Consider the following 487441-nt stretch of genomic DNA (forward strand, 5'->3'; position numbering starts at 1 on the left):
CCTTCCTGTACACCAGTGGGCTCGCTGAAAACAACGCACTCCATTGGCGGGCAGTGATTCAGTGAATTACACCGAATTACACGGCACTTTGATGGACAATCGGTCCAGAGCACCCCGGAGCTGCACCAACGCACACACGACTCACCCAGAACCTTTTAAGCAGCCCGAGGGAGCGGCGAGAACAGCGCGTTTTGCCGCGACCTTCATTGATGGGGCTGGGTGGGTGGAGGGGTTGCGGTTCTAATGCAGCAGTCGCCCCAGTGCCGGATGAAGATCAGTGCGGGGGCCTGTTGCGTATGTTATTAAGGGGCCCTAAATATGAAAAAAAACACAATTTTTTACTTGCGTAGTAAACTTATTTTTTTCATTTGCTATACAGCCAGATAATACGAGAAATCGCTAACCTTAAACACCCAGTCGTTCGTAAAAGTTGAAGGCGGTATAGTACTATAGTAATAGAGCAAAGTGCAGAATTACTGAACCGGAATTGACAGCTTGAAAGCATTTAGCGCGGGGCCCTTGAAAGTGCGGGGCCCGTAGCTACTACATTTGTAGCTACTTTTGCTACTTGGAGAATCCAGCACTGAGTCGCCCTGATTATTACTGCGGATGTGTGAACCGTAATTAACACGAACGCGCAAGTTTGCTTCGCGCTGAACGTCAACGATCCCCTGACGTGGGCCAATTTTGTGCCGGTGTTGGTGGGGTCCAAAAAAAAAAATTCGCCCGCAAATCACTCAATTGGGATTATACGCAGCAGCAGCAGCAATCATTGCCGCCTACTGGCAGTATAATGCCTCAAGGTCACTCTCGCAAATGAGGCTATCCCGGTCTCCTGCGTGCTCACCCTCTTAAACGAAACACAGCTTGAAACTGGACTCCCAAGCCCGAGTCTCACATTGGCCAAGAGAGGTCTTGTCATCCTCGCAGCTTCACGACGAGGCTGCATAATCTCGGCGTCGGGAGCCACGAGCGATGACAGTGCGGAGTGGTGAGCGGCTCGGGTTTGAGATACGAAGCGTGTTCGTTGCGAGCATCCCCAGCTGTCAGCGCTACGTTCATTTCCATGGCCTTTGCACATCTCCAAGTAATGGGACACGATGAACTGTCTACTTAAAAAAAAACAAACAAACATGTTTCATTATCGAACGCTCGTCTTGTCGAGCCAGGCGACAGCTGCTGCTGCTTCTGCTGCTTCATCAGCAGCACTGTGGAGGTAGCGGGCCCTCAGTCCACCGCAGTCGAGGCCCTTGAGTGGCCAACCCGTCAAAAAATGTGCAACGCCTCGGTCCGTCGCCGCCAGTATCCACGTAGTGGGTTTGGTGGTCACGTTGGCCTCGGTTGTGTGGACGTCGTCTGCTGGCGGGGCAACTCATTTTTTTAAAATCCGTAACCCTATTAAACGCTGCGCCTGTTGTCTGTGTAAACTCCTATTATTATCATCAGAAGTCGTGTTCTTTTGTTTATCTGACATTGTCCACGATATTGGTCCCCCACATCATTGCGGATAAGAGAAGTTCGCTTTGCATGTCATGAAACGTCAAGATTGCTGATATATGTATATCTAATCAATGCCCCAGTTCAACCGGACACTAACTCATCCTGATGATGTTTATCCACTTCTGGGACCCCGCTCGAATGAGTCTCCACATTTTCCTTACCGCCGCAGTTACATAATGCATCATCACAATGACATCCATACACCCACGATGTCAAATCAATACATGACGGAGGCGTAGGTTCTGAACTGGCTCAGCCTCCGAAATCTCGAGTGTCAGTTGAAAAGAAAACTGTGTTCAGGCAATTTGAGTTGACCCTGAGTGCAGAGGCCATTCCTCCATGGTAACCTCCACGCAGGTGCTGCCAATGAGTTCCCAAACCTCTGAAAACCAAGCTCACCTCGGCCAGTGTGGTGCTAAGAAGAGAACCTTGGCTTTGTCAAGAGGACACCTTGGACAACACCTGAAAAGAGAACGCTGACTTGGGTTGACCGCACTCCACGCGAGTGTGAGTGTGCTCCTGTTGCCAAACGGACCCATCTTTAATGAGCCAAGCTCGTCTGCCGGTATGTTGAAGACATTGTGCATTGCCATTGAACAATCCGCTGTGACGTCCAAGTCCTGCCGATACGTGAGCCTTCAAACACTTCGTTCAAACCGGCGTGACACACCTCGCAAAGTGGCTGGTCAATCGGTCGTAGTATAGGTACACGCGACCCTGTCCTCCCTCAACGCTCTCACCAACGCCAGCCGAATTTGCGTAAAGATTGTGGCAGCCGGTGCCACGTGCTGAAATTGCATTTTTAGACTCGATTTTCTCTACCAGGTTGGCCATCTCGTGGCCAAGGGAGACGGGCTAAATTTGCGTCGACAGGGAAAAACTTAGACAAACACTCGCTCTGCAAAGGAACATCCACGCGTATGTTAAACCACAGCGTGCAATAGGACACTTGGCAACCTATGTAGGAATCTCAACCGGTGTTGCTATTGAAGCCATAATAAGTAGTACTGTGCAGTGCAGCACACACACATACACACAGTTGAACACAATTTAAGTGGTTATTATTGTTATAGTAATCAATATGATGAAACCATCACTGGGAATAACGCATATAGCATACCTAGTAAACATGTATGGCATATGATTAAGTCAATGCCTTCAATGTTTTACCAGCGAACCGCACATCTGTAATTTAAAACAGAGTGGACTTGGAACTCAATTACAGTTTGAGTATTTATTAAATCCAGAAATCATGTGAGGATATAGGCTTGTCGGTAATCCACACTGGACAGAAAATAAACGTGACTTTATATCAGTAATGCAAAGATTTACACTTTTAGCCAGGTGGTAAAGACCTCACCGTAAATCAAAGTGCATTAAAAGCTCATTTTGTATGACTTTAACGAGCACCTGCAATAAAATTGTTGAAAAATTTCCTTCGGAGCTGAATTACATCCAAGGAGATCACCCCACAGCTTTAACACGCCCATGTGGAAATACAAAAGCCGAATGTTTCAAGCGCACTACATAAAAAAGAGGCAAGCTTCATCGAATGCAAATACATGTCACGTGGCACAGGGCTGGATTAAGGTCCGTGTAGACCCTAGGAATCTCTCTTTCGGAGGCCTTCAGTGATCACTTTCTGCAGTCGGTACTGCTGCTGCTGCCCCGTGTCACTACCGCCGCTGTCACTCCGCTTATTTCACGTCGTTACTTCGTCCAGCCGCTGGGGCAGATGTCGTTACCTTGCTGATGCCGTTCATTGTTTAGCCTGTGCCCTAATTCGATGGCAGTGCACTGTGCGCGCCGCAGATAAGCAGATTGAATTTTAAATTATTGAGAGAAAAAAACCAAGGTAAGCCTAAAAATATTAAAAGCGAAAATTACTTCAACAATATTTTTTACTTTGATAATCGTATTGGATTACGCAGCTTTAAAAGGATGCCGTTCATTTTAATTTATAACATTCAACAACAAAAAAACATGGTAACATTTTGTTTTCGGAGGCCCTTCAGTTTTTGTAGATCCTAACAAGTGCCTCCTGTGCCTATCGGATAATACGGCCCTGACGTGGCATGTCCAGCTCACTGTAAGTGTAAGTTTATTTAAAAATATATATTACTTAAAGCCCGACTATTGCTGAATAGTTTATAGACAGGCCAAGGAATCCCTGTTGCTTCATGTCCGTTTCCTAAAACAACAACCAATTCCGATTTAAAGCTTTCGTGACTGCAGTAATTCATATTCTTAGTTCTTTCGGTAAAGTCACGTTGAAGGGAAACAATAAAATAATAAAATATATATATAAAACAATAAAAATTCTCACGACGTTTCGAGCATAACACAAACGGTCGTCACCGACACACCTGACCGAAAGAACTAAGAATATGAACAACCAATTCATGCCATTTTTCCTTCGGTACTCCAGTTTCCTCCTACACAAATAAACACTCATAAATGTCGGTTGGCCAAACATCCACAGAGCAATGGGCAATTGCTGGGAGCATCAGTCGTGGCTGGCTTCCCACTCATCTGTGTTTTCCCGTGCTTTTGAATAATTATCTCGCTGTTTTCTGAGATTGAATGAAAAAGTATGGATGTTTACAAACTCTGGATACTTAAAGCATGACAATTGCTGAATAGTTTCTGGACAGGCCAAGGGATCGCTATTGCTTCATTCCTACTCTTTAAGTTCTTTCGGTAAAGTCACGTAGGTAGAAAAATAAAATAAAATAAAAAATAAGAAAAAATAATGGTACTGCTGGCTGCTGCTGCCCCGTGTCATTACCGACGCTGTCACTCCGCTTGTTTCAAGTCGTTACTTTGTCTAGCCGCTGGACAGATCACAGATTCCTCTGTTTGCTGAAACCACTGCCAATTCATGCCTTTTTCTTCTGATACTCCACTGTCCTCCTACACGAATAGACAACTCAAAAATGTAGGTTGACCAAATGTCCACGGAGCAATGGACAATTGTTGGTAGCACCAGTCGTTGCGAGATTTCCCATTCGTCTGTTTCCCCGAGCCTATGAATCAGTCTCTTTCCATTTTTTCCCCTCCTGAGATTGAATGAAAACTGTGCATGTTACAAACTCTGGATACCATTAAAAACAAACATTTATGACCGGTCACATGGCTGATGGATTAATAAATGAGGGCGAGTCGACTGAATCCTGTGATGGCGATGGAGGCAGAGTGGCTGTGATTGCTGCACTATGATCATGTGAATTAAACGTCAGCATGAGACGAAAGGAGTAATTTAAAGGGTCTACGAAGCAGCTCCGGTACTGCTGTATATTTGTGTATTTTTGTTGAATTGCTGTTATAGTTTCGATTTAAATCGTTCGTGACTGCAAGGAAAGAACCAAGAAGATCCTGTTATAGTATTTTACACTGGATTACGAGACCTATTTAATGATTCGATCCCAACCCTGATGCCTGTATATTTGGAGTTTGCATGTTTCCCCCCGTGGTTGCGTGGATTTTTCTCCGGGTCCTCCGGTTTTTCCCTCCACATTTAGAATCAACATGCATTTAGAGTATATGGCTGCTAAACATTTCCACATGATGATTGGCCACTTCGTTGAGCTATCATTAATGGCTAGGTCGCTTCTGAAAAATAGCTACACAGCTCAGTGGGCCATACCTTGTAAAATAAAAGTTTAGTTTCGTAGCACATGGAATAATTGTGGGATATTTCGTGACAAACAAAAATTAAAAAAAATTCTTGGTTCTTTCGGTAAAGTCACGTAGAAGGGAAACAATAAAATAATAAAAATATAAAACAATAAAATTATCACGACGTTTTGACTGCAACACAAGCAATCATCATCAGGTGTGAAAACCACAACAAGAAAATTTGTTGTGGTTTTCACACCTGATGATGATTTTTGATTTAAAGCTTTCGTGACTGCAGGGATTCATATTCTTGGTTCTTTCGGTAAAGTCACCACGTAGAAGGGAAACAATAAACAAGAAAATGTGTTGTGGTTTTCACACCTTATGATGATTGCTTGTGTTGCAGTCGAAACGTCGTGATAATTTTATTGTTTGATATTTTTTATTATTTTATTGTTTCCCTTCTACATGACATTACCGAAAGAACCAAGAATATGAATCCCTGCAGTCACGAAAGCTTTAAATCAAAATTTGTTCAAGTTTTCTTTTGTTACTGCTGGCGGAAAGGCCAGGAGATCAAATCGAAGTGGTGACCTCTGAATTGCAACTGCAGCGCACCAGCCATTAAATCACGGCATTTCCATTCTATTCTTGTGTATGGCGATATGTTCAGGAGCTAAATGTCGAGGTCTGTTAGCCACAAGAGGGCTTCAGAAGAGAGTTGGTGTAAATTTGAAATTCCAGCCCTGTTGAAGGAGCGCAGATTGCAGTTGTTTACTCGATAGTCCATGGCAATGTCCTGTAAACACATGCATTTGGTGCCTTTGTAGTGGGTTCCACAGAGGCACACACTTGAACTTGGTGGCAACACGTTCATTCTCACACCCCAACAGGGTAACTACACCAACGTACACTGGTTAACTAGACCACAACGGGGTAACTACATGACTGGGTCAGTCAGTAACACACTGCCTGACCCACGATGCCGAGCGTAAAGACCGAGGACCGAGGATCTAAGAGACGTAGCACCGACGGGTTCCATTCCAACAGACAGCCTCGATCGGCTCTCAGGACTTCCCTTTTATGCCCCTGAGCGTGGCCTGGCTCCGCCCTCGGCCACGCCCCCTTATAGATCCGACTAGAAGGTTTTAGGCTATACAGCACGTACCCCTCTCACCACCTTTTGGCTCCCCTCATTATCCTGTCCTGGTCACGTGCCCTTTCGGGTTCACCTAGAGTGTCACGACCTCAACTGCCCCCTCTCTGACAGTCACCAGAACCATGCCCCCTACGGCCCCGTTTCATGCCATCCATATTCTGGTGCCAGAGTGAGGCTCTAACACGCACAGTTCCACTCTTGTATGAGTAGTTGGCGCTAAACACTACACCTTCACTACCTTGTGTTTTCTGGTCTTATTTTTTTAAACGATGGTATCACAGCTGCCTCGGCCTGTGAAGTATTCACATTTTGGAAATGTGATCACTGTTACGTTGTGATCACTGTTACGTTGCAATTATGGCTTAATTTTTTGGTGATTTGGAAAACGTTTTTTGGTTTGGACATGTTTGTTTTGTTGTAGTACGGAGTTAGACTGATGGCCTTAATCTAAGTTTTTGTGGTTGTTGTTGTTTGACTTGCATCCCAATGGGATTTTTTACACACAGCGTTGGTGTACGGTGCTTTTTTCAGTAATATTTTTGCTGTTTTTTTTCCCATGGATTTTCTGTTTGCACAGTAACATAGTCACTTTAAGATGTTTTTCTTGTTCGTGTTTTTGTTTTTTTTGTTTGTTGTGGTTGCACCCGATTCAAGAGCCGGATGGCTCACAGGGCTATACCAAAATAAACTGAACTGACAGTGGTTGCCCTCGGTATGTAAATCTTACCGTTTAATATATTGTTCCATGTGCACAGTTTGCACGTCTGTTTTATATTACAGTAACGACAACATTAAGTGGCTGTTTAAAGCCAACTCAGCTTGTAAAGCATTCGTTTCTCAACTGGTCCCCACATTGCACTGAAATACACTAGTGGGCCAACAATCCGTAAATCAAATGTTTCATTTGGCACCTCCCTTGTGGAGACTTGGACTCCGCGTGTGTGTGACCATGTTATGTTGTATTAGACAAGCCGCACACAAGTGCTGTTACACGAAATATGTCCTGTGAAGTGAAACTTTACGAGCTCGTATATAAAAATGTATCTACAGTAATGATAATGATAAAAGGATTTTACAATCTTTTGTCAATAAACTTCTAGGTGAAGCCCTTCCCATGCCGTGTCAGTCATTGGAAATGTTTAACCATATTTCACCACGCTGCTCAGTGAAGGGGGAGAGTGGCCAGGAATAGTTTATTCAGTATATCACTCGTTACTGATGTTGGCTGTGGCTAGGAATCGAACTCAGGTTTGTCTGGTTCATCATAGATGCTGTGCACGAACCACCGTTTCAACACTCCACCCTCGTACAACAAAAATTAAGAGAAACACAAAAAATGTGTATGTCTAAAAATAAAAAATGCACAGTAATAAAATAATATTTAAGGAATGACCTCACTATGTACAAAAAAAATAGCAGCAGCATTTATTCTGACCTGAACATAGGCATATGTGCAGAAATGACAGGATAATTGGTTCACAACTGGAGTTGGTGACTACTCAATCTGTCCGAGGATAGATTAGAACGGGAATTCCATTTGCTTATCAGGTCCAGCCAAACACGCGGAGCAATTTAACAGTCAATTCTGGTATTTAAAGGACATTTACAGGATCTTTCACGGTGGGATCAACAGGAAAATAACCGCAGTTTCATTTCAACCTTTCGGTCTCAGAGAAAATAGTCTCAGTGACTTTCCACTAAAACAGCGTGCTGCTACGAGGCCACTTGTCTTCGTGGGATGTCACCTTTGTCACTGCAATCCGTCCACTCCCAAAGGTTAACAGTCCATCCAATTTATTTTACCTCTATTTTAAACCCGCAGCCTCGGTGTCTGGAAATTGTCCACCACAATCATGTGCAGCCTGTCTTATTCGCTCTTGTCATTGGCCTTCCCGCACACAGTGAGCGGCCCGCTCCGGTGGTCACCATCTTGCTTCACAGCGAGCGGCCTGCGGAAACTTGAAGGCAAGGGCTCAGAGAGCAAAGACAGAGTAGTGCCACGTCGAACAAAAGCAAGTCAAGCCAACGTGATTTTCTGCTCAAATGAGCATTTAGGAGGCGCTCGCCTCCCGTTTACAGTCCTGAGTCAGTGGTAAAAATTCCACAGGTGGTGAGTCTATCCACAGGACCAACCACTGATGACTTTCCCGCAAAGTGGCACTGAATTGATTGAACCCAGAAAGGATATTGGTCTGCGTCAACCCCCAACCGGGATTTTAATTCGCCACCTTTCAATTTGCGAGTAGCTCGCTTTAAACGCTGAGCCACGTGGCCTATAGTGTCTATCATCTCGTCAGTCGCCACAAAACCCTATAATTATTTAATATTTGTGCTACGAGATGACACAAATATTTTTTAAAGGCTGTAATCTTTCCAACTAGATTGCCTCTATTTAATTTTTTTTATTTTACTAGGTAAGGCCTACTGAGGTACGTAACTCTTTTTCGGTCGCGATCTGGATTCAAATGATAGCTCAACGAAGTGGCTTATCGTGTGTAAATTTATAGGAGCCACATATTCTAAATGAGGAGGGAAAAACCGGAGGACCCGGTGAAAAATCCACACGACCACGGGGAGGTCACGCAAACTCCAAATATACAGCCGTCAGGATTCGGGATCGAACTCACGCACTCCTGTATACCAGGCGAGGTAGTTAACATCCTGTCATAGTGGCACCTCTTTGATAACATCTCACGCGAAGTGTGAACTCACAGCGATCTGTGAAAACCCAAGAACCTGCTCCCAATAAAAAAAAATAAAAACCCCCAATGATGGAGAATCTCTGAGCTCCAGGCCCTTCACAATGCTGTCGACAACCCCCGCAAGCAGTCCAATCGGGCGCGCAGAGACCATCAGCACGTTCTATAGGGCACACTTTAGGCACCGCACTCCGCCAACATTCTGCAGGGCCACCTTGAGGGCTTCACCATCCATGAAGGCATTCGTGTTTATCATGCTCAGGTGTAGTGTAATTCCTACGGTGGTGCCCCCACATTATGTAGAGCACAGGTCAGGTGCCGGGCTGTCAGGAGTAGGGACGAAGGCATAAGGTGCCAGGTCACAGAGGTATTTCCCTCCAGGATTGAGAACCTGCTCTGAGACAGTCAGCGCCCAATTAATCACACCCCCTCCCCCCGTCCCACACAGAGAACTCGTCAATCAGAGTCTCCCAGCATATTGTCGATCAGTCACGCCGCTTTGATCTGATCGGGCGCGAAACAGCATCTTGCACGCGTATTTTAATTGATAGTACTGTACCTTCATTCTTGATTTGAAGCTTTCGTGACTGCAGGGATTCCATACTCTTTTGGGATCTCACGGTAAAGTCACGTGGGTAGAAAAATAAAAAGAAATTAAAATGATAATTATTATTTTTTATTTAACATTTTTTTAATTTTGTTTTTTATTTTATTTTTCTACCTACGTGGCTTTACCGAAAGAAGCAAAGAGTAAGCCTCAGTCCACACGGCGGAATGAGTGGGACGACACAATCGCAACATTGTCGTAACCATTCTGCAATTCAGTTTTTGTACCTTCATTGGTTGAGTGGCCAATGTGCAGGTTATTAAGGCCGGTCCCAGGTGGCTGTGGCTGGAGGGAATTGCTCCCTTTAACAAGAGATCCCAAGAGAAGAACTATGGGCGGGTTCAGAACCGGCCGGGGGGTGGGGAGGGAGAGGATTCACAAGCCGAGAGTATTTTTTTTTAGTCTGAAGTACTCAATTTTATTTTCTGTCGCCTCTTGCTCCCACATGTCTGCACTGTCTTTTACATTTTGCACGTGTTCGTCACCGCTAAGACTAAAATGTAGAGTCTACTTGCACATGTAACCTAACGGTTTGTTGGCACCTCTTTGCCGTCAGATATACATGCAGTTTTAATTCGCGTGCCTTTCGTTCATGACCCACAAATACCTCGCGTGTTACAAATGCCTCGTTAGTAGTGTTGTTTTCAGCTTAACACGTAGGCTTTCGCGACCAATATCATCCATAATACAGGTTGTGTTATGTCGGAGAGGCAAGCCACAACGGGTGTTGTGGCTTGGCTCTCCAACACACCGGTGTGCTGTACGAGTAACGAATTGGCCACGTTCTGTTTACGTGACGAACCTTACTAATTGGCTGTGTCGGGTGGTGGCGGGTTTACCGACACATTTATATTTAAGCGATCTAACCCTCCCAAAAAAACCTGTGACGGAGTGTAATATTCCTTAACGGCCCTGTACTCGCTCTTTGCAATATTAATGGGAGTTTTTATTTGCTGTCTTTCGTTTTTGTGTTGCTTGTAAATTAGTTGGGCGCCTGCTGCTGATACGGGGTCACCGTGCGCCCGTTTCGGCCACGCTTGCCCGGGTGTTGAATGCGTTCATAATTGCAAAAGCCATCCAGCCGCAACTCGAACTTGCCCTTAGCAGAGGCTTCGGCAAGAGGCATCGCCGATATTAAAATACTTCCTACCGCCGCGGCCGCCTTCGAAGCAAACGAGTGTGAACACTTAGAAGTGCAGTCGGAGCCCCCTTGATGCCAAGCGTTTCTCTTCGTGACGCTGAAAACAGACGTGGCCTTGGTCGCTGCTTAACGCAAGCCGAGTAGTCTACCTTGAAGCGTTATTCACACGTACTCTCAGCCCAACGCTAGCTTCCACCTGTGCTTGGGTACCAGATAGCAGCAACCCCCTAGCGTCTAGGAGGATGGGGGGGGGGGGCAGGAGGGGGGAGACTGGAGGAGGCTGAGGTCATCCCCCCCACCCCTCCCCACCTTGCTGATGGCTCGGCCACCCACCTTCTTAAACTCTTAAAAGTCAATTTAAAGATATTACACACCGGGCCACATTTTGCTTCTTCAGCCTTTCATCGTGCAGAAGGGTGGTGAGCAATGTGCACGTGTGGCGTTACTTATTCTGCCCACTGTTTTAATATTTGCATTAAAGTTTACTAGTTGGTTTTAAAAAAAAAGATCTTCAGATATGTATTTAACAAAAAAAAAGCTTAATGTGGATATGGGTTGTGTGCTAAATTAAGCTTTAAGTATACATTCAAATTAATGCGAACGTTGTTTTGCCATGTTTCTTTACAACGCAAACGTGGCCGGGGAAGTTGAATTGGGTGAATGGCATTGTGGTGTGGCATGTTTTGATTTTCAGTTTGCCTTTCGACTACATCATCGTCAAAGTGCAAATTTTATGAGCAATTCGAGGCAGTGCTCAGCTCTTTTACAAGTCAGACCCAAGCCAACGGTGGATAATCCATGTTCCTACGGGGAGAGCGAGTTTATCCACAGGACAACCAACCACGATTGACTCTCCCAAAAAGTTGTGCTCCTTGAATCGACCCTGGAGGGATGATGAGCTGAGTCAACCGTCCCTGCCCCCCCCTTCCCCCCCCTGCTTCCGACTGCAAGCTACTCATTCCACCACCAAGCCAAGTGACTCTTGGGTTACCCCGGGTAAACGCGTGTAGTTATGGGGTTCATAGAAATGTCCGGGGCACAGGGTGCCGGGTTCGTGGTGAACTTTGCTTTGGTCTGTGAGGCTTGCCGTGAGAGCGCTGGGCGCGAGACTGTTTCCTGTGGTCATGGGAACGTGGTCACTGTGATCTTGGGCTATGAGAACAACAATTAAAAAAATAAATTATCCCCCCACACCCACCCCCACGTCCAAGCTCTTACCACCTATAAAGCCCTATTTGTCTTTGCTCTTGGCAACCACCGCAGCGGAAAATGCCGAGGTATCACATTTACAAATGAACCTTAATGAGAAAAGGCACTCCGACCGAAAATAAATTATTCCGAGACGTTTCGGAGTTTGGCCTTATCGGACTGTCAGCATGTATGTGATCTAGGTTTCTAAGATACATTTATTTCAACCTTTTTATTGGCATAAATTGTACCCCTCGCACAGCTTTCAGATGGTCATCAGCATCTGTGCTATCCATTTAAAAATGAAGGCAAACAGGCTGATGGGGGATTATCTAAAGATAATTTTGTATTTTCAGCAGAGGACCCCACTTAAATGCATTTGTGAAAAGTCCACGGGTGTCATCGCAAATTCTGGGCGAGGAGGTGGTAAAAAACAAAAAACACATTCACCATCCACACTGCTCTGTGAACTACATCCCATTAATCAACAAAGTGATGGGTAAAGGAGCGCATAAACCTTTATATTCTGTCCAGTGAATTGAATGAAAAGAACTACTCTACCTCAAATCATATGCCTGCTCTCCCATGATCTCCTCCTCCATGCAAAAATCTAAATGTAAATGCGTGAATTCCCTTCGTTAGCAAATATCACTTCAACCCCTGCCACTCCATCCTGAACCTCCCCAGCTTCTGGTTGATTATTCGGCTATTGCAGCAACCCAATGCATGATACAGAGGGGCTTTGGACAAATCCATCTCCTAATCTGTATAGAAGAGGGGTGAAAAAAAAATCCTGTCACCCCTGAGACCCTGACGACATCTTAGGTAAGTCTCAACTAAATCCCCTTCTCCGTGAAGCAACACCTTGCCATAAAACACACTTGATATCCGGCGCGGAATTGTGGACATGCTGAAAGTGCAACCCGTGAACAGTTACGCCTATGTTTGTGAGAATAGCATTGCTATTAATATGCTTGCTTACCCAGACAGAACCTCCATTGAGTTAACAAAAAAAAGCAGCATATTTTTTTTCAACATTGGGATGTTTGCCCAGTTGCATCGTGTGTTTAGCTACAGTACATCAGGAATCGAACCCAGGCGCTTGTTTCTGTGAGACCCAAGTGTGAGGACTGTGACACCTTGAGCTGCCGTGTGAATTGGAAACGGGGGTGCTGCTACACGGTGTGACTACGCGACTTTACCGAAAGAACCAAAGAGTATAGAAATGCTTACTCTTTGGTTTTATTCGGTAAAGTCATGTAGGTAAAAAATAAAATAACAAAAAATCACGACGTTTCGGCCACAACACAAGTGGCCTTCATCAGGTGAAGGGACCGGACTGTCCAGAGGACAGCGCTGGAGTGAACACAGCCAAGCCCAGACCGTGTCCTTCAAGCTGTGTGGGAGAAAACAAAGCGCCTTGACAAAGGAGTTAGCATAAAAAATAGCATTTAATTGGGGGATTAGCATGATGCACGTAGAGGGCACATGTTCAGACCGGTGAGGGAAGGGGGGGAGTTTACATAATGTTGGTGTGAAGGGAAAATAAGCAGCTGTGAAAGTTTGGGATACCACTACTAGAAAAACATATATACTGTACCATTGAAAATTAGTTTAATGTTTGGTTTGGTTTAGAACATCTTTCCAGTGATTGCTTAATTTGAAACCATCCTCTCGGTTGAATTGTGTCTGTGTTTGTAAATCTGAATTGCCTCGTGGACAAATCTCTGATAAAACCGGTAGGTTTGCAGAGAACCTTGGTATCGGAGAAAACTATATTGTGATTACCCACAGCGTTGCAACAATGATCAGCTACGGCAGAAGAATTCGTTCTGCCGTGTTTCAAATCTGATTTGTGCTCGCGAATTCGGTCAGAGATATGTCGTTTCCTCTCCCCGATATAGCAGTCACCACAGGTGCAGCTCAATTTGTAAATCCCGGGGTACTGTAAGTCAGGAATGACATCCTTTACGGATGGGATCAGGTCACGGATTTTGTGTACAGTATTGAACCGGACCAGGATCTTGTGGTTGTTTAGAATTTTGGAGAGCTTTTTAGTAACGCCTGCTATATATGGTAGTGTGATGGTTTTGATCGGAGTATCAAGTGGTTGTTTCTGTATGGAGGGAGAAACAGCTTGGCGGATGGTACGGTCAGAGTATCCGTTCCTCTTGAGGGCCAGATGTACATGTTTTAATTCACTGGCCAGGTGGTGTTGGTCCGAAATGCAATGAGCCCTGTGGTATAACGTTTTGATGAAATAAATATTTTGAGTCGGGTGGTGGTGGGAATCAGGTTTCAAGTAGGAATCTGTGTTGGTGGGTTTCCTGTAGACAGAATGTCCCAATGAGCCATCAGGTCTCCTCTCAAACAGAACATCCAAGAATGGCAGCTTGCCATCTTTCTCCACTTCCATGGTGAATTTGATGGTGGGGTGTCTGGAATTAATGTGGTCTAGGAAAAGGTTCAAAGCTGGGAGGCCATGTGGCCAAATGACGAAAGTGTCGTCTACATATCTCTTCCACAGGGAAGGTCTGAGGGTGGAAGTCTGGATGGCGTCTGATTCAAATTTCTAGAAATGCTGTCTATAATATAAAAACAATGTACAGTTTCGTTCGGTTCACAGTGCACACACTTTTCTCTTCATCTTTTTAAGTGTTCTGTTCCAGTAATTGTTTTTCCAATCATGTTTCATTTCAAAGTCAATAATGTTCCACAATGGTCCTTTAAACATTTTCTCGAATAGAAATGAACAGAAGGGCACGTTCCTTAATGTTCCATCGCGAATTAAAAAAAAATGTTGTCAGTTGAAAATATTTGTCAAATTATAACAAGTGTGACATTCGCCGTGTGTTTATGACGAAAAAGTAAGTAAAAATGTTATTTGACACTCATTGACACGCTTACTTAATGCAGTGCTTTCTTTCAGGAAAAAAAATCTGTGTAAATTGTGCTACTTTTGCAGAGAGCAAAGAGAGCATTATGTTGTTTGAAATTTAATCAATCACATTCAGAGAATGTGCTTTAGTGAGTAATTGGTGAGGATGCAATTATAACGGCTAATTGCAGCAATACATTCGATAGATTTATATCGCTGGAGGTTAACATCATTTGAGATTTTATAGATTGACATCACTATAAATGGTATAGATTAGTGTTGCTGATTTCGGAAGTCGTATAACTATATTTCCATCTTCTGATTCTATAGATTCACACCACTAGATATGTTATAGATTTACCACAAATATATTAAAGGTGCAAATGGAATGGCTTAAATGTATCAATTCATCACAGAGTAAACTAAACTATTTTATTTTACCAGGAAAGGGCCCACTGAGCTGTACAGCTCTTTATCAGAAGCGACCTGGCCACAAATAATAGCTCAACAAAGTGGCTTATCACGTGGAAATGTATAAGCTGACAAATACTCTAAACGCACGTTTATAAATGCGGAAGGTGAAAAACCGGAGGACCCGGAGAATTTTTTTTTTTATCCACGGCGAGAACATGCAGACTCCAAATATACACACGTCAGGGTTGGGATCAAACCCACGACCTCCTGTATACCTAGTGAAGGAGTTAACATCTCGTCGCCTTGGCACCCTTATAAAACAGCCTCACACCACTAGATTCTATCGATTCACAACACTAGAAATTAAACGAATATATACCACGACAAATTTGAGAGATTCTGTAAATTCTGTGCAAGTTATTCTCAACTGGGGGTACGTGAACCCCTTGTGGGTACGCTGCCATGTCCCAGGGGGGTACGTGCTGTGATTTATACTTGGTTTGAAATTATATCATACATGAGTCATTACAATGCCATTATAAAATAACTAGGATACATTTTTAATCCATATTGTAGTCTAGAACGATGTAAAATATACCTTTCGAAACTCGCTGATCGTAAACCATGTGGTTTGCAAAAGTAACCAGCATGCCGAGCGTCTGATTTATTTTTATTTTATTCGCTTGTAATTAGTCGCTAGTTGGTATACTACACATGTACAATGGGTTAAAATATAGATTTTCATTTGTACATTTATTGCTCAGAACCATGTTGGGTCGGCAAAGGGGGGGGGGGGGGTACCTGGTTGAAACAAAATACATTCAACAAGGGGGGGGTACATTAATCAAAGGTTGAGAACCACGATTCTATAGATTACTGTGTCTATAGGTCCACAGGACTAGAAGTTACACACATGAACAACTTTGTAGATTCTAGTCACCACTTTGTATAGAGTCACACTGTTCTAGATGTATGTACACCTATAGATTGAGATAGAATAGCACCACATTGAATCGCTGCATATATTCTATAGGGCCACGCACATCGGTCGCATTAGACCAGAGGAGCCCTGAATAAACCAATACAATATCTCCAACCAACGTTTCCGACATCGCCACATGTGTACCACACCATCCTCCCAAACTCAGAACCCACTTGGATCCTCTCCTCTCCTCGCTCTCGATGAGCTCACCAAATGGACGGGGTTTTCTCTCTCGCATTGAACGACATCTCCCTCCCCCCCCCCCCCACCTCGTTTACTGCCTCCTGGTGAAGGAAACGACGGTGTGAGGGACACATGGGAACCACTACTGGCATTTACAAAGCCAAATTCTGTCCGTGGCCGAAGCAGGAATGGAAACACGATTTTTTTCAGCTTGCGTCTCGGCGAGCATTCAAAGCACCGGCTTCCACTCCGCAAGCGCCTCATTCGAAATTCCTCCAATGGCATTTACCTTGTTCCACGGCCTTAACATTCCCACTCCACCAATAAATCCTCCAGTAACTGTGCCAGATGGCCTTCCAGGTAAAAGGTGAGACTTTGCTCACCACCCTCTGGGGAATTCCCAGACGTACAAAAATATGTATTGAAAAAGTTCCCATTTTTCCTCAGCTGTCTCTTACAAATATGAACTCGAGAACTCGATAATTCTACCACAAATTAAACCTCTCCGGTTTCTTTTTCTCCACCCCACCCCCCCATCCCTCCCCCCATGGTACAAATCTCTTCACATCCCTGTGATGACATCCGTTGCAATGCCTCAATCACCTCCATAGTTGTGCAGGACACAATGCCCTTTCCACTGCGAGTATAAGAGATCACCAGAAGTGTTCAACGTCACCGGAATGGAACGCTTTGGGCATGACATCCAAGGGAAATGACGTTGATAGTTATCGGTGAACGAGGTGCAACGCTGCAATTTCTTTGCTCGTTGCCGGTGTTGGGCGAATGGACCAGGCGAGAGGGAAACTCGACAGAGCCCCCCCCTGCGAGAGGGTTTCTTGGCTTCCTTCATCACGCTGGCGAGACTTATGGTAGAAGATGTGGGCATACCCACACTCCACCCCACCGCGCGCGACTTGCCGATAAATTCACTGGTATTCCTGTCCACCGGTAAAGCCCTGAAGTCGACCGCACGAACCAATGCTCCCGGACGTCATCCAATCATTGATAGAGCTCAAATAAACATTTTTTTTTTAATGACCACTGATTATTTTTACCCATCTTTTTACCCAGGTCTTCCTTGCCGGTCGCCCTTTTGCGAAACCCAAGTTGTTATTACAAAAGAGGCAATGTTTTACCGCCTGGTGAAATAAGGGATACTTACAGCACATGCCCAATTTCCGAAGCACATGCTTGGCCCCAACGCCAACGTATAACACCCTCTTGGCGTCTTAAAGCTAACGCCATCTCCAAGTGTAAAAAACACCCTGCCTAACTGGGTCCCCGTCGCCGTGCGTCACTCCCACAAATCTCGTGTTGTATACCTCCCCCACTCTTCTACGATGCACTCAAGCTTCCTCCTCTCATCCCAAATACAATTTATGTTTTAAAACATGATCATAATTACCGTACCCCCCACCCCTACCCACACTGCAAACATGTTTGGCGATAATAATTTACAGCCCTTTATGTGTGTTGAACTTCAATTGTTCACCATGCTGGTCAGCGCAGATGTAAGGGGGAGATGCCATAACAGATGCGGAGATCACTCGCCACTGATGTTAGCCGTGGTCAAGAATTCAAACTTAAGTCACCAGGTTCATCGAAGCACAGTTCATGCACCATTATACCCCCCCCCTGCCGACCCCTATTACAAAGCTGTTATGGGAGTTATGTCATGAATGTCCTTTGATAAATGCAACTCTAGTATTATAGGATGTACTGTTTTCTACAACACAAATAATGGTAGGGTGTTATCATATTTTGCAAATTTGAAATATACTGGTATGTCCTTCCACATACATGCCATGAGGTGGCAATCACTCCTTATCAGTCCTGCGCAGTCGTGCAGTGAATAAACGATGCAAGTGAAGACTAGGATTCGTGACAGATAATCCGTACAGCGAGTTCCTGGCAGAACACAAATTGCCTGAAGTTTAACAATAGCAAGCTGCTCGGAATGCGATTGAGTGTCAAAAATTGGCATTTTGATATTTTAATATTCACGGTATGAACCACTGCCTTGTTTCGATTTAAAGCTTTCGTGACCGCAAGGATTCGTCTTCTTTGGTTCTTTCGGTAAAGTCACGTAGAATGAGAATAAAATAATAAAATAACACGATAAAATTCTCACGACAGAGCTTCAATGAAGCTTCAATGAAGCTCTGTCGTCCCGACAGGTCTGTTCCTTTCACCTGAAGACGGCCGCTTGCGTTGTGGCCGAAACGTCGTGAGAATTTTATCGTGTTATTTTATTATTTTATTCTCATTCTACGTGACCTTACCGAAAGAACCAAAGAAGACGCTGCCTTGTTGTTCGTGTTATTTTGCTGTGAGATTGTACTTCTTTTGTAATGGCAAATACTGAGCGAGGTTACATGACTCAACATTACAGTTGCAAAGATAATTAATGCGGATGAAATTGTCCAAGAGCAGTGCTGTTACCGTCATGAAATGATGATGTATTCAACATTTTTTATTCGTAATTGGTCATTTGGTTAGATCACAGAATGATCTGACCAAAATTTGCAGACAATGTCGCCTTCCTGTATCTGTCCCTTCATATAAAAAGAAGAAAAGTATTTTCTATACTACATGTCAACTCCAAGGCCTTCTGGGAGTGCATCATTTCAAGAGCATTTGTTCAACCCAGGCCAGCGTCGCCTTATACAGTCATGTGATCAGCAGAGTCGGGCTTGGCTTGAACCAATGCTGATTAATTTCCAGGGACCCATATCTGGCCGAAAACACCTGGAAGTTCAAGCAGCGTTAGAACACGTTCCAGTTCCCTTGTACGCTGCTGAAATTATGCACTCCCAGAAGGCCTTGTGCTTGATGGGAAGTGTAATTTTTTTTTTAAGTAGAAAATATATAGGAAAATTTATACTTGATTTTTTTTAGATCATGGGACCTCATTTGCCAGTACCAAAATATGAGAATAGGTTTTCCCCTTTTTTCTGGCAACAAAACAGGTGTTGAGACGTTAAAACACCAAACTGAAACTTTTACAAGGAATCATGTCTGCATTAACCACAATGCTTGTGGTCAGAATGCAAACAAAAAACACTCTGATAATATGATGCATTGTCTTTGAAGCTGATTGGTCCACACCAGAGACAGCTTTCTTACGAGCCTAGTCTGAGGTTCCGACACCATTTGAGACGAGGCTCGAAAGAAAGCTGTCTCTGGTGTGGACCAATCAGCTTAAAAGACCATGCCATATATTATCAGAGTATGTTGTTTGTGTGCATTCTGACCACAAGTATTGTGGTTAATGCAGACATGATTCCTTGTAAAAGGTTTCAGTTTGGTGTTTTAGCAGCTCAACACCTGTTTTGTTGCCAGAAAAAAGGGGAAAACCTATGCTTTATTTTGTCACTTGTAAACTGGACAACGATGGACCACGATTTATGCATGACCACGTTCGTGTCACGAAGACCACCCACCATCCGATAGAGCCACGTTTTTTGACCAACTTGATTTTTTATTTTGAGAACTTGAATATTTTCCAGATGACCTTTTTAAAGTGGTTTCAAATTAAACGTGTCTAATGGCTATGTTTGGTTGCATACATGTCAACCCCTTATCAGTGCCTACCTTATTACAGACCCCGTGCCCCTTATGAATCTCAACGTTCATTCTACAAAGTCTCATCACAAGGGAGAAACACAAACAAATAGACACAATTTTTTTGCCCGTATTGAAACGGCTCTACTACCTGAACTTAATTTCCCTGTACAAAAATACGGGTAAACCGTATGGGTTGACAGCGATGTGGTTGTGAGAATTGTACTTCCACTTACCGGTGAGGTGAAAAAATAATTGGTGCTTTAAACGCTTGTATATGTGACCCAATTTTATTTGTTTGGCTGTGTTGGGTGGTGGAGGGTTCTTATGACACATTGTCCGGTAATTATGCTGCCAAACTCAAAAATCAAATATGACTCGTAATACTGGATGCCAAAACTTACATGGTGATGTATTTTTAAAGATACATGTCAAAAAAACAGCAAAGAAAAAAAATGCACGCACATTCAAAAGCGACTTGAGAATGTTCAAGCGTGTGCCACCTCTAAAATTAAATTGTTTTTTTTACACAAGACTCCGTGTGTCATTGTGGGCAGAGATATGCAACTTAATCAAAATCATCATGACTCTCGAAAAAAAACTGTCGCCCTTTTTCATTGCTATAATTCAAATTGTTGAAATTCAGCGTTCAACTATAAATACGTGGAGGTAGGAATTTGTAGCTTTCCAGAGAAATCGGAACAAAACATTTTGTTGAGAAAGAACATCGTGTTATGGGTTGGCTGCAATTTCCATTGCCTTTTGTGCAGTCAAATGGCCGTTGCATTGAGGAATACACGGCGATAACTCGATGTGCGGCACATGCTCCAACCATTTCACATATCAATCGGACACTATTTTTTACAAACTTCACAGTACTATATTATCGCTTGATGTTATTGGGGGGAAATATCAACCATTCCTTGTCGTGCATATATACTGCCAGCAACCAGAACCGCTTTAATACGGACTTGTAAACAAGCACATGACCCGAACAATTTTAATGGAATGAATTTTCTTTGACAAATGATCAGATTGCAATTTAAAAACACACTCTATCGCAGATTTGGGAAACTTCCTGTAAACCCCGCTCGCACAACACGATTTTACAACGGTATTTGAATTCCTATAGCAGCGTTTAAATGCAACTGCATTCTCTTCGTGCAGTACAGAAACAATCGGCATTTTTAAAATATATAAAGAGGCTATATAGGCAGAGGAGTGGGGGGTAAGTACCAGTCTTGATTCCGAACATGATCAGAGGAAGGAAGTCGACCGTGTAGATGGCTGGGGTGGTGGTGGTGGTGGGGGGGAGGAAACCATTTTCAGACTATCGATAGCAGAGAAGTGAATGAGCGAACTTCAACTTTAGCGAAGGTTAACTGGACGCTTTAGAATGAAAGTGTGTGGGCTGTTGGAGCAGAGAGCCCGCGGAGAGGAGCGGAGTGCGATGAAGAGGGGGGTGGGAGAGTGCCGTGGAAGGGAAGTTAACGCGAGAGGGTGAATGTGCAAAGACCATCGACGGTGTCTGGGTGTCGATGGTGCATTCCGCTTTGGGCAAGAACTTTCGCCATGGTCGGTGGACCACACGAGTGTTGTGGGACAATCACATGATCGCCAGCTAGATGGCAACCCAGTAAGTAGGCCAAATATCCTCCATGTATGGACTCCTACAATGAGGAATCGGCAAGCATTGCAAGGAATGTTATAGAACACTGTTTTTGGGCGGAATGACAGGCTTAGTGGTCCCTGTGTTGTGGAACGCGGCCAAGTTTTGATTCTGTCCTCATTGGACTTATGTGAGGATGATACCACAGCAGGACTGTTGAGTAATTGTTGAAAGTTATAGGGCATATATATTTGAAGTTATCACTTTTTTTTATGAGACCGTTTCAAGCACACCTAACAACACCATAAAAGCCTCCCTTTTGATGGATTGTAGAAACCCGGCGATGTTGGGAATCATTCACTTCACTATCGCAACTAATCTTCACGCACTTCTCCACAAAAACCTTCGTCCCAGATCTCCGGCCCCTCGCTCTCCGCACTCACTCCCCACTGCTGCGCTCAGAAAATGCTAAAAAGATATATATTTTTGCAAAGTTTAGAGTGGTTGTAGGTAGGGTTGGCCTTCTCACCAACAACTACAACAATTACTGATTTATCCAGGGAAGCCACACTGAAACGGAAGACTATTTTCAAGAGGGTCATGCTTTTGGGATATTTGTCTAACACCAATTACATTTTAACACGGAGTAAGCTTTCGCAACCAATATCATCTTTAATGCAGGGTTTTTTGGGGTTAGATCGCGTAAATATATAAATGTGTCGTTAAGCCCGCCACCACCCAACAGCCAATGAGTAAGGTTTGTCACGTAAACAGAACGTGGCCAATTCGTTACTAGTACAGCACACAGGTGTGTTGGAGAGCCAAGCCACAATATTTACAATCTGAGTACGACGTTTCGCCAGTACTAGAAACGAATTGGCATGTTCCGTTTACATGACAAACCTCACTAATTGACTGTTTTGGTGGTGCCGGGTTTAACGACACATTTTTTTTTTATATATTTACGTCATCGAACCCAAAAAAACCCCTGTATTATGGACCAATTACATTGTTTTAATCATGGGAGAAAACCTGGAGAACCCAGCGGAACACATGCAGCACAGGTGGAGAACATACAAACTCCACACTGAATGGTCGCCCGTGGCTGGAGACAAATCCAGGTGCTTTCTTTCTGCGCTGCACAAGTGTTACAACCATGGCCACCCCTCATCGGCCATTTATGAATCCACTTCTGGATGAAGGCCTTACATAGCCGTCGTCACCTCCTTGTCATCCTTTGCCATTCAACGATCCACCTGCACACGAGCTGATCGATGGTTTGTTCACACGTACGCACGCGTTGTGAACGGTGCTTGAAAGCGACGAGTTTGCAGGCCACTGCCGAACGGGAACAACGTGGGAAGAAAGAGAAGGAAAAAAAAACCCGACACCTTTGGCCAGCATTCGAGGGCCACAGGCCGACGACGATGTCTAATAGAAACGAATCCAGCGTGCAGTTTTCAACGCAGCCGGGCAGCCAAGTGAGGTGAGCGACGTCCACACGATGCGCATCTCAATTCCTGCGTGATGTCCACACCGCCGATTAGCACGGTTGGCTACGTACGGTGCGAAAGAAGTTCGACAGAGTGCACGCACTGGTTCTGGGGGTCAGCGAGGCTTTGAAGAGAGTAGCTCTCTTCCCAAAGAGCGTAGCTCTCTTCCCAGAGAGAGGAGTGCTCTCTGGCTCACTCTGGTGAACTGCTGTACAACGTCGCATATCCGACGATCAAATATCCACCCTGACGAATTAACTCTCCGCACCCGGTGCAGTGCTTTTTAAGTGGTGTCACCGTCGTAATGGACCATGCACAGCAATCTATTCTAAATCTCGTGTACATTCGATCACAGTCAAGCTCTTTGTCCACGTTGAAAGCAGTTCGTGTTTATTATGTGTCCAGTAACCTATTTGCACTTAACTGTCACCTTACAGATATTCGCACGTATCCCATATTTTCACGTACCCACCTAACGTGCACAGTCCCGCGGCAGGTCGGAGGTGCGACGCTGCACTATAATTGTAAAGGATCCTGTCAAAGAGTGGGAAAAGTCGGGGATGGACAGATCTGGAGCAGAGCTCCGGGCTAGCTATTTCAGAAACGGGCATGTGTGGACGGCCCCAGGTTTAACCTCCCAGCACAGCCGCAATGCTTTGCACTCCGAATATTCATTTACACCTACATTTTGACTTAAAGCGTTCGTGACCGCAGGAATTCATATTCTTGGTTCTTTCGGTAAAGTCACGTAGGTATAAAAAATATATATAAAAGTGAATAAAATAAAAAACAATTACGATAGCTTTTGTTGTGATCGAAACGTCGTATTTCTCATTTATTATTTATTTACTTTTATTTGTAATATTTTTTTCTATCTACGTGGCTTTACCGAAAGAACCAAGAAGATTAATTTAGACCCATTCAACTTGCCTCAAAACTGATAGCATCCACCGCCCAATCTGGCCCTTACGTGCCATGAACAACATAACACCATTGCAATGTATATGCATTCATTAACCTGATGACGCTCGTTATAATTAACGGCAAAACGTCGCACTCGAATTGTAAATGTTGTGGGTTTACACTCCAACACACCGGTGTGCTGTACTAGTAACGAATTGGTACGATTTGTTTACGTAGCAAACCTCACTAATTTTCTGTGTCGGGTGGTGGTGGGTTTAACGACATATTTATACTCGATATAACTCAAAAACCTGTATCATGGATAATATTGGTCGCGAAAGCCTACGTATTAAACTAACATAAGACCTAATCCTCCCCCCCCCCCCTTACACCATAATCAGTGCTGTACTAAGAACATTATTTTCACGTAAACCACTATTTGCTGAAGATCAATCGGCCATCGCAGAAATATCTAAGTTTTTGTGGTTGTTGTTGTTTGACTTGCATCCCACTGGGATTTTTTGCACACAGCGTTGGTGTACGGAGCTTTTTTCAGGGATATTTTTGCTGTTTTTTTCATGGATTTTCTGTTTGCACAGTCACACAAAGTCACTTTAAGATGTTTTTCTTGTTCGTGTTTTTGTTTTTTTTGTTTGTTGTGGTTGCACCCGATTCAAGAGCCGGATGGCTCACAGGGCTATACCAAAATAAACTGAAACTGAACTGAAGTGATGTTTTCATATCGGTGAAACTTAGCCTGTTATTTATGAGCACAAAAAGATTGTATAAGTTAGTTTTATATTTTTAAGGGGGAAATGAATATCAAAAATAGCAACCATAGGGTTAGTGTCATGATCAAACGTTCAAAGCATAAAAATGCTAAAATGGTGTACTTACAAGTGAAGCGTTTTCTAACTTAGCTGTGAACTCAAACACATTCGTCAATTACACTGCCCTCTAAGGATATATGTATACATATACACATCATAGTCAACATTGCCATAGCGATGAAGAAGGCCAATTTAGCCACAATATCGCCTATTGTATAGTTTTCCTGTGTGCTATTTGTACTTGTGCACCAACTGCCAATGCAACAACAACAACAACACAACAACCGCCATTCGCCACTAAGTGGTGGTGACGTCACCACGACGCTTGTGCCAGGCTATGTGCACCTTGAGGCCACGCGAAGTGTCGAACGCCCGCTGGCAGGAGGTCACGGGGCAGACCCAGCAGGTGCCACGGGTCGACTGACTGAGACGACTGGCTGATGCACCACCTGTGCCGCCTACTGTGCCAACCTGCTGTGCTTTAACCACCCGGCGCTCAGCTCGTTGTTGTCCACCAACTGTCAATGCGGTAACTCTATCACAAACGTAGCGCTTCACACACATATATTTTTGCGAGGTCAATTAACAATGGCTAATTCATTCATGGCTTTTGGCATGAAGAGAGAGGCACCAATGACGACGGCAGCTGTCAAGTGTACTTCACAAACAAACCGTACAAAGTGAAAAACAAAAGAGGCACGTGATCTTTTGGCATTACTGTAGCGGCAATGCCCCCATTATTTGGCATGTGCCATTTTCCACGAGCTGCGAAGAGGGCATTTTACCGCGCAGCGTTCAGGATAGCTACGCCGAAAGAGAACCAATTTGTACAGGGGTCAAGTTCCTCCTGAGAGGGTGACGCGTTCAGCAAAGAAAGGTCGGCGTGGTGCTGTTCATCTCCATAGGTGCACACCTCGGCAACCTCGACTCTGGTTGAATACAGATAACATCTTGATTGTATGTCATAACAACACTCACCTGCGGATGTATAACACACGTGCAAAACACCGCATTTGCATTCACGAATACGCTTAGCGTGATTAATGGCTTTCACCCAGATAGCTTGGAAATGTAACTGGACGCTGATATATGCATGTGGGCACGTGGACACTCGCGAATGATAGCCTAATGCTCTGCACGGCACGCGTGCATTGTGAATTGTCTTGAAGCAATAAATTAAAGACTGTTTGGTCGATGAGCCAACAATACTGGGAAATGATTAAAGTTCTCTACCATTAGGCCTTTCAACCTGTTAATTCATTCAAACAAAACACTTCATAATTCTTTGCAGATGCGTTTGTGGGGGTACAGCCAGACGTAACGTTTCCAAGCAATCGATTTATAGGAAAAACTAATTTAAAATGATACGCTATGAAACAAAGTTTGCTGTGGCCATATTATTACGTATTATACTTGAAATCCTGAGATTTAAAAGACTTGTCAACTTCCATCGGCTCCGACCAGGCTGTGGAAGCTGCTTTCCAGTGCTCGACGGCTGGAACAATGAGTGTGCAGACTGCCGCTGCACTTACTGTAGGAGGCAAGGAATTACGTATTCCGCTTGAGAGCAGAACACGAGCACCTGGGGCTCATCCGATCGCAGTAAATTGTGAATTTTCACCGAGGATTTAAATATTATCTGCGATAAAACACTACAGTTTCCATGCATCAGAACGTGAATGGTAAAGCTGCCATATGCTTAAAAATAGATGAGTACAAAACTGAAAGAGTATTGTTTTACATACATTTACTTGAAAATGAAAAAATGCTATAGTGGGAGACTTTTGACGCTTTGTTTTGAATAAAATCCGGTGCCAAACGATGTTTTATGTTATCCAATTCAATGCTATTTAATGGCTATTTGTGTGTATGTATGTGGAACTTTATTGTCAGCGTATGTAGCCAACTGTGCTAATTCAGAGGTGTGGGGGAAGGACAACAAATTTAACACAAAAAGCAGTTCGAACGAAATTAGTTTTCAATTTAGACTTAATAGTGAATAGCTCCAGTGGCTTCCCAATATCAGAAGGAAGAGCGTTCCAGACGGCCGCAGAATGGCGTCTGTAAGAGCGCGATGCTGTGACCGTCTTTGTGCGATGGTTCACCAAAAGCCACTGCGAGGATGACCAGAGTTGTCGTGATGGATTATGCTCCTTAACAAATAAGCCGTTTTTGTTTTCGGAGAAGGTGGAGCTCACGCATGGATTGTGAGTTTTGATTTAAATCGCCCGTCTGATAAAACATTCTATAATGAATGAAACCTAACCCGAGCATACTTGCCTCAAATTATATATCCTGTTAATCAATTCACCCGTAGAATATGCCTAGAGTCGAGAAGAAAGAACACACAGAGTGACACTCAACTTTTACTTGATAAAAAAGGAAAATGCCTAAAGTTTCCAGAGGTACATATGCATTAAAAAACCCCAGTTAAAGCTTAAAGTGCACCTGTAATAGTGAAATTATTCAGTTTAACACGTAGGCTTTCGCGACCAATATTATTTATAATAAAGGGGTTTGGGTTGGATAGCATATAAATAAATGTGTCGATAACCTTGCACCATCCGACGAAGCCAATTAGTAAGGTTCGTCACGTAAACAAAACGTGTCAATTGGTTACTACTTCAACACGTGCTCGTAAATGTTGCGAGTGTACTCTCCAACACACCGGTGTGCCCAAGTGGTAAATAATTGGCACGTTTTGTTTACGTGACAATCCTGATTAATTTGGCTGTAGGGTGGTGGGTTAACGACACATTTATATTTACGCGATCTAACCCAAAAACACCTTTAGTGAGTGCAATTATTGCTTTGCACAGTATGCCTGCTGATGTGAATCTTATTGTCAGTTTAACACGTAGGCTTTCGCGACCAATATTATTAAGAAGAAGAATCTTATTGTCACTATCTGGGGGTACTTGGAATCGCGGAACGGCTAATCCTGCAAGCGTGCTTGTCCCTCCATATTAGGAAAATTAAGTCGAAGTAATTTGAGCAAGTTAGAATTACACCCATCGTATCGTGGAGACATGACTAATACTCGCAAGCCTATTTTTACAATCGTAAAAAAAATAACCAGCGATTGTTTCACATTGTACGCAGATAACACGCAAAGCAGTGCTCATGGTTTATATTTTACATTTTAAAGATTGTGTGAGTATGACAGTAAGGTAACGGATTGCACACGGAAGCAATCCGTATGTGTATTTTATTAACGAATTTCTCCCCTGTTTGGTTAGATTGCACAAACAAACAAAAAACTTCCCCAATATATTTGCCACATCCGTACGCACCAACTCATTCTGTCGTTGTGGTAGTGGGAAATGACTCTGAGAATGAAAATAAATAAACACATAGAAGGCTATATTCTTGGTTCTTTCGGTAAAGTCACCGCGTAGAAGAGAAACAATAAAATAATAAAAATATAAAACAGTAAAAATTCTCACGACGTTTCGACTGCAACACAAGCAATCCTCATCAAATGTGAAAACCACAACGAGAAAATTTGAAAAAAGTGGCGGGTTTTTTTTAACGTTAGCACTAAAAAAAACGCCACTTTTTTCAAAATTTCTTGCTGTGGTTTTCACACCTGACGATGATTGCTTGTGTTGCAGTCGAAACGTCGTGAGAATTTTTTTATTGTTTTATATATTTGTATTATTTTATTGTTTCCCTTCTACGCTTTGATTTTACCGAAAGAACCAAGAATATGAATCCCTGCAGTCACGAAAGCTGTAAATCAAAACATCAGGCGTGAAAACCACAACACAATTTTCTTGTTGTGGTTTTCACACCTGACGATGATTGCTTGTGTTGCAGTCGAAACGTCGTGAGAATTTTATCGTTTTATATATATTTTATTATTTTATCGTTTCTCTTCTACGTGACTTTACCGAGAGAACCAAGAATATAGAAGGCTCTCTTAGAAGGTACAGCTTGTCCTTGCAGTGCATGCTGGCCCCTGGCGTAAAGCACGCTGCCATTTACGGTATCGCGGTGTGAAAGCAAAAAAAAGCAAAACATTGTTTCGTCCACTTTCTATAATTAATTGAACAAAACGATGTCTATCTCTGGCTCCGCCGCCTTGAGCACCCACGGCAGCTCATTACAGCTCCGGATAACGGCGTTGTAAAAGGGTCCTTACAAGCACACCTAACGCGCTTGTTAATGGGAAGGAGGAAATATAATCCTCCAAACATTTTTTTTTCATCCAACAGTCCGAGGAGCAAGTGCGCGGGGCGGCAGCTACAAAAGCAAGCCAAGAGAGCCGTTGTCATGGAAATACATTCATAGAGCCGCACGCTCGACCTGCTTGCTGTATTCAGCCCTCTCTAATTCCTTTAGACGTGCAAAACGCAGGCCGATGATGTGTTGTAAATGCACCAACTGTTGTAGCATGAACAAATTGACGGTTTAATGGTTTCTCACGGAATATTTTAAGGAGGGCCCCCCTGCCCCCCCCCCCCAGGACCTCACATCCAGCCCTCCACCACAACCGATAGGTGACGGGGTGGGTGGGGGGGGATATTTTGTGGAGCTCAGCCCTGGACAGCTCCGGCTAAAATAAAGCCCTAGGTTTGTGGTTCTCTAATTACCCAGATCACCCATGCAAAGCAGGCAAATGTGGTTTCATGTGCTGTATCTCAACGTGTCTACATCTCATGTCCTGTTTAAATAACGGATGATTGCTTTTATATGGGCATGGAAAGAGGAAAACCCATGGGTCAATTGGAATGGACATTGCTGTTGAGTTAAAACCATTTCTGTGCATGCGCAAAAACACACGGGACTGCAGACAGTTAAATATTACACGCGTTGCACAAAGTATACGCATTCCCCCCTCCACGTAGAGTTCACGGTCAACTTGCACGGTTTGAAATTGCTAATCTGAGCCCCGTAATATCCAACAATCTGAGATGTGAATGCAAGGTCATGTCTGCACAGCGGTGTGTCCGGACCTTTATTCATTCAGATAGCAAGCGAGGAACCATCCTGTCCACCCAATAACAGTGAATCGTGTATAATGGAACAAAAAAAGGGTCAATGTAGCCCATTTGTCAATCCACAGTTGGATGAGGACCTCCCCATGTGATCCCTTCGATTAGCATGGTTTGGCTCCATCCGGTGTGAAAGAAGTTCAACGTTATGCAGTCATGGGGGTTGTTTGATCATATTTTACCATGAAGCTCTGGTCACTATGAAGTTATACAGAGTAGACAAAGGAGATTGATACCGTTCAAATTTAGAAGGTGAATCTATACACAATGTGGCCAAAGGCGGTCAAAAGGTTGCACAATAAGACATACATCAACCGATTCAAGGATGTGTGTGAGGCATCAGCCGTTTAGTCACCCCCTGTTGAATACACAATGCATGGTGACAACCCATGGCACTTGTCTTTTTCGTAATTTTAGGTATCAATTATCTGCTTCGGTGAACTTACACAATGACGACTGTGCTTAATTGCAAATAATCACAGGGTGTTTTTAAACTGTCACAAACAATTTTCGGTCTCCATCCATGACGGCCAAAGAAAAAATAAATCCCTGTGACTATTTAAAGCATTTATTGTTTCAATTAACCTGTTAATGTTGTATCCTTTTTCCTACCCCTCATGCTTATGTAACCACACACGAGTCTTGCTTTTCAACAGAGACCGAGATGTCTCAACGGGATTTTTTGCACGTAGGTAAATCGTGGATTTTAAGTGACATTTTACCATTGCTTACCGCTCCGCACTAAGCCCTGACAGACGCCTTTCGTGTTTTACGGCCATAACAGCGTGCTGCTATGGCAACTTCACCACAGGCCACTGTGCACCCAGATGGTCGGCGTGGTTCTCGAGTACCAACCTCATATAGTTCCATACATCATCGTGACGTGCCACGGGACAGACCTCTGGCTTCTGTGAAGGGCAGTGATGCTACGTGTCGATAGCGGAGCCGTATTCGGCCAACGGGTTTAAATTGATGCCACGTCAGAACGAATGCACATCAGTCAGCCACTTATTCAATGTAACAACTATTTGTTCGCCCATTAATGATAAACCTATATCATTTCGCTGCCAGTTGTAACTTTCATTTCCACCTGTTATTTGATCATTTCTATCAATCAGTTGGAGTGGCGAATAACGGACGAGGACATCTGATAAATGACACCGACCAAAAACTTATTTTTCGTGCCGTCGATGAACATTGCACAACATTTGGCGAAAATTACAAATCTAATAAAGGGCCTGTCAATTGCAATTTATAAAGGAGTGGCTTTATTGCTTTTTTTTCTGCAACAATTTCAAATGGTGCCATATTTATTTATTTATTTTCCCAACCATCAGCACTGGGGGATACAAACGCGACCAGACCGTGGTGACTGCCACACCCACCAGCCCTTGCGTGCCGTGCCGACTTTAATAGATACTCTATAACAGTATTTTTCTTAGCAGTTTGAAATGGCTAAACAGAGGTTGCAGGGGAGAGTCTTTGTGTAAAAAAAAACATGTTATTTTACCAGAATAATATCTGTGTGAAACACATCCCACAATATCATATGTAAACAACTATTTCAATATGTCCGAATATTTATTGATAATTAGCAAAGTGTGGTGTGTGCGTTTGTGCATCTATACCCTGTGGTGGGAAGTTGTAGTGTGGCGGTTAGCGCACTGCGCTACAAACCCCGGGGACCTGCGTTCGATTCCCGCTCATGGCCAACACCAGTGACAATTATATTAACCGGTAGTGGGCCTCACCTAGGTCGACTACGCCTAAAATTAGCACCTAGTGCGGTGCGTAAACATTGCCATCAGGGAGACAAAGGCGGCCGGGCGTGGTGTTGGCCACCCTCCCCCTCGTGTACCTTTCCGACCTTCATAGATGCTCGCTAACAGCGCTTTCCTCAGCAGCCTGTTCAAGGCTATAGGGGGGGATCTTTTATTTTTATATACCATGAATTCTGCATGGCATTTTTGAGCTCAAAGCTGCAGCGGTTTTTGTAACGATTGGCCTCCGGATACGGAGGCGTTCGCTTTGCGTTTGGTAGGTGGAAGGTTTGAGAGTATGCCGCAATGTGTTTACTGCAGATGTACGTTGAACTTCTTTCGCACCGTGTGTAGCCAATCGTGCTAATCGAAGGTGCGGTAAATAGATCGGGGGAGGTAGGTGGTGTGGAAGTTGGGGCTCTTGAAAATGAGGGGTGGGAGTTTTTTTTTTTTAAAGTGGCAGGAACATTTTAAATGTTTCAAATGCTGGAGTGCAGCGGCCGCAGTAACTCAGCGTGGTCTCTCCCCCCCCTCCACTCCCCTTCTCTCAGCGACGATCCAGGGCTGACTGCCGATCAATTACTCAAACCCTATGCCCAGCAGGAGTCTGGTCCTATAAGCGAAGATACATGGGCCATGCACAAGCAGCTGATCAATTCCATGCATTAACCTCCTACCCACGGCCACCGCCAGCAGATTGCCCTCTGCCTTGTCCAAGGTAACCTAAACAGCACCCGACTCCGCATCAAATGTTCCCGTGAAATATTTGATGTGGTCCCCGCCGTGCATTTCAATCTCGTTCGCAAAAACAATGGTAGATTTTTCTTGACAAATTCTACAGGCGGTTATGAGGAAAGTTCATTGTTAGCATCGTAAACATATCTTTGTTACCGCTGTAGGGCGGGAGGGGTTTTTGTTTAGTTTGTTCCACGGTTGCGAAACGCGGCTCAGCCGGGAGGGTCGGTGGGGGGGGTCGGCGGGGGGGGGGGGGTCGGCGGGGGGGGGGCGGTTGGGGGGGTTTGGGGGGGGAGTGTCTCGTTCCGGCTTCTCATCACGACACGACGGTGAAGGACGGATTGGAATGTTTCCCTTTTTTGTAATTCAATTAAATATCGGTTCGTACGCAGGTGCTAGGTGGATTATTCATAACCCCGGCAACAATTGTGAGAGATTGCAGCGACTTGAGGACGGAGGCCTTCATCCACAATTTGATTTGACCATGGCTGACAATGGTGATGAATCCAATTCAATACGAACATTAAGATACATTTTTTGATGACCACCATTTGAATTTAATTGTAGGGAACATATATTTTATTCCAAGACACTATTATCTTCACGTGGTAATTGCATATAAGGTGCACTTCAACAGATGTCTGCCTCGAGTGGAACTTCCAGTTGTAAGGGAAAAAGAAAACCACCAATTGGAGACAACAAAACAGAATGGATTCATTGTTTCAGAACGTATTTATAAATCCCTCATGCAATTTGTTTATATAATTACTTTCCCGAATGCATTATTCATTTCATCCATTGGCAGTCAAATGCCAAAAAAAAAACCTTTAATATTTCTGGTGGTTTAAAATATTTAAGAGACACAAATCAAGTAAAGCAAATCGAAACAAAAGTATTTACGTAAATGATTTATATAATTAATTACATTAAATATGAATTCATGAGTATCAATACAAATTCCTGGATAATGTTTCGTCATAACAGGCCATCGTAAATACGTTCAGCGTTTACAAAAAGTGTGAACCCTTCCCTGCGTTTGCAGATTAAAGAATGCAGTGGGGCTGTGGGTCGCGTTTTATTTTTGTTCCTAGTGCGCACAACTTTCCTCTCCTCGTGCAACGTGTCCCTTTGAAGGCCTTTACCTCCTGCTGACCCGTGTCGAAGCCCCCCCCCCCTCAACCCCCCCCTTTTACATATTTTGTTATCAAAGTGCCACAAAAACTCCAATCTATTTTGTATCTGCGCAACACAAATGCCTCATTCGAGCTCTTAAGCCGCTGACTCGTTCTCAGTTCTCAGCCAGGTGCGACGCACAAAGCGACGTTGATGCCGGATTGCCAGCCAGCGTTACCTTTTGAATAATGAATCGGGGAAAATTGCGTCCAGCGCAGAGCCTCCCCCGCCTCCCTCACTTTGCATTTACCGGCACACAATTTCTAATTTCAGCTGTGAATTCAATACATTCGGAAGCAATTATCACCATTAAGGGGCGGTTGGCTGTTTTTTGGGCATTTTTTGCATTGAGATCTTAGACCTCATGATGGGATGCGAGGGAGGGGGCACCATGAAGTCAAAAGAAACTTTAGATTATACGTTGTTGTCCTTCAAACGCACCAACCAAATGTTCAATTGTGTTGTTCAAACATTACGTGCGTATGTCTGTTCAACTGACTTATTTCACACTGTACGTAGCTAGCTATGGTAATCGTATAAGTAATTCCTTAGGCATTACTTATGCCTAAGACACAATGCCATTGGACACCCATGCTCTGGCTAATATGCACTTATATCCTAATTTAATTGAACACTTCTGTAAAAAAAACACTTTCCACCCATTATAATGACTAAATGACCTAATCGGTATGATAAAAAAGAAAGTTACATCCCAACAGAACCAAAAGAACAAACAGGGCATCGAATGGAACAGTCGGTCACACTTAAAAAAATAATAATACAAAAGTAAGCCAATGTTACTTTTTGTCTGGAAAGAGTTATAAATCGTCCGTTTGGTTATTATTCGATTCCACCGTTGTGGTGGAGTATACATACTATTCACATCTCTGTGGATATGTCACAGGTAAGGGAAATTATTCATTGATTTTTATTTACGCACTTGACATTGCCCTGTTCCTCTAGCGGTCAGGTCCTGCTTGGTTTTCTGAAAGGCTAATTGTTATTAATGTGAGTTTAAGCAATACAGCAAGCTAATCAAAGAATGATATGGGGCACTGCATGTGCTAAAAATCCCTGATTGGTTGTCCATCGCTTGGATTATGTGCAGAACAGAAACTGAGCCCGCAAGAGATTTATGCCCGAGAAATCAATAGTTGGCAAAATAAATCAGCCCGAGAAGTGCTATTGAGTGGTATTTAATCAGCAATGCAATCAATGCTTTAGGAGATTAAATCATTCTTTCAAACAACACAACTGTGGAGAATACGGTTTTGTTTTCAAATGAACGCTTGCGTGATATGGCTGGGTATTTTCCGCAACATCGATGCTGATGCATCGTAAAGTTTAAATTGGCCGAATGTAATTTTGTTATGCATGGCCCTCTTGAGTTTGCTTCTGCAGGGGAATTGATAATTTTTGGAGTTGCGGGCGATGAGTTTAACGCTTGCAATGGAAACAAGAGTAATTATGGTTGCAGTCAAAGCACGGCTGCCCTGGTGGGTATAATGGTTATGGCACCAGAGTTGCACTCCTGAGGTTGCCAGTTCAATCTCTTGGCGTGGCAGTTCAAGTTCATTTGTTGAACGAGGAGGTGAGAACGCATGAGACACAACGATAGCCTCATTTTCAAGAGCAACCAGGGTCGCAGAAACGACTAAAAACATAAAGCAGGAAACGGAAAGCAGAGAGCAAACTGAACCGTGAGAGATGAGAAATCGAAAATGTTCAACGTATGTAAATCAATGTTACATTATAAATTGCCCGTAGCGCAAGTTGGCCAGAAGCAGATTATTGGGCAAGTTTTTATCTTTTTCTTTTTTTTCCAATGGGCAAAATGTCTTAAATCCCCCGCTGTCCGCCCGGCAGTATGGGTGCGCTACAGTTTGGTCGATGGGCAGCAAGAGCTTGGTGAAGGTGAAGTGTAGGTACTCTCTGTCTATTCCAAGATGCCGATCCAAGCATGGTTCGAGCGGGTAATGAAAAGCAACACACGGATGTTTAATCTGTGGACATTACTGCTATGGCACATGAATTGTAAATATGCACTTTGTGTCAAAGAAGATAGAACAAAATCTGCCGGGCGTTTCTGAGGAGCGTGGAGAGATTGATGGTGGGAATTACACTGATGGACAGAAAGGGATTGGGGAATCAACTCCAAATTAGAGAAGAACAACACATGCACGGCGAAGACAAAGTGGGGCTTGGGCGGAAAAAAAAAACGTGAATAGAAGGGACGATTACTAAAGGATGAGATTGGTGACAGAATGGCAGCCAAAGAAGAGATCAGGCCCGATGGTGGCCATCGGAGAGATGGCGAGAAGGAGATACATCTCACGAGCGGGGAGCGAGATTGAATGCGGCGTCGCAATACGTGAAGCATGGCGATGACGCGAGAAGGCCTTCGTCCAGCAGTGGATAGATCTAAGGCACCGATGGTGGGGAATTTTTTTTTTAGGTCAAGGCCACTGGTTGCTGCATAATTCTCAACTGTAGGTATTAGATTTCGACGGTCTCCATCGGGATTTTTTAGGTTCCCCTGTCAGCCACTTGTCATTTAAGTGATTTAATCTCTTCCGTACCCTTGATCGCAAAGCAGTCGTCCCTGCCATAATACATTATTTCAGGATGAATCCGCGAAATTTCGGACATGCTTAGAATAGAAACGGCACACGTCAGTCGTTTTTGTCTGAATTGATGTGTCGTTTATGCACACGGTCGTGGTCACTTTTGCACAAAGCTGCATGGTAATTCACTGCAACATTTGTTATCTGAATGTCAGTGCACAGAAAAAAAATGATTTGCGCTCACGCACTGAAGCAGCGAGTCCACAGGACAGGTGAATGTACGTGGACATGTACATGGACTACATCAAGCGCACAGCTGACGCTGGAGCAATGCCAAAACACCGAAGAATTACTCTGTATTTTCAACACGCAAGAAATAACCGGATTCTTATTCGTTTCTAGATATGCTTGTCCTGGTGAGTGTCACGGTGGCAGCATGTTGAGTAGGGCGGTCTAGACCTCCTTTCCCTGGTGACGGACTCTAGCTCATCCTGGGGAATTCCCAGGCGTTCCCAGGTCAGCCGAGCAGCATTGTACCACCCAGCGTGTCCTAGGCCGGCCCCGGGGTCTTCGCCCAGTGGGACGTGCTGCCCGGTAGAGTTCCAGGGGGAGTCTTCCAGAGGGCATCCTTAGCAGGTGCCCAAACCACCTCAACTGGCTCCTCTCAATACAGAGCAGCAGCGGCTCGACTATGAGGCTCTCCCGGTTTACCGAGCTCCTCGCTTGATCACGGAGAGTGAGCCCGGCAACCCTGTGGAGAAACCTCATTTCAGCCCCTTGTACTCACGATCTCATCCTTTTGGTCATTACCCAAAGCTCATGACCATAGGTGAGGGTGGGAAAGTAGATCGACTTGTAAACCGAGAGCTTTATTGGAGATCTCAGCTCCCACTTCACTACCACGGAACGGTACAGCGCCCACAGCACTGCGGACGCCGCACTGATCCGCCGGCCGTTCTCCCGCTCCCACTTACCATCACTCGTGAAAGAGACCCCGAGGTACTGAAACTCCTCCACTAAGGGCAGCTTTCACCCCCTCACCCGGAGAGCACAATCTCCCGGGAGTGAGCCATGACCTCAGATTTGGAAGTGCTAATCCTCATCCCAACTGCTTCACACTCGGCATCACACCATTCAAGTGCACGCTGAAGTTCACAGAATGACGATGCAAAGAGGACAACGTCATCTGCAAAGAACAGCGACGCTACCTCCGTGCCCCATCACTGGATACTCTCTATACCTCGGCTGCTCCTTGATATCCTGTCGATGAAAAGCACAAACAGGAGTGGAGACAAGATGCATCCTTGGCAGAATCCAACACCCACAGTGAAAGACTTTGATTTAACACCAAGAATGCGGACAAAGCTCTCACACTGGGAATAGAGGAACCAGATAGCAATCAAAAGGGGCACCGGTACATCATACTCCCACAGCACTTCCCACAACACATTTTGGGGAACATGGTCATATGCCTTCTCCAAGTCTACAAAGCAGAGGTAGACTGGAGAAGCATACTCATATGACCCCTCAAATATCTGTGAGAGGCAAAATAGCTGGGCCATTCTTCGGGTTTCCGCATTGTTCCTCCTGAATCTGAGGCTTGGCCACCCGGTGGAGCCTCCTCTCCAGCACTCTGGCATAGGCTTTAGCTGGGACGCTTAGGAGTGTGATCCCTCTGTAGGTGGAGCACACCCTCTGGTCCCCTTTCTTAAAAATGGGGACCACGATCCCAGTTTGCCAATACAGAGGCACTGTACCCGCCTTCCATGCAACATTAAAGAGGCGTGTTAACCATGACACTCCTGCATTGTCCAGCCCAGCAGCTTTGCCACTACGAAGGCCCTTGACCGCCGCAGCGACTTCAGCAGCTGTGATGGATCAGACCCCCCAGCTGTGCCAGGGCTGCCTCCTGAGAGGAGGGCATGTACACGGGGTTGAGAAGCTTCTCAAAGTGTTCCTTCCGTCTCTCGACTCTCTCCCTAGTTGAGGTCAATTTTACACCACCCTTACTGAGAACAGCCTGTGAAAATCCTATCAAGCCCTCCTAAGGCATCGGATGGTTTGCCAGAACATCTTTGAGGCTGCCTGGTAGTCCCTCTCCATGGCCTCTCCAAACTCCTCCCACGCCCTGGCTTTAACATGAGTGACGGCTGCAGCTGCCGCCCTCTTGGCATGCCAGTACCTCTCAATCGAGTCGGGAGACCTATTCCAAGCACAGCTCAGAAAGCCTCCTTCAACTGAACAGCTTCCCTCACCAATGGTGTCCACCAGCGGGTCCTAGGGTTGCCGCCATGACAGGCACCAACTGCCTTCAGGACACAGATTTTTGCAGCTGCATCCACAATCGAGGATACGAACATTGTCCACTCAGACTCAATGTCCACGACCTCCCCTGGAGTGTAGGAGACGCTTTCCCGAAGGTGGCAGTTGAAGTCTGTCTGCACCGAGTCTTCCGCCAAACGTTCCCAGAAAATCCGCACTATTCGTTGGGGCCTTCCACGTCAATCTGGTCGGTGCCCCAAGTGTGGGATCCAACTTACCACCAGGTGGTGATCAGTTCACAGCTCTGCACTAATGCTTCAACAGTGAAATGGTTGGCAAACTTGACCTGGGAATCCAGAAGCTGCCAGTTCCATTTGATCTCGTGGCAAGGCAGTGGAAGCAATGTAGAAGTTGTATCAAATCAAGCCCGCTTCTGTCCACCCAGCGGCATAAATTCAAACAACCATAGTCAATCGGCAGGTCACGTGTGGTGGGGTAAAATGGGGGTACTCCGACCTCTTCCAAGACTCCTGGCCAGCGTGGAAGAGGAGGCCAAAATACTCATTCAGAGAGGGTCTCTCGCACTGCCTCAAGTGGGAGGTCCTTATTCCAGCAGTGGTGTAAGCAACACTGTACCTTTACTTTCCTTTTATCTGGCATTGGTATGGCTGGGAATGTGCTGGTTTACGGCCTTACACGTGGTCAAATGATAAATTGTTCCAATGATCTGCTTGGGCAGTCCAGGGTAGCCAGCAGAGTCGGCTCTTCTGCATTCGAGGCTGCAAGACAAATGTCTGCAAACTATCGATGCTCAGCATCAATGGAAGGGATGGCAAGCTGACCAGCCTCTCCACACCCCACTAATGCACCCCCCAGGACAAGTATCTTTGGCCAGTGTGTCGGCAAGGCTGCATTAGTTTGATGAGAGGCCTGGAGCCGTTATTGTTTTGGGTAACACCACTTTGTAGAAACATGCATCTAGATTATGACGATGATTTTGCTGCTGTAAATTTCTATGTGATAAGTTCTCTTGGTTGAGCTATCATTTGTGACCAGATCGCTTCTGAAAAAAAAATGTCTAATAGCTCAGTGGGCTTTATCTAGTAAGATAAAAAGTTTTGTTTTATTTGTATATACTTTAAGTTATTTGTTTACCTTTTCTATGCTTTGCCCTCCTATCGTTTTTTTATTGTTTGTTGTTGTAACATTCTGACCCACCTCTACTTCACATATGTGGAAAAGAGTTTTATAGCTCATCGGATTCCTCTACTATAAATATATATTCTGATTTTATATTCAACTCCACCCCTTGACTGTTTTGTTACCACCCATACCTGATTCCAAGCATGCCATTGTCATTTAACTTGGGTTATTATTTTGGCCTAGTTTTTTTTTTAAACGTGACATGTACGAATTGTAAAGCTCAAGTCAAGTAATAACCCAAACAAAACCATTTTCATTTTGGCACTTGACTGTCAGTAATACGCAGATCCATGCTATAGCTTTATTTCACATTATCTCTGGGATTTATTATAGTACCATCGTATAAAAACATAGATATATGTATTTAGGGGACCTCTCAAAATTTTGAGGCCCCAGGCTGCAGTCCCTTAAGCCCCCTCACTGTGGTCAAGGTCATCGGACACTTCTGAAATTCCGCTCAAGCTACTCTAGGCAACCCACAATGTGGAGTGCTCCCGTTTGAGGTCGTGAAAGACTCTTTACCGGAGAATATTTACAACTCTGATGGAAGACGCAGAGCATTGAAATAAACTCAGATATATTTTACAAGGTAAAATGCCTCGGTGACAAAACAGTGCGAATGAAAGTAAAAGTTGAATCTTGTTGTACACGTAAACTTATTTGCCCACCTGCGGTCTTCTGTCGGAGATGTAAATCTGTCGCAGTGGAGGCTCTCGCAACCTGAAAAAGGAACGCTCCACATTTTAAGCCATGTTTGATCGCCTTGACCGCAGCTAAAGGCGTCCCTGTGTTTTGTTCGTGCCTTGCTTGAATTTTTCCACTAATTAAATTCCACCCTGTGCTTCATTTAAATTGGCCCTGGGCTAGGGAGAAACCTCCCGATGAAGTAAGATGTGAAAGGTATAAATAATTGTCTTGATTGTGTACCAACAACAGACACCATTTCCTGCCGTCAGTTTGCATGGAATAGGCATTTATTAGGCCAACACTCAATTAATGTGATGACACAGCATCCCACTTCCCTTCTCTTCACTCCCATCAGCTGTCGTAGCTGATTTTTTTTCAAGTACTAAATACGTTTTGTAGAAAAAAAACAGGAATTGAAAGCCCAGTAAACACGCCAACATTGTTACATGGTTGGAACCGTTAGACCAACCTTGGCCTAACCGTTCCATGTCTATATGTTACATAATTTTTAAACTGGGCTGAAAGGCTCGTGTTGTAAATGGTACAGTGCACACGTAGCACTGGGGGCTGATAAGGAAAACGAATGGAGAAAAGTTAATTTAATTCTGAAATTTTTACCCTGGTACCATCACCTGTATATCATGAGCTTTCAAAGTGTGCCACTGTCGTCGAAATTGGTGAAGAAGTTTATGAGTTCCCCAGACGAAGAAACATAATTACAAACATGTAGAGATTATTCTTAGCTCTTTCGGTTAAGTCACGTAGAAAGAAAATAAATTAAATAATAATAGAATACGACGTTTCGATTGCAACACAAGCAACCATCATCAGGTACAAATGAATGAGAAAACAAACATAGTAAACTTGGAAATATAATGCAATACAACACAGAGACTCGGCCAACAAAACAGTCAACACCCCAGCTGGTTGATTACGTTCTTCCAAAGATTGCTAAATTTGAGCGAGAGACAAAACATAGACACGGAGACACACAGAACACACAAGCAGAGAGAGAGAGACTCACACAGAGACATACAGAGAGAGAGACACACATAGGCACACAGAAAGACGTCTCTGTTGCGAGGCCTTAGAGAGAGAGGGGGCAGAGGGGAGGGTTGTGTGGATTTCCTGCCCATAACGTTCGGAGGCGAGAATGGACTTATAAACAAGCACGGTAGAAAGTAAATTTAGTCAAATTAAGAAGTGTAATGCAATGCAACACAGAGATTCGGTTAGCACACAGTTAACGCAAAGCCTGGTTGATTACGTTCTTCCAAAGATTGCTACATTAGAAGTTAAGTTGCAATCGAAACGTCGCATTCTATTGTTATTAAATTATTTCTACGTGACTTTACCGAAATAACCAAAGAGTAATTCCTGCAGTCCCGAAAGCTTCGAATCTAGTTTGATGTAGAGATTATCCACACAGATTATAATGCATAATGTACATTGAAAACTCATATTTTTCTAAATTGACAACTCAATTTCTTTAGAAATGCTTTTTTGTATTGCGTTTGCTGCCCTTTCTCCGCACCACCGATGAGCACCATTGCCTACGCACGAAAGAAGTTCAGCATACATACGAATCAAATAAAATAAAACGCACGGCAAAGTGCTTTTGTCAAGAAGTGAATTCTATTTTGTTTTTTTACTTATGGCTCTGTGGCACTTCCCTGGATTTTGAGTCAGTTGTGCCATGGCGATGATGTGTCACATTTCAAGATGTACAACAATGCGTTGTCGGCATGACATAATCAGGAGGGGAGTGTGAAATCGCGCGGTTATCGTTAATAGCAACACAACTTCATGCGAAAGCTTCATTCGTATTGATTAATTATCATCATGAGAGTTATCGGACAGGAGCTAATGCATTAACACTTCAAACCTCGGTCAGAAAGCATGCAAAAAAAATCAAATCCCCAACGGAGCGTTTTAACAAAAGTCAACATTCTATTCTCTTTGCGTGCTATTGGCAAGATAACTTATGTTTAAAAATATATATGCTTGCCTGCAGTTTAAAAGTATACATTTTGACTGCCAGCTTAAATCAATGCATGCGACTGCAAAATTGTAGCCTGCATTTCTCAAAACAAGCTCGCTGGATTGGGCTGGCAGGCACTGCACCAATTGCAATGGGGGGTGGGTGGGTGGGTGAGTGTGGGATATACACTAAATATACAATGACCAGATGGCAGCTTCCCCCGCTTGTTAAAATTAACTAAACACAATCACGTAAGCACCATTATTAAGCAAAATGCACCTACCGATTCCCACTCCTTCAAAATGAACTTGTGACGGCGCAAGCGCGCAGTGGTTTGACTTCTTCGTGACAGGCAGTGTTTAAACGTGCGCGTGTCGTGTGTTTTTACAAAGTGATGAGCCACAGTTCCTGGGATTTGCGGCATTCTGTTGGGGACTTTGGGAGACGGGAAGCCGGTAAAAATGACGACGAACAACTATATTTCGGAGCAACGATTAATTGATACATTTTTATTTTTCGATTTGAAGCTTTCGTGACTGCACGGATTCGTCTTCTTTGGTTCTTTCGGTAAAGTCACGTAGAATGAGAATGAAAATAATAAATTGATAAAATAAAATAACACAATAAAATTCTCAACGACGTTTCGGCCACAACACAAGCGGCCTTCATCAGGTGAAGGGACGAGACGAGTTTTACGTAAGACGAGACGTCCCTTCACCTGATGAAGGCCGCTTGTGTTGTGGCCGAAACGTCGTGAGAATTTTATTGTGTTATTTTATTTTATCAATTTATTATTTTATTCTCATTCTACGTGACTTTACCGAAAGAACCAAAGAAGATGATATATTTTTTATTTAAAGCTTTCGTGACTGCAGTAATTCATATTCTTAGCTCTTTCGGTAAAGGCACGTTGAAGGGAAACAATAAAATAATAAAATATATATAAAACAATAAAAAATTATCATGACGTTTCGACCATAACACCTGATGATGACCGTTTGTGTTATGGTCGAAACGTCGTGAGAATTTTTATTGTTTTATATATATATTATTATTTTATTGTTTCCCTTCAACGTGACTTTACCGAAAGAGCTAAGAATATGATTAATTGATATTTAATGATAATTATATTTGATATGTTATTGATTGTCACCTCAATGCGTTATTCCTGATTCCTTTTTCAGTCACATTGCAGGTAATATTCTAGCAAAACAAAGTAAAAAAAAATGCATTTCATGACGAGAGGGAAAAATTAAGTTTATACATTTCTTGATCATTCCGAAAATAGTTTTACGTAACGTTGAAAAATGTGCACAATGTCTAGCACACGCTGTACTCGGCGATTGTACCAGACTATTTTTTTTTATTGTTTTGCTTAAACATTTTCAAATAGTTTGGAAGATAATGCATTGTGGGCGATTAGCCATTGAACAAAATATTTTTTGTTATAATTTAGACGCGCGTTTTTTAGTTTGAAAATTTGATGATAATAAAAAAGCACCGCTTATTGCAGAACGCTTTCTCTAAATTATTTACATATTGGGTGAGCATAACGACGGCATTAATTTGTGCGCTCAAACGCACGTTCACATACGCTTTAATTGCGCGATAAATATATATATTTCACTCTTAAAATAAGTTGTATCGAGTGTGCTCGCATGACCCCTTGTAGCCTCCAGTGAGCACCACATTCGCCGCAGCGAAACACAAATCACGACCCTAAATTGTAACAATTCATCTGATCAGTGGAGGCAGAGGTCATTGCTCTCTCCCCCCCCCCACCTCTCCACCCCAGTTAGTAAATATAAAGGTGCGGCACTGCAATTTGTTGCTGCTGGCGGAAGGGCCTCCACGAACGGGCGCTGCAGATAACCCGTCTGGACACCGCACCTCCGATCAGCACGGTTGGCTCTGCGTACGGTGCGAAAGAAGCTCAATGTACATACGTACGCACATCGTCATGAAGAGGTGAGTGGCTCATGATTTATCCCACCGCACGAGACGCTGCTGATTGACTTCTCGCACTTTACCCATTTGTATTGTTGGGTGGGCAGAGGAGGGGGGGGGGCGGTGGGTGAGGAACTTTGTCCCATGGTTTCAACGGGCACGCCACGAGAGACAATCGAATCGGCGACCTCTGGATTTTAAGTCAGGTGTGCCGTGATTCACAATTGAGTTTTTTTTTTGTAAAGCAAAAAAAATGTGTGTTGTAAACCCTTCCACCACCAACCGGCACAGCCGATGAATACAGTTGTCACGTGAATGAACAGTACAGTGCCGAATTTGTCACTGCTTCAGCATCGCCAATGTGTGGGAGAGAAACAATATTGAACAAACGGTCGCCCGAATGTGAAATGTTGTCAGATTGTTCACTTGGCACGTTTGTTCCACGTGACAACTTAATTAGTTGGATGCGTCGGGTGGAGGAGGCTTTAAGACACACAGCGATTTTCTCACGAGATTTGACCCATAAAAAAAACCTATCGCGAGTCATAATATTGGTCACAAAAGCCGACTACGAGTTAAGTGAAGTGCGCGAACCATTACACAATGGCAGTGTGTGTAAATATAAACGGACACATTGCAGATTAAATGTATTTTTTAATCAATGTTTATGCACCATAATATACTCTTTGTTTTTTTTCCGGTAAAGTCACGTAGGTAAAATAAAATAAATGAAAACAACTAGATTAAATCACGACGTTTCGGAGGCAACACAAGCTTCCGCCTTCAGGTGGAAACCGTCACAGCAAAATTGCTGTATCAAGTGGAATCACGAAACGTCGTGATTTAAAAGTTAAAGCACGAAACGTCGTGATTTAATTGAGTGGTTTTCATTTATTTTATTTTACCTACGTGACTTTACCGAAAAAAACAAAGAGTATGAATCCTTGCAGTCACGAAAGCTACAAATCTAGAACATCATAATATAGCCTATAATAGGAAGGTCATTTTTTAGTGTGATAAGATATGTTCCGATGGCAGAGTATCCTGCCGAGGCGTATGCTGTGAAGTGCATTCGGTCTTTATGGACACATATATTGTATCCATTGAGGATCCAGGTACCCCAGGGCTCACAATCATTTCTGTAACAGTTGCGATCGGCGAACCGTGCAGTGAAATTATCATTGCCGATGCTCACGTCGTCACAACTGGTAAACAGAGCACAGTCTGTGCAGAGGTGGCTATGCACGTGGCCTGTAATGCAAACATTGTTGAAGCAGTGAGGGCTGGTGTATCACGCAGATGTTGTGAAACTCCCTTCCTGTGGGGCGTCCAGTTGTCATACCCTTGCCGGGGAGAAGTCTGTACAGCAAAATGTGGACTCCACCTATTCCATCTGTATGGGATAGTAAATCCCCCTTGGACGTGTGGATTTTCTCCGGTGCTCCAGCCCCCCCCCCCCCCCCCCAACATATAAACGCTCATTAATTAGCCGATAACATCTTAACAGAAAGGACTGCAGAGCTTGCGGGGGGGGGGGGGGCGGAGGGGGGGGGCTGAAATGTGGCACTGGTTTACTCCCTGACTGCTGGTGTCCTGCTGGTCCTGTGGTTCCATTCGCTTCCTAACCCTTATCTCTATTCGATAGCAATCGAATACTGTGCAGTGCGTTTCAAGTAGAAATGATTACGAATGAAAGCGAACCGGAATCTCAAGTAATGAAACAAATAGGTGGACGAGCGAAGGTTGGAGCACTCTTGAAAATGCCGGGCTTGGTCATGAACAGTAACGTGCCACTGTTTGATTGCTCGCTACGTGCTGTTCAAATATGGTTCAGAAATATGGTCACGAACAAAACAATGGAACAACCGCGGCCAACTTTACGTGCACTTTCTTGAAGTGTATGTAAAGTGCGCAATGAATCGTGGAGAGATTTAGGATGGATTGACATTCAGAGGAACACATGAATTTGAGAACCTATGGCGACTATTGCATGTTTTTTCAAATGTTCAGAAAAGTGTTCTTGGACGGAACATGTCGCTCGAAGGACGATAGCAGATGGTCAAGGATCAATGACTAGAGATGCAGCTAAGGAACAGAACCTATAAGGGGAGGACGTCCGTGTATACACGCGAACGATGGATTTGTATGCCAGGATCGGGGAGGCCTTAATTCAACAGCGGATTGATCATGGCCGATGACGATGACGCCTTGCATTCTCTCCAAAAAACTCAAGTTTTTACATAGTTTTTTTACTCAAAGTTTCTCTCTCCCCGATGTGCTTGCCACTCTCATTTTCAACACCAAGCAGGATAAATCGAGGGATTTATTCATAAAATGTAATCTCTTCTTCACTCTGTCCTACTTGGTCATATTTATTTTAGATAAATTCGCAATGATTTTTGGATAATAACGTACTCGTGCAGAGTGTAAAGCTTAACCATACAAAGAAATGGGATGATTTTTTTCGAAATATAAAAAACTGTAATAACAACGGAAAACTGCAGAGGACTGAGAATGCATTTGAAATAAGGCCAAATAAGGCCAAACGTGCCAGAGCGGAGAGATGTGATTGTCAAAACGTGAAAACTCGAGTTAGTTGAAATATTTCTCAGCAGTTACATCATTTACACAGCGGACTGTGTCTCAAGTCAGCACACTGGACTTGAAATGCAGGTCGCCCATGCGATTAAATCTCTCAGCAGAGCAGTTGCAAAAATGGAGAGGGGGGAAAGACCTTCTAAAAGTCTCCCCCCTGCCTCTAGCCACATACCCAAACTGGATAGCTGTGAAAAAAAATAAAAGCCTTATAGCTCATTAGATTCCTCCAGTTATAAAGATTCTGATTCTGGGTACAAACCACAGTCGAAAAGGTCGTGTTTCGTGGGAGAAAGTGGAGAGTTACTCCCGCGTTTGTTCAGGACGTACTGGACAGCGTGGAAGAGTAGGCCAAGTGTGACCCTTTTAGAGGGGCTCTCCAGAGCTCCCGCGAGTGAGTAGGCCCTTCCACCAGCAGTGGAAAGGACGTCTGAGTCGTTATACTTTGGCTTTTTATGTTGGTCAGAAAATATATATGCTGAGCCACATCGCAATAAAATTAAGACGATAAATGTATTTTAGGCGGTACAGTCTATCCAGCTGTGTTTTTTTAATGGGATGGCTCTGGGAAACAATTTGGGAATCTATTTATTGGGATCAATGCACACCAATAATAGTTTTTCAAATTCAAACAAAAGTAATAAAACGTTTGATATTATTTTATTAACACAATTATAAAGTAAACATGCACGTAACACGTTACTTGCTGAGCAGTACATTTCTGCAGCATCATGTATAATTTACGACTTGGATCATTAACGTACACAAGCGCTTTGAAACAGGAATTTTGTTTCCAATTTAAAACATGATTTTACACAATCAAGATGCCATATGTAAACTTTTACAACGCAGGTAAGTTTACATGAGCATTATTTTGACTACTACATTACTTTGTAGCTAAGATGGGTAAATGGTAAACACACACACACATGTGCTTAATAATTTAAACATTAAATGCACCAAAGTGACACTTAAAAAAACACACGACTGCATCCCACCCATGTGCCCGGGGCTTGAGAAAATTAACGCAAAAATAATGTTGGCAAAACATCCCCAAGGCATCTCGAGTAACCGTCACTTGGGGTTTACACAAATGAAAGGCGAATTAGGGATGCAAGATCAGGTGCGTGAAATCACGTCCCAAGAATGCTATGTCACCGTGAAAATATATATTTGGCACGAGTACTGCCCCCTCTTTGGCTGTTGGCTGGCAATCGCGATGCGAACGCACACAGGCTGTGCGACGCTATGTATTCAGGTGTAATATAGCTGGGCTCCCTCTTGGGAGAGAGAGAGAGGCTGCATCAACCAGGTGTGTACAAAGTTGTCCACGGTAATGTATTCAGGGGATATGAGACGGAACTGTGATTTTATGTCTCGGTTTACACGGCTCCTATTGGATAACGGTGAACATCGGCAAAAAAACAACAACCCGCAAACAAGACACAAATGTATATTGTGCAATATCCGCAAGTGAACCGTAAATGTATGCCATCTTTTTCAAGTCCGAGTGATTTTATTGAAACTCGATCAACCTAAAAATAAATTATAGTCTGGAGCTGTCAGGATGTGTAATAGGATGACAGATCAAACTAAAAACAACAGTGGAAATAAGAGCCCTGCCTTTTATTTACGACAGCCAACACAGAAGCTCAACGATGATTCGATTTAACGCACTAATAGTGCTAGTTATAGGAATGAATAAATAACTATATTTAATGTAAGTTGTAATCTGTTTTATTTGATGATTCTAGGTCACACTATGCATGCAAATTACCTGCTTTGTTCAGGTAAAGTAGTAAGCTGTTGCTGATAAAATACTGGACAATGCATTACATAAAAAAAAATTGGGTATTCGATTATTACATTACACGTAGACACGTTGACATTGACATATACATAACATCAATTATACGAAGAGTCTGGGGGTGCATTTTGTCCATTCCAGTAAACATTGCAATGGAGGGACATGTAAACCAGCGAGAGACAAATATAGTTGCATCTGGCTGGGTGGTGCAACAATCGAGCGCGCGGCTTGCAAGCCTTTCGTCTCTCTCATGGGCGATAACATTTCGTACCACTTTGTGAGGATTAATGCTTGTGATATCGATCCACCTTGTCCCTGCCACAGTAATGCGTAATTTTCACCACTGGCCGAGAGCTGTAAACGGAAGATGAGCGTCAACCCATGCACAACGGAGCAGGAATCCAAACGTGGACGTTGCATTACTTAGATGTAGGTGTTTTTCAAGTGCAGAATCAGCTATGTCACACCGGCACGTGACGCCTCACCCCTACTAATTATATAAGTTTGCTCTGCAGCTTCATTGTAATTTCTATGCATTCATTACCCCCCCCTTCCCCTTTGCCTTCGCACAAGAAGGGCTCACAAGTGACGCCACCAACCACATCTATCCCTCGATTTAAGGAACAAGACGGGAGGATTTCTCCACAAATATGGCTGTTGCCCGATGAAGCGAGTTGTTATTAGTGGCGAAACGTCGTGCTTTAGATTGTAAACGTTGTGGCTTGGCTCTCCAACACACCGGCGTGCTGTACTAGTGACGAATTGGCCACGTTCTGCTCACGTGATAAACCTTACTTATTGTGTCGGGTGGTGGCGGGTTTAATGACTCTCATATTTACGCGATCGAGCCCAAAAAAACAACCTGTTATGGGTGCGCTTCTGTCATTTCCCACAAAAAAATGATCACGTAGCCAGTGGGAAGTAAAACCATCAAAGGCCAGCAACCGGATTCCCGAGCCCAGTGCGTGGGCTATCAAGCTATTCACTACTTTGCCTAAATATATATATATTTTTTATTTCATAAAAGTCTTAAATCAATGTTGTACCTAAAAAGGAAATAATTTATGCTATTACTGCTACATTCCGAATATAGATAAATTATTAATTATTGCGGTGTGATTCATCACAGAAAAAATGAATTATGTTTTACTCAATAATAATCACGCGCATCGTGAAGGCAGCCTAAATTCCGCTGCAGTATTTATGTCACGCAGCAAGAGAGAGAGAGAGAGCGGTGCATTACGTAGCACGTTAGCAAACTGTACATTTTTTAATAACTGCCTTTCATTGTAGTCTAATAGTGACACTAAAATGAAACGTAATTTTAATCACTCTTTTTCAATCCATCGCAAGTGAAGGTCTCCTCGCACCACGTCAATTGTTTGACCAAACTTCCCCATTCCGGAGAGTGTGCGTCTTGGTGAAGGATGGGCCCACATGGCTGGATGAGATATCACTTGCCGCTGATATTAATCATGGCAAGAAATTTACCACTGTGCCACGACGCTGCCTCTAGTTTTGTTATTTAATATCATTCTGTACACTGTATTAAAAAAAATGTTATCCTTAAAAAATGCGATTTATGTGAAAATACTGCACCAAATCTTTTGAGGAATGCCTAATAAAATCAGTGAAACATAATTTTCAATCGCAGTATAATTTGGAGGTAAACTTATTAAACTGAGGTATTTACTCCCTCCCCCCAGTATCAAGTCAAGTCCAAGGGGCTTACATAGCCTATGCAGCTAATGCTACAACACCTCACCATATTCTTGGCTCTTTCGGTAAAGCCACGGAGATAGATCAAATAATAAAAAAATAATAACAATATCACCTCACCATGGTTTCCTTCCATCCTGCTAGAACATGCAGCCGTACCAAAGTTGGCACCCATCCTCCCAGAGTACGCTTCCCACGATGGCCAGCCGCATGGATTCTGAACCTCCCCTCGGCGGCCGCTTCAATGCCCATCTCGGTGGCTCCGTCACTCATCGACGACTCCTCTGCCCACCACATCGACGGCTCGGTCTAGCAGACCGACTGTGCCGTCTCGCCCACGCTGCGTTCAAACCACCGTGACTGCAGGTTACAACGCCACTCTCTCAATGCCCCCTCGGATCTCCCTCGCACGGTGTCTTTCCCCAAGTTCCCCTTATCAATTACACCTCCAATAGTTGTTGTTGGCTGCAGGCTGTTTGGCGTTTGGGGGGGGGGGTGGGGGGCCCTTTGAGTTTGTGCTCAGAAAACCGTGACGAAGTTAAAAATAATAAAAAAAAAACTGATCCTGCGCTCGTGTCCCATCATCTTTCACTAAACCGTTTTCCCGATCACACCTACAACACATCCTTGCCCTGTTACATTACAAACGTCCACGTTCCCTTACGCTATGCCGATTATAATGTGCCCAGCGTCTACCACAAGAACCTGCATTCAAAGGGCATACATTTATTTTCGAGTTACTTTGCTTAAAATATAGCTCTCTCTGGCTCACACAGCAAACACGGACATTGCTTCCGTCTCATAAACAACGTCCATTAAGCAACGCAGGTGACCTCTGCTCTTCAAATGCATTTTATGCTAAAAAACGACCCAATAAATGCCACCTCTCTTGACACTGTTCTCAAAACCTCCTGTTGTTATGAACATTGCTACATTAATACGCAGTCATTTACATTCCTTTGATACTGGTAACAAGGATAGACAGGAATTGATCACGGACAGGTGCAATGCAAACACAGCCAAATGTGATGCCTTGGCCGACAACTCTCTCCATATTTGTCTGTCCTTCGGCAGCCTTTGTCGGGTGTTGTGCCGACGCATCAGTCCACGTTATCACATTTGTCATCTAGCTCATCCAGGGTCAGCCTTTCCTTCTTTAATCCTTCTACCGTGCCCTGTAAGATGATGCCAGATGGCTCCCCCCTTTCTGCGTCGCATGCTGAAACGGTCGCAAAGCTTCCGTTCCTTCACTCTTGTCAAGAGCGGTTCGTCCGTGCTCTCTCCTCCCACCCTTTATGTCGCCTTATCCGGTGCGCTGTGTGCGGTGTTCCTCGCCAACGGTGAACTTGTACATTGGCAAAAATAAGGGAGGTTAGAGCTCCCAAAGGAGTGTCTAGGTCAGTGGAAGGAGAATCAGGAGGTGCTCTGACAATGGGTGCAACATCTAAGCCTTGCTAGTCGAAGCTGATAATATATGCGAAGCGTTATTGTCCCAGCTGACAATCCGGCACCATCCACGGACTCCCAGTGTCTCGGGTACAAATGACCCTCTGGTATTCCGAGGTGTTATGCGGCCTCTACTCTGTCCATGGGTTTGGTGAACATGTAGTCGAGCACGTTGGGCATAGCGGGAGACAGAAATCCACCCCTCCCAAACACATGTTTTAATCTCTTTCAAATTACCTCACAACTCTCTCCTTTTCTTTAGTAGCCATCCTGCGCATTTATTTGCACTTCCTTTTTAGAGACTTGGGTGCTCAAGTGTGCACCAAGTATGTGTGTATATTGAACTTCTTTCGCACCGTACGTAGCCAACAAACAAAACACAAAAAAGCAGTTCTAAAATAAATTCGTTTTCAATCTGGACAATTAAAAAGTGGATAGCTCCAGTGGCCTCCTAATATCGGAAGGAAAAGCATTTACAAACAGTATGAACAGTGATGCCATCTGCGAGTCAGTATGGAAATGACAAGATACGAATGACAATGGAATACGGTTGCTTGAGGTTTTCAGTGGTAATCGGACAGTTATCGGTGACAACCAGCCCCAGCAGAAAAATAACCGCGCAAAGTTATACCGTCCGATGGCAAGACTGAAATTACGAAAGATTGCAGCACACACGGTAAATATGCAAGGGTATACATGAGCGGGATGTACCCAGGTGGACACTTCCAAGTACGTCGGCCACTTGAAATGTGTCTGCCGCCCACATCCAAATACATTAGCTCAGGCCACAAATATTCCCGTCGACTTTATGCACGGGGCAATGCTGGCAATGCGAAGTCTGTGCGTGAATGGGTTCCATGATGAAAATATCCATGTCACTTCAAAGTCCGGCAAATCTCATTCACAGATGTAAAGCTCCCTCACGTCTCAAAACTCCAATCAGCTTAAACATGGATTCATGTGGCATTGTTTTTACAAATCAATTTGTAATCTCATATATGTCAAAGTTGAGCACAGCAGTTATCTCAATTGGCAAAAAAATAGTACTATTTCTCGAGTACAATCACGTTTAAAAAAATATACGATTAACAATAGAACACTAAATTACTACACGCACTTCACTTTTTCGGTTCATGAACATGTAAAACAACCATAGCGAAGCTCCATGTCTCATCCATTATATTAGAGTTTAGCTTTGAGGTTGACACTTTTTGTTGTCACAGCTGAACCATAGCTGCGATTTTTTTAATTCCTTTAAATACAACCTGAAAAATACTGACCAGGACACCTCTGTCCAAATCATTATTTGAACGTTAAATATGCTCACAACCACTTGATAAGATGTACCATTACGTGCATTTGTCTGATGGGTAAGGTGCGAAAACCTCAATGGGCAATAGATGCTCCAGTTGGCCTTAACATTTGACTGACAATGTCTGAGCCGTTATAACAGCATTTTAGATCGTGCAACCTTCTCCAGGTTCTTGCAAATATAGAGAACAGCAGAGGTCATTCACAAGCTCATTTCAGTATGATAACACGGTCATGTCAGCGTCAGAACACTGAACACATGACTATGGAAAGAGATGTTCACGCCTAGGGTAAGCCGTCCACCGTTTTCTGATGCCAAGTCTCCTAAGAGCCTAATTGCACACACGCTGTCGTGCCATCTCCGGCTTCCTTTGCCAAGGTCGCCGATATTTATATGCGAGTTGTCATGAAAACTTAGAATTGTAGCGTTTGAAGTTTGCTGCACAAGGGTGCACAGAGTTACTCAAAAAAACCTTACGATTAAATCACCAAATACTGTATTGATTTTGCTCGACTCTTTTGAATTATTAGCAAATTGATTTTGCTTGAGTTTTTTTTTCTTCAAAGTACTCAATTAAGTTCTCCTTCATCATGTTAAACACAAAGATAAATGCCGTCAGCTAACCATACGATATTTATTTCACAATCTAATTTAAAAGGATATTAGTTTGTATTGACTCAATCACAAAACAACCCTACAAGCTGCCATATAAATTTGTAATGTATCGCCAGTCATCCAATGTGATCCATACATAACGATAATTAATGCAGGCAACTTTTATTTTTTTTATTGAAATGCACAGCTATATCGCAGTATTGTAATGGCACGATGTGTGAACTTATAAAAATCTTGATCCGACTCAATCTTACTGTAAACACTGCCTGTCCATAAATATATATTTGGACTGTCCTTTAAAAGATGGAATTTGGCAGAATCTCAAGGTTATTAAATTACTTTTTACAAGGTTTCCCAACTGATACATGGAATTTAAACTTGTGACAACACATTGGAACCACTAGTCTGACACACTGCATACATTTGCAGGCAAAGAAGCAGCTGAGTCGTGCGATGACTCATGATCTCGGATGCTTGACCAAGGCCATGCTTTTCCAAGCCTTACCTCAATCTAAAGTACAAATTGTTTGAGAAAACGGATTACAGTCGTAAAATTATGCTAAATTATACCACGGACTATACGCGTTTTCAAGTTCACAGACAGCTACTGTACATGCAATAAAGACATCCTAGATATCCATGGCTCATCCAGTCTCCTCGCTTATCCTACGCTTAAAACGTGCATTGATTTGCAGGCAAGACGCAGCGCCGAGACTTGCCAATGACGCGCAATCTGGCATGCTAACCAAGAGCCACATTTTCCATATGTCGAAAGGGCTGTTACTCTTCTCTGCCGAGAAATGCCAGCCAATCATAACTCAATATGCTTTACTAAAGGGGGGGGGGGGGGTGGGATTACTTGCGCAATGTGACTCGCGTTTTTGTTTTGTGCGCTCCCCCAAGACAAACACCCAACATTGTCAGGCTGAGCGGCAGCCACCATTATAACCCCCCCCCCCCCATCTGTATTCTGCTTGGAGAAGAACAAAGATCACAGCAGGATAACAGTTTGGGTGGGCAGATATGTAAGCTGTGAAGAGCCACACACGTTGACATGCATGGTAGGGGGCGCACACACCAATTTCAGCAACTTTCACACACACACACCAATTTCAGCAACTTTCACGTACACGCCAGGATTAAGTGTGACTGCGTAGAACGAGCTTCATGAAGTCTGCTAATTTAAGGAGTAAATAGTAGGCATGCCATGATTCCTCACTCAAATTAAAGTGTCTATTTTTTTTGTTCGTTTCGCTTTTACCATTTTTTAAATCACGTTTCCCATTTTTCCGTCTCCAATATTTTGTCCCTCCTGTTACCCCCACCCCCCTCCCTCCCCCCCCCGAACGCGACAAGAGCGTATCATTTGCATACATTGCACAACTCAAATGCACGTATTGTGAGCTATAGAATCAATTTTAATCGCCGAATCAATACTACATTACTCGCCTCGCAAATAGAGGCGGCACGGTAATAGTTGATCTGCTGCATCGCTAATGCTTTGCATGCCACTGCCAATGGCGTGGGCCACACCTTGCAAGTTGTGGAGCTTCCTATTGGCGAATGGTTGCCAGTGATTATCTGTTAAGATCACAAATTGGATCCACATCGTTGTCCTCATCACTTCATCACAGATACAAGTTCTGCTCTGCTTGAACTGCATCACATCTTCACACTGGCTACATGTTCAGCGCCGCAACCCACCGTTCATTGCGCTACTGTGTACCGAAATTAAAGAAAACCCAACATATTAATCAATAACACCATGTGACCTAAATTGTTATTTTAAGCTTTCGTGACTGCAGGGATTCATGTTCCTGGTTATTTCGGTAAAGTCACGTAGAAGGGAAACAATAAAAGAATACAAATATAAAACAATAAAATTCGCACGACGTTTCCACAGCAAGAGAATTTGCTGTGGTTTTCACACCTGATGATGATTGCCTGTGTTGCAGTCGAAACGTCGTGAGAATTTTATTGCTATATATTTTTATTCTTTTATTGTTTCCCTTCTACGCGGTGACTTTACCGAAAGAACCAAGAATACCATGTGACCTTGTAAGAAAAATATAAATAACCGGGGACTTTTCGAGCAATGGCCCTTTTCCATAGCACAAGAAGGGGGACCAGTGCTCGAAACGCTGGCGATTTTACATTTTTATTTTCAGGCAGTGTTTAAGACGAATGTGTTGTTTTTCCTGTCGTCAAATTGTGCTTGTGCATCGCTACTTCCAACGCAGAAATATCAAGCAATTTTTTTAACAATCATCATTATGTCACCTTAGTTGTAACGAAGGATATGGGGGGGGGGTGGGAACAAACAAACCCCGGACTCAACAATACCACAACTTATTATTATTTCTTGTTCAAAAAAATTGTCGCGATGGCCTCTCTTAGCCACATCTCTGTCGGAGGTGTCGGGGTGCAGGGGGGGGCACGCGCTCGCACTTACGCAGGGGTTGCGCCCCGAGGCGCTCGCTACCCCACGGATTGTTCAAGGCGCTCGCTACCCCACGGATTGTTCAAGGCGCTCGCTACCCCACGGGTTCTTCAACCGGAGGCGGTGGGTGCGCCAGCGACCGGCTCCGGTCCCGACAGTTCGAGTAGCAGATGCGTGTACGTGCGGCGCTCTGCCTCCTGCGAGTGGTTCCCTTCCACGAGACGCCGGGCGCACGGCACCAGCCTCTCCCTCAGAGCCATGTCCGTCATTAGTCTCCGTGCCTGCACTTTGAACTCCTGCGGGATGGGATACATGGGCTGTGTGTTAATTCAATCAGCAGTTTCAGTGTTCCGAGGCCCTGATCTAGTTGACAGCACAATCCATAATACAGGTTTTTTTTTAGGTTTGATCGCGTAAAGATGTGTCGTTAAACCCGCCACCACCCGGCACATCCAATTAGTAAGGTTTGTAACGTAAACAGAACATGCCAATTCGTTACAGGAGCAAATCCACAACATTTACAATCTGAGTACGACGTTTTGTCAGTAATTAAAACTATCTTCATCAGGCGACAGTCAGATTTGTGGAGAAATCCTCCTGTTGTCATCACATCTACTTCTCTGTTTAAGGAACATTGTAAATGTTGTGGCTTTGCTCTCCAACACACCGGTGTGCTGTACTAGTGACGAATTGGCATGTTCTGTTTACGTGACAAACATTACTAATTGGCTGTGTCAGGTGGTCGCAGGTTTAACGAAACATTTATATATTTACGCGATCTAACCCAAAAAAAAACCTGTATTATGGATGATATTGGTCAGAAAACGTTCGTGTCAAACTGACAGCACAATTGATGCGTCTTAAACTCTATGGGTATCATTTGCTGATTAAATGCTGACAACTGACACAAGATGAGTGTTTGTTTGGGCATAATTTTTTCGGTCGCTCTCAATCCACTGCTGGAATGATGGCCTACCCAAGTCGTAGCCACCTCTCACAATCCCACGATGTAATGATCTTAATATTTTAATTAAACGTGTGGAACATTACTGAAGTCTTAGCATGTGGATTTCACCTATCCATTAAATGTCAACTAAATTCGCACTCCAAAAGCTGCCATCAATAAGATTCGTAAGAAGCTGAATAAACTAACCCGAGTTTAACACGTAGGCTTTCACGACTAATATTAGCCATAATAGAGGTTTTTTGAATTAGATAGTTTAAATATGAAGGTGTCGTTAAACCCACCACCACCTGACACAGCCAATTAGTAAGGTTTGTCAACTCTGGCTGTCGCCTGATGAGGCTGATTGTAATTACCGGCGAAGCGTCATGGCACTCGAATCGTAAACGTTATGGGTTTACTCTCCAACACAAAACGCTGTGCTGTACTAGTAACGAATTGGCATGTTTTTTTATTTACGTGACAAACCCTACTAATTGGCTGTGTCAGATGGTGGCGGGTTTAACGGCACATTTATATTTACGCGATCTATCTCCCCCCCCCCAAACAAAACCTCTTCTTGAAAACCAATCCTAGTCTACAGGTACCCTGAATGGCTGGTGGGGAGCTGCCCTGGGTAGAACGGAGAACGATATGTGTGGAATGTGGAGGGGGCATTGAAGGTGGAAGGGTGGATAAATAAATGAATGAATGTACGCGGAAAGGGTTTCGGACAGAGATAGCAACGACAGGTAAAATAGCATATTATTTGTCTAAAGAAGAAATTCACACTTGGTAAAACAAAACAAAAACACATTTTAAAGTACCACTTATTTAGATGTAATATATGAAAAACTGGACCCTGCTTAGCGTTACTAGGAGGAAAAAAACAACCACTTTAAATCGAAATAACAACACTTAATAAGAGTTAATAATGTGTCACATTCCTTAATTACCTCCTATTAATTATAAAGTGTCAGTCGGTTAATGCAAATAACTAATGATTTATTGGGTGCAATTTACACTGTAATTTTCCAAGTGAATTCTTCACGAATTTGCAACGGCGCAGTTTTTATGTGCGTCCCGATTTATTCACTTTGGCTCCTCTGCTTGGCAAAGCGCGCCGGTGTGTAAATGTATGCATCTACAATTGTATATGCAGAAGCAGTCCTTTCATCTGCCAAACAAATTTGAGCGATGCTGTTGTGGATAAGCAGCACATTTGTGGATAAAATAAGTTTTCTTGCTACTATCCACAAAAGCACACCTCTTATCTGCAACTCACAATAATTGCAAATAGGATTAATTGGTCGCTCAATTCATTTGATATGCAATTAAGAAAGATAACAGCTTTGTCTATTATTAATTCTTGTTCCAATCTGTTGGCTGTGCCAGGATTAACGAACGTAACACTTGGGACAGGCGTGTTTACAAGCTTCCTTGACTACTCGACATTGTTACTTTACAGCTGCAGTAGCATGCAGAATAATGGAGGCGATTGCAAAAACATGACATCCTAAATCATCGTCATCATCATTGTTAAGCATCTTCATCATCGTCAACCATGTCCTTAGTCTTGCACGCTGCCCAATTTTCTTAGAATAGGTGGTAGTACCGACACTTTATCCCGTCACATGCGGCCTGCCGATCAACTGTCCCGTGGTGAACCGATTTATACTGCTGGGCGAACAGAGGCCTTTAAGAAACTTGCACCATCGTTTCAACCGCTGTGGTGGCGAGATGATGTTAACTACCTCACCTGGTATACAGGAGGGCGTGGGTTCGATCCCGACCTTGACGCCTGTATATTTGAGTTTGTATGTTCTCCCCGTGGTCGTGTGGATTTTTCTCCGAGTCCTCTGGTTTCCCACCCCCCCCCCCCCCCCACATTTAGAATCAACTTGCGTTTATAGTATTTGGCTGCTATAAATTCCCATGTGATAAGCCTCTTCGTTGAGCTATCATTTGAGGCTAGGTCGCTTCTGAAAAAGAGCTCTACAGCTCAATGGGCTTTACCTGGTATAATAGTTAAGTTCAGTTTGAACTGCCGCGCTGGGAAATAAAAAATTGGATCGGCCGCCTCTCTGGATTGGAAGTTTAGTGTGCTAACTGTTGCACCACGGTGGCAGAATCCCCTGCAGAAATGTTTATGGATGTGACAAATATTTGGAATGTCCGATCTGCAGCTCCGTGTTACTCTTTCCGCCCTCTTCCTCTTCTTATGCGTGCATAATCGTGGACAATAGGAAATGCGGCAATCCGCACACGATGTGCTGCCATCAAGGAGAAGAGGGCCGCAGATAATAATATATTTTTGATGCACATGGGGTGTGAAAGCAGAGGCAGAAATTTGACAAATTCCAAGTGAAATTGGACAAAACAGTTTTTTAGGACAATGGGAGATAGGCAAGGGCAATAATGAGATCATTTCAAAGTGCGTTTTCAAAAAGAATAAAATTAAGGACAGCTCTATGAGTAATTCAACCGTATGCCAAGACTGTTCGAAAACTATGGGGAAAAGCACGGCTATTTAATTAACCATTTGATGAAAGCAACGCCAATTTATCCATGGTGCCAATTTTCCCGAACATAGCACGGTCGAAATTGAGACATAACAAAACCGAGCGTTACTATATTTACTTGAATTTTAAGTTTCACTTAAAGACACCACGTGGTTTTATAGCACGAAGCTGCACGTATCGCACATTACACAGGAACAAACGTAGCTGCGGCATGCCTCCATTCAGTCTGCCTACAGACAACTCTCGGCGAAGGGGTTAACCTTGGTTGATTCAATCACTCCTCAAGAAATTATGCAGCGGGAACCACATTAGAAGCTGGTCAGAGCTTCCAGCCGAATGAATTTCTCCTGTCACAATATTATTCCCACACTCTCTGTATGTCAGTTCCATTTTTTATTTGTCAGTCTTGTTCTGTTTTGTTATGTTCAATCACTGGTCCACACATGATTATACGTCTGATAGCCAAGGCTATTAAGTCTACCTTTCAAACATTCCATACCTTATTTTTCCATCCTCGAAGGTGAAAAGGCATGCAATTTAATTTACTCCTGCAGAGCATGTCGCACAAACAAAGAGCCTCGCATACTATGCGTATCAACCTAACACGAACATCTATTTGTTGTATGCATGTATGTTGAACTACCATACTTAGCCAACGGTGCTTATTGGAGGTGCGGAAGGAACAACAAACCAAACGCAAAAACGGAGTTCAAAAGAAATGCGTTTTCAATCCAGATTTAAAAGTGCATAGCTCCAGTGGCTTCCTCATGTCGGAAGGAAGAGCGCTCCAGACGGCCGCAGAAGCGCATCTGAAGGTGCGCGATGCGGCAACCGTCTTTGTTCGATGGCGGACGTGTAATAACTGAAGCCCCCCACCCCAAAAACAATGTAAAGATGAATATGTATCTCATTTAGGGGGTTATTCCAAAATGTATACGCAACACAACCCATACACACCAAGATGGTACCGGTCGGTGGCAACCATTTGGTATGATCATTTTATGGAGGGGGTGGGTTTGTTAAATAACTGTTGAACCTTTAAACCAGGTGTTTTTTTTAATGCTGTGAGACTGCTTCATACTTGTTTTGTGATCTGCAGTGCCTTGAGCACCCAGTACAAAAGTGCTTTCTAAATGTGATTCATTATTTTTTGACAAAATGTTCCACAGAATGTCAAATGCTTTGAAACATTCTAATAACAAAAACAATTAAACCACCGTTCAAGGTACACGGCAACCACAACATATTTATCACAAAGCGTTGTGTGTGTGTGTGTTTTATTTTTATTTTTGCGTGTGTTAATTAGTTACCCCATCAACAATAATTTACCATTGCTCAAAAAAAAAGAAGGGGACCGACACAGCTGCAATCGGTAAGACACAACACGTTCGGTATGTGTGCACCATGCTTTTTTGTTCAGAATGGCGCCGATGCATTCGAGCATGCCCCCCCCCCCCCCCGAAAGCCGTCAAAGGTGATCAATCATGTTGGCAGAAGCCGCCGAGCATGGCGCCAGGGTCGAAGGTCAGCGGGAAACTTTTTAAGCGTTTTACAGCTGAGAAGCCGCACGACAGAATGAGCGCTGAACAATCGCCTTCTATTGATCCGTCACCGAGCAAATGCCACAACTCTATCTGGCCCTCTTACTTTCTGAACGCGCTTGCAGGCGTGCACCATCTAAGGGACCGAGTCAGTCACCCACATTACAAACATGTCCACCCTGACCCGGGCAAAGTGCTATGATCATTTACCACGCCATTACACGGTCACTCAAATGCCTCCCAGAATGCCGCCTAATGAAGGGAGAGGGAGACCAGCTGTATGGCCTCGGAAAACAATCTCGAGTTTGGTGCCAACCTCGCATCCTGTTGACATTGCCGACCAGCCAGCCAGTTGCCTTGCCTGCTTTATAGATGAATAAACAGTGACACAATTCATCAAGTGATTCCCCTAGCATGTTATTGAGCATTAGAGATAGAATGTACGTGGGGGGGGGGGGGGGACTGGGAGCAAGAATGACAGCAAGCAAAGTGCGCCCCGAACAATTTCTCACAACGTCCCCTTGCGAAAATCCATCCAAGGGGGGTAGAGGAAGGGTCATGCCACTTTATTCAGCACCTTCATTCCCCCAGCTGACGTCTTCATCATCATCATCCATCACTGAATTCAATGCACTAAAGCTCATGAATGACTGAGCAGGCTTCTTTACAATTTTCCTTATCTCAACTCGGCCTCAGAAATACGGTTTCGAATATAATGGAGTACACAAGCCCACGTGAAGACGTTTTAACGATAACGACGACGATGACGACATCACCGTGATGAAATCATTATCGTCATATCAAGCATGTTTATTTACCTGTCGTGCTTGTATATTCAGCTTTGTAATGGGTTTGCCTGATTAATTTTACCACTGTTTTCCATAGCCATTCTTTACACCATCCTGTTCCGTCTCTGTTGCTCTGCCCTCTATTACAACCTCCCATCAATCCCTTCGCGACAGGAATAGAGCCTTCTCCTCTGCCGTAAATATATCTGCCCTCTCATTCAATTAATCGCTTTCCTTAATTGAACAATAATTTAGTACATTTTGTTTTCGTGCCATTTTTATAGCGCAGGTCCATCTCACAAAATGCGCTGTTTCACAGACGAGTAGAGCCATTTAAACATGTCAAAATACACTTCAGCATCTCGATTACAGAGAAGGCACCACAATTTGCCATAAAAAAGTGTTTTTTCAAATTCAGTTGCGTCTAATTTTGGCACGCAATTTACAATTTTGCAAATGGAGACGTGACAGATTATTAAATGCCCACTTGCTAAATTACTCTCACCAATTAACAGATAACTGCCGACTTCTTGCTAAAGTGTCCGAGTGGCCAAAACGTTTGTCGTTGTGTTGCAGTGCCCATGGGCTAATGCTCGGCACAAATTATAATCACGTGGACACGCGACAGCTTTGAGCGCAGGTGCGAAGCGGATTATTACGTCGCAGCGTTGTGAGAGACGGCAATGGCTTGCGGAGTCCTTCATCCAGCGGCGTGGACTGATGAAACCGCGACTCCTACCATGGCGTTGGAATTATTTAGGCCCCGGTTATCCGCACGCGTGCGTTGGATAACCGAATAACTCTCCACACAAGGTTGTTTGGCATGCCTGTAATTCAGCACTGTGGAGGGAGCGGGGATTGGTGGTTCACCGCACAAATGTTGCGAGACTCCCTTCAATTGGGTGTCGAGGTCGCCATACCCTAGCTTTCCAGGGAGATGATGGCAGCACAGCAAGTGCTTCGTCTCCATCTGCTTCCATCTTTCCCGGAGAATAATTTACATTTATAAAGATTATTTCACCCAGAGGGCAAAAGTAGCTGCACAGAGCTTAAAGCAAGTAAGTAAATAACAACGCAATTCTAAAACCTAACATAAGCACGCAGGCTCATGATTTAACCACGGATACAAATAGCGCCCCCCCCCCCCGCCCTATCCAAAACACATACCAAAATTAACAAGGATAAAAAGCCTTTAAGGGAAAAGAAAAATGTCTTAAGGCGGGATTTAAATAAACCGAGGGACTCAGCAGATCTAATAACGGATGGAGAGTGAATTCCACAGCTTGGGGGCCACACGGGAAAAGCCCCCCCCCCCGTGATCACCGATTGGATGGTGCCGCCACCGCCCCCTTCTCGCGTGCGGCTTCTCTCCGGCTACTCCGGCATTCCTCTGACATCTAGAAAAGCCGCTCATGAATTGGGGCCGATAACATCCGAGTATGAGGAGGACCACAAAGCATGAGCGGTTGTTGGTGTCGGCTCACAGCGTGGCCTGCTTTCCTGCCCCTCTGTGGTTCCTCACGCCTCCTGAGTCGTACTCTCTCTCTCTCTCTCGCTCGCTCGCTCGCCTGAGTGCAAGCGAATATTGGCGCATTACAAAGTCAAAATTGTGAAATTAGTATTACGACGGTGAATATTTTCGTAAAAAATTATGGTAAATTCTACTCTATTATATAACGGCCTTTTGCAAAGCCACTTCTGGGAAAAGCCCTCCTCCCTGCACTGTGTTGATTATGGGGTTTGTTTGAATGTACTTCACCAAAGTGGTCCATGTGGTTTGGTGACGGAGGATCCCACGGCCGGTTCAGATATCACTCATCACTGACGTAAATAATAATGATAACCAAGCTTAGCTTCAGGTTTCTGGGTTCAGGTCATAGGGTTCATCCTCAAGTGCGCTTACCCCTACATCACCGCTCCCCAGGCAAAGAGGATTATTGCAATAAAAACAGTGATGATATCGAGAGGGGGGTGAGAAGTGTCCGTGCCGACACTCGTTTTCTTGCGACTACAAGCGAGAAAGCAAGGCAGCGTAATAAAAAATCCCTCCTGGAAAAGTCTATAGAGTTGTCTACGTGGCTCTAAAACGTTTTACTGCAGTGTGCGGGAAGAACTAAACACCGTTAGGAATGGATTCGACGACATGCAGGTGCATTTAGATGCTTTAAAGATCGAAAACTGCGTTGTATTTTAAAACCTCGCACAGATACTATACATCACCGAATAATAACAGCAACACTTTCCACGTAGAAATTCCAAATTTAGAGTTGATTGGGAATTAACACGCATATATCTCACAAATACTGCTATTGCTCTTTCAGACTAGCAAAGCTGAGCTTATAATTACTCGGAATTGCAATGCGTGAGCGACGGTCGAGAAGACGTGTTGCGGAGGGAAAAAAAGATTGCAGATTAAAAAGAAATCTTCTGAAACTGTCGTCCCCGCAAGGTCACGACAATGGTACTCCAACACGACAATCAATAACGTAATGCCTGCAAGAGGCATCTCTCTCTCTCTACACGGTCCATCTCTGATTCTAGACCATGGGTAATCCTGTAAGTCAGTGCAATGGACAACATTAAATATGCCTTTTGAAAGGAAATCGTTCGAATTTTAACAAACAATGAAAGAGGACTGACTATGGCACTTACAAAAATGAGGCAATCTAAATGTATTGTTTTTTTTTCCTCGTGAACATTTTACACATTTAACTACTGCATTAAGGATTCATCACGGTGTTTTTTTTCCCTTCGTCAAATGTGGAAATTATATAAACGGTAATGAAATAATAAAACATAAATCAGATGCATAATAATTCGAATTTAATTGAAACATCTAAAATTACTACTGTACGTCTCTAAAATCTGTATCTCACGATGCTAAGTATGATAATTAATGATGCGGGTGCTATTGTAAAGGCAAACAATTATTTTGAGAGGCAGTGCCTTATATTTGTTTCATTAAAATACAGACGGCACAATTCACATGCATTAGACAGCATAATCACACACATAGCGGGCACCTGCATGCTTCATGGCTTTGTTAAGTGACAGGGACGAGTACGATGCAATGTCCATTTGAAATTGGCGTCTGTCAGCCACCGCCTGTCAAATATTTTGTTATGTAGATACACACACACACACACAAACTGCTGGTCAGGCACCTTAACAAATGAACACTGACCCAGGTGCGGATTTAAAGTAATATTTTTTTCCTCTCGCACTGTGCAGATGAATTTACTGCACTGTTCGAAACGGAGTGAACTGGCGGAGCGCATGACTGGAACGCCACCTGGCCTCGTATCCGTGACTAAAGCTCTCGATTGCACTAGATTAAGACCAAGCGCTGCTGAAAACTAACGCTAACCCACAGCTAAATCTTCTTTTCAAAGGACGAATCCTTTGACTTTGCCTCCCATGGCGGGGAGGGGGGCAAGTGACAGGGAGCCATTTTGCAGCATCTGTTGCTCTCTCGGACCACGGAAAGAGTTTTACTTGCCAATATTCAGCTTTCTCCACTCAATCTAATCTCAAACATGCCTCGCAGTGGTCTGTCTCGTCCCATATATGAGAACCCGCGGACAAAATTGACTAGCGCTGAATTGTTTTATCTATTCGCGAAATAAAAAAAAAAAATGCAATGTAAGCATTTTGCTCGAAAGACTGAACGATTCCGCACAAATGAAAAGAACACAATAGAGCCAACGGAGTGAAGCGACCCAGATAAAGTTTTTTTTACGTCACGTTCATCAGCAGCCAGGCTCTATCCGCTGCTGTGTCAAGGCCTTTCCAAGTCATCGGCATTCCTCAGTGTCCCGTGACACCTCTAATACATTTCACTCACACGCATCAGCTTGTCCCATCATCCCTCCATCCTCTCGGTAGCCTTCCTCTTGGGTGCGATCCCTCCTTTGGCTGCCATTCATTCACCAGCCTCGACTGTTGGCCAGCCCCCCTTCTAGCGATGCATCCCTGCATAGGCCTGCTTACTTTCTTAACGGCCAATATTATGTCTTTAAATTATTATTTGTTCTCTGATCCATCTGTTCCTCTTTTTTGTTTCGGTGTTATTTCAATGATGTACCAGTCCATGTTTCTTTCGAGTACGTTTCATCTGTTGAACATTTTTGTCGGTTTAAAAAAAAAGTAGTGAACCCATGTCATAGCTGGTGAGAGGCACTGAAACAAAAACCTCCTTCTTGAGGCATGTGGTATGTTAAGGCAAATTGGTACGTTGTATTGGCATGTTTCTTTTACAAAAGCACAGGAACCTGCTCTCGCTTGCCGCATTAATTAGTCATTTTGATCCCATTCCCCCCTCAATAACTGTCCAAGGTACACATACTCTGATGTCTTTTCCAGGATTGCTCTTTGAATATCAATTTCAAGGACCTCATTAGAACGCACTAAACTCAAAGCCACGTAAAGATTTGCACGACACAAGTCCATTTCTTGAGAAAGGCAGGGTTAGAAATAAAAAAAACAAGACTGAGACAATACGAGGATTAAAGACTGCAAAACAAAGAACCAGCAGGGCATGACGTATGCAGGCTTCTTTGTTTTTTAAATAATGCGATACAGATCGATATGACGCATGAGAAACAGCGGTGTGGCCATAGGGGAGAAGTTGCGATGAGTTGGTGGGCGAGTGGCTGGGTGAGTTGGTGAGTGAGTTGGTGGGCGAGTTGGTGGGCGAGTTGGTGAGTGAGTGGCTGGGTGAGTTGGTGGGCGAGTGGCTGGGTGAGTTGGTGGGTGAGTTGGTGGGTGAGTTGTTGGGCGAGTGACTTGGTGAGTTGGTGGGTGAGTTGGTGGGTGAGTTGGTGGGCGAGTGGCTGGGTGAGTTGGTGGGTGAATTGGTGGGCTAGTGGCTGGGTGAGTTGGTGGGTGAGTTGGTGGGCGAGTTGGTGGGCGAGTTGGTGGGTGAGTTGGTGGGCGAGTGGCACAGCAATACGAGGCCCATATTTCTGGCGAATACTATAGTGACAATACAGCCAGGAACTAAGGCACCTCATTATTTTAATAAAAAGCAATGGAAAACACACTTAAGAATTGTAAGTGCTCAATTGAGCCTTGGTGTAACACCCACAGACTGCCTCCCAGAGACAATATAAAAAAAACATCAGGTGCAGTCGGAGTGTGCCTACATCATCTGTATTGTATGCACCATCGTCATAATCATCGCCGGCCATTATCAATCCACTGCTGGACGAAAGCATTCCCAAGCCGTCGCCGCCGTCTCTCTCATGTTTTTTAACGCTTTAACAATCCGTCTAGCCCAGTGGTTCTTAACCTGGGGTGACACGCATCCCCTGGGGGAACTCGATGCCCTTTTTGGGGGTGCGAGATGTGGCCAGATTTTTTTTTTAGAAGGTAAATCATCGAAATATAAATTAAGCACGGGCACGTAAGTACAACTACTCCGTTTCATCAAACCTATGTGTTTATTAACATTATACATTTTTAACCATTGAGAACCAAAGGGATGCAAGGGTGCAGTCAAGGTTAAGAACCACTGGCCTAGTGCCTGCGCGGCAGCGGATTTCATTGCTCCATCTCTGCGGCGGAAACGCCCCCTCGTTTGGTTTGCCATTTCCATCGTTACCCTCTGCCACCGGCGGCCATCTTGTCTTACAGTGACATGGGCTCCTGCCCGTCAATGCAAAATCTTTTGCTTACACTGAACTCTTGCTAGTCCGGCGAGGATGTAAAACAGTGTAACGCGGTCACTACGCCCTCGCCTACCCCAAACCTTCATCGGGGGGGTCTAATAAATGCATAATATGTGAATTGAACTAACCAAGAGTGACACCTATGTTGAACTTCTTTCACGCCGTATGGAGCCAAATGCGCTAATCAGAGATGCTGGGGAAGGACAACAAACTAAACACAAAAAGCAGTTCGAAATAAATTAATTTTTTTAAATCTAGTTTTAAAAGTGCATAGCTTCACTGGCTTCCTAACGTCACGAAGAGCGTTTCAGATGGTCGCAGAAGCGCATCTGAAAGCGCACGATGCTGTGACCTTATTTGTACGACGGCTAGCCAAAAGCCGCTGCTGCGAGGATGGTTTTGTGGTTCATTTGTGGCAAGCACTTTGTATGCAATGAGTGCTGTAAAAATGTTTTACGCTCAGTGGCACCGTCTCTGCTTTTTACCTGCGCTGTGGTGTAAAGCAGTCCGGTCTCCTCGTGCGTGATGAGGGCGGCATTTCCGGGAATGTCTCTTGCGATGACCGGCAAGCCTAGCTGCATAGCCTGTGCGCAAGTGTGCAAACGTGTGAGATGAGAACGTCGTAAAGTTTACAATGCATGAGATCACATTCATGTTCCTATCACCATACACAAATGCCGCTCAAAGTAAAAATTTTGACATAAAAATATAAACGTGTATTTTATGATGAATTCTACGTTTTTCCATTTTCGAAGTCTAGTTGAACGTGTGTGGCTTTTGTGTATGCATGCACGGACTTCATAGGGACAAATTCTCCTATCTGTACTCACATTAAGTATCACCCCTATCATGCACAGATTCCAATTCCTAGTACAGTCGGTTCTCCTATAATGCGTGTTGTTTCATCACGCAAATTAAATATAATGTAATTGAGTGAACAGAACTACATTGCGCCAGTAGGAATAAGCGGTTGCAACGGCTGCCTCGGCGTAGCATCACACAAAGCAGGATGCTGCTGGATGCTTCTCGATGCTACCCATGTGCCTCAGTCTTTGTTCAGCCTGCAGATGCATCGCACGTCTTGTTGTGGACTGTGCTTTACCCTGTATTATATATTATTTATTATAACGCGATTTTTTTTCATAACGCGGTGTTCTTCAGGAATGCAACTACCGCGTTATAGGAGAACAGACTATCTACAATTTTTTTCAAGGATAGAAGCAATGGCGTGGCAAATTGATCATTTTATCCGCATTTAACTGTGGATAAGAGGTGCACCTAGGGGTGAGAGTCACGGACGTTGATTATTTATACTATGCACGATTTTTTCACGGATGAGAGGAGTCGTTTGGCAAATTCATACTTTTAATCTGCGTATTCCGTGACGGGAAATGGTCACTGGAAGTGCAAAATACCCCGTCTTTTTTTGCACGTATTTGCGGATACCCAGAAAGCAAGGGCAAATTGACCCTTATTATCCACATTTAGCTGTGCACTAACGGACGTTACTTGCGTGGATAAATGTGCATATTATAGGATCCAGCCATAACACTGCCTCACATGAACGCAGATAATAGTTTCATTGCATGTCAGAATATTGTTGAGCCGTTACTTCAGAAATAAAAACATAAATAGTCATGACTGAGGTTTTTTTAAATCCATAAAACCATCAGTGCCTTAAATTGCATTTATTATAATTAAAAAAACATCCCGCTAGACATTATCATAATATGGCACGTCTCTCCCACACAATGATATTTTACATAATAGTCTAAGGCTTGACCCTGTGATTGAGAGTAACGCTTTTTCAACATTACCCAGTCTATGCCTTATCTCTGCTTGTATATAATGTTGAATCGGATATAGCTGGGTCACTTGTTTCAGATGATCCGGAATGCGGTTTCCTGGGGCTAATCCCCATGGCGTGAGCCCCAGGAAACAATTCAGCAAAAGCCCAGAGGCCGAAGCCAAAAAATTCCACAGGGGTACTGATGGCATGACTCGTCGGCTCGCTGAGGCTGGTGGCTTTCAATGAAATATAACTCTCGGTTTTGGCACAGGAGGATATAAAAAAAACGAGAGAACTGCTGAGAGGCGAAGAAATGCCCCAAATTCACTTACAGAGCAAACAAGACGGTGACTGTTCTGACACCTGTACATTTCAATGCAATCGTGTTTGTATACGCAACAGCTCTCGTTAGGTGGACAAATTCAAATTTTGGAAAATAAAAAACAAAATCAGCAGCTATCGAAGCATTTTATTTTTTTGGAGTGGCGGGAGGGGGGGGGGGGAGAAAGATGCATTTTCAGTCATTTCAAATCAGTAGGTTGTTGTGAAAATTTGGAACCCCGGTGTTGTCTGCAAATGCAGAATGTATTTCAATGTTGGTGTAAATAATGCAATACAAATATAGCGGGACAGCACAATAAACCATAAAAAAGCACACAAACACTCAAGATTGAAGGTTGCCGCACATGTTTTTGTCTCTGCACCAGTCAACAAAAATTGTATATTCATTGAAAGCGCTGGGAATCACTTTTTCCCCTTCCAATAATGCTACTTTATATATTGCGTATGATAAACAAACACAACATATTTGCATGATTTTCTATATGTAGAAAAATAGTGACAAAGTATATATATATATTTTTTTAATCAAATATAAAAGCTGAATTATTGTATCATAAATAACTGAATTGCTTTCAGTTTGCTGTTCTGTATAATGTACATGGACAACGCAATGCGATTTTAATTTACAGAGCATCTAAAATGCAACGTCTCAAGATACTGTACAGGATAAGGATACGCGGGCTGTGGAACAAGGTGAATGAAAATATAGATCAGGGGGATGTGTGACAAAGATGAAGAGAGGGCTACAGTGCTGTAAGAACGCAATTGGGTGGCAATCAATCATACGCGAAGGAGAAAATATAAGTCCTGAGTTTGGCCTTAAACAGTGGAACTGTCGAGAGTGAAAAATACATAAACGGGTTTCAGAAATCTTGGAGGAGAAACGGCAACTTCCCACTGAGCGGAGGTTAATTTGCTAGTGTCAACAAGAGGCCTTAGTTATTGGAAGGGACGGCAGCGGGAGAAGAGTAAGGAGACACTGGAGGAGAGAGGTGGGCAGGAGCTTGACCACGCCGGATTTTAAACACCGAGGATGATCCTCCGAATGGCTATTGTAGTGAACTGGATGGATCTCATACAGTCTCGCAGCCGCGCTCTGGATCATCTAAGGTGGGAATTGGGAAATCATCGATGAGAGGGAGAGTTAAAAGAGTAAAGGTGACATGTAACAAAGGCATGGATAAGAGTATCAGCAGCAGATGAAGTCTGGAAGTGTTAGGTGTAGGAGATATCGCAGAGATGTGTAAAAGGGGCCCAGAAAATGAGCAACTTAACAAAAGCGATGTCTTACTTAACAAAGTGGATTATGATAGAGAATACTTTTTTTATCCATTGGAATGGAAATTCAGTTGATGGAACAGTCAAAGGAACTGCAGTCAAAAACAAAATCAAGATGGGCACATGGCCTGGACAGTGAATCGGGGTCCGGGGAAATGATAGGGTATGTGCAGTTTGGTGTCATCTACATATGGCAACTTCAAATTTGTATAATAACACTATCTAACACAATTTTTGTTCCATGGGTAGTGTTATTTCGTAATTGCTTATACCTAAAAAGTATATAAAATGGCTATTATTCCCCACAAACTTTGATTTTGTTACTAGGACAGTGATATTTTGAAATGTACCAATTTTAAATGAGAAAACGGGCGAATTTGTATATTTTCGTTTACATAAAGACAGAATAAACCAACATATGAATCAAAATTAACATATATTTATACTAAAGTAATACAAAAATTACTACAAAAGATTTAGTCGTTTTTCGAAAATTACGATTATACTGTAAATCACTTTCACGAATCAGCCCCCAAATGTAGTCTCCCATCATGTTCTCGTTAAACTGTCCTTGGTAGCGGCGTTCAAAGTCCAGTAAATCCTGGTGGAAGCACTCGCCTTGTTCCCCTGAGTACGCTCCCATGTTCTCCTTGAATTTATCAATATGAGCATCAAGGATATGGACTTTGAGGGACATCCTACAGCCCATTGTGCCATAGTTCTTCACCAGAGTCTCAACCAGCTCCACATATTTTTCGACCTTGTGATTGCCCAGGAAGCCACGAACCACTGCAACAAAGCATTTCCAAGCCGCTTTCTTCTTACTAGTGAGCTTCTTGGGGAATTCATTGTACTCCAGGATCTTCTTTATCTGTGGTCCGACGAAGACACCGGCTTTGACCTTTGCCTCAGACCGCTTAGGAAAGAAGTCTTGAAGGTACTTGAAGGCTGCCGACTGCTTATCTACAGCTCTGACAAACTGTTTCATTAGGCCCAATTTGATGTGCAGTGGTGGCATTGGCACCTTCTGGGGGTCCACCAATGGCTCCCACTTGACGTTGTTCCTCCCCACAGAGAACTCGGTCCGCTGTGGCCAGTCCCACCTGTGGTAGTGCGCCTTGGTGTCTAAATATTTTGTAGTCATTTTTGTGTTACCATAGTATAAATACATGTAAATTTTGATGAATGTTTTTTCTGACTTTATGTGAACGCAAAGACACAAATTCGCCAGTTTTCTCATTAAAAATAGTTTTCGTGACTGCAACAAGGATTCATACTCTGTTTTTTTCGGTAAAGTCACGTAGGTAAAAAAAATAAATGAAATAAATGAAAACTAAATAAAATCACGACGTTTTGGGCGCAACACAAGCATCCTTCTTCAGGTGGGGACAACGTAGCGAAAGCACAAACGCTTAAGGGCGAGGGATTATATAGTCGCGGGACATGGGGAGAGGGGGGGGGGCATGGTGAGTGCGGGGGCGGGGTGTGGGCTGGGAGGTGAAGTTGGGAAGCCGAGGGAGTGCTGAGAGGCAACGACTTGGGCCGAAATCGGGGCTTTGTGATGTAGATGGCAGAAGTAGATAAACAAGCTAGGATTAAGCCGCATTTTGTTATGCTGCCGGGTGGGTAAGTTAAAAATGCGCAGGCTAACAACGTAAGGAGTTCAAACTGAAATGTGCAAGCTAAAAAACAACTTGTGGTACACAATACCATGACAATGGTAGTGTGTAAAACTGGGGGTAACAGACTGGGAATGTGGATATGTTTATGAAAATACATCTAAACCGGCTGTCTAGCAGTAAACTGCCCGGTAGCTAAAGTTTGACTTGGTTAATTACATTTTTCCAATGATTGCTCAATTTTAATCCATCATCTCGGTTGAAGTTACGTCTATGTTTGTATATCTCGATGGCTTCATGGACAAATCTTTGGTAGTATCCAGGAGGTTTGCAGAGCACCTTGGTATCGGAGAACACAATGTCATGAGAGCCAGCAGCATTCTAACGGTGGTCGGCCACGGCCGAAGAATCCGTCCTGCCATGTTTCAGATCCAACTTGTGCTCGCGAATGCGATCAGAAATGTCGTTTCGTTTCCCCGATGTAACAATCCCCACAGGTCCAACTCAGTTTGTAGACACCAGGGTACTGTAAGTCAGGAATGACATCCTTTACAGATGGGATCAGATCACGGATATTGTGTACTGTACTGAATCGGACCTGGATCTTATGTTTGTTTAGAATTTTGGAAATCTTTTTGGTAATGCCTGCTATGTATGGCAACATAATGATTTTGATCGGAGTCTCAGTGGGTTGTATCTCCACGTTGGGAGAAACAGCTTGGCGGATAGCACAGTCTGAGTATCCGTTAATCTTGAGGGCCAGATGTACATGTTCCAATAGGTAAATTGCAAAATATCATTGTCCTTGTCACAAAAGCAAAGTTTGTGGGGAATAACAGTCAGTTTCTGTACTTTTGAGGCATAAGCAATTAGGAAATAACACGTACTACCCAGGAACATCATTTTTTTTGTTATAGTGTAATAATAGCATAATAATGCGATTATAGTGTAATTTCTAAGGCTAATAATGTGCATTTATCGGGCACTTAAATGTCTGAGAAACTAAAAGCAGTTTACATCACGTCATCGGTTTTTCGCAATTAAGTAAATTGCGAGTATTTTTTTCTCGTCCAAATTTGGACCATGACGCTGGCACGCGCGTGGCTTACTCTTGTTCGAGTAACGTCACGGGATCCTGAACATTCACTGTGAAGCAGGGGGCACGCATCGTGAATACACCTGCAGAGTATTAACCAGGGAGGCAGCTTGCCCTCGAACCGCGAACCTCCGTCTCGGGTGGCGACCCGCCGAGGTTACCGCTCGGCAACGTCTCCTCCTCGATCCGGGAAGGCCTCGCCGATAATCAAGAATCTCTCTTGGAAGGGGTTCCTGCCACTTGGCACGGTTCTCAGTGGGTGTTCTGTGGGTGAGAGGATACCGGAGTGGCTCGAGGGAGATAAAACTCTAACCTAGGCATGGACGGCTTCACGAACAAATTTGTCCCCCTGCTATCTGCAGAACCATCTCCACAGCTCAGCGGGTTTGAGAGTCTCACAAATCGGCGTGCTCTACCACCATTGCCTCCGAAGCGACAGATTACGAGAAGATCACGAGCGAGTGCTACCGTGCCCGGGTGTGATTTTTGCCAAGTGCAAGGAGATGGACGGAGTAAGGGGTTCCGGCGTACGCACCCTTAAAGGGCAAAAGCCGCAAGGCAGCGGCGTCACGGAGGAGGATAATCTCCGAATGGAGTCATAGGAGGGGCGTGCGATGACAGGTAAGGATGGAAGGAGGAGAGGCGTGCGCCAGATATATACACAAACACAGGCATGCAAGCGTTCAAGGAGGGACGGTGTTATCGATGGCGTCAAAAGCAGGCGAGAGATCAATAAAAACCAGGATGGAGAGAGTGTCACGATCAGAAGAAGTAGGTCATTAACTGCACATAAGACAGCAGAACCCCCCCCTGGAGTGGTCTTTGGTGAAATCTACGGATGGAATGGGTCAAGGAAAAAAAAAACACCCGAGGAGACCTATGAGGTCTTGTAACGAAGTCACATTCATTATTAGGAGAATATTTGTTTTGTTTATCTTCTCAGGGAGGGGAAAAAAAAAACAAAATAATAAACCCCGCCTCGTATGGGTTGGTTGAGTGAGTCCGTGCTGTGACGGCGAAGCGGGGGAAGCGTCGCAATTACAGCACGGCGCATTAACATTAAACATTAATTACGTGAAACATTAAACACGTTTAGAGCTTCCTTGTGAACGATGAAAGCGGGGGGGGGGGGCGGGCGGGAGCGGGGGGGAGATGCTTCCGTGATGAGATGTGGCTTAGCCGCACGAGAACCGACGGGACAAGCCGCTCACCTCCAGAATGGCTCCTGACATGCCCTCGCTGAGGGAGCTGTTGACGAGGCAGAAGGAGTCGCTCATTGCAGCGTGCAGCTGGTTCTGGGGTAACTCCGGCAGGAGCCACACGCCCCGCGCCCTGCGGAACCAGCACCCGCGCTCATTTAAGAGGACACGGTGTTCACAACACCCTTTTAATTCTTTTTTATTTTACATGCTTTCTATTAACTCACTCTGTTGTTGTTGTTATTGTTGTTGTATCCTCAAATCTTGCAACTCAATTTTTATCCACTTCCCAATGTGGTATCGACTGCAAACTTGGTATACTTACAGTGAGGGAAAAACGATTTGATCCCCTGCTGATTTTGTACGTTTGCCCACTGACAATGAAATGATCAGTCTATAATTTTAATGGTAGGTTTATTTGAACAGTGAGAGACAGAATAACAACAAGAAAATCTAGAAAAACACAAGTCAAAAATGTTATAAATTGATTTGCATTTTAATGAGGGAAATAAGTATTTGACCCACTCTCAATCAGAGAGATTTCTGGCTCCCAGGTGTCTTTTATAAAGGTAACGAACTGAGATTAGGAGCACACTCTTAAAGGGAGTGCTCCTAATCTCAGCTTGTTATCTGTATAAAAGACACCTGTCCACAAAAGCAATCAATCAATCAGATTCCAAACTCTTCACCATGGCCAAGACCAAAGCGCTCTCCAAGAATGTCAGGGAAAAGATTGTAGACCTACACAAGGTTGGAATGGGCTACAAGACCATTGCCAAGCAGCTTGGTGAGAAGGTGACAACAGTTAGTGCGATTATTCGCAAATGGAAGAAACACAAAAGAACTGTCAATCCCCCTCGGCCTGGGGCTCCATGCAAGATCTCACCTCGTGGAGTTGCAATGATCATGAGAACGGTGAGGAATCAGCCCAGAACTACACGGGAGGATCTTGTCAATGATCTCAAGGCAGCTGGGACCATAGTCACCAAGAAAACAATTGGTAACACACTACGCCGTGAAGGACTGAAATCCTGCAGCGCCCGCAAGGTCCCCCTGCTCAAGAAAGCACATATACATGCCCGTCTGAAGTTTGCCAATGAACATCTGAATGATTCAGAGGACAACTGGGTGTAAGTGTTGTGGTCAGCTGAGACCAAAATGGAGCTCTTTGGCATCAACTCAACTCGCCGTGTTTGGAGGAGGAGGAATGCTGCCTATGACCCCAAGAACACCATCCCCACCGTCAAACATGGAGGTGGAAACATTATGCTTTGGGGGTGTTTTTCTGCTAAGGGGACAGGACAACTTCATCGCATCAAAGGGACGATGGACGGGGCCATGTACCGTCAAATCTTGGGTGAGAACCTCCTTCCCTCAGCCAGGGCATTGAAAATGTGTCGTGGATGGGTATTCCAGCATGACAATGACCCAAAACACACGGCCAAGGCAACAAAGGAGTGGCTCAAGAAGAAGCACATTAAGGTCCTGGAGTGGCCTAGCCTGTCTCCAGACCTTAATCCAATAGAAAATCTGTGGAGGGAGCTGAAGGTTCGAGTTGCCAAACGTCAGCCTCAAAACCTTAATGACTTGGAGAAGATCAGCAAAGAGGAGTGGGACAAAATCCCTCCTGAGATGTGTGCAAACCTGGTGGCCAACTACAAGAAACGTCTGACCTCTGTGATTGCCAACAAGGGTTTTGCCACCAAGTACTAAGTCATGTTTTGCAGAGGGGTCAAATACTTATTTCCCTCATTAAAATGCAAATCAATTTATAACATTTTTGACATGCGTTTTTCTGGATTTTGTTGTTGTTATTCTGTCTCTCGCTGTTCAAATAAACCTACCATTAAAATTATAGACTGATCATTTCTTTGTCAGTGGGCAAACGTACAAAATCAGCAGGGGATCAAATACTTTTTTCCCTCACTGTATGTCATACTGAAGACATTACAATATTCTATCATAAAAAATAAACATTTTAAAACAAACTCTTTTTTACATGTTATGTTTCGGCTTGGCTCTAATTGTCCACGGAAAACTGACGTTGGCTGTAAATGTCCACGGTCCCCTTACGGTGTGGCAAACTTCGGAGCCACTTCCTGGAGTCGTGGAGTTCTTCCATTACTAGTACATTTCTTACTTATTATTTCCAGTTGACGTTGCAAGCGCTTGATGAGTTTGCTCGCTCTGACTGTCATGTCTGTGCATTGGCGGGGAGCGGCAGTGCAGCGGTGCCACCAAACCACCGACCCCGGGGGGGTTCGGTTCACGCTCGCCGTCAACACCGGTGACGATAATTATCTGAACCGGTCCTGGGCCTTCCCTAGGTTCCACTCGGCCTCAAACGAGAACCCGATTGGGTGTGTAAAAATCATCGCCGCTGGGGAGGCAAAGGCGGTCGGGCGTGGTGCAGGCCACCCACCCACCCCCTCGTGCATCATCCCATCAAAGGCGCTCGCTATAACAGCGTTTGCCCCAATAGTCTGTTAGGGCTATACGGGGGCTCTTTGTCTTTGTGTTGAACTTCTTTCGCACTGTAGGTAGCCAGCTGTCTGAATTGGAGGTGCGGGGGAAGGACAACAAACTAAACGCAAAAAGCAGTTCTAAAGAAATTATTTTTCAATCAATAAGCAAGGGTGGTGGGGGGGGGGGGGGACATGTTACAAAAATCAAGGTGTGCTCAAGCATTTCGTCTTCCCCCTCACCAGTATAACGTAGGAACATATAACACGCGGGAAAAAACAAACCTCAAAGAGGAACAAATTGTATTTTAGCCCAGCGGCACAAGAGCTGCTGCTCTGAAGAATGCGTTTAAGATGTCCTTCATAGCTCATCTATGTCCTGTAATAGTTAACCTATTGCATATTATATATGTAATAACATATATTACTTTCGTGGCGGTGTTGTTGAATCACGTGTTCGGTTTCTGTTAAGTGCGCATTATGCACCACTGCCGATGCCTTCACGCATAACATGCTAATTTGCCAAAACATCACCTGATATATAATTACTCCGATTGAAGGCAGTGTTACTGATGAAGCTTTTGTTGCCAATAGAATATCGCATTTTCTTTAGGAAATGTAAAAATGTGTTGCTGAATAACCATTGTCTACTGTATGTCAACATTGCCAACGGATATATTTTCAATATATATAAAAAAGTGTTATATCCAGTAATAACTATGAAAAAATAATACGCTGTCTGTATGCTAACCCTGAAAGCTTCCATGTAACGACCAAAAAGGATTGTTCGTACACAATATACACACGCCTGCAGTGTGCGTGTGCAAGTAAACACAATATAAGCTACTTTAAGATGTAAGCTACTCCTCGCAGGAGAGAGTGAAAAGCCAATCAAGATTTTGTCCCGGTAAGATTTTCATAAGGATTTCTTGACAAAAATCCTGGGGCTGCGATATTGAAGTCCCCCCCCCTCCACCACCCCCCCCTTGTTATTGATTCAACAATTCATCTGATTCAACAAATCAATTTAGCTATGTAGCCACTAAAATACCAAGATGAACACGACTATAAAACAAAGACCCCCACCCGGCCACCTCCATAGCCACACAGACTAATGAGGCAAATGCTGTATTATTGGTTCTTTCGGTAAAGTCACGTAGAATGGAAATAATAAAAGAATAACATTAAAACAATACAATTAAATTTCTCTTTTATTGTAAAAATTGTATAATTGTATTATTTCCCTTCCACGTGGTGACTTTACCGAAAGAACAAACATATGAATCCCTGCAGTCACAAAAGCTTTAAATCAAAATTTGAGGCAAGTGCTGTTTCGCAAGCACTTGCGAAGGCCGGCGTTGCAACACGAGGAGTTTTGTGTCTTTTCAGCACCATGCCCTGGTGACCTAAACGTCCTCGTTCTCATGGCCAAGCCGACCTAGTTCTGGAGCAGGAACCCGTTCAGCTATCGTTCGCTCGCCACTGACGTTACAGCCGTGGCCGGGGAACGGAAAATAATCGGTAAAGTCGCGTGGATAGAAAAAAATAAGAAAAAATAATAAAAATAAAGTGATTTTAAAAAAGTAAAGTGACTACATTTTATTCTAATTTTATTGTTATTTTTTCTATCTCCATGACTTTACCGAAATATTCCAGATTTGAAGCTTTCGTGACTGCAAGGATCCATACTCTTTGGTTCTATTCACCACCACCCAGCTCAAAAGAATTCTCTCATCAAAACGTTATACCACAGGGCTCATTGCATTTCGGACCAACACCACCTGACCAGTGAATTAAAACATGTACATCTGGCCCTCAAGAGAAACGGATACTCTGACCGTACCATCCGCCAAGCTGTTTCTCCCTCCATACAGAAACAATCACTTGATACTCCGGTCAAAACCATCACACTACCATATATAGCAGGCGTTACTAAAAAGATCTCCAAAATTCTAAACAAACACAAGATCCTGGTCCGGTTCAATACAGTACACAAAATCCGTGACCTGATCCCATCCGTGAAGGATGTCATCCCTGACTTACAGTACCCCGGAGTTTACAAATTGAGTTGTACCTGCGGTGATTGCTATATCGGGGAGACGAAACGACATATCTCTGACCGAATTCGCGAGCAAAAGTCAGATCTGAAACACGGCAGAATGAATTCATCTGCTGTGGCTGATCATTGTTACAACGCTATGGGTGATCATGAGATTGTCTTCTCCGATACCAAGGTTCTCTGTAAACCTACAGGTTATCACCAGAGATTTATCCACGAAGCCATTCAGATATACAAACACAGGCATAACTTCAACCGAGAGGATGGTTTCAAATTAAGCAACCATTGGAAAGGCGTTTTAAATCATACCAAACGTCAGCTAATTTCTAACAGCAATTTCAAGTAGTGGTATACCAATCATATTCCTTCCGAACTTTCCATTAAACCTTTTTTTCTACTTTCCCCTGACAGCACATTCATGCCGATCTTTATTTTTTCCGTTTCTATTGCACACACAGTGACCCATCCTCCGCACCCTCTACACAAAAACATGCTAATCCCCCAGCTAATTTTCTGACTTCAACACCCTGCTGCTTCAACACTTTAACACAACTATTTTTGATATGTAAACTCCTTTGTCAAGGCGCCCTGCTCCTCCCACCGAGCTTAAAAGACGCAGCGAATCTTAGCAGCGGTCATTGAAGCTCTGTCGACCCGACAGTTCTGTTCCTTCACCTGAAGAAGGCCACTTGTGTTGTGGCCGAAACGTCGTGATTTTTGTTGTTTTATTTTTTACCGGGCGTGATTTTACCGAATAGAACCAAAGAGTATTTACCGAAAGAACCATAGAATATTAATTCCTGCAGTCACGAAAGTTTTAAGTCAATATTTAAGGTTGTGTTGTGTTTGCGAATGGCGTTTCTCCCCAACAGTCTGTTAAGGCTCTACATGTCGATGTGCATATTCACGTACGTTATGGTGGGGAACGGTAATGTAGCGGGTTGGTCAGCGCCATGCGCTGTGCTCCCGGCAACCTGATTCCAATTGCTGCTTTTGGCCAACACTCATGAATATCTGAACCTGTTCTGGGCCTCCCCTAGATGTACACAGTCATAAATGAGCACGTGCTACGGTATGTTAACATTGAACATCAGTACTTGGGAGGCAAAGGTGGCCGGCACGGTCCTGGCCACCACCACCACCATCCCCTCATGTGCAGTGCAGGCATTCATAGCCGATCTTTACCTTTGTTATATGTACAAATTGTACGTGTAAACACAATTATCTCCGTAATGACAAAAGGGTTTCATAAATACATCAGCAAAAAAAATGTAGGTGATGAGATAAGGGCATGATTTCAGCGCTTTGCTCAGCGCGCAAAAGTTATGCTTCCTGTGGTCATTAATTAGTATTCCTACAGTGCCACCAGCTGAGTTGTGGCTGCGTGTTTGCATTTAATTATTGAGCAGCAAATGCTGCTACACTCGCATCATGGAGAAGCGGTTGCTGTGGTTATTAGGTATGATGCATCCATTACTTTTATCGGTATATCAGTGTGACGCAAATAGGGAACACGATTATCATAATTTTGCACGCGCCGTTTTAAATTCGCTTTCTAGAAATGTTCAAAATGAGCACTTGCAATGCTGATTAAATGGGCATCGGGAAGTCGCTTCGAACAGATCTCGTGTCATTTTACGTCGCGATTTATGACCCACAATATGCGAAGCTATTACGCACAATGTGCTTGCTGGGTAATCCACACGCTATAATTCAGGCGGCAAAATTATACATGGGGCAGATCTTTGGCCTGAATCTTCCAGCATGTTGTACTGTATTATAGTACAGCCTAGCAGTGGCGAACTGGCCATAGTGCTCGGCTCACAATTGGAAAGGTCGTTTGGGATCGACTCAGTCCTTCATCTCTTCCAGGGCCGACACAATGTGGGTATAGTCAACAGCGGCGGTCCTATATGAAGCATTGGTTCCACTAGAGAAATGTAAAATTTCCACAGCTGTTTGAGAGCTGCAAAACGGAAGACGATGAGCACTGTCCGATGCACATTTGGGAATGAAACCACTGCGACAATTTTGTGAAAGTAAAAGTTAATGTCCAGCCCCTCCGATGATTTGCTTGTGTCACTGCTGCCGGGTGAGAAGTCTCCACTAGAAGGAGCTGCAGAGAGAGAGAGAGAGGGGAAGCCTGATTTGAAGCTTTCGTGACTGCAGGAATCCATACTCTTTGGTTCTTTCGGTAAAGTCCACGTAGTCACACAGGTGACTTTACCGTGACTTTACCGAAAGAACCAAAGAGTCTAGAGAGGAAACCTTTCCAGGAGTCTCCCACGCTGGCCGGGTTTCCCGGGAGAGATGTGAGAAGCCACACTTGACCTCGCCACGCACAAAACTGCCGATCGGCGAACTGTGCTGTCACCTACGTATTCCTCTGGCGCAATAGAGGTGGTGGGCGGTATTTAAGAAACTTGCCCATGGCTTCAACTGCCACGCTGGGAGATAGAGCCGGCGACCTCTCTGGACTGCAAGTCCAGTGTGCTAACCGTTTGGCACTGCGGCAGCATCGCTGACTTTTTATAATGTGAAAGTCACAAGCACACATCTTTTGCAAAGTAACAATTATTAAATAGATAGAAACAATGCATTGAAAATGAAGGCAAGACACGATTGCTGCTTTGGTATACATACCGTGACAATTCAAACCATTTAGGTTCACAAATACGAGCTGCAATGTTGGGCTCGCAATCCCGAATATATTTCCCTAGAGATTAAAACGTCACAATTTTCCAAAAATGAACTTCATGGTGATAAAAAATATAATGCTCACATCTTGGTCCTCTCTTTCACAGCTGCTGAGAGCACAGAGTCAATCTGTAAAAATGAGAAACAGTCGTGTGTGAACGTATACGAGCGACACTTTTTAATTTTAACCTGGCTGGGCTGTGAGCCTTCAACAACCCTCCCACCCCCACCCCCCCCCCCCTGGTCTGCCATCAATGCCAAAGAAAACTAGACAAGAACATATCACTCTAGTTGGATGTAAATCAAAGAGGCAATTCGTCTTATGAATATGTAATCTGATTTATATGAGGCAAAATATATTCCCATGAATAAATTAAAAACTGAAAATGGCCAACCTCTCTGGCTCTGGTTTGCTAATTTACCATCGATTTTCTTTAGTCATCACCTTACAGAAAATGCCACTCCCGCTGCGCTTGTTAATCTTATATAACGCCAGGTGCAATAATTACGTTCCATGCGTATAGTGGAACTCCTCTTATCTGTGAATGGCCAGGGTGGGACAATAGTGAATAATTGAAATCGTGGATAAGAGGGAGTTTTCTTGTAATCTGTCAATATGCTCGATCTTACATATGATATTTGTGGATAACAAGATTAATTTAACACGTGACAATCCTTGAGAGTATCTGGCTGCTGTAAATATCCACGTGATCAACAGCCACTTTGTTGAGCTCCAATTTGTGGCCAAGTCAGCAATTAAAAAGAGCAGTACAGCTCAGTGGGCTTTATCTGTAAAATAAAATAGTTTACGTTAGTTTTAATCCTCATTGTCTTCGAGCATTGCTGTATTACCTTAATCGTCATAATCCATCATCATCGTGATCATCTATCATATTTGCGGAAGACCATCTTTGTCGCTGCCTAACTAATCATCGATTATATTCACCCATCATTGGACTGCGTCATGAGCATCATCGACACGTCTATTATCCGTGGAACAAAGGTGGTCAAGGCGCAGGCTGGTAATTAATTTCTCACGCCACTGCCAGCAGAAGGACTTTGCGACGACTAGCCATGCTGACAATATAGCTCAGCGGAAAAAGGAATTTTGTATTTTAAAATGTACGTCAAGTAAAAAAAAATGTTGTTCCTAAAAACCTTCAAAATCAACCAATATGGCAGATAGAAATGTCTCCTATAATCTGCATTTTATTTGCGGAGTAGCTAGTCACGTGCCATGCTTGTCCTGTAATCCGTGTTTTTTTTTTTCATGGATGAACGGAACTGCGCAAGCTCCTTCCTCCCGTAACCCACGGCACACCATGGCACACCGTGTCGGCAGAATTGTTTGTTTTTTCTGCAGGGCAATCAATCGTCAATCAACCTTTATTTTACGCGCCAATTTCGCCCTCAATAAGGTGGGCATCGGTGCACGTGACAGCAGAATGGGAACGGTACAGAGGGCCAGAGAACAACAGGAAAGGTAAAAGACACGGGTCAGGATCCCAGCGGCTAACACTGACTGAGCAAAGTAAATTGCAATCGCGCGCAAAATAAAGTGCAACCGTGCGCGACGAATAGCACAAGAAGGGTAAGTAGTGAATTAAAATAAATAATAAATAAAGAAACATTGTATTAAAAAAAATCCATTTTATAGGAAGGCAAGTATGAAGACAATGGAATTGAGAGACACTTGGAGCATTTTGGATGTTCGGTGGCAGAGGATGTTGGAGTTTTTTGGGACTGAGCATGAGAAGGTACATCTCCCAGCGTTGGGGGAAAAATCCTGGGCTACAGCACCAACCTATAGTTAGTGGTCTAGAGTACTCATCTATAGTGAGTGGTCTATAGCACTCACCTATAGTAAGTGGTCTACAGTACTCACCTATAGTTAGTGGTCTACAACACTCACCTATAGTAAGTGGTCTACAGCACTCACCTATAGTTAGTGGTCTATAGCACTCACGTATAGTTAGTGGTCTACAACACTCACCTATAGTTAGTGGTCTATAGCACTCACCTATGGTTAGTGGTCTATAGCACTCACCTATAGTTAGTGGTCTACAACACTCACCTATAGTTAGTGGTCTACAGTACTCACCTATAGTTAGTGGTCTACAGCACTCACCTATAGTTAGTGGTCTACAGCACCAACCTATAGTGAGTGGTCTATAGCACTCACCTATAGTTAGTGGTCTATAGCACTCACCTATAGTGAGTGGTCTACAACACTCACCTATAGTTAGTGGTCTACAGCACTCACCTATAGTGAGTGGTCTACAGCACTCACCTATAGTTAGTGGTCTACAACACTCACCTATAGTTAGTGGTCTATAGCACTCACCTATAGTTAGTAGTCTACAGCACTCACCTATAGTTAGTGGTCTACAACACTCACCTATAGTTAGTGGTCTACAGCACTCACCTATAGTTAATGGTCTATAGCACTCACCTATAGTTAGTGGTCTATAGCACTCACATATAGTTAGTGGTCTACAACACTCACCTATACTTAGTGGTCTACAACACTCACCTATAGTTAGTGGTCTACAGCACTCACCTATAGTTAGTGGTCTATAGCATTCACCTATAGTTAGTAGTCTACAACACTCACCTATAGTTAGTGGTCTACAGTACTCACCTACAGTGAGTGGTCTATAACACTCACCTATAGTTAGTGGTCTACAGTACTCACTTATAGTGAGTGGTCTACAACACTCACCTATAGTTAGTGGTCTACAGCACCAACCTATAGTTAGTGGTCTACAGCACCAACCTATAGTTAGTGGTCTACAGCACTCACCTATAGTTAGTGGTCTATAGCACTCACCTATAGTTAGTGGTCTACAACACTCACCTATAGTTAGTGGTCTACAGCACCAACCTATAGTTAGTGGTCTACAACACTCACCTATAGTTAGTGGTCTACAGCACCAACCTATAGTTAGTGGTCTATAGCACTCACCTATAGTTAGTGGTCTACAACACTCACCTATAGTTAGTGGTCTACAGCACTCACCTATAGTTAGTGGTCTACAACACTCACCTATAGTTAGTGGTCTACAACACTCACCTATAGTTAGTGGTCTACAACACTCACCTATAGTTAGTGGTCTACAGCACTCACCTATACTTAGTGGTCTATAGCACTCACCTATAGTTAGTGGTCTACAACACTCACCTATAGTTAGTGGTCTACAGCACTCATCTATAGTTAGTGGTCTATAGCACTCACCTATAGTTAGTGGTCTATAGCACTCACCTATAGTGAGTGGTCTATAGCACTCACCTATAGTGAGTGGTCTATAGCACTCACCTATAGTTAGTGGTCTATAGCACTCACCTATAGTTAGTGGTCTATAGCACTCACCTATAGTGAGTGGTCTACAACACTCACCTATAGTGAGTGGTCTATAGCACTCACCTATAGTTAGTGGTCTATAGCACACACCTATAGTGAGTGGTCTATAGCACTCACCTATAGTGAGTGGTCTATAGCACTCACCTATAGTTAGTGGTCTATAGCACTCACCTATAGTGAGTGGTCTATAGCACTCACCTATAGTTAGTGGTCTACAGTACTCACCTATAGTTAGTGGTCTATAACACTCACCTATAGTTAGTAGTCTACAGTACTCACCTATAGTTAGTGGTCTATAGCACTCACCTATAGTTAGTGGTCTACAACACTCACCTATAGTTAGTGGTCTACAACACTCACCTATAGTTAGTGGTCTACAACACTCACCTATAGTTAGTGGTCTATAGCACTCACCTATAGTTAGTGGTCTACAGTACTTACCTATAGTTAATGGTCTATAGCACTCACTTATAGTTAGTGGTCTACAGCACTCATCTATAGTTAGTGGTCTATAGCACTCACCTATAGTTAGTAGTCTATAGCACTCACCTATAGTTAGTGGTCTACAACACTCACCTATAGTTAGTGGTCTACAGCACTCACCTATAGTTAGTAGTCTATAGCACTCACCTATAGTTAGTGGTCTACAACACTCACCTATAGTTAGTAGTCTACAGCACTCACCTATAGTTAGTGGTCTATAGCACTCACCTATAGTTAGTGGTCTACAACACTCACCTATAGTTAGTGGTCTATAGCACTCACCTATAGTTAGTGGTCTACAACACTCACCTATAGTTAGTAGTCTACAGCACTCACCTATAGTTAGTGGTCTATAGCACTCACCTATAGTTAGTGGTCTACAGCACTCACCTATAGTTAGTGGTCTATAACACTCACCTATAGTTAGTGGTCTATAACACTCACCTATAGTTAGTGGTCTATAGCACTAGCCTCCGCGGTTCGTGGCGGATTACAGGTTCCATGGTGCGGTTTTCCCCATATCAACGATGTGGATTTTTGTAGTTCTGCTGTACAGCGGCAGATCTTGAAGTCTTCCTCATTGGCGAAAGTCGCAGATAATACTGCCGATCTGCTGATGACGGAGGAAGTATCGTAGATCGGCCATGCGGACATTAGGCCGCAGGAAATAGGAGTTTCACTACATTCTATTCATTTTGTGCATATGTGGGGCAGTCAATGAAAGTCTTTGTAGTACATTATACATCTTGGTTTCAGGTAAACGCTGCATGCAAACAGCTGTGTAACAAATGTGAAAATTAGTGCACTTGAATCGTGTTTTATTTTAGATGCTGTGATTGAAAATGCAGCCTGCCAGCATAGGTGCATTGCATTCCATTGCATAATATTGGTACATTGCAAGAACACTCACAAACACGTGTCTTCATTTAAAAAAATATATATTACCGATTTGTCGCAATGAGTGGAGGATAGACATTGTTATAGATCATTATGATTATCATGCCAGCACTAACCTCTGGACCAATGATGATTAGATGCACCCTGGAGTCTTCATGTTGCCACTCTAACACAAAAACAAACCGTCAAGATGCAACAATGTGACACTTTGCTGCGGCATTGTTGCAAAACGTTCGTCTAATAAATAGGTCAAGAACGAAATCGGCTTGGAAAATGTTACACAAACACGCTGATGGGACGTGGGCGAGTTGCAAATGAAAAACACTTTTGCGTAATCTTGAGACTGCAAACACAGTGATGGCATGAAATAAAACCTGCCTAAAAGTTGAAAAGCCACACGATTCATCACAAGAATGTAAGGTAACGGCACAGCCCAGCAATTACTGGTGCACGGAACTTGCTGGCAACAAAACCAAAAAACCCACCTCTGTTTCGTTTTAAAGCTTCCGTGACTGCAGGGATTCATATTCTTGGTTCTTTCGGTAAAGTCACGCAAAATTTTTCAAATTTTCTCGCTGTGGTTTTCACACCTGATGACGATCGCTTGTGTTGCGGTCGAAACGTCGTGAGAATTTTATTTTTTATATTTTTATTATTTTATTGTTTCCCTTCTACGTGACTTTACCGAAACAACCAAGAATATAAACCCCACCTCGTTTTAAAGGCAGCTCTAGAAATGTTCCCTTTTGAGTATTTTGGCCTACTTCTCCACGCAAGTCAGTTATCTCGCAAGAGGCTGAAGTAACCGATACAGTTCCGCCACAACGCACACGCACGACCTGTCGATCGATTCAAATGTTGAACGCATTTTATACCGCTGGGTGGATAGAGGTGGCAGGGTGTGGGCATTTAGGAAACTTGCTCCATCCTTTCAACTGCCACACTGAAATATTGAAAGCAAGTCCAGTGTGCTGCCCATTACACCACCGTTGTAGCATTTCCTCCCCCCTTCCCCCACCCCCTTACCAGCATACATTCAACAAATATTAAAATAATCGCCTCAACAACTATACATTGGTAAAGGTTTTTTTTTTTAAGTATCGAATTAACAACAGTAATTCAATTTAGCTTAATAATGATTGTAAATTAAACACTGACTACTGAAACACTTTCCAGTTGAACCGTATATCTAATCCACACCGTGCTATTATTGAAAATCTATACATTAGGAATAAACCTTGTAATTTTACGATACATTTGGTCAGAATTGCCCCCAAAAGCAATTTGTCCTTTTTACAGACTTCAATCGCTCTCAGATTACGTCTTCAGCAGCAAGTAGGAGTGGAACATACTGATCTTGGCCTGCCCTGATTAATCCTCAGTCTCTCAAGGCAGTTAAAGACAGGGCAACTCCACAGCACTGCATCGATTAAAATGCAGCAGCACCTCATGAAGCCAGATGGCTCAGAGGTCAGAGTGCTCAGCTGGTATCACTGAGATCATGGGTTCGAATCTGGGCAGCTCTCTGTGATGAAACTAATTTCTTAAGTTGCTTGAGTCGATGTTTCAGACTGCACAAAAAAAGATACATTTGGTATTGTATCTAATTTGACTAAATTCCACCTCTGAGACTTCAAAAATATATGTATTAATTTGACTGTGATGCAATGGGCATGATGCTGTGGGAGGGCAAGTGGAAAAGTGCTGCCCACTCGTGTGGATAATAGGTCCCTTGAAGGGATCTCAAACGTAGTTCTGTCATACATGCTTCTGTGGCCCATTATCTAACGCAGGGTTGGCACTGCTCTTTGACCGTTCCGAATGGACCTTGTCTCATGACATGATGCTAAAAGCAAAATGAGGATCAAATTATAACCAGTGTGAGGACTACCATCCAGACCAAAGTGAATACCACCACACTTTCTCTTAACAAAATTGATATCACTTCAAGCATTACAATTATAGGTCTGCAACATGTAGGGGTGTTTATCCTGAAGGAGGACTGCACGTTCTCGGTACGAAGGACAGGACAGTACAATGGAATGGAATGCCAGTATCGGATATTCATACTGCTTTTTTAAAATGCAGTTTCTCTCCGTCAGCATGTATTTGGCATGTGCTTGCTGCTATTGTGCAGTATTACATTCAACGTTCACATATATAACTACCCACGTGGGCTGCACTCCAGGGGATATATTTCAATATTGCATTCCAAAATACATATTTGGACTCAATGTCCTAATTCGTATGATGCGTCTTAATACAATGTTTGGAAGCGTTCCAAGAAACATGTTTTTTTGTCATGAGCAGCAATTTCTGAGCAAATATCAATGACAAAATATATGCACACAACAATAATTCTCCTTTAAAAGCAAAAAAAAAATTAAAGTGGCCATACGACTCAGGGGACAGACTGAGCTCACACCATTGAAATTCTTGGTTTGAATTTGGGAATTTCTGAATCAGAATCATAGACTCGAATAATCTGATGAGCTATGAAGCTCTTTTTCACAGATGCCCAGTAGAGGCTCTTCAAAATGTTACATCAACAAAACATACAAGGATACAAGAGTAAGATAGAGAAAAGTCAAGTCAATCAAAAACAAATGAATATTGCTATAACATGGAAGTACAAATTTCACGACTCTATACATTTGTAAGCTTGGGAAAAGCAGAAAAACAACAATAATATTTATAATCCAAGACTGCACCAAGACAGTTTCATGTTTATCATTAGACCTCCTTTGCCAGCACCAAAATATAATTGGTGCTAGACCAGATGACTCCAAAAGGCTCAAAAGAAAGCTGTCTCTGGTGTGAACCAATCAGTTTCAAAGACAATGCATATATTATCAGAGTGTGTTTTTTGTTTGCATTTTGACTGCAAGTATTGTGGTTAATGCAAACACGAATCCTTGTAAAAAGGTTTCAGTTTTGTTGCCAGGAAAAAGGGGGGAAACCCTATTATTATTATTGTTTCATGTTGATTACGTTGCACTTCATAATTTAATTGCTGATACCATGATTAAGGTTTATAGTTTTATATTGCAGTGGCAAATGTGGCTGTTATTAATCTTCTGTTTAAGGATAATTTTTCAGGAATATTTACAAGGCCGAGTGAAGAAACGAGATTGTTCCAAGACACTGGTGCTGCAGCAGCAAAAACTTTGCCACCTATCGCCCACGATTAAACTTGCTTGTCAATCGCAGTGAGCTGAAGAGCTCAGCCTCGTCACCAACAAATGCACAATAAATCGTCACATTAATAACATTTGTTTCTGATGTTAATTTGGATTAATTTCACGGTCTGCGATTTAAACATTTTTTTGCTTGATTGTCATGCAATGAACAACTCTTTCCCGGTCAGGTACAGGTGTGAGACATGATCTTGGTGCGGATAAATAGGTTTATCGAAGTTACTTCTGAAGTAGTTATGTAATATCATCTTCTGGGGCGATTCACTACTCGCTTGCGAGAGTCCCGAATGAGAATTTCTTCATCTCATTATGGTGCCTCCAATTGCAAAAATAGAATATAATTATGAAAAAAGCAACGGTGAAATAAAATAAAAAATTACGTCAAATATCAATTATTATTGAAGCGATTTCAAGGGATGCATAATGGAATGATGGAACAATCGCATTATTAAATTGTTTTTAAAGAGATTGGCAGTCCCGAGGACAATATATTTGGAAATATTTTTTGTATAAATTCACTAAAAGGTTTTAATTTAATTACAACAGGATCGCCGACTGGGCATAATATTTCTTTGTCAAACCCGAATTGGCTTATTCCCCAGGCGTGGAACAACTCGTACAAGAAGGAGACTTTTTGAGGACACGGGTAAACGCACATCATAATCAACAAACACACTCGCAGAAGTTTATAAATGTACACAAAAAGTTATATAAATGTGTGCGTTGAAAAATAAACTCTTTCTCGAGTTAATTCAAAGCTCTTGAAGAAAACCCATTGAGTACAAATACAGGGTAGAATGGTAGAACAGCTGTGATTTGCAACTGCGATTTGAAACAATAAACCTTACTCATGGCTATCAGCAATTCAATTATCAAGTGAAACATAATCAAAAGATTATACTGTCTTGGTGCGGTCTTGGTTTATTATTGTTGTTTTGTTGCAATTTCTACTTCCTTGTTATATAAATATTCGTTTATTTTTCATTGACGTGACTTTTCTCTATCTTACTCTTGCATCCTTCCTCGTTTTGTCCATGTCACTTTTTGAGGAGCCTCCACTGGGCATCTGTGAAAATGAGCTTCATAGTTAATCAGATTCTTCTAGTCTATGATTCTGATATGCCCAAATTCAAACCAAGGGTTTCAATGGTGTGAGCTCAGGCTATCCCCTGAGCCACAAGGCCACTTTAATTTTTTATATTTTTACAATAGGCACACTGAACCCTGCCAATGTGAGTTTGCTTCTCGGGAGAAAGGTAACATCAAGCAGCCAGTGATATCTTAACTGGTCCTTGTCCCCTGCCCCCTCTAACCAACCACTGACCACCGTGGCGAAGTATGGTAAAATAACGACCCTGTGTCAGGTTTTTTTTTTCCCCCACAAGGATGAAACAATGACACCGGAAGTTTTCCTCCTTTGGCAAAGGTTCCTGTGGCTTAACAAAATGGAGCAGAATTGTAGTCGGATAACGATAGAGTATATAACACACACTACACCTTGGCGTAGTTTGTAAACTATACGCGGAAAAATTTTTGATTTGAAGCTTTCGTGACTGCAGTAATTCATATTCTTAGTTCTTTCGGTAAAGTCACGTAGACTTTACCGAAAGAACTAAGGATATATATACGTGGATAGTTTTCCGTTATGTTTACGCACGCTCAAAATTATACGGTTCACAACAAAAAAACTACTTGCAACTCTGCGTCGCTCAGATAACTATCAAGGTTTTGCTAGCAGCTCTGAAAATCCTGGATTTTTTTTCTTTTACAGAGACCTAAACGTGCAAAACGTGGTGCCTAATCAACCACAGGAGCGGTTCTCAAGTCCTGCAGTTGTGGTGTCTGTAGCCTTGTCACTGTCGCTACTGAAAACCTGCAAAGCAACCCAACCCCCCCCCCCCCCCCCTGTATTATGGAACACAATGCTGTACTCACAACGGTGTATTTTATTGTTTGGGATGGTTGTGTGTGATCGTGGCATCATGGAAAACTGTTTCCTAATTATTGTATCTTACGGCCAGATGGTGTGCTTTGGTTTTAATATCTAATTAAATGTTAACAATATTTTCAAGTTGTGTTTTAATTGTACAGCGCGCTTGGTCACGGTGGCCAGTATCTCTGTTATTTTGCGCTTCGTCCAAATTTACTCGATGCAGAGAGCGCACGTTCAGCATCTTGAGACGCTCCTAATATTAAGGTGTGATATAAATATACATTATTATTGATGTTATTATTCATAATAAAGGTTTTTGGGTTAGATCGTGTAAGTATAAATGTGTCGTAACCCTCCACCACCCGACACAGCCAATAAGGTTCGTCACGTAAACAGCGCGCCAATTCGTTACTACTTCGGCCCACTGCTGTGTTGGAGAGTAAATCCACAACGTTTACAATTTGAGGAGTACGACGTTTTGCTAGTAATTACATCCAGAACCATTGGGCGATTTGCCAGAATAGTGAATCAATCCATCTGTTTCCGGTCTTAAATAGAGCAAGATGACGTCATCCCTGTGAATCCATCAGGTGCAGAGATCAGAGGGGAAGGAGGGTTTATTGTAATTATATAATAGATTTTTAATCAGCCTACGTGTTAAACTGTTGTTATTATTATCTGCTCATAACAAGCCGTTAGAGCACAAGGCAATAAATATGTATTGTAATTAGCCAATCAATGTTGGTGTATTCTGGTAAGGCACTAAGCAGATACACTGGATATTGTGATTAGTTTTGTGATGTATAAATCCTATTCGCAGCTGAGAGATGTCAGTAACACCACCGCAACTGAAAGATGGATTGAGGCAAACCGGCTCAATTCATCAAGTGTTACAGTAGCCATTAGCACATCACCTTTGCTTTAAAACAAGATCTGCGAAAAATATAATCTAACACGTAATCTATAATATGAATGATGAGTAATGTATAAAGATGGCAGCATCAGTAGATAACCAAGCTGAAACATTTAGCATAGACATTTTTAAATGTAGCGACCTAAATGTGATTCATCTTCTTTGGTTCTTTCGGTAAAGTCACGTAGAATGAGAATACAATAATAAAATAACACAATAAAATTCTCACGACGTTTCGGCCACAACGCAAGCGTGATTTTACCGAAAGAACCAAAGAAGATGAATCCTTGCAGTCACGAAAGCTTCAAATCGAAATCTAAATGTGATTCATATATTCGCAAGAATGCCCATCCATTCTGTGTTAAAACAACATATTTAGCATGTCATAATAATAATAACAAACAATACATTGATGGACTAAGGGCTCCCCAAGCCATGTCAATGTGTGGGTTTGTTGACCATAATTCACCGTACAGATCAGTGTGTAGTGAAGTATGGTGAAGGGGTGAGGGGGGGTCTCAGGACCAGTTCAAACATTACTCGACACTGATTTTAGCCTTGTCCAGGAATCAAACTCAGGTGGTTGGGTGTATAGAACAAAGTGCTAATCGTTGCACCATTGCTCCACCCTCTTGCATATATATGGCACAAAAAACGTTCATTGGGATCACATCGATTTATAGACCAATGAACATTTTTGGCCTCAAATCTCCAGGCTTGAATAATAGCTTATTTCACTGTGGTTCCCTGCATGAGAAGTTACAATGCATAATAAACAAATGTGATGTTACGTGCAACCGCAGAATAATTTTGTGGTATAAGTTGAGTTTTTTTCCTCTCTACAGTGTATGGCTCCCAAATGTTCAATAATATTGAGTCCAAATCATATATCTGCTATTGGATTTGTCTTCAGCAGAAGGCAGGCTTGGATAATGTCCAATTTATCCAAGTTCATCATGATGAACGGTGACCCATGCATATAGCACAACCAAATGATTGTACATCAGCGACTGGAAATTAATAAGGTGGTCCATTGATCGGATTCATTACTTCTTTCTTGAAGGCAAGCAAGAAATCCAAGGAAAAGTTCCGTATAATATGCTTCCGTACGTGATTATACATTAAGGCCTGTAAATGGCATGTTACATGGGATTTTTAAAAAAATACAACGTCACTTTCAAGCAATGCACCCGATGATATTATCGTTATGAATAATTCTCATTGACAACAAATATACTTCCACACACTTAATGCAAAAAAGTACCGTATCTCTTTCACCATGCAGGGCTATGTTTTCATGTAAATTATGTAAATTAAATGACATATATTAAAATTCCCCTTTATGAAAAGGTCAAAAAGAATATCTAATGAAGGGTCACTTACAAAGGCCAAATTCAAACACATAAGTTTCACACTTTACATTTATGGACTTTGCTTGGATTCATGAGTTCACCAAAATGACCAAAAAACATAATTTCTATAAAATAATCTCAAAGATCACACTCTTGACTCAGGCACGGTTGCATAAGACCGATCTAAATAGCCTGTATTACGCTTTGCTTCTTTCGGTAAAGTCACGTATTGTTTTATTTAACATTCTATCAATGTAAATACATTATAAATGTACGTAATTACATGTAAATAAAAATTTACAGACCTTTGTTAATCCACTTCTGAAGGCCTTTCCAAGCACGCTGTATTATAATAAATGTGTTGAGCGTACTTCAGCGCGCTAGCTTGTGTGGTTGAGTGGTTAAGCTGGCCAGTGGGGGTTTGGTATCTGAACCAGCCCGATACGACTCACCAATGATGTCAGACCTGGCCTGGACTCAAACTCAGGCCGACAGGTTCATAACATTGCGTACAAACGACTGTGACAACGCTCCGTCCCCCCCCTCACCCCCCCCCCCCCACCATAAAACGGTAGCTGTAAAACATTCTAAACAAATTTAATAATTAAATCTGATATCAACGCTAAAGGTACAGAGAAACGCCTACAATGTGCACCTATTGCCGTTGCAAGCATTTTTCAGATGAGATAACAATTTTGTTAGTTTTGTGCTTACCAGAGAAAGTGTCCGTCAGGTACAGAGGGTCCTTAACTTGACGAATCCCGCACACGAGGAGGAAGAGGAGGCTGTTCGCATCAGCGGGGACGCCTAATCAATTTGGTGGGGGGTGGAGGGAAGAAAGAGGGAGCCAAGGTTACATTCAGGGTGGTGGGTGGGGGTGCAAACTTGCGAAATGTATGCATAAAGTGTCGCCGGTGTCCTTTATGCGCCGCTATTACTGTATTTTACTGCGCAAAATATCGGGTTGCATTTTGACAGTATGGGGCATAAATCTGTGACCCGCTGACCTGTAACCTTTTACATGCAACGAGAAGGGGGGTTGCACAGATTAACTGGTATTATTGTAGGAGTTCGTTAGCATGCGACTAAATCTTCGCTGCGGTAAATTCTGGCACGATAGGGGCATTAATGCAATTTACGGTCATTTTTGTAGTTGTTGTTGCATCTTTCACATATGCTTGGAAACAAATGTTTGTCCATTATCTAGGCTGATGATATTTTTTATTTAACAACATACATCTCTCGCTTGTGATCAAGTCATTTTTTAGCGACGTATCTACTTTGTGGGCAAAAACAAGACGTAAAACCAGTTTTTTTTAGCTGCCCATCATACTAATCCCAATTGGCCAGGTGGCTGTCGGAATAGGTCAAGTGCTGCGTGGTCATGTTCTTCAATAAAACAGTAAATGACTTTGAATGGCAGAGCAGCCTATCCTATATGGGGTTGTGGCTAGGGAGCGAGTAGTGGGGGATATTATTGCTTTCCTCTCTTAACGCTCAGTCTGGGTTTTCCCAGAGCAGCGTTTGGAACGATAACCCCTCCCAAACGCCGCCTCCTTCCCCTCCTGCCCATACTTTCTCAAAAAAGATCAACAAAAGCCATAAAAAAAGAAGACCGTGGCAGACGTAAAGCACATATGGGGAAAACATCGTTCAATATTTGCCGTGCGTGCTTGATTGTACTGACATATATTTAACTTGGGACTCTGGCTTCCAAAATGAAAACACTTCCAATAATGTACTCGCCACATCAACGAGCGAAAGTGGCATTACACTGGGGATCAGAATAGAGGAGGGTTGGGAACGCTGAACTTGAGGGAGAGCGTGTTAAATTGTCATGCAGATGAAGCACCTTGAGAAAATATTGAAATGAAATGAAGGCACAAACTGCTATTAATAAAATTTATTGTACAGACTCAAATTGCCATGTCAGCTTTTTTCTTCAAATCAGACTTTTTCTTATGCAAAGAATGCATTATTAGTACCCCCGCACCCCTCCCCTACTCTTTTCCTGCGTACTCTATGTCAAGACGATGTCAGACTTTAAGAAAGGAATTTTTTTGCACGTGATTATGATCACATTTTAAGCACACAGTTGCTCATTACGATACCCTTTCAACCAGCCCGTACGTATAAGTATACATATCTGTGAACAATAATAACATCATTTATTTCCCCTGGAAAGGCTCACCGAGTCTCAAACACTATTTGAGGCCGGTCCTGCATAGTAATGTTTGGTTAATTCCATCAATGAGTGTTTTGTGTGAAGAAGAAAGGAACACACACACAGGAATAAACAAAACAAATGTATGCATGGATGGGTTTCCAACCCATTTGCTGTATTTCCATCTCCTGGTCACTATCTTACAGCCCAGCAGCTTTGAGAGTTTAACAAGTACAATCTGATCTACAAACTTGTGTCACAAGTGCTGGATTAAGTGCTGTCTGAAGAAAGTTATTTCGAAAATGAAATTGAATTTAAAGCTATAAATATTATATATAAACAGGGATATGGCTCCGCCACCTCTGTGTCTGCAGATTATTTCAGAGAGAGGTCACTGGGAGGGTCCCTGGTTTCAGTTTCAGTTTTTTTTTCAGTTTATTTTTGTATAGCCCTGTGAGCCATTCGGCTCTTGAACCGGGTGCAACCACAACAAACAAAAAAAACAAAAACACGAACAAGAAAAACATCTTAAAGTGACTATGTGACTGTGCAAACAGAAAATCCATGGAAAAAAAAACTGCAAAAATATTACTGAAAAAGCTCCGTACACCAACGCTGTGTGCAAAAAATCCCAGTGGGATGCAAGTCAAACAACAACAACCACAAAAACTTAGATTAAGGCCATCAGTCTAACTCCGTACTACAACAAAACAAACATGTCCAAACCAAAAAACGTTTTCCAAATCACCAAAAAATAAAGCCATAATTGCAACGTAACAGTGATCACAAGGACTGTGACCGAATTTTTACAATAAACTACATAAATAACATGTAACACCAAATCCTAGAGCCATAGCTGGCTGCATGAGTTACTCCACAACAACAGAAGCATCGGTCGGAGTATCAAATTTTTCAATGCACCTTTAAGATCAGCACGTTAAATCAAAATACAAATAATACTTTGTAGCGTCATCCGGAGCGAAACATTTTATTTTATTTTACGCCAATGAATAGCAGTGGCAGCTAGGGGTGTACAACTCCTCTAGAGCAGTTTTGAGAGAAGATCTCATTGGTAGCGATTCAAGTTGCAGTTTATTGGCAAAAGCATTCCAGACTCTGGGGGCATCAATAGCAAAGGCCCTTCCTCCAGTTTTTGTACGGCAATAGGGAATGTGAAGCTGGTAAATGAGCGAAGACCTGAGTTAAAATTTGTTCTTTGAAACAGAGAGGAGATCCAGCAGGTAGTCTGCGGATTTTTTTGTAAGTACATCGTGAATAAATAAGATCTGGTGCACAAGCTGTCGAACATGAAGAGATGTTAAGTTTGACCCAAGGTAGAGATCACAGTGGTGAGTCCTATATGGGCAGTTTAATGTAAATCTTAAGGTCGAGTGATAGATGGAATCAAGCTTCTTCAGTACAGTACTTGGGGCTGATTTATACACGATGTCACAGTAGTCAAGTAGAGGCAGTATGGTAGCTTTTATCAATTTCAAACGGAACATTGGGGGGAAGCAGTGCTTGTGTCGATACAGAAAACCAATTTTTATTTTTGTCTTTTTACCAATATAATCAATGTGATCTTCAAAATTCAGTTTTGAATCCAGGATGACCCCAAGATACTTATAGATCTTGACATGCTCTATTTGACAATTATTTAAGGAATGTAATTGGGGAAAAATAACTTCCTGCTTTAGTCCTGGTGAGAAGCATAGCACCTTGGTTTTGGAGGTATTCAGGACTAGTTTAAGAGCAACTAGCTGATGTTGTAGCTTGTTGAAATCACCCTGTAGCTTAGCAATCACGTCATCCGGAGAGCGGCCAGTAGTAATCAGTATCGTGTCATCTGCAAAAAGATTTACCCTGGAATGATCCAGGTCAGTGCCCAAGTCATGGACGTAAAGAGAGAACAAAAGGGGGCCAAGGATGGAACCCTGTGGAACCCCTTTTGTTATCTTAACACTGTTTGACCTCCAACCATCTGTGAATACAGTTTGGGTGCGAGAAAAAAAGAGGTAATTTTGTAACCATTTTACTGCGTTTTCGGAAAAACCGAGGCAACTTAGTTTACTAAGCAGGGTGTTGTGGTCTACTGTATCAAAAGCTTTGGACAGGTCTAGAAAAAGACAGGCACAGAACTGCTTATTATCAAGGCTACTGTAAATGTGATTCAGATAGTCTAATGCAGCAGATGTAGTGCTGTATTTTTTTCGGAACCCAGATTGTTTTAGATGTAGTAGATTGTTTGTGGACAGGAAACTGCTAATTTGGTAGGTCAATAATTTTTCAAAAATTTTCATCAACGGGGACAAAATTGAGATGGGTCGGTAGTTATTTGGATCATCTTTAGGGCCCCCTTAGTGAAGTGGACGGACATAGGAATGTTTCCATTCTAGAGGAACTGATGCTTTTTTGATGGACAGGTTGAAAATATGGGCTATAGGTTTGTATTAATAAAGTATTAAAGCTTTCGTGACTGCATAAAATTACTCATTGTTTTTTTCGGTAAAGTCACGTATGTAGAAATACAATAAAATTATATTAAAACAAAAAACAATCACGACGTTTCGATCACAACGCAAGCGATCTTCATCAGGTGTCAAGAACAAATCACGGAGGTAAATACAACAAAAAGATGAGAGACGAGAATTCAACAAACCTGAAAAAACATTATGTGAAGCACATCCAGTCAGGCCAACAACAGGAAGTGTCTAACTGTGTTGTTGGCCTGACTGGATGTGCTTCACATAATGTTTTTTCAGGTTTGTTGAATTCTCGTCTCTCATCTTTTTGTTGTATTTACCTCCGTGATGAAGATCGCTTGCATTGTGATCGAAACGTCGTGATTGTTTTTTGTTTTAATATAATTTTATTGTATTTCTACATACGTGACTTTACCGAAAAAACCAATGAGTATAGGTTTGTATATTAGGTGACCAACAGTTAGTAGAGCAAAGACGGGAATACTATCTGCTCCAGTAGAGGAGGACCCTTTGAGGTAGGACAGTTGTTTCAGAACATTACTTTCGTGGATTGGCTGGAAACTAAATTCGTTTAATGTTTGGACAGGGGTGTAGGAATTTGCATGAGCAGGGGTGACTCCCAATACATTATCAAAAAGATTACCAGCTTCAGAAAAATGAAGGTTAAAATTGTCAACTATTTTTTTGAGATCTGAACAATATTCCCCATTTCGGTTAAGCTCAACAGGCAGATTGTCTGTTTTGGATGCCTTTTCGATACATTTGATTGTTTTTCAGAAAATCCTGGCATTTCCATGTGATTCCAGGAGAGTGGAGGAAAAGTAGGCATTTTTTGCATGCCGTATTTTTTTGACGCATCTATTCCTTAAAATCCTGTATTCTAGCTAGTCATTGACCAAATTACTTTTCTGAGCACATGCCCAAGCCTTGTCCCTAGTTTTCATGAGCTTTGTAATCAAAGGATCAAACCATGGTGGGCGGTTGCCTTTAGTTTTAAAACTAACCAACGGAGCATGTTTGTTAAGAATTTGGAGAAACGTGTACCTGAAGGTCTCCCAAGCCGTAGTCAGGTTGGGGATATCACAGACCTTGCCAATATCCGAGTGAAGCACATCATTTGTAAATGCCTGAGTGCTGAAGTATCTCATAGAGTGCTTCTCAACCAATTTAGGGGGGGCTTTGGGTCTAGCTGTTGATCTCACACCAAAAATGAAGGAGTGATCACTAAGGTTATTACCCAGAACACCAGTCAGTGTGAAATTGTGAGGGGCATTTGCCAATAGGACGTCAAGCAGAGATGACTGTCCCGGATTTTTTAGATTGGGTCTTGTGGGAACATTTATTAATTGAAACAGATTAAATTCATCTGTAAAATTTGTGGCCACGGCCGGCGGGTTTAGCCAATTCCAATTTAGATCACCCACTAAAACTATTTCACCTTTAGGGAGGCCCCCAAAAAGCTCTCTCAGTGCAGATGCAGCTTCAACATCCTTCCCACTAGGCAGTCTATAGCAGCACACTACCAATGTCTGTTAATTTTTTGGAAGCGTTATTCTGAGAGCCAAACCTTCAAAGCAACATTTTTTAAACAAGGAGTGAGCTGGTGAACATGCAATAGTATTACGAACATAGATGGCAATTCCACCTCCTTTAGATCCTCAGTCAAGCCGAAAAACGTTGTAGTTGTCAATCGTAAGCTGCAAGTCATTGACGGCAGGAGTGAGAAATGTTTCTGTTAGGCAAAAAATGTCCGAGTCAAGATTTTCCACTTCTAGTTTTAGTTGACTTAATTTAATCACAAGCCTTCTGATGTTGACATGTAGAACATCAACACCTTTCCTGCCAGAAAAAATCTACAGAATTATACGAGATCTTTATATTTGGGCCAGGATGAAGCTCAATACCACCCAGAAATAAGAAAAGTAGAATTAATAGTTTGCACAAGTATTTTCTGTGAAAGGATGAAGAGCGGTGAACCTTGGACGAATAGCAGTAGCTCACAGATGGTGTTATTTTTAAGAGCAGAATGAAGTTTGGAAGGAGTGCTGGTGAAGTAATGGGACAAAGATAGGGTTTAAAAGGATACAATGATGGAGTGTAGAAGTGTCTATGAGCTGTTTCATTTGCAGGTGTAGTGGCAAATCGAGCAACAAGTTTGGACGCAAAGTAACGAGGGTAGCCGTTTGTAGAGTTGAGTGTGGCACTAGATATGGCCGGGAACGACAGTAGTACGATACACAGCAGTGAGAGTACTGATCCTGCACTGTTGACATCTTGAGTTCAAATCTGAGCAGCCACTCATGATTAAAACCGAGTTTTCAAAAGTAGTGAGTGGATGGTCTCAGACTGATCACCAATTACACTGTACATATTAAAATCCGTAATATTAAACGAGTTTTACCTAATTTGGGAGCAAATTCAAGCTCTCCCATGTGACAAACAAACGTCTTCTATAGAAGGGTGCAATATAAAGTACATTTCCCCGAGCATGTATAAGATTTGACTTTACAGGGAGTCTGGGAGAAAGATCTGTGGTATCTCATTCTGTGGGCTGTTTCATAACAAAAAATATCTGAACGGACTTTTCATCTCATGGTATGATACCAATTGCACAATTGGAATAATTTTCTTGGGAAAAATAAAAAAAATACAGGTGCTTCAAATTTTTTTAACACTTATCTGGGACTATCGTTTTTAATGGAGAAAGAACGGATAATGTACTAACATGGTAACAAATGTAATGTTAATACAGTGAGAGAAACGAGCATTTGATCCACTGCTGATTTTGTACGTTTGCCCACTGACAGAATAACAAGAAAATCCAGAAAAACGCATGTCAAAAATGATATCAATTGATTTGCATTTTAATGAGGGAAATAAGTATTTGACCCCCTCTCAATCAGAAAGATCTCTGGCTCCCAGGTGTCTTTTATACAGGTAACGAGCTGAGATTAGGAGCACACTCTTAAAGGGAGTGCTCCTAATCTCAGCTTGTTACCTGTATAAAAGACACCTATCCACAGAAGCAATCAATCAATCAGATTCCAAACTCTCCACCATGACCAAGACCAAAGAGCTCTCCAAGGATGTCAGGGACAAGATTGTACACCTACACAAGGCTGGAATGGGCTACAAGACCATTGCCAAGCAGCTTGGTGAGAAGGTGATAACAGTTGGTGCGATTATTCGCAAATGGAAGAAACACAAAGAACTGTCAATCTCCCTCGGCCTGGGGCTCCATGCAAGATCTCACCTCATGGAGCTGCAATGATCATGAGAATGGTGAGAAATCAGCCCAGAACTACACGGGAGGATCTTGTCAATGATTTCAAGGCAGCTGGGACCATAGTCACCAAGAAACAATTGGTAACACACTACGCCGTGAAGGACTGAAATCCTGCAGAGCCCGCAAGGTCCCCCTGCTCACGAAAGTACATATACATGCCCGTCTGAAGTTTGTCAATGAACATCTGAATGATTCAGAGGACAACTGGGTGAAAGTGTTGTGGTCAGATGAGGCCAAAATGGAGCTCTTTGGCATCAACTCAACTCGCCGTGTTTGGAGGAGGAGGAATGCTGCCTATGACCCCAAGAACACCATCCCCACCGTCAAACATGGAGGTGGAAACATTATGCTTTGGGGGTGTTTTTCTGCTAAGGGGACAGGACAACTTCACCGCATCAAAGGGACGATAGACGGGGCCATGTACCGTCAAATCTTGGGTGAGAACCTCCTTCCCTCAGCCAGGGTATTGAAAATGGGTCGTGGATGGTTATTCCAGCATGACAATGACCCAAAACACACGGCCAAAGCAACAAAGGAGTGGCTCAAGAAGAAGCACATTAAGGTCCTGGAGTGGCCTAGCAAGTCTCCAGACCTTAAACCCATAGAAAATCTGTGAAGGGAGCTGAAGGTTCGAGTTGCCAAACGTCAGCCTCGAAACCTTAATGACTTGGAGAAGATCTGCAAAGAGGAGTCGGACAAAATCCCTCGTGAGATGTGTGCAAACCTGGTGGCCAACTACAAGAAACGTCTGACCTCTGTGATTGCCAACAAGGGTTTTGCCACCAAGTACTAAGTCATGTTTTGCAGAAGGGTCAAATACTTATTTCCCTCATTAAAATGTAAATCAATTTATAACATTTTTGACATGCGCTTTTCTGGGTTTTGTTGTTGTTATTCTGTCTCTCACTGTTCAAATAAATCCTACCATTAAAATTATAGACTGATAATTTCTTTGCAAGTGGGCAAAGGTACAAAATCAGCAGGGGATCAAATACTTTTTTTCCCTCACTGTAGCTTCGTTGTCAACACGTGGCCTGGAATCTTCTCCAGGTGGTCTCCAGAGCCCGAAGGCAGCAGCACATGCCACGTGGTATTGTTGCAAAATCTCAAAAGTGTTAAAACACTTTTTTTGAAGCACCCTATAATAATAAAAAATATATAACTGCAGTTTACAAATTTCATTCCACAGTACATTTAAACTTTCCAAATGTCAAGCTTCTGACAGATCACTGCAGGGCTGTCTAAATATTTCACCCGAAACTGCGACTCCAATCTACGAAGTGCACCCAAATTCTGTTACAGCTTGCGCTGTTTAACAAAAGCAAGCTACAACGCATTGTCCAAATTCTATAATTGGAAGTTGTGGTCACACACATTTCCATTAGATATGTATGTATTTCATAAAAACAACAGTATTTCACATTTCGCTGCATTCCTGTAAATGAACGCAAGGGTTAAACATCAAGCTATAGAGACAGCAAAATCAAAGAACACCCTACATTCAGTAGAAGTACACGTACAACCACGATGAATTATTCATCATCGTGTTGAAGTGCTCCTGAGAATGATAGTGGCCATAGCGGGAGTTCGGCCGTTCTTGCGTTGGCTGCGTGCGTTGTGTGCATACAGAGCTGTGGCTCACCCCAACTACGTAAATGGATCCTCCAGGCAAATCCAGTGTCGGGATTGGTCCACACACCTGTTGACAAACAAGGGCAAATAGTTGAAACGTTCATTATATGAATGTACTCGATTTTTTTGTTGTTGCAAAAAAAAAAAACGGCGGTTTAACACGTAGCGTGCTTTCGCTGACCAATATTATTCATAACGAAGGTGTTTTGGGATTGGATCGCGTGAGTATAAATGTTGTCGTAACCCTCCACCACCCGACGCAGCCGGTAAGATGTTTATCACGTAAACAGAACGCGTCAATTAGTGACTACTTCACTCCACCGGTGTGTTGGACAGTAAATCCACAACATTGACAATTTGACTACCGTGACGTTCCGCTGGTAATTACATCCAGCAGCAGGCAATTTTGGGGGGGGGGGGGGGGTGTGCGGGAGCACTGCAAGATTGGTGTGCCCCCCCCCCCCACTCCCCGCTCCGTTTGTACAGAAGAATGGCTCCAGAAGATAATTTTCACAGATTCTCTGCCGTGTAAAATCCGTCGAGTGTCCCCTTTATTATTTTACACTCTGGCGGGTGGGGGGTCGCACTTTTCCACACACACTGCAGTGAGATTGTAGCATGAGAGTCGAGGCGGTGTGAAGCAATCTCAGGCCTGAAATTTAGCCGAATTAAAGCGAAGAACCGCTTTGTTTTGTTTTTACATGATCGTTTCTGTGTGCAGTCATTGATGGCTATGCTCCAACCATTGAACTCATCACATGTGAGAATCCAGTTTACTCACCAGCAGCTACACGGATTCAAACACAGGATTTCAGCAGTGTCGGCTCAGCGCTCTGACCACCCTTTTGGAGCTGCTCAGTCTTAATAACGCCCCCTATCTCATTATACCACCTGCCATAAAAGACATTAACATTTGAAAGGGCATGCTCTTTGGTTGCCAGTGTGACGATACATGCCTGCTAAATTTAAAAGTTACATACAATTACTAAATTATGATAACATAATAAGCTTGCCTAATGTTTGCGTGCTGGGCACAAAGGCCCCTGCAGTCAGCTGGGCAAAGTTCCTGCTTGAGAACCCCCCCCCCCCCTCTAATATAACAATTAGCTTAGAGATGCTGACATGAGGTTATTAAACGTAACCACGTTTGCATACACTTCAATTGTGGAATTGTGCATGTGGCTGTGCAAAAATGTGCACATATATACGTTGAAATTCAATTTCTGGATGATGTACAATATCAGCTGAGAAAATGAAGACGCAAGGTACATGCGTGATGATACCATTTGGTATTCCGTCCTATTCGTGTGCCCTATGGAGGGGAGGTAAGTTTTTTTTCCATAACATTCTGAGGGTTCCACTGTGCGATGCCGAGACGCACAGAGTAGTGGCTTGCAATGCAAAGGAGTGTGTGCACTCTCGTGCTTGCTCACAGGCTGACGTGAAGGTAAATATGCACACAATAGTAGCCGGTAGCAGTTTTTGCCCACTTTCTATCATCTCTAGAAATCAACGCAGCACGAGAGGAAATTTTATACTTGATTTGCCGAAAGGAATTATATATTTTAAAGTGTTTATAGCGTGACACTTTAAGCAAATTAGGACTTGAAACTGACCCTGCCCTATGAGTAAACGCAATCAAATATCTTGGGTTGTCATTTTCTAGGGCCAAAAATAGAAAATATTTGGTGTTTGGATTTCTCTAGTTATAGCCATAGACTTGAATATACCTGTGGCAAATTTCAGATTTACAGGCGAACATTAGTCTTGAGTTACTGAGCCAAGACCGTTTGTACTTAATGGATGGTACATACTGCACCTGAATAAAAACTTAAAACACTGGACATTCAGTATGTATAGAATGCACATGCGTTTGTGTGTTTAAGCACACACAGTACACCTCAAGTTCACCGATTTTACTCACAGGCTCAACCGATGACTAAGTGCTCAGACGCTCAATTAATATGTCACCGTTCGAGTTTAGAAAATCGATTAAAACCATTATCGGTTTAACGTTACAGAGAATGTAGCGGCCCCTAGTGTCTGCGACACATGGGTAAGCTGAACTCGTTAATTTAACGTCGAATGTTAACGCACACGATTCAACCCATGTATCGCGAGCTAAAGCGTCGATATTATTTGATGGGCCAATTCGTTGTGTCGAGTATTCCCTTGTTATTTACACACATGCTATCTGCGATTTTTGGCTATAATGTAATGCGATAAAGTGATGAGATAGAGGGATTTTAATTTGAGGATGCGCATCATCATAATTTATAACCTACTATTTAATCCTTTTCAATATTTTTTTCATTAAGCTTATGTTCATTATAACCGATTTTGTATGTTTTCGTGTTATGCTAATTTTCATGTTTTTAAAAGCTTATTAATGTATGTATTTAAGGTAATTCATAAACAGGTAAAAAAACATTTTTTTTTTAATGAAGGACAATATCATTACCCGCGAAATATGCCTCTCTGGAACGTATCCCTTGCGAACATCGAGGGAATGCCGTACACCACTGCTAGATGTACACGCGTGACAGCACTGCAAGTGCAACACCTCCAGTGTTTAATGGTGCATTTCCTGCACAGTCACGCGGCGGAATTCGTGCGATTACAAACCGGACCATTGTTGTGTAGGAAAAGCGTCCTCGACACGTTTAACCCTTGTACTAGAGTAATAATAATACGAATTATATATATAAAATATATAAATAACATTTATAGTGTAGATTAGAATTTAGTCACCTGGATTGATGACCACAAATGTGTTATCAAGGTGTAACATGTTCATTTCACTGCACAATGTTTGCTGACATTCGTTAATACAGATAAGAGATATATCTGTATGGATAAAATGGTCCCTTCTTCCCGTAATCCATCAACCTCTCAGCAACTACCAGAGATCAGCAGATTCACTTCATTTAAGCTTCAATTCCCTTTCCTGCTGTCGGACGAGCAGTTGTTATCGTTTTTGTAGCAGAAAAATGAGATCAATTTTTTTTCTTCTAATTTCTTTAAAGCTGCAATGTAAAACAATTATAACATCACTTAATGTAACCATTAAGTGGTGTTATAATGGGATGGCATACATCATTTTTAAACCTCCATTGTCATCTTGCGCAATCTCAGCAATTGTAATTAATCATTCAAACTACCATTTGGCTAAGTAAAGCACTTTGCACACGTGTATTGTACGCATGCAAACTGGCACATGCCTCATTAGTAGAGAGCTCCTCACAATTGGCAGGGCTCCCAGTTCAAACCCTGGTCAGGGGCTGACTCATCATCATTCTGGGTTCATAAAGAAAAATGTAGTCTAACTTTTGTGGGGAAGTTTACAATGGTTGCCCTATCAAAATTGTTGCCCCAGTCACAGGAATGTGTAATTACAACCACCGCTTAGGCCTCTAAAACTAATTTGCACTTGTCTAAAAATGCTCATTGGAGCAGGAAAATAAGGTCGATTGTTATTGTGCACATTTATGAGCATTGTAATGTGATCTGGTGCCGTCGACAGAGCGGCATCCTCCACTGCCATTCAAACTGTGACTTTACTACTATAACTACTTTGCACACATTTATGCATGCAAATCACCCTTTGCACTGCATTGTAATGAATGCAGCTGGCGAAGTTGTCATCACAAAGCACAGTCTGCACACCGGGAATATTTTCCATTTTCGGATTCAAACTGCAAAGGACGTTAATGACTGTGCCATCGCTCCACGACATATCGGCAATTTCCACCTGTAACGCGCATAGCATTCATTCGCTCTCGAAGGCAGTATACAGACTCGGAGGCGCGTGGAACCACAGACGAGGAGGAAAGGCAGCAACGTGAGGCGAGCCGGTGCCAAAATCCCCCCCCCCACCCCCCAAATTCTGCAGTCCTCTATATATGAAGGTGTTATCGGCGATTATTGAGCAAGGGGGCAGTACACTCTCCCGTACAGGTGGAACAAGGTGGGATCCACATTTTGCATCCTCCTGGCAATCCAGGGGCATGTGGCACCTCGACACCCACAGGAAGGAGGTCTCACGACATTTCTGTGATCCATCAACCCTCGCTGCCTCCACAGTGCTGGATTACAGGTGTGCTCCACCAGCACCCAGCTAGTCATTAGCTGCTGTGAGATACATTTTCTTGTTATGGTGTCTCTAGCACGCACGCACGCACGGTGGGAAATTAAAGGTGTTTTTCTCGTTCCAATCAGGAACTTAAGTGCGAGTGTATCTTGCACAAGCGTAACTTAATTGCAGGGTGTACGTTATTTTTCAAACAAGTCCACAAGTTCCACGCTGAGCCATGAGCGAAACAATAAAGGTCGTGCACAACACATTTCCCAAACGGAATATGAACCTTATGGCGGGACCCCGGGGTCCCATAAGCCCCCGGCTCTCGCATAAACTGCGTTGCGACGTCATTATACATCTGTTGAAAGGCAAACGATACGGCTATTCCTCTCGACGAGCTCTCCACGATGTGCTAATCAAATATTTGTTCTGCTGTCGCGTCGTCCTCGCTGCGCTTGGACGACGCGACAGCAGAATGATCCACGCCAGGTGGGCGGTGCGTCGGAGTTGCCAAAAATAAATAAATAAAAGTACGATTTTGACTTCCGTTTATTCGGGACCCCAGGGCCGCCGCCATAAGGTTCATATATCGAACTGCCAATTGGTGGCTCGGGCAGGTCACGTCACCAGACAGAATGGGCAGCCAAGAGGGCGTGACTGCGACCCGAGCGGACGACCATCGTGGAGGCGGTGTGGACCATGAACAGTTCATTGTGCAAGGCGCAGCATCGCAGAACTGTGTCAAGACATGCCAACAGCACTGGCAGGTATTTATCCAGTCGTGGAAGACTCATGGCAGATGATAATCGTGCTGAGTAAGGCAGTTTCAGTTTCAGCTTCATTTATTAGGTATAGCCCCTGTGAGCCATGCGGCTCTTGACTCGGGTGCAACCGCAACAAAACAAAAAGATGAACAAGAAAACATCTTAAAGTGACTACACGCTAACAGAAAAATCCTGGAAAAACCAGCAAAGGCTCTTGACTCGGGTGCAACCGCAACAAAACAAAAAGATGAACAAGGAACATCTTAAAGTGACTACACGCTAACAGAAAAATCCTGGAAAAACCAGCAAAGTCTTCCAGAAAAAGCACCGTATTTCAACGCTGTGTGCAAAAATCCCAGTGGGATGCAAGTCAAACAATAACAACCATAAGACAGTGTAGAGTAAAGTTATCAGGCCAACTCTGTACTACAACAAACAAACATGGCTAAACCAAAACGTTTTCAAAATCACCAAAATAAAGCTATAAAAACAATGTAACAGTGATCATAGGAACTGTTATTCAAATTTAACAATAAACGATATACATAACATGTACGACCAAACTTTGCAGCCATAGTTGGCTGCATGAGTCATTCCATAACAGCAGGAGTATCAGTAGCAGAATCAACACTTTTCAATACACCTTTAAAGATCAGCACACTATAATCAAAACTCATGATCATACTTTGCAGCGGTCATCCGGAATGATACATTTGATTTCAGGCCATTCTGAATAGCAATGGCAGCTAGGGGTGTGCAACTCCTCTATAGAGCAGTTTTGAGAGAAGATCTCATAGGTAGTGATCCAAGTTGCAGTTTATTGGCGATAGCATTCCAGACCCTGGGGGCATCAATAGAAAAGGCCCTTCCTCCAGTTTTTGTACGGCAATAAGGAATGTGAAGCTGGTAAATGAGCAAAGACCTGAGGTCACATTTGTTCTTCGAAACAGTGAGGAGATCCAGCAGGTAGTCTGCTGATTTTTTTGTAAGTACATCGTGAATAAATAAGATCTGATGCACAAGCCGTCGATCATTAAGAGAAGTTAAGTTTGACCCAATGTAGAGATCACAGTGGTGGGTCCTATATGGGCAGTTCAATGCAAATCTTAAGGCCGAGTGATATATTGAGTCAAGATTCTTCAGTACAGTACTTGGGGCTGATTTATACACGATGTCACAGTCGTCAAGTAGAGGCAGTATGGTAGCTTTGATCAATTCCAAGCAGAACATTGGGGGGAAGCAGTGCTTGTGTCGATACAGAAAACCAATTTTTTATTTTGTCTTTTTACCAATAAAATCAATGTGATCTTGAAAATTCAGTTTTGAATCAAAGATGACCCCAAGATACTTATAGATCTTGACTTGCCCTATTTGATGATTATTTAAGGAATATAATTGGGGAAAATAACTTCCTGCTTTAGTCCTGGTGAGAAGCATAGCACCTTGGTTTTGGAGGAATTCAGGACTAGTTTAAGAGCAACTGGCTGATGTTGTAGTTTGTTGAAATCACCCTGGAGTTAAAATGTTATGCAAGTCCAAAGTTAAAGAACCCATATACAGATGCAATAGTAAGGTGAATACAAATGTGCCCTTTAATATAATTTCTAAAAGTCCTTTATAAGGAGAAGGCAATGCTTACTCTTTTGTGGCCTAATACATTCGTGGCTATTGGAAATGTTTTGCTATTACAATGCCACACTGTTCCATCCTTGCAGAGTGCAGAGTATAGTAAAAACAATATTTTTCGTCGTCAGACAGCGGTTCTGTTATTCCCTCAGAGGGAGCAACCATCTGCCCTCAGCTGCGTATTTATAGAAAAGCAATGATTTTTGTGTCATTAACTCGTCTGTGATGGGAAGTGGTACATCAACGACTTTATACTCAACCGTGACAAATAACATGGATGGGACCTTTATTTGTTTTTAATTCAGGGCCCTGTAAAATTTGTTTTTTCCGTCAAAACTTATTCATTAAAACTTAAAGCTTTCGTGACTGCAGGAATTCATATTCTTTGTGTCTTTCGGTAAAGTCATGTAGATAGGTTGAAAGAAAATAAGAAAAAACTACGACGTTTCGATCACAACACAAGCGGTGTGTTGCGATCGAAACTTCGTAGTTTTTTGTTATCTTCTTTCAACTTATCTACGTGACTTTACCGAATGACCCAAAGAATATTATTTATTAAAACTTGCAGAAAAAGATTCGGGTGGAGCGGTGGCAGAAGTGGTTAGCTCGCGATACCATCAATCCGGCGACCCGAGTTCGATTCCTGGGTAAGTCGAACATCGTTGGCGAGTCATATTTATTTAAGATTTTAACTCGAGCAGTAAAGTCAAGTATGGGCAAACAATCCTTATGACTGACAAGAGCATGGGGAGACCTCTCTATAGCAGAGGATTGACAAAAGGCTGTGAAACATAACTATAGGATGGTAGACCTTCATAGAATCGGAATGCTAAGTGACACTATTGTGACATGCGAGAGAGACTTGCATTAAAACTGCATTCCTTGCGTGCATTAAAGTAGCACAAGACGGTACAAATGTTGATGGCAACAAGCGTGTCAAAATGTGTCTACGATAACATACAAATAAAATACACATTCTTAAAAATGACATGAACAATATTGCGAGGTTCCGTTTTTCAATGGGAGGGATCACCGGTGAAGTCAAATGACAATGGGTTAAGATGGAGAAAGTGCCAGAGGACCTTGATGCGTGAAACCACCTTTAATAGCAATGTACAGAAATAGTAAATATAATACTAATTGCATTTAGGAATTACATCGTTACTTACATTCTGTGTCATTGTAAAGTATTGCATTGAACTATGACCTTAACATCTAGCGGACAGTGTCCTTGTCCATAACCATCTGACAGTTCACCGGCATTGGTTCAAGCAAAGCTGACTCTTCCGATGAGCAAATGGATGTCAAAGCCAGTCGAGAGTTTGTGGCTGATGTAAAAAAATAATTTAGTGGAGAGCTAGAATAACTTTACCCAACTGTATTGTTGCAAATCGGAATGGCCACAGTGCAACACTCTAAGAAAGTCACAAAGTTAAACATAACTCTTACATCCTGCACTGTGAAAGTTTGACTTAAGAGCAAAAAGAGTTACGGATTTATGTTTACTATTATTCATTTTAAATGCATCCAAAAGTAGCGTAATAAATTATGCATCAGCTGGAGCTAGAAATTGCAATTGAAGAACATTTCCATCAACTTGCTTTAAACGTAGCCTATCGTCCCCCACCTTATATGATTTCGTTCCAAAAACACCCTGCAGTCAAAACCACGTGAGCCGGCATACTTAATCAACCATCCAGTACCAACAAGATGCACACGGCTCCTACGTGATCCCACTACAAAGGGGGGCCCTCCATTATCTACGCTAATAGGGATGACCCTCGTGTGGATAAGCAACATTTGCAGCCAATTTATCATTTTAAAAAACAATTCATATTGGCTGCGGGGTAGACTAGAGAGGGAGAGAGCGAAGGAGAGTATGGGGTTGTAGGGTGCCAGAGGAAGTGAGGCAAGAAGCACAGGATGTGCCAGTGCTTTAATCACAGAAATATCAGTGCGCTCTCCCGGTTAAGAAGGAATTAACCAGCGTGTGTATCTGTCCGATCGCGTGTGTATGGTTGGCTGAAGGGAAGTGAATCCAGAGTGGAGTGTAATTACGGAAAAATGTACTCTGCGTTGGCTTCAGTGAAACGCGACTTTTGCAAACTATGGACTTGAAATTTGGCTGGAGGGGTGGGGGCCTTCAGTATTTACGCGGCATTCTTCGTGCAATCCGCTCATTACGTACGTGTCATCACGCTACCTCTTTTCGCTCCGCAAGATATTGCGGTGATTTCCACCGGCGATGCACACGATACGCACACCGCGTAGTGCGATCTATTTCGCTGGCTAAAAAAATAAAATGAAAGAACGCTTTGCGTGCCAATGATGACGCTTCATAAAGTGATAAAGTGTCCACCGCAGTGTAACGGTGCTCTCAAAAAAGTTTGACTTTCATGCACAATTGATGGCAGGCCACTAGGTTTTTGGCCGCAATCAGTTTGGGCAACAAATTTGAAAGGAAAGGCATGACTGGTCTGCTACATTTCCATGTGTATTACTGCGCAGAACGGTCCACTTGAACCCAGCATTAACCAACACAGGAGGAGAGGCAATTAAGCATTAAAGGTCATGCTGCTGCCCAAATTGGAAATAGATTTTGGCGTAATTGTGCTATTAGTTCCAGTAAAAGGCCTACCAATGACTGTGGAAGGTTCCTGTAATGACTTTCTCTGGATCGCCTTACACAGAATAAGGAAAGCAGTGATTCAACGTCAACCACTGTTTGGGACAACTATTTTTTTTTAAATGAGCAAATGTGCAAGCAAACAACAGAGGTCAGGCTGAGTTAAATGTTCATTGTTGACACTAGTTATGTTTTAGGAGCCATCCATGCGAAAGGAAAAAAAAATATATACCAAGATTTTGCTGTGATAAAATTCGCAAAGCATCGTTTCATATTCTTAGCTCTTTCGGTAAAGTCATGTTGAAGGCTATCCACATATACAAGCATAGAGACAATTCCAACCGAGAAGATGGATTCTGGCTTAGCAATCATTGGAAGGATTTGATAAACCATTTCAGGTCTTAATTGATTGTTCACGCTTACGGTGGCTTTCAGACAGCATATATTAATGTTTTGTCTCCCCCCTCCTCTTTTCAGAACATAGATGGACTCGTCCTTCTAAATAAACTGCCAAATCGCTGCGCGTGGTGCTAACGTTTTTTAAAATAAATAAATACACCATTTAAAAATAAATATACCGTTTAAAATAAATAAATAAATGCAAACCGACACTTCTTTCAAATGTTTCTTGCCGTTGTTTTTTTCACACCTGATGATGACCGTTTGTGTTATGGTCGAAACGTCGTGAGACATTTTATTGTTTCATATATTTTATTATTTCCCTTCAACGTGACTTTACCGAACGAGCAAAGAATATGAATTACTGCAGTCACGAAAGCTTTAAATCAAAATTCATCGTTTCATAGTTTATCCAAAATTAAGTGTTGTGAGCCAATAAATGTCCGATATACATTGTGAACGTCGCTCAAATGTTGAGGTCTAACTGGGTTCACAACCTTTAGCTCGTTCAATGTTGGAAGTGAGAGGATGTAAAGTAGAAATGCTGAAATATTATCAATGCCATTTTTTCTTCTAAGCAAATGTTTTATTCAGGACGGTCCTTCATCGAAATGTTTGGCCCATTCCATTTGAAGGAATATCATGAAAATGCTCGCACGAGTCACAACAACAAGACAAAACACAGTGATGACAATTAAATTACCATCAATAATAATGTGTTAGATACTCTCAACAGTTACCTGTCAATAGAAAATACTGGTGATGGTTTTGTTGTTGTTAATTAATGGCATACATTTTTTTTTATTAAGCTAAGGCAATGCATAATGAAAACATCATTAACACTGCCTTAAAACAGAAAATGTGTCTATATGTTCACGTTTGTGGAAATGGCCCTTTTACAGAGTACAGAGAAGAAGGAGAAATTCACTGACACTGTTGTTGATTACACTCTACAATTTGGTGGCGCCCTAAAGTAATACGTGGAAGAACGTCGCTAGATGAGCAACTTTGATTGAACAATTCCAACATTTTTGTTTTCCCATAAGTATACACCAAGACTCAAACAACTTGTTCAAAAGTAAAACATGCATAAACGCATTTTGATTTAAAATACACGTCAAATGCTACTGAAGAATTACATTGCACTTTTGGTGATCTGGCATCCTAAGTTTTTTTCACCTGGTGTAAGGCCCACTGAGCTATATAGTTATTTTTCAGAATCGACCTGGCCCCATATGATAGCTCATCGAAGTAGCGTATATAGATATTCATAGCAGTCAAATATTCTAAACACATGTTTCTAAATGTGGAGAAAAACCAGAGGACCCGGAGAAAAATCCACCCGGCCATGGGGAGAACACGCAAACTCCAAATATATACGGGCGTCAGGGTAGGGCTCGAACCCACGACCTCCTACATAGCAGGCGAGGTAGTTAACATCTCGATGCCCAAAGCTTAATATATGTGATACTTCACAAGCTCACACGTATATCAATTCATCAGATGTACTGCTTCACCCAGAGGCTCAGTGCTGGGTTTACTCATGCCCTGGGCTTAAAGTGAGGTGGGGGAAAGTATCTCTGAAAATAACATGATGGTGGGGGGGGATGGAATTGTGAAAGCATTTTTTTGAGTGGCCCCAGTTTTTGGCCTTTAGCAACTGCCTACCTTATACCACCACTGATCTGTACAAAGGGGTTGCCACCTCTGAGTTACAAAGGAACCCAGACACATCATGGTAAGAAGAAAAAGAGGAATAATACAATAAAACCTTGGATTGCGAGCAGAATTCGTTCTGGAAACGTGCTTGTAATCCAAAGCACTTGTATATCATATTCTTGGTTCTTTCGGTAAAGTCACGTAGAAGGGAAGCAATAAAATAATAAAAATATAAAACAATAAAATTCTCACGACGTTTCGACTGCAACACAAGCAATCATCGTCAGGTGTGAAAACCACAGCAAGAAAATTTGAAAAAAGTGGCGGTTTTTTAACGTTAGCACCACGGAGAGCGATTTGGCAGTTATTCAGATGGACGAGTCCATCTATGTTCGGAAAAGAGGAGGGGGGAGACGAAAATAATGGATGCGGTCTGAAAGCCACCGTAAGCGTGAACAATCAATTAAGACCCGAAATGGTTTATCAAATCCTTCCAATGATTGCTAAGCCAGAATCCATCTTCTCGGTTGAAATTGTCTCTGTGTTTGTATATGTGGATAGCCTCATGAACGAATCTCTCTTGGTAGCCAGATGGCTTGCAAAAAACCTGTGTCTTGGAGAAGTCAATGTCATGTGAGCCTACTGAATTATAACAGTGATCTGCCACAGCCGAGGTGTTGGTCCTACCGTGTATTAGGTCTGCTTGTTGTTCACGAATCCGGTCCGAGACGTCGTTTGGTTTCTCCAATGTAACTACTCCCACAGAGGCAACTTAGTTAGTAGACGCCAGGGTACTGTATGTCCAGAATCACATCTTTTACAGACGGAACCAGATCACGGATTTTATGTAATGTGTTGAATCGGACCTGGATCTTGTGTTTATTCAACATTTTGGAGATATTTTTGTGATCCCCGTAATGTAGGGTAGAGAATCAGAATATTTAGTGATGGTTTTGAAAGGCTCCTCAAGAGGGTCCTTCTTCATAGTTGGAGTGATAGCTTTGCGGATTGTGTAGTCGGAGTAACCATTAGCCTTAAGAGCTTGGTGTACGTGCTTGAGTTCACTGGCTATGTGTTCCTGGTCGGATATGCATTGGGTTCTATGGTGCAGAGTCTTGATGAGGGAATTCTTCTGGGATGGATGGTGGTGGGAATCCGGTTTCAGGTAAGCATCCGTATGGGTAGCTTTCCTGTAGACAGATTGGCTCATTGAACCATCAGGTCTCTTCTTTATTAGGACATCCAAAAAAGGTAGCTTGCCATCTTTTTCGACTCCCATGGTAATCTGATGGCTGGGTGTATGGAATTGATGTGGTCGAGGAATTGGTCTAGAGCAGGCCGGCCATGGTGGCCAGATGACAAAAGTGTCATCCACGTACCTCTTCCATAAGGTTGGGCGCAGAGTGGCAGTCTGGATGGCGTCAGTCTCAAATGTTGGCTACAACCGGAGATAGGGGGTGCCCTCAGAGTGTTTGTTTAAAAAAACCCGCCACTTTTTTCAAATTTTCCTGCTGTGGTTTTCACACCTGATGATGATTGCTTGTGTTGCAGTCGAAACGTCGTGATAATTTTATTGTTTTATATTTTTATTATTATATTGTTTCCCTTCTACGTTACTTTACCGAAAGAACTAAGAATATGAATCCCTGCAGTCACGAAAGCTTTAAATCAAAATTCACTCGTATATCCTTCTAGATTTGAAGCTTTTGTGACTGCAAGGATTCATACTCTTTGTTTTTTTTCGGTAAAGTCACGAAGGTAAAAAATTCAATGAAATATTGATTATTTTACCTACGTGACTTTACCGAAAAAACCAAAGAGCACTCGTAAATCAGTTGTGATCACGTGACGCTCGGCAGACAAAGCGTATACGTACTACTCGTATTGCAAGACCCTTGCTCGTTGATCAAATTAAAATGTATTATTTTTTTGCTCATCTTGCAAAACACTCGCAGACCAAGTTACTCGCAATCCAAGGTTTTCCTGTACTGGTATACATTTGCACGTGATCAGCAGCTTCGTCGAGCTAACGTCTGTGGCCAGGTGGTTTCTGAAAAAAGCTCAAATATCTCAGTGAGTTTTTTTCCTGGTAAGATAAAAAAAATATATATAGAGCTTAGTTGTATTTGTATATTTGATTAAGAGATTTGTTTACCTTTTCCTATTCTTTGCACTCTAAACGTGTTTTGTATTGTTCGTTGTAACGTTCTGACCTGCCCCGACTGGACATCTGTGAAAAAGAGCTTTATAGCTCATCGGATTACTCCAGTGTTAACAAATATTCTGATTTTGAAATGCATTGTCTTGAGTAGTGCATTTGTATTATGCAAATGACAAAAAAAACCGGAATTTTAATATCCTGGGAAGACTTGCAGATTTCCCAAGATGGCTATCTTCAAAAAAAAAAGCTGACATCCTTGGAGAACCAGGACAGATGGCAGCCGAAGCTGTAAATGCTATTACATTTTGTGGAGACTGGTAGATTCCTTGGAGACAACTTTGTTGAATACCTCCAGTCACATCGTCTTGGGGGCACGTCTAAAACCAGCGGGCTCGTCACTTTGCCCAAGTCTCAGCGATGTGGCCGATAACCACCGATAAGTGGTGCTATGCTGGTCCTGAGTGGGAATGAAGCATTTGACGAAGGCAAAATGCAACCTCGTTATTAAACAGAATATTTTTTTGCCCAACAAGATTTTTTTTTTTAAATTGCTTTCACTTACAAATATGAACAGATGGACCATTGAATATTAGGCAAAACCCTTTCTTGTTTTTGTTGCATTGTCAATGCTACCTCAGAATACCTCCGCTTGAGAAATGCATTTGCCTTCTCAGTTAGAATGTGCAAAAGAAAAGCAAAAGCACGTTTAACAAATGTTTTTGCTGCGAAGCCTGCACAGGTGTTTGTGCATTTGTCACGAACCTTTATGGTTTTTATACATTGAAGAACAATTAATTCACAACCTAGTCGAATGCAAATGATCTGCAGCATGTTTGGTCAAATGCCTATTACAGTTTAGGGGTCGTCCATAAATGACATCACGCGATTTTGGACGATTTTTGACCCCCCCCCTCCCCCCCTTCGTCACACGGCGTCACAAAAAAGTCAGACCCCCCCCTCAAATATGACGTCACAAAGCCCTGCCCCCCCCCCGAAAAAAAACATGCTTCAAATCGCTTTAAACTATTGTCATTGTAGTGCGTATTTAATGTGCCGCTGCACTCTGATGTTGTAGGAGAAAAATGTATCAAAAAGTCGATTTAATTAAGTAGAAGGTGTTGTCTATATTTATTTAAAGTTGCGCATTTTGATGTGACGTCACATTTCTCAAACCCCCCCCCCCTCGCCACACATCGTCACAAACGTCTGACCCCCCCCCCCCCCCCCAGGTGCGTGACGTCATTTATGGACGGCCCCTTAAAGCGACGCAGTGCTGTTGATGAATGTGATTTTTGTTGTTGAAAATTGTGCTTGTGCACCGCTGCCAACGCAGCATCACCAAACACATTCCTGCGGAGGGAGCTGGTAGGAACGTTGGCTTGCTCGGTCAATGGCCAGGGTCAACGGCACCACCACGTGGTGTATTCCGCAAATATGCCGGACTGTGAGGGCGGGCACAAGCCGGCGTGAGTAGGTGAAACGTTGAGTTTTATAAGGGCACCACGGGGTGACCAGCCCCTCCCCACCCAGCACCACCCCTCCCACCCCCCACCCAGCCCCACCCTCCCCACCCAGCCCCTCCCCACCCTCCCCTCCCCACCCTCCCCTCCCCACCCAGCCCCACCCCTCCCATTTTTGGATGCACGACGGACGGACACAATAATCCCCTGTGGGCTGGTGGTGTAACCAGGAGGTTCCTACCAGTAATGATGTTTAAACGTAGAGGTATGCGATCAAAGATTGCCTAATATTTTGCATGAAATGCATTAAAGAAAATTGTTAAAATAAATAGAAAATATATGCAAAAATGCTTTACGAATATTACTTAAAAAGTAGTTGCAACAGAAAACATAAAATTGCATGGTACTTGCCAACAATAACAACCACTATTCCGTATGTTTGACGCATCCAACGTATGAAAATACGAAGCGTTATTTCTTTCCTGAAAGTAAACGGATGAAAAACTGTACATCGTTACAAATGAAACCGAGTTTGTTATTTGGACGTGCCAAATAAGTTCTGAAATGGGGGAATACTTCTTCGTGTAAACAACACATTCTGCAATTCACTGTTTTACCTCCGAAGCATGGGCGCGTGGTGCTTATGTCAAACACATAAATGTGATTCCTATACAAAAGGCTCCCCACCCCCCCCACCCTGCTAAATATGTTCATTTGTGTCACATCCACAAGATAACAACAACAACAACAAAAGCCCCTTCAATAACTTTTACTGCAGGGCAGGGTTAAGAGAACAGCCTTGAACGATGACATCAGATAAGTACTTCTGCAACTTCCCTTCAAAAGGCCTCTATTTATACCAAGGACACAATCTTTAATTTTTCCTGCAAATGGTTTTCCTTGGCAGAGAAATCCAACAAGAAGCGTTTAGTCCTCTGAGCTAGACTATGCTGAATGACGGGAAAAAAAACGAATAAAAAATGATGGCGTGTTTGTGCACAGTCATTAGTATGGACTATATATGAAATGTGGGAAATAATAGACAATTTTGTGGGGAATAATAGCCATTTTCTGTACTTTTGAGGCATAACAAATTAGGAAATAACACTTACTACCCAGAAACAAAATTTTTTAAAAATATAATTTGTTATGTATGAGAATGAATCCACTACAGGGCGAGATTTAATCACAAATCACTGTCAAGACTCGAACCCTGTATCTCAATGATGGGGTCTCAGAACACTACCGTGGCAATATACAGTAATGCACCGAGCCACCGGTTCATCTCAACGAGACATTAATTGTACATTGTGTGGGAATGTCTTTTGCCAAAAGGATGAGTTTTAATTTTGTATGAGCCCCATATCCTGTGAACAATAAAAATATAAATAAATAAATTGCGAGTCGGCGCTGGAGCCGTGAGCTTTGTTGTTGTTGCAAATCTTAAATTGTCAAAATTGAATACAAGGCTTAAGTAAAGTTCACTTAAAGCTCAATTAAAGTGACAAGTTAAACATTTAATGACTGCCCTAATATAATGAAAATCTCATTAGCTAATCCTAGACAATATTTGATGACATTTGGGTTTCTTAAAACCCAGGTTAGCACACTAACTGGCAATTGTTTCAACCCACTAACCTTGCGGTTGGATGTAGACTCTTCCCCTGGTACACGGCTGCAACACAATAACAGACATAACAGCAAAAAGTATGTATTACTCACATACATTTAAAACTTGTTTTGATGAAAATGTCACCCATAAATACTTAATTTAGGCAGTGCCTATACAGTTTTTTTTAGCAATCATGTTTATTGCTAAAGTATATCTGTAAACGCGTTGATCAAGCAAAGAATAATATATATTTTATGCCACACACAGTAATAATAAGTGAGATTTGAAGAAATGTCTCTCCATGAAGAATTAAGGAACTTGGTTAAACATTGCCAGATACATCGCAGTAAAAATTGTCCTTAGTTTATACATTTCTTTAAAACAAATATCCTTAATTATACAAATGCAAATGGTGTGTCAATTGGTGATTCCAGTGTGATTCCGTTAGTCATTAATTACACTTTTTGGGCACCCATATAAGCTTACTGCAAATCGAAAGGTCCAATGTCTTCACTAATGCATGACTGCATTCTCACAAATGCTCAAGTTTTGTGATCGTTGCAAGGACAACCTCGCAGTTGAGCAACATTTACAGTAGGATCCAAGATAAACATCTCCCCTGTAGCCTTTAACAGACTGCTGTCAGCGAGTAGCAGCACCTGTGAAAGCCGGCACGGCACACAAGGAGGGTGAGTGGCCAGCATCACGCCTGGCCACCTTGTCTCCCTATTAGAGATGTTTACGCACCGCACCAGGTACTCATTTGAGGCTGAGTGGACCCAGCGGAGGCTCAGGTCCCATTTAGATAATCGTCACTGGTGTTGGCCGTGCGCGGGACTCAAACTCGGGTCGCCGGATTCGTAATGTAGTGCGCTAACCGCTGTACTGCCGCATATAGGTGGGATCCACCAAAACGCACACACACACTTGCTTTAAGCAGCCGCATTTAATTATTCCTTAAGTGGGATGACCGATGGATTGAATGCATGAGTTAGGGCACCCAGGCCACCGGGTTATCTGTGCCGCCACTTTGGAAATAATCACGTGTAATTTAAGCTTATGCGAATGCAATAAAATATACCCGTTTGCAAGACAAGACTAATTAAAAACAAAATAAATAATTCATAAAATATGAATAAACATGTACAGATGGAGAACAGCTTTCCACCATTTCAATAACATTGCCATGTAACAGCCCATTTGCAGGAGTTATGATGGATTCTTGCTTGATTGGAATGGCAAAGCTCCATTATACCAAATTGTATAACTGTGGACATCATCAAAACAACCGTCTCGCTAAACGAATTAAGATATGTCGGAGATACACAACTGGAATACAGATTAGCATGTGTGTATCTAGGGCAGTTACTGAGCATGGATTAAGATGAACATTTTAAAATTAAAAGGCAGATTAGAACCTGTTGGAATAATTTTGGAAAAAATGAACTTAAAGTCAATGCAACGTACCAATGTGCCGAAGTAAGCATCAATGTGTATTACCGCTATTATGATGTACGATTACAAATATAGTGGCAAAGAATATGGCACAAAAGCTGAAAACGTCCGAAAGAAACGAGGTTGCATGTTTGGAATTGCACTGATGGATAGAATGAGACCAAATGAGATGGAACAATAAGCGAGATGTTTCAAATGAGAAGGCAGAAGAGAATGGGCCAGAGTGGACGGACAGTGGATAGGCAGTGCAGACTGGACTGGCAGTAAAAACAAGAGTGTACAAAAGAGAGATACAGAGAAGGTGAGAAACAGAGCAAGACAATACAAGCCAGGCAGAAAATACACCAGAGAAGAGATGAACCAGCCATCCAGCATAAGAAAAAAAGAGAGAGCTTCTTGAGTTGAATTGCGACTTATAAACAAAGAATCAAATTCAGGGCAGAGGGAGGTGAATATTCACATGACTAAATCAAGCATTTGTATGTATGTATGTTGAACTTATTTCGCACCGTACGTAGCCAACCGTACTAATCAGAGGTGCAGGGGGAAGGACAACAAACTAAACACAAAAAACAGTTCGAAAGAAATGGGTTTTCAATCTAGATTTTCCGAAAAGCATGGTTTGGTTTACGTACGGTGGAAAAGAAGTTCAACATACATACATACATGTGTAGTGACATGGGACGTCACTACTGTGTCGAGGGCTGGGGGCCCCAAGGGAGTGCCTGGGGGGTCACGTGGTGGAGGACCCGGACCTTCCCAGAGGTGGGGGAAGGGCGGCGTGGCCTGGGCAGAGCCGGCCACGCCGGAGCGGTTATAAGCGGGGTGTGAAGGCAGAGCGGGGCTGTTCAACCCCGAAGTGAGGACGACATCATCGCTCCTCAAGTCCCCGGGTCATCGTCTGGGACCAGGCAGCCCGTTGCCTGCCTGGGTCACGCTGTGTAGTGTTGCAGAGTGTTAGTGAGTTGAGGAAGGTGGTCACCACCTTATGTACAGTGTTATATTACTTACCGTTCTAATCAATAGTGTTGCCTCCAAGCTGTGTGTGTGTGTGTGCACCTAATTCGAACCCACTACACATGTAAAAGTGTGCAGCTCCATTGGTTTCCTCATATCGTGATGGTGCATGCTCGTTGTATGGCGCAAGGTGCATTCAAATGTTAAATATATAATAACATGGGTGACACGGGTCTTTGGCTATCACAATCCGCACTTTAGCAAGTTCACTGACATTTTGAACAGCGTTACTGCTGCAATCTACGTCTGGAGAAACACCTCATTGTACTTTGTGTTCCCCATACAAAACCTACCTGCAATTCAATACTGCTGTATGTAACAAAAATGCCAAGTGATATTAAAGCTGGGGCTGCAGAGACTTACCCATAAATGTTCTGCGATGCATTTTAGTTCCTCTGTAAAAGCCACCAGGAACCTGCAGTACCATAAATCACATCAAACAAGAAATGTACAAAATTGTAATCATTTATTGCGAAACAATAATTTTGGTTCAATTATACAAAATAGAAGACATCATTAGAAATGCTGATACAAAATAATTACCATGGAAGATTAGGCCAAATCACCCTCTAGTGCTCCCTCACATGTTGCTCTCTTCTCGTGTACGACAATATGTTCAGGAGCTCAATGCCATGCCGAGAGGGCTTCAGGGGAGAGTTCCCTCCTACGACAGTCCTTCCACCAACAGAAGTGTGAGCGAGCAAGCGAGGATAGGGCTGCACATGTATCATAATAACTTTAACCCTTCCCCATTACGAGATGACCGCAAGTTGCAGGGTGGGTGTCCCGTTCGCTACTGCATCTCGGAATGTGCAAGCGGTTTCATTGGCAATTTTATTTAGAGAGGCGTAGCGCCGTTGTTTTTAAAGACATCGTGCTCACCGCAGAGAACCGTAGCGACACGACCGCACTCTGTGATAGCTGGCGCCAAACTCTGCAACACGCCCTGCCGCATGGCTTTTTGGGAGCCTGATTACCGATAAAGTTATTTTATTTTACAATTTCTTCCGATTCCGTTCTGATGTGCATCATCGAAACGGAACCGGAAGGAAAACTGAAGGACTTGCTTGAATAGAAAAAAGCACGTACATCATCTTAACACGTACGTCATCTTAACACGTACGTCATCTTAACGGGAAAGGGTTAAATAGTACCTGGTGCAGATTAAAGTTAAGGGGACTTAATAGCATCTTTCGTGATGCAAACGTCACTGCCAATATATTTTCCATTGAACACACACTACAGGCACATACAGTACATGGGAAAACATTACATTAACAAAAGGTTTTTTTTCTTTCTCAGATTGAAGTGACTGTATAATCTGAACATTAAATATGCCTCCAGATAGCCACATTAATATGTAAATGACAGAATGGTTGCAACTGTCAATGTTTATCCTACCTTTTGACCTGCCGTGCACGGCCGGTCTGTGCATCTGTTCGAACCGACTCTTGTGTGGTCGTTATAGTGTGCAACGAAAAATAGGACACGGAATATTTCGAACCGGATGGTATTTATCGGAGCCGAATCTATTTGAATCTGAACTTTGACTGACTTTACAAATTCTCAACCGAATCCAAAGCACTCGCTCGAATTAAAAAAAGCACACGAAAAATAAATCAACGTATTGATGAGAATACTGCCAACAGCTGGTAACAACGACCTGGCACTCGAAAGCATCTGTGTCAAAGTAACCCTTGTATAGCTCAGATGAGATGCAATGCGCCACTTATGGAGCAACGGTGAGAATGCAATAAGCAAGGACATCTCCATGTCCTGTGTGCTTCTCAGCTTGCGTTCCATTTTCTTCGTCAAAGTACATGCTTCTGATACATATTTCACAGCGGGTAACGTGCACTGATTAAATGCATTACAGGTTAAGCACACTGGTATTAATCTTTTCATGATTAACTTCATTTTTTTTTTCCTTTAAAAAAAGCACTCCAACCTAGGAGGTGTGGGCTGAAGGAGATCTACCCCACAAGGGGTGTACAAAAATGTGTTCCCGTCTATGACACTTCGTCATTGTTGGTTACCGAGTCACAGCTGACATTTCATGCCTCCTCCTCCCCACCCCACAAATTTCTACGGCGCTGGCACCCCCACCCCCTCTGTGGCTGCCCCCCATCCACCACCACCACCACCAAAGATTTGGGCCACAAGCCGCCAGTAATCACGGTTGCCTACGTATGGCGCGAAAGATGTTCAACATAATACATTGCTTGCTGAATTTCCAACTATTGAGCTACATATCCGCCCTTGCTATATGGCACTGCTTATGAGGAATGGTATGACGTAAAACATGTTTTAAAAGTCAATATTTTGAACCATCACGTATCGAGGATCCCTGCTTACATATAAAGGGTACAAATAGTGAGAAATAGTTTTTCATTGAATGACACTATAATTTTGGAAGAAAAAAAAAATCTTCAAGGCTATTTTCATTGCATCTGAAAGGTAGTCTCATGTAGGGGACTTTCAACCTCGCAATAAATAAACCCTCACTGTTAATTTGCCAAACCCACTTTCGAACTCAAATACAAAATAAATTATAATGGTACCTATAAAGGGGAACATTTCAAAATCAATTGACTTCACGTGTGGAAATGGCATGACGTAAAACATGTTTTAAGTCGGCATTTTGTGAATCATCATGCATCGGGGATTCCAAGCCACCCAATCATCTCCGTTATCACAAGCATTTGGTGAACATTGGTAGACTCTTGAATTCAATCACACTGCATGTATGATAATAATTTCAACTTGTTGACGTGCACAGCGTTCGCTCGCTCTACAAGACTTTGAATGACTCGGAGGCGCGGGGAACCACAGACAAGCAGGAAGTCAGCGACGCGATGAGCCGGCGCCAAATAATATAGACAGGAGGGACTGATGCAAACTCTAACGGTGTTCTAAGAAGGCCTCTACATTTGGCATTTTACAAACCAATGCTTGTAAAAATGTTTTTTTTTATTTGGGCAACCAAATGTTACACCCTGGAAAATGAATGCTTTCGCTAATAGGGCAGCGTCAGCATGTGGTTTTTAATTACTTCAAGTCAAGTAATTTGCCTCTCGTGCTGTGTGACACTAAAGCCAATAGTAAGGAGGTTAAAGGGCAGTGAGATGGCCTGATATTAGCACATTCGCTGCTTGTTGCAGCGGTTCACGGTTCGAATCCAATGACCGTCCTGGTTTATTCCTGCGGGGGTATTAACCATAAAAATACTGCATGTCATCTGCTTCGACGTGGACGTTAAAGATCCCGTGACGTCATTCGCAAGGGTTGGCCATTGTGTGCCAGCGTCATGGGCCGGAATATGACACATTTTAAAGATTCCTTGGAAATTTCTCAATTTCAATGCATGTAGTGATTATCACCCCCACCACAGCAAAAAAAAAAAGTGGCAGGAACCCTCCTCAAAAATAATCTTGAGACTCGGCGAGGCTTTCCCTGGGCAAACAGCGGAATCATAACAAAAACCCACAACCCGGGTTTGCGCTGCACTCCACGTAGGGTGACGGGAAATGCTGGGACATTTTTTTTTTTTGTCCACGAGGTCTAAATTTAAAAACCACCACAACAAAGAGCCGTCACCACCTTTGGCCCCAAGGGTTTGGGAGAACGTTACCATACCTGGCGTTCTGGGCCACTGCTGTCATCACGGAAAGCTTGTGCTCATTTTTCACGTCCTCATTCACGTCCGTTCCACCAAAGACCACGCCGTAAGGCACACCGCATCCTGTCACAGAATACACATGACCGTATAATAAATAGGTTTGCCTTTCTTCACCAACAGCGTTGAGTTTGGGAATCAGTGTGTGCTCATTCCAATAAATTCGTATCTGCATTTCTAACAAACCATATGTCTTTTAAATGCTATTTTAAGGCATAAAATTAACATTGCAAAATGTGTAATTACAAAAATGATATTGATACTCTCAACTCACACCAACAGTTTACCCATTGAGTACAAATAGGTATCAAAGGCATCTGTTACAGCGATGATGCGTAATATCTCGCGTTGCTCAAGTGAATAAGTAATTCAAATGAGGATCGGAGCATTTTTTATGTTTGTATTAATGTACATGATTTTGAATGTTTGTATTAATGTACATGCTTTTGTATGTTTGTATTAATGTACATGATACGGGGAGTTTGGTCAGGAAATCTAGATCCACTGCATGAGCAGAGCAGGTTTTCCGAAAATCTACATAATCCACATTTGAAGAGGGAGGAAATCTGTAATGGTGTTGGGTATTAGAGGCAGGATGTAAGGATTGTGTTATGGTATAAGTCCGAGATGTGTATTTGAAGAAGCAGGGTTCTGGCCTTTGCGTACAGGTGCATGATGAGGAGGAGCTTATGGTAAGCAACGTGGCATTTCTGAATAGAACATTGAAGATGTACTTTGGAAGATAAAATTGCAACAGGTGAGATACATGCATGCGGGTGACAGACATTGACATGGACACACGTAGGCTGGCAACAAAATGAAAAGCAAAAGGTCCAGATACACGATGCAATTTCAGTACAAATTATGTGGGGTGTAATTGGATTGTGATAGATGGCGCCCCATCAAATCACAAGTAATCATTAGAAGTGAATACCATGTTACGGCAGAATGCAACCGAGTGCAACACTTCTGCAAAGAATGATGCAAGTCGGGAAAACAAAACCCACACATAGCTGTACTATGTATATGCACAGAAAGACAAAGGTCCCCCGAATAGCCTTTAATAAGACTGTTCAGGTGAGCGCTGTTACCAAAGCCCCTTTAAAGTAGGCCGGGATAGCACACCAAAGGGTGGGTGGCTAACACTATGCCCGGCCGCCTTTGTCTATCCCAGTCCTGATGTTTACACACTGCATAAGGTGTTCATTTAAAGCTGAGTCGACCTAAGGGAGTCCTAAAACTGTTTCATGTAATGCTGTTGATGTTGCAACGTGGCCATTAATCGCTGTCACCACTCCACAAATCTCTCAGACACACACACACACAAACCTATACACACAATCACACGTAAATACTATGTGGTCACGTGACTAGCTCAATAATTGGATAAGCTAGTCTTGGGATCGTGCTTAATTGCAAAATCAGGAACCAACTTAGTCACGTGCAATTGCGTTGCAAACAATTGCCTCGTGCAATAATTGACTCCTCATTGCAGTGGCGTAAGAACAAGTCGAGTGGCTCGCTAAATGTTTTCGCAGGGATTATGCAATATTATTGCACAAAAAAACATTTAGTTTACAGCGTGCGGTAAAATTTTCCTGGCATCTGTGAATACAGTGGACACAGGTCGCAGATAAGTCACGGAGAAGTGGCGTTTATTTGTACGGCAAAAAAAAACCTCCTCTCTCATCCACATATTTGCTAACCTGTGATTAGGACCCTCGGATTGTTTCAGACGAGGGGGCGGGATTCCACTGTGTTTATTATCAAGGGGCATTTCACGTATGGCAATGTGTGCCAATCTGCACACATTGGCCCGTGTCATGGAGCATCAATCGTTTCAGCACGGTGAAATCCCTTTCATATTGTACGCTCCAGTGCTGAGCGTGCGAATGCGTTTCATTTTTGGCAAATTCATACATTTATCCCGCACAAATTATAATAATGGCACTTAACCTGTACTTATACTCTACCGTAATGTTAGGGATGGGGGGGGGGGAAATTTGATCAATTTATTTTAATATAAATAACGGGCCCACAAATAATTAATGCAAAGGACTGTAAAATTGTAGTTTCAGTATTATCATGCGTTCTATAATCAACTAACGTTTGGTTAAGGTCCCCAAGTGCTTGTAACGCTTCACGATATCAGTAGTTATTTTTCAGAGTTTGCTTTAATGTCAGCTTGGACAGGGTTATATTGTTTCGGGGGTGCATTCGCCGATGGTTAACACAGGATGTAGGATGGCCAGCCAAAGATGTGAACGTGGGAAAGAGGACGATGTCCCCGAACACGGAGAGATAGGGATTGGCTCATGTGCAGCAGGAAGAGAGTCACGGCACAGGATCATGAGAGGTGACGACGGGCGGGAAGGCCTTCATCCAAGCGGTTGATAGGCAATGGGCGGCGATGAAGATGACGATGCATTTGCCCAATTTGTTCGGCGTGAACGTAGCCTAATTTTGAGAGATTAAAACGAGGACCTTACCCACAAGGAGCCGGCCAGCCTTGTACAGGTGGAGCGCAATTACCGCTGAAATGCCATTTACGCTGATGAATTTACGAACGTCCTTCGGCTCGGAGAAAGATCTGCTGTTTTCCAAGAGGCACTTGTGTCCACTTGTCAGCAGGTAATGTCTGGTTGTTATAGGAAGGAGAAAAACATAACTTACAAATATTTGTCCGGCGAAAAACTATTTTAAGCGTCGCATTAAGTTTTAACACATTGTATAATTTTCTACAGATTAAAATAACATGCTCTGGAACATATGATGCACTGCAAGTGTGCGCCAGGTGTCACACACTCCAACTAAATTATAGAGCGCATCTCAACTTTTGCTTTAAAATACGCCGATATAGGAGGAGATGCTCCGATGAGCAAATGGGGGTCACAAAGCACCATGTGACCTGGGATCCAGTCACTGTTCTGTTACTGTATTGTATGCACTGTATACCTAGAACATTTACCAAAGGTGAACCAGGATCAAAATAAAGGAGGTAAGCGAGAGCAGGGTGTAGTACCTTTCGGAAAAAAAGAAACGCGATCATGAAAAGCAACATACCAGTGTTCCTAAAGCAGAACGCGTTTAATGAGTGCTTATTACCTGCCATGATGGATAGGATACTGAAAATGGAACACAATCTGAAAAGTGCATACAGCGTGCAACGGTGCATGCTTGGAATTACGTTGAGAGACTGAAGGAAGAAACAAATAGATCAGAAGGACAAACACAAATTAGAGACATTTACTGTTCGTAAAAGTGAGCTTTAGCAGGGCACATGGCGAGACTGACGACAGAGTGGCAGCCAAAGGAGAGAACACGTGAGGCTGCAATCCGTGGAGATGGAGCAATGGGTGTCAGCTTATGTCCTGGGACTAAATGGGTTGTTTGCACGATGAGGCTGTGAGGAGTGGTGATGACTTGTTGGGAGGCTTTCATTCGTCAAACGCATAGAGCAATGGCTTCTGCTGCTGCAGCGATGTGAAAAAGAAATAACATACGATACGTAAGATTTTTCCCAAACATTTCTATAATTCGTAAAAAAGAACATTTAATGCCTCGAGTTTCTAGAGCATCAAACTGCCCAAAAATATTTTCCGTGTCCAGTCAGGTGGCCAATTTCCGCCAAAGCAAGCCTTCTTTTTTTGTTAATGTAGCCATTTGGGGATGGTGGCACGTGTTTGTAACATTGCTTTACATTCATGTGTAGCTTGAAGCTACAATTGTTGACTTGCACTCCCAATAGGTTCTGACTAAAAGCAAGGATGGTGTAATATCAGAATATCCAAAAGTGAAGGTCATTTGCACATTCAGAGGCATGCATGTTACGTGGATAACCTATGTTTGATAGCCATGACCTTGGACGGAACACTGCAGTGTAAGCAGAGGTAGGTAATTTGGGTGGACAATGGATGATTAGGCGTTCCCGATACCAAGTCAGTATCAGTGGTGTCGAAAGTGATTGTTGCATCTCAACACAGGGATCAATAGAACATCTGAATATGGAGGCAGTAAAGGTTCATGTGTGTTTAGGTAGTAAGTAAAGGTGGAGGCAATGGGTTATAGTGATTTAAGACTCCTCACCTGTGGAGACACAGATAGCAGCTTGCAAGTTCAGAAGACTTAAACTGATAAAGCATTGTTAGATGTAATCGCAAAAAGCAGTTTGCGATGGTTGGGACACGTGTGCAGTACAGAGGATGGCAGGTTACCGTGACATGCAGTGCAGTGGCACCCAGATGTCATTGACCAAAGATAAGACCTAAAACAAGATAGTGGGACTTAAGCGCGGATTTTAGAGGTTGGGTGCGGATTATGAAACAGTTGCGCAAGTGATACGGGGATGATTTTGGTGGCATTAACAGCAGTGGCCATTGAGATGGCCTCTTACTCTCAGAATCTTAATATTTATTTATTTATACTGGAGGAATCCGATGAGCTCTAACGCTCTGTTTCACAGATGTCCAGTAGTTTGATACATAATTGATAGATGTTTAATGACATTACTGCACCAATAAGCAAAACAGATAACACACGTGACCAATTTGTACGATTTAATGCATTGAATCTCTGAAATGGCTGTTTCCAACCTCAAGATATATCGGTTTTTTTTAAAGGTTAATACTCTCGATGTTTCTGAAAAGGGTTGGCTTGGTTGCCCTTTTACAATCACACCAAGACGAAGGGATACTCTATCACCGGATTCTTTGCAAAAGGCTTTCATTTGGTGTTTGAACATCTTGCCAGAAAGGGTAAAGCCTCTTATTTTTTCAGATGATGTTTAATTGCTATGATTTGATCAGTTTGTATGTTTATAAACGTGAGTGACTGTACGTACCATCAACGAATATTTCAAACGTGGTGTTACTCATATTTGTTTAATGGCCCTCTGCCGATAGTGGAAAATCCACATTCCTCTGGGCGGGGGAACATCGGGCCCATAAGACTGACCACTTGGCAACCAGTTACAAAAACTTTCGGTGGAAGTACCTCAACAAGAGCGCACTCTTTGGCTCGCTTAGGGGCTGTGCATAAAAGACGTCACGCGATTTTGGCCGATTTTTGACCACCCCCCTCGTCACACGGCGTCACAAAAAGTCAGACCCTCCTCAAACATGACGTCACAAAGCTCTGCCCCCCGCCCCCCAAATAAATAAATATGCTTCAAATCGCTTTAAACTATCGTCATTGTAGTGCGTATTTAACGTGGCGCTGCACAATCATTGGAAAGATTTGATAAACCAATTCAGGTCTTAATTGATTGTTCACGCTTACAGTGGCTTTCAGACAGCATACATTAATTTTTCGTCTCCCCCCTCCTCTTTTCAGAACATAGATGGACTCGTCCTTCTAAATAAACTGCCAAATCGCTGCGCGTGACGCTGACGTTTTTTTTGAATAAATACACCGTTTAAAAAAAAAATTAATGCAAACCGACACACCTGATGACGACCGTTTGTGTTATGGTCGAAACGTCGTGATAATTTTTATTGTTTAATATATATATTTTATTGTTATTGTTTCCCTTCAACGTGACTTTACCGAAAGAGCTAAGAATATGAATAGAACGTGTTGTCTATATTTATTTAAAGATGCACATTTTGACGTGACGTCATATTTCTCAACCCCGCCCCCCTCGTCACACATCGTCACAAATGTCTGACCCCCCCCTCCCCCTTGGTGCGTGACGTCATTTATGGACGGCCCCTAAGACTGACCACTTGACAACCAGTTATAAACAACTTCTGGTGCAAGTACCTCCACAAGAGCGACCTTTATGGCTCGCTTATCGGATATTTTGGTCTACTCTTCCAAGCTGACCACTGGTATGTTGCTATTCATGATCGAGTTACATTGTTTTATATTTTTATTATTTTATTGTTTCCCTTCTACGTGGTGACTTTACCGAAAGAACCAAGAATATGAATCCCTGCAGTCACGAAAGCTTTAAATCAAAATTTAAGACACACACACTTGAGATGCCACCACGCGCGTGCCTTCCAATCGATTAACCGTACTGCTGGGTGGACAGACGCGGGGTGATCTAAGCAACGTGCCTATTGGTTCAACTGCCACTACAGGAGATCGAATTTCAATTCCATTTGGGTTAATAATTTCTGTCACGGGGTGTCAATGAAACTCGACAAAAAAATGTTTTAAACGTACTCAAAACTGCGGGGAATTTGGGATATGGGAGTGTGGAGTGAGAGGGAAAGGGGGGGTTACATAAAGCAAAGCATTAAAAAAACCCGAAATGATGAACGAAGCAAAGTGCCCACTACACCAAGCATCTTCTTGTTTCCTCTGATCGTCAAAAAAAAGAAAAAAAGAAGATAAAAAGAGAGGGAAGGTGGTTTGGACATTACACATGGTGGAACTAAAAGTCAGGACATACAGGGTGATTTTATCTACTTTTTTTAGAGTGAATTATAAACATTTTATTTTTTGTAAGTTAATATTTTACCAATTATCGTTATCTACATTCATCCTCATTGTGGGGTCAACCTCAAATCCGTCGTTTTACAAAACTCGGCCAAGAACCCCCCGAATGAATTGAGCACAAAAACATAATTGATGAATGCTCAACCATTTCACCGATAATCTTTTAACAAAAATGAGTCAATAATTCTAAAGAGAATGCGTCCATCAATGTTAACCGAAGTATTGTTTGAACACGTTAAAGGAAATACAATGAAATAAAATATAACCCCGTGTCCTAACTTTTGGGCCACCCTGGATAATACCATCCCGTGCAAACCCACCCCCCTCCCCTCCACCACCAACTTGCTCCTCTGGCCAGTCCCGAACCGTGAGTCCATTCTTTCCCCCACAGCTCAGGGGCTTTTCAACCCTTTGCAAAGAAAACATCCCACCACAAATCTCTCCCCCCCCGCCCGCCCGGACCCACGCCTCGATGCGCAGAGTCTCTGTGCATCACTCTCTGTGCATCGGGGCGAACAAGGCTTGCACACAAACCGTATTCGCTCCGCAGTCGTCGCGTTCCCCGACGCCGCGGCGGTGGGTGCCAGCAAAAGCACTTTCATTGTCGATGCCAGCGAGAGGGGGCAAGGAGAGGCACGGCGCACACGACCCCTGTCTACGCACGAATCATGCGTTCATCTGCCGCCAACGCCTTGCGCTCGAACGAGACGGCGCCGAGAGGAGACGCGGATTGCAACGCGTGTCACAAAACACCCTCGGGCACAAACGACGAGAACCGGTAGCCCCTTCGTGTGTCTCTCTCGCTCTCTCTCTCCTCTCTTCCTCATCATGCGCTTCTTGTACAGTGGCGCACATGCGCTTGTGGCTTTCCCGTGACGTGTTTCCATGGGCCAGGGGGCAAAGGTAAGAAGAGGGAGGGGAGAGAGTTGGGGTTTGTTTTTTGCTTCTTGTTGCTGTGAGCCATCATCATTTGCTCAATGCAAAGGGGAGTGTGTGTGTGAGTGTGTGTGGGCTCTTATCGTCAGCAAGGGGCCGTCCATAATTGACGTCACGCGATTTTGGAGGATTTTTGACCCCCCCTCCCCCTTCGTCACGGCGTCACAAAAAGTCAGACCCCCCCCCCTCAAATATGACGTCACAAAGCTCTGCCACCCCTCCCCCCGAAAAAAACATGCTTAAAATCGCTTGAAACTATTGTCATTGTAGTGCGTATTTAATGTGGCGCTGCACTCTGATGTTGTAGGAGAAAACATTTATTTAAAAAGTCGATTTAATTAAGTAGAACGTGTCGTATATATTTATTTAAAGTTGCGCATTTTGATGTGACGTCACATTTCTCAACCCTCCCCCCCCCATCGTCACACATCGTCACAAATGTCTGACCCCCTCCCCCCCCCTAGGTGCGTGACGTCATTTATGGACGGCCCCCAAGTGGCTGCTGCAGCTGTTTGCTGGGTTTTTGTCATCCGAAATAGATTCAATCATGAGAAACTTAACGCTTGATTATAAATAAAAAAAACGCGGATTATAAGGCGCGCCGGAAAGTAAGACACACCCGCGAAATGTGTATCCATAAGTTAGTAAATGTTTATGAGGATGTAAGTTATATGATCTCGCACACACACACACCAGATCATGAGACGCATGTCCAACTTTTGCTTTACAATTCCGTACAGGAATGAGTCGTGATCATGAGTCATGATCAATCCACTGATGGGTGAACGCCCTCCCAAATCCGTTCGAAACTACAAGATTTAGAAGAACAGAAATACATGTTATCAGCTACTGTAATATATTAATATCACCAGCCATGAACAATCCATGCCACTGCTGGTGGGAACCCCTCCAGGTAAAAGAGCTCTGGACTCTAAGAAAACCCCTCTCGAATGTATTTGGCCTCCTCTTCCACGTCGGCCAGGCGATTTGTTGGAAGAGGTGGGAGTAGCCACTCTATTTGCGTCACCACCAAATTATAATTGCTGGGTGTTGCTGGACAGGGGCAGAGTGATTTAAGAACGTTTCCAGGGTTTTCCACTTTTTTCTGGTAACAAAACAGTTGTGTTAAGATGTTCAAACACCAAACTGAAAAGCTTTTGCAAGGAATAATGTCTGCATTAACCACAATACTTGTGGCCAGAATGCAAACAAAAAACATACTCTGATAATGGCATTGTCCTTGAAACTGATTGGTCCACACCAGAGACAGCTTTCTTTTGAGCCTCGTCTCAAATGGTGTTAGACCAGAGGACGCCAAAAGGCGTTTTTTGCAATCATAATAGTGAACGAGAGCGTCTGGAGTGCTTTACCACTCCACATTATCTGAACAGTCAAAGGAAAAGTCTTCGGCTCTCGACCCGGTCATCACCTGCCCTAAAGAAGAACAGGGCGGCCGATAAATCATGATAGTGCATTTGTAACATTTGTCATAAAAAGAGACAGAGCAGTATAGGGACTTCCCGCCCACTCCAATATATTCGACTCTCCTGTATCCTGTATCAGAGGCATTGTACAAAAAAAGGAGTCAGTGTAAACATGCTGCAACAATGTGTATATGGCCTCAAACAAGTTAGTCGTGATATACAATCGTTTAAACGGGCTATTTCACGGTAACAGAATCCCAACAACAATGCGCGCATATGCACATCAATGAAATGGTGTTCATTTATGACCCAACTGTTTATACACATTGCTTACCTTAACATATTTTGTTTCCAGGCGCGGGATCTGGTTGTGTGTGTCTCGTGCTGTAAATATCGTCACCGTGAAACCACACGTCACGTGCCTACTGCCGCACAATTCATTTCCCGTGAAAGTGACCCATCAAAGCGTCACTGACTCTTTTTTTTTCAAGTAGGGTCTTGCCAAGTTTATTGGAGCAGAGTGGGGAGCGGGGGGGGTTTGCGATGATTACTCTCTAGAGTACTATGCCAATTCAGTAATTTTCGGGTAAATCTTCAAACGTCCGCAAATTCGAACCATAATTCCGGCACACAGTGGCCTACCCCACCCCACCCCCCTCATGCAAACGATCTTTGACATCCAGCGGTGTGATTAAATATGCCACGTGGGCAGTCGTAAAAACCGGAGTGGAAACCGCGAGACGCGGGCACGCGCACGGCGGCTAAAGGCCAATGTTAATGCACCTTCAAAGGTTTACCGAGCGAAAAGTTATTCCCATCTAGCACATGGAGGCGATGAAAGATTGAATATGCACGGATGAGTATTTTTGAGGTTGCTTGCCACGTCAAGGGTTATTCCGTTGTCACGGAATTGACCATGGATAGTGGTGGTCCAGATGTCTCGTGACCCTCCCACCATTAAATTCTGCAAAACGTAACTTTTTTTTGTATCTTTCAAGTTAGCTTTCTTTAAAACGGAAATGAATATGCGATGTGAAAACCACGTGATGGCGTCAATTTATTGGGGATCACAAGACATCTGGACCACCCTGTAGACGACGATAATAAAGAAACCCCTCAACAAACATGTCAAGAACACCGTAACACGTACATAGAAGCCATAGATGTGGACGTGAATACGACGTTCTGAGTTGTTGTTCATCACGGGGAAGAGTCATGCCTTGACCATACAGTAGTAGAATAGGACTACGCTTGGCCAAAGGATGACTCATTCGCATGGAGATTAACTGATTGAACGCGTTGGTGGTTTTTTAATGTCTTTTGCTACACAATGCGACTAGCAAATCGCAAAGGCTGCGATTTTTTGCGATTTGAAAAGTCCTATTACTTTCTTATTGGGCATGTTTCATTTATTATTATAACTTTATTTATTTAACTTAACAATTGTTCTATGTTAGATTGTTCTATTTCAATTAAAACATTTTAACAAATACACGTTGGAAGCGATTAATATATTTAAGTAGAATAGGACTACGCTTGGCCAAAGGATGACTCATTCGCATGGAGATCAACTGATTGAACGCGTGGGGTTTTTTTTGTCTTTTGCTACACGTTGCGGCGGCGAGGAGAGACGCCTCGCGACTTTCTCAAAAGGAAGAAAACAAAGCCAAAAAGGAAGAAGACGCAACTGAATAATTGCGAAAGCCAGATGTCAAGAGGCGACTACAACTCTGCGCAAAAGGGGGTGGGTGGGTGGGTTGGGTGGGCAGGGTTTGGTTATTACAGTCTGACGAGTTTAAAGACTCCAAAGTGCATCAGCGGAGGAAGTTGTGGCTAGACAAAAAAAAACATCCAAGCTGTTACCGGAGCGAGTGTTCGTGTTGTGTGCGCTGTTGTTTGGGAGGAGTTAACACCGCGCAAATGGCCCACCGACACTCCAATTCACGCCGAACCTGAGACACGCACAACGCAGTGGCATACGACAAGACAGACAGACACCCGTCCCATCGACCGCACGTTTATTCTTGTCGATCCGGTATTTTTATTTATACAGCAACCGGCTGCTGTTTCCATAGCCGGGGGATTTTATCGCCGCCTACCAAACCAACCCACGACAGCTTCAGAAAAGCAGAACCAAAAGTGGGGCACAATGCGTGCTCGAGGGAAGTTTTAAATATATATTTCTTTTTTTTAAATCGTCGCGTTTGTCACGAAAGTTCGCACACACTCACTCGCTCGTGTATCCGCGTCGCCACAACATGCAAGAGGATCACACCACCTGTGAACTGACTTAAGGTCATCGTACATCCACCTCACTTGCACACGCACGGCAGGTTCATTAACCCATCGCTGCCGGTTCCACCGTCAGTCCGAGCGCGTCTCGCCGGCCACAAAAACTCGAGCCAACGACGTTCGTTCAAAGCACGACGGGGGTCCCACAAGTTCAGCGTCGTAGGGCGCCGTCATGGCCATGCGCTCGAACGAGCAGACCCCGCTGCTGACCCGTAGGCAGCAGCCGCCAGAGAGCGGCTTCGAGGGCAGGAGAATCGCGTGCGCCGCTCTCCTCTGCGCCGAGACCCTGGAACGCATCGCTTTCTTCGCGATCACGGGCAACCTGGTGCTCTTCCTCAACGACTCCATGGACTGGGACGGCGTGCAAGCCGCTCAGAACCTCTTCATCCTCATGGGCATCACCTACCTGGCCTCCCCGCTGGGCGGCTGGCTGGCGGACGCCTACCTGGGCCGCATGAAGACCGTGGTGGTCAGCCTCGTGGTCTACATCATCGGTGCCGTCTCGTTCCCCCTGCTGAGCGCGCCCGGTTCGAGGAGGGCCATCTGCGGGGCGCGCGAGGGAGTCCCCATCGTGAACTCGTCGTGTGCCGACGGCGGTTGGCGGCCGGGGTGCCCCGAGCTGCCGGCGCCCTACTGCAGCGCCGTGACCCACGCGGGCGTGGTGATCATGGCCCTGGGGGTGGCGTCCGTGAAAGCCAACATCACGTCGTTCGGGGCCGATCAGGTGTGCTTGTTGGTTGGTGGGTGGGTGGTGGTGGTGTTATATCGATGGGGATTTTTTTGCTGTACGTCTGTTGTTTGTTTGGTCGGTTGGTTTGCTGTTGTTTTTTTTTCGTGGAGAAGGGGAAAGGATTTTTATCGGCGGATGACGGAACGTGTCCGCGTATTTGTGTTTGAAAAAAGGACAAAAAACAAATCTCCGTCTCGGCGTGGCGCGCATCTCGACAATGTTGAGTTGAGTCTCGGGGTGGGCTCGATGCTTCGTGTGCGTTGGCGGATAAGAAGAGTGATGGAATCAGAAAACCTTGAGTCGTACCGTATTTTCCGGAGTTGTTAAGACATTTGTTGTTGTTGTTGTGTTTGTGTGTTTGCGTGCAGATCAGAGACAGAGGCGCGGAGACCTTGCAGCGTTACTTCAACCTGTTTTATTGGTGCATCAACGTGGGGGCAATCGTGTCTCTCGGTCTTATTGGTTACATCCAACAGAACGTTAGTTTCTTGATTGGCTACAACATGGCAATTGGAGCGCTCTGCCTCTCGTTGCTCATCTTCGTTGCCTGCAGCCCAAAGTACATCACCAAACAACCCCACCCCAGCGCCTTGCCTTACATATGCAAGCTGATGTGCCTCTCCTGCTTTGGCAGAAGGCGACGAAGCTCTTCTTCTGATGTTCACAGGTAAAAGTCATTTATTTAGAATTGCTTTTTGTGTTTAGTTCTTAAGTCCTCTCCACCCCTCTTGCCCGCCTGCACCTCCGATTGGCACGGTTGGCTGCGTACGGTGCGCACGAAGTTCAACACGCGTACAGCCGTTTTACAATTTGATGATCCAGCAATCACCGATTCACTTCAGCCACCTCTTAACTGGCGGTTACTCACCTCCTTATCACTCTTCTAACGCTTACCGCCTTAGCTACTGATCCAGTGTAGGGCTGAACGATGAATCGATTTCAAATCTAAATAGCAATTTGAAACAATGTAATTAGAAACAATGCGATTAGCCAATCGCAAAGGCTGCGATTTTTTGCGATTTGAAAAGTCCTATTACTTTCATATTGGGCATATTTTATTTATTATTATAACTTTATTTAACTTAATTGTTCTATGTTAGATTGTTCTTTTTCAATTAAAACATTTTAATAAATACACGTTGGAAGCAATTCATATATTTTAAGTTCTCATCCTTGCATTAGAAGATATAGAGCAGTTCATATTTTGATGATATCACGTGGTAATGCTCCATCACATGTTTTAAATCTCTTACACAGTGAATATTGATTGAACTGAAGCTTGACTTAAATTTGTTTTTATCGCAAATCAAATCGCAATCGCAATATCTGTCAGAAAAATCGCAATGAGATATTTTCCTCAAATCGTTCAGCCCTAGTCCAGTGAACTTCACTCTTTAATTCCTCCACCCATGCATGTTGAGGATTCGGTCTTACCAGACTGACTTTAAACCACAGGGCAGGTCACAACACTTCTATGTCTGCTTCGTCCCATGCCAATGCTCAGTATTGGAATCCAGCTCCCATCGTCTGTTTCACCAAGTTCGCACGACCTAGCCTCAATAAAAAAATATCGTTAAAGGTTATTTATTGCAATTTAAACAGTGCTCTTTTGTTGGCCTGGGAAGACCTTGATCCAGCAGTGGATTGATAATGGCTGGTGATGATGAAAATGATCATCATTGCCAGGAAAATTGAGTAGTGGCGAATTTGGAAAACATTTATTCCAGAGCAGTTAATCCAGTTTTGAAGGAAGGATAACAGAGCCTGATTAATACATTTTGTATACAGCTACATTACTATCACAAGGTTAAATGTCGACTTTTACATACATCACTGTGAATTAACATTAAAATCGGCCTGATTTGAATCCATGAGTGCCTCGGCATTGACATCCAGACAGGTGATCCAACGGTGGCTCAGCGGGAGAGCGAGTGGCTCATTATAGGAAGGTTGCTGGTTAAAAATAAGTGGTATTAAAACATAACTTTTTTAAAACACGCTTTAATGAAATGTACTAGGAATGGAAGAACTCCACGACTCCAGGAAGTGGCCCCGAAGCTTCCCATAAAGTAAGGGACTGTGGTGATTTACAGCCAACGTTAGTTGAGCGTGGATAATTAGACCCAAGCCGAAACATAACATATAAAAAATAATGTATTTTTTTAATGATAGAATATAGTATTGTCATCAGTATGACATAAGTATACCAAGTTTGCAGTAGATACCACATTGGGAAGTGGGTTAAAATTGAGTTACAAGATTTGAGGATACAACAACAGACAAAGTGAGTTAATAGAAAGCGTGTAATAAAAAAAGCCTGGTTTGGCAGTTGACTCCGCTCATCATCCCTCCGGGGTGACTGAAATAACTTCAACTTTTGTGGGGAAGTCCTTTGGATGTACTCGCCCTTGCCATAGACACATTGAGTTCACACCACTGGCTCAGTGCTGTCAACAGAAGAGCCAGCACCGCCTCGATGCTGATTTGAGAATAAATCATTGACTTGGTTTTTGTCTCAGACCATACTATACGAAAAGAAATGTGTTAAATAATGTGCTGGTAACAAAGTTATAACTTTGGTTAAGAAACTAAAAATAGAAATTTTATCAAGCAAGTGCCAGAAAGAGTATCTTAACGAGAGTGGTCTTTACAATGTAAGACGTGTATGATAAAAGTGGTGAATGGTGTTGGCAGAGCTAAATAGGCTATGGTTGAAGTTTTGTTGAAATTGGATAGATTTTGCCATGGACAAAGATTCTTCCAGAACGCCCGGTACAATCTGCCCAATAGCCATAGTGCAACGTGGGTTGGAGTTTTAGATAATGCTCATTATATCAGTTCGGTTAGCCAAGTAAGGGTTTGTTATTAAATCTCACGAGTCATTACCTCGTGTATGAATCAGGAAACATACCGAGAGTCATTGTCTATATACGGCAATACAGTGCTGCAGTTCAGGTTTGAGAATTGTATGCTTTTCAATTGTAAGTCAAGACTAAATGGCATATGTAAGTATATATTATGTATGTGTGCGTGTATTTTTTTTTACATTCCATGTCTTATCATGCAAGGGATCAGAGGAATAATTCAATTCAAGATGTACCCGATGTGTCTGAGAACGATGTCAAGAGCCTGGGTCGTATAATTCTGGTGTTTACAGCCATGATACCCTACTGGATGGTATACTTCCAGGTATGTCTCACAATGTCGCACACTGCATGGCCCACGCACACCAGAGTTGTCATTGCGAATGTCTAGATTTGAAGCTTTCGTGACTGCAGGGATCCATACTCTTTGGTTCTTTCGGTAAGGTCACGTAGGGTATAAAATAAATTAAATCACGACGTTTCGGGCGCAACAAAAGCGTCCGTCATCAGGTGGGACAACCACAGCAAGAAATAGTTTGCTGAAGTGGGCAAAAGGGCTCACAAGAGGGAGGCTCCTCCCCCCTCTCTTACCGACTAGAGGCTCCCCCCCCCTCTCTTACCGACAAGAGGCTCCTCCCCCTTCTCTTACCGACAAGAGGCTCCTCCCCCCTCTCTTACCGACTAGAGGCTCCTCCCCCTTCTCTTACCGACAAGAGGCTCCTCCCCCCTCTCTTACCGACAAGAGGCTCCTCCCCCCTCTTACCGACTAGAGGCTCCTCCCCCTTCTCTTACCTACTAGAGGCTCCTCCCCCTTCTCTTACCTACAAGAGGCTCCTCCCCCCTCTCTTACCGACAAGAGGCTCCTCCCCCCTCTCTTACCGACAAGAGACTCCTCCCCCCTCTCTTACCGACAAGAGGCTCCTCCCCCCTCTCTTACCGACAAAAGGCTCCTCCCCCCTCTCTTACCGACAAGAGGCTCCTCCCCCCTCTCTTATCGACTAGAGGCTCCTCCCCCCTCTCTTACCTATGTAGTCTCTTTTCACAGCAGCCCTTTTGCCCACTTCAGCAATTGTTTCTTGCTGTGGTTGTCCCACCTGATGACGGACGCTTGTGTTGCGCCCGATACGTCGTGATTTATTTTATTTAATACCTACGTGACTTTACCGAAAGAACCGAAGAGTATTGCGAATGTCATTCAACATTTCATTTTGTTATTTAATTTTACAGAGGCAAAACATTTCCTCGAAGATAACCGAAAAAATACGGTCCAACATGTTTACCAATGCGAAAGTGTTTTTTTTTAATATTCATATTTAGGTAATACACAGCAGAATGTGTCTTCTGGGTGCTTTTGGTAAAGTCACGTAGAATGGAGATAAAATAATAAAAATAATAATGACAATAAAATTCTCACGACGTTTCGGCCACAACACAAGTAGCCTTCCTCAGGTGAAGAAACAGGTCTGTCCGGAAGACACCGCTGTCTTCCGGACAGTCCTGTTTCTTCACCTGAGAAAGGCTACTTGTGTTGTGGCCGAAACGTCGTGAAAATTTTATTCTGTTATTATTATTTTTATTATTTTATTTTATCCCCATTTTACGTGACTTTACCGAAAGAACCCAGAAGATGAATCCCTGCAGTCACGAAAGCTTTAAATCGAAATAGGAGAATGTGTCTTTACGTTATCTGAACAAATTGTGGAAATTCCATGTAGAATTAACGTTTTGTAATTACATGAACATGAAATTGGACATGAGTAAACTGTTAATCTCTGCCTTTATTTCTGATTGTTAGTGTCATTGTTAAATCACTGATCAATGCAAATATTATTGATTTACCATACGATATTGATCAGGATGCTGCATTGGTGTAACGGTGAGCGCACTGGACTTACAAACCAATGGTCACCGGTTCGATCTCCTGGTGCAAAAGTTGAAGGCAATGAGCAAGCGTCTCAAATGACCTCACCTCTGACCGCCCAGTAGTTTCAATGGGTACGTCACAGTGAGTCCATCAGCAAGGTTGTACGTGGTGGGATATAAAGTGTTGACTATTCCCACGCCTTCCGAGATGTCTGACCATTGTGGAAGAGTAGGCCAAATACCTTCTCGAGGGGGCTCTCCGGATGTCTCTTTTGTGGATGCCCTTCCACCAGCACGTGGCATCAGTGCAGGTTCACTGAACCGCCAACGTTGTAACTGTTTAGTAATAACGATTTATTGAAGAAGGTTGCTGGCTTTATATTTTAATATTTCCAAAGCAGTTTGTTTACGTATAATTTCTCCCGTAACCTCCCATTTTCTTTCTACTCAGATGCAGACAACCTACCAGTTGCAGAGCCTCCATTTGCAGATCCCAAAAATCTTCAATACCAGCTCTTCTGGCAACTGCTCGAGTTCACCATCGCACGTGGTAGGTACGGGTGCGTACAATGCTCTGGCTAAAATATTTAAAGTTTAGATGGGGGGGGGATCTTCAATTTCTGAAGGCGAACAGAAAATGTTTGTAGTAATTTCTCTCGCTTTGCTCAGAGCAACGGCAGTGCATCAAGAAGTGCACTGGATACGTTTTAACACCATCTTGCAACAGTGCAATTTGAGAGGAAATTGCCTTGCCAGATAGGGGGAAGCTTAATCAAGCACATATAGCCGACAATCAACTGAAACGGCTCACACTCACGTCTAACTCAGAAACATCAGCGGGGTGTCGGGCAAATCACTTTCTGAAAAGCCCTCTAAGTGTGACTGTAGTAATAAAACTGTTTTCAGTTGATTAGAGTATAGATTTTTTTTGTACTTTTTTGAATGGCAAAGGCTAACAAAAAAAAGTAATCAATGCCACAGACAATTGTGAAGAAGCCATGAGAAGCTCTATCAAGTGTTCTCGTGTTCTCTTTTCACTTGAATTTGAACGGCTGTTTGCTGTGTGCATTAGATGGGGTGTTTGAAACACTCTTGCCAAAATATCAACTTGTACTCAAGTGGATAAAATCTCCAAAATGCACAGGATAAATGACAAATTGCAATATGTATTAAAGCTTGGTGTATGCTGTACATATAATATCAGTGATTTAAAAGTATAGTATGGGGAAAATAAACTTATAACATGAGAACAGTATATTATTTTACAATATTGCCGGAGGTAAAAAAATACAATGTACACACCAGTACAGACCAATGTGGCATAGAATGGCAGGCACAGACAAATTATGACGTATGGTAAGACATTTTATTTATTCTTAACAGCGCATACATTTAGAATTATGCGCTGTATTTCATTCATAACGGCGGTACGTGATTATTTGACTCCATGACTGAGGAATACGGTATGTGGCTTGGGTCACATTTCGCCAATCGTGGTGTCGACAGCTGTTTCAGGTGAACATGATCGGCGAACGAGTTTTGCCAAAAGTTCCCAACCAAAAAATACAAGCCGTCTAATTTCTCACGTGCGGCTGGCTATTTACAAGCCGATGTTGTTCATGGCACTGCCACTAAATTCGGTGTGGCTTTGGTGATGCGGAGAGGGGTAATCTGCAGGACGTGCCAACACGAAGAGTTGTACCGCTGGGCAGATTTACATTCCCTCTACCACTCCTCAAGAGATGCTGCTCTCGTCTAATAGGTAACACACTGGGTTTTCAATCTCCCAGGTGGTTGGTTCGATCGAGTGGTTGTGGCTCGATCGGCACCTCCGATTAGCACGGTTGGCTACGTGCGCACGGCGCGAAAGAAGTTAAACGTACTAACATGCGTGCGTGAGGCAGTTGAACCAATGGGAAAGTCAATTTACTCTCAGTTTCTTTCCGCCCAATTGGCTGAAGATATACCACGATGGATCGGCAGGCTGCATGTGGTGGGGCATCGTGTGGGTACTCCCACTTCGTCCAATTAGTCTGACCAGCGTGGGATTATAGCCCAAAAATACCATCTCGAGCTGCCTCGAGTGGAGTTCCTTCTGCCAGAAGTGGTGTGAGAAAGCAATTGCAGTCCTGCACCTTTGCTTTTTCATCAAGCACACCAAGGCTGCTGCTTTTGGCACGGATCTGTGTTTGGCGTTTCTCAGAAGTCGGTAAGCACTGCTGAGACATACAGTGTTTGTCTCGTCAGCTATGTGAATGGCTCCATTCATTAAAATTTTGTTCAAATCATATAATCCGACTGAAAATTCTAAATAATAATCGATTGTTGGGGAAGGAGGAGGGCAGGCAGGGGCATGGGCGGTTTAATCGTATGATGTGTTTTTATCTTACGCGTTTTCTCAGTAACAGGAAACGCATCGTGATTTATATAATACTTTATGCGTTAAGGCCTCACTGTAGTATATGGTGAAGTTACATTCCGGTAACTATACTGCCGGCAAATAATCCTGAATTGTGTGTAATGCAACAGTGTTTGGCTTGTTTTCGAATATTCAAAGGGCATCTGCAGACAAGTAACCGGATTTATATGACCTTTTTTTTACGACTTATAAAGATTTGGTACTCAATTCTTGAGGCATCATGACAGCACTTTTTAAAATCACATAAAGGAACTGGGACATGTATATTTCACGATTGTCTTGTCCCACACGAATATTTGTATAAACTGGCACAGATGTGACAACATTTCCCATCTAGTTAAATATATAAGGAAGTGGTCACATGTGTGTAATATTTTAAACTGTCTGTATATTTTAACCAACAAAAATGTTTCCTTTTTTCAGGGGAACAATACACATTGATTATAACATACAGTAGATTTGAGTTGTTTGCATGGCTTGCAGTTCACTTACTCTGATCTATTTATAAATAATATAATCTAATTTGCAGGTCACAATTAAACTACTGTGTTGTCATGAAGGAATGTTGCCTCCACTAAAATTGAATAACCACACGTGAATTAATCAGCGCCCGTGATTAAACCGGGTTCTCAAATGAGGCAAGTTAATGGTCTCAGCTCTTTGATCAGTGATTGCTAAAAAAAAAACATTCATTTTAAATCTGGCTTTACACTTAAATTGGCAAAATGTCACCTCCTGAGAAAAAAATACTGTTTGACCGTAATATGCCAATCTCATAGTCGGGTGTTGTAAGTGAAACGTTGACTGTGCATTGCATTGCAGGGCTGGGGCAAATTTCCCTTACTGAGGGACCGAATATGATTTTTAATTATTGTACCTTTGGCGGTCAACCACACATGAACAAACACAAATTAATTTTATCAAATAAAAATGAGAACATTATTTGGGTTCCACCTTTACCGCACTCATGCGATTCCTGTGCCTGCTTCTCATGAACATGCCGATGAACGGGCCTGCAGTTCCCAAGTAGACACACAGCCCAGTTGGGTTGTTTGCAGTAACGGACAAAAGATAATTTTGCGAGCCGTTTTTAACTATTTAACTTTTCATATTTTTTATTTTTTCCAAGTAAAGCCCACTGAGCTATACTGTATAGCTCTTTTTCAGAAGTGACATAGCCAAAAATTATATCTTAACGAAGTGGCTTATTGCGTGAAAATTTATAGCAGCAAAATACTCTAAATGCATGTTGATTCTAAATGTGGAGATGTGGAGGGAAAAACCGGAGGACCTGGAGAAAAATTCCACGCCACCGCGGGGAGAACACGCAAACCCCAAATATACAGCAGGCTTCAGGGTCGGGATCGAACGAACGACTTCCTGTATACCAGGGGAGGAAGTTAACATCTGGCCACCGTGGTCGACCTTATGTGGGCCTCAAACCATATGAAAGAAAGTCGTGGGCCACGCTAGGCCCACAGGAATCGTAGGTTCTCCACCTGGTGTAAAGGGGGAAGAAAAAAACACAAACCATTTTATTCAGAAGTCCTGTGAAACATCTCTTCCGCAGCCATTCTCAAACGCGTGGGGGGGGGGGGGGTCCCACTATTATGGCAGATTTGGATCCTTCATTTCATGACACAAAACCGTTAGCACAATAGGAATAGATTGGGAAAAGAAAAACACAAAAAGGATAGCATGAAAAAATACTCAACCGAATTAGAATTGAGATCAAGCTGAAATGTATATTGATGGTTAAAGAAAATGTTGGGGGGGGGGTCATTACAGAGCTTCAGATGAAGGTAAAAAAAACACTCCCCAGGCATTTGAATAACAGATAAAGCTGAATATGTAATGCCTTATATCAAGTCTGTCAATGTATTATCATGAATTAAATTCATGTACACTACAGACGCCTGCAAAAATCCCAGAAAATATGTTTTGAGTACGTGTATGAGCTAAATATAAACGAATTATTTAAAATTAACCCAACACGATAAAGTTCTGAAAACACGTTTACCTTCAATTTCTTCCTTTGTGTCATAAAGTTCCAAAGTGCACAGATTAACAGAAAAAAATATGAAAGTGAATTATATTATGATTTATGTTAATGGTGGAATGTTTACCCTTCTCATAATACCAGGAATTTGCGTGCATCACCCTCAGCAGATATTCAAATGTATATTTAGTGTAAAATTCAAAGATACATTTTTTGAATATGTAAATATGTGCCGTACAAAGTTGGAATCTTTGCAATGTTGTGTAAAAACCTTCGTGTGGAGCCAATGTCCTCTGGTTTCCTAATGATAGATCTCGTCTTGACTGTGTCAGTACGGCACTACGCAGCTGCCAAATTGGCTGTCTGCTTCACATTCTCTCTTCGGAGGAAACACTGACATGCCAAGACGTTGACAAGTGCCTCGGTCAGGGATTGAGTTAACGTGACTTATTGGACAGCACAGACTAATGGAACAGGTGTGCGTGCATAACTCAAGCCACGTGTGCATCTATGGGCCCTGCGAGACGAGGAGTGTGTATTGGTGATGAGTTAATTGGTCACAAGTCACGTATAAACCCAAGGACACGTAACACCAATGTGATTAAACGGGATGAAGCCGGAGCTTGTGTTTTTTAATTTGAACCTGTGGATGGGCGACTTTGTTCCCGTCTGTTGAGATCTCCTGTCACTCCCTTAAAGGGCCTCAATTCATTATTCCTGATAAATGAGAGGATTCTTTAACGTTACATTTAAGCAACGTGACATTCAATTAAACACAGTCAGGTGATGGACGTCTGAGATTGCATAGTAGCCTTTTGTATTGATAGTGTAGAAAGTTAATTTTATGCAGACTCGGCAAGATGGAATTTAAATTTTAGTCGAGATTGTCACAAATAAATTACTTGGCTCTAATAATATTAGCAAATCTGAGATACGGTTTGGACTTTTCTAAGCATTAACGTATGTATTCCCCTGCAGTATTCTCAGTACTTTAATACCTTCACAAATAATATTGTGTTACACAACAATTAGGGCGTGATCCATATATAGATACCCCATTTAAATAATACAAATAAATTATAGAGAAAACCGATCTGTGAATATCCATCCACGCTACCGTCTTTCTTTTGCCGTAAGTAATTGAAGTAATTGCTTTTTCAGTATTAAAAAAGAGGGTCATTCGACAGCAGTGGGATATCTATAAATGGATCGCCCTGTGTGTTGTTATACAGGTACGCGGTTGGTCCAGTTGAGCACATTGGCCTCATTAGCAGTATCCACGCAAGGCATTTGGAGTGCCCGCCTTGAAGATTTTGTGCACGTATAACTCCTCGCCGCAAGCCTACGTGTACGGAAACCCCTCTGTTTGCGAATCACGTTGGGCCACAATTTTTTAAGTGATCAATCACCCTTACCAATTACCGGTTCAATTGCACAACTATAATCAGAATGACGCGAAAAAACCTCACCTCCGTTTCTGCAATGTGCCGCTGGACGGGAGGTGATGGGCAGGGCTTGGTGACATCATGGGCAGGATGTTGGGGGCGGCCACCAGTTTTAAAGGGGTGCCAATAATCTACAACAAAATGTTAATAATATTTTTAGTGAATTAATAGAGTTAATTAATGGAATGCATGAATCGAATTAATTAATATAATTAATCAACTAAGAATTCCAGCTCTAATATGGAATTATTTTAGTAAGTGTGGTCGAGGATTAAAAGTATGCACTGGCACGTTGCTCGCTGCTAAGTTGGCAGTAGTGGTAAAACAAAACAGCACTAACAATTATTTAAGATTTAGGATTTCCACACAACTCACACTTCAAATTTAGCAATCTTTGGAAGAACGTAATCAACCAGGCAAAGTGTTAACTGTTGTGTTAGCCGACTCTCTGTGTTGTATTGCATTACATTTCTAAGTTTACTTGGTTTGTTTTCTCAAATTTCCAATTTCTCTCCCCCTGCCGTTCTCTAAATAATTTTACAAGCTTTGTCAAAACTTAAAATTTCTCTCCCCCTACCGCTCGCATTGACATGCTACTTTCTCTGCTCCATCCCCCCCTCTCTCTATATAAATGCCTCGTCACAGAGGCGTTGTTTCTCTGTGTGTCTCTGTGTGTGTCTATCTCTGCGTGTGTGTCTCTCTATGTGTCTTTCGCCCATGTGTGTCTCTCTCTCTGTGTCTCTCTCTCTCTCTGTGTATGCGTCTTTCTCCGTGTCTATGTTGTCTCTCTCTGTATATGTGTCTCTCTCCAAGCTTGCATTCACCTGATGACTGTTGCTTGTGTTGCAATCGAAACGTCGTATTCTATTATTTATTTTCTTTTCTTTCTACGTGACTTTACCGAAAGAACCAAAGAGTAATTATTTAAGAAGATATCATTTTTACGTGAAATGTCAGCTCAGTGCAAGGCAGCTATGTACCACGACAAAATAAGTGTTGGGTCTACGTAGCCATATGAATGTCACGATAATTACATTTGCCTTTTGACAGGCGATGCACATCTGTGCATTTTATGTGTGGCATTCAAAGTGGCTTTGATATTCCAAAAATCCAAGTGTTTAATTTGGCTCAATAAATGTGAGAGTCAGTCTTTACTGTGTTTGAATCCAAATGCAATTTTTGGCATGCAGACTGAACAGAAACTAGTTATTTTTTAATTCCGGAATATAACTGACGGCTGCATACTATTCACAGACATGTGATGTTAACAGCACAAAGCGGACGGTACATCATAAGTCTGTAACTGTTGGCATACACCATGATCATGGTTGGCTGCGTACGGTGCGAAAGAAGTTCAATGTACATATCAAGGGTTTGTGTAAAATTAAAGATATGCATATAAACTTTGCTTGAGCGGACCTTGACATTATCATTAGTCAATACACTGCCGAATGAAGGCCTCTCCAAACTGCTATCATCTCTTGCGACCGTGTGATGTAATAATCCACCTAGCACATGCACACGAGCTGATTCAATTGCTACATCTCATCAGCGGGCGGACTCTCAGATGCTTTCTGTTCCTTGTTTGCTGCTCCATCATTATCTCATCTAGCATAGATTTACACATCGCCTTAGTCCAAGGCGCTTTTCGATAATTATAAAAAAATGTACATCAGACGATGGTGGTTAACATAAAGAGTGGGGTTATTAAAAGTGGTGGCGTAGCTACGGTGACAGGACAGGTGGGAGTGGTTAAGGAAGGGTTTGGGTAGTGATAGGGGTAGTGATCCTGATAGGGGTAGTGATAGTCGGTGGGGTAGTGATAGGGGTAGTGACAGGGGTTGGGGTAGTGATAGGGGTAGTAACAGGGGTTGAGGGTAGTGATAGATTGTTGGGGTAGGCCTGACCGTAGCTGGGGGGCCGGGGCAGGGAGTAGCAGTAGGACAGGCAAGGGAGATGAACAGATGGGTTGTCTTAAGGGAGGAACGGATGCAGGTCCATGAAGATGATTGTTTTGTATTCGTGACCATCGGCCATCATCCATTCTAGTGACGTGTCCTGCCAAAACCCACTTACTCTTTCTAAACAGTTTTAATACCTTCGACCTGTGTGTGTGTTCTCTAATCCACGTGTTCTTCTTTGTAAATGTAAATCCAAAGCGTGCGTCTCTCTCCATGCTTCTTCGCACACTCTTTAGTTTGTGTTCCACTCTATTTGTTATTCACTGTGTTTTTGACATCTTCGTCAAGCGCGTATTCTGTACTCATTAATATGACCTTCTTGGCCAAAAGATGTCCATTGCAGTATGTAAGATAATTATGCTATAAATTAGTTCCTCTGCTATTTTCACATTGTACCGTCACGGCTGTGCATTTCTGCAACACATTATTTCGTCTTTTCACTGCGTTCGAGTTTTGTTTTTGCATTCACAAAAGTGATCGAGGGTGTCCGGACAGACACTGGCTTCTAGAATGAGGGGTTATACACACAACTCCACATTGCCCGACGGCCGTCACAAAACTTCCTGGTCACGATCCAGTCCTCACCTGGCCTGGATAGAGTACGACAAGAGTGGCTGGGAAGTCCCTATAGCCTCGTGTTAAAAAGCTCTACTTGCACCCAGAGGTGCCACGGTGGTGAGATGTTAACTACCTCGCCTGGTATACAGGAGGTCATGGGTTGGATCCTGACCCTGACACCTGTATATTTGGAGTTTGCATGTTCTCCCCGTGGTCGCGTGGATTTTTCTCCAAGTCCTCAGGTCTTTCCCCCCACATTTAGAAACGTGTTTAGAGTATTCGGCTGCTATTAATTTCCACGTGATGATAAGCCATTTCGTTGAGCTTTCATTTGTGGCCAGGTCGCGTCTGAAAAAGAGCTATATCGCTCAGTGGGCCTTACCTAGTAAAATAAAATAGTTATAGTAGAGGGACTTGTCACCCACCCTCGAGGAATGCTTACCACTCCACATTGTACAAAGTAAGGTATAGTAGGCCTACTTAATGCACATAGGTATCAACTTTACCATATTAACATACGCACGATGTATTGAGCGCGAGGGTGAGTCACTGCATCGCGCGCTTTCAGGTGCCCTTCTGTGGCCGTCTGGAACGTTCTTCCGATATTAGAAAGCCACTTTGAGATACGCACTTTGAAATCGAGTTCGAAAACCCATTTCTCTCGAACTTATTTTTGTATTCAGCTTGTTGTCCTTCCACTCGCACCCCCCCCGATTCGCATGGGTTGGCTACGTACGGTTGCGAAGGAAGTTCAACATCCGTGCAAAATACTTACAATAAGTCGGTGCGTTTTCTCCTTCCACAGTTCCCCACCGCGTGGTTCACGCTGTTTGACGCGCTGCTGCTGCTGGCGTTCATCCCAGTGGCGGACCGCGTGGTGTTTGTGTGGCTCGCACGCCGGGGATTTCGCCCCTCTCCTGTCCTCCGTATGGCTGTTGGCATGATCTTTAGCCTCAGTTCTGCTGTGGCTGCAGGTCTGTGCTGAACCCCTTGCACCCTCCCTACTCGTGCGGCGCTGCAGCAGCAACAACAACAACAACAACAAAAGTGGGGAGAAAGATTCATTAGTGTAGCGCAGGGACCGCTGGTAAAATTGATTTATATTTGTTTACTTATTGACTTACCAGTTTACTTGCGATTGTGCCGGAATGCTCAAGAGCACCGTATAGTGCTAATTTAAAGAACATCTTTTGCAGGTAATTGAGGGTCCTTGTTACTTGCTGAGCGTGGCTAATTTTGGATATTAACAGCACCTCTCAATTGCGTTCCTTTGCAGAGTGGTGTCAAATCCGCATTGCTAGTCAGAAGATGCATGCTGCATATCGACAATGTGTTGAAGAGATTGTGATTATTGTTGAACTTAAAACCTTCGAATTGATTGCAAATGCTATATTCGCACCAATCCAATCTCTTTTTTTTGAAACCCTCACCTGCCATAATGCATGTTTCAAGGACAGTCTTTTCCAAAACACATGCAAAAGACATAACCAAGCTATAACGACAACATATGATTTTGTTCCGCATAATTGTGAGATATGGGATGATACATCACCGTGGAATTGAAAGACGAACGTTTTAAACACCTTTGCAGATTCTTAAATCACTACACTGGCATTTAAGTGCAGAAGTTTGAACAATTCACGTCGACTGATATGTAACGTTGACTGGTATTGGATTCAAATGCGATGTGAGAGCAGTGTGACTTTACACCGCATGCTGCTCGCTGTGTGCATTGCCTAGCACACTCGAGATGCAATGTGGAAGTTGCCGGTTCAATCTCGCGGCGTGCCGGCCGAAACAAGCGGCAAGTCCATTGAACGTCCTTGCCTCTCTCTGCCAGGCAGTATTAATGGATGCACCGAAGTTCGTTGATTGGCAGGTCGCGTGCAGTAGAGTAACACGGGTACTCCCAGCTCCTCCAATGTGTCTTGGCCAGCGTGGAAGAGCAGGCAAAAAATACCCTCCTAGAGAGGGGGCGTTCTTATTGCTTACTCTAGAGAAGTGGTTCTTAACCGTTACTCTAGTCTTGCACCCCTTTGTTTCTCAATCGTAAAAAACAAAACAAAATGTATAATTTTGATTTAAAGCTTTCGTGACTGCAGTAATTCATATGCTTAGTTCTTTTGGTAAAGTCACGTTGAAGGGAAACTATAAAGAACTAAGAAAATGTATAATGTTGATAAATACATAGTGTTTGATGAAACCAATTAAGATGTGCTTACGAGCCCCGTGCTTAATTTGAGTTTCGATGATTTACCTTCTAAAAAAGATCTGGCCATGTCTCCCACCCCCAGAGAGGGCATCTCGCACCCTCAGGCGATTCGTAAACACCAGGTTAGAGAACCACTGCTCCAGAGAATGCCCTTCTGCCAGCAGTAGCATGAGCAAAGTCATTGCAGGGCTGCACCTTCGCCTCCTTATAACCGTCCAACGACGTTGCTTTTCTGTGCACGCACACAGGTCTGTTGGAGTCGGAGAGGCTAAACCGTGTGTATCGCAAAGAGGTGGTGAAACAGTGTATCGGTCATTCTGAGTACGAGGCGGCCAGACTGACCGTCTGGTGGCAGCTGCCCCAGTTCCTGTTGGTGGGACTCAGCGAGCTGCTCACCAGCATTGGGGGTACGTGCGGCATCTGGTGGAAGGTCCATCGGCGGCGTTAAGTGAAGTCAACACCGTGATGTTCTGCTCAAGTGAGCGTTTAGGTCAGTGGTCCTTAACCTGGGGTGCACGCGCAACTCCCCTAGGGGCAGCGTGTCATCAAACCCATGCATTAGCATTATACGTCTTTGTAGGAAGCAAATGGGGGCACGGCTGTGGTAAAGGAAAGAAGAATTCCCGGTCTCTGCGGTGCTCATACCCAGCTTACAGTCCCCGAGCTGGTGGTGGATATTCCACATTCCTGCGGCGGGTCCACAGGACGACCACTGTTGACTTCCCCACAGAGTGGCACTGATGATGGGCGGAGTCAACACTCCAATCAGGATAATAATAATTTGCCATCTTTCAATTGCAGGCCGCTTGCTCGACCTCTAAACGACCCAGGTCGGACGTCGTTCATTTTTTTTTACAGTCTGCTCTTTCGACAGTATATGGTCAACGTGTCTTGTGTTTTTTTGTGTGATATGCCCTTGGAACGATTTACCAAAGCAATTTGGATTTATATCGCGTCCAAGGGTGGAGCACAGTGGTGAGTGCACTCTGCTACGAGTTTGTTTACTGGCAATGGGCTAAGGTCAGTGGCAAATGATATCCCCCCCCGTCCCCCCTCCCATTCAACAAACTAGCATGGTGAAGTATGGTCAAGCAACCCCATTGATCCAGCAGTGAATTGGCAAAGGGCGCTGTAAATATGATTACAAGGAATGTCATTGTTTCGAGGATCGTGGTCAGCCAGGTGGGGTGTTGGCAGTTGTGTTGTCCGGCTCTCTGTGTTGTGTTGCATTGTGTTTCTAAGTTTACTATGTTTGTTTTTTCTCATTCAGTCTTACCTGATGATGGTTGCTTGTGTTGCAATCGAAACGTCGTATTCTATTGTTATTTGATTAGATTTTCTACGTGACTTTACCGAAAGAACCAAAGAGTAATTGCTGCAGTCACGAAAGCTTAGAATCTAGTTTTTACAGTTTAATGATTAATGCTAATGGTTACTCCGACTATACAATCTGCAAAGCTATCACTCAAACCATGAAGAAGGACCCTCTTGAGGAGCCTTTCAAAACCATCACTTTACCCTACATTGCGGGGATCACAAAAAAAGATCCAGGTCCGATTCAACACGTTACATAAAATCCGTGATCTGGTTCCATCTGTAAAAGATGTGATTCCGGACATACAGTACCCTGGTGTCTACAAACTAAGTTGCCTCTGTGGTAGTAGTTACATTGGAGAACCCAAACGCCATGTCTCGGACCACATTCGTGAACATAAAGCAGACTTGAAACACGGTAGGACGAACTCCTCTGCCGTGGCAGATCATTGTTATAATTCAGTAGGCTCACATGACATTGACTTTTCCAAGACAGAGGTTCTTTGTAAGCCATCTGGCTACCATGAGAGATTCGTTCATGAGGCTATCCACATATACAAGCACAGAGACAATTTCAACCGAGAAGATGGATTCTGGCTTAGCAATCATTGGAAGGATTTGATAAACCATTTCAGGTCTTAATTGATTGTTCACGCTTACGGTGGCTTTCAGACAGCATACATTAATTTTTCGTCTCCCCCCTCCTCTTTTCAGAACATAGATGGACTAGTCCTTCTAAATAAACTGCTAAATCGCTGCGCGTGGCGCTGACGTTTTTTTATAAATAAATACGCCATTTAAAAATAAATAAATTAATGCAAACCGACACACCTGATGACGACCGTTTGTGTTATGGTCGAAACGTCGTGAGAATTTTTATTGTTTTATATATTTTATTATTTTATTGTTTCCCTTCAACGTGACTTTACCGAAAGAGCTAAGAATATGATTAACATACCGTGGAAACATTGCAATTCATTGAAACGTCACCAATGAACGTCGCATCAATTGGTAACGTGAACTCTTTTTACCATGACTAAATATGTCACCATCAAGAGGGGCACGGCTTTAGTCGCTTTAATTACCATCACATTACCACTCGTCATCTTTAACGCACGTCACCGTAACATTCACAACCTTTCTCAAGCTTCGTACTTGTCACGTGGTCTCTGCATGAATTTGACTGAAGAATCACTTTCGTACTTGGGCTCAAAAAATAAAAGTGATGACAGTAAGAACTTAAATTTTGACCTAAAGCTTTCGTGACTGCAGGGATTCATATTCTTGGTTCTTTCGGTACGCGACTTTACCGCAAGAACCAAGAATAGTAAGAACTTACTTACATGCAGTGGGCTGGTGATGTGTTTTTTTTTTACGTGGCAATTTAGGGAATTGTTTTCGTTTCTATTCTAATCTATAATTACTATCTTAGTCCTCCTACCAAATCACCCGGAATGCACCCGATAGTGTCAGATATCAGAATCTAAACACGTTTGAGCCTTGATATTGCTTTCATGGGTGACTGCCATGCATCGAACAGGTGCTATAGGCTACTGCAGAGCTACGTTGTGCACAGCAGCAGGCAGTGAAGCAAAAACATGCATTGTTGTAATAATAATTTAAACTTGTAACGGTATTTGCTCACTCTCGAAGAGAGAGAACAACACAGAGGTGTGAGCAATCAAAGGCAAGAAGGCAGCCAGGCTGGCGAGCCTGCGCCAACAATTTCCCAAGCTTTGGGGTCCTCTATATATATTAAGATGTTTTCAGTCAATAAATGAAGTGTAAACATGTGGGAGGAAACTGGAGCACCCGGAGAAAGCCCACGCATGCGAGGGGGTTACACGCTATCCCATACAGATGCGAGGGGGTTACACGCTATCCCATACAGATGAAACAGGTGGAGTCCACATTTGATATACCGTACTCTCCTGGCCACTCAGGGGATGGCACCTCGACGTTCACGGCAAGGGAGTTTCACAACAACTGTGTGATCCCACCCAATCCTCACATCCACAGTGCTTGGATTACAGAGCATGTGCCACCATCGCCTGGCACTCTTACTACGCTTGCCACATTCACCAACCTGCATTGACCGGCGTGGTGAAGCGTGCGGTCAAATAACCGCCAAGGCGCGCACGGCGTGTGGAAGCCCTCGTCCGGCGGTGGAGTGACGAAAAGGGCTCTGTGCCTGCACGTCAACGCACCCCTGATTGCACTCTCTTTGTTTCACGTTGGCATCGGTGGATGGCTCCAGGTTTGGAATTTGCGTATTCCGCGGCTCCGAAGCACATGCAGAGTGCCGTGATGGGGCTGTTCTTCTTCTTCTCTGGGATCGGCTCGTTCATGGGCTCCGGCCTTCTCAGCTTGGTGTCGCTGCCGTCCATTGGCTGGATGGACAGCCACAAGGATTCTGGTAAGTTGCGATGACTTTTGTGAATTGACAAGCACGGGCACAGTTTCGTTTTTGTTTTTTTTTAACGCAGACTTCGAGCTGTGTGGGTTTAAGCAGGTAAAGTTTGATGGGTGGTAGGTCATTAAGGTGTGTAAAATGAAATTGCTTTTCTGAGAAACTTGCTTGAAAGTAATTCTGGGACTGATATGAAAATACAGACCAATGGAGGGTGGCTGTATTGTCCTAAGGTAACCACATGCTGTTTGGACACACTCGCCTTTTCCCTATGACACTCGTTCAGAATATTTTAGGAAGGGTTTGGTAGGAACTAAGTTATTTAGTGCTAGCAATCACTCAGAATGAAAACGCTGGATTAAATGGAAGTATGATTATACTTTTTTGTGAAAGCAGCAATTAGATATTTAGTACGTGCAGACCTTTGGCCAGAAGAATATTGAATGGGTATACAATATGTTAAGAAAATATTTTTTTTTTTTTACCATCATGATATATTATTTTAAAAAGTTTTGCTGTCTGGCTGGCACATGGGCAGGCAAGTGCGTGGTGGGGACATCACCATGCACATCTACATGATAACGTCACCCGCAAACCACAGTGTTGAGCCGGGTTCATGTATCGCTCCTCCACCCAAACTGTGCATCCCGTACTAATGCGAGGGCAGTACTAGTTTAGTTTAAAAGTAATTGCCACAGTGTGACATGATGGAGTATGATAGCACAAGGATGTCCTCCTTGTATTACTCCACCTGTTTTTTTTTACAAGTCAGGGTGAACCTCGGCTTGGCATGTTCAAATATTAAGATGTTGAATTTATCTTTGTATAACATGCTGTCCAATGGCAATGTACTTTTTTATCTTTTAAATGCATCCAGATTAAATTCAGCGTACTGAAAACGGTGAGGTTATTAATGTTGTATGCTGGTGCTTAGATTGGTAGCCTGATGGCTTATTGCTCAGAGTACCGAGTCAGCACCAATGAGTTCATAACAAATGCAGCTACAGAAAACCCTGCAGCCACCCGTGATTAAAACTGCATCCCAGCTCGGTCACCGAAGACTCCCGAAAAAAGTCGTATTAGATTTGGTCTTTCACTTAATTTGCCAAAATTCCAGCTTGCAATCAGTCATTTTGGAAGTACTTTCTTTTCAGAATATGTCTGACAATAGCATCATACAAACTAGTAAAGCCGGGCCCCAATACTCGTTTCACTTACCCAGTCAGGAATATTAAACAACAATTGGCATTGCCCTGCTCTTACCTTGCAATTTAGCATTAACCGTTATTTTTAAATAATCAGCTAAAGTGCAATGCATTTTCAGTTTGTTCCGCATTGTATGAAGGTAGAGTTAAAACACGTGACGTATTTATTAGTATTAAGACAGTGCTAATGCACGTGCTGATTATCTAGTGTGAGGCATTCTTTTAAAACATCAGTTAACATGCTTAATTTATATCACCTAACTCTCTCTCTGGGAATAAGCACAATGTATATTTATCAACAGCTCTCTAGATGTATAAATTAATTACCGTTCCTCCCTATAACATTTTCTAAACTGGTGTTTGCAATGTTACTTTAATCAGGCTTGGCTGACAAATGAATTGAATTAATGCAGCAGCACACATGACCTGCATTACCACAAGTGAGCTAATGGAAATGACATTAACAACTGTTGTTCAATTATACCTGTAAGACATGATTATACGTCCTGTTTGTGTTCTCGAAAGCTCAGTGTGGCAATTCTGATGCTCAGAAATGCCTATTATTTTTCCACCTTGGCCTCGCTACTTAAGCATCATGCACTTTTAAGTTGTCATGCAAGACAGCAAAAGTTGTTACGGAGCTCAACGCGTCTGATGTTTGGTTCTACAAAGACGATGGCACTTACGGTCGCCGGGTTCTGACATTTATTCATTCGTGATGTTACACTAATGGTACTGAAAGCATTATTTTTCATGTGAGACAGCAGCTTAGTGGTCGTGTAATTCCCTACACTGGTATAACACTGCAATTTCCATTTGACTACAGGGCAGCGTGACCTACTTTTGGGGGATATGGGATATTAAGTCCTAACTTGTTTCACATTCATGCGGGGAACAGTTGAATTTCCCAATGATAACAGTAATAATGACGTCATATAATCATACCCATAGGTTGTCTGAAAAGTCTGCAAATGGGTCCGCCATAAACATGCATCCACTTGTTTTAATCTTCATATACGGCACTCGTGGTCAAATCTGGGCACCAGCTGTGATACTGTACTAGGGAGGGTAGTTTTATTCAGATAGATTAGCTTAGGGGCCGTCCATAAATGACGTCACGCACCTAGGGGGGGGCGGGGTCAGACATTTGTGACGATGTGTGACGAGGGGGGGGGGAGAAATGTGACGTCACATCAAAATGCGCAACTTTAAATAAATATAGACAACACGTTCTACTTAGTTAAATAGACTTTTTAATAAATATTTTCTCCTACAACATCAGAGTGCAGCGCCACATTAAATACGCACTACAATGACAATAGTTTAAAGCGATTTGAAGCATGTTTTATTGTCAAAATGGAAATATGTTTTTTTGGGGGGGGGCAGAGCTTTGTGACGTCATATTTGAGGGGGGGGGGTCTGACTTATTTGTGACGTCGTGTGACGAGGGGGCGGGGGGGGGGTTCAAAAATCGTCCAAAATCGCGTGACGTCATTTATGTACGTCCCCTTGGATGTCTGCGAGGACAAGCGGAGCTGTTGCGACATTCTGCACCGCCATTATAACCCCGGGCCCAACTCCACCCGGACACATTATGAATTAATCATCATTACGACGAACTGTATGCGATGCTGTTGCGCTGTCAATGGCCTTGCAACGCTGCGCTTGCGATCGGTGGTGGCCGGTTCGTTCTCCCGGCGTGTCAGTGGGAAAAAAAAAAATTGGCAACACTTCTCACCGAGCAGTGTAAACGGGTGCCGGGCAGTCGGTCGACAGGTCACTTGTGCTGGGGCAAAATTCGTGTGTTAACTCCACCGTCTTTTCCAGCATGGAAGAGGAGGTCATTCCATCGGCACTGGCGTGAGCAAGCAGTCGCAGGTTGCCGAACGTCGACTTGCTGCCAGGCGCTAGATTCCGTGCAGCGATGCTTTTTTTTTGTTTGCGACTGGCTGCTTGCCGATGGAGCACATTGCCAATAACGTGCAGCCCTTCGTCAGCCCACTGCTAGGTGACAGCATCAGAATGCCGCGTCGTCAATCGCGGGTGTTGATAATCCGTACTTGACCTCGCTCGCTAGTCAGTGCGAGTTAGTGAAACAGGTTGGCGGGGCGTGGGGTGGGGGGTGACGACATGACTGTCAAGCTGAGTACATTTGCGCGTTGAATTTCTTTCGCACCGTACATAGCCAACCGTGCCAATAGTCGGTGCAAATCGGAGGTGAGTGATTTGAACTCTGGTCGCCCGGTTCATGGCGCAGTGCGCTAACCAACTTTAATAGAGCTCAATGCTTTCACGTACTGTATATGGAAATAATGTAGCCAGCGAGGGTCTGTTTATGGGTGGAATTGTGATAGCCTGTCATTGTAATTTGTGTGAATTCTCCCTGAACTGCAGTAGAGAATGGCCTACATTTTTATCAGGGTGGATATAACATCCTAAGCTACGCCACTTTCACCTCAGGCTAAGATTTGGTCTAATTGGGGAAATGAATACACACAAGGCTCTAGTGCCAAATGTAATTCGTTTTCATTGAAATATTCGTGAAAATATGCCACCACCTTTTCATACCAACAATAAGGAGAAATCACCAGGGCGATGAAATATCGATTGGTCATAGCATAAATGTATCTTTCGAAAAATAAATCTCACAAGTTGAAGCGTGTAACGTGTTTCACGTTTTCCAAGATAAACAAAAGAATAAAAAGAATGGGCATTGTTATTGACCTGCGTGGTCAGAATGAAAAAGCGTATGGATGTATGCAAACCTCTGTAGCGGGCCAATTTAAGTTTTGAAACAACTGTACTGAACCAAACAATTAAGCGATCAGACAGAAATAAAACAAACCTCATTTACACTTGGACGTTTTTTTGTTTGTTCCGATTAGTATTCTGCAGCTGTCAGTGTTTATCATCTTGCTTCGTGATAATTGGGCATCGGTTGCACGGTTGTTAGCACTCTGCTCTATCAGCAGGCTGGCCTCAGTTTTCGATTCCCGACCACGTATGTGACGAAATATAATCTGAGCCGGTACTGAGCCCCCTCCGCTGAAACCAAGTCGGCATGGTGAAGTCTGACCAAACAACACCCATAACTGACACGGTGTGGGAGAGATCCTTAACCTCGCAGTAGATTTATATATGCCTGTAACTTATTGCATTGTTATTCATTCATTTGTGACACTGTTCAATTTATCACGACACACAGGTAGCATCAATCACTGCCACTTGGACTTCTACTTTTTCTTGCTGGCTGGCATCCAAAGTGTGACGCTGGTCATCTTCGTCTGCATGAAGTCCTGGCACACAAGCCCTGGAAATCCCTGCGTTGCGGATGTCAGCCAATGAGGAATCATGAACACAAACATCAATCACACCACTTGATCCTGCTGGTCTCAGCTAATCATGTTCGGATCTATTTGCAATTTAAATTCCTTATAAATGCTGTTTTTGTGTTATTGAAAGTATACGAGATAAAACATGTGTGAAAGGTTAATGAAATAACGCAGTATTGCGCATTTTCATTGTTAGGGATAACTTGTGTTGCATCATTATGGGTACGTGTTTTTTGCGGGAATTTTTTTTTGGCATAGATGAACAACAATAATCCGCATAATTGTATTGAGACCCGGTTTCACTAACTTTTCTTTTTCATACAGAGTAGCTTGGCAATGAACCCTTGATCAATAATTTAAGAGCAGAACTGGACTATCAGTAATTGTATTAACTAGTTTGAAGTAAATTGTGTCATTTCATTGAGGCGTATTCCTATCGTTAATCATTGTATGACGGGGCATTTTTTTATTTATAGTACTACACAAATATGAACAGATTCCTGAAAATGCTATAATTTCAATCACACATATGCAACGGCATCGTTTATATTACCAACGTTTAAGACTATTGTGTGTGTTATAGGGCAATTCTATAATGGTGCCTGTGTACAAGGGCCATTGTTAATGTGAAACGCGTTTTTATAGCTGGGCGTAGCGGCTTTACACTCCCGTGATGAATGCAGCACCATGGCCTGGCTTGACAGGAGAAGGCAATTCAGCAAGTGGAATAATCGCCATATCTTTCCATGTGTACGGGGATATAGCGTTGCCCCCTTGCATGTGTGTTTTTCCGGGTGTGCTATGGCTTCCTTCCACATCCTTAACTCATTAATTTGCTGAAAACATCTTAAAATTAAACAATCCAATGCGGGACCCTCCTGAAAAAGAAAAGCCTCATGACTCAGCGTGGCTCTCCTGGTTAAGTACGTGAAGTAAAATAAACAAGAATAAGGAGTTGGAATTATACGTACGAAAGTGAAGCTGTGGTGGTGGGGGAAGCAGTGGCATGTTGCTTAACGCACTGCTCTGCTAACCCGTTGACCTGACTTCAAAACTGATCAGCAGGTTTTATTTCAACTAAAATATGAGGTTTTGAACCACGTGGCAAGGTCAACACGCTTACAACGGTGTGTTGTTTTGCAAACCTAAAGGTGGGACTTTTGTTGAAAAACTCATGTGGTTGTTATGCCCTTGTCACAAGGTGACCAAGGGAAGTGGAACACATCTCTTAAGTGTAACCTTGAGTAATCTGTAACGACTTAGAGAACAGTTTTGTCGCTGTTGAATGCCAAACTAATATGCAAACATTGTAACATTTTGATCATGTATTATCACTGCTGTTTAAATTTTTTATATATTTTTTAAGGCTTGTGATGTATTTCATGTTTTTTATTTCATGAATAAAATATTTTTTATCCTGAAATATGCATTTAAATAAAAACACAAAATGGTTTAGCCATACGGTGAGGGAAAAAGCATTTGATCCCCTGCTGATTTTGTACGTTTGCCCACTGACAAAGAAATGATCAGTCTATAATTTTAATGGTAGGTTTATTTGAACAGTGAGAGACAATAACAACAAAAAATCCAGAAATACGCATGTCAAAAATGTTATAAATTGATTTGCATTTTAATGAGGGAAATAAGTATTTGACCCCCTCTCAATCAGAAAGATGTCTGGCTCCCAGGTGTCTTTTATACAGGTAACGAGCTGAGATTAGGATCACACTCTTAAAGGGAGTGCTCCTAATCTCAGCTTGTTACCTGTATAAAAGACACCTGTCCACAGAAGCAATCAATCAGATTCCAAACTCTCCACCATGGCCAAGACCAAAGAGCTCTCCAAGGATGTCAGGGACAAGATTGTAGACCTACACAAGGCTGGAATGGGCTACACGACCATTGCCAAGCAGCTTGGTGAGAAGGTGACAGTTGGTGTGATTATTCGAAAATGGAAGAAACACAAAAGAACCGTCAATCTCCCTCGGCCTGGGGCTCCATGCAAGATCTCACCTCGTGGAGTTGCAATGATCATGAGAACGGTGAGGAATCAGCCCAGAACTACACGGGAGGATCTTGTCAATGATCTCAAGGCAGCTGGGACCATAGTCACCAAGAAAACAATTGGTAACACACTACGCCGTGAAGGACTGAAATCCTGCAGCGCCCGCAAGGTCCCCCTGCTCAAGAAAGCACATATACATGCCCGTCTGAAGTTTGCCAATGAACATCTGAATGATTCAGAGGACAACTGGGTGAAAGTGTTGTGGTCAGATGAGACCAAAATGGAGCTCTTTGGCATCAACTCAACTCGCCGTGTTTGGAGGAGGAGGAGGAATGCTGCCTATGACCCCAAGAACACCATCCCCACCGTCAAACATGGAGGTGGAAACATTATGCTTTGGGGGTGTTTTTCTGCTAAGGGGACAGGACAACTTCACCGCATCAAAGGGACGATGGACGGGGCCATGTACCGTCAAATCTTGGGTGAGAACCTCCTTCCCTCAGCCAGGACATTGAAAATGGGTCGTGGATGGGTATTCCAGCATGACAATGACCAAAAACACACGGCCAAGGTAACAAAGGAGTGGCTCAAGAAGAAGCACATTAAGGTCCTGGAGTGGCCTAGCCAGTCTTCAGACCTTAATCCCATAGAAAATCTGTGGAGGGAGCTGAAGGTTCGAGTTGCCAAACGTCAGCCTCGAAACCTTAATGACTTGGAGAAGATCTGCAAAGAGGAGTGGGACAAAATCCCTCCTGAGATGTGTGCAAACCTGGTGGCCAACTACAAGAAACGTCTGACCTCTGTGATTGCCAACAAGGGTTTTGCCACCAAGTACTAAGTCATGTTTTGCAGAGGGGTCAAATATTTATTTCCCTCATTAAAATGCAAATCAATTTATAATATTTTCGACATGCGTTTTTCTGGATTTTGTTGTTGTTATTCTGTCTCTCGCTGTTCAAATAAACCTATCATTAAATTATAGACTGATCATTTCTTCGTCAGTGGGAAAACGTACAAAATTAGCAGAGGATCAAATACTTTTTTCCCTCACTGTATGAAACACAATAATGATGGTGGGGGTGGGCTCACATCAGAAAGCGAGTAATATCTGAATCGGTCTTTGGCATCAACTCTCACACCAAGACTCACACTGATCGGCGAGGTTGATGAGCGTTCAAACAAACCAGCATTGAGGACGAAAAGCGAGCGAGAGGCTGTCATCCAGCAGTAGATTGGGGCTGTAAGCTACATTTAAATTATTTTATGGGCATGAGTCAATTCTCCACTGGTAACAGGGGGTAGGTGCGTTCACAGACAAAGTCATCTCCCCCCCCCCCCCCCCCCCCCAAAGAAAAAAAAAGTTCCCAATCAAAAATGTAACTAATTCACATCTGGATAGTTAATTACCAGCCGATGCTGCTGGCGAATTTCGCCACCAAAGTTGTCGTGGCTTGGGGAGACGAGCGCGTGACCTGCTGACTCCTGACTCAAACTACGATCCTTCAAGTTCCTCCAGCTGGCCGTCAAAGTTGCACCCGGGGGGGTGGGGGGGTAGTTGACAGGCAGGAACACAGAGAGAGCGACCACCACGTGTCCCGGAGTGACGCGGGGGCGGAGGGGGGAGGGTGCCGGATTAAGCTCAGTGCGTGGCCTGTAGCATATGTTATAAAGGGGCCCTGAATAAAACACTTAAATATTAAAACAATAAATGTTTAACTTGCATAGTAAAGTAATTGTATTTTTTTTTCATTTGGCTATACAGCCAGATAATACGACAACTCGCTAACCTTAAACACCCGGTCGTTCATAGAAGTTGAAGGCGGTATAGTACTATAGTAATAGAGCAAGTGCAGAATTACTGAACCGGAATTGACAGCTTGAAAGCATTTAGCGCGGGGCGCTTGAAAGTGCGGGGCCCGTAGCTACTACTACATATGTACATATGTAGTACTACTACATATGTAGTAGTACTACATATGTAGTAGTAGCTACTATGTAGTAGTAGCTACTACTACATGTGTAGTAGCTACTTGTGCTACGAGGATAATCCGGCACTGGGGGTGGGGTGGGGGGTGGATGGAGGGGGGGGCTCTGAGCCTCTGCAGCCACGGGGGTGTTTTGTGCCACTCCCTCGACATCGCGGGGGGGAGGGGTTGGGCACAACAATTGTCCACAACACGGGATTGTGTTGGGGGGGGGTCAGATCGCATTGATGTGTCGTGAAACCCGCCACCGCCCGACACAACGAATTTGAGAGGTTTACACTCAGATTGTAAATGTCGTGGCTTGGCTCTCCAACACAACCGGTGTTGCTGTACTAGCGACGAATTGGCCACGTTCTGTTTACGTGACCAACCTTACTCATTGGCTGTGTCGGGTGGTGGTCGCACGTTTAACGATACATTTATATATTTACGCGATATAATCTCCCCCCCCCCCAAAAAAAAAACCTGTATTATGGATGAGATTGGTCGCGAAAGGCTACGTGTTAAACTAACCAAAATGGCAATGGATATCCATTGTTATTTAATGGTTATCCTTTGTCATTTATATACCGCCCCCAACCGCCTCTGGCCTTCACACACGATTAGCTCACAAGTGACGACATCACATTTACCCCCCCCGTTTATTAAAGAACAAAACAGGAGGATATCTACTACACAACTCTGACTGTCACCTGATGATGCTGGTTGTAATTACCGGCGAAACGTCGTACTCGGATCGTAAATGTTGTGGGTTTACTCTCCCAACACAGCCAGTGTGCTCAACTAGTCACGAATTGGCCACGTTTTGTTAACGCGACAAACCTTACTAATTGGATGTGTCGGGTGGTGGCGGGTTTAACGACACATTTATATTTACGCAATGCTAACACTTGCGCCTCGCAGCAATAAGCGCCTGGGTTCGAATCCTGACTCGGGCACCTTTCTGTGTGGAGTTTTGTTCTCTCCCCTGTTCCGCAGGGCTTCCCGCAGATTATATGGTTAAAAAAAGCAGTGTAACTGGTTTTGACCAAACATTCCAACGCTGAACAAAAATTACCTTGCATATTGATCATTTGGGATTACACATCGTGACAAACCTCAGGAAACAAATCATCTCAGGCGAATAGAAGGGGGTTCCAAATGTTATTCTTTCGCGCCGTACCTGGCCAACGGTGCTAACTGGAGGTCCAGAAATGAAACATTTCCATAATTTGGCAAATTTAGATGAGAGACATCATGTTGACTCTTGAGGAAAAGTGGGCGTGGGGTAGACATAGAAGCGGGGTGGAATGTGTCTTCATAAGACCGCGATAAGGAATGGCGATGACATGGGAATTTATGCATCACTGGCCGATGATAATTTGGTCAAATGTTTGGGTGTGAAGACGTTTCCACAGAAGAGGACAAACTTTAAAAAAGACACCCGAATAAGCTGAACAGATGAACCAATTTTGGCCATTGTTTATTTTTGTGTAATTAAAATCAAGTGCCCGGAATTGCTGTAAAGACATGTGATGTGGGTATTAGTTGCACTTATGCACACGACTGCTGTGATTAAAATCGAGTTGTCTCCAATTGAAAATGTTCGCCACAGGTCAGAATATATTTGTTCTTATAATGATGCTAAGAAGGAAAGACGTCTGCATTAGGGAGGATTATTTGCTTGTGATTGAGTTTTCTAAAGGGATTTAAACATCGCTCATATGAGAAATTGGCTCTTGGGTGAAATACAACCAAGATGGGGGGAAATCTGGTGAATTTTACAGTTCGAAAGAAAAAATATTAGAAATTAACGGTATGCATGTAATATTCTCCGTTACATTTGCTGTTAATACACGGCATTAGTATTATTAGTAAATTCAAATGGAAAGGGCTGAGCGACTTTTAAAATGTGCTTTCTTATTGGATGCCAGATTTACTTTGGATCCATCCGTCGATGCACCTGCTTTCCAGACACCATACAAACGACGCTGCTTTTATTAAGATTAACGATGATGTTTGCCATGCACGACACAGATGGAAATGCATAACACAATCCGGATATAAAACTTTTGTTCTGAAAGCTAATATGAATAATTACATGGTGATAAAATCCACACTCAAGTTGTGAGGATTTTATTCTTTAAATTAATAAGTTCTTTGATAATTCCATTTCTCAAATGTTAATTCTGAACATTACCTTAATCCGCGTTGCTCAAAGGATGTTATGTACAATTTAAGTTTTGAGCATCCAGTCGATGTTAACACGGACACAACAGTGCTTCCCCCCCCCCCCACCAAACATTTTGTAAAATTGAGTCTGAACATTGCTTTTGTTTTGCGGTACATGCACATGGGCAACAGCCATTTTGTTAAATCTACTGCTGGATGAGGAGGCTATCTCAACGCAGTTCCCCACGCCGGTCAGTGTGGGTTAGTGAATACTGGGGAGATTGGACGTGAAAGCATAGAAATACAGTCCAGCAATGCATTTTGCTGCACGCCCTCCACTGGTGCCTGCCGTGCGTGCCCACGTAGTTGCACAACCTATAACATCCTCGGTTTAACACGTAGGCTTTCGCGACCAATTGTATCCATAATAAACGTTTTTGGGTTAGATCGCGTTATTTATAAATGTGTCGTAACCCACCACCACCCGACATGGCCAATCAGTGAAAAATGTGTCACGTTTACAAAAGACAAATCGTTCACTACTTTAGCCCACCGGTGTGTTGAAGAGTGAATCCAAAACATTTACAATTTTTGAGTACGACGTTTCGCTGGTAATTACATCCAGAAAAATGCTGGATGTAATTACCACGACGTTTCGCTGGTAGTTACATCCAGCAAATTGCAAATTGCCCGATGTAATTAGCAGCGAAACGTCGTACTCAAAAACTGTAAATGTTGTGGATTCACTCTTCAACACACCGGTGGGCTAAAGTAGTGAACTATTTGTCTTTTGTCAACGTGACACATTTTTTTACTGATTGGCCGTGTCGGGTGGAGGGTTACGACACATTTATAAATAACGTGATCTAACCCAAAAACCTTTATTATCTATAACATCCTGGTTGTGCATTGCAGTCACCCATCCAAGCACTATCAAGGCTCGAATCTGCTTAGCTTCTGAGATCTGTCCCCACACCTCCGATTAGCATCGCACATCTCTGACAAAGAGCTGTATAACTTATCGGATTCCTCCAGTCTGAAACATTACAATTCTGAGCTACGTACAGTGCCAAATAAGTTCAACATGCATACATCTGACGAGATCGGGCGCATTCTGAGTGACGTGGTTAAAGGCACTTTTATAGTAAGCTTGGTAAAAAAAAAAAGTCCGTTCTGTTAGGACAATGCGTGTTATAGTTTACTACCTTCAGCCTAATAGTGTATTCTGACACGAATGTCATTCTACCCTCTGAGTTGCGAGTATCAGGCCAATAACTTCACTGATATTTCTGTCCAGGCTCTCTTGCCATATATAGCACCAGAGTGCAAAATCCTTCACGGGATACGTCAGAAGACGTATCTTCTATGGAGCTTTTCAATATCCTCATGAAACCAGACAACTGCTCGGTTAGTCAGGTCGGTTTTTATCTGCATTAAAGTATACAATACAGTATTGCATATGCTTTAAAAGGAAGCCACGCAGTTCATTATTTCATCTGCAAGAAGCGCATTATTCAGTGCCTTGGGAAAATATAATCTTACATCAGTGTTTAACTCACCCCATTATTAACGTAAAAAAAGAAGTAGGTTCATAGCTTTTAAAAAAAAATCATGATCCACTTAATATTCTTGTCACCCCTTGATGATACCAGCAAAATTTGATGTGATTAGAAAATAAAAAAAATACCTCTACATATTTTTCTTTTGAACACCGACATATCTTTTTTGAACGGATGAAAATGTCAACATGAAAACGTCTCTCGAGTTGAAACTCATGCAGAGAACTCCCCATGAACACGCTGCCCTGGTCCTGTGATTAAAAAAAAATACAGAAAACAGAAAAAAGTAATGTATATTAAAAATGGTGAATTACTTTGATTTAGGCACACTGTCCACATCAACATGATTTTTTTTAAAAAAATCACGAAATACAAAGAGTTCGCATTTGGAAAAGGTTTGCCTCTTGTCCAAAAGGGCCGTCCACAAATGACGTCACGCACCTGGGGGGGGGGGGTGTCAAACATTTGTGACGATGTGTGACGAAGGGGGGGGGGGGGTTTGAGAAATGTGACGTCACATCAAAATGTGCAACTTTAAATAAATAAAAACAACACGTTCTAGTAATAGGTTTTACCTATTTTAACTGGCACAAAAACTGACACCTTTATTCAAGGGATCATGTTTGCAATAACCACAACACAAGCAGTCAAAATGCAAACAAAAGAGACAACTCTGATAATAATATTATGCACTGTTCTTGAATTTGATTGGTCCACACCCGAGACGGCTTTTCTTAGAGCCCAGTCTCCACTGGTGTTGGACCAGAAGACGCCAAAAGGCGTACAACTCAAAAACAGCGCACGATCAGAGTATTGAGGGCTCGGGGTGAGCATTTACATTGTGAGACCTCCTTTGCCAGTAACAAGATATAGTAATAGGTTTTACCCCTTTTAACTGGCACAAAAACTGACACCTTTATTCAAGGGATCTACTTAATTAAATAGACTTTTTTTTAAATACAATTTTTCTCCTATAACATCAGAGTGCAGCGCCACGTTAAATACGCACTAAAATGACAATAGCTTAAAGCGATTTGAAGCATGTTTTATTTTCAAAATGGAAATATGGTTTTGGGGGGGGGCAGAGCTTTGTGACGTCATATTTGAGGGGGGGGTCTGACTTTTTGTGACGCCGTGTGACGAGGTGGGGGGGGTCAAAAATCGTCCAAAATCGCGTGACATCATTTATGGACGGCCACCATTAAGACAAACGACTGCTTTAACCCCCACTCGGCATGATCATCACGTGCAGCCATTTGAAGTGCTGCTGGGAAGCGCAGTACCGTGCGCACACTTTTCCTCTTCATGTCGCAGCTCCATCCCACTGCTACGATTTGGTCCAATCGCATCAAGTCCATCTCAACCGCATCAGAACATCAAGAGGCTAATGTTCATGCATGGAGGATCAATGACAAGCCACAGTGCGAGTCTCGCAATGCGAACCGAAGCTCTGTGATCCGTCGAGCAAACCACCCAATAGAAACAAAAACTTCGATTTAAAGCTATCGTGACTGCAAGGATTCATCTGCAAGGATTCATCTTCTTTGGTAAAGTCACGTAGAATGAGAATAAAATAATAAATTGATAAAATAAAATAACACAATAATATTCGAATAATATTCGTGAGAATAATATTCGTGAGAATATTCGTGAGAATATTATTGTGTTATTTTATTTTATCAATTTATTATTTTATTCTCATTCTACGTGACTTTACCGAAATAACCAAAGAAGAGAAACACAAACCTCGACGAACTCTCTTCTGAAGGCCACTCGTGATGTGAGCACCTGGAACAACATCACGATGCCATGCGTGATATAATCTCCAAAAGTGGTCCTATTGGAAGTGGTCTCTCCATCATTGGCTGTCGTTGTCAGCAGTCTTATTCATCATCAACCATCATCATCATCATCATCCTTTCTGGATGTTGTGTCCTGCCCAAGTTTCACTTGTGTGCATTCCCTATTCTGTGTTCTCAATATCATTTGAGGCATGTACCTGTTCACGCTTCTTTACATTTCTCATGTTTTGTTAAAAAAAAATTGCCAGTGACCATGTTTCTGATTTATATGGCATAGCTGGTAGAGTGCACCGGATGAAAACGGCGTTTATCAGGCGCGTCGTTCAATGGCCTTTTTTATGGTTGAATTCAAATTGACAAAACAGTCCCTTCTCGCCTTTGATCAACCCAACATTTATTTTTGCTCCTGCGAAGGGTTTTTTGTTGTTGTTGTTGTTGCAGTTGTAGCCTGTAGTTTGGCGAAACTGAATTGAGGGGTTGTTTGAGTTTTATAAAAACCTGTACTTTGAAGTTTGTTTTTTTGCCTTCTTCTAAGAATGGTCCTGAAGTGTGACATTGTCTGGTCATTCCACACAATCCCAAGCAAGACGTCGTATCCCAAGACATTTTTTTTCTCGTCAAAACACGACGCATACCAAATTCGACGTATTCCAAAGCGGTCGTACACCGAGGTATGACTGTAACTCGATTGGACAAGGGGAAGTGGACGACATCTTGATTGCAAGAGACACGTGGCGCCTGCTTCTTGGGCGAGCCGATTCCACAGTTACGGGACCGCGTCGTTTTTCACCTACACAAAAATATATAATTAATATGCCGTCCATATATATTTTTGTTATTGCTTGAAAGTAGCGAATTAATTGATTAATTGATGCCGATTTTGATAGAGGCATGCATTGTCACCGGATCTGAGTACGTGTGCAAAATTTGTAATTTGATTGGACAACGGGAAGTGGACTAAATTTTGATTACAAGATTTGACCACGACGCAGGAGTCAATCTTGATTTGAAGCTTTCGTGACTGCAGGAATCCATACTCTCTGGTTCTTTCGGTAAAGTCATGTAGGTATAAAATAAAATCAATCACGACGTTTCTGGCGCAACGCAAGCGTCCATCATCAGGTGGGAAAGCGATGGTCTGCTGCTGAGTCAGAGTGTTTTAAAAGGTTTGAAATGGGTGTAGCCCAAGGGTCATAAAGAAGTGGGCGGGGCTAGTGATGTTAATGTGAGAAATTAGCATGTAAATGTAAGATCGGAGAGCGGCCTCCTCAACGAGGGCACGGAAGTGGCTATGTCAATGTTAACAGGAGTCAAGTTAAGTAAAACCGTTGAAAAAAAAACCGTGCCGACGTCTCCATAACCAATGGGTGACCAAATCGCCGAGCCACTCTGTTCAAGTTGCGAATGTGACAACCTGAGCCTTACGTCGCTCTTTCAAGACAACGAAGAAAAGACTGAGCGGGAGACGGCTTTGTAACTGGACAATGTTTATTCATTAAACAAAAGCCTGTACAGAGAATATCAACTACCATCCGTGGCGTTCACAGATTTACATCACATTGATAACAAACTGTATTTGGCTTCAAAATGACAATCGTGGCAGAATAAAATAGAATAAAAAGAGCAGTAGCTAAAAGCAAGATTAATGGTTTATAATTGCTCTAGAGTTCTGTATTTACATATTTACAACAAAAGTTATTTTTCTTTATCAAATGCATGCAGTTGACATCAGTGGTTTTTGTTTAAAGTGCTTTTAGTCTCTGTTCAACGTTTACTTTTGTACGCGTGTCATTTCCTGTAACGTGCGATAATATTAATGACATTGCCATCCATTTTTCAGGAAGTTTCGCGCACAATTTGTCGCTGGATGTTATTCTGCGTGCTACAATGACACAGGCACAGAACTATCGCACTGAGACACTTTATAATGCATACCTTTTCTACGACCAATCTTGTTACGCACTTTAAAATGTTGCTGCATACCGCATTTGTTACTTTTTTTCCAGCAGCAATACATTGCGTTAAAAAATCCGTAAAAATTAACAAATGTTATCTTTGTGACAAAATCTTTGATAGAAGAGGTAAGGACTTCCATTTTTTCCTTCCATGACCGCATAAAAGTCTGGAATTTTTTTTAAATTTACACGATTCTTGTTTAGAAAAAAACTAAAACACAGATATTTTGAACATACATAATGTTGTGAAATTGTGTTATTCAATCAATTGTCTGTAGACTTTTATACGTACCATTATTCTTTACAATATCAAGCCAGCAAGTTGTAAAAATAAAATTACATGTTGCAACAAGATGAACACATAGCCTTTGAATTACAAATGTATTACAAGGGCGCACAACGCAATAAGCAATTCATTCTCTACAGTGTGTCGGTTAAGCTTTGAATGTAATTTCTTAGATTTTCTGGTTCCCGATAGCCTGTGTCCAAACAGATCCATTCTATTTCACGCTCCTTCGTGGGCGGCAGGGAGCTGTACGCCTCGGCTCCGTGGACTGGACTGTGCACCGTCATGAAGGTGGTGAAAGTCACGCGCTTGCGCTGCGTCGTGGGAGAGCTCACCGCCGGCTCGCCCTTAACGAGCATCCTGTCCGACTGCCTCTCCTGCCTCCGGATCCGCCCCTGCAGCCTGCCTCTGCCCGTGCCGCCACCGCCGCCACCGCTGCTCGTGCTGGCCGTGCTGACCTTGTCCTTGAGAACGCCGCGGCCTCGTCTGCCCTCCCTCACTAAGCAGCTACCCTGCTTGGGGACGGCGGCACTGCTGTCCTGTGGTTGGACGGTGGTGTCAGCGTTTGGGTTGGTCAGCTCTATCCATTCGTGCGAATGTGTCAGGATCTCGTCCTGGCTTTGGGGAGATTGCTTCCTTTTGTACCTTACGGTGAAAACAATGCAGTTTATCAGAAACACCAGAATGGCAAGGCAGAAGACGCTTAGAAGGACATACATGCCAATCTGGAGATCTGACAGGCCAGGTGTATTTTGGGCCTGTAGCTCCTCATCCACCCGTTCAGAATCGGTGGCTGTGGGGATGTCCGTGTAAGCAGATGGTCGGCTTATATCCATGCCTATTGGCACAATCATTATTTGATTCTTATTTGTTCCAGCGGTAGACTTCACGCCGACCCCTGCTTCAGTGGTCGTGCCGAGCCCATTGGGAATAATGTCTTTCAAGGTCAGGGAGCCCTCGTCAATGATGTCGCCGCCTTCCTTGGTGCTCTCGGTGCTCTGCTCGTTGCCGCTGTAGCCACTCTCCTCCGGCCTGGAGAAGCGAACGTGCACATCGGCCACAGCCGCCACCACCGTCGTCCTCCGCCGAGTCTTCTGGCAGGCTTCGCAGATCATGAGCTCCAGGCGGATGAGGCCACCCTCTCCCTGACCCTCGGCCACGATTTGGGGCCAAGCGTCACCCTCTGGCACGGTGACGGACACCACTTTTTGGTCGAGCGAGGAGACAGTGAGGAGATACTCACGTGGGCTGAACACGTCGAGGGGCACCACGGTGTCATCGCTGTACTGCAGCCAAATCATCAGGATGGCCTCCTGAAGACACAGTGAGGGGTGAGGAATATGTGGATACAGAGAAATAATGAAAGTGATCAATAATATCAAGGATAAAAAGGAATGCGTGTGGGCAAATGAGAGAAAGAGAAGTTGGGAACAGAAACATTTTCTTGAGTAAGAGTAAACATTTGCAGACTTTTGTCAATCCACTACTGGATGAAGGCCTTCCCATGCCATGCCATTCATGAGAGTTTATCTTTTTTTTTAACCATATTTCACCCCACTGGATAATGCAGCCCAGGACTGGTTCAGATATAACTCAACACAAATGTTAGTCATGACCGGGAATTAAACTCGGGTCGCTGGGTGCTGTGCTATACCACTGTATCACCACTCACAATCACAATTTCTTCCTGGTTTAAAAAACAACCGAATATATTTTTTTCACATTAAAGTGCATCCTAGTCATGCCTGCAGATTTCTGGATTATAAGTCTGCACCACCAGAACATTAGTTACAATAAAAACGGGTTTCCCTTCACAGGGATTGCTGGTACCTTTAGTTTCCATAGCAGTGTGGGAGCCTCTGCACTGTTACATCTGGTTAAATCAGAAGGCGACATGGGTGCTCCTGCTGATAGGAGAGGACATTTTCTTACTTCATTGGAAAGTATTTTTGTTAGGGCTAATGTGCAGATATAACTAGAGTACACCACTCATTTGCACACGCATGTAGAATATCACAGCGCTATGGTACAGCTCCTGGGCTATTTGCCAATAGCCTGTTGCGCCACTAATGTAGCCGATCCCTTGGAGTAAAACAGTGACTCTGGATCCAGGTGATGTACACATTTGCACACCCACGTAGAGGATCAAAGGCAGCGGGTGATCAAACCTCCCGACCCTAACGAGGCGACTACCAAAATATTCTTATGGCCGAGAGCCACATGATGCTGAGCTGATTTCGTGGGGTGGTCACTTGAGGTTGGTCACGTGTGGGATGGTCACAAGGGGGTGGTCACGCGGGGGTTGTCACAATGGGCGTGGACATGTGTGGTGGTCACGTGGGGATGGTCACGTGTGGGTGGTCACAAGGGGGTGGGTCACGTGCGGGATGGTGACGTGGGGGGTGGTCACAAGGGGGTGATCACGTGTGGTGGTCACAAATGGGTGGTCACGTGTGGTGGTCATGCAGGGAATGGTCACAAGGGGATGGTCATGTGTGGTGGTCACGTGGGGGTGGTCACAAGGGGGTGGTGATGTGTGGTTGTCACAAGGGAGTGGTTACGCGTGGTGGTCACGCGGTCGGTTCGCTCACGCTGTTGGCTGTGGAGGGTTGAAATTAGATAACTATGGGAGCGCCTCAAGATTACTCATGCCTGCCTCTCATTCTTGGAGTGTCTTGGACTACTTATTTTTCCACAGATTTTTTTTTGTATTTCAAAAAAACTTTTATGTTTGAAAGTTCAAGATTATTCGCCTCTCCATTGAGAACTTGGCCGGGAGCCACACGCAGCTCACGAGCCGCGGTTTGGCCATCCCTGACCTATGATATTGCATCTCGGTTGTTCTTAGTTGTTATTGTAGCGAAATCCTAAACAAGTAAATTATTCAATCTGAACTTAATGTAATATTCTTGTAGTACAACTGGGCAAGGATTGGTGAAATTAACAACACACGCTATTCCTTTTTTTTCAAAGATTGTGTTCAATAAATCCAATTAAAAATTGTTCACAGGTCACGTACCCTATACCTCAGCAAATGGTTTAGTACTAAAAAGGTTTAATCTGGTTTTTCAAAAATACAATAGAGCTTGGCGCTGCTGTGGTGTTTCCAATGTGCTGCAATATACTATTCAAAATAAGTTATTTCCTTTAGAAGCAATCTCAAAGTCTGACCTACCATTTCCCATCACTGTTGACAGCTTTGGTTTATTGCATGCATTATGTGTGAAATTCAAATGAACGAAATAAACTCGGTACCTTTTTCGGATTACGTAAATCCACAGCTAAGGAAACGTGTCACAAGAAAAGTGTTTTTTTTTGCACTGGGGATTGTATTTATTTTGGTGCTGCTTTTTTATGCAGATAATAGCAAAAACATGTTCTTATTCAAATCCTTTACGAATTCACAATGGTGCATAAAATGTCATCCAAGTTAAAAATGTGTACATTTTACCGTAGGATTTAAAAAAAATATATAAAAAGATTAAATAATGTTGTTGGTGGAAGTGAGGCTCTATGAAATCACCTCTCGTGCAAGTATATTATTATTTAAAATACTGTTGTGTGCATTGCACTGAATGCAGCTATGCATCGATACATCATTGTCTTACTTAGTGCCACTGTGGAAAAGGCAATAACACTGGCTGTTAAAATCATTGTTGTCACATAAAGGTTAACATTTTCTGGAAAAAAAAAGTTTAACACACCTCAATTACTTTTTAATACCACGTATAAAAGTTTAAAGCCAAGCATTCCAGATATATGGTGAACGTCAGCATGAGGGTATAATGAAATTACTTTGATGCATACTTAATAGTTGATCTTTATTGTAAAAATAACTTCACGGATGGTTCCTGAGTGAGTGGGTGGTGGGTGAGTGGATGAGTGGGTGGTGGGTGGGTGAGTGGGTTTGGGTGGTGGGTGAGAGGGTGAGTGGGTGGTAGGTGGGCGAGTTGGTTGGGTAGTGGGTGGGATAGGTGGGTGGTGAGTTGATTGGGTGGTGGGTGGGTTGGGTGGGTGGTGGGCGGGTGGTGGGTGGGTTGTAAAGACAACTGTAGTCGAGTTATTCGAATGGCTGACTGCACAATACAATTTTCTCGTGATAGTGCAGGATTTTATGAGCGCAGCATTAGTGTTTTTTTTTTACTTGTCATTATAAAACTTGTAAATGTAATCAAACAAAAATAATATTTTCTCTGGCGTATATAAGCGCAACTTAAATGAAATCAGACTACAGTAAAAACTCATTTAATATGGCACGTCCCTCTCGTCCGCAAATCTAACAAATTTTGCCGTGCCATCCCACGGTCCACCAGAGCTCCTGGAAATTCATACGGCTGAAAAAAAACTCCCCTTTCCTTCAAAACGATTTGCTGAAAATCACGGAGAGGCGCTCTACCTCTGATATGAGATGATCTACGAATGGTCATTTCGACACATTGACGCGGATTTAGGGGAGTTCACCGCCCTTACATCTTAGTTTGGAGGGGCTTTTGCCACGTGCAAAGTCAGTAGGAGAAACGGTACATGCCAACCTACTTGGCGGCCTTGTTAGTTTTACCCACAGGAGCGACAACTGCATGCAGCTGCAATTTCATGTAAAAATGCGTGCACTGCCCTCTCCAGCGATAAGCTCTGCAACCAAAGAGGCCTCCTGCCGCAGTCTTCATCCTGAATGAACGATTGGTGCTCAATGGGCCTTTTGCCGCAATGGAGGGGGAGAGTTGTGGTTCAGTATTTAAATAATTAATCCGCTGCTGTTATAGAAGCTGGAGAAGTGGAGTGCGGGGGAATGGCAGCGCGGTGGTTAGCGCGCTACGCCATGAATCCGGCAGCCCGAGCTCGATTCCCGATCACAGACACCAACAACGGTGACGATTATCTGAACCTGTCCTGAACCTCCTCTAGGTCGACTCGGCCCCAAATGAGTATCTTGTGTGGTGTGTAAACATCGCCACTGCGGCGTTGTGCTGGCCACCCACCCCCTCGTGTGCCACAGTGCTGGCCTTCCTAGGTGCTCGCTGACAGCACTTGTCCCAACAGTCTGTGAAGGCTACACGGGGGATATTTTGTCTTTGGTGCAAAGGAGTGCCGTGTGCCAAACAGCAAGTGTCGAACTCAATCCCGCTGGCTGATTAATATGTGCGTGCGTCTTGCTCGTGCCACGAGGCAGCCACGTCACGTTCAAGCCACCACCACCCACATGCCGAGTACGATTCAAGACGAATTTGTGCTTCAACGTAACTATTAATGAAACGCCAAATAAGGGATGTTCCATTAATTTATTGAGCATTCTTAGCTTTTGGTGGCATCGCCTAAGACGTGAGAAGCCACTAGCAGAGCATGTCGATGATCAAGGCATCTGAGGAATTCACCGATTTCATTACAGCAGACAGAAATATGGCTTTAAGGATTTCTAGCGGCACAATGCACACCAATTGTATTTATTTCAATGGTTGAGGATATCGTCTAACACTTATCTGTGTTGAAACCAGATCTTGTCTTTCCTATACAAGATTAGCATAGAGCTTTACCACCTTTCTAGGCCAATGCATGCGGATTGACTGCAAGATGCCATATCCTGCCGTTCTCGGTGTGTGACCAATGTAAACGGTTCGAGTTGTCGATTTATTTTTTTAAACCTATTCATGTATTTTTGGGTAACATCTACGGTTTGCCCAATTTCAGGCTTATTCGAATCTGGCTTAGAGAAGTTGTACTATATTGCTCAGTCGTAGGCAAACAACACGTGTCTCTGGAAAACTGAAGGTAAACGTGGCTTTGGATAAAAAAAAATGGGGACTTTAAACTCGGTGATGTCGTTTGTTTAAGCAATGCAATTTAAACACGACTATTTATGTCTAGGGGACATCACTGCATCGCAAATAGTAAAACATGTGCGCGCTTAATGAGCAATATCCAACCATCACATATCTGCCCTGACCAATTATTCACCCAGACCCAGTGCAGTATTTGTACATTTTTAAAAGATGTTTACAAATTCGACCCTTTTCACAACCAATAATTTATTCTGAATCTCGTGTACATTTGCTTGCTTCTTAAAACACAGAAGTGTGTGTCTCCACGCATAAAGCACTGTGTGCTTTATTTGTGTCCAGTAGCCTATATGTGTATGGTGTGATCATCATCTTCCATAGATGCTCACTTATCCGACTTTTTCACATATCCGCCTATACCTCCGTGCCCGATGTTGTACCGTACCGTACTTCGAAGTGTAGGAGTTCTGGGGATTGGGGTAGATATATTACCCGCGACATCATTACGATTACACGTGAAATCACCCACTCCATCGTGAACACTGACGATTTTACTGTATAGAGAGTGTGACTCGCTTTGGAATGGTTCTAACAGTGACAGAATAGAGGCCATCCACTGTGCCAGACCCCTTTCTCTGGGAGGGTCAATAAGGTAGTGTTTTGTGGTGAATCCTTACGGCACCCTTTCCATGATGAATATATGTGCCAGAAATGCCTCGTTTTGTGGCGTGAAATGGATCGCCATGCCCAACCGAGAGCGGCCACGCCCCTGATTTCCGAATGCCGCGATTCCGCAAATTGAAACTCCCGTCACGGATCGTGAAATGTATTCTTCGATTTAGCATCTCCCGCCCTTGTTCCCGCACGAACGACTCCCACTTAGACCCATTTCACCGTGGGAACCGGGACAAAATGGGAAACGCAAAAAGCACTTGGAATGACAAATAATGATTAACCATTTATATAAAATGATTAATATGAACGCGAATTAAGTTACGCAATTATGAACATCAAAATATACAACTGCTACTCGTGGAAATAAAGGCTGACATTGTGTGAATATTGCACGGGTGAAAAAAATCTGTTCATGAAGTGAGGCTTAGGTCGATGTCTCCTCACTATCAATCAACATTTTACTTGTAGATATGTACAGTATATCAGGTTTTTCTCGTTTTGTTTGATTATATTCATGATTTCATGATGTTCAGTATTTCCATTTTCAAAGCTTGTAAACATTTCGGCAGACTGACTATTATGACTCAAAGCCAGGAGCTCTCAGCGAGTTATTTTGTAAATGTAAAATAAAACAAATTGAACAAAAAAGTTGACACATAGGTGATTTTGCATTCACATCACACTTTCAGTGGTCAAATCTTGCACTTCAAATGTCATACACTTGTTCCAGATAGAGATGTTTAACTATACTGTGAATCTGAATGAAGTACCTACAAGATGGCAGGTGATTATCTAAAATAAAATGGTAAGGTATGTAATGAAAATGAAAACAAGCTGGATTTTTTTTAAATTTAACATGCATGCTTTCGCGACCAATATTATCCATAAGAGATGTTTTTCGGTTACATTGCGTACGTATAAATGTGTCGTATCGGCGGGTTTAACCACACGTTTATATTTACGCGATCTAACCCACAAAAAAAAAACCTCATGGATTTTTTTTCGCCAGGCAATATTAGCGCATGCTTGTAATCCAGCACTGTGGAGGCAGCAGCAAGGGTTGGTGGATCACGCCAACGTTTTGAAATTCCCTTCCCATGGGTGTCGAGAAGGAGCTGTAGCCTGGCTCACCAAGCGAACAGCGGTGCAGCAAATGTGGATTTTGTTTTCCAGACCTCAATTTGCGATGGCATTGAAATTAGGTCAATGAAGCGTCAAAGCAAGCAGCTTCCAGTGGGAATAGATTGCTCCTGAATTGACAGTTCTTGATTTTTTACAAAGACATTTGTCCCGTTCAAAGGGTCCTTCCATTATGTATTAAAAAAAAAACCAAAGCATGTTCACATGACTGGAATAAAGATAATAGGTTGTAAAAAAATATTTTCGGATCACACTAAGGTCATGAAAGGCAAGGGTTGACTGATGAGATATTTAAATGGAAAGAATAATGAAATCTTGTCATGCTTTTATATTACTGTGGCTGGAATAAAATAAGAGCACATGTAAACATGAGCTGTAAGAAAAGCCGGTATTCAAGCATTGGAAGTACAAGAAAATCACACAGTTTGCACATTCATTTATAAATACACTTTAAATAAAGCAACACATCGTAAGCGCTTATCAAAAGCTTTATAATTGTACAATTAAAGTTAAAGCCCTAAATGTCTATAATTAAAAAAAACTCCAAGCACTTAAAATAAAATCAGAGGAAACGTTAGTACAGCTCAGAACATCTTAAAAGCGAGAAATACGGACGTAGGATAATAATAATACTAAATGGATTAAACAGCAAGCTCAGATAAAACAATAGAAATGAAAGTGTGGTGTTGAGACTTCTATTAAAACATTTGAAGAGTAGTTTTTTTTTTGTTTAACGTTGTGTGGGGAGCCGGAAATGCAATCTGTAGAGGTTGATGGTGTGGCCTCTGCGCTGTATTTCTTCCCATTGTAACCGATGAACCAGTGCAACACGCCGCAAAATCACCTCCAATGGAACGCGGGCTCGAGTGGCGGAAAATATTAGATTACATATTATAATATCATGGCATTCTAATTGTGGAGCTTCGTGTGCAAGTAAAGGGGTGGATTTACAAAACGCATAAAAATGTTGTTGCATTCAACCAGGTGTATTTAATACGTAGTAGGATTGCTGATGAAAATAATTATTATTATCATCATTTGTTCAAGTAAATAAAATAACCCCGTGCCCTGACATTTGGACCACCCTGTAATATATATATATTTTTTATTTTAAGGCCATGGTATTATTGATGAATGTGTTGAGTTTCTCTTTTGTTCATTGTGCTTGTGCAACGCTGGCAACGCAGCATCACAAAATAATGTAAAGCCTTATTTGATAGGCATCATGTAAACCACTTTTAATAGTAATTATCAACCACGATGATTTTTTGGAAAGCCGAATCGAGTTCACAAGAAGTCACAAGCACCTCATGCAAGTCCCGATGCAGAAGATCCACGGCCTCTATATGCAAAGCTTATGGGCCACAACCCTAAACCTCATCCACATACAACAACCGCCATTCGCCACTAAGTGGCGGTGACGTCACCACGACGCTTGTGCCAGGCTCCAGTTTAACAGCAGAGGTCTCACTCCGAATCAGTCGAGCAGCAATATCTTTTCATCGGTTGCGTAACGCTGTGTGGAAGCTACATGGTCTGTCGCTCCGCACTAAGCTTCAGGTCTTCTCGGCCACGGTCATTCCCTCCCTTCTCTATGCTTGCGAAACGTGGACCCCCCTAATGGAACATCTTCGCCGGTTATAAACATTTAGGCTATCCTGCCTACGATCCATCCTGGGTTTAACCAGGCTGGATTGTGTGAGGAGCTCACAAATCTTTGAAAGATCTAGGCAAGGTCCCATCGGTGAGCTCCTCCGGCAGGCAAGGCTGCGTTGGCTGGGTCATGGGTCATGTAGCCCGCATGCCCAGCCACCGCATGCCAAAGCAGCTTTTGTTCGGCCGGATCGAGGGGGCTAAACGGGCACGGCACGGGCTAGAGAAGAGATGGAGTGATGTGGTACAGGAGGACGTGGAGCTGAGTGGACTTGCCGATGACTGGTACCAGCGGTGTCAAGATCGACCTCTGTGGAGGAGGCTCATGAAGGACGCTACTGGGCAGTTGGAGGCAGTCGCCCTTCAACAACAACGGAGGGCGGAGGAGCGACATTCACAACAACGAGCAGAGCGCCGGGTGGCTAAAGCACAGCAGGTTGGCACAGTAGGGGGCACAGGTGGTGCATAAGCCAGTCATCTTAGTCAGTCGACCCGTGGCACCTGGGTCTGCCCCGTGACCTCCTGTCAGCGGGCGTTCGACACTTCACGTGGCCTCAAGGTGCACATGGCCTGGCACAAGCGTCGTGGTGACGTCACCGCCACTTAGTGGCGATTGGCGGTTGTGTTGTACTTTAAGGCCACGTGAAGTGTCGAACGCTCGCTGGCAGGAGGTCTCGGAACAGACCCAGGCAGATGCACAATGCTTCCAAAAAATGCGGATATTTGATGCAAAAAGTGGAAAATTTAAAACTCCCCGGCAGTGTGCGACTCTGGTCACCCAGAAGAGACCATGGGGCATATCACGAATCGACGAGCGATTCACCAATACAGAGGAGGCGTCGTCACAGCGATGCACCACTCCACCACCCCTGATGCAAATGTTCTGGCACGAGCACCTGAATGTAAAATTAAAGTTGTTGCTGTATAACAACGTTAGCCATTCAAAGAAGAAGAGTGGCAATACAGCACCGGATACAGAAGTTGGCATCAATGAATCAAAAATTGATTTGTCACTAAAACATTTTTGTTAGCTAACCAGTCCCTGTGGGAATATTGACTTTTAAGTGGCTGCATATTTCAACTGAGGCGTTGAGAGCACACAATGCAAACAGCGAAGAAGAGCGAGGTAGTGGGTTGTGCTCGTTTTAAATAAGAGACCAAAAGTTTCCAAGAGTGGAGAATTCAATGAATATAAGCAAATGCATATCACTAACAATGCACTCGTAATTATGTACGGCCAATATAAACATTTGAAGCTTACATAAAAAAAATACGATTTTCATATTAGGTTGGTGTGTAACTTTTATGAAAATACAATCTTAATGTTTTTAGATGCCTCTCTTGTGCACATATTAGCAACGGTATTTGCAACAGTTCTTATTTATCCAACTGCAAATACATTTTCAAGATATGTTGAGCATATATGTATATATTAAGACCGAATAGGAATGGTGATAAAGAGTCACGACTAAATACGCTAAGGCGGAACGCTGCACGGCATTACAGTAACACAACGCTTGGGACTGGCCATTCAGGAGGTCGTCGGTTCGATTCGATCTCCCGGCACGGTAGCTGAAACAATGGTGCGAGTCTCTTAACTCCATCCCCTCCCGCACGCCCGCCCGCCCCTGTCCACCAGTTACTTTTTTGTGTGGTGGGGTCAAGTGTGGCTACTTCTACCTCCTCTAGGCCATCTGCTCAGCATGGAAGAGTCAGGCCAAATAACCCCCAAAGTGGCTCTCCAGAGCTCCCTCCAGTTGGAGGACCTTCCACCCGGAGTGGCATTAGGAAGCAATTGACTGGCTGCACAATTTTTCATAATTCGCGCTGGAGTGAAATAACGTTAATCGCGATGCGCGCCGCTGTGGGTCGTGCCTGCTTGCTGGCCGTGAAGATGCTGAGCCCCGTGGTGCTGGCGACGACGACGCTCGGCTCGCTGCTGCTGGCTCGCAGCGACAGGGAGAGGCCCGAGAGCAGCGTCACGTGCAGCCCGCTCACGGAGACCTTCTCCTCGCTCACCGTCACCGCGCGCTCCCCCAGGATCGAGTCTGACAGCGGGGACAGCACCTGGGGGCAAAATTGACATTAGCCTCTTTAATTCTGTTACACGTCATTGGGCTGTCACACTGCGCTCGATGTGCGGTGGGCTCACCGCAAGAGGCGTTCGGTCTAATTCCTTGACACCGGAACGTCTTGCACACCAGTTCTCGGGAACACTGTGCATCACATTAGATTTTACACTTTACCTTACAGGATATAGATGAAGCAACACATATCTCGGCCCTCCGACGTGTTTTTTTTTTTCCCGGTGTCACCGCTTGGTTTGTTTTTCATGATGTCCCGCGTTTACGCTCCACATGCTGGGAGCTTCCTTTAGGAAATGGATCCAGTTGTCTAACGGAGCTTTCAGTAATTGGGAGTGAAACGTTTGACATCGCGCAGAACGATGCATGGCACAAACACGTCGGAGCGCTATTTAACACAACCACAGTGGTATTGCCACGTGTCTCCTGTGTCACATCTCTGGGATGTAGAGAGAGCAAATGTGTTGGGTTCGTACATTGCCGTATGGAGAATTCTTATGAAGGCTATTTATTTGGTTTAATGGTAGAAAGGCAAATATGTGGGGTCACAATAAATTGGACAGGATAATGTTCCAAACTCAATTTTGCAACGTTGGCAATTCGCTGCAATTGTTTTGCCAACAGAGCTTTATTTAAGTAGCATTTTGCAATTGTTCTGGTAATCACAATGGATTTTAGCTCATAGCCAATAATAAACTATAATTGCATTTTAAATTGTATAAATTATAATACTACAGGTTTGTGCTAAAGTTCACAAAACATTGCAGATTCCCCATACACTATCCACTTAAATATATACATGTATAAATAATACAAAAACAATTAAAATGTTGAAATTTCCAGTTCTATCTTTGGTCAAGAATGCGTACATTTTCCTTCATGTCTCACATTTCTCCATCTATTCAACAACAAACGAATATCCGATTAAGCTCATTTATTGATGGCTTGCTTGTGGCAGTGTCTAACCAGTGTAAGGCCAATCGGTGATGCAGCATAATTATCAAAGCTGACCTTTAGGAGTTTCATTGCATAAAAAAAGAAATAAAAAATAACTCTGATGCTTTTTTTTGTTTTACCTTTTAAAATCGTCAATGGATGATATTTAGTACGGCAGTAAAGGTACGGCTACCATGGACAAGGACACCATCTGCAAATGCAGTTTGAGATTGAACTATTATAGACCTCGCTGAATATATTGGTTCGCAATTCGTCTTTTTGTTAGCTAAGAGGTACAAATGTCTTTGAAATGTAAATATTTTTTTCAAAATCTGAAGCCAGAGATGTTGTTCTCCGTCTGCATGCAAGGAAAACAAAAGAACCCCAAGCCCACCACCGCTGTCTCCATTCAAAAGGCAACGTTGCCCTTCTCACCGCTGTTTGCACAAAGCGAGCACGTGCCAACATAATTTGCTCCAGAAGCGATGAATCAGTCGAATGAATCTTTGCATAAATTTACAGCTCAAAAAAAAATACAACGACTTGATTACAAGAAACAACGGCGTGTATATATATATTTGTTATATTGCTCGGGCCTTTTTACGTCTCTGGGTTTGCAGGAGAGATAAGAGCCGGTGATGCATCTCCCAGCTATCAGGCTGACCCCCCCACACCCTACCACCCCCCCCCCCCGTGCTATCAGGAAATCTTCAAAAGTCATATAGCACTGCTGCATGAGAGAGCGACGTGACTAGCGTCCTGATGACCGCCGTGGCTGCTGCTGCTGCTGCTGTCGTAGTCGCATCATGAGGGGTGAATACAAAGGTACTCAAGGAGGGGGGGGGGGCGCTTGCGAATGCAGTGCAGTGCGATTAGTGGTGTTGCTTAGCCTCAAGGTTTGGCATTTGTGGTATGCATAAATAACAGTGCTATACATTATATATGTGTAGCATTTCGCGTTGTAAATTTTTTTTTTAAAATTTTTTATATATTTTTTGCATTGGCTCTTAAGTCTCTTAAATATTCAAATGTTAACTCTAGAAAAAAATAATGCACGTATTGCTCCGAGAAGTAACCCGTCGTTACAACAATGTTTTGCAAAAAAAAAACCCAACAAAAGCTCTTGGTTATATAACACGGAAAACTTATGAGGTGTGCCAAAGCTGCTCTTGCGTGTCACCTTAGTAGACTTGGCAATTTTGCCAAAATCAATGAACCTTTGAAAATAAAAGTCTAATTCATACAGCGACGGTGAAATTGATTCCGCGTGCTGACCTTTTTGTTGTCAAAAAGTAGCATGGTTGGCGACGTTCGGTGCGAAACAAGCTCAACGTAAATACATGCAACATTCTGCAGTGACAAGCAACGTTTGTAGGCAGAATGGAGAATGCTGAAGTGGATTTGTTTCTTACTCTGGAAGCTTATTTCAAGATACATATTTCACGTTGATTCAACCCGAATTCCCACAGCCCGGCATTGAACCGAGATGACTGAGAAGTCAACTCAGTGATTGCGAGCCACTTCAATAATTCCTAAGTGACATAGGTGCTGTCTTAGGCAACATGCCATGTGACCTTGTGTCAACCCGTCGCTGAGCTGCAGGTCGCTTGCTACAATTCCCGAGAGTTTCAGTTTCTTTATTTTGGTATAGCCCTGTGAGCCATTCGGCTCTTGAATCGGGTGCAACCACAACAAACAAAAAAACTAAAAACACGAGTTGCTCCTAACATGTGCGATTGGGATCAGCCTTTGACTAAAAAACACATTTCAAGAAGGTAATATATATTATGAAACACATTATTTGGTGATGATGTGTTGGCAGTGGTACACACGCACACTATAACAAAAGATTCAACACATTGAACACTCGTTAAGAACACCGTCCTAAGAGAAGGCGTTTTTATATATATATTATTATTTTGTTGTTTCCCTTCAACGTGACTTTACCGAAAGAACTAAGAATATGAATTACTGCAGTCACGAAAGCTTTAAATCAAAACAGAAGGCGTGTTGTTGACAGGCATTGAGGGTGTTGACTTTTTAAATGAGATCACAAATATTTCACATCATACATTTGGGTAACTTTTCATTTTAGTTTCTCGTTCAATTTCACAATGCATGTGGCGTAACCCGATGCTACAATTTTGTGGGGAAAAAAGGGTAAAGACTCCGAAACATTGGGCACGATGTTTAACACGTGAAGACCTTCTTCGGCTGTCCATCGCATACGATGATAACCGCGCAGAACAGCGGAAGCATCGGCCGCCACTGGTGGGCACGGGGTTCTCGTCTGCTGCAGGGGATTTGTGTTGTGGCTTTGCTGGTGTTGATGCTGATGGGTTTCCCCCCCCCACCCCCGATTTTTTTTCTTCAGGTGAAGACCACAGACTCAGTGTGCACAGGGGGGAGCAATCGTTCTCACGGAAGGGAGAGATTGTTCTCGAACAACTTACGTTGATGCTCTATGAACCGAGACACGTTGTGGGCAATGCAGGCAAACCACTGCACTACGCTCCCACCATCTACGCTCCCCGCCTACACTTCCCTGAGCTGACTAGTGTGCTGAAGTATTGGCAAATAACTCCCCAATTTCTACACGGCGTGGGGAGGCCCTCATCCAGCAGCGGATTGACAAATGGGTTGCACATGCATTGTAACTGCTGTACATTACAAGACATCTTCACTTATGGAGGTTAAATGTACATTTTAACAAGCCCCCCCCCCTCTCCCCCCCCACGTTTAAGCTTAAACGCCCACTGTGAAATCTTGAATATACATTTCGTTCTTAGCATGATGAAGCTTTTGTATGGGCCACGACGACCCGCCCAGCACGTGGTCACGTGATTCCTGGGTCATTCCAGTTAACGACTCATGCCCTACATCAACAATACGTCATAGGCGAGCGGGTGACAAGAAGTCATTGGAAATGGATGGCTGCACTGGGGAGACAATTGGTTGCTCGTGGCAGAATGAGTATTGTCATGAGAAGAATAAGAAGTTTCTTTGTGGGAGCATCAAGACGCAACGTAGATGCACCCACGCAATTAACGGGCACAAAACGATTTGACACCTCTCCAATCAAATGTGCTATTGGATTGATAACTCGTGGAATGTAAGGGCAACCGGGAGGGACACAATTTGTGATTTCTAACAATGCGCACTTTGATGCTGCGGACTTTTTTTTCTTTCCCTTTCGTAATTTTGCTTTTGCAAATAGTCACAGACGTGTCTTCCTAAAACGGAGCATAAAGGCAGTGATTATTTCCTGTTTAAAGCCCTGAGCCAGGAGTGGACATTCCACATTCTAATGGAGGGGGCAAGTCTGTTTACATAGGACAACCACTGTTCAATCCCCGCAGAGTGGTACCAATTTTTATCGACCCCGAAGGTGTGATGGGCTGTCGACCCCCAAAGCAGGATTTGAACTCGCAACCTTCCGACTGCAAGCTGATCACTCGACTGTTGAGCCACATGGCCTTTTTAAAAAGTTTCATTAATTAAGTACCGTTTCTTTTTTTTACATAACGATTTACTTCTTTATTGTGCGCTTTTTGCACAAATATAAATACACGAGCATAACAAAATACTGATTTCTTTTAAATTCAGTTGCTTTGTAAACGGGTACTCCAACTCGCATGGCATTGTATACATGGCTACACATGAAGACGGTTCCTATGGAAATTACTCACCTGAACATTTCAGAGAAATGAGAGTCCTTATGCAATAATTTAAGCAATTGTGTTGCAAAATATATTGGATTTTTTTTGTAAATAACTAGCAAAACGTGTGCTTGCAGTAAATGACTGTCGCCACCTCTTTAGTATACTGGTTATAATGTTCTGAAACAAACAATTACTTGGTAGCAGCTAAGATATATATGTATAAGAAACCCATAGCAATACATTGCAAATTGTCAAAATTGCAAACTGAAATCAAAATGCAGCCCAAGTGCTTTCCACATAAACATTGCATCAATGCATTTCATACCCACTGTTTATATGTTCCCAATAATAACCCGACGAAATTAACTACGCCAAATCTTACTGCCTCTGTCCACACCCAGCAGGCAACATGGCTTGATCGGCACGTCACAACAGGTTACATCAGGTTGGGTTAAGACATCTGGCTAAGCATGGAAGAGCAGATCAAATACATCTCAAGAGGAGCTCTCTAGAACTGCCTCTGGGTCGATGCTCTTTTGCCAGCAGAGGCCTTAGCAAGCGGTTGCAGGGCTGAACCTTTTACCATTTTTTCTGGTTGTCTACTGATTTAAGATGAAAGTATAAATTATTCTGCCAAGCTTTCTATCGTGAGGTGGTTGAGTGCCTGGGTACTTCATTATCACTGCCCGTGAAAACGCCTGCGCTGTTTGGGAAAATGTGCTTTTCAGGAAGTTCGTGCCAATTATAAAAACTCGGAAAGATTATTCTCTGCTACAGTTCTAAAACTTTGGAACGGTACTCCTTTATATAATGAAATGTGCTGAGGATATCGCTATGTTCAACAGCAAATTAAAACCGATTCTTTTTTTTCAGCTGCACTTTGTAATGTTCCACTTGACAAGATGTGCCACTTGACAAACCATATGAGACAAGGTGACCGTGTAATTGGTGAAGGTGATTTTAAGTTGTAATATCTTCCACATGGTTGCGCTGTCATGGTTTCAATACTTATCTGTGGGTCGCCATGCCCCACGTTTACAATTAATGCAAATGTATTGAATATTTCAATACCTATTAGCTCACAGTTGGCTCAGTGAAAACGTCAATTAAAGTTCTATTTACAAGCATGCTTCAAGATGACTGGAGGGAAGTTAGTGCGTTGACAGTCGATTGCGATGCTTCATATATTTCTTTAGACATACTAAGATGTAAGTTGCACGATTCATATATTCCGGGCTTTAAAAATGGTACTTGAAAAACAACTTTAATTTCACAGCATGTAAGACACACTCTGATATTTTTTTAAATTTAAAAGTAGTTAATGGCACGATGGGTTATAGCGGGTCGCAATTATGACTCTGCGTACTGCGCTGTGAACCCAGCGACCCCAAATTCCATTGCGGGCCACTGCTAACATCAGTGGTGAGTGATGCCCAAGTTGGTCCCGGTTCCCCTTCATCAACCCACACTGAATCAGCATGGTGAAGTATGTTCAAACATCCCCAATCACTGACAAGCATGGATTGACAAAGGGCTTGACTGTACATTACTGTGAATTATAAAAGGAATATAACATGAACAAACGCTTGCCCGGTGGAGGATGAACACTCAAGAAATTTGATAAAACATCTCACTGGTTCTAATCAGAATATACTGCATTTATAATCATTATGATCAGCCATGATCAATCCACTGCTGGATGAAGGTCTCTCCAAGGCTTCACCATCCCGCACTGCTCCGAGATATAATATAAAATATATCTTGATTTAAAGCTTTCTTGACTGCAGTATTTCATATTCTTAGCTCTTTCGGTAAAGTCACGTTGAAGGCAAACAATAAAAAACTAAAAATATAAACAATAAAATTATCACGACGTTTCGACCATAACACCTGATGACGACCGTTTGTGCTATGGTCGAAATGTCGTGAGAATTTTTATTGTTTTATATATATTTTATTGTTTTATTGTTTCCCTTCAACGTGACTTTACCGAAAGAGCTAAGAATATAAAATATATCACAGTGCTTTATTTTAATCACTTTAAACTAATGACCTAACGCCAACAGAAGTTGTCCCACTCGGAGACTGCCCAGTGCCATAGCAGTAAGGAGCTACCACCACTGGCTCAAAGATGCTAATAGACATGTAATTTCAAATGTTTGAGCAGGGAGAATAAGGTTATCTGGCACTAGCTGCTGCTTTATTAAACTATGTAGAATTTATTTTTGTATTTTTTTTGCCAAAAAGGGTATACTGTGTGCGGATGATGCATTGCGTACTATGTAGCGCATTTAATATTGGTGTAATATCGGCATGGAGAGATGCACACTTGGAATTGCATTGAGAGACAGATTGAGGGACACATAGCCTACGTAGGCCAAAGACATTTAAACTGATAAGAAAAGTAAATGGACTTGGTCAGGGCACGTCAGAAGGAGGGGTGATGGGGTGATGGCCAAGAATAATGATGGAGCGGTAGCCTAGGAAGGGAACACATTAGAGAAAATGTCCTACAGGGAGAAGATGAGGCGAAATAATGTTGTGTGCAGGCACGAGGTTGATTACTTAAATCGCAGGTTCATCAGAGGTTTACGGCGGTGGCTTGGGAAGGCCTTCATTCAGAAATGAATTGGCCATGGCTGACGACGAAGATATATTAAGTGAATTCTGATCCATGAAGTTCAATGCTCGAGAAACACAATCGTAGACATTTCTAACGTAAAAGTGTCGAGCCTCCTTCCACTACCCAACAAAAATACAGTGTTTATATATTTTTCCTAGATAATAATAATAAGAATGCAATTAAGTCTCAGGGATATATAGTAGAGAAAAAAATTAGAATGTGACATTTAAAAATTCAATTAAGGAAATATAATGAACGAATCACTGAAGTTTCTGATGCCCGGTCACCTTTGGCGATGGCTGGGTGGTTCCGAGAGTTAAAACTGTGTCAGAGACACTGAGCTGGCACTGATGGAATCTCGAGTTCGAATCTGGCTTTCGGCCAAACGTGATTAAAGTGGGTTGTCAAGTGTAGGCAGTTGATGGCTTCGGTCCAGTCACCAATGACTGCGCAAAGCAACCATCAGTACGTTTGGCTTGGCACTAAATTTGTCTTATTCGGCTCTGGTAATAAAAAAAAAATATGTCCGTTCGATTGAGGCGGCGTGGTGAGTGTTCTTCGCATGGCATGTAAAAGACATGGAGAAAAAAAGACACCTACGGACTTAACTTCAGAAGTAGTTTTGTAAAATCGGATTTCAGGTTTTGTTCTCTGAACCAAGGTGGTGTCCAACTTCGCTGCAACAAGAGGTCGGACTGGAAATGCCTTTATCGCTTGATATTGGTGAAAGCAAAACAAAACACCCACTGTATTATGTATCCGCTAAATTTTTGGAAGAAAAAATACTGAAACATTGCTGGTATAACATAACAATTCTAAATATACTCTCTGCCAATGCAAACAAATAGATAGAGCTACAAGTTTGCCAAAGATCAATGCGAAGAAGTATTTTATAAGTGACGGAGAATAAATAAGGAAAAGAACAGGGGTGACTGATGCAAATGTCAAGGCAAAATAAAGAGAGCGCAACGGATGGAAAACGTCATGAGAATGATCGACAAGAGACAAATGTGACTACGGAATGGAGGCCGACGGAAGCGAAGTAGGACGAAAAGAGCCGGAAGAGACGGCAAGACGGAATCAAAGAGTTTGGAGGCCACTACTCGACAAGAACAACGAAGGAGGGAAAAGAATGGAAGAAAATTGGGGGGGGGGGGGGGGAGGAGGCTTTCACCCAGCAATGGGAAGTTACAGGCAGACAACAACGACAACAGCTCTGCGAATGCGCTAATGACAGTCGGTGTGACATGCGTCGCGTGCGAGAGGAATCACCTGAATGGCAGTAGTGCCAGGTTCCCTGCCGATCAGCACTTTCCCCTCGTGAAGCTGGGCGATGCTCGTGTCCTCGACGGCCATGTGATCAAGCACCAGCGGTGTGACGTCTGCTGTCCAATCGGGACCCAACATCGTGGTCAGCTGACCCAACTTATCGGGGTTGGCAGCGCAGAATTGAGCCCACACTCGCAACTGGGCATGCTGGGATTGCAGGAAGCAGCCACGTCCTTTTGGCTCGTTGTCATCTTCGACAGTCTCCAGAATTGGCCTGCAAAATGAAAATGTCACGTACATACATTTTATAGCACCGTTGAAAAATGTATTGTTTATATTACATACATCTCAGCAAGTCTACTATAGGAGTGATAAATAATATAACATGTATTTGTTGTTTTTCGTTAAGATCAGGTTATAAGATGGACAACGTGTAGTGATGTGTTCTGCAGTGACTCAAAATAACTGTTTAGAAATGAACAAAACATAATACATGCTTAGAATTCACATTGAGAGACGGAATGAGGAACATATGTATTTTAGAACATAAGCAGGCGAATGACATTCAAACTGTAAAAAAAAAAGGATATTGGCTTGGGCAGTGCAAAAAGGACCGATGGCTGAGTGTCCTGAATAAAGATTGAGTGGTAGCCAAGGAAAGGAACGCGTCCGAGAGGACGTTCACCGAGGAGATGGAACGATGAAACCTGCTCTTGTGTAGGTGCGAGCGTAAATTGTTACATCGCGGGCTCGTCAGAGATGGTGATGGCTTGGGGTGGCTTTCATCCAGCAGTGGGTTGATCATGGCCGATGATGATTATGAAACGAAGAAATTACATCACAATCAAAATTACATCTCCAAACAAGAGCAGCCATTTTTTTCCCAGAGGGTCTTTAAAATAATAATAATCACAACTTTATCTGTGCCCTTATCTGTCACCTGAAGACGGACGCTTGTGTTGCGACCGAAACGTCGTGTTTTCTTTTGTCATATTTTTTTCCTATCTACGTGACTTTACCGAAAGAACTAGAGAGTATAATTTTATCCGTGCTTTATAATGGAACAGCTTACAAAAGTCCTGGTTGTGTTTTTTTTTAACTTCCCGGGGGGATTTAAAAAGTAAGATGATGGTTTTTGTGTGCAGTGTGAACATGCTGATGGCAGACAACAAAAGACAAAGAGAAAGATAACCAACAAAATAATATTTCAGTAGCGGAAACAATAAAGCGGCGAGATAGTATTTTCAAAGTACATTTTCAATGAAAATATGAAATAAAATGTGTTTGATGGAAGCAAGAAGTGATAGAAATTACGTATCCTACTTCACCATTGCCAGTGGCTTATCATAACGCTCATAAATTGTTACAAGATATAGATTTGTCTTATATGTTTGCATGCAATATTAAGCCTTGGCTCAGTTTAGCAGAAGCAGTGAAAATGTGAGTATATAAAGGATGATTCCACAATCTGAAGAAAAAAATTAACGTCTGCATGTCTTGGCTATCACATTACAGATACGTAGCCGTGCTGTGTGCTAGACGTCAAAATGCATTCAGCAAGAAGCAAAGATGCATTTTAAAGACTCCAAGATACATATTACAACGGTCTGCCCAATACAATCACGATAATATTCTCTTTCGCTATCATGCAACTTCGGGTTAATGGAAAAACCAATTTTGTTTGCAGCTTATATTTAATGAAGTTGGACATCCTACTTTCCTTAACGGACTCCTCTATTATACTCTCAGTACAATAGTGATTTAGTTAAATCGTGCAGTGGACACATATCCTATTGATTCTTGGTGCTATAATCACGTTAAGAACATTTTTTTTGGTATTATCCTTTCCACTTTGTTGTTGTTGTATGTATGTAACTTAATGTGCACGTGGTTTCAATTATGAAGAAGGGTACCAACGCTGTACCGTTATATTGCAGTTTGAGGGACTCTTGTGAACACAATTAAATCGAGAAACGCCTGTCTATATTTGTTCATTGTAAGTCATTCAAGGTTTTTTTTTTTACTTGACCCTGCCTGGCTTCAAAGACTGGAATGAAACGAATGAATGTAATCACATAATGCATCATACGTACATACATACAGATGACGTTGTCATTCAGACAAAATACCATTGGGGGGGGGGGGTTGACTCGGTCCATCATGCCTCTTGGTTGATACAATGTAGTACCACTTTGTGAGCAAGTAGCAGTGCTTGCCCCGTAGATAAACACGCCCCACCATAGAAATGAGGAATTTCCACCACTGACTTGGGGCTATAAGCAGGAGACGAACGCAGGCTAATTTGAGCAGGATTACAACTTTGACTATCGTACCAAAATGAAGCTATGCAAAAAAAGTTCCTTACCAGTAGGTACCTATATTTTGCAGAGCTAAAATCATGACAAAACAAAGAGCAGCCGATATGAAAGTTATTTGTGTGTAAAAAAAAACCCATCAAAATGTTATAGAGCCTTGGAGATTTTGGGGAGGCCTTCTCAGAATGAAATAATGAAATGGGTTCAAAGTTGATTTGAAGCTTTCGTGACTGCAGGAATTACTCTTTGGTTCTTTCGGTAAAGTCACGTAGAAAGAAAAATAAATAAATAATAGAATACGACGTTTTGATTGCAACACGACTATTCGTCATCAGGTAGAACTAAATTTGAGAGAGAGAGAGAGACAAAACACAGACACGGAGACACGCAGGCAGACACACGAGCAGAGAGAGACAACGCAAAGACACACAGAGAGAGAGAGACAGTGTGTCTATGTTGCGTGTTCTATTATTTAATTTATATTCCTTCTACGTGACTTCACCGAAAGAACCAAAGAGTAATGAAATGGGTGTTTCCATATTGCTTCACTCAACTAACATTCCAGGGTTAAATGAATACCACTCGGAAATTAACCTTTTTCATATAATCTTAGTGTTAACTGTCATACAATGTTGATAACAGCCGTGCGTTGCGTGTGTACACAGTAGGGCAGTTGGATGCTCAGGTGGACTTGTTACAGCGTTAAACCACAGGCAAAACACCTCTGGAGGGCAGGTATGTCATCACTGCTCGAGCGAGTGACTTGCGATCGGAAGGTTGCGAAGTTAAAATGCTGATTGGAGGTTGACTCAGCTCATCATTCCTTCGGGGTTGATAAAAATGGATACCAAGTCAACAGTGCTTTTCCTCGAGATATAGCCGCCCCTGCCATAGGAATGTGGAATTCCCACCACTGGTTCAAGATTGTAAACAGGCGATGAGCATAGCCTGAATGTCCAATTTGAGCAGGGATTAACTTTGCCTGGACTATGATACCTAAATAGTTCGTTCCATCACTTGTTTTTTTGTAATGGCTTAGAATGCACTTCACCATTTGACAAAGGTGATACAGGTTTATGTAATTAATCGGAAGCAACGTTATCAGATATTCTTGGTTCTTTCGGTAAAGTCACGTAGAAGAGAAACAATAAAATAACAAGCTTGTGTTGCAGTCGAGAGGTGTCGTTCCAACAGGTTTGTTCCTTTCACCGGAAGAAGGCCACTTGTGTTGTGGCCGTAACGTCGTGAGAATTTTATTGTTTTATTTTATTTGTATTCTCATTCTACGTGACTTTACCGAAAGAACCAAAGAAAACGTTACCAGACTTCAGCAGTTTCCAAATCGTCCGCAAGGATATACATTGAATTGGTAAACGGAAAATAGATTGGTTTAGTTTCATACTCTTCTATTGGTTTAGTTTAATACGTAGGCTTCTCCACGAATCTGGCTGTCACCTAATGATGCTGCTAATTGTAATAACCGGCGAAACGTCGTACTCGAATTGTAAATGTTGTGGGTTTACTCTCCAACACACCGGTGTGTTGTACTAGCAACAAATGTAGCTGTTTTGTTTACGTGACAAAGCTTCCTAATTGGCTGTGTCTGGTGGTGGCGGGTTTAACGACACATTAATATGTACGCGCTCTAACCCAAGTAACCTCTATTATGGAACATAGTTGCTTTTATGAAAAATGGGATAAAACGCCAGAAACGCATAATAATAATAATAAAAAGATTTTAGACGAGTCCAATGTGAAAATTGTGATTGATAAACAATATAATTAATCGCTAATTAAGATTGTGCGTATAATGAGATTATACAGAGGTTAAGTAGAAATTATGAAAATAAGAAGATCTTGTTTTTTTCTGTATCAAAGGAAAGAATATTGCATTTTACCCAGATGGCCTTTTAAGTCTCCAAAAAAAAAATCACCATTGATGCACTTTCTTTCCAGTAAATGGAAAACAAATACCACATTTGTTGTTTAAACTGTGATTGCCTGAGGATTTGCTTTAACAGCTCTTTTTACTGACAATCATTTAAAACACATTTATTTGCCAAGGACAATATTGAATGAAGAGACTCCTCATATGTTACATTTCCTCACTGGCTGTAGCTTAATAAGAAAATCAATGTATTGTCAATATGATTGTTACACATGCGAAATCATGACCATCATTAACATTGCCACGAATACTACATTTTTCCTTTGTGGATTTTCGCGAGATATTCTTGCCTCGTCTGCATTCTCATTATCCAGTATCCAGTGCAGATATTGGAAAGACCGATCTTTCAGCTACAATTCATATAATTATTCTTGTTGGCAGTAAGAACGCCTTAAGATAAAACAGTCTTGTCACAGGAAAAAAAATACTTTTAGGTCATCTCGAGTGGCTGTACTGCAAATGATCGATTAAGCTTCATTGGCCGAGTCCCACTTAGCTTTCTGACCCTCACATTAAACGATAGAGTTTTCGCTGCATTATCACTTACATTTCTGTACTGTGCAATGACATCGATCCTTAACATCTAGCAATATATTGGTAAGCTACATTTCATTCTTTTGTTTTAATAAGTGCCGTCCATTCGAATAAGGATTATTTCGAACATTTATATGATGGATACAAATTTGCAAGTCCTTCCCACGAGAGACTGCTAATATAAAAAAAAAAAACCCTTCTAAGACTATTTGGCCTACTTTTCCACTCTGGCTACACACGTCTTCGAGTACTCACACTTTAACCCACCACATGTGACCTAAAAATTGACGAAGTGTGGCATAACCTTCATGTCCTGGTGCAGTGACCAAACAAATATTAGCACATTCAACAGCACGCACGTCTATGCTAGCCGTATGCCATTACAAAAAAAGCAACAATGAATTTGTTTTCGTGCAATATGTTACTTAACATCTACGGATGAAATTGGGATTCACAAACATTATTTCTACAACGTTCTAATGGGAACATAGCAATCGTATTTATGCTTCCTTCAGAGGTAACACCACGTAATTGGACGACCTGCAAGTGTAATGTTTCCTTGGATAGGTTTCTTGCCAAATGAAGAAAACAATCACGTAACACATTCTCAAAAAACAATCCCACCTCTCCCTCCCTATTCCGTATCTTATTTACTTTTAAAACTCGAGTGAAAACACACATTATCTACCTTTTTAAAAAGCCGTATCATTCCCCCCATACAAACAGCAGACCTCCTTTAGTAATTTTCACATCTTGGAAAGTGTTTCAAGTAGAAATTACGGCTGGCACAGGAGAGCCAATTGGTGGTTCATTCTTGCCAAGCCAAAAGGCACCCATGTCTCCCCATCATTGGCGTTGACCGATCATATCTGGATTCGAATAAACGGCGTCCATTTCACATCGATGACGAATGCAGGATAGCGATTAAGTGCACCTGGCACCTTACCTTTTTCACATTCCATTTGCACTGTCCTTGACCACTGGCGGAGCCAACGGGGGGGGAGGGGGGGTGGCACGTGCCCCACCAATGATCCAATACAAATCCCTAATTTCGATCGGATCTTTGGGGTTTATTAGTAATAAATTGGCATTTTGTGACCCCCACTGCGAGGAATTGGTCTAGAGCAGGCCGGCCATGTGGCCAGATGACAAAAGTGTCATCCATGTACCTCTTCCATAAGGTTGGAATTCCTCGACCACATTAATTCCATACACCCAGCCATCAAATATTCCATGGAAGTCGAAAAAGATGGCAAGCTACCTTTTTTGGATGTCCTAATAAAAAAGAGACCTGATGGTTCAATGAGCCACTGTCTATAGGAAAGCTACCCATATGGATGCTTACCTGAAACCGGATTCCCACCACCATCCATGCCAGAAGAATTCCCTCATCAAGACTCTGCACCATAGAGCCCAATGCATATCCGACTAGGAACACATAGCCAGTGAACTCAAGCACGTACACCAAGCTCTTAGGGCTAATGGTTACTCCGACTACACAATCTGCAAAGCGATCACTCAAACCATGAAGAAGGACCCTCTTGAGGAGCCTTTCAAAACCATCACTCTACCCTACATTGCGGGGATCACAAAAAAGATCTCCAAAATCTTGAATAAACACAAGATCCAGGTCCGATTCAACACATTACATAAAGTCCGTGATCTGGTTCCGTCTGTAAAAGATGTGATTCCGGACATACAGTACCCTGGCGTCTAAAAACTAAGTTGCCTCTGTGGTAGTAGTTACATTAGGGAAACCAAACGACATGTCTCGGACGGCATTCGTGAAAAAAAAGCAGACCTGAAACACGGTAGGACCAACACCTCGGCCGTGGCAGATCACTGTTATAATTCAGTAGGCTCACATGACATTGACTTCTCCAAGGCAGAGGTTTTCTGCAAGCCATCTGGCTACCATGAGAGATTCGTTCATGAGGCTATCTACATATACAAACACAGAGACAATTTCAACTGAGAAGATGGATTCTGGCTTAGCAATCATTGGAAAAATTTGATAAACCATTTCGGGTCTTAATTGATTGTTCACGCTTACGGTGGCTTTCAGACCGCATCCATTATTTTCGTCTCCCCCCTCCTCTTTTCCGAACATAGATGGACTCGTCCATCTGAATAACTGCCAAATTGCTCTCCGTGGTGCTAACGTTAAAAAAACCGCCACTTTTTTCAAAATTTCTTGCTGTGGTTTTCACACCTGATGATGATTGCTTGTGTTGCAGTCGAAACATCGTGAAAATTTTATTGTTTTATATTTTTATTATTTTATTGTTTCCCTTCTACGTGACTTTACCGAAAGAACCAAGAATATGAATCTCTGCAGTCACAAAAGCTTTGAGTCATTAAATACCTTGTTTGGTCGCCGTGCAATATTCACCAAGGATCTGGTGCTCGTCCTCTGGAATGAGAACCCCTCTTTACGACGGTAATTGGTTCCACGAAACCGATCGTTAAGTGATGTGGTCGTGAAGCGAGGGCAGGCCATATTCACTGCTCAACGCACCTATTTTTACACATTTCTCATGTTTATCAATTATTTACAGTAAGGGAAAAAAGTATTTTATCCCCTGCTGATTTTGTACGTTTGCCTATTCACAAAGAAATGATCAGTCTATAATTTTAATGGTAGGTTTATTTGAACAGTGAGAGAGAATAACAACAAAATCCAGAAAAACGCATGTCAAAAATGGTATCAATTGATTTGCATTTTAATGAGGGAAATAAGTATTTGACCCCCTCTCAATCAGAAAGATCTCTGGCTCCCAGGTGTCTTTTATACAGGTAACGAGCTGAGATTAGGAGCACACTCTTAAAGGGAGTGCTCCTAATCTCAGCTTGTTACCTGTATAAAAGACACCTGTCCACAGAAGCAATCAATCAAATTCCAAACTCTCCACCATGGGCAAGACCAAAGAGCTCTCCAAGGATGTCAGGGACAAGATTGTAGACCTACACAAGGCTTGAATGGGCTATAAGACATTGCCAAGCAACATGGTGAGAAGGTGACAACAGTTGGTGCGATTATTCACAAATGGAAGAAACACAAAAGAACTGTCAATCTCCCTCATCCTGGGGCTCCATGCAAGATCTCACCTCGTGGAATTGCAATGATCATGAGAACGGTGAGGAATCAGCCCAGAATTTCACGGGAGTATCTTGTCAATGATCTCAAAGCAGCTGGGACCATAGTCACCAATAAAGCAATTGGTAACACACTACCCCGTTAAGGACTGAAATCCTGCAGCGCCCGCAAGGTTCCCCTGCTCAAGAAAGCACATATACATGCCCGTCTGAAGTTTGCCAATGAACATCTGAATGATTCAGAGGACAACTGGGTGAAAGTGTTGTGGTCAGATGAGACCAAAATGGAGCTCTTGGCATCAACTCAACTCGCCGTGTTTGGAGGAGGACACCATCCCCACCGTCAAACATGGAGGTGGAAACATTATGCTTTGGGGGTGTTTTTCTGCTAAGGGGACAGGACAAATTCACCGCATCAAAGGGACGATGGACGGGGCCATGTACCGTCAAATCTTGGGTGAGAACCTCCTTCCCTCAGCCAGGGCATTGAAAATGGGTCGTGGATGGGTATTCCAGCATGATAATGACCCAAAACACACGGCCAAGGCAATAAAGGAGTGGCTCAAGAAGAAGCACATTAAGGTCCTGGAGTGGCATAGCCAGTCTTCAGACCTTAATCTCATAGAAAATCTGTGGAGGGAGCTGAAGGTTCGAGTTGCCAAACGTCAGTCTCGAAACCTTAATGACTTGGAGAAGATCTGCAAAAAGGAGTGGGACAAAATCCCTCCTGAGATGTGTGCAAACCTGGTGGCCAACTACAAGAAACGTCTGACCTCTGTGATTGCCAACAAGGGTTTTGCCACCATGTACTCAGTCATGTTTTGCAGAGTGGTCAAATACTTATTTCCCTAATTAAAATGCAAATAAATTTTCACATTTTTGACATGCTTTTTTCTGGATTTTGTTGTTGTTATTCTGTCTCTCACTGTTCAAATAAACCTACCATTAAAATTATAGGCTGATCATTTCTTTGTCAGTGGGCAAACGTACAAAATCAGCAGGGGATCAAATACGTTTTTCCCTCACTGTATTTCTTAGTTAATAAACAAATAGTCTTCCACACTTTGTTGTCTTTATTCGCAAGCACTTTGGGAGCCTTAATTATTGATTAAATTAACGTTTCAAGCCAAAATACACCAAGAATACAAAAAGAGATGTTTACACTTCAAAGCGCAACAGAGACTGAATGTAATCAATGCCCCAACGCTCATGAATCTACGTTGCTAATTGGCCGAGGCCCGGTCAGACTAGGTTGGAGCTCGCCGATTGGCCCAAATTGGCGGTCGCGTGCTCGTCGTAAGCCCGTCGTTAACGGGGGAATGGTCGTTAAGCTAACACATTGGGCTCCATGGAGGCACTACACTACTATACACTGCACTACTATACATTACATTACTATACACGACACTATACACTACACGTTGGGCTCTATGGTGGCCCGCCGTTAAGCGATTAGTCGTTAACAGGCGTGGTTGTTAAGAGGGGTTCTACTCTACACTACTGTACACTACACTATTATACACTACACTACTATACACTACACTACTATACACTACACTACTATGCACTACTATACATTACACATTGGACTCTATGGAGGCCCGTCGTTAAGTGATTAGTCGTTAATAGGGGTGGTTGTTAAGAGGGGTTCTACTGTATGGACATCTTTGTCCTGGTTTTGTTTCTTGCTGTGCTCACGCATATCGTTGGGATTTCCCCTCGTAAAATAGCCGGGAGACTGGCTAAAATGGGATCATCCATGTCACAAATTACATAAAACCTAAACCTAGTTATGTTTAAGGTAACGTTAAAATACATCAGAGGTGGGCTGGGAGAAGGCAGCTATGAATGATCTAGTAAACCACTGCAGTCTGCGCTTCTTCAGTGTAGCAGGAATAACAAAAACTACACAAACTCCCTCATGAAGCCCTATCATGACCAGCAGATCTAGTCATTGGCATTTAGCTCCTCGATATATTTCCACAGGGAAGAACTGATGTTGGCACGCGAAACAACTTCTTATTTCAAATGGTTTCATTGACCTAAAAGCAAAACCACTGCGTGAGTTATTTTCACATCGAATAAACTCGTGTATGTTGAACATATTTAGCACCATACGCAGCCAACTGTACTAATCGAAGGTGCAGTGGAAGGACAGAAAAATAACACAAAGAACTGAGCTTTCAATATAGATTTAAAAGTACACAGCTCCAATGACTTCCAAATATCGCAAGGAAGAGCGTTCCAGATGGCCGCAGAAACGCATCTGAAAGCGCGCGATGCTATGATCGTTTTTGTCGGATGGCTAAGCCAAACTCCGTTGGCTGCTGCGAGGATGACCGGAGCGTGCTGGCACAGTGGTTTTGCACGCTGCACTTTGAATCCACTTGCCTCAGCTTAATTCCAGGCCACGGCTAACAGCAGTGGTGGGGGCGACATCTGAACTTGTCCGGGCCCCCCCGCCCCCTTCCTCCAATTCACGCTGATCAGCGACAGCTTTCTTGATGGACAAAGCCAAAAGTCGAACAGTTCTCTGGTCTGACACTGGTGAGACGAGGCCCTAACGAAGGCTGTCTCTGGTGTAGAACAATCAGTTTCAAAGACAATGCATATATAATTATCAGAGCATGTTTGTTTGCATGTTCACCACAAGCACGTGTGATTAATGCACACTGGATTCCTTGAAAAAGGTATATATTTGGTGTTTTAACATCGTAACAACTGCTTAATTGCCAGAAAGGGTAAAACATATTCTTATTTTTCATACTTTGATACTGACAAAGAAAAGTCTCATGAATTCACGCTGATCAGCCTGGTAAAAGTAAAAAAATAGCTGAAAGGTGTGGAGAGGGCTTCATCCAGCAGTGGATTGCAAAATGGTTTGCGAGTAATTATTAATGTTTATAATTATCATGAAAAATAACAAAATGATTAAATGCGGTGTTGGAACCCACGGTCACAAGGGTCCATCACGATGCCACTATGACAGACGTACAAACAAAAAGAAAGCAATAATGAAATGCGTTACCCTCTCTTGCCAATGTTGGGCACCCGCCAGTTCTTGATGGGGTTGAGTACGGTGTCAGAGATCTGTATTTGCAGGGGCAGCTTGGGCATCCAGACGGTCAGATCCAGGGAGGCGCGCATGTGCTCGTAGCTGACGTGAACGCGAGCCCGCGTGGAGCCCTGTCTCTCCTTGCCATTGACGTACGCGTACTCGCAGCCTGCTGACACCTGCAACAAAAAACACCGGCCATTCTGGGCTGCGACTCTGATGAAGCAGTCTTTTTTTCTGGACGTTACCGCTAAGGTTATGTCGCAATGCTGACATTAACCCCACGATGGGCGTTCATTTTTTTTTATCCAATCATAACATGAATAAATAGACGTGTTTTCAAACAAGAATTGGAGCACAGTAATAGTGTTGTGTAGGTTTTCGCAGTCGGGCTGTGCAGCTGTCCAAAGCGTTTATCCTGGTTGTACCACGTACTCTTTGGTTCTTTCGGTAACGTCACGTGGTTAGAAATAAATTACAATAAAACAAATGACGACGTTTCGATTGCAACACAAGCAAGCATAATCAGGTGGGGAAACCACAGCAAGAACATTTTTTTTTGCTGAAGTGGGAGCAAAAAAATATAAAAAAAATAATTGCTGTGGTTTTTCCCACCTGATGATCATTGCTTGTGTTGCAATCGAAACGTCGTGATTTGTTTCATTTTAATTTATTTCTAACCACGTGACTTTACCGAAAGAACCAAATGGTAGAGATTCCTGCAGTCACGAAAGCTTCAAATCGAGGTTGTACCACGTGTTATTTGGCACAATGTCCGACGCTTAAATTCCTGAAGAAAGTTGCCAGCATGTTGAGCGAAACATCGGACATCATGCCGCTGAACAATACGTGGCGCAGCCTGCAAACGCATCGCGATGGATTGGAGCAGATGGCCAAGACATGCCAAATGAGCTTGATGGTCAAACGTGCTTTAAATATGCACATCGAGTTGACATCTGTTGCAGAATAAAACAATGGCACCATTTTCCACATCTTATTCATCGGTGGGTGTTTTTTTTTTCAAGACAAGGCAAAGAAGCACACCATGATAATTCGAACGATGCACTGCTTTTCGGTCATCTCGAGCGGCTCAAAGTTGTGCTGCACGTGCAGAACAACTCACAGTGTGCTCTTCTCTGGGAGTACTATTCTCCGTGGAGCACATTGTTTTGCTTACATTACATTATTCATGTATTCATATATTTATTAAACGTACTTTTTTTAAGTTGTGATTTTTTTTTCATATTGCTTCCATGTGAAAATGGGGGGGGGGGGGGGAAATGTCCTTCCTGGGCATGAAATTTGTTCAGGGATTAAATTATGGTCTCTGCTGCACCTTATTCTTCAGAGTCATGAATGAGCCACAAGAGGAAATGTCACCAATTCAATAGACGGTGGCCGTTAAATAATATTGCTCTCTATGGCATTTTCTCCTCAGTGTTAAGGCACCGCTAACCTTTGTTTCCAGCACTATTTACATTTTCACGGCGATACTGCTAACTTCAGCGCACGGTCGAGATTTAAAGGGATATAAAAGAATTAGCGGATGGTAAAAGATGAGATTTACTGAGATTATAATACAATGGCATGATAGCCAAATACAGTTTGGTAGGCATGAACAAATTCTGGTGCGTGTGGCTTCGATTAAAAAAAAAACGTGCGTTGTTGTACGTAGCAACCGGCATGAGAGTGTTTTTTTTTTTTTTAAAAAAGGAAAGAACGCCAATGATTGTATTCCGTGGACCCGTTACTCTTGGAAATGGCTCGGCGCGAAAAGAATGATAACTTTCGCGTTATTATTTTATGACTGTGGCCAGGGGCTGGTTAATAAGGACCTGAGCACGTGCGACTGCTTTCCGGTCAGCTCGCTAACCCACCGCAACGCAGCGGGGACGGTGATGGTGCGTGGGGGTAGCAAGCCGCCTCCACGCCCACCGCCACGAGAAATGGAATGGAGCTGTTTTCCAATTTTTCATTGACACCTTGATCGACGACCCCGGCCGGGGTTATGTCAGGCTAAGATTATAGCTGTGTGGTGAAGGAAACAACTTGATTCGGCCATTAATTACCAACGCTTCAGAAAACACACATCCATGCGTTCACGCGCACTCATTTGCTCATACACGCACGCGCGCGCGCAGTGTCACTTCGACACTGCTTATGAGGTTCATTATTGCTATTTTCATCACGACATGCTATTTATAGTAGGGCTCTGCACGTGTGCAATGCCTTAATTACTGACATTTCCGAAAATCTGGCTTGTGGCTGAAGGGGACGCGTAGTAGCAGCTGCATCGCTGAAACAATTGGCACTCGTTAAACCAACCGGGTTCCGTTCATTTAAGAGGGAGGATCCCACCATTGGAGAAGCGCCGGTGTGGAGTGGGGCTGATAATACGTTGCCTCGTAGAATGGTTGCAATATAGTAGATGAAAGGATGGCAAACGTTCTAAGGAAAAGGGGCTCAGGGTCTTTTTGAACTCGGTATTAAAAGTCCTGCTTACGTTCCAGTTTATTGTAACAGGGGTACATATGTCAAGTAAATAATTGGCTAAAAAGTGACAAGACATTCTTTTTAGATCCGTTCCCGTCCAGGGCGGCTCAATATTAAAGTAGCACCAGATGCAACTCATACAAATAGAATTGGTGGGGAGAGAAGTGAGTGTGTGGCTCTTTCATAATGGGTTAGCTCACTCGGTGCTTATTGTCGGCATGCTGTGTTTCACTGTCCCGTGTTTAGATCAGACTTTGTTTGCATTTACCGGATGATAGAAATATTTTTGTTTAAACCTGGGTAAAATACAATTCTAAGAGGGTGATAAATAAATAAATATTGCGCCTTTAACCCACAGCTGAAATCGAACACTTTCCACACGCATGAAATATAATCGCATTATTAAAAAAAACCCTCAGAAGAATGTGTTTTTCACATCGTAAAATGTTTGAGAACTAAAAAAAAACCCAGCAACAAAGCCCACCTCCTTTCGTGACCCGCAGAAGTTGTTCTTTTCTTTCACGTTCATTATTACAAACACACCGCACGGATCTTTTAAATTAATGGGTCGCGGCAAACACGTTGGGTGTTCACGAGTGGTCCATCACGCGTATGGGACCCCTACCCGCCCGCCCGCCCGCCTCTCACATCGTTGTGTGTGACACGCTGACACAGGCAACAAGGATTCCAGCCACTGATTAAGCAGAAATGTCACCCAGCGCTTGTAGCGTTCAGATTTTATCAGCTCAAAGCAGATTGGAATTACTCGAGTAGGCCTCCGAGATCACACTCGCCCAGTAAGTGCGATATTGATATACGAGCGGACATTTTGCTGCAGATAAAATGGAATGTAACTTGTTGCCACCCAGTGTGCCACTGCATTCCCACAGTGTGCCACTGCATTCTCACAGTGTATATTGTTTATATGCAGCGTGAAACATTGCATGTTGCCAGCAGACGTCTAAACTGCCGACATAAAGCCGACTTTACCCAACAGCGTAGATAGATCAAACACCGATATATGAAATATAGATCGCCCGTGTACTTCTGCAAGCAATACGTACGGGGTAATGTATACATGGTATGACAAGCATTACATTCCAATAAATTAATTCCTCCACGCGACACGTTTAGGTTATGAAAAGAATCAAATTTGCAACAAACCGAAGCGACTTCAGAAAAATAATAATCATTAAAGAAAGCATTCCATATCTGCAGTATATGTACATAGCAGCGATATACATTTGAATATAAATAAGAGTGGAAGATAAAATGACACATTTCTTTGCTTTTCGTGTTAATTATACAAATGAGTCATTTGTCAATTTTAATGTTCACGTTTTTTAAAACCAGAAATTACACTTGCTATGAAAGTCACAGGCATGCTGTCCGCGTAAAAGCCACTCGAACACACACACATACACACAGATACATAAAGATATAACGTTTGAGTGATCAGTTGTGTTTAGCGCTCATATGTTTGGCGTGTTAGTTAGGGCCGAGGTAAAGGTTAGGTTGACTATAATAGATCACACAATTTAAAGCGTTTGTTTATTTATAACACTTTTATTTATTTAGCACCCTGTGACATTCTATTTACGTGTTTAAACAAACATATACATTAAACAAATACGTGTTTGGAAGCGTTAGCTCGCCTCATAGACTGCTAAATAAATCATGCATATTTCTTATAAACATTGAATAAAGAATGATGGCCGTAGGAAGAAATACAAATTGCTTTATTATGCTTTCAGGCATCAACATTTCGTAAATGGATGTCAGGTATAAGTGCTAAGTTATGCATTAGCGAACATCAGGATTACTCACAATCAATGCTGTTGCTTGGCCTTAATCCTCAATTCTCTTCTTGGTGAAAATAATGAGATGGGTGGAATTGTCTCTTACACAGCTGTCGGCATCCAATCTTTTTTGTCCGGTGCTTATTTTCTCAGCTTTCAATTCTAACCTATCCAGGGTCTTAAGCACACACGTGACTTTAATAATCTTTCGAATATTTCGCTTTATCTTAACAATATTTGTGGAAACTGTCTCAGTTTTCAGGAGTGAAAACGGCTTAGGCAGGCCTTACAGACCTGGGTCGCCTAGCATCTTTATAAGCCCTCTCAGGTCAGATATGTCTTGTCATGCACAAGACTAACCTACCTTTTGTCAGATGTGTGTTGGGCCAAAGGGTTTGATCTTCATAAGGACCATCAGATTAGAACAGGTGAGACCCCACTCTGAAACTGCTTGAGATGGCTGCACATATGTATGTGTATAAGTCCGATGATTAGTGTTGCAGCATTGCACGAACCCACAGAATAATGTGAATTTTAAAACCTGTTGGCAGGAGTCAATGTAGCTAATGATGTGAATACACTATTATGCTTGCATTGATCAGTTTTATTTCAAGTTGCAGGACCAAAGAAAAACGCAGTGAGTACATGAAATTGGCCAAGCGGCTGACCAGTTACTACATTTTTTGCAAAAAACCTGACCCTGTGGCCTCAAAGAAATCATTGGTATATTTGGTACTCGTGCCTTTATTATAGCGCGGAGCTATAATGAAGGTGCTATGTTTACATGCTATGGAGATGGATCACGTCTTCAGTAGTTTCACAATATCTGGCTCTACCCAATTAAATAGTTCACGAGTAGTTTTCAAATATTGCTAATTCAGACCGTAGAGTTGGACACACACATGGCCTACTAATTTTTTATTTACGTCACGGAATCTTTAACATCTGCGGTGAGCAGAGAGCGGCGTGTATTTTGTGGTTAATACACAGCGTGCCCGCTGTATTGGGGCACCGCGGTGTGGAGATGTTGACTACCTCGCCTGGTATACAGGAGATCGTCAGTTCAATCCTGACCCTGAAAGCCATTTTAAATGGGTAAGACTACGAAGGTTGATGGCAGCCCCTCTGTCTGGGTTTGACCCAGATGTAGGGGGCTACCCTCGCATTCCTCCCACACAACTTATGAGTACGGTCAGTACCACCCCAACAGCCCTCCTGTTCCTTATATTCCTCCCCCTTAAGGTGGCGAGATGTTAACTACCTCGCCTGGTGTACAGGAGGTCGTGGGTTCGATCCTGATCCTGACACCTGCTGCTGTATATTTGGAGTTTGCACGTTATCCCCCGTGGTCACGTGGATTTCTCTATGGGCCCTCCGGTTTTCCCCTCCACATTTAGAAACAACATGGGTTTAGAGCATTTGCCTGCTAGAAATGTTCACACACGATAAGCCACTTTGTTGAGCTATCATTTGTGGCCAAGTCGTCTCTGAAAAAGAGCAATACAGTTCCCTGGGCCTTACGTGGCACAACAAGTCATAGTTTAGTTCACCGAACAGCGGACCATCGCAACGAGCGGCTACCCCGCCACGAACACCGCCCGCACCTTGAGCACGTCCTCGTCGAGCGAGTAGCACTGCGCCTCCTCGGAGACGTCGGTCACGAGGCCGCTCTCCTCCACGACGAGCACTCGCAGCGGCAGCGCCACGGTGCGGCCCGTGAGCACCGCCGTGTTGAGCAGCTCCTCCGCCTGCGGGGAGCCGGGGTCGTTCACGCGGCACACCGCACACCGCACCGCACCGCCGCCGTCACCACCGACGCTCTACAACGAAGGCTGTCCATGCACGGGCTCCGTCTGGTCTGACCCTCCGCGCGCGTGTCTGTATGTACGTCTAGCTGCCTGTCTGCCCATCTGTCTCTTTATCCTGTCTGTCTGCCTGTCTGTCCATTTGTCTGTCCATGTGTCTGACTGTCCAGTTATCCATCTGTCTGCCCATCCGTCTGATTATTTTATCCATCTATCTACCTGTCCGTCTATCTGTCTGATTATCCATCTATCTGCCTGTCTGTCCATCTGTCTCTTTATCCGTCTGTCTGCCTGTCTGTCCATCTGTCTATCCATTTGTCTGATTGTCCAGCTATCCATCTGTTTGTCCATCTGTCTGATTATCCATCTGTCTTTTTATCCATCTGTCTGTTTATCCATCTGTATGCCTATCTGCCTGTCTATCTGTTTATCCGTATGGCTGCCTGGGAAATGGGGTCACAATAACTCTCATTTGAGTTTATTTGATTTGTTACACAGCCAGTTGCCCGGCTAATTTTCAAGGGGGGAATGTCAACATTGCAGAGAACGAGTACAGCGTTCTTAAGGAATATTGCACATGTGCATGAACAAACAAGGGAAAACTGAATGAGAGCAAGAGACGACAAAAAAGTTAGGTGCAGATGCATGTAAGAGCTATGCAGGGTACTTCAAATAAATGTTAAACACTTCTGAGAAATTGCAACAATACCACGTGACATGTGCTGCCTCCGGGCTCTGGAGACTACCTGGAGAAGATTCCAGGCCACGTGTTGACAATGATGGCGAACAAGTGGGAGACTCTTTGACTTTTGTAAGCCATTAACATCACATTTGTTATCATGTTACAGTGTATTATCTGCTTTTTTCCATTCAAAACGATAGTCCCATTTAAGGTGTTAAAACATTTTGAAGCACTCTGTATTTTAGTCTTACCTGGATATTAGCAGTTTAACACGTAGGCTTTCGCGACCAATATCATCCATAATAGAGGTTTTTGGGTTAGATCTCGTACTAGTGACGAATTGGCCACGTTTTGTTTACGTGACAACCCTTACTAGTTGACTGTGTCGGGTGGTGGCGGGATTTAACGACACAACATTTATATATGTACACGATCTAACCCAAAAACCTCTATTATGGGTATAAGCACATGCGAATACAAAAAAAACAAATGCACAATGTGAGAGCAAGAGGTGCCAGAAGAAGTTAGGTGCACGTGCAAATAAGCTCTGTATTTTGGTTTAATAGGGATGTAAAACGTGGGAGTGATGATGATGATGATGATCAAATATGAACCAAACTTTACGACAGAACACCAGCATCGCAGTCATGACGAACGATTTTCAACGAGGGTTTAAAGTGTTCATGCATGGGCTCTGCCCTGTAAAGTCTTGTCGTCTGTAGAATGGGGTCACGATAACTCTCGAGACGATGTAATATCAACAAAGCATAACGACGGGACACCAGCAGTTCGTTAATGATGCATTCCAACTAAGGTTTAACGCATTGGCCGTGCCTGCCTGTCAGTCTGTAATGTGGGGTCACGATAACACTCGTAACTGTTATGCAATTTGAACGTACATTTGGTGTAAAGTTGTGTTGCTATTTAGAGACATAAGCGTGCAAAAAAAAACCCACTATGAAATTTGCAAATGCGTTTTCAACTGGGGCTTCCTGACTGCCCATTAAATATTTCTGAAGACGAATATATGTTGGAAAGCATCACGTAAGTTTCCGGTACGCATCACTTTTCCTCCTCTTTGTATTTTTTTTTGTTTTATCTTGCAGCAAGCAAAGGCGTTCTCGCAGGTGACTGCATATTCTGCGACGCGACCACTGTGAAGGGACCACTCGACGTGTAATAGCCGTGGGATGGAAATCGATGAAATCACCCACTGCAGATACCAATAACGGACACCTGAGAACAATAGGAATGCAGTGATTTCATTACGTGCTTAAGGTTTGAAGTCTGCAGTGGCAATCTGCAAAGCTATCATGTTACCACTACCCCCCCCCCCCCCCCCCCGTCTAAAAATGTTCTCTTCCCTGATTACGTTTTCGACAAAACCAATATGCATTTGTTATTGTCTGGTAGCTTATGGACAATTTCTGAGTGCTATTATGCATTTGCCGAAAAGACTATGCGATGCATTTAAAATGTTTTCAATGTTTTTTTTTGTCACAAAAAGAGTTCACATCTTATGATAAACAAAACAGAATAATCCTCCAATGGCTAATCTTTACTGGTATTGTTTGCAACGGTCAAGAATGATAAAAAAAACTAAATCCCGAGAGGCAAACTGTTACAACACATTACTGTAATTTAATATGCAGCAAATAAAATTAGGCCAAGTTAAATTGTGGCAATTCCTTTGTGGGATGGAGGACATTTACGGGAAGAGAAAGGGTGCAGATGCATTTAATTTGTGAGGGCGTTTTACTTGTTCGCTTGACCGTCAGGCAAAAGCGAACACAACAACGCACTTCAGATAATTTAGTCGCGGCGAGAAATGCAATGTGCAATCATTAAAATGTCTATTAACAGAAGTGTTTCCATTTTATTTTTCATGATAATAAAATTATGTGCTTACCATTATTTCTCATAGATCTACAGTACACAACTACCTGTTTCTGAGAATGTGTTCGCAATCGATGGTATTGCTCTACTTATGTACAAAGTTATAGCATTTACCATAGATGCCTTTCTTTGTACCAGTATCAAACAAAATGTAGTATTCTAATCCTGAGAGACGATGAGTAGTAATAGCTATAAAATGTTTGAAAACATTTTTGAAATGAAATGATATATTTGGCTGACATGATACATATCCCATATAGTCTTAATCATAATAAAAAAAACATTACAAATTATACATCGGCACGAGTGATGGATCAATTTCAAGTAAATACATCATGCTGCTATTGATCGTAACGGTAGAATGCCATTGCATTGGCAAAGTGGGTTTCCAAATGACCCTGGGTTGTATGTGTTGATTAACGGTAATTAAGCGGTTCTTACAAAGTTAGATAACAATTGACCATTACGACGAGAACATTAAAAGTAATATAAGGAAATGTCAGGTCTAATGCCGCTAATGATGTCTTTCAGGTCAGTGTTCAGGTAGAATTAAAATTGTCCATTTTTAATGAGTATTACAGCCTCTACAAGTTATTGCCACTGAATGCTAATTGTATTCTTTGTTTCAACGATACATGTAAATTCGTGTTAAATTGCTGGCCCAAAAACAATGTATTCAATAATTTGCATAATTTGAAGGAAGAAACATTGTAAAAATAAAACGCGATTCAACTCAAACTTTACAAATGGTCAGGGACATAATTAAGAAAGCCTTACATCAGTTAATTAACTCCAATAAGATTCAAATTTACAATGGATAAAACATGCGCGTGGAAGAATTATTTGTATAAACCTATAATATAAATAAATTATCCCATTCCAGAAACACATTAACACTAATCAGCTTAAAGCAAATGTGCAAAGGATGGTATAACAGGGTCTGCTATTTAGTGGAGTGTGTGAACTATACAGCTACCTGATAGCTTAACATTAATGCTGATACAAACCATCACCACGTGCCACTGATTTGTGTGCAAATAATCTTTAAAAAAATATTAATTTTATGGTTTGACAGATTACAATGGATAACGTTTACCAAACCACCAGTGTGATTATTGATGCGACTGTAATTGCATTGATAGAAAAGCATTCCAATTTTAAATCATGTCCGGTTAAATATTCTAAATAAATCAGTCTGGCAGATCAAATTGATGTTGCATAGTGATTACATTTATTGGTGACCTTAAATAAGTGGTGAAAATGTAAAAAAATCAAATTTTTCGTCGTGTTGTAAAGGAGTCAGTATTTGCATCCTCAGAAAATCTAAAGTTGACTTTTCACATCCTGCTGCTCAGCGGGATGATATTATTATAAGGATAATTATATTGGAATAAGTAACATTTCGGACCAGGATCTGAACTCATGAATATTTCGACTTTATTGAGTCATTGCGAATATCGCTGCTGCAATACTGCAGATGTTGCTAGATTGAAATAACTAATAGTTTCACCAATATGCTGTCGCTAATCCCAGGTCACACGTTTATAAATGTTACACAAAAGCCAGCTAACGCGGTTTCTGCCAAACAGCAGCTGTATCCGAGCCACATGAGAGAAAACAACATTGTTGGAGCAATGTTACAAAAATCTGCACAAAAAATTATCTTGTGGCTCAAAGGACCATGTAAATGCACGGACTGTTATCAACTCAGCTACATAAGCTACCTAATTGGATTACTCAATAAACAAGAACCATCAACATCTTTTGGCGATGTCACAGATGATCATATTTTAAGATGGATTCCATGTTGGAGCTACACATGCCTCTATGGCCTCAATGGCAATGTGAGCGAATGTTTTTTTGCGCACATTGAGAAATGCAAAGTAATGGCTTTCCTCTCTCCCTGCACGAGAAAGAACAGGCTGCAGGCCCATGGAGCATAATTTAGCATGGGAAGTCACCGAGCTGAAAGGCAGCCGCCACTCAGGCTGAGGTTTGCTTTGGGGGTCGATGCAACAAACGCTCATATTTGCGACGAAGCCAGATTAATATGTGCGTGCACGCACCTCCTCTTGCACGCCTCAACACATCCTACCAAATAAACCGGGGAAATGGGGGTAAGCAGGTTGCTACACCAGGGATACAGCGGCACAACCAAGTGAATGGACGATTGACAGATTACAGGGTTAGCCAATTTACCATCCGAGCCGACACGCAAACTACAGTACGTGAATACACTGTACTGTTTTTACAATCTCACACCTCTAGAGGGATTAACTTAATCACCTATTTAGTCAGGAGATTAAAATCGAAATGTAGTGTTTGTTCGTCGTCTTTATAAGGGCAGAGCTGTTCGCATCATCAACGGATGGGTCCCGATCGTGTTTCCCGGCTCGCACCCTACGTCATTTCGGCACAATGCTCCGACGTTCCGTTCCACGTGTTGGGAAGCTTATTCAGGAGCAACACGCGGTAGAGCAACACAAAGCGCGCATCGGGAAAGCTCAAGCAGCACCTCCGATTAGCACGGTTTTGGCTTCGTATGTTGCCAAAGAAGTTCAACGATACATAAGACTTTGAATATTTATTACTGGAGGAATCCGATGAGCTCTGAAGCTCTTTGCAACATATGTTCAGTATCCATTAAAAACCTATGCAGGTAGTAACACAAGTCTCTATTTTGTTTCTTCTCAAGGAATATTTGTGGAGTCAAAGCTCCCCTCTCTCTTGCGGGAAATTGTCAACTCCCCCGCTCCATCAATGCGTGTTTGCAATGATTTGCACGTTGGTCATCAATAAATAATAACACCCTTCACCGGAGTTGGTTAATAGGATAAATAAAATAAAGTCAAGTATTTATTGGTCCTAAAGTAAATCTAAAAAAAAAATAGTTGTCTTAAAATAATGTAAATGAGTAAATAGAAATTACACGCCTTGGTCAATGAAAAATATTTGTCGATATTTGTTGTAACTAATGTTTTGTACGATGTCATTAATAAAATGATTAGGCTATTGAAAAACACCCATGTCCACCCATTTCATTGTGGTTGATGAGATCAGTTCTATCTTACTGTCACTGAAAGGGTTTTTTAATTGAAATTCATTAGGAGGTATTGATGTCATTAAGATAGTTCAAGTCAGTCCGCTATCAGGCCGCTATGTAAACACAGTGTCTCATTTAGAAAGCATTTTACTTGCCACCTGACCCATGAAGACCTAATTTTATTGTCTGGTTATGGATGAATTTATAAAAAAAAAGCCACCATTTAAATTGGACGGTGTGTGGAACAATTTACAATTCCCCAAAATGAGGGGATGAAAGAGATGCGATAAAAAATACATCCTTGCAAGTATTTGCAAATTAATTATTACAATAGATGGGTTTCAAGGCATGCATCCAATGTGGGCAATATATCGCAAACAACAAAAGGATTTGGACAACGTAACGATACACATAAATTATGTAACTTTCGGAACACGGGTCAACCCTTGCAAAAGAAGCGATGTTTCACGTGTCTCAATCGGTTTATTTAATCTCATAGTTGATCTGATTAAGTACAAATCTTTGTGTGTGCAGCCATTGGTTACCAACCTGAGAAAATCAAATCGCGAGACTTAAGAACGTGACATAATCGCGGGCAGCTGCTAGGACTCAAATCCAGAACATGAGCTGTGCCTGACCCAGTGCTCTGACCACCTAGCCTGGCACAAGCGTCGTGGTGACGTCACCACCACTTAGTGGCGAATGGCGGTTGTTGTTGTTGTTGTTGACCAGAGAGCAATCCGGAACCACCTCTCGTCGTGTGTAGGTCCAGAGACAGTTTTGAAAATTCCCCATTGATGTTGCTAACATTAATATCCCCATAAGACAACCTACAACTGATTTCCCAACAATTGTCTTCAAAGTGGGGTACTTATTTGATTGACCCCCCCCCTTCCCCCCTGGATGGTAGGCAACTTTCGCTTGGATACAACTCGCGACTCACAAATTGGAGTCCTGCACTCTTTGGTTTGGAATAATAAAGTAGCGACGCAATTGAGATGTGTACGCTATTAATCTTCAGCTTACACCCCTTTGTGAATTAAGGCCTCAATGCTGGATTAAAGCCATTTCATACCGTGGGGATTGCTTTACCGTCATAATTTGCAAGTTGTATCAACATGTTTACTCATTCAGGAATAAATGGAGGCACTAACCAATGACAACATTCACTTTTCCCATTCAAAAATTGGTCAGTGATGTGCAGTCGACCAGAATAAAAAGAAACGCAAAAAACCAACCGTTCTATATTGACTAATAAAGCGGTCTGCAATACTGAAAACATTCACCTACCATGGGCAGTGGCACTAGGGCTCGGATATCCCGCTGGCTGACGGCAATCTCGGTAGACAGGCGTTCGCTCTCCGGATGGGAGTCTTGTCCATTGTAACTGACGTGCCACAGCAAATGCCGGAGTGGAGCTGTGCCATTCTCCAGTTCTACCTCCAGCAGGGCCACCTCCCGGCGATCCACGGTGCTGCGGGAGGTAATGAGGAGTACATTGAGAAAAGAGCGTGCGAGAAATGGGGGGGGGGGGGGGGTCCGGAAATAAAAAAGTAAATAAATGGTGACAAGAAGGACGGAAAACGATGGTAAATATCATACAGCAAAGTCAAGGAAGGAAAGGGTAAACATGGTTGCGAAGATGAAAATGGAAAGGTGGCGAAGAGGGTAAAAGAGTGAATGGATGAGACAGACGGAACACAAGGAGGAGGAGGAGAGAGATACGGAGCAGAAGTGATGCAGCGGACAGGCAGATATTTGAAGAAGGAAATGGGAGAAAAAAGAGGGGCAGGAATAGGTCAGTGGGTGAATTCACGTGGCAAAGAGGGCATAGACACAAAGTATAAAAGGAACATTGATCAATCATGTGATGTACGTTGAACTTCTTTCGCGCCGTACGTAGCCAACCGTGGCAATCGGAGGCGCGGTGCAAGGACAACAAACTTAGCACGGAAAGCAGTTCCTAAAGAAAAATGTTGTACGTTCATATAAAAAAAAATCTTGTAAACGTCCCACTATTGAGTGCTATATTATTATTATCATCATCATCATCGTGAATACATACACTTTTTATCTAATATCATAAAATTAAATATCCTTAAGGTTGTAATTTTTGAATAACGCTGAAATGAGAGGTTCTATGTCAAATTCAGTGACCTCTGAGAATGAAATCATTATGCTCTATAAATCTAGCTTCTGTCTCTCCACAGCTGGTCTGCTCGTCATGTCTAAATTAGCATTCACCCCTGCAGACATAACACACTTAATTAATGCTAATGAAATTACAGCATGCCATTAGTAGAATGAGCGCTGGCACATTTATGGCGGAGGAGGCCAGTGTTACTTGCCGTATAATTATTGTAACCGAACATAAAAACTTCCGCTGTGTCCCTTGGTTTTTACTGCTCCCACTTGTTCTCCCAAACAGTACAATGCAACAAACATGGCGAGAAAAAGCATCCCTAAATCACACGTAACCTTTGTTCATTCCTCATAATAGAGGGGTTTTTTTTTGGGTTAGATCGTGTAAATATGAATGTGCCGTTAAACCCGCCACTACCCGACACAGCCAATTAGTAAGGTTTGTCACGTAAACAAAACGTGGCCAATTCGTTACTAGTACAGCACTAACCGGTGTGTTGGAGAGTAAACCCACAACATTTACAATTCGAGTACGACGTTTTGCCGGTAATTACAACCGGCCTCATCAGGCGATAGCCAGAGTTGTGGAGAAATACTCTTGTTTCGGTCGTGAAAGCCTACGTGTTCAATTTTGTTCATTCTCCTCGTATATTTATTTTTTATTGTAATGGAGTCGAGTTGAAAAGAGAAAATGTTTTTCCAATTGCGTTAGCTGCTTTCACTGCAGTCGAGTTCAAGTCTGGTATAATGCCTTCTGCAGTGCAGTTCTACCATGATGAGCAATGCACCGGGGGAATGTTATTTTCCCCCCTGACCTCATTCGTTTATACTCTACCCACATCCCTTGGCCTAAATCCCATGCCTGCCCTCTCCTCGCTCCTCATCACTGCCACCTCCTCCTGCCTTAATCCCGGACCTCATCTACTGCAGGGAGGGCCCTCAAACTCGTTGGTGCTGCTCCAGGTGCCCCCTGCGACTCTTAAAAGTGAAGGGTCACGGCACCATCCCACCCACCCACCCACCCCCCTCATCACTTAGATACCCTGGAATGAGCCGTTGTCGTCTGAGGATGCCTTGGCTCTCAATCAAGGGCCCCCCATCTCCCCCTGTGGGTGTCCTTTGATTCAATGATGACGGGTAGGGTTTTGCCACCTGCCTTTGGTTTGAACCACTCGGTCCCGGACATTGGCACCCGGGTTCCGGTGGCGGCAATAGCTTTGTACAGAGATGTTGGCGGAGGTGTTGTTTTGTTGGAAGTTTATCACGGTATACTGCACAGCTTTGAAAGCCTCAACGCTGACTTGAGATATGTACAGTATAACCCCTCTTAAAGACCACTCCTGTTAATAACTAATCACTTAACGACGGGCCCCATATGTTCGCTTACCGACCATTCCCCTGTTAACGACGGGCTTACGACGAGCACGTGACCGCCAATTTTGGCCAATCGGCGAGCTCCAAAGTGGTCTGACCGGGCCTCGGCCAATCAGCGACGTCCATTCATGAGCGTCGGGGAATTGATTACATTCAGTGTTTTGTTGCGCTTTGAAGTGGAAACATCTCTTTTTGTATTTTCGGTGTACGTGCATTTCTTATGCTCGCTTAATGACCGAAACACTTAACGACCGGGTCCGTGGAACCAATTACCGCCGTAAAGAGGGGTTCTACCTGGACGTTTGGGTTTTATCCGCGGTGGAATAAGTGGCAACCCGCTCGCGAAGGGTTGACCTTTGGGACTCGTCGGTGCTGTTCTGGCTGCCCCTGATGTCTGTGTAGGCCTCGATTCTCGCCGGTGCTGCTTGAGGTGCGGCGTTGCTCTCATCCTGCTCCCGTCTGTGTTTGTCTTTCCCGCTCCCCACCTCGGCCTCACCTTCACCAACCCTTTGATCCCCTTCCCACGCCCCCACCTCCCCCTTTTCTGCCCTAATGTAGTCTGTTCTTGTCATATGTGTCAAGTATCTTGAGATGGGATTGCACTTGGACGATACAGTACGTCCGTTGACATTGTCGTTGCTTTTATTTTTTGGGCCATTGAATGACTTTAGACACATTTTGTGTAAAGTATGTTGGGACAGGATTGCACTCGGACGAAACGTCGACATTGTCGTTGCTGACTCACTCGTTAGAAAAGCGCCGTTTTAACAGCCTTCGTTATATTGCGCAATCACTCATACGGCTAAATGTCACGTTTCATTCTTCAATTAAAATCAATACACATTCAATCGTACATTTATAATAACTTATATTGCCACAACTCATTTAAATGGATATGCAACCTGTCACCTTTTTGTTTTAATTGTGCAGGAGCATAAATGTTACGTTCCTTTTAGTAACAAACCACATCTATGTATATAGGTATATTAAACCTCACGAATGGCTGTGACTATTTAATAGCCCTCCACTAATCCCCAGACGCTCCCCCCCTCCGACTCGCCAGACCACTCATCTGCATCCCCGTCTCAATTTGTGGTCTTCACTGTGCACGCTCCACTTGCACCCAGGCATCCTGATCGCCTCACGCCTCACTCACCCCACTCCTCACTCACACAGAGCCTCACTCACACAGAGCCTCACTCACCCCGCTCCTCACTCACCCAGAGCCTCACTCACCAGGAGCCTCACTCACCCCGCTCCTCACTCACACAGAACCTCACTCACCCCGCGCCTCACTCACCCCGCGCCTCACTCACACAGAGCCTCACTCACCCCACTCCTCACTCACCCAGAGCCTCACTCACCCAGAGCCTCACTTACCCCACGCCTCACTCACACAGAGCCTCACTCACCCAGAGCCTCACTCACCCCGCGCCTCACTCACCCAGAGCCTCACTCACCCCGCTCCTCACTCACCTCGCTCCTCACTCACCCCGCTCCTCACTCACCCAGAGCCTCACTCACCCCGCGCCTCACTCACCCAGAGCCTCACTCACCCAGAGTCAGACTCACCCCACTCCTCACTCACCCCGCTCCTCACTCACCCCGCTCCTCACTCACTCTGCTCCTCACTCACCCCGCTCCTCACTCACCCAGAGCCTCACTCACCCACCCAGAGCCTCACTCACCTCGCTCCTCACTCACCCCGCTCCTCACTCACCCAGAGCCTCACTCACTCTGCTCCTCACTCACCCCGCTCCTCACTCACCCAGAGCCTCACTCACCCATCCAGAGCCTCACTCACCCCGCTCCTCACTCACCCCGCGCCTCACTCACCCAGAGCCTCACTCACCCACCCAGAGCCTCACTCACCCCGCTCCTCACTCCCCTCGCTCCTCACTCACCCAGAGCCTCACTCACCCCGCTCCTCACTCACCCAAAGCCTCACTCACCCCACTCTTCACTCACCCCGCGCCTCACTCACCTCGCTCCTCACTCACGCAAAGCCTCACTCACCCCACTCCTCACTCACCCCGCGCCTCACTCACCCAGAGCCTCACTCACCCCACTCCTCACTCACCCAGAGCCTCACTCACCCCGCGCCTCACTCACCCCACTCCTCACTCACCCCACTCCTCACTCACCCCGCGCCTCACTCACCCAGAGCCTCACTCACCCACCCAGAGCCTCACTCGCCCCGCTCCTCACTCACCCCGCTCCTCACTCACCCCGCGTCTCACTCACCCAGAGTCTCACTCACCCAGAGCCTCCCTCATCCTACTCCTCACTCACCTCCCTCCTCACTCAACCCGCGCCTCACTCATCCAGAGCCTCACTCACCCAAAGCCTCACTCACCCAGAGCCTCACTCACCCAAAGCCTTACTCACCCAGAGCCTCACTCACCCCGCTCCTCACTCACCCCGCGCCTCACTCACCCAGAGCCTCACTCACCCCGCTCCTCACTCACCCCGCGTCTCACTCACTCACTCACCCCACACTGCACTCCTAATTCACCGCAATCCTTACTCACCCCACGAATTACTGCACTCCTCACACACCCCGTGTCTCCACTCACCCCACTCCTCACTCACCCCACTGATCCCACTCTTCACTCACCCCCACATTTCACTCACCCCAAAACCTCACTCACCACACTGCTCACTCACCCCGAGCCTCACCACACTCCTCACTCACCTAAAACCTCACTCCACACTCACCGCACTCCTCACTCACCCCGCACCCCACTCACCCTGCACCTCACTCAGTCCCACGTCTCACTTGCCTCGTCTGCCTTGTGCTGCCAATCTCCGTCTCACACCGTGTGCCGTCGATCCACCTGCCGCTATGTGATGAATCGCAACTATTCGCAAAGGCGCCCCCAGCATTATAACAATTTCTACTTGTAACACGGTGCCGCAGAGTAATTTGCTCACTGCCACGGAGACAGAGAATGACTCAGAGCCGCGAGGAGCCACAGACAAGCAGGAAGGCAAGCCACACGGTGATCCGGCACCAGCGATTGCCCCTGCTCTGCAGTCCTTTCTATATTAAGAAGCCATCGGCCAATGAATGAGTGCTTATGTGTGGGAGGAACTCGGTGCGCCTGAGGAAAAAAAAACCCACCCGCGAGATGGGGGAACACTCCGTCCCAGATAGACGGATTAGGTGGAGTCCAAAGGTTTTGTCTGTACCACATTACCCTGGCAAGCCAATGTATGGCACCTCGATGCCCATGGGAAGGGAGTTTCACAACATTTGTGCGATCCACCAACCCTTGCTGTCTCTACAGTGCTGGTCACCTAGCCTCTGTTTTTGCTTGTTCATGGGTCCCGGGAGAAAACATTTCCTGTAAGAGGAGCATCTTGTTGGTGTTGGGAAAAACATAAGCAAATTTGTTTGCTCGTGAATAGCAAAGTGATTGTGGCACTTCCGATTCGCACGGTTGGCTACATAGGGCGCGAAAGAAGTTCAACATGCATACATACTTAAGGAAATGAGAAGCGAATTGTCAGCCACTTCAGTCAATCATAAGTACCATATTTCATATACATCCCCACACATCACAGTGAGTGGTGTTGCAAACAGCTCTCATAATTTTAAAAATGTCCTTTTAAAGTGTGACACTTTTACACATGTTGGTTTCATAATAGGGAAATAAAAATCCTATATTCACTCGGCCAGACCGAATAGAGATATGATTAACTATTGAAATTACTTTGGCTGAAGCTCTGGGATACTGACCTCCCAAAAGAAGACGATAATTTAATCCATAAAAGCGGTCCAGAATACATTTTCTTCAAAAATGTAAGCCCACTTAATACTGCAATGAAGCTCCATATTTCCATGGCCTTGCACATTTTCAGGGACACTGTTCCCAAAATGTGCCCAATATGCACGATTACCACGACCGTATCCGCGTTAATGACGAGCAGTCAATTAATTATCCCGTCTTGATTGCTATGGGGGGGGGAGGGGGGGCAAAACATTTCTCGCCCTGCGAAGGGCTGTAGGTATGTGTCACTTCCAAGTTTAAAATTGCTAAAATGGTCGTTTTTAAAGCACGGACATGTGCAGCTCTTTTGTCAATCCACTGATAGTGGGTCATAGATGCAGGTCATCGATGTTATTTGATCGTACTACACGCTGGTCACTGCGCATTGGTGAATGCGGGGAGCATAGGCATCGGTGTTCAACAATTTTACAATGCTGCCCTCGACTAACAATGTATTTACCCATATAGATGTTATTATCTTCATCACAACGTTAGTATTTGCAGAACACGGTTTCAGACCTATTTGTCCATGTTTTGTTTCATCTTATCTCCTGATATGTAAGCACGTTTCCCTCGTACATCCATGCACAAGAAAACAGAAAACACTTGTTAAAATGTTCCAGAGAGCCTACCTATAAGAAATCCCAGAGAGCCTACCGATAAGAAATCATCGGACTCATTGAGGCTTTCTTTGTTAACGTAGGAATATCTGAGTCATGTTTATCAACTTGGCACACACGCAGCAGCAGCAGTGCCATTTTTCATGAAGACGCCTCTGAGACACAAGAACCATAATTTGTGGCATTGTCAGTTATCCATATTACAGACTTGTGCGTATGTATGTTGAACTTATTTCACATCATACGTAGCCGCCCGTGCAAATCGGAGGTGCGGGGGAAGGACAACAAACTAAACACAAAAAGCAGTTCTAAAGAAATCCGTTTTTAATCTAGATTTAAAAGTACACAGCTCCAGTGACTTCGTAATACATGGCGGAGGATTTGGGAGGCTGATGTGGCTGCTGACAGTGACAATCCATATTGTGAAGATTTACTTTTGCAGGTACAAACTGGATTTTGAAAGTATCTAAGGAAAATATTCATAGATGCTCGAAGGACTTATAATGAGAATAGGTTTTTATAGTGTGTAAAAAAATCTCGACAGGTATGCTGCACTTAGGAATGATTATAAAAATGAGTAACAAAGCACTGTGAAACAGTTTACACACTGCTAAATTGTTATTGAATTAATCAATCATTATCCTTTGACAAAAATTACTTTTCATAAAAAAAATAGTTTATGGCAGTGAGGCATTAATTGGAATAGTAACTATCAATCTTACGTTTGCTCAAATGTCTCTAGATTAATGGTTTATCATCATGTGCGGGGCTGATTACCGAACAGTGATCAATTTCCTTGAGAATTGAACTGAGCCCATCATTGAAAGTAATTGCCACATCTAATTGTATCAAAATTATAGTATGACACGGTATATATTAGTGCAAGTTGAAATCATTAAGACCAGCAATTTTTCTTGTTATTGCTGGCTGAGCAATAGCACTTCACAACAGAGAACTCACAGTGGCCACAACAATTTCAGGAAATTAACAATTCAAACTGAACAACGCCTAAAGCTAGGCCCCAAACGTCCACAATAGGAAAGGAAACTAAATTAATAATGCCTCTATCGTTTCTCCTAGCAGGCATACGTTATAAAATGGCTACATGAGAAAAAAAAAACTCAACCATCAGTAACTGGAGATGCATGTTCAACTTCTTTCACACCGTACTTCGCTAGCAGTTCTAACTGGAGGTGTGGCGGAGGGCCAACAAACTACGCACAAGAAGTTATAGGTGTGATTCGATCTCCCGGCATGGCAGTTGAAACAACGTTGCGATTTTTAAACTTCCCCTCCCCCAGGCAGCCTCTCTGTCCATCCAGCGGTACAAATAGGTACACGACCACAGATAGTCGATCGGTAAGTCGCGAGTGTGGTGGAATCAAGTGATGGTATTCTCAAATCTTCCAAGATGTCTGGTCAGCGAGGCAGAGTAGCGCAAATACCTCTAGGGAGGCTATCTTAAGTTCCCTCTGTCAGAGGTTCTTCTGCCAGCAGTGGTGTGAGCAAAACAATTGTAGTGCTGCAACCTTTTTGCCTTTTTTTAATCAATTATTAAATTAATGGATGAATTTTTATAATAAGCATTAAAATACTGAAATAATATATAAATTTCCCCATCCCAGGGTTCTGTGGTCACTGAGCCTGTGATTCCCATCAGAGTGCAAACACACACGCACAAAGGATTATAATCTTTTATGAATAATTATTCATAATAACGTTTTTTTTGTTTATTTATTGGTCACCTGAAAGCCTACGTGTTAAACACACCAACGAGTATGTTTGCAAGCAAATGTTTAGAACTGAGCATTAATCGACCTGTCTTGCACCACATTGTTCATCCACGCAAATCATCACGAGTAATCGGAAGTGAATTCTATTTTAAAAAATCAACTCCTTTCCCTCGAGAACCGTTTTAATGTCCAGAGTACACAGTGTGTTTTGATGCCATCTGTCCATCTGGATCCATGCCATTGAACGTGAACATACGACCCTAATAAGATGAGACGCATAAATCTGGTAATTATATCTATCACAAATGGTAAATGTTTTAGAGTGCGCTCTATATTGTGTGTTTGCTTTCCACTTACAAGACTGCAATGATTAAATAAGCCATATAATCTCAAACATCATAAACTCATGTTGTTATCCAAATAACATTTATTCTAGTAATACATTTTTACCCTTTTCGCTGGCACAAAAACTGACACCTTTATACAAGGGACCATGTTTGCTTTAACCACAACACAAGCAATCAAAAATGCAAACAAAAAGAGACAACTCTGATAATGATATGCACTGTTCTTGAATTTGATTGGTCCACACCCGAGACGGCTTTTCTTAGAGCCTAGTCTCCACTGGTGTTGGACCAGATGACGCCTTTTGGCGTCTTTTGGCGTCATCTGGTCCAACACCAGTGGAGACTAGGCTCTAAGAAAAACCGTCTCGGGTGTGGACCAATCAAATTCAAGAACAGTGCATATCATTATCAGAGTTGTCTCTTTTTGTTTGCATTTTTGACTGCTTGTGTTGTGGTTATAGCAAACATGATCCCTTGTATAAAGGTGTCAGTTTTTGTGCCCGCTAAAAGGGTAAAAACCTATTACTATATCTTGTTACTGGCAAAAGAGGTCTCATAACATTTATTCTGACAGAATATCGGTACTGCTAAGCTGATCTCCACGTGCGCGGCGATGTTTGCCGTCCCAATGTACAAAATTGGAAGCCGAGAAAAGCACGTGGATGCCTGAATCCCAGTAAGGTTGTTTACATCCCCAAGGTCAGACAATAACACTCAACATTTTCTCTCTCATTCTTGTTGCATACCAACAATTTATAATAACTTCCAAGTCCATCCACGAAAGGTTCAAGACACTCGGAAACTTGGATAACCTCCAGTCGGGACTAAACTTAAAACACCTCTGTGATAAATTTCCAGAGGTCATGACATTGGTGGCTATAAAATCATCACTTTGTTATCTTTGAGAAGCATGTTTTTGTTTGCTTCTAATAATAAGGGCTTGAAATGTTTTAATAAGGTGCATTTCTCACTTTTCAGGTTGGCGACCCCTTTTTAGAAGTAAAAATTGCTCATGACCTCTCATCCCCACTTAAATAAATAAAGAACCCAAATCAATCAATAAATGCACACATACGCGGCCATATACCAAGGGACACTAATACACACGTACACGCACACACACGCACAAGCAGACATGCAAACGCATACATATGAGCACTTATGTGCACGCTCAAACACGTGTACGTACATAGTCAAACACGCATACACATGCACAAGCATAAATTATACATACAAAGAAAGAGACAAAAGTAGAGAGGTAAGCAGACACGAGGGCAGAGTCAGAGAAGGATGTGAAGGGACAACAGGACACAGAGAGAGACAGACAGGGGGAGAGAGAGGAGACACGGGGAGAGAAAGACATGGGTAAAGAGAATGGCACGAGGAAAGCTGGACACGAGTATACAAGAATATTTGATTGAAACCAAGGAGAAAGATACTTAAGGGGACAGACAAAGAAAGACGTTGGGGGGGGGGGGGGGGCGAGAGAGACGAACAAATGTGTAGAGAGAGGGATAGACGTGAGGAGAGAGATACACACTGGGAGATAAACACACGTGGGGAGATAGACACACATGGGTAGAGAGACACACATGGGTAGAGAGACACACGTGGGGAGATAGACACACATGGGTAGAGAGACACGTGGGGAGATAGGCACACATGGATAGAGAGAGACACGTGGGCAGAGAGAGACACGTGGGCAGAGAGAGACACATGGGTAGAGAGACACACGTGGGGAGATAGACACACATGGGTAGAGAGACACACGTGGGGAGATAGACACACATGGGTAGAGAGACACACATGGGTAGAGAGACACACGTGGGGAGATAGACACACATGGATAGAGAGAGACACGTGGGCAGAGAGAGAGACGCGGCAAGAGAGAGACCTCCTATAACCCCACAGATTGCCTCTGGGGTCGCGACCCACCATTTGAGAAACACCGCTTTAATCTACGTGCAGTTGTTTCTCGAGCATTTTACACTGCTAAAAATAATCTTAAATGTGGAGGTTTCACACAAACCAAATACTGCGTATAATCTTTGTGAATGGGCATAACATCTTCAACAAGATGATTTGTTTTACCAAGTTCACTGGCACCGGAATATATATAAGATAAAGAATATCAATCATCTACGGTTATACCTGAATATTTTGAATTTGCGTCCAGGAGATGTTGTCTATTTAAAGTCGCTTCGATGCCATGTGAAAATAGCAGTTACATAGATCATAGCGAGACTATAGTTGCAACGCAAAAAGTATACACCTCTGAAATATCTAAGGGTAAATTTAATGCGTGTGATTCGCATGGTGGCAGATGAGTCTTCTCCACAGAACAAAGTACTCTGTCTTGGTGGAGTTAAAGGAAAATGAATGTGTAGTGACATCGGGAACGTCACTGTATGGTGCCGGCCCGGGAGGGCCGTGGCGTGCGATGTTCTTACGTCGCGGAGAGCACCGGGTGGGTTGCTGTGTGATGCCGGCTCTAGCACAGCACGGCGTGCGATGCACCGTCATCGCGTACACCCCGTAGGCGGGTGTAGTACCAGCCCTAGCGGGGCTTGGCGAGCGCTGGGATAACGCGGGCATCACGCACGGCGTGTGGTGCGGCCTCCCACAAGGGGGAGTGGGAGAGTGTCAGCCCAGGGGCAGGGTTGCCCCGGGTCATGGCACTCTGGTTGACCCCGTAGACACGTGATCCGGAGTGTCCACAGAGAAGGCCCCAGTTGGGGGGGCTAGGGGGTGATCACGTGTCCGGGGAGAGCTCTCGAGAGGGCGCTAGAAGGCTCGAGAAGGCGGGCGGGGCCGAGGGCAGAGCCGGCCCCCGACTCGGGAGGATATAAGGTGGGTCCCTGAGAGGGACCAGGGTCTCTCTTCGTTCTACAAGCTGGAAGCTCTACGTCTACAAGCTGGAAGCTCTACGTCTTACGAGGCATCAACACGTGCCCGGGGACCCGAGTGAGGGCCCGACCCTTCGTAGCTGTAACTCCTAAGTATAGTGTAGTTAGCTGGGTGGTTACCACCCCAGGCTGTATCTGGTAAAGGGGCAGTTACCCCTTGTATATACGTGTTACAATAAATGTGTTGCCTCTGAAGAATAAGGTCTGCGACTCAGTTGGACTCACTACACATAGATTAAAAAAATGTCCACCAGGCAAAATTAGCCTGTCCAACAACAATACAATGTGAAAGGCAGCCAGTATTGTTTAGTATGATAACAATGAGGTTAAACTTGGGTAGGAAAGTAATACAGTAACTCTATGGTTTTATATGGCATTTAATTGTGGGTCTTGGACTCATTTTGTTTTCAGATTTGTGGTCCAGAAAGGCATGACATGCCAGCTATAGTGTGCCGTCAACCAGGAGAGGTAGATGGGGATATAAACATTCGTAATGGCACCCGAGTTCCTACCCGGGTCTCTGCCCGACGTTTATACAGCATCAGTGACCATAGCTGAAAGCATGAACTCAGGCTCTGGGTCAGAATGTTTATATATACTGGAGGTATCCGATGAGGTATACAGCTCTTTTTCACATATGTCCAGTAGCTGGGTGACTGTGAAAAGGCCGTAGTGCTGTTGAAAATTCGGAAATTTGTGGCAGCCTTGCCGAAAGGAAAAGAGAGTGGTGCAAGTTAAAGACCAATGATCTGCATGCAAATTTTTGCCTGGCAATTTCGCGCCGTTTTCTCAGTACACCAAACTCGAATGAACTATCCTGTGTAACTGTCAAAACTTTAATTATTTCAAGTTTTACAAATATTATTCTCGTGTTTCAGATCTATAGTAATCTTAACACATCCCGAAAGCAATGGATGTACCATAGACCAAATGTTGGTCTGTTGCATAAACTAAAAATCAGCTTTCGGTCAACACACTCACAAAATTACATTGAATGGAAATGGATTAATAGTGAACGCATAATAATTGATTACAATACACACAAACTTTTAATTCCAAGATCATGTCATTTTAGTAATGCTATCATACTGAATCTTGAGCATGTTAATTAAATTAGACCAAAAAAATAAAAAAAAGCTTGTGACTAGACAATTTATAAGCAGAACTACATTGTAACTCCACATATCAGCCTATTGGCTTTCCAAACAATATTATAAAGCAACAATTGTTTATGTAAGCAACCCCTGGACCAGTTTCAATCTTCTCGGTCTCATCAGCAGTCAGGCTTGTTAAACAAATGCCGCTGGATTACCAGATGTTGTTTGCAAGAGCATTCCAGAGTTTTGCTTGTTTAGACAAATGTTGCACGATCTTATTTGTCTTGAAAGCCAATATGCTGGTAGACTAAACGTCAACATTTTTAGCCCATCGTGGAAACAAAATAAGAGTTTTGCTTATATTTGCTTTTACCCATAATGCTCTCTGGCTACGCATACTGAGTTTGCGTTGTGAATCCACGCTCGTGCTAAAGAGGAGCAGTATAAGTCACATGTATTTATGCATGTAATTGCATGCACAAGTAATTTGAATCATGCTGAAGTACAAAGACACACGCACGCGTGAAACACCTCAACACAAACCTGCAGAGAGCGGACAGTACAGAGGAATGTGCATTAACAATGACTGTACACCGTCCTTATCACAAACAACTCGAAGCTATTATAATGATTCACATATCACAGACGTAACATTTATCTGACACTGTTTTCCTTTTATCGTATTCTTCACTGCAATCTTGTTCTCCACGTATGGCTTCGTGAATAGCAACTGAAAGATCTCTATCCAGATTTGGGTCAGGTGGGGCTAATGAATTGCTGCTGCTGCTACGCTTCCGTCGAATTTGCAAAGTTGGCAGTGGTTTCGCACAATGATCTCTACGGTTTGGTAAGCGGGGCTCCGCAGTCACATCTTCCACTTAGGGGCCGTCCATAAATGACGTACCGCGATTTTGGACGATTTTTGACCTCCCCCCCCCTCGTCACACGGCGTCACAAAAAGTCAGACCCCCTCTCAAATATGACGTCACAAAGCTCTGCCCCCCTCCCCCCCCCAAAAAACATATTTACATTTTGTTACATTTTGAAAATAAAACATGCTTCAAATCGCTTTAAACTATTGTCATTGTAGTGCGTATTTAACGTGGCGCTGCACTCTGATGTCGTAGGAGAAAACATTTATCAAAAAGTCTATTTAATTATGTAGAACGTGTTGTCTATATTTATTTAAAGTTGCGCATTTTGATGTGACGTCACGTTTCTCAAACCCCCCCCGCCCTCGTCACACATCGTCACAAATGTCTGACCCCGCCCCCCCTAGGTGCGTGACGTCACTTATGGACGGCCCCTTATGAACATGGTGACCAGATCTGGCGTGGGTCGTTCGGATTCGATTGAGTCGTGTGCTACATCGTTTTTTTCCCGGTAAGGCTGGACACCAGGGAGTCCATTGATGGGATCCGATTTTATATGTTTGTTAGGGATGTCAATTATGTTGCAATTTTTCTTTGAGCATCGTCATCATCATGAACATCAACATGTGCGGCATCGTGTCAGGAAACAAATTAACAAATATCCATTCAGATCTCCCAGAGCAAGAAGTGTATCATTTCTAGATTTGAAGCTTTCGTGACTGCAAGGATCCATACTCATTGGTTCTATTCGGTAAAGTCACGTAGGTAAAAAATAAAACAACAAAAATCACGACGTTTCGGCCACAACACAAGCGGCCTTCATCAGGTGAAGGGACCAGACTGTCTCGAAGACTGCGCTGGAGTGAAGTCTTCGAGACAGTCTGGCCCCTTCACCTGATGAAGGCCGCTTGTGTTGTGGCCGAAACGTCGTGATTTTTGTTGTTTTATTTTTCACCTACGTGGCTTTACCGAATAGAACCAAAGAATAAGTGTACCATTCTTTTCAGAAAACGGCCCAGACGATCATGTCGCAGAACTACTTCTGGGGTGGCTAAAACAAAAGCCTCTTTACTCATATCAAGGGCACACATTTTATATTCCCCTCCAAACAGTGTTTTGTTTGCATGCCAATCAATGAGAATTGAAATCTCAGCGGTGTAATGAACCAATTTGAAGTGGGAGGGAAAAAAGACGTGATTTTATTTTTAGTGCAGTCATTAGTGATCGCATCAGTGGCTGCACGGATTCAATCAAAGGTGGCTGTCCAGATTTGAACCCGGCATCTCAACAGTGCTGGTTCAGTGCCCCGATCCCTGAGTTACCCTACCAAGTAATTCATCTGACCTTTATCGTTACTCTTAAGATTAAATAAAACCTAGGCAACAATCCGGTAGTCTAGACAGTGGTGGCATGAGGCATAACAAAAACAAGTACAGGGCTTTGTGCCCCAAAGAGGCTCAAGGGTGCCCCAGATTCATGAATGAAATAAGGATGCATCAAATATCAGCTAAAATTCAAATGCAAAAAAACATGACAAGCTCATTAAATAAGTAATATACAAATCAGCTATCATATTTCTATCCTGCCTGCATATCTCTTTTCTCATTTGACTACATCTCTATTTGACTATATATTATGCATCTCTTTTTTAGCCTACATTTCTCTCATCTCACTGCATCTATTATCTCTTGTCTATACCTCTGCTGTTATCTCACTAGGATTGTATGAGTTGAAAGGGGGGCCCCCAAATATATTTTTTGCTGAATGCCCCCCAATGTGCTTGCACCACCACTTACTCCACATCCAGCAAACAGCAACACATGTTCTCAAGAACAATGATTTATGATAATAATTGTCCCCTTCTTTGGTTCTTTCGGTAAAGTCAAGTAGAATGAGAATAAAATAAAAAAAATGAAAAATAACACAATAAAATTCTCACGACGTTTCGGCCACAACACAAGTGCCCTTCTTCAGGTGAAAGGAACAGACCTGTCGGGACGACAGAGCTTCAAGTCTCATCCTTTCACCTGAAGAAGGCCACTTGTGTTGTGGCCGAAACGTCGTGAGAATTTTATTGTGTTATTTTATTTTATTAATTTATTATTCTCATTCTACGTGACTTTACCGAAAGAACCAAAGAAGATGAATCCTTGCAGTCACGAAAGCTTTAAATCGAAAAATATAAATAATTGTCCCGTTCAATTTGTCTCAATACACAGCCCTGTGTTCAATCCTTACTTGTCAGGAATGCTGCTCTCCTTTCTTAGAATATTCATGGTGGCCACAGAGAGCTTGCCACTATTGATGATCTCAGAGTTGATCTCCCACTGGCTTGGGTTGATGGGCAATACAGACAGCAGACCAAGGCCATTCTTCCCTTTTGCCCTGCACACGTTACAGAAAGGAGGTGGAATAGGAGTTAGCAAATGCAGTGCACATTGCACATCGTACGCAGTACTGGAGTATAAATGCTACAAGCATAACCACTGATCATCGAACAGAGATGGTCAGTGTATCACGCGCTTTCAGATACGCTTCTGTGGCCGTCTGGAACGCTCTTCCTTCTGATATTAGGAAGCCACTGGGGCCATGCACTTTTAAATGTAGATAAAAAAAATTGTATTTCTTTGGAACTGCTTTGTTGTTGTTGTTATCCTTCCCCCACACCTCCGATTAGCACGATTGGCTACGTACGGCGCGAAATAAGTTCAACGTAGGGCATACACAGTATATCGCCTGTTGCAGAGGGTCGTGGTGTTCACGCTGGTAGCCGCCCTGCCTAATACTGTAGGCGTAGTCACCATGAATACGCGCCGTCTGATTCGCGATGGATGTTAAAGATCCTGTCGCGTTGTTACAAAAGAGTAAGCCACATGTGCCGGTGTCGCAATCCAGATTTACAAAATGATTCGCAGGTGACTTGAACATTGAAAAATCGTCTCCTACTGGCAGACTCAAATACTTTCATGCGCAACATCGCGAATACCAAAAACGTGTTAAATAATTATTCCCATTATTTTTTCCACCCCATATATACCCCCCAAAAAATATATAATTCTTTCACAATTTCAGAGGTGTCTACATTTTCCAAGCAGTTAGACAAAATGCAAGAAAAATCGTTAGAGAACATTGAAAAAAAAGTGTAAAGATATCGCAAAATGTTGTCTAGTTTTATATAGAAAACACATTTTCTTAAGTAGCAATGTGCAATATGGCAACAAAACAGTGATAAAAATAATAAAACTGGATAAACTGAATAAAAAATTATGCACTTAAAATAAATCAAGAGAAAATTGCTTTTTCTTGTGGTTTAAAACATTCCAAATTGTGTTCTGTTCATTGCCAACTACAAAAAAACCGCATCACAATAACTTTTGAAAATATTTGTTTTTATCTGCAGACATTGCCAAATACTTTTCTGATTGGCCTTTCCATTTAAAGACGTTACCTAGGCACGGACACGTACAATGTACACATACAAAACATCTTTGAAAAAAAGTGCACGCGTAACGATATTCTAAAACGTGATGCAACGCAAGTTGTTTACATTATTTTAACATGGTCCATCAACAGGAATCAATAGCCAAAACAAGTATGAAATCGAATTTGATCATATAACATCCTGAGCAATTTGTGTCAGTAAAAAATACAAATGTATCCGAAGTGTAAATAGTGCAGTTGACAGCTGAGAAAAATATACCTTTTTTCATATTTGTCAGTTCCAAAACATGTGAATGTATTTGTTATTCCACTCATTGCCGTGTCGTCAAGAGCTTGGGCTGGACACGGCAAAAGTTAGAAGGGATGATGGCAGATGTTCACGGATAATCAGAGTGGGAGCCAAGGAATGGAACGCGTCTAAGAGGACATCCACCTAGCAGTTAGAGTGATGAAATCAGCTCTTGTTAACTATTAACGATGTTTATTTTACTAGGTAAGTTCAGAAGCGACATGGCCACAAATGATAGGTCGATGAAGTGGCCTATCACGTGGAAATGTGCAGCAACCAAATACAGTGCTCTAAACGCGTGTTTCGAATCCTCGGAACTTAGACTTTATCTCAGATAGTATTGCACCATTGAGCTAAACATCTTTCTTTTTTTACCAATACGACCAGCTCAAGACCATCAGCAATGGAGGCAATTACAGGACATGAATCCACTCCTCCCGGTGACATTTACAAAACGACGCGACCTGCCTCTTTCTTCAACTGCTCCTTTTAGCATCGACATTGTAGAGCAAGAACAGCTACTCCAGGTTTTCCCATCGTCACACAAATAGCTAAGTGTCCAATATGGTTGAGCACAGTGGTCGCCATTTGGATTTCGGACTCGCAGGGAGGCAAGTTGCGAGAATGGTGTGAGTTTGTGAAATGCCTCCCGCCCTCCCCACCTCACCCACTGCCTCTGCCCATTCAGCAGTAGAAATGGGCCGCAGTTGGTCACGTGCGGTGGGGTAAAGTGTAGGGACTCCCATCTCTTCCAACATTATCTGGTCAACATGGAGGAATAGGCGTGTGAGCAAGCAATTGTACGAGCGGACTTTTTTTGCCAGTACGTTTGCGGTCGTAGATGCGTTCCAAAACAATAAAAGGGGTGCATAATGCGAGAAAAACACGAGGAGACAGCTGCCTGCCGAGTAGCACACACAGTACACACATAACGTATGTATGTTGAACTTCTTTCGCACCGGACAATGTTGTCCCACGTCCGACCAAATAGCCGCATATCCAGAGTCGGGACCACGGAAAAACAGGGTTATTCGGAAAATTATTTCAATTATCTAGGGTTATCTGTGGTTACACCCCCCGAATAAATGAGCGAATCCCCGGTTGGGACCCTGGATATTTAAATGGAGTTTGACCGTACGTTTAATATGGCTGGAAGTGTGTTTTTTTACGCCCTGCCATGAAGTAATAAGTTACAGCACAAACATGTAACTTGCCCTCTAATTGGTCTCGATTTGACAAAAAAAAACCGAAACTTTTCAGGCACTCGATATCTGCCTACTTTAAAAAATGTATTTTAACAGCTTATTTGAAGTGTGAAAACCACGTGATATATTTTCTCTTTAAAAGAATGCAATGCGCATTTACACGTATCATTTGCTGTTTCCCATTTCAGTGCAGTGCAGTCAATAGCTTAACCCTTTAAAGACACCAAAGGATAAAAGGAAAGGCACACATTCAATGTTCAATTGCTCTTGCAAATCACGATTAACTTGCATTAATAAGCACATTAATGCACTCTCTATGCTCATAGAAATACGATGCCTTCCTGATTTACTGACAATTCTCTCCAGCCATTTCAATTCATGTTCAGTTTTTGTCATCCTCCTTTACATTCTGCCTTCCATCATCAATCTCTCGATTGCTGTCGTATTTGCACACCTGACCCAAAAGTGCTTCAGTTTTCAACATCTGGTAACATTTTCTTTCTTTCGCCCACTTGTTCAGGGTAATCATTCATTTTTATTTCCAGCTACGAAATGCATAAAATGCTTCTCCAAAAACCACATTTGAAAAGCCCCAGTCTTCGTATGGTTTCATTGATTTGGATACGTAACACAGGCATTTATTTTACGTGTGGTATTTGGGGATGAGACATTTCACCGTTATGATCTTGGGCGTTCTTAAGTCATCTTTACAAAGCAGGACTATTGTTGATATCGATTTGACTTCGTCTTGTATGCATCCACATTTGTGTTGTGATAAAGGATCCAAAGAATATTGAACTTTTGTCCACAATTTTTTAGATTTCCGATGCCAATTTCTACTTTAGGATCTGCGTGCAGAAGTCTGCTTTGCTCACGATTAGTTGTTTTCTTTACGATAAGATTGATTTCTTTTCTCTAAACAAAGTAATTTCCTCCAAACGTTATCCCAATTGTGCTATGGGTGTCATAGCATGAGATGAAGAAGTATCCATTCAGAGCTCACATGGCAGTCCAACTGATGTTTAGTGCTCATAGCTGGAATTTATCCAAATGCAGAACCAACTAAAAAAAACACCAAAAAAATGTTCAGTTTGTTGTCCTTCCCCCGCACCTCCGAATAGCACGGTCGGCTACGTACGGTGCGAAAGCAGTTCAACATACATACACATACAATGCAAATACTGTACTTTAAAACCAAATCCAAGTACATTTTGAAAGAAGAGGCAGAGTTCTCTGGTTTAAAGTAGATTTGTATTGTGCCGTGTTGTATGTTTACACATTGCACATACAGTAATCGGCTCACTGCACTTGGGAATCCGATTTAATGACTGCGACTGTTTGGATTCAAACCCAGGCTTTCAAAAGCACTGCCAGCTCAGTGCTCGGACCTCTGAGTCACCAGGCCACCTCTTCAATATATTTACAGAGGGGTCAATTTCCATTTCCATTTTTCTTTCCTCAATCAACTCTTCCAGTCCCACGACATTCTTAGCAATTAGTGTGGTGAAGTCGTAACATTTCAGAAGGGGCTAAAATACAATAATACAGCCATGGCATCGCTACCATCGAAGTCCTACTGTATTTTATAAATAGGAATAAATTATACCAAACCCAGCCATGCAGCTGTGGTCCATATGCTTGACTGCTATCAAGGCAATTTTTTTCATTGGATCTGAGATTCAATGTGGATATGGAAGATTTGCTGTGGATTATACACAGAGAGATGGAGCATCGACCGGCATGTGACGCAGATGCATGAATGCCTATCTTATCCCTGTTGCACACGCACACGAGCCAATGCCCTTTTTGACCTTTGCATCGAGTGCCATATATATATGTCGCAGGACCAAAGAAATATGTTCCGTTTATTAGAGGACATTATGGAAACAGAGATACCGCTGGCAAAACCCAATTACTGTAGCCATGTCTGTGTTTGTAAATGTTCATTAACTTGAGACGCAATCAACAGCAGAGTAATTTTGTGGATTTACATCTCCCCATCACGTTCAACGATTTGAGTCAATAGCTAGGTGTTGAAACAATAAAATTCACATTTTCTTAATTAAGGCCACTTAAAAGGTAACATTTGAAAAAGGAAACATGAAAAAATCCAAAATGTTTTCGTATAAAGAGTTAAGTCAAGTTAACCTGATCCAGTAGTGGTACTAGACTAACCAAATGGGGGGCCTAAGCAGAAATTATTATTGACTTTTACATTAATAAAGTGCGAGTGAGATGACGGAAAGGATATAGACAAGAGATATAGCTCTACTGAGAGAAGAGAAATTTACACAAAATATACAGATGTAGTGAAATGAGAGAACAGTTTTACAGACAATGCTTGTGGCCCTAAACTTTTGCTTTGTTTGTTTACATTTAAGCGCCGCCACTGCCCTGCTAATATCAAAAAAGGGAAGGCCTCCATCTCTGTACGAGGTTGTTTCGCACTCCCCCAAGGTATTGGCCAAGTCTCTCAGAGAGGGGCGAAAGTCACCTGGGATGGAACACCTTATGTGCAAGCGTGTTCAACGGTACAACGTTTAAACGAAACCGATACTTAAAATGCAATTTATCGGTGGCTCAGAAAAGCAAAATGTAAAATAACATGAATTAAAGTTTTGTATCAGTTATGGAATAGATTGTGTAAGTATGCAAATACACATGTTTTTTTTTTGTTCATGATAAGAATGCGAGCCACAATGCTCATGCAGGTGGTGTTAATACAAGCTGTACGTTTTAAACATCAATAAAATAAGTACCTGCTTCATTGGAAGTCAACAGCGGTTGCCTTGCATAGAGAACGATCCCTGCTATGGGAATTTAGAATGTCTACCGATAACTTTGGGCCGCCAACAGAGATAATTCGTTTAGCACCGTTACACTATACTTTGATTATAAATCATGCATATTATTATTTTTTAAACCCACTCACGGTAAATTGAAAATACTAAGCTGACAATTAAGACATATGCATGAAAAGCAATTCGAGCGAAAAAATCCACAGCGAAAAACAAAGTATTGCAACATCGATGTTTCTCAAATTTTTTAAAAAAGTCCAGTCAGAGAGTTCCCCTGTTCACATGAGCCACGGGAAGGCGTTCATCTCAGTTGGTGGCCCAGAGCTATTCCACTTTGCAAAGGCAATAGGCAACAGTTCATCCACAGAAAAAGCACTGTTGCTTCTTACAGATAATAACCCCTGCTATTAGGATCTGGAAAGTCTAGCACTAACTCGGGGCCACCAACAGAGACACAGTGAGGGAAAAAAGTATTTGATCCCCTGCTGATTTTGTACGTTAGCCCACTGACAAAGAAATGTTCAGTCTATAATTTTAATGGTAGGTTCATTTGAACAGTGAGAGACAGAATAACAACAAAATCCAGAAAAACGCATGTCAAAAATGTTATATATTGATTTGCATTTTAATGAGGGAAATAAGTATTTGACCCCTCTGCAAAACATGACTTAGTACTTGGTGGCAAAACCCTTGTTGGCAATCAAAGAGGTCAGACGTTTCTTGTAGTTGGCCATCAGGTTTGCACACATCTCAGGAGGGATTTTGTCCCACTCCTCTTTGCAGATCTTCTCCAAGACATTAAGGTTTCGAGGCTGAAGTTTGGCAACTCGAACCTTCAGCTCCCTCCACAGATTTTCTATGGGGTTAAGGTCTGGAGACTGGCTAGGCGACTCCAGGACTTTAATGTGCTTCTTCTTGAGCCACTCCTTTGTTGCCTTGGCCGTGTGTTTTGGGCCATTGTCATGCTGGAATACCTACCCACGACCCATTTTCAATGCCCTGGCTGAGGGAAGGAGGTTCTCACCCAACATTTTAGGGTACATGGCCCCGTCCATCGTCCCTTTGATGCGGTGAAATTGTCCTGTCTCCTTAGCAGAAAAACACCCCCAAAGCATGTTTCCACCTCCATGTTTGACGGTGGGGATGGTGTTCTTGCGGTCATAGGCAGCATTCCTCCTCCTCCAAACACGGCGAGTTGAGATGATGCCAAAGAGCCCCATTTTGATCTCATCTGACCACAACACTTTCACCCAGTTGTCCTCTGAATCATTCAGATGTTCATTGGCAAACTTCAGACGGGCATGTATATGTACTTTCTTGAGCAGGGGGACCTTGCGGGCGATGCAGGATTTCAGTCCTTCACGGCGTAGTGTGTTACCAATTGTTTTCTTGGTGACTATGGTCCCAGCTGCCTTGAGATCATTGACAAGATCCTCCCGTGTAGTTCTGGGCTGATTCCTCACCGTTCTCATGATCATTGCAACTCCACGAGGTGAGATCTTGCATGGAGCCCCAGGCCGAGGGAGATTGACAGTTATTTTGTGTTTCTTCCATTTGCGAATAATCGCACCAACTGTTGTCACCTTCTCACCAAACTGCTTGGCAATGGTCTTGTAGCCCATTCCAGCCTTGTGTAGGTCTTCAATCTTGTCCCTGACATCCTTGGAGAGCTCTTTGGGCTTGGCCATGGTGGAGAGTTTGGAATCTGATTGATTGCTTCTGTGGACAGGTGTCTTTTATATAGGTAACAAGCTGAGATTAGGAGCACTCCCTTTAAGAGTGTGCTCCTAATCTCAACTCGTTACCTCTATAAAAGACACCTGGGAGCCAGAAATCTTTCTGATTGAGAGGGGGTCAAATACTTATTTCCCTCATTAAAATGCAAATCAATTTATAACATTTTTGACATGCATTTTTCTGGATTTTGTTGTTGTTATTCCGTCTCTCACTGTTCAAATAAACCTACCATTAAAATTAAAAGACTGATCATTTCTTTGTCAGTGGGCAAACGTACACAATCAGCAGGGGATCAAATACTTTTTTCCCTCACTGTAGCTGCTCAACACTTCTTTGAGCAGGAAGACAATTTGAGTATATTTCAAGAAAGTCGAAAGGCAATTACGTCAATTTTAAATCACGTATTTTTAATTCAGGTAATTTTAAATGGTTTGTCATCACATGCAAATGTATATTTTGATCTTGGATGAAATATCACATTTAAAATATACTATTTTCAGAAACCATGCTTTTTTCTATGTGTGAGGAGCAGTGCCACACTGAATCTAGCAACGTGAGTTGCATTCTCAGCCACGGCCGACATCAGTGATTGAGTGATACATATCTGAACCTATCCGAGGCACCCTCTTCACAAACCCTCACTGAGCAGTGTGGTGAAATTTGGCCCAAAAGGCCCCATGATTAACATGGCACGGGGGAGGCATTCATACAGGAGTGGATCGACAAAGGGATATTTCCCCCCCTTCGTATGAATTATATTTCTCTTTGAAAGACACTATTGTATCTCGAACAGACGTTTGCCTAGTTGAAGGAAAAAAAAAAGCATCAGTGTAAATATCAGTAAGTCAGCTGTTTCACATTTTCAGTTGTACTTAAATGATAGAACAAGATTATAAACAAATCCCAATGGATGAAGGCCTCCTTCATCCATTGGGATTTGCCTTGTCGGTCATGGGATGTTTTTTGACAATATTTCACCACATTGATCAGTGTGGGTTGGCAAAGGTAGTGCTGATGGGGAAGGGAGGGGGGAGGGTGGATTGGGGCAGGGTAGGGTCCGTTCTGATATCATTGACTGCTGATGTTAACCATGGCCGGGAATCGAACTCGGGTCGCCCAGTTCATAGTGCGGAAAACGACTGTGCCACTGGTCCACTGCTAATCCCTACTATAATCACCCAGGAATGTCTGTCCTTAACGCTCGTGACGTCACTCCACATCGACCAGCCCCCCTCATTAATAATCATGAGCAGGTGACGTCCTCCAAATGGACCCCCACCCCTCCTCATTAATGATCATGAGCGGGTGACGTCATTCAATATGGAGTACCCCCCTCACTAATAATCATGCGCAAGTGACGTCACTCCACATCGAACAGCCCTCCTCATTAATAATCATGCGCAAGTGACGTCATCCAAATGGACACCCCCCCCCCCCCCCCCATTATTATTACCTACTATAATGAGCCAAGAATGTCTGTGTAGAACGCTCGTGACGTCACTTCACGTTGACCAGCCCCCCTCATTATTAATCATGAACAGGTGGAGTCCTCCACATGGATCCCCCTCATTAATAATCATGAGCTGGTGACGTCACTCCACATCGAACAACATCCCTAATTAATAATCATGATAAGGTGACGTCCTCCAAGTGGACACCCCCCCCCCCCATTAATAATAATTAGCGGCTGACGTCACTCCACATGGGGGGGGGGGGGGGGGCGAGGCGCCTCCTCCCCCCTCCTCAGCAACCCTCACTACAAAGGCAGAACCCTCACGTCACGTGATCTCCGTAACGCTGTTGAGACATCAAAGTAAAAAGGACGTCATGATGAACAAGGGATTATAACCTTTAAATGAAATAGGTCCGTGTCACCGTGCCCTTACAAATTGCACACGAATTGATGCAATGAATATCTCATCGCGGTCTGCTTTGCGCTTGCAAGTTTCAGATTTACTGCAATACTCCTGTCCTTGGACGGGCAAAAGGCGAGTGTAACACAATTTTTGTTCCCGGGTAGTAAGTGTTAATTCCTAATTGCTTATGCCTAAAAAGTATATGAAATAGCTATTTTTCCCCACAAACTTTGCTTTTGTGACCAGAACAGTTATATGTAGAAATTTACCTATTTTCAATGAGAAAATGGGCGAATTTGTGTCTTTGCGTTTACGTAAAGTCAGAAAAACCAACATATGAATAAAAATGAACATGTATTTATACTAAAGTAATACAACAAATTACTAAAAAAGATTAAGTTGTTTTTCGAGAATTACGATTATATTGTAAATCACTTTCACGAATCAGCCCCCCAATGTAGTCTCCCATCATGTTCTCGTTATACTGTCCTTGGTAGCGGTGTTCAAAGTCCAGTATATCCTGGTGGAAGCGCTCGCCTTGCTCCTCCGAGTACGCTCCCATGTTCTCCTTGAACTTATCAAGATGAGCATCAAGGATATGGACTTTGAGGGACATCATACAGCCCATTGTGCCATAGTTCTTCACCAGAGTCTCAACCAGCTCCACATAGTTTTCGACCTTGTTTTCGTATAAAGAGTTAAGTCCTTACTATTGAGCTTCTTGGGGAATGCATTGCACACCAGGATCTTCTTTATCTGTGGTCCAACGAAGACACCGGCTTTGACCTTTGCCTCAGACAGCTTAGGGAATAAGTCTTGAAGGTATTTGAAGGCTGCCGACTCCTTATCTACAGCTCTGACAAATTGTTTCATAAGGCGCAATTTGATGTTCAGTGGTGGCATCAGCACCTTCCAGGGGTCCATCAGTGGCTCCCACAGTTGACGTTGTTCCTCCCCACAGAGAACTCGGTCCGCTGTGGCCAGTCCCGCCTGAGTTAGTGCGCCTTGGTGTCCCTGCTGCCCCAAAGGCAAAGACGGCAGGGAAACTTGGTAAATCTGTCTTGGAGACCCATCAGGAATGCCACCAGCCGTACTCATCATACTTCAAGGCGTCCAGCAAGGTCTTGCTGCTGTTGTAATCCTCTTTGAGGTGCACTGAGTGAGCCAGGTGAAGAGATAGGTACTTGTTACCATTATGGGGCAGCGCGGCTTTGAGGCTCCTGGATTAGCTGTCAATGAAGAGGCGCCTTGAACAGACTGGTCACATGGTGGCAGAAGCAGAGCCCATCTTGGCGGGTGAAGAAGCTGCAAAAAGGTTGGTGATGCTTCCTATGATCTGCGACTTGCACACTTTCATCCAACAAGTTACACTGCTTGAGCCTAGACGTCAAAAACTTGTTAAAAATTCCGTCACAGTTGCTGTGATCACTGTTACATTGCATTTATGGCTATATTTTGGTGATTTCTAAACGTTTTTTGGTTTGGCCATGTTTTTGTTTATTGTAGTACAGTTAGACTGATGGCCTTAATCTAAATTTTCTTGTTGTTGTTGTTTGACTTGCATCCCACTGGGATTTTTGCACACAGTGTTGGTGTACGGTGCTTTTTCAGGAATTTTTTGCTGTTTTTTCCATGGATTTTCTGTTTGCACAGTCACATAGTCACTTTAAAATGCTTTCTTGTTCGTGTTTTTGTTTTTTTGTTTGTTGTGGTTGCACCCGATTCAAAAGCCGAATGGCTCACAGGGCTATACCAAAATAAATAAACTGAAATATGTTATCCCGCACAAAAGCACCGCTTTCTGTGAAGCCTGCGCATATGGCTGTCATGAGCAGGGAGTTAAAATGACACAAGCTTAATCAGATAGACAGGAATACAATGGTAAGAGGAAGAGATTAAAAAATACACCAAATTAACATTGTCGTGTTATATTCCACGGGTGATCACCTACACAGACAATTGTCAAGCAAGTGTTGGTTTCTGGTTAAAAGCGGTGAGTTTGAACAAACTTGTCAAATAGAGGACACGTGGCTCATTATCAGCGATTCACAGTGGTAATTGGGACCCATGTTAACTTTTTCAAGTGTGAAGTTTTTTGGTGTACATCATTGATATGACCACTCTTCACTATATGTCAGTTCTCTTCGTTTACAATTAATTCACAAGTCCACTGCCACTTTGAATTCGTTAGGTTTTTTAAAGTTAATGCATGTACTGTATGTTGAACTTATTTCGCACCGTACATAGCCAATCGTGCTAATTGGAGGTGCGGGAGTCTAATCTGCTCATTGGAGGTGCAATTTTATCGAACCCACAAAACGTGTAGCTCAACTGCATTTGATGTATGAGTTGGTAAATATAAAAAAAGTAATTCATTTGTTCAGGAATGCAGGGTAGAAACTCCTATTTTGTCTAGCGGAGGGTACCATGGGTACTACTGGGTGGCCCTTTAAGATTAATTCGATATCTACATTTTCCATTAAATTTCTAGTGCAGGGTACTAATAATATTTATATATTTATTTGATGCTTTGGCCACGTGAGTCAGGCATATGTCTACATATAGACAGTTAAGACTGATCCTGAGACTGATCCTGTGTTGGCATCATTGAGTATGGGGTGCCAGATATAATGATGTCCAGCAAGAGTCACCTGCTGTCCATGTGGACATTTTCAGGCATGACTAGGACTTAACTGCCATAAATATTATCATCGTGCGGTAAAAATAAGCTCATCGCTAACCTGGACACCGTACCGAAGCTGGTGGAACCCGGAATGTTTCTGATGTGTCATGGCCATTTCCATATAATTATGAGTGACTCATGATTGTTTTGCTTGATCGCTTGTGCTGGTGAGAGGGAGAGGCCTGCTGTTTAGCACACCCGTGCTGGTGAGAAGGGCCTACTGTTCAGCACACCCGTGCTGGTGAGAGAGGCCTGCTGTTCAGCACACCGTGCTGGTGAGAGAGGCCTGCTGTTCAGCACACCCGTGCTGGTGAGAGAGGCCTGCTGTTCAGCACACCCGTGCTGGTGAGAGAGGCCTGCTGTTCAGCACACCCGTGCTGGTGAGAGAGGCCTGCTGTTCAGCACACCCGTGCTGGTGAGAGAGGCCTGCTGTTCAGCACACCGTGCTGGTGAGAGGGCCCTGCTGTTCAGCACACCCGTGCTGGTGAGAGGGGCCTGCTGTTCAGCACACCCGTGCTGGTGAGAGGGGCCTACTGTTCATCACACTCGTTCTGGTGAGAGAGGCCTGCTGTTCATCACACCCGTGCTGGTGAGAGGGGACTGCTGTTCAGCACACCTGTGCTGGTGAGAGGGGCCTGCTGTTCAGCACACCTGTGCTGGTGAGAGGGGCCTGCTGTTCAGCACACCTGTGCTGGTGAGAGGGGCATACTGTTCATCACACCCATGCTGGTGAGAGAGGCTTGCTGTTCATCACACCCGTGCTGCTGTGAGGGGCCTGTTGTTCAGCACACCCGTGCTGGTGAGAGGGGCCTGCTGTTCAGCACACCCGTGCTGGTGAGAGGGGGCTGCTGTTCAGCACACCTGTGCTGGTGAGAGGGGCCTGCTGTTCAGCACACCTGTGCTGGTAAGATAGGCTTGCTGTTCAGCACACCTGTGCTGGTGAGAGGGGCCTGCTGTTCAGCACACCTGTGCTGGTGAGAGGGGTCTGCTGTTCAGCACACCTGTGCTGGTGAGAGGGGCCTGCTGTTCATCACACCCGTGCTGGTGAGAAGATGGCGCCGATGATGGTAGCCTCAGCCGGTCGGTGCGCCCTGTTTTGTCTTGTTTTGTCTGTTAATTCAGTGTTTTGCCAAGATTTTCGGAGTTCCCTAACAAGAGACGAACTTTTAAATATCAGGGAAACAATTCCTGTGGATTTAATTCCTACTTTTTTGCTTCCAGCGGCAGAATTAGTGGGAATTCTAGTCAATGCTGCGCTAGGCTTTGTTCAAGCAGCGAAACGCCGCCCAAGGGGTAAACGGTCGGGGGCTCTCGTACGGTTACGCAGACGCAGGATCAGAACAGTGCTTCCGAGCTTTTTCCTCTCCAATGTACGTTCACTGTAGAACAAAATGGACGAACTTCAGCTACTGATGGTGAAAAACAGAGACTTTCTTTCATCTTCTGTTTTGTGCTTCACGGAGACATGGCTGTGTGATTTGATTCCGGACGCTGCGCTACAACTAGCAGGATTCCATCTTGTAAGATCGGATCGTGACATAGCACTCTCTGGCAAGACGAAAGGCGGTGGTATTTGTTTTTACATTAACAGTGGCTGGTGTGTAGATGTCACAGTGATTCTGCAACATTGTTCTCCGCTCCTTGAATCAATTTTTTATAACCTGTAAACCTTTCTACTCGCCTCGCAAGTTCGCGTTGCTCATTTTGGTCGGAGTTTATTTGCCGCCGTGTCCTCAGGTTAAAGAGGCCCAACGCATGCTAGCCGACCAGATTCTGAGTGTGGAGCGAGCAAATCCAGATTCGTTGGTTATCGTACTTGGCGACTTTAACACAGGTAATCTCAGCCACGAACTCCCCAAATACATACAATTCATTAAATGCCCAACCAGAGAAGGGAACACTCTGGATCACTGCTACACTAAAGTCAGTAGAGCCTACCACGCCATCCCCCGAGCAGCACTGGGACACTCTGACCATGCCATGGTCCACCTGATTCCTGCATACAGGCAGAAACTAAAACTCTGTAAACCTGCTGTGAGGACATCTAAACAGTGGACCAGTGAGGCTGTGGAAGATTTGCGGGCGTGCTTGGACTGTACTAACTGGGATATGTTCACGACTGCTACCAATAGTCTGGATGAACTCACAGAGGCTGTGACGTCCTACATCAGCTTCTGTGAGGACTGCTGTATCCCAACACGTACCAGGGTGAACTTCAACAACAACAAGCTCTGGTTCTCAGCAAAGCTCAGAAGGTTGAGGTTGGAGAAGGAGGAAGCGTTTAGGAGTGGGGATAGAGACAGATTCAAGGAGTCGAAGAACAGGTTTAGCAAGGCGGTGAGAGAGGCTAAACGACTGTACTCAGAGAGACTAAAACACCAGTTCTCTGCTAACGACTCTGCTTCTGTCTGGAGAGGGCTCAGGCAGATCACCAACTACAAACCCAGAGCCCCCCACACCACTAACGATTCCCGCCTAGCCAACGACCTGAACGAGTTTTACTGCAGATTTGAAAGACAATTGGACTGTCCTGAACTACCCCTTCCCACCCAAGAGGCCTCATCCCCCACTCATACTACAGAGACGACTCTCTCCTTTCAGGAGGGAGAAGTTAATAGACTTTTCAAGAGGCAGAATCCACGCAAAGCAGCCGGGCCGGACTCTGTCTCTCCAGCCACCTTCAGGCACTGCGCTGACCAGCTGTCTCCGGTGTTCACCAACATCTTTAACACCTCCCTGGAGACATGCCATGTACCAGCCTGTCTCAAGTCCTCCACCATCATCCCTGTGCCCAAAAAGCTAAGGCCAACAGGACTAAATGATTATAGACCGGTCGCCCTTACATCTGGGGTAATTTAGTCTTTTGAGGGCCTGGTCCTGGCACACCTCAAAGCCATCACAGACCCTCTCCTGGACCCCCTTCAGTTTGCCTACAGAGGCAACAGGTCTGTGGATGACACAGTTAACATGGCCCTCCTCTTCACCCTACAGCATCTGGACTACCCAGCATCCTACGCCAGGATCCTGTTTGTGGACTTCAGCTCTGCCTTCAACACCATCATCTCTGCCCTGCTGCAAGACAAGCTCTTCCAGCTGAACGTGCCCGATTCCACCTGCAGGTGGATCACAGACTTCGTGTCTGACAGGAAGCAGTGCGTTAAGCTGGGAACACAAGTCTCTGACTCCAGGTCCATCAGCACCGGAACTCCTCAGGGCTGCGTCCTTTCCCCACTGCTCTTCTCCCTGTATACCAACAGCTGCACCTCCAATCATCTGTCCGTCAAACTCTTGAAGTTTGCAGAAGACACCACCCTCATTGGGCTGATCTCTGGTGGGGATGAGTCTGACTATAGGTGGGAAGCTGACAACTTGGTGACCTGGTGTAGTCAGAACAACTTAGAGCTAAATTCTCTAAGACAGTTGAGATGGTTGTGGACTTCAGGAAGAATACAGCCCCACTCACCCCGATCACCCTGTGCGACTCCCCAGTCAAAATTGTAGAGTCCCTCCACTTCCTGGGCACTATTCTCTCTCGGGACCTCAAGTGGGAACTGAACATCAGCTCCCTCACCAAGAGAGCACAACAGAGGATATGCTTCCTACGGCAGCTGAAGAAATTCAACCTGCCAAAGACAATGATGGTGCAATTCTATACAGCAATCATTGAATCCATCCTCACCTCCTCCATAACCGTCTGGTACGCTGCTGCCACTGCCAAGGACAAGAGCAGACTGCAGCGTATCATCCACACTGCTGAGAAGGTGATTGCCTGCAATCTACCAACCCTCGAGGACCTGCACACCACGAGGACCATGAGGCGAGCGAGGAAGATTGTGGCCGATTCCTCCCACCCTGGACACTCTCTGTTCCAGCTACTCCCCTCCGACAGAAGGCTGCGGTCCATCAGGACCAAAACCTCACGCCACAAAAACAGTTTCTTCCCATCCGCTGCTGGCCTCTTAAACAAGGCCAAGGACTTACACTAACTTTAACATTTTATCTACAAAATGACACCTTACCAATATTAACTATGTTACCCTATTTGTATTTTTTATTTATTTTAAGATTGTATCTTGTAGCTATTTTATATTCTATATTTATTCAATTTTATATACTTTAGCCCCTTGGTGTTAGTTAGGCTTTGAACCCTTATTATAGTAATACTTGTTTACCACTTATTTAAGATTTTAGATTTCTATATGTTGAATGTATGCACCATCCTGCCAAAGTAAATTCCGTGTCTGTGTGAACTTTCATGGCGAATAAAACCCTTTCTGATTCTGATTCTGATGATGACATTACTGTGAAAGTTACTCCCCGAAAGGTTGAGGTAGAATTATCACCCGTGCCTGTGTCTCATTCATTCAACATGTGGAATTTTTCAATTCGCTCTCGTCTGCCAAAAGAGTTATCTGACATTTTTTTTTAATCTGTGATGAGAAATTCTAATCGAAGGGTTATGCTCTTGAATTATTTTGCAAAAACAGTGCCTAATATTAACATCTATATGAACATTTGGCGATTTAAATATTTAATGGCTTCATCAGATATCCCTCTCTGCATATAATTTCGTAATTATATGCACAGCACCTAAGTTTATACTCTTAACATGTCATGAACACAAAGTGGCTTGTGGTATTTTTCGATGGGCATCTTCCATTGCATGAGTCTGATGGAGAGTGGGCTCACGTGGCTAATGCCCGTGCTATAATACTCGGGAAAATTCGGTGTGCATGTGTGTACGTTGAACTTCTGTCGCGCCGTACACAGTCAACCGTGCAAATCGGAGGTGCGGGGAAGGACAACAAACTAAACAAAAAAAGGCAGTTCTAAAATAAATTCGTTTTCTGTCTCGATTTAAGAATGGATAGCTCCAATGGCTTCCTAATATCAGAAGGAAAGATCATTCCAGACAGCCGCAGAAGCGCATCTGAAAGCACGCTATGCAGCTACTGTATTTGTTCAATGGTTCGCCAAAAGCTGCTGTAAGGATGACCGGAGTTTTAGGTGATGGATTATCCTCCCTGACGAGATCGGCAAGGTGTTGTAGTTCATGTGTAATGAGTTTGTGGTCTTAGCTTACTCTTTGGTTCTTTCGGTAAAGTCACGTGGGTAAAAAATAATCAAATCACGACGTTTCGGAGGCAACACAAGCTTCCGTCATCAACTAGCACAGCAAGTTACACCTGATGACGGAAGCTTGTGTTGCCTCCGAAACCTCGTGATTTGATTATTTTTTATTTTTACCTCCGTGACTTTACCGAAAGAACCAAGGAGTTTGGATCATTGCAGTCACAAAAAACTTCAAATCTAGAATTGGTCTTAGCTCGTTGATAATTGCATAAAAGAACCCAATACATGATGAATAATAATGTAATTCAACAATAATGTTGCTAATATTCCCGATATACGTACACACACACGTTTTTCCTTTATGTGGCATACATCGCAAGGATCCTGAGAGAAAACCACACACGTGAGGAGATAGCGGTCAACACACTAGGCCTGTGAAGGTGACAGATAATTAAGCATTTTATAATTCAGCCACTCGAGATTCCATAATCGTTAGAAATTGAAGTCGCTATTCAATTAAAAAAAATAGTTTTGTTTTACATTGTGGTGAATAGTATGCCTACAATGGCGTACAGAAGTCCTCTTAGCCAATTACTGTACACACTACATACATGAATCTAAAATAATCTCACACGCACCATTGGATACTTGCGTTGTGAGTGTAACAATCAACTTTAATCGAATAATTGATACACTGTTATACATGCCTACAGGAAAAAAACACTCCCTGGATAACATAAAGGGAAAACAGTCTCAGGGTGAGCATAAGGAATATAATGAAAAGGTACTGGAAAGGAGTCTATCGCACCATTTCCATATATTTGTTCCCTTTTGATAATAAGTGTGCTGTTAGGACATTTATATGATCGTAATTGCATAAATGTGATAATTGTAAAAAAACGAATATAATTTAAAAAATGTCTAATGGTGATAAAGAGGCTTATGAGTTCAAATGAATTCCGGAGAGACACAATTTACGGAAAAAAAAAAAACCCAAATCAAATGGCATATTCAACATAACGCAATAAAATATGGAAAAAAATATTAAATGCCGAAATTTTTTTATGCACAAAAGCACCATTTGTGGACGGAACCTGGGGGAATGAGAGTCTTTACGAACCATAGCAGGGGGATTGTTAAAATATTCATGGATTTCCCCCCCCCCCCCACTCAGGCTGCTGTACAGATCATAATTCACTGCCCTGTTACACTGCAATGATCTGCCGGCTGTAATGAGCCTTCGTACAGACATTGCCTGGCGATTCAATTACCATGCAGCTGTAGTTAACATTTAAATTGTGTTCTCCAGCATCCCGGTGGCATGTGCCGTATTGTTTAGGGATTGAGCGCCGCAGGAATGGCGGCACAGATCAATGTGGCAGTTGCATTTGCCCGAGACGCTGTCTGCATTCAACGAGGATAGCGGTCGACATTTGGCGATGCAGATTTGGAAGAAAAACAGAAAGAAGGGAACTTAAAGCCATTTCCTACTATTTATGACTTACTGAAGGCTGCGACTGTATTATTTGAATTAACAGTGCCTTCTGGCATTTCACGATATAATATGCTTAGCCGCGATGCTGGCCAGTTTTTTTTTAATAGCAAGTTTCTGATTGGGTGCTATTTTAAACATTCGGTGGGAAAAAGATACTCATGCTCATCATGGCTATTGATATACAATAACTCCATTAGGTTTTCGGCCCCGATGTTAATAACAATAACGATGACGCCAATTATTTACCCAGGCAAGGCTCACTGAATTGTAAGACTCCTTTTCAGGAGGGCTCTCCATTGCGATTTCTGGCCAATACCATTAATAAGTGGCATATGGGGGGGGGGGGGGGGGGGGTGACCAGAGTACCTTGAGAAAGCCCACCATGCATATAAAGTAACACCCAATGACTGCCGTCTTCTGACCATCACCTTGCGGCCCACACCTGGCTAGCCCCGGGGCGGTGGTCGTCCAAAGAAGCATTGCCAGGATCGCTCCAGGTCCGCTTTCTGAGATCCGATGAGATCGGGTGCATTCAGGGGTATGTCGTCAAAAAGGAAAAACATTTTTTCTTGAAATTCCTCAGCATTGCACTAAATTAGATTGCGTTTCAGTTTTAGATTTTTTTACGTACACTGTACATTGCTTGTGACTGTATGTTTAATTATAGTTCAAGTGTGTGTGTGTGAAATGTGTATTGTTCTTCTTTGGTTCTTTCGGTAAAGTCACATAGAATGAGAATAAAAGAATAAATTGATAAAATAAAATAACACAATAATATTCTCACGACGTTTCGGCCACAGCACAAGTGGCCTTCATCAGGTGAAGGGACGAGACTGTCTGGAGGACAGCGCTGGAGTGAAAAAGCCACCCTCAGATCACGACCTTTAAGCTGTGTGAGAAGAAACGAAGCGCCTTGACAAAGGAATTAGCATAAAATTTAGCATTGAAATAGCTAAGTTAAAGTATACACATCCGCAGAGGCACCCCTTGACAAAGGAATTAGCATAGAAATTAGCATTGAAATAGCTGAGTGATTAGCTTGTAACTGGTCACAGAAATAGCTATGTTAAAGTCAGAGCATATACATTCACAGAGGCACCTAGTACAAATCAAACAGGATAATTTAGCATTGAAATAACTGAGTGATTAGCTTGTGACTGGTCACAGAAATGGCTATGTTGAAGTCAAGGCCTACACATCTGAGCTATTCACAGTAACTGGGTATACACTACAATATATAATGAATACTATATAGTGAACCAATAAAAAACTAAAATGTAAATTACCTCAATGTTATCAATAAACTCTATATATTCTCCAATCAGCTAAGCTACAAACAATAAGTCGTTATATATCACAATGCTATATGGTGAAAAAAATGGGTGGATTCTTACCCTCAGCTTTAGCAACACGGATAGCTACGGGCCCCGTTCAGATGGACGAGTTCATCCATGGTCGGAACAGAGGAGGGGGAGAGAGACAGCTGCGAGGCGCTGTTATACTCCATGTTGTAAACCATACCATTAACCGTGGTGTGAGAGGTATTAAGAGGCAATGCCAGCGAAAGAGCTGCGGTCTGAAGGTCATCGTAAAATACAATTAATTAAGAACGGAAATGGTTTAAAACATCTTTCCAATGGTTACTAAGCCAGAATCCATCTGCTCGGTTGAAATTGTATCTGTGCTTGTATATGTGAATGGCCTCATGAACAAATCTCTCATGGTAGCCGGTTGGTTTGCAAAGAACTTTACCAAAAGAACCAAAGAAGATGAATCCTTGCAGCCACGAAAGCTTTAAATCGAAATGTGTATTGTTGTTGTGGGACGCATATGTTACTTGTCTCAGTGTAACTCCAAGGGTCCACCCCTCCACACTTCTTTGCCTACTTGAGAGGCATATCAGCTGTTAAGTGAGTGGGCATGGGCAAGACACAACTCCAGAAGGTGACAGCCAATGGTCGAGATTGAAGACAGGGTGGCCACCAACGGAGAGAACCTGTCTAAAAGGATGATCAGATTTTAACTGATGAGATTAGCTCATGTGCAGGAGCTAGATGGAATGTTGCAGCACACGGCTTGAGGGATGGCTAAGACTCAGGGAGGTCGTCATCCAGTAGTGCATAGAGCATGTCTGGTGAGAGTGTGCAAGATGTTACATAACTTAAATAGGTAACTGTAATAATATGCATCAAATTCTGCTGCACTATTTCAGCAGCTCTCTGGTTTCCCTTAGGTTTTCATTCTTAAACAACTGCAGTTTCAAAAGGTTCCAAAAGTTAGTCTAACGATTTCCAAATAGAACATTCAGGAAACTTAAAGGTTAATTCACAACATTGCATTATCCCAATTGATCAGCCTGTCTGTTTTGTAGATTAAAAAAACCAGCCAGATATTCTGTCATTCACCAAGCTGCATTTTAACTTGTTTACCTTTCGTCAGCTTTCTGGCTTTTAAAATGGAAACATCATTAACGATTTGACTTAAGTAGGTTTGAATATAATAACACCCAATCACATTCAGATAATCACAGGTTTAATATACGGAGCATTAATACCACTGTTCGGACACAGACAGGAAAGCCAGTTACTACCGTATAATGTGGGTGATTGCTTCTATATTCTAAGATAATTGATCTTAAAAGTATCTCCCTGTATAAAACACGCGCCCAAGCACATACACTGTTATCAGCTGTGTGCTTTAGAGTAAGCACTGAGTGTATTTAAGCATCACCAGATTTAATTATATTTACTTGAATGGACAACTAAACAGTCTTAAAATGCAATAAAGTAAACAAATGCAACGCATTGATAATCATCAAATGGACATAGACTGAATGACTATCTGTCATTGTTATGCAATGCTGGCTAATTACGTGCGTGATAAGAATATACTCTCGTAGCAAGAATTAACGTGGCAATGCCATATTCATTTGTAGTCTTTATTGTTTTTTTAAATATTAGATCTAGCGTTATGAATTGGGGTGTAGCAGTTCACATACTGCACAATGAACCTGGTAACCTGACTTCTATTCCAGGCCACAGCTAACCCCAGTGGTGAGTGACATCCGACTGGACTGGTCGAGTTGTCCCACCTGTTCTCCTGCAGTAACTAGCACGAACCAATTACCCAGAGGCCAAAAGTTATTTTCTTAGAAACTAAACTTTTTATTTCATCAGGTAAGGTCCACTGAGCTATATAGCTCTTTTTTTCAGAAGCGACTAGGTCAACATGTGATATAGTTCAACGAAGCGACTTATTAGTGGATATTTAAAGCAGCCAAATACGTCGTAGTTTTTTGTTATTTTCTTTGAACCTATCTACGTGACTTTACCGAAAGACCCAAAGAATAGGCAAATACTCTTAATGCATGTTTCTAAATGTGGAGGGAATAACTGTAGAACCCATAGAAAAATTCACGCGACCACGGGGAGAACACGCAAACTCCAAATATATTAGGGTCGGGAATGAACCCACGACCTCCTGCATACCAGGCGAGGGAGATAACATTATCTTTTGGGAAATCAACTGTTGTCTTAATGTAATATGGATAGGCTCACTCCCATCATAGGAACATGGACTTTGCATCGCTTGGCTTAAGGGCTATAAACAGAAGTCAAGAATCAAGAATCATTACGCTCGTTTAAGCATGAAACCATTTTGACTTTTTGACTGGTGAAATCCGGTTAATTTCTGCAGAGAAAATTATGTGATGTGATTATTATAATTATCTTTTTTCTCTCTATTTCATTATACCACTGCGGGCCAAACATCTACATATACAATGTGAAGCGAAAGGAAATATATATCTTTAAGGCAATCGCCAATTGTATTTTTTTCCCTACGAAATAACACAATATTCAGACTATTTGCTTTCTTCCCATCACAAAGCACCTGCAGTACACATGTAGGTTCTGCCATATACTGCTACAGATGTGGGAAACTTTCACACTCTTTGTGGAAAACTTCCTCGACGATACCCGTGCCAATGTTAAACTCATAATTTATAAGAGCCTGAGATTATTTCATAACAGTGGACAATAATTCATATAAAGTATCCATACGCTTTGGTTCTATTCGGTAAAGTCATGTAGGTAAAAAATAAAACAACAAAAATCACGACGTTTCGGCCACAACACAAGTAGCCTTCTTCAGGTGAAGGAACAGTTGGGTAGCGCAGCCCCTTTGGCGTCCATGTACTAGGTGCCTCTGTGGATGTGTAAACTTTGACTTTAACATAGCCATTTCTGTGACCAGTCACAAGCTAATCGCTCAGCTATTTCAATGCTAAATTCTCCCGTTTGATATGTAAACTCCTTTGTCAAGGTGCCTCACTTCTCTCACCCAGCTTAAAAAGACGCCACGAATCTTAGCAGCGTTCATTGAAGCTCTGTCTTCCCGACAGTTCTGTTCCTTCACCTGAAGAAGGCTACTTGTGTTGTGGCCGGAACGTCGTGATTTTTGTTGTTTTATTTTTTTACCTACGTGACTTTACCGAATAGAACCAAAGAGTATGGATCCTTGCAGTCACGAAAGCTTCAAATCTAGAAATAATGTATCTAATTGGGGTAAGATTTAATTTCAAATTGTTAGATTTCATATTTAAAGGACAATTTTGTAAAAAAATTTAGTCAGATTCTTTAGATAAATTGACACCTATTATAATTATCAGCACAAATGACAATTCATTTAGCATTAATTATAAATTAGCATGCCTAACGAATGCAGCGTCAGTCAATGGCAACATACACCACTATCGGTGGGAAAAGAACGGATGTGATGCAATGTAAGTGACATCACTTCCCGTGATGTCATAGCTTCGGATCATAGTTTCATAGTTTCATTTATTTGGTATAGCCCTGTGAGCCATTCGGCTCTTGAATCGGGTGCAACCGCAACAAACAAAAAAACAAAAACATGAACAAGAACACATCTTAAAGTGACTTTGTGCATGTGCAAACAGAAAATCCAGGAAAAAAACATCAAAATATTCCTGAAATAGCACCGTACACCAACGCTGTGTGCAAAAAATCCCAATGGGATGCAAGTCAAACAACAATAACAAGAAAACTTAGATTAAGGCCATCAGTCTAACTCCATACTACAATAAACAAAACATGGCCAAGCCAAAAAACTTTTAGAAATCACCAAAATAAAGCCATAAATGCAATGTAACAGTGATCATAGGAACTGTGACCGAATTTTTAACAATAAACTACATAAATAACATGTAACACCAAACCCTAGAGCCACAGCTGGCTGCATGAGTCACTCCACAAACAACAGGAGCATCAGTCGGAGTATCACATTGACTGAAAGAAAAAAATCGAGGCACCAATTTAGGAATTTACGGATGAATCCAAAAAGTCTGGAACACAACCGCAGTACGGAAGAGATTTTGCGCTCAGAATAGCAAAACCTCCCGAGTCTGAACCGAGTCACTGCGTTGGCTGCGAGTGGGAATTGAACTTGGTTCGCCGCTCGATTCGCATCGCTAGTGGCGTTTAACCAAGCACAACAACACCGGCGGTTCACCTACTGAAGTGGTGGGGTGACTTCACCCGCGGCACTTACGCCGCGCGAGATGCACCCTGAGGCCACGTAAAGTTTGCCGAAGCAGCAGGTCACAAGACAGACCCTGAGGTGTTTTGGGTTGACTGGCAGGTGCTAACCAACGCTTGTACACACCGCTGATTTGTGCAAGTTAAATGCCACCCTGAAGAGCTCCACCAAAGACTGCTCAGTGTTTATGAAAAGAAATGACGACGGTGATGATGATATTGAAGAAGACAGTGATGATTATAATGATGATGGATTCCGAAAACGATAGTGATCACAACAATGTAGATTGGGGATTCATATTCTTGGTTCTTTCGGTAAAGTCACGTAGAAGGGAAACAATAAAATAATAAAAATATAAAACAATAAAATTCTCACGACGTTTCGACTGCAACACAAGCAATCATCATCAGGTGTGAAAAGAATATGAATCCCTGCAGTCACGAAAGCTTTAAATCAAAATTTAGATTGGCGATGTTTATTTTTATGATAACGATGAAGATTACAGGGACGATGCATTCTATTTTAATATTAAACAAATTACAACGATGTGATGGAGTGGTGATGGGTATTATTTACATGGTAGCGATTATACATGATGGATGATGATGACAATGATAACACTGCTGCTGCAGCTAATAATCCACAAACACCCAATCCACTAACCCATACCAACCTCTATCCCATGGTGATCCACAAATTCTTGCCTCCAAAGCTCTGAATTCTAGATGTGCACCAATCATGTGCACAGGGCACACCAGGCAGCCAATCTAAGGCTGTCACCCTTGGGAAGGCTCTGAACAGGTATCACGGATGTTCCCCGTGGCCGAGAATTGAACTCAGGTCACCGGAATTGTAGTGCAGAGCTGAGATTTATTCGAAAACCGACTCCACATGAATTTCAAAGTGTGAAAAAACGGTAATTCCACCAAAAAAGTGGGCAGAATGACAGTTAAAATATCCCCATGTATCTACATTCAAAATTAAATATTTAAAACTACTTTGGTGCATGAGAGCCCTGTTCACGGGAATCACACACTTAGAGCTCATCATCGTAATCACTGATAGCCATGATTTATCCACTGCTGGATGAAGGCCTTCCCACATCGTCACCATCCCTTGCACCCTTGCAATGCCATAATCGACGTCACTGCTGAGGTACATATCTTCAGTTTAGTCCATCATTCCTTCTAGCAATGTCCTGTACAAGCCCGCTTATTTTTTCATGAATAGTCGATATGATGTCTCTAACTGTCATTTGTTCTCCAGTCCACATGTTCTTCCCTCTCTGTCTCTTGGTGGAATTCCTTTCTTCTTTGCATACTTTTCATATTTCTGGTTTTTTTTATGCCTCATGTTTCTTACTCATTTGTCATAGGGAATATAAGTTGTTTCTTTTGGGAAAAAGGATATGTTGTGTTTCATTATTAACAATTATAACTGAATATGAAATACAGGAAACAATGGAAGAACTTAATAAAGAAGGCTGCAAAGTTGGGCTCAAGATAAACATGAGCTCGACGAACGTCGTGTACCACAAGTGCAATACAACCGTATGTAGAGCATAGACAGCGCATTTATTGAAAATGTACTGGAATGAAATGTATGAAATAAATATGTGGACGAGATTAGGATGCGATGCTTTTGGAAGAATAAGCAGCAGGGGCATGCATTAGAGGCATTTATAAAAATGCAATCCTCGTCCAACATGTGAAGAGGAGTTAAAAGCATTTTTACTTTGAGCCTTAGCAACATTTGGTGAAAATATAACGCTTGCGAACACACATTTACAATGTGCATATATCTGTGCAGAAGAATGCATAGACGGGGACTTGAATATTAGATAGGAAACTATCAAAGTCATTCAAGAAAGAGGCTTTGCGTAATTTTAAATTCTGCAAAGGTGATAGCATTTGCAATATACATATGACGTACACGCTTGCTTTCCAAGCATAATTTCAAAATGCCACCAACATAAATTTAAGGGCGGAAATAACTCACAAAAGCAGGGTTACTAAAACAATGAAATTCATTTCTATAATAAACACTTACTTCCTGAGCTGATTCAATCCTGACTCGTTATCTGTGGGAGGCATGCTGCAGTATATTGCTTAGCTCACTGGACTTTGCGTTTTAGAGGTTGCAGGTTTGAACTCTCGGCACAGCAGATGAACTGAATGGGGAAAGTTTCTTAAATCCCCACTGCCTCTGTCCATCCAGCGGTACATATGGGTAGACCACAATTCGTCGATCAGCAAGTTGCACGTGTCGGGGTAAAGTGTGGATCCTCCCACCCCTTGAAAGACATCTAGAGGGCCTCCGCATGGTAGAGTCGTGAACAAGATGTTTCAGACCTGCACCTTTAAAACAAACAAAAAATCTGATCTGCAGAAAATGACAGATTAAAAAAAAAAGCCCCAACTGCAAGGCCTCCCTTTTGTTGGGATGGGGTGGAGCAGATCGGGTTGAGTGTTAGGATCGTGGCCTGGGCCAGCCTCTGAGCCCCATCGTGTCGCCAGAATAACCCTGGCCCGTTGTACATGTGCGGGTCCTTGTTTTGCTGCCATGCAAGTGGCGTAGCTATCGTGTGCGCGAGCATTGCAACTGCATTGTGTTTCACGAGCCACAGGGGCCACGGCATGAAGATACAAAGAGTGGGGAAAATTGTACAGGGAAGTGCGGAGGGGGTGAGGCATATGTTATTCATTGCAACAGGCCCCATGCCAACCATGCTATACCACTGCCCTTGTGTATATGTTGTCCTTGATGATATTTTTTTTACGTCTCTTTATGCCTTTTTTCTTGTACCTTATTTTTTTGTCCCGGTCATGTTATGTATTTTTCACAGTTTTGCGCTTAGGTTAGGCACTTAAGAGGTTCCGTGGAATTGGCACCTCTCCTGCACGTAAAACCGTATCCGTCCACATTATTCCTGCTCTGTTAATTTTGCAGATGTGTGGATCAGCCCGACCTCACTGTTAACTGACTTCACAAAAATGCGGAATCTATAAGCAAGAAGAGTTTCCCTGCAAATGCTGTTTTACGTGCTTTTTAAACCAATCCCAGATATCTGTGAATCAATACTTTAACTCGTATATTTTATGGGAATATGTGGAGAGTCCTATTTGATCCAGGGTGCTTATTTATTACATTGTATCTCAGTGGTTCTTTCAGCAGTGGCAGCTTACACCACAAATCACGTGCGGAATGGGCAGAATGAGTCAATTGAGTGCGATATTGCCAATTTACTCAATTTTGTACATTCAACATCCAATTTCACTGGCCACCACACATTTATCAACATCTGCCACTACCCCACATTAAGAATCACACTATCTTTGTTACCTTATCCATCATGGACACCTATGTGGACCGAGGAAGTAAACTGTAGATTTAAAAATAGGTAAATCCATATTGCAAACGGGATGTATTGGTGGTGCAGTGCTTAGAGTAGTGAGCTATAAATTTGGAGACCCGAGTTTGATGCCTGGCCATGGCTAACTTACATCAGTTTGAGTGATACCTGAAACGTGGTGAGGTATGGTCAAACAATCTCCATTAACAACAGGGCGTGGGGAGGCCTGAATCCAGCAGTGGATTGACAACCGTGCATACATTATTATTACTATCACAGCTAGAATAGTCTCCGTAGTGATCTATAATAATATTGTCTTTTAAAGTGCAATATTGCTAATGAATGGTAACGTTGAATTCAACAATATGATATCGCATTGGTTTTCTAATACCATATGCAAGCATTTAATTTTTTCTCAGTTTGTCTTAAAAAAATCCTGAAAAAATAATGTTGTCACCCTTTATTTGCTGAGTAATGGGAATTTTAAAGCCCAATTGCCACTTTCAAACTATTAAACTGAAAAAATATCGTGTGTCTTTAGAGATAGGTAAACATTAAGTGTTGCTCCTTCCATATCATGCTCGACTAAGCCACATAATGCCAACCATTACCATGTCTATTTTGGTATTTCAGCTTGCGATGCAAATAAGGGAATTCATTATTTATTTCCTGTCTTCAATAATGTAACATTGTTTCCACAATTACATGAATTATTAAAAAATGGAATATTTTAAAAACCAAATTCAAAATTCAACCTCGAAATTCACGTGAACAAGGTCTGAAGGTTACGAGACATTTTCTTTCCCGACGTAAGGCGCATCTCAAATTTGTATTTGATCGTGAACGTATTATTTTAAACAATTTTAAATGAGTGATGCGTGTATGTGCAGCCTACTAGACCAACTAAGGTTTCTATCGCTATTTACCATACACTACAGAACAATAATAACGCGTAGTTAAATGTAGTTAAGAAGATGAAGGTGCATCGCTGCAATTGCCTCACTCATCCCACTTCTGGTGGGGAGCACCTATGCTAGAGGGAGACCTCTAGAAAGCCCACCTTAGAAATTATTCGGCTGCCTCTTCCACGCTTGGCCGGATGTCTTCGAAAAAGCACCCACGCTTTATCCCACCGCACACGATCTGCTAATTAACTAACTGTGCCGTAACCATTTATAATTGCCTGGATAGACATAGGCAGAGGTGGGGAATTTAGAAACGTTCCCAACTTTTCAACTGCCGTGTACAGGAGATGGAACTGAACTGGAGACATATTCTTGGTTCTTTCGGAAAAGTCACCACGTAGAAGGGAGACAATAAAATAATAAAAATATAAAACAATACAATTCTCACGACGTTTCGACTGCAACACAAGCAATCATCATCAGGTGTGAAAACCACAAGAAGGAAACAAATTGAACCGGAGACATCCGGATTGCAATTAAGAGTGTGCTGCTGAGCATTGCGCCGTGGAAGTTGTTCTGCAAACTGTTGTTGTAATTTGAAAATGTCGCACGGCAAATGTTGAGTAAGCAACCAATGAAGCCCTGATCAATGTCGTTGCAAAAAAGATAAATGTTCCCTACATATTTATACAAACTTACTTCGGGCATTCTAAATAGGAACATTATTATGAAATAAACATTTCTTCATATTTCTTTACATCTACAATGTGAACACAAAATGCAACAACACAGCCTACCCCATCAACTGAACGATAATAATTCGCATCCCTTTGTGAATCCACTGCTGGATGAAGGCCTTCCCACGTCGTGTCAGTCATGGGAGTTGCTTGACCATACTTCACCACATTTGTCAGTGCGATTTAACGGAGGAGGAAACCAAGGATTGGCTCAGCTGTCACTCGCCACGGATGCAAGCCATGGTCTAGAATCAAACTCGGGTTGCCAGGTCCATAGTGCAGTGTGCAGATCCCTTTGTGCAAGCTCTCCAACCAAAGTGAAATCAACAGGTTCATAAATAAAGAGTTATCTATTTTTAACTGCCATGCATTACAGAGCATTCTCCAGTAAGTTCATGAATACCTTTTTTTTTCAAAGTAAGAATACATTTTAATAAATGTACACGAGACAAAGATCCCCCCCGTTATAGCCTTAACAGACTTTTGGGGCAACTGCTGTTAGTGAGCACATATGAAGGCTGGCATGGCACGCAAGGGGGTGGGTGGCACCATACCCGGGCGCCTTTGTCTCCCCACTGCTGATGTTTACACACAGCACCAGGTACTCCCATTTAAGGCTGAGTAGATCTCGGGAGGCCCAGGAGCGGTTCAGATAATCGCCACTGGCAATTTACGCACACACACAAGCTTAATATCTATTTCTGAAAATAAAAATCCCACCAATATTATGAATCAATTTCACAGCTTGCTCACATAAACCAAAAGCAATCGGCTTATCCTGGAGATTATGAACACTATATTAAAGTTGCGTTAAATTAAGCAGAAACAGTGAGGCATGGGTATATCCTATACAATTCCCTTTTAACTACACCAGCCACACGTGGTGACGAATGCATTTCCAATGCCTGAGCTTGATTATGTTTTCACCTAACTCGGAGTCCGCTTAATGATATAAATGTCTTACCAAATTGTGAATCGATCCACCGTGGAATTCGGCAGGAGGCAGATGGGAATGCTGATGACGTTTTCAGGTCTCAAGGGCCTCATGGGAAGCAGGATCGCCACGTCATTATCCAGCTTTACCTCGCGAGTGGGGGGCAGGTCAGGTGCCCGATACAGCACCAGTTTTCCCACCCAGCGAAGGTTCTGTAGCAGCACTGACAGCTCTTGTGCCTTCCAGGCATGCACCTCCTTATTGTCCTCCTTTTCGCACTCGCCACCCCACTGCATGGCACAGTAAAGCTCCACCTCTGCGTATGTCAGGAGAGGGCTGGGAGGCCAAAACCACCTAGATGGAAGCACAACTTCCGCTAGGCACATTGCTAAGGTTCCGGACAACTGGCACGAACTCCTAACCTCTTGCGCATCTTGGAAAACGTGCAGCCTTATGCAAGGCAGGTCCCGCATCGAGTCAGGGTCCAGCCAGTCTCTTCCAGTAATGTAAAACATCACTTGAGCTTTGGGCCTATCAGAAAACATAATTTCCTCCGTTAAAAATGGTTGGAGTTGCCAGCTGGACCTCGGGCCAATTGAATCAGGCTGAAAAGAGTTTCTGGTTCGTAGGAGGTCAATCGTGACTGGCTTTGAGGCTGAAAAAGGTCCAAAACTGACATTCATGATTGGTGGCCTGTTGGCTTTAAGAATAACAAAAGGTTGGGAGTGGGATGTGAGGTTTGCATTTGTGGCAATTTCCTGGTTCACCCTCTTGAGGAGGTAGGATGTCTCCGTGTGAAGAAGCTCGTATCTTGCAGGTAGGTATAGCAGTGGTGAGTACAGGTGTTCATTGTCCAAACTCATGGCCACTGTTGACATAAAAAAAACACAAGTCATGTATTAAAACAGCAGTTGTATCGATGCAAAATCCACCAAACAAAACGATATTACATAAATACAGGGCATATTATTGCTAAGATTGCACAATTTAGTATCATCGTCATTGCAAGTCAGGTTAATACTAATAATTATAGCTGCTATTATTCTATCATGTACAATTCATATCGCATTTATTGTAATATGTGATGGGGTATTTGAAAATTTAATGGCAGATAGCAATCTTGAAATACATTTTGAAAAGAGACATGTTTTAAACAGTAATGATTGTATATTCTTAGCTCTTTCGGTAAAGTCACGTTGAAGGGAAACAATAAAATAATAAAATATAAATAAAACAATAAAAATTCTCACGACGTTTCGACCATAACACAAACGGTCGTCATCACCTGATGAAGACCGTTTGTGTGACTTTACCGAAAGAGCTAAGAATATGAATTACTGCAGTCACGAAAGCTTTAAATCAGTAATGATTGTGTTCAATTTCTCATTAAATAATGACACATTACATTAAATGCTACACATTTTTGCACATTATTGGTATTGACATGTGTAAGAATGTAAAGCAGAGGCTGAAATCTCAGCAAGTCATGGCTATCGCCACAGCAACCCATTCATAAGCTAATTGACGTCAAAAGAAATGGCATTCTGTATCAAGATAATACAAAAAGTAAATTACGAGTGCATATAGGGAATTTCATTGAATCATAATCATATAATCATATTAATTAATATGCATTTTTTTATATTTCGTATTTATATTAAATGACAGTCATTTTATTACGTGCATGAGTTCCTCCTATTAATCTGCACACACATGCCTATCACGCAGTCTAATACAGAATTCCCTTGGCAAGCCGTATGTTACATTAACCCCAGGGGACTTCGTAAATATGAATAGATGTAAAGATAGCTTTTCTTACATTTATTGTGCTGCATGTAACATTTTACACGGTTGTTTATGATGAACACAATTACAAAAAGATTGTAATTATACATTTATTCATACACCAAAAATAGCAGTAATGTATTATATTCATCAGCGATTCAATACATATACCAAAAACTATTAATATAAAACTTTCATTAAAGAAAATGAACTAACTGTTTGAAAAGACAGCATGTCTATATAAACTTAAGTCAATTTTATTAACTTTTAATGCATAAATAGTGAAATGAAACTACATGCTGGCACCACGTATATATATACTCTTGTGAGCGAGGCAACATGTTTTTTTAAATTGTCATCTGAAACGAACCAACTTACGTAAATAATGACTAAATTTTCAGATGATTGATAACAAAAACAGCGCATTGCTCTTTCTTATTCAACAACATTATTTTTTTAGGACAATCCTCAGGAACAACACATCACAATGTGTGATAATAACAATAATTGACAGCCCTTTCTCAATCCACTGCTGGATGAAGCCCTTCCATGCCAGTCTGAGTCATGGGCATGGTTGATCATATGGCACTTCATCACGCTGGTCAGTTCTGGTTGGTGAGGTGGGGCCTCAAGATTAATCCGGATATAACTCCCCACTGATGTTAGCCGCGAGCAGATATGAAACTCGTCGCCGAGTTCATAACGCAGCAGTGCGCCAAATGCTTTGCAGCCACTCACCCCAACGATGGATAAAAGGCGATCTAAAATAAGGCAAGAAAGACAAAAGGGATGATCCTTATTTGACGCAGAGCCATTATAATGCAATAACAAAGGAATAACAGTGATTGTGCTCACAGAATCCTACGGATGATGGCTTGGCTGCATGCTGGTGCTGTATTTTCAATCTTAAACCTGATTATTTGCCAATAGGTCCAACTAAGGGGTTAGGATTGGGAGCAGTGAGTCACTGATCGGCATGCATTTTCATTACTCCGTGACAACAGTCCCGAACTGAACCACCTGAAATTCCCCGTTAAAAATAATTCGGTTGCGTGCAACGCTGCATCATAATTGCAATATCACAGCAGAGAAATGCGAATTCCGTTGTTGCTATATTGTACATGATATATTTCCCCAATAGCCGATCCTGTTAAAACATTTTGATGGGGTAATTACAAAGCTGAAATGTATTATTTTAAAATCTATTGATAAAAAATATCCAGCAAGCTTGCTACGATGAAAGTATTCTGGAATTGAGTATAATAATTTGAGCTTATTTTACTAAAACCTCTCTCTTTGTCCCTCTGTTGGAGACCGCTCTACGAGCACACAACTTGCAGGGGCTGCAACTATACCTTCATCTATTGTAATACAAAATATCCACACTTTTCAGTCGATGAGTCTTCATTTGTGCTTAATACATTTTTTTTTTTACAAAATGTTTAACGTGCACATTATATAAAAATTGTGTTGCATTGCCCAACAAAGGTAGACTTTACCCCCATGATCTCTTGCAGCTGGTTATGTCAAAAAGGTAAGCTTGCCAAACGGATAGGATCTATCTGTCAGCTCATAACCAAAATCGAGAATCTCCCTGACAGAAACTTGCAGGAATCACCTGGGGCACCTCGGCTAAGCAGAGCTGAGCCTGGATAGTGGCCCGTTGGGCGACGACCGGCAACAGAAACGCGCCGTTATAATATCGCTGCTACATTGTGTGCAGCACGGAACCAGTGCAGCGACATCCATTGCACTGCACCGTGCTCCCAACAGCTCAGCTCTTCCACCTTCACCTACCCACACTGACCGGCACGGGCGAGGTATGACGGAACAACCCAAACAGCATCAGGATAGCCCTCGTTCTGGCAGTGCACCATACTTTTATGGGCAAACAGCGCTTATGTGCTGACTTGTTTAGAGTGGCAGCTCTCTAAACGCTTTGCTCGGAATCGCATGTCACGGAAATTATGGCTCGCTGCCTCCTGGCGGCTTCAATTAACACTGCGAACGTTGTACAGTACTTGTAGCCCGTTCCATAGCGGTAGATGTGGAGTAGTTTCCAGCAGCTACTCAGAAAATGAAAAAAATCACGAGAAATGCCAAAATACTGTCAAGATCGTATACGGTGTGAAGAAAATGTTTCTGTGATGTCAGAAACATTTCGTGGTGCAAGTATTTCGAAACTGTACCTCGACTATAAAGTTATTACGGGGAAAAAACATATACTCACCGTTTGCTAATACATCATTGCCAGATAATAAAGTAGGATTCACCATCATCATCGTCGTCGTCAACTGCTCCTCCCCACGTTATGGCATCCTTCATGCTCCTATAATGCCACAATCCATCGTGTTTCTTTTCATGACTTAATTGTCTTTTTATCTCTGTGTTGGTCATGTTTTTGTGAATGCCCCTTCCTTATTTGTACTTAAATGCGTTAATTATATTTATTTTTCGTGACTTGCTTACCTTTTCTCTATTTTACACTCCTATCATGTTTTTCCATTGTTTGTTGTTGTAACTTGCTAACCCGTCCCGGCTAGAAATCTGTGATAAAGAGCTTCATAGCACATCGGGTTCCTCCAGTATATATATAAAACACATTCTAATTTTGATTATACTGACATTCCATCGACAGTCCTGTTCATTCCATCGCCAGTCTGAGGATCGGTGGATCACACAAATGTTGTATAACTCCCTTCTCGTGAATGTGATATCGCAAAATGTGCGCTCCATTTCTTCCATCAAGTATGTCGTGTATTGCACTTCTTTTGCACCGTACGTAGCCAACCGTGCGAATTGGAGTTGCGGTATAGAGTGTTTCCCCCTTGCATCAATGTTTTTTTTACGGGCGCTCCAGTTTCCCTCCCACTAGTCAACACTCATTAACTGGCTAATAACACCTTTTACTATATTCGAGTACTGTACTGAAGAAACTTGATTCCATCTATCACTTGGCCTTAAGATTTACATTGAACTGCCCATATAGGACTCACCACTGTGATCTCTACATTGGGTCAAACTTAACATCTCTTAATGTTCGACGGCTTGTGCACCAGATCTTATTTATTCACGATGTACTTACAAAAAAATCCGTAGACTACCTGCTGGATCTCCTCTCTGTTTCAAAGAACAAATTTGAACTCAGGTCTTCCCTCATTTACCAGCTTCACATTCCCTATTGCCGTACAAAAACTGGAGGAAGGGCCTTTGCTATTGATACCCCCAGGGTCTGGAATGCTATTGCCAATAAACTGCAACTTGAATCGCTACCAATGAGATCTTCTCTCAAAACTGCTCTAGAGGAGTTGTACACCCCTAGCTGCCACTGCTATTCATTGGTGTAAAATAAAATAAAATGTTACATGTTATTTATGTAGTTTATTGTAAAAATTCGGTCACAGTCCTTGTGATCACTGTTACGTTGCAATTATGGCTTTATTTTTTGGTGATTTGGAAACGTTTTTTGGTTTGGACATGTTTGTTTTGTTGTAGTACAGAGTTAGACTGATGGCCCTAATGTAAGTTTTTGTGGTTGTTGTTGTTTGACTTGCATCCCACTGGGATTTTTTGCACACAGCGTTGGTGTACGGTGCTTTTTTTTCAGGAATATTTTTGCTGTTTTTTTCCCATGGATTTTCTGTTTGCACAGTCACATAGTCACTTTAAGATGTTTTTCTTGTTCGTTTTTTTGTTGTTGTGGTTGCACCCGATTCAAGAGCCGAATGGCTCACAGGGCTATACCAATATAAACTGAACTGAAACTGAACTGAACTGACTGCAGATCCTCGTAGGAAGTTTTGTGCCAGCTCACAAAATCACGTGGCTGCCTTTCTCACTCTGTGGTCCCTCGCGACTCTCATTCGTTCTGTGTGGCACGTGAGAAGTTGAAATTATTATTCATGGGCCACCATCCCTACTAACAATGCTTCCTTCCCAAATTCACGTATTCACCTTAACAGTCAATACACCTTTCTCTAATTTGCGTTTGTTCTCAGATCAAAATGCTTCCTCTACCTGTTCCTCAGTGTAGTTGCCAGAATGCACATTTCCACGCATGTTTGGCAACGTTTCAGCTTTTGTTCTATGTTCCCTTGTCAGTGTCCATGTTTATCATCCACATGTCATCGCATGTCGTATGAAATGTGTGAACACATTTCTCTTCATGGACATGTGATATGTTTAGTTTCATTATCAAATGTATCTTTTTCAAAAACACTCCATCCTGATGATATGCCTCTTTATGTTATTATTTAAATCCTGATTTGCATTAAGTAATTGCCCTGGTTATACACAAGTTTTCCAGCCGTGTCCCCACAAAATTAATTACCATTTGTTCCACAAACTTTGTGCATGTATGTGATTTTGTTTTGGCTCATTTTCTTCCTTCAGTCCCACTTTGAATGCTTCTTTTGCTGAGGTCTTACATCTTCCTCAAGTTCATTCCCATTGAATTTTGATTTAAAGCTTTCGTGACTGCAGGAGTGAATATTCTTGGTTCTTTCGGTAAAGTCACGTAGAAGGGAAACAATAAAATAATAAAAATAAAATATGAAACAATTTTATTGTTTTATATTTTTATTATTATATTGCCCTGGTTACACACAAGTTTTCCAGCCGTGTCCCCACACAATTAAATAATTGTATTGTTTTATATTTGTATAAAACAATGTTATTGTTTTATATTTTTATTATTTTATTGTTTCCCTTCTACGTGACTTTACCGAAAGAACCAAGAATATGGTGGGCAACATCAACCTCAATCCACTGCTGGATGAAGGCCGTGTCTGTCAGTCATGGGTGTTGTTTGATCACACTAGTTGGTGAAGAAGGAAGGGGCGGGGGGTGGTCAACTAACTGTTTACATCCTATTCTATGGTTCTTTCGGTAAAGTCACGTAGATAGAAAAAATAATAACAATAAAATAATAATAATTAAAATAGTGACTAAAAATCCAGACGTTTCGATCGCAATACAAGCGGTCGTCATCGGGAACATCCTACTCACGACTGTGAAGCCGTAGATTGATTCATTCCCATTGGTTCTTATAATGACTTTTATCAGCAAATTTGACGTGGTAAAGCCTATCACCACTGATTGTTATGCGTTCATTTCTCCACATTGCTTTTTGGAAAAAACAATCTTCCGGCCTCGCATACCTTCTCGCATAGCTCCTGGTAGCATTTGCTTCTTTTACGCCGTGCCGTGAAATCTCAGTGTAGATGTTTAATCTTTAGAAACGGTCGCAATAATTTTGTATATAGTTTCTGAAGGCCTTGACTTGTGAGAGCTTAGATGAATGCTTTCTTTTCCACTTATAATCTAGAAAGGCTGGGCATAATGTCTTCAATATTCATTTTTCGCTTATAGAATCTGATTAATAGCATGCAGTTAATGGAAGAAAAAGTTTTCTAAAACCAGCTTATTCTCTTGGTTCGTTAGACACTAAATTGACCATTATTCGATTCTCCGTGGTTTTTTGTGAAAATGCGTGTGATAAGAGGATAATAGGTGAATAATTTTTCAAATCAGTTTTGTCTCTCCTTGAAACAGACCCGCGAGTGAGGCATCATTCCAAGATCCAGATATTTCACTTCGAGTTAAACGTTCAACAAATTAATTAATTAGGCTCGTGTACATGGTGTATGGTGGTATTGGTGGTGCACATATGTAATTCCGTGCTATTCCTTACTTGAACTTAAATATACTTCAAGACATTGACATCTATATTTTGTTGCATAATGCTATTGTTTATTTTTACTTTGTTCCAGTGATATACCACTGCTCGTCTCAAAGAGACATAAACCAGACCAAATACAATAATGCGGTAAAAATGTAAAAACGTTTCTGGCCTGTGAGCTTTCTTTGCTGCCTGGATCTTGCTAAAGAAAAATAAAATATTGGCCTGGAGAAGTTTACTGACCAGATTTGCAGAGGCAAATGAAAGCTCACTGAATTATTCCAACCTGGTACATAGACATTCAGAATGCAAATATATTATGCTGGATTTTTTTTTTACAAATGTAGCGCTGTAAGGAATCATATTTTGAGGGCACAATTTTTGAAATGTAGGAGCAAAACATCTAACCACATTTTTCATTAACCATGCCCTGTAGCAGAAGAACCTCATAAAATGTTTTATCTTTTAACACCCTCCCGATAAACTTTGTCCAACATAGCTGTGGCTTTCGCCATATTTTGCCACGTATTGAGAAAAAATGCAAGAGGTTCATTAGAAATCAGTGGGGGATATCTATAAATGGATCACCGTACAAATATAGGGGTCATGTTTAGGGCAATGGCCCTTATTTGAAATGACTTTTCTTTTTCTTCGACTACTTTCAGCCATTTGCAACGTTCAGCATAATCTCTCTTGTATTTGTGTGTTCGTGTGTGTGTGTGTTACATATTTACACTATGGTAATAAACCCTTCCATTGCATTTTTTGAAACTGAGATCTATGGCACAATGGTTCGAGCACTGCCCAGTGACCCCAGTGACCTGGGCGAGTGATGTCTGAACCAGTCCTAATCCCCCTACTTCAACCCACACTGCCCAGCTTGGTGAAAACAACCTCCATGCCTGACAAGGCTTTGGGGAGGGTCTTTATCCAGCAGTGGATTTACATGCGCTGTAAATCATGACCATTTTTATTCATGTAAATCAACAGGTAAGAACTTATTTTGATACGTAGGATATATTTGGCAAGCCAGACTGCAGGTAATAAGTGGCATATTTGTTAGCACCATTTAACATTTACACAAAAAACAAGGTACAAAAGTGCAATTCAAATCAACACATGGGGCAGTGGAGACATTACAGGAAAATTATTCGGAATTTTTTTATTTTATTTAATGTAACTATTGAATAAACATGGTATTAAGAAGGGCAACTGGATTTTAGACACGTAACTTTAAGTACAAAGTTAACTTAAAGGTGCAGCCCTGCGACTGTTGCTCATGCCACTGCTGGTAGAAGTGTCCACTGGGGGAAGATATAGAGGGCTTCTTGAGAGGGTATTAGGCCTACTCTTCCCCACTGGCAAGACGACTCGGAAGATGTAGGAGTACTCACACTTTACCGCTCCATGCACGACCTATTGATGAATTAACTGTGGTTCACCCGTTTCTACCGCTGGATGGAGAGAGACTCGAGAATTTATCAAACAAAACGTTCTTCCTCGTGGAAGAGATATGTAGATGACACGTTCGTCATCTGGCCACATGGCCTGCCAGCTCTGAACCAATTCTGCAACCACATCAATTCCATACACCCAGCCATCAATTTCACCATGGAGGTGGAAAGGGATGGCAAGTTACCATTCTTGGATGTTTTAATCGAAAAGAGACCAGATGGCTCATTGGGACACTCTGTCTACATGAAAGCCACCCATACGGATGCCTATCTAAAACCTGACTCTCACCACCATCCAGCCCATAAAAATTCCCTCATCGAAACACTACACCATAGGGCTTATTGCATTTCCGACCATCACCACCTAGCCAGTGAACTGGAGCACGTACACCAAGCCCTCAAGAAGAATGGATATTCAGACTACACAATCCGTAAAGCTATCACCCCAACCATTGGGAAAGAACCATCTGAGGACCCAAACAAAACCATCACCTTACCATACATAGCAGGGGTCACCAAAAATATTTCCCAAAATCATGAGCAAACACAAGATCCAGGTCCGATTTAACACAGTACATAACATTCGTGATCTGATCCCATCTGTGAAGGATGTGATCTCTGACATGCAATACCCCGGTGTCTACAAACTAAGCTGTGCCTGCGGCGGTAGTTACATTGGGGAAACTAAGCGACATGTCTCGGACCGTGTTCGCGAACACAAGGCAGATCTGAAACACGGTAGGACCAAGACCTCTGCCATGGCTGATCATTGTTTTAACGCTATGGGCACATATGCCATTGATTTCTCCAAGACGAAGGTACTATGCAAACCCACTGGCTATCAACAAAGATTTGTTCATGAAGCCATGCAGATCTATAAACACAGACACAATTTCAACCGAAAAGATGGGTACAAACTGAGCAATCATTGGAAGGACGTCATTAACCAGGTAAAGTCATAACTGGCTGTGATGCTTCCATCCTACCTGCCTATGTTAGCAGTTATTTCCGACAATCTGAGTTACATTACATTGTTAAATGTCTTTACATTAACAGGCTAAATGTCTCACTAACAAAGCTGTTTCTGTTCCCTTTTCCTCGATGCGGCGGTGGCGCTCGTTGTTTAATCGGCTGTCTCTCATTAACACAGCCGCTGCTGTGGGAACTGTCTCACATTGACATTCTAATCTCTAATCTCGAGCAATACAATGGCTTATTCAGTACTGTAACCGTGGGGTTACCATTAACAGATTGACATGCTAATCTCGAGCAATACAATGGCCGAGGTATACCTAGCTCTGCGATCTTACATGTACTTGCAAATTCCATCTCTAGCCCCGCCCATTTACCCTGGGGTTGTATCCATCTCAAACCTTTATAACCTATGGCTGCAGTAGCTCTCTCACTATATTTCTTCCTGCCTCAGCAGTCCGCCTGCTGTATTTTTTCACCTGAAGACGATTGCTTGTGTTGCGATCGAAACGTCGCGGTTTTTTTTAAATATTTTATTATTTTTCTATCTACGTGACTTTACCGAAAGACCCAAAGAGTATAAAAGATTGTTATTTTACCAGGTAAGGCCCACTGAGCTTTATAGGTCTTTTTCAGAAGTGTCCTGGCCACAAAGCTCAATTAAGTGGTTTATCATGTGGAAATTTATAGCAGCCAAATACTCAATGCATGTGTAGTGACATAGCGCCGACTGCTGTCCAGCAACGGCAACTGCGGTGGACAGTTAGCGCACACACTGTTGAGCATATACACGGTGTGTGTTCCGGCAGGGCAGGGGAACTGGGGCAAGGGTTATGGGAGACCTCATCTGGAAGCCCCTGGAACCCGCTAGTGGCTTCGAGAAGGGAGGCGTGGAGCCGGGCTGCGCCGAGTAGAATAAAAGTAGCAGGGAGTGGGAGCTCTGGGCTGCCGGTTCTGGGAAGTGGACTCGTCTCATCGTCGCTGTCGTCTTCGCCGCCCTCGTCGCTGCCATCTTCACTAGATCACTGCGCGGCCGAATAGTTGTTGGCTGTCTCGGTCGACGCCGTCAGTGCATCGCGGTCAGGGTTGTGTCGAGGCTGGGCTATACGACTTGGAAGGAACGGGGGGGGCGAACCTGTGAACCTAAGTGTCAATAAAGAAGGTGCCTCCTCAAGAATCCTGTCTCCCGCCCCGTCGACACTACATGTTTCTAAATTTTGCATGGATAAACCGGAGGACCCGGAGTCAGAATAGGGATCGAATCCACGACCTCTGTGTACGACCTCTGTGTACCTGGCAAGGTAGTTAACATATCACCAAAGTGGTGCCCCCACAGTGAAACTTGCACCCCTGTCTTCAACTGCTGCTATAGGAGATAGAATCGGTGACTTGTAGAATGCAAGTCCAGGCTAACTATTGCACTGTGGCAGTATATTTATTTAACAGTAAAGTAAAATTGCTTACGAAATGTCACAATGAACAACCCTTGTGTAGCAATAACCTGGATCACTAATTCAATCTATTTTTCCCTTGAATTCTGCTCCTATTTGTTTTAATTGAAAGCAGACATTTTTTCAAAAGAAGCGAAAATATCAAAATAATACATGAAATATAGCAAATAAGGCAAGCTAATTATGTTGATAAAGATCAAAGTGTTCGTCGCACATTGGTCAATAAATTTGAGTCGCATTTTTTAACAGCAGGGGGAATTGCACATTAATCAACGTAGTAAAATTCATGCCATCTCACTCCAGAAATACAATTTAAAGTGCATAATTAAAAAGGATATACCGCACATATTTGTATATTAGTATAATGATAATTTACAGCCCTTTGGTAAATGCATTGCTCGATAAAGGCTTTCCCATTGCCTCGCAGTCGTAGGGGGGATATTTGACGACGCTTCAACCACGCTGGTCAGCGCAGACACGAAGGAGGCATCAGACAATGATGCACTTTAAATTTGGGACTTAAAACTTTTCGTGACTACAGGAATACATATTCTTTGGTTCTTTCGGTAAAGTCACGTAGACAGAAAGATGATGATAATAATAAAATAAAGTGAATAAAAAAATAATAAAACCACGAATGTAGACACGATACACTTCCCCTTACTCCAGACGCACTTATCTGGCTCAATCACTTCAACTCCAAACGACCGGTGTTGTTTTTTTTTCTACACCGTCAAAACCTGACGGACGGAGGGAGTGGGTGGGAAGGGATAGGGAGATCGTTTAAGAGATTCCTCGCTGCTCATCGTTATCCATGGCTGGAAATTGAACTGGGCTTACCTGGATTCATAGCACAGTGCACAAAGACCAATTCGCTGCCCCACATAGGGCTGCAGTCCGTGTAAATTATACAAAAATGAGCTGAATTGTCATGAATCGTGAATGTCTGATTGTGTGGGTGGCCGTAACAGTCATGTGGACCTAATTATTAGGGGGTGCTGGCAAACCTAAGCCACACTTGGTTACATTAATGGGACGGAATTGTCACAATCATGAATGTCTGATTGTGCAGGTGGTAATCATTAGCGAAAGGTGAGGGAGCAAAAAGCGATATGTTAAAGTAATTTGGATGTTTTCGTGGGGGTGGTTATTTACCAAAGGGTGCAATAGGGGCCTCGTTGTCTGGCTTGGTGGAGAGGAGCAACCAGGTTGAGTTAGGCCTTGGCTTGAAGGCGAATGTTACGCGGTATTAATTCACGTAGATTTGTTAATGTAAACGGTGCACCCCTGCAAAAACATTGCTCATTACATTGCTGGCGGAAGAGCCTCTACTTTAGAGAGCTCCAGTGAACTTATTGAGAGTATCGTTTTTGTGGGCCTACTCTTCCACGCTGACCAGACATCTTTGAAGAAGTGGGATTACACATCCCCACCTTCCGATTAGCACGGTTGTCTACGTATGGTGTGGAAGAAGTTCCACGTACATATATGTACGTGACCTGCCGATCAACAAACTTACATACCTGTCAACCCCTTATCAGTGCCTACCCTATTACAGACTAATTCAGACTTTATTGGTCACCCCGTGTCCTTATAAATCTCAACGTTCACCCTATAAAGTCCCATCACCAGGGAGAAACACATATTTTTTGTTCGTATAGAAACGGCTGTACGCTGTATGGACCTGAAAACTCAATCCCTGTACAAGAATACGGGGTAAACCGTATGCGTTGAACTTGTGCTGTACCTAATTCATGCTGCTGTGTGCAGAGAGACTTTGGGATTTGAGAAACTTCCCTCCCCACCCCCCCCCCCCCCATTGTTCCAACTATCGCCAAGCTATATCCGACGGGCAATCTCTGAACATAAGTCCAGCGTGCTATGGGGCCGTCCATAAATGACGTCACGCGATTTTGGACGATTTTGACCCCCCCCTTCGTTACACGGCATCACAAAAAGTCAGACCACCCTCAAATATGACGTCATAAAACTCTGCCCCCCCCCCAAAATAAAAAATGCTTCAAATCGCTTTAAACTATTGTCATTGTAGTGCGTATTTAATGTGGCGCTGCACTCTGATGCTGTAGGAGAAAACATTTATTAAAAAGTATTTAATTAAGTAGAACGTGTTGTCTATATTTACTTAAAGTTGCGCATTTTGATGTGACGTCACGTTTCTCAACCCCCCCCCCCCTTCGTCACACATCGTCACAAATATCTGACCCCCCCCCCCCCCCAGGTGCGTGACGTCATTTATGGACGGCCCCTAACCAACACAACGTGGCAGCATCCCGTAGCCGTTGTGTCATAACAGAATGTTCAAGTAAATTGAGTGGACTAAAATGAGCACGACCTTATCTAGTCACCGTCCCTCCCAATGAAAATGTTACAAAAAAAAACTTTTTCATTCACCAAAATGTGTTTTGAACAATGTGTGGACGTACGGCGTCCAGCTCGTGGGTTTTCAGCGATGACAATGTATTCATATTGTGCCTTGGGAAAGCTTGCCCAAGCTGATAATGATGACGATGAAACGACGGGCCTGTGAAGGAGAGAGCTGCTCCCCCCTTGTGCTCGAAAAGATACTGGTGGGGGTGAGGTTATTCAATAAAGAGGAACCGCTGGTCTCAAATAATTCGAATGTTTGAATTCATTTCAAGGCATCGCAAAGCGCAGCTGTGTTTGTTGGGAGTCAATGTTGCAACTATTACAAAACAATCATTTTCTGTTTTTTTTTATTTGTATACAACAGCAGGGTTTGTTATTAGTGTAATACATTAAAATAACAATAGAGTCGTTGAGGAAATTGCCAGTATTGTATAATAATGTGAATACGCATGGCTAAGCATATTAAAACATGTATATGTATTAAAATGCATTAATGCCTTTTGGACTTGACTCAAGTTGGGAATTTAATATCCTATGGGAAATCTGCACCAAATAAAGGATCTAAGAAATATTATAAGTGCTCTTTAATTATTTGACCATGTGCAACAATACTTGACTGGATAATGGAAACCATTCAAGTATACCAATGTAGACGCATAATACATGTCTTGTGGATTGATATATCAAATCGAGGATTTGTTTCCGAATATTACTTGAATGCACCGTCTAAACATTTTTTTTTTACCATTTTACTTTGACATGACATTCATATTTTTGGTATTATCTTCAGGCATCCACAAGTAATGTGCTCTGCAGAATGTTGGAAGTTAGGCTGTTTGTCAGTTGCTACTTTTGAAAAAGCAATCTTTAAAAATGCAAAAAAGGACGCCGAATTCTCCAGTACATTATTACCTTCTGAATGTCAGTCTTCCAGTTTGACAATTATAAAAAAAAACAAGCCCTGCACTGTGCACATGTAAATAATCAAGGAGCACGAGCAAATTAAAGCAAATTTTCACGTGGGAAGAGTGTATGACTATAATACAACTATCCTTTTGCCCGTCCAAGGTCGGGTGTATTTCAGTAAACCTGTAACTTGCAAGCGCAAAGCATACCGCCACTTGATATATTCATTGCATCAATTTGGGTGCAATTTGTAAGGCCGCGGTGACACGGACATATTTCTTATCTTATTTTATTATGTTTTATTTTTATTACTTTATTTCCATTCTACGTGACTTTACCGAAAGAACCAAGAAGATGAGACATATTTCATTTAACGGTTATAATCCCTTGTTCATCACGACGTCCTTTTTACTTTGATGTCTCAACAACATCGTTACGGAGATCACGTGATGTGAGGGTTCTGCCTTTGTAGTGAGGGTTGTCAGTTGACGCCGAGGAGGGGGGAGGAGGCGCCTCGCCTCGCCCCCCCCATGTGGAGTGACGTCAGCCGCTAATTATTATGAATGGCGGGGTTGTCCATTTGGAAGACGACACCTCTTCATGATTATTAATGTGGGGGGCTGTTCGATGTGGAGTGACGTCACCTGCTCACCTGTTCATGATTATTAATGAGGGGGGCTGGCCGACGTGGAGTTACGTCACGCGTGGGACACACAGACATTCTTGGCTCATTACAGTAGTAAATTAACACAACATAAAAACAAGCAATTTTTCTCTAGCTGCACAGTGGGTTTTAAAATATCCTTGAGTGTCATTTGGTAGATCTGATAAAAGGGTTATTTAAAAAAAAAACTGCAAATGTCCAGAAATGTGAAATTTAAGTTCTTAAGACCACTAAGAAAACATGTGGTACACAGCTGCGATTCAGCTAAGGAGTGTGGGACAGCTGCTGAAAAAGTGGTTGATCAAGAGTGATAATCAACTAAGTAGTTTGCTTAACATGATAATTATTTCTCCAAGTTTGTCGTTTGACAATTCTTTTAATTATTATTTCTGTATTTATAGCCATGGCTTTTCTCCTGTTACACCAGTTGCCTTCCACATACTAACAATATGATAAAAGCAACTGGCCAAACATAACACGCAAGACCCTGCTTAAATAAATCGCAACACTTGCCAAGATTTATTCAATCAAAATGAACTATTAATATCAAATTGGCTTAAATGCTACATCACATCGCCTCGTGTGTTCTTGTGCGCCCACGTTATGGCCCAAAAACCTTGTCCTCTAAAATGAGGTTTCAAATTGGAAAATGGATTTGTGCTTCGTTTGTGTTAAACAGTCACGATACGGATCTGTCCAGCAGTGCTATGCTTCCAAGCTAACACAAGGACTGCTAAATGCCAACACATTTAATTTCAAATTCGCATGCAAATTTTGTATATTGCATATGACCAGTTAAATAAATATATGGGATGTGAAATTAATTGTGAGGTTCAATTCTTGTAAGGTGTTTGTTTTTTTGTTGTAAAATTGTCAAAAGCATATTCTTTAAAGGAATCAACATGATGAATATAATTCTACACGGATGTATTTTCATCAATGTCCAAAATGTTGACACTTATAGACATTTAGCAGCTTTACTAATAATAGTGTAACAGTACATATGATGGTTCAAGCCAATTTAAATTAACAAGTTGCTTGATGTTAGTAAATGATACTTGTTTTAAATAAATTAGTGATGCATGCCATTTTCAATATATACATGACTAGCTGTACTACCCGGCTTCGCCCGGGACATGGATTCACCACACCCGGCCGCCTTTGTCTCCCCAGTGGCGATGTTCACACCACAACAGTTACTCGTTTGAGGCTGAGTCACCGGTGGTGGCCGTGAGCAGGAATTAAACTCGGGTCGCCGGCTTCCACGTGCGCGGGTCACGTGACCGATTTGACGTCACAGCTCACTTGCCGTGCAAAAAATAGATGTATTATTGAGCTCCCCCCCCCTCCCCCCAAAAAAAACAAGAGTGTATTTTCATAATTTTTCCATGGTGTACAGTCTGGAAAGTACCCACGTGGCAAATTTCAAGTTTGTTGCATGTCGGGAAGTACACTAAACATTGTGAACAGACACACATAATCACGACTTTGCCTTTTGTACATTTGGAGATAAGCCTATCGTTATTACCAGTTGACAATTTAGGCCACGAGTGTATCAAGTCCGCAGAAACTAGCAATACTTCCTGTCCCTCACTGCATTATGTTTTATGATTGGATCCAATCCGAACAACATTCGGAACTCATGAAAGTCAATCTTCTCGTGTCCTACCACCAAGAGGCATACAGGTATTGGGCAAGTGGTGGATGATATCCCGCAGTTTGTAGCCATGGTGGACGGATCTTCCGGCGAGCTGACGGACCAAAAGATGCTCCTGTGTTTCGCCGCACAGTCGCCCGTTCGAGTAGGTCCACTGCTGCAAGTTCACATTTTTTGAGCTCGCCGACTCCTCTGTTCGAATGAGTTGGTGGGTGAGTGGGTGAGTAAAGTGGTTGAGTAGGTGGTTGTGGCGAGTGGTAGTGTAGCGGTTTTAATAAACGCTGCACTATGAAACACGGCGACCCGAGTTTGCGACGATTATCTGAACCGGTCATGGGCCTCCCCTAGGTCGACGTGGCCTCAAATGAGTACCCTGATGTGGTGTGCAAAATATCACCCACAGGGAAGACAAAGGCGGCCGGGCGTGGTGTTGGCCACCCACCTCCGAGTGTGCCGTTGCCGGCCTTCATAGGTGCTCGCTAACAGCACTTGCCCCAACAGTCTATTCAGGCTATACGGGGAGGGGGGGGGGGTGGCAGGGGATCTTTGTTCTTTGAGTGGGTAGGGTAAGTCAGTGGGTTGCTGAAGTCGCTTCACTTCTGCACGTTGACCGTTGTGCGCTCCAGCGTCCTTTGCTAGCGCAATGGAGCCGTGTTCACCACATTCCCAGGTGTGTTTGTGTTTTTTTGTTAATGGTTCTTTTGTGGCTAGGAAGCTTCCGTGATTTCAGGTGGCTTGGAGCCGCAGTGTGGCCATGCAGCAAGATGTCCAGTGTCGTCAACCGATCGCGATCGTTCCATTCTGCACGCGACCATTCTCCTGATGTCCAGTTGGGGCGATTTTGGGCAAACGTGCACAGGCTGAGTTAACACTTGCTGCTATTCTATGGCAAGTAAAGTCAAACATGCTGATCTTAAAATACATTACTCTAAGAAAGGCTCTGTTTTAGTAGATTACCACAGTATCTTTGAATTTTAACAAATCAGACCTACTGAAGCTCAACTATGAAACAAAGATATTCATTTGTAGCTTGCAGTGCACTTTAATAGCTCTCCAAAGGAAGATGCTACCCAAGTCGCTAATAGCTATTACTGCACTGGGTCTTGTTTATGCTTCCATAGGCCCTGCCCTAGGAAGTCTAATGTGAGCACAACGCTTTGGAAACAAAGGACAAAAATACTAACACTCTAGTGACATCAGACGTGTCTTGCACACGTTGGAACACATCGAAACGGTGACGTCAACAGAGCACTCGTGATACATTTGAAGCGTCTATGCCCTCAATATTGTAATGATGCTCCACATGCTTTTCAGACAGCATGGGACGCACAGACTAAACTATGCATCCACACGATAAGGTAAAAAATGTACGTGACGTATGTATTACTACGTTATATATCATGACGTAACAAACACTAACATATCACTACATTACATCTCGCTCCAGGTTTCCCTCGCTTTATGCGGTAGCTAAGTTCCAAGGAAAGGGCACAGGCAGCTGCCTGCCAAGTAGGGCATACAAGCAATGCGGTCCCACGTCCAACCGCATAGCCACGTCTGAGTGAATTCCAACCGCAGTGAATTTTGGGTAGAAATAGGTTAGCCGCATATGTGCGAAATCGCACAGATCGAACCAGCATAGAGTGATGGAATCCTGTTCACTACATATCCCGCATGAGGTCTTTTAAATAATTCTACAATGTGACAAAAACGAGACACGGTAATCTACTCCCTTTTAAGCCGCACACGCACACAGAAAATGATCCCCTGTATAGCCCACAGACTGTTGTGGCAAGTGACATTTGTAGTGAGCATTAATTAATTCCGGCATGGCGCATGAGGATTGCTCTGTCCAGAACCACGCACAACTTAGCTGCCTTTGTCTTCACAGCGCTGATGTTTGCCATGGCCAGAAATTGAACTAGGGGCTCCGCGATGAGCAGGTAGACCGCAGTGCTGTTTTCTCAAAGAAACTCGCATTCATTTAGACTTCCAAGCATATCGCACAATAGCGTACCGAGAAGCACGTCGTTCCTGCTGGACATCTACAGATTCAATTTCAAATGCCTGCATTCCGTGGGTGCATATATTGCAGTTTAAATGCAGATGGTAATCAGGAACCGTTAATTTTTTTAAGTGGCACAAAGCGTGCTCTTTGGGTACACATGCAAGCTTAAAATCCTGCGCAAAACCATCTGTTCATCATTTGTCAACTTATCATGATGTGCTCTGCACAAGCCCGATCTGCCAAACGTTCACAGCATTGCTGGTTCCATATACTATATGTACAAAAGTGCCGTCAAGGGAAGCCATTTAGGAAAGTCTTTTATTTTATCTTATTCTCCAATACCGTTGCTTTTTGTATCTAGAATCGGTAAGGTGGATAACAAATTACTAATTCAATGTAAAACAGTGGTTGTGAAAATAAATGGAAAGTAATTCATCACAACCGCGATACAGATTACATAGAGAAAACAATTTGAGGCACTGGTGCCCCACATCCGCCAAACAAAATGTGTAAATACGACCATTAAATTTAGAAACAAACAGCTTAACAATGAGTCGGTAGGGGCCTTATTCAACAATCGTATCACGGGTCTTAATTGATTGTTCATGCTTACGGTGGCTTTCAGACCGCATCCATTATTTTCGTCTCCCCCCTCCTCTTTTCCGAACATAGATGGACTCGTCCATCTGAATAACTGCCAAATCGCTCTCCGTGGTGCTAACGTTGAAAAAAAAAACCCGCCACTTTTTCAAATTTTCTTGCTGTGGTTTTCACACCTGACGATGATTGCTTGTGTTGCAGTCGAGACGTCGTGAAAATTGTATTGTTTTATATTTTTATTATTTTGTTGTTTCCCTTCTACGTGACTTTACCGAAAGAACCAAGAATATGAATCGTATCACGTTTAACGACCGTGAACGTAGAACAGATCGACGCTCTTTCATCTGCAGAGGAGGTGGAACGAAGGCGATGCAGAGAAGGGAAGCGGTTGTGAGAGTTTGCCTGTCAGCGTGCCACCGCCGATGAAATCGTTGACAATTATTATTTGCATCATTAGACCTCCTTTGCCAGTACCAAATATAATAATAGGGTTTTTCCCCTTTTTTTTCTGGCAACATAACTGAAACCTTTTTACAAGGAATCATGTGTGCATTAACCACCATACTTGTGGTCAAAATGCAAACAAATAACACTGATAATATATGCATTATCCTAGAAACACAAGTATTGTCGTTAATGCACACATGATTCCTTGTTAAAAGGTTTCAGTTTTGTTGTCAGAAAAAGGGGGAAAACCCTGATTTAAAGCTTTCGTGACTGCAGTAATTCATATTCTTAGCTCTTTCGGTAAAGTCACGTTGAAGGGAAACAATAAAATAATAAAATATATATAAAAGTTGTGTGCATAATAATAAAATATATAAAAAACATTTTTTTTGTTTTATATATATTTTATTGTTTCCCTTCAACGTGACTTTACCGAAAGAGCTAAGAATATGGGAAAAATCCTCTTTATAATTATTATTTGACAGCCCGTAAAATGGATTCATGATGCCGAACTTACTGCATAGGACGACGAGAGTCAGGATTGGCAACGAGAGAGAGGAAAAAAACACACACACACACACCAGCCTCTCCTATTACGCTTAAATAAATGTTTAAATGTACACGTTCCCTATGAACTTGCACTGAAAACGCATTGAAAAGCTACAAGCGTAACTTCTCAATTTACCCTACCGTCTTTAACTGGTTCTCTCGTGATGTGACTTCTCTTCTTTGAATATTATGTGCTCCCCTCTATATATATTTTAACCTCCTCGTAAAGTTTACCACTTCTGTTGTCGGTGTTGTTATCTTCAATGCATTCGTCACCGTTCCAGTTTAATGCACACACCTTGTACGAACCATATGTGTACGTTATATATTTTACGGAAGATATCTGTGTCCAATAACGTCATTGAAGTACCATTGGAACCTCCTTTTCCAGTAGCAAAACATGATAATTGTTTTTTTACCCTTTTATCTGGCAACAAAACTGACGCCTTTTGGCGTCATCTGGTCCAACACCACTGTGAGACTAGGCTCTAAGGAAAGCTGTCTCGGGTGTGGACCAATCAATTTCATGGACAGCGCATACACTATAAGAGTTATGTTTTTTGTTTGCATTCCGACCGCAGGTATTGTGGTCAATGCAAACATGACTCCTTGTAAAAAAAGGTATCAGTTTTGTTGCCAGATAAAAGGGTAAAAAAAAAGCGATTGTCATTAAAGTAATCTGTAGAGCTGCGTGGGCTATTTTTGAGCACGGTGCAGGGATACAACACACGATGCACAACAATCTTCTGCCCACGCGCCTGCCCATGCAGTGTTGCCGTAAGGTTTGTCTTTTTAAGATTTTGCAAACGTGCTTTAAATTTCTATCGCAATGGGCTATAGTTGGATAACTTTGAAGGAGTATAGTTTGCCAATGTGATGTGTAACTTTTCATCCTTATACCATGCATCGATTGTGACATTTTAATGTGTAATTTTATTTTAGGGACTGTGCGTTGCCTTGGTGTGGTCCCAGGACCGCTGTTGTTTTGCAGCCTTGCGTTAGCTTGGAATACTTATGTAATTTGAACTTGTATACTTTTTATCTAAGTTACGTATTTAATTGTAGTGATTGGGTTTCCTTTCCTATACTTTGCACCCCAATCGTTTTTTTTGTATTGTTTGTCGTAACTTTCGGACCCACCCCTGCTGGACATCTGTGAAAAAGAGCTTCAGAGCTCATCGGATTTCTCCAGGATAAATAAAGATTCTGAGTTTACAGAGCACTGCCCACTCCACAGTCGTAACAAAAAAAACAGCTCTTTGCCTCGTCATTTATAAATGCAATGGTCTATTTCGAGAAGAGGTGCAGCCACAAAATAAGTCGACAATGCATCTCCACTCATCGATCCCTTCATATAAAACGCCGAGTAATTTTTTTACGCCTTCTAACAGCCCACACGACCTCGTGGGAGTGCATAATTCCGGCAGAATTGGTAGAACATAAGGAAACACGACCAGTTTTGACATTCAGAGTCTCATCAACAGTTAGGCTTGCTTGAACCAATACATAGTTTTTTGCAACGAACTAGTACCCGCATATTAACAGAGAGAATCCTTTTTTTTCCCTATAAACATCTGGCAGTTCAGCAGCATTGGCAAGAATCAAGTGAAAAACAAAACTAAAATCTCAGCCTTGCCCAAGTGTATATAAAGATAACCCCCATCTACAGTATCAGGAATGCCACTGATGCTTTTGAAAGCGAAATTTGCGTCACCCCTTCCATAATCATAATAAACGAGGTCCAGACTGCACTACACATAAGCTAATTGCCTCTTGACCATTACTAACTACTAAATACACATTGACCTTTTTGCCATTGCTTTGCTGTCAGTTCATGGCAGGCTATATCCATTCCCTTATGTTAACTTCTGCTATTATGCGTCAGTCCCTTTATAAACTGCTCCTGAAATGGCAGATTATGCCATCGTCGTTGCTAATATAGGCAGTTTTATGAGCCATTCTGCATTATTTCAAAGCTGAACATTGTGTACATTTTAGTCACAAAACGTTGTTTTTAGCATGCGTTTCTTTTTTGCAATTACCTCTTCGCAGCTCAATGGTTTCGGCACGGTTCTCTCAAACAGAAGTATGCAGATGCCCACAGGTAATGATCAAAGGGATAACCATGCTTATGAATTATTTCAGATGTGATCTTTTTTTGTTTATTTCTCACCACGACTGCAGAATTGCAAATCACAGCTTTTACCCATAGGGTATGCTCAATGAACTATTACCAATGGCCCTGCAGCATAAACAGAAGATTAGTCATTTTTTCCCCATTTATGGTTTCGGTATTCACTCCCATGGCACGAGATGGATGTACTGTATACCATTATATTGCAGTATATTAAAATTTGGCATGTGTAGTTTCGAAATCATGGCATGATATACATTTGTAATTGCATTAAATTTCAACTGGTTATAACATTTACCCTTCTCACCAAAATGAGCATCACAATCTGTACACAATGTTACTCTCGAATCACCATTGGTCCATTGGCTAAAGGGAAATGTTAAATTTGTACCTACGTTGCAATACACACAGAGGTGACCTTTGACATCATTGTAATGAAAAAAGCAATAAGTAAATGTGGCTTCAATGATGTGTATGAACGTTTTTTTTCGTGGACCATCAATAAATATACTTAAAGACAACCTTAATGGAAGTCATTTATTGATACTGGGCACTCTTAATGAAGCATTTCAGAAAATGTTAATTGAGAAAATGTAGTTTTAATGGCTTTATTGTGTTTTGTGTTATTCGCAAACAGGGTATGAATGAGGTCATGCGTATGGTTGGTGACCAATCATCCATTTTCTACTCCATTGGGGTCATCGGCATCCACAAATGACTGCAGTGAAGTCTACGACAAGAACGATGGAGTAAAAGGGCGACGTCAGATAAATGATGTTTTTCTTTTTTAAACGCGTAATGGTTAAAGTCACAACAGAATACCATATCTGTAGTACTTGACACGATAGTACACCACATACCTTGGTGATCATTGAGAAAATAAATACATGCTGTCTTTACGCATCTCAGAAGTGCCATCGTGAAGCCTTCAAAATTCATCAAAATGTCCGCCCAAAAAAACGCTTGCTAGCTTAGAATAAAGGGGCATTCCTTATGCATTGTTGCAAAGTCAAGCAACTGAAGCGTACTAAAAATTTCAGTAAATTATATACTGAAATCCTTCCAACACCTCCGGGCTAATCCTATACCCTGCGAGGATTCTATGAAGGTGGATGTGACTGCAAGGCTCTTGACGGATCACAACGACTATGCAACTCGCTGAGCATAGCTTTTCTTTGTCGAGTTAGTTGGGCATGATCCTCATATTTTGAGAGAGATGGATACCAGGTGGCGGATGCTGCCACGGTGAAATAGGTAGCGCTACGGGGACTTGCATTCCAGAAGTCGTCAGTGTGGATGGGTTTTACTACGAACCAAATTCCTGGACTGTCCGGGATTTGGTTCAAGCCATTTTAAATGGGTGAGACTACGAAGGTTGATGGCAGCCCCTCTGTCTGGGTTTGCCCCAGATGTAGGGGGCTACCCTCGCATTCCTCCCACAGAACTTATGAGTACGGTCATTACCACCCCAACAGCCCTCCTGTTCTTTCTATTCCTCCCCCGTAAGGTAGCGAGATGTTAACTACCTTGCCTGGTGTACAGGAGCTCGTGGGTTCGATCCTGACCCTGACGCTCGCTGTATATTTGGAGTTTGCATGATCTCCCCCGTGGTCACGTGGATTTTTCTCCGGGTCTTCCGGTTTTTCTCTCCACATTTAGAAACGTGAATTTCGAGCATATGGCTGCTATCAAATTCCACACGATAAGCCACTTCCTTGAGCCATTCATTGTTACCAGGTGGTTTCTAAAAAAAGAGCTATATAGCTCAGCGAGCCTTACCTGGTAAAATAACAATAGTTTTTTTTCGTCTTAGATTGATCGTCTGTTTCTCTCACCACACAGACCTCCCTCTCATCGGGCCACCGTGGAAGCATGTGGTCTGGTTCCTACTCTGTAGTCCATGCAAATAGTCGTATACTCTGAGAATGGAGCCATTTCTTGACCATCGTCACACGGATTATTTTGAAGCTGCCTCGCTAACGCAGTGAGCAATAGTTGTTCGTATCGCAAAGGTGCATCCGTGTAATTAAGGCGCGTAAAGTGTTACCACAGGTGCACAGCTGATAACAACTACTGTCTCATCATACCATAGCTTTGATAGTTTCACGCTCGTCAAACGGCACAATCCCCCCCAAAAAAACTCCTTCGTTAGCATCTGTATCCAGCACGGACATTTAGGAAATGGTAGCATGGGTGCGTTTTTTTTTATAATTTCAGTTCGTCAAAACTTCCCTCGTCTGCTCTGCCTCGCGTGAAGACCACGACTCAATTCTATGCGAGCCAACGCAAAGGAACGCACGCAAATTGCCAATGCGAGGCATTCTCTGTGGACTGCTTTGCTTTGGTTATCGCTCATTAAATGCGCCATTCGTGGAAGGCCAGGCATTGCACCACTTGCCGTAATGCGTGGGGCACTTGGGTGACTTCTGGCTTATATTTTCAGCTAATAACTGCAAGTGCATTTCTCTCAGTCTATCCGAATGACTATTGAGCACGGGATTAAACATACTTGCATCATCGTGTATCCAGCCAAACTGCTACTTAAAGCCGCCAAGGTTATGCCCATTAACGTTGGGATTGGTACCCAGTACTCTTCAAGCGAGATGGCACCCGATTAAATCGCCTCAATCCAGCTGGCATTAAAAAAAAAAAACATCCTCACGTTTCCTCCACGGTTGTCTGCCAATATCCATGATCGATGTCTAATGTAGAACAGTTTTGCATACCCACCAGACTATCAATGCGTTTCTTTATGTTCAATAATGGATACATATGCCCAATCACGACGCTATTCAGATGACAATAATCTACGCAAGCGTACGCTCCCGTCCTTGTTACTTGCATTGCAGGAGCTCCTCTTCATGGACTGTTGAATTGTATTAATATCTTTTCACGTGACATCTCGTTTATGCATTTGTGATGCTTTAAATTGACTCATCTGGCAAGCATTTTAAACAGCATCTCTATATTCATGGGCTACCGCTTTAAGGTTGTATGTTCAAAAATTATGCGACCCATTACTGAACAAATCTGAAATGTCTTTCAAGGTCATGTAACACAGATCGCTCCTTCTCCAACAGTTGTTCCTCGTGGCGCCAGATCTTTCTAACAAATCTGGCAATGAGCCCCAATAATTCCCCATCAACAACCTTTGTGTTTTTCTCAACCATAACTACACGGCAACGTTTATTTATTTATTAAAAATTTATCCACAATTACATTATCTTCTTAGCCCATATTCGCCGCTCTCGAACACACAGTGTGCAAAAATACCCCAAACTATCCCGCAACCAACTTTCCTGTCCTATCCTGCAATCGTCATTCACGAAAATGAACGCCATCCATCTCCCTTCGTCTCTCTGGCTTGTGTGTGCGTGTGTGTCTCAGTCGACCTCTGTTTCACCGTGTTTGCCTCTGTCTCTGTGTGCGTCTTTCTCTCTCTCTATTTCTGTCCGTCTTCATTCTCCCTCGGTCCATCTCAGCTCCACACCCTTTCTTTGTGCCCTTGTTTCTCCCTCCACTTGTGCTCGTGGCGAGAGTTGTTATTGCCCTGCTCCCACCGCAGGCCGTTGTGATCACGTGGCAACTGGCTGCCCGTGGTGATAAAAGTGAATATTACTGCTTCACATTTTGTTAATGCTCCAAATTGGCTGAATGCGGAAAATGACCCTGCAATGTTTGACATAATTCATATATGGAGTGTAGATTGAGTACGCCCGTTGTAGACAGTGATCAGGGCGTTTTCATAGGTTATTGTTGCTTGCGGATCGTTATTTATTGTACATTGTTTAAAAACAACCTCTGATCACGTGACTCGTCGATCACCTGATATTTGTTATTTTCCTCGATGACTTGGTGGATCCTATTATCTGTGCCTGGTCACAAAAAAGGATTCCACTTAACCGCGGTGTCACAGATAAATGAAGATACTTGGATGACATTGCCGTTTGACACCTTATTCACCGAATTTCTATGTCCTGCGAGACAACTTATGGGCGACTTATTCATATAAAAATGCCGGCAAGAGGATGATGAATTTTCTGAAACGTACGTCTAGAATAACAGGAATGGCCAGGGGCGGAGCCACAGGGGGGCTGGAGGGGGCTCAGCCCCCCCTGAAATTTTGGGAAAGTCGGTAATCGGGATAACCGGATATCCGGCTGCTGCAAAATGCTGCAGGCTGCCACCTTGAACTGCCCTGCAGGCTGCCACCTTGTGCTGCCCTGCAGGCTGCCACCTTGTGCTGCCACCTTCTGCTGCCCTGCAGGCTGCCACCTTAAACTGCCCTGCAGGCTGCCACCTTGTGCTGCCCTGCAGGCTGCCACCTTGTGCTGCCACCTTGTGCTGCCCTGCAGGCTGCCACCTTGTGCTGCCCTGCAGGCTGCTTAAGCGGCAGCCTTTTGAACTTCTCGAACTTATCAGCCACATCAGCGGCTCCGGCCTATTAATAAACTCCGCGTTCAAATCCAATAAAACTAGTTTTATACATTTGCGGCACGCTTTGGAAAACATAAACACTGGATATCTCAGAATATTGAAGTCAGCCCCCCCAAAGTCAAAATCCTGGCTCCGCCCCTGCCGAATGGCAGGTAATAGCGATGTGGGAATCCCTGTAGGGATTGAAATTACGGAGACTTTTGAAAATTGTATTTAAATATATTTTTCCCAGAGCTTATTTCCTATTGTCCTGCTGCCGATTCCAAACATTCTTTATAATATACGTTTATATATTATTGACGTGACTTCTCGCAATTTACATGAACAAACTTCACTTGTTTGTTAAAGAGTGTTACATTAATTTTACTAGAAAAAAAGGCTAGAATAACATATTTTGTAGGCATCAATTGACTCTGCCATACGAACTTTTGTGGCATAAAACATTTTCAAAATCCTAATTTACATGAAAATTTAAGCATTGCAACATTTCAATGACCATCTGTTGCCTTTCATAATTATTGCCACTCCAGAGACCATATCTCTCTATGGATACCGTTTATAGCCCCAGTGAAAAAAATAAACCCTTAGATGAAAAATAAGCATCACATAACTAATTATTTAAGCCTCTTAAATTATTAAAATCTTAATTTTCAAAGACTTAAAAAAAAGTATTCCTTTTATATGTTTCTATAAAAAAGTGATTAAAAAGATTAACTGAATGCAATTTAAGCATAACCCACCCTAGCTATTGAATACGTTGGAAGCGACATCGTAATCTGCTGAAGCAAACTACCAAAATCGTTCAATAAAAAAAGTTTTTTCAGCTTGTGATATTTAAATTGTACTTGTATTTAGCACCAGTGTTATGGGCGCCAGATAAATAGTAAATTCGGCAAAAATATAGCAGATGCACGTAATTATATCACATTGTAAAATATTCTCTCCGGAAAGTGCTTAGAGCAGAAAGGGTGACTTTCTGTATATCATATTCATCGGTTATATGAATATAAAACATTAATTATTATGTTATGAAGCCAAATTACTACTTACCAATCAATTGCTCTTTATATATATACAGCACACTTGCACATCCATCGGTGTCTCAGAGCGCTTGACAAAAAATTACATTTATATGAAAGCCGAACACTGAGAATATACAAAACACAAGACATTTAGGTTATAATAACACAATGTACTCTCGGCAATATAATAAAAAATACAACTAACAAAAGCTTGTTACACAGTATATGTAAGACCGGCTATTAAAAATCAAGGGATAACTCTGTAAAAGCAAAAACCGTGCTGGTCTCGCGTGTTTGGCCTGCATTACCGATGCACTGGCGGTGGTATTCTGACAGTCATGCTAAACGTACGCAAAGAGATTCCAATACGTTTTATAACCCCACAACGTAGCTGGCGTCAGTGTGCAATTAGAACAACAAATACAAAGTGCATACGTGGGCTTTCACAACCAATATTATGAATTTCTGTTGAGTTTATGTCTGGGTTGGGTCGACTTTGTATTATAATGGACATTTCACAAAATTGTTTTTTTTCAAAGTTGTTTTTGCTCTTCAGTGTTCTGGTTGTGCTTATAAACCACATCAATTGGCCTGCTTGCACATGACATGACAACTTGATTTGATTTGGCTCTGTCGAGTTGTGGTGGGGTTATAGTTAAACGTTGACATTATACTTATACTCAAGAGAAACGAATTATGAATATCACAGAAGGGAGGTTCATATTGACTGTAAGCTGCAGACAAATGGAACAGGTATGATTGAATTAATCAGACCCTGAAAATCCACATTCAAATCCACAGTCCTTTTCGTCACGTGATGCGTGAATTACGAAAAGCGATGCACAGCTGCATTGTGTACCCGTGTAATGATTTGTCCCCGACTTGCTGAATCGTCACGATTACATTGACGGATAATGTTTCCCACCATCTCACCACCTTGGTCGTAGAATCTCCCGGGGTGTAAACATATATGATTTATAATTACATTAAATGCTTACATGCGTCGATTCATTGTAACGTCCAGCGAGCAGATGGAGTGATCAAATTAGCTCGCGTGTGTGCACGCGCTGGGTGGAATAGAACAATGTGTGACCGTAAGAGATGGTGGCATCTTTGGGAGACCTTCATCCGGCGGTAGATCAATCATGGATGATGATTATTGATTTAATTTAACTTTTAACAACCACCCACTGTGTTTATGAGGAAAAGTGAGTACCAACATATTTTTCCTTGACTATTAGAATTTAGAAGGGGGGGGGGGGTGGGGGGCTCTGAGTCGTCCACAGTAGGGGTTGGGGGGGGGGGTGTACGCAGCCCTCCCTCCACCCCATCAACCCCCCGAAGGTACGGGACTGTCCCCCAGCGAGGCACACTCCATCGGCGCACCTGAGCGCCCATGCACTTGATTATACCAAAGGCCTAGGCTGCCTCCCTGCCAAGGAGCAACTCGAGGCCAAGTATCCTGGGACGATGCATACACGTCACGCGCCACCAGGCATTGAGGAGGGGGTGCAGAAAGCACTCGCCGATTACACGCTCCGCAGAGTCGGTGCGAAGAGACACATTTACAAAAATGTCATCATTTTTTGACATGCTTACGACATTGAAAATACATTACCCTATTCTACACCTTGAACTATGATCACTCGGGACACAGCAGCCAGGCTGTGTGTTACATCCGCTCGAATCGAATGTATCCTTATGCCGAGGCAACTTTTGAAGAAACCAAAAACAAACAACCTGGGAAATGTTACTTGTTAAGACAGGTCAGAAAAAGTCAAATGATTTCCTGCTCAAATGAGGACTGATGCGATGCTTATCTCCTGTTTATAGCCGAGTCATTGGTGCAAATTCCAAATTCCTATAGTGGGGACGAGTATATCCATAGGACAATCACTGTTGACACCCCCCCACAAAGTAGTATACATATTTTATCGACCCATGAGGATGATGTTTTGAGTTCAATCCCCGGCCAGGATTTGAACTGGCAACCTTCCGAATGTGAGCCACTCCCTCTGCTTCTGGGCCATCAGGCTGAGCTTCAACGATTCAACAGCCGAATGGCTCAAGTTCCCAAAACCAAATAAATTAAACTGAAACATATAGGATAACAACATTAATAATTGACAGATTTTTTTTTTCATCTACTGCTGGGTGAAGGCCTTCCCATTCCACGTCAGTCATCGGTGATTTCTCCCCGGTAACTTTCTACTTATGTTGCTATTGGCATGTGTGTACATTTTTGTGCAAATAATTCCACCTTTAACCTTGTGTGGTTTTTTTAATTACAATAGTTTGGCTTGTAAAAACAAATCCTGTACCACATATCAAAATACGTTCTTTCCTATTTTTTCACATTCTGAAAGAAGATGCTTGACCATACTTCATCACGCTGGTCTGTGCGGGTTGGTAAAGGGGGCGGTACCCTGGATCAGCGGAGATTTCACCGGGCACTGGTTTTTAGCCATGGCCCAGGAATATAACTCGAGGTTTCTGGGTTCGTAGCACAGTTGCGCCAGCCAAAGTGCACCCCTCCACCCACACACAGCATATACAATCACGAAGGGTACATCGTTTGTGTTTTGAAATATGCCGCTGTTTCTCCAGTGATTTTACGCATGTTGAATGAGAACATTTCTGCTGTTTTATAAAGTAAACATTTCCAAATGTGTACAAATACGTATCTAAGCAATTACTTTTGAGTAGTGTACCGTTTTGCAACGCGAGGACAGTTATTGGGTTAGAGCGAAAGCGTACGTTTAAATCTGTTGGTGATCAAAGCAGCTGCCTTCTTTGCCGAGTGTCGGGAAGACGCCTTCAAGAATAACCCCGGCGATCATTTTTTTTCGTCGTTGTGCTCGCTATTGATGTTGTGTCAACACGTTTGGCGCCAAGTTCCCAAAGCCAATCCCCCATCTGGGTCCCTGTAGTGATATGACTGATAGGGATCCTTACCGAAGCCCATTCTAGCAGAGGTCCCGTGACTGCACACATCCCCCGTGTCCTTGGCGATGCTTTTATATAGTCCACATGTTCCGTATGAAAAAATTAAAAGGCCCTCCCGCCATTCCGCCCTCGTCTGCTCATTCCATTCTGCCACCACAATAGCAAGAACAATATGACTTTAAAATGCATCTGCCTTCCCACGATGCAACGATGTCAATACAATTTTTACTTAACAGTTTTGCATGCTTAAATATCGACTAAGACCAGAGTTGTTACCATACTGATACACTGTTTTTACCATTAATATGTTTATCGGCAGGAATGTTAAATCATTTATTGCAGAGACAGATTAAAAAAGAATGTACTTTTTATATAAATTAAAACACGTGGTGGTAAAAATACCATAAGGAAGGATTGTATATTGAAGGGTTACAAAAGTGGGTTGCTATGTTTATCACTCAAAAGAAATTGCCAAATATTTTTTTTGTGTTGTAGGTGTAACATCCACACCTTGAATTCTAATAAGTACTGAATATCCCACTCAGTGAGATGCGTGGGACTCTCCTTCACTGCACAGGCCAATCATAAAATAGGTTATAGACATGGCAAGGGAGACCTCTTCCACAGCAACATAGTGCCATGGTAATCTTTGCCCAAGGACACAGTTAGCCAATCAGGCTGTGATCCATCAAATACAAAGATCCCTCGTATAGCTTTAACAGACTGTTGGGGGCAAGTGCTGTTAGCGAACACCTGTAAAGGCCGGCACACACACGAGGGGGTGGGTGGCCAGCACCACGCCCGGCCGCCTTTGTCTCCCCAGCAGTGATGTTTACATTCCAGACAAGGTACTCATTTGAGGCTGAGTCAACCTAAGGAAGGCCCAAGAACGGTTCCAATAATCGTCACTAGTGTTGTCCGTGAGCAGGAATTGAACTCGGATCACCGGGTTCGTAGTGTAGCGCGCTACCGCCCCCCCCCCCCCCCCCATCTGACACACACACATACACCCATACACACACAGACCCCCAAAGTCTGCTCCTCCATTGGAACCATGTCTGTCTATAGCCTCTGCCCCTTGTTACACAGCTAAACTGCCTCCTGCCAAGGTCTGCCCTTAGTCATCGCCACCATCTGGAGTTAGATGTTCTCATTGGTCGCTCACCTCTGGCTGCCCATTCCAACGCCTGACCTTGGTGACCTATTACCCCCCCCTCCCGTTTCACACATTTCCATTCCATCACCACCTCTGCTTCCACAGGACAAATATATATTTTTTCCAAGTGGCGCTGCTGAATTTCTCACCTCCACGAGGGATGACGCTGATGTTTTTTGCTTTTTGTTTGTTGTGGTTGCACCCGATTCAAGAGCCGAATGGCTCACAGGGCTATACCTAAATAAATGAATTGAACTGAACTGGCTCTGTCGACCCCTGAGGTGCGGGATCTGAATGCCCACAGCCTCGCGACTGTGATACAAGCACTCGAGTATCGGTAACTGCGCACCCGCTCGGGCAAGCAAACAGTTCAGCCAGGTGTCGAAAATGGTTATCTTGGTAAATAGCTTCCGGTGTACTTTTGGTAGCACCGCAATACGCGGCTCAACTAAAAAGAAAATCCTAAGCAGCAGGCTCCGTGAACGGCGGAATCGAGTTCACGTGCCACCGTCTTGCCCGACTCCTCCCCGCCCCCCCCCCCCCCCCCCGTAGTTGCCATGATAGTGGTCAAGATGTGAACACGGGAAACTACCGGTATTCATTTTCATTGACACGTCTTACATTGGAGGCAGACCAATTGGGATGGACACAGGCGGCATTTCGAGGTGCGGTTTTTTTCACTTTCTGTGGTGGAATTGACCCGATTGTAACACTTTGTGAAAAGCACTAAATGCTATCTACACCCGTGCCCGCTTTGTGTTCCATCGTGGGTACGCCTCCCAAATGCGAGATACCACCGTTTAGCTGCTGGAATAGAGGCCCACGAATTGCAGAGATGCTCTCTCATTCTCTGCCCCCCCCCCCCACCACTCTGCCCAATTTGGTTCCATTCTGCCGTGCAGAATAAGGCACAGTGAATATGCATTCTACAAATGGCTGAAAGGGCCCTCTTATGAATACCAAAGTGAGTAATCTGATAGAATGTAGCATAAAAGTGGCCATCATTTCACCAACATGGATGACATAAACTTTACAGAAATTGTATGAAGTGTTGGGTAGGAATTAGAATGTTGGACGGTATGCTACAGCGTATGTGGTAACAATGATATCACATCTATTTAATTATTTTTCCAAAAAATCGCGAGTCTAAACGGATTTAAATGCACCAAAGTACAGCATGTACTACATGCACCCTCTGTAGCTATATCTCTGTATTTGCTGAAACTTGCATTGACTTGACATGCTGATACATGTGTGCATAATTTAGTACCATTGGTGGTGTTCCTGTCACTCCAGGCAACAAGTCGTTGCATACTAATTCTAATTCCGCGCCTTCTATTTGCTTTCAACGGCTACACAATATGACGTTGCCTGCCCAGCCAAGTCAAATGATAAGGTCAGAACTGTGAAGCTAATCCACCGGGCAGTGCTGGCTGTGCACGTGGCCTGTAATCCAGCACTGCTGTGGAGGGAGCGAGGAGGGAGGGGGTTGGTGGATCACTGCACATTTGTTGTGAAACTCCATGCATGGTAGGCGTCGAGGAGGAAGCCATACCCTGGCTCGGCCGGGAGAATGCACTGCAAGCAAAAACTGTGGGCTCCACCTGCTTTTCATCTGAATAGGATAGAGTGTTGTCCCTTCTCGTAGGCGTGGGTTTTTTTTTCCCAGGCGCTCCGTTTTCCTCCCACACGTAAAAACTCATTAGCTCTCTGATAACACCTTTAATATTAAGAGGACCACAGAGCCTCTGGGGAAGTTTGGTGTCGGCCCACAATCACGTGGCCGTCTTCCCTTGCTTGTCTGTGGTTCCTCAAGTGTTGTTTACTCTTTACGAGAGTGCGGTGCGTTACAAGTTGAAATTATTATTATTATTCGTTCATATGCACGCATCGGACGTTTGTATCCTGGCATAACATTCACGATGGGTCACGAATAATAACGGAGTGGCGGCCAAGAAAGGAACACGCCTGAGAGATCACGTCTTCTGCGGAGACGGAGCGACGAAATGATGGTCGGATTAAGATGCTGTTTCGGATTGTTACTTAAGGAGACCTTTAAACCAGCAGTGGATTGAAAATTGGCCGATTGATGACGGCAGTGATAACATGCGCCTGCATTTGTTGTGCGTGATATGCTGTACACTGTTCAGGGCCATGCTGGTTTGGTAGTTTATGTCCGCATGCTTGACCCTGTGTGTGTCTGTGCGAACACACGTCGTGTATTTTTGGACACGAGTGGGAGATTTGTGCTTGTATGCGTGCAAAGTCCATATGGCCCTCCAGGATAAAAAGTGCTTTTGGGCACAGCAAGCCAATTCGAGGGGTTGAATATTTTTAGCTGATGACGGTTTCCACTCTGAGCTCACTTGTGTTTTTCACAACTGAGGCCGGCTGGCGCTGTGCTTAAAATACCTGAATTCAGATCTCAGTTTGAGGTCAACTCAGACGATCATCTCTTGGGCTGAACAAAATTAGCATCACCTACGGAAAGTTACCAGCCCGTGATTCTATTGAGCAGAATGGGCCTCGTTCACAAAATGTGTATTTTATTTGAAACAGATGTCCAGTATTTAAACTTAACTCGATAGCAAAATCAAAATGCCCCATGCCTGGATTACAGAGTTTATCTCCGTGTGGGTCTAGAGATTGCACATTTCGACGAGGATGGACAATCGAATGGGATGACCACAGTTACTCTTTGGTTCTATTCGGTAAAGTCACGTAAAAGTCCAAAGCAACAAATAAATATACAAATAGTTCACGGCGTTTCGGCCACAACACAAGTGGCCTTCATAAGGTGAAGGGACCGGACTGTCTCGAGGACAGCGCTGGATTACAGTCTGGTCCCTTCACCTGATGAAGGCCACTTGTGTTGTGGCCGAAACGTCGTGATTTATTTATTTTTTATTTTTATTTTTGTTGTTTTATACTTTTACGTGACTTTACCGAATAGAACCAAAGAGTATGGATCCTTGCAGTCACGAAAGCTTCAAATCTAGAATTGACCACAGTTAATTGAAACAAAAAAGAGCCCGCAATTTCTTGCTCACACCATTGCTTGCGGAAAGGGCCTCTCCTCGAGAAAGTTCTGGAGAGCCCCTGTAGAGGGTACATTGGACTACTCTTCCATGCTGGCCAAACATTTCGAAAGAGGTGAACACCTATGGTTTCACCCCACCCACACGTGACCTTGCCAATCATTGGTTAACCGTGGTGTGACCATTAATACTGCTGGGTCGACACAAGCGGTGGGATTTAATAAAACTTGCCCGTTGTTTCAACTACCGCACTGAGATAATGAACCGGCGACAACTGGAATACAATTTTCATTGTGCTCAGAATCATTGCACCGTGGCAGCAACCCTAACTGAAACTAAATTAGCAATCCCAAGTTGGTCTCATCATATAATTCACCATAGCATGGCTCTGAATAGTGATGTGTGGACTTCCAGTAATGATTGTTTTTAATGCTTAATAATTGGTCGCTCATCATTGCTCCTGAAACAATCGTGCAACCAGGCATTTCAACAACTGCCTCCGAATAAACAAGCTGTGTTTGGGAAATAGACTCACACACGTGTGACTTTTAGCAACCACACCTTGTTGCTTTGGCTACAATTTGGCCAAATGTCGATGTTGCAGGAGACTTCATGGCGTCAACAAAGTGAAGCTTCTTAACTGAGTATTGTTCTGTGGAAAGACCAGCTGTTGCCACGGGAGCATAGACTTATACTGTCCAATGGAGAGAAGTAAATGTCTCGTACTTGTTTGAGCAGGGACGCAATTCATGTTTTGTTACATGGCATTTATTACTTGGACGCATGCACGTTTGCAACCTTTGTTGTTGCAGATTAAATACCAGGGTTTAATTTCACATGGAATATTCCCCCTTCCCCCCCAATGGAGGGGGGAGGGTGGGGGATATTTTCCAGAGCTCAGCCCCAGAGAGCTGTGGCTACGATTTAAGTCCCATTGAATCCCATAAAATGTAATCACGTAAATAGCAAAGATATACCTAGAGTGTTTTAAATGCTTGAAACATCTGCCAAATGGACTTACAAAAAATATCATGACTACCAAGTGCTGTATATTGTATTTGCATGCATTTGTGAACGTACTAAAGTTTAGAAACATGGCAATGTTCCGTTACAAGACTGTGTTTTGCTTTTTTGGTTTGGCATTACATTAGCGAGTTTATTCACGTTCCATTTGCTGCTTTCGGTGTCTTTTGTTGCCCGTGTCATAGTTAGAATTTGTCCTAAAAATAATTATTATGAATATGACTTTCCTCATTGTTGCACACCAATTTTTTTTTCAATCGGCGTATACATTATTGAAACGGTTGTGAAGATTAGGCAACGTTCAATTCCTTCTTGAACTTGGAATAATAAACCCACCGATGAAATGCCTCCATCTTGCATGTCCATTCATCATACATTTCGTGTTCCCGTTTGATTTCGTATCAGCCCTCAACGTTTTGTCGCTATATCCAAATGGCCACTCGCGCAGACGGATAAATACTGCACCACAGCCCACCATTGTACGTGTCACAGCGATCGTTTTCCGCACAGCATTTAATTCATCCTCGAATGCATTTACCGTTCTTGCACTGTTTGCCTTCCTATTGAATTAATTCCGGCATGTAAGTAGCCATTCATGCGTTCAAAATGCGAGGATTTTCAGTCACACTCTGGTCAAAAGGTCTAGTACACATTCCTGCTACCAACGACATACAGAGTTCACCAATTCCTTCGCTGATGCCAGCAGTCAATCTCTTTTGATGAATAATTGTTTAAAAAGCATTCCATCTGTCACATTTTTCTTTGCAGACTGAGGCCATTATGAGCCAGCACTGTATCCACATTATCCAATGAATAAAATCACTACTGTATGCTAAAACAGAACACAATCTTGTAACGCTTAGCTCCATAGCACTGGCCTAAAACAAATGCTAAGTAAATATTGTACAGCATACAGTACACTTAAGCGAACAATTGTACTACATTACATACATACAGATTAAGTGTTTATAAGAGTGTGTGTGTGTATGACTCAGGAACGTGAATGCGTCATTGCAACAGATACCTACGATTTATGCTGTGATCTCGAATTCTGCCTCAATGTGTGAGGTTATGTTCTAAAATCAGATTCAAATTTAGATTCTAGTCCAGGCTATAGGGAGGCTACAGTCCAGTACAGAAAGAGGGGTTGACCCCAAAGAATTGGCCAGATTACCTCTAGCCCTCCATGTTATCACCTGCCCATATTAAGCAACTGGACATTTTAGGCAAGTGGACATACTGTATGTACAATCTGGAACCAACAGCATCAGTTATCTGGAGATGGCAGACTGCTTGCATGTGATGAATAATGCTTTGTTTAATTAGTTAATGGTGTGCTTTCTCACATGCCATCATTTTAAGTTATGATTAAATACGGGGTAATGTGCAGCCAATATTCACGTAGTGTTCATGCATATGTGCAATAACAAAGCATTGCAAAAAACTGTTGCAAAAATAACATTTAGTAAAGTCTCGTTTGTCAATGCTTAATTATTTACCAACATTTCCCCAATGATAAAATGTTCAATTTTACATTTCACAGACTCGAACATCCCAATGCAAGGTCCTCCTGAACGTCTAGAGAATCGGTGAGGCATTTTAAGGGTATATTATAAGCATTATTATAATTTGGCATACAGAATTATTCCAAATCTAAAATTTGTCAGAATTTCCCCCTGAGAACACTAAACTCGAACTATGCAACTCTATTTGCTGTTCTGCAGATGATCCTCAATGTTGTGTATTATTAAATAAATCACATCTGCCATCAATCTACTGCTAGATAAAGGCAACCCCAGTTCCCATACCTCTCATTACGAGGGTCACTTGACCATGCCTCGCCGTTTTGGTCAGTGAAAGGTCTGGGGGCCCAGAAGCAGCTCCGATATTACTCGCCAATGACGTTCGTCCCGTTAGGTTGCTTGCGTCACAGTGCAGTGCACTAAACACTCTTACTGCTGCTCCCCATATTGGATGGGCATCACGGCGGCGAGATGTTAACTACCTCGCCTGGTATGCAGTAGGTCGTGGGATAGATCCCGACCCTACTGCCTATATATTTGGAGTTTGCATGTTCACCCCGTGGTCGTGTGGATTTTTCTCCGGGTCTTCTGGATTTTCCCTCGGCATTTAGAATCAACATGCTTTTAAAGTATTTGACTGCCATAAATTCCCACGTGATAAGCCAATTCGTTGACCTATCATTTGTGACCTGGTCACATCTGAATAAGAGCTATATAGTCTTTCCTGGTGAAATAAAAATAGTTTCGTTTTAGTTAATATTGATTTCATGCAATATTGTATTTAGAGATTTAAAATGAAAACTGGAGGCTCCAACAAGCTACAGCCAGACCAGAATAGGTTCCTGTACTTTGTTAATTTCTGACCTTTAACTGATTCTCCAGTGGGAATACAACACCTGTTTTTGCTGTTAATACTTTTCAGACTTAACTTTCAGTTTCTGCTCAGCCAGTGGTAAAAAAACCAGACCTTCAATCTCTTTTCAATCGCTTCCTCTTTATATAATCACACCATCCTTGGCCTCTAATTCATTTGCGTGACTATGGATAGACAAAGGTGCCACTGCTTGGAAGGATGAACCTCCACTCGATGCACACAGTGCTTTGGGCCTGCTCTTTCACACCGGCCTGACCTATTGTGTGTGGCACATTAGGAATGGACCACTCTTTTAATAAGTCCTTATGTGCTGTGCAGGACACCAATGCACGTGTGTACACCAGCATGTGATGACTGAGTTGAGCCTGTGGGTGGCTGGCAGGGTTAGTGATTAACCAGACTTGTACACCAGTCACGTGGTTAATGGCGACTCGGTTGAGGATTGCTGCGTGTGTGTGGTGCCACGACCACGAAGCAACTCCGCAAGCGCCGCAATTGTCCACTACCACCCACCCTGAGCACACGCACACACGCAGCACTTGCACCCACGTAGCATCCTGGCGGGGGATTGCCTGGGACATCGGGTTTTAATCCGAAGGGCCCCTAGAGGGAAAGTCCCACGGTTTTCCCGGTGCCAGGAGATTGGCCGGCCCTCGCAGGACAGGTTACATTGCGATGCCCCGAAAATTTATTTAAGATTGTATGGGCGCAGAAAGAAAAGGTTCCCTGGGCCAACCGCAATGAGTTACTCACAACATTGGGGGGAGGACGGAGGGCCGAATATTGAGCAAGAAAAAGCGCAAGAGCCCTTCCAGATAATGGGCAACGAGGGACAATGGGTGGCGACCGTTGCCGCGGACTACAGCAAGGACACGGCAACGGGGGGGGGGGGGGGGGCGGTAACCACAGGTAAGCGCACGATTGGCCACGCGGGACAATGGCACCCCAGGCCTTTAAAGTTAACGGAATAAAAAGAGTAGCCCGGGACGATTTTGTGCTCTTGTCTTCAACCTCCGGGCCGTCAAGACCCACTCCCTGCCGTCCTGCCTCCTCGAGCCGCTCGCAGCATCCGTGTGATGCCAACGGGTGCTGCTACGAGGCAGTGATAGGTGAAGTTTTCTCTCGTCCTTCTCCCTCCGACTCCCACAGCGTCCGTGCGACGCCGTGAGTACAGCTACGAGGCACGTGGTAGGACGTTTGAGTGACTGGGTTCGTAGGCAGAGTTAGGCTAAGCTCTTCTCGCGAAGTATTCCACCTCCAGGTAGTGTGTATGTGCGCCGTTAATAAACTTTAGTTCAGAGTATCGGTGCAGTGTGATTTCTGTGTGCGTGGGTAGAACCTCGGCGTGGTGTCTGCGATTTGTGCGTGGTGCGACCGCGCGGGGGGGACGGTGCGCGAGAGAGAGCGAGCATAGAGCTGCAGCGTGCTGAGAGGAGATCGCTGCAGGCGTGACTGCGGTTGTGCGGTGGTGTGCCGCATTAGGGTGCGTGACGGTGTGCGCGGGAGAGCGGGCGCAGGGCTGCGGCGTCGGTGTGGTGTTGGTAATTTGAGCGTGTGTGTGTGTGTGTGTGAGGCGCGCGTGCGTACTGAAACATAAGCGGCCACCGACACGCGCGCCTCCGACCGGCCATTGCCGCGCGAGCATGAGGGCGGGTGCGGGGTATCGAACGACTATCTGCTGGCGCGCATATTCATAGAGCCGCTGCAGCGCGAGCCTTATGTGTGAAACGAGCGCCTGCAGGGGCGCGCGTGTGCACGCAGCCGTCTCCGTATGTACGTGGGCGTGTGCGGAGTAACCCCGTGCGGCGGTGAGCCAGCGCTGCAGCCGCGTCCCTCAGAGAGAGCGCCAGCACGGGGAGGGGGGGGGGGGTGATCACTAGCCCGGCGGGAGCCCGGCGGGAGCCGATCGAAGGGAGCCGATTGACGCGGTGGAGGAGGGAGTGGAGGAGGTAAACGTCGCGCCCCACCTGCCCGGCGAGGGCGGTGGGGCGGACGTCGGCCTCCACATGTGACACCACGTGCCATTGCATTTTACAGGCAATGGACCCAAAGGTTGCGTTTGATCGTCATAGAAATGTTCTAGGCTTGTTCTAGACTTCAAGCGTTTGAATTGTTAGTTTGCGATATATTCAATAGGAGGGGTTTTAGCACTGTACTTGTAATTCTCTAACCCTAATACTGTTTATGCTATAACCATGCCCATACACCTAGAGTATGACTACTTGCAATGCTATTGAGACTAGAACACATGTATAGGAGTAAATTGTACAATGGTGAGAAGCACAGTACGTATACTGTACACATACAGTACAGATAATGGGTGTAAGATACCGATATAAGTGGATGGTATAGATAGACATACAGCTTAGGATTAAAGTAATATTGGAATAGTGACGTACAAGGGTTATTGTCAAAGACAAAGATGGTTTATCAGTAGTAGAATTTGGTTGAAGAGAAACTGTTATTGATTACCCGGACTTGTACACCAGTCACGTGGTTAATGGCGACTCGGTTGAGGACTACTGCGTGTGACACCACGTGCTGTTGCATCTTACAGATTAACCACAATAAATGTATATTCTTGGTTCTTTCGGTAAAGTCACGTAGAAGGGAAACAATAAAATAATTGTTTTAGATTTTTATTATTTTATTGTTTCCCTTCTACGTGACTTTACCGAAAGAACCAAGAATATGAATCCCTGCAGTCACGAAAGCTTTAAATCACAATAAATGTGTTTGCACTCGATTTGGAGCACCTGCCCACGTCCTTCATTTCGAGTGTGCAACATGTAGAACAGGTGGCAGTACCCACACTTTACTCCCACTACACGTGAGCGGCCAATCAACTATCTGTGGTTTACCCATTGTACTGCCAGGTGGACTGAGGCTGGGGATGTTAGTTCTAAGTGCAGCGACGGGAAATCCTACCACCAAGCTAAGGATTGTAAATCCAGTCTGCTATAACCATTGCATCGCAGCAGTAACTAGAATAGATATATACTACTCTATATTCTGTATACTGTGTATATATTACTATATATACTCTTTAAATATTAACATGATGCGCACGTAATACTGTTTTTTTTGTGCAGGGTCCAAATGCTTTTATCCTATTGACTTAATTTGGAACGCACATACCTGTTTTGAACAAAATCTCTGTTTACGATAATCAGGCCTTTTTACTTACCCAGTATAACCTTACCGAGTCTCAAAACTCCTTTTTAGGAGGCACCTGCATTGGGATGTTTCGTCAATTCCAATCGTGTTCGGCACGTGAGCGGAAACTGGAGTACAGTGCCTGGACAAAACCCATGCATACGAGAGGATGACACTCAAATATCCATACAGACAGATTCAATAATCCATTTAACTCTACTCCCAGCTCATGGCCACCTCACAACTTGACTTTTACAAATCTGCACGGTCTGCCAACTCATTCTATGGAAAGCATTGAATTGCGGGCGTACGCCACTGCACCGCAACTCTCAACGCCAAAACGCGTTTTTTTCTTCCTCCAAATCCCGTATTTTGAATGCAAGGTCCTCATCACATTTTTAAGGCCCCCGAATGATCTCGTGCCTCCCATTTGGTTACATTTGGGTGCTGCTGCCGATGCCCTCCAACGTTCCAACAAGAGCTCTGAGGTCGGCACACTTGGATCTCCTCTGCAGGCGCAGAATGAAGCTCAAGTCCCATGGTGGTGGGTGGTGGTGGTGGTGGTGGGGGGGGCATTCCCTGGGCTTCTGCTCTCCTTAGCACCTGCACCGCCGAAAATGATTCGTCTACTTCGGGGGAAAGCGTTTTCACTTTGAACCTGGCCACTTCTTCCCCAACCCTCCGCGTCCCCCTTGTCGTTAATATAGAGCGCCTTCACGTTGTATGATGTAAGGCACACCGCAAGCTGTAATTTGTTCTTTTTTGCATCTTCTCCTGGCTTTCGGTCGGTGCTCTTTTGAAACCTCACATTTATTCCACCTCTCGACCTCCTCTTGTGTTCGTCACCTCTCCTCATCTCGCCACGCGAATTGTGTTTATTTGCCAAGCCGCCACACAGAGCGTTTGGCCTCATCCATCACACTCCAAACTCCGCGAGACTCGGGGATTCATTATCCACCTGCGTCTTTCTACCCATTTCATTTTTATATTTGCATTGCCGCCTTCGGCTGAGATAACGGGTTGCACATAAGTACTTGTGCACAGAATAATACTTATTTGCTATCTAGCTGATTACCAAATACGTAATTATAAACGGTATGTAGTACTGCACTGATATAAAGATCCGCGTGATACATGTATTGCATTGTAGATGTGAGAATTGACTAAATATGGATGGATGCAAATTCTACGCTAAAATGTTACATATTGTATACTTCAGCAAATGAAGCTGTACAAAAAAATACAGGACAAATAGAAATTTAATACAAACGCAATGGATAATCTATTCCGAATTGTGATCATTCATCAAATGGTTGTGCCGTAACCGTTGGATCTCGCCCAAATTTGGTATCCAACCAGAATTAAATTTAGAAAAAAATTCTACAGCACAATTGCGGGTGGAGTAGTTGCACAGCGATTCACACAGTCGGCTATAAACCCAGAAACCCTCGTTTGATTCCCGGCCATGGCTAAAATCAGTGGCGGGGTCAAATAAAAAGTTATCCTGTGTGCCCCAATTGACCAAGCCAGCATTTAAATAAACTCCCACTGACCAACACCCCTTGGGGAAGCCTTCACCCAGCAGTGAATTGACCAGAGGATTTAAAATGATCACCGTTGTTGAAATTGTGCAATTAAAAAGCCTTTAACCAAACCGCGCAGAATGCACACGACCTTGTCAAATCTCCGGCAGCTAAGCAGGTTTTGAGCCTGGGTATAGTGCTTAGATCGGTGACCATCGTGCACGGCCGATTGTCATAGGCTGTTGGGATATAGGGTTGGGCAGCAGAGGGCGGTGCAGAGAATCCATTGTTACAGAGTACTGCACTTTCTATGCTCCCGCCATAACAATACGCACAATGACCAGTGTGGTGAGGTATGATCACGTAACCCCAAATGACCTGTTGAGTGTGGAAAGGCCCTCATCCGGGCAATGGATTGTGTGTGTACACTGAGTAGAGGAGGGCGAGATTCATAAGAACAAGGGAAGACGTGTATTCGGCGAGACGAGGAATACGAGAGATAAATTGAGTCACGGGCGTTAAATGACAGACTACGAAGATGCAGTGGCAAGACACTAAGTGTGAAACGCATTAAGAGCTCGAAGGGAAATGTCGGCCAGAGTTGCATGTGGTGGGAGGGGAGGAGAGAAATGTATACGGGAGTTAAAAGATGTTGTAAGAGGGGAAGATAAAGGATGGAGGCAAGGCAAAGAGGTGTAGCACGACCTATGATGTAGGGGATGCAGTGAGATGAGATGGACAAGTGAGATCGTGGTGTGCGGGTGGTATAGTTACGAGAAGCGGAAGGACCGGGGGTGCAAGGTGAATATAGATGCAGTCATAAAACGAAGAAGAATGTGTTCAGACGAGATGGAAGAATGACATGATGGGAGAGACTCGTGACAATTTGGTGAACGGGTTGGCCTTTTGCTTAACAAGTGATACGTTTTCAATTTGAGCAAAGAGGATCGTGCCGGTTGTGCTGAAAATTTCCGCCATCACAATGAGCTAAAGCAGACGCAGAACCTAGCGGGGGGCGGGGGGGGGAGGGGAGAGTGTGAAGTTGCTGGGAATGTGGTGGACAGAAATTTACACAGTTCAATTTCAAATCCGATCCGAGAACCACCACAGCATTCCTCACGCCTGCTAGAATACAGGCTTGTGAATTCGCATTTTGTATTTGCAAGCTCATGTCTGTGTATGTGCGTGGGATTTTTTTGGGTTTGTATACAGTCATTACACACATGTCACCCACCCGCCATTTGGGGAAAACAACAAAAACATGCTGAATTGCATGCGTATGTGCGGAGGTGTCTGGATGTGGTCCTTTCAAGATGGGATTAGACATTGAGCTCTGTATACATCGTCCACTCCAGTTCCCCTTTACCCGCTAGCGTCCTAGATAGGTTGGGTGTTGTGAGTCCATCGCGATGGTGGGAAGCTTCAGACTGATGACTGCAATCTCCTTGCTTGCAGTCATATTCCCAGGTGCCCAGCTGTCTACTCGTATGACAGGAAATGTATCCAGACAAGATAGAGAGCACGAGACAAAGGGATCCAAAGGAGCTATGATAGGTGATGGGAAGTGTAATCGGATGACATGTAAGAGTAAAGCTACCGAATGTCCTGGGTTTGGCAGGTACAGCCCTGGTTTCAGAGGCTGTGAAAGGGCGGGACCTACCTGGATAGCGGATGGGGTTTGCCGAATGAATAGGTCTGGCCTATTGAGTAATAAGTGGAGCCAGTATCCATAAGAGGGGGGTGGAGGGGGGGTAACTTAAGTGGGCATATCAATGTGAACATTGGCAGGGCTAACATCTTGCCATATGTCTGTGCTAGATTTGATATGAGAGAGAATATTTTTAGAAAAAACACTGGAGCAAAAAAAAAGCAGCTTATGAATACTCACCAGAGATATACATATTGTCTGTTTGCAGTGCAGTATCCTCAAGTCTATTAGCCCTTATCCCGTGCCCTCCACTCCAGGGAGCGCCTTATGTAACCACCAACACCGCGCCACGTCTCCCACTTTAGCTTTCATTTGACGACGCTTTGTGCAACAACTAAGGCCACACGCAGCACAGGTTAGTATTAATTTAATATTTTACAGGCACGCAACTGTGCGCGTGTGAAATAAATAATTGCAAGGACATTTTTTTTAAATAGATTATGCGGCACTTAATATGTTGTCACGTTTACTCTTTGGCTGATTAAACGGCGTAAACAACGGCATTCTTTTCACCAGACTTGCGTAAGAAACAATTATTCAGTCATAGCCTATGTTATTTCATCAGCAACTTTTAGAGAGTTAACTAAATTATATAAGCAAACGAAGGATATATTTTGATTTAAAGCTTTCGTGACTGCAGTAACTCATATTCTTAGTTCTTTCGGTAAAACCACGTTGAAGGAAAACAATAAAACAATAATATATATAAAACAATAAAAATTCTCACGACGTTTCGACCACAACACAAACGGTCGTCTTCAGGTGTTTCAGGTCGAAACGTCGTGAGAATTTTTATTGTTTTATATATATTTTATTGCTTTATTGTTTTCCTTCAACGTGGCTTTACCGAAAGAACTAAGAAGAAGGATATATTGCTAGTCTTTCTTGTCACCAAGGTGAAGTTCCGACTTGTTTTGTTGTTGCAACTGTGAATACTCTTATCATGACTCCAGCCCGACTAGATTCAAAACTTGTGCGAAAACTTGCTGATGGATGTGACCTTTCATCCAGCATGCTGACAATGGACACTATCAGCGTGTGAATCAAGCCCAAGATAGCCTGGCACAGTCGGATTTGGACAGCTCCTGCCCTTGCTTTACACAACATATATTTTTCAAGACGGCTAAGAATATCTTCGAAAATAACTCCACGCCCTGCTATTAATATTAAGTAAACGTTGTATTGCTTTGGCACATACGATGTGAATCATTGATACACTACTGGAAACTAACGTGTTGTATTAAATGTAATCCATATGTATTTTTCACACACTCTTCTCGAACAAGCTGTGACAGTTGCACTCTTTTTTTAAGTGTCAAAAATAAGATGTAGCACAGCTGATTATTAGGCTGAGCTTATTCAAGCAGATGGCTACAGAGCATAGGTTAGGAGACGGTGTCATCTCTGTTTTAATTGTGGTTAAAAAGACTGCATTATTACAGTTAATGTATTCTTAGATAACTGTTTCTTTTAATTTAGAACAATCTGAGAAAACAAATATAATGCTTGTTATCCAAGTGTGGCTTTATGTGTTGGGCTGTGCTGCAAACAAACCCGGAAATATTGCCATGTTTCACCAACTTCTTGTGGAGCATTTTACGTGTAAGAGACGACAGGAGTTTCCTTTATAAAGTCCATGTATACAAGGGGGGGGGGGGGGGATCCTATTTTATGCACTGATATTAACGGTTAGTGGTGATACTATACAGAAAACTGAGAAAAAGCTGAGGAACCCCCCAAAGTAGCAAGGCCCCACCCCCCCCAGGTTCACTACAAAATGAGTAGACCACAGTTTGTCCATCGGCAATTAGAATCAGAATCAGGATGTTTATTTATACTGGAGGGATCCGATTAACTATAAAGCTCTTTCTCACAGATGTCCAGTAGGGGCGGGTAAGAACGTTTCAACAACAAACAGTACAAACACACGTGATAGTAGTGCAGAGTACACGAGAGGTAAACAAATCACACAAACGGGTACAAATACAACTACTAAACCATTTCCATCCTACCAGGCAAAGCCCACTGAGCTATTAACTTATTTGTCAGAAGTGTCCTGGCTGCAAATGATAGCTCAACAAAGTGGGCCATCATTTGGACATTTATAGCCGCCAAAATGATCTAAATAATCTCAATGCACGTTTCTAAATGTGGAGGGAAAAACCGGAGGACCCGGAGGAAAAAAAAATCCACACGATCACGGGGAGAACATGCAAACTCCAAATATGCAGGTGTCAGGATTGAAACCCCAACCTACTGCATAACGTGTGCGGTGTTCCTCCCACTTCTTCAAAGACGTTTGGTCAGCCTAAAAGAGTTGGCATAAAAAAGTATGCCCTCCAGAGGGACTCTTAGAGTACTTGAGCGGAGGCCATATTTTACCTGCAGTGGCATGAAACATAAATTGTATGGCTCCACCTTTCAGTTTTTAAAGGGGTAACTGCCCACTGTGTAGCAATGTTGATTATCTTGTGGGCAGTTAAGGGGGCTGTACAGAAAAAAAAAAATCATTGAACCATACTTCAATGTTCCCACACCTATGCCCCCCACCATCACTAACCTTTATTGACCATGCTGGTGAAGTATGGTGAAATAACCCCATCAGGCCTTCATCGAGCAGTGCCTTGACATGCAAAAGGGAGTAAATATAGCAAACGTATTCTTAGTTCTTTCGGTAAAGTCACGTTGTTGTTTCCCTTCAACATGACTTTACCGAAAGAACTAAGAATATGAATTACTGCAGTCACGAAAGCTTTAAATCAAAATATAGCAAACGTGTTTCCCTTTGTTGTGTTTTGTATAATTTCAGATATTTTAACAAAATGTTGCTCACTTCAGAGGTCTCAAATGTGTTTTATTCCCCGGAATTCTAAGTTACAGCACTGAATTATTAATACTGCGTACATGCTATCAATCAGATTCTGGGAAAAGACAAATGAATATCAAACGCCATTATGCCAAGCATTTGTGGACTACGAAATTCAGACACTGATGCAGTCACCCAAGTTCTTTTGCAGAGCGAGGCCTAAAAAAAATAAATGTAGAAATAACAGAAAATACATTTTCAGAAGTGGAACGCCTTCAGACTAAGGTTGCATGAAGAATGAACCACAAAGGAATAAAGTATTAGACATGGAGACAGATGACCTTGCTTTCAACCAAGTTATTCACGGAGACATTGGAAAGAGTAAAAAAAATGGATTTGGGGAAAAATAAAGTCCCGAATGTAAATGGAGAATAAGAAAAATAACCATTCTAGATTTGTTGATGCCTCATAATTATACCAACCAAGACGGCAAAAGCTGCAGGAAATTATAGGATGACTTATTTCAAGAGGAATACAAAGTGTGGCTCAAGATAAATGTGCAAAACAAAACAAAGTCTGCACTATGTTACATGTTTGCCAAACAATTGAAGATATTTGTTTGAGGGACATGATTTGACAAGGTGCATAGTTTGAAGGTTGCTCAGGATCAAAGTTAAGAACTAAAGAGATAGACAACAGCTGGTCGTTGGAGTACTTTTGGAGTAAGCCAAATTTAATCGTGAAAAGCAGCATCCCAATGTGCCTAAAGAAAAAAATAGTTTTTATTGCCTGTTATGGCGACTGGATCAAAAATATGTAAATTGGCAAAGAAATTGAAAGCAAAGCTAAATAGTGTTTAAAAAGCATGGAGAGGCGCTTGCTTGGAGTAGCACCTAGAGACAGAATTAGTAACGTATGGATTAGAGGGCAGGTGCAGGTTAGAGACATCCGTATTGACTGAGGAAATTTCAAGTGGGCTTGGACAGGGCGCATTGCCAAGACACGTTGAGAGAGGGAACGGATCCTTGGGGTTAGCCGGAGATGGAGCAATGAAATTGGCTCCTTCGCACGTGCAAGATAGATGCGAGTTCATGACTGCCTTGGAAAGGCCTTCATCCAGCGGCGATCGTTCATGGCTGATAATTTGTTCACGGCAAATGTAAACACAGCTATCCTCGATGGCTTCTTTTCGCTTGAAATAAAAAAAAACCATTCTAACATGTAAGGTGACTGCCGTGGAGCTCAATATTCCCCACTGAATACAGAAGAGTACTCAAAATTGACGTAATAAAGTAAAGGTTAACACTAATTTCTCGATCTCGTATGACATATGCTAATTGCAGACGTTGATGTTTTATGAAAACTACGGTGCCAGGCAGGGTGTCGCACGTACAAATGCAGTGCTTTGGGGTGAGATTTGTGGGCCGCACATAGAACAATTCTCATGAAATTACCACGTAGCCACAGACATACACAAGGCAACCAGTAGACAGTGGTGGCAGCACCAGCCGAGTGGAAGCCCGAAGCAGAAATGATTTTGGGTGCGTCACATGCACATGCTGGATAAGCCACATAACTCAATTGTGTCACAGTTGTGTTGAAATCATTACGCGAACAGACCAAGTGCTTACAGTTTATATTTAAGAGTGTTATTACGCCGGTGAAATTTATTGTTAATAGGGACCTGAGTTGGAGCTGATATTTTGGCGTAGCTCTTGATTTTTACTGCCGTGAGGACAGGGGTGGGCAGTGGGGATTTATTAAACGTATCGTTTCAAATGCCGTGCTGGAAGAATAAACCGGCCCACTCTGCATTACAAGTCCAGTGCACAACCACTAACACCACTACACCACTGCAGCATCCCAATTTACCCATTCACGGGATATTGCATTCGTGAAATGTATTGACGTTCAGCCCTCGTATGTATCCTGCCGGAGAGCGGGTTGCTCTTGTAGGTCTTATAATCGTTATACAAGTTAAAAAAAATATTGCAGTAACTTTTTTGTTGTTGTTACAAATGACTTAACTCCAAGCCATGCTGTTTATTCCCCGTCCCGTATTCGCTGAGCATGCAAAGCCCTGCGCACATTCTGCACGTGCGCACAGCACAGATGAAATGACAAGCTCACGGCAGCAGAGCAGAACAGCAGCATGGATCGATTTGTGCACTGCCTTAATGAATTGAATAGCATGCGCCTTTGTCACTGTCCGCTTACAATGCGCGTCACATCATCTCAGCGTAATCCACTGCCATTATGCATACAAGCAGCAGGGTTGCTACAGTTACCCTTGTCGAGCACCACCATCTCAAGAGTTTCGCTGCTGATTGCTTCGAGATGCATCGCAGAAGAGCCACTTGCAGTAACAGCTCCGTCTTCCTCGATATCGATAATGCGAAATTGCCTGGTTTTTTTTTTACCCAATCGCCGAAGGATTCTGATGTGTTCACGTCACCGATTTAAAAACCAAAAAACTCGAGCGGTCACATTTTCCCCCCTTCCCCCCCCCAAAAAATGTTTTTTTCCCCACCGTTGATGTCGCTTCCCCACGATTGCTGCCAGGGTCTAACTCTTGACTCCACACGAGCAATCTGTCTGGACCGGTTCTGTGCACTCTTAATTATTTTCCCACTTATGCGTTTGACTGCGGTCTGATGTTCGTTTCATGAATGTACATGTGCTGTATAAGTTGCAGATTAAAATGGTTGTTCTGCATTTGCGCCATTACGCGCTTGCTCTGTATGTTATCCCCTTGGCACCCTGGACACACTTGCAAATGAGATGTTCCATGTCAAGAGTATTGTCCGGGGAAAAGGTTTTAATAAAAAAAAAACAAGGATGTCTAGTTTACTAAACGCTGTGTGGTGAGGCACGTTCAAAATTTGGGGAGGTTGACATGACCCAGCAAAAGTGCATTTTTTTTACACTCGTTGCAGAGGTTCGTGGTTCAATCCAGGCAGCCTTCCCTGGTTATTACTGCAGTAAAATGACGGTAAAAAAATAAGCCGCGTCCATTTAACAGTAGATGTTTTGAAGATCCCAAATAGGCCATTGTCTGCCCGTGTCATGATCCAAAAATTGAAAAATTACCTTCAAATTTCACGTTTGGGATTAAAAAAGCAGCATCACCCCCGACCGTGAAACTGCTGCAGAATACGTCTATGAAACAGCGCCTTCCTGAAAGCGTTGCACGATAAGAACGGTGCGAATACCACATTTGATCAATTATTATTCAATCAGGATATGCAACCCTCACAAAAAACCCCACAAATACCTTTTCTGAAGTTATAACAATATGCAATCAATTGTTGTATTTAACTGTTCACGTCAGTGTGGACATATTTGAAGGGATTTTACTCTGTTGACCTGAGATAGCGGTGTATTTTTGTTGAGGTAACAGAAACAATTCGTACAAAGTGATAAACCTGCTGAAATGGCACCTACCTTATTACCGTTCTGTAGGCCACCCCCCATCACCATTCACAGGCTAATATGTATGCTCTCCCCAGGGCCCAGCATTCCCCCCTTCAATTCGCCCCCCAAATAATAGTGGATATTGTTCATCTCAGCTGGTCTCCAATGTGAAATACTGAATTTCCTGCAATTCCAGAAAACTGGGCTCATCACTTTCCCATGCCCCCCCCCGCCACCCCCCACAATAGTAAACTCTCATAAGCAAATACCACATTATAAAGCGATAGGTGACCTTGCTGGCCTCATCGCACTTTAATACGAATCTCTGTGCAGCATTTTCTGCCTCCTTAATCCGAGGAGTGCATTTGTTGATTACGCGAGCCGTGGAAACAATTTTGGAGGCATTTAACGCGCAAAAGAATTGGCTGAACATTGTGCTGCGTGCTGAATTATTTAGTTAAATTGGTTTATGAGATCCTAGCAGGCTGCGGAGTGAAATTGGGGGGGGGGGGGGGGGAAGTTAGCGCTGGGAGAAGGGTGTAAAGGATAAATATATCTTGTTCAAACAAGCAATTGAGGTGGAACGTTCTATTTACGATGAAGCAGGAGTCAAACTGAGCGCTGTGTGTGCTGGGTGTTGAGTACACGACGTTGTTATGCTGTCGACTATTTATTACGCACCCCCCCCCCAGCTTCCAATAAATGATCACAACACAATAGAATTAAGTGATGTTGTGGTGCTGCTGCTGGTGCGTTGGCATCCAGGCACAAGCACACGTTAGCAAAACAAATTCAACACATTCGTCGATAACAAAGTTGACTTTGAAAGGGGGGGGGGGGGGGGGGGAAGTTGTTTTGGGAAATGGCCCTTATTAATTTCCAATATATATTTGTTCGAAATGTTAATTCACAGCCCTTTATGAAATCCGCATCTGGATGAAGGCCCTCCACCACGCAATGTCAGTCCATGGGCGTTGTTGGGCCATACTTGAGCACGCTGGTGGCAGGGTGGGTGGGTGAGAGAAACCCACCAGACCGCTTTAAAGATACGACTCCTAGCTGGCTTTGGCTGCGAACCCGACATCAAATTCGGGCTCGCCGCGGTTAATAATAGCCGCGCTGGTGCGCCGCATAAACACACTGCGGCGAGCAAGGTAAGTCGGTAACGATGTCGACTGCCTGCTGGGCGGAGTCGCAACTCGCTTCCAGTACAGTTGTGAATGAATAAATAAAGCGCTCGGACGTTGCCATTGACAACATGACAACCTTCGCATCCACGTGACCTTATTTCAGGAAGGCGCAAACAAACGAAACAACAGCGGAATACGGACTGACCAAGGCACGGCAGACAACTTTTATTTCATGCATTACTAGCTTCGCCCGGGGACTTGGATCCACCACGCCCGGCCGCCTTTGTCTCCCCAATGGCGATGTTCACGCAGCACACCAGTTGCTCGTTTGAGGCTGAGTCGACCTAGGGGAGGCCCAGGAGCGGTTGAAATAATCGTCACCGGTGGTGGCCGTGAGCGGGAATCGAACTCGGGTCGCCGGCTTCGTAGCGCAGCGCGCTAACCGCTACACTACAATGCGTTACGCTTCCACACACACAGACAGACAACAACAACCGCCATTCGCCACTAAGTGGCGTTGACGTCACCACGACGCTTGTGCCAGGCTATGTGCACCTTGAGGCCACGTGGAGTGTCGAACGCCCGCTGGCAGGAGGTCACGGGGCAGACCCAGGTGCCATGGGTCGACTGACTGAGATGGCTGGCTGATGCACCACCTGTGCCCCCTACTGTGCCAACCTGCTGTGCTTTAGCCACCCGGCGCTCCGCTCGTTGTTGTGAGCGTCGCTCCTCCGCCCTCCGTTGTTGTTGGAGGGCGACTGCCTCCAACTGCCCAGTAGCGTCCTTCACAAGCCTCCTCCACAGAGGCCGATCTTGACACCGCTGGTACCAGTCATCGGCAAGTCCACTCAGCTCCACGTCCTCCTGTACCACATCACTCCATCTCTTCTCTAGCCCGTGCCGCGCCCGTTTAGCCCCCTCCATCCGGCCGAACAAAAGTTGTTTAGGCATGCGGTGGCTGGGCATGCGGGCTACATGACCCAGCCAACGCAGCCTTGCCTGCCGGAGGAGCTCACCGATGGGACCTTGCCCAGATCTTTCAAGGATTTGCGAGCTCCTCACACAATCCAGTCTGGTTAAACCCAGGATGGATCGTAGGCAGGCCAGCCTAAATGTTTCTAACCAGCGAAGATGTTCCATTAGGGGGGTCCACGTTTCACACACAAACAGACACAAAGACACACACACATACACAGCGCGCTAAGCACTACACTACAATGCGTTACGCTTCCACACAGACACACACACAGACACACACACACAGACACACACACAGACACATACACAGCGTGCTAAGCACTACACTACAATGCGTTACGCTTCCACGTGCGCGGGTCACGTGACAGATTTGACGTCACAGCTCACTTGCCGTGCAAAAAAAATAAATGCATTATTGAGCTCCCCCCCACCCCCCCCCCAAAAAAAACTAAAGTGTATTTGTATAATTTTTGCATGGTGTACAGTCTGGAAAGTACCCACATGACAAATTTCAAGTTTGTTGCATGTCGGGGAAGTACGCTAAACATTTTGAACAGACACACATTCACAACTTTGCCTTTTATATATATGAAGATACCGCGTACCGATTCGCTGGTGGACACTTAAAGTAGCAAAAGATGGGACGTGAGAAGAGTCTAAACGCACGCTTTAACCCATTCTCCCGGTTGCACAGGTGGGTAATGAAGCGGCGCAGATGATTTTCTGTCCCGCGGTATAAAACGCTATAACAGGGGGACGCTCTCTGCGCGAGCCACCCTTCGCTTTGCCATCTCTTGCGTAAAATTCAGCTCAGCGTGTCGTGTACTTATTCCCTCCTAAATAATGGTTATCGTCCCTTTCGCCCGTTGGATAGAGCTCTGTGGTTCAGTGCGATTGGTGATCGGGGAAGAATGTTAACAAACAAAAAAACCCCAACGAACCAAAGCGTATCCCAGTGAAGACCTATTTCTATTGACCTCCAATCGCAAAACGACCACAACAACAACGTATACACTATCTGTTCAACCTGCGGCTGTATAAGCACTTTACGCTTTCTAGTGCGGTGCTTACGCACCCGCAACGTTATTATCTGCATCCCCTAAATGCTCTGATTATAATTATCGAATCAAAATCACGGGGCTCATTTGGTTACTCACGCCAATGTCTTATTGCGCATGGCTATCGCTAAGGCGCTGTGTTGTCACAGATGAGTATCATCTGCAAGCAGTCTCCACAGTCGGGGGTTGATGTTGCTTTGTGGCTTTGCCCATTAGCTAATTCGAGTCTTTTTGTTGTTGTCAACATTTCGATTACGATGTAAGCACACACGACCCGCTCTTGTTTTTGAATGATGTCACGGGATCTTGTACATCCACTGTGAAGCAGATATATACGTATTTTGGGTTAATATACCCGTAGGGTAAAAACTGGCAAATGTGCAATGGCACAGCAATGGCAATGCCCTCCAGGTGCATTTTTTTGTTATGGAAAAGGGAAGTTGTGAAGCAAATTCATGCTGATATCCGTGTTTTGTCTGCGGATAAGTCACCCGAATGTGGTCTGACCAGAAGCACTAAATTAATCATTATCCACAATGCTCATCGACCAGAGAAATCCTGTGGAAAAAGCATCTTTATTATCCGTATTTATCCACAGCCGCAAGGAAGTGGCCTCCAAAAAGGGATACATTAATGCTATTATCTGTAAATCTTTAACATGTACCAGAAGTCGTGCACCAAATGTATCTTATTATCTACGTCGATACAAAATTCAATACTTTTTTTTGCGAAGAGTCCCGGCTGATGGGATCCGCAAGGATGCGTTCCACTTTACCCAAATTGCGCAACAATTGTGCGGTCAGCGTCACGTCACGAGATGTAGCAATCCTCCCATTCAGGACCCTGCAGCTGGCAGTGCATCGTCTTGTGTCAGGGGGTGGTCTAAGAAGATGCCACAGAACGACTTCTGAAGTTCCTGCAATAGGCCTCTTTTATCCACACTCGGGTCACACTTTTTGCATCTGATGATGATAATAATAATAATGTACGTTATAACACGCGCAATATTTCATGAAGGCAAATGGCCGGTGACTGAGATGCAGAGCCGAGTCCCGAGTCGCTCGAAAGCCAGGCAAAATATGTGGGGGCTTTTAAATGTCTCTCAAATCTCAGTGCAGGTTGAATGCCGCGAAATATGAAGTTTTTGTTTAAATTACCTCCAAAGAGAGGTAATCACACACGTCAATCAAACGAAGACGCGTCCGTCTCGGAGCTGGAATTAAGTGTAGAATAAAACAATGCGGAAATAATTTTGATGCAGCCATCGGTGGCCGGACTGAGGACCATCTGCTCACGACAATTAAGAGGCTTATTGCAATGATGGCTGTATCGCCAAGATTCGAACCCAGGATCTCGGTGGAACTGGCTCTCTTGACCCCAGAGCCCAGCCACCTCTTGACCGTTCATTTAAGGATCTGCAGGCTTCCTCACCACAAATGTAAATAAAACAAGGCCTCTGTGTTGTGAGCAAATGGGATAAGGCTGTTTGTAAAAAAAAATGCAGTACGCAAGATCTATAAATCTATCAAAGCATAAATTGTGGTAGTGTTCATTATTTCCCCCTTCTACCTTCAAGACTCAAAACCTTTAAGGTGGAGCAACCCACTTCATACAATAATGGATTTTAGTTTTGCCGAGCCACTTATCATACCAGAATCCATTAATTTAAGAACGGTGATTGTATTTTATATCGGAGACACAACTCATTAATGTGCTCATAAGAACGTGAGTAAGTATTACAATTCTTGCTCGACTATAATCACAGGAATTAACAATGAAATTATAAATGCAATTAATTTAAATCACTCATTGTATTTACGAAAAACTCTGAAAGAGGGCACAGTTATATTTTATGTCAGGGACGTGCGTCATGAATGCAATGGTAGAACAATGAACGTGTACAACTATGTATGCCGTGGCAGATCACTGTTATAATTCAGTAGGCTCACATGACATTGACTTCTCCAAGACAGAGGTTCTCTGCAAGCCATCTGGCTACCATGAGATATTCCTTCATGAGGCTATCCACATATACAAACACAGAGATAATTTCAACCGAGAAGATAGATTCTGGCTTAGCAATCATTGGAAGGATTTGATCAACCATTTCGGGTCTTAATTGATTGTTCACGCTTACGGTAGCTTTCAGACCGCATCCATTATTTTCGTCTCCCCCCTCCTCTTTTCCGAACATAGATGGACTCGTCCATCTGAATAACTGCCAAATCGCTCTCCGTGGTGCTGACGTTAAAAAAACGCCACTTTTTTCAAATTTTCTTGCTGTGGTTTTCACACCTGATGATGATTGCTTGTGTTGCAGTCGAAACGTTGTGAGAATTTTATTGTTTGATATTTTTATTATTTAATTATTTCCCTTCTACGTGACTTTACCTAAAGAACCAAGAATATAACTATGTATGCATTTAGTTTAACACCTAGCGGGCTTTCACGACCAATAATATTCATAATAAAGGGTTTTTGGGTCAGATCGCGTAAGTATAAATGCGTCGTAACCCTCCACCACCCGACACAGCCAACTCCTAAGGGATTCGTCAAGTAAACAAAACGCCAAATAGTTCACTACTTCAGCCCACAGGTGTGTTGGAGAGTAAATCAATAACATTTACAATTTGAGTAGTACGACGTTTCGCTGATAATTACATCCAGCATCATCGGGCGATTTTTCCAGAATAGTGAAGCAATCCATACTTGACTATAATCACAGTGTGGAAAAAAAGAAACAATCGAGTTGCAAATGCAAGCAATTTAAATCCACTCGTGTTGTAATTACGACTTTCAGACAAAACAAATTATAGAGTAGCTGTATTCAAACAATGCTGTGCATAATGGGAGCGTCTCTGGGTGTATTCTTGCAATGAAATTCCTTTTGTGTATTAGGCAGAGAAGTAGGAGGGAGGGCGGATAATGTATGGGCATGTCTCTTCAGGCACACTCATTCATCTACTATATGGTGAACTTGTCTTGAATAACAAATTGACCTGAACTAATGCAACATTTACAAAGGCTCAGTATGCGTTTTAAAGCGTTGAATATTCCCTTCAGTTATGCCAGACTTTACCGGAGGACTTTCTGCACGCGTTTATCCGGCCCGGTCTCCTGAAAACATTAATTTGAAGCAGATTTCACCTAGACGCGAGCACCGTGCAACAACTCAATTCTCCAGTCTTGAATGAAACATCCAATGGGGAGGATACACACATGCTTTGCTAAAAAAATTAACTGTGTTCCAGGCAAATCAACACAACATATATGTGAATTACGCATTACGTTTGGGTGCAATGTGTTTATCGTATGTGTATATTTTTTTATGCACAGCTTGAGTTCTGGTAACACAAGAGCTGACACGTCTGCAGTGAAGGAGTCACGTGGCCCTCAAAGTGGGCTTTCGGCAATGTGTGCTGCCTAATTTACACGAGTTTTTTATTTCTTTCAGAATAAAACGTCTTTGAAATATTCCCATTGAAGAACTTGCTCTGGTTTTTACAAATTATCTTCCATTTTTTTTTATCTGCGGTCCTTTCCCCTCCCGTAAAAGTCCAATTTTGAGTGCAGTGCTTCGAAGTGATAAAAAAAAAATGTCTCTCCACATGAAAAAAAAAGTATTTATTACGCAACCCATCAGACCGCATGATCTTCTGGGAGTACTATTTTTCAAAGGAATATATGAGTTAAAATTAAAGGCACTAGTTAATGCAAACCCCATAGGTTAACATCAAAGAGAGTACCGTGTTTATATAAAATTCTCCGACGTTAGGTAACTTAGCATTTTGGATCGAGAAAATACATTTTACTCTGTCAAAATTGGAGGGTAAGTTACGTATAGGCCCCCAAACCTCATGGAGTTCTGCATGCATCGAATTACGTGCGTACGAATTCATCGTTTTCTATTCGTATGCCTTGCTCGCAATGGGTTCACGTGACCTCTGTTGCCACGAGAAGCCGCTGCATTCACTGCCACATGTATTAAAAACAAATATAAGGATTCCTGAATTGAATGACAATTGCTGAATCTTGACAATTCATTAAATTGCAATGGGGCAAATCGTTACAGACTTAAAGGAAGTAAGTGGTGGACGGCCCGCGGGGTGGTCCACAAGGCCATGGGAAGTGGTCCACGGAGCTGCTGCAGATGCTCCAATTTGTTTTAATCCACGACGGAGCGTATTCCCCACCCCTTGCCTCCTCCCGCCCCCCCCCCCCAAAAAAAACCCAACACATTCGTCAATAACACTGTCTTAAACAAATATATACTGTGTATAAATAAATAAATTACCGAAAGAACCAAAGAAGATGTGTATAATAGGTGACGTTGTGTGTGCTATGAAGAAGGGCCATTATCCAATACGTCGCCGATTACTTTTAATTAATTATTTTTAAGTTACGGTGTTCTTGATGAATGTGAGTTTTTTTTATTAATTGTGCTTGTGCACCGCTGCCAATGCAGCATCACCATATATAATTTGTAAACAACATTTTTTTTTACTCCTTGTTGTGCTAACCATTTCGATTGTTCACAAAGAAGTGCGTACATTTGGTATTCAAATTTACATTTTACCGCTATTTTAGATTAATTTGAAAAAACGATGCTCCAGAAAAACATTCTGGTCTGCAGCAGGTGCAGAAAGTTTGGAAACCACAATCAAACTAAGCTTTCATGTAGTCTGGTATGCATAAATACGTATGTACAGCATGCATTGTGTGTAGCCAATTATTTATTGAAGCATGCTAAATAATTGCTCAAAACGAGTATTTTAAGAGAATAAAAAGTTAGTTTCTTTAACTCAATTTGTATTGAGTTTCATTACACAAAGACTACATTGTCTGAGAAAAATCGTCTTATTTTATGACTCCCCATTTTTTTAACCATTATATCCACAGTAATTCGAGATGCTAACTCGTTAAGACGAAATATAAGACACGTCTGCAATGTTTTAACGCAAATGTAGAATTTTGAAAGCCGTTATTAATTAATCCTAATGTCTATTTATAATGTGAACATTACATGACTAAGTAATATTGCTGTTCTGTCCAAAAAAATTACTGTACTGTGTGAAGAAACAATATTGGTTAACATTACATTCCACTTGATTAATGGAAATGGTGATCCATGATAGTTTTGCAACACACATTATAATGTATCGACTTAATATGTATTTTTAAATTAAATTAAGGAGTTTACAGTCTTCCTCTGATAAACTTACATGGTAATGTGAATGTTACTTGGACTTGTCAGTTTCAACTGTGCACAACAATGATTACAGGGTGGCTCTATTAATCTTTTCGTGTTTCTATGCTATCCAACTTATTAACATCATTACAGCCTCTCCGTGAATATAAACACGTACAATAATGTGAAATCTAATTTGTATGTTTCACATTTAAACTAGTCGCAATGAAGATTGCGAGTTATGCTTTTTTTGTCTTTGAATAACATCTGACTTATTAAACCCGTAATCAATAAGCTAAGCTTTTGAGGTTTCCCACAGCTCGCCATATTGATTGTAGCATCGCTCTTAAGGAATTCACTGCTGTAATGCCTAATTCAAGTGCCTCTAATGTAATTTTTTTAATGATCCACCCTAATTAAACCTGGTGTTAAAGTTCATCTTCCTATCATTATAAAAGGTGCAACCCTGAATTTGTGTTGCTTATACCACTGCAGGAGAAGGGCCTCCGCAAGGGGAATGTATAGAGGGAGGTTTTTTTGCCTACTCTTCCACTCTAGCAAAACGTCTTTGAAAGAGGTGGGAAGAACCCACACTGCTGACGGTGCTCGGTGGATCGAGGTGGAGGGATTTAAGAAAATAACACTTTAAGAGAGCCCTTTAGCAATCCACTCCTGAATGAAGGCTTTTCTGTGCTGTGTCGTTCATGGCAGATGTTTTACCATACTTAACCATGTTGGTCAGCAAGGGTCGGTAAAAGGATGTTACCACTACACATTGACATGGTTGGGAATCAAACTCAGATAGAGTAATTGGGTCCGTAGTGCAGTGCACTAACCACCGCACGTCTGCTCCACGCGAGTCAGGATTATGCATGATTTATATATATAAATAGTAAGTTTAAGATAACTGATACTGTTGTAGAATAGAGGACAACTTCTCGAGCCTTAGAGTGATGACAATAATTTCAACTTGACATTGTGAAAAAAGAGCTTCATAGTTAATCGGATTCCTCCAGTATAAATAAATATTCTGATTCTGAACTCGTAATGTGCACAGTATTCGCTCACTCTAGAAGACAGAAACCGACTCAGAGGTGTCAGAAACTACAGACGAGCGGGAAAGGCAGCCACGTGGTGAGCTGGCACCAAATCCCCTCCCTACTCCAAACCAAAGCTCTGTAGTCCTCTATATATTAAGGTGTTATCAGCCAATTAATGAGTGTTTTCACGTGGAACGAAACCCACGCGTGTGAGTAGGGAACACTCCAATCCCATACGGATGTTGAACTTCTTTCACACCGTACGTAGCCAACCGTGCTCATCAGAGTTGCACCTGAAAGCGTGCGAGGCAGTGACTGTCTTAGTTCGATGGTTAGCCGAAGTTTGCGTGATTGTTTATGCTGCACGAGGAGATCAGCACGGTGTTGTGATTCATTTGCGGCAAAGAATGGTTGAAGTCCACAATTTTCTGTACCACCTTCTCTTGATGCCCGCAAACACATTTGGAGAGTAAAACATCTTGAGAATGATGATAGCATCTCTAACTATACTTCGGAGCTTAGGACATGTCGATAATACCCATCCAGTCGGTATGGAGAAAATATAATATGTAACAATGTGTTTTTATTGAACAAAAAAAATCTTTGAATGAATTGCAGTGTTTTAGTAGATTGATCAATATTTATTTGCAAAAAGGTTTAGTGGACAAAAAAAGTGGTACTCAGCGCCGAGACATTGTAGCCTTCGCTACGTATTCTCAAAAACTAATGGACGTTTTTTAATTTCGTTTTTTTGGGGGTTAGATCGCGTAAGTATAAATATGTCGTTAAACCCGCCACCACCTGACACAGCAAATTAGTAAGGTTTGTCACGTAAACAGGCTACTTGTTAAACTGATGGACTTTTATTTAGTCAGATATTAAAAAATGTCCCTTGAAATGAAGACAAGATACTGTACAGGTCAGATGTGTCCTGATACATGACGTTTTTATAATGCAGACACATCACAAGTAGAACACATTAATACATGTCGTGGAATATATGGAGAGCTAGGAAGTACAGTAAATGCAATCTTGAGCTTGCATTATTCGCACGTGAACACCTCTATACAAACCCAGCGTGGTAGATACCTACATCTACCTACGCAGAGCAATTAAAACTCAATGACTACGCTTAATACAAAATCTAGACTATACTTAATAACTTCGTTTCAGTTTTATTTATTTGGAATAACCCTGTAGGCCATTCGGCTCTTGATTCGGGTGTTACCGCAACAAACAATAAGATTACAAGATACATTTATAATTTACTGTACACAAATTGAGGCATCCCCTACAAAAACAATAAAATCTTCCAGGAAAAGCACCATTTGTTTATGCTGCGTACTAAACTGTGCAAACAAAATCCCATTTTGATTCTAGACCATAATAACAATCATAATACATTTTAGATTAAAATTTTAAGTCTAACTCTATACTACGTAAAAAAAATCGGGCAAAACTTAATAAATGCATATGAGCAGAGCGGTGGTATGGTAGTTCATGCACTGCACTACGAACCTCGGTGACCTAATTTCGATTTCAATCTACGGCTTCACAGTCGTGAGTAGGATGTTCCCGATGACGACCGCTTGTATTGCGATCGAAACGTCTGGATTTTTAGTCACTATTTTAATTATTATTCTTTTATTGTTATTATTTTTTCTATCTACGTGACTTTACCGAAAGAACCATAGAATAGGATGTAAACAGTTAGTTGACCACCCCCCGCCCCTTCCTTCTTCACCAACTAGTGTGATCAAACAACACCCATGACTGACAGACACGGCCTTCATCCAGCAGTGGATTGAGGTTGATGTTGCCCACCATATTCTCGGTTCTTTCGGTAAAGTCGCGTAGAAGGGAAACAATAAAATAAAAATATAAAACAATAAAATTCTCACGACGCTTCGACTGCAACACAAGCAATCATCATCAGGTGTGGTTTCCACACCTGATGATGATTGCTTGTGTTGCAGTCGTGAGAATTTTATTGTTTTTATATTTTTATTATTTTATTGTTTCCCTTCTACGTGACTACCGAACGAACCAAGAATATGAATCCCTGCAGTCACGAAAGCTTTAAATCAAAAAGTTGCCCACCATATCAAATCTTTCGGTCTCTCATGGAAAGTTGCCATGCAGCTGCTTGCAATTTACCACCAAGTGAAACCCATCTCCTCTCTCTCTTCCTTTTCTCCTCCATCTCCCCCCCTGAAATGAATCTTCAAAATGATTCCTCCTTATGTATGTGTACGGACACGAATATTATTAGTTTATAATATAGATTGACAAAGCGGATGACAATGATTTTATATATATTGTGATGTGTGTGCATTCTATATTTTATATATATATGAATAATGTACATCCCACTTTCTCAATCCACTGCTGGATGACAGAATCCCCACATGCCATGTTGTTGGGTGGGGGGGGGGAGTGGTTCCGATGTTACTTGCCACTGATATCAGACGTGGCCGGGCTGCATCGCGATGTTGGTGAACCACTCCGCTGCCGCCGTTCTTCCCCAACGTTAATTACAGGGGTTTACAAAATAGCATTATCCTCAACTGTAGATTATTTACCAGTGGTATATACAGTGCATTATAGATTGTAATTAGTTGCTTAAAATAGGGCATCCACTGAATTATCCTGCGCTGTTGAATTTGAGAAAACGCTGAGCCTAAAGGTTGGGTTTAATCGTGATATATTTACTTGTGGTACACACACTTCATCTCCATACATCCAGAGAATCTTAAGGTTATTGGGGCCTGATTGATTGAATTACTGTCTCCTAACACCTGATTGTCAATGTTCACTGACATTTGGGAGAAAAAAATGATTCCACTTATTTGCAGCCCATGTAGCGAGTGTTTTCCCCGCACAATAATTTTGTGTCTATTAAGTAAATGATGTATGATATATGGCATTTGTGCATCACTTTCTTCTTTGACAGAACCATTGTAATTCTACTATGGAGGATGGATGTGGGATTTTGAATGTCATGATGTATCCACAGCTGGATGAAGACCTCCCCAAGCAATCACCATTCATTCCCTCATGGTCACGCAATGCATCAATCCATCTAAACAAAAACTATTAAAATAAAGTATTTTATTTTACCAAGTAAGGCCCATTGAGCTATAAAGCTTTTTTCAGAATCGACCTGGCCACAAATTATAGCTCAACGAAGTGGCTTATCATGTGGAAATATATAGCAGCCAAATAATCTAAACGCACATTTCTAAATGTGAAGGGAAAAACCGAAGGACCTGGAAAAAAAATTCACGCGATCACGGGGAAGAACATGCAAAGTCTAAACATACAGTTGTCAGGGTCGGCATCGAACCCACGACCTCCTGTAAACCAAGTGAGGTAGTTAACATCTCCTAGCCACAGGTCCCACACACAAGCTTATTTCATGGCTCCATCTCACGGCCACCCTCGCGAGGATGTTAGTCTCAACCAACAGCCATCATCCCATTTGACGATATGAGGAAGCCACTGGAGCAATGCACTTTTAAATATAGATTGAAAACTTATTTTTTTAGAACTGCTATTTTTGTTTAGTTTGCCGTCTTTCCACCCGCACCTCTCATTAGTACGATTGCCTACATAGAGTGCCAACTATGTTCAACATAAATACATATATGCTCAAACCTACTTACTTTTTAGATGCAAAACAAAGACGCTCTGAATCGTGCAAGGAGTCGATGAACGTCAACATTCAAGGTGAATAACAATACAAAATTGTGACCACTCTTCTGCCATAAAGTAAATCATTGTAATTATAGCAAATACCCGCAGTCATAATTTAACGCAGCATATGCTCAATATTGTTAATGCATATTAATTGCGGAAAAAATTAAGCACGATTCCACCGCAACATCCAGACATCGTTCAATATAATCAGTTAAAGTCTAATCACTTTCTGTGCATGGGGAGCTCAATACAGTGCAATGTATTGGCCTGCCAATGGACTCTGACTTTTGGCCTTGTCATGAAACAATGCTGTCAATTAATATGATTAAATATTGCTCTTATGTCAGTTGCCCTCAACGTCCTGCTAAAATTATGAATCTTGTACAAGTAAAATGATTTTTTTTAAATATTTAACTTTCATGGGAGCACGTGGCGAGAGAGAAAAGTGGACGTTTTGCAAGAGACGTGGCCACAGCAATGAATTAACTATAAGCTATTGATTGCTTTAATTAAATATAAATCTTGACTTAAAGCTTTCGTGACTTCAGGAATTCATATTATTTGGGTCTTTCGGTGAAGCCACGTAGAGAGAAAAAAAATAATCTTAATAATAACAATATCACGACATTTCGATCGCAACACAAGCAATCGTCTCTTTTTTCACCTGAAGACGATTGCTTGTGTTGCGATCGAAACGTCGTGATATTGTGATTATTTTTTATTATAATTTTTTATAACTACTTGGCTTTACCGAAAGACCCAAAGAACATTTAAATACAAATGACTGGGAAATGGTAGTTAAAGTGTGAAAACAGTTCTCCAGAGGCACTCTAACATCGTGATATATAGAGTACTACCAACTGAGACCTAGCAGCATGATGCTCAGACATTTTTTTTCCGCTGCTGAACCAAAGATGTATGATGGGGCTGAACTCGATTCGGTAACATTTCTTGTATTCACACACAATCGGCAAAGAACACACACGCAAACAAATGAATAATATGACATCTCAGTTATGCAATTGTTCTCATAAAATAACGTATTTATAAAAGCAATGCACGGAGAATTTAAACCAGTAGAATTAAACAACTTCCAAATTCAAAAATGCTAATATTAAACCAATGTAATTCAGATATACGACAAAAATAACCTTGCTGTACATAGGTAATCCACAAAGGAGTGTTTGATTATGTTTGCTGAATAGTCTGTAATACGTGATAATAGAATTCCATCGGTTTATTTACAGTTAGAGGAACAGCATTGTACAGCAATGTCCCCACACGAAATCTGTTAGTCGTTTAAAAACAAGGCTCCACTCTGCGATAATAATAATAAAAAAACACTCTGACTATTTCAGCACAATAATCATCATCCATAATATATCTACTGCTGGACTGAAGCCATTTCCGCGTCGTCGTCGTCGTGGTCATCCTACCCAGTCTTGCAGTGCCCATGGTCTTTCTCGCTTCCTGGTATGCAGAACTCGGGGGTTAGATCCCCTACCCTGGCGTCTGCATATTTGGCCGTTGCCTGTATCTCGCCGTGGCCGCGTGGAATTATTTTTCGACGGGTCCTCCGGGTTTTCCCTCCACATTTAGAAACATGCGTTTAGATTATCTGGTTGCTAGAAATGTGCACATGATAAGCCACTTCGTTGAGCTATCATTTGTGGCCAGGTCGCTTCTGAAAAAAGAATCTCATAGCTCAGTAGGCTTTACCTGAGAAATAAAAAGGGTTTAGTCTTATTTTTACTTATAATTTTTAGCTATTTGCTTACCTATCCTATACGTTGCACTATTATCGTGTTTTGTATTGTTTGTTGTAACTTTTTGACCCGCCCCTACTGGATATTTGTGAAAAAGACCCTTTCTAGCTCATCGGATTCCTCCAGGTATAAATACATATTCTGATTCCGATATGCGCTGACCTCATCTTCAATGGTGGTCATCTTTTCAGGCACACTCTCCTTTGGCTGACATTCTGTCCATACTGGCCATCATTTCAGCGGCGCCCTGCCAAACTTCACCGACTTATCTTCGCAGCCAATATGATGCGTCTAGTTTGTGTTTCATCCATCCGTTCCTATTTCAATGTCTTAGTTCAATTCCCATCCTGTATGGAAATTACGTCCTCTGTTACAGTAGGTGTTAAACCTGCGTGTGCTGCGCAGGTACAACTATGGGTTATATATTCTTGGTTCTTTCGGTAAAGTCACGTTGAAGGGAAACAATAAAATAATAAAATATATATAAAACAATACAATTCTCACGACGTTTCGACTGTAACACAAACAGTCATCATCAGGTGTCACAGTCGAAACGTCGTGAGAATTGTTTTGTTTTATATATTTTATTATTTTATTGTTTCCCTTCAACGTGACTTTACCGAAAGAACCAAGAATATGAATCACTGCAGTCACGAAAGCTTTAAGTAAAAACTATGGGTTAATCGTATGTTTGTGACACGCTGAATCTTGTTTTATTTTTAGCATTGTTATTCATATTACTGCTGTTCTCCCTTTATTTTAATGCACTCTCTGCGAATGCAAAAAAAAGACGTGCTAGTGGCAGCCTCGTTTCTACAAGGATATTTAGCGATGGTGCCACGTGCACAACCAGACACCCATTCTGCAGAGTTAACACCGTCGTCGGTGCAAGATGTGTTGTGCAATGGTAGACGAGAGGAAGGAATACTGTGCATGGAATCGAACACACACGTGGCCAGTGGCATCATTCAAACCGTTGAGAAAAGTGAGTGGGGCTTGGGCGTGACAAGTACGTGCTGAAAGGGAGCGATGGACGATTGTTAAGAATGACGATGGAGTGGCAGCCAAGGAATGGAATGCCTCTGACAGGAGGACATTCATCCGGTGAGATGGAACGATGAGTTATTCGGTGCTCCCATTTCACACTCGTTTCATTGCATATCGAGACAATTATAGACTGCATATACATTTATAAACCCCTATTTAAGGCACACATGGAAGTGCCTGCGTAGTACATGATGATGAAGTATCCTTTGTAAACAAAATCCCCAGCATCACCATTCCTTAAAAATAACATTGCACGGCAACGCAATTCACCGCAGTGCGATGCTCTAATGCCTCGCGGGGTGATTTTTTTTTTAGTAAAGAGCTTCGAACTGGGGCACACGGTTCACTGAAATGTCGTTTCAAGAGAAGTCCATGTGGCGATTTGTCTGCTGGTCAATTTGCTTGACATTAGCAGCGGTAGAGGCCCATTGAACGTCGTGGCGTTTCAAAGCCGTGCAGCGCAGCCTTCATATGAAATGAGAGAGAAACAATAAATGAAACCTCACCAAATTCAGGGCGGACACTACAGGTGTTTGTTATCCATGGAACAGGTTGTTTACAATGTGTGGAGTCGGCGTTGACGTCCCTCAAGAAGTGTAAGACACCAGCTGTTCGAGCTTTGTACACTTCAGAAAGCATATGGCACATATCAGTTGCAATAAACTGTGCAAACAATTGGAATATACATCTAAGCCGGTGTTTGTTTAAAGGTTACCCTAAAGACTGCACGAGTCTGAATTGTATTTGTTTTCCATACGGAATTAACATGGACACGGTTTAATCTGAAAAATAAAAGCTAAACGTTAAGCTTAAAATTTACATTTTGCATACGACCCAGACATGGTTTGCCATTCCAGTGAAGTGAAATTTATTGCAAGGGTTATTGTCTGTGTAATAGAATGACACGCTGTAGATAAAATCACGTATTTCATTAACTGCACTAACAGTTACAACTGTACCCTACTAGAATGCAATTGCCCAGAGTATTTGTAAATGCCTTTCAGAGAGCACAACTACAGCTTACAGAAGGTCATGGGATTATGTTAGCCTTTAGCAATAACTTTATCTGCATTATCCCGTTGGTATATAAAAATGATATTAAAACCCCATACAAGGAACAACAATGCAGGCCAAGACATGCAGCATAATTTAATGAGTGTGTGGTGGTCGCTCTAGCTAACCGCCACATCCGTGCTAACGTTGTCCAATAGGTCACTTAATTAGATTCACACTCGAATAATACTTCGTGGAATTTGAATTTGTCGTTGCTCCGCAACACCATTTCATCCCGGGCCACGGTTGTTCTCGCGAATTTCCTCTTCGCACCAAAGTTACGACCACGAAGCAAGGTCGGACCATTAAACATCTATAAACCACATTCTAAAGAATCCCATTACACGCAAGCGAGTGTACCAACTCAGCAACGGCCTAAGACTCATAACAGTAAATATCTGTCGCGTTGCTTCTGATTTCTGTTGTATCCCTTGCCCACCCACCCACCCCTCGAACCCCACCTATTGCCAGCAATGGCAACGTGCGGCGCTCGTACGCCGCACAACGTTAGCGCATCAAAATAGTGAAGCCCGCTTTGTATTCAAAGGCTGTCGCAACAATTTTTTTTGTTCCCCCGTCAAAGCGCTCCGGGTCAAGCGCTCAGATTGGTGCGGGGATAATTTATAAAGTGCGGTGCGAAATGAAGCGGGGAGGGGAGGGGAGGGGGCTTCTTTAACGGATGCCCTCTGTGAATGCCGATACAAATTGGTGGTTCTTGCAAGCGCCAGTCTCTTCTCCCTCCTCATTCACAAAAGCCCACACCCACCACACCACACCACCCAGCCACCCCCAACAACAACTTTTTGTTCCAAACGCATCCCACACGGTCGCATAAAGCGGGATGTAAACATGCCGCGTGCACGTAATTAAAGACGCGCGTTCGTCGTTCTCAACGCCACCGGCGGTTGACACTTTATTTTTTTTTTGGGGGGTGACGATCACGATCACGACGTGAGATTGTCGCGGAGGAGACACTTTGACGGCAGTCGCAAAAACAAATTCAGACAAACGAAAAGAAGAAGTCTCGTCAAAATTATCCGGACGAAATCTGGACCACCTCCAGCCGAAAAACAAGCACAGTTCTGGCGTAATAGCAACACGCACGCCGACATCACGCTGGTGGGCGGATGGCAACTTCTGATACAAGCACAGTTCGGAAATAAGCACGCGCATCCTGCCTCCCACCGAGAGGTGTGCGCTCATTTATATGCAAGCCTTCCCACAGCTTACGGGGAAAGAATGCGGTAGGAAAGTTGCCCCTTTTTATTGTAATGCAAATTCCTCAAAGATTGCGTAAACGCGTCTCGACCGCTACTGCACCTTCACGCGGGGGCACTCAAAAGTGCCACCGCGTTTTGACAAGAAAACAGGCGCGCCCGTCTCAATCGCAACAGCCGACAGATGAACACCAACACACACACCAACCCACACACACACCAACCCACCCACACACACACCAACCCACACACACACCAACCCACACACACACCAACCCACCCACACACACACCAACCCACACACACACCAACCCACCCACACACACACCAACCCACACACACACCAACCCACCCACACACACACCAACACCCACCCACACACCGGGCACAGCAGTTGAATGCCTGGCCTGGCTGGCCGCGCAAGTTTCATTCTTACCTCGAGCCAAGAGAAGCAGCAGCACGTGCAGCGCGGCAGTCGCTCGGACACAAGAACGACTGCAGCAGCAGCAGCGGCGGCAGCGGCGGGAGCGGCGGCGGCATAGCTCCCTGCCTGGGGGCATCGTTCCACCGCCTCCTCCTCCGACAGCCGTACCGAGAGTCATCATCATCATCACCACCGCCACCACCACTAACCACCGCCCCAGCTACCGCCGCTAATCCAGCGCGCGAGAGCTCCGCGCGGGCACGCCGGACGGGACGTGTTGGGCGAGCGCAGCGGACGTCTTGGGAGAACGGGCGGGGTGGTGGTGGTGGGGGGGTGGTGGTGGGGTGGTGGTGGTGGTGGGGGGGTGGTGAAGGGGTGGTGGTGATCGGACTCTGGCCGAGGCACGGGGTTCCTCCACTCGTAGCCGCGCTACTCCGGCTACCCGCCACTTCTCCTTGTCCGCTTAGCGGCGAGATGAGCGCAGCTGCGGCGAGAGAGGCGAGAGTTCGTCCCTGCAGACGCCCACATTTGTGGGGGGGGGGGGGTGGTGGTGGGGGGCCACGCTCGTGTGTGGTGGGCACCGGGGCGCGCTATTGCCACCTCCCTCCCTCCCTTCAATCCCTTCCCCTGCAGCAATGCGAGGCAATGGAAGAATCCGACAATCTCGATATTAGGCTGATACAAGTCGCGACGAGCTACTCGATACTCGGGAGGAATTTGTTTGTGTGTGTGCGCGTGTGTTGTGTGTGTGTTGTGTTGTTGTGTTGTGTGTGTCACTGCGCGCTACTCGGCTTAGCTGTTCCAGAGCTAGTGAGTGTGTTGTGTGTGTCACTACACCGTCTCTACTCTTCACTAGTGAGTGTGTTGAGTGTGTCACTACACCGTCTGTGCTCTTCACTAGTGAGTGTGTTGTGTGTGTCACTACACCGTCTCTACTCTTCACTAGTGAGTGTGTTGAGTGTGTCACTAGACCGTCTGTGCTCTTCACTAGCGAGTGTGTTGTGTGTGTCACTACACCGTCTGTGCTCTTCACTAGTGAGTGTGTTGTGTGTGTCACTAGACCGTCTCTACTCTTCACTAGTGAGTGTGTTGAGTGTGTCACTACACCGTCTCTACTCTTCACTAGTGAGTGTGTTGAGTGTGTCACTAGACCGTCTCTACTCTTCACTAGTGAGTGTGTTGTGTGTGTCACTACACCGTCTCTACTCTTCACTAGTGAGTGTGTTGAGTGTGTCACTAGACCGTCTGTGCTCTTCACTAGTGAGTGTGTTGTGTGTGTCACTACACCGTCTGTGCTCTTCACTAGTGAGTGTGTTGTGTGTGTCACTACACCGTCTGTGCTCTTCACTAGTGAGTGTGTTGTGTGTGTCACTACACCGTCTGTGCTCTTCACTAGTGAGTGTGTTGTGTGTGTCACTACACCGTCTGTGCTCTTCACTAGTGAGTGTGTTGTGTGTGTCACTACACCGTCTGTGCTCTTCACTAGTGAGTGTGTTGTGTGTGTCACTACACCGTCTCTACTCTTCACTAGTGAGTGTGTTGTGTGTGTCACTACACCGTCAGTGCTCTTCACTAGTGAGTGTGTTGTGTGTGTCACTACACCGTCTGTGCTCTTCACTAGTGAGTGTGTTGTGTGTGTCACTACACCGTCTCTGCGTCTCCCTTGCTTGCCTGAGAGCGCAATGAGATAGCCGTCTCAGCGGTGCCGGCATTGACCTAGGGCGAGCCGCTAGTCCCGCCCCAGATACACGGAGCCCGCAGTCAGACTTAGGATTTTGAACCTGACCGTGAATTCCAACTCTCAATCAATGCATCTCCGCTAAAGTCGGCGAGATGTTATAAAAGCGGCCCTGCGGTTGCTGTTTGGGGTTTCCCCCCCACCCACCCCCGTTACTATCACAATGCTTTCATTTCACGCCGGGATATTCCGAAACGCTGTTTTTCCAAGAATAATGTTGTGGCACTCCATATTAATCTCGCCATGAATGATCTTACTCTTGGGGTCTTTCGGTAAAGTCACGTGGATAGAAAAAAAATCACGACGTTTCGATCGCAACCAATCGTCCTCAAGTGAAAAAATATAGCGATATTTACTCCCACTGAAAAAAATATAGCGATATTTACTCCCACTGAAAAAAATATAGCTATATGTTTTCACCTGAGGACGATTGCTTGTGTTGCGATGGAAACGTCGTGATTTTTTAAAGTATTTTTCTATCTACGTGACTTAACCAATAGACCCAAAGAGTATGCATTCCTGCAGTCACGAAAGCTTTAAATCAAGATGTATTATCTCTTCATAAAACAGTGGGTTGCAGTAGTATTGTAATACAGGGCACAATCACCCAGGATTGCGGGCTTACCTTGCTACTCGAAGTGCCTTATGCCGATATAATCCTTACTCCCACTGGAAGCCAACCTTGGCTGCCAGAATTCTGGAAAATTTCGAGTGAAGAAATTAAGCCAAAAGGCACCGGGGTGCACAACCTGCCCGTGTTCCAAAATCACCATCACTGTCTCCATCATGAACAATTGACGTATTTCATATTCTTAGCTCTTTCGGTAAAGTCACGTTGAAGGTAAACAATAAAATAATAAAATATACATAAAACAAAAAAATTCTCACGACGTTTCGACCATAACACAAACGGTCATCATCAGGAATTTGTATTATTTTATATATATTTTATTATATAATTGTTTCCCTTCAACGTGACATTACCGAAAGAGCTAAGAATATGAATTACTGCTAGTCACGAAAGCTTTAAATCAAAATTGACGTATTATTGAATCCAAAAATAAAAAGACAGAACGAGAGCGTGCGTGCTCATCGACTCCGGGCATTTATTCACGCCGTGCTTCGCGAATGCACATGCATACGCACCCTGACCGGCGTGTGTTCCACGGATCGGCTCGGACATTCTCGGGAGGGATGGACGAAGAAGAGGGGAGGGAGAATTTGGATCTGAGGCAACATTCCCCCCCCCACGCCGTCCACTTGAATCGAGTGCTCACAGCTGCACGTGCACCGCTGTCATTTGATCGCACGTGCAGCTGCTTCGCGCGACACACATCAAAGGCCAATATTGGTCGGTACCCACATGGGCTGGCAAGTGGGCAGTTAGCCACCCATGGGTGCCCTCGTTGGCAGTATCCACCACCATGGTGAGTGTCCCCGGCACTTCCGATTCGCACGCTTGGCTTTTGTACGGTGCGAAAGAAGTTCAACATGCAGAATTGCATATACAACAGCAACAGTAGTAATCTTAGCGTGTTCACCGCCTGCATTATAGACATGCTACCGTTTTAGATTCGTATTCTGTGGATGTTTAATTACATATTCGGGGTTCTTTTTCTCCTTCCAAAGCAATTTATTATCGATCAGACGTGGAATTCACTTCCGCGGAACGTTTGCTCTGCTGACTCCCTCGTTTTATATGAATCGTGCCAAAAGACGCACTGATTTCTAATGGCCTTTTGTATTTCTTGAATCCTTTGTTTCGGGGTTTGATTTTATTTGGTGTGTGCCTGCAGGGTGCGGCTGTGTTTTGTACGGCGCCTTATTATCTCTGGGTAAAAGGTGGTTTAGATGTGTAAATCATTATCGCAACATATTTTGTCCGAAAACAAAAAAAGATCACATATTCGTGATCTATCTAATTGTTGCTACAAACATTTGTAACCATGGGTGGAGTAGACAAGCCCCTTTTGGACCAATAGCTCAAGAACCATAATCAGTGCAAGGACCAATGATTTGTGTAGCTAATGCAGGTTCGCAGCTGCTGCGAATGCAGGCTACAAAGACATACCCTCCAGTATAGCCTCAAGAGACTGTTGGGGCAAGTGCTGTTAGCGAGCAGCACCTATGAAGGCCGATGCAGCACACGAGGGGGTGGGTGTCCAGCAACACGCTCAGCGGCTTTTGGTGATATTTACACATCGCACACTAACGTATTGATTTGAGGCTGACTCGACCTAGGGGTGGCCCAAGACTTGTTCAGATAATCATCACCGGTGTTAGTCGTGTCGGGGGAATCGAACTTGGGTCGCTGGTTTCATAGCGCACCGCGCTAACCGCTGAACTGCTGCTCCCAACCTAATGCAGGCTACACCACACATACCTATCCATTGTTCATAATGGTTCACAAATATGGGGTTTGTAGTGACACAATATTATCAAAATGAAAAGGCATTATTTCATTCGCACACCGCTTTGAAACAACATGCACTTAATGCAAACTCCTCTTCCCTATGCTCAAACGATTTTGAGCCGTGCTCATCCCTACCATGGGAATTCCACATTACTATGGTGGAGTAAATATTTATTTCAGGTAACGGCTTTTAATTCCGCCCCCCCCCACCTCAATATGTTTTTGAGATTAGTCTTACGTGAGCACTCCTAACACAATACTCAACACATTTGTCAATAATACTGTCGCCTTAAACGAGAGAAACAATATATACAATAGGTGACGTCTCAAGCAATGGCCCTTGTTCATAGCACATACAGTGAGGGAAAAAAAGTATTTGATCCCCTGCTGATTTTGTACGTTTGCCCACTGACAAAGAAATGGTCAGTCTATAATTTTAATGGTAGGTTTATTTGAACAGTGAGAGACAGAATAACAACAACAAAATCCAGAAAAACGCATGTCAAAAATGTTATCAATTGATTTGCATTTTAATGAGGGAAATAAGTATTTGACCCCCTCTCAATCAGAAAGATTTCTGGCTCCCAGGTGTCTTTTATACAGGTAACGAGCTGAGATTAGGAGCACACTCTTAAAGGGACTGCTCCTAATCTCAGCTTGTTACCTGTATAAAAGACACCTGTCCACAGAAGCAATCAATCAATCAGATTCCAAACTCTCCACCATAGCCAAGACCAAAGAGCTCTCCAAGGATGTCAGGGACAAGATTGTAGACCTACACAAGGCTAGAATGGGCTACAAGACCATTGCCAAGCAGCTTTGTGAGAAGGTGACAAAAGTTGGTGCGATTATTCGCAAATGGAAGAAACACAATAGAACTGTCAATCTCCCTCGGCCTGGGGCTCCATGCAAGATCTCACCTCGTGGAGTTGCAATGACCATGAGAATGGTGAGGAATCAGCCCAGAACTACACGGGAGGATCTTGTCAATGATCTCAAGGCAGCTGGGACCATAGTCACCAAGAAAACAATTGGTAACACACCACGCCGTGAAGGACTGAAATCCTGCAGCGCCTGCAAGGTCCCCCTGCTCAAGAAAGCACATATACATGCCCGTCTGAAGTTTGCCAATGAACATCTGAATGATTCAGAGGACAACTGGGTGAAAGTGTTGTGGTTAGATGAGACCAAAATGGAGCTCTTTGGCATCAACTCAACTCTCCGTGTTTGGAGGAGGAATGCTGCCTATGACCCCAAGAACACCATCCCCATCGTCAAACATGGAGGTGGAAACATGTTTTGGGGGAATTTTCTCCTAAGGGGACAGGACAACTTCACCGCATCAAAGGGCCATGTACCGTCAAATCTTGGGTGAGAACCTCCTTCCCTCAGCCAGGGCATTTAAAATGGGTCGTGGATGGGTATTCCAGCATGACAATGACCCAAAACACACGGCCAAGGCAACAAAGGAGTGGCTCAAGAAGAAGCACATTAAGGTCCTGGAGTGGCCTAGCCAGTCTCCAGACCTTAATCCAATAGAAAATCTGTGCAGGGCGCTGAAGGTTCGAGTTGCCAAACGTCAGCCTCGAAACCTTAATGACTTGGAGAAGATCTGCAAGGAGGAGTGGGACAAAATCCCTCCTGAGATGTGTGCAAACCTGGTGGCCAACTACAAGAAACGTCTGACCTCTGTGATTGCCAACAAGGGTTTTGCCACCAAGTACTAAATCATGTTTTGCAGAGGGGTCACATACTTATTTCCCTCATTAAAATGCAAATCAATTTATAACATTTTTGACATGCGTTTTTTCTGGATTTTGTTGTTGTTATTCTGTCTCTCACTGTTCAAATAAACCTACCATTAAAATTATAGACTGACCATTTCTTTGTCAGTGGGCAAACGTACAAAATCAGCAGGGGATAATATACTTTTTTTCCCTCACTGTACATAGATATAGTTGGAGACTGTACTTTATAACACCATGGGGGCCGTGATTACTTGAGCGCTGCTTTGTTGTGACACGAGAAATGGTTAAAACAAACAACTTGGTTCCGGTAATTTTACGCATTAGCACTTTGTAACCGCTTCGCGAAGACGTTTGTTGATAAAAATTTGGAGGATGGTCAGGCAGAGGGGTTGTGATACGTTTCCAAAGCCGAGTGGTCAGCGTGCATGTGCTGAAAACCTATATTTGGACAAGGCGAGAGCTGGAGCATTCTATTCTGTCGTTTTATATACGTCTTGAAATGTATTTAATGGAAGGAAAATGCACGAGGGAATGTACACGTCTCACGAGGGATTAAGGCTTACCTGTTGCGTTTTTTTCCTTCTTTTAATCTGCTGGAAACGAGTCCTTGGGCTGAAATTCCTAAGAAGAATAAAACACAATACTGCATTAAAATTATCTCGAACAAAAAAAAACAATTGACATCTGTGCATATTTAAGCACCAATTCCAGACATTTCACAGTGATAAAATAATAAAAAAAAACTACGTTTAAATCCATAATATACAGCACAATAGCACTCAAGGTTTTACGGTGGTGTGAACTTATAATGAATAAAAAAAAATCGCGCAACAAACATCGGGGTGCCTCGTTATAGCGACATCTAGTGGTTACATCTGGCGATTACACGCATCGCCGTTGAAAAAAAACCACCAAGAAAACCAACGAAGGCACCCTGCTTACGTGGATGATATTGTGGCTCGTGTCTGTGTTCCATTACGGTGCCAGCAGGTGATCAGTTGATGTTTCTGGTGAACAATAACATTGTTATTCCTTGAAGCCAGGAGACTTTCAGGACCAATGTTATCCATATCAACTTTTTTCGGGCTGGGGGGGGGGGGATCGCGTAAATATAAATGTGTCGTTAAACCCGCCACCACCCGACAAGGTTTGCCACGTAAACAAAACGTGCCAATTCGTTACTACTTCAGCACACCGGTGTGTTGGAGACTAAACCCACAACATTTACAATTCGATTGCGACAGCGTTGGTGTACGGTGCTTTTTTTCAGGAATATTTTGCTGTTTTTTTTTTCCTGGATTTTCTGTTTGCACAGTCACACATAATCACTTTAAGATGTTTTCTTGTTCGTGTTTTTTTGTTTGTTGCGGTTGCACCCGATTCAAGAGCCGAATGGCTCACAGGGCTATACCAAATAAATGAAACTGAAATGAAACTGAAAGCGACGTTTCGCTGCTCATTACAACCAGCTTCATCAGCCGATTAACCATAACTGTGAAGAAGTCTTCCTGTTTCGAAACAACATCGGTGTGCTGACGTAGTAACTAATTGGCACGTTTAGTTTTCGTGACAAACCTTACTCATTGGCTGTGTCTGGCGGTGGCGAGCTTAACGACACATTTATATTTACGCGATCTAACCCCGGAAAAAATACCTTTACCATGAATATATTTGTTTTGCTTGGCTATGCCACCGCTGATACTAAACCACATGATTCTTAACTGTTACAGACATTGACGCACAACGCAGGCGTATTCTCTTCCGCTTGAGACTCACTCCTTTGCAGTCTCACATCGTGTCCAGTTGCACTTGAATACAGTACAAAAGAACACATCATTAATATGTTTAATCACCCTGTGTTCCATACACACTTGCACGACTTAATAAATATATGGAGGGAGTAATTAGAAACATGTTATGTAATCAAACTGTGTATTTGTGTTCTTATCAGTTTGAGAGTAATATTGATTTTCTTTCAAAGCCACATGCTGTGCTTAATATTACCGAATCTCAGTAGTTTTATTTTGCAGCAACTCAATTAAAATGCTTCTATAATGAATATAATCACATAAGTATAGGCTTATTTGATTACAGATACTAAATTAATTTCAAAGGTGAAAAATAACCTTTTTTACCTTATGATGTAATTTGTTATAATTTTAAATAACATAACTTTCTCCTGCTTATTAAATTACACGTCACAATGATAACCAACTAAGAATCTGAATTTAGACGGCTTATAATTTTGTGGGAATAATACGTGCTGTTAACACTTCCACATTCTGCATCATGGTTTATACAGTATCCATAATTTTAACTGAATGGTTTCCAAAAAACAACGGATACCTCCCTATATATGTTATGTTCGATAATTGCAAACTAATGTTACAGATATTCTTTATCCTCGCATATAATGATAAACGCAATTATTATACACAGGGACGGCAATATTTTACTATGTGATGCATGTTATAGTTGGTGTTTTTTTTCTTCCTCATGAAATGCAAAGATAAAAATGGACTGAATGAAAAGGCAGCGCACAAACCAAGCATGCTTTATCCACTGCTGGACGGAAGGTCTGCCCAAAGTCATCGCCATCCCTCATGGGCCTGTGATGCAACAATCCAGCTCGTGTCATCACTCCATCTTAGCTTACACATTTATATATATCAACACACAACCTGGTTTAAATATTCACGTTATTTATTTTTGGAGAAAAAAAATAAACTGAAATGTAATATTTATGACTTTAAAACAATGCATTTAATTTTGTTTATGCACACATTTATTGCCTTGGTGGAGCTGTATATGTGTATATGTGTGTGTGAATAACAAATAAGCGGTATCTATTAAAACAGAGCCAGTGTGCAATAAACACAATTCCAGGTCAATAAACACAAATTCAACGCGTATTTCCAGTGCCTAAGCCTGCCGACAAAGCCACCACCAGAAGGTTATTTCCCATTATCAATTTCTTGTCTATTGCAGTTTTCAATATATTTTCCAAAGATATATACATGTTTGGGATAGCCCCGTTTATTAAACTAGGACCCGCATTTTTAAAATACTATTTTGTGAACTCGTACACGTTAAATAATAGTCCAAGACACTCCGCTGGACATCATCGTCGTCATTAATCTTCAGCCATTATCTATTCACTGCTGGATGAACGCCTCCCAAAGCCGTCAACATTCCTTGGTCCCACGATGCCACTATCTGTCTAGCTCCTGGCACACGTCAGTGAGTAAATCTGATATGCTCCTGCAAACAATACAACTCGTGCAAAATGGCTGGCTAGGAAGTACAGTCTATTAAAAGGACGTCTATATGTTAATATCAAACCAAGTTTTGTAGAAGAAAATTGATTTATCGGATTATAGCAACCACATGTGAAACTACAGCCATGGCCACTGGCTATAAAGATGTCTCAACAATAATGCTAATATTCTTGGTTCTTTCGGTAAAGTCACGCAGAAGGGAAACAATAAAATAATACAAATATAAAACAATAAAATTCTCACGACGTTTCGACTGCAACACAAGCAATCATCATCAGGTGTGAAAACCACAGCAAGAGAAGATGATGATTGCTTGTGTTGCAGTCGAAACGTCGTGATAATTTTATTGTTTCATATATATATTTTACCGAAAGAACCAAGAATATGAATTCCTGCAGTCACGAAAGCTTTAAATCAAAATAATGCTAATGATAAAAGATACCCGGCAGTGTGACTGCATGGTTTTAAAATAAATTAATCTTGCAATGTTTTCAATGTGGTGATTTATTTTTGTTGCTGTTAATATATGCCCTGAAAATGAATGCATTTTGGCTTCGTAACACTTGCCAATTTTGCTACTTTAAAGTATTGCTGCCTCCATCTATCATGGATCCTGTTAACAATCCCTGGCTTCCTCCATTGGCCTTGCCGAACACATGCATGCATCCATTAACTACATTGTCTACCATTCGAAACATCTCGTATTCACATGTCCGTAACATTTTGACAATGATCAGCCATGATCAATCCCCTGCTTGATGAAAGCCTTCCCAAGTTGCCGCAAACGTCTTCTTAAACAAACGCCTCCGTGGTTGCTCAAACAGGCGTTGAGGCAGTGGTCATGTCATTTTCATAGCCCTGAGCTAGTGGTCAGTGGTGTCAATTCCTCATTATTGTGGCAAGGGGGGTAAGTGTCTCCATTGGACAACCGTTGTTAACTTTCCCACAAAGTGATTTTGTTATCAATCACAGAGGGATGATGGGATGGGTCAACTCACCTCCCACCAACAAGGATTTTAACTCAAACCTCCCAATTGCATGCTGATTGCTCTCACACTGAGGCAACTGGCAAGGGATACATCTCCTTATAGACTGGGATATCGTAAAATAGTTTACGATATCCCATTATGATTATGATTGCTGTTTGCTTTGTTGAGTTCACTGATTTTAACATATGTCTCTGGAGATATTTTGAACCTTATACCGTACTCTCAGTGCTATTCTTCTCCATGTGTACTCGATATCAAATTGCAAATCGTTTTTTTGTTATATATTTCTCACTCAATGCATCGCTTTTATGAATCGATTTACTTTGTTTATATAGTGCACCTTATATGGATTCATATGGTTTCATATACGGTGCCTATCTTAAACTAGCAACGGAAGCTCGATTTCAGACCACAGTTAATTTTGGTTGAGTAATATTTGAGTATTTACTACCCTCCCCAGTTCAACGTCACCAACTAAACACTTATCTGAATGATAGTAAAACAACCCCCATGACTAACATTGGTCTCGGAAAGCCTTTGATCGGCGGTGGATTGAGAAAGGGCAGTGACACTTTATCTTTATACTTTTATATTGCTTCATATTTCATATTTCTCACCACTATTAACTACAGAAAGAATATATTTTTTAGTTGTTATAATTGATTGCCTGTAATTAATGGCACAAATGGAAATTTGTTTCGCAATTACAGTTGTTTGTCTTTTCATTCCATTTGTAAACTTTACCAAGTTATATATAAGTACAATTTCACAAATTTAATCGAGTCAAAGGCAGATTTAATCTAATTTACATAATTGTTTTACTGATGGTTCTAACGTGCTGCTTTTTTTTGTTGCTGAACATTTTGGTAAGTGGCAAAAAAAAAATTGGAACTTAAATAAAAGCAGATTAGAAAGTTTTTTTGGTACCTTGGCATTTTTCCAACATGAAACATTGATGACAACGACGAAGAGATTGATATCAATGAATACATTTATTCTAGTAATGTAGTGATAATTTTTTTATATATATACCTTTCATTTATTTCACTTCCCCCATGAAATTGCCTCCAAATTAAAACGCTGCATGTTTTAAAAATCAAGGTCGTTTCTTTTTTTTATCTATCATTGCTTCACATATAAACATATCTCACCAACTGTACACAAAAAATACAAGCATACGTACAATTAATCATGGGTGACAACTGATGTATGTTCCAAGACTACAGTTAAATTTCACCATGGGACCTCCCTTGCCAGTATCAAAATATAAGAAAAGGTTTTACCCTTTTTTGGCAATAAAACACCAAACTGAAACCCTTTGCAAAGAATCATGCCACTGCATTAACGACAAAACACTTGTGGTGAGCATGCAAACAAAAACATGCTCTGGTAGTATTTGATGCATTGTTCAATTTCAACTGAAACCTCGACGATTTCATTAATTTCCAGATGTGCAAATTGTACCAGTGAGCACCATCTGTTTGCCAAGCATGAGATACCTCGTGTTGCCTACCCTTGAGTCTTTCGAAGACGAGATAAACAAACAGAAAAATACCTGTCCTACACGCACATTGAGCAGACACGCCAGCCCCATCTCAACCAGTTCAGTGGCCGCGTCACCGTGAGCTGGTACACTTTCAAGCGCCTGTCCCTTAAGCATGTAAAATACAGATACCAATAAAGAAACAGGAAGGATTGTGCATATTTTCTCTCATATATACGTGCATGCATTACTCCTCACTGTTATTACAGTGAAGCCGACAACACAAACGCTGTCCAGTAATGCGATCTTGAACATGTGAGGGAACCCGTTTGGAAGCGTGCAAATAGTTCCTCGTGATATACAATTTAATCATATTTCATCCCCCTTGTCAATCCACTCCTCGGATAAATGCCTGCTCCATAGCTTTCAGTCATGGAGATTGTTCCATAATGCTTAATGACGTTAGCCAACTGCGAGTCAGAGATGGGGTGGAGGGGCGAGGTGGGTGGTGGTGGTGGTTGGTGGTTGGTGGGTTATTGTTGAGAGTGGTGTGAGCTGCCTCAGGTAGTAACCCGCCACTGCTGTACTGTGCCATGTGAATCTGAATCAATCCCAAGTCACCGGGTTCTCAGCGCTAGGCACTAACTGCCACGACCCATCCATCGGCCCCCACCTCCCTCGACCGAAAAAGCTATTGCACAAAAAAGATAATAGAAGCTCCCAAGGTTGGCTCGAATTTCAGCCCCTTTCTCCTTTAAGTCCAAAAGCAAGTGACTATGGAATAACTGATGGCCATGAAGCATAATTTTTTGTATCCATGATTCATTGCGTTTTATTTTTTGTAAAGCGAACGGGTCAAATATATACTATGCCTGTGTCGCGAACATGGCTAGACTATAAGACCTATTTAGCAAGTGTTGTTTTAGAATCTGCAGTATATTACAGAAGAAAATGCAAGAATTTTATGTTCTATTAAATGGAGTTTCACCAGTAAAAGCATAATATACTTGATCATGCCAACACGAGCAGTAAAAATGTAAATATATTCTTGTTATATGGCCATTCACCTGTACGGTACCTTAATCCCATATATACTTTGATCCCATCATACCCATTCATGTATACGATGGGACTTCATACTTCACGTATATTGTGGTCATTATGTTTTGTATTCTTTTTTGACAGGAGTATTGTCGCACTTTGGAGGCCCAGGTTTATGGATGGGACATATATATTTATAACGAATTGCCACACTCCAAAAACCTGCTGGGCCACAAAGTGCCTCTTTTTTCCAATGTGCAACTGAGCCAGGCTAGGGCCATGCCAAAGCCAGCCTGGCACAACTCATGGAGGCGCCAGGTTTTTTTTTTGTCCACCGCAGAAGCCGAGCCATCCTGCTGACGTCACATGCAATGCACGACTCGAGACGCATGTAGATGATGATGTTTCAGGTGTCGCGTGAGGCCAGCGTATCATGGGTTGGTTTTTGCTCGCTTCGGAAAAAAATATCTAGTGAAAGAACTACCTGTCCTGTTGAAGACCCCATTCTCACCCGCCTCGGATATACCAGTGGAAAAAAGGGTAAAAGTATATTCAAAAGTTTGGACTTTTTTAACATTACCATAATGTATCTTTTTGTTCAGGTGCAACAGTTTTCTCCCACACGCAAAACCCAGTTTTACAGGAATTGGCCAAACACTTCAAGGTAGAACCATCCTGAGAAAAAGGCTATTTGAGGCCCATCGAGGCTTTTTGAATAAATAAATTATATCTACAGTCATCTCTTCAATCCACTACTGGACCAGGTTCTGCCGTCAGCAGGGGTCATTGGCAATTAGTTGACTATATTTTGATTTAAAGCTTTCGTGACTGCAGGGATTCATATTCTTGGTTCTTTCGGTAAAGTCACGTAGAAGGGAAACAATAAAATAATAAAAATATAAAACAATAAAATTATCACGACGTTTCGACTGCAACACAAGCAATCATCATCAGGTGTAAAAACCACAGCAAGAAAATTTGAAAAAAGTGGCGGGTTTTTTTAACGTTAGCACCACGGAGAGCGATTTGGCAGTTATTCAGATGGACGAGTCCATCTATGTTTGGAAAAGAGGGGGGAGACGAAAATAATGGATGCGGTCTGAAAGCCACCGTAAGCGTGAACAGTCAATTAAGACCCAAAATGGTTTATCAAGTCCTTCCAATGATTGCTAAGCCAGAATCCATCTTCTCGGTTGAAATTGTCTCTGTGTTTGTATATGTGGATAGCCTCATGAACGAATCTCTCATGGTAGCCAGATGGCTTGGAGAAGTCAATGTCATGTGAGCCTACTGAATTATAACAGTGATCTGCCAAGGCCGAGGTGTTGGTCCTACCGTGTTTTAGGTCTGCTTTGTGTTGACGGATGCGGTCCGAGACATGTCGTTTGGTTTCTCCAGTGTAACTACTACCACAGAGGCAACTTAGTTTGTAGACGCCAGGGTGCTGTATGTCCGCAATCACATATTTTACAGACGGAACCAGATCGCGGATTTTATGTAATGTGTTGAATCGGACCTGGATCTTGTGTTTATTCAATATTTTGGAGATCTTTTTTTTGTGATCCCCGTAATGTAGGGTAAAGTGATGGTTTTGAATGGCTCCTCAAGAGGGTCCTTCTTCATGGTTGGAGTGATAGCAAGATTGTGTAGTCGGAATAACCATTAGCCTTAAGAGCTTGGTGTACGTGCTTGAGTTCACTGGCTATGTGTTCCTGGTCAGATATGCATTGGGCTCTATGGAACACATAGCCAGTGAACTCAAGCACGTACACCAAGCTCTGTAATCCAATCTTGCTAATTCTTGGTCACTGAGAATGAAAATTATGCTTAGAATTGTTGATTGGCTCTAGTTTTCAAAATATGCTACTGGGTCAGTATATACGACCGTTGACTTGGGAATGGCAGTAACTCAATTTAAACCAGAAATGACTAAAATAAAGCTTTGACTGGATCTATGAATAAATCTATGACTGTGTTTGGACAGTACTTGCTTTTTGTGCAAAACAATGAATGATGCAATCTGAACCTGGTATTGCATCATACATGATATTAATTGCATCATGTTATTCCGAGAAAACATGGATGATGCAATAATAACTAGGCTAACATCCCTCTGCTGAACAAATTGCCCTATATCAGCTCTATAAATAATACAGTGTCGTGTTCTCTTATTTTTCAGTGTTTGATTTTGCAAAGGGACACATTTATTTTCAGCCAAAGTGAGCAGAGATGCAAAGCAGATAACTTCTGCTATGTTTTTGGGGAAGTGACTTTCGCACCACAAAAGCGCAGTATAACCACTATGGTTAAGAAAGCCTATCACCTTTATTTTGGCTGCAAAATTGTAGATCAGGACAAGATGTGAGCCCCACACATATGCTGCAACACTTGTGCAACAAATCTTCTCCAGTGGTTGAACCAAGGCCGTAATTATAATATATATTGGTGGGGACACATCCCCCCCAATATTCAAATATGCTCAAAATGTCCCCCCAATATATTGCTATAAAATATTTTTTTGCAATGCTATGTAAATAAAAACAACAATTTGCTATACCTTGGCCACAATATCTGGACTTGTCTTCATGTAAATAAATGCATAGATTTCTGTTTGTATGATTGTGGTCATGGTTGTACTTTAATCCCTTATCTCTGCCATTACATACAATTAAACAATAAATGATAAAAAAGTAAAAACAGAGCAATGTAATACAATACACTATTCGACATTATTGTAAAAAGTCCATTCCATGTGTTAGTGAATTTTTTAATATTTTAGGCAGGAAATTAGTTTTCAAATTTAGATATTTTTCTAGGTTGGGACCCCCAGACACCCTGGAAGATTTGGTCCCCCCCAATGTTGACTCCATGGCTACGGCCTTGGGTTGAACAGGAAAAGGAAATCTATGCCTTTTGCAGTGCTAATTATTTGGAGAGAGCCAACATATATCAACAATTGTTACTTCTGCATGGTGCCTCCAGTTGGGAAAGGTGTGTCAAAAGAAGAAAAAGTGGACTGTTCATTATCCAAACATTCCATCAGCTATACGCCCAGCACCCCACGGAGAAGGACTGCCGGTTCCTGATGCACCAGAATCATTCTCACTTGAGTCAGACGAGGAAGAGGAACACACTTCTGGTCCTGAACCATCACGGTCACATGACCCAGATTTTCTCCCATCCTCCTCCTCTGAACCACACCTCATAACACAAGGTGAACTGAAAGACCTTGTCAGGGATTTGGAACTACCCAAGAGTAAGGCAGAGCTGTTGGGCTCCAGACTGCAGCAGTGGAAACTCCTGGCAGGTGATGTTAGGGTTTCCATGTTCCGTGACCGTCAAAAGGACATTGTCCCATTCTTCTTCATGGAAGGTGATCTTGTAGCCTGCAACATCAATGGTGTGATGGCAGCCCTAAAAATCGTTCATGATCCAGATGAGTGGAGCCTGTTCATTGATTGATCGAAGATGAGTCTTAAAGCTGTTTTGCTGCATAATGGCAATGTTTTGCCATCAATTCCAGTTGGTCATGCAGTTCATATAAAGGAAAGCTATGACAACATGAAATAACTTTGAGGTGCATCAACTATGACCAACATCAGGGGCAGCTTTGTGGAGATTTGAAGGTTGTTGCTCTCTTGCTTGGTCTGCAGACTGGATAGTCGTGCGAGAGAATCCCACTACATGAAGATAGATTGGCCACTCCGACAGTCATTGGAGCCTGGGAGGAAAAGTGTTCAGCATCCACCACTTGTTGAATCAAGGACGATTTTGTTACCACCCTTACACATCAAGCTGAGTCTGATGAAGAACTTTGTCAAAGTCATGGACAAACACAAGCAGCTTTCATGTATCTCCGTTGAAAAATCCCAAGGTTAAGTGAAGCTAAGATAAAGGAAGGTGTCTTTATTGGTCCTAAGATTCGTGAACTTCTTCGAGATTATGCATTTGACGGTGCACTGCGCGGCAAGGCAGACAACTACAGGGAGTTGGAAAACCTCAAGGCATAAAAAATCCTTGGTTGCAACATGTCACTAAAGATACGGTTTATGCACTCATCTAGATTTTTTTCCCAACGAACTGCGGAGCAGCGAGCGACAAGCACGGTGAGCGATTTCACCAGGACATTGCGACAATGGAGAAACGCTATCTGGGCAAATGGAGCCCATCAATGCTTGCAGACTATTGCTGGGCAGTGACAAGAGATGCTCCATTGAATGAATACAAGAGACAAGTCAAGAAGTGCCGAGCAGACTGAATAAGGATTAAACTATGTACTTATATACACGTAATAGTTTTTTTTTGCCTTTTGTTTCATAATACATTTTATTTATATATCCCTTTTACTGATTTTTCAAGTGTTACATGAACAGGGCAGGTTACATGTCATCATGTATCAGTTCAGTTCAGTTTATTTTGGTATAGCCCTGTGAGCCATTCGGCTTTTGAATCGGGTGCAACCACAACAAACAAAAAAACAAAAACACGAACAAGAAAAACATCTTAAAGCGACTATGTGACTGTGCAAACAGAAAATCCATGGAAAAAACAGCAAAAATATTCCTGAAAAAAGCACCGTACACCAACGCTGTGTGCAAAAAATCCCAGTGGGATGCAAGTCAAACAACAACAACCACAAAAACTTAGATTAAGGCCATCAGTCTAACTCCGTACTACAACAAAACAAACATGTCCAAACCAAAAAACCTTTTCCAAATCACCAAAAAATAAAGCCATAATTGCAACGTAACAGTGATCACAAGGACTGTGACCGAATTTTTACAATAAACTACATAAATAACATGTAACACCAAATCCTAGAGCCATAGCTGGCTGCATGAGTTACTCCACAATAACAGAAGCATCGGTTGGAGTATCAAATTTTTCAATGCACCTTTAAGATCAGCACGCTAAATCAAAATACAGATAATACTTTGCAGCGTCATCCGGAGCGAAACATTTTATTTTATTTTACGCCAATGAATAGCAGTGGCAGCTAGGGGTGTACAACTCCTCTAGAGCAGTTTTGAGAGAAGATCTCATTGGTAGCGATTCAAGTTGCAGTTTATTGGCAATAGCATTCCAGACTCTGGGGGCATCAATAGCAAAGGCCCTTCCTCCAGTTTTTGTACGGCAATAGGGAATATGAAGCTGGTAAATGAGCGAAGACCTGAGGTCAAATTTGTTCTTTGAAACAGAGAGGAGATCCAGCAGGTAGTCTGCGGATTTTTTTGTAAGTACATCGTGAATAAATAAGATCTGGTGCACAAGCCGTCGAACATTAAGAGATGTTAAGTTTGACCCAATGTAGAGATCACAGTGGTGAGTCCTATATGGGCAGCTCAATGTAAATCTTAAGGCCGAGTGATAGATGGAATCAAGCAACCGTAAACACATGAAAAAACCTAGGTTTACAATTTATGAGTAAAACTCAGACATAACATGTTAAAACTTAAATGTCTTGGGAACAGTAGCCAATCGGTTGTTTTCATTGTCATAGTTGAATTCAGCAGATCAAAATCCATAATAAACAGCACATTTAATCGATAAACCAGACGTCTAAAGAATTGTAGAGCAGTGTAATCAAAGTACATATGTATGTTGAACTTATTTTGCACCGTACGTAGCCAACCGTGCTAATCTGAGGCGTGGGGATAGGATGACAAACTAAACACAAAAAAGCAGTTCTATAGAAATTAGTTTTCAATCAAGATTACAGTACAACGATGAATTTTACTGCAACTGCCCCTTGTTGGCACGTGTCGTCCAAAATGGCGGAAGTAGTGACAAATTACACGTGTACAGAGAAATAAATAAACAAACGTGTTAATAAATTACGAATATTTCTTTTGTTTTACCACAGAGACAAAATGAGAGAGCGAGAGAGAGAGAGAGAGAAAAAAACGATACTTGAAAATAAATATCGATCCGTTCTAATCCGCCAAAATGAAGATTATGCTCTGCAGCGTTAAACGGCGCTCATTTTAAGACGAAGCATTTCTGGTGGCTGTGGTGTACGACGCCGCGTGGCCGCTCGGAATGCGCTCGTGACACCGGTGCACAATGGCCCGCGTCCCCCTTGTCTTGTAAAGAGCATCACGGAATCTGTGGAATATGCAAAGTGGGATACGGCTACAAGATTTATGCACCCCCTCCCCTCCCTTTAGCGCACTGTGAGCTCATCGCCGTCTCCATCACGACAGGAGATGGAGTTAAGGTGTTTTGTGGTTCGCTTCTTCAAATGCGAGAGACGTCGATTTTTGTATTCAAAATGTGTGTACTGTGCAAAACTCTTTAACGCGTTCGCAGGTGGAACATGCAGTGCCCCTGTTCCAGCAGAAGTCCGCGTATTACCTAAGGCATTTAATCTGCTGGCACTGATTTATTCACGAGATTATCGCCGTGTTGATGCTGGTTTCGCAGTTGCTATAAAGTAGCTACACACTGACATTACCTTTTATGTGATTAAGAACTCTTTCTTACCTTCAGGTAATTAAAATGTACTCTCAGAGTTACACACACGCATATTGCACCTAATAACTTGTCATCCTTTTAGATAGAGGTAAATTATTTTATCATTAACTGCTTGAGTGATTATTTTAAAACTACCTTATTTGAATTCGCGCCACGTTGTAAACCACCGAGCACTCTCGTGTCAAAGCTATATGTTTTATTAGGAATGATCAATATGCAGTAATGTATTATGACAGCTTACTTTCTCAGAAATGACACATTTTCCCATGATAAACAATACCCAGTGACCCAGCCTGAAGGCAGTCCCCGATATGACCCAACGGGTGCATTTTTTGACAAGGGGAATTATAACGTTACATCCAATTGTACGTATGCACGTTTTGGCCCTAATACGCGGATAGGTGCACGTGTGGGTGTGAATAGAAATTTCACTGCCGAGACAAATTGGAACTTTGTAGGAGATAAATTATGCGTATAATATGCACAAATGTAATGTGATACATTATCATGTGATCTCTTGACCCACTGCAACGTACGAAAAATTAAATCATCATAAATCTGTAGGGAATTCACGTGTCGTGGACTGTGGTGTAATGACATTTAATGCCATTAACGTGGGCCCAAATATTGACTAGATTTTACAAAAAGCAATACAAGGTCAGAACCGTTGTGGTTTATTTCTGCTAAATAACCACAGTAGTTGCACCGCAGACATCAAACATAATGGGATATTATCAGATTGCATGTGAAATTAAAGTAAATACATTTTTTCGTAATCTAATTATAACACAGCATTTCACATGCACTCATAAACTGGATGGTCAATATTGATTGGTAATAATATAATCTCTCCCCTAAAACAGTTTTATATAAATCATTGCTGATTGCCTGTCAATGGGGATTTCTGAGTGGTGAATTTCCTCGCCCCATAGACGAGACAAGAAGATGCAGTGAATGCCCCCTTCCTCTTAAATATACAAATGATAAAATATAGAACTTACATGCACCTGTACCTAACTTTTGAATATCACTGTTTTTTTTTATTAGCACGTATTTCGCTTACGACCTTCAAATGTCTCTTTTGTTACTAGTGCGGTATTCCTCACGGAACCTGGACTCGTTCTCTGCAATATTGACATTGTCGTTTTTGTTTTGTGTTGTTGCGCTGCTCATGCGCCGCAGATCTCCGTCGTGAAATGGCCGTGCAACTGGCTAAACGGGACCATCCATGCAATCCATTAACATAAACTAAAACAAAGCTAAACTGAAACTAGTTATCGACTTTTAGAAATAAAAATTTGGTCATAATTCATCAGAAATCACCCGCTATTTATTTGCCTTCGTTGCTATCAATCCTCGAGATTATGTTTATACAGGCACAAATCCCTTATTTTCAAATCGAGTGTGATTAAGATAACATTGAATGTATGTATGTTGAACTTCTTTCGCACCGTATGTAGCCAACCGTGCTAATCGAAGGTGCGGGGGAAGGACAACAAAGTTCCAAATAAATTAGTTTTCAAACGAGATTTTTGAAATGCATGGCTCCAGTGGATTTCTAATATCGTAAGGAAGAGCGTTCCAGACGGCTACAGAAGCGCATCTGAACGCACGCAATGCAGTGCCCGTCTTTGTTTGACGGCTAGCCAAACGCCGCTGCGAGGATGATCGGATTTCGTGTGATTGTTTATGCTCCGTGAGGGGATCAGCAAGGTATTGTGGTACATTTGTGTCAAGCACGTTGTGTGTAATGAGTGTGACCTTATAAGTTGGGTTTGAGTCAAAGCTCTTTCAGGCAAGTATGATTAAAGTATATTCAAACAGACTTCACTTTTAATATGTCGAAGGAAATCAAAAGTATTGAAGGCCAAGTTAATAAGAATACCAAATCATTATGGCCTTTGAAATAAGTTTTTTCATTTGTGGAACAACCATTTGTGTTGCTCCATTTACATGTGTATGCCTTAAAATATGTGAAATAAAATATAAAGTTGTACATATATTTTCATCCAAATATATATTTTTTACAAAAATGAAGTCTAACTCACTGAGAAATATTTTTGCATTCAATACCTCATCGTAAAATCTACAGAGGAATTATAGATAATATATAGCAGCCTAAATTTAACAATGTCAGTTTTTTATATTCTTAGTTTTTTCGGTAAAGTCACGTTGAAGAGAAACAACAAAATAACAAAATATATATAAAACAATAAAAATTCTCACGACGTTTCGACCATAACTCAAACGGTCATCATCAGGTGTGTCGGTTTGCATAAATTTATTTTGAAAACGGCATAAATAAATATACCGAAAAAACTAAGAATATGAATTACTGCAGTCACGAAAGCTTTAAATCAAAATGTCAGTTTTAACAAGATATGATGACGAACACGGGCCAATGGACTGCAAGGATGATACAACCACAGTGCATTAAAACTATCACATTTCACGTGTGAAAAAAAAACTCAAGTTAACGAATATGAAATATCAACATTCTAATTCACTGGCAAACTGCAAATGGGATCATGTCGACACTTTTCACGTAAATGGGACTTTGACAAGGCAGCTTATTTCATTCAGAGAGCACACTGCAAATGAGTATGATACAATACAATGCTAAGATTCGGGCAGCAAAAAAAAAGGTGACGAAAATTATGGATCGCATTTAAAAGGTCTGACACAAACATTGGTGGACAACATTTATTTGATGAGCATCAGCATTTATTAATGTAGGTCATAATGATCAAAGTATGTTTCCAAATGCGTTTCTAAATACATTGCTTTATTTGATTGCTTTTTAGGAAACGAACATGATAAAGTATTTTTGATTTAAAGCTTTCGTGACTGCAGGGATTCATATTCTTGGTTCTTTCGGTAAAGTCACGTAGAAGGGAAACAATGAATTAATAAAAATATAAAACGATAAAATTCTCACGACGTTTCGACTGCAACACAAGCAATCATCATCAGGTGTGAAAACCACAGCAAGAAAATAACTGCCAGATCGCTCTCCGTGGTGCTAACGTTAAAAAAACCCGCCACTTTTTTCAAAATTTCTTGCTGTGGTTTTCACACCTGATGATGATTGCTTGTGTTGCAGTCGAAACGTCGTGAGAATTTACATTTTTTATTATTTTATTGTTTCCCTTCTACGTGACTACCGAAATAAGCAAGAATATGATAGAGTATCTGAACAGATAAACATATGGATCATTCTCATGCCGCACTCCATCGTATAATTGTGGGTCTTGAATTTGATTGTTTTTTTCATCTAAATCAGAATATGTTTCGTTAGCCGACTACTGTGTTCATTGATGGACGTATTTATTCATCAATCTATCTTTCTTTTGCTACCCAATATCTGATCATGTAAAACTGCAAGTGCCACCGATTGTTCCAGCGATTTAAATGCACCTACGATGCAAAGTATGTCAGTCGAAAGCGTATTTTAGACGCCTTATCCACACCTAAGAAGGGCCATTGTCCAAAATTCGAACCCACGAGAAATATTTCTGTTATGTAGCAGTATTATTGATGACAGTCAAGAAAAAGGTGGTAATGTAAAATATATTTTGTCGCTTTTTAGTGGGGCTCTATGTGTGACAGAGAGAAAATCTTTCAAGATATAATTCGCAACACCATCCTGTAGTCTTTGCAGATATCCACACAATGTAAAAAAATATATATCAAATTGTGATTTATGTTGTGTGGTGCCTTTGAGACCAAGTGGAGGCATGGATGGGGGATACAGCAGCTCTGTTAAAATTCAATGAGCGGGTTCATCAGAATTTTCTTTATGTATTCTGTATTTTTGGCAGTGGGAAGGAGGGATATTCAAAGATTGTGGTCAGGGAGAGTTTCGTGGATAATTTTCGTGAAAAGAGGTTACAACGGCCGTTTTGTTGAAATATTTCGTAATAATGCCAATGATGAGGCAGTTAATAATATTGTCTCACCATTCTTTTTTTTTAATCAGTTATCCGAACAGGAAATAGCGTGCTATATCATTAAACTCTGCTAGGAAATGTATCTGTAATGCAAATAACATGAACGCACCCGGTGAACAGAAATGGAAGTATGAGTATGACATGGTTTTTAGCTTGGTATACTTTTCAGTGAATCTATAGTCAATGTCAAGAGGTCACCGTTGCTACTACCACTGCTGACACCAAACCTTGCTATTTTTTTAAAATCCTTTCTTCTACTTGATCGCATGTAAGCTCAATGCCCAACCGTCAAGATCAGCACTTACACTATCCCACCGACATCTCCCCATTGGTGGGAGTCGGGTCGCACTTATCACACCCCCCTCCCACCCCACCTCTTCTTGATTGCATCTACAACACTTTCTTGCCAAGTTATAGTTAATCAACGTCCACGTTTTCATTAGCCCATCCTTCCGTAAAATGTAAAGCAAGCACAGTCTATATTTCGATTTAAAGCTTTCGTGACTGCAGGGATTCATATTCTTGGTTCTTTCGGTAAAGTCACGTCGAAGGGAAATAATACAATGACAAAAATAAAACACAATATAATTAAGACGCTGTCTTTCCCACAGCTCTGTTTCTTCACCTGAGGACGGCTGCTTGCGTTGTGGCCGAAACGTCGTGAGAATTTTATATTGTTTTATTTTTATTATTTTATTATTTCCCTTCTACGTGACTTTACCGAAAGAACCAAGAATAAGCACAGTCTAATTGCTTTTTTGAAATTCCAACCCTCCATCTCATGCAGTAGCGTGGAAGTTACCTGCGAAATGAAGTTGTCAGCAGTGGTTTGGGTCCCCTGCACCTTGATCAAAGGTATCGGCAGGATATGAGAGTGACGAGGTAGTAAGAGACGTTGTGTAAGTAGGCAGAAACATGCACGATGCAGGGAGTTCTGAAAAGGAAATGAAAATGCATCGCATTAGCAGATGTTAACTTTAATCTTTAAATATGTTTTGTTTTGTGAGATAGGAACATTTGAAAGTGTGAAGGTGTTTATCTTCATACAAACTGAATAAAAATGAGATGTAATTTGAGTCGTGTGAATGAAACCAACATCCAAGGCACAGTTTGAGTGCATGTTTTATTGAGTGATTTTTGGAGGCGTTAACATTCACATTTGTGCAAGTGAACATATTTATTGGGACACTCCAATTCTCCAGCATTTCAAAGAAGCTTACCACCACATCTCATCTCAATTATTCCAACGTCCAGCTGTTGTTTTCTTTATTTTCGTGTTTTTTTAGCCCAGGGAGATGTTCCTGAAGACAGCAGTATCTTTTCTGCACACGTGTTGACAGAGAACCGAGCTGCAGGTGGTGGGCATTCACCTGCATTTGTGGGCATTCACCTGCATTTGTGGCCATTGTTGGTCATATGAAATGTGTTACTATAACTTGAGGCGTACAATCTATTTATTCGGTATTTTTGCACCCAGTTGGGCAAGGCAGCCAAAAAAAGGCAGTTCACGATGGGCCTCGTAAATGTTACACTTTGCTATATTTGGTGCAGACTTCAGAAATGATCCTGCCTTGAGAACTATTGGGAAGGTTGGCTACCGTTTGGTGCAAAAGAAGTTCAACGTAATACACATACCACGATGACTTCTTCATCATCATTTTATGCAGTGAGCTAATGAACAATAATTTCATAACGGCCCCTCCCCCCCCCCCCCCCATGAATATACATTTCAGGATATTTAAAATATTTGCAGTATGTATAGGATTAAGCATTAATACATGACATGGACTAGCAAAGAAACCGTCTTCTACCACCCACAACTTATTCAGCATATTGAGGGATTGCTGTGTTCTGAAGCTTTTTAAATGTAATAAAAAAAGTATAATTTTTATTCGCATTAAAAGTTCCCATGAAACACAGAATATTCTTGAAAAAATATACAATTGGTTTTATGATGGAAGGACACACTCGGCACACTGGGCAAGCTAGCTCTGTGAGATAAAGAATAAACCCTCATGCCACCCTGCTAAACTGATCACTCTTTCATTCGAATTTAGCACCCTCTTAAAATTGTGGTTAAAAAAGAATATATTTTATGCTCAAATGCATTGATCCATGCTTTAAATGCTATATGGAATTACTGATTGTGACTACATAAGTCATGTGGATGACAGTCCTTCCTAGTTCTATACCCTTGATTTATAGTTTAGTGAAATCTTGAAATTTAACTGTGATTCTCTGAATTTTTCAATGCATTGTGATGAACGGTCATTCAATGTGAGCCTTTTGCTGTGCACAATCAACTGAGTTTGTCTGAAAATGTGATGCTATTAACTTGTTTTTTTACAATGAGTTTAGTTGTGCCTTCACAGTGTTGATGTATTTGTGAATATCTTAAGTACTTTCTTTCCACACGCTCATTGCTATAACAAATTATATGGACAAAAACATAACACAGACAATAGCCATTTTGTGATAGAAAAATAATTCCCACAGCAGGAAGGGCCCAATTGCCCTGTTAGGCTCTATTTCGTGAGTGTCCGGCGATGGTACCGGTGTTGTACGGTACACATCTTGATGACACTGAAAGACCCAAAGATTAAGGTTACATAGATTGCGTTACTTGCTATCGGTCCGTGGCACAGCTATAGAAAAGCATGAGGTGAGATGGGCTTCATGGGCATCACTTGATGACTTACAGTGGTAAAAATAAGAGATAGCTTTAGATGGAGCGTATATTGAAAACCATAAATACCATATTTAGTCTATATAGTAGTTCACATTTAGGAATAGAAGCATGCTGTACATTTCGTGTTACTTCAAAGCATTGGCGATGAACAATGACATCACTAAATGGTTATCTGGAAGGTCAAACCGGTGCAGTTAGTACGTGTCACCAAAAATGTGTCTATTGAAATTAATTTTAACATCCATCACTGTCCGTGCATAAATGTACAGCACGTATGTTCAACGTGCACACCACCCTAAATGAACGCGCTATTTTCTTTTTAGCGCTATCCCATTTGCTGTTCATCGACAGCAGTGGTCTTCATTTGCAGGTCTCCGAGTTTCTCCCAGTCCAGCTTCTCATGCCCACCTATAAATAGCTGTAACGAATTGCATGACGATCAGCGACACACATCGCCTGCTTCTTGACCATCACAGGTTAGAATTTAGCGGGGGGGAGTAGGGAATGCTGCTCTTCAGGCAGAGTTAAAAAGGTCTGCTATGCAAAGAGCGTTACTGTCTTGATTTAAAGCTTTCGTGACTGCATGCATGGATTCATCTTCTTGGTTCTTTTGGTAAAGTCACGTAGAAGGGAAATAAAAAAATAATAAAAAAATAATAAAACATAATAAAATACAAATTTTAATTTATTATGTTTTATTTATTATTTCCCTTTCTACGTGACTTTACCGAAAGAACCAAGAAGAAAAAAAGTGTTACTGTCCTTTGCACCAAAAAAGGACCTCCCTCCCTGCTCCCCCACCCCCCCCCCCTTTTTTGAGGGATGTTTGACCCACTCTTCTTGATAGCGTAAGAGTCATGCAAAAATATTCACGCTTGACTCCGTTCTCTAAGAGATTTTTGTTTTTCCAATGCAGTACTCTGAGGATTATGAGACGCTTCGCAAATTAAGACGCACCCGAAATTTTGTGGCAGGTTTCAATGAATTAATACAAAAATAATGATCGCATACACAACCTAGCATGTAATAAAAACACCCCCCCCCCCCCCATGATTGCCTGAGAATACAAAGTAAAACAAGTTTAAGAATACAGTCATTCTGTGACCGATTTCAACGTGAATAATAAATGGTCCTTGACCCCTTTCACTGACATTATTTCCCCAGATTTTGTTGCTGGATATATATTTTTGTACCACTTAACCATAGATAGTGATGCCCCTGCACAGCTGCATATTAGAAGATCGGGCAGCTGTCATTTGCATTTTAGTCCACTGAGTTGTGTAAAGGCAAGTGAACAATTAAGCGGCAATGGTGACAACGTGTAAACACGTGTCAACACACACACACACAGACACTTGACGTGGCTGCACTGACGCAATGATGTATTATTTACACGTGTGTCTATTGCCAATCAGGCAAGAAACATTTGTTTACTGTTTGCTTCATGGTCGTGGGTTAACATGTTTGGCACCCACAGGCACGCACTTTTGAGAAATTATATGAAATGTCCTCGCACTTATCCCTACAACCACTGACATGTGATTCATTCCGACTTAACTATCATTTCAAAGGTGGTGCAGTGGCGAATGCAGTGTTATGAACCCAGCGACATGAGATCAATTGTTGCGGCCACGGGTTATCATCTGTGGCTCGTGACACCTAAGATCGCTCTTTCAACCTCCACTCCACTGTCCCTCTTTACTCCACCAACTCTCATTGACCAGCATGGTGAAGTATGGTCAAACAACCCCCGTGACGCGTCTTGGGGAGAACTTCATCCAGCAGTAGCATTCATCATTGAAAACTAGTCTCCCAAAATCAAACGCTCGACTCGAGCGACATTGGCAGGGGTTGAGGCTTACCCCCCCCGCCCCCCCCCCCTTTTGTCATCATCTAAAACATGCTCACGGTGCTGTTGTTGCTGTGGTTGCCATCAATCCATCCAGTCGTCGCCGTTACAACCTCATAGCCATGGCGCACCACAGGAAGTTGGAGTCAAGAGGGACAAATAGGGCACAGCCCAAGATGAGCAGCGGGAAGAACGGAGCATTGAGCAGGAAGGGGGGAGGAGGAGGAGGAGAATGAATGACCGGGCCAAGATGTTGGGGATGGAAGTGTGATGAGCGGGGAGCAACGAGAGAGGGAGAGAGAAGGATCGAACCAGGCAGAGGTGATATGCGCGGAGCAGCATCTGTTTTCACAGGGGGCGGGAAAAGGGGATAGATTTTCGAGGTTTGAGCTAATTTAGATAAATATATTCTTAGCTCTTTCGGTAAAGTCACGTTGAAGGGAAACAATAAAAAAATATAAAACATATTAATCTAGGCTGGTAGATAAATATGTTGCAACTGTACGATGGTTCAACAAAATAACTGTACGTGGCAGTTGCGTAGGAATTTAGACCACGTTGGTGGTTGTAGGGATACGTTTGAGGACATTTCAGAGGACCAAAAAAAAATGTGTACCTTGCTTGTACTTATCATGTGCAGTTGTCCGAAGATACCACTTGCCACATCTGTCGGCCAACAAAATATTGCATGCAAGTATTGCGCATTGGGAACCTAGGATGGAATGCACATTACACATTTGAATTATGATCACTGAAACGTCGTGAGATATTTTTTTTTATTGTTTCCCTTCTACGTGACTTTACCGAAAGAACCAAGAATATGATTACTGTATTACCATAATGAAGCTCAACGCACGAAGTATTTTTACCGAAATCTCGCTGACATATCAAAAGTCTCATTACATATTAAAACACCCCCATATATACTCATAAAGTGGCAGTCCATTATTTGTATTTAATTATAATTTTAGAGGAATAATATACTTGCTCATAATTTGAGCATTAGAAAAGTTGAAAACAGTGAAATTAACAAAACATGCCTAATCATATTTCCTTAAACAATTACATTAGTAGAAGATGTAACACATTTTCACACAAATACATTACCACCAATATAATTAACACTGCCTTATGCAATTTAAAAAATATATACAGTGAGATAATATTTTCGGTAATAGCTCGTCTTTTAGAGCGGATAATATATGTGCATACATATTTAAAAGAAATATAACATTATTAAGCATGAGACAATTAAATCATAATTCTATTATATAAAAAACAGTACTGTTTTATTGTATTCTAACAGGGGTCTAAATAATAATAACATGGATTTTCATACAAATAAACACAAACACTCTATTCCTAATCCCCATAGCATACGGTACTGATTTACATCAGGACATGCAATATACCATATATTAAAGATATTCATTATTAAAATAAGCTCATTGCCACTAATTATTCAGACACTTGACACTGATGAATATGATCACACATGGGAATCTTATATGAGTGTAAAAATATTTCTCAAATGGCATATTTGATTGGACGGAGCTTCACTTTAATAAACCGTCAGTAACATCACCCGTGAGTATTTGCTTAAGAGCACTTTCAATGCATTAATCCGAAGGTGAGAATAATTTGTTACATCCCAGAACGGAAACCGGAGCAGATTCCTATTTGGATCACCTAACCCATGGAGAGACAAGAGGTGGTGGGTAAGCAGCAGTGGATGTGTGAATGTGAGAGGAGGGAGATTTGTAGGTTGTAGGCAGGTTGATGCGGTGGTGAGGGAGAAGGGTGGCCACGTCTTCTGCAAGCGGAAGGCCGTGTCTCTCGTCTAGCAGAAACATGCTTGGGGGATAATCCATCCGATACGTGATACTAGCGCCAAGTTCACATGTCGAAAGGCAGCTTTGTATACCGACACGTACTGCACAAAAGGGTAGTTTTAGATGTAAAACGCAACAAGTTTGTACATATTTTGATTTAAAGCTTTCGTGACTGCAGGGATTGATATTCTTGGTTCTTTCGGTAAAGTCACGTAGAAGGGGAACAATAAAATAATAAAAATCTAAAACAATATTTTTATTTTTAATAATAATAAAATAAAAATATTGTTTTAGATTTTTATTATTTTATTGTTTCCCTTATACGTCACTTTACCGCAAGAACCAAGAATATCAATAAAATCAATAAAATAATAAAAATCTAAAACAATAATAAAATAATAAAAATCTAAAACAATATTTTTATTTTATTTTTATTTTTAATAATAAAATAAAAATATTGTTTTAGATAAAATAAAAATATTGTTTTAGATTTTTATTATTTTTTTGTTTCCCTTATACATGACTTTACCGCAAGAACCAAGAATATGAATTCCTGCAGTCACGAAAGCTTTAAATCAATAAAATAAGAAAAATCTAAAACAATAATAAAATAATAAAAATCTAAAACAATATTTTTAATAATAAAATAAAAAAATATTGCTTTAGATTTTTATTATTTTATTGCTTCCCTTATACGTGACTTTACCGAAAGAACCAAGAATAAGTTTGTACAACACAAATCGTAGACTATTGTCGTTGCATTAAGCGTGTAGCTTCCCACGGCTGGGTTGAATGCCCGTCACAGTTTCGTCCGATCATTTTTTCGTCTCAGATGTTCCTGTCCAGTTGTGACTTCCGCACGTTCAGAGATGTCATCTCGCCATCGTCCTCTGCTTCTTCCCCCACCCCCCCCCCCCCTCGATATCCACTCTACAGCTAATTTTCTCCGTCTCTCTCGTGTTTTCTGCTCATCCTTTTGTTTCAACAAATTTGTTTCCCCCCATCACCTCTATATCATTACAAATTAGTTCATCATAATAATACGGTATTCATTGTGGAAATCTACAGCCTTTTTGTCAATTTTCACCGCCGGATGAAGGCCACCCATACCTGGCAGTAATGGTTGTTTGTGCGATTATAATTATAATGAAACAAAACAAATTATAATCAAACAAACGAATTATTGAACCATGCTTGGTGAATGTGGGTTGATGAAGGAGAGCAGTCAGCACCAATTCAGATTCCACTCACCACTGATGACAGCTGTAGCTGGTAATATAATCAAACTCTGGTTACCAAGTGCACAGTGCAGTGCCCTTAACTGCTGTAACTGACTTGCTCCTGCCCTAATTTGTGAAGGGAGTGATTACATTGAAAAAAATCTGAAATAAAAATTAAGCATATTTTATATGTGGTATGTATATGTAAAAATAACAGTTTCTCGTTCAGAAATATTATATTCACTTAAGCATCGCCTGAGTTCTTCAACCAGAAAACAGCTTTAGTGTCTCAATATCCGGTCACAAAGTTTATGGATACCGTTGAGAGTATCTTCACCTCTCTCTGAATATATATTCCTATCTCTCCACATTTTTTTGTGCTCGTTTAGTGTTATAGGGTTACACGACCTGGAATATGCTTTAAACATTTATCAAAATACCAAATATATTTGTTTTTGTTGTAGCAATTTTGTACGCCTTTTCATTTTAATCACGTGTATATATGCATATATTTATGTTGAACTTCTTTTGCCCTGCACGTAGCCAACCATACTAATCGGAGGTGCGGAGTAAGGACAAGATATATATTCTAAATTCTTATTGTATATACATACTGTATACGCATGTATATATCGAGAGAGTACGTGTTGAGCATTGGCATGCTCTGAGATCATGAATTGTTTGCGGCTCACAAAAAAAATGCAATTTCTAAATTTAGTTGCAGTCAATTGAGTTACACAAATTGATTTACAACACTGTATGGCAAATGTGCACTCAATTCCCTTCAGCGGTGCATGGCAGCGGTAACAAGGAACGCATATGGCAGGTAACAGTGTCGTCCCTGAAACAATGCCATTGCATTACGACGACGACGACGACGATGATGGTGATGACAATTATAATCATCATCATTATACGATTCATAATTTGCAGAACATTGCTAAGCCACCGTGTGACGAAGGTGGGCTTTTGCACAGCACGTTGGTAATTGGGGGCTGCCTCACAATACTTTATGGTTGCTTTTCAGTGTGGGCTCAGGAAGAAGGAGTGCTTGGAACCAGGTTATAAATAACTTGCCACTGATGCAAGCCTTGGCCAATCGTTGAACTCAGGTCACTGGTTTCTTCGTGCAGTGCCATAATTGTGGCACCCATCGCTCCACGCCAATTGGCCACCAGGACTGTGAACTCTGCACAACTTTGAAATTCACTCATTGTGAGGTATTCTTCACATTGGTGAGTTGCGTGTATTTAAACAGCGAGTTTGGTATATATATACAGATACAATAACCGTGATTTTGCGAATATACACACTTCAGTAAGGTGCTATATAATGATGACAAAGTATACAACTAATAAAAGAATGTAAATTGCAGTAATTGGATGGCTAATACTCAAATCTGCGGAAAGTGGAGCCTGGAGGTAAATCTCAAATAGTGTTGTCATAAAATCACAGCAATTGCTTTTAATATGCCTGCCTGGTGCTCGTGAAATGAAGAGAAATCTAATTCTCACAAAGCAATTTAAACAGAGCCATTGTGTGATACAGATTTAGGTGTGTTTTAAATGCAGTCCATCAAAAACATACTCGGCAGCGCAATAGTAGATCTGCGATCGATCTCATGTTGCATTCATGACATATTTGCTGCACGGGAATTATTTTTTTGTTGATTAAATATATTTTACAACTAACGTGCATATTTTGGTCATGTAAAACAACAACAACAACGGCCACCTTTTTATTCTATCAAGTTAAGTTTTAGCTCATGAACACTAAGCGCAGCGAGGGATTTAATTTAACGAAGAACCCGTACTGTGCAGGATTACGCATCTACGCTCCCAAATTACATATCATGATTCTTACCAATTCAATGTGTACCCTGAAAGAGCTCCTGATGCCCTTCGAATGAATGCCATATATGTTTGGAATGTTTATATACGAATGTATATTAACTTGTGTACTGGATTCATGGATAGTGTATGGTATATTCAATTTGCTAAGTACTGCCATACAAAGCACATCTCTTACACAATCCCTCCCTTGCTATTTTGCCTATAACCCCCCACAGTAATAAAATGTCAATGCAATACATTACATCTGCACTCCCTGCAGAAATTGTTGATCATATAGATTTTACACGACCAAAGGGATAGCCAATACCGCATTTCTAAATATACGTATTAGCATATGTTCTTACTTGCAATTATACGTAGAGAGTAACGATGAGCAACTCTCCTGAATGCAAATGAGTTTGCGTTGAGATGCGGACTATCTCCGCTTGAAAATAGATAAGAGGATCGTAGGAGTGGTGTCACATGGAAATGTGCACAAGACCTGTGCCTTACAAGTACCAGCTGTCAGCTTTTCTGGCCTTTGCAGCTCACGAGCATCTGAAAGCCCTGTGGGCAGCCTTTAGGCTACATTGTACGTGCCTTGCATAGCAATGCCCCCAGTGTCTATTCTGTTACAGAACCAGCAAGGACATGGGCAACCAGAGGGTGTTTATATACCTTGGTATTGTTACCGTTATCATCGTCATCGTGTTTATCCCGCTACGGTAAAATAATAATAATTATGGAGTGCTGGCACGGTAGTAAGTGCATAGTACTTTTGAACCTGGCATGTCTGAGTTGCATCCCCAGCCAAGTCAAGGCTGGGAATCGAACAGTTGTCCGTGGTAACTGGGAGAGGTGCAGGATCTCGCCCTCTTCTCCAAACCTGCACTGACCAGCATGGTCAAGTATGGTCAAAAAACCCCCAATTAGGCCGATGTGGACTTCATCCACCAGTATATATTAATTAACAAGGTTACGTATGATTTTTCTTCTTATTATTAATGACGCTCATCATATTACATTATATACGCATTGACGCATGCACGTTATATATTTTAACGTGAATATTTAACGAATGATTTTAAGGTATTGTGTATATTGTGGGAAAATCGAAACAGATGACCTTTCCACAAGGGAAGGCTCTCGGTCTGCATGTAATAACTTATCGATAACAGAAAAAAAATGCGCGAGTGAAGCTAAATTAGCCGACTTATATACGAGATGTTTAGGCAGAGAGACACGCCAGCAGCACAACTGTATAATGAGTATTCAATAAAGTATTCTGGTCAATAATAATAAAAACACATTCCAGACACAAAAATCATAGGAAATTGAAACACAGGCATCGAAGAGGCCAATCGATCATGTACGTAAACTTGATATAGGAAAGGGTTTTCCCACCCCTGACCACGCACATCGTATCAACCAGACCACAAGGAAGCACTATCAGTTTACAATTCCATTCTGGCTGACTTCACCAATTATCACACGAAGGCTTTAATAATAAAGAAACCCCCACATATCTTCTTCAGTTCCGATTTCATCCACTCAATAACCTTCTGCTGTTTCAAGTCTTGGTAGTATTATCGCTGGATAATTATTGTCTTTTTTTTACTTTTCGATACTTACTCTTTGGTTTTTTCGGTAAAGTCACGTAGGTAAAAAAAAAAATCAATAAAATAAAATAAATGAAAACAACTAAATTAAATCACGACGTTTCGGAGCCAACACAAAACGGAAGCTTGTGTTGTCTTCAGCCGGAAGCTTGTGTTGCCTCCGAAACGTCGTGATTTAATTTATTTTATTGATTTTTTGTTTTACCTACGTGACTTTACCGAAAAAAAACAAAGAGTATGAATCCTTGCAGTCACGAAAGCTTAAAATATTTTCGATACTTCTCTACTACGTTAGATGCTGCCATGGTGTGAACTGTTAGCGTGCTAAACTCTGCAGTCCAGAGGTCACTGGCGTTTGTACTCCTGGCGCGGCAGTTGAGACAATGGTGCAAGCGTTGTCCATCTCTCTGCCTCTGTCCATCTCTCTGCCTCTGTCCACCAAGCCGTATTATTAACGGCTACACACACAGGCTTAATTTTACTTTCATAGTTTCGATCATGTATAAAATAATCGAAATTATCCACGAAAAAAAATTACCTAGACTGCAGTAAAATAAAAATAAAACATCTGAAGATAAGTTGTACAAGGTGATACACCGCCACCAATATTATTCATAGCAACATTGATAAAACAATTCCGGAATTTATATTTCGGAATAAAAGACATGAGCATTTATGAAGAAAGTTTTTTTCCATCTCAGATATGGTGGAAATATGATGATCACATCAATAGACAACAAACTTAAAGTAACCGAAGCATATTTTTGAATATGGTGTGCAAAGAAGCCTGCAAAGTAAAGGACTTGATATATAAACTAAGTAAAATTCAAGTTACATAGAAAATAAATATACAATTAATTAAAACTTGGAGAGACCCAACTTCAAAACATAGTCGAGTAAGTATTCCGAAGGCAATTTCACATCAACAGACAAATTAAAAGTAACTAACGCATCTATTTGAATGTGTGCAACAAAGAAGCTTGCAAAGTAAAATACTTGATATATAAACTCAGTAAAATTCAAGTTACATAGAAAATAAGTATACAATTAGTTAAAAATTAGAGAGACCCAACTTTGAAAACAGAGTCGAGTACGTATTCCGAAGGAAATTTCATTAAAAGCGAATAAGCACCAAAGTGATTAAATTAACAGATCAAAGCAGAACGGCAGGATGGAAGCGCTTCTCAGAAGTTGAACTTTGTAATGAAAAGCAGCGGCATACCAATGTGCCTTCGGAAAAGGCTGTGTTCAATCTGTGCACAATGCCAGGGGTGGTCACAAACACGAACGCTGACAAAACAAAAACAGAGAGAACAAAAGCTCGAAAGAGCACAACAGAAGCTCGGAGAGACGCATCCCCCGGAATTACGCCGCGGGACATTAAAAAAAAAACTAAAAAAGGTTGGGGGGGGGGGAGGCAAAAACAGATTAAGAAATAAACACAAATGAGATGCACAGTATTGTTTCGTTAGTGGGCAGGTTACATAACACGAGAGGATGACCACTATGGAGATGAAGTGATAAGAGCAGTTCATGTGCAGGAGTGAGATGGATTGTAGAGTCTACTCAGGACTTGGACTGTTCTTGAGCGTGTTGGGGAAACCTAAATGCAACTGTGGAAATATAATTAATGATGATGATGATCTTACAAATCATTTATATATTCAACAAATGGGAACTGCCAGTATATAGAAACTGCACGTCCTAGTTGCGTGATGAACTAATAGTAAAAAAACTAAATTCATTCTTCAAATAAAAGTGATCGTCACATAGGGAAGTGGGCCACAGTGGCAGAGAACAACATATGCTGCATGAGGTGGATTTTAAATCTTGAAAACTTTGGAAACATTGGGCACGTTTATTAAACCCACATCGCCTCCATTCCTTCCAGGCAGTATAAATGGGTTTCCACACATTTACGTCGATCGGTGGGGTAAAGTGTAGGTACTTCCACTTCCTCCAAGTTGACTGGCTCGTGTGGAAGAGTAGGCCAAAAGTGCACTTGAGAGGGGCTCTCCTGTAGTGGAGGACCTTCCTCCAGCGCTGGCATGAACAAGCAATTGCAGGGCTGCACCTTTTCCCACCACCACCACCACCATCATCAATTGCATATGATTTAGTTTTTAGCTGCAGACTGCAGCGGTGAGAGATGAACAGGCTGTCACTGAGCCAACTCTGTTCCCCAGCTCATTTTGGTGAGAACTAAGTAAGGCATGTTGCATATACGTTGAGCTTCTTTCACACCCTACATAGCCAACCGTGCTAATGTGAGGTGCAGGGGGAAAAGGTTATTCGATAAAGAAATATCCGGCATATTTCTTTTAAAGGAACAGTTTGAGTTATAATCACAGGGAGACATTTTCACAACAAAATGACAGGAATCTTGTTGGGCAATTGTGCTGTAAACGGAAGAAATATACAATCATGCTGAACCTGAAGTAATCACATGGACAGAATAAAATTCTCAATAAAGTTGAAATTTAAAATAATCGAAACTTAAAGCTAACAATGCAACAACATGGTTGACATTTAGATCTGTTTAAGGATAATAACTAATTACACGATTCTTGAACTTTTTTTGCTGATATATGAAACTGTACGTTAATAACATACCCCCTCAAGCTGCTCACTGGCACAAATGTCGCTTGGGAAGTAATCGATGGAATTAAACTGCTGACATTGATTTTAAGGGTACTCTCTTTAACCAAGGAAAGAAAAATGCTGCCTGTGCAAATTGGTGTTATATATTTCTTTAATATGAGATACAATTTCAAATGAACCAAATATACAATTTCAGAAAAATTAGTCATACGTCATTAAATGTTATGCAAGATCATCATCATTATCATCAGCCATGGTCAGTCCTCTGATGGATGAAAGCCTCCACAAGCTAAGCCACCTCCTCTGATTGCGGTCACGTGATAATGTTCCACCTGGCGTCTGCACACAAAACCGATGTTAAGTTGTGCAATTTCAAAGTCACACACGAGACAACCTCTTCAAATTAACAAGAGGCGAGAGTTACAACAAACAAACACAAATTTCGCGCGCATATTTAATTTGTATTTAAACTTTCTCGAAAAAAAAGAATGCTGTAATGGGCCAGCTGTGCCATGAGTAATAAGAACGCTGTCCATACACACACGTAATCATTTGGCCTTTTTATTACACTAGAGCAATCAAACAAACAAACCAAATATAAAGCACAACAGTGTAGTCACCAAGGCAAGCGGTGCTCTCGCAAAAAAACCGCCAGCTACCCAGGACGGCGACCTTCACCAGGGTCTGCCACGCAAACCTCGCTTCGGCTGTCTTGCTGAACGGAGCTTTGGCTCGGCTGCGGTTGAGCCCACCTCTGACATTAACAAGGCCGCTCCCAAATTCTCGGAGATAAAGTGGCACGGTTATAGGTCCGGATGGGGCCGCCTCTGTCCTGATAATGAAAATCGGTTTTCTGGAGGTGTAACTAGATTGAGAAAAAAAATGAGCGCTCTTCAGAGATTCATTGTTGATGCTAACAAGTACAATACCGTGCTATCAATAGGGTATCCTTTCGGAAGTGTACACGTTGGTGAACTATAACTTACATTCATAATAATCAGCAGCAGCCATGGCCAAACCACTGCTAAATGAAGGCCTCCCTAAGAGATGTAATACTCCCCCGAGCACCTGATTTCATAGCTCCATCTCCTCAGTGCAAGTGCTTTCGTACATTTTGTGGCTGCCACTTCATCATTATTCATGGCCATTGGCCATCATCCCTTCTAGCCAAGACGTGGCCTGTCTAAGCCCACTTATTTTTTTGTTTACAGTTTGAATGACGTTAGTAACCTGGATATGTTCTCTATTCCACGTGTTCCTCTTCTTTTTTCCCCAACGTATTTGCAAGCATGAAATCTCCCCATGCTTCGTTGCGTATGTTTCAGTCAACATGTGACATTAGCGTGCATTCTACTCACGCAGATCCACTTTGCTGCACGTTGAAAACAATAATGGGGAAATATATATTTTTTTACCACACGTCATCTCCCACTTTCCCTCTTCGTTCCTAGCCAACCACAATGCTAGTGGCGATATTCTTGAGACGAAATAATATATTGAATAATAACATTTCCTCGGGAATTGCATTTCCCTGCATTATTCTGATTCGGACAAACAAGACGACATGTCTAAAAAAAAAAAGTTTTCAGGGTTCTTGAGCATGCCAGCACTGTCCATTAAGTACATTGGCACGGGTGCATTGCCCCAAACACATTGTTAGACAAACTCTTGAGTTGAAGTGCGTACAGTCAGTGTGACCCACAACTTAGCACGACAACAAAAAAATATATTTTCCGAGGTTTCACGATGACATACAACAACTTTGACATATACAGACGTGATTGTAAACAAACGCTTTCCGGTTGCAAAACAGTCACGGGGGGGGGTGAAAAAATATGCCAGATGGGAATGCTGTTTTATTATCCTTTTATAGCCACATGCCATTTTCTGGCATGTCTATAAACATTTACTGGTGTTAGAATAGCCAGCTAGGTGCCTCATGCATAACATAACAGCTCCTGATGTCACAAAACCTCAAATAGTAATGGTAACAGGGGATGTACACTTAAACATTAATTTATCAATGGACTCTAAGTATGTGTACTCACCATGGCTAATATAATTATCAAAAAGTCCCTCGGGGGGTAAGATAAATTATTTAACATAATATAAATCCAACATTTACTGTCGAAGTTTAAACGTTCCAAAATTAGCCTGGTAACGTTCAACTTTATTCAAATAAAATAGTTAACAAACTAATTGGATAGCTCACAATGCGACTGCGGGCACCAGTTAGGTTTAACAACATACAAAGAACGTGTGAATTGCATATATATACATGTTCTCAGCCTTATGCGGACGACCAGCTCAAAATAACTGAATGTGTGGCCATTTTGCTATTCAGACCACCACAAGCAAGGGAGTTGGGAAAATGTGACCATCCAAAAACAGGCATCAAAGTGAAATGAAGACGCAACTCGAGACTGGATTCGTCTTCATTAAGACTCATCGGTACGGCACAGTAATCAATGTTCGCTGCTGACATATGCCTCTGGGAGTCTCACACATGGAGAGGACTTACACAATTGGGAGTCGGTCAGCGCTCGGGACACAGGGGGAAAGAGGATGTCAGGAGATGCTGATACTTTGTATTTCTGTTCAATTTCACCACCGTTTCTCCGATAGCTAGACGTAGAATGTCTCTGTTGATGTTTTCATTACTTTTATTTAACTATGTGTTCGCATTTTACTGACTGACACTTTTTTCAGTTCATATACAATACACTGGTGTGTCCCATTTTCTTCGTAATTTCTGTGCTGTATTTTTACGGGTTGTATTGTTTGTTTTGGTCACATCAGACTAATGGCTTGCTCATTATACATAATGGGTTAACAATACCATTAGTGAAATGCATGCCCAAGGTGTGCAATTAAAGTACGTGGCCCCTGTCAACAGATGATTGTACAAGCAAGTGAGGATGACATCTGGCTACAGGGTAATGGAAATAGGGACAGAAAGGAAAGCTGACCCAGGCCAACCGTTTATTATTATGTTGCTTGTTTACCCAGGAAAGCCTCAACGAGTCTCATGACTCCTTCTCAAGAGGCTGCTGCCAAAATTTTTGTTTTCTTTTCCCACTAGGGGACGATAGTCGCTACGTATAAATCCAATTGAGTAATTTATGGACAATTTTTTTAAAATTAGGCAAATTTGGACCACAACGCCAGCGCCAAAAAAAAAAAACAATATTTCACGAAAGAACATCGCATAATCTTTAAAATGCACTTTTGGAGTCGACACGTGCATGTTTATTGTTGGAACGCCCGCAGTAATAACCAAGCTGGCGCTTGATTCCAACCGTGAACGTTTGCAATTAACGGTGGACGTGCTTGCCACTGGGCCACGCCACCACCCAACACAATTAGGGGGCAAGCACACATCATCACGTGCCTTCTAAAGCCCTCTGGGCCCCCTTGGCTATTCGTCACCTCAACTTCAAACATGAATTCCCAAGACCCCCTATTACAACAATATTCACAAAACCACCACAACCACATCAACTTACACCACTACCATCGACCCCATGTCCACAATCACCGTCGCAATCATACCACCACCAAAACTGCTACAATCACCGTAACCATGACGACAGCCACACTCACAATTTCACCACGACAGAAAACACCCCCAAATCCACCACTAACAGGCGAGAAGTGTGGGGTGTGGGGGGGGGGGCAGGCAGGAGCCACGGGGTCCGTTTCTATGAAATGCCATCAATAGCTTTAATGGGTAGGGGGGGGGGGCACCCCTTTGCCTACGCGACACAGTCCCCCCCGTGTGTGTCGTCCCAGCTTCAAAACCACTGCCACAAACCGCTGCGTGGCTGAGCCACTCGGCTTAAGCCCTTGAATATAATATTCTCCCCCGCCCTCCCCTCCACTCCACCCCCCTCCCTCCCCCCGAAAAAGAAACTTGATTAAATATTAGCGAGCGAACGAGCACAGCGGTAAGCATGACGTGCCTGAGTCATGATTATCATCTGTAAACAGACAAGTTGATGGATAAGCCCCAAAAAGGTGGCCAGCTCATCGCAGGCGCTTCCTTCCTCTTGATGTTTTGCCAAATAGCGGGGAGGCAGCTGGTACTTTAAAACAAAAAAAACACCATTCGTGTCCTTTATTTAAGGAGGTAAACTGTTGCGGAAATAAATCAGTGGCACATGGGTTGCACAGGAACACCTTTCACTCGGGGGGTTGTCAATTCTCACGTTACATACAAAGGCATGGCATATACTTAAATATGCTCAATCAAATGGTTACTGTTGTATCGTACTTTGTTTAGGAGAGCATCGCTTTGTTTTGAGACCAAATATCGGTTTTTTTTTTTCAAATCAAGTTCCCGCACCTGAGATGTTTGGCTCAATGAGTAATTTGCGTGTGACGAGATAGCGGAGTAACCGGAGAAAGCCAGTTCGCATGAGGTGAAAAATAAATCAACACAATCTTGTAAAGATAGAGACGCAAGCTGCTCAATGTACGGCCATGTACTGGCCACCTCGTATCCCTACAGGTATGGAATCTGAAGCACCTAATGTATTCAACGTGGTCCACCAAGTCCACCTTTAATGTGACAGATTGCATACACGAACGCATCTATCTTTTGTTGTTAATGGATGTCGTCTGTGAAATATATGCTAAAGGAGAACTTGTTTTTTTTCCCCCTTCGTGTAAGTGTACCATGTACTACCTGCTACGACACATTGATCAGAAATGTGGACAATTTACAATGAAAAAAGAAAAACGCGCTGACAAGGGTGCACTTCATCGTGGAGAGGCACATGCTTGGAATTGCAAGCGAGGAACAAAACGAGGAACACGTGGATTAGAAGCGATACAACAAGGTTAAGAGAAATCCAACTCCTGCCCTTTCCCCTGCTGCCCCGTGAGCACCTGATCTATGGCTCTTCATTCGCGGAAATATTTGTACCCCCCCCCCCACCTTCCCTTGTCGTTCGTGCTCTGTACGGGGCTCTTGTTAAATCGCACGGTACGCAGGAGGTCGTGGGTTCGAGCCAGACCCTGACGCCGCGCTATATATTTGGGGTTTGCATGTCTCTCTCTTTCTCTCTCTCCCCGTGGTCGCGTGGATTTTTCTCCGGGTCCTCCGGGTTTTTCCCTACAAATTTAGAATCAGCATCACGCGTTTAGAGTATTTGGCTGCTATAAATTTCCACGTGATAAGCCACCTCGTTGAGCTATCAATTGTGGCCAGGTTGATTCTGAAAAAGAGCTATTTAGGGCAGTAGGCCTTACCTGGAAACCCCCCCCCCCGCCCCTACATATTGATTATATAAAAAAACACATACCTCGGTTAAAAGACATCATATTGACTGTTGAAAACAGCAACATGGACTTGGGCAGGGCATCTTGCCGTCACGATTGGTCTGTGGAGACTCGCAATGGTACTGACGACAGCAGAGAGGGTAAACGTGGGAGGACGTGAAGCAATACGTGTTGCAGGAGCCAGGTGGATTATTGTGTCGCAAGATTGTGAGAGGTGGGAGCTGCTTGGTGGAAGCTTTAATCCAGCAGTGGGTGACGACTATGCTTTCGATTATTAAAACGGTAAAGGCTATGGAATGGACATCTAATTGGTCAAACTTATATTGCGTGAGAATGTGTACATATTTGAAGAGGAACACAGTGGTACAATTCACCACGAAGCCCTAGCCTCCTCCTTCACCTATTGGTGTTAGTTATTTGTGTCTGTGGAGGTGTTGGTGATGATTGTTGTGATGTCCATGTTGGAGCTTGTTGTCGTGGTTACATGTGTCAGCTGCGTCGTGTATAGCCTGCATGCCCAGGCACTGCATGTCCAAGCAGCTTTTGTTGTGGTCGGGGCTAAAACGGGCACGACACGGACTGGAAAAGAGATGGACTACATATTCTTTGGTCTTTCGGTAAAGTCACGAAGATAGAGGTTCAAAGAAAATAACAAAAATAACAATAAACTACGACGTTTCGATCGCAACACACGCGTTCCTGATGACGAACACGTGTGTTGCGATCGAAACGTCGTAGTTTTGTTCGTTATTTTTTGTTATTTTCTTTTAACCTATCTACGTGACTTTACCGAAAGACCCAATAATATGAATTCCTGCAGACACGAAAGCTTTAGGTCAAGATTTAAGAGATTGACTGATACAGTACAGGAGGATGTGGAGCTGAGTGGACTTGCTGACGAATTGTACCAACGCTGTCAAGATCGGCCTACATGGAGGAGGCTCGTGAAGGACGCTACTGGGTAGTTGGAGGCAGTCGCCCCCCCCCCCCCCCAGCAACAACGGAGGGCGGAGGAGCGACGCTCACAACAACGAGCGGAGCGCCGGGTGGCTAAAGCACAGCAAGTTGGCACAGTAGGGGGCACAGGTGGTGCATCGGCCAGTCATCTCAAGTCAGTCAACCCATGGCACCTGCTGGGTCTGTCCTGTGCCCAACTGTCAGCGAGCCTTCGACACTTCCCGTGGCCTCAAAGTGCACCTGGCCTGGCACAGGTGGCGTTGTGACGTAACCGCCACTTCGTCGTCAATGGCGGTTATTGTTGTGTCGTTGTTGGCAGTGGTGGTTGTGGTGCTCCACTGACCGTGTCTTTTACTTTTAGAGTCTCTGTATTTCTTTAATGGTAAACCTACAAAAACATCGCCATTTATGATGCGTGGAATCAATTGTAAACGGTCCCTTTTACCAGAGTGCAGCTTTCAATGCACACACCACCATTTTGCAGATTTTGACAATGGAAGGAACAAATCAATACTTTTCTACAATTTGTTAAGGCTCCCAAAAGTGCATTTCAGCAAAATTATACATAACCGATCTGCGATTACTCGTACACATGTGGTATACGCGCGGTATATACATACACACATACACACGCGCGTGCACTTCCCGACGAAATGTTTTTTGTGTTATTCTCAGCGAGCCATCACGGTGGCTTTGCCTGCCCACCGACATTACCGCGCTGTTGTGACAGCATGGGTGTCAAGACGCGTATTGCATTACGAGTCGTAATTCAACTGAAACACCGTCGCTTCATCAGTGACAATCTAAAGTAAGCTATTGCATCCGTGCGAATGAGCTGCGATATTTGAAGACAGTCAATACACTCTGATTGGTTATGAGCAATGTCACTTCCTCGCCACTGCCGGCCGTGTATTGAAAAAAAAAGGACACAATTTACTTGAGACCCAATCAATTCATTGTTATCGCATTCCAACTAAGGTTGTTAAGCATTTACCCATGAGCGCTATCTATAAATTTTTATCTGGCTGTCTGGTGTGGTGATGGCGGTGGTCCAATAGGAGAAAAAAAAAAACACTCGTGCATAAAGTTGCGTTGCCGTTCGGGAATTACTCCAGAGAAAACACAGGTCACATTGATCAAAGGGCCGCCCATATTACCAGTCTCTGACAAAGGCCGCTATCCGGACTCCGTGGTCTCACCGCGGTCTTCGGATGCCACTGCTCTCTCTACGCGCACCTCACACGAGCAGTGCCCGGATGATCCTCGTAGCAAAAGTATCTTCATATGTAGCAGCCACGGGCACCGCAACTTTCAAGGGCCCCGCGCTAAATGTTTTCAAGCTATCAATTCCGGTTCAGTGAGTCTCCACTTACTCTATTACTATGCAAGTTAAAAATATGTTTTCATATTCATTTGTTTTTTTTTTTTAATTTAGCGCCCCTTCACCGCAAGTACGTGTGGTCAATGCAGAACTTGATTCCTTGAAAAAATATTTCTATTTGGTGTTTGAACATCTTAACACCTGTTTTATTGCCAGAGAGGGTAAAACCTATGCTTATTTTTCATACTTCCTGTTAACTTGTTGACACTTATTATAATACTGTACATCTGAAGAGAAGTTGGAAAGCATTTTCAGAATCCATGCATAATCAGTATTATACTGGTAGGAACCCCCTGGTTACACCAGCCCACAGGGGATTATTGTGTCCGTCCGTCGTGCATTCAAAAATTGGAGGGGTGGGGCTGGGTGGAAAGGGGAGGGGCTGGGTGGGGAGGGGCTGGGTGGGGAGGGTGGGGAGGGCCTGGGTGGGGAGGGGCTGGTCACCCCGTGGTGCCCTTACAAAACTCAACGTTTCACCTACTCACGCCGGCTTGTGCCCGCCCTCACAGTCGGGCATATTTGCGGAATACACCACGTGGTGCCGCCGTTGACCCTGGCCATTGACCGAGCAACCCAACGTTCCTACCAGCTCCCTCCGTAGGAATGTGTTTATTTGAACATAATCATGAACTGTGCTGTTGGATTTTTTTTAATTGGTGAATAATTTGGTTCAAAAGATTAAACATTAATTGTATATCCATTTGTCGTATGAGGCGGATATGAAAAGCACTACAATTAATTGATCAATACTGTGCCATTTCTTTTTCCCTTTTTAAAATAATATGTAATAACACTTTGTAACAAAATAATATTTGTCCCTGGGTAGTAAGATTTATTTTTTAATTGCTCATGCCTCAAAAGTACGGAAAATGGCTATTATTCCACACACACTTTGCTTTTGTGACCAGGACAGTGATATTTGGAAATTTACCTATTTTCAATGAAAATTCCAGATAGATTCAGTGCTGAGTAAACTTGGAGTAACTTCTAGAACATTCTAGAACGTTCCAGTAACATAAATAGTAATATAAACAAGGGGGGCCTTAAGCCCACCAGTTCAGTTTAGTTCCAGCTGCCGAAGTGGATACATATCTGCATTTTTCTGAGATGGCATCAAGAGGCTGCAAGCATCCGACAGACACATTTTGCGATGTCTGCGGCCAATTCATCAAGACAAGAGTGAAAAATTACTCTGTGGAAGCATCTGCTAAGATGTGTGAGGCCTACAACAAGGCATATGTCGGCATGCCTGTCGGGGATCAAGACAAACCCTGGGCACCTCACTTCACCTGCGAGCAATGCAAAAAAAAACTCTGGAAGGTGACATGGACAATTGTTGCTCGGAATTTAATGTTATGAAATTTGTAAAAAAAAATTGGTAAAAGGTTTAAATTTTAAAATTTTGATAATTATCAATGTTATTTAAAAAAATAAAAATCATATATGAAAAATGTTGCGATAATCTCTTACACAATAGTCATGGGTGACATAAATGTATTTTTGTAGGATGGTACGGAGGGTAAAAGAGAGCCATGAAGTTCGCCATCCCAAGCATTTGGCGGAAACCCACTGACCACTCAAGCAATTACTACTTTGCATGGTAGACCATTCCAAACGTTGGACTGGCAAGAATGCACCTGTTATCACGTAACCAGACCTTCCTTCATCTATCACCCCGGTGCCACACTGCCATGAGCTCCCCCCGTATCCTCCGGAGAGAGAGTAGCCGTCTTTAGAAGAGAGCAGCAAGTCAGAGAGCGAGGAAGACGTTGTAGATCCAGATGACAATTTCAGAGGTGGAGCTGAGGAGAGAAACCCATACTACCCCAACCAAAAAGACCTCAACGACTTGATCAGAGATCTTGGTCTCACCAAGTCCAATGCCGAGCTTTTGACGTCTAGGCTCAAGCAGTGAAACTTGTTGGAAGCAAATGTGCAAGTCGCAGATCAGAGGAAGAGTCACCAACCTTTTTGCAGCTTCTTCACCTGTCAAGATGGGCTCTGCTTCTGCCACAATGTGACCAGTCTGTTCGAGGCAATCGGAATCGTCTGTAACCAGAATGAGTGGTGCCTCTTCATTGACAGCTCATCCAGGAGCCTCAAAGCCGTGCTGCTCCATAATGGTAACAAGTACCCGTCTCTTCACCTGGCTCACTTCAAGCATCAAGACCTTGCTGGACGCCTTGAAGTATGATGAGTATGGCTGGGAGGTCATTGGAGACTTCAGAATGGTGACATTCCTGATGGATCTTCAAGGCAGTTTTACCAAGTTTCCCTGCTATCTTTGCCTTTGGGACAGCAGAGACACCAAGGCGCACAAACCACAGGCGGGACTGGCCACAGCGGAGCGAGTTCTCTGTGAACGAAAAGGCACACATTCGCCCGTTTTCTCATTGAAAATAGGTACATTTCAAAATATCACTGTCCTCGTCACAAAAGCAAAGTTTGTGTGGAATAATAGCCATTTTCTATACTTTTTAGGCATAAGCAATTACGAAATAACACTTAGTTCCCAGGAAAAAAAATTGTGCTATGTAGTGTAATCAACCCGAATGGCAACAGCTATTTTGTTCCAGCATTCAATGTTCACTCGTTTCACTTATTTCGAGGGCGCAATTTCACACGGTTTCTCAATGCACTATAAAAATACAAGCACAAGGCACTGATGAAACACATAACAGGTGTCAGTCTTGAGCAACGATACATGAACACGTCACATGGTAAAAGTAACAGGGCATTGTGTGCCAGATCCCAAGACCAACATTGTGTTAAATTGGAAAGTTACGTTTTTATTTTATTCGAGAGAACTTAGTCCATCAACTTCTTGACGAATGCCTCCTCACACCCCATTGGTTAGTGGGGTTGTGTGACCATACTTCACCACACATAATACAGGTTTTCTTTGGGTTAGATCGCATAAATATATAGATGTGTTGTTAAACCCGCCACCACTCGACACAGCCAATGATTAAAGTTTGTCACGTAAACAGAACGTGCCAATTAGTTACAAGTACAGCACGCCGGTGTGTTGGAGAGCAAAACCACAATATTTACAATCTGAGGACAGCGTTTTTTCACCAATAATTACAACTCGCTTCATAAGGCGATAGACGTATTTGTGGGGAAATCCTCCTGTTTCTTAGCTTTCTTCAAAATAATACAGTTGATAAATCATACTCTTTGGTTCTTTCAGTAAAGTCACGTAGATAGAAAACTAGCTAATAGATCACGACGTTTCGATAGCAGCACAAGCCATCGTCTTCAGGTGAAACAATACAGCAGGCGGAATGCTGAGGCAGGAGGAAATGTAGCGAGAGAGCTACTTGTTTCACTGATCGAAAATGTATGCTTTTTTTTCTTCTAATTATTCGTTATCACTTCAAATTATTTATAATAATTTAGGCATCAATTGCACCCATCTCTATTCAAGCAGGTGCAGGTATAAACAAACAAACTGAGAATGTTATGAAGGATTCATGCAATCCTCCTGTTTCCGTTCCTTTAAAAGAAGACTGGATGTGATGACAACAGGAGGATTCTCCCACAAATCTGGCTGTCGCCTGATGAAGCTAGTTGGAATTACTGGCGAAACGTCGTACACAGATGGTAAATGTTGTGTCTTTGCTCTCCAACACACCGGTGTGCTGTACTGGTAACGAATTGGCACGTTCTGTGTTACGTGACAAACTTTACTAATTGGCTGTGTCAGGTGGTGGTGGGTTTAACGACACTTTTATATATTTACGCGATCCAACCCCCCCCAAAAAAACACCTGTATTATGGATATTGGTCACGAAAGCCTCCGTGTGAAACATACTTCACCACGTTGGTCAGGATTTTTTGGGTGAAACGTAACAGAAGGGGAGAGTTGGGGGGGGGGGGCAGGCAGGGACTGCATTAGATGTGCAGCCACTGGTGATGTTAGCTGTGGCCAGGAATCGAACTAAGGTCGCTGGGTTCATAGTGCAGTGCGTGCTGACCACTGTGCAACCGCTCCACGATGGAGACATTAATTACCAAGTATCCCCCCATGGGATGTGGACATTTTTGAATGTCGGGAAGTAGAAAATTTATTTCGGTCAAAATATCTGCATCGCAATGCTACGTGCCTGGCGACCTGGCTATTGCCGTCGGTGTTTATAACGTGTGTACCCTGTCTTGGATTTGTAGCAAATAACCCGAGATCATAGTCGTTTTTTTGCAATGTTGGAGACACTAATCACGTGCAAACCAGCCGATTGCTTCGTGTTGAATATTGAGTCACACAGCAACATGACGAACTGCATTACGGTATCTCTGAATAGGCACGCTGGGGCTTGCTGGAAATGTGTCCTTTACGGTGATTGGCCTTCATCATGGCCCAATTACTGTGTTATTACCTGTGTGAATGGGGACGCGATGACTCACGTGTGTATATATATTTTTTTAACAATTAGCAAAAACGATGTTGAAGGGAATTTTGACGTTCATTCCGTCCCCATTCGCGACCTACGGAAAGGCAATTGGGAATGTATAATTTCGTACGATAAATCAAATCGTGCACTGTTATTGTCCGCCGTGCTCGACGCGCAGCTGGATGAAATTGTTGCCATCCACTCACGGTCTCGAGGTGTAACAATTCATCCAGCTCCTGCACAGGAGCTGTGATTGTCACCGCTCACCATCACCGCAATACATTTCGATTTGAAGCTTTCGTGACTGCAGGGATTCATCTTCTTTGGTTCTTTCGGTAAAGTCACGTAGAATGAGAATAAAATAATAAAATAACGCAAAAAAATTCTCACGACGTTTATTTTATTATTTTATTCTCATTCTACGTGACTTTACCGAAAGAACCAAAGAAGATCACCGCAATAGATTTGTTGTACCCCATACCAGATGGTGTAACGCGTGACTCCGGACACAGTCAATTCTTCCCAGCGTGTTTTTTTTGTTGTTCGTGGGCTCTTACATGCCGAGGCAGACCTTTATATTTACAAACACATCTTGTTTGTAACTTTATATTGTTTTATAGATATATATATAAAAAAAATGTCGTTATTACTTCTGGGCACCGCGTATTTTGTTTATTTGTTTGTGAATACTGTACACATGCGTAGAAAAAAACAATGTTGGTATGAGCAAATTAAACAACTTACGGCTGTCTTGGCTTTATTGTAATCAAGATAACGTTTATTTTTATTTCATACAAGGAACCCTTTCCTAATTGCTGCACATTCACGCTCTTGCTGGCACACCTGTTTTGACCAAAGGAAAAAAAAGCTTTCCAACAAGAAAAACAAAATAATCAACGTGCATTGTGTGAAGCAATATAAGGATACTAAAAAAACACACACACCACGCTTTTTTTTTCATTTATACCTTTCTCCCTTAGAATTGGACTCCAAGTTTCGGATTGTTCACAAACGGAATCAACCTTCAGTCTACCAGCTCCGTTCCCTCCACACACATCACCGCCGTTGTCGGCAGTTATTGACCTCCCTGTCTACGTGACGTCCACTTTAGATGCCCCGAAAAGTACATCCCTTTGTGTGTGTTTTTTATAGCCCCCCCCCCCCCCCCCATGAACGAATGTGCGAGTTACTTCAGCGCTTCTCTTCTCCTCGGTGCATTGTGCTGTTCTTTAATTGTTCGTAATCCTCGCTTCTAAATTGCCTCTTGGAACACTGCAAGACAGCAGACTCGGTAAATTTCCGTTGTCAGATAAAATAACGCGTGCACTTCGTTTGCAGTTTCCACATATTAAGAGTGACGGAACATTGCCATATAAACGCTAACTCTGAAATACGTGTGTGCAAACACTTTCTTGCATGCTGCGGATAAAGACATGTTACACACGTTGCCATGCTATGGTGTTTTAGGATTAGTTTCACCTGATTTGACTGTGTAGGGCGAGATCACAAGTTTTCACTTCTTAATTGATCTGGCAAAATTTGCGTATCGATTTAAAGCTTTCGTGACTGCAAGGATTCATCTTCTTTGGTTCTTTCGGTGAGAATTTTATTGTGTTATTTTATTTTATTATTGTATTATTATTCTCATTCTACGTGACTTTACCGAAAGAACCAAAGAAGAAACATTTGCGTAGTTAAGCATCTCCACTATCCGACACACTCAGACAAATGCAATTGTCACGTAAACAATAATTTAACGTGGAAATTCATGTCTTTTTCAGCTCACTGCTATCTTGAAATACAATTCTCAAAATCAAATGTAACAATTAGATAGCACGACGTTTCCCTTGAAATAACGGCCAGCATCATCAGGCCAAGATACAGAAAGTCAGAATCAAAATCTAGCAACTCATTCTGACTTATTTACTTACCAGTGACCTGAAACAAGGCTAATGTCTCATTAGTGACAATTTAATTAGTTGTGGCTGTGTTGGGTGGTGGAGGATCTCAATGACACAAATTTATCCAGATCAATAGGTAGCCTCATCCAAAAAAAATATTCTGAATTTTGACTTAAAGCTTTCGTAACTGCAGAAATTAATATTCTTTGGGTCTTTCGGTAAAGTCACGTAGATAGGTTCAAAGAAAATAACAAAAAGCCACGACGTTTCGATCACAACACAAGCGATCGTCATCAGACTTTACCGAAAGACCCAAAGTATATTCTGAATCATCATATTGGCTGCGACAGCCTATGTGGCAAGTTAAAGTTTGCATGCACTTATTTTGAAGTCACGTTTAATTAAATATTTAGAAATCAGAAAATGTCCGGTAAAACTTCATATGGTTTACCCAACCACACATGGCAAATATTGAGCCTAACCTCACGGTTCAATATACTCCAGCGTATTCCAGTGCCCTTGGTTGTTCCCATAAAATTGATAAACCCTGGACTCAAAAAAACATTTGGCATTTATTTTTCATTCCCCATAAAAAAAAGAGATGCATCGGGTTTTCACAAACAGTATGTGGGTTTTTAAATGTTAATGTTAACATTCATTAAACATGTGCAGGTGGACTCTGAATTACCAATGAGTTTGAATGCAGCATACTTCAATTAGTCCATACGCTTCTATGTAATGAATGACCACATCGCACAAATGGCAATTTGTGATTAGGCACACGCGGAATTGAAAATGCGAAATTTTTTTTTCACACAAACCATTTCCTAATTCCAGAACACGTTTGGTGACATGTCTTATTTTGAAATGCAATCACTTCATCTACGAATTTCCGCACATATTTAAATGGTCTAAATGCATTTGAAAGACTCGCAATGCAACTTTATTGTCGATGCATTTCAAAGTTGACTTTCAACTTAAGGGCTATCAAAATTATATATTTTTACCATTTCCGCTCACTACATCCAACCAGCAAATTTGGTCATGATCTGTAAATCATTATCATCATCAGCGAGAAAAGCAGCAGGCAGCCTTATGCATTCACTGCTCGATTAAAACTTCCCCTGAGTCATCTACCATCTCTCAAGGTCTTGTGATTTAACAATCAATCTAGATCCTATACACACGCTGATCCGAAATGTCCTCCTCTCGGGCGTATTCTCTACTTCGACTGCCACTCCATCATCAGTCTTGTTCATCAGCCTTCTTCCCTTTCAATGCTGTCCTCTACCCAAGCCCACTTACTGTTATTAACACTTAACATGATGTCTCTAATTTGCATTTGTTCTCTGATCCATGCGCTTCAGTGTAATTCCAAGAATGTACCTCTCCACGATACTTTGCACACATTTCAGCGTTTGCTCCATTTTCATTGACGCTATCATAGCAGGTGATGTGCAGGACTACGATTGAAATATGTATTATTTATGCACATCGGTTTATTGCGTGTCTATATCAAGTATTCGAACACCACGTCAAAGCTTTTCTCGCTTACGTATTTTTTCCCTCGCTTACTTCTTTATTTCTTCGTATTGATCTCAGTCCGCCTTCAATAATTGTGCTAGGTATAAACAAAAAAACAACAACTCGTGATGCGTTTTCCAGTTGTGTCCCTCGGACTGTTTATTTTGTTCAGCTCGAACTCTTTGTACTTAACTTGCGCTTCACTCGTTGTGATCTTTCTCCTAAATGTGCAGCCTTCTTTGTCTTAATATGCACGACGAAGAAGCGGAGAGATGTGATACAAAACGGAACACATACGGTAAGTGGACTCGGGTAAAGAGATACGTTGTCGCCAAAGTTATATATATTTTTTTAAAAAACCTAGATTGGAGAAGTAAAGATGTAAGCACAAATGTTGAAAATATTAAACATTTCAGATTCTCTTATGAAAAGCAATGGCATTTAATTACATAAATGATTGAAGAACCCTTCATAGAAATTCAACACATTTGTCGATGACACTGTGGCCTTAAAAGGAAAAATAAGAATATAATACGTAACATTTTGTTCAATGGCCCTTCTCCATAGCACATAAAAATAGAAGCCAAAGAGACGCAGTGGCTCTACTTTTACACCATGGGTAGTAAGGGATTACATTTAAAACACGTTTTCAGATGAATGGTTTCTAAAATGCTATGTAGTTACGAATTAGTAGCTATGGAGTATCATACAAATTAGTTAATATTTTTGTGATGCCCCTTGCTGCCTCTATTTATGTTCTGTGAATGAGGGCCATTGCCCAAACAGCACCTATTATATATTTTTAAGGCTACGGCGTTATTGATGGATGTGAAGTTTTTTGTTGTTAGTTATGCTTGGCAACGCAGCACGTACCACCAAATAATGTCTTTAATTTGGAGAAACTTTTTAAAAATATAAATTGCTTTAGTGTATTGAAAGCGATAGAACATCGTACAAGCAGCATTGAAAACGTACCTGTGAAATAACTTTTTGGGCAATTTTAAATTGCATTAACACGTTTCCATGGAAATTTTCAGAGCAGCGCAGCATTATTCCCAATTAAGTAACGTGTGTGCGTTTGTCGTTGAACACCATATTGGACCACAGGGCAAACATTCTGTATTTCATTCATTTTTTGTCTTCATAGCAATATTCAAAACACCGTTGAAACAGCACAGCTCTTATGAACAAAAAACAAGCATTGCATAATGGCTGGCTCAAATCAGTACTAAAGCTGTCCGCTAAATGAGGTGACTGATGCACTTGGCCTGAAACATCAAGCTAGAATTTCACAACAAAAAATAAGACGAACAATTCTGCTGAATTTTGAATTAAAACTTTCGTGACTGCAGGAATTCATGTTCTATGGTTCTTTCGGTAAAGTCACGTAGATAGAAGAAAAAAACTTATAAGAATTATTGTATTGTTATTTTTATCTATGTGGCTTTACCGAAAGAACCATATAATATGAATTCTGCTGAACATAACAAATAATTCCGATGTTTTTTCTCACTTGGACTTCGAGGCATTTGCGTGTTTTTAATCACCTTGTTTAGAAATAAATGGCATTTTTGGCATTTCCATTTTCAAGTACAGTCAGAAGAGAACAATCTTGACTTAAAGCTATTGTGACTGCATGAATTCACATTCTTTGGGTCTTTCGGTAAAGTCACGGAGATAGGTTCAAAGAAAATAACAAAAATAACAACAAAAAACTACGACGTTTCGATCACAACACAAGCGCTCGTCATCAGGAGGAAAAAGAGGGCGAAAGCTGCTGAATCGGATGTCGTCCTCGGGTCATAAACGAAGTGGGCGGGGCTAGTGATGCTAATGTGAGAAATTAGCATATGTTAATGTAAGATCGGAGACTTTACCGAAAGGCCCAACGAATAAACAGCACAATCGTGAAGTTCTTATTTAACATAAAAAAAATCATACGGTAGACGTGCAAAATTAAAGTAAATGCCACCGTTTAAAAATATATTCTGAATTATATATAATGAATCTGCATGATATAAATTGAAACATAATATAAAAATGGTAGTTGTTTACTTTTTTCAACGTATTGTGTATATCTATCGTCAAATAAATCACTCCAATTGTTTTTTTTTGGATTCTGTGAAATTTAAGAATACGAAATCACATTGACGCTCATAAATATTGAAATATTCTGCAGAATTAGTCGAAAATCAAGTTATGCCGCTGATAGTTATACCATTAGGCATGAACCATTATACCAAGACTTGCTCTAATGGAGATGTATTTGCTCTTGTTCTTTTCTGACACTGAAGGTGAACTGTGGAGCATTTTACTGTCCGCTCTATAACTTAAACGGCGTGTACATTTTATTGTTATATTTCGCGAGAGCAATCTTTTGTTACACTTTTGTTCAACAAACGGTTAGAGTCGTTTGTGCTGAAGAGTGTCAATATTTTATATGATTGAAGTCGTGAGGTTAACCATTCTGCATCAACAGCTACATACACACTTACATTTTAAGACAGTTACGATTGCAGCAATACGCTGGATTATTACAATGAAACCCATCCTATTTGTTTATAAAATAGTGTTCGTAAAATAGATAGTTTTTTTTAACCATGAAAATGTATCATTATTTGTAGTATATATTTGTATGTTTTGTCATTTTTCTCCAAATTTTATTCAGATTGTGTCACCGGCGTCATGTCACAGGACGAAGTATCCTTTCAAATGTCGCATAGAGCTATGCAGCCCTTTCATGCGAGAGAACAGCATATGGAAGTGGAAATTACAGAGCTACAGATATTACTCAGATCCCTTCAAGTGACCTCGTCCACGCAGAATGTTTTGGGCAACACTTCACACCCGCTGTGCATTCAAATGTGAGCTTCATCTCCACAGCGATCAAGACAATATTTTCTGCCTGGAATTTAGCCAAATTAACCTGCAGAAACAAATTAATCACGGTGGATTTTGTTGTGCGCTCGTTGGAGACTGGAGTGAGGCCATCAAACCCGTCTCTGCACTCGAAAACCCGGATTCATCACGGACAGCTGCCTGGATTCGAAACCCACGTCTTCAGCAGTGCCAGCTCTATGGGAAATACCACTTTTGAAAATTGTGCAGCCATTCCCAGTATCGCAAATGCTGTGTTGTGGCAGTCAGGCTTACATGAGAATGGAGTAGTCCGCCCTTCGCTGATAAACATTTTTTTATGGACCACGTTGGGCTCATCCCGGTCCTTTGTTAGGGATGTAACGATTCTTTGCTTCTTTGCGTGACATTTTCACAAGCAATAAAGCGCCACATTCGTTACCGTTGGGATGCGGCAATTCATTGAGTCGTTGATTAAAATAGATTATCAGGCGCATGGTAACATGGTCTGCATCCTTGAGTGTTAAGAATGCATTATATCCAATTCATATACTTTGTGGCTATGAAAGTATATGCAGCCAAGCAGCATGGAGCCTTAATAATACTTTGATGGGTGACCACCATGCATAAAACAGGTGTTAGAGGCTGTGGCAGAACTACTGTTGAAGGCAGCAGAGGGCAGTGCAGCATATGTAATGTTGTACAATACTTCTGTGCTACCATATATATACACATTTGGACGATTTTTGACCCCCCCCCTCCCTCCATCGTCACACGGCGTCACAAATGTCTGACCCCCCCCCCCCCCCCAGGTGCGTGACGTCATTTATGGACGGCCCCTTAGGTCCTAATCCAGTAGTGGATTCGCAAAAGAGACACAGGCCTATGTTTAGACATACGTTGCGTCTTTATTCACGCTGTTCGACTTTGGAATTCTCTCTCATCGTCCCCTTTCGCAGGTTCTTGTACGCCTGCTCAATTCAAGAACTGCGTTCGCTCCTGTCTGTTAAACCTTCATTTCGAAAAAATATGACAATTCAAAATCATAATGTATATTATAACCGTTTTTAGGGTACATCTGTTCTGTGAAAAAAGAGTACACAAATGATAATTGTGAAGGTAATTGGGTAATTTAATTCTAATAACCCTTTATCAATTTCTGAATTCGTGAAAAACCAATATCAGTACGCACACAAATACATCGTGAAAATTAACTCTTATCCCCGATAATACAGAGCTGCGATACATTCTAAAATGTAATATTACTCTGCCCCCCCGTGGTTGCAGCTTGTATTAATATAGCAATGCTCATGGCTGATTATATGATCCTTATGGCAGTACCCCGAGGTACCAAGTAATACAAAATGGACGAGGCAATTAAATATTTTATTTCTGGGACACTATTTTTTTCCCAGGGGTGTAACTGAACTCCACGACTGGGGCACCAATCAATCCGAAATCAGTGCCACACTCTGCGATGTCGAAACGCCAAACATTATAGCATAAAAAAATCCGTTATCGAAAAATGTAACTTTGAATAGTGTATCGTGAGTACAGCTCGTTGAGATGAGTCGATTGCCGCATCGCCGACCATCAACAGACTAGAAATTATTGCATCACGGACATTATGCGAGAGCCGGGGCACTATGGTACCCCGGGCTACCGCCATAAGGTTATAATATATTGTGCTATATGTTGTGGGGAATGCAATCCCAATAAAAAATAAATCTTGGATGAAACCTATACCCGTTACCGAAATTTGTACACACGTTTGAATAAACTTTGGTGGAACAAATAGTGTTTACAGAACACCATACTAGAGGTTCTTGGGTTAGATCACGTAATTATGAATGTGCCGTCAAACCCGCCACCACCCGACGCAGTAAATTAGTAAGGGTTGTCACATAAACAAAACATGCCAATTAATTACGAGTACAGCACACCGATGTGTTGGAGAGTAAACACACTCCAGCATTTATAATTCGAGTACGACGTACATGTACGCGATCTAACCCAAACACCACGATTATGGATAATATTGGTCGCGAAAGCCTACGTGTCAAACGTACAGAACACGAAGATAGTTATAATGTGAAGGAAAAAGCCCCCGTATTTGTCTACCCAGGGCATAATGAAAGAGCCCATGACCCCCTTTCGTCCATAGAAAGAAAATATAAAGTAAATTAGGGAACAGCGAGACGCAGTAACATATACATTTTCTTCCCCGAGCACCATGCATGTCAATCCCAAAGGGTTCAAATCCAGTCCCAAAGGGTTCAAATCCAGTGAAACTTTTCCCCCCCCACCGCCCCCAAATAAACTGAGGCAAAAATCCAAGTAACCGAGAGGGAAACCAAAATAAGCAACATTTAATTGTCACACAAGCAATGGCGAGTCTCCGAATGTAAGACAAAATCAGTGGAGGGGGTGTTAACTGTGAGTAAAGATACAACTTTGAGATTTGACCCTGACATGATACCTGAACCATGGGCAGCAGCAGCTGACCAGTGCACTGCAAACAATAGGGGCTGAGTGAATAATTTTGAGATCAACAACAACAAAACTACGTGAGAATCCATTGCGCTGCCGTGAGATACACCACATTGTGAACACCTTTAAATGTAGGTGAAACATAACTTCCCCCCTTCCCCCACCTCCTTCCCGCACCCCCTTCCTCTTGATACTTTGTATTTTTAAGAAAAGTAATTCTCACGGTGATCTGATACTCAGTGTCAGAGCCAGCCAAGTCTGATCTCTCGGACGGACTATGGGAAAGTGTATTGGTTCAGTCACGTCATGTGCACGAATGAAACTCAAAGATTTGAAGACGAAAAGAAAGAACACCGGAGAGACAAAGGCGGCCAAGCCTGGTGCCGACCACGCTAACCCCATTGTTCGTCATGTTTCAACATGACGAACAATGGGGTTAATGTTGCAACAACACAAGGCCGTAGCCATGGAGTCAACATTGGGGGGGACCAAATATTCCAGGGGGTCTGGGGGTCCCCCCGAGAAAAAAAAATATATCTAAATTTGAAAACTAATTTCCTGCCCAAAATATAAAAAAGATTCACTAACACATGGGATGGACTTTTTCTTTATTTTTAACAATGTCTAATCGTGTATATTGTATTACATTGCTATGTTTTTCTTTTGTACCTTTTCTTGTTTCATAGTATGTAATGGCAGAGATTAGGGATTCATAAAGTACAACCATAACCACAATCATATAAACAGAAATCTATGCATTGTTAGACGAAGTCCAGATTTTGTGGCCAAGGTTTTCGCAAATTGTTGTTTTTATTAACATAGCATCGCAATTATTATTTTAAAAATATTTTCTATAGCAATATATTGGGGGGGGGGGGCATTATAATTATGGCCTTGTTGCAACATGACAAACTGACTTTAGAAAAGCGTTTGACTTTACAAAAAGCTTTTGACGTAGTCGACCATGAACATTTTACAAACCTAGATTATTAAGTATGTGGCAACAGGGCTGTGGGTTCCCAGACATTATTATGTGGACTGGAAGCAATTCACTCATTCTGGTACTGTCCTTGTAATATTAAGTCTGTGTACGTTGCAGTTTAAAATAATTGGTCCATTACTCCTTCAATCGTAATAAAATTACATTGGCATGAACTTCATTCTAAACTAATTGCACTCCATTGTAAAATCCAGTTTAGGAACCTGTACCCATAAAGTTGTCACGACGTTGAAGCAAAAAAACAAATTCCGTGACCGGAACATTTGATCAAAACGTAAAAATCATACACTCCAACGAGATACACTGTGAGGCTTTTATTATTGAACATTAATCGGGAAGTTATGTCACTTCTTATAAATAGCTTGGTATTTTCATAATTCTATTGGCATGTTGCTTGATTTGCATTTTACATTTTGATCCGCATTTTTGCGTGCATATACAGGATAGTATATTCAAAACCTCAAATAATCTGAATATGAAAAGTCGCCGATATAGAAATTGTTAACTTATTGTTCATTAGCAGCAGCATCACCATAATCAGCAGCAGGAATTTTCTATCCACTGCTGGATGAAGGCCTCCGCACGGTGTCACACTTCCCTAAGTCTTGCGATATCAGAATCCATTTCACCCTTGCTAGTAAATGAGTCTCACTGCATAATCTCTGCGGTTGTTAACAAAAAAAGATATCACAATTGCCAGCCACAGGCCCAAAGGCACAACATTCCACGCATCCAGCAACAGTACCATTGAAGTTGAATGTACGGTATGTTGAATTTCTTTCGCACCCTACGTAGCCAACCGCTTGATTTGCATGTTGCTTGATTTGCATTTTACATTTTGATCCGCATTTTTGCGTGCATATACAGGATAGTATATTCAAAACCTCAAATAATCTGAATATGAAAAGTCGCCGATATAGAAATTGTTAACTTATTGTTCATTAGCAGCAGCATCACCATAATCAGCAGCAGGAATTTTCTATCCACTGCTGGATGAAGGCCTCCGCACGGTGTCACACTTCCCTAAGTCTTGCGATATCAGAATCCATTTCACCCTTGCTAGTAAATGAGTCTCACTGCATAATCTCTGCGGTTGTTAACAAAAAAAGATATCACAATTGCCAGCCACAGGCCCAAAGGCACAACATTCCACGCATCCAGCAACAAACAGTACCATTGAAGTTGAATGTACGGTATGTTGAATTTCTTTCGCACCCTACGTAGCCAACCGCGCTAATCGGAGGTGCGAGGGGGAAGAAACACTACACTATACACAAAAAGCAGTTCTAAAGAAATGAGTTTTCAATCTAGCTTTAAAATTTGAATGACCTCGTTGGGTCATATTCTCTCATTTGGTTACGATTGCCATCGCCTGTCTCATTCATTTGCCATCATCTCGTCTGGTGATCTGTTCTGTCCACGGAAGCCCTCTTACTTTGCTTAATGTGCCTCACATTTGAATTTGTGCTCTTATCCCTGTGTATTGTTATAATTTGCAGACACACTAGTCGGAGGCAATCACTTTTATTCACACAACGCTACACCGTTAGACACGGGACTAAATCACCTTACTCACTAGGATGGTTGTGCACACCTATCCTCTCTGCACGGGATAGCTATACATCTGGTCAGAGCAGCCCTGGTGCTGTTGACCCACGATGTCGGAGAGCGCGGACCCAGGCGACGAGCAGGATTCTTCCATCCACCAAACAGCCTCGGAGCTCGCTTGAGGCTTGCCTTATATCCTCTATCCCCCGCTGCGCCCGCTCCTCCCTCCGTCGCCCCTCCCCTCGGTGCATCCGGCCAATTCCAGTTCCCTAGCACCTGTTTGCCCATCCTGTCACGTGCTTAACCCGAGCCGGGGTGGCTTGTCCTCACGTGCCCCTAGACCTCACCCCGGCCCGTCACGTGCATGGTACTGTACCCTGCCAGTTATCTCCACAACACACACACACAGCGCAAAGCGCCGTAGTGATCCGAATAACGTCACTACATCACCCCCCCCCCCCCCTTTTTGAAACTTAGCTATCTAGGCTGACCCCTCACCCGCGCACAGTCGGGCGGCGTTCCAATCACCCAACCAGGCCCCACCTGCCAAATACAAAACAGCAACCGCACACGCTTCAACCAACACCTCGGCCTACGTAACGATGAGAGCAATAACGCAACAACAATAAAAATCAACACAACGCGAGAACCCCCTTTAGCAACGTTCAACATCACCCTCCCGGAATATGTACACACGTGACACCAACCGGCCCACCACAGCCCATGAGCCCAGGAAGGACTCAGTTCCCCCGGCAATGCAGCCTGGCTGGCGGGTGCAGCCTCAATCCGGTGGTGTTAGAATAAATAAGCGTCCGGGGCAATCACCAAATTTGCACAATTTTGGATCGGGTTCTCGACGCCGGGCCCTCAGGCGGGACCAGAATGAGGAGAAGCGGACGCCGGCCGCTCCTTCTCTGCTTGCGGGCTCTCTGATGGCATAACGGGCTGCTCCGTGGTCATTACGGGGCGGATCCTTGTGGGCGGAGGAATGGACATCCGCTGAGGCAGCAATTGAGAGTCCGCACGCCCGGACTCATCGGGCACATCCATCACCCGGCCTCAAGGAAGTGGAGATGATACATTATGACAAGGTGGATAAAACGTTTCAATCGCAACGGGTGGACGTACCAGCGCCGGCGACCGACTTGAATCTGAACACACTGGGGTTTCCTCACCTCTATCACCTCGACCGGGCCCTGCCATGGCCTATGGAACTTGGGGGATATGCCCTTAGGCACCTGAGGGCAATGCAACCAAGCCCTCTCCCCAACCTTCCATGGCTTCTCCGATTCCCGAAGCCCCACCAATTTTTCATTAGCCGCTTGCCGCCTAGACGTGTTCTGGTAGGACGCTTCCCGTGCCTCCGCCAAACGAGTGAGCGTGCGGCGCATGAGCTCTGGCACAGCGGTCTTTTTAGCACCCACCCTCACATTCCACTGGGCTTCCATAGGGGGGTCACATTCTCGCCCGTACATTAAAAAGAACGGGGAGCATCCGGTAGAGGCGTGAGGAGCCATGCGATATGCCGCGAGTATGCCCGGGACGTGTAATTCCCAATCTGATTGAGTCTCATTAACCTTCTGGCACAACATGGCTGTTAGCGTTTTATGCAGCCGTTCCACTATCTCATCGGTTTGGGGGTGGTAAGGCAAAGTTCGGATTTTCTTGATGCCCAACAGGTCACACACCTCCTTCAACAATTTGGAGGAAAAATTTCGGCCTTAGTCTATAAGGGGACGTTCCGGGGCCCCTTTGTCTACAGCGATAGATGCAGCCGACTGATCTTGCAAGGGCCACGCAACCGGCCCTCGCGACAAGTATTCCACCCCTGCGAGCAGGAATTTGTTTCCCCGCGGCGTTACAAGAAACGGCCCGAGGACATCCAGAGCAACCAGTTAATTCATGCGCGACACCTCAATAGAATGCAGGGGTGGATGAGCCGGCCTTAATGGGGGCTTCCATCGCTCGCACTCCACACATCCTTGCAGGATGTTGTGGACGTCTGCGGATATTCCGGGCCAAAAGAAGTCACGCTTCAAAGAAGACAACGTCTTCTGCACTCCTAGGTGCATTTGCCACAGGTGGGCAGCCCTCACGACTTTGCCCCGAAGGGCAGTTGGCACGAATGATGCAATGGCGTCGCACCTCAGCATCCCACCGCATGAGCAGACCATCCCGTAGGGACATCGGGGACATATTCCCCAGCCCTTGCCTGTGACTCACGGTGTCAATGTGGTGCCGCATCTTTAAAAGGGAAGCGTCCTCCACTAGGAGGCACCCCCACTCCTCGAGCGCAAGACCGAGTGTGCTGTCGCGTGCGACCGCCACCGTCGGAGGCGTCTCCTCCACCCCAGCAACTATAGCATCACCGACCGGTTTGCAACGGCCGGCCCAGGTTGAACACGTGCACTGTTTTTTGGCGGCAGCCGCAACAAAGCGTCCACATTACCATGGTGTAAACCCCTTTTACAGGTGACCGTGAAAGAGTAATCCTGCAGCATCTCTAACCAGCTCTTGAGTTGTCCCAATGGTTGATCAACTCGAAGCGTGTTCTGCAACGCCACGTGGTCCGTGCGCACCACAAAATGCCCACCGTATAGGTATGGATGGTATTGCTTCACGAAGTTGACAATAGCCAGCAGCTCGTGGCGGGTGACACAATAACGCTGCTCCGCGGGAGATAGCACCCAGCTCCCGTATGCGACAATGTTCTCTACCCCGTTTTCAACCTGCGACAACACGGCACCTATGCTGGTGTCGCTGGCATATGTGTCAAGCACAAATGGCACAGAGAAATCGGGATATCGAAGGGGATGCGCATCAACAAGAGCATCGCGCAACGCGACAAAAGCCGCCTCCTCCTCCTCCACATCCCATCAAAATCTCTGGCCTTTGGCAGTGAGAGCATGGAGCGGCTTCACGACTGTCGCAAACTTGGGCACGAATCGGAGGTAATAGGAAGCGAAACCCACAAAACTGCGGACTTATCCCACTAACTTGGGGGTAGGCCACGAGTGCACACAAGCAGCTTTGTCGGGGTCTGTCGCATTCCCCGCCTCACTCACAATGTGCCCCAAGTAGTGGACTGACTTTTGCAACAAATGGCACTTTTGTGGTTTAAATTTCAAATTTGCTGCTTGCATCATCACAAACACCAAGCGCAGTCGCTGCAGGTGTTCACGGAATGTGCGTCCAAAGATGATGACGTCATCCAAGTAAATCAAGAAAGAGTCCCACTGGAGTCCTGACAAAACCAATTCCCATTAGTCGCTGAAATGCAGCTGGAGCCAAATGAAGACCCATCGGTAAACAGTTGAATTGAAAAAGCCCTTGAGGGGTGTGAAATGCAGTTTTTGGTTTTGAGTCATCATTGAGAGGCAATTGCCAAAACCCCGAGAGCAAGTCCAATGTGGAAAAGAACTATGCACCCGACAAGGCATCTAGCGAATCGTCCATCCGTGGAAGCGGATAAGCATTCACCACGGAGACTTTATTGAATTTTCTGAAATTGACGCAAAATCGCAAAGTACCGTCCTTTTTCACCAGAACGATTGGTGCCTGCCACGGACTGGTGGACAGAGAGATTATATCGGCGGCCAACATTTCGTCGACCGCCTGGTGCACATGTTCGTTTTCTTTTGGACTTAAATAAAAATAATTTTGGCGGAGTGGTGCGGCAGCACCCATGTGAATGGGATGGTACATCAATGATGTGCGACCCATGTAAAATTTCCCTTTACTGAACATGTCAGAGAACTCCCAGAGGAGAGCTCACAGCTCGCCCTTCTGCTCGCTAGTCAAGTCTGTGTTCTCTGCACACAATCCATCTATCCATGTATCATCCTATGTCGCTCCCCGCTCCCCTTGCAACCCAACGTGAGCGACCACCTGATTGTTCTCCTAACAGCATGCTGCCGTTGCGTGGGCTTAGACCCGACCCTTATTCATGGCGCATTAACTCGAACCCGTCTGTGATGAGGATGCCTGAGGTGACAGTGAAGACCGGGTGTTTGGTGTGCCGTGACTCGTCTTCGGGCTGAAAGGAGCGGAGGTTGGCGGGGTGGATGACGATGAGGGCGCGACGAGCTGCCCCGGCTTGGCGCGGCATCCTGCCAAGATGTGGCCGGGCAGGCCACAGTTGAAGCAGAAGATGGGCTTCCTCCATGAGCAAGCAGGAGGCGTCCCTCGCCCCGGTCTGTTCCTGCCGCCATCCTGTGCTGGTCCGTGTCCGATGACTCCCCGCCAGCGCTACACAGACTGCCGGGAGCTCCTCCCCCTGCTTAGCCTCGATCTCTCCCAGCTGCTCGGTGCACGCGACCACCCCAACTCGACACCGCAAGTTGCCGTGTGCTTGTACACAGCGCGCTACTTTTAACTTTTAAAGAAGTCAATTCATCATCTTCAGAGGCGGGCAAGAAAACGTCCATGTCCCTTGCCAACACCAATAGCCGTTCCAGGACCAGGGAGTCCAATCCCGCGTGATCCATGTTGGGAAATGCAGCTTGACCCAGCGACATAAGTGCGCTGTGGAAGGCGAGAGGCATCTCGGCCTCCTCCCGCCTCCGCGTGGCGAACTTATGTCGCATGCTGGACGGTGGGTCGTATATAGCTGCCATCTGTGCATAAGCAGATGCCAGCATGGTCCTCGACGACAGGGGAATCGCATAAAAAGCACCCAGGGCGTCATCATCCAGTGCCGTCGGCAGTGCGCATAGCGCTTCAGCGTCAGTCCAGCCCGCCAGCTTACACGTAGCATTAAATCTTCAGCGAAAGGCTGTCCAATGACCCCCAGCGGCTGAGAATTCCCGAACGAAGGGTAGACGCTTCCCTAGGAAGGGCACCTCGGAGCGCGGAGGTGGCGGCCCGTCAGATTTGGCGGGAGCGGTTTCCCGCTCCGCCGACAAAATGGCGGCCGTTTCCCACGCTTGTGAAATGGCAGCAGCCCGCGTGGCCAGCGGCCCCACGGTTTCCCGAACTCGGAATTTGGCGGTCGCTGGCGGGTTGGCCTTCCACTCTCCCCGTGGCGCCATCTCCTCCTCCGGCTCGTCCATCGGCATCTCCGCCACCAGTGACACCGCGGCGGACAATAGATCGGCGAGGCGCGTACTCCAAGCCGGGGGTGACTTGTCCTCACGTGCCCCTATACCTCACCCCGGCCTGTCACGTGCATGATACTGTGCCCTGCTAGTTATCTCCAAAACACACACACAGCGCAAAGCGCCGTAGTGATCCGAATAACGTCACTACACATGTGCACCCCTGTTCCTGTCTCTCAGTATAATTCCCAGCATTGCACCTCTCTATGCATCTTTATGTATTTTTAGATTTTGTTCCATTTTCTTTGTCAATATCCATGTTTTGGATACATATGTCATGAAATAACTACATTGTAATCCCTCCAATGATTCAATGAACTGTCATATAGGAATATATTCTATTTTTTTTACTTTTTTACTGTCTTATTTGTATTGTTTCTTCATTGCAAGCATTGTGCATTAACTTGCATATTTTTTACGTAAACCCTAAATCGATTCATATACATGCAATTCTAAGCATGTATTATGGGCATGAGTATGCATATAATCAACTAATTGACGCACCATAAGATACCATAATACATGTTATAGATAGATAGGAGCTCTCCTTGCTTTATTTTAAGTTGAAAAATACATTTAGATGAGCTCCTATTTACAAGTGTATGTGGTCAATACATCATTTATACTGAACCTTCTGAAATGTCTAAGCCTTTGACAGGCCAACATTGCCATTAATGATGGAAGAAAATTAGATTATTATGTATGCACATGCGAGTGTGTGTGTAAGCTGGGGTGCTTTTCAAAATCGCAGTGCAATTATTATTTCATGATCGCGTGCAATGCTGAATACCAATTTGCTGTGAAAGAGTAGCCCAGGCCCTTCTTAAACATTTTGTTTGGCAGGGAAGTATGGGGGTCATCTCCCATGCTGCTTTCCTCAGCACCGTGTGTGGTCCAACATTTGAGCAAGTGTCTCCTTGAGCCTCCCTGGGAATGTGGAGGAAATTAATCCACTTGGGCTTCATTGACTGCAGGCACACTCCTTCGAGAATGGTCATGAGACCTTTTAAATTGATATGCAATAAAATGTGTTTTGGTAAACCTCTTGGCTTTCCGGGTCAACACTATCAAGCAGCATTCGTTTAAGCAAGAAAACTCTGGACCGGTTTTGACCTTCTGGGTTTCATTAGCAGAGTCAGGCTTGTTTAAGAATTGCTACTGATACCAGATGTTATTGATACAAGCTTCCATATACAACATGGGATCCCATTCAATGCAATTTTACCCATTTTGTTGTTCAAAATTAATTCACTGTAATTTTAATCGCATGCTGCAGTTTATTAATGGAAGACCACTGCAGGAAAATCAAGTTGGTGTCATGATTTAGGAATTACTTTGAAGACCTAATGGCCCATAGGATCTGCTGAACAATTTCAGAATTGGTTACCAATTATATAGGAAATTGTCGAATTACCTTGGTGTCATGCCGGCTTAAGAAATTAATGAATTATATTCTTGGTTCTTTCGGTAAAGTCACGTAGAAGGGAAACAATAAATAATAAAAATATAAAACAATAAAATTCTCACGACGTTTCGACTGCAACACAAGCAATCATCATTAGGTGTGGTTTTCACACCTGATGATGATTGCTTGTGTTGAAATAGAGAGGTCCTGTGGTTTTCACACCTGATGATGATTGCTTGTGTTGAAGTCGAAACGTCGTGAGAATTTTATTGTTTGATATTTTTATTATTTTATTGTTTCCCTTCTACGTGACTTTACCGAAAGAGCCAAGAATATGAATCCCTGCAGTCACAAAAGCTTTAACTCAAAATTAATGAATTGTTGAAATAGCTCAATTCTTTTTCTGGTTTACTCTTAAAGTGCAAATAAAGTCAACGAGTTTCCTTTTAAATAGAACTGTAATTCCGGAATGTCATTGTATGTGCTCGTGCGGTGAGCCCTATTGACACGTTAAAGAATATTAGTCGTTAAACAATTTTGAATTATTCAAGTTAAAACAAGACAGCCTTGGTGAATGAGAAATAGAGAGGGCCTGCACGTGAGTCGTCAGGCACGCTGGGGCTGTTCGAGTGACAGCGTCCGTCACGTGCTTGACGGCCGCGAGAGTGAGAACAATCACCGACGTTTGTGGGTGTTGGTTGTCAGTTAGATTTCCGATTGTGTCCAGCCGAACAACATAATGGTACGCATGATCCCAACCCTGACGCCTGCTGTATATTTGGAGTTTGCATGTATTTCTCGCCCGTGGTCACATGGATTTTTCTCCGGGTCCTCCAGATTCTCCCTCTACATTTTAGAATCAACACGCATTCAGAGTATTTGGCTGCTATAAATTTCCACGTGATAAGCCCCTTCGTTGAGCTATCATTTGTGGCCAGGTCGCTTCTGAAAAAGAGAGCGGTACAGCTCAGTAGGCCCGACCCGGTAAAATACGAATTGTTTAGTTTAATCGTTTAGTGTATATCCGTCTCTTCAAATAAATACAATATTTATTTTACACAACCCATTAGTCGCACGACTTTCTGTGAGTATCATTTCAGCAGCTTTGATTCAAGACAAGCAAACTCCAGACCGGTTTTGAGATATTCTTTATGGTGTCTCATGAGCAGATTCGTGCTTAGCTGTTTTTGAGCTCAGCTCCTAATGTATACATCAGTACTGTATATTGAATTCATACGAAAATTTCGGATATGAATTTTTACTCGCCTGGAATAAAACAGTAATATACTTCATTATTTAATCAATTTCACTTATTAATTGTATCCAAAGGGGTTTCGTAATCGAAAGCCTTACCTGAAGATCCCTTGTTCAAGTCATGATATTAACACACACATTATATAGACTGTTATAGTTGTATTTCCTTAGGTAGTGTGCCACTACACTTGCAGCAACCATTGTTGGACACTTTATGTAATGTTTAGATCCTTGGATTCACGCATTTCATGATTGTGTGTATATTCTCGCAGCTGGTAGTGTAATGCATTAAATAATGCAGTAACAACACAAATTAATTATCAGCAGTATGATTCATTATGCACTATTTAGTGATTGACCTTCTAATTGCTTGAACAAAATACATTGGTAATCGTCTTCGTGCAAGTCCCAATTAAAATGTTATACTCGGCTAATTTATTAATGGCATGCATTACAAAGTAATGCTGAAGCTGGTCCAGGGAAGTGAGAGATGGTACTTTCATTCCAAAACTGTCTCAGCAGCTTCCCACCAAGAAAATAGCAGTCAGCCTTACCCATACGCTACAGAGAGCTCAGCCAGTGTCGGAAATTACACATTGCAATGACAGGGGAATGAAAATCCTAATAGCAATCGCTCAACAAACGTATGAAAGACGAAGGGGTGAGTCGACCCACGACTGGGATTTGAACTTTCGTACTCCAAACCATTATGACACCCGGCAGGATTTTTAGTTTGCCGGTTAATGCCGGTAACTGCAGTGACACCGAGGAGGTTCCATTCATAGACACATCCCAGTAACATCATGGGGAGGAATTAGATAATATATATTTTTAAAGCCTGAAAAACACCAAACCTCAAATATACGTGAATTATTTTAGCATTATCTTCTGTAACAATGCAGATACATCACTTTGACAGTAGGAGTCAGTCACCTGTTGAGAAGAACGTCAGAGGGTCATCAGATAAAATTGGGGTATCTATTAATGGATTTCCCGATGTTACATCATACATTATTTCGTATGATTACGTGCGGCGACATTTTCCCATAAGTTTTGTGTTACACAATGGCACATCTTGTCGTCTAATTTTGTCATACAGCACGGAATTTTTCCATGCAATATGGGTTATTTGTTGCAACAAATTTAAGCCTTGACTGACGTTCACATGCATTGTAAAACAATCAAAAGATGTATTTAAAAACAAGCTGAGACATATATAATACGAAGCTGCTTATTCAAGTAATTAGCCATCTGTGGAAAGTTTAAATTGAATATGTGATGGAAGCATGTTACTGCAGAGCAGCCACAGAAGCGAGCTTTGAAAAACTCAATTTGGCAGTCATAGATTATTAAATGATAATGAGCAGACGTTCTCTTCGCTTTCCATATTGCTCGTTTTGTTTTGTGAACGTCATTGACATTTGTGCAAGAAATACTGCGCTTGTCAAATTGTTGCTGCTGGACCTCATTGGAAACTCTGAAAATAATCCTAAAATGTTGAATTAACACTAGCCGGGAAAATAATGGACACGGTTAATGAGTATATATTTTTAATTGGTGCAGTGTGGGCTAAAAAAAGTGATTTTTCTCTATGATCATGTCATTCCTGTACACCTGCATTCAGGGCTTAATTTCCGATGGAATATTTCCCATAGTTCAGCCCCAGACAAGCTCTGGCAGAAAAACGAAGCCCTGCCGTATGCTATAAATGAATTTGATATGAGTCGCGCATTTATGGCAAGATACATTAAGTATTAAAGCTTTCGTGACTGCATAAAATTACTCATTGGTTTTTTTCGGTAGAGTCACGTATTTGGAAATACAATAAAATTATATTAAAACAAAAACCAATCACGACGTTTCGATCACAACGCAAGCGATCTTCATCAGGTGTCAGGTATCAGGTGTCAGACACCTGATGAAGATCGCTTGCGTTGTGATCGAAACGTCGTGATTGTGTTTTGTTTTAATATAATTTTATTGTATTTCTACATACGTGACTTTACCGAAAAAACCAATGAGTAAGATACATTAACTTCAATGCTCTTTATCTCACCAGGTCAGCTTGAACCGATAGGCATAAGCCTCCAATGGAGCAATAACAATTGCACACATCATTGACGGCCCATTGTCAATCTACCGCTGGATGAAGGTGTTAACAACCATGCCTTGTCGGTCGCGATGTTTTTTTACTATTTTTTACCGTGCTCGTCAGTACGGGTTGATGAAGCGGGGGGAGTAGGGGCAGGATTAGTTGAAATATAACTCGCAACTGATATCGTTAACCGTGGCAACTGCCTTCACCACTCCACCAAAATGAAGTCGAAGACACCCCCCCTTTCCCCCCTCCCCCGTATAGCCTTTACCAGACTGTTGGGGTCATGTGCTGTTAGCGAGCACCTATTAAGGCAGGCACTGTGGCACACAAGGGGGTGGTTGGCCAGCACCACGCCAGGCCGTCTTTGTCTCCTCCGTGCCATACACTGCACCAGGTTACTCATGTCTAAGGTTGAGTCGACCTAGGAGCAGGCACAGGACCGGTGCAGATATTCGCCACTGACATTGGTGGTGAGCAGGAATCGAATTCGGGCTGCCGGGTTACTGGATAACTGCTTTCCCCCTCGCCACCCAGTGTACCACCACTCGATTCACACACTATTAGGTTAAATTGCAATTTTATTTAAGTGCAAATTTCATTGAACAGCATCATAAATAATGTGAATACCAACGCTTCCAATCTGAATTCTCAAAGTATAAAAGAGACATTGAGACTGAAGGAGCACTTCCGTATATATTTTTTCATGCAACAAACAACAGATGGAGCCCTTACCCTGCGAACACTGCGGTGGCATTTGGTCTGGACGTAAGAGTAACTTTGCAGGCGTGAATGCATGATGCGGAATTGTATCCCCCCTCAGAATGTGAGTGAAGAACGGTGAACAAAGGATAATGAAACCTTAAAAGCCAACCACCGTATATTTGAATGGCGCGTTAATTATTACCTCGCACCATACATCTGTGTACAGTGTTCTCCTTTGTTCATTTACAGAAGACAATGCTAGGATTAGCACGATGGATTTAATGGCCACCGAATCGCGTGCACTGCGAGCATATGCATAATACAAAATGAAAGTGATTTTCTACTCAAATGAGCATTACGGCTGTGCCCATCTGTTGACAGCCCTGAAGCCAGGGGTGGACATTCCTGATTCCTATGGCAGGCGACAGTCTCTGAAAAGACAACCATTGACATCCTCACAAAGTCTTATTCGTTTTATCGACCCCGGAGGAAGTAACGGACTGGGACAAAAAAATGGCCCAGGCATTGTAAACACGCCGGCACAAATTCGGGCTACGGGCAATTATGTGCGTGTTTTTTTAATGGGTTGTGCGGCAAAACTGTGTACTTGTAGCTCGATTTGCGATGTGACGTATGAGCATGATTTTTTGCCGTGCGATCTCATTGGCCCAATTTGGGGCTGGGTCCAAAAAAGTAAAATGGGCCGGTGAGGAGGAATCCTTGGGGATTCCCCAAATATACGGGGACTCAGTGCCAACCGAGAGCGTAAATAAACAATAGAGCGTACACATTCGACAGTATTTGCAATTTTTTCCCACGCAGAACGGCCCCTACCTGCCCGAGGAATGAACTGGCCCATCGGGCATTTACCCCATGGAGTGCTGCCCTATGGCCAGACCGGGCCTGTCTGGAGCAATGATGGGCTGAGTCAACCCTCAACCGGGATTTGAACTCGCAACCTTGTGTTGCGTACCGCTAGCTCTACCGCTGAGTCACCATGCCGAATACACATGTTCATAGTACTATCCATGAAGGCAGGTTTAATTGTGACTGTACTTAAAATGTGGTCCAAATACTGCAATGCATCACCACATAATCTCATCTGTCATGAAAATCAGAATTTTTTTTTATTCTAAGGACATGTTTTGTCAAAAAGAAAACCGTTTTCTATATATTCGTGTCATATATATATACAGTCTTTATATTCATTATAAACGGACATGTATGCAGTAGGGATACTGCCATGGTGTAATGGTTGGCAAGATTGGACTTACAAATCCAAGAAGTCACCAGTTTGATCTCCCGGCGTGAAATTTGAAATAATGCTCTGAAAAAAATCCGTCCACCGACTCTCTATACCCAAGATAATTCTTTCAATAGGAACAGGCCTTGCAGGTCGTGTGTGGTGAGTGACCAGCATGGAAAAGTAGGCAAAATACCCTGCGAAAGGGGCTCTCTTGAGCTCCCTCGAGTAGATGGCCTTCTGCCAGCAGTGATGTGAGAAGGTAATCTCACAGCCGCACCTTCACCTTTATTTACAAAGTACACCAGTCACATATTAAACATGTTTTCTTACATGCGCACATTTCCATAATTGAGTATGCCTGTAAAATGCATCATAAAGTGCCACGTGTTTAATGAACACACTTACATCATCATTAATAAACCAACTCACGAGCTGAGTTCATGTCACAGTATATGATCACTGATACCTGCAGAATGGTGTCCTTCATGATTAGCATTACTTGCGGTGTATATTCTAGCAATTTATAGAATAATTATGAAATTTAACTATTTGTGCAGCTAAATGTCACTAAACATGATGCCAATGGTTTAATTTAATTTTCAGTTTCATCAATAGCTTATTTCCATCATTTTTATGGACAGTATACACTATTGATTCATTATTAATACCCTTTATTCAGCTAGACCCACACTTTGACATCTATATTTCAAGAGATTTGGATGACTATATTTACCCTGGACACTAATCTATTTTAGACCATTAGTTGTGATTACCTCTCGGAGCTGGGATGTGGACCGTGATGCAATGTCTCACTCTTACAATCTATCGTGTTATAGGAACATTAACATCCATATGATATGCTTTGGTAACTCCCAAAAGGAATTGCCAGGCAGCTTTGTGAATTATATGGGCCATTCCATGCCAATTGACCCGTCGAAGGCATCCTATCCACTAAGCTATTTAGCCACCATTTTATATTTAATTTATTTTATTCTAGTCGTAAAATGCTATAAACAGAGTTTTCACTAATGCCAAAGCAATAGGCCAAACCAAGGAAAATTACATGGCTATTTTTACGCTTACGCTGTGTTTTAGGTCAAAGGAAAAAGTTGTGAGAATTGGAATTCTGAGTAGAAGATTCCCTTGTGACATCAGCTACACGATATTGAAAATAACAAAAAAGGAATATTCATGCACACAACACTTTGACTCAAAGACACTTCAATTTTGTTACCAGTGGGAGCTTATGAAATCACATGCGGAGATTGAGTCATGGTATCAACTTCCACACATTTTCGGTGGAACATTATCCACCATTAAATCCAAGGCCCAATGATTTAGAGTCTTATGTTTTATCGGCTAACTCTCCAAGACAAAGTAGAGGCCTCAATACCAATGTCAAATTGAACCAGACAATGTGATGTGAATACAAAGCATAATAATTGTCCTTTAAAATTACAAAACACGGGGTGATATGCGAAATACTCTTTGGGTCTTTCGGTAAAGTCACGTAGATATAAAACATATATTAATATAAAAAATGCTAAATATTGTGCAGAGATAAATAAACATTGATTACATAGCTGCAGAGATATGTTCATACTATCATCGCATCATTCGAATGAAAACTAACATATTTATGCAGAGTAAAAAAAAGTATAATACAGTACGTAAAGTAGAGCAGTATTAGTCTTACTCTGTGTCTTTCGATCAAGTCACATAGGTAGAAAAATAATAACATTTATGAAAAAATATATATCACGACGTTTCGATCGCAACACAAGCAATCGTCCTCAGGTGAAAAAACAGCAGGTGGACTGCTGAGGCAGGAAGAAATGCAGCAAGAGAGCCACCGCAGCCAAAGGTTATATAGGTTTGAGATGGGTACAACCCAAGGGTAAGTGGGCGGGGCTAGAGATGGAATTTGCAAGTCAATGTAAGATCGCAGAGCTAGACCTACCTCAGCCAATCATATCTGCATTAACCACAATACTTGTGGTCAGAATGCAAACAAAAATAAAGGTGATCGGTTCCTGCCGCAGCAGTCTGCCTGCTGTGTTTATCACCTGAGGACGATTGCTTGTGTTGCGATCGAAACGTCGTGATTTTTTTCATTTTATTATTTTTCTACCTACGTGACTTTACCGAAATACCCAAAGAGTATGAATTCCTGCAGCTACGAAAGCTTTACGTCAAGATAGTATTTAGTCTTATCCGTGGCAATGCGGGAGATTGACTTTGCAGCTTCTATTTTCCACGGATTATCTATGGGTTGTACTTAGAGGATGAATTTGTCACTTGACTCCTAATTACATATTATCTGGCAGCGAATGCCAGAAAACAAAGTGGCCAGTCAAGATCCTTGGATAGGATGAATTTGCCTCACAATTTTTTTTATCCGCTAATACATTGCGGATAATAGGGGTGAGATGGAACTCTTGCGTCGCTATAGTGACGTGTGATAGGGCGGTGGATAAGTGGAGCTTTACGCTCTGTTTTTTCGCCGTACATATCTACAGCCTTCTATTTATCCATCTTGCCGTATGAAAAAAAATAGATTTAATTTCACACAAAACACAAGTAATTTTACACTGTAGGCAATGAACATTTTATTTTACTGTTCATGGGAGAATCTGTTTCTTATCCATGCCACTTTCTACTGATGCAAAATATGGAGATGCTCTATTCTTAAATTAAAGTGAAAAAGTCGGACGTGCTAATCCTGCCAGCCTTAGAAGGGGTTCGGTGACATCAGACATTTTTATGGGTCCGATTTACGAGTTGGCAAATGACAGTTTTCACCGATAATTGTTGAGAAATGGCTAAATAGCTACGATTTTCTGCCAAGTTGACCTTTTCTGTTGAACATTTTCACTTCCAAGTATTTTTCGCCAGCACATGCAGTAGCCCGTTAACATATTTTAGCGATCTGTTTTGATGGAGAAAAATACAATTAATTAATCCCCATGCTTTTGAAAGTAAAAAATAATGAATTCGATTTAATGCTTCTTTAAAATGCATGACTTTACTGTGTACATATGAAGAAAATAGTCGTGGAAGTAAAAAACACTGCTAACCAATCACGAATGTATGTTGCATTTAAGTGACTTAAATGCGTACGTTGGTACAAATCAGGGATGTGTCCTCGATTTTGAGATTAATAAAAAAAAAATCTGGACATCGTCCCTCTACAACATTTCGGAAGATCCACATTTTGTTGTTTTGGATTCTTCCAAAAAACACGACACTGCCGGAAGTGATGTCATTTTCATGCAGTTGTAGTGTTTATAATGACTAATAAACTTATGTGGCACACTCTGTTTATTGTCTTTCTTCTCTTACACAGTCCTTAACACACAGAGGGGCATACGGTCCCCTCACCCGATACCCTAAGAAGGTACAGCCTCTGAACTTAGCGGGACCTACACACAGCTCTCTTGCTAACCTAAGGAGGTACAGCCTCCTGTCTTGGCAGGACTTACTCTCGAGTCTACCGCTATCCTAGAGTCCTCAGGCTGGGACCTAGGGGAGGCTATCTGACCCACCGCTGGCCCGGCGGGTCTTGACCACTGGATACGCCGAGTCTTAGCCCTGAGAAGGGCTGGAAGGCTGGGTCCAGGGTCTATCTTCAGCCCGGGCTTCGGTCTTCGTGTAGGGAGAGAACTCCCCGGGCTCTGCGCGCTCACCCTTCTTATACCCGTTTGTGGCCAGGTGTAACCAATCCCACATTCTCACGTGGAACTGTCTGATTTGTTCTTACCAAACTGTGGCTACGATCCACTTCACCTCGTCTGACACCAACCGTTATTCACACACAGAGGTGACGCTGCACTGCCCCTTTGATACCTAGTGGCAATGCAGGTTACCGAACAGTGAGTAGTTAACGCCTCTACATCACCCCCTCCTTCGGAAGCTCCAGCCGTGACTTCCAGGGTTTTTTCTCCACGTGGCATTGCGTGGCGTCACTCTTGTTAGGACGAATATATTTTAAAAGAGCACGGAGTGAAAATTAACTGAGAAAAACCCATCTGTAATTGTCCTTAAAAACAAATAAAAATCTGACAAATCTGACACCTACAAATCCGAAAATTCACTCCTTGCATGCTGGCATGTGCTATGCCAGTAAGGGATATAGCAAGATTATTGTAATGCAATTAGGCTGCATGAGTTTTGAAGACATTTCATTACATTTTAACGGAAAAGAGCACAACACATTTGTTCTAAAGAGTAGGCTGAGATCATAATCTAGTGTATTTTTTCTTCGTAAGAATGAATTTGGGAGATAAACAAGTGAGGGGTCCAGGTAGACACTTTAACAGATCAAAGTTAAAGATTCCAAAAGAGTGACAGCAGTTAAAGATAAGCACGGCCAGCAAATGCGCAGCTCACCTTACAGGTGAAAGCACATTGGAACCAGAAACCATTGTGATAGATACACAAGGATCTATCAGTAAGTAAATATACATTTGATAACACTGTGTAAGAATTTTGTTTTGGTTCCTGGATAATAAGTATTATTTCCTCATTGACTATGCCTCAAAAGTGAAGAAAATGGCTAGTATTCCCCACAAACTTTGTTTTTGTGACCAGGACATTGATATTTTGAAATTGATCTATTTTACAGAACATTCCAGATAGATTCAGTGCTGAGTAAACTTGGAATAACTTCTAGAACATTACTCATTGTTTTTTTCGGTAAAGTCACGTATGTAGAAATACAATAAAATTATATTAAAACAAAACAATCACGACGTTTCGATCACAACGCAAGCGATCTTCATCAGGTGTCAAGAATAAATCATGGAGGTAAATACAACAAAAAGGATGAGAGACGAGAATTCAACAAACCTGAAAAAACATTATGTGAAGCACATCCAGTCAGGCCAACAACACAGTTAGACACTTCCTGGCGGACCACGAATTTCAGAAGTGTTAAATTTCGCGTTCAACTTCTGGATTGCACAAACCAGCATAGACAGAGTGAGAATACGAGGTACACGGTCAGAAGGAAAGACGGACAGAGAGGCAAAGAGAGAGAGAGAGGGATGAACAGAAGCTTAAAGAGGAAATAAGGTTGGGGGGGGAGGGGCCAGAGAGAGAGAGCGGCAGCTAAAAAAAAACATCTTGCGGCAGCTCTTGCACATAGACAGAAGCGGGGGGGGGGGGGGGGGGACAGGCTTGGGGTGTACATTTAGGACAGAAATGCAACGGTAACTTCCCCGTAGAAGTGTGTTAATAAATTATTAAAGCTTTCGTGACTGCATAGAATGTCCTAGAAAGTTCTAGAACATTCTCGAACTTTCTAGTAATATAAATAGGAGTATAAATAGAAGGGCCTTAAGCCCACCAGTTCAGTTTAGTTCCAGCTGCCTAAGTGGATACATATCTGCATTTTTCTGAGACGGCATCAAGAGGCTGCAAGCATCCGGCAGACGCATTTTGCTTTGTCTGCGGCCAATTTATCAAGACAAGAGTGAAACAGTACTCTGTGGAAGCATCTGCTAAGATGTGTGAGGCCTACAAGGCATATGTCGGCATGCCTGTCGGGGATCAAGACAAACACTGGGCACCTCATTTCACCTGCGAGCAATGCAAAAAACCTCTGGAAGGTAAGATGGACAATTGTTGCTCGGAATTTTATGTTGCAAAATTTGTGAAAATTTTTGAAATTGTAAAAGTTTTACATTTTAAAATGTTTTACAATTTTCAATGTTATTGAAAAAATATATATCATACATGAAAAATGTTGCGAGAATCTCTGACACATTAGTCATGGGTGAAATAAATGTATTTGTGTAGGCTGGTACAGAGGGAAAAAGAGAGCCATGAAGTTCGCGATCCCAAGAATTTGGCGGGAACCACTGATCACTCAAGAAACTGCTACTTCTGCATGGTGGACCCTTCCAAACGTCGGACTGGCAAGAATGCACCTGCTATCACGTATCCTGACCTTCCTTCATCCATTGCCCCAGTGCCACACTGCCATGAGCTCCCCGTACCCACTCCTCCGGAGAGAGAGCAGCCGTCTTTAGAAGAAAGCAGCAAGTCAGAGAGCGAGGAAGACGTTGTAGATCCAGATGACAATTTACAGAGGTGGAGCTGAGGAGAGAAACCGATACTACCCCAACCAAAAAGATCTCAACGACTTGATCGGAGATCTTGGTCTCACCAAGTCCAATGCCGAGCTTTTGACGTCTAGGCTCAAGCAGTGGAACTTGTTGGATGAAAGTGTGCAAGTCGCAGATCAGAGGAAGAGTCACCAACCTTTTTGCAGCTTCTTCACCCGGAGTGCGATGAATTCCTAAAGAAGCTTTCGAGTCGGCAGCATTCAATTACCTTCAAGACTTCTTCCCTAAGCTGTCTGAGGCAAAGATCAAAGCCAGTGTCTTCGTCGGACCACTGATAAAAAAGATCCTCGAGTGCAATTAATTCCAAAATAAGCTCACGAGTAAGGAGAAAGAGGCTTGGAACAGCTTTGTCGCAGTGGCTCGTGGCTTCCTTAGCAATCACAAGGACAAAAACTATGTGGCGCTGGTTGAGACTCTGGTGAAGAACTACGGCACAATGGGCTGTAGGATTTCCCTCAAAGTCCATATCCTTGATGCTCATCTTAATAAATTCAAGGAGAACATGGGAGCGTACTCGGAGGAGTAAGACGAGCGCTTCTACCAGGATATACTGGACGTTGAACACCGCTACCAAGGACAGTATAACGAGAACATGATGGGAGACTACATTTGGGGTCTGATTTGTGATATTGATTTACAGTATAGTCGTAAATCTCGAAAAACTACTCACTTCTAAATCTTTTGAAGTCATTTTGTATTACTTTAATATAAATATATGTTAATTTTGATTCATGTGTTGTTTCTTTCTGACTTTATGTGAACGAAAAGACACAATTTCCCCCCATTTCTCATTGAAAATAGGTACATTTAAAAATATCACTGTCAAGCAAAGTTTGTGGGGAATAATAGCCATTTTCCTTGCGTTTTAGGCATAATAAATTAGGAAATAACACTTTCTACCCAGTAACAAAAATTGTGTTACATAGTGTAATCATGTAATCTGTACGTAAGTTTTCAGTAAACATTTCTTCTGAATTGCTTAGTTAAGATTCTCATTTTCAATATTTGCGTCCAGATTTTTTGCCAGTACAGTAGATGGTGCATGCATTATAATAATGTATTTTTTTTTACGGGCACAATATTTCACGGACATAAATGGCCATGAGTCTGAGGTGTGGAGCCAAGCTCAGCATCGCTCGGAAGCTGGGCGATAGAGGTGGGGGGTCCTTTAAGTGTCTCTTAAAAGTCAGTGTAGATTGAAGGGCTGCTGCCGCTACTGCTGCGATTGTGCAGCCGGATGGCATTTTCAGCCGGCAGAGGCTACTATGGAGAAACGACACCGAGGAGTGGCGGTCCTGGTCCGTAGTTGTGAGTCGCGTTGTAAATTAAAGACAAGTGTGGGCTTCCTCACAAACTACGCTCGAGAATTACGTAATTGCTGTTGACCTCTGAGGGTGCAAAGAGCATTTGGATGTAGTGAAAAATGAATGCTGTCAGTCAGTGCCGGATTAAGCTAGTGCGGGGCCTGTAGCATATATTATAAAGGGGCACTAAATAAAAAAAAACACGTAAATATTTAAACACTAATTATCATAGTAAAATAATAGTATTTTTTTATTTGCTATACAGCCAGATAATACGACAAATCGCTAACCTTAAACACCCAGTCGTTCATAAAATTTGAAGGCAGTATAGTACTATAGTGATAGAGCAAGTGCAGAATCACTGAACCGGAATTGAAAACATTTCGCGCGGGGCCCTTGAAAGTGCGGGGCCCCGTAGCATGTGTAGCTTTTTTTGCCACGAGGATAATCCGACACTGCTGTCAGTGCGTTTGCTGACTGTATGAAAATTGTGGTGGCATTTACGGACGGCGGAGAGGCTGCAATTAGAACGTGACCATACTTTGATGACAACGGCATGCATTGGTCGGCCAATGTCGCGTTATGCATCAACTCCAGCCAATGTTGCTCAGGTTGAGAGGTTGATTTGGGAATTAAGCACATTTCAGTAGTCATAGGGATAAAGGATGGGAACGGTTCATTCCAGAATCCATGAACAGTTGCATTGTCTGACAAGTATATTTGCTGTCGGTGTCAACATGTTATCAGAAGACTATGCAGCAAGAATGATTCACATTTGCCCTGCCTGACTGGCTAGATTTCTAAGTAAAGACAATGCAATTTACATCTCAATGCAGCTGTTCGACCTAGTTTAAAATGTTTCTACAATTAAAAATAGTTATCATCATTTCATTGGGGCAATCTCTGACCATTATATGAACACACAGCCTTCTAATTGTGAGCAACACGCCCGTTAACTGTAAATTCAGAAGCATTGCATTTTTGTGGACATAACGTATGGCGCCACACGAGCTATACTATCACAATGGCCAAATTTAATGTCACAATACTGTCCTGTAGTATTCTTTCTGCGCGTGTAATTCTGATAACCTTTCTCCATTGATATTGAGCAGCGATATGGACTTAATAAACAAAGTGATGCCACAACAGTGATAAATGTATATTTGCTGTTATCACTATTGCCGCAGAGAGTAACACACCGATTCCGGTGAATGGCATTGGGTGTGCCAATGGCAAGGATGAAGAATATCTAGCAACATACTTCGACACGTAGTAATGTTAGCACAGCGAATGCACTGCTGGATGAAGGCCAACCCACGCGTTGTGGGGCAAGAGGGGTTAATTTGAATATAGTTCAACACACTGGTCAATGCTGGTTGGTGAAGGTGGGAAGAATGGACTTTAGAGAACAGAAGTGTGTTACGACGATTGAGTCCATGCTCTGTCCGCTGCTGCCCAAAACTTAGCCTCACAGTCTATAAAGCCTGTTATGCACTGCGGTCTCTCATCCAAGCAATATTCAGGGTTACCCTGCTTAGCTTTTATAATCTGACGAGATCAGGCACCTTCCAGATGATGAAGTCACCGGCGCTAGTCTACAGCACCGCGCATGGATACGTAAAGCCTATTTGATTACGTAAAATGACTGCGTAGAAGAATACGTTAATCAATTGCTTTGACGTGTACTGGATGACTTACAAATGCATTCTACATATTCAGATTCCAAAAGTAATTTCAAACCCTGGGGTCTCCTTGTGAAGAAATTATAACGAAGAGTGCCAATGGGTTGTCATCCTAATGTGTGTGTATGAGGAAAGACCATCACGTAATTGCCACCGATGTGAAATATTCTACCAACATTGCCAGAAAGGATAAAACCAATTATTATAATTTGATACTGGCAAGGGAGGTCCCATGATATAGCTGCTCACCCCGAGCTCTCAATGTCCTGATAGTGGCATTGTCTTTGTGCTGTTCGCCTTTTGGTGTCCTCTGGTCTAACACTGTTTGAGACTTGGATCTAAAAAGAGGTGGCGGCTCTGGTGTGCACCAATCAGTTTCAAAGACAATGCATATACTATTAGAGCATCTTTTTTTTGTTTGCATGTTAGCCACAGGTATATGTGGTTCATGCAGACATAATTCTTTGCAAAAGGATTTTGCTTGGTGTTTTAACATCTTAACACAACTGTTTTATTGCCAGAATGGGTAAAAACTAAATATTATAACTTTTTTTACTTGACTATAACAAAGCTTGAGCCTTCAGGTCTAATGTCAGTGTGTAGCGGGAGGAGATATGCAGCAGCATCATAATGCGTGGTTCATCTCTTTTACATGAGTTTAGCAAAGGTGTTTATCAGCAGCAGTTTATTAACCTTGAAACAGTGAACAATATATACATGTTTCCAAAAAGGTGTACAACTGTAACATGCCAATCAATATTCTTGGTTCTTTCGGTAAAGTGACGTAGAAGGGAAACAATAAAATAATAAAAATATAAAACAATTATATACATATTTTTATTTATTGTTTCCCTTCTACGTGACTTTACCGAAAGAAACAAGAATATTAATCCCTGCAGTCACGAAAGCTTTAAATCAAAATGCCAATCAAGATTGATGTGTCTGCATTTGGAGAATTTGATGGCACCAACCATTATGCATAAAATATGTTTTTTCTTCTTCTAGAACAAAAGCAATAAAACGTTAATACAACAATAGGTTTTACCCTTTCTTGCAATAAAACAGTTGTGTTAAGATGTTAAAACATCAAACAGAAACCGAACGGGAAAACCTATTCTTATATTTTGATACTGGCAAGTGAGGTCCAAAAATGTAAAATAATATGTTGATCCCGACTAATATTACAAGTTAGATTGAGTCCACAGATTGAGTCCACAGGTCGGATGTGAACATGTTTCTCTTCAGCTCTCAATGCTGCCACTCACACAATGGATGTATTCAAATCAGTTAAACTTGCCCATTCAATCATATGAAGCACCTGATTGAGCAACCGCCGTGGGAATCAATTTAATTGCTTGGTTCTCATTAATTAATAGGCATTAACAGTTTGTTTCTTAATTACTCGCTGAAGTATTGTGTTTGTGTGTGTGTGAGAGAGAGAGGGAGGGAGCGTGATTGTTAGTTATTAGAAAATAATAACTGAGAAGTAGTGGTTGCATGGCATCATTGTTAGCGCTGTGGTAAGTAGGACTGTAATTTTCCTTAAAATGTGCATGTCATAATTAAACAATTCAAAGTTGGAGTAATATTTGATATGTATGTGTCGTGTACATTTAGCAATGCCTATACAGTTGATTGAAATGTTATGACCTGTGAGAATTGCATGTACGTTGAACTTCTTTCGCGCTGTACGTAGCCAACAGTGCTAATCGGAGGTTCGAGGGGAGGACGACAAACGAAATACAAAAAGCAGTTTGAAAGAAATGAGCGTTCAATTTTAAAAGTGCATAGCTCCAGTGGCTTCCTAATATCAGAAGGAAATGCGTTCCAGACGGCCGCAGAAGGCCATCTCAAAGTGCGCGGTGCAGTGACCGTCCTTGTTTGATGGCAAGGCAAAAAATACACACTATACATCCATAATGGAGTTTTTTTAGGTAAGTATACATAGCTTGTAAATAATGGTGGGGAAAAACTACGTTTCAGATTTATTTATAAAACTTGGTTGTTTATTCTCACGAAAGATTCGGAAATGAGTTGTAACATACACGCAGAGGAACATATCATAAAACGATTGTTTGAGGCATTTTAGGAATGGCCTGGGTAAAGATATAAAACTATCATTATAAACAATGATCTTTCACCTTTCGTTTAGTCTGTAAAATATTATCATTTTTGAAATATAATTTACAGCATGGAGAAAGGTTACCCGTGGTACTGGTTTTAATGCCGTCTGAATTGTAATTCCGTGCACACCACTGCCTCAAGCACATCAAGAATGCACCTGCATACATTAACAGCAGTGCAATATTACACTGTGCATGTGCAATGTGTAAAAACTACGAATGCAAAAAGCACGAAAAACTATCGCCAGAGACCAGGCTTTCCTCGGTAAATCAAGAGTCAATGTTGGAAATAAAATTATTCACAGTAGCAAATGATACTAAGAGCATAGCTAGAACCGAAGTGTATGCTTAACCAAAGTCAGATGGTGTAAAAGGAGGTTTTTTTGGCCCTCATTCATCAATTTGATTGGCTTTACGCATTTTGACAGGTTATGACCACCTATGTTATTTTTAAGCACATTATGATGATTTACTCTACACGTGACATCTGGTGAAATTAGAGGGTGGTGATAGATGCTATGTAAAGGTTGCATAAAACATTAAACCTTTCACCTATTGCTATATTGTATTTCCTTGCCTTCTGACTTAAAAAAAATGATGGAAACAAATTTGAAACGAAATTAACTTTTTGGAAATAGATTTTTGGTGTTGGCAAATGAATACATATTTTTTTAAAAATACATTTATTGCTTTAAAGCTTTCGTGACTGCAGGGATTCATATTCTTGGTTCTTTCGGTAAAGTCACGTAGAAGGGAAACAATAAAATAATAAAAATATAAAACAATTATTTTATTGTTTCTCTTCTACGTGACTTTACCGAAAGAACCAAGAATATACATTTATGGCTGTTTTTTTAATACACCACGTTTCTTCAATTGCTTAAAAGTTGTTGGTATTTTTCTTATTTTGTTGTATGTTACGCTTACGTCGTTTCAGAAGAAAATAACACTCACAAATATGTACAGCAGTTGTGTGATTTTGTCTTCGGAACTGTGAATTAGTGTGAAATATCAAGTTTATTTTATTTTACCGCATGAGAACTAAAGAGACCAGGACACCTAATTGGAATCTTTAGACTAGACGAATCCGATGAGCTATGAAGCTCTTTTTCACAGATGTCCAGTATGGGCGGGTCAAGAGTGACCTGCGGTAATAGTCTGCCAATGCAGGGTTATGATTCCTATACATTATCCCGAATTGAATGATTTGCGAGTAATATTCGAATATAGCATATTTCTAAAATGTGCCCTGTATTTGTGTAAAAAGGATAGAAATAAATGCAAAGCTTCACCACCAAGTGTTTTATCTGATAATGAGTAAATACAATAGGTGTTTACATCATATGTTACAATAAAGCATTCAAGTGTGTTGTATGTGAAAAGAAGTGTGGATTTTGGTTACATTTTACAACACAGCACATTCAACGTATCTTTTGCTTATAACCTGCACATGATTAACCGTATGTGTTGTACGAACCCAAAGCTGAAAATGATCCGTGACAAAAAGTTAAATACGATTGCTTCGACATACACAGTGAGCCTTAGTCAAAATCCATCACGCCCAACAAACACACCTAGGGTACAGCTGCGTTCGTGTAGCATGCGACTCAGTCAGTCGTCATCCGGCAGTACCACGCAGTGTCCCACGTGGCTGCACGAGAAGTGATGCGGAAAAAAAAAACGCACAACATGACTGTCGCGGATAAGCTGTTTTGGCAGAAAGCTGTGATGACATTTCTCGCGAAAGCAAGGTAGCAACGGGACCGCAATTTACGACAAATTGCGTGTTGTGTATGGGAGCCACCTTTCATTAAATGATGCAGAATGTGCTCGATCCCGCCAGATCTCAGAAGTTAAGCCCGGGTTGAGCTGCGATAGTGATTGGATGGGAGACTGCCACGCATAACATGTGTTATAGGCTGCTGCAGGGCTATGCTGTGGTTGGCAGTGTTATAGGCTGCTGCAGGGCTATGCTGTGGTTGGTAGTGTTATAGGCTGCTGCAGGGCTATGCTGTGGTTGGTAGTGTTATAGGCTGCTGCAGGGCTATGCTGTGGTTGGTAGTGTTATAGGCTGCTGCAGGGCTATGCTGCACTGGCCTTCCGTCCTCTTACATGCAGTTCCACACCTTCACCAACCTGCCCCGGCCAACGTGGAGAAGCATCGGGGAAATACGCCATGGGGAGAAGGAGCTCATCCCTTGGTGGAATTGACAAACGGCCGTACGTGTACATGCGTGGGAACACCTTTGCTTTGTGTTGTTTGGTTTGTGGTCCTTCTCCCCCGCGCCGCTGATTATCACGGTTTGGCACACGTACGGTGCGAAAGAAGTTCAACATGCAGTACAATGCATACAAGTTGGCGATATGATTCGAGGGTGGTGAAACAGACGTTGCTGAAGAGCCTAGGAACGGCTGGCTAGGATGACAGTGACCCCAACAAATGCACACGAAACGATTGCAGGAAATGAGTTGGAATAAAGAACGTGTAACGGATGTCTGAATTGGGATATCAACGTGAAGCGGATGCTCAATGCCGGAGACCTGAGCAGCTGCACAGGAGCTAGAATTATAACACGAGTGGATTTTCATGTTCATCACAATGGCAGAAATCCATCGATTGTGCTGGTGATTACTCGGAGGAGTGATAATGTCAGTGCCTTAATGATGCTTTGTCAGGCATGCGTCTCCTATATTGTCAATATGTTGTGAATACGGATTATTTAAAATATACTTTCAGTACATCATGAATAATACCAAACCGTTCAACGAATTCCACTGCAATAGTTTGCGGAGCAATAAAGAAGCACATACTTCACTTGGAGTCACTTTCAGCTGTCGGTGATTAAAACATATACATATTCTTGGTTCTTTCGGTAAAGCCACGTAGAAGGGAAACAATAACATAATAAAATATAAAACAATCAAATTCTCACGACGCTTCGACTGCAACACAAGCAATCATCATCAGGTGTGAAAATCAATCATCATCAGGTGTGCTGTGGTTTTAACACCTGATGATGATTGCTTGTGTTGCAGTCGAAACGTCGTGAGAATTGTATTGTTTTATATTTTTTATTATTTTATTGTTTCCCTTCTACGTGGCTTTACCGAAAGAACCAAGAATATGAATCCCTGCAGTCACGAAAGCTTTAAATTAAAATTTAAAACATATACATGTTTATGAAAACCGTGGTGATATACAAGACGACCATGGTAGCATAAAATGATAGCCTTTTTTTAAGTGGACAATTTCGCAAAACTCGAGCAAAACATGAGTGCGAACACATTGTTTATTTACACTGTTATGCGTCTAGCTAAGTTTGTTGACGATGGTACAATTTCAGAGTGGTCACCTCACTGTACTGCTTGCAAATTATCTTCTATGAACCTTCTGTCGTTTGTCTAAAGTGACAGGGGATTATTTTCACTTTGCTGCTGGAATCACCTCCGATTGTCCATATATACATCACTCCTGTTCCTATATTTTAAATATGGAAAACAAAATGGCTTACTCTTCTCGTATAACTGTTTTTGTTTCATATCAAACATTGCATTGATTAGAGATGTACAGTACAGTAGATGACCTTTAAAACCAGGTCGAACCAGGTCGAGTTCAGAGTTTCCTTATCAATGCTTTAATAATAAAGGCAGCAAGTAGCAAAACTGGTATAAACAATGCAGAAAAAGCCTCACACTTGCAAAGAACACACAATTAAGATTGCAATTGACATAAAATGTAAGGCCAAATAGTGTATTAATGTTTGAATAAGAATAGTAGCATGGCACAGATCAATGTTAAAACAAAACAGAAACCACTTTCACATCATACAAGGTGATTAAAACATACACGTGCCTGCAATTTTTACAACAGCACTTCTTAAAACATTTCCAAACTTTTTGAAATACGGCATTTACTCTAACAGTAATTAGAAACCTAACATGAAACGGATGTTGATCATAGCACCATGTTATTTCCACGTGTCGGAGGCATCATATGATAGATTGGCAAACATAAATATATATTCTTGGTTCTTTCGGTAAAGTCAGGTAGAAGGGAAACAATAAAATAATAAAAATATAAAACAATAACATTCTCACGACGTTTCGACTGCAACACAAGCAATCATCATCAGGTGTGAAAACCACAGCAAGAAATTTTGAAAAAAGTGGCGTTTTTTAACGTTAGCACCACGGAGAGCGATTTGACAGTTATTCAGATGAGTCCATCTATGTTCGGAAAAGAGGAGGGGGGAGACGAAAATAATGGATGCGGTCTGAAAACCACCATAAGCGTGAACAATCAATTAAGACCAGAAATTGGTTTATTAAATCCTTCCAATGATTGCTAAGCCAGAATCCATCTTCTCGGTTGAAATTGTCTCTGTGTTTGTACAGTATATGTGGATAGCCTCATGAGCGAATCTCTCATGGTACCCAGATGGCTTGCAAAGAACCTCTGTCTTGGAGAAGTCAATGTCATGTGAGCCTACTGAATTATAACAGTGATCTGCCACGGCCGAGGTGTTGGTCCTACCGTATTTTAAGTCTGCCACTTTTTTCAAATTTTCTTGCTGTGGTTTTCACACCTGATGATGATTGCTTGTGTTGCAGTGGAAACGTCGTGAGAATTGTATTGTTTTATATTTTTATTATTCTATTGTTTCCCTTCTACGTGACATTACCGAAAGAACCAAGAATATGAATCCCTGCAGTCACGAAAGCTTTAGATCAAAATGAATATATATCTTATCCCCTTCACGTAAGGGATTAATGCAATCTAATTTCCGGTGAATTAGTTATGCGTTTGAAGCCATTGAAACATTGGATTCATTCCTTAATGGTTGAACAATCAATTCTGAATATATATTTGAATGAGGAGACATCATCAGGGCACCAGCTGAATTTGTGAGATCTTAAGGAAGCAAATAAAATTTCCTTCGTCTTTACGGATAATTAATTTCAAATAAAGACCTTGTGAGGAATTCAAAGCTGCTTGACTTTAAAGAGGAGCAATGGGATATAAATTGCACTCTTTGAAAAAGCTTTTTTCTGCTGCTGAGAAATGACAATTTAAGAAATGCAGGATATTATTTTCTCCCACAAGATTTGTACCACTTGCAAGTAAACCCAGAGTGAACTTTGAGTGATTTTATTTTGAATGATTTTATAGCGAACATTAACTCTTCTGGATCACCTTTGGTATCATCCATTGTTACCTTTAAATAATTTGACTGAGCGGCACGAATCTGTTATATTAGTACATTTATCAATGTCCTGAAATTTTGAACTAGTGGTGTCGGTTTTTTTTCTGGCTAAATTGTATGCTGCACTTTGCTCGTAAATAGCTTCGCTCGACTTCGGAATACACCTAGGTCTCTGCCTATCCTGTATGTTTTTTAGAACTTATAAATCCCGAAAAGTGTGTGTGCGTGCATAATAAACAACTTAATTGGTTTCCATATCAAAAAATGTAAACTACTTCGGAGGTATTCACGGTTGTGCTCTTTGACTCTCTGGTGTGTTTTTTTTCTTCTGAATTGTAGTGCGTGTTATCCGATATGTTTGTCCAATGTTTCACACCAAGTATTGGGAGCTTCTTCGGGAAATTAATTTGCTGAATTCCACTTCTGAAGAAGCACAACCACGAAAACCTACGCAGTCGTACATTAAATAATTAAATTATCACTTAAAACTTTCGTGACTGCAGGAATTCATATTATATGGTTCTTTCGGTAAAGTCACGTAGATAGAAAAAAATAATAACAATAAAATAATAAAAATGAAAATAAAGTGAATGCAAATAATAGTAAAAAAAATGACGACGTTTCGATCGCAACACAAGCGTTCGTCACGAAACGTCGTGATATTTATTATTATTTTTTTTATTCACTTTATTTAGATTTTTATTATTTTGTTGTATATTTTTTTCTATCTACGTGACTTTACCGAAAGAACCGTAGAATATTAAATAATTAACTTTCTCTCACATTTCTCATCTGGTTTTTGCGTGGTCTGAGCCATTGTAAATAAATATTGCCAACAACAATATATAACTTTAGTTATACGCACTCTCACTGGCAGTGAAGCCCATATCAATGTGAAGTTATCTAATTAACGTCTGTCTCACCCCCGTTATTTCTAAGCAAAAGTACACTAAATGCCCACTCCACAGTTTATACAAGTCCATAACTCGACAGTAGTGATACATTACCTGACACACGACTAAATTGACCTAGTATCGAGGATAACGACAGTATTCATCTCATTAAATGTTTGTTTTACAGTTCCCTCGTTGCCGATGCACGAACCACTTCTTCTAACTGATGCGCTCTTGGCTCGACTGCCTACAGCAATGACATTTCCCGGCGTAACGAAACCGGTTTTTTTTTTAGCAACTAGCTTCCCCGAGAAACCGTGCCTGTTTACTCAGTGCAGTCTGGCGCTGTGCATATTTATTACTGCTCACTTTAAACATCGCGTACAAACGGGGGGGGGGGAGGGGGTGGTAGTTACAAATATTGAACGTGCAGCTTCCGAAGATTCGGAGACACGTGTAGTGACCAAGATCTGCCACGAGGCGTCCCTATGGAGCGAGTGGAAATCACGCAAGAATCGCTAACAAAGCTGCTGCTGATGCTCCCCCCTTTTCCTCGATGCGGCGGTGGTGCTCGTTGTTTAATCGGCTGAATGAATGTCTCTCTCGTTAACTCAGCCGCCGCTGCGGGAGCCGTGTCACATTGCCATCTCGAATCTCTGATCTCGAGCAATGCAGTGGCTCCTTCAGCACCGTAACCGTGGGGGTTACATTAACAGACTGGCATGCGATCTCACGTTTACTTGCAAATTCCATCTCTAGTCCCGCCCACTTACACTTGGGGTTGTATCCATCTCTAACCTTTGTAACCTTTGGCTGCAGCAGCTCTCTCGCTGTGTTTCTTCCCGCCTCAGCAGTCCGCCTGCTGTATTTTTTTCACCTGAAGACGATTGCTTGTGTTGCGATCGAAACGTCGTGATTTTTATTATTATTATTTTTCTTCTACCGACGTGTCTTTACGGAAAGACCCAAAGAGTAAGAATCAGAATGTTTATACTGGAAGAATCCGATGAGCTATAAAGCTCTTTGTCGCAGATATCCAGTAGGGGTGCGTAAGAACGGTACAACAACAAACAACTCGATGTATTTATTACAATGGACGGTCATGCCGTGTTACTGTAGTTGACAACTCTATTTTCTTAAAATAATATATGCTTTAAATATTCCTGATTGCTTGAAATCGTCACCGGGAGATCGATGCTAATTGTGGTAGAGACCGCCAACCAACCGAGAAGATTCTTACTTATCCGAGTATTAAGTTTCCTACACATGATTTGCATAGAGCGAGATTAAATAGTTTAAAATCACTCATTGTTGCCAGAATCCAGGAGATGGCTCTGAACTCTGGCTTTAAAGTAGCAGTGTCTAGTTGAAAAGCATCAACATTTTGATCTATTGTTCCTAAAGATTGGATCAGTCAGTGTTATCTCAATGGCGACTGACAAAACCACGCAACACCAGATGAAAATATATGATCAGAAAACGATATAACAGACAACTGGGCAAGGGTCCCTCCACATCAAAGGGCCGTTGCTTCAAATGCCCCCTTGCAAAGACGTTTTGCTTTGAAGGCATTGCCATTGATTACTACTTGTGCACCAAGTATACATATGAGGTAGTGTTGCCTACTATTATGGCATCTGGTGTGGAATCTGCCATCAAAGAGTCTGATTTTCTGACTATGACTAACACCAGTGGCAAGTGATGTCTGAACCGGTTATGGGCACACCCTTCACCAACCCGCATTGACCACAGTGGTGAAGTATGGTTAAAAATCCCCCATGACCGACATGTCATTGGGGAGGTCTCGTCTAGCAGTGGACTGTAACTTATGGTTCATTTTATGATGACATCTGAATGCCTTTAAATAATTCGTTTTATTTAATTCATTGGAAGAGAGAATATTAAATGGGTTTGACATTAAATCTTACTGCAACAGAGCTTAGGGACCATATGGTTTCATCTTTGTAACGGAATGCATTGTTTACATATTTGCATTTAAATTGGAAGCACGAAGAAGGGATAAAATAATAATTCATGATTGCAAAGGAAAATAATAATACTAAACACAAACAAACAATATTTGGAGTAATTATTCATAACCAAATTAACTGATATATAACAACAATGATTAAAACACAAAGATTATATAAATGAGATATAATTAAGCAATGGAATATGTAACAGAAATAACCTCAATAGAAAAAGCAGTCAGTTATGAGAGTTTCATCATCATACTTCGCCACACTAGTCAATGCGCATTTGTGATGACATTGGTTAATGTACAGCGAGACAGGTAGCAGAATTGGACAGTGGGGGGATGGTGATGGCGTGAGGAAGTCTGTATCCAGCAGTGGATAGACAATGGCTGATGTCGAATATATGAAAAAAATGCAATCGCTACACACATACACATATCTTGAAGGCCACAACCTTAAATCCAGATGTCATATCCATCTGAAAGCATGCACATTCCAGATTGCACCTGAAGCAACAAGGGGCATGCAGGATGTCACACAGGAGCAGCAGTGGAAGTGATTCAGAATGCCAAAGGAGTTGGCGGTGGCCATGCAGAAATCATCTGATGTGATCCACCCAGGGCCATGGGCTTCAAGGGCTACAGCCCGGCACCTCGGATTTTAAGGAGCCCCCAAAAATAAAGAGGGCTTTAGAATGGTGGAAATTCAGTACTGTAGCACTGTCAGAATTTCGAAAGGTCATTTGGTAATTAAAACCATCGTACTAATCGTATGTACGACTGCTAGTTATGCTCCAGATTTAAAATAGTTGTGTTCGTTTCAACTTTGATTTAGCGTTACAATTCACGTTTCACTTGTCATCGTGAAAACAGCTTCTGCAACTGGTATTGTAAAAATACAGAGTTTTTTGCATACTGTATTTAGGCATTTTGTTTGTATTTTTTTGACCCACTCATGTTTTGCTTTGCACCATTTTCTGTTACGCATAGTTCATGCAAATATTTTAATCAGTGCTGCTGAATTATTCACTGCCAGAAGGCCATGTGGCTGATGAGATGTTTAAACAATACTTCGATTTTAGGGGTGATTTATGGAAGCGGGCAAATTATTACGTTGCATTATGTATTATAGTCAATAGTTTTGCATCAAACTATCTCACAGAGATGGTCCTTGAAAATAAACGTCATGTTGGGTCATCATTGGTTCAAGCAAGCGTAGTGAGCCACTGCTATGTCGGAACTGGTCCACCGTTTGCTTGTGTTGAACCAAAGCTGCTGAAATTACGCACTCCCAGAAGTCTGTGCGTGTGATGGGATGTGTAAAACGTTTATTTTATATATGTGGGCATGGTAAGCATAGCAGTCCAAAAGTTAATTTTCAATCGCAATGCATAGACTTCCACCAGACACCAATGTTGAACCAATCCCTAAGGAATTATTTCATTTGTCCTTCCGAAATCGTTGGGAATATAATAGTTTAATATTTTATATTGTTATTCTTTATAGAACCAAACATTGTGTTTTAATTTTAATAGCGCTAACTCACATATACTGCAATACATTTAAAATATGCCTTAAAGGGACGTATGCGGATGGCCTACATTCATACTGTAATGTAAACATTGAAATAGTTAACCCTCACACAAGTCTACAATATGCCTAGGGCAGAATTTAAAGGTTGGGTCTCTCTGATCACCTCTACACCACGGGAATTTCAGAGGTAAGATAATAAGTTCATTTTAATTAAAGTATTGCGGGGGGATGGGGGCGTGAATGAGCTTCATGGAATCAGCATTTGTGCAGGTGATAGGTTGATTGTTGCAGGGAGTGGTGGCGCAGTGGTTAGCTCACTACGCTGCGAAGTGAGCACCTGGTGCAGTGTGTAAATATCGTCACTCGGGAGACAAATGCGGACGGGCATGGTGCTGGCCATCCACCCCACTCGTGTGCCGTGCAGGCTCCAACATTTTGTTAGGACTACACCTCCGATTAGCAACGTACATATTTGTCTTTGTTACAGCAACAGCTTGGGGGAGGCATCATCCAGCAGTGGATTGGTTACGACTGTCGATGGTGAAGATGACGACCAGCGGGCGGGAAATAATATTTGGGGAATTTCACTAATCCTGTAAAAACATAATATATTATGAATTATTTGTGATCAAGATGTTTTTTCTTCAGCTAAGTGTATTTTGGATATAAACTCTTTTGAATAGGTAAGTTGCCTTCAAGAATTATCCTTTCCACAAACAGTGAACATACAAATTTAAATGCAGAATGTATTACGACACTAAATATACAGTAAATTAGTCTTTCGTAATATCTGCAACACCATTTTTATTTTCCAACCTCAAACCAAAAATGCTAAACTGATTATCATGAAAATAACACCCCATGCATGTTTTTTTTGTTAAAGGTCATATTTCATAACACCAATGTAGAATAAATTAGTTATTAAAACTTTTTTTTATTGGAAAGGTTAAAGATATGCGTTTATCTCATGCATGTGGAATTCGGTAGTGCCAAAAAAGAATGCTGCAATTCTGTGTATTTGCTGCCAACATTTGAGAAGAAGAGAGTGCACACCACACAAAGTGCAATGTTTTACAGTACATACGAATCTCATGGAAACGTTGACAGTGGTTATCTTGTGGAGAGTCTCGCTACCGCTATAGGAATGTTGAATTTTGACCACTGACTCAGGGCTGTAAATAAGAGATGAGCATCACCTCACTTATCATTTGAGGGATAAAAAATCACTGAGGTATTTCATGGAAGCAATTGCTCACTCGGTAACTATCTGGATTTTCAGAAAGAGGCGTGGTATGTGTATAGAACCATGGTCTAACTTAAAGTCCTCAAAATCATAATCAAGACAGCAAAATTGCATTACGTCTGTTTGTTATTTCTTTCATTTTATAATGTTTCAATATTATTTACAGATTAAGACGTAGGCTTTCGCGACCAAAACGACGTTTAAATTTTCATTTAAAGCTTTCGTGACTGCAGGGATTCATATTCTTGGTTCTTTCGGTAAAGTCACGTAGAAGGGAAACAATAAAATAATAAAAATATAAAACAATAACATTCTCACGACGTTTCGACTGCAACACAAGCAATCATCATCAGGTGTGAAAAGCACAGCAAGAAAATTTGAAAAAAGTGGCGGTTTTTTTACATTAGCACCACGGAGAGCAATTTGGTAGTTATTCAGATGGACGAGTCCATCTATGTTCGGAAAAGAGGAGGGGGGAGACGAAAATAATGGATGCGGTCTGAAAGCCACCGTAAGCGTGAACAATCAATTAAGACCCGAAATGGTTTATCAAATCCTTCCAATGATTGCTAAGCCAGAGTCCATCTTCTCGGTTGAAATTGTCTCTGTGTTTGTATATGTGGATAGCCTCATGAACGAATCTTCATGGTAGCCAGATGGCTTGCTAAGCACCTCTGTCTTGGAGAAGTTAATGTCATGTAAACCTACTGAATTATAACAGTGATCTGCCACGGCCGAGGTGTTGGCCCTACCATGTTTTAGGTCTGCTTTGTGTTCACGAATGCGGTCCGAGACATGTCGTTTGGTTTCTCCAATGTAACTACTACCACAGAGGCAACTTAGTTTGTAGACGCCAGGGTACTGTATGTCCGGAATCACATCTTTTACAAACAGAACAAGATCACGGATTTTATGTAATGTTTTGAATCGGACCTGGATCTTGTGTTCATTCAAGATTTTGGAGATATTTTTTTGTGATCCCCGCAATGTAGCGTAAAGTGATGGTATTGAAAGGCTCCTCAAGAGGGTTCTTCTTCATGGTTGGAGTGATAGCTTTGCGGATTGTGTAGTCGGAGTAACCATTAGCCTTAAGAGCTTGGTGTACGTGCTTGAGTTCACTGGCTATGTGTTCCTGGTCGGATGTGCATTGGGCTCTATGGTGCAGAGTCTTGATGAGGGAATTCTTCTGGGATCGATGGTGGTGCGAATCCGGTTTCAGGTAGCAGATCACTGTTATAATTCAGTAGGTGCACATGACATTGACTTCTCCAAGACAGAGGTTCTTTGCAAGCCATCTGGCTTCCATGAATGATTCGTTCATGAGGCTAACCACATATACAAACACAGACAATTTCAACCGAGAAGATGGATTCTGGCTTAGCAATCATTGGAAGGATTTGATAATCCATTTCGGGTCTTAATTGATTGTTCACGCTTACGGTGGCTTTCAGACCGCATCCATTATTTTCGTCTCCCTCCTCCTCTTTTCCGAACATAGATGGACTCGTCCATCTGAATAACAGCCAAATCGCTCTCCGTGGTGCTAATGTTAAAAAAACGCCACTTTTTTCAAAATTTCTTGCCGTGGTTTTCACACCTGATGATGATTGCTTGTGTTGCAGTCGAAACGTCTTGAGAATTGTATTGTTTCATATTATTATTTTATTGTTTCCCTTCTACGTGACTTTACCGAAAGAACCAAGAATATGATCCCTACAGTCATGAAAGCTTTAAATCAAAATTGAATAACGCATGTGACCATGTGACGACTGTATTGGGCATCATCACCATCAACTTTGTCATGTGCAATTCATAACTGAAGTCTCAATTCAAGAATAACACTGTGTAACATTTTTATTGTTCCTGGGTAGTAAGTGTAATTTCTTAATTGCTTATGCCTCAAAAGTACAGAAAATGGCTATTATTCCCCAGAAACTTTGTTTTTGTGACCAGGACATTGATATTTGAAATTGACCTATTTTATAGAACATTCCAGATAGATTAAGTGCTGAGTAAACTTGGAGTAGCTTCTAGAACATTCTAGAACTTTCCAGTAATATAAATAGGAGTACTATATAAATACAGGCGCCGGCATCCCACCAGTTCAGTTTTGTTCGAGCTGCCTAAGTGGATACATATCTGCATTTTTCTGATATGGCACCAAGAGGCTGCAGGCAGACGCATATTGCTATATCTGCGGCCAATTTATCAAGACAAGAGTGACAAAGTACTCTGTGGAAGCATCTGCTAAGATGTGTGAAGCCTACAAGGCATATTTCGGAATGCATGTCAGTCATCAAGACAAACCCTGGGCACCTCATTTCACCTGCGAGCAATGCAAGAAAAACTTTGGAAGGTAAGATAGACAATTGTTGCTCGGAATTTTATGTTAGGAAATTTGTTAACATTTTTAAAATTGTAAAAGTTTTTAATTTTAAAATGTTTTACAATTTTCAATGTTATTGAAGAAATATATCACGGATGACAAATGTTGCGAGAATCTCTTACACATTAGTCATGGGTGAAATAAATGTATTTTTGTAGGATGGTACAGAGGGGAAAAGAGAGACATGAAGTTCGCTATCCCAATAATTTGTCAGGAACCCTCCGACCACTCAAGCAACTGCTATTTCTGCATGGTGGATCCTTCCTAACGTCGGATTGGCAAGAATGTACCTACAATCACGGACCTTCCTTCATCCATCATCCCGGTGCCACACTGCCATGAGCTCACCGTACCCACTCCTCCGGAGAGAGAGTAGCCGTCTTTAGAAGAGAGCAGCAAGTCAGAGAGCGAGGAAGACGTTGTAGATCCAGATGACAATTTACAGCGGTGGAGCTGAGGACAGAAACCCATGCTACCCCAACCAAAAAGACCTCAATAACTTGATCAGAGATCTTGGTCTCACCAAGTCCAATGCCGAGCTTTTGACATCTAGGCTCAAGCAGTAGAAATTGTTGGATAAAAGTGTGCAAGTCGCAGATCAGAGAAAGCGTCCCCAACCTTTTGCAGCTTATTCACCCGTCAAGATGGGCTCTGCTTCTGCCACAATGTGAGCAGTCAGTTCGAGGTAATTGGAATCGCATGTAACTAGAATGAGTGGCGCCTCTTCATTGACAGCTCATCTCGAAGCCTCAAAGCCGTGCTGCTCCATAATGGTAACAAGTACCCGTCACTTCCCCTGGCTCACTCGGTGCACCTCAAAAACGATGGCAACAGCATCAAGACCTTGCTGGATGCCTTGAAGTATGAGTACGGCTGAGAGGTCATTTTAGACTAAAAAATGGTGGCATTCCTGATGGGTCTCCAAGGCGGTTTTTCCAAGTTTCTCTAATATCTTTGCCTTTGGGACAGCAGGGACACCAAGGCGCACTACCACAGGCGGGACTGGCCACAGCAGACCGAGTTCTCTGTGGGGAGGAACAACGTCAAGTGGGAGTCATTGGTGGACCCCCGGAAGGTGCCGATGCCACCACTGCACATCAAATTGGGCCTCATGACACAATTTGTCATTGCTGTAGATAAGGAGTCGGCAGCATTCAATTACCTTCAAGACTTCTTCCCTAAGCAGTCTGAGGCAAAGGTCAAAGCCGGTGTCTTCGTCGGACCACAGATAAAGAAGATCCTGGAGTGCAATGATTTCCACAAGAAGCTCACTAGCAAGGAGAAAGAGGCTTGGAACAGCTTTTTCGCAGTGGTTCGTGGCTTCCTGGGCAATCACAAGGCCGAAAACTATGTGGAGCTGGTTGAGACTCTGGTGAAGAACTACGGCACAATGGGCTGTATGATGTCCCTCAAAGTCCATATCCTTGATGCTCATCTTGATAAATTCAAGGAGAACATGGGAGCGTACTCGGAGGAGCAAGACGAGCGCTTCTACCAGGATATACTGGACGTTGAACACCGCTACCAAGGACAGTATAACGAGAACATGATGGGAGACTACATTTGGGGGCTGATTTGTGAAAGTGGTTTACAGTATAATCGTAAATCTCGAAAAACTACTCACTTCAAAATCTTTTGTAGTAATTTTTGTATTACTTTAGTATAAATACATGTTACTTTTGATTAATATGTTTTTTTCTGACTTTGTGAACAAAAAGAGACATTCGCCCGTTTTCTCATTGAAAATAGGTAAATTTCAAAATATCATTGTCCTGGTCATAAAAGCAAAGTTTGTGTAGAATAATAGCCATTTTATATACTTTTTAGGCGTAAGCAATTCCGAAATAACACTTACTCCCCATGAACAAAAATTGTGTTACATAGTGTAATCTACACTGACACTGGAGGAATAAAAAAATATACTCTTCCCACTGTAAGCACTTTCTGCTGTATGAATCAGGCAGAATACCAGGTTGATACAAAGTTTGTCACGACTATTTTTTTTTAAATGACACTAATATATAGCGGTTTTGTAATCACCATAGGCTCACTCCCTCCTGTCACCTCTGCTCATCCACTGTCTTGAAATACCTTATTTCCCTGAAAAATTATTTGCTATGCCCTCCTTCCTCCCTAAGTCCTTGGGAGTATAAAAGTTTAATATTCGATATTCACACTCTATTGAAATGCTGACGAGAGTTTGAACCCAATGCATGTGGTAAGATGAATAATGAATCTGTCTCAAAAGTGCATGCAAGCTGGGCATTGTTCAGGCTTCCCATTTTCAGTTGACAGTTTTTAATTATTTGAGGCTTAAATGTAAGATGTTAACTAGCAATGCGTGTCATTCTTTATAATTCTCTGGAAAATATGCGCAGAAGCAGAACTGCAGGGGAGAGAGATTTAAAAAGCACACGCACAGCACACTCGCCAGAGAGAGTAAGCGGTTCAAATAATTTGGCGTACTGTTATAATGATGTGCTTTAATGTCAAATTAATGTTTTCATTTACATGCAACAATGTAGCAACAATTATATTATTTTCTATCAAACCCTCTGGTGTATAGGACACGTACAGATTCAAATTTGTCTTGCATTTGTTTTTCTTATTGCTTTTAAATACTTGTTTTAGTTGTTTGGCTCACTGTAGTTGAATGCCGCGCTGAAATGTTGTTTATAAAATGACGAAATGGTTTGTGCCCGACGCTCTGAAACCCACTGATCTGAGTTTGATTTCCGGCTACAGCTAACATCAATGGCGAGCGATATCTCAACTGGTTCTGGGAATCCCCTTCACCAACGCGCCCTGACTAGCGTGGTGAAATATGGTCAAATAATCCCCATTACTGATATAGTGTCGGGAGTCCTTCATCCATCAGTGTATTGTGCAAGTGGTAAGCGGTTGAAAATGTAAAGTTTTAATTAACATCTGCTTTCTGCTTTGCACTACATGCAGGCCTTTGATGCATTGTGCTAAAAGTCTTGACAACATGGTGGCATCTGCCGAGAGATGGTCATGAAAGTCCTTATAAAATGTCCTTATGAAATTAAATAGTGTCAGTTTATATTCTCAAAGCTTAATAGACTGTTGTGACAAGTTTAAACTATCAGTATGTGTTTGCTGTGAGGTAAACCTGATATGGTACTCTTCGTGAAAAGATCAATATTATTTGATATTTTAAAATATTTTTTCCAGATTTAAGTGCAAAAAAATCTATTTGTCTTTGCATACATTCAACTTATTTGTTGCAATGAACAATCAGCTCAGGACTTTTATATATTTTAAGACAATATATTCAAGTTATAAAAAACATTGCAATTACCTTTGCCAGTAATGTGTGAGTGTTGACTATAAATGCACATTCTACGAAGATGCATAATCACTGAATAATTCCATGTGAAATTGAAAACTGTATACTCATTTAAAGACACCCATTTTTATACCTTTAAATATACAGGTAGCTGCTGATAGACACGTCCATATTTATAGATCATTTATCTTTTATTTCTTTTTTTCTCTCTTATATATAAAAGTCTCTGCGCACGCTCGCTTGCGAGAGATTTGGCTCTCGAACGGTGGGGTTAATGGCCAAATTTTTTTTTGCCAGCCAGCACGCCCTAAGCCCCGCGGTGGGAATAGGCTATTCCTTTTTCACGTCCGTCACCTTCAAATTAGTTAAATTAGCGGGGTTTTTTTTGTTGCGATTTTGTATAATTTATTTCTTTCGTTTTTCTATAATTTACTTGTTTCCCTTCGTCGCGCGCTGGGTGACATCGCAGCCAGCTGCGGTTGCGCACAATGCCCACTACGTTACCCCCTAGCAATCCACATGCGCCATCGCCCAAGGTAAGTCGCACACTTTTGTATGATATTATATAAGACGTAAGTCGCACAAATTAGTCTTAGAAGCATTTATCTAATTACACTTTGCACTGCTCACATGGGTTGCCCCTAGCAACGCACGATCGGCACAAAGTTTCATTTGCCTTACACACGCAGCAAAAAAAACACGAAAGACGTAAATTCTTCACAGTGCGATGTCCTCTTCTCCCCACCCCACCCCAATGCGTCCTGAAACTAGTATAGAGCCCCTACATATCATTCTTATAGCACTTACATCACATTATTGTCGCGTGGCCGGGGGGAGCGGCCCAGCCCCCAGCCTGCCAAGGTGACACCTCGGCGGGCTAGGAAATCTAGGCGAGACCGGGGGCTCTGCACGGGACTAGGCCTCACCACGTCACTCTGCTTACTACTTTGTGCTATAGATTCGATATATACTGCAATACAGTCAGCATGTACTACTGTAGTGCTAGCAGGTACCACCACTGTCGCTTGGCCTGCTGTAATCATGGCAGGTTACACCACACTATGCACTGCTGTAGGGAAAGCAGCTACTACCACAGTATGCTCTGCTGTAGTCATAGCAGGTACCACCAAAGTCAGAATGCACTGCTGTAGTGATAGCAGGCACCCCCATATGCACTCACTTCACTTCACATACCAAGTACCACCACAGTCACTATGCTCTGCTGTAGTGAAAGCAGGTACCACCACAGTATGCACTGCTGTAATAATAGCAGGGACCACCACAGTCACTATGCACTGCTGTAGTGAAAGCAGGTACCAAAGTCCGTATGCACTGCAGTAGTTAAAGCAGGTACCATCACAGTATGCACTGCTGTAATCATACCAGCTACCACCACAGTCAATATGCACTGCTGTAATCATGGCAGGTACCAGCACATTCAGAATGCACTGCTGTGGTTAAACCATGTACCCTCACAGTATGCACTGCTGTTATCACAGCAGGTACCACCACAGTCAGTATGCACTGCCTTTGTGATAGCAGGTTACACCACAGTCACTAGGCACTGCTGTAGTGATACCAGAAACCACCACAGTCGGTTTACACTGCTCTAGTTAAAGTACGTACCACCACAGTCGGTATGAACTGCTGTAGTGATAGTGCATACCGTCGATGTGTGTGTGCGTAAGTCGATGTGTGTGTGTTAGACAATGTGTGTACGTGGTGTGCGTGTGTAGACAACTACTATTTTTAAATTAAGTTACTTCTTTTCACTAATAATGCCTGCGTCTAAGTCCATGTGTTCGTGTGGGTCGATGTGCGTGTCTGCCGCGATGTGTGTGTGTAAGTCCATGTGTCTGTGCGTGAGTCAATGTGTGTCTGTAAGTCGATGTGTGTGCGTGCGTCCATGTGTGTGTGTAAGTCCCTGTGTGTGTGTCTTAGTCCATGTGTGTGTCTTTGAAAGTCCATATGTGTGTGTAGAGGTCAATGTGTGTGTGAGTCTATGTACCATCGGACACTCCACCCTCACAACTCCCAATTGGTGATGGGGCAGTTGTGGAGAGAGTGGCAGTGTGCTAATGACCAGCTCCGGTTTAACAGCAGAGGTCTCACTCCGAATCAGTCGAGCGGCATTATCTTTTTATCGGTTGCGTAACGCTGTGTGCAAGCTACCTGGTCTATCACTCCGCACGAAGCTTCAGGTCTTTTCGGCCACGGTCATTCCCTCCCTTCTCTTCGCTTGCGAAACTTGGACCCACCTAGTGAAACATCTTCGCTGGTTAGAAACATTTAGGATGGCCTGCCTACGATCCATCCTGGGTTTAATCAGGCTGGATTGTGTGAGGAGCTCACAAATCCTTGAAAGATGTGGACAAAGTCCAATCGGTGAGCTCCACCGGCAGACAAATCTGCGTTTGCTGGGTCATGTAGCCTGCATGCCCAGCCACCGCATGCCTAAACAGCTTTTGTTTGGCCGGATCGAGGGGGCTAAACGGGCGCAGCACGGGCTAGAGAAGAGATGGAGTGATGTGGTACAGGAGGACGTGGAGCTGAGTGGACTTGCCGATGACTGGTACCAGCAGTGTCAAGATCGGTCTCTGTGGAGGAGGCTCGTGAAGGACGCTACTGAGCAGTTGGAGGCAGTCGCCCTCCAACAACGGAGGGCGAAGGAGCGATGCTCACAACAACGAGTGGGGCGCCGGGTGGCTAAAGCACAGGAAGTTGGCACAGTAGGGGGCACAGGTGGCGCATCAGCCAGTTGTCTCAGTCAGTCGACCTGTGCCATCTGGGTCTGCCCCATGACCTCCTGCCAGCAGGCGTTCGACACTTCATGTGGCCTTAAGGTGCACATAGCCTGGCATAAGCATTGTGGTGACGTCACCACCACTTAGTGGCGAATGGCAGTTGTTGTTGAGTCTATGTGTGTCTGTTTGAGTCGATATGTGTGTGTAAGTCTACGTGTGTGTGTCAGTTGATTTGTGTGTAACTACATGTGTGTGTCTAAAGTCGATGTCTGTGTGTGTGAGTCCATATGTGTGTGTGTGCATGTAATTCGATGCGTTTCTATGTGTGTGGGTCGATGTCTGTGTGTAAGTCCATGTGTGTGTCTGCCTTTTTCGCCCGGGCAACACTGGGTACTTACCGCTAGTGTGCTATAAATAAGGACCATTGCCAGAAATGTCACCTTTTAAATCTTTCCTTATACGGCCACGGTGTTGACAAATGTATTTAGTTTTTTGTTCACATTTGTCATTGAAATATGTAGCTTCCCTTGTGCAGCAGCTGTCTAAATGTTTCTAATGTTAACTTCTGACCTCCAGTACTGTGCCATACCACTGCAGAAATGCACAAACAACAAAGCTTCCTGATGCCATGGCCACCAGTGCCCCCCGTGTGATTTCTGGCCAGCCTCAGTGGCTCCGATTTCTGAGGCCAGTCAGCCAAAATGTATCGTGCGCCCTGGACTGGGAGAGTTTTCTTCGGGAACAGGGAACCCATAGTTTCTGATTTCGGTTGGGCCAGGTGCCTTACGTGGCTTACGTGGTTGAGGCCTGTCTCGTGCAAGGTCGCAAGCCGATAAAAATGCAATATCCTCACTCACATAATAACAAAATAGAATTCATGACAGCGTTTGCACTCACATGCTTAAATAGACAGCGCGCATCTCAGCACTTAACCCGCGTTTTATCATTCATATTGTTAAAGCACTCCTTGTCTACAGCGCAACAGGATATCTACTAATTTTTTTTAGCATGTAAATACTCTCCTCAGTTTAACACGTCGGCTTTCACGACCAATATTATTCATAATAAAGGCTTTTGGATTAGATCGCGTTATTTATAAATGTGTCGTAACCCTCCACCACCCGACACGGCCAATCAGCAAAAAAGTGTCACGTTGACAAAAGACAATTAGTTCACTACTTTGCCCCGCCGGTGTGTTGAAGAGTGAATCCACAACATTTACAGTTTGAATACGACTTTTTGCTAGTAATTACATCCAGCATCATCGGGCAATTCGCCAGAATGGTAAAGCCCTCACTTGCTCTCGGTCTTAAATAGAGCAGCAGGGTGACGTCATAATTTAACTCATTTCAGGTGCAGTGATTTGAGGCGGACGGGGGGTATTGTAATTATATAATCGATTGGTAATCAGTCAATGGTTATGATTAGTAATGAGTTGTAGATTAGTAATTAGTTGTAATGTGTGTTATTGTGATTATATGCTACATTAGTAATCCGTTAATTAATATGTGTTTCCCCTATAAGGAATTGTAATATGTATTATTTAATAATACGCTTCCAAGCCACACTAAGCCTATAGCTATCAGAACGATTAAAGTTATTTCTGTTTCTCTCAATTTCAATGGATTCTCTAATTTGTCTTTGCCAGTAATAATTAGTTTTACACAACACTTCAACGTTATCAAAATCAATTGAGTGTCCTTGTTGACAAGCATGTTCTGCCACTGCCGACAGTTGTGTTTGAGATAATTTAATATTTCTTTGGTGTTCTTTTGGTCTTATGCTGATGTTACGTCCCATCTGTCCAATATAGCATCTGCCACATAAACAATTAATTCGATATACACCTTCTGTTGATAATTTAGGTAATTCGTCTTTAGTGCAGGATACTAGTTTTTTAAATTTGTGTACTGTACCAAATCTTACTGTAATGTTTTGTTTTTTCAAAACACGGGCTAATTTGTCAGTTACTCCTGAGATATATGGAATTTTAATTGTTTTAAGAATCTTATCGCTTTCAGCAGTGTTGCTTTGCGATCGTAATTTGGCATTCAGTGCTCTGTTAATTTGAGTATTATTGTAGCCATTCTGTCGTAATGCTTCTTTAACTTGTTTGATCTCTCTCACTAGACTTTCACCATCTGACACTGTTTTAGCTCTCTTATCAATACGCTCATACATCGGGCTAAACAGTGTCAGATGGTGAAGGTCTAGTGAGAGAGATCAAACAAGTTAAAGAAGCATTACGACAGAATGGCTACAATAATACTCAAATTAACAGAGCACTGAATGCCAAATCACGATCGCAAAGCAACACTGCTGAAAACGATCAGATTCTTGAAACAATTAAAATTCCATATATCTCAGGAGTAACTGACAAATTAGCCCGTGTTTTGAAAAAGCAAAACATTACAGTAAGATTTGGTACAGTACACAAAATTCAAAACTAGTATCTTGCACTAAAGACGAATTACCTAAATTATCAACAGAAGGTGTATATCGGATTAATTGTTTATGTGGCAGATGCTATATTGGACAGACGGGATGTAACATCAGCATAAGACTAAAAGAACACCAAAGAAATATTAAATTATCTCAAACACAACTGTCGGCAGTGGCAGAACATGCTTGTCAACAAGGACACTCAATTGATTTTGATAACGTTGAAGTGTTGTGTAAAACTAATTATTACTGGCAAAGACAAATTAGAGAATCCATTGAAATTGAGAAAAACTGAATTAACTTTAATCGTTCTGATAGCTATAGGCTTAGTGCGGCTTGGCAGCGTATTATTAAATAATACCTATTACAATTCCTTATAGGGGAAACACATATTAATTAACAAATTACTAATGTAGCATATAATCATAATAACACACATACAACTTATTACTAATCTACAACTCATTACTAATCATAACCATTGACTGATTACCAATCGATTATATAATTACAATAACTCCCTCTGCCTCAAATCACTGCACCTGAAATGAGTTAAATGATGACGTCACCCTGCTGCTCTCTTTAGGACCGAGAGCAAGTGAGGGCTTTACCATTCTGGCGAATTGCCCGATGAGGCTGGAGGTAATCACCAGTGGAACCCGTTCCCGTTCTTCCTGAAGTGCCACAGCGGCACACGTCGACGTCCCGTGGATTTCCCAGCCACCCCGGGGTTTGCGAAGGCCCCAGGCCTGGCGGCCTGGGGTGGCCTTGCTGTCGGAGGGTAGGGGTGCCACACGCGCTGCGGGGGAGGTGATTTGACCGCAACGAGCGAATGGAGACGGCAGGGAAGGAGACGGGGACGCGGCGTACGCCACGGACCATGGAGGGTGCCCGCGGGGCCGAGAGTGACCGGAGGGACAGCACGGGCCCGTCTGGAACGGGGGAGGTGATGGGGGAGGTGCAGCGAGGGAAGGGTGTGGGGATGGTGGATGGACCGGAGGGGATGGGGGGGGGGGGGAGGAGCGAAGAGGACGAGGGGAAACACCTAGGCAGGAGGGAAATGAGGGTGGAAGGGACCCAGGAGATGATCCCGGGCCGACTCCTTTGTGTGGACGTATCCTACCAAGGCGTGGAGTTGCGGCTGGTGAACGTGTACGCCCCGGTACGATGCATGGAAAGGGTAGAGGTGTGGGAGAGCTTGGCGACACTACTGGCTACCAGGCGACAAGTCATCGTAGGGGGTGATTTCAACTGCCCGCTATACTTGACGGATCTGGTGTCGGCAAAGGGGAGGAGGAAACTGGACTCTTCCTCCAGAAAGCTGAGAGAGCTGATGGAGGACCTTGGCATGGTAGACGCTTTCAGGAGGGTGCATGGTGCAAGGCCCGGGTATACGTGGTCGGACAAAAGCAGGGGAACGCAGTCGCGGATAGATTTTATCTTCGCCTCTGCCAAAGTAGAAGTGGAAAGTGCGGGGGTGGAGCCATTCCCCCTTTCGGACCACAAAATGGTCGTGGCAGGGCTCGCGATCCCAGGTGGGGCGAGGAGAGGGAAAGGGGTATGGAAAATGAACGTGGGTCTGTTGAAGGACCAGAAAGTGGTGGGGGACTTCGTACAAATATACAAAAGCTGGAGGACCTTGCAGGACTGGTTCACCACGAGGGTGGAATGGTGGGGCCAGATAAAAGGCAGGGTGAAAACGCTCTTCCAGCACCATAGTAGGAGGAGGGGAGTGGGTAGGGAGTTGAGGCAGTGGAACGCCAGGCTGAAGAAAATGTACAGGCTGCTAGAGCTAGGTTTCCCGATGGGGGAAAGGATAGAGGAGTTGAAAGGGAGGATAGCCTCAGTATTGGAAAGAAGGGCTAGGCAGTTAGTGTACAGGGCGAGGATCAGGGCAACGGAGGAAGGGGAGAGGTGCACGAGGTTTTTCTTCAAAGCAGGTAGGGAGGGAGATAACACAATGAGGGAATTGGTAAGCCCTACCAGAGGCAGGCAGACGACGACGGTAGGGATGATGAGCGTAGCGGAGGATTTCTATAGGGAGCTGTATGGGAGGAAGGGGACAGATGGGGGGAAGCGGGAGGAGCTGCTGGGGGCATTGGGGAAGAGGATTGGGAATCCGGAGGCGCTGGGGGAAAAGATTCGGCAGGGAGAAGTGGAAGAGGCGGTAAAGGGGTTGAACAGGAATAGAACCCCAGGGCCGGATGGTATCCCAGCGGAGTTCTATGTCAAGTTCTGTGAGCTCCTGAAGGAGGACATGCTGCAAATTTGTAGGGAAACTTTAGAGGAGGGCTGGGTCCCGGATGATATGCGGGAGGGTCTAGTTACGCTAATCTATAAAGGGAAGGGGGATCGCAAGGACTTGGGAAGCTGGCGGCCAATAACTCTCCTAAACACGGATTACAAGATTTTGGCAAGGATAGTCGCGGCGCGATTAGGGAAGGTGGTGGGGGAGGTGGTAGGGCCGGATCAGACATGCGCGGTCCCGGGGAGGAGGATCGCGGACTCCCTGGTGGTGCTGAGGGAGGCTATAGAAGGGGAAGGAGAGAGGGGGTGTCCGCTGGGGATTCTGAGCTTGGATTTGGACAAGGCTTTTGACCGTCTTTCACATTAATATATGCTGGCGGTGACGGCGAGGATGGGAATAAGTGGGCCCCTGGTGGAGTGGGTGGTACGGCTCTACGGTGGACTCAGGGCTAGACTTTTGATAAACGGGGAACGCTCGGGGGTGATTCAAGTAGGATCTGGGGTGCAGCAGGGGTGCCCGATGTCCCCGGTCTTGTTCGTTATGAGTATGGAGCCTCTAGCGCAGGTAGTAAGAGATGACCAAAGGATTAGGGGGGTGACAATACCGGGAAACAAGGAACAAGGGAAAGTGACCTTGTATATGGACGATGTGGCCATGCTGTGCAGGGATGTTGCGTCAGTGTGGAGAGCAATGGAGGAGACAGGGCGGTTCTGCGCGGCCTCCGGCTTGAAGGTCAGCGCGAGAAAGAGCGAACTAATGGCCTTTGAGGTCTCGAGGTTGTTCGAGGGTCGGCCGCCGGAGCTGAGGCTGCAGACGGAAGAGATAACGGTGCTAGGGGTGACCTTCTGTAGGGATAGGTCGGGGGAACATAACTGGGAGAAGAGGATAAGGAAGGCGAAAGGTCGTCTGGGTAAGTGGGCAGGGAGGCGGCTCACGATGGCTGGCAGGATCATGGTGGTGAAGGTGGAGATACTGCCAACTTTAAGCTACCTGGCGCAGGTATTCCCGCCTGGTAAGAGGGAGGTCAAGGCCTTGACATCGGCACTTTTCGGGTTTTTTTGGGGGGGAGGGATGGAGAGGGTGAGGAGGGCCATACTGTATATGCAGGTTGGGAACGGGGGGAGGGGCGCCCCAAATGTAGAGTACACCCTGAACTCGACCTTTGTATGTAACGCGCTGAGACTGTTCTTCTCCACAGAGCCGTGGGGCAAGGCGGCGTGTTACATGAGGTATCGCCTGACGTGGCACCTGCGGGGCCTCGGGATGACCCAGGCAGAGAGGAGCATACCCTTGGACTGGCCGGGGGGCTGGATCAGTGACGTGGTGGGGGACTACATTGGGCAGCACGGCCTGAACTGGTAGGGGGGCCGGTGGACCCCCAGAGAGGTGCGGGCCGAGGCGGAGAAAGGGGAGGCCTGTGATGAGGTGCCAGGTGCGAGGAGGGAAGTGCACCGGCAAATTTGGAGAAACATGTCGTCGGCGGCACTCACAAAGGAACAGAGGGATTTGTCATGGCTGGCGGTCCGGGACAAACTGGAGACGAGGGGTTTTATGTACGCCCGCCAAATGGCACGCACCCCCAAGTGCCCGAGGGGCTGCAACGGGGACGAAAGCGCAGTACACGTGATGGTGGCATGCCCCTTTGCCCAGGAGGTGTGGAGGCGGAGCAAACCGTTGTTGGCCCGGTTCGCACTGTCGAAGGTGACAACATGGGACGTTATGTGGGGGGAACTGCGGGGAGTGGGAAGGGAGGACAGGGACCGGGCGTGGGCCATAATAAGAGCAACAAAGGAGGCCTTGTGGAAGGCACGCAAGAGGGAACTGGAGGGGTCCCAGATGTCCCCTTTGGAAGCATGCTACGTGGCAAGGAGGTTGTTGGAGAGGGTGGTGGAGGTGGACCGGGTGGGGCTGGGACACGAAGCCGCAAGGGAAAAGTGGAAGTGGCCGCTGCCCAGGGTGGGTTAGGGCGGCCAGGGATGGGGGGGGCCTTTATTGGCGCCCTGGGGGCGAGGGCGTGCGTGGCTGGAGGGGAGGTAGCCCCTCCATGCAACAGATGTGGCAAGTGCTGTGTCGAGGGCGACTCCGGTCCTGCGGATGGGTCGGTGGCCGAGTGGGGCCTTCGCGGCGCGAGGGAGGGGGGCGGCCCCTCGATCTTTGCTTGGTTGTGTTTCTCAGCTGTGACACTGAATAAAATCTTAAAAATCGTAATTACCAGCGAAACGGCGTATTCAGACTGTGAATGTTGTGGATTCACTCTTCAACACACCGGTGGGCTCAAGTAGTGAACTAATTGTCTTTTGTCAACGTAACACTTTTTTGCTGATTGGCCGTGTCGGGTGGTCGAGGGTTACGACACATTTATAAATAACGCCATCTAACCCCAAAAACCTTTATTATGAAATACTCTCCTGCATCCTATCCAAGGCCATGACTGCCTCTGAGTCGCCGTATAATCACACCACTAGCTCTCTCACTTGCCCTTACCAAACACCCCCCCCCCACTTAAATACTTGGGGATAATTGCATCCAGGTGGGCAGGCAATTACAGGTGTTGTATTTTCCAAAGGCTACTGAAAATTAGATCTCGGCAGGGTGTATCTCGGCACACCTGCTGGAATCTTCATTATGAAGGGACTCCTCACTGCATCATCATGCGAAATTACAGCCGCTTCATGCAGAACGATTCATTTGACTAATTATATGTATACGTCTGCTTAATATCATACAACTTCGAAAAACACGGCTACGGTATTTATATATTTCGTGTGCATGCAACTAATTGCCATTATATCTTTATTATTTGTGCGCGTGACAGAATTGCTTATGACCCCCCCCCCCCCCCCCCCGTTGTTTCTCAGCATTCGCTCCACCACAGCTGCCTAAGTAGAGCACCTTTCCGCTGGGTCCCTTTCTTTTTATTCGGTTGTTTCTGCTCAGCGGCGCGACGTTCTCACGCTCCGCATCCTGAGATCTCCCGGAGTGCATAAACGACGTCTTTGCAAACATCTGCGATCCCTCAGGCTTGTGGCTTGTGGGTGGTGGTGGTGGGGGGGGGGGGAGAAGGTAGGGGTGGGGAGGGAGTCCCCAGGGTGAGCCTCACACCATCCCATCGGGTCGTACCCAGCCAGGGTCGCCACCTGTGCCCGGCTTTTCTCGGGATTTTCCTCTCTTTGCCGAGGTGCCCTTTTTAAACGGGAAATCTTATCTAGGATTTTACGTGCGCATTTGTCAAAGCGCTTTACAATAATTACACATTGTACATTAATTATTGGCTGATAGGGGGGGGGGGGGGGTTTGAGTGTTGGGGAAGGGATGGCAAGGAAGGGTGATGATCGGAAAAGGGATGGGCGAGGTTCGGAAGGGGAAGGATGGTTAAGGTTTTATGGACGAGGACAGGAAGTAGTCGAGGGATACATTTACACGGACGGAGTTCTCTCCACTTCCACTATCTTCAGATAGTTTTAATCTCCCCATGTGATGGAGCATACCTCTTTCCTGTTGTACATCCTCTACCTCTTTCCTCTTGTACTTCCTCTTTCCTCTCCTTGGCCCCTCCACTCCTTCCCGTCCCTCTCCTACCCATTTCGTGACCCCTAAGTGCCCCTGTCATCGAACTCATTCTATTCTGTCAGCGTTTTCTTTTTACTATCTTGAGGCACCTTGAGTGAAGGCGCTCTATCAATGCAAAATTCTATTATTATTATTTGTTCCAAAGAAGTGGCCCACCCAATGTCCACCACGTGTGATTGTTACCTCGCATACAAGTGAACTTTTACACGGGAATTTGCACCAGGTGCAGCCATCGCTGCCACTCCTCGTACCACAACGACTGCCACTCGTGGCGCTTCTCGTGCTTTGTGGAGTCGGGAAAGCCTCCTCGTCGGGGCCGTCTTGCCTTGCGATGCCCTGCCAGCCTGGGAAGTCTGCGAAGTAAAGCTTCGCCGTCTCGTGCGACAACTGCGTGACTTCACCAGCATGGTGATGTACGATCAAACAAACATTCTGTGGCGCAGGGAGGCTTTCATCTAGCAGTGGATTGACAAGGGACTCTGATTATTACTTTAGTTTGAGGTATGCATTGTGAACGCATATCGCTGTTTAAGATTGGGTGTTTTTTTAAATATTGGATCTGTTCATGACTGGAACATGAATCTATTGATTAACTCTTGAGGCACTGCGTCTCTGCAGGAATCTGAGTACATTTTGTGATTTGCGTTGGTCAGAATGGAACGTGTATGTCACATTCGAAATATACGTTGACACTACTGCTAGCTGAGTTACTTTGTAAATATACATAAAGAGGACACGTTAAGGAAGTGCCAAATTTAAGCATAATTAATTTATCAAACGGTGTAATAACCATGAAATTATATACATCGGCATATGTTTTTAAATAAGAGTAAAAATAATAATTTAATGTTTCTACTGCAGAAATAATTAGCTCGTATCATTTTAAGGAGCTGTGTTAGTCCTCCAAATTCAAACTATCGGCGCTGGAAACAAAACGTTGATTGTATTCTGCTTACAAAACTTTACATACTCAGGGAAACCAGTTCAATTACGCGTTTTTATTAAGTTGTAATTCAAGGTTTTGATTAATTGCCTTACTTGAATCACAATGGATTTTGATTGTTCCATTAACTCCATGATGAAGAGGGGGGGGGGGTTAGGCTTTATTCTGAGCCCAAAAACCTATGAGCTTGATAGATTGCGTGCCCTTGAGAAGGAGGGCTGAGACAATGGGCTGCACATTTTCAGTAGCCCCAGTGAAGCATTTGGTCAATAGTGCCTGATACAAAAACCTGCCCATATCTATTCGCTCCAGTAAGTCTGTGATATTGACAATACAGCAGAAACGTAACTGTGTGCTGCAGCACAGAAAGAAAAAGGAATAAACTTTGATGAGTACAACTTATCTCAACGGAATTTCTGCAACGAATTAACAATGGTACATATGAATGTGATGGTGGATATGAGGTGAATGAAACGTATGAGAGGAAGCAATGGGCAAATATGTGATGCGTGAATTTGGTGAATGCGGAAGTGATAACAGGAAATGATGATGAATGGAATTAATGCATGGGGAATGAGTTATAGCCATATCATGAGAGTATGAAGAGAGGGTGGTGGTTATGAGGGGAGATATTAAGGGGTCGTTGGGTGAGCTAGGGAACACGTGAGTTTTGAGTGAGGTGCGGAAACGAGTGAGCAAAGGTGACTGTTTAATAACACTATGTAACACAATTTTTGTTCCTGGGTAGTAAGTGTTATTTCGTAATTGCTTATGGCTAAAAAGTATAGAAAATGGCTATTCCCACAAACTTTGCTTTTGTGACCAGGACAGTGATGTTTACCTATTTTCAATGAGAAAACGGGCGAATTTGTGTCTTTTCGTTTACATGGTCAGACAAAAACAACATATGAATCAAAAATAACATGTCTTTATACTAAAGTAATGCAAAAATGACTACAAAAGATTTAGAAGTGAGTAGTTTTTCAAGATTTACGATTATACTGTAAATAACTTTCACGAATCAGCCCCCAAATGTAGTCTCCCATCATGTTCTCGTTAAACTGTCCTTGGTGGCGGCGTTCAAAATCCAGTATATCCTGGTGGAAGCGCTCGCCTCGTTCCTCCGAGTACGCTCCCATGTTCTCCTTGAATTTATCAAGATGAGCATCAAGGATATGGACTTTGAGGGACATCATACAGCCCATTGTGCCATAGTTCATCATCAGAGTCTCAACCAGCTCCACGTAGTTTTCGGCCTTGTGATTGCCCAGGAAGCCACGAACTACTGCGACAAAGCTGTTCCAAACCACTTTTGCCTTACTAGTGAGCTTCTTGTGGAATTCATTGCACTCCAGGATTTTATTTATCTGTTATCCGACGAAGACACCGGCTTTGGCCTTTGCCCAGACAGCTTAGGGAAGAAGTCTTGAAGGTTCTTGAAGGCTGCCGACTCCTTATCTACAGCTCTGACAAACTGTTTCATAAGGCCCAATTTGATGTGCAGTGGTGGCATCAGCACCTTCCGGGGGTCCACCAGTGGCTCCCACTTGACGTTGTTCCTCCTTACAAAGAACTCGGTCCGCTGTGGCCAGTCCCGCCTGTGGTAGTGCGCCTTGGTGTCTACATCTTACGTAGTAAAATGTGTATTACTTTAGTATAAATACATGTTAATTTTGGTTAATATGTGTTTTTTTTTCTGACTTCACGTGAACGAAAAAACACATTCGCCCGTTTTCTCATTGAAAATAGGTAAATTTCAAAATATCAATGTTCTGGTCACAAAAGCAAAAGTTTGTGGGGAATAATAGCCATTTTCTGTACTTTTTAGGCATAAGCAATTGGGAAATAACACTCATTACCCAGGAATAAAAAAAACATTGTTAGTGTAATGTGCAGGGGAAGTTTGTTCCAGTGAAAGGGGGCAAGGAGAGAAAGAGAGAGCGCGAAAGCGTAGATTGAGCACGAGGAGAAGAAGGAACAGAGATAGAGCAAAATTGAGAATGGGGAGGGCGAGAAGGTGACACAGAAAGACACAAGAGTGGCAAGATGTGGCGGGGCAAGAGGTACAGCTTGGGGCTTATTGGGGAACAAAAAAAAGAATGACTTCATTCCATTTCCTGTCCTGTAATAAAAATTGTAAGCACCGGATCAGCAATATTCATTTCTTTAACGCATTAAAATTTAATCTACAGTATGTGTCTAGCTAGCCACCTATTTATATATTTATTAACTTTGCTCAGCGCTGTGTATACTGCCCAGGCATGCCAAGTAGCCTTGTAAAATATTAATTATGCAGACACCATCCCAAGTGGACCAACAAGGAAGGAAAAATGTAACGTTTACATTTAAAAATCTATCCATTTTTTAATATAAAACAAGATGGCTGTCTTCCTTCCCATGTGGATTATTTTAGATAATATAGACGGCAAACTGATTAAAATGTGTAGGATTAAACATTAACAACGTGTTTTATTTACTTCACTAGATTTAATATTTTGAGTTACAAGCATCCCCAGAGTTCACAACAAATGTCACATTTTTTGCTGAATTATTTTGCTACTGGTAGCAATTAGACATATAAGCTTTAACTTGGCATCTCAGTGGTGATGTATATTTACAATGTTCAACTTCCACAATGGAATTACTGAAGGCCATATTTGAGCATGCATACGGCATTCTATATCAACACACAGCATTTAGATTAAGGATGCAACAAGTCATAAAGTTGGAGGTCGTATATTTTTGGGTGAACTCAACGCTTAAATAATTCATTCGAGGCAGACCTCATCTAGTCATACATCCGCTATATTTGTTGAGGGTAAATTATGTACGAGATTGGCGGCGCAGTATTTAGCGCACTGCCGTTACGAACCCAGCCACCCAGGTTCACAATCACGGCTCACATCAGTGCCGAAGGATATTTGACCCAGGCTTTTTCCCACCCACACCACCTGAGCAAAGTGCTATGGCCAGCAGGGTGGAGAATGGCCATGTAACTCCAATGACATACACGGTGTGAGGAGGCCTGCATCCAACAGTTGACTGTCAAAGGGCTCAGAATGTATGATGAGGATCACTGCTGACTGCGAGGTGTTACATTTTGAATGTTGTGTTTATTGGCAGCAAAACAAGAATCAGAATGTTAATTTAGAATCAGAATCTTTATTTAGACTGGAGGAATTCGATGAGCTATAAAGATATTTTTTTCATGTTTGTATGCTGAGCTGCTTTCGCACCGTACGTAGCCAGCCATGCCAATTAAGTCGGTTCACATATGTCTAGTCGGTTCACAGATGTGCAGCAAGTTCACTTCACAGATGTGCAGTAGGTTCACAGATGTGCAGTAGGTTCACAGATGTGCAGTAGGTTCACAGATGTGCAGTAGGTTCACAGATGTGCAGTAGGTTCACAGATGTGCAGTAGGTTCACAGATGTGCAGTAGGTTCACACATGTCCTCGGTGACCCTCTGACAATTGCTGATTGCCCTCCACGTCCTTGTCTCATACTCCCCGTGGTTGTTGCCACTTCCTCCCTCGACACAGTCTCCCTCCTCGCGTCTCTCTCCTCATGCTGTGCCTGGTTGCGGTGTGCAAGCCCTACCAGCTACTGGGGAAGACAAAGGTGGCCGGGTGTGGCGCAGCCCCACCTCACCGCTCTCTTGTGCACCACGCAGAACTTAATAGGTGCTATCGAACAGCACTTGTCCTAAACGTCTGTTGAAGTGTACGTGTGTTGAATTTCTTTCGCGCCGTACGTAGCCAACCCTCCAATTTGGAGGAGCGGGGGAAGGACTGCAAGCTTAACAAAAAAAAGCAGTTCTAAAGAAATGATGTGTAGGCCGTATGGGTGAATGCTGCTGTATTTAAGACCGGGAGCAAGTGAGGGCTTCACCATTGTGGCGAATTGCCCGATTATGCTGGATGTAATTACCAGCGAAACGTCGTACTCAAAAACTGTAAATGTTGTGGATTCACTCTTCAACACACCGGTGGGCTAAAGTAGTGAACTATTTGTCTTTTGTCAACGTGACACTTTTTTGCTGATTGGCCGTGTCGGGTGGTGGAGGGTGACGACACATTTATAAATAACGCGATCTAACCCAAAAACCTTTATTATGAACATATGGGTGATCTGTCTTTGTGTATTATGCATGCATTTGAATGGTTTATGTTGTTCTTCCCCGCACCTCTGATTATCACGGTTGGCTGCATACAGTGCAAAAGAAGTTCAACATACACGTATATCACATTTTTTCATTCATATTTTAACATTCAAATGCTGCCGCTTTAGATTATCGTTAATGTTTAAAAACATAAGTCATGTTTTATTTATCAAGGAGAGTGATGGGGCAAAGAGGTGCGAGATACTTAAAAATCGATGCCAGTAATTATGATGCCACCTTACGGGATATGTTTACATCTATTAAACATTTCGCAAGCATGATATCAATATTGAGAGTGACAAAATAAGAATACATTTGTTAATAAACACACGTATATAATAACCTTCGTTATGTTTTCCATTTCAAATCATTAACAATTCATAATTGAGCTATCTCTCCTTGCAAAATTGGCTGTTTTTTTTAAATCATACCACCCTCGTGCATCGAGCACATTTTCACATCAACTTCTGCACGGTAGTTGTTTTTTTCCCCCGCTCGAAGTGTGGAGTCAGATGTTGAAATCACCACTGGAACGCGTGCATCCGAGAGCATTTCCAGCAAAATGCAAAATTGACACCAAGTCCAGAGACTGATTCAGTTTACTCTTAAAAAGCGAAGTGATTTATCAAAGGACGATGTTTCGCTTGGCACGTCTTTATGGTTTTTCTAAAGAAGGCCAGACAGCCAAAACATTTAGATATGTATTTCCTCTCACTGATGATGGCGTTAAACCTGGTATTATTATTATTATTTATGGAATATTTTAAATCTAAGTTTATTTAATGGGGCAGCAGAATTATTTTTTTTGCGTTTTCACAATGATTTATTTTTATACACAAAACAAACATCCAAGCAACATTTCACAGCATGAGGCTTAATAATATTATTCGCACAGTAAAGGGATATTACATTGGAATAAATTTGTGTTTCAAAATTTCCAACATCAAAATTGCAATAATACTTAACACGGTAGGGTTTATCTGCCAATAGTATGAATTATAATAGATGATTGTTTGGCTATGTCGCGATCTAACTAAATTTGTGTCGGTAAGACCCTCCACCATCCAACACACCAAAACGAATTAATTGATTATTAAGTTCGAATATTTTCACGTGCTTACTATTATCGTTTTCAGCTCACTGGTAAATGGTAGAACGTCGTCAGGACAAGATCCTAGAAGTCAGAATAAAAATCCAAGACGTAAGAATGACCAACAATATTAACACGTCATTTAGATGTATCTTTTTAGAATCGCTGGATTGTAAAAGTGTATTATGCTAGTGTCTCGCAAATTAAAGACCTGCCTCAATAAGATATTTAATAAAAAGTTCCAATTTAAATGTAAAAAAAAAAATTCTGTCAAATATTAGGCGACGTTTACACATTTATTAGAGATTAAAATGTGTGCAACCTCACATGCTTAGGACAGGTTCTTAACGCGAATAATATGACATTCATATCTGCACGAGCAAATTCAAGTTGATGCGTATTTTCACAATATGAATTTAGATTGTCTAAGTTCAACATTGGGCACTCGAAGGCTATTTAAAATTTTGCGCTCATAACAAATTCGTAAGATTGTGCAATGGAAATACCACACAGCACTTTACTTCATGACGCATGTCTCCGACTGCAGGCAGAATTGCATCTAGAAGGCGCACACGATCATTATTAAAATGTACACACCCTGTAAAGCTCGTAATTTGTTGTGTTGTAACAAATTGTTCAAGCCACCGTTCTACAATTTTCTTTTCACACTTTATTTTCTCCTGTATGGCGGCGTAAATGTACGTTAGCAAGATGATATTTCATGAAATAGCTATTTAAAGAGTTAAACGCCTATTTAAACGATTCCATGAGGAGACGACAATGATGATTGCTGGCCTTGAGGGAGAATTAGACAGGAGTGTAAGGAGTGCGGGTGGAGAAGTTTGGTAAAAATTGTTATTATTGTAAGAATAAAATGAAATCTACAATCCACATGCCAACAATAAAATTCCAATCATAAACGTTATACATATAATATATAATGAGACATTCGAATTTTTACAAAGGAAAAATTAAGTACTATCCAAATGGGTTTCATGCTATGTTCTTATATATGTTTTCATCTGGCAGCCAACTTCAGGAAGGGCAGATGTGTGCCATGAGTGGAATTAAAGCAACACACATTGGCTGTAATTGGCAATGTTTGGTAATCCGGCGATGTGTTTAATTTTGACTCGTGCGCATTGTATTGGAACGTTCTCACCGTGCGGTTATTGCTTGGGAATTTCTTGAAATCTTAACAAAAAATAGGACGCTACTCGTGATTGTTGTAGCCAAGAGGCGTTCATCAATCAAAAAAAAGTGATGACCAACTTGTTCTTCACTGTCGGCTTCATTTTAATGTCCGTATAGTACGCTAACTTCCACATAGCTATAAATGGAATAAATATGCATTAATTATTTAGAGCGTTATTACATTTTAAACATGGAAAAGGGCCCGTGAAATTATGCTCACTTCACCTTTTTTTCTGCCTTCAGGGATTTCATGGGTAATGAATGTTTAATGGGGGAGAATCAATGTCATATTTTTTTTTATATTCAGCACAAATATTTCTTAATGAAATTGCATGCAAAGTACATAATAAGCATTTTAACAATGCATAAATTGTAAAGTTATTTAGGATCCCGGCTACAAGTATGCTTTATGGGGAGCTTTTTTATTTAATTTTCAAGCGTAGGTTGTGCGTATCTGCATGCACATGAAGCACTGTTATAAAAGTGTAACTAATGCCAATAGAGCTGCCAGGGACCGTACAATCACGGGGTGTTTTCACATTCTCAGCTACTTGTAATGAACATTTTATTTCTATTCACAATTCTTTATTAAAAAAAATAAAATTTTCTCTAAACACGTGCTTTCTCTGAAACTTATATTCTTAGCTTTGAACAAAAAGTTCCGTGGATATCAACACTGTTTTCTTGATCTCTCTCTTTCTTGCAACCAATATATTATTGCTGTGGTCTCTGATACCATGTACTCACAGATCAGGCTCCCTCCAGCAACATAACCTATAAATAAATTATTATTTTGAAATACAATTTTATCTGGGAATGAAACATTAATTTTTAGTTTTTAGAAATAATATATAAAAAAACTAGACGCAATAAAAAGGTTACCTTTTGATTAAACTGTAAAAAACTATTATGTATTGATGGATGGGTTTGCAGCATAATGGAAAAATGGGGGACTTTTTTGTAGACTGTTTCTATCTACGTGAAAACTAATGGAAATATATGGCTGGTGAGCTGTTGAAAACAAATGGTAGGTCAGAGCAATGCATATCCCAGCCATTACAAAAGCCACTCTTAGCTTGAAAGGAATGTATGGGGGAAATCAGGATAAAGTGCCATTACAGTATTTTTGTGCAAAACACATTTTCAAAGAATGTATGGCAATGTAAATCAAAAATTTAATCACATTTCCCCGCTCCCCCCAATCTTCATAAAGTTAATCTGAACCAGCTATCAACCAGCAATATCTTAATTAGCCTTAACGCCAAGATACTCTGACCAGCGTGGTGAAGTTTTGTAAAATGACCTCCCATGCCTGACATGGTGTGTAAGGAGGCCTTATACCATGAGCGGAGAGACAAAGGGGTTGTTAAAGAAAATCGACTTCCTGCAGGTTTCACCTTCAGTACCACATGCTGCTTATTCATTTGCATTTATTTTTTGGTTGAATCTCCAACAGAGGCAATCATAAAAAAAGCTACGACCAGAGGCATGTCATAAATAGCCACTCGAGCTTCATGGCCGAGACATGCATTTATTCCAAATTTCACTTTACTCTAAGAAAGCGGTATTTTCTAAAATGAAATAAAATTGCCTCCAGGAAAAAAAAAATCGGAGGTTCTGCTGGCTGGAACACTCGAGCTCGGGCGAAAACATTCGTGAGAGGATCTGGCACGGCGATCACAGACTCCAAGGTTTCAGTTCTATACCCGGCACCGTACTCGACCACAATGTGTCGTTTGATCATCGCGTGCCAAAAAATATAGTCGGGTCCCTGCAATTTTCATATCCGGGCTCGACGACGCATTTGACCTTGCCAAGTCGTTTGATGATGTCGTCGAGGAGCATGAAGCGTCATGCAAACTGCGGTCATCCTCGCGGTGGCTTTTGGCTAACCGTCGAACAAAGGAGGTCGCTGCATTGCACGCTTTTCAGATGCGCTTCTGCAGCCATCTGGAATGTGCTTCGTTCCGATATTGGGAAGACTCTGGAGCTATGCACTTTTACATCGAGAATGAAAATGTATTTCTTTATGGCTACGTATGGTGCAAAAGAAGTTCAACATGCACACAAAGTGCTCATGGATATATTAAACAAAACGTACCTGTCAACAATAGCAACCACCACCACCACAAACTGAGAGCTTGATTCGCGTGGTGTTGGGGGGCCCCTTCAAGAACTGCTCGAGTCTGCAGGGATCCTCTATAAAATGTTATTCAATCAGCAACGTGTTCTATTCTCGGTCTGCACCCTTAAGATGGTGCAACAATATGCCCTTTGGTACTTTCGGTAAAGTCACGTGGGTAAAAATTAAATAAAATTAAATAAAATAAAACAAAAATGAAAACTATTTTTTTTGTTTCATTTTATTTCGTTTTATTTTATTTCTACCTACGTGGCTTTACCGAAAGAACCAAAGAGTATGGATCCTTGCAGTCACGAAAACTTCAAATCTAGAAAAAGTGCCCGTTAGGTGTCGGTGAGGCGGTAACATAGCGGCAAAGCTTTCCCTTCATTAGCGAAAATTTATGATCTTACGCACATTGTGTAAATAACGTAATTAATAAATATAAGTACTGCACGAGTATTAACTACGTATATCATGACACTCGCCATCTGTATGGACAGTTGCGGCTGCAGCAACAAATACTTGATTCCGTAATCAAACGTGCAAACTGCCCGAACACCAGTTCAATATATTTAGGCGACCAATTCTCGGATGAAGGATTTAATGCTGATATGCAAATGTTTATCCATCACGGACGAAACAGCCCATAATTGTGAAAGGGCAGTTGAGAAAACCAAAAGCAAATGCATAAATAACATTCGTCAAACATATGGGGAAAGGGATTTAAAGTCTGAATTTTTGCCGACTCCTACAAATTTAGCTTCAATATACCAATAGCAACATCAATCCATATATACACTGTATTCTGGTAATTCATTAAATAAGACTCGAGCAATTAGTTATTAATGACACTCAACACAATATCAGTTCCTTATTCCATTATTTACAATAACAAAAAAACAGTGCTCACTTTCCCGACGTGGGAAATAGAGAATTTGAACATAGCCGTTACAATATGCGACGACGTGGAATGCAACATAGCTGCTGTCGAGCCTGTGGTCAGGACTTGGTGTAATTTTTTTGTTATTTATTCCATTCAATACAAGAACTATGAAATGGCCGTATATATTTTTCCGCCTTTTATATAATTTGCCACCCGAGATTTCTATCCATTAAAGCTGTCCTTGGCCGTGTCTATGATTTTCCGGCCCTATCAATTTTTACCCACTTTTGCCATTTCACTAAAGCCAGCCTCGCTCGTGACGTTGTTGGAAGGAAACGTCTTCGAGCTGATGTTGTTCAGGGTTATGGTACGTTTGAAAATCAAGCGAGTCTGATAATTACCGATTCCTCTGAATGCTTGAGGTTTAATTTTTTTATAATCTGATGTGGTGTTCGAAGTGATGTGACGATCACTTGATTGTTGTTTGTTGCGGTTTTATTTCTCTTTAAAGTTAACATTATCTTACGTGAGGTTGATTTTAACAACCCTAATACTGTGTATGAAGAACACTCATATATTCTAAAATGGGCAAAATATAAATCGGTACTATAAATCGGTACATAGTTATACATATCATGCCTGTCACCAAATCACCAGGAATGCAACCGATCTCATCAGATATCTTAAGCTGAGCAGATTTGAGCCGAGATAGTGCTTGGAAGGGTGATCACTATACATAGATAAGGTGTTGGAAGCTGTTTCAAGGCTACATTATTAGCTAAGGGAGGTGCAGCAAATTCGTTTGTTGTACTATGCTATACTCTAAACATATATAATCTCCACTTTCACCAACCCACAATAACCAGGTGGTGAAATATGGTTCGCTCTGTTAATGGTGATTTAAATTTGGTTATCTTCTTTAAAACTACAATGTAACAATATGAACATTAAACTTCAGAATATTTTATTTTGATAGATGAATTCCATACCAGTCAATCTAAAATGTTTTAGGTTTTTTTTCAAATACTAGCAAATAAATTGGCTTAAAGATCAAAAGATCTCAAAATAGGAAGTAATGTTTACAAAAAAAATACACTAGAGAATACGAATTAGGGTGGATTTATCAAGTTATAAACGGAGGCCTTGAGGGGGTGCCACTTACAAGTCCCTGGTGCAACTGGATGTCCGAAAGAAAAATCGCATTTAATGATGGTTTTGATATTCAGTCATTAGTGGCTAGCCTGAGACCAGCAGCTCATTACTGTGGTTATGAGAAACTGGTTTAATCTTCAGCGACTGCCACAGTTCACGCAAGGAATTTTTCTATGGCTGCCGCTCAGTGTTCTGAAACCCTTAGCTTACTGGCGACCTCCACTGTTTGCCAAACTGAAGCACTTTTAGTTATCAATATAGACGTTTCACATTTCTGAAATCGGATTATATGAGATAAATTAAGGATTCGCTGCACAAGATCATTAAAAGCAATCAAAGCAGTTTGCAGCAGCCAACGATGTTGCTAATAGAGTTCGTCAGAACCGTCCTGTGATGTAATTTGCTCACTAATGTTTAAATTCTCGTGCGTAAGGAAATACATCAATAAAATAACTCGCTTATGCTACTACACCATGAAAAGAGATGGATGGTCAGTGGTGACGATGAACAATTGCTGATGTAAGATTGATGGTGATGGATGGTTTTCAGATGCTGGATGATCGATTATGAAAATGATCAAATTTACAAACTGGATCAGGGTCTTATGTCCAAACCGTATTTAAACCACGCACATTTTTACATTTGCTTCCAATAAAGGCTAAATGAGTAATTAGATTGAGCCCACACTAACAAGAATATCAGCAACGTAATTTAAATCCCATAGTAATACAGTTGCATACTCACAGTGCACGTGCTAACATGTTTCATTTTACCTGACTTGTTTCGTGAAATACTGTGCGAGTGGAGATTGTGGTCCACTTATAAACTTGAAAAAAAATTACCGGACGCTCCGGGTGATGTGAGAGAAGACAAACTCGACGATTGATTTCTCAAGGTCGGATTGTAAAGGAATTTCCATGTATTTGCTTACATTGTTTGATATGCTCGGCATACATTACTCATTTCAGCTATAGGTCACACCTGAACGTTCCCAGACCTATATATGCGTGTCATAACCTTTTCTGCGATCTTAATCTAAATCTCATTTGCTCATGTCTCACCCGAAGCAACAAAACCAGACAGACCTCAAGTACTTTTTACCTCAGAGCATTGCAGGTCAATGACTAATGTCCAAATGTCAGCTCTCTTAATACCGCCTGGCAAAAAATATGTAACATGACAGAAACAAAATCATGTCATCTTTAAATTGTTAGAGCGAAGGCTGGCAGCTATGCAAGTAGGTTAAGTGATTAATTGATGACTCGGCTTCTTTATACATTCCACATCGAGGTAGTCAAAAATAATAAAAGTGCAAATAATTGCACAGCTTAATAAACATGTGATATGACTAATAAGTTATCATGTGCCTTCCTTTTTCCATTTCACCTGCGAAATTGATGTCGCAGCCATTTCAATTCACGCATTATCGAAACCCCCCCTTGTACATTGATGTTAATTCGTCTCACTTTTCCGTACTGTATGCAAACAAAAAATAACAACAATGTCACACTGAAATGAAAACAATCAAAACGCATCTTTTGAGAGCATCTCTCAATGAGGATTTTAACCATCGACCACACCACACAAACAATCCTATCTTCTTAGCCGTGCAGTCATTGAAAGCAATTTGCCGAACAATTATTCTCGGATACATTTTAAATATTCGAATGACCCTCATGTTAATTGCCCCCCCACCCACCCTAAACATTAATTCATAGATGAACTGATCAACGCTGTATTGTCAGCGCAGGCAGAATAGGGAAAATTCTAACTAAACACAATTTAAAGATTGCATTTTTCACCATGACTGTTTGGACTCCCCACCACCACCCCCGGGGGTGGTGGTGGGGAGTGGGGAAGGGGGGGTTGACCTTTGCTGCAGCGTTGTGCGTAATCAGTGTCAGCACAAGGCACTAGTTCACTCGCATGACTAGCTTAACATTTCTCCACCTAAGACACACGGGGTCCGATGTGTCAGATGCGTACGTAAGAAACAGTGCCCATAAAATGACTGTACCGTGTAGCTGTCACGTCATCATTTTTTTTATCACGGAGTCTTGCATAGACTGCCCAAGATCACGATGTCACCATTGACCAAAGCCGTTGATGCCACGACCATATACCTCGTTGCCAATGCTTTCTACCCTCTGCCAGATCCTGCTGCTACTGCTGCACAGTAGACACGCAAACTCAAAACTGTTCTGACAGTCTCCCCAACCGTCTGGTCTCGGTTCTCTCCCCCAATGCACAACAGCAACGTATAATGGGTTTATGTTACGGTATTGCGTGTTGCGATTAACGGGGGTCCCATTATTTCAGTTGCAGCGCTCTTGCCAACACGATCTTGGTAATCGAGGTATTTGGGCTAGATCGCGTAAATATAAATGTGTCGTTAAGCCAGCCACCGCTCGACACAGCCAATTGTGAGGTTTATCACGTCAACGAACGCCTACGTGTTACACTGAAGATCTTGGTAACCAAGCCTGACTGCTGATGAGACCCAGAATTTGGAAACCAGTCCAGAGTTTGCTTTGTTTAAACAGATGCTGCTTGATAATCTTGGTCTGGGAAGCCAATAAGCCGAAAGACAGCGTTTGGTGTATTAACGTGCAGAAACGGAACAGTTCCGATAATATACACATAGTATTGCCTTCTGTTAGGTGGAGAGAGTGTAATAAGCAGCTTTAATTAATGAGCACATGCTCTCATTGAATGATTGCCGATTTTAAGGATAGCATTGTCACCTTGAAACTTTTTTAAAAAATACATTTAATTTTCTATCTACGTGACTTTACCGAAAGAACCAAAGAGTATGGATTCCTGCAGACACGAAAGCTTCAAATCAAGATTAAAATACATAGGCGTTGACAAGAGTTAAAATCTGGCAATCTAACGATGCCGGTCGTAATCATGAGTAAACGTCATCTGATTGTTAAATGGTTCTGGATTTCTCTTCAGCAAGAGCAATTGGTGTTTGTTCAGGTGCCAGCTTTAATGATTTTGGTTGTTGGGTGAAGGTTGTACGACACAGTGGCATTGTACTCACGCGATAGGATCCAAAAACAATTTACAAATCACTGTGTCTCCCGTATGTGCTCTGCACCAACATTAAACATTTTAGGGCAGTGAAAATATAGAAACTTCAACTCATCAATAGCGCTCCTCTAAAGAGGGAAAATTTGCATATATATGTATTTTTTCAGACTTTATTTCAGTTGGTAGGGCCCATAATAGGTAGACAATTCATCCAAAGGCTCTCCTTCATAGCAGAGCCGGCAGAAGAGACATTGCCCAAAACAACGCCTGTCACTTACATGCGTTTTCAAATTTTTAGGGCGAGTGTTATTGACGAATATGTTGTCCTCTTATCTTTCTTCGCGCACTAAGTGAAAAAATAATGCCAGTTAATTGAGGTGGACGAATACCATTTGGTTAAGGACGGTTGTATTTACATCTCACGATGAATAAAATACTACGCTTGCACGCGAGAGTGGGACGACGGGTCACGGGACTTCAGGCCCTGGGCTATGAACCTGACCAAACCAAGTTTTGATTCCTGGCCAAGGCTCACATCGGAAGTGAGCGTTGTCTGAATCGGTTCAGGGAATTACCCCTACCCCCCTGCACCAACCCGTACTGCCCAGCGTCATGGCAACCCCCATGACCAACACACCGGGCGGAGGCTTTGTTTTTATGTATATGCGATGTGACGCGACCTTTTATATAGTCGTTGTCAGGCTGGGCAAAGTGCCTCCCTCGGTAAGGAAAAAAGTGTCTTGTACACAAGATTTATGGATACACATTTACAACCTAATGCAATAGTACACAGTGCTTTATTAGCCATGTTACTTATAAGAAAACCCCTATGGATTTTGTTTTATAAATGAGCTTCGGTTGTGTCCGAATGTGGAAGAAAATATATTTCAGTCGCAAGGGGATTTTTCTTCTTTTTTCCAATTCTTTTTTTTCCCTGTCTCGCTCTTCTTAATGTATTCAAAACAAGCCGAGATATATATGTGTATAAAAAAAATCATCCTGCATCCATTACGAGCGAGCAATTTTGTACACCAGTACACATCTGCAATGCACCAAGGTGTTCGTTGTGACATTATATTTGAGGGGGCATAAAGAACAAATTTATTTTGATTGTATTTATTGGATCCAATGTAATATTGCTTGTGTAGTGACACCGCGTGATGTCAACGTGCAGTGCCGGCCCTCGAGAGGCACTGCGTGTGGTGTAGCGACATCGCGGACACCACAGCGGTGTGGGTGTAGTACCGGCCCTAGCGGGGCCCGGTGAGCGCTGAGTGACAGCGCCGGATGGCACCACGCTTGGCGTGCGGTGCCAGCCCCTACAGGGTAAGGTGTGGGAGTGCCGGCGGTAGGAAATAGGTTACTAAAGGCCATGGCACTCCAGTTAACCCGAGAGGACACGTGACCGGTCAAGTCTACAAAGGGGCCCCAAGTGGGGGCTTCGGGGCGGTCACGTGGTCGGGGTCCAGCTCCTGCTGGAGGGATCTGGAAGGCGGTCGTGGCCAAGGGCCGGGTCCCCCAGAGGGATCAGCTGCTGTTGTTCATCCTGAAGAAGCCTTCGTCGACGTTCTACGAGTCTCCAACACGTGGGCCTGGACACGAGCTGTGGTCCTGGTCCGTAGTAGCTCGTTACGTTGTGATTAGTGTAGATAGCCTGGTGGTCACCACCCGGCTAACTACACCAGTTACATTGTGATTAGTGTAGATAGCCTGGTGGTCACCACCCGGCTAACTACACCAGTTACGTTGTGATTAGTGTAGCTAGCCTGGTGGTCACCACCTGGCTAACTACACCAGTTATGTTGTAATTAGTGTAGCTAGCCTGGTGGTCACCACCCGGCTAACTACACCAGTTACGTTGTGATTAGTGTAGTTAGCCTGGTGGTCACCACCCGGCTAACTACACCAGTTACGTTGTGATTAGTGTAGCTAGCCTGGTGGTCACCACCATAGGTTGTTATTCTGTTAAGGGGAAGTTACTCCGTGTGTTGGAGTTAAATAAATGTGTTGCTTCCAAGATTACGTCTGCGGCTCGGTTGAATCCACTACACTTGTATTAAACAAATTCACTTGATTACGTGTTAAGCCCAATTTGCACACCATGTGTGGAAAGAGGGACACACGACACTTTTGGTCGAGGTGGATACATTTGCATTTCGTTTCAGATGTTTAAGAAACAGATTTTTTTAAACGTGTTGTGTTGGATGCTTGCATTGTTATACTGAGTTCCAAAACTGATTCTGGGAAATACAGCGACCGTAAAACTTTCTTTGTATCTATTAAAGCTGTGACCTTGTCTAAAGGTGATTGTAAAAAAAAGACAAGCACCTGGAAACATTTAGACCAAGTACACAGATTAATCTTGAGGCATTAGCACGTGAAAAATGTGTTTACAATTGTACAGTTATCACAGCAGTAGCATGTCTTAAGGACTGCTTCATAACGACGTTATTCACATTGCATGAAATTGGTGGCTCTTGAAATATTAATTATTATTTTTACCGGATTCGAAAAAAAGATCTTGTTATTTTGATTGCCGATCCCTGATGCACGTGTGTCTCTGCATGAGCACATGGCCACTTCAGCGAAATGCAGTTTGAATCCTTAACAGCCATGCCAAGGGAGATAAAAAAATAATACCACTTCTGCCATGTGTTTTTGCTAAAGTCAAGCTGTAGGAATTAGATAATGCTGCTAGACATACAATTACTCCCTCTGTGAACATGACAGAATGGATGGAATTTTGGAGTATTGATTGTCAACACTCGGACAAGTACACTGACATATGCATAGGGTTGTTTGGGAGAAATGCCTCAATAGCCAACAATTAAGCACAATGGTTCTGAGCTGCCAAAATAAAATCTGGTTTCTAGAATTGTAGGTGTTACTATTTTCATACAATTTATTTTGTGCTCTATATTTCAATACAGTAAAGGTGCATCCCCGCAAGTTCTTGCTCATGCCACTGCTGACAGAATGGACTTCGATAGAGAGCTCTGCAAAGTCCCTCTACGGGATATTTTGGCTTACTCTTCTATGCTAGCCAGAGATCTTGGAAGAGTTTCCATACTTGACCCTGCCAATTTACTGTGGTGTGGGGGGGGGTGCAGAAATGTAAGAAGGTTTTTCATTGCTTCAACTACCACACCAGGAATTTGAATCGAACCTGTGACCTTCGTATTGCAATTCCACTGCCCTCACCATTGCACTACATCTGCTTCCCTTGATGGTACATGCATACTAATGTTTACTTTAATTTAACGCTCGTTATATGTGTAGTGAGTCTAACTGAGTTGCAGATGTTGTCTTGGGAGCAACACTTTATTTCAAGATTTGAAGCTTTCGTGACTGCAAGGATTCATACTCTTTGGTTTTATTCAGTAAAGTCACGTAGGTAAAACAAATTAAAATAATATAAACAATTAAAACACGACGTTTCGGAGGCAACGCAAGCTTCCGTCTTCAGGTGGGACCAGTCACAGCCACTTGGTGCAGCGATTTTGGACCAGTCACAGCCACTTGGTGCAGCGATTTCGGCTGTGATTGTTCCCACGAGCTCTTTCCCGAAGGCTCCCGAGAGCTCTTTTATACCACGTGACCGCCCAGCGGCCCCCGTCCACCAGTGGCCCCCGTCCAATATCATCCGGTCACGTGTCGGCAGGTCAACCAGCGTATCATGCCCCAACGTAACCCTGGCTGGCTGATACACTATCTCGCTCCCTCACCGGGAGCCCGCACCGCACAATACGTGGTGCCTCCGCGCTGACCAGCGCTCACCCAAGCCACGCTAGGGCTGGTACTACGCCCAGTACGCGGGCTACACATAATGCCAACACAATATCCGCCGTGGCTTCGTAAGCACCACACGGTGACATTCACAGTCACTACATATGTGAGAAATGTTTTTTCTGAATTGGAACCGTGAAGTAAGTGGCCTTGGGTAGAACACGAAATTAGAAAGGGATGATGGCCAATGGCCAAGACTGGTGACAGAATGGCAGCCAAAGAACAGAACACAACCGAGAGGAAGACAAGCGTAGAGACAGAGCAAAGATACCGGCTGTTGTGCGAGAGCGAGATGGATTGTGGCATCTCTAGGCATGAGAGATGGTGGCAGCATGGGGAAGCTCTTCATCCAGCAGTGAATAGACTGGCTGATGGTGATGCTATGTTAATGGTACAAACTGCCGATGTAGACTAATTTAGCCATTCTCCCCAGAAATGTAAAACGGAGGATAGATTATTTTTTCACTGTACACACATGCGACTCTTCCAATAATAACATTGGTATCTGGTATCCATACACATGCCAGAAAAAATGTATGCAACATGTTCAATTTATCTTTTAAGGTTTAACAAAATTGCATATATTTATTTTCGAGATGCCTAATTTAATTACTTGTGTTTGCAGTGCCATCTCTATCTATCATCCTGGTAGCCAGGTCTAATATATCGTCCGGCATGGATTGAGATTAATAGGGCTGTCTTGATAAATTATTCTCAAGCGTACTTCCCCTCCTAATCTTTTCCTTATTTTACCATCTTTCTTTTTTCAAACATGTTTCATAGCTTTTTTTTGCCTCCCAGTTCAACACTACAGACCAGTTGGTTTAAACATGGGCATCTTGGGGGATTTAGTTAACGGTTGTCAGATTAATCTCCCCCCCCCCCCACCCCAAATAATTTCGGTCACAGTGTAAGTAAAGCGAGTTCAACACTCGCTTTAGTAAAGCGAGTTAATTGATATCTGGCTCCAAACCCATGGTACTGAATAACCGTTCACAACACTTTGGTTTAATGATCTAGAGCATATAATTGACTAATTCAAATTAGACACATCTGCTCATTTGTACTGGGCGAAGTGGCAGATGCCTACATTCCAGTGCTGATGAGGCAGTGTTTGGCAGATTGTGTAAGCAATGACATTTTAGGTAACACTACAGGGCAACAAGGTATGCCGTTGGCGCTAAGTCATGAAGTAAGCTGCTGACCTATCCGTGTTATTTGACTGTAACTGACTGTGTACGGATCCTTCGAGTACTCCCAAGCCGCACACTCTCCCTGGAAAACTCTCGAAAGGTAAAGGTACAGTCGGGCAATTGCTCACCCATGTCCCTGCTGGAGGAAAAGCCTCCATTAGAGAGAGAGCTCTTGTAGTCCCTTCAGAGGATATTTTGGTTTATTACTCCATGCTGACCAAAGCGTCTCAGAGGAGGTGGGAGTATTCACCATTGACCTCACCACATGCGACCGACTCTTCAACTTACCGTCGTGTGTACCCATAATGCATTGCTACATTATGGAACTTGTCCTTTTCATTGATGAACAAACGATTGTTTAACACATTGGTAAACATACGGTACTTTTTGAATTGCATCTTATGTACAAATTACTTTTTCATGCCCCGCGGTGCCCATAGTGAATGGACTAGCTTTATAGGATATTACTCCTGCAACGGAAATGCATTTACTTTTAGACGATTGTTTCTTAAGCTGTTTTTGTAGAAACGTTCATCTAAAACACATTGCCCAAAATGTAATGATAAAACAAAAAAAAACACGAGCGAAACCCTAATATATATGTTACAATGTATAAACCCTTACAAAATATTTGAATATGCACATAAATGAGGTTTATATCGATATATGTATATTCAAATGGTGCCCCCAACAGTGAAACATTATAGAAACCCCATCTTTAAGGCGATACGTCACATCGCTGTACTAAAGTTGCAGCTGTTGCAATATAAAACATAAGCCAGCTGTGAAAATGTTCAACATAATTACAACTACTGAAGTAACAATGGTGCATTTCAAATTCGTAATTGTTTCGCCTTAAAAAAAACAGCACGTTCAATTACGTGTCATTTGTTGAGGGAAGATTTGGTGATGTGTAATATGGAATGAATGCAATGCTCTAAGCAACCATTTGATATAAATATGAAATAAAGCTGGAAATGCCATAGGATTTAAGTTGTCGTGCTACACTGTATGGCTTAAAATATCTGGCTTAATCAAGGTGTGTGATTTGGAAAATAAAAATAAAACGTCAAACAAATTTGAATCGAATATAAAAGAAAGCTGTTAAGTATTGCTAATCAATGGAATTCAGTCTAATTCACGGGATGGGGGTTCATAAAGATGGTCTTATTGCTGAGCTGTGTTAATCTTTTGTATTACCCTAGGGAGGCTTGAGACACTGGCACAGCACAATCACGAGTGTGGTTTGGTTCAAAATATGATGTCATGACCACAACGATGCATCATCAGCGAGGAGCAAGAGAGGAGAACATCTATATATGCATAGTCAGCCAGGAGGGATGTCAAGATCATGAACACCTTTAAAAAACACACAAGGAGTCTCGAAAATGGATATGAGAGGAGCCCAAAGAGACAAACTCCATATTGTCAGAAGATGTCTCTAGCAGTCGGGACGTTTAACACAGGAAGTGGTCACATCCCAGTCAATATGGAACGTTGGGCCAATGTTGATCCCAATTCAACGTTACCCAAGAGATGAAGCAGGGTATTACGGGCAAGAACAAGGCAGTTAATATCGAACGTCTCGTTCAGAAGATGAAGCTTGTTCTCGGCAACATATTCTAATCCCAAGAGAAGCATTGTGATGAAATTGATTTTAGACTGGCCACTGTAATTAACTGAATGTGGATGGTAAAATAAAATAGGGGACATGTTATCAACATGCATGTTGAAGAAAAGGAGATGTGAAAATATGTCATGATGGTAAATAGGTATGAATGGCGATTATATATATCAAAGGGGAATTTGTGAATGTGTCTCTTTTCCAAATGTTTAGCATACTTCCCAACATGCAACAAACTTGAAATTTGGCATGTAGGTAGCTTCCAGACTGTACACAATGCAAAAAGTATGAAAATTGACTTTTGTATTGGGGGGGGGGCGCAATAATGGATATATTTTGCACGGCAAGTGAGCGGTGACGTCACATCTGTGATGTCACTCGTATGCGGCAGCGTCACGCAGTGTGCCTGCTGACGTCACGCCCCCCCCCCCACCCTTCGCGTAGGCCGTGTATTAATCCAAGACAAGAATCCAAGTCTCGGGTGAAGCCGGGTAGTAAAGCTCGTATACGTATATAAAGGGGCAAATACATCGTGAATATATCAACGATGTTAGTATCAATGGAGACAGTCGTAACAAATGAAGTGATTACATAACTTAATTTTGCCATTCACAGAGAAAGCTGCAGAGTAGGGATAAATATATTAATTTTAATTAAACTCCTTCCTCAACTTATGAATTAGATTCTCAAAAATGTTGTGGAGCACATAACCTATCCAATTTTGTTTTATGAAAAAGTAATTCAGAAATCTAATTATAAACAAACTCGTGAAAAAATCTTATTCGTTCATAGTTGCATATCGTCATTGACCAATTTAGCATTTGCAGGCGCTGACATTGCCTTGCGATAGCAAATTTACCGCTTGTTGCCGATGTCCACAGTTAGATACCAGCGGCTGCCCTGAGTGCATTAAGCAATATATATATAAATGTACCGTCCGCTTCACATTGGACGTAAAATATCCCGTTACTTTATTTGCAAGAGTAAGGCCATTGCATTGTCCAGGTTTGCCAATATTTGTTAAATTTTGATTTAAAGCTTTCGTGACTGCAGTAATTCATATTCTTAGTTTTTTCGGTAAAGTCACGTTGAAGAGAAACAACAAATATATATTTTATTATTTTGTTGTTTCTCTTCAACGTGACTTTACCGAAACAACTAAGAATATGAATATTTGTTAACTTAACCCACAAATTGGAATATACACACGTAGCAATCATCACCCATCCTACTGCTCAAAAACTTTGCAGGACCCTCCTGAAAAATAATCATTGAAAAAAAATCAATCACCAGATTCGGTGAGCTTTTAAATCACAGTGAGGTAAATAAGTATAATAATGAATAATAATTATAATTTGTCGGTATCATTTGTTATACACTGTTTTCGCACGTTCTTTTTATTCATATAAATTTTTGTCACTATTGTGAACTGGTGCACTGCTGGGTCAATCTTCAATGCATTTCAATTTCATCTACACACTTACCATCTAACGAGATCTAATTAATATTTAATATCCTTCCATTTAAAGCTTTCGTGACTGTAGGGATTCATATTCTTGGTTCTTTCGGTAAAGTCACGTAGAAGGGAAATAATAAAATAACCAAAATCAAACGTAATATTACGTTTTTATTATGTTTTATTTTTTATTATTTTCCTTAATATTATGTTTTTGTTATGTTTTATCTTCATTATTTTATTATTATTTCCCTTCTACGTGACTTTACCGAAAGAACCAAGAATGTATAATATCCATTCAAAGACTTGCATCCTGTTTGTGCTTTTTTAAAAATATAGGCAATTATAGTCAAGCTAGAGGTGATAAAAATGAAGCGGCTTTTTCTGACTGGTGTGGATTACTGCTCTGCTCGGTGATATGCAATTAACCAGTGGCATGCGAGATAAACAAACCATTAATGCAAGCTGATATTCTCATACTTCACCAACAAGTCGCTTTATTACGTGGAATCCATCGTCAGTAAAGGCTTTCCTTTGTACACCCTCATTTGCTATAAAACGAATTGACTTTCAATCACCAGGTATATAGCTTGTTTTCAGAGAAATCCTCCAACAATCCCAATCCCTGGCAAATTTAGCTATTGCCTAATTAAGTAGCGAGCATATATTACTACAATTATATTATTGATGAGCATGTAAACTACACTCAATATTTTTTGAGTCATTGAAGGACATACATTCACAATTCACATTGTGTTTGGAGAAATGAAATGCCGATGTAATATTGTGCCAAGTGGGGGGATGAGCATTTATCATCCTTGAAGGATATCAATGAGTCATCTGAAAATATGATTGGATTGTTTTTTTTTTAAATAAAAAGTGAACGTACATTTGGCTTTGCAAATCCGATATTTATTAATTTCAAATTTTACGTACATATTATCAACCCCCCCCCCCCCCCCCCCCATAGAAATATCTTGACATCAAATGTCAACATTTAAATGTTTCATAGTACTAGCTACATTGTCAGTTCAATAACGTTCAATGCAAGAGAAAGTGTTTAACAATTTGACCAACAACTTCATGTGGAATTGCACCATGTGCTTTGCTAGCATAACTGTCTAGAACATTCCTCCAACTATTGCGCAAAATTGAAATGCGGACAACTTCCCAAAGTCGGGACTAAAGACATACAGCTTTTATTTCTTCAAAAAACAATGATAAAATCGTGATTATAAATGAAATGTATGATTACTATGTGAAGATATTCCTTGACTCCGCAGTCTACACACTTTTACTTCAGGGCCAGAAGCTTTACCAAATGCACTAGGTGCTGAATGATGTCTTGACATTTTAAAACGTGGTGTCCGTTTGGCCATACAATATGGGGACAGAGAGAGAGAGAGAGATTTATGTCTCAATACAGATGATGAGCAGTGTTATCACCATTTAATTTTGGTAGAACCCGTGAAGGGAGTACAAATTTGCCACTGTGATTTCTCTCCATGATGTGCATCACTTTGTTGTTTGTGGAATATAAAACAGCGTTGCACTACGTTGGAGGCCAATGATTCAAATAAATATAAATAGCCAAGTGTTAAGCCAGTAATACTGTGTGGCTATAGCAGCTGAAGCTTTACGCATTATTGGAATGGACACTGTCGGCGCAAGGAGCCCTCCATTCACGTATCTCCCAAATTGTATCCCTGCCACCACGAGAAGCACCTGGAGAGAAAGACGCAAGCTGCAAAGCCAAACACTGTCGGATAATGTAATCATTGGCGCAACACATAATCACCACTGCAATGTCATCAAACTACGTACAGTTGTGTCATAAATTCATGATAACGTGCAGACGAAAAAATGGTGGAAACTAACCACCATTTGTGCTCATGTTTTTTTTTGTTATATTATGTTAAACAGATGTTTTTTTTGTTGCACAGCAAATATTTCTGCACATTGATTATTGCAGTGTTAAATATGGCACTGTTATTTTTTGTCAAGGTATTGGGGTTAGATTCTAAAAGTTATTTTCTTTAGGTTTCATTACATTTGAGTGGATGAACAAATGAAGAGTAATTGACCCACACAAAGCAACGTAATTTGACAAACATTTTACGTCTTAAAACATTTGGGAATTTATATGGTTTGAATGTATGCCCACAATGAGTTTATCAATAAGAAAATGTTTATACAACGGAAACCCTTATGCACTCACTGTGTAATGCAGCATGATAGTTATGGCCATTTCTCTACCTTTTAGAGCAGATGGTTGCACTAATGTGAAACCAAATTAAATCCTTTGAGGCCATAACAGCTGGGACATTTCATAAAGCCATTTGAAGCAGCTTCCAGAAGTAAAGCTTTGCTGCTAAATACAATGGCTTTAAGCAACCAACAGTGGAGCATGTCTTTCAAAAAATAAAAATCATTCTCAAAAGCTAAACTTTTAAATGCAGCACCATTGAATTTAAGTTGACTGTAAAGACTCAATTATGTTTATGTTATAGGTATGCATAAGTTAATATACGGGTGATATTCATATATATGTATATATTTGATATTTTATTGATTTTATTTGTTGGTGTTGGTAAGACGCATTCATCCGTGCACTATTTTACAAGAATGACCCCATGTGGAAGCTTGGTTTAAAAAAAGTTTCAGACTTTAAATCATAACATTGCAGACACTAAGTAGCAAACACATTTGTGGAAAATATATCCAGAGTTTAAGGTGGCCAACTTGTATTTTATTACGAACCATGATTTGGTACTCAATGTTCCATGGGCCAAGTGTAATGGTAAATGGATGGCAGAACAACAGCGGTACTCGTGCCAGGCTTGGTGCACGTTGAGGTCACGTGAAGTATGGAAGGCTCCCTGGGCAGGAGGTCACAGGACAGACCCAGGGTGTGATAGAATGCCCGACTAAGACGACTGACAGATGCACCATACTGTATCTGCTCCCTAATCTGCCAACTTTGTGCATTTTAGCCACCCGGCGCTCCGCTCGTTGTTGTGAGCGTCACTTACTGGCCTCCGTTGTTGTTGTTGGAGAGCGACTGCCTCCAACTGCCCAGCAGAGTTCTTCATGAGCCTCCTCACTATGGAAGCAATATACTGTACATATATACACATACAATCCAGCACTTAACATGAAACTGTAAAATCACAAACTTTTTGGCATGCAATGCTTCATTGATTAAAACTATAAACGAAAAAAAAACTATAAGCTTTTTATTTTACCAGGTAAGGACCACTGAGCTATTCAGCTCTTTTTCAGAAGCAACCTGGCCACAGATGATAGCTCAAGGAAGTGGCTAATGTGGAAATGTATATTGGCCACATATTCTAAATGCACGTTGATTCTAAATGTGGAGAGAAAAATCGGTTGGACCTACCACGGTGAGAGAGAACACGCAAAATTCCAAAATCTTACATATTAGACGAGATAGTTAACATCTCGCAATCGTGGCGCCCCTTGATTGAAATAAAAAATTTCGTTTACATTTCACCTATGCTTAGGAAGGTCGGTGTGGTCGGGGAGGGGGGGCAGTTGTGGGCCCCCGAAAATATTCCGTAAAAAAAATAATCCCCTTTTTTAATGTAAACGTTGTCGGCATTAACGCGCTTTACCAGTCATCAATAGCAAAAATACCCACATTTTTTCTTCTATGGTTCTTTCGGTAAAGTCACGTAGAATGAGAATAAAATAATAAATTAATAAAATAAAATAGCACAATAAATGTATTATTTTATTCTCATTCTACGTGACTTTACCGAAAGAACTAAAGAAGATGAATCCTTGCAGTCACGAAAGCTTTAAATCGAAATTTAATACCCACATTTTTAAGTGGGAAACTTCTACACGCTCCACTCCAGTCTCTAGATGACGAACCAGGAACAGTCTCAACAGGGAATGTGGGACAAAATGAAGAGACTCGAGTCGATAATAAACAACCAGGCAATGAGTCTAACAGCAGCTGCGAGGACATCTCTGCCAAACCTGGCGTTGTGCAAAGCCAACACAAACGGCACAATAATACTTTACAAATGCCTTACAAATCTGCAGGATGACACAAGCGATACAGGCTCACGGAACTGCCATTGATCTAGGAGAGTGCACTTTACACCACCCTGCCAAGAGCAATCCTTAAAAATAGGTTTCTGACATACTGTCGTTTACCTACAAACCAATTCTCCGCTTCAATGACTTCCACCACCTTAAAATGTAGAAAATGCTCACTCTGTATCCACCCGTATTTTGTTTTCAAAAGATAAAAGGTTCACGCCCTGACCGCATGCAATCTATGTAATTGAGCCTGCATCGCCTATTTTAATGGTTTTCAGAAAATGAGAGGTTTTAAACAATGTCTTGATTATAGTGACAGTCTGACAAGAATATATGGGCAAATCTAAATGAGATGCATTGTCATCATCAGCCATGGCTCAGTCCACTCCTGTATGAAGGTTTCCCCAAGATGCACTTCACCACCTGTTTTCATGCAATAATATAACAGGAGGTTCTTCTCTTAAAGCCTGTATCTTACTAAGCGAGGGGGGTGTCACGGACCGTGGGAATGTTGCGAAGTTTAGTATTTGCAAAATTACTCGCGCTCATGTCAGCCACGGCTGGGAACTGAACTCGGCAAACGAAAGTGACTAGATTCACAGTGGAGTGCGTAAATCCAAACATTTGAAACGTTTTCAAACTATTGTTTTTTAGTTTTACCGGGTAAGGATCACTGAGCTGTATCGCTCTTTTCCAGAAGCGACCTGGCTACCACAAATGATAGTTCAACGAAGGGGCTTATCGTGTGGCAATTCATAGCAGCAAAATACTCTAAACGCATGTTTGTAAATGCGGGGGGGGGGCGGAACCAGAGGACCCAGAAAAAAATTCACGCGACCACGGGGAGAACATACAAACTCCAAATATACAACAGGCGTCGGGGCCGGAATCGCACCCACGACCTCCTGACTACCAAGCAAGGCAGTTTAGGATCTCGCCACCATGATACCCAATCCACCAATGGATGCAGGCCTTCCCACATCTTCTTGGTCATGGTGCATGCCCCGTTTTTTTGCCATCGCTTGCTGTTCGTGTGTCGCCATTGCCAGGAATCAACCGTGGGTCGCCGCGGTTGAATCACACAGCGCCCCAACCACTCTAACCACTGCTCGCCAGGTGTAACAAAAACAAATAACTTGATACACTTTTCAGAACAAGTTGCCACAGGGCTCAGATCGATAATTACAGAAGGTGTTTAAAGTTACCTGTAAATCTCAGAGTCATCAGAGCCGTAATTGAGGGGATATCTTATTGCTCAGCGCTCAATACCTTCACGATCATCCAGAGAGCCCTCGCTGAGCTGCCCCAAACCTCTTGAACACTTCATCTACCGTGGCCTTAAGCACGTTCTAGGATGGATAATGGCTGTAGACTGGCGATGTGTTAAGACTGACTGCAAAACCAACAAATGCCTGCAAATCACATGAGAAACCTTCCTCTGCGTTATTCAAAAAGCAAGCCTCACCACCGTTGTAAGACCTAGATCCTTGAAACAAATCCTTTCAATCTCATTCCCGTTAAGGTATAATTTTGCCAGCAATCTGGCCGAGAGAGCACGGTTAGATGGGCGAAATGCCGCAGTTTGCCCATAGGCAGAGCTTAGAGATGCAAGCATCATGATCTCATTGCGCAATGTGGCACACAAGAAGAATCAATGATGCCACCTCGTGATTTTGATCTCCTTGCCTGAAGTATCCTCAGAGTCGAGGCGAGAGGCGGAGAATATGCATGATGCCCCATTTCTTTCCCCGACAAATGTACCTCTTCAGGGCTTGATTTCTCACCCGAAATATTCCGTGTATAAATGAAGCCCTGAAGATACGAAATTGGTTTCATAAGCCACTGGCTCATAAGACAATTTTGTCATCTTCATATGAATTTATTTATTTTTATTTCAACCAATGGTCACGTCATCATCAATCAGCCATGGTCAATCCATCACTGGATAAAGGCCGCGCCAAGCAGTCGACACATCTCACGATTTTTGCGATGTAAAATATTATAGCATGTTCAACTTAAATCGTTTTCGTGGCATCTAAACTCCGGTGCCTAATTTTTTTTTAAACATTTAGCCTTGAATTGTGGGGGTAGGATGATTGGATGAATGTCATGATGCAGAATTATGATTCAATTCCAGATTGCGACTATCATTTGTTCACCAGTAATGCCTGCCTCACATGGTATCCTACGGATAATTGCTTCGAGTCACCTGCAGGGATCGCTTATTGTCTCCTTTTGTTGACTGACTTCGGACTTGACACTCTCCCCGAATTATTTTTTTATTTTCCCTTACCCTTCTCTTTCCTATCTTTCTTTTTGGGTGGTGACATGGCCCAGCCATAGTGCGTTTGCCATTTTGTAGAAGAGGATCGCAGTTCTCATCCGGGAAGCCGCCCTGGTTACCACTCCAGGTGCATTGTCCCAATAAATACGCAACATTTACTTCACAGTGGGCAATAAAGATTCCGTGACGTCATTCGAAAAGAGTTTGGCCATTTCGTGCCTGCGCCATGCGTTCACACATCTTCCAGTTTGAAAGAATTACTTGCAAGCAACTCAATTGGGATAACGCAGCAGCAAAATATTGCCCCTTACTGCGTCTGTGAAACAAAACAGCGCCTTTGCGATATTACTACGCTCTCTGGATGGCACGAATACCAATTATACTCAATTCTAATTGTTAAACATTGCATCCTTCTTTTAATTACCTTTCTCTCGCCATCCTGCCGTTTTCTTGATCATAACAGCTCCTAGTTATATTTAGATTTAAAGCTTTCGTGGCTGCAGGGATTCATATTCTTGGTTCTTTCGGTAAAGTCACGTAGAAGGGAAACAATAAAATAATAAAAATATAAACTACCTCGCTCGGTATACAGAAGGTCGTGGGTTCGATCCCGACCATGATGCCTGTATATTTGGAGTTTGCGTGTTCTTCCTGTGCTTGTGTGTATTTTTCCCTGGGTCGACTGGTTTTCCCCTCCACATTTCGAATCAACACGCGTTCACAGTATTTGGCTGCTGTACATTTCCACGCGAAAAGTCACTTCGTTGGGCTATTATTTGTGGCCAGGTCGCTTCTGAAAAAGCTATATAGCTCAGTGAGCCTTACCTGGTATAATAAAATAAAAAAAATAGTATTAATAGTTTATGTAGGTCGCCAGGATGCTGAATATCGCAGGTCTGGCTTATCCTCTACTCGTCTTTGTTGAATTTTTTTAAAACGAAATTGTGAATGAAGCAATCACGGGTGCCTGTTTGGTTCATGAGCCTGCAGGGTCCATTGCCTATAACAAATAGGAACGAAACAATATTGATTATTTCACATGCATGGTTTGTCAGATTGAGAATCGATATTAATTGCTCAATCAAAGCGTCGTTCCACTCCAGATTAAAATACACTTTCATAACATTTCTTGAGGACAATGTCAACTCTTTATCATTAAGACATTTTCGGTGATCAAATGTAAAAATCCATGACCTTTCACAGAGCCTCTTAACGTGGATGTAATCATGGCCATCAAGAGGATTGGTCTGAGGTGCTCTTGATTAAAGTCCATAATTAAAATGTTAGGATTGTGTTTTCTCTCTATCTCCGTATCGTGCGAGATTTATACATAATTTACATGATGCATGTGTTACTGTATAGTGTATGCAAATAATCCAAACGTATCGAAAACCCATGTATCCAGTCGGCACGTCTGAATCTTGGGGAATCCTGCACATGGCGAGGAACTGCTGTGTGTTGTCTTGCCTTGGACTGGGACTGTTTTGGTTGATTGTTTTGCTGCCTTGCCCAAGCTTGCATTAAGGTGTTGACAAATCAGCAGCAATGTATGCGCTTATGCAATTTGTGTGTATACACTTTATTTATAGATTTTTCGTGACGTTAATTTTTTTTACCTTTTCTCTATTTTGCATTCCTATGGGGGTTTTTTGTTTGTATTGTTTGTTGTTGTAACTCGCTGACCCGCCCCTACTGGACATATCTCTCTGTGTGTATTCTTTGCTTCGTAATACCACAGCTTAGGAGATATTTGTCACAACACATAATAAAAAAAAATATTCGGTGTGTTTTCTCAATTTTTTTCACAGTTGCTTGTCATGCTTTATTTCAATGTGATATTCAGAGTAGTTGGTGAAACATTGCCCCATTTGTATTCGTGTGCTGGACTTCAAAAGATACCTCTTTTATGAAAGACACCTCTTGTAACCTTCACCTCATTCTGTTTAAACTATTCTACAATGCACATTTGCCTTGCTATAACCGCAACGTTGTTTATAGCATAGAACTCAAGCCTTGTCAGAAAACTTCGTAAAAAAAAAGTTTGCCGATTCCCGCACCAGAAGAGATGTTTCTAAGAAAGCAATGCCAATTAAACTTTTGGAATGTTGAAGGTAGTCTGTGATTAAAGCACAAAAGTAAGGTGCTATGCAAGTGCAATAGTATGCATGCATCACATGTCGGTGTGAGGATCCTGCAATGGTGTGATGACCAGTGCATTGGACTTGCAATCTCATAGGGTAGCACTTCCATAATGGAAGTTTTTTTTGCATGTTAGATCACGTAAATATAAATGTCCTTAAACCCGCCACCAAACGACACAGTCAATTAGTAAGGTTTGTCACGCAAACAAAACCTGCCAATTAGTTCCTAGTTCAGTACACCGGTGTGTTGGAGAGCAAACCCACAACAGTTACGATTCTAGTATGATGTTTCGCCGGCAATTACAACCAACCTCATCAGGCGACAGCCAGAGTTGTGAAGAAATCCTCCTCCTGTTGCGGTCTTAAATACAGGGGGTAAATGTGATGTCGTCACTTGTGAGCCAAGCCGGTGCAAAGACCAGAGGGGCGAGGTTGATGTAGTCAAGTATCTTACAATGGATATCTACCATTTGTTTGGTTATTCACAGTTAATCAACATAGATCATGTATTTGCAGCGGTTGAGAAAACTGTTGAGTCTTGATTTGAAGCTTTCGTGACTGCAGGAATCCATACTCTTTGGTTCATTCGGTAAAGTCACGTAGTTAGAAATAAAATAAAATGGAACAAATCGGTCGTCATCAGGCAAAGGAGTCAGCCTCTAAAGGCAAACTGTTTATAAGGGTTTGGGGATGGGAGTAGCCCAAGTGTATCAACAACACCAGAAGGCACGGGCGGTGCACGAGTGCCAATGCAGCAAAAATGCCAATGCAGCAACAATGCCACTGAAGCAACAGTGCCAATGCAGCAACAATGCCAATGCAGCAACAATGCCAATGTAGCAGCAATGCCACTGAAGCAACAATGCCAATGCAGCAATAATGCCAAACCATGGGAATGCGGGGGGAAATTAACTCGGAAAAATAGACTAGATATGATAGATTTTGATTTAAAACTTTCGTGACTGCAATAATTCATATTCTTAGCTCTTTCGGCAAAGTCACGTTGAAGGGAAACAATAAAATATATATTATTTTTTATTGTTATATATATTATTATTTTATTGTTTCCCTTCAACGTGACTTTGCCGAAAGAGCTAAGAATATAGATATGATAGAACAACCATGAACAGTTAAGGTTTTACCTGGTTAATAACATCCTTACAATGATTGCTCAATTTGTATCCATCTTCTCGGTTGAAGTTATGTCTATGTTTATATATCTGGATGGCTTCATGAACAAACCTTTGATAGTCGCCCGAAGGTTTGCAGAGTACCTTGGTCTCGGAAAAAAAAAATATCATGCGAGCCCACAGCGTTATAGCAATGGTCAGCCACGGCAGAGGTTTTGTTTTGCCGTGTTTCCGATCTGCCTTGTGTTCGCGAACACGGTCCGAGACATGTCGCTTCGTTTCCCCAATGTAACTGCCACCGCAGGTACAACTCAGCTTGAAACGTCGTGATTTGTTTTATTTTATTTTTATTTCTAACTACGTTACTTTACCGAAAGAACCAACAACTGTTGAGGTTCTTAAACACCCCGTTGCCTCGATCCCACTCAGAAGTATACAAGGGGCAGGTTGTGTATGGTGGGTTACAGTTCGGGTGATCCGAGCGTAGTCACAGTAAATTGAAAGCGTGCGCAGTACCCGCCTCTATCCAAGATGTACTGGCCAACATGGAAGAATAGGTCAAAAGGGGCTCTCTCGAACTATTTCTAGTGGAGACCATTCCGCCAGCGGTAGCGTGAAAAACTCACGGTAATGCTGTCCTTTAACCGGTTACCTTCAATACATCAGGTATTGTGGTAAATGCAGACATGAATCCTAGTAAAAAGGTTTCAGTTTTGGTGCCAGAAAAAAGGGGAAAAACCCTGTTATTATAACAAACGTTGTTTTGAATGACGGTCATCTGGGATCCCTCGACAGTCTTAAATGCATGTACTGTTTAAATACAGACAGGTAGGCTGTTTTTGTATGAACGCTAATAATTGCACCAGCACTCCACCCCTATAAGCAGTCTTATTATTAGCTAATGCAGTCAGGCATGCTACTAAATTACTTAATGTTTGAAATTAACATTCGAGATATTAGCCCAAATAGATCACTTTTTTTTCTCTCTCTCTCAATCCAAGAAGCAAAACATGTCCAAGACATTTGCGCGCATGTTTTCTATAAATCACTGCCTTTTGATCAGCGCTCGCTGACCACGGAATTACGCAGGCGGGTGGCCTCAACAGAGCACACGGCACAGTGGCTCAGCGTGAGGTTAGAGATCCCAATCTGCTCTCAGTGGAAGTCCTTTTGTGTATTTTTTTTTTACTCAGCGGTTACACCACGGCTGTGAAAATTCCACGACAATGCACGAGGCCCTTTCCCCCACTTTATCAGCATGCCGTTTAAATTGCTGCGAGTGCTCAGTATTGCAAAGAAAACTTTTTCACCTCTCCGTTGTGCATTTTTTTGGGGGGGACCTGGGTAACGAATACAGTGAAATGTCCCTCGACTCTGACACCTGCTATCTCTCGATTGGCCCTCCCGTTACTCGTGGTTTCCGTTGACACGAGGAAGAGTGAGGAAAGAATTGCAGACCATGCAGCAGTAGATTCCAGCAAGGCTGCAAAGGGGCGGCGACATCTGTTATTTCATTCCATTTTTTTCCTCACACGTAGTGGAGATGGATAATGATTATGATGATTAATGACTGATTATGATAATGATAGATAACAGATGGTTGTCATTGCTGACATCTTTGTCAGTTACTGCTAATGTTGGCACAACGTCTGCCAAGAATGAATAATGAGTACGATGAAGATTCTTTCAACAATACTTTCAGAAACTTTTTTTTTTAAGTACGTAAATACAACCACGTCTTAAAACACTGTGTCAAGGGAAGCCGAAGCCATTGAGGTTCAACACCCACGAGGTCAAGAGACACCAAGTAAACATGGACTGCCGAACCAACGTTGAGCCAACGTTTGTCCAACGGTTCCATCGAGTGCCAACGTTGACCCCACGCTGCAGGTCCACTGGGTTGAGGCTTGCCTCCGACGAGGTTGAGTCATGCCCAGGGCCCAGCAATTGACGATGTGCCGGACAGACGAAGCGATGTGGTGGAAGCGGCGGAAAACTGAAAAGCGTGCCGAGAGTTGCAAAGAATAACATTGAGAGGCAGAAAAAAGATGGGTTAGAGACGATGCAGGTGAGAGACATCGTCTTGACTGGAAGTGGACTTCAGCAGGACACATGCCTCGATGGGATGATAGCTCGTGGTCACTAATCATATCGATGGGGCAGCCAAGGGAAGGAACTTCCCCAAGAGGACGTGAAGGTGGAATGATAGCATCAGCTTGGGATTGTAAAAGATGGCGATGTTTTTTTAGAGCCCTTCATCTAGCAGTGGATTGATCATGGCTGATGATGATATTACGTAGCAGAAGGCCAGGGGAGCAGGTAAGTCGGGGTGGTGCAAGAGAGCAATCATCAATGTTTAAATTCTGCCCACAAGTTCCATATTATTTATGGATGTGCCCTTGCTCATTGGTAAGGGGCAGAGTGGGACACGTGCTGTCACGTAGTGACATCACACGTCAGGAATGGAGCACGCGGCACAGTGAAACGTTGCTCTCTATTTTATGTTGTTTCCTGCTTAAGATGAAAATAAATTGCAGGTAGAAACGTCTGTGCGCTTATTTGGCTGTTATGAGCATGAATAGTTAATTAGCTTGAGCAATCATTCCGTTCCGGATTTATAAAGCGCCTTCCGCGAAGGCGCATGACAACGCTTACCGACTACGGTGCGAAATGGCAAAAATAAGAGATGGGGATGGCATAGTGACGAGAGTGGAGGGAGCGAGGGGCTGTAGTTGGGGAGGGATTAGGGGTGTTAGGTGGTGCTCGGTTGGGGTGCAGATAAGGACCTGAGGGCAGTGCGAATAGAAGAAAGTGAGGGGGAGAGTCTGATGCGACGAGAGAGTGTGTTCCAATTGTTCGTGATGGTTATTTATAAAAGGCCATGATTGTACGAAAGGATTATGAGAGCGTCACTGTGACATGACATTTGAAAATTTAAACTTTGACATGTAACTGTATAGAATGTCATTTTGTCTCTGGTGTGGACCAATTAATTTCAAGGACAATGCATACATTATCGGAGTTATCTTCTTTGGTTCTTTCGGTAAGGTCACGTAGAATGAGAATAAAATAATAAAATAACACAATAAAATTCTCACGACGTTTCGGTCACAACGCAAGCGGCCGTCTTCAGGTGAAAGGTACAAACCTGTCGGGACGACAGAGCTTCAATGTTTGCATTCTGACCGCAGGTTTTGTGGTTAATGCAAACACGATTCCTTGTAAAAAGGTGTCAGTTTTGTTGCCAGAAAAAGGGGTAAAAAAAACTTTTTTTTAGAAGGGAAACAATCAAATAATAAAAATATAAAACAATAAAATTATCACGACGTTTCGACTGCAACAGAAGCAATCATCATCAGGTGTGAAAACCACGGCAAGAAAATTTGAAAAAAGTGGCGGGTTTTTTTAACGTTAGCACCACGGAGAGCGATTTTGCAGTTCTTCAGATGGACGAGTCCATCTATTTTGATTTAAAGCTTTCGTGACTGCAGTAACGTCGTGAGAATTTTTTATTGTTTTATATATATTTTGTTATTTTGTTGTTTCTCTTCAACGTGACTTTACCGAAAAAACTAAGAATATGAGTCCATCTATGTTCGGAAAAGAGGAGGGGGGAGACGAAAATAATGGATGTGGTCTGAAAGCCACCGTAAGCGTGAATAATCAATTGAGACCCGAAATGGTTTATTAAATCCTTCCAATGATTGCTAAGCCAGAATCCATCTTCTCGGTTGAAATTGTCTCTGTGTTTGTATATGTGGATGGCCTCATGAACGAATCTCTCATGGTAGCCAGATGGCTTGCAAATAACCTCTGTCTTGGAGAAGTCAATGTCATGTGAGCCTACTGAATTATAACAGTGATCTGCCACGGCCGAGGTGTTGGTCCTACCATGTATTAGGTCTGCTTTGTGTTCACGAATGCGGTCCGAGACATGTCGTTTGGTTTCTCCTATGTAACTACTACCACAGAGGCAACTTAGTTTGTAGACGCCAGGGTACTGTATGTCCGGAATCACATCTTTTACAGACGGAACCAGATCACGAATTTTATGTAATGTAAGGACTATACACTGAGGTACCCCCCCCCCCCCTGGTGAGACATTGCTTAACCAATACATACTTCACTTGGAATGGAACTTTCTACAAACAAACTGAGGGCACCCCAATGGGCTCTCCCCTATCTCTGGTTGTAGACATCATTTTCATGGAGAAATTTGAGACTGACGCCATCCAGACTGCCACTCTGCGCCAAACCTTATGGAAGAGGTAGGTGGATGACACTTTTGTCATCTGGCCACATGGCCGGCCTGCTCTAGACCAATTCCTCGACCACATCAATTCCATACACCCAGCCATCAGATTTACCATGGAAGTCGAAAAGATGGCAAGCTACCTTTTTTGGATGTCCTAATAAAAAAGAGACCTGATGGTTCAATGAGCCACTCTGTCTACAGGAAAGCTACCCATACATATGCTTACCTGAAACCGAATTCCCACCACCATCGATCCCAGAAGAATTCCCTCATCAAGACTCTGCACCATAGAGCCCAATGCATATCCGACCAGGAACACATAGGCAGTGAACTCAAGCATGTACACCAAGCTCTTAAGGCTAATGGTTAGTCCGACTACACAATCCACAAAGCTATCACTCCAACCATGAAGAAGGACCCTCTTGAGGAGCCTTTCAAAACCATCACTTTACCCTACATTGCGGGGATCACAAAAAAAGATCCAGGTCCGATTCAACACGTTACATAAAATCCGTGATCTGGAGTCTACAAACTGATTTGCTTCTGTGGTAGTAGTTACATTGGAGAAACCAAACGACATGTCTCGGACCGCATTCGTGAACACAAAGCAGACCTAATACACGGTAGGACCAACACCTCGGCCATGGCAGATCACTGTTATAATTCAGTAGGCTCACATGACATTGACTTCTCCAAGACAGATGTTCTTTGCAAGCCATCTGGCTACCATGAGAGATTCGTTCATGAGGCTATCCACATATACAAACACAGAGACAATTTCAACCGAGAAGATGGATTCTGGCTTAGCAATCATTGGAAGGATTTGATAAACCACTTCGGGTCTTAATGATTGTTCATGCTTACGGTGGCTTTCAGACCGCATCCATTATTTTCATCTCCCCCCTCCTCTTTTCCGAACATAGATGGACTCGTCCATCTGAATAACTGCCAAATCGCTCTCCGTGGTGCTAACGTTAAAAAAACCGCCACTTTTTTCAAAATTTCTTGCTGTGGTTTTCACACCTGATGATGATTGCTTGTGTTGCAGTCGAAACGTCGTGAGAATTGTATAGTTTTATATTTTTATTATTTTATTGTTTCCTTTCTACGTGACTTTACCGAAAGAACCAAGAATATTATCAGAGTTGTTTTTTTGTTTGCATTCTGACCGCAGGTATTGTGGTTAATGCAAACATGATTCCTTGTAAAAAGGTGTCAGTTTTTTTGCCAGAAAAAATGGTAAAAAAAACTATAATTATATTAAATGTAATTTTAACTATAACTTTTTTTCTGATTGTAATATGACTCTTTTTTCCACCGCTGCAAAGTAGAAAGCCATGTGGTGGTGAGCAATCAATAACTGTAAATTCACGACAAATAATAGGCAGCTGAAAGGAGAGAGGGCTGTGGCTGCACATCAAGTTCTAAGGAAAAACAATTAATAGCAGCTCCCTGCTGAAGCTCTATAGGTGCCTGTAATTGAAATCAATATTTTCGTTGCACGAAAGTCTGGCTCATCAAAGTCCATTTTTCCCCACATAAGGTCATAAACAGCTATTCGACACTAGAATAGAACAAGGTTATTCTTAAACTATTATTTTTACATTGCCAATTTACGTTCATTAATGACCTGCCATGTTTGCAATTTGACTACGAAGCACGGTTTTAGGATGCGTTACAACTAAAACTGATAAGATTCCAATATGTGTTTACTATACTCCAATAGTTTACAGCCCTTTGTAAATCCACTTTTGGTTGAAGCATTGGGGGGGGGGTCCAATACAGGCATCACTCGCCACCGATGTTTAGCAGTGTTCAGGAATTCAACTCGGGATACTGGTGGTTCACCGTGCAGCGCAAAGTGCTTAAGGGAGGGCCGTCCATAAGTGACGTCACGCACCGGGGGGGGGGGGTCAGACATTTGTGACGATGTGTGACGAGGGGGGGGGGTGGTTTGAGAAATGTGACGTCACATACATATAGATAACACGTTCTACTTAATTTAATCGACTTTTAAAGAAATGTTTTCTCCTACAACATCAGAGTGCAGCGCCACATTAAATAGGCACTACAATGACAGTAGTTTAAAGCGAAATGAAGCATGTTTTATTTTTTTTGGCGGGGGGGGGGCAGAGCTTTGTGACGTCATATTTAAGGGGGGATTTGACTTTTTGTGACGCCGTGTGACGAAAGGGGAGGGGGGTCAAAAATCGTCCAAAATCGCGTGACGTCATTTATGGACGGCCCCTTACCAACGTAGCGTCACTCCACCTGCTTTCTCATATTGGATCAATATGTATGCATAGTGGGAATATAGCTGCCTTCCAGATGTATCCGTCTCCCACTCTCTGACCTTTCCTTGGGGTTGAGATGGCTGTGCGCTGGCTGACAATGTTGCCACTGCCCAACTCAAACTTTCTCTGGTACCCCACCTCTCTGCCTCCCTCACGCTCGATTTCCTTCGTGGGTTTGTTATTTATCCGACTCCCCCCACCTCTTCCCCTGCCTTGTTTATTTTGTTTTCCTGCATCGCCTTGGGGCTCACCTCCCCGTCGTCCCTCGATCTCTACATGTCCTCCTTTCCGCTTCCTCAATCCCGCAGCCTCGCCCTCTCATCTGCCCCACGGGGTTCGTGTGTGTTACTCGGGGTTCCTCTGCCGGCTCCCTTGATGCAGCTTGAGCGAAATCGCTGGGTGGAGTGCACGAGGATTAAAAATAGAGGGGTTTTTTTTTGTTGTTGTTCGGTTTAGATGGCGTAAATGTGAACGTGTCGTTAAACCCGCCGCCGACCGACACAGTCGATTCGTGAGGTTTGTCACGTGAATGAAACGGGCCGATGTGTTACCAGTTGAGCACACCGGTTTGTTCGTTGAAGAGTAAACCCACGACATTTAGGGTAACTCTCCAACACCCCGGTGTGCTGGACTAATAACGAATTGGCTTGTTTTATTCCTATTGGCAAACGTTGCTAATCGGCTGTGTCGGGTGGTGGTGGGTTTAACGACACACTTATATTCGCGCGATCTAACCCCAACAAACCTCTACTATGGATAATATTGGTCGCGAAAGCCTTCCACGTGTTCATCTGAAATATTAATTGTTCCTGAAATGCCAGAACCCTGTTGAAAATGTATGTTCGTGCACGGTGAGGCTTCCTTGTATAAATGGACATTACGCATCACGATTGCACACTCTTGTCAGAAAGTTTCGGCCTAGGATTGCCACCTGTGTCCTGATTTTGCCTCGGACTGGCATTATTTTGGGGTAGCTGTACTGACAAATCTACAAATCTTCCTCGAAACATTAAACGTCCCACTTGTTGTCGGTTACGTTATAATACACCATTTATTGAAATGCAATTATCCACTCTTTTGGTAATGTGAGATATAATGCTCTGTGATGTGTCAATGCAGTTCTGTATGTATGCTGAGTTTATTTCGCGCTATACGTAGCCAACCATGCTAATCGGAGGTATGGGGGAAGGACAAAAACTAAACACAAGGCGGTTCTAAAGAAACGAGTTTGAATTTAGATTTAAAAGTGTAAAGCTTCAGTAGCCTCCAAATATCAGAAGGAAGAGAGCGTTCCAGACGGCCGCAGAAGCGCGTCTGAAAGTGCGCGATGCAGTCACCGTTTTTGTTCGATGGTTCACCAAAAGCCGCCGCTGCTGCGAGGATGACCGGAGTTCTGGTCCCCAAAGACTTGCCCTGGGACTTATTGGTGCTGCTCTTGCTGCCCTGGCTTCCCCCGGCTGTTCCTGGTGTCCATCGGTGTTGCGCTCCCATCGTTACCCCTGGGAATTGTTGAGTCGGGGTCCCCAGTAACTTTTATCCCCTTGGACTTGGCCTCATTGGCCGCTGGGCTGCGTTCGGGCGATGCACTCTGCCCTCTCTCTCTCTCCCATGGGCCTCTCCCTTCATCCAGCCGCATGCCCTCGCTTCACTTTCGTCCCCGCAGTTGCATTTAGAGGCTATGTAAATTGAAAGTATATAAACGTATATTTTTTTAGACATATCATCAGCGACACGGCCTTTTGGGAGTGCATAATTTCAGCAACATTAATTACTGAACGAATGAGGATAATGATTATTATTTTGTGTGAAATGCATTTGTATTATTGTTGTTGTTATTGTAGCTATGGAAGTTGCAGAGGCCGTGGGGACGCTTTTGTACTAAACATCGGAATTGTGTTTTAATTCCAAATAATATACCTTTGAGGTTTAAGTTAGGTGTATGAAAAGAATATTGAAAGGTATGTTTTTAAAACAAAATAATGGCATAGCATCATACAGTTAATCACCTAATGAGGTCAACCTTCCCTTTGAGAGGCGATTAGTGGCAACGCAGCCGATCAATACGTCACGTGTGGCGGTGTAAAGTGTGTCCTCCGACCAAGACATCTGTGCCAGCATGGGGCTCTCACGACCTCCCGTCATTAGAGACCTCTCGAACCAGGAGTGTTTTGCACAAGCAACGGCAAGGGCTGCATCTTTACCTAATAACAACACGACTTACTTTACTTACACATTCACAAAGGGACAGCATCTCTTGTTGAAAAATACATTGCGTAAAAATAGGAAAAACTAAATGATAAATATGGTAACTGGTGAGTTTCCTTCATCTCTGAAAGCTTAATTAGCAATAAGGTTTCCACAACAGTGCTCTTGGGGGTTAACACAGCAATACAAATGATGATAATAAGATAGCACGTTCTTTTTTTTCATAGCAAGCATGAAATGATACTCGTGCTCTTCTTCAATTGTTATTGCGGCAGTAAAACAATCGTAAATGTCCCATCTCTGTTGGGCGACGGAAAGGTTCGTGAGAAATGTAGGGACGCTTTAATAGAGGCCACGGTGTATGATATACACGATGTCTGAGCCATTTTCGGTGGTGCCATGTGGAGCCAGTGTACCATGGAGGGTAGCACACTGCATCTACAAAATGTCTGAACGCACGTTATGTTAGTCTCAGGCGACTCTATATAAAACCAGTAGCGAAATGGCTACACCGTGGTAAGTTGATTGACAGATTTCTTCAAGCGTAATGCAATACATGACATCACGTCATTTAAACAGCAGCATTGAATTTCAAAAAGCCACTGAACAATGAGACGCTTTCTGATAGCGGTTTCTTTAACGCTGCGTGCACCTCGTCGGGTACAGCTTGCGTTAGACCTATTCATGTTTTGTACGCTGGGATCATCATTCCTTCTTGGGTCAATGAAGTCCAATGGACAGACTTGCTTCTGTCAGAAGAATGTGGAATTTCCACCACTTGCTTAGGGCCACTAAAAGTAATAATTGATCCGTTGTCGTTCGTGCATGCAGAAATAAAGAAGAGATGTCAACACCGTATTCTATTCTCAAAACGCTATCTTATGCATTTTCACACATTTTAATGACTCAAAGATTATGTTGCGCAAGCCATCATTTGGATTATTTGAATATTCGAATGCATACCCTTCCAATTAAAAAGCAAAAAGATTAATCTGTAGTAATTTATTTTGGTCACGTCCATGATGTGATCTCAAAAGCAAGTCGAGGCAAATTATATTCAGTTACCAAAAATGTCATAATTTTTATAGCAGATATTATTTAATTTCATGAGAGCTTTAACAATGCACTTTAATTTGATTGCTGTTGCCGAGCTGATTATTTTAATATGGATTCAAAACTGTACACATGCAATAACACAAATTAATTTCACAACAATTATATATTGAGTACAATTAACTGTGCATGTTAAATATAATCACTAAATCGTACAAAGTACGTAAGAATTACTCTCATTGTTATGCTGTCACCTGGATAGATAAAAGATGATGAAGGCGCTATCGAGTCTAGCACCTATCTGATGTATACATTGGATTTTAATGAGGGATGTGGATGAGGTCAGTGTGATTGTGGCCATACAACCTAAACTATTAACCATGTGGTAAAACCATCTCGAGTCTGCACTCCTTGAATGCAGAAGGAATAACAAAACTACGCCAACTCTCTCCTGAAGCCCTCGCGTGGCGAGCAGACCTCGACATTGGCATTTCGCTCCTGAACGCATTACACAACACTAGAATGATGAGGAAGGGGAAACGATGCAATAATAATGGAGTGGTTGTGCCGGGGCTGAGAAATTCTGAGTTGAGGGGGAGGTCGAGAGGATGATGGAGGATGCTGTTCAATGTAAATTCATATACAAGACCTAGATACTATATATATGTACTCTTTGGGTCTTTCGGTAAAGTCACGTAGATAGAAAAATAATAAGCATATATTTACGACATTTCAGACATAATTGCTGCGATAATAGCACCGTTCGACGCATCGAGCAATTTCTAAAGTGTAAACATTTCCAGCCAAAGAAAAAAAAACCTCATTAGCATTTAATTCCAGTTGTACCGTATTTAATTGTGCAAATACAATAACTCCTGTACCAGTAAGTTTTGCGGGTTGGGCCTGAAAAAAAACAACAACATATTGGTTCAACACGTGACCTATCGCGACCAACATTATCCATGATAGAGGTTTTTTGGGTGAGATCGCTTAAATATTAATGTGTCGTTAAATCCGCCACCACCCCGACACAGCCAATTGGTAAGGTTTGTCACGTAAAGAAGACGTCAATTTGCTACTAGTTCAGCACACCGGTGTGTTGGAGAGTGAACCCACAACATTGTCAGCCTGTGTAAACAATCTTTAATTAAATTTTGATTTAAAGCTTTCGTGACTGCAGGGATTAATTTTCTTGGTTCTTTCGGTAAAAGTCACGTAGAATGGAAACAATATATTTTTTTATTATGTTATTGTTTCCCTTCTACGTGACTTTACCGAAAGAACCAAGAATAAGCTTTAATTATCTGTTTCCGTAGACCATTGGTGTCAAGCATCTTGAATGAAATAGGGTGCAATAGAGCATGAGAGAGCTACTACGTTGGATAATTGTATGCAGTTGTGATTTGTAGTTTGACACTGGGTCCCCTTGATGTGAAGATATTGCACACCTATGGAAACTATTTCACCAAGAAAGACAGCCTGTACTTAGTGAGAAGACAGCGACATTTCCGTGGCGGGGGACTGCTAAATCTGCAAATGAAGCAATTGGCGGGACCCCGGGGTCCCATCACTGCCCCGGGGTGGGAAAAACCGCGTAGCGACACGAGTCTTGCTGCCTTACCGACAACAAAACTAGTGGTCAATCGATTGGCCTCGTCGAGAGCTACTCGGGGCACTGAGTTTCGTAAAAAGTTGAAAAATTACATGAACACGTTAAATTCACTGCCTGGGGGGGCGGCGGGGCTCGCCTTGGCAAAGAAGCCGAGGATCGACGGCTGACCAGGAGGGCGTCGTCGCCGCGGGCGACTGCGGCGGACGCCCCCCGGGGCTCGCGTTTGGCCGGTGGGGTGGCGCCCATCGTGTCGGTGTCGATCGCCGCCTGCTGCTGCTGCTGGCGCTTGTTGGTGCGAGTCTGGGCGGGCGGCGCGTTGCTGTCGGGATCACGAGTGGGTGGAC

The 487441-nt window shown here is 42.7% G+C and overlaps 3 protein-coding genes across 8 annotated transcripts; 1 reads left to right on the top strand and 2 right to left on the bottom strand.

The window, feature by feature from the left end:
• Positions 1-47316: 47316 nt before the first annotated feature.
• On the bottom strand, positions 47317-133618 carry GLT1D1 (glycosyltransferase 1 domain containing 1). 6 transcript variants are annotated; one of them, XM_032947209.2, is made up of 12 exons: positions 133228-133615; positions 128739-128887; positions 126210-126315; positions 122937-122988; positions 120128-120164; positions 103727-103783; positions 94866-94958; positions 86873-86922; positions 82101-82144; positions 74810-74930; positions 67960-68058; positions 47317-56307 (listed from the first exon to the last, which is right to left on the bottom strand). In XM_032947209.2, exons 1-12 carry the CDS (start codon positions 133293-133295, stop codon positions 56122-56124), a joined length of 1062 nt encoding a protein of 353 aa, XP_032803100.1. In that variant the 5' UTR covers positions 133296-133615; the 3' UTR covers positions 47317-56121. The 6 variants fall into 6 exon arrangements, 3 of the variants coding, with proteins under 3 accessions (XP_032803100.1, XP_032803101.1, XP_032803103.1); XR_004402376.2 differs by lacking the exon at positions 47317-56307 and adding an exon at positions 73682-73862 and having other exon boundaries at positions 67959-68058; positions 133228-133618; XR_004402375.2 differs by lacking the exon at positions 47317-56307 and adding an exon at positions 73697-73862 and having other exon boundaries at positions 133228-133618.
• A 3222-nt stretch (positions 133619-136840) lies between these two features.
• On the top strand, positions 136841-163080 carry SLC15A4 (solute carrier family 15 member 4). The gene is made up of 8 exons (XM_032947213.2): positions 136841-138069; positions 138444-138742; positions 141144-141264; positions 143254-143352; positions 151990-152158; positions 153645-153803; positions 156968-157126; positions 161531-163080. Exons 1-8 carry the CDS (start codon positions 137518-137520, stop codon positions 161668-161670), a joined length of 1698 nt encoding a protein of 565 aa, XP_032803104.1. The 5' UTR covers positions 136841-137517; the 3' UTR covers positions 161671-163080.
• Positions 163081-172629: 9549 nt separating this feature from the next.
• On the bottom strand, positions 172630-333816 carry TMEM132C (transmembrane protein 132C). Its single transcript, XM_032947214.2, has 9 exons — positions 332744-333816; positions 262841-263678; positions 232985-233131; positions 217173-217356; positions 210061-210204; positions 204138-204343; positions 193220-193490; positions 184518-184709; positions 172630-174713 (listed from the first exon to the last, which is right to left on the bottom strand). The coding sequence occupies exons 1-9, from the start codon at positions 332916-332918 to the stop codon at positions 173535-173537; spliced, it is 3336 nt and encodes a 1111-aa protein (XP_032803105.1). The 5' UTR covers positions 332919-333816; the 3' UTR covers positions 172630-173534.
• Positions 333817-487441: the final 153625 nt, after the last annotated feature.

This window comes from Petromyzon marinus, chromosome 5, assembly GCF_048934315.1.
Source record: "Petromyzon marinus isolate PM22_M1 ecotype Great Lakes invasive population chromosome 5, UKy_Petmar_22M1.pri1.0, whole genome shotgun sequence".
NCBI classification, from domain to species: Eukaryota; Metazoa; Chordata; class Hyperoartia; order Petromyzontiformes; family Petromyzontidae; genus Petromyzon; species Petromyzon marinus.

Excerpts from the sequence above, each read along its gene's own strand:
- GLT1D1 (XM_032947209.2), bottom strand. The coding sequence starts at position 133,295 with ATGAAAGTGCTTTTGCTGGCACCCACCGCCGCGGCGTCGGGGAACGCG. Across the intron at positions 103,784-120,127 it reads AGTCTACATCCAACCGCAAG|GTGTGTGGACCAATCCCGAC; the intron begins GTTAGTGGGTTG and ends GTTTGTCAACAG. Across the intron at positions 86,923-94,865 it reads CCTGACGGACACTTTCTCTG|AGTGGCAACATGAAGACTCC; the intron begins GTAAGCACAAAA and ends TTTTTGTGTTAG.
- SLC15A4 (XM_032947213.2), top strand. The coding sequence starts at position 137,518 with ATGGCCATGCGCTCGAACGAGCAGACCCCGCTGCTGACCCGTAGGCAG. Across the intron at positions 143,353-151,989 it reads CGAGTTCACCATCGCACGTG|TTCCCCACCGCGTGGTTCAC; the intron begins GTAGGTACGGGT and ends CTCCTTCCACAG. Across the intron at positions 153,804-156,967 it reads GCTGCTCACCAGCATTGGGG|GTTTGGAATTTGCGTATTCC; the intron begins GTACGTGCGGCA and ends GGATGGCTCCAG.
- TMEM132C (XM_032947214.2), bottom strand. The coding sequence starts at position 332,918 with ATGATGATGATGACTCTCGGTACGGCTGTCGGAGGAGGAGGCGGTGGA. Across the intron at positions 263,679-332,743 it reads GCTGCTTCTCTTGGCTCGAG|TGGCCATGAGTTTGGACAAT; the intron begins GTAAGAATGAAA and ends TTATGTCAACAG. Across the intron at positions 217,357-232,984 it reads GAGAGCAGCATTCCTGACAA|CACCGTGGATCGCCGGGAGG; the intron begins GTAAGGATTGAA and ends TACCTCCCGCAG.